This window comes from Colossoma macropomum, unplaced genomic scaffold (assembly GCF_904425465.1).
Source record: "Colossoma macropomum unplaced genomic scaffold, Colossoma_macropomum, whole genome shotgun sequence".
NCBI classification, from domain to species: Eukaryota; Metazoa; Chordata; class Actinopteri; order Characiformes; family Serrasalmidae; genus Colossoma; species Colossoma macropomum.
In genome coordinates, this window is record NW_023494810.1 from 8,208,666 (window position 1) to 8,785,381 (window position 576,716).

Below are 576,716 nucleotides of genomic sequence, written 5' to 3' on the forward strand. Positions count from 1 at the left end.
CAGTTGCACGGCTGAAGACTTCTATAATGGAAGAATAGCAAAAAATTCTCATTTCAAAACTGAATGAATTCGTGTTTTCAGTCCCCAAATGATTATTATAGAAAGATAATGTGACAAACAGGTAAACCATTTGTCTTTTGGAATATGTTCCAAGCTTCAAATTTGGACTGAGTGTATATTTACAAAAAAACAAAGTTTTTAGAAGCCAAGGAGTAGGTGCTTCAGCCATGGTAGGACGAGTGTCAGCACCTGCCCATTGGTCTCGATTATAAATGTTTTTTTAGTATGTTTTTCATTATGCCTTACACTTATTGTCCATGGTCATTGACCATATGCAATGACTATAAGCAAGTAACTGCTTCAAGTTGCCCTCAGTTGCACTGCTGCACTGGACACCCTCATATGTCTTGAAAGCCCTATGTTTAGAGATATGGCAACAGTCTTCTGCCTCCCTGCAAATGTCAAAACATTTTTTTGGGCCTTTTGTCTTGTCATGTATTAGTTAGCTTGTCAAGACAGGGACATGATTTTGCAATCTGTTACTAAGAGAGGAAGGAAGGACACTCTGGATGGCCCACTTCTCTTCAAGAAGAAGTTATGCAATTAGTTTGCTTTTTTTCCTTATGCAAAAGGCTGGTGAGATGACACATCTGCTTTTATTCTACTGCACTAATTATTCATTTTGGATTGGGTATTCATTTTGTAATTGAGTATTAATTTTGTAAGTCTGTTTTGTACTCCTACAGTTTGCTGACAGCTAGCCAGGCCCAAATCCCTGGAGATGATCAAACAGCATTGTCCTGAGCCACGGGTTGCTGGCCATGGTGCTGAAATTCAATCCTGTGGATAGAGTAGCCTCAAACCATGCTCAAGTGTCCCTACTCCAGCTTCTTGAGTGCTTTGCTGCTGCTCAGGCCTGTCAGGTTTGAGCTTCAGCAGAATATAATGGCTCAAGTAGAAGTAAGTAAGCACGGTAAAAAAATAAAATAAAATAAAAAAAAAAGTATAAGTCCAAACTGCCTCAGGTGCTGAGTTCCCTGTAGAACCACAATGAAATGCTTTTGGATCCTTTTGATCTAAAATAGCATTCTAAAGCTCCAAAGTAAGACCTTTGGGCAACAGCAAAGCAGGCCAGGGGCTAAACCATTAGAACAGGACTAAATTAAACCCCAACAAGGGTATTTGGAACTCGATGTGAAAGAATGTAATGAACAAATAGGAAAAAGTTGATGGGGGTTTATTTGGTACAAAGCAACATGTTACAATAATGTAACATTTGTCAAGTAACAAAGTAGTGCAACACATTACAGTTTAAATTTTTAGATTCTGACTTCATAAGAATGTTACTTACATTATTTATATTTCTCAACAATAGTAATTATATGTGATACATTTAAAACATACATTTCCTCTATATGGATTATTTGTCCCTGTCCTTGTACATAATTTGCATTAATGACAGCTGTCACCACCAAACAAACACCAGAAGTGCTGTCGACCGAAGATTTTGGCAAGCAATCTGTCACAGGATATAATTACATTAATATGAAACTAATATATAACAGTTCCTGTGCTAAAGAATAAAGTGCTTTAAACTCATCCAAACAGATTGGACTTGATTCTCATTCAGAAACAGCTCTGTCAGGCTCACTTTGTATTCCTGATTTTTATCATTTTATTCTGTTTTATTCTTGCATGACTAAAGTGTTCTTTGCATTATGAAAGGGTTCTTTGGATTGATTAAAATGTGCATGAGTGCGCTATAGATGGTTCCATATAGAACCCTTTTTGAACAGAGTTCTTTATGGCACCCAAAAGGGTTCTTCTATTGTTACAAGCTTGGCACCACAACAGTAGAAGAACTCTTTTGGGTGCTATGTAGAACCATTTTCAAAAATCCATATCACATTCACTGTCAATCTGAAGAACATTTCATGATGCAAAGAACCCCTTGATCATGCAAAGGGTACTTTGTGTTCATGGTTCTATATAAAACCATTTTCTTTACCTAAGAACCCTTGAAGCACCATCATTTTTAAGAGTGTATTGTCATAGTCCCTTTCAGTTCCCTAAAGAACTTTCAATTGATGATCAATTGATGGTTCTGAAAAGAATTTTGTGTTATGAATAAGATGTGAAGAACCTCTATAAGGTATAAAGTACTTCCAAGTAATTTAAAGGTTCTATACTTTGTTTATTGAGTTGTTTTTTCCTAGAATGTCCAAGCCAAGAAGCATTTATTTAGTCATTGTCAATTCCTTAATTAAGGCATTGTCAAATCAACATGCTTGTTGCAAATCTCCATCACATAATACTATCAAGTTGGGAGGGTGAGGGCTAGCGAGGGCAACTATAACTGACCAGTCTGACGTGTTAAATTTATTCTGTGCTTCAATCACAGCACCAACTTCATGCGACTGCTTACATAAATAAGTTACACTGCATATTGATTTTTACTGAGCTAAATGCTAGTCATCAGTACCACACAGTTGTGTGCTTTGCTGACAGCAGTAAGCCTTTCAGAGCAGAGAGCAGAGTAGTCACCTCATCCCAAGTTATTCAAGACATTTCATTTGAAGCCGACACTGCATTTCCCTCTTATCCGCTGAGCCACCACTTCATTTCAGTGTGTTTTTGCTGTGCCAAACACCTGCCCCTACACATCAAGAAACAAAAAACAGATTCTCTGGCAATGACCAGAAGCCTGGCTTGAGGGGCAGTAAAGATACGCCTTCTTTTAACCGAGGTCTACAGACATCTATGTTCCAAACTAGATAGTCAACTCAGTTTTTTGTATTTTGCTTAATAAAAGATAAGTCATAAAAGACCATGTTGTATTTATTTTCCCTTGGCTGGTTTTATTGCAGATGTACTGAAGGAAGGGTTACCTACAGTCATATGCAAAACTGAACACCCTCTGTTAAATTGCATGTTTTATTGATTTTAATGGAAATAAGTTAATACATCCACAGAGAACACAGTTAAGTACAGTATTTTCTGGATTTCTGCACATTTTTGTGCACAATTTCTGTATATTTGCTAAGCATAAAATATTGGAAAAATGCATGACTTTTGCACAGGCTACCTTATTTATCTTTGCTTTTTCCCTAATATGTTAAATTCAGCAAATAAGCAGTAATTGTGCATTAACATGTCTTCCCTTTGGAATTATAAGGTTCTATCTGAGTCTTGAGCAGTTTTGAGATATTGTGATTCAAAGATTTTGCATTCCGAATAGCAAAACTGATATGTGGAACACAACTCTTTATACATCTAAATGACCGACACTCTAAATTTATTCTTAATGTACGATATCAAAATCCTATCAGATTCGTTAATGAGGTGTTTTTTTGTTTTTTTTTGGGAACTCATGGTTAAGACCCCATCAATTCAAATGTTCACGATTTAATGACCTTTAACTTTTCATATTTATAAAATTTATAAATATGAAAAGTTAAATTATAATATAAATATTATAATATATATATATATATATATATATATATATATATATATATATATATATTATATTATATTATAATATTTATAAAATTTAATTTAAGACTTAAAAAAAAAACTATGAAAAGATAGGCAGAGTTTCAACAACATGGTTTCATTTTCAGAAACTTTTTTAAACCCTTCCTGCATTCACTGAGCAGAGCGATGACATGGCAAGGAAGCAGAACCTGATTGGTCCTCTTGTGTGTATTCAAAGTGCTGATTGGCTCGCAGATAGAACCTTATAGAACTATGACTTTAAGATAATACCTTTTTGTTTTCTAGATAAAGAGTCCAAAAATGCATGCAACTTAAAGAAGCACCTGACAGAATGTTAAGAAGTTGTCACAGAATTAGAATGTGTGAACTCAACTTTGACAAAAATGTCAGATAGAACTTTATCATTCCAAGGGGACGATGTGTCTCTGTAGAGAACCTGTTCACTTATATTCACTTAATCAACAAAACATGTGATGTTACCAGGAGTGCTCAAACATATGACTATGTCTGTTTGATAGTGGTCATAAAAGATAGACTAATTTGACATTTTTATTCTTCTTTTTACTGTATTTGATACTGTATTTGAACATTTTGTGTAAGCAAGCAACAAATAGAACCAATAGAAATAGGAGGGGGCAAAATATACATTATGAAAGGTGGGAGGGACATGTCTCCTCCACATACAGTGATTACTACAGCCATGTCCTCAAAGACACACAAAGTCAGCCATCATGCATTCAAACTGTTGCCAATGCGACTTCATTGGACACTAAACACACTTGGAGAACACAACCACTTCTGTTATGTAAGCTAACAGACGCCCATGCTGCTAGCATTGCATGGAGTGATGGGGGAGGGGGAGGACAATCTTACCCACCCAGACAGTGCAAGGCTAATTATACTTCATTGGATTCTTAGAGTTCTGGTTGCCTAATCAATTTTTGTGGCAAAACAAACTTATTCAAAGATGCACCAAAGACTTTCCATCAGCTGAATGGTGATTAGTGGAGGGTAGAGACGGGAGATGTCAGTGGGGAAGTTAAAGACTGATGGCTCACACCTGCTTCCCATTAACCACAGTGTGCCGTATTTCTTCCCTTTAGTTTTTACAGTATCTGTTGGAAGCCAAGCAATCTTAAAGAACCCACATAGTATTGGAAGTAGAACAGGACTTTGTTGTTTACCCCTTGGGTCTGAAACTCTGATAAAATTTGTTACTGATCAGTGTTCTTTCCCACCTGCCCTGGGTGAAGTTTCACGTCTTCAAACAGCCCTACGAGCTCTTCCAACACAGACTCCTGCTCAAATCCGACATTTCTTTTCTTGAGGTAGACAAGAACGTGTCACATAATTACATCAGCCGTAAGAGGAATCTGAGGAATTTGTAACCTTGATTGATGACTTCCATTCATCTGAAATTCCTTAGCAATTATTCTTCATTTCAACCCCTCGAGCCTAAATCCTCCGCTATCGATCCGTAATTGCTATCCTGTCATTGGCGTGAAAAGCACAGTGAAAGGATCTTACTGTGCCATGCAAGAGTAAAGTACCTAATTAGCAGTTTGTTTGCTAAACACTAGAAGCTGAAGCAACTTCTAAAAATACTACACGAAGCAGTTCAAACATGTAATGAAACTGGGAAATACGTGCTGTTTTCTTCCTAACTGCCTTGAAAGGATGAGAGCAGTCAATGCAATTACAGTTTGCTGGAAGATTAACTTATCTGGCACAGAGTCCAGAGTGGTCTACAGTCCAGAAGAGCTTGGTATTGGCATTCACGTAAAAAAGACAAAACTCATGTTGTTCCGATGTTTATTTTTTTTTATTAAATTTCTATGAAATTTTTTTGAAATTTTTTTTTCTTATAACCAAAAGAGAGGTTAGCTGAAGCATTTGCTAAAAAGTCTGGTAAGTTGATGCAAGCACAGTAAATTCAATAGAATCCAATGTTGTTTCAACCAGACAAGCTTTCCAGACTAAATACATAAAAACCCTAGATAGCAGATCCTTTAAGTCATTTAAGCTGCGAGGTGTAGCCAGCATAGATTAGACTTCTTGTTCCAGCACATCCCAGAGATGCTTGATGGGATTGAGATCTGGGGATTTTGGAAGCAGGGTGAATTATCTTGCTGGAAGAGGCCACTAGAATACCATTGCTATGAAGGGGTCCAACTGATGGCATGATAAACTGAATCCCAGGGCTTCCCAGAAGAACACTAGCCAGAGCATCACACTCCCTACACCAGGTTGTCTTCTTCCCACAGTGCATCCTGGTGCCATCACCTCCCTGGGTAAACAGCACACATGTGCCCAGCCAAAAAATTGATGCAAATAAAAATGTGACTTATCAGAGTAGGTGACCTTCTTCTTCCATTGCTCCAAGGTCCAGTTCCAGTGCTTACATGCCCACTGGAGGCACTTTTCGATGGTGGACAGGGGTTAACATGGGCACCCCATACGCAGCAGGCTGTGGACATACTGTGTGTTGTGACACATTCCTCCCGTAACCATCATTACAAATTTCTGTGACTTACGCCACAGCAGCCCTTCTGTTGGTTTGGAACAGATGGAATAGCCTTTCTTGTCTTCACACATTGATGAGCCTTTGGTGCCCAACACCCTGTTGCTGGTTTGTCCCTCCTCAGATCACTGTAAGTTGCTACTCACCTCTGCTGACCAGGAGCATCCCATAAGCCCTGCCATTTCAGAGTTGCTCCAACCCGGTCATCTGTCCATAACGATTTGGCCCTTGTCAAAGTTGCTCAGGTCTTCACACCTGCATCCAACATGGTGACTATTAGAACTGATTGTTGACTTACCAAAATACCCCAGACATGTGCTGTTCATATAAGATAATCATTACTTGCCTTATCTATGAGTGCTCATAATGTTCTGGCTGCTCAGTGTGTGCTTTTAAATAAGTATGATTCATGATAAGAGACCAGGGTCAACAAAGGTGAAAAGCTAAAATCAGCACAGTAAAATTGACATAAAAATGTTTAAATTCATGGTACAGTTGTGCCAAAGCTATGCATACATTAAGTACAATAATAAAGGTGTGAATTCTGTGATGCATAAACATAACTAAAGAATTGAAAAAAACATGAAGAAAAATGTTACTTTTGTGGTACAAAAGCTTGAGGGTGATTCTTGAGAAATGTCTGTCAGTTTGCTGTTAAAATTCACACAAGACAAAGCTACAGCAATACAATGACCAAAAGCACATTCAACTTGAATCTGAAACTACAGTACTGTGCAAAAACCAGAGACCACGTATGCTTATTTTATTTTCAGTTAAAGTGGGGAAAAAAGTACAAGTTATTTATTTTTTTCAGGAGATATTTTTGAATGCATATAAGATAATCCACCTGCATAAGAAAGGGGATAGTCAAAATAAAGTAAGTAGGGGAAAAAACAGAAGCAGTTGCTGTGAAAAGTACACAGACAAAAACGATGAAAATAAAGAAGCTGCTGGAGTTCTTAGAACAACAGACTGGCCACCCCAGAGTCTGTATTACATAAACGTCCTAAATCTTAACTGTTTGGTCACCATGACAACTTTAGTTAGGACTGAGTTTAGGACAGAAGCTATTTACAGAACAGTTCTTAAGTTTAACTAGAAAAAAAATTCTAAATACTGTCCTTTTTTAAAGCAACTTCAGTAGCGCCCTAACTTCTGTTTTAACCATCTGTTGATCGTTGTATGCAGTGGCAGACAGTGTAGTCCACTATAGCGAACATAATGACATTACATTTACCTCAGACACTGCCAACACATTGTGCCTCTTCATGTGTCAATGTTAACTGTTTATGAAAATTTGTTAGTGATGTAATTACAGTGATGGTGGTGCACAATAAGGATGTGTTGCTGCTTATTAGAAGGAATAACATTAGTGGGGTCAGCTAAAGCGTTTGGGAAACTGCAACTGATGCTCTGATAAACAGCACAATATTCTCAATTTCAAGTTTATCATGCTTTAGTTTTGTTTGACCATTTATACATCAGTAATAGTTACTAACTATCTGGCTAACTAGCTTGATTTATTTTGAATACGTGTTCATGTATCTGTGTTATGGGTTACGTTTCAGCTGTGCGCATATGGTCGGTTGCCAAGTAACTTCTGTAATACGAATTTGTCTTGACCTGTCAGATCTTAAGTTTAGAAAGATAGGAAGTCCCAGTAATATGGCCCAAGATCACAACACCTGTGTTAAGGAATGCGTTTGGGATTAATTGGACTGTGAAAAGCATTTGATGCAATTTAATATTATATATAGTTGTTGAGTCTTCTGTGTAATTTTGTGTTTGATGTTTTCTACTTTTTTCCCTGTGACTGAAAAATGAACAACTTGTACTTAAAGGCTGTTTTGACTGCAAATCAAATAAATGAAAGGTGGTCTCTGACTTGTGCGCAGTACAGTGTTGCATTTTACCCCACGTTAGGTTGTTTCTTGCAAATGTAAACCTTAATTTCACAGGTAAATTCTACAGGCTCAATGTGCTTGAGGTGCATCAATGGTGCATTAAAAGCCACTGGAGATTTATAAGACTCCCCACTGAGTCGCTATTCCCTTTCATTCCATAACCACTTTAGTTCTCATGAATAAAAACCCACGCAGCTCAAGAAGACTCAGACAAAACCGCACTTCTTAAAGTTTCCTTCTTGTTTTATTGATGCTTTGCTTATAGAGAGCCGCCTCTCTCTGTTGAGGAGCGTCGGTTGCTTTCTAGTGGGTGTGACACATCTGAGGTGATGTTCTACTCACTAGTTCTGTGGGACCGACGGTGCGCAGCAAAAGAACGCCGCCCGAGGGGGAGTTAGCTACTCATTTCTCTACTGAGCAAGCTCAGCGCTGGAACGCTGCAGGACCTCAGCTGCTGCCTGCTGATCTTAGATCAGATTTCTGGCCGTCTATTTAGATCTGGGCCTCCACATGCTACAGTGCACAGCAGCTCTCGAGACGGCGCTCCCAGAGAAAAAGGGCCCCCAGGACCTTAATAGCTTTTTCATGCTTGTTTCTCCGATGTTCTCCAGCTCCCTGGTGGCCCCATCTCTGGCTAAGATGTGAACTCTACGTGGGTCGATGTGTCTCTTGGAGCTACACATCTCGCAACCCTACATGATATCTATACTTTACAGCAGGGCAAGGTTCTGCATGAATATATTTGTCAAGATGAGGAAAAGTTTGCCTTTTCCCAGCACCTTGAGCATGAGTTTCAATAAACAAGGCGATGGAATAAAGGGATGCAGAATGAACGTCAAGGAGTGTAAAGCACAAAGTATTTCTATACAAATGTTATAATTAAGAGCATAGGAAGTAGACAAGGGGATATATATATATATATATATATATATGTATGTATGTGTCCATTTTATCAGCTCCACTTACTATATAGGTGCACTTTGTAGTTCTACAATTACAGACTGTAGTCCATCTGTTTCTCTGCATACTTTTTTAGCCCCCTTTTACCCTGTTCTTCAGTGGTCAGGACCCCCATGGACCCTCACAGAGCAGGTACTGTTTGGGTGGTGGATCATTCTCAGCACTGCAGTAACACTGATGTGGTGGTGGTGTGTTAGTGTGTGTTGTGCTGGTCTGAGTGGATCAGACACGGCAGTGCTGCTGGAGTTTTCTAATTGGTGAATCTGATGAGTCATGTGTTTACAGTTGGGTCAGTATATGGTATATGAGGGGCCTACTAAAGCTTTTAGTGGGCTCATTGCAAACATGGGCCCCATTCCGATTGCCCCCCCTGCACTTTGTAATTACACAACTGACTGGGTCCATACTGCATTAAATATTATAGACAATACTAGAACAAAATCAGTGCCACGCCTCACGCAATATCAAGATTGAACTTTTCCAGGGTGGGCTTTGCCGTTTAGAAAAGTGTTTGATTTTAATAAAAGATTACTTTGATAATTTAATATTATAAGGAATTTTTCATCACATGATCTGTCAGTGGAGTGATATATTTTCTAAATATGGGGTATAAGGAACCATGTTGTCTGAAGAAGAAGAAGGAGAAGATGAAGAACAAGAACAGAATTTGTTAAAGTGAAATTAAACTGAAAAAAAAACATTAGCAAGAAACACGAATGAGAAACATATGTTTAAAAGTAGACCTCCTCAAGCAAAATCATTAATATTTCAATACAATCTCTCACTTAGTTATCCATTAAGTCTTCCTAACTAATTTTATGATCTAAAATTACTATTATTAGGCTTATGAAGGTACTGAAATATCTCAAGAAGTTTATAGTCACAGAACGTTTCCCTGGTTCCATACTGCTTAATGTTCCGCAGATCATCCAGTCGTCATATGACTTCTCACAAATGGACTGTGGTCAGTTATGTTACTGCTGGCAAGATGGCTGAATTCTAAATGCCAGTTGCTTTTTTGTAAATCTAATGTTCAGGGATGGGTACATTCCTGAACAAACAAACATTAAAAATGAAAAGCAGAGAAAGAATAAAACACAACTGGCGTTCTGCATGTGGCGCTCAGCGCCTCAGTTACAGCAATTTGCATCTAATAATGTTTTTAATCAAACGCATTTGCACCCTCGGCGGTTCATGTATGAGCCCCATTTACTGAGCCTTTATGTCGGGATAAAAAAAGGTGCTGAGGAGGCTTATACCATCTGTATAAGTGTTTATTCCAAAGCAGCCAGGGGGAAGATAAGAGAACATCTTAGCAGTGTGTGGGCGTTGATGTGGTGGTTTCTCTCGTTCTGTAAACAGAAGAATTTTTCAGTGTGTCGAACTAACCAAGTTACTTCGACCACCGTTTTACAGCAGTTGCTTCAGTGCTCCTACAGTGAGATATTCTTCAGGCTCAGTTTTAAACTAGTTTTTGTATCCTTTTCAGTGCTGAATCTGTTTTATAACTGGCAGTGTAATAATGGTTTAAGTGAACTCACTGGCCAATTTATTAGAAACATTTACTTTGTACTTCCCCTCACTGGATGTTTGAGTATTTTTACACTTGTCCCGAATACCTGAGTCCATACTTAGGACTGATGGGCTTGTTTGGATGAGGGGCTCGTTGTTGCTGGTTTGCTTTCACACACATGAATTCCATCCAAGCCATGAATCGTCTGTGCAGTTCCATACGTCACTTTTTTGTGCGCACATTTGCAAAATGGTAGGCATTAACTTTTATCCATTTGCTGCTTTTTCCAGCTTTTTGGGTACATGGCATTTCACCATGCCTGTAAACAAGGAGCCGTTCTCCTATAAGAACGTTTTTAGCTATACAGGCCATGCATGCATAGTAGTGCAAAAAGGGGAAGGGAAGGGAAAAGGGGAGTGACGTGAGGACCAAAGATCAGTGATCTTTCATCATACTGAACTCACAGATCAGGTCTTGGGTCTGAAAAAACAAACAAACAACTAAACAAACAAAAAAAAAAACTTTAGTGTGAAAGCTCCCTTAGAAACACTTACCTTGCACATTCACTCACTGGCCACTTTATTAGAAACATCAACCTTGTGCTTCCAATCAATGTTCACTTTGTTAGAAACACTTAATTCCATTTACTGGGCACTTTTTTCATTAGGAACAATTTTTTTTAAGGAGTTAGGAATTATTAGGATTTTATCGTATGTGTCACTGCTAGGTTGAGAGTGGTTCACAACCCAAATATATCCAGACAACTGTGGCTCTGTGGTCAGAAAGTAACCACTAATGAAGGACTAGAGGAAAGCTAATACAAAATGTGCATCTACAAATAGGCTACAGTCCCTAACTGTACACCAGGAAGGTGGAGCCAGAAACCATAACATCATCTTAAGAAAGAGCAACTGTGCAAGCTTGCAATAACAGACATGAATGCTTTGTGTGCTGAGCTAGCTTGTAAGATGGTGTAAGATGAAAGGAGCACATTTGGGGTTTAAAAAACTCCTTTCCTCTGTGGGCTGTGTAAATAAGCAGTGCAATAAAGTCATGCAGGAAGAGAGATAATGATGATGGAAGTAAACTCATTTCTGAACCTGTGAAGGATTTTTCCACTACAGTAGTGAAGATAATGTTTCTTAATTAACATTCAAAAGTTTAGAATCACCATTAACAGCATAATGCATTTGTCTCGTTTGTCAAAAACAATGGCCCTAAAGATTTTTTAACCCATTTTAAAAGCACAAAAGTTTGTCACAGCTATGTTTAGTACTTTAATTCTTTCAGTAACATTATTTTCATCACATGATTTCCATAGAGTGCGCGTAGTTTCCAATTGCCATCACCAATGTCCAGTGAGAGCAACAGTGGCTGCATGTTCCAAGCAATAAGTGTATATATTATATACTATACTATAGTGCATATATTATATCGGTGGTTCCAGCTCCTTACTCTAGCTTCTTAGTCTAGTACCACTCATTACATCTTTTTTTGAGGGAAAGTGAAGCTTTCTTCTTTGCCTTTTCTTATAAATGATATCTCAGACTCAATATGTATCAGTTAAAAACAAATACACAGCATGGCAGCAGCTGGAAATGACTTTGGAGAGCCATGAATGGAGCTTTTCACATAGCTGTATACACTGTTAGAAATAAAAGTTCTGTGCAGATACATTTTTCATTCATTAAGGTACAAACAATGTAAATGCACCCTCAAAGGTACAACAGTGGTTTTAAGGCCCAATTGTGTACCTTAAATAAGTTTGTTCAGGTGAGAAGTTCGGATTTGTACCTTTTCATAACCGAATGTTTTAAACAGAACAATAAAGTAAAAAGCCTGGAGACGAGACGGGGTGTGTGGAGTCAGTACAACTTAGAACATATAATTTCAATGGATTATGGTACAATTTTGTTCCCCAGTGACAAGAGGGGTCCTGCCCCAGAGACAGTTTCATACCTTTATATCTGACAGTGTTTAAAGTCACAGAGTACTTGCATATTAGAATAATTGTAGACATTTATTTACAACAAACTTGGTTTTATATTATTGAAAACATTGATTTCACATTTGAATTGTGGTATAATCATGCAAGCAAACTTTGTTAAAGGATTCTTAGACCTAATATTATGAATGAAGGCTCTTTGTCTACAAATATGGTTCTTTAACGTAACGTCCATTGAGAAGTTCTTTAATAAATGGGATTTTTTTTCCATGGTGATTTGTCAAGAGTGTAGATCTAGAAGGGAGAGGATGAACAAGAGTGTTAGAGAGAGAGAAAGAGGGAGAGCGAGGAAGAGAGAGTGAGAGAGAGAGAGCGCCACCTGGCCGGTGCTAGTGAGGCTCACAGCCAGACCAGCGCTAATCAATCAGGATGTGTGCAGCTGGTCTGGGTTTGAGTCAGTATGTCTGTGGATATTGGATGAAGTCCATATGAGCTGGAAATGGATCGCAGCGGTTGAGCCCACAGCTGCCCTCCCCCCCCAGGTCACAGGTGCTTTGGAGGAGGAGAGGAGTGGTCTCGAGCCACCCACCATCTATTTTGGTGGTGAAATTGGCAGCTGTTTAGTGGACTGTGTTACATCATTATGGAGAGGCAGCAGCGTTTGGGTAGGGATATTGATCTGCACACCTGTGTTGCTGTTTGGTTGTTTTTGGTGGAATTGGTTTGACTTCAGTACACAAATAGATGTCAAATCATCCAAACACTGAACATTTTCCCCAAAGCTTTGCACTGTTAAGCCTTAGAATTACAGAGTTATTATAATATAATTCTGCCATGCTATTCGAATATGGACATGTAATTATATGTTTAATTACACTGGTTGTTACATAATGAATTACGTTTATATTTGAGTTACATTCTGAACACCTGAGTTGATGTTGGATTTTGGTGAAATAGGTTGATCTGTGATCCTTAGATGCCAAGAGTTATTACTATTTTGTTTTGGTACACTGTTCAAATGTAGTAGATATGTAGTAGATATGTAATTACAAAGTTAACATAACATTCTGTATCAACAGATTTAAGTTTGCACGACTTTTTCTGTTGGTTTTCATGCCAATCAAGCACACAAAATTTGGCAAGAATGTACATGTAGAGTCCTGTGCAAAAGTCTACACACCTCAAATTACACTTACATTACAAATAATAATATTGAGAAGAAGATGAAGCTAAGACATCCTCTACAGAGAACCTAGAAATGACACTTTCCAGCAAATTTAGGGGCACAACTTCTATTTGATTCATTTATTTTTTTTGTTTGCCTTTGACATAGTAATATTTCAAATGTAATATTAAAATACTAAAATGGAGCTTTTGTGAAAGCCACATGTTAAAAAATGTAAAAAATAAAAGCATTATTTTTTAAAGTGTCAGGAGATTAAACGTCTAGAAAGTTTATAATTCTGTAAAGTAGGAATGAGAAATAGTCACTATAACCAGTTACTACTGAAGGTTACCATAACCTCATCTTTAATCAATAGCGTTTTTTTTTTAAAAAAGTGATATTTGCTCTTCTGGCTTGTGTGCAAAGCTTTTCGAGTGTTTTGCCTCAATCTGTTTTTTTCCCCCACTTGCTTACTTACATTTCATTCATCTTGAGAGATCATGTTTGGAATATTCTCAGAAGCCCTAGAAATGGATTTGTATTACAGGGTTAGATCAACTGCGTAACTAAACATTGAATTTTGCAGCCTATAATTGGCGAAAACACACATAGATGCTGACATTGTGTACCATACAGTGGTGAGCAAGTAGGCTGTTTAATTGCAAGTGTGCTCAGTCAAGCATGGGAGCGTAATTCGCTGTGAAATTTTGCACGACCTCGCGCGATACAGAACTGTGCTATCTGAGCGCTCTGCCTGCTGAACACACCGTTCGTCAAGTAGTGTCTAAACCTGCGAGACGCGAGGTGTGCTTCATCTAAACTGTGCTAAATTAGCAATAGTGTGAATTAGCTTTGCAATTTGAGCTCAGATCAGGTACGTTTCTGTTTTCTCTAGCAGCTGTGATTTGTTTTTGCCAATGTAACATTTTCCAGTTGCTTCCGTTAGACTTAGCACACACAGTCGAAATCTAGACTAATCACTCCAAATGAATAATTCAGACTTAATTATGTCCCTGTCTCCTGTGCGTTCCTATTTGTTTCACTAGGTAGTTTACTAATGATCCGAGCTTCTGTAGACCATCTACAATCTTCATAATAAAGGTTCCTAAGTGGTTCCTGGCTTAGATGTGACATTTTAGGAAAAACATTCAATTAATATAACAGTCACATGCCACTTTATTAAGTACACCCCCTTGTATCTTCACTTATTGTCCATTTTATGAGGTCCACTTACCCTATAGGTGCACTTTGTAACTCTAAAATATAGATTGTAGTCCATTTGTTTCTTTGCATAATTTATAACCTTGTTCTTCAATAGTCAGGACCCCCACAGGACCACTACAGAGCAGGTATTATTTGGGTGGTGGATCATTTTCAGCACTGCTGTGATACTGACGTGGTGGTGGTTTGGTAGTGTGTGTTGTGCTGGTATGAGTGGATCAGACAGCAGTGCTGCTGGAGTTTGTCCACTTACTGTCCACTCTATTAGACACTCCTACCTTGTTGGTCCATCTTGTAGATGTTAAGTTAGAGATGATTGTCTTGTCTGTTGCTGAACAGTTTGTGTTAGTCGTCCTCTAGTCTCATCAGTGGTTAGTGTTGGGCCACAGGATGAAGTCGGCTGGATATTTTTGGTTCTCAGTCCAGCTGTGACACAGAACTGATTTAAAAACTCCAGCAGCAGCACCACCAACTAACAGTTCCTCAATGGGAAACCAAATTATGACATTTTTCTGCAAATTATAGTGTACTATTTCTACGTATTGCTAAAGTTTAACTTACTGACATAAAAACAAAACATATAAAAGGTGGCGTAACTTTTGCACAGGTCACTTTTTGCGTTTCATTTTTTTCCAGTTTGTTAAATTCAGCAAATAAACAGTAATAGTGCTGTAGAATGTGCAGAGGGGTGATGCTTTAACTTACTTTCACTTAGAAAACCAACAAAACAGGTCATTTTTCCAGGGGTGCCCTAACTTTTGCAACAGTATGAGTGAGTTAATGAGTCCAGAACAATCCACAAGTCTGTGTGTGATCATGAATGGGGGGAGCCAGAGCAGGCCAATCACAGATGGGAGAGTCCATGCATTGCCTCTCTGCGCTCATATGTTTACAATTGACAGATGACAGCAAACCAGATATTCCATTGTTTTCAATGGAGTTGCAATGGAAAATTCTGTCACCGCCAGCAACAATGTTCTGCAGAATGCAGCAATGAGCAGAATTCTTAGAGTTCTGTTTTTCCAACTTTTGCCATCGGCCGTAGTGGTGGAATAAACCAGATGTTGATTTTTTTGGGAGCCATGAACACCAAACATCTTGTTGTGGAGTTCCAGATAAACTCAGCACTGTACAACAAAAATAAAAGAGCACAGAGTTTCCTCCTCACTTTTTCCACCCTAAATAAACAGTCTACACTGCTACAGCTCGTCTCTGATAATCGTCCATTCGTGGTCAACATGCCAACATTTGCATAGCTTCATGCTGCTGTTGGCCGTCTACTGCTATGAGGTGCAGAATGGCATTTTTTTCAATGCAAACATGTGAACACAGCATTAATGGTGGCCCCTTGTTAATGTGCAGCTCCACAAGGACGAAAGACAGGAGGTCCAAATGGGAGGGCAGTTCAGCAAAGAGGTCCTGGCCAGGGGCAGAGGCCATGACAGTATAAAAGGTTTGTATCATGTAGGTATTCTTTAGAATTCAAAAAGACTTCTCATACGTCTTATTTACAAATATACACTCTCAGAAAAAAAAAAGGTACTAAACTGTCACTGGGGTAGTACCCCTCTTGTCACTGGGGTGGGACCCTCAAGGGTACATCTCAGTCAGGGAACATAATTGTACCATAATCCATTGAAATGATATTTTAAAGTTGTATTATTTCCACACACCCCGTCTCGTCTCCAGGCTTTTATTTTATGGTTCTATTTTAAAACATTAAGTCATAAAAAGGTACAAATATGTACTTTTCACCTGGAAAAACTTATTTAAGGTCACACCTGGACCATAAAACCACTGTTGTAGGTTCTGTGCAGGTACATTTAAATTGTTTGTACCTTGATGAACAAAAATGTACCTGAATAGAACCTTTATTTCCAACAGCGTAGTTTTAAAGAATCATCCATTTAGGAGACCAAAAGTAGTTCTTCTCTGGCATTGTTCCAGAGAAGTACTATGGCACTTTTATTTTTAAGATAAATAAGAAGCCTTTGGGGTATCGCGGCCTTGGGGGTCTGGAAAATTCTAGTGAAAACATGGGCTTTGTTAAAGCAAGTGGTTTTGATTAAACATCAGAAAATAAACTGGCATTTTTGTTTTGCCAAATAGTTCAAGCCTACTTCCCACAGCTTCGAGTCCATGACATCTTGGCATGCACTTGTGAGGAATATTGGTGAATAGAGATGTGATGTCATGTCTTCTGACAGCCACGCTAAGTTAAAAGCCTTAAATTCCAAGCACGGCCAGCTGTGTGTGAGTTATTAACGCTGAAGGAGAAAGTCACGGCGTTAGCGGCACACTGGAGCAACAGACAAAGAACAAACACAAAGGCAACGCTGCTGCATGTGGTTGTAGCTGACTTATGATTCTCTCCACGCCTCATCTGCTTCTTTTAGTGTGATGCTTGTCAAGCAAACCCATGCTGCTTCCTCCAAATGAGCTATCTGAGTTTCATTTAAGATCCTTGTTTTAGATTGAACTGTTCTCGGTTCAAAAGTTTGGAACCAATGTTTTGATAACACAAAAATGTTTTTCAAACAAATGTGTAAAAGGTCCCACTTTATATTAAGCATCTCTAATAACTGTGTAGTTACATGTGAACAACATATGCAACAACAATGTAACTACTAATGATTTAGTCACTGTCACAGATGGATTACAGAACTACAGCTTATGTAATTACATATGTGTATTAAGTTCAGTTTTGCGTCAAGTAATTAGACAGGTGGATCTTAATAGTTGTAACAGTCTATTCTCTCTCATGTAATTACACAAGTAATAACATAAATGTAATTATGTTTGTAATCAGACTGGAACAGCAGTTTTTTCAGCAGTAAAAGAAAGTATGTAGTAACTTACATTAAGACATTACACAGCTTTCCTAGCATTCAGCTAGCACTTATGTTGCTAGTGCTGTGACATTGTAACCAGATTCCACTTTAAACCATTCTGTAATGTGACAGACAGCAGATGTCCCCTTATCTTAAAATATAACTTTTATAACATGAATTAAATGCGTTGCATTAGCCCCAAAGCAATGTCTATATTACCTCTCCATTATTACACAGTACCTACATAACGACTACACATGAACTGTCCACTCATAACACTGCACTCCAGTGTAGAAGATACACTTGTGTAACAACATGAGGCAAAACTGAAGTTGATACACTTGTGTAATTACATAGGCTGTGCTTCTGTAATCCATCTGTAACACTGACTAAATCATCAGTAGTTAGTGTTGTTGCATATGTTATTTATGTGTAATTACACAGTTATTAGAGACACAATATAAAGTGGGACCGTAAAATCTTCTGGTCATGCTTCCTATGAATCTTGTATTCATAATGCATCATAAATCCATTTGTAAGGCATTATGTGGCATACATAATATCATAGAAAACCTTGTATAAAACAAGCATGATATAAAACAGCTTTCAAATGATTAGTAGCTGTGATGAGCTGTGACCACTAAAGCTAGGCCTTCGATTCATTCCATAAATGGCAGTTGAAGCTACTAAAAGGTATTCTATGTTTTACTTGAAGCTTATGTTAGTCTTATATTAGACATATTAGCATATATTTTAGTGTAGAAAAATTTTTAAAGCCACCACTGCTGTTTTCCATTGTTACTCATTTTAACTTACTCATTAGGCTGCTGCTCCTATTCGCAGTCAGTGACGTATCTAGGACTTCCAGAAGGCCTTGATTTTTTTTTTTTTTATTCTCAGAAAATTGGTCCTTATTGGATATTAAAACATGAGTTATGCTCACAAGAGGTATAAACTTATTCTTCTAACCTTCAAAGCTTTTCATGGTCTCACCTTGCATGCCTTAGTGAACTCCTTCATCCGAACTGTCTCTCTTGCTTCCTCAGATCTTCTGGCACTGGACATCTTGCTGTCCCACGCACAAGACTCTCAACAGTGGGTGGCAGTGGCAGTGCTACTGCTCCCAAATTTTAGAACTGCTGTCCCTCTCTTCTTTTAAAGTTCAACTTAAAGCATTTCTCTTTACTGCTCTCTACCATTTTTCTTCAAAAAAGTTTTTTTTTCTTTGTAAAGTGTCCTTGGATTTGTGAAAGATGCTACATAAATTGAACTTCTTATTATCATAGCTAATCTTGCCTTCAGCTTAGCTCCTGAAGTCCTAACCAATAGGAAACGTTTCTTATCTATGTCTACCTGGAGACTGCAGAGAAATACAGTTTTCCTCTGCACATTTTCATTCTTCAAACAGCATCATTTTATTAAATAAAAATGACATTTTTAGTTTCAAAATAATCAATAGGTCCTAAAGGGTTTCCCCTCTGATTAATAAGAAGCTATAAAAATGAAGAACATTTTGATGTGTTCAGAATGATGAATGATGCTACAGATGATTCTAAAATGATTTAGAATGTGTAAAGCATTGAGAATGCCAACCAGATTGCTTTATACACTCATCATCAAAAAATAGTTCCACCCAGAAGGAGTCATCCGATAGGAATGAAACTTGGTGGGTAGGTTTGACATTGTGAGACATGCAAATGATTCAAGTTTCATGCTCGTCCTTTCCATTCTGACTCATGCTGTTGTGTTGGTAGCTTGGAGAAGAGTTCAAAAGCAATTTGAGCAGTTGGAAGAGTTTGAGAGGGGTCACTTTGTAAGGCTTTAGGAAGCAGGATGGTCTTATCGATGTATTGCTAACCATACTGGTTGTGTGGATATTACCATAGAACGCTGTTGGTGGCAGTGGATAAAACCACAGAGGAGAACTGACATTGTCCAACATGCGCAGAATGACCCAACAGCAATGAATGCAGACATTCATCGAGCAGTGGTGCCCTCCATGAGTCATCCTGTTGCCAGCACCATTGGCAGACGCCTGCATGACGCAGGACTACATGCACGCAGACCTCTTTGACAGGCCAACGTTACTTTAACGAGGTCCTGCAACCAGTGGGCCTACCTTTTCTGACACACATTCCGGTGCGCTATTCCAGCAGGACAACGCTCATCCACATAGTGCTGCCGTCTCAAGAGCTTGCCTTGAAGACACAGATACTATGCCATGGTCAGCCGTATCGTTAGACCTATCCACGATTGAAAATGTGTGGGATGCTATTGGATATGAAAACAAGGTTTACAAACTACACTGAACTCTGCTACTTTCCAAAATGCAAGGTATGAAATGGGCCCTTTAAATAGACTAAAGGAATGCTTGTCCCATTGTAAGTACTCACGGGAGTTGTTCTGTGGTATAAAACAGCCGTACAAAAGCTACAGGTCTTCAGACAAATATTACGCTACATTATCACTGCAATATTTTTCCAGGCTAATATAAGCCCACATGCCGCCTCATGCTGAGCTGTCTGTTTTGACTGAGTTTTCAATAGTCTGTGAGAGCTGCTCTGGGAAATAATGTAATATGATTTGACAGCTGGCCCAGGGTGCAAAGCCATGACAAAGACATGTCTATGCAACAGCAGGACACCTCAGCGGTGTGATCCATCAGTTAAGCTCTCAGCCTGGCTGCCCTGACCGCAACAAGGATGCAAAACATAGCGGCTGTTCCTGAAAATAGCAGGATATGTAGTGCTGAGTGCTACTGATAAAATTCTGATTTCATGATATCAGATCATATGTATGTTTGTTTTAAAGTTGAAGCTACACTATGTGAATTTTGGGGATTTGGAGACCTCTCTGGTGGAATTTTTGTAACAGGGGTGCTTCGGACCCCTTCCCTGTGAGGTTGAATCTAATAAATGTGTGTGCATCGAAAGAACATTCAAAGATAACTCAGTCAAAACTTGGTGCAGGACGTGTCTTCCAAGGATGTATTGGATTCCAAGGATTATTGACTAATCATATCCTTATTATATTCTTATATGATTTTGAATTTGAGACCTTAACTTTGATCCAGAGCATATGAGTTGATTCCATTGTTACTTACTGTTTATGTTGGTAGTTTCAACATATAAAGCCCTCAGTCCAGCTCACGAAGGCCTAACCAGTTGAAGACATTGACTGGCTATGTGTACTTGAATACCAATGTGGGGGGAAAAATCGGACTGACCTTTAAGTGTTTCAAGAAAAAAAAACAGGTGGCACAAGGGGGGCACGCATGGCCAAGGGAAAAAATGTAGTGCAGAAACAAATGTTTTTGATGTTGGGATCTTTTTCACCAATAAACAAACTGTGCTTTCACATTAGCATTGGTGTTCATTCAGACAGAGAGTCTAGGTTTACCGAGAGATGTTTGACAGATGTGGAAAGAAAAGCAGGCAATGCTTCCAGGACAAACAAAACAAGTGATGATAATCAACCAAAAAAACAAAAATATGACAAAGCCCACCTTGCTTTCGGGTTCACAGTGAATGTGGTGAGAGATGAGGAGAGAACGGTGTATATTTTATGTCTGAAAACTTGGCAGCTGACAGTATGAGACCCAACAAATTAAAAAGATACTTAGAGACATTACACCCCAGTCACATCAATAAGCCACTCGAGTTCCAGTGTTGCCTCACTGAAAACAAAGTACAGATCTAAGCTCAACATTGACAGTGGCAGTATCAAGCCTGCAACACTGTTTTGAAAAGATGTGCAGTGCAAAACAGGCTTATTGCAGCCACTAATGCAGGATAAGACTTGAGCTTGACCGCTGTGCATTTGTTCATGTGTTTTTTGCACCGATTAAACTCGTGTTTGCAAATTTTGTTTCATTTTTCGCTATTTTTTATACTAAAAGACTGATGGAGCAGCCTAGTGATGTCACAAAGAGTGGTTTGATAAAGCTGAAGTGGAATTTGCTTTTTTTATTTGCACTACAGAACTTACTGAAATAAAGGTGAAAGGAATGATCATGATCATGATGATAAGTTAAACTTGGCCCATTTTATGATCATATTGAAAAAAAAAAAGTGTGAGAGTCACTGGGCTTATTGATACTTAAGTTAACCTGTTAACAGTCGCCCCATTTTTGCCTGAAATGACATACCCAAAGTAAAAGGAGTAATTTTCCCACATACTTTGGGCTACAGTCAGGATCTTGTGCTTATTTGAAAGGTAGCACTCTCAATTTTTTTTCTCTCCATCAAAATAATTGTATGAATTATTGACACAGAGTAGCAGAGTCTATAATTGAGGAGTTTATTTCTTCCATAGATCTCTTGCTGTGTTATGAACACCACAAGTTTTGGATTATGATGTCTCTGTGTATCTGCTATAAGGCTTTGAAGGTAAGGATCCACAAATTTGCTAGTGTTTGCTCATTTGGTGCTTCTCTTGCAAATGAGACGATTGTTACCGCTGTGAATAATGGACGATAAAGTGGTTTGCTATTATATTGTCGTTGCCAAGCAGCCATGGACCGTTGAATGAGGAGAAGAATGTTTGCTCGCCCATTGCTCTATATTGCAGTCGTTTCATATTTTTTTACTTTTTGTCGCATAACAATGAACATATGATAACACAGCACTGTTCAATGCAGAACTTTCACTTTAGAAGTAATTTATAGTCACCAAATTACCACCACAAGTCTTAATTGGCACTAATCCAGTGGCGCCCCTCTTCTTGTGCTGGGGCTAAATATCAAATGGCTCCCTGCTCCCTACATAGTGCACTACATAGGAATTTCAATACTGGATCCTACAGCCCAATGGTGCAAAATATAGCTAAGATATAGTCATTTGGGATTCAGCCACATCCATACTCAATATATATTGAACTATTTGGTTATAGGGGCTAGAGTTTCTAAACTTTCATAGCTAGCACACTATTTTGGGAGTACTGAGCCGTTTGGGATTCAGCCTGGCTTTGATGTTACTTCTGACTGAAACATGAACATTTGAAGCACGTAATCCATTCAAGTGGCATTTTTTAGACTTTTATTGCTGTTTTACAGTTAATCATGCTGTAAGTACTTTAACTCAAGCCTGTGATATTAATTATGGAGTTGTTTAGCCCGTTAGCTAGCTGACCTGCCTAGTTCTGGTTAAGAACATAAGTCGCCAGCCCCTCAGTCTAAACAAAAAATGTGCTCTTACTTCATCAATATACTTAGTGGTCAATGCAAGGAACATTATTCCATCATTAGCACACAGGTTTTTTGTGCCATGGCGCAGTAATACACAATTCAGTTGTTGTGAGGTGGTCATAGGCATGCGTCAGCCAATCAGATTTTAAGACCAGAACTATCCCTTTTATAGTCAAGGTTAAATCAGGAGGGCATGTGGTGGGATATGGAAAAAAACATGTGGTGGTTGGGGGAGGGTGGGTGGCTTCATGAAGAAGTCTGGAACCAAACTTGTGCTCTTAACCAGCTCATAAATATCAGCTACTTTTCAAAACACAGTGTTTGATACTTTTCACTGCCTTGTAGTTTTTCTATAATTTATTTGCTCATGAAGGCCTAACCAATGGAAGACCTCATTTGGCCATACAAATGTGGGGAACAAAAGCATTTGTGTGTGTGTTTCTGTTTTGTTTCCAGCCAAAGGTCAACAACGAATTGAGAGTATTACTACAAACTTGCAGAGTTTAAATACAATAAACAAGATGATTCTATTCTCAGAAGCTCCAGAAGGCATTGAGTGTTCCCCACTGTATCCATGGCTTAAGTTCTCAATGGTGAGTTCTACTTTGAGGTTTAACTGTGATTACTCCCCATCCCTGGTGAACAATCCCTCGTGTACTTTCAAAAATTGCTTCTCTTTGAGGAAAACTGCTATGTCACAAATATTATGCCCCCCCCGCCTCACACACTGCTTTAAGTGTGGTTTTAACCAAAGCTGATACCCTGGCATTGTAAAGAGTGGGGCAAACCTCCAGTAATGGGATTCGCTGGAGTGGGAGCGCATAAAAATGTGTCTATCTTGACCTTGGTGCTACTCCGAATCCTTAATTGAAATGGAAATAATCTTGGGACTGGAGCATTATCATAATACACAGCCCATCCAGTTGCTGCACTTTTCTTTTTAGCATTTATGATGCGAATATAGTCGAGGCGCTCTAAGATGGAGAAGTGTTTTGCATGCAGATTGCAGGGCCTGTATTTTTACTGGTGTTTCTCCTGAGCTGTGGTATAAAATGCTTTCCGGACGGAGCGATATGTACAACGGCTTAAGGATCTCTGTCATATACACGAGTTCATTTTTGTGAAAGATGTTTGTGAATAACTTTCGTGTGTGTGCGTGTGGTCATGATGGATGTACAGCAGGTGTGGTGAGAGATTGCATGCCGGCAGTCGACCTGATGAAAAAATCATCACAAAAAAACAGCGTTATGGCAAGATAACATATCATGGTCTGGTGGGAAATAAATAGCCGGAGAAGGGGAGCAAGCCAGCATTTACAGCTTTGGAAAGTAAAAAAAAAAATGTTCCGTTCGGAGAACATGCAACACATGCAACACAAATCAACAAGCACACATCATTGCATCAGGGAAAGTGGAGCGAAGGGAGAAAACGAGAAGAAATGGGATGATTCTCATCTACCCAGGAGTCTCATTCACAAACATGCCCGTGCATGATTATGCTCGACTCCGCGGTGTGATGGAGTGCTTAATAAGACGGTGCCGACTGCTGATAACTCTCAAGCACAAAGCATCGCCTGGAATTTGGTGCTTTTACAAAAGGAAAAAGTGCCTTTTTGTATTCCGTCAGCTTTAGTTCATTGCTTTTTCCCCCAGTCAGTGTAGACATACTGTGCACTTTATTAGAAAGCTCAACACTCTTAAAAATAAAGGTACCACAAAGGGTTCTTTGGAGCGATGAAGAACCACTTTCGATTCCATAAAGAACATTTCAGTGGACTTTTTAAATTACATTAATTAAATGGTTGAAATGCTAACAGTTGCTAAAGCTAGTTGTTTTGTTGGTGCTTTTTTCTAGATAAACTGAGTCTGAACTGTTCACAGTGGTGGTGATAGGAACCAGATGTCCACCTCTAAAATCTCCCTCACAAGTTACACTCTTAAAAGATGGTTTTTCAAGGGTTTTTAGTAAAGACAATGGTTCTATATTGAACCATGAACACTGATAGAACCCTTTTCATGATAGAACCCTTTTCACAAAAGGTTATTTGCATCATGAAAATGTTCTTTAGGTTGATGGAGAATGTGTTTTATATGGTTTTTGAAAAGGGTTCTACATAGCATCAAAAAGGGTCCTGCAATTGTTATTGTTTTCTAAAAGGTTCTATACAGAATCATATACAGCACATTCTACATCAATCTGGAAAAAAAAACCTTCATGATGCAAAGAACACTTTAATCATGCAAATGGTTCTGTGAGTGTTCATGATTCTATATGGAACCATTGTCCTCGCTAAAGAACCCTTAAAGAGTGTGTAGTACATGAAATGGTTACTCAGTCTAATGAGAAATTGTTTTAGTTTTGTGATACAATTTTGGTCTAAAACATATTTTACTCAATTTATTTTGATCTATTAATGGTGGAGGGATATATTAAGGGTGTTCAAAGGAACACAGACCCCAAAGAAAACGTATTTTTTTCAGATTTATGACTATTTTGCCATCATTACAAATAAAAACTCAGAAGACGTGTAGGTTCACTGGTGCTTCTGGAGAGTAAATAAAATGGCTATATTTGTGTTGTAGACATAATGATGCCTGGTTCCTATCACCACCACTATAAAGAAATGTTGGCAAGTTAATCTGCAAATTAACCACTTCATATGAACTCTGAATGACTTTGTTTACATCTCAATCACTGAATTATGCAGAAAAAATTGGTGGAATTCCCATTTCATGTAAAGGCTTTACACCAATGAAAGGATTTTCCTAGAACTCTGCATCTAAGCCAAGAACTGTTTATTGTCATTACCTTGTAGCTTCAATTTGCTGGGATACAGTAAGAAACAATGGCATGAGTAAAGACTCCAGCAACACTGCTGTGTCCAATACAATCATCTCAGTCATGTCAATGTCACTGCTGGGCCGAGAATGATCCACAGCCCAAAATAATGTGGACAACAGTGGTCCATTAGTCAGAAACTGACCAATGATGAATGGGGTAGAGGGCGGCTGATAAATTGTGCAGCAACAGGTGGGCGTCATTCTGTATTATTGCCCCTACAGTGCTGTACAAAAGTTTTAGGCACACTAGTATTACAGTATATGCAAACAGTTATGCAGTAAGTAGTGGTTACATGTATATTAAACAGTTCCAAAGCTCTTCTTAGTACTATTCATAGTTATTATCCAATACCTGGTTTGGCTAATCAGTGGTTAATTATGTTAAATCAGGAGGGCTTGTGGTGGGATCTGAACAAATCTATGTGATGGCTGGGGGGCTTCATGGAGTCTGGAACCAAACCTGTGTTCTTCACCAGCTTGTAAGATCTCAGCTACTTTTGTTTTTCAGTGCTTAATGTTTATTTGTAGTTGTTCTTATGTGTTTTCACAGACAAAGCACAGTAACTGCTGTAATACACAATTTGCTGAGGTGTCTAGAAGTTCGGTGGACCTGATGAAGTGTCCAGTCAGGGAAAAGATAGGAGTTTCTAACATAGTAGACAGTAAGGACTGGAAGTGTCACTTAGGAAATATTTCATGTTCTAGTCTCATAATAAACAGGAACCTACGGACCTGTCCATCCTCTGTCCACAAAGATATTATTTCATTGTGAGGTTGAACAAGCTTTACAGAACGATGGCCAATTACCTACGACAGCATAGCCCAGCTCTGCAGACTTCTAAATCTCAGTGTGGTGTGATGATTGTAAAGATCACTACAGTCACTCATCAGGCTAAACGGGGTTTTTGTCATAGTTTTGTGAAGGTTGTCAGCCTAGCAACAGTTGCCACACAAGATTGCGTTGAAGCTGATTGGCTGAGTTTTTTTAAAAGTGCTTCTGCTCTTCATGGTTTTATGGCTTTATAATTCTTGTCTTCTATTCTTCTTTCTTTCTTTCTTTCTTTCTTTCTTTTTCATCCTTCTTTTCTCTTCATTCCTTAATTTTTCCTCCATCTTTTCTCTTCATTCCTTCATTTTTCCTCCATCTTTTCTCTTTATTCCTTCTTTTCTTAGTCTTCTTTTCTCTTCCTTTTTCCTCCTTCTTTTCTTTCAATTCCATCAATTTCTCCTTCTACTTTTCTTTTCCTTCCTTCATTTCTTCTTCTTCTTCTTCTTCTTCTTTTTTCTTCCTTCCTTCTTTTCTCATCCTTCCTTTATTTCTCCTCCATTTCCCTCCCTTCCTTTCTCTTTCTTTTCTCTTCCTTCCTTCTTTTCTCGTCCTTCCTTTATTTCTCCTTCTTTTCTCTTCCGTCTTTTCTCTTCCTTCCTTTATTTCTCCTCCATTTCCCTCCCTTCCTTTCTCCTTCTTCTTTTCTCTTCCTTCCTTCTTTTCTCCTTCTTCTTTTCTCCTTCCTTCTTTTCTTTCTTTCTTTCCCAATTTATTAAAATTGTCTTTTGTGACTCACATATGTGCTTGCAACTATGGTATTCTATTATATATTGTATGATATTCTTGCATTTCAAGAAATGTATTTCCACATAGGAGAATGAAATTTAGTAAAAAAAAATAAAAATCACTGTCCTGCAACTCGTTCACTGACCCCCAACAAAAACATAAATGGGTGCCACTGAAAACCAAAATATGCTTTTTTGCTCTTTAAACTCATGGCTTCTTCCTTGAGTTGATTTTTTAATAGTCTAAATAGCCATCAGAGCCCTTTTTCAGCCCTCATGTCGTTCTGAGTCTTGAGTAGAACGAATGGCCGAGCTGGTAAATGAATGAGGTGTATTATCAGGGGAGACAGTTGGAACACTAGAACGTCGATTCTCTGCAATGAACTCATCTTTGATCTTTTTTTGTGCTCATCAGCGGTGGAGAGTTTGCACTACAAACCTCTAAAGCCCAAATAACCTGTCTGGCTTTGCTGGAGGACATGGGCCCGAATCGATATATCAACAGATGCAGCTTGCAAGGCATGTACATCCCCCTGCAGAGACATCACATGATCTCTGCATCATTAATGAACTATATATTGCTGGACTTCATCTTTGAAGAAATCTTGTCATGTGAATTGCTTTGGTACGGCGCACGTCTCTGTGATCCAAGGCCTTTGCTAATTCTGGTCATTATATATCTTGCAGCATTGCTGTCAAACTCTGACAGGAGTAGCCTTGGGCACAGTGAGCTATTACAGAATTAATTAATCACAATCAGGCTGGTGCAAAGAGCAAGATGACTTAAATCACACACACACACACACACACACACATACATATATATATATATATATATATATATACATATATATATATACATATACATATATGCATGCGCTGGGCATTTACAACTAAATTTCCAGTGTTGAGTTCATCTATTTTTGGGCTGGTTTCTTGGGTTTGAATTGAAACTCTGAGTGACTGCCAGCTCACCAACCACTTGACTGAGTTCTAGTGCAGATGTGAATGCATAAAGGGCAATCTTCAGCCTTTCTTTTCCAGTCCCTTGCCCCCTACGGCTCTCTCACCACTGCCCCCTGCTCATCTCACCATCGATAAACAGGAGGTCAAGGCTCTTCAGTAGACAAAAGGTGAGAGAAGCTCCAGGGCCAGATTTAGTTTCCTGCTGTGAACAACAAGCACCAATTTTCACAAACATCTTCAACAAATCGCTGGAACTTTGCTCTGCCTCAAAACCTCCACCATCATTCCGTTCCCCAAAAAAGCAAAGCTTACTGAACTTAATAAGAAGAGGCCAGTAGCTCTGACCTTTATAGTCATGAAGGTCTTTGAAAACCTTTAGCCTACCTGAAGGCCCCTACAGAACTAACAGCATCAATTGAATTTGAATGTAAACTGCCACCACATGGCCCAACTTGTGACAGAACTTATGTTCAGCTGGTGCAACTGGCTGCTGGAACCTAAGCTAGAGTTCTGTTTGAGGACTACAGCTTGGCTTTCAATGCCGCAGAGCCAGAGCTGCTGCACGTCAAACTGTCCCAGCTGTCTGTGCCAGATCCCATCTGCTGGTTCATAGAGAAACACAAGGCAGCACGTGTGGCTGGGAAAACACGTCAGACCTCTGGACCCCTTAATACTAGACTTCCACAAAGTTGCGTTCTCTCCTTCCTTTTCTTTAGCCTCTATACCGATGACTGCATCTTCAAGGAATCAGCGGTGAAGGTCCTGAAGTTTGCAGGTGACACCACTGTGGTGGGCATCATAGCCAGTGAGGATGATTCTGCCTATAGAAAGGAAGTTGAAGAGCTGATGTTCTAATGCAGCAGAAACCACCCGCTGCTGAACACACACAAGACACTATTAGATAGTGGTGGACTATAGGTGCAACCTCCCGCTCCTTACCCCCCTTCAACATCAACAGCTCTGTGGTTTCCATGGGGCCGTTCCTGGGTGCCACCATATCTGGGAACCTGAAGTGGAAGAGGAACACAGTCTCCATTACCAAGACAGCACAGCAGAGAATGTTCTTCCTGAGACAGCTGAAGAAATTTTAACCATCCTCACATCATCCATAACCAGCTGGTTTGGGTTCTCCACCTCAAAAGAACAAACCAGTCCATTATCAGATGGCACAGCAGAGCGGATCATTGGTTGTTGTTCGTCAATGCTTCAGAACATCTACAACAGCAGGGTGCTGAAGCATGCTGGCAAAATAACAGCTGACCCCTCTCGTCCTGGACATCACTGCTTCCAGCCACTTTCCTCTGGTGGAAGATTCAGGGTCATCAAAACCAGCACAACCCAGACATGCTTAGAACTTCTTCCACAGAGCTTTAGCTCGTCAACCACAGTGGACTCTTTACACTTTAAACTTATACTGAAACCAACAAACCACCCTCACTGTATTACAGTAGAAATCCTTCTATATAATGCTTATTATTCTGTAAACAATAGTTTTATTAAATGTCTCCTCAAACCTGCATATGTGTGTATGATGTATGTGCATAATGCATGCTGGATATTGTAAGTAGGAGAACCTGTTCATGGACAAAAATACTAAAATAGAAGCTGACATCTGCCAAATCAATGAGGCTGAGGGATGCAATGCTGGGTTTAGATTAAAAACACCTTTACTGCCATATTTTGCTTCTTAATTATTATTTTTGGTTTGTTTGTTGTGTTTTGTTTATTTCCTTTTTCATCATTATTTTGGTTGTTTTTGTTTATATTTGGTCAGTTTGACATTTTACCATTTTTAGTTGTTTTTTTTGTTTACAAATGTTAGTGTCATAAAGCACTGAGCTCTTTGAGTTGCAAAGTAGTATATAATAATAATAATAATAATAATAATAATAATAATAATAATAATAATAGTTATTATTGTTATTGTTGTTGTTGTTATTATTATTATTATTATTATATTATTTAGTAGTATAGTAGTAGTAGTAGTAGTAGTAGTAGTAGTAGTAACAATGAATACTGGAAATACTAATTTTAGTTCCACACTGTAGGTGTTCATTCAGCATTGTGTGCAGGCCAGTCTGTAAAAGAAAATAGCTGAGAAAGACCAAAGAGTTTGAGCTTACACTGAAGGGGGTGGGGGTGGTGGCGCATCAGCCCTCCAACTGGTGGAACTGGGATGGATGAAACTGGCATTCCAAACAAAACTGCATGAAGAACTAAATCTGGACTAAAATAAGTAGAAAATATAGAACATAGGTTTTCAAAGCAGATTATTTTTTTCTTGCTGACACATCATGCATGTGCACGCCGGTTCTAGCAGCTGCTCGTCTTCCGTGTGTCAGCGAATTGAATGCCTTCTGTCTGCCGCTTCTCTCTGCTCCACCTCTACTTAACCCTCACAAGTGAGCTCTTTTTGGTCTTGAACAATGAGAGAAACGTGGCAATAATGTAAAGGGATTTTTTTTTCCTGCAAAACAAAACCGTGTGCATAAAAATAACTTTTCACCAAACGCAGATTACAATACAATATCTCCATTGTGACTTAATTCTGTTCATTCAGATCACCTGTGAACTTATTTTCACCAGGAAATGTCATTAGGGACCCAAAACTAGTCAGAAAATGTGCCTGTAATTGACTAACTTCCTTTTTGGAAAAGAATTTTTTAGATGGCAAGTACTTTGTTTCAGATCAATATTGTTTGAACAGTTTCTCTGCAGACTTCTGCATCTAAAATGCCTTCTGAGTTTATGATCCCATCATGTAACACAAGCTTGGCGACAGCACTGTAAAAAACAGCCCCAGATTTTGACGTTTCCACCGGAGTGTCAGTAGCCTTAGTGCAGTTGGGTTGGAATTCTTCTCCACACATAGTGTCTTCTCTCAGTTGGATATTATTCTCTGAAATAAGTATGATTATTAAGTAATGTTCAGAATTATGTCGTTAAAGTTTACTAATGGTTAAATGGTCAAAGTACTTTTTGGGGGCACTGTACACCTCATCTCCTGAGTTTGATGACAGAATATGTATTTTGGTGGTCTACCAGGTCTTGCATGATTGTGAGGAGTCTCTTTTTGTCTCTATCTTTTAATAATTTTTTAAGTCCAGCCCTGGAAGCTCCTGTTTTGGAAACCTGTCCTTTGACAATCCTCAGAACTCCTCAAAACTTAAAGCAACATTATGTAACAATTTTTCCTTAGAAAAACAGCTTTTTTTCATTTTGATGGTACACTGACTTATGATAGGGAGAATGGCATCTCTGCCAATCCAAGCCTAAAATGCCTGCTATAGTACTATGTAACTTTGGAGGAGCAGGCATGGAAACTCACGAGAACTGCACGGTGCTTTATAGCACCATGTCACACAACTACTCAGCTAGCTACAAGAAATATCTCCGTATTCCCAGTTTGGTCATCATGCCAGAGGCTGTGAAGAAACTAAAGAAGACATCGTTAGAGGAAGTGAGGAAGAACAAACAGAGTGACCAAGCAAAAGACTGGACAAGAGTAAATCTTGGACTGGCTTTAACTCATTGATGAGAGCTAAAAGAGATGAAAGGATACAAGACAGTCTCACAGGTTTCAGGAAAATGATGAAAATCCAACAGCAGAATGTTCATCCCTGCCAGTGTTATTTATGAAAGATTGCAATGTAGGCTGCGACCTCATCTGTGTCATCCCTGTCTCATGAAATTTTGTAGTTTTTCCAAATGCCAAAAGTCATCTAAACTCAGACCTGTTTCAGGCTAGCAAGAACAGAAATAAATTCATCTCACGCCAAAAAGTTTGGTCAGTCTTTGTCAATCTTATGACACATAAGCCTTAAAGTTTGCAGCTTCCTGTAATAAAATCCTGTAATATCACTCTACCTTCTAAGTCAACATGGTTCTTTCTCTTCTGATGTTGCCTTTGCTGGTGTTGTGCCGAATTTGACTCCTTGGCAGAACCCGACTCCCCTTGGAGTGCACACATCACACAGGTGTATGAACACTACAGATTACACTCGCAATTTCAGTTGTTTACACATTGAAACAGTGTAATCTGTAGCGTAATATGCCTGTGTGACGCTCATGCATATAAGGGCAGTTGGATTCTGTATCGACAAAAAGCATGTGTACAGCTTTCTAATTGGGGGGCTCAAAGTGCAATTTGTTTCTACAAAAGTGGTCTAAAAGTGGAATAAACTCTGCAGCTGTAGGGGAAACCCAAGCACAAAAAAATACTAATTCTTGCAAAATGCTGTCTTAAAGGCCATTTTTACTGAAGAGCAAATAAACGAAAGGTGCTGTCTGGCTTTTGCACTGTACTGTACACACTTAAAAAAGATCTCTCTCTTTAGTAAAAGCAATTGTTCTATTCTGCAACTTCTACATAGAACCATTTAATGCTTAATTTGTACTTTTTATGGAGTAATTATTGTTCAGATTGAAGGAGAATGTATTTAATATGGATCTGGAAATAAGCTTTTAGAAAGTGGTTCTATATAGCACTGTAATGGGCTCTGCTATTATTGGGATGTCATGCTTGCAGCAAAAGAAGAACCTTTTTTTCTATTTAGAACAATATATAACACATTCTCCATCAACCTGAAGAACCGTGTCACCATGCAAAGAGCCATTTAAGCATGAAATGGGTCTGTATAGAACTCTTCTAGAACCATTGCCTTTACTAAAGAACCCTTGAAGTGTGTACAAGTAGTCTCTTTCAATCTTCTAGTCTTCTAGATGTACCGCTGCAGAGATTATTAGGTCAAGAGAGCACAGGGTCAGAAAGATGGATGTAGCCTACGAAACAATAAACTAGCCATAGTGTAATATATCATTTGCCCTTAGCTTGGAATAATGGAAATAAAGAAGATTGTTCCATACCCCTCTGTGGCACTTTGGTGGCCTTTGAATATGAAATATGAATAGCTGGAGAGTCTCAATCAGGTATTAAAATGAAACATGGAAACCCTTGCTCCTATATATGCGCATATTAGAGTACATCAAAAATTGATATGAAGAGAATTCCTGGAATATGCATAAGTAAAGACATATGGGAGGGAAAAAGGTCAAAAGCTGCCTATTTGGAGCAATGTAGAAACAGCATGAAGGATTAAACATATCCGAACTCAGTCTTTGAAGTAGTTCAACTTTGGTTTTCACTTAGCCGCCTTCATTCGGTTTAGCCGAGGACGCCTTTGAGTGTAAGATAATTTGTAAACTCTGCGCTAATGCCGAGAATAATCCCCGCCTGTGTTTGGTCAGACGTGATGGCGTGACAGTGTTATTTAAAAGTTTTCAGGGAATCATTTCGAAAATTAAATTTGCATTCAGGTCAGTTGAGTATCAAGCCAATTAGTTGCAGAGTGAGAGTGAGCGAGAGACTATTGGTGTGACTGTCTAGAGAGAGAGAAAGAGAGGGAAAGTGTGAATGCGTGGGCATTGCTTCCCCACAATGACTCATGAATGCCCCCACTTCTTATGCCCCCTAACACACGCATGTTCATACTCATGCGAACAGTTTTCACCGTAGAGGCTGCTGCGGCTAAATGAATGTTTAGTCAGTATTCTACTCGTCCAATACACTCACAGCCACCTCTCTTAATTAAAAAAGTTGCTAAAATCGTGATTGTGGAGGCCAGTGGAAGGCCTTGAACATGCCATTGAACAGATGTTAAACCAAGATGCTGTCTAAACAATTGAAGATTGCAAGGAATGAATAGAGATTCAAAGCAAACACTTTAATAAAAGACTATTTTATTTTTCAAGGCCATTTTCTTCGGCATTGAAATTGGCAAATGAAATGCATTGTTTACTGTAACAAAGGCTTCTCAACCCAAGTGGAGCTGGGATGCAGCTGAGGTTTTACAAGAATGAACTGTTAGATGAAGCAGAATGGAAGGACTTGATAATCTGAGATATTAAAGCTTATATTTCAGAATGACCATACTTAGCATTACTGTAAGAACCAAACTTAACAATCTTTTTTACCTTCTACCAATACTCTTAAAACATAAGTGCCCTTAAATGGTTCTTGGTTTTGATGAATGGTTCTAAAACCTTTAACTGGTACAGAGATTCTTCATGGAAAAATTTTACAGTCGTATTCAACAGTTTGGGTGCACCGGTCAATTACACGTTTTGTTGATTTTGCGAAGCGAACAATTCGAATATCATATTTCAGTTTGTTCCCAGTACAGGATGTGTTAACTTGTTTCCATTTAGAAAATCAACAAAACTTGGCAGCAGTTCAAACTTTTGTATAAGACTTTGTATAGAACTATAAATACAGTCTGCCAGCCCAGGAAAAGTATGTATCATTAAAAATAAACTAATATCTTCATTATTCCATGACTGAAATTCATGCTGTACAGCTGGATAAAGGAGTATGTTTGTGGATATTTTACTGGTCTTTCAATGATGTACCTCTCCAATGTGTGTAATACCCTCTGTTATTTGGGGAGCTCCATGTTGGCTGCTAACTCACTCGCTATAGCGGTGCTGATTCTAGTGTCAGTGGCAACAAAATATTTAACTATTCTTCTTTTGGAAATGCCCTTCTCAGTTTGGTCATGCACTGTTCCACACACTAACCGAGCTCTTACACATCTCTCTCGTTTGTCTTGTGTCGTTGGTTTGAGAAACGAGTAACAATTCACTCTTTTCACCAAACTTTTGGAAAAGTTTTCAAATGTACAAATATTCTACAACATTTCCTGGGCATAGTTACAGTTGCTAGGCTATGAAGAACCAACTGGGTAAACCAATTTACTACAGCGCCACCCACAGGCCAGTGCTATGTCTCTAGTTAGTTAAGAATGTCAAAGACAGAAGCTAGCTGATTCACGGATGAAGCAGGCTAAACAATTACCTTTCCCTGAATTTGGATTTGAGCATCTAATTTACTCCTAATGAAGAGCATAATGTTAATGAGACCCCCCTGAATCTTAATTTTGAGGCATTCAGTCCAAGAGGTCAATTACAAGATATTACAAGGTATATCACACCTTGCACCTGTCCCATTCTAGTCAAAAACAGTTCATTATAGAATTTTGCTGCTGTAGTCAAGATGCAGCTCTTCTAAGAAGCAACATACATTCAGTTGTTAATATTCATATTCACAGTTTACTGCATGCTAAGAACTGAAACTATGGAGTTATAACTGAATAAAGACTAGGGTTATTAAAATTTTGGCACATTTTAGTGTTCTGCTAAGAGAAATGCAGTGAGGCGAAGGGCCCATGCATGAAATTTTCATGATTTTCCAAATTTCCTACCAGCACCTCTGCACTAAATATACTAAATATACTACCTTTTGCTAAGAGCATACAGAACTGTAACACTGTGTTCTTTAAATTTTAAAAAAGGTTCTTCATGCATTTTTTTTTCTAAATAATGGTTCTTCTATGACATCCAATGCATCTTTTATAGCATCCTCCATGCTGGTAAAGTGCAGAGAGCGAAATCTTTTGACTGGCATCTAATCGGCTAATTGGAGCTTGGTGTTTATCTATCCCTCCTCAACCTCATGGTCTCACATTCCCACACCCCCAAAGCATAGAGCGCTGGCCAATCTGTCTGCCTGTCTGCTCGAGAGAAGGTGGGAATTTGCTGGCACCGTCGCAGCATCTAAGGTAATCAAGTTTACAGCTCAAACAGATGAAGCCTGATGACTCTGATAACTTTGGGCTCCGGCTCTGACGGGGAGCCCATTTAGCCCAAGCCAACAGAGATGGCGTTCGACAGGCGGACAGGCAGTCGATCTTAACGACGTCTGAAGTATGTCTTTATCGCTTAGTGGTTGGCTGATAATGAAGGAACGTTAGGTATCACTTTGGCTGTTTTTTATGTTTATGAGCTTTAAAGTTCTGAAAGGAAGGTGTTTAAGGCCTGGAGCTCTGTTGATGAACCAGATGGGGGAAACTGTATTAAACCTTAATAAACTGTTTGAAAGGACCCCCCCTCCCCCCAAAAATTGGCCAACATGGCAAATTACAGTTGTGAGGCTGAACAAGCTTTACAGTATGTTTAATTTCATTTAACCTAATGAGAAACTGCCTAGAAGAATTACATCTGATCTGTCCTAATAGTTTCACATGCAGTGTGTGAAATACTCCCTGGTATACGGGGGGGGTCCATGTTGACTCAATAATCCAGCGTTGGCTGGCTGTTAACGTGCCATTGCGGTGCTCGTGCTAGCGTCAATAGCAGCAAATGTTTGATTTAAGAATTCTTCTTCCAGAAATGCTCTTTTCTAGTTTTTAATGCATGCTTTCACACATTAACTGAGATCTTAGTCTTCGGTTCCGTTTTTTTTCAGAATTATAGCCACACAGTAGACCAGTGGTTCCCAATCCTGGTCCTAGTGTTCCCCCTGCTCTGCACATTTCACTGTTTAAACCTACTCCCAACACACCTGATCCAACTGATCAAAATTAGCATGCTCTTCATGACTTGAAGTGGGTGTGCTGGGAGCCAGGAAAACGCTAAAATGTGCAGGACAGGGGGCGCTGCAGGATCGGTGTTGGGAACCTGTGCAGTAGACAAAAGAGGTGTTTCATTGAAATAATGAAAATAGCAAAAATATCTCAATTTAAAGCACTTTTGTACTTTAACGCAATTAAATCCACTGCTATGCCGATGATACACAATTATATATTTCAGCTAAACCAGAGGACAAAACTGAACTTAATAAGATAGAGGACTGTGTAAAAGACATTAAAGACTGGATGTCAAGTAACTTCCTCTTACTAAATTCGGACAAAACAGAAGTTCTTCTTCTTGGTCCAAAGCTGCTAGGGATAATCTGCCTACGTTTACTCTTAATCTCGATAGTTTCTCAACTGCACCAGGCACATCTGTAAAAAGCCTTGGTGTCACGATTGATCCCAGTGACCTTATTTCCTCTTATCAACCGACACACCCACCTAGATCACAAGGTGCTGCTCATTATTAGTACCCAGAATAAATAAAGTTACGTCAGGGGGAAGAGCCTTTTCATACAAAGCCCCCCAGCTTTGGAATAACCTACCAGTCTGTGGTCGGAACTCAGACACAGCCTCCATCTTTAAGTCTAGGCTAAAAACCTACTGTTTAGTCGAGCCTTTGGTTAATTTGTTTTCCTAACTATGTCACTCTTATCCCCCTCTCCCCCCCTCTTCCCCCCCCCCTCTTTCCCCCTCCCCCTCTTTTTCCCTGAGCTGAGCGGCTGCCTGTCCTAAGAGGGTCTGACGTGACTGATGTGGCCGGCGCACTGCACAGTGGTGTTAAACTGTATCCACTTATACTGTTTTGTGTCTGTGCTGTTATCCGGTGTCGACCAGAGGAGGATGGGTTCCCCTTTTGAGTCTGGTTCCTCTCAAGGTTTCTTCCTCCTGTTGAGGGAGTTTTTCCTTGCCACTGTCGCCAAGGCTTGCTCACTGGGGGCGTGGACCCGGATTCTCTGTAAAGCTGCTTTGTGACAACATCTGTTGTAAAAGGCGCTATATAAATAAATTTGACTTGACTTGACTTGACTTGACTTAAAAGCACTTTTGTACTTTAGTTCAAGTAGGAAAATAGAGAACTACTACTTAAGTAATCTTTAACAACTTTCATTCAGTTACGGATTATTATTTTTTTTTTACTTATTTTCACATAGAAAATCAACAAAACATCATTTGTCAGGGGGAATACAATTTTTTTATACAACTGCATGATGTGAAATTAATATGAAACTCTAAGTTTGAGCACATCTGTGTCAAAATGCTTTTTTTTTCCCCACTGATAATCTGTTTATTAGAGTTTATTAATAATCTACAAAGGACCACTCCAAATAAAGTCTTACCAGTAGGACAAATGTAATGAAGTGAAAATTATAGTCTCAAAAAAGATGGAAATAATGAAGTAAATTACAGATACTCGAAAAAGTTAGTGCAGTACACTTAAGTACAATATTGAAGTACATATACTTTGTTACTGCCCACCACTGTTATTTTGTGAGCATGTGAAGCAGTTAGGATGGATCAGATGTAGATTTTTAGTGGCATTTTTGTCAATGTTCTGTAAAGCTTGCTGAACCTCACAACAGCAATTTGCAAAATAGAGGAGCACATTCAACAGTTCAACAGTAGCTGCCAAAGAACACATTTGTGGGCGGGGCATGAATAGGTTGTTTGAATTTTGTAATAGATTAGCAACATATCAACTTCAACTACCAACTTGTTTCTTGGAATATTTTTTTCTTCCTCATCAGTTGCTTGGCATTGCAAATGTTTCCTCTCCAGAAAAATGCAGATTTGAAGTAAACTCTGAACCAAAAAACACTCTATGAATTATTCTGAAAATTACCTCACCATCCTGTGGAAAAAAAAAATCCGAAAGAAAACTTGAGCTGAAGTTATTGCTGTGGGAAGGATTTAAATCCAGCCTTCTTGGAAAAAATCATAAAACACTAAAATAGTTTCACAGGGCCAAAATGCAGTCCCATTGCAATCGCATTAATAATTTAATCTGCGGTAGGTAATGCTAAGCTATCCACAGAGATGCTGGGTCAGAGCAATATGAATTTCATACAATGGCCCGCATGAATACAAAAAAGTCCTTGAGCTATAAATTCCCAAAGTGCTCATTTCTAAGCATGGGTAATAACGCATTATAGAAAGATATTCTAGTTCTGACAAACACATATTTTACACATCAGATCCAGGAATGGCGCCATACTCAGAGTAATTACCCCTTAAAACTGATTCACTTCAGTGCTGTAAACGTTTATCACCCACACATTTGAAACCCATGTTGCTATACATGCTCTATATATCATTGTCCGGTGGATGGGAGACGAGCATGAAGGAAGAAATTTTTCATCTCAATTAGATTGAACAATTTGACAGATAACAATTTGGCAACTGGCGCAGGCCCTTGGAACATCTAGACCCTCTCAGATATATATACTGGTGACAGTGGGGAGGAAGGAGGGTTTCGTTGTTCCACCTGTCTTCAAAATGACAGGTGGACGCTTGTGATTGGTCAGAGTATTGAGTGATGTAATATTCTACCTGGCAGAACTTCCACTAAAGCTTTCATTTCAGTTCACATATGCTAACGTTGTATCCACTGAAGCTAACTGTAGTAAAACAAACTTGCAAGTGTGCAAATCAAGAACATTTATCAAATACAGAGCTCCAAAGTAGTCTTGGTACATCTCTACCATGATTTTATAATATACATTATCAATACTTTGGGTCCAACTAAACAACTGCAAAATCACTAAATCCCACGTGTTACTCCAGAAAAAAATGGGATTCTAATCCAATTGCACATGTAGCTATTATACAATGCACTTCTTCTCAAAAGGAAAAAAGCTCACATGTAAGCAAACATCACAATTGAAGTGATTAAACTATATAAAAATAATGTGATTCATCAGTTGACTATGCAAAAAATGCAACTAATCGTGATTAAAATACACAAACAATGCAATTAATCACAATTAACTACACAAAATAATACAACTAATCACGATTACACAAAACTGTGCAATTAAGCATGATTAACTACACAAATTATGCAACTAATCATTATTAAACTGCACAAAACAATGCAACTAATTATGATCAAACTAAACAAAATAATGCACTTAATCATGAGTTACTACACAAAAGAACAAAACTAATGGTGATTAAATTACACAAAACAGTGTAATTAAGCATGATTAACTACACAAAATAATGCAACTAATTGTGATTACGCAAAATAACACAAACACAACTGACTACACAAGATAATGCAATTAATTATGATTAACTACACAAAATAATGTGACTTCTTGTGATTAAATGACACAAAACAATGCAACAAATCCTAATGACCACACAAAAAAGCAAGTATTCATGATTGATTACACAAAATAATACAACTAATCATGATCAAACTACACAAAATCATGCAGTTAATCATGATTAACTACACAAAATAATGCAACTAATCATGATTAATCTACACAAAACAAAGCATATTAAAATAATACAGTTTAACACAATTGCTTTGTTCATTTCACAGCCTTTAATTAAATACATGCCTTTATATTGTTACTCTATGGTCAAACCTGTAGTATCTCAGTGTGTGTTTTGCACAACCGATGGAGGACAAATCTGTGAAAAGGCTCTTAAGAAACATAAAGCTTATGCTTTATTCTGTGAGGAAATGGATGAGCATATGGTTGTACGCTTAGCAGTGTCTTTGTAAGGACCTTGCTTTGTTGGAACCGTACTACCGTTGCCCAAAGAAAAGGAAAGCAGAAGAAAACCACAGCAGGAGCAGCAGCAGTTGAGCTTCAGGCAGCTAGCCCCACGACTGCAGCTGTGCTAGCCAGGGAATGGATTCTTAATGGGTTTCAACTTCTTCCCCCTCATACTTTTCACACCATTATCTTCCTTGCAATCATACGGCCAGCAGTAGTGGACATGATGGTCTCCTCAGCTCCCTTTGTGTTGGGACTCATTATAACCCTACTTTACACAAAGCATCAGAGCCAGAGAGATTCTCAGTCTCCTCAGCAAACAAAGGGAATCAAACCCAGCTCACTCAGTCCACAGTGCAGCACTGGGCAGTGCTCTAAAACACTGAGTATCAACTGGACGGCGTGAGATAGGATGGAAACACCTCTTCTAATTTGTGAATCCATCAATGTTTTCTCACTACATTACCCAGCATGCATTAGAAAAATACATCATACAACCTTTGGGAATCCCCCCAACAAGAAATCATGACTGCTTGCATAGACACAGTTGGAGAACATTATAAACAGATATGATATTCAGCTTCTTTGCCATAATGATAATTATCTTCTACACTAATCAGTTAGCGAAAAAATTCAAGCAGTCCACTCTCAAGTGTCCACCTTGTAGTGTTTCTTAAGTTCTTTCCACCTTCTGGTAACGTCATCTAAGCAAGGATAGTCCATAGACCAGATAATCTCTAGAAACTGTTGTTTAGAGGCTACTGTGGTGCTGCTGTAGGATGCGAATAGGCATGTTTAACAGATGTAGTGATGCTCACATTTGTCATTTTGGCCAAAGTGCTACTTTTAGATAGTCATTGCTGACATAAGCATTCAACAACATAGATGGAGACACCTATAGCCTAAGGCAGGGGTCGGCAACCCTAATGTTAAGAAGAGCCATTTTGTCCTTTCAACAAAAAAACAAATCACCTTGGGTCCATTTTACCATCTTGGCTGTAAATATGTCTCAGTATGTGCTAATGTAGTAGTGTAGGCTAAAAAATATAATATTAACAAAAAGGCAGACTTAGTTTGCTCTGTTTTAAGGTTTAGCTCAACTATAGCCGCTTTTCTTGCACCTCTGGCAGGAACCAAAAATAGAACAGTTTCTTGTAAAATGTTTCTCAACGTTTAACTTTTTACGAGGCTGAAGTCGCTTTTCTCATTTGCCAGCTTCTTTTTTGAATTTTCCTGTTCCACCTTAAATGGTGCCTAAGGCGCCAGAAAGTAACTGCTGCACCATTTAAGGTGGAATGGAAAATTCTGGCGAATGAGAAGCTGACTTTAGCTTCACAACTTTTTAGTGTTTGATAGTTTCTCAATGCAGATTAAACGTATCAGGAAACCAGCTGGAGTGATTATAAATGTAAATAAGTCCATTCGTCTTTAGATTAGTGATGTTGATGATGCCTTTTTGTTAGCTACTAGCTAGCGGAGATTGCTGTCTGCGTTGCTTTGAGACCAGCAATCTGCAGGCCAACCTTCAGGGTTAAAGGGTGAATTAGCAGCTATACATTAACTCCAGCATTTAAGACCATTTATTGTTAAAACTGTGTTGAACGATCAGCAAAGCAGGATTATTTTGTTTTTACCTAACAATCTACTTCTGCTGTGGAGCTGCAACAGGGCAGTAAAAGAGTCGCATGCAGCTCCAGAGCCACACGTTGCCGACCCCTGGCCTAAGTTGATCATGCCTAATGGCAAGCATTGGCTACGGGGGCATAAAGCACTGCAGTATTTGGTTGTGGAGCAGTGAAACTGCTTTCTCTGGAGTGATGGAGCTCCATCCAGAGTGATCCAGAACTGATCATCCAGCATCAGCACTTAACTTCACTAAAGCTTTGTGGCTGAAATGCTTACAGCAGTGTTCCAACATCTAGTCTGTGAGTTCAGACCATGCTTTTTAACATGTGGTGGTAATGGGAGAGAAGACTGATTGAGGGAGGAGGAGAGCTCTGCGAACTTGGACCAGGCAGTTCTGGGCAGCTTTTGCCTGTGATGGCAGATAAAGCACTGAGGAACAGGAAAGAGATGGGTGGTGGTGGGTATTGTGAACACTTTGTCACAAGAACGGAAAGTGAGGATATGAATATATAGGCTGTTTGGAAGAAGGAGGAGGTTCAAGCATGTTACTTCCCCCAAACTTCAGTTATAACATGACTACATTGTAAAGCCTTCTCAGCTAAGTAGCTTCAAAAGGTGGGACAAACTTGGGAGTTTGATTTTGAACGAAATGAGCAGGTATCCACAAATCTTTGGGTGTGTTATGTAATTCTGGGGATTTGTAGGGTTTGGTTGTTTTGTTTTATTTCTGTGGCATTACTGCCTGTACATATTATCCCTTTCTGCTGTGCTTTGCAATGCTAATGCTATCTTGCAGTCTTCTTCTATACATATGCAAACTAACAAGATGTTTGAGGGCGAAGAGCAACAATACACACATGGGCGCTAGTCGAAGAGAGTAGGTCAAAAACCATGCATGAGTCAAAGCCAATACAGCAAACAGTCTGAAATAACAGTACCAAAAAGGAGAATCCAGAAATGAGAAATGAGACAAGAAAAAGGTCATGAACACAGATAGGACAAACAGGAAAAGGACCACTCGGGTTAGGTTGGCAATACTTTCCAGTGAACATGACAAACAGAGAGGTATTTATACAGAGGCATGTAACAAGGAACAGGGGTAAACAGTTCAATAGTCCGGTGACATGGATCTGGGAAGCTGTCTGTGAGTCCATGGTCTCAGTGTCCAGAGAATTATGGAAATTGCAGTATGTGGAGTCGAGGTAGGCAGAGGGAGGAAACCCAGAGGCATGACAACTAGCCTAAAAAACAATAACCAATTAGCCATAGTACTGTATAATATTTGCCTCTGGCTTCTACCCCTGTGTGGAACCTTGGTGGACTTTAAACAGGGGGGGATGGTTACATTAAACCAAAAATAAAGTACATAGGCCCGTGTTTTTAACAAAGCTTGGAAACACTTTATTTGGAGTGGTCCTTTGTAGATGAGTAATAAACTCTTAACAGATTTTCAGTAATACATGAACAGCATATCAGTGAAGTAGCAGTAGTGAAGCATCTGAATACACTGAAGTAAATATCTTGAAGATGTACTGATGATATGTTACTTACATTAAGTAGATGTGTTGTTAATATGTTACTGCTATTATGCAAAACCTAACTTTACCCAACCTTACCTAAAACCTAACCCTCACCCTGGCCCTAACCCTAACCTCAACCCAAAACCTAATCCTAACCCTGACCTTAACCTCAACTCAAAACCTAATCCTAACCCTCATATGTTTTTGACATGTCACTGAGAGTCTATTGAGTGTTTCTTTCATCTAAAAAGAAGTGCTTAAAAACAAAGTGTCATCGAAAGCTGATATCACACTGTCATTATAGGATAAGCTAAAACAGATTGGCTGTAAAGCTCCCCCTTGTGGAGATTTTTCAGCTTCCTAAATGGGGCAAGTCAGTGAATGAGTTATAAGCCAGGTCCCTGAGGTGCTTCACATCTAAAAGGTTCTCTGAAGAACTATGCATTCAGTGTTTTTTATTATAGAGAACCATTCAAGTCATTCATCATGCAAAGATCCCTTTTTGCACATTTATTAGGCTAGACAGCAAAAAGTAGACAAGTTGCTTCATTCAGTGCTCTTGTGCTGTTGGAAAAAACAGTTCCTGGCTTGAGTGTAGAGTTCTAGCAACCTTTAATAGCTAGAACTTTTACATTATGTACACAATCTTTAACTTCATACTTTCATAGTGAAGGTTCTTCATGCTTATGAGTCATGTTTACAATGGTTCTTTGAAAAACGATCAATTGAAATGTCCTTTATGGAACCAAAGTGGTTCTTTTCTGTCACTTATCCAAAGAAACCCTTTGAAGAGCTGATCTTTCAGTTATCCCTACAATTTCTTGGGGGTGGGTTGTAGCTCGAAAGGTTGAGAACCTCTGCTCTGAAGGTACACTGAGGCAAACCTGTAAAGTGTGATTTATCCATAATAGTCATTTTATGTACTGGAGAAAGAAATTTCCATTACCTTCTGCATTTCCTTTGCAGCATTAAAAATAACTGACATTTTCTTGGTTTGGGAATGGCAGACATAATTGCACTGAGTTTTTTATTGCTCGCTGTGCAAAACAAGTTATTATAATTTATTCCTGACAGTTTTAGCGTAACTATGAAAGCTTTCTGCTTTAGGAGTCACTGGAGTGTGGACTAGTGTAAACACACTGCCTTCATCTATTTTAAGCATGTTTAAGTGTTATGTTTAGCTGACCACTGCTTGCCTTAATACTACCTTTTTGTTTGAATGCCACGTTTGATGTCGGTGTATCTGCACCAGCCGTTGAGGTGCTTTAAGACAAAGGGTTTTGTCTGAATGCATGATTAAGGGAAACGTTGATAAGAAATCCCACATCCTTAAAATGAGGCGTATTGAATAAATAAATTAATAAACTGCTTTGCTAATCTCCGCACAGACGGGAGGAAAGTTAATTAGATTCTTGGTAATTAAGGCAGGCTCCAATTCTTTTCATTTAGGCTTTGTCAGTTCTTACATCTTGGTGATTTCCCCCAAAAGACTCATTGACTTGGCAGTAAACAACCGTAGCCCAGTTGGCACCGAACTGGCCCAAATACTGTTTTCATCCTAAAGTTTCAGGGCTTAGAGTGCTTTTGTATCTTCTGTGGGTTCAAGTCACGAGTAGAGACAAATTTTATCATCCCATCCACATACAAATATACAGTGGACTTTGGTGTATCATCCAAGTCAGAGTCCATTTTTACAGGACCACATAATACAAGTGACTAGCAAAAATCTGAATTGTTCACAGTGGGGATGATAAAAACCAGACGACTGAAGAGTTTAATGGCTATGTAAGCCAAGAAAATGAGTACATGAAATGGTTACAGATGCATTGTCTAATGCCTTAAACATTGTTGCATGATGATCTTGAGATTAAGTTTTGGGCTAAAACATACAGAGCCTCACTGTATAATCCTGTAGAAATAAAGATAATGCATGGCCATGACTTAATTAGGCCTGGGAACAAGATAATTAAGTCATGGCCATGACTTAGTAAGTCATGGAAACAAGTTCCTAATTTGTGGCCATGACTTAGTGAGGCATGCTTTCGTTCCCATGCTTTCCTAAGTGGTGGCCCAGACTTAATAATCTCATTCCCATGCCTTACTAAGTCTTGGCCATATATTAGGATCTCATTCCTGTGCATTAATATGGCATGGCCACCCATCAATTTTATTTACATGGGATGTCACCAGCAGAGCTATTCATCACCATCACCATCACCATCATCATCATCATCATCATCATCATCATCATCTTTAACCACTTAATGCAGATAGAGTTGTGGTAAACACATATTCTTAACATGTATTTTAGATGCAGGGCATTGTAAGGCAAAATAATTCAAACATTTTTGTTTATCTAGATTTACCACTTTTCTTTTTTTGCTGACCACTGCTAAACACTTTAGCAGACTTACAAGTTGTTTTGAATAGCAACTCAGTATGTTTCTCTACATTTAACCATTTCATTCATTTACTCTTGAGTTACTCTGTTTATATATCAATGATTGGCAAAAATGGAAATTCAAGATTTTTGCACAACAGCATTGAAATGCTGAAAATTCATAGATTTTCTAAAAATATAATACCACTTTGAGCAAGGATATACACACTTCAGTCAAATTTATTGTGACCCTGACACAACAAATAACTCAGTAATGCGACTTTCTATAGCAGTGAGAACTGCATTCTACATGTACAATGAGAAACTCATTGCAGTGCATCCAACAAAAAAGGAAGCATGGAGCTTCTTCTATATAGTGATAGAAAACACAGTAGCCCACAGCTCTAATTCTACATGCCGACACATTTTTGTGGCCAAAGTGGACATGACTGCACACTAATTGCTTTGGGGGCAGATATTAATGAGTTAAAGGGGACAAAGCCTCTGACTGTATTATGGATAATATGTAAGATATGGCACCTTTAAAAGGCCAAGAATAGGTAAAAAGCAGCAAGAGACACTTTTTGTCTTTGCATGAAAGGGTTAACTGTTCAAATTATATTTGCAGAGATAGAAGACACAGATTTTCTCAGGAGAGACAGATTTTCCATCTGTTGTCTTACTCTGATGGAAGGTTGATCTTGGGGTCTGCATGGTGTGAAGGGAATGCTTCCAAAAGGTGGACTGAGATTGTCCAAGCTTACCCCTCTGGTCCCCTCATATGGGTACTTACAGGCCTTCCAGCCAACATCAAATGGAACAGAGATGGTGGAGTAGGAGAAACCTTGTGGGGGCCACGCAGGCATCAGGCACAAACCACTCGAGAAAAAAGCAATCTTGCAAGAGTGATGCATTACACACGACCCCTGCTCCTTTCAGATACATGCTGTAAAGCTTCACGGCCTCTGAGGCCCAGCTCCTGCGTCTGTCGCCTCTCCGAAATCCCCCGCTTCCGCCTCACTGACCGATGAGCTAATGGATTGCTCTGTGAGCATTTTGAACCTCAGGGGCGTATTTTTGTGATCATAAAGCAAACACATAAATAAGCTACAAAACCACAGCACGTGTGGGTGTGGCAGATGTATTTTTGATATTTTCATAGTCATGGGTACAGATGGTAATCTGGCACGGACTAATGCACTTGTACAAGGTGGAAGGGTTAGAATGAATGCAAAATCAACAATGAAATCATCCACTCCTACTGTTACTGTTCAAAAACAAAGTTCAGTGATATCCAGTCAAATCAGCCCCTCTCATCTCCTTTAAAGACCCAGTGCAGTGATATCTAACCAAATTAGCTCTTCTTATTTATTTTAAAAATCAAATGCAGTGATATCCAATCAAATCAGCTCCTCTTATTTCCTTTATAAACCCAGTGCAGTGACATCCAATCAAATCAGCTCCTCTTATTTCCTTTATAAACCCAGTGCAGTGACATCCAATTAAATCAGCTCCAATCAAATCAGCTCCTCTCATTTCCTTTAAAAACAGTGCAGTGACATCCAATCAAATCAGCTCCTCTCATTTATTTTAAATCCCAGTACAGTGATATTAATCAAATCAACCCATCTTATTCCCTTTAAAATCTAGTGGACTGATATCCAATCAAATCGGCTCCTCTCATTCATTTTTAAAAATTCAGTGCAGTGATATCCAATCAAATCTCATTCTCTTTAAAAACCCAGTAAGACGAAAGTTAAAACAGGCCATGTTGAAAAAGTCAATGAAAATGAATGAATAAATTTGGAGAGTCCCAAGTTTAATTAGTTTTCTTAGACATTTTTTTGATTCTGTTACTTATAATGTGTCATGTATTATAACATGTCAACTGTGTGGCTCTCAAGCAATTACCACAATGAGTTGTTTGTTCTAGTTTCTTATGGACAAAATCTGTGTCAGTTGGATTCAGTCAGCTGTCTTTTGTGAAGTTAACATAACTAGTGAACATACACAAAACCATGTTGTAAAAAATGAAAGCCTTAGCCTTCACCTAATGCCATTTTGACTTTATGACATACTGTTACCTAAAAATCTGACTAAATTATGTTACACAACTACAACAGTAGTAGCAGACATCATTCTTTATATGTTTGTTCAATTTTAAGATTACAGCATGTTACAGTGTTAGAAACCACAAACTCATTGCACTTTCAGGTAAGTATATGTTGATTCTGACATGCAGTTTACACGATGCTAACAGGTGATTATGCTGTACACTGTCAGAACAAAAGGTACAGTGCAGGTACATTTTTCATTTATCAATGTACAAACAAAGTGAATGTACTCTCAAAAGTAAAGCAGTGGTTTTGAGGTCCACCTGTGTACCTTATATGCTTTTCCCAGGGTAAAGGTATGTATTTGTGCCTTTTTATAACCTAATGTTTTTAAACAGAACAAAAAAAAAAAAGCCTGGAGACGAGACGGGGTGTGTGGAGTTAAGACAACTCAAAAACCATAACTGCAGTGTATTATGGTACACTTATGTTCCCTGACTGAAGGTACTGAAGGCTCAGCCTTGAGGGTACCACCCCAGTGACAAGAGGCTTACCACCCCCGTGACAGTTTAGTACCTTTTTTTTCTTAGTGTACTCTTCCATTACTTGTAAGCTACTTTAGTGAAGAACTGAAGAATAAACTCTGGATACCAAACCTATCTTGGCTGAGTGACTTCATTGGGGTAAAGGGAAAAAATGTGTAAATTTGGTTTTTGAGAGCCTGTGGTTGACTGCCCAAATTTGAAGATTTAGCCTTGTTTGACAAACTAAAGAGTGTCAATAAATTTTTATAAGCCAAGGGATATTTGATCATGTGGAATAAATGGTTATGATATGCAGTCAAACACATTTAAAATGGAACATCGCACTGAGAGGCAGTAAGTAACAAAGAAATTTATGATCACGTTCATATGAAGTCAGGTTTAAGTGTGCAGTCACTAGGCTGAGCAGTGCTTTAAATGGGCCAAATTCTACTTTTTCGTATTTTCATTTTTTCCCTTTGGTCCACTTATGACACTCATTCATCTTTGCATTACCATTTTCCAACATCTCAGTATCCCTTAGAATTAAACAGGCTGCCTGTCTTACTGTGTCTTTCACTGTTACTGCTGATGTTTATTAAATAATAATAATAATAATAATAATAATAATAATAGTGCTTTTTTTTAATAGCACTCTTCTCTCAAAATCAAGGACACTATACAATTTCAAATCACAAAAAAATACACACACACAGTTCTCACAATGTACAGTTCCCTGGATTGCAGCCTAGTCAAACTCTGCTATCACTATGCAAAGTCCTGGCTCATGGTCAAGTCAAACTCCGCTACTATGGTGTAAAGTCCAAAGCTAATGGCCTAGTCAAACTTTGCTGCCACAGTGAAAAAGTAACCCGGTTCACCAGCCTAATTCAATTTTGCTACCCCAGTGAAAAGTGACCCTGGTCATGGCCTATTTAACTCCGCTGTGCAAAATCACCAGCTCACGGCCTAGTCAAATTTGCTACAATGGTGAAAACTGACCGTGCCTGTGGCCCAGTCAAAGTTCCCCTTCCATGGCGAAAAGTATCGAGGCTTTGGCCTAGTAAAACTCTGCCATCACAGTGCAAAGTCCCTAGCTCGTGGCCAAGTCAAACTTTGCTACTACATTGAAAATTGTTCAGGCTTGCGGCCCAGTCGTACTCCACTGTTATGGTGCAATATCCCTGGCTTGCTGCCAAGTTAAACTCCACTACTGCAGTGAGAAGTGTCCCAGATCTTGGTCTTATCAACCTCCACTGTCAAGGTGCAAAGTCTCTGGCTTGCGGCCTAGTCAATCTCCACCGTTACAATGCAAAGTGACCTGGCTTGTGACCAAGTCAATTTCTGCCAATACAGTGCAAAGTCCCTGGGTCGTAGCCTAGTCAAATTCCACTGTTACAATGTAAAGTCCCCAACTTATGGCCTAGTCAAACTTTGCTACTACTTTGAAAATTATCCCAGCTCTTGGCCTAGACATACTCCACTGTTATGGTGCAAAACTTTGCTGTCATGGTGCAAAGCTTCTTTCTCATGATCTAGTCAAACTCCAGCTCATAGCTTTGTTAAACTCTACTCACACGGTGAGAAGGATCCTGGCTTTCGGCCTTGTTAGACTCTGCTCCCATGGTGAAAAGTGCCTTTCTAACACTTCTTATAACTTTAGTGTGAAGGGGTAGAGCTAAACTGCTGTAGGCTGAATACACAGTTATATGTATATATATATATATATACTGCAGCAAAGATTTCCATATAGACTGTGTGGGTTGGGGAGTGAATGGCATGCTTTAAAACTTTAACAATGCATACATGCCACACCAAAGTCTTTTACTTGAAATAAGTGAGGAAAACTTGCGTTTCCCATGATATGGGCCCTTAAACTTGGTATCTTCTTGTGGCATGGAGCTGTGGATGTGCTTTAGGTTAGAAAAAATGTAACTAAGCTGCCTTTACATTTAGAGCTTTTTTGCTTCTCCATTATTTCATTTGAAAAGACACTGAAAAGCATTCTTTTTTTCGTCTGCCGGCTAAATATGCATGTGAAACTGCCATGTGGTACATTCTCCGGCTAAATCCCCCCCATCACCACTGTGCTGAGCTAATGCCTTGCCAAGAGCTCATGTGGGTGGATAGGAAAGGGTTCCTGGCAGATGCCTCGTTAAATACATATTGCATTGCTGTACGACTAAGGAGACACTGATGCTGTTTAGAAAGTCATTGCTTTTCATTGAGGCCTGAAATTAAATTGAGGAACAAAAAGAGGGAAGTCATTGGAGTGGAGAAAAGCGCACTTGAAAAAAAATCTAGAGCACAGCAGCAGCTCAGCTCAATCTCTAGAGATTGAATGCCCATCTGGAATCCAAAACTACAAGTGCTACCTAGGGAGCTTTCCTTTCATGCATTTTAAACAGCCACGTGCCTTTTGCATTCTCCAAAAGCTTGCGATTCAGTGGGCAAAATACAATTGAAATATGTTTGTATGTAATAACAATGTTACAACATGTAATAAAATAATAATTAGTGTATTATTACTAAAAGGGGCAACATTTGGCTAAGAACTTCAAATATTTGGCCTGTTCTTTAACACTTTTAATTCTTTCTTACTTATAAATATAGCATTCATTACCATGTATGTTTCAGCTTTAGAAGTCTAAAGGGATTTTTGCTATTTGCAATACATTCAATTTACAATGTAATTTAAATGTTATTACATAATCAATTGATTACATAGTAATTTACCTTTTATTGTTTGCATGATGACAAAAAGTGACAAAAAGTTAAAGTATGGTTTGTTTTTACACAAATAAGACCCACAACAATAACTACATCAAGTTCTGATTGCAGTAAAAAAACTTATATTTATTGACTCAATTGTGATGTTGATGATAAGTTCTGCATTTTTGAAAGACTTTCTCTACTTGCTTTATTTAGCTATGACTGTAAAACATTAATTATAATATAATTATAATTTATGTAATTATATAATTTATATCACTGGCTTCACTTTCTAACATTACCACTGACAGATGTTTCTCTTAACATTGTAACGTGCATCTACCTCGCAGTACAAGTATAATCTTCTCATTCTACCAAGTTTGAAAGTTCTACTGCCCCTTTAATAGACCAGATGGTATGAAATATCCAGACAGGAATGCTGAGGTGGAAGTATTTTCAAAGATTTTCTCTGAAATAAGGAGGATGTACAGATCATTCTGACCTTGCAGATGAATAGCCAGTTGAGTTTCTGCTGAAGCTGTGGAATGGGGTTATCATTTGATTTTTTGAACACCAGTTCCTGAAGTTCAATCACAGCTTTGCTGCAGTAATAAGGAGAAGTTAAGCTTTCAATCTGCCTTGTATTGGAGGAACGCTAGAACAAAGAAGAACATGAGTCTGTCCCTTGTCTACCAGTTAAATATGGACTCAAATTCCCAGTCTTAGTCTCTTCTAGTTCTAAATGGAGCTAGAGTTTTAAAACTTAGCAGAATAACGCTTGAAACTTGTTTAATCCCTAAATCTACAATGACTTTTGGAACCCACTATTCATTTCTTTACTAATACCAAACCTTAGTTTGTAGTTAACTAACTTCTTAATGGCCAGCTGATTTGGTTTTGGTGGAATTTAGCTGAAACTAAATGTTTTGAAACTGCAGTTTAAGGAGTAAACATGGCTCCTCCACCTCCTCATTGACATACCAACTGGTCACTTCATCAACTACACCTACACTCATTGTCCATTTTCTCCAGCCCATGACTGCACCCTACAAGGTGGACCAAGAAGGTAGATGTGCCTAATACAGTGGGCAGTGAGTGGATATGGTGTTTCAAAACTACAGTAGCGCTGCTGTGTCTAATCCACTTGTACCAGGGTCCTGACCATTGAAGAACAGGACGAAAGAGGGCTAACAAAGTATCCATAGAAACAGATGGACTACAGTCTGTAATTCTAGAAATATATATATATATATATGTGTATATTTGTGTATATATATATATATATATATATATATATATATATATATATATATAAAATGTGTGTGTATGTAAAACTTGTTTTTCTGCAAAGCTTTTCAACGAACGAGGCCATTCATTTTCGAAAGGGCTTGTTTATTTTAGCTGAACTTCCACTTCAGAAACTCGGTGTGAAATGTCTTGTCAGATCTTTGTACATAATTCATGAATATCCTCACTAACCTTCTTCCAAAAAGAAGCAAGACCTTTAGCACTACTGCATGCGATGCAATGCACACATTGATTTAACAAAGACCAGGAAGTGTGCGCCTCTACAGTTTTCACAGTCAGATGGAGAAGAAAGCCAATGGCATGTTGTGGTCTAGTGATGTAAGCCACTCATGCAGCAATTACATCTTTCCTGACAAAACTGCAGAGAGAGAGAGAAGCCAATTAAAGTCTTCTTGAGGCTCTTAGGGAAATTCCTTTAGCTTTATTGGATTTTGAAGCCACTGCAGCAGCAGCATGAGGACATTGATAGCCTCACATACCAACATTAAATATCATACTGTACTGTACCTTTCTGTAATATATTGAATTGTTCCATAGTTAACACACTTTCCAGAAGAGTACATAAGAGAACCATCTTAAATGTGCCTCCTAATTGCTTGCTAAAAATACAACTGTTGTTATTTGCCATACTGTCCAAAAGCCAGATATCATCTTTCATACATTCCATTTTCAGTCAAAAGTTGTTCACTTTTTGGGAGATATTTCTGAGGAAATTGAATATAAAATAATAAAGAATAAGCAAAATGAAAGTCAAAGGAAAAGAAGTAAAAAAGAAAGAAAAAAAAAACACAGGAGATTCCAAAAGTAGAGTTCAAATGAAGAAAAAAAGAAAATGAGACTTTTAACCACCCTGCAAGACCTAGTAGACCACCAAATTGTCCCCGTCAGATAAACAGTACTTAAAGCTTTCATCTTTAAGAGAGAGGAGAAAATCAAGCTGCTTCAGATCTGAAAATATCCACGGGTGTTTGTCCAACCTCACAGCTCAGCGCTATGGGTCTGAAAAGAAAAAATCAAACTAGGAAGCTGCTAGTGTTTTCAGAACAATGGACTGACCAACCCAGAGTCCAGACCTCAACATCATTGAATGCGTTGGGGATTATTTGGGTCATGAGATCCTTGTAGATTTCACTGAGAAACTGAAGGCAAGTCTTCTGAAAAGAGTGGAAGGTGTAACAAAGTGTGAACACACTAAATACTGAAAAAATAATATATTTACATATTGAGGATTCCGAATAATTTACTATTAAATATGTTATTGCTTTTTTTTTCCCCTGATGCTGAAAAGTGAGTAATGTGTAGTTACTGGCTGTTCTGAGTGCAAATTAAAGAAGTTAATGGTGGTGTCTGACTTTTACATGGTACTTTCTCCTCTGAATAACACTCCTAAAAAAAGTTCCTTAATGAATACCCCACTGAAATGCTCTTTAAGGAACCAAATTGGTTCTTGTCTGACACCACTTCAACTAACCCTTTTTTGCTACCAGTGTTTTTAACACTTCCTAACCTTCAACTTGGTTTCTCAAAGAGTTCATAGGAATTACTGCAAGCAAGAGTAATTTAGCTGGGTCTACTTCGAATGAGGTCTAAAGGGAAGTCAACTTTAATCTGTTTCTAGCTATGACCTAGCGAAACTTCTCATAATAGTTTTCATTTGTGTGAATTTAAAAAAAAAAAAACTCCACTGAGATCTCAAGTGAGATCCCACTGCAACATATCAGTCATGAAAATGAAACATAAATGCTTCTGGAAACTTCTGAAACAGCTAAACAGTTGAATGATATTTAGGGAACACTAAAAAACACACGTGTCAGGCTTCAGTCCTTGTGGGCCAAAACATTGCAGACTTCAGTAAACTGCCCCATTAGGCACACCTGATTTAACTCATCAGCTAATTAGCAAATCTTTCATGAACTGAATTCAGAGTGTTAGATGAGGGTAAATGCTGATCTCTCCTGGAAGGTCCCCAGTCTGACATACCTGCTTTAAAACCTTCATATATTGCGGCTGTTGGAAGAAAACCTTTTTCAGGTTTTGACAATTTGAAAATGTCTGTTGCCCTTTTGCCACATTTCATGATGAATGGACCAAATCAAATAGCCCAAATTGACTTGGGAAAAAGTCTGTTTCCATTGACTTACATTAAAAGTAAAGTAGGTTTTTTCCTTCTCCTGTAAAGTTACTATTTTGGAGATACAAGGTTCTGTTCTAACAAATGTGATATGTTGGCTGAGGTAACACTGTTAACTGAAGAAATAGTTTGAGAAATGCTGGGTTCGAATGTTAACATAATCTTAGTTTAAGGAGCTCATGTTTTTGAATTCCGGTGATTCCACAGCTGTCCATAGTCAGGAGTCCAAGAGGAGGAAGCATGTGCCAGCACCCAACCCCTGACTTCCACCTGCCAGAGCCTGGGGGATTCCCAACTAAGGGAAGGTTTGGGTAAGAATCCAGAAAAAATACTGTATTTACATATTTGAAATTCAATACAAAACAAAGTTGAGTTGGGAGAATTTTTGAGATATGAGACAAACTTCAAGTTGGCTTGACTCAAAAGGCAGCGAAGTAAGTTGACCTGACTTTCCTTTGTTACAGTGTAGAAGAATCAGCCTTAATAGTCAAGCACCAAGGCCTTTTCTTGCTTTGTGCACCACTACATGGTCCTTATGAATAGCTAATCTGAGGCCTCTTCAGAATACTGGATGATGGTTTTGATCAATCACTAGGCATCACTTAAACTCAAAGAGACCACCCCCAACATTTCTGCAACTGAAGAGCATTCATTAAAATCATGCTTGAGAAGATATCTCATCTTTTCAGGATGCTCTGGTTCCGGCATGACTGAAGATCAGAGCCTGGTCAATCCCCATTAACAAGGTCAATGAAAGCAGGAACAAGTTCATTCTTCTCTGGTAAGTGTAGCTGCTTCAAAAGAATGATGTTTTTTTTTACTCTCAGAATCCATGAGGAAGCACAGCTTTGAATTGCGGCGGTGAAAAGTAAGGATCCAGCACAGAAAGTGAAGACTAACAGCGATAAGGCAGAGTAGTGGCAGACATAACAGCAGCCCTGCAGAGCGCCAAGAAAACAACCCTGATCTACAGTGGAGGGCTAGGCTGGTCTCCTAGTCTTTCATCAGTGGCGATGATGAAGCCAAATGACATTTTTCATGATTGCACACATCAAAGTTGCTCCTTGGAGGGAAGCGAGTAGGGCTGCAGAGGAATCTAAAAAAGAAATACGTCATCCCTGAACCCCCCTCCACCATTTCTTTTTTTGAGGCGTAGCAATTTTCAGCAAAGATGCCTATATTTCTTCTCTCCACTGCATCTGATTTAGCTTAAAGACCTTACACTCTCTTTTGTTAAAATATTAAGTGTGGATCCTTTTTTAGTGATGTTTTTTGCATCAATGTTTCTGAGCTTTAACCAGCTGTAAATTAATATGCAGTAGGATGTACAGTGTGCAGGCAAAAAAAGAGATATATACTGCCTTTTTGGTTCACTGCTGTTTGATTCGCTGCAGTTTTGGGCTCAGTAAATCCATGCAGAGAATTCATTAAAGTGATGACTTTGGTGTTTTAGAACAAGCCAATTGGAGCGATGCTGCATGAAGAGAAGCAGACCATGGTATGTGGTCTGGAATTTCTATGCTTGTTTTCAATAAATGTAGTAAAAGTGAGAGACCACCTTTTACATATTTGATTTCCAGTCAAAATAAATGGATAAAAAGCAGAAAAAAGTGCAAATACAAATAAAAAACACAACCTACAAGAACACACCTACAAACACACACCAGCTTTGAATACATTAGTTATCAGAATACTTATGTAAAAAACAGGCTGATGAGGCAGACAAGGAGGCAAGGTACAAATGTGAGTGTCCTTTATTGTAAGTCTTACATGGATAATCCCAACAACAGGCAGGTAGATCAACGGTACTGGGATCCGTTAAGAACACAGCAACACATGATTACAAAAGGAACTACTAAGAACATAACCTGGTTGGGGAACAATGGAAACACAGAGGTGTATATATATACTAACATTGAAGACAAGGAACATCTGAGACTAATGAGAGGGCAGGGCTAGGAAACAAGGAACAAGTGAAGGCTGAATTCACGGCAGGACAGGGCAGGAGCTAACACAACATTTTATATATATATATATATATATATATATATGTATATATATATATGTGTATATATATGTGTGTATATATATATATATATATATATGTATGTATATATACATATATATGTATGTATGAGCCTCAACAACTACATCATATCAATTTTCAATTTTTTTAGTGTATACTGTGCACCCTTTGCCTTTATTGCAGCATTCACCCTTTTAAAGAGACTTGCTTTCTGTTTTCCGAAATCTGCAGGGAAATTTTTCCACACTTTCAAAGTTCACGATCATGATCCAAGTAATCCTAATTACAAAGTAGTTCTAGTGTAAATGTCCTTTTTTTGTCTATTTCCTCTTCTCAGTGAGTACTTATTGACAGCTACACATCCTTCCAGACTCATACTGCTGAGTTGTCTTCTCACAGTGGAGGGATGGACAGAAATAACTGTCGATTTTTTTTCACATCTCAAACAAAATAACTTAAAAAAACATGGTTGTTGGGAGTCCCAGTTTCTCTAATCTGTTAGTAATGTTTTAAAATCTAAAATTAAAATTTGTCCTTATGCAAGTAGATTATCTTACATCTGATCTCCTGAGAAACATCCCCTGAAATATGAATAACTTGCACTTAATAGCCTTTTGGATTAAATAAATTAATTACCATGCTTTTTCTAAACAGCCAATAGAAAACCATTTAGTAATCTGCAGAGCTCTTGGGAGGAACTCTTTTTTTTGTGTTTGCTGAAGCTTGCTCAGGCATGAGCTGATGTGGCCTAAACTCACACATCATTAATTTCCTGCACCTTTAGGCTCATGAATTCTTCTCCCCCCGCTGTTTTATGCCATATTTGTTTTCCATCGTCTTGTCATTACTGATCTGGGCCTTTATGATGGCCCCTTCAGACGCGATGTTCCCTCAGCCTTCTTGAGCTCTTGATTGAGACAGGTACATGCCGTACAGTCTTTACACTTTTTGGTGAGCTGCAGACAGGCCCTTGGTAACAGGAGAATAGAAATAGGAAGGGGAAATTTAATGGGGCCATTGTAATGAGCCTTATTCATGTACCCATGTGACCCAAAGCCCAAGTGCAACTGAACAGATTATATTCATTAAGATGATTGAGTATCACAGGGCCAAAGCTGTTTGAATATAACAAAAGGAACCCAGAGTAATAATGCTGATGCAAATAAAGGTCTTTGTGAATGATGCTGGTTAGTTCTTGAAAATGGCCAAACAGGATATTAGCTTCAATTTTAAAATTAGCAGAAATGACAGTCTTCTAATTGTGATCTGGAAGTGATGCTTCTTGTTGCCTAAAGTATGTCTTGCAGTATTTCAATAGGAATTAGTCTAAAGCTTGAAATATTTGTCCAAACCTGACAGGACCCTGGCATAAGACAGTTGGGGAGTGCATTTTGTTGTTCTCTGACCAACTTTGGTAGTTAGTTTCAGCCTCAAAACTTCGGGTTCGGGTTGGGTTCTGCCAGATTTTCTTGGGCTCAATTCAGAGTCAAACTCAAACTTTGGTGCTGTGGGTAGGGTTGGGCTTGAACAAAATTTGTCACACTGTAGGCTATATGGTTTCAGATCAAAATGTCAGGCTCAAATGAAGCTCCAAATCAGTCTGAACTCATGTTAGGTATGGTCATCAAAACAAATGAGGAGAAAGACTGCAAAATGAACCTCCATCAGACATCATGGCTAAAATGTTTGAGTATTTAGGTTCAGACACAAAGTTCTCCAAACCAGTCAAGAGTCTTATTTAGCGGGGTCCTCAAACTGAACAAGAAGTACTACAAAATTGATGTCCATTAGAAATTATGGCTGAAGTACTTGAGGATTCGGGGTGGGACAGAAAGGTCTTGGGCTGTATTCTACTTTGTGCTATAATTTCTGGCTCAAATAAAGATCAGTTGAAAATCATATTCGGTATGGTCCTCAAATGAGGAGAGGGACTGTGAAATGAACGTCCATTCGACATTATGGCTGAAATATTTGGGTAAAAACTGTTGACAGCAGGAAATTCCCAGAACATATGCAGATTTGTGCCATGCTAATACAAGTTAACACACAACCTTCTGGTTCACTCGCTTTCCAAAGGACCTCGGAAATGAGTGTAATTCTCTTTAAAATCATCCTCCCATAAGACTTCTGCAGATTCGATTTGCTTCACGAGTGGCGGTTTACTCCATTTTGGCAGCCCAGCCTCAATCATACAGTTGGATTACTGCAGCAGAACACTTGTAATTTTGTGTTTGCTGCAGGTCTTTGTCATTCTAATGAGTTCTTAAAGAGGAAACCAGTGGGGAGAGGTCATGTTCCAGTATTCGTATCTCCAACTGAATTGCCTGCGAAGAAGCCAAAGATTTGTCTCTACAATACAGTAACATCTGCATGATTCAAAAGCATTGAGAACTATATTGTGAGGAAGGGTCCTTGGTGGCATCTGGGCAACCAGCCAGCGTGCTGGCAAGGACTGAGGATGGCCGTTGAGAGTACACTTAAGTCTTTTTATTGTCCCTGTGCACGAAATGCTTCCACTTATGTAAGAGGGTTGGGAAGAGAATCATTGATTGTATTTCTTCATGCAAATTAATTTAATTAGTCCCTAAAATGACAATGGACAATTGTGCTGCATCTGTTAAGGGGAGCTGTGCTTTTATATGATGATTCTGGCCTTACACTCTTAATAATAAAGTTGGTAACATGGTTCTTGGTTTGGTAATACAGTTCTAGGGCATTCATTGAAGGATTCATATGATGGACAACTGAATTTTCATCACTTTTTTTTAAATAAAAAGTCTGATGTTCTGATGGAAACAGTGTTAAAGTTTCAAAACATACCATTCACTTGCCATTCCATGAAACAATATTTCGAATTCATTGTTTTTGTCATAAAACCCAATGCGATTATAGATAGAAGTAAAGCCAGCCCTGGCCCCAGAACAACTTTGTCAGACTGGTGGCAAGTTTTTAGACGTAAAGTTCCTCATAGACCTGGCTTGTAACTCACTCACTTACTCATGTTTGGCAAGGGCAGCCATTAGCGCTCAAGTACAAGCTTTAGTGTGTGTCACTGAAAGAGAGGAAACCCTCACCAGCAGGATCTCAGGATGTTTATGCAGTACATGGCCAAACACGTACTACTAAAAAGTGTTTTTCTTTTCAGCTTGGCAGATAATGAGACCTATGTTTCTCCATTAATAATGAGGCTTCAAAATGTAATATTTATCAATTTCCTCTGAAACTGCATTATAAACAGTATGGATGGAATGTCTTATAAGGAAGCGTCCATACTCAAGGGTAGACCCCCGTAGAGTGTTATTAAATCCAGTGTGGAAAAGTGAATGTACACCACTCTTATCTATGTGCTAACACCACATTGTAAATCCCACAGAGGCTATAATGAAGTTGGAAAATAGTATTTTAAAAATGAATTAGTATGAATAAGCCCTTAAGACTTTAAAAAGGTTCCTCATACAAGAAAGGGGTTCTTGTTCTATGACACTGGTAAAATTAACACATCTATTTTTAACAATATTGACACCATGCAAGTTTTGCAGGCCTCTCTTTCTTTGATGAACTGCTAAATCTGCTTAGTTCAAGGCCATACTTTTTGATTTATCTCTGCATCCTTCATGGATACATTCCAGATTAGTCTTTCCAGGGATGCATCGATACAGAGCTCATTTCAGCTCACCAATACCTTTCCCTGATTTGAAACAACCATACATTTTCAAAGCTATTATCTACCGCATAGCTCTCAAGCAGTCACGACCACAAAGGTGCGTATATATGCCCTGGTGACAGGCTACCATGGAAATCTACTACAGAGGAATTCCTCCCACCACAGTGTAGGATTCTCTCTTGCGTCAGCCCTCATGCAGATTCCTCCTCCTCCGCAGCCTTCCTCCGCAAACGGCCGAGTCATCTGCCGCACGACTCGCACCTCTCCTTACCATCCCTCCTTCGCCTTGGGCTAGCTTTCCTCCAGCCTCCTTTTAAGTGGGAGAAGGAGAAGTCTGAATAGCAGCCAAGCTGCTTAAAGAATCCCATTCCTGAGGTGGCTGGCGGTCAGCATTCGCCTCGCAGGCTCGTTTAAGTTTCTCGCTCTCCTTGTAATCCCCATTGCGGCTTCTCGGATTGGTCTTGCCATCTTCCTAAAACGAAATTTCTTTGATCCATCTTTTTGTGAGGATCTTCTCCAAAACCCCAATCCTCAAGAGAAGGACAATTAGCGGTGGACAAAAACATCCACTCGTTCCAGAGCGTGTAAATTTCTCTTCCTGACTAAGCTCAGGAGGGCTTGTGTGGTAAGGCTAGAATAACTGGTAGTCAAAGAAATGTGGGATTGGGATGCGGTTTGAGGGAGTTGCTGTTGTTGCTTTTTTTTCTCTCCTGTCACCAATGATGCAACCCCTAATTTGGAGCTTATCTGGCAGTTGGTAAACACTGCAGCGGAATTGGGCACAAGTCAGCCTCTGCTGAGCTAGGGTGTCTTCCACTCATGTATAAGGGCAGATAAGGCGTATTGCCACAGGGAGGAGGCCTAATCACTAGGATGGCTTCCCCTGAGTCTGGCAGTTAGAGCAAGCTTCTGTCTGAAGGGCCAGAGCCAGCGAGGCAGATGGACAGTCAGTCGTGACATCATTTCCATGCCAACAACTCTACTGCATGGTAGTCGCCTGCTCTAATCTCTCAAATGGAAATGAAGCCTCAATCTGCATCTTCGGATTCAACACATTCTTGTCGAGTTAAATTTAGGTTTCTGTGCTACAGCTGGTGATTAATTACCGCATATTATTTCATGTTCATAACTCATGCAAACTAAAGCAGAAATTCTTTAGAAAGTATAAACTGTAAACTTTCAACGGTGTTCATTAGTAGAAAATGAGAATGTATTATGCGAGTGCATGATATTGGATTCACATCAATATTGGCAGAAAATTGCTTAAACAAAATTGCCGTGATTGAACAGATGTTTAGATTGTACCTATATTGTTAACCAATTTTGATGACTAATTGTACTGCAGAATGTTTACGTGACACTGGGTTACTGCACTAAAATAACAGACATTTTTCATTTTACTTTATTCATAACCCTACACACTCAAAACAGATACTTCTTCCAGGGTTCTTCAGTAAGGGAAGTGCTTCCATATAGAATCATGAACAACCAAAGAACCATTTGCATGATTAAAGTGTTCTTTGTATTGTGAAACGGTTCTTCAGATTGATGTCTATAGCATTGTAACAATCGTAATAATAGCAGAACCCTTTTTGCAGCTATGTAGAACCATTTTCAAAAAGGTTCAATATAGAACCATGTACAACAAGTTCTCCATCAATGTCCAACAATCTATGATTCATTACGTGTTTATGGTTACATATAGAATCATCTTTTTTCACAGTGTTACATCAATAAATTTTATATTTTTTTGTAATTGGTTCTTTGGCAGATACATATACATATGTGTGTGTGTGTGTGTGTGTGTGCGCGTGTGTGTGTGTGTGTGTGTGTGTGTGTGTGTGTGTGTGTGTGGTATCAGCCCAGTATTCCCATAAGTTCCCAATGAAGAAAAAAACACCCTTTGACATGAAACAAACAAAAATATTTAGCATTGCAGACTCAACCCTGTCAATATAGAATGTAATATAATATAACTATATCTTCTTAAGTAACTATATGATGAAGTATGTACCAAATTGTATTCAGAGTTACCAAACTGGTAACTTAACGAGATGGCAAAAACATTCTTCATTCATAAATTTAAGTAATGAGATTTTATTCCAGATTATTTTGGAGCATTTCTATTGGTCCATTCATCACCAAGTGGTCAGACAATGTAAAGGACAGCTGCTGTGCTCAAATAATGCACAAAAATAAATAGAAACGACAATAATAACTGTACAAATCTAAGACTTAAGATGGTCTTTTACCTTTTAAAATCAAAGACATTTTACATCCTTATTATTTAGTAACTATATGGACTACAATGCTGTAAATATGTAATAAGGTAATTACATTTCCTCATTTTTTTAAAATATAAACATGGGTTGATATATTGTTTTGATAGCAATAATTTGAGATTTGAATCATACAGAAAAATGACAATAATTCTACAAAAATCTTTAACCCCTTATATTCCCAGACTTATTACACTACATGGACTGCAATGCAAACTTGAGTCTCTGAGGCCACAGTATGAGTTATTCCTAACTAATAGATGTGTAACAGAAATTTGAACCCACTGACAGATTCTGGGCATTTATGATCTTAAAGCTTTTAGTTCAGAAAGGTTCATCACTTTCCAGAAGGTAAGCTCCATGCTCAATAGTTCAGGTTGACATTTACAACAAATAAGACTAAAATATTACGTAGCACTTTCAGCTTTGTTACTGTGAGGCTTTCTTTGCTAAATATAATGTTGGACATCATCGTCTACGGCAAATTTGACTCTCTGCACTACAGTGGGCCTATTTTGTTGTCTGTGATGTCAAAAATTGCATTGATACTGGAGCAATTACCATTGCAAAAAGTGTGCAGTCCTTTTTGTCTGCCTCGCCACTACTTTTATCTCCCTCTTGCTTTTGATTTGTGTAGCTCTTACAACCATTTCTTTCTCTTCTATCTCTCTTCCACGGTGCCATTTCCCAGCTCCGCCACATAATAACGCTTTCTCCTTAGTCAAAAAGTTTCTCCGCTCTCTTCAAATCAATGACATTTCCACAAAAGTGTCTTCATTTAAAGTCCCCATAAAATCAATCTCCAATTTCAGCTGCATGACTTATGGAAATGAGAAACTTCCTGATTCGACTGTTTTGTGTTTTTCTTAGCTTGCCTAATGGCCTCATATGACACCTTGTCTTCAAAGCCTTTCACACATGAGACTCCATCACATAATAGTCTCATCTCTGGGATCTATCACGACGGCGCCACGAGCATGCTAACAAAGCCTTATCGTATTAAGGGAAGGTTCAGCTAGACTCATTAGATGTTCTTCGAAGTGCGGAGGTGCCTTCAGGAAACCACGCTAAACAAAGAATTGGTACTAATGAGATGCCCCGACGCAGCCAAACAAAGGGGCTCTATTCTGGGGCATGCTTGTATGTGTTTTAAAAATCATGTCTGATTAATTTGTTTCACTTAGTCGAACTGCGGTTTCATTTTTTTTTCACAATATGCTTATACTGAGGCAGATTATAGAGAAGCATAGTCTGGTGGAAAAAGGCAGACACTGCACTTTTTGTGTTATTGTTTTAGCTGCGTACCTGCAATCTGCATAGATGTTACGCTCTCAAACCAAATGTGTCCTTCAGGCAAGGCAGGTTTATTCATGTCGTACCTTTCAGACACTGTGGTCATTTAAAGTGCTTCAGAAATAAGAGAATACAAAGATAATCAAATTAAAATTACAGTATTGGACTCTTTGACTCTCCAAGCATGTGACCAGGAGCACATACTGTCATGAGTCTCACCTCAGAGATTCAAAACTTGACTCGGACTCTCACCTCAAAGACTGGAGACTCAACTCACTTCCCAGAGACTCAAGACTCAACTCGGACTCACATTGCCAAAGATTCAAGACTCACCTTGCTTCTCAGAGACTCGAGACTTCACTCAGACCCTCAGCTCAAAGACTCAAGACTTGACTCAGACTCACAATGCCAGAGATTCAAGACTCACCTTGCTTCTCAGAGACTCTAGACTCGACTCAAATCGTGCTCACCACAGAGATTCAAATCAGACTCGCATTTCAGAGACTCAAAATTCGACTCAATTTACACTTTAAAGACTGGAGACTTGACTCTGAGTACTGACACTTCATAAACTCTAGATTCAACTCAAAATCACACCTCACTCTCTAAAAACTTGACTCAGACTCAAACCTCAGACAGTAAAGATTATACATGATTATAGAGAACCAAACATTGCACTTTTTGTGTTATTGTTTTAGCTGTATACCTGATATCTGCATAGATGTTATGCTCTCAGAACAAATGTGTCCTTAAGGCAAGGCAGGTTTATTTATGTACCACCTTTCATACACTGTGGTCATTCAAAGTGCTTCAGAAATAAGAGAATACAAAGATAATCGAATTAAAATGACAAGATTGGACTCTTTTTGATTCTTTCAGCATGTGACCAGGAGCACATACTGTCCTGGTCTCTCTAATCAGAGTCTCAGCTCAGAGATTCAAAACTTGACTCAGACTCTCACCTCAGAGACTCGAGACTCAACACAGACTCACACTACAGAGAATCAAGACTCGACTCAGACTTTCACCTCAGAGACTCAAAACTTAACTCTGACTTTTACCTTAGAGACTCAAGATTTGACTCACTTCTCAGAGACTCGAGACTCAACTCAGACTCTCACCTCAGAGGCTCAAGACTTGACTCAGACTCCCACCTCAGAGACTCAAAACTTGATTCAGACTCTTACCTTAGAGACTGAAGACTCGACCCACTTCTCACCGACTCAAGACTTGACTGACTTGACCGCCAGAGCCTCATGTCTCAACACCAAAGAGATTCAAACCAGACTCGCATTTTAAAGACTAGAGACTTGACTCTGAGTACTCACACTTCACAGCCCTGAACTCAAAATCATGCCTCACTCACCGGAAACTTGACTCAGACTCACACTTCAGACACTAAAGATTATACATGATTATAGAGAAGCATAGTCTTGCAGAAGCATAGTCTTCTCAGAGACTCGAGACTTGACTCAGACTCTCACCTCAGAGACTCAAGACTCAACTCGGACTTTCACCTCAGAAGCTCAAGACTCGCCTTGGACTCTCGCCTCTGAGACTCAAGACTCAACTCGTATCTCAGAGACTCAAGACTCAATTACCTTCTCAGAGACTCAAGACTCAACTCTGACTCTCACCTCAGAGACTCAAGGCTTGACTCAGACTCTCACTTCAGACTTGAGACTGAACTCAAAGTTTCACCACAGAGACTCATGACTTGCTTTGAACTCACATTGTCAGAGATTCTAGTCTTGCTTCGCTTCTCAGAAACTTGAGACTCGACTTAAACTTTCACCTTAGAGACTCAACACACTTCTCAGAGACTCAAAACTTGACTCTGACTTTCATGACTAGAGACTCAAGACTCGAATTGTGTGTGTGAACATAAAACGTATGACACTACTTATTTGCAATGTGCAACAGAACACACGTGATATGCAGCTATCAATTTTGACCTAATGGCAAAAATGGAGCATGACAAGTAGAATGACGAGGAGACAGTCAGACCAACAGTGTGAGGAATTTTCACTGAATTTAAAGGCAAAACAGTGGCTCATATATAAGGAAATCACTGTATAGTGTCACTGTATTTAAAGAAAACAACATCTGTTGACACTATGAAGGCATGTATATTTAGAATCACTTGTTATATTAATAATTGCTATTCAATAATTATTAATACAGCATGGACGGAGGTAGACAAAAAACATTAAACTTGTATATGAAGTTCATTCATATTTTATAATAAATTATGATATTAAAAATCTTTCTAATTAATAAACTGTAATTATCCATTTGTAGTGATTTCTTGTTGGCTATTTGATCAGCAGGATTTGGTCACTGATTTTTAAATATAGAAGAATACAACTTAAATAATATAGCATCCCATTAGAATCAATTTCATGTATTAGCAGCAAAATTTAATTTTTAGAAAAGTGTGATTGTAAAGTTTTGAACGGTAGTGTACACTATAGATGTATGAAAATGCAAAGCTAATGAATTGCTAGCTAGTCTTTGATCTATATTTGTTTATATTTGTTTACAATTTTGTTTTTTTGGCCCTTGGCACATAAACATTACATTTTCCTTGCCCCCAAGACAAAATGTTTAAGCACCTCAGACACCGAGAAGAATTCGGTCACCTTCCTCACCGGATGAGAGCGCGCTTGTGGACTCTTGATGGGCTGTAATCAGCTATTAGGATCATCATGTTCTTCAGAAGTATTCTGACAATGCATAAATTACTACTGTAAATCTATAATTACATAATTATGACACTCCATAATCTAAATGGCGCATGAAATTGCATACACACTGTGCTTTCAGTAACAACAACAACAAAAAAAAAAGAAGATCGAAGTTTGGAAGAGCAGAAGCAACACAAACCTGCAACTTTGCAGGAGGTGTAAATCACAGCTTTTTTCTGAGGCATGATCTCCACGACTGTCTGAATATGTTATTAACCATATCTAATTAAATTGGCTTTGTTTTAATGTGGCCTGCCGAACGTACTCTCTGATTTAATTATGTGCTGCATTATCTTTGAGAAGAGAGATTGTCTTCTTCGGCTCGGCTGTGTGGAAATCACTTTAATTTGCTGGGGGATAATTCTGACGCAGTCCTGTATGATTACTCATATTTGTCCGTTTATGTTCAGAAAATGAGTTATTTTCTACACTAATCTTGAACTGAGAAGAAATGAAGACATGGCATGATCTCATAATTCAGTAAACATAGCTCATCACTATATAGCTTCTTTAATGAAAATATGGTCAGCAGTGTGCACTGACCTATCATCTACCTTAAATGCCCACACACAGTCCACTTTATTAGAAACACCTACATTGTGCGTTCAGTCATTGTCCACTTTATTACAAACACTTACCGTGTACTTCCACTCACTGGCCACTTTATTAGAAACACCTACCCTGTACTTCCATTCAGTGGCCACTTTATTAGAAACACCTACCCTGTACTTCCATTTACTGACTACATTATTAGAAACACTAATTTTGTGCTTCAGCTCACTGGCCTCTTTATTAGAAACACCCACCTTGTGCTGTCTTTCACTGGCCACTTTATTAGAAACACACTTTTTGCTTCCACTCAATGGCCACTGTATTAGGAACACCCACCTTATGCTACCATTCACCGGCCACTTTATTAGAAACACCTACTTTGTGTTTTTATGAATTCTACATATCTTATCAATCCACTATTTAGGTGTACAATGCTGCGTACACCCCCCCACCCCCGACCACTTGTCACTTTTTAATGATAGGACGACAATCGTTATTTGTAGTGATGTTGTCTAACTTCAAATGGAGCCTTTGTTATAATTACATTTCTAGTAATTTAGCAATTTCCTCCACAACCTCTGGCAACCAAATGGTAGGGAGGTTTGAAACATAAAGGGGACGTGTTCTCCACATCTCCAGTGGAAACTACACCTGTAAACATGCTGTGGATCAGTATCCACTCAGTGCAGGCTTGATAATTAGCTGAGTTCAATGGAACATCCAGGCAGAGCCTATCACTTCCCTGCAGGGTAGACTATGTACTATTACTCCATATTCTTCCTGTCATCTGGAATCTTCAGTGCAAATGTGTGGTGAAGACATGCACCCCCCCCCCACATACACACACAAACACACACACACACACACACACACACACACACACACACACACACACACCTCTGCTAGGTAAAGAGCTTGCTGCTTTTGTGTTCACTGTTTTTATGTTACAGGCCACAGAAGCTCTCTTCTGTTGAGACCTCCTGGGCTATGCAGTGTTGCCATGGCAACTAGCGCTCTAACAGGGCGGTGTTTTTGCGGGCCCCTCTCTCCCAGAGCTGGCCGCGTCCATGCGCCACGGCAGCACTCAACTCAGGCAAACACATGAAACATACACTCACTGAGGGTGTAAAATACATTGGTTCTGAAAGTAACGATTCAACTGAATCGATTTTAATGTTAGAATCAAAACCCACAGCAGTAGTAATAACAGCAGTAAACCACAAGAGGCCACACACTGCTGTGATTCTACAGGGTTATGGGGTGTTGTTAGGCAATGATAAAATGGCGTAGAAAAATGATTGGGTCCAGTAATCTAACACTACTGGTTATTATCATGACAGATGCCATAATGTTTGAAGTTATAATGCTAACTAATACACACTCACCAAAAACTAGCATGTGACATAATCTGCCATGATATCAAACATTATGGCATCGTGTCATCATAATTATCGCTAATGATTTTTGTTGAATCATATAATCCTAACGTAGAAAACATATTTATTTCTCTAATAAAGGGTGCATTAATCATAATATGGCATTGATATCACTTGAATGTATACAGCCCACAGCCAGCAACATATATTATTTAAAAAAGTGCTATGAAATGTAGTGTGGAATTTATTTATTGTTGTTGTTGTTGTTGTTGTTGTTGTTATTATTATTATTATTATTATTATTATTATTATTAGTATTAGTAGTAGTAGTAGTAGTAGTAGTGGTAGTAGTAGTAGTAGTAGTAGTAGTAGTAGTAGTAGTAGTAGTAGAGTGGTAGTAATGGTAGTAGTAGTGGTAGTAGTAGTGGTAGTAGTGGTAGTAATGGTAGTAATGGTGGTAGTGGTAGTAGTAGTGGTAGTAGTAGTAGTAGTAGTAGTGGTAGTAATGGTAGTAGTAGTGGTAGTAGTGTAGTAGTAGTAGTAATGGTAGTAGTGGTAGTAGTGGTAGTGGTAGTAGTAGTAGTGTTCCAGGAAACTATGTAGTTCACTGTAGTTCACTATGCTATGTAGGTTTATATGTAGTTATGTATGTGTATATTGAGTATTTCCCCTTTATTACCCTGTATTTCCATTTACTGGGCACTTTATTAAAAACACCTACTTTGTGCTTTCACTCACTGGCCACTATATAAGAAACACCCATTTTGTGCTTTCACTCACTGGCCACTTTATTAGAAACACCCACCTTATGGCTACCATTCACCAGTCACTTTATTAGAAACGCCTACTCCAAAAAACAGAAAGCTTGTATGCTTTGTGTAAATAGTTCCTACAGTCATAGTTGTGCATGAAGTGTATTTTTTGCTTATATTACAGATTTCATTGCACTAAATCATTTTCTGAACAATCATAATTGAATTGAATCATGAGGTCAGAGTTACACACACACACACACACACACACACACACCACACACACGCACACACACACACACCCACACACACACACTGTAGCGGCTCTGGATAGATCTACATTCTGCCACAGCGCTCCGAGCGTGCTCGTGCCGCACTGTTAGACATTAGCAAAAAATGATTTTGCAAGGATTGTTAAGAGCGCTCTCTTGGATGTTAGATGGAGCAGGGGCAGCCTCCCTTCTGCCATCTTTTTTTTTTTTCTCTTTCCCCTGAGCCATAATAAGAGGCCACGGCCAATTTCCTCCGTACCATGCTGACAATATGGCTGAGAGCAAACCTGCAAGTATTTCTGGGCGAAATTGAAAAAGTTGGAGAGGGAAGAAAATGAAAGAGGCAAGCCTTGACCGCTCAGAGCCCCCCTCAGCGAAGTCTTATCTTTTTTTCTTTTTCGTCATGGAGGACGCTAAAGTCATCATTCCCTGATTGAAACATTAAAATTTGACAACTGGGCTTGGAAACCAGCGCCAGGCAAATCTATCCCACATCGCGCACTACAAAATATCAGAATATAGGAATGAAATGTATAAGTCCTTAGCAGAACCTGAGTGCATTGTAAGTGTTTTATACCGCCGGCCGCTTTTATGTGGCTAGCAGTGGCGGTTTTCATTTTAAAGCGGAGGGGACGCTCTCCATTCATGAGCTGAATTATTGTTTGTCACTCGCTGCTTGCGAGCCATCCAGCTTCTTTGCAAATATTATTTTTTATTATCTCGTCTCACATTGCTGAGAAAAAAACATCAATATCACTTTGACAGGCCCTTCATTTCATCACCATTTCATTTCGGTATCATGCTGCTAAGCCTGCAGTTTGTGACAGTTCCCATTCAAGTCACTTTTCACAACAAGTCTCCAAATCACTGTGTTTAGAGTTGGTTTTTCTGAGGCAGATTAAGCCCATTTCTACACTACAAAGGCAGAACCGATGATTGATTTATTCAAAGACTAATCTTAGATCGTGTGAAATATCCAGATCCAGAAGGAATTCCTGAGATCAGATAGTAGATCCAGATAAATGTCTGTATATCACACTATTGTTACTTATTGAGTGTAAGATGGTAGCGAATTGAAATGTTATCAATCATTGTTATCCAGTGGTGTAACTACTGAAGGGGCAGGGGCTGCAGTCACACTGGGGCCCAAAGCACAAATCTCAGAAGTTGAATTTCTACTTAGCAAGTTTCAATTTTGTCAATTTATTAAATCAACCAAGTAATTATTCAGGTATTTCAGCCACACCCATTTCTTACTGGTGTATGATATGAATGGACACACTTTGGCAGTAGTAGTATGGGCCATACCGAAGGGCTCAGTGTCTTTAAAAGTCATAGGATGCCACCTTTGCTAGTGAATTTCTGCCCTGCTATGTTTGCCCTGGTCACCTGTAAGTGATGTTATTGTGTGATGGAAGCGTATAGGAGCAACAGCTCAGCCATGAAGAGGTAAGCCATGCAAACTCACAGAGTGGGGCCATTAAGTGTAGAAGTGCGTAATGTGTATAAATTGCCTGTAAAAATCCTCTATTGCATCGCTCACTACAAGGTACCCAACTGCCTCTGGAAGCAACACCAGCAGAGGAAGCTGTGAGCTTCATTTAATGGGTTTCCATGGCTGAGCTGCTGCACACAAGCCTAAGATCACTATGCACAATGCCAAGTGTTGGTTGGAGTGTTGGAAAACATGTCGCCACTGGACGCTGGAGCAGTGGAAATGTGTTTGTCTGGAGTAATGAATCATGTTTCATCTGGCAGTCTGGGGCTGGGGCTGATTTTTAAGCTCACTTTTCAGCTCAAGGGGCTCAGACCCCTTAGTTTTGGAGAAGGGTGATGTTAATGTTACAGCATAGAAAGACATTTTATACAATGAAATGGGATCATGGATGGGGTCCAACAAGCTCATATAGGTGTGATGGTCAGGTGTCCACATACTTTTGGCCATATAGTGTGTATTAATCTTAAGATTTACTATTTAGCGACTACTGCTATAAATTATTCAAGTAAACTACTGTGAAACTGAACTCATACCATGATTTGAGGGCCAAGTTAGTTAGACTTAGCATTAAAAATATATTCTGGAAAAGCAGGCCTTAGAAATTTTCCAACCGCTGTCTCAACATTTCTTGTAGTTTTCATGTGCCGGGTGCCACCATGACAAAAATAGTGTGAGAACGAAGTGATCTAAACTCTTTAAAATACAGGTGCTGACTGGAACTAAAAAGGATTCTGTGAAGCAATGCCACAGGACAATCACTTTTGGTTCCTTGAAAAACTTTTCAATTAATCTTTAAAGCACTATTTTTGCAGAGGAGATGTGTGAGTGTGAAGAACCTTTTTAAAGTTTAAAGAATCTCTTCACATTGTAAAGGTTCTATACCACTTAAATAAACCATACACTCAGATCAAGAACCTTTTTTTAGGAGTATGGATAAGCCTCTCGCTTGTTAGCTCAATCTGCATTTTAGTGTACTAACAATCTAATTCATCCTAAAGTCTGGCAGCATTTTACGTAGCACATCTGGCACATTAATACATTTTATGTATGAAGAGCTGAAGCCAGAAACACCGCAAAGACTACTTTATTAACTCTAGACAAGGTGCGCACACATTTATCTTTGCAGTGTGAGGTGTAGAAAGAAAAATGTACAATGTGCAGTACATTTCATCTACACCCAAACAGCTTGTGTAGTATAAGATTTCAAAATGCAGTTGTTTTGCAGGTGACAATATTGCAATAATGCATGTGAAGGTATGAAAGTCAGATTCAGCTGTACACAGGAAGGATATTAACCCACCAATATCAAATTTGGACAAACTATTACAATGTTTTTAATTCTCTACGGTCCTCACATTTGTTGTTGGAATTTGAATCATACAGAACTCCACAGATCTGTGGCAAGCACTCATGGATCTTGGCAATAAGCAAGATAATTAGAATGAACTTTAGATCAGTATCTGCTAAATTAATGCTTTTTATCTTTTCTAGGGTATCGGGCTTGTTGAACTACCTGATTTGTCTAGTAGGAAGAACAGTTTTGCGTGGGTTTTTTGAGTATTGTTTTTTTTCTTTCACTGTTGTTTTGCTTGGTGTTACTTTTGGTAGACATCAAGATAGTGTTTCAGCTTTAATCTTGCCTAAATTTTCTGTCCAAGCCTGACCAAAAAGTCCAAGCTCAGCTGTATCCTTTCCAAACTCAACTGCTGCTTGACTAAACCCAATTGAAACCCAGCAAAATTCTGTCCAAACTCGATTTTAGCCTGATTAAATTCTGTCTGTACTAGACTACACCCAAAACATTCCATTTAAACTTCATTGTAGCCCAACAAACTGTCTGTCAAGCAATGCCTGAACCCAGCTGTAATACAACATAGGTCTGTCTGACACAAAATTCTGTTTTAACCCAAGCAAGCAAGCAAAGTTTATTTATATAGCGCTTTTACAACAGGTGTTGTCACAAAGCGGCTTTACAGAAAAATTCGGGTTCCGGACCCCATGAGCGTCGCCAATGGCGACAGTGGCAAGGAAAAACTCCCTAAGAGCAAGAGGAAGAAACCTTGAGAGGAACCAAGACTCAGAAGCGGAACCCATCCTCCTCTGGTCGACACTGGATAGCAAACAGTGTTAGTATAAAAAAATCTGTCTGAACCCAAATGTAGACTAATAAAATTCCATTTGAATCTGACTGTAGCCCAACAAAATTTCATCCCAACTTAACTGTAGATCAAATTTTGTCTGAACCTGACAGTGATCTGACAAAAAGTAATTTCTGATCCCATCTATTCCGTCTAAATCCAACTGTAACCTGACAAAATTCTGTTCAAACTTGACTGTAGCCTGATATATTTTTTTTCTGAACTCAGATATAACCCGAGAAAATGATGTCTGAACCTGAGTCTAACCCAACGAATTTCTGTCCCAACTTGATTGCAGCACAACAGAATTCTGTCTGAACCTGACTGTCGTGCGACAAAATTCTGTCTGACCTGTAATGCAGTGTAATTCTGTGTGAACCTGAATGTGATACAGCAAAATTGTGTCTGAAACTGACTGCAAAAAATTCCTATTACGTACTACAAGTCCTGTATTCATAATGCATTATAAATCCACTCATAGGTTGTTATATGGCATATAAAACACCATATAATACTGAGCATAAGCTTGTATAATTGCTTGTACAACAAGAATATAACTTCATAAAGTCAGGTTCCATAATGCATTAAAATTTCTGTCCAGTTACCATTAGCCAAACATAAATTACTCTATTAAATCCAAACTACTTATACAAGTTTTTTAACTGAATATTACAAAAAATACTTGTGTGTCACAGAGAACTGCTCTATTTTAGCTAGGTTGGTAACAACTGTTGTGATGAGTCTGGATGCTAAACTTTTAAAGAAAATACACCAGAACCTTGTTTTAACCATATTCTGTGGCTTTATAAAGTGTTATACATGCAATTCTAACTACTTATGAGCAATTATACAGGTTTATACCAGGGATTATAAGATATTAAGCAGCCAAATAATATAAAATAATAATGTCTTATAAGTATGTTATAAATGACTGTGAATGCTGGATTCATAGGAAGGTTATAACAAAAAAAATTCAGAATTTTACTGTATTTAATATTCTATATGAACCTGACTGTAGGAAAAGTTTTCTCCAAACCCCCCGACTGCCACTTGCCACTGTCCCAAATTGACTATAGCCCATTACCAACTGGAGTCTTCCGATTCCTAATGATGGTGCCTGTTAAGTTGCAATGTAGCAGTAAGAACAGAAATAATCAAATCACTGAACGACAATCAACAACAAAAACATTATCCTAATTATTAGCCATATAAAATTTTACGGCTGTGACTTGCATGCCAAATTTTTAAAGCTGGATAAATTTTACATATTGCATAGTGGACCCTGGTGGACTTTGCTGCTAACAACATAATAGAATCCAGCTTTCCAGATTATAAACTGTTTGAGTTAATAAAAGTAGAGAGAAACAAAAAGTATAGATCAAATCTAAAGCATAGGTTAGTGTGGGCCATAATCTGTTAAAGATAGGAGACATGGGAGAGAGAAAGAACTGTGACAAACCTGAAAGTGAAATCTGAACCTGACCAGAGTCAAACATTTGAGAAAATACTTTCCTGAATAGTCGGGGTCAGACAAATACTTCAGGCTCCACAGTGCATCTGACCAGTGCACGGTAACTCATTTCTTGCATTGTGCTCTCTTCTCAACCACAGTGTGTGAAGCTAGAGGTGGAGAACAATCTCAATGGGGCCAAGATACAAGCTCACAAATGTGTGTTTGCTAATACTGTGCACTCGCCCCCTGCCAGAAACAAATGTTTCTGTTATGTTTTTATTTAGATGATGCTAGTGTTATGAGTCAAACGGCCCAAGGCATGTGAAATGTCTGACTACGTCCAGTGTTGCCCCACCAACACGGAACAGTGTGTGACTTTCTTTGTCTCTGGATGTCAACAACAGATTTGTTGCTTTTATATTTTAGCCTGAAGCTCAGTGTAAGCCTGCTTTCTGCCTCTACAGATGGACTTTCATTTATAAAACGATCCATCAAAACCAATATGCTCGCCCCACCCATTGAAAGGTAGAAGGCGGACAGAATCTAATTATGTCAGCTCTACAGTCTGAGGTAATTGAATTTACAGCATCTTTACCACAATATACTGCCTACTTGTCACTGGATATTATCATCAGCCCATGTTTAGCAATGATCTTATATTATTCTCTGACTAGTTATTTACCATGGTCACTAATAACGCCTATTGCTCAGCATTTGCTGTTGCATTATAAACATAATTGTAACTGTATTTGAGAACTACAGCCTTAGCTTTTCTTGGCTTGATCAAGACTATGTATTATGATCAGATTCATAAGTCTGAATCTTATGCACCATTAAAAAATGTTTCAAAAACACTGATAGACACAATTCTCTCTCTTCCGTGTTTGATCTTACTATAGCACAGAAGGTTTACTTTATACCAGAGTTTCCAATAGGAATTCAGTGGCAGCCAATATATTTGGAAATTCATTTTGACAGATCAAATTGATAAAATTCCACCCAAAAGCTATTGGTGTAAATGTTGTACAAGCACACTTGCATAGAGGGTTTACAACAATGACCTGTGAAGTTAAATGTATTATAAATGTTTAATGAACATTTTGCATATAGCCGACATAAAATTATTAAAAAAAACACCATCAGTAGGTCTACATAGTCAATGTTGTTAGAAATTGAGATTCATCAGACTAGGTTATGTTTTTTGAGTCAGCTGTCCAATTTTGGTGAGGCTGTGACCACTGCAGCCTCAGATTTCTGCTCTTGGTTGACAGAAGTGGAACTTGACATGGTCTTCTGCTGTTGTAGCCCATCCGCCCAGGGTTCGATGTGTTCAATGTGTGTGCATTCTGAGATGCTTTTCTTTTCCTTTTTATCTGAGTTACCATAGTCTTTCTGTCAGCTCAAAGTCTGGACCTTCTCTGTTGTCCTCTTTCATCAACAAGGCACTTCCATTTGCAGAACTGCAGCTCACTGGCTGTTTTTTCCTTATTGCACCATTCTGAGGAAATTCTAGAGACTACTCTAGAGAAAATCCCAGGAGATCAGCAGTCATAGAAATGCTCAAACCAGCCCATTTTCTCCATTCTGATGGCTGATGTGAAAACATTACCTGAAGATGCTGGTCTGTATCTGCATGACTTTATGCACTGAACTGCTGCCACATGACTGAATTGGATAATTGCATGAATTAATAGACGTATATGCAATGAAGTGCTGTGCTTAGCGAATATATATATATATCTATACTTTTGCATTAATGACAGTGTGTGCTCAAGCTGCCATGGCCTCTGATGAGTAGATCAAACTCTAGTGAGAGTCCTCTGAATAAGCTTCAAAGAAAAAAAATCCTTTTTTTTTCTATGAGGGCCTTAACGTGGCCAATTTCACAAATTTTCTTTAATTTTAAATATTTCTTCTTCATTTAAATTGTCATGTTTTCTTTGTTCTTTTTTTCAAGATTCTAAAACTTCCTTTTGTTTATTTCCAGGCTTAAATAGAGAACTTACAAATCTACAGAAATTATGCACTAAAATGTGAAGAAGTAAATTTGTTCTCTGTAGAGGATTTGCTAACTTACTTTCACTTTAAATTTTAAACAAAACATGTATTTTAACTTTTGCATAACACTGTAGATGCAAGACAGTAAAAGATCTTTCTCCTCTAATCAGTGCTCCCCTCACTTTCTATTGATCGCATGGTCAGCCCAGATAGCCATCAGAGTCATTTTACTGTTATGCACTTAGGGTGGTCTGGTGTATCTTGTGTGATTCTGATCAATATGATTGGGCTCTGATGGGGAGCTTGATAGCACAGTAGGGTAGTTATCTGAAGAATTCTATGGTCACCAACTCCAGTGCTGCAAAATGCGTCGTAACATGGAGAAATGCTAATTGACCTGAGAATTAAGCAGGTTGTTTTTGTTCCTATGTTTTAAGCTTGATTATATATGTAAATGACCTCTGTTCTGATTGGCTTCCCTGCGTTGTGCCATTGTGTATTGTGTATAGAGATCTGGGCTCCTTATGGCTTCTACTATAAATTATTCAGTAACCACCACAAAGCTAATATTTCACATATGTAGTCATAAGAGTGAGGAATTGAAGTGTGGGTGCCTTAGAATTTAAGAGGTGAAACCATATATCTGCAGTTCATTGCTATGCACAAAAGTCCTGGGTAGGCCCCTTGGTGGCAGGACCCTCTATATATGTGTTTCAGGTCAATATCATATATCATTATTTTGCATTATCCCCCTCTGCATCTGGTAATTTCTCAAGATATTGACGAGGGCAGCTGCAAAGGTCCAAGTACAATATGTGTGATGTCATTTACATGATAATTAGTGGTTGGAAGGTCAGAAAGGCCAAGGCCGCTCGATATAGGTCAGAAAAAGGGTTCCTTCCTGCGGAGATTGGTTGGACTGCAACATTTATCTATGAGCTTTGGGATGATTGAGCTGTGCACATTCCTTGGCATTTTCAGTCGAGCACAATAATGAAAAATAGATATGTTATTTTGGCTTTTAAGGCTCAGCAACAGTGCTGGGCTTTACAACAAATAGTATTCAGTTGATGATACTGAATTTTTAACCAATCCTCGTCTCTTTGCGATGCTGGTACGACCTTTTCTACACCAAAGGCGCATCCTCCGAGACATCATTAAAGACAAGCCTACCTCTTCTTTGATATGTTCTAATTACACAGGCCTACTGAAGAAGTGGGGATAAAAGGGAAAATGGAAAGTTTCAGGTTCCGAACATGCAGTGAGCACAGCTGATTTTTAAAGAACCAAAGATCAATCAAAGCTCAGTTAATTGAGTTCATTTTTTCCCCCAACACGCTTTTCTGTTTAAAAATGTGTGTGTGCAGCCATCGCTCCTGTAAGATAATGAGTAGTTAAGCTTTGACTTTAAAAAGCCCTGCACCACTTATAGGAGCTGCCTGTTGGATTTCTGTGTGGAAGACCTTCACTTAGTGCATTGGCTATGAGCATGAAACATTACTGTGTTTATATTTTGAGCATTTAAATGTGTGAGAATTGCCATGATACATCAAAAAGGATTGGATGAATGAACTCCTATATGTCCTAAACGTTTTTTTTGTTTTGTGATGTCATGAAAATCAACATATTTGGGTCATCCTACAGAAACGTCCACTTTTCTATCTATCCATAGGTGTCACTGGTGTTACCAATCCTCATTGGTGTTACACATAAGAAAGGTAGCACCAGAGACAGTAACTCCAGTGACACTTTTAATGAAAAATGCATTTTACAAAATGGCTGCTACAGAACATGAAATCACATGTTGTCAGTCATGGAATATCCACTAAAATACATAATTCAATCCATTTTTATTCTATTTTTTCACAATTACCTTAGAATAAAGTCGGTCACACCAGTGACTTCAACCAACAGCTTCATATGACATCATGAGCTAAATGAGAACATTTCTGATAACTGAAAGACACAGTGGACTCACCATGTGCTTTTCTTCATAGATCCTCAGAAAAATGGGTAAAAGGAAATGAAGTGATGTCATCAGTGTGATTTTTATTTCAAAATAAGAGATTTTTTGTTACACAGTAACACCAGTAACACGTCTCCTGGGGACCGCAACTTTCATTATATATTTTATTATATTTATTTGGCATTTGTTTTCTTTATGTCATTTAATTTATATATTCCATAGTCATGTATAGATTATTGCAGTTAAAATTGCAGAAAAATGTGTTTTTCTTCAAAATGTGGCCTCACACTTTACATGACTGTGAGGACGAGCTCTTCTGTAGTGTTTGGAAATCTATATGATTGATTTAAAAAAACAATATTGCTAAATTGATGCATCAAGAAGGTGCAATTGTTAAAATGACGTATTGTTTTATTTTATAATATATAAATAAATTGTAACCGTAAAATGTTTTTCAAGTGTAATATATCTGTAAACACTAGGGACACAAAAATGGATGTTTCTGTAGAATGACCCATTTACAAATATTCACCTCTTCAGTTCACAGCAGTTTAGCCCCACCCATTCATGCTGAAGTTATAAGTAGTGTTTCAGCCTGGACTGCTGTTTGAATGAGATGTGATAGAGGGCAGATAATTAGATCAGGGCTCATTTACATAGATCGGTTTTAAAGGAACATTAACAAAAACATGGCAAAAAGAGAGACTGGACAATGTTCATTTACAATGATTCATAACCAGTGCATAAATCCACACAGAATTCAGGAGAACAGATAAAATACAAATATAGAGGACATAGTCGCTTTGATACTTAATCCAGAAACCCACATTAATTTATCAAAATGCTATAGAATGTCTTAAAATAAGACTTTCTAATATTTAGCTCTAGTTTTCAGTTTCAGAAGAAGTCTTTTCGGATCAGTCATTCATACAAAAACATTGGACTCGTCAACAACAATGACGAACTCTGGAGGCAAAAGACCAATTACTTCTTAATGCAACATGCAGCACCTTTAGAAAACAATTATCCATCGCATTAATCCTTGTCTTGTGTATTTTGCATCATGATTACTCTATCTGAGAAAGCAACAAAGCAGAAGATGAAGCACTGTTTCTCATATGCGTTCTTTTTCACTTCTGTTTCACAATGCCTCCGCTCTCTAACTAAAGGCCATCAACTGAAGGTTAGCAAGTAAATTAAATCCAAGGCCTCTGGAAATTTGTCATATGTAACCTTTACGTTGACAACAGGAGTTCGAGTTGGGTTCTCGCTCCACACTCTCAGTTCGAGCGCAGTGTGGTCAAGAATTTCATTTGCTGGACTAGTTCGGATCACTTCCTTTGAAATGTAAGGACACTGTTAGAAGCAGCAAATGGAGCAATGTCATAGAGCAACCACACTTTTTACCGCACATTCAAAAACAAGATCTGACCCAAATGAGAACCAAGAGAACTAGTTTTCCACCTACTTGAGACCCACTTAGAATCATTGCGCAAACCACGATTAACAACTTCATTTGTCTTTTCAGTTTACACCACTTCAAAGCATCTAGTTTGACTAATTACCTTGATCACTAGTTATAGGTAGCTTAACTTATTGGCTGGTTTGCAAGTTTGTACTGTACTATTCTGCACTCATAAACTCATAACAATGACTACTGTTACACAGAATCGTGTTCAGAATCTAGCAAAGCTCAAATGCAAAAATATGTGCAAAAACACCCACTCTGTGGAGGCAAGCATAAATGCTAATAGCAATAGCTTTGTAACTACCTTTTTGAACACATTACACAGTAATAAAATTAAAAAATAGCAATTGACACTTATTGTTCATGTAGTAGTGCTTAGAGACTTTATCCTCACCTGTAAGTTAAGAATTAACTGATTTGGCTTCAGATGCAAGTCTTATCCAAGACACCCTTGAATATCATAAAGTCCTGTTGGTACCAGTCTTGAGTAGGTACTAAAAACCATAAAACTGGAACCTTAATGAACCTCAGGAACCTTAATTTTGAGAATGTGTGACTATGTGTTGGAGACCGCTTGTGGTTTCTCATTTATAAAAGCTTTAAATGTGCTACCCATTTCCCCCCTTGTAAAAAGAATAAAACAGAAAAAAATATTAACCAAGCCTTTTGGCTGTTCTGTATAATCTGGCTTGCTGTTACTTTTAGTTACTTATCTCACATTTTGCTGATGCCTCCTAATTAGTTATAATTGTCTAATTATCTTCCATTTACAGGCCATGAGGCCATCAGTACCAAACTTTCTTCCATTTGCTTGAAGAAACTTGGCCGGATCTGGAGTGCTTAGCAACCTACCCACATCTAGGGTGCTTGGCAACCGTGACTCATAATGATGTTTGCTGTTGCATTGACGTGACAAACTGGCAAAGTGAGTACAGCAGCACTATGTAAGCTAATGACATGCTGGGATACCAGGGGGCAATTTGTAATCAATCTCAGATTGCAACAAATCTCGCAGTGCTCTCCTGACATCAACAGCACAGCCTTTTAGAGTGGTCCCACTTCTTAATCTGCAGCAGAGAAAGGTCAATATTGTTAGTGAAAGGATGCTTTCCCCTTGAGGAATGTATGTGAGGCCTGGGCAAGGGGGACGTCAGGCCTTAAATGGTGATTTCAGGTAGCTCATGAATTTCAGATTGTTTTTTGTGCTCTTGCATTTTGTGATTTAGGTCAGTTGATGTTAAATTATTCTCAATGGAATACATGCATCATAAAAGCCTTCATGTATCCTACAAGATCTTGGGCGATTAACATTTCATGGTCTTTTCCGTAGGAGAAGAAATTACAGTCAGCACAATGAGAAGGCCAAGTTGAAGGCCATTTCATAGAAGTGTAGACAGTGAGTTATTCGAAATTCTATGTTTTCTTCCCAAATCCATTATTTTGTATTCTGAGCAACCATGCAGAAGTGAGACATAAAAGCCGCTTTGCCGAGGTGACGGTCCAAGCATTACTCAGTTAATTGCTGTTTATTCACTTTGGGCAAGCCAGACTGTACAGTGTTGTCTTCTGTTGAGTTTTATTATTTTTGCTTGGAGATGTTTTGTCACACAATTTCAAATGAAGCATTGAGGAATTCAATTTCAGGCTGATGTAATAATCAATTTGCATCATAAAAGTCTTCAAATGAATTTTTCCCCACAGTGCTACTGCTTGACAGGCTGTACAGGACTTTCAGTTTTTGTATAATTATCATTTAACAAGAAAGTATGTGTTTGGTCGAAAATCCATTAGCCATTCTTGAGCCACTAAAAAAAAATCTGGGGTTCCCAAAAGCACTGGGTTAATGGTGCCAGACCAGAAGGTATGACAGTAATACAGATTGCAGATACTGAAATGGTATTTTATGTTTCCTTCTTGTCTCTCTCAGAATCTTTGGTAATTCAATTCGAAAAAATCACAGTGGACATCTGTGGTTCAGTTCAGCCTCAAGCAGCGAGAGCTTCGCTAAGTTCTCAAATGTGGCCCAGTGCTGTTGACCTGCTCAAAATGTATTTTTAACATATCCACAACTGTTATTTTGAGATTTGAGCTCATATGTATCAGAATAGATGTACTTATATGTTCTTGTACGGCATTGTTTTGCAAATAACAGTCACGCTGTCAGGAAGAAAGTAGCTGTGACATCAATTAAAGCGTGACCTTTTCTTCCTTTTGGTTCCCTTCTGGTGGCACTCAGGTTTGCTGTGCGGTTGGTTTGACCTTATTTGTGTTCCACTATACTGGCTAATAAGCCGTACTCTTTTCCTATTGCGGCAAGCTCCACAGACCAAGAGCAGACCAAAAACTCTCTTTGAAGTAGTTGGCACAAATGTGGGTAACGAAGTGCCTGTAGCTTTCACATTTTGGATGCAGTTTATAAATAAATCCTACCTACTCTGTTAAAAATGAGGCGCCTTTGGAGTGACACCATAGAAGAATCACTGTAGGTTGCCAAACATTCAATAGGCAGTTCTTTAAAAACATTTAATCATCTCAATAGAAAGGTTCTACCAGGAATTAAAAGTGGTTCTTCTATGGAACCACTCCAAAGAACAATTTCTGACAGCTTTATATTTAAGAGTGCAATCCTGAAAGGGGTTTCCTTGTTTTTCACTTGTGTATTTTTTTATTATAGTGACGGTAAACTGATCAGGCATAACATTATGACCACCTCCTTGTTTCTATGCTCATTGTCCATTTTATCAGCTCCACTTACTATATAGGTGCACTTTGTAGTTCTACAATTACAGACTATAGTCCATCTGTTTCTCTGCATACTCTGTTAGCCCCCTTCACAGCACTGCAGTAACACTGACATGGTGGTGATGTGTTAGTGTGTGTTGTGCTGATATGAGTGGATCAGACACAGCAGTGCTGCTGGAGTTTTTAAACACTGTGTCCACTCACTGTCCACTCTATTAGACACTCCTACCTTGTCAGTCCACCTTGTAGATGTAAAGTCAGAGACGATAGCTCATCTGCTGCTGCACAGTTTGTGTTGGTCATCCTCTAGTCCTTCATCAGTGGTCACAGGACGCTGCCCACAGGACGCTGTTGGCTGGATATTTTTGGTTGGTGGACTATTCTCAGTCCAGCTGTGACACTGAGGTGTTTAAAAACTCCAACAGCACTGCCTGATCAGTGTATCAATGACATGAAACAATACTTATGGAATTCTACAGTGACCAGAAAGGTTAAACAAATCCAGTATTCTGTGTTGGGTTCATCAGAGAGCCTCCCCCCTCCCCTTTGCCTTGATGCAGCTTTGGCACTTTGGTCTCACTTTATTTGGATAGTCCACTATAGTCCTCTATAGATTATCTACAGATGTTTGTTAACAAACTGTTGAAGCATCTAAAGTGGACTATCCAATGAAAGTGTTACCGGCACTTTCTCAAGGAAAAGTGAGAGGAAAATGCCCTTCAGTTTGGAATCAAATTTGTGCCAAAAGTTTTTAACAAAATAATAATCTATAAGCTAAAATATTAAGAATCAAAATGTCCAACATATGTTGCAAATACAAAGCGTACATGTTGCAATATGAGATTTTTCTCAGCAAAGATTTCTACCCATTTTCACACATTCTGTTTCAAATTTATTACTTATTTTGCCAGTTTTCACTTTAATTTTTAGCAATATGCAGATTTTGCCGATTTTTGCTTCTGAATTTTTTCTTTTGTTTCTGACTTTACAAGCTTTTTAGTAGTGGTGGTGGGTGGGGTGGAGGGGGGTCTTAGAGGAGGGCTTTCACCTGTACTACAAAAGGTAATTCAATTACCTTTTTTTTACAACCAACTAACTTTAAATTTGTATTCACAATAAATTTTGTACATTTTGATGGTAGTAGTATTAGTTGTACTTATAATATTTTGCTTGTGGATTTTTATTTATTTATTTAGCTTCTGGCACAAAATTAACTCCATACTCAAGTATCATCACATCTTGCTGGTACCAACCTTGAACAGACACCAAAACCATGAAACTGGAACCTCAGCTACAAGCACAGTTCCAGTTTTCTGGTGCCAAAGTTTTGTGCAGTGGTTAAAAACACCCTTAGTGTCCTGAATAACCTTTCGATGGACGATCTTTTAAAGGACCGTTTTTAAAGGGATTTACAAACATGGGTCTATATCAGTGGAAGCTATTTTTTTTCGATTGATCTATGCCAGTAACCATTCCGACACCTTTATTTTTAAGAATGTAGTACTGTTGAAGACCGCTTGCACTGTAAAAAGTGGGTTGTCAGATCTACTTAACAAAATTACTTCATGTGGTAACAAGTAAATTAATTAGTTTTATTCAACCCAAATAAATACTTTGAATGAACGATTCTTTCAATCAAAGTAATTGTTTGAGTTGAATAAACTAGCTCAATTGCTTGTTACCACATGAAGTATTTTTTTTTTAAATAGATCTGATGAGCCACTTTTTACAGTGTGTGGTCTCATTCATAAAAGCTGTAAAGTAGTTTGATATCTGTTTTTTTTGCTTTGTAGGCCATGTTTATATTCATATCATGTTGCAAAGAGAATAAAGTAGGTAGAATATGAACTAAACCTTTTGGCTGTTCTGTATAAACTGGTTTGGTGTTACATTTAGATACTTTTCTCACATTTTGCTGACGCTTCCTCATTAGTGATAATTACCTAATTATCCTCCATTTGCAGAGCATGAGATCATCAATTTCCATTTCCTTAAAGAAACTTGGCCGGATCTGGAGTGCTTAGCAACATGCCTACAATTCCAGCTTCACAAAGAGCTGCCTGAGATGCTCTTCCAACACTGAAAATGATTCCATGTATTAACTTAAATAAGTACATAAACTAGTTGCTTTTGGAGTTCATTGAACTTTTGTGGATTATATTTTGTCAATTTAGTATTTGAAGTTCAATTAACTTAAAAGTTTTAGGCTACCATTTTTTTTTTCATCTTCTTTGTTTTAAATATTAAAGGTCTGCCACTTAACCTAAGCCTGAATGTGCCCAAAAAGTACCAAGTTTCAGGCCAGCTTCAAGGGTTCTTTATTAAAGGCACCATGAATTCTGTATAGAACCGTTTCATGCTTAAATGGTTCTTTGGTAGTGAAATGGTTGTTCAGATTGATGTAGAATGTGTTGTATATGGTTCTCTATAGCACCTTATGAATTGAAAAAGCAACAAAAAAGGATTCTTCCATTGCTATGAGCTTGACATCATAACAATATAAGAACCCTTTTTGTTGTAATTTAGAACCATTTTCAAAAGGTTCTATATAGAACCATACACAACACATTCTCCATCAATCTAAAGAACCAGTTCACCATGCAAAGAAGCATTTAAGCATGAAATGGTTCTATGTAGAACTCATGCAACCATTATTTTTTTCTAAAGAACCCTTGAAGAACCATCTTGTATATTAGATTTGATTTTATGCCCATGTAAATTTTTACACAAAGCTTCTGTCTTGCAATTTCTGGCTCTAGTATTAATAACTGTGTTTAGAATAGGTTTGGGGTCTGAGAAATGGATAAACATGGACCTGAATGAAACCAGGTAAGAAGTTCAACAGCGCATCAGTCATAATCATACCATGGATGCTGAGAGGGACATGGTGGGTTAGTGGAAAGGTCACAGCAGATCATTTTCTTTGTTTGTTAAGTTAGCCTAACGTATGTTAAGCATTTCTGCAGTAGCAGCAGTAGCGTGAGGAACTTTAGCACAGCAAGGCTGGTTGGTCAGAGGAGGGTGGATGCTATTCTCTGCTAGGTACGATCAGCCATTTGTTAGTGTGTTACAGTACATAGTAAACAATATAATGACATCTGTTAGTACAGGTTAGTGAATGGGCTCAGGTCAAGTTTACAGATTTAGCAATAGCAGTTGGGGTTCTTTGTGTTGGGTCTCAAAGCTGTTCATACAGTTCATTCATGTTGGGGCCTCAATTTAATGCCCATATCATCAGCTTTACTATTTATATTTGCCATAGAAACCAATCTCAAGCACTTAAGTGTAAGTCAATGGGGTAGCATTCATAAGGCTACATGATATCAACATAAGCCTTAATTGAGGTAAACCTACACAAATATTTATAAAGACTTATTCTAACAAAGGTCATTTGTCATAAAGGCTGCTTTTGTCAATTCTAAGGTTACTTCACCCAAGAAAGTGCTGACAACTAGCACTTGTTGGAATAAGTCTTTTCAAATGTTTATAAAGGTTCATGTCAGTGGTCATCAAAAGACTTACGCAGGTGTCATGTGGCCTATTATGAATGCTGCCTTTCGGTACAGTGTTGTCGTCTGCAGATTAAAATGTCTGTAAGGTTTAAGGTTAAGGTAAAACATACAGTAGTGTCTCTGCCAGATAACGGAGTCTGTCATTTTCTTTTTCGGAAAATGCTCTATATTGAAAAAGGCAGAAAGGGAAACTAAGGGGGGTGGATGGGGGAACAGGTCACTAAGAGAAAAGCACAAGACCAAGGTGGTGATTCACTGCAAAACACATGGGCAGCTAAAAAGTACACAGTTTAACCAAACCAAGGTATACCTCACAGTACTGCTGTGAAACAACACATTTAAAACATTAAATTTAACTAAACCAAGACTGCTGAGAGGTGCATGGCATTCTGGGAGTCCTCTACATGCTCCTCTCCGCTTTCCCAAATGGCCTGAACCCTAAGTCCAGTAGGGTCCACAATATCTTCCGTCAGGTGTGTCCAAACCTTTCCCTGCTACTGTATCTTGTACAATTTTCCAACTCTCTCCAACAGTAGGCTGAGCATTTTTGATGGACAGATAAAGACTTTGTTCAGTGCCAAGGTGGAGAAAAATGTGCAAACCAATCAGTGTTGAAATTCCAAGCACATATTTTCAGTGAGGAGTGGGGTTTCCATTACTAGAGAGAAGAGTCCCCAGACTGTATGCATTCAGCATATGGTCTTGGTTGCCAGGATACAATTTCACACCATTTACTTTAGATTTCAATGAGACAGTCTGGTGCGTGGGGCCGATCTTCCACTTGTCTGCAAACGTAATGAAGCAGCATACCATTATACTACATTAGAGTGTTATTCTTTGTTTATGTTGGCTGTGGTGCACGGGCATTTCTCAACATTTGGGGGTCCTAAGCAACACTCTGCTTGGGACCCCAATTCATCCAATGTACACAAGCATTAAAAAGAATACTTAATTCATTTTGATCAAGCAAAGAAATTGGTAAATAATACATAAAAAAATGGCAGCTACTAGATTGTGTATGTATTAAATAAATAAATAAATAAATAAAAAATAAATAAAGTAAACAAAATGAAATACTACGTGCTGGCTGGGGCCCCCCTAATGGCTCAGGGGCCTAAAATGACTGCTTATACTTTTTGTTGCTAGGCCAAGGACCATACAGTTGCAATGATCTGACCAAGGAACATTTGGCTCTCTATTTGATGTCTAAAGCAAATGCACACAAAATTTAATCTTTTAAATTTGCACTTAGATGTAATTAGAAGTGTACACACTTGTTAAAATAAAATGTGCCACAAAGGGTTCTTTCAAGAGATACCTGAGAAAAAGCACTTCCCTAAAGTACCATTCAATGTTCCACTTAATATAAAGGTTCAACAATCTTAAAAATAAACACTAACGAGTAGTTCATGACATCATACAAAGGAAGCATGCAGGCAGGAGAGAAGCACAAGTGGTTTGGTTCATTGAAGTCCACAAATTGAGAATGATAATCCATGGCAAGTAGCAACAACGCTAACAAAAGTACATGCAAGAGAAAGCAAACAGATATACTACAGAGACGCTACATACTAGGGAAGCCGAGCAAGACACAGGTGCAGGGGATGGTAAAAGGGGGGAGTGAGGGTGGAGCAGTAAACAAAAACACACGGCAAGAGACGTGAGGGAAGCAGGTTGTTACAGACATACAGTTCCAAGAAAACTGACTAACCTTGCATTATCTGAAGATTCTATATATATATATATATATGAAATATATATGAAATGTTCTTTACTGACCCAAAGTTGATTAGTAAAAACAGAGCTCTGCTGCTCATTCTAACATAGTTTTAATCTGCAGCAAGAAACTGTCAATCTTGTTTGAATTCTCTCGTTTCACCTTAAATGGTGCAGCAGTTACATTTATTTTAAGGTAGAACAAGGGAATTTGAACAAAAAGCTGGTGAATGAGAAGCTGACTTCAGCCTCGTAAAAATCAAACGTTGAGATAGTTTCCTGCCAGAGATGTGAGAGAACCAGCTATAGCTGAGCTAAGTTGAAGTCTGTGTTTCCATTTATATTATATATTTTTAGCCTATACCAGTACATTCGCACATACTGACACACATTTATGGCCAAAATGGTAAAATGGACATAAAATGCTGTGGCTGCCAATGTGGTTTGGTTTTTTGAAGGATTTATTGGCTCTCCTTAACATTTGGCTTGATGACCCCTGACCCACAGAACCCTTTATGGCACTTCGAAAACTCACCACTGTTCTGTTCACTGTTAATCCAAATATTTTGACAACTGGGCAAAAAACCTCTGCCTCCTGCTGTTTGAGCTGAACCATTTTGATTATTTCACCAAAAGTCAAAATATTACCAGAGAAAAAACTATTTCTGGATGTACAGATGCATTAAAATCGTTGCAAATTTTGCATTGATGATAAGGACATAGGTATTGACATGTAAAATTGGCAAACTCTCCCTTTGAGAGTGACACATTCACTTCAGCAAATCATCACAGGGCTTATTGAAACATGCAAAGCCACCCTAGAAAAGTAAAAAGCAAATCTTTGAGCAGTTCAGAAGAATAAACGTAACCTATGTCAGTCCACTGTCTTCCCTAACGTTCCCTTAAATATTGAATGCTAATGTTAAATATAGAAGTGTCAAGGCTTGAATAAGTTTCCCTGTAGTCAGCAATTTCTGGCTAGACATTTCAGGACATTTCACACTTTATTCTTGGCTGTGTAAAAAAATAAATAAATAAATAAAAAAAAACCTGCATCATGGCTCTCAAATGAGCTGTGCACCTGGCTCACGAGCCCGAACACACACTGAACGCTATCTGCACTAATCCCAGCCTCTAAATTCTCCCGGAAGATGGGTCCTCCGGCATGTCTTGCCGAGAAAGACAAAGCAAGGCCATTATCAGGGGCGGTGTAAGGGAACATTACTCAGAGTGCGTTGTGGTGGGCTTTCGAGACTCGCGCCATCTGCTCCAGTGTCACTGCTGGAGGATGGATGAGAGCAGGGGAAGGCGCGGTGCGAGCAGGGACTCCTGCGAGCTCCTGCAAGAGCCATACAGCCTTCCGGGATGGAGATGTGTTATTTCAACATGCGAGACGGACGCATAACTCCACTGTGCTGTGGGCGCCGTCTCACTTACGGCTATATTAGCTTCCTTTATATGTAAACCATGATGGCATTTGTAGGCAAGCTACTGAGAAGAGCACTGTACTGGATGGGACAGTAAAACGGGTTATTAGCTTTAATTACATTTGCAAGTCTCCTCTGGCTGAGCATGAATCTGCATTTTTCTTTAGCCTTACTTGCAAAGAAGGAGGTTGGGATTGATTTTATTGGTCTGTCAGAGGAGATTAGGCTGTTATTTGGACTACTGGTAAATGGGTGGGTGATACAGCAAATATAATAGTGTTGATAGTATTCAGATGATGTCACAATCAGGCTGCCACCATTTTGGTAGGCAACTTCAAGCTTATTCAGCAGTGCTGTGGTCATCTGTAATGTAATAACAAGCCTTAACAGATCCACCAAAGGCAGTAAAACACATTAAATCTGATTTTTAAAGCAAATGTAATGTAACCAGTGTATTTGAGTACATTGACTTGATTTCATTTGATTTGTTGCTGTAGTGACAACAAATGAAAACTAAAATCTAAATGGCTGAGATTTCCCACTGCATTATTATTCTTGCGTCCCAAACCACATAAAAGCACGCTAAATATTGTGCAAAAATAGCAGATCCATTAGAAGTGCACTCATTAGTGTAGTAGCTGAAGTACAGAAGTGTGTGGTTTGGGACATGGCATTAGATTCAATTGCTCTAATGGCTAATTATACCTTCGCTGAGCTGCTTGTCAGATGCTCAGTAAACATTTGATTAAGGAGCATTTTTTTGGGGTAAACTGACGCACAAATTGTGAAATATGTTCTACATTTAAGGCTTCTCAGTGTAACTGCAGCACCATTTAAAGTAGAACAGAACATTTAAATGAGAAGCTGCTGAATAAGATGCTGACTTAAACTTGATATATATGTATGAGCTTATTTTTCAAGAGTTTGAGCAGCTTTCTTAGCCACCTTTATTAGTTTTTATAACATATCACGCACTGGCATGTTCTGAACTCTGGAGATGTGCAGAGCTATACAGATCCAGTCCACCAATCTAGCTAATCCTGTCCTCATAGCGTTTTCTGGAGACTGCATCTAAAGCATCTACATATCTTTTTATCTGTTTTGTGGTCTTTCTGATCTATTTTGCTTGGTTTTTATCCACCTGCAGGTTGCAGCTGCAGTAACGGTGATGAGATGAGCTCTATCAGAGCAGTCACAGCGAGTTACAGCTCGCCTACCAACATGACAATGTGGTCTTCTTAATGATTCAATCGAATATTATGAATAGTATAACATAAAACAAGCATATGGGATGTAGTCTTACATATAGTATGATTACTGGTCAGGTAGATTTATGAATTATGAGAGCTCCTCATACAGTATCTACAATGTGTAAGCTAAGCAGTTTTCTTTCACCACTGACAAAAAGTGAGTAGGAGAAGCCTTCTTTGTAGACTTGGCACGTACTGCAACTTACAACACCCCGTGGGCCACAGTAGCTGTGCGCCAGGCAATGCTGACCCCTCCAGTGTTTTTCCTTATGGAGGTGGTGGTGAGCTGTGTTTCCTTTACAAACTTCTGCCTCAAGCTAGAACACAAAAAAGAGTGCAGTTGCACATCTTACATAATAAGTGCAAGTAAGAGTAAGTAATAGAACAGCCAGTCTTATTGTTTAATGTGCTTTTTAGCCCTTTAAAATCAACAGATATTTAAATAGCACAGTAAAACCACTATTATAACTCTGCTGTATTTCTTAAACATAATTATATACTTGCATAGTTAATGACAGTCAGTTACATAGTCAAATTCAATTGTCTATATTTGACGTAGTCTACAAATATCAATTTGAAAAAGATGGGAAATTATGTGAAATGCTTACAAAAACAGAAAATTACTGATTAGTAAATTCTGGATTCTATAAATTCTGTATTCAATTGAAAACAGTACAGAAACATTTTTGATGTGTTACTTTATAAAATTTCTCAGATTACACAGCCGCGCTTTTGAAAAAGATGTCATCCAGAAGGCAGTATATCGCTGTGGTGAGAAGAAAACCGCGTATCTGCAAAATGGTAACTTTACAGAAAAAGGAAAAAAACCTACTTTACTTTTCATGTAAGTCAATGGTTACCAGACTTATTTCCAAGTAATTTTGGGTTGTTACTTTTGGGCAATTCTTCATGAAATGTACATACATTGAAAAGAGCAACAGGCATTTTCAAATTGTCAAAAACTGAAAAATGACAAAAATGGAGATACAAGGTTTTCTTCCGACAGCAGCGATATGCTGGTCTTAAATGTGTGCATATCTTTGTTTTAATGATGCCTTTACAGATGTGCAACTACCCCTTGCCATGGAAACTAATAAACCCCCATACCATCACAGACCATCGATTGGTGACCTTTGTTCTAGTAAAAGTCCTTTATTTTCTTTGGTCAACAGAACATAATATGCAATATTTCCATAGACAAAGGTTGACAATATATGTTTCCAATTTGTATCAGCCCATTTCAGCTCAAGCCCAAAGAAGTAGGTGGTGTTTCGGGATGTTGATGATATATGGCTTCACTGTGCATAGTACAGTCGTAAATTGCAATGATGGATGCAGCAACAAACCGTGTTTATTGACAACGATTTGCTATATTTTGCAGAAGCATGCAGGTTTTGTTTTTGGCCTTGCCCTAAAATTCTTCTGGATAATCTGAAGGCTTTGACGTTATTACGTACTGTACATGGTGAAATACCTAAAATATTTGCAACTGCTCATTGAAGAATATTATTTTTAAACTGTTGAATTTTTCACTGATGCATTTTTGTACAAGAAGTACAAGACATTTCAGTCTGATGGAAGGTTAGCGTCGTGCGTACAATCTTGCTTTATGGGCAAAATACAACTCTTGACACTTTTACACGTTTTACCATTGCTTGACAATCAAAACAAACAGAAAAAAAGTGATAAATAGTAATAAAAATGTAGTAAATCTACATTGAACACAAAGCGTACAAAGATGTTTTGCCTTTTCAACTTCAGTGTTTTTTCTAAATATATGCTCATCCTAAAATTAACGCCTACACATTCCAAGAAAGTTGGAATAGGAGCAGTTTAAAAAAAAAATAATAAAAAAAAATAAAACAAAATTTTTTAAAGTGAGGCAATCATACTTGGGTACAAAAGAAGCATCCAGGAAAGGCCTAGTTCTTTATGAGCAAGGATGAGTCGCAGCTCACCATTTTGCCCAAAAATGCAGTGAAACACACACATGTGGTATAGATTTAAAATTTAGAGTCAGCATTTTCAACAAGATATTTTTATTAAACATAAAATTAACAAAAAAATTCTCTCATAATTGCAGCATACCACTAACACAACACGTAACGGTTTCATAGCGGTTTAACCTTCTCGTATCAGTACATCACACATCGTAGCACTGCTTCATTAAAAAAAAAGAAAAAAAAAAAACAGAAGAAACTGATAGCTTCTTCCGAATAACCTTCTTTATAAATGGCTCAACCTTGGCTTTCTTTAATGTCCTTTTTTTCACCACTCATCACTGCTTTAGCCCCATTCCCCCATCTATCCACCTTTTCTTTCACTAACATCTTATTGAGATATACTGTAGATAAACCTCACTTTGTGACTGATAGTGTTGCTCCCCCCGCTGTAAGCCTGCTCCTAATAGAACACTGCGTCTTTGTTGTCACCCCGAATAGTTGGACAGCCACTGTTCTCTCTGCACAATCTTTCTAGCTAAAATAAAGGAGCTGGAGGAAGACAACTGTGCGCAAGCGAAGAGAAAAAAAATAAATAAAAAGCAGCAGGAAGAACCTCATTCAGGGTTCATTCACAGGGCTCTCAATCATTATGTTCATACCCATCCACACTGCACACAGTTCGCCCTCTCCAAATTACTGTTTAATATCCTCAGTTGGCCTTAGAGGTGCTGTAAAAATGCCCGTGAATGGCTGCGGGTCTACTGTTTTACACGTTTCCCTTTTGTCTGCAGCAGAGGGATTTTTAATGGAGATATTCTCATAAATTTGCTAATAGAAAACAGTGAATATGTTGTAGGTTTAATGTTTAAATCAGAATGAATCTCTTATACATCATTTTGATGTTATATAGCATTTATAACTCATGCTATAAATGCTTACAATGCATGTATAACAAAAGTAACAAGCCATGGAAGGCAACTGGAGTCATTACAGTGATGTTACCAAAGTTGTTATGTTAAAATACACCAATTCGACCAATTCTTCTCCAATACAATGAAGTTTGTTAACTGAAGGATGTGGTTGCCATGCAACATAATGGATTACCCAAAGGTTATTTCATCTACAGCATCTTCAAACATGTCTCAGCCAATCAGAGTTCAGAACTGGAACTATCCTTGTTATAATTCCTTTGAAATCAGGCGAATTCAGAGGCTCTACACATCAACAACAATGTGCTAATGTAATAATGTGATAATGTAAACATTGAGGCCAGGTGTTCAAGCAAAATCCCACTTTGAATCACTCAAGGTGTATTACTAACACTTTTTTTTATCTACTAGCACTTTCAGGTTGTTTAGTAAGCACGTGAACTATATTTGTGTGCTTCTCTTTTAAGATGATTATTACAGAAATATGCTGTAAAAAAACAAATATTTGTCAGAAGCACGAGTACGAGTCTTCTCATTTAATACAGGAAATCAGTGCTACCTGAAAACAGGAACGCAAGAGACACCATAAAATTTAACTTCTCATTTTGCTGTACCTGTTTTATGGGCATTCAAACATGCACCTGCTTCTCATTTAGACTTGAAAAGTGCTGCTGTTCTCACCACTGTGAGTTCTCATTATGACAGCTCGCAACCAAGCTCTTGGCTGCTTGTAAGTACCCTCTGGCTTTTTGTTTTATCAGAGTGTTTTCGAGCCATTACTTTCTAACAACACATTCTGTATATATCAGGTTGTTTTATGTTGAAGATATTGATGTCTTTTATAGGAAATCCTATATTATTTTAGCATAATTCTAGTATATGTTAGCTTCAGAGCCAAAACACACTGAAAACAGTGCTGCAGGGGCATTGCAGAGGCCGAAAGGTTTCATTATGTGGCGAAATTCGCCCTGCTGGAGGTGGGAGTTCAAGCTGAAGTCAGCTAAAGAAAAGCCATTTGGGGTTGAGATGGACATTCTGTTGTGTGCTATTAGCTTTAGGCTATTAGTACACCACTGGCTTTAGTCTCTGTGGAGAGGAAAGTCCCCTAAATATTATGTTAATGGTCATTAAAATTAAAAAGCCACCATGGGATGGGGAACCACTTAGAATATGACATACATGGTGATTAGGTTTAGGATGCATCTCATAAGGTGCTAATATGGATAATCATGGCCATAATAAAGGTTACTAAGTGGTTCTTGGCTATGGTTCTGGGAGAAAAATTAACCAGTATAGAGTCTTTATATCATGTGAATATTCTTCAAACTTAGGAAGTTCTTCAGGCTCACAAATCTCATTTACTAAAACAGTTGTTTAAAGAACATCCCATTGAAAGCTTTTTGCCACTACATCTCTCCAAAGCCTATTAGGCACCTTTGTTTTCAAGATAATAGGTTTCTAAAGGTCTTATATATATGACCAAGTTGGATATATCCCACCCTATCTGATGCTTAACGAGCACTTTGTCAGACTATTTTAATTCACGTAGTTCTAACTTCTTCTGCTACACAAGAACAACATTGTCCCTGATAGCACAGACAGCACATTCTGCAGAGAAGCCCAAGAAAAGCCCGGTTGTCATGACATTCTGTTTGAGAGCTACTGTTTGTTTTGTTTGACAATAAATGCTTTGTCTCTGGGCACCTGCTCGCACACCTGTTTGGAAGATTTCCTGGAGCATTTAGGACCCTGTACACTCAAAACTGCAGGAGTTACCAAACAAATCCTGGTACCTGCCGAAGACCTACATCCATGATCCTGGTATTTTGTCCCCATTGTTTTAAAATGCATAAAGTTTGCAGGCTGAAAACCAGTTAGCAATCAGGCATCAATAGGAATCTACATCTTCCCAACTGTGCATCAAAGTAAAGATTTATCTAATGGTAAACACAAATATGTACAGAAGCACTGAGCATGTGAACTGAATTATATATTTATGTGAAAGAGTCTTTTTAGCCCTTTATGCAGCAGGAAAAATAACGATTTCTACCTTCTTTGTAAATAACACTTCCTTAAATGCCATCATTATACTCATTCTGACTCAAAAATAGCATGACGTGCTATAAGTTGAACATTTTGTGGATTTTTGTCATTGCGAAAGCTCGTTCAGTTAGCACTGAATTCAACAACTGCAGTATAAGTCTAAGCCAGAATCATGCCTCTTTTAATGTGGTGGTACAAGTTGACAAAGTGTGAATTTCACATTGGAATAGATTTTCCAACGCTGAACATATGCATGTTCATATGGATATGCATGTTCTAGTGGCATTATCAATGGTTCTTTTTGAAGTATTAGGTGTGTTACCTGAAGGGTGTCACGCTTCTCTCTGGCTTGGTTGCTTCAGAGGCTGATCCCCAAAACTCCAATTCCCAGGATTCCCAACTGCTGACTAGCACAACAGACCCACCAGCTAATCATAAGCCATTCCTGAGATCTAGCTCACCTGAATATTGACAAACGCCAACTGATCATCATCAACAGACTCCTCAAATCCTGTTTGCTTACCTCACACACTGTGTGGAGTGTTGACCCAGTGACCTCGTTCCTGTGCATACTGAGTGTTCTTTTCTGGTTTGTCTTTTCCATGTTTTTGACCCGTGTCTGTATTTTAGGACATCGATTTTTGCTCTGCCCTTTTTGTAGTTTTGCCTTGCAGGTTTTTTCCCTTGTTTGATATTGGGCTGGTTTTTGCTCTTAGCCTCATGTTTTCTTCTTGCTGTTTTTGGATATTGATCCTGTCCTGTATTAACGGAGTGAATTTGAGCTTCTTGTTTTCATAAAAGTTCGTCTCTCTGCATCCGACCCAGCCTCATTTGTTACAAGCTGGGGTTTTAACCATCATGTACAGATCAAAGTTGACAATAAAACAGATTAATTAAACACAATTCATAATTAATATTGCATTTACATGCTGATGTTGAAAAAATACATTTTTCAATGCCTCACAGTGGCACACAACCGACAGTGGCATGCAGTCATGGAAACGTTGTCATGGTGATAGCATTACTGGGAGGAAACCGATGATTATCAGAGGAGAGCTTTGGCAATCTTGATTGTTCATTTAAGGTGTAATAAGGCAGGAAGATGCTCTGTACTCTTTTATCTTTTATTAGCTTGGGCCAAGGTAGGGTTAAGATGCTCTCCGTCCCCTTTATTTCCTCTCCTGTTCAAAAGACAGGACCAAATCTAATGTCAACACATTTACTGAATAGCTGTGGTCAAATTAATTCCGAAATGTCATCTGGATTCTCACGGCATTCCTGGAATTTATTTCCCCTGAAATTTTTAAGGTTGGTTGAGCTATTTTTTTGCTCATCGGATTATAGTAATCTGTATATTTATATTAAGTTGCACTTAGAAAAAGTATTTAAAACATATAATTATGAGGAGTTGGTGGAGAGTATAACACTTTGGATTGGGGAAAAATTAGATTTTTTTTTTCTTTTAAGTGAATGTGTGAAGCTAGACCACTGGTGTAAAAGTCCCCCCAGACACAGAGCAAAAGGCCTACATTAGCATACTAAAATATTATTTACTTAGATTTTCATCAAAAAGGCACAGAGTTGATTACAGTTAGCTGCCTACAAAGCATTAGAATTAACATGTCAGTTATTTTTGAATGCTTGTCATTATTATTATTTATGCCCTGCTACTACCACTTATAATTATAATACTGATAATGATGATGATGATGATGATGATCATAATAATAATGATAATAATAATAACCATCATCATCATCATAATCATCATCATCATGTAAGTACAACTTGTAATTAGTCAGCAAAACGGACATTTCAAATGCTTGTTTTTTGTGTTTTGTCATTGCTTATTAAAATGAACAGAAATCATTAAGACATTGACAGAAGCCTTAATGTAATTTTAAAATAAAATATTTTTAGTACTATGCTTTTATAAATAATACAGTGTTTGCAAAGACCCAGATATGATATTTATTATTTTATTTGGATGGTCCACTGTAGATGCTTTGTAAATGTTCAGTATATGTTTAAGGAACATTAAACTAAATATCCATTAAATGCAACTGGACATCAAGTTGAGTGTTATTTGGATGGTTCACTGTAGATGCTTTGTAAATGTCTATGAATAACATTCAAATAAAGACAAGTTGAGTGTGAAAGAGTTTATTAAATCCATCCCTGACCCTAAACATAACCCTAAACCCAATCCCAAGGCCAAACCTACTCCTAATCCTAATCCTAACCATAATGTTGTTAACATCACCAGAGCATCTAAAGGGGACTATCCAAGTAAAGTATGGCTGAAATGATTACATGTTATTGTATGCAAAAGTTTGGATGCCGCTGGTGAAATTACAAGTGTTGTTGGTTTTCTAAGTGAAACTAAGTTAACACAATATCTACAGAGAACACACTTCTGCACATTTTAATGAACAAGCACTCTTTATTTTCTGAATTGAATGTACTGGAAAAAAATAAAACATGAAATGTGAACTGTGCAAAAGTTATGGCACCTTTTATAGTTTTATACTTTATAATATATTTATGAATTCTGCAAAATGCAACTGATGCGAGATTCACCAGAAAGGCTTCTTATCCCAGGTAGTCAACATCTGGTTTAATCCACTGCAGTTGACACCAAAAGTTGGGAAAATGTAACTCTTAATGGAATCACTGTTACTACAGTACGCTACTGTTGAATTTTCCAACATTGATCCATTGAAAACAATAGAATGTCCAGTTTGCTGTCGACATTTGCTGTTATAACGTAAAAAATAAATAAATGAAAAACAGTGGAGCTTTAATATGTGTTTATATTATATTATATATATTATATTATATAGTGATTATATAATGGTGCGTCTTACAAGATGACAGATGGACCTTCAGCTACATTGATAAACGCTGCATTAGAATGCTAAGCAATCAACTCTACCACATGACCACATGAACGCCTGGCTGGTACATCACATAATGAAGGATGAGAAAGGGTCTGTGCCCTTCTGTCCCGATGGGGATACACTTAGTTGCATCCTTGGGGACCCCTGTCCATGGATGGCATGTCGCACAGCTCTACAACACATGGCACCTGAACGTTAATCCACGCTGTAGGGCACACTTCTACTGAGCAGTGCTCCTAAAGGGTGAACGCTTGATGAGGAATGCGTATGACCTATTGATACATTCAGCAATGTGAGGATTCTTCACAGCAGCCTATTAAGAAAAATCTATGTATATTAGCCCTGTCCAAATGTTGTCACATCACAGATGAATAGAGCTAGATACTTCAGACAGTGTACATCCACAGATAAATCAATGGTAAACCTACTCAGAGCACTGCTTATTGACATAGCCATTGCAGCAGATGCCAAATACTACATATTTGCTCTTCTGAGTCCCTTGGGTCCACAGCCACAACATCAGCTTACTCCAGTGGGAATTTTCTCAGTAGTTACTTGAGTGTGAAATGTGACTCGAACCATTCCAGTCGAGGACACTGGTAATTCAGTAGGCACGAATGCAATGGACAGTGGGATGACACATTTCATGTCCATTTTGCTTCTTCCTACCCAGAAAAACAACCTAAAGTGAATAGTTTTATTATTAGTTTAGATTTTCAGTGGGTTTACCTCCTATATAAGAATATTAACCTTAACATATAACTCAATATGATATCAAATTTTTCAGTATTTAGTGTTTCCATTCTAGCTAGGTCTCCCCCATCACACAAAGTGACCAAACTGAAGGCTAGCATGTGCTTCCTCTGAGTTACATAAAAAAGCACCACCACATATTTTCAAACAGCAGCTTTTGCAACAGCATTGGACAGCTCAACACGCTTGGAGAAGAATGCTAACTATTGGTTTATCGTGCTGCATGAAGGGTAGAGGTGGGTAATTCATGTCCAGGCAGTAACAATCCTCTCAGGATTTTGTTCCAACTGCCTGGTCACCTCTAAGGTGTAATCACTGTCATAACTGACTGGATTGCTATGAACAATTCAACAGCCTGGGATTTAGTCTTATATGAAGACTTAATGAAAAAGATTAAAGGAAAGGAAATGATTTGTCCTGCTACTGCACTCAGTTTAATGATGAAGCCCCATCCCACATATATTTCCAATGATGTCATGTATACATAATATATAAGAAGAGTTCAGTTGCAAAAAAGCAACAAATGCCATCCTTTGAAAACAAGCTGACTGTGGTGAGTTACTCTTAACACACAGCTCATTCTGAACCCTAAATATGTTTTGTCACAAAAGCTGTTATTGTCTATTGTTGATGCGATGCAAGTTCACAGTTTACAGCTGAAACAGTCAAACGCCAGCACTGTTCTCAAGCAGAACCTGATAAATCCGTTCAGCGATGTCAGGTGACGCAACACTGCCGCAAACTGTTTTAGGCAGAATCTCAAATGGCTCCATTCTCCCTACAAAATGCAATACATAAGTCCTAAAATAATGTCTGCTGCATCTAAACAGAGCTCAGTGTGTCTAACAAAGAATCATTTTGGATTCAGCCATGTGTGCATAATTCATACTGGATATAAAGTGCAATATTTGGGTGTAAAAGCCTAAATTTCTTAACTCACAAAGTGCACTATATAGGGAGCAATGAGTCTTTTGAGATTCAGCCTTAGGATTTCTGAGGCATGATCTTTTATATTGCTGTTGTCGGAAGAAATCCTCGTATCTCCATTTTTGATGTTTTTTCAGTTTTTGGCATAATTTGAAAATACATGTTGCTCTTTACAGTGTATGAAAATTTCATGACGAATCGACTAAAAGAAAATGACTTGGAAAAAAGTCTGGTTCCATTGAGCTCCATTAAAAGTAAAGTAGGTTTTTTCAACAGCGATATGTTTAATACTGACCATTATTGGGCTGTTTTTATTGCAGTTTTCAGAACTTTACCTACTTGTTTTATGTTAAAGAATGTTAAATATTACACTTAACATATGCTTGTATTCATCATTTTTTTTAATCTGAAACATAAAATGACCTTTGGCGTTAACTCCTAAATTTAAATTAAAAAATAAGATTCATTTTTAATTTTGTAAGCTACCTGTATTTTATGGTGTTATTAATCAAACAACCCAACTGCAGTTTGATTGATATTACCTGGAATGCACAATAAAAAAAACATTATTTAAGAAAATTCATCAAAACGGACATATCTGTTTTTGCTAAGGAAATCTTCATACCATTCTATAATATATATTATTTTACATCTCATGTAGGAGTTGCATGACTTCAAAAACCACAGGAGATGGAAATGCTTTGCAACAAGCAACTTTAAAACTCTGTGATGACGCCAAACTCCACAGGTCAGTAGAGTGTGACATGCCCTTGCCAATGAGCCCTTGATCACATTGTTAGCCTTCAGGGATCCAGAGATACGAACCCTGGAATCTTGCAAATCTGTATTCGACTTTGATACACTCTTAGTGGCCTTGCCGAGATGCTTGCCCAGGGCGGAGGTCCAGAGAAATGCTGAAGTGCTGAAGCTCAAAAATAAGAGTACTGACTGCAAACATTACAGAACTACAGGGTGTTACACCCCCTTTCTAACGACACATGACTTTTTACTGTAGTATTTGGGAAAACGGAGATAACAATGGTCAATATCCGATCTTTAAAGCAAGGTAGATCGGCGGAGAAACGTTAGAAAGTCAGACGCCCTGACCAAGCCCCACATTTCTTAGTTTCAAACATAAGGCCAGACTAAGGGTTTTCATAGATTTGTACACACTGGCTGAAGCTGGTAGCCAATACAGGTCTTCTAAAGTAATTCAGTAGAATATATATTTGAGTACACACAGACTTCCTATGTTCTTCTGCTTAGTCCCAAAATATAAATTACTTTTCACTGGATCCAAAGTTTAGTTTCAAAATGAACTCCTGGCACATGTCAGCATCTCCTGTGTACAGCCCTCTTTGGGTCTACCCACAGATTTTCAATGGGATTCTGGTCTGTGCTCCAAATCTTCTGCTGGCGAAGCCATTCTTTTGTTGATTTGGAGGTATGCTTTAGGTCATTGTCGTGCTGAAATGTGAAATTCCTCTTCGTCTTCAGCTTTTTAGCAGAGGCCTGAAGGTTTTGTGCCAAAACTGACTGATATTTGAAACTGTTCATAATTCCCTCCACCTTGACTAAAGCCCAAGTTCCAGCTGCAGAAAAAACAGCCCCAAAGCATAATGCAGCCTCCACCATGCTTCACTGTGGGTATGGTGTTCTTTTCATGATGCGCAGTGTTGACTTTGTACCAAACATACCTTTTTTATGGCTAAAAAGTTCAACCTGGTCTCATCGGGCCATAACACTTTTTTCTACATACTTTGGCAGACCTGATGTAGGTTTTAGGAAAACATAGCTAGACTTGGATGTTTTTCTTTGTTATAAAAGGCTTCTGTCTTATGCTTCCTGGACCAGTTTTCTTCTTGTCTTTTCAAAAATTTTTGAGGGATGTCCAGTTCTTGGTAATGTCACCATTGTGCCAAATTTAATCCACTTCTTGATGGCTGTCTTCACTGTGTTCCATGGTATATCTAATGCCTTGGAAATTTTTTTGTACCCTTCTAATTACTCGTACCTTTCAACAATCATCCCTTTGTGTTGTAAGCTCTTTATGAACCTTGGCGTTTGCTGTAAAATGCAACTAAGAAAATGTCAGGAAAATCCTACAGGAACAGCTGAACTTTATATGGGGTTAATCAGAATCGCTTTAAATGATGGCAGCTGTGTTCTGACTACTATTTAACATGAGTTTAAATGTGATTGGATAATTCTGAACACAACCACATCCCCAATTTAAGAGAGTGTTCACACTTTTGCAACCACAATATTTTATTTCTTTATTTTTATTTTCCCCCTCTAAATGATTCCAGTTTGTTTTTCAATGGAATTGTACATTGAAGGTGGAAATACATCTGAAATGATTCACCTTGGCTGATTTTTTTTTACATGACAAAAACCTGGCATTTTAACAGGGATGTGTAGACCTTTTATATCCACTGTATATACATTGATCAGGCATAACATTATGACCACCTCCTTGTTTCTGTGCTCATTTTCCATTTTATCAGCTCCACTTACTATATAGGTGCACTTTGTAGTTCTACAATTACAGACTGTAGTCCATCTGTTTCTCTGCATACTTTGTTAGCCCCCTTTTACCCTGTTCTTCAGTGGTCAAGACCCCCATGTGTCTGATCCACTCAGACCAGCGCAACACACCACCACCATGTCTGTGTTACTGTAGTGCTGAGAATGATCCACCTCCCAAATAGTACCTGCTCTGTGAGGGTCCATGGGGGTCCTGACCACTGAAGAACAGGGTAAAAGGGGGCTAACAAAGTATGCAGAGAAACAGATGGACTACAGTCTGTAATTGTAGAACTACAAAGTGCACCTATATAGTAAGTGGAGCTGATAAAATGGACAATGAGTGTAGAAACAAGGAGGTGGTCATAATGTTATGCCTAATCAGTGTATAACTAAAAATAAAATGGTTTATAACATCTACAACGTTTCTGAAGGAGATTTCCATTGACGTGCTTCGACTGCCACAAAGGATAAGGCTTAATTATGAGGGGGAACTCACATAGGGCCTGAGCTGAGTATGTCAGCAGAGCTTCTGTGATTGCTATCACAGTGCCTGGAGCAGAGCCGGAGAAGGCACTTCCCTGCTGAGAATGGCGACATGGTGATTGCTGTCTGTATAGTTCATCAACTCACAAGAGGAATGCAGCCAAATCAGTGCCAAGCCAATCAGGCAATAAAATATCTAATGCCTCTAAGACCTACTTTTAACTCGGTGATTGATTCACTGTATTAAATGAATATCCACTGACTGCAGTGAGCTTCACATTAACTTAGCAACATTTGACATAATTATACACCAGATTAAAACTGATCATCAAAACTAATGATCAGTCTGTGAGTTCTGAAGTTTCAATAAAGATCATTATCAGTCTTCCTGTCATGTTTAGTGAAATAAAAAACAATTTATTCATTGATTCATAGATATTTTTTGTCATTTTCAATTCATTGAAAAATGTCCTAGCCTTTATGAAGGGATCTTTGCAGTATTTATATCTGTGCTTCAATTATATTAACCCCTAAAATGGACCAGGGAGGCCCCAAAGTTTTATGACATACTTCTGTAACCTAAGAATAGCTCAGCCAATTTGTATTGAAGGCCTTTTAGTTACTGAATAATAAGTCTTAGTATGTAATTATCCTGAGATTTTAAGGGGTTAATTGTTCATTTTTTATTGTAATTCTGAAGTGAAAGAAAGTGTCTAACATGGCTTAATGAAAACTCAATGTACAATATAAATCAACAAATCAGTGCTTACTGGTTTAGGCTTTTTTGCATATGATGTGAAAAAGCTATGCTAGCATTAATCATTTGGCTTTGACATTGCGTATGCTTCCCATAGACGTCATACAAATAGTGAACTAAGCTTGATTGTAATCAAAAGCAGTCATTGAGTATTTTTACACGCGCTCAATAATCCGATCATAATCAGATTTCTGCAGTTATCTGATTATTCAAATGGTCATGTAAACACCATACTCCGATCTAGAAATCCGATTAAGAAATCCAATAAAGAGAGCTGGATTTTAGCTCAGTAATCAGATTTCTCAGTGCATGTGAACTCTTACTCTGATTTCTTTCGGATTTCTCAGTCTGCGCATGTGCGAGAACAGATGGCGGTACCAGAAATAAGCAAACACTGTGTTTCTAAACACATTTTGGAGCGATGCTGAAACCAAACATGAAATAAAGGATTTAAATATTTTTTATGTTCTACGTGATGTTTGTTCATATTTTCAGGTAAAGTGGCCCGATGCTTAAATGAGCCGTGGCATGACGTTTTACACTATGTTAACGATTGGCTGGTTGCAAAGCAGAAATCCGATTACTGCCTGACTCATGTAGACCCATTATCTGATTACTCAAGTGCATGTAAACGTGTTGATTGGATTACTGACAAAATCTGCTTTTCTGCAGTTATCAGATTATTAAGTGCATTTAAACATACTCATTTAGACTTTATTAAGTTGACCACAACCCTGACTAGAATGAGTGATCACCAGCAACATCTCCAGAAAACTCTTAGCAGGGATGCTGAAACCTTCGAAGGGGACATACTGCGGTGGTAATTATTCGACATGGGTAGAGGGGTGTAATTTGTCTGGAAACCCACTGAAATCAGTGTCGAGAACTTTCAGTATAAAGTTTGGAAATACATCTAGTGGAGGCTAATTACAATGGCTGAAAGAATAATGTATTCAAAAAGCATGTGAACATTCAGCAGAAGATAACTACTTTGGTTGAAAATTTAAAAAACTCAAATACAGGTCGCTCGCTGTCACTCGCATATCATCTGCATGCATTTTAAACAGGCCACACTTTATAAGGGAAGTAATTTGCTTATGAAGCATAAGTCCACATAAGTTTACACAGCTGTGCTCTCATGCAGTGTCCTTTGCATTCGCTGGCTGTAGTTTATGTACAGTTGTATGCAATAGTTTAAATGGTCAAATGACATGCTTTGTTGATTGTGTAAGTGAAAGTAAGCTAATTCTTTATTAGTTGCACCTCCTTGTATCTACACTTACAGGAGCACTTTGTAGTTCTACAATTACAGACTGTAGTCCATCTGTTTCTCTGTATACGCTGTTATCCTAATATCTTTATTATCCTTTATCCTGTTCTTCAGTGGTCAGGACCCTCCATGGACCCTCACAGAGCAGTTACTATTTGGGTTGTGGATCATTCTCAGCACTGCAGCACTTGATGATGACAGTGTGTTAGTGTGTGTTGTGCTGGTATGAGTGGATCAGACCCAGCAGTGCTGCTGGAGTTTTTAAACACTGTGTCCATTCACTGTCCACTCTATTAGACACTCCTGCCTGGTCCACCCTGTAGATGTAAAGTCAGAGATAGAAGCTCATCTATTGCTGCACAGCTTGTGTTGGTCATCCTCTGAACCTTCATCAGTGGTTACAGGATGCTGCCCACAAGATATTTCTGGTTGGTGGACTATTCTCAGTCCAGCAGCGACACTGATGTGTTTAATAACTCCAGCAGCACTGCTGTGTCTAATCCACTCCTACCAGCGCAACACACATTAACATACTGTCACCACCATGTCAGTGTCACTGCAGTGCAGAGAATGATCCACCACCCAAGTAATACCTGCCCAGTGGTGGTCCTGTGGGGGTCCTGACCATTGAAGAACAGGATAAAGGATAATAAAGGTAATAGGAGAACAGAGTATACAGAGAAACAGATGGACTACAGTTTGTAATTGTAGAACTACAAAGTGCTCCTATGAGTGTAGATACAGAAAGTGCTCAGAGAGGGTGTTTTAGTGACTGAATGACGGTCAATGTTTTAAAATGTGAGTTGAGTTGTGTCCATAGTCTACTGCACATTGTCAGTGAGTGTGTATGTGTATGTACACCAATTATTTATGTATATCCATATTTTGTAGTGAAGTGGTTTATTAACTGGTAGCCAAATACATTCATAGTTGTATGCAGATGTTTGGGCACCCCTGGTCAAATGACATGTTTTGTTGATTTTCTAAGTGAAAATAAGTGAACACATCCTCTACTGAGAACACATTTAAATGTTGCATTTTCTGCCATTTGTAGTGCATAATTTTGTTTATTTGGAGAATTTCACATGCAAAAAAATCAAATTAATAAAATAAATACAATTAATTGTAAAATAATTTTACCACAGGCCATATTTGATGTTAGTAAGTTAAATTCAGCAAAGAACAGTATTTGTTTATTAAAATTTGCATGCAGAAGTGTGTTCTCTGAAAGGACGTGTTAACATAATTTAAAAAAATCAACAAAATGTAATTTGACCAGAGGTGCCTGAACTTTTGCATATGATTGTATGATGTATATGAAAAGGCCATTGGTGCTAGTGGGGGGTGCTGAGTTTGTTCACAACCCTGTAGCCCTGCGCCTGATCGCTACAACACAACAAAACCTTGTATTTCCAAATTGCCAACTTTTCAGGAGAAGAAAAAAAAATCTTAACTGTAATGTAAGAAAATGTAACTGTGTTTCATGTAAAATTGACATTTTATTGGTACATTTGTCATGAAATCTTTACAAACTGTAAAGGGCAGCTGGCATTTTTTTCAAATAAAATGGTTTTGATTAAAAAAATAAAAATTAGGTTGTGAGGATTTGATATAACAGTGACGATGTGTCTATGCCAGATGTAAACAAAATTTGACCTACATTCTGTCAGCCTTTCTGCAAAAAAAGATCACTGTTGCAAAAAAATGGCTTTGGCTCAGCTGTCATGCAAGACTCGCTGATAAGCAAAGAATCAGAAAGGGTTGATCATCTCTGTCACAACATAGTCGGATAATTCAGTGATATTATGATTCTGGAGGCAGATATGGGCAGCTTTGGAGCAGTCCTTTGAGGTAAGGCCCTGATCGCTGGCTCAGTGTAGGCAGCATGGCAAGGTTTAAAAGGGGCTCAGTGACAGATGGCCAGGCAGTTCAGACAAATTCAAAGGACGGGACACAGACAGCGAGTGTGAAGACTGCGTTTAGTGGGAGGCCTCGCTACATCCATGGGCCACCCAGGCTTTCATTTTTGTATCCTTTATGTTTGTTTGTTTGTTTACTTTTGTTTTACTTTTTATATAATCATGGTCTACTTGGCAGGTCAGGCATCATTATCAGTATCAGAGTGGCACACAGAGTCGGATCACTTTGTGAAGACTTCTGACAAATGTAGGCTGTGACACATTCAATGTGTGTGTTCAGTTCGCAGAAAGCTGCAGTATCATAGCCACAGGGGAGTTGCTGAGCAGAATGTGAAAGAGGGTCACTTAGGGGTTATTGTGAAATCCCAACGATACGGCATGTGCACATGGATTCAACATTGGACTGTAAATCTTGGGAACCTTTTTTAATATCTTGGACAACTTAATTATGATAAAACAGTAATAGCTTATTCTGCTATCAATTATTAATAAACATCATATTAAACAATTCATTCTTCAAACCAATATGGTTCATTAATAGTAGGGAAATAACAACTGTCACTCACTCATCCAACATTTCTTCTGAAATCAAGGGTATTAGGGTAGTTTGTCCCCCCTTTGATGTAATAACAGCCTCTACTCTTCTGAGAAGGCTTTACACTAGATGTAAAACATTGCTGTGAGGATTTGATTGCATTCAGCCACAAGAGCATTAGTGAGGTCAGGTACTGATGTTCGACGATAAGTATTGGGTCATCCCAAATGTACTGGATGGAGCTCCATCACTCCAGAGAACACAGTTCCACTGCTTTGCAGCCCAAAGCTGGGGGTCTTTATACCCCTCTGATGCTTGGCATTAGGTGTAGTGACCTTAGGCTCATGTACAGCTGCTCCAGAGTGTATGATTCTATTGGTCAAGCCTTTTCTACAAAGATTATACAAGCAGTTTGTGTGCAACTGAACACCTATGTCAGCAATCAGTGCACTCACTAATCAGATAGTGTCTGAATACTTTTGGACATATGTGTGGGTGTTTGAAGGCTTTAAACATGATAATCCACTTGTATAAAGAAGGGGAAAGTCAAAGGAAAGTAAGAGTTTGCACATCGGAACAAGTCCAGACCTCAACATCACTGAATGTGGACTTTCTTGGATTAAGAGAAACAGAAAATACAACCAACTTCTAAGACTGAATTTTGGAGGAGTGGATAAATATCCCTGCAGATTTCTTTGAAAAACTGAAAACAAGTCTCTCAAAACACTAAACACATAAAAAGTAAAACAAATATTATAGTATTTGTTAAGGTTTCTGTGTAATTTCCTATGAAATATATACTTCTACTTTTTTATGATGCTAAGAAATTACTAACTTGGCCGTTTTGACTGGTAATTAAATATGTGAAGGGTGGTCTTTTGCACAGCACTGTAAATAAATAACTCTCCTGGTTTGCTGTCAGCTTTCGTCAACTCTGTCATCAGTTCTTATCCATTATTGAGACTGCATCCCCTTTCTTTTTATTCACTGAGACATAATCTTTTCTCTCTTTTCGCTGAAAAGGAGTGATCATGGTTCAGGATAAGAATACATTAAAGGTCAGTTTTACTCCTGAGAGCGAGAGGCGGGTGATTTGGAGAGGGGGGGCGGGGGGTTGATTTTGCAATTAAAACCCTCCTCCTTACGCTCTGGAGATCAAATGCCACAACATTTGTTAAACTAAGCCATGTGATAAATCATTAGTTCCAGAGTTGTAATTATCTCCTTTGTTATGGAACAGAGGCCTGCAATGCATACTCAAATGAAGCGGCAGTTTATTCTCTAAAAGTGTTGCAGTATCACTTCAGTTCATGAGGTGCTTGCATAGCAACTAACAAAAGAATGTGTTACTTATTAATTTGGCCCAAAAAGCACAAAGTAGCACCAACCAGTTTAGCTCAGGATGTTAAAAAAGGCAAGGTGTGCAAAAAAAGGGTGCATCTGCAAACCTTCAGAAGGGTTTTTCTTAGTTTCATCAGAAAGGTTTCCACTCAATAGCAACAACTGCAAAGGCTAAAGAGAGTGCTTTTCTTGTTTCACTACATAGTTTTCAGTTTCTCACTTTGTTTTCCATTTTCCCCTTTAGGCCTTTCTATTTCCGCCTTTGCTTTGATATAAATGTTGAGAGAGAGAGACAAATCCACCATATAGAGGTCTCAACCGTAGCTCATCAATAGAGACTTAAAAACGTGAGCCTGATGTAGGCCGCTCAGTCCACTCCAGATGAAACGGTGCTCCAAAAAACTCCTGACCCGAGCCTTGGGCCATGTTCAGCAAAGTATTCTGAACTGAATTGTATCAGCTTGCCTTGCTCACCTAACACTGACGCCCATGAAATTAAAATCATTCCTGTATGAAACATTTAGCACGTTTTGGGCCCAGATGGCAACCATTTGAAGTGACAAATTATCTGAACCATAAATTTTATTTGACTGGATGCACTGTGATTGTGTGAAATTGAGATGCTTAATCCACTGATGTAGAAATTAGCAGACAAAATGATGCTATTTTCCCCATCTATAATTAAACAAAATGGACACATGAAACTGTATTTGTGCCTGTAGACAACCTGTAGGCATTGAATATGTGCAACATTTGGACTTGAAATGTTTTCAGGTGTATTTTATCAATCTATTAAAGCTACACTAAGTACATCTTGGGAATATGGGGATTTGGAGACATCTCTGTAGAAATGTATAATTGCATTCAATGTGCTTTAGAACATTTACATCAGTTGTGCTTTTTACTAAGTTTGAGTTCAATGCCTTCAAGTTGAAATAACTCAAAAAGGCTGTGAAGCTGGTTGTCATACATTTTAAGCTGATCTGACTTTTTTTTAAGGGAATTGGCAGAAGAACAGAAGTGAGCAGGCATTTGACCCACCAATTTTCTAAGTACTGGGCTGATGCCCCACCACTTTTTTTTTCAAGTTCCAGATGCTTCAATCAAAAAAAAATAAATAAACAAATAAACTCTCTAACTTGCATGGACCACTGACTTACAGACATGAACAGACAGAGAGTCAAACTCAGCAGCAGAACCAATCTTTCAAACTTTCCATTTCAGCTGGGGGTGGGGCATTTCCCAGACAACGAAACCTATGTGAGTTTGTGTTCAGTGAAAGGAGCTGCAGCTCAATGGTCCGGAAAAAATGAAAAATGTTTTTATTGCGGTGTACAAACTACTGCACTTGGTCAGTAAGTTCATGTTCCACACTGTGTGAAAATTTCTTAGTCAGTTTTCACATTTCTGCTAGTGCACAACTGCTACTGCTAAACTATTAGATCTAAGCTGAACACAGTGAAATGTGTATTCATGCCGGTGATGTATGTGTTCATCGATGCCATGAAGTTCTCTGTATTTTTTTCTCATAAGAACTGAAAATTCAACAGTAAAAACACAAAGGTTTTTGTATTTGGGGCGACAGTCATGGATTGGAGGTTAGGGAGCCAGTCCCTGTGACTGGAAGGTCACTGGTTTGATCCTCTGAGCCGACAGTATGTGACTGAAGTGCCCTTGAGCAAGGCACCTAACCCCCGGGTGCTGCAGATAGGGCTGCCCACCACTTTGGGCAAGTTTCACTGCATGGATGGGTTAAATGCAGAGGTGAAATTTCCCTGTTGTGGGACTAATAAGGGTCACTTAATCTTAATTTCTGGGAAATGTGTTGTCTTTGTGGAATCCTCCTGGTGATTTCCCAGGTATTGTACTTGGTTTCATGCAGGTAAATTGCTGTGTCTACTTAATGAGGATGTTGACTTTGGCTTGTGTTCACACTTAAGATCTTCCCACTTATGAAGATAAAAGCGCATGTGTGAAAGGGGCTTAAACACTGGCACTGTTTAGGAATAGATTCAAAAATAGGTTTAAAACTTTATTGGAACATAACCATAGTGCTGAAAGTTAATTGTAGTTAATCAGTCTATGGCCTGTTGTCTTTTGTCAGTCACTCAGCTGCTCTGCAACTCAGCTTTTATTATTATTATTATCATCATTATTATTATTATTAAATAAGGAATAAGAAGTTTTGTCCCACCAGTTTTGGAGGTGTGGAGCCACCCCTGATTGAACTACATGAACACAGCTAGCTGCAGTATTGTTGCATTGCAACTTTGCAGGCATGTACTATTCTATATCAATCAATTAGTAAACATGAACAAGTTAACAGAAATTTAACGGCAGATTGCAATCATTCATTAAGTCAGCGGTGTTCAGCCCTGGTCCTGGAGATCTACCACCCTGGAGAGATCACGTCCAACATATTTGGCTCAATATATACTTCTGGAGGCCTTCATTACCTGGATCAGCAGTTTTTCCACCTGGGTTAAAGCTAAATTCTGCAGGGTGGTAGATCTTCAGGACCGGATTGGGCACCCCTGCATTAGGCTTTTAGAAAAACAGGAAGTTCAGATGTAGGGAAGCAGGGTGGTCTGTGCAGAGGTTATGCATTTGTTACTTCAACCCAATCTCAGAATGGCAATATCCATTTACACCCAGTATCTATTGATTAAGGATGTGGGAAGACGCTGTAAGTTTGGACTGCTAAAATTTTAAGCAACATGACATACATGTGGTTGATGTACATGTGATGTACATGTGATGACGTGATGATTTGCCTTTTATTCATTTAAAGTTTTTGGATGATTTACATTAAATAAAATGTACCATGACATGCTAAAATCTGGAAGGATGGCTATGTACACACTTAACTGAACATCAAACCACTGTTGCACTCTGCTCACTCTATCCTTCTGAATCAAAATGATGATAATGAGTATATGATGAAAATGATAATCAGTAACCAATTAGATTGTTGCTATGTAGCATGGTGTAACCATTTGTGTCAAGCCCATAGCGAGATTTAACACTCAAACAGACAATGAGCAAAAAATATAATGTGTGAAAAATCAGCCTTTTATAATTAATTTAAAACATAGGACATTATTACATTAGATCATATTTTCTGTTAAGCAATATCAGCCCACTTCAGTGCTCAGAACTAGCCTAGAACTCTGCATATACTTTCCCTCTGCACCACAACATACTTGTGTTTTAACAACGATAACACTTTATTTGGATAGTCCACTTTAGAAGTTTTGTAGATAGTTCATTTACTTTCAAGTTACATTCAGCTAAATATCTACTAATTTGACCACAATTGTCTTTAACTCTAAACCTGGCTCTAATCCTGACCCTAACCTTAACCTCAACCCAAAACCTAAACCAAACCTAACCCTGGTCCTAGCCCTAACCCTGGTCGAAACCCTAACCCTAACCTTAACCTCAACCCAAAACCTAAACCAAACCTCACCCTGGTCCTAAACCTAATCCTGGTTCAAATCTCTCTAACCTCACCACTGTTTAGAATCAACTGAGTTTCAACAGATAGTACCTCTGTGGATAATCTATAGTGGACTATAGTGGACTATCCAAATAAAGTGAGACCCATCACGCCCCCAGAATTGTCCAACCACTGGGGAGGAATGTGCACGGCTACAGTAAATTTTAAAAAACATAGAAATAAAAGTTAAAATAAAACCACAAAGACATTTTTTACACTGATCAACTTGTTTTCATTAATTTAAGACTGTTTAAAAAACAGTTACAGTTAAACAATCTGGAAATCTGGGGGTGCTGCAGCCCCCTCAGCACGACCACCTCCCACATCTCTGGATTAGTATTATTAACAATAATACTATCAACAAGTAGCAGCCCAGCAGTTAACCCATCAGTTCTCTGGTTCAAGGGCAGAACCCACAACCTTCAACCGTGAAACAGTTTTGAGGAAATTCAGTTCTGCACTGAAAGTATTGGTTAAAAACCCCTGTAAATATCTGCTTCTAATCAGCTAAAGCCTATTTCAAAACTTGAAAGCCTCTCACCTTGGTCTTTAATTACAGTCCTCGGATGTGGCGGAAGTAACAGTACCTGTGCTTTTCATTTCTTTTTTTGCTCTGTTTACTGGCAGAAACATAATTTTGTTGAAGGCTGCGATCTGAAAATTCTGCAGTGGCTCTTTCAGCAGTACAAGCGAGTGAGGTGGAAACAGTCCTTCAGTGGCATTTTCAATCAAACTGACACGACAGGATGCATTCCGGCACTCCGTGGATGCCTTTGTCGGCCGGTTCAATTTGCTGGGCTTTGATTATTCTTTTGTTGCAACTCTGAGGGAGGAATTACAGGCCACTCGAATGAGCAGCACATTTAATAGGGATGTAATTAAAGAGCAAGGTGAGAGGTTAAGCCTGTGTGTCCGCACACATTTGCATCTGAAAAGCCACAAACATGTAGCCCTGCATCCTTTCTCTCACGTGACATTCCTTCTCTTGCACGATATCATAGGGAAGTAGCACATTGAAACTATGATGTAGATTTATATTGATGTGGTATATTGGTTTTGATGCTATTATGTCAATTATTTGTATTTTTGTCTGTTTCTAAATGTATCATTTGGCCTTGCAAGTCTGTCCCACAAAGTAAGGCCTATTATTCAGGGTGTTTTTGCCAAATATGAGGGTAGTGGCATTATTCATCAATCTAATACAGTGGCCAAGTCTCATAGTGGACTGCCCTGTCCTGTCTAGACAATGTTACTCATTCCACAATTCTACTGATTCCACACACCCAGTCAGGAAAAGTTCAGCACTTCCATTGCACTCCTGCTGCTTGTGGTCATTCACAACCTAGTTTCTGGTCTCACCTGACTGGTGGACATCCACAACCTAGTTTATGAAATCAATATTCATTATGTAATCACCATAATTGTTTCTATAAATAAGTTGAGTGCTAATAGCTCCTCCTTGTGGACAAACTTCAGCCTGCTAAACTTAGCTGAGTGTGAGTAAAGCTAGGTCAGGGGTCAGCAGGTGGTTCTTTTACTGCCCTGTTGTTGCTCCAGATTGGAATTAGATTGTTAGGTAAAAATAAAATAATCCTCCTTCACAGTAAAACAAAGATCTGCTAATCATTCTAACACAGTTTTAACAGTAAATAGTCTTAAATGCTGGGGGTAATGTAGAACTGCTAATTCACCCTTTAACCCTGAAGATTGGCGTGCAGACTACTGGTCACCATATCAATGCACATAACAATCTCACCTAGCTAGTAGCTAACAAAACAGCAAATCGATAATTTAGAGATGAATGGACCCAATTGCATTTATAGTCACTTCAGATGGATTACTGATAAGTTTAATCTGCAACGAGAAACTGTCAAACACTATAAAGAGCGCAAAGCTGAAGCCAGCATCTCATTCTGAAATATTTGAACAAGGAGCTGGCGAATGAGAAGCTGACTTCAGCCTTGTAAAAAAATGGAACATAGAGAGACATTTTACAAGAAACCGTTCTACTTTGATGGAAAGTTTTCCTGCTGGAGATGCGAGAAAAGCAGCTATAGCTGAGCTAAAGCTTAAAGCAGAGCAAAGTAAGTCTGCATTTTCATTTATATTTTTTAGTTTACACTAGGACATTAGCTAGCACATATTAAGACACACTTTCAGCCAAGATGGTAAAATGTTATTTCAATAAAATGGGCATTAAATGTTGTGGTTCCCAAGGTGGTTTGATTTTTGTTGAAAGGACAAAATGACTCTTCTTACCATTTAGGTTGCTGACCCCTGAGCTAGATCAATGAGGTGCCAAGCTAAAACACTACATTTATTACCTAACATTGTTCAAGCACATCAACCTAGAAATAACCAGCCTGTTCAAAAACACAATCAAATAAATAAATTTAAATATATAAAATCACCAAAATAAGAATAAGGAAGTCTAGCACACTTGCTAATATATACTGAGCCCTTTACCTATCAAGCTGAAACATGACAAAAACAAGCATAATCCAAATACATAGAGTGGAAATAAACCAGACTGTCACAACCTGGAAGCGTGAAAATCTTATAACGTACAGTTATTAGGAGGATACTCACCAAAATAGTTTTTTGTCCTATTTAAACATTTGTTACTAGGAATGAAGTAAACTTTATAATATGTAATGTTTGCTTTTTTACATGAGAACATGCCCATAGATTTAAAATAAACAACTATATTAGCAGGATTTCCTCTATTACATTAGCCATGTTTACTAAACCTGGAGGCTGAAGATTGGAGAATATTGCCACCTTACAACAACCAACCTGGACTTGTCTTGAAAGCCCCGAGTGGTGTCCACACTGGCTTTGCCCATACTGTCCCCTCCAAATGCACTCATGGCCTCCTAGGCTGTAGACAAAGCCCCTGAGGGTGACCGGTGATGGGAAGGGGAGCTGCCCATGTCTGGATCTCCTCTATCTGAGACTGGAACTGCAGGTGGGTGAAGAGGAACCCGCCTTTGAAAGGAGTCAAAGCACATGGCCCAGCACTCATGGCTGTCGGCCTAAAACCATGTAAAAAAGTGTTTCAAAGCAATATGTTAATTTTACAACAGCCTTCCTATTTGTCCAGACCATTTTCCCCAGCACCCAGAGCCAGTATTTTTCTGTGCTGCTGATTGGTTAAGAGCCTCCAACCAGTTTCCCAGACATATAACAAACAAAACTTTATTATTTACTGGAAAAACTGCTGTATATTGTAATGTGCTTATTTCTTCTTCTTTGCTTAAGGTAACCAGTACACCCACACCCATAATGGACTTAATGTCACTGCTAATATTTCCACACCAGTGCTAACCCAGATTAGCTAATTAGCTAATGTGACTTAGAGGGAAGCCTCTATCAGTACGCCACTGATGCAATTTTCAACACATTACCAGCTGATCTTATTAACCAATATTAGTGAGCCGCAGTGCCATGAGATGGTTAGTGACCTTTTTGTTATCCCTGTAGCCAACAGCTCCTGTGCTTCTTCCTCTCATACGTAAACACAAAGAGCAGCAGCTTCCAAACCTATCGAGATGATCGTTCAAGCTCTCCCAACTTTGCACAGTAAACAATAAGAAGTCCAAGTTTGTCTGGTGTTTATCATTCACTGTATTTAATGGCTGGAGCAAACAATCAATTAGTCCAACTGGAGGCGACAATTAATTAGCTCATACATCACTCTGCTAATAGTGAGGCATCTATTCAGTGTGTGTGTGTTTCACTTGAGGTTTTGACAGCATGAATACATCATCCACAAGCGCAGCATTTTGGATAAGGTCTGCATGATTTACAAATACTGCAAAAACAATGTCAACATCTTGTCAATTGAATGCATATTTTGTGAGTTAAGACCATGGCTTCAAGATGGTGGTAGTATGAGAGAAGACTGATTGAGGGAACTCTGAGAACTTGGGCTGGAGTTCTGGGCTTCTGCCTGTAGCTAGAAGGCCAGATACCCCTCATAGCTGTAGTAGGGCTGATGTAGGACTGAGGAGATGGGGTGGCGGTGGGGATTGTGAACGCTTCATCACGGGAATGGAAGGTGAGGATGTGAATTTATAGGGCATTAGATTGGAAGAAGGAGGGGTTTCAGGCATGTTCCTCCCCCAAAATGTCAGTTATAACATAACTACATTAAACATAACACTGCTGTCGGAGGAAAACCTCATACCTCCAAAATGGTAACTTTACAGGAGAAGGAAAAAATAACTAAATGAATAGAACCAGACTTCTTACCAAATCAATTTGGGCCATTTCTTTTGGCAACAGGCATTTTTAAATTATGCCAAAAACTGAGAAACAACAAAAGTGGAGATATGAGGTTTTGTTCCAACTGCAGCGATAAGCGATATTTACAATGTTCCCCATTATAAATAGAGAATAGTTAGAATTTTGGAAAACCTCAAAACTTATTTCTAGACGTTTTTATACCTTTTAAAGAATGTGATCCAATTAGATCTTGCTGTATTAGCAGATATTTTTCCATGTTTACAGAAATAAAGCTATAAGCAAAAAGATCTGCCGGTGCAGTTTGATCATTTTACTGGATAAGATTACTTTACATATGGAGGGGTCCACATTTCTGAGACCACTAGTGAAAATGCTTCTATATTGCATTTTTTTTTTTATTTAATACATTTCTAAATTTTAGACTCACAAATTTGTGCAAAAGGCTCTGAAGAGCAGATCAAATCCACCTGAGAGTCATCTGAACACAATCAGTGTAAAGATTATAACCCCCCAAAAAAAGCTGACCTTTTTGTATGAAAATTGTAACATGGCTAATGTCTCAAATTTACTTAAATTTGAATAGTGACCTAGAAACAGCGCATAATCTTGAATCTTGAATCTTGAAACTAAAAAATTCAAAATGCTACAAAACTTTATGATGTTTACTTCAAAAAGACCCAAATTTGCAGAGTGGTCTCAAATTCTAGATCTCTGTAAGTATAAAATACCTAGAAATAGTTTGAACAATCTTACAAATACTGGATATATGTCCTATATTTAAGATGTGTTTACTTGCCAAGATGTATATATTATTTGTACTTACAGCACTTTATCATAGAAAAACCTTCTACCTTCTCTTGAAACCATCCTGTTGAAAATATTGAACTGAAAGGGAAATCAATTATGTTTCTGATAACCTGAGTTCATATGCAACCTGAGATCACACCAGGCTTGCTCTGCTATAGGGGGCAGTATTGTGCTAATGTTGACTCAGCCGGTCTCAGCAGGGCTCTACTTTGTGCTTAAATGAATTACGCTGCTGAGGTTACAGCCAGCTGTTTTGCTGCCTGTATTTTGAGCCTTTGTTACTTCTACTACATTGTAGCTCATTCACGCTCTATGTGTATTTACCTCAGCTGAACACTCTGCAAAGGCTGGCTGCTGACTTCACCCTGCTCCAGAGCCATTTAGTTACCTTTCAGTATCCATGACATACCAAAGTGCATATATGTAAATTATGCATATTAAATACATATCTCTTGCCTTCCTGTTTTTTGGCCAATATAAATACACCGATCAGGCATAACATTATGACCACCTCCTTGTTTCTATGCTCATTGTCCATTTTATCAGCTCCACTTACTGTATAGGTGCACTTTGTAGTTCTACAGTTACAGACTGTAGTCCATCTGTTTCTCTGCATACTTTGTTAGCCCCCTTTTACCCTGTTCTTCAGTGGTCAGGACCCCCATAGAGCCTCACAGAGCAGGTACTATTTGGGTGGTGGGTCATTCTCAGCACTGCAGTAACACTGAAGTGGTGGTGGTGTGTTAGTGTGTGTTGTGCTAGTCTGAGTGGATCAGACACAGCAGTGCTGCTGGAGTTTTTAAACACATCAGTGTCACTGCTGGACTGAGAATAGTCCACCAACCAAAACTATCAAGCCAACAGCGTCCTGTGGGCAGCGTCCTGTGACCACTGATGAAGGACTAGAGGATGACCAACACAAACTGTGCAGCAGCAGATGAGCTATCGTCTCTGACTTTACATCTACAAGATGGACTGAGTGTCTAATAGAGTGGACAATGAGTGGACACAGTGTTTAAAAACTCCAGAAGCACTGCTGTGTCTGATCCACTCATACCAGCACAACACACACTAACAGACCACCACCACATTAGTGTTACTACAGATGGACTACAGTCTGTAATTGTAGAACTGCAAAGTGCACCTATATAGTAAGTGGAGCTGATAAAATGGACAATGAGCATAGAAACAAGGAGGTGGTCATAAAGTTATACCTGATCAGTGTATGTTTACATTCAGTTCTCCAGAGAAAGAGATAACAACTATATTAGATTTAATGACCAGCTTAGTGAACTGTGCAGCAAAGTTTTGCAGTAAGCAGCCTGGAGCACATATCTCATTGCCCAAGGGTGGACATGTAACCTTTCGGCACATAAAATCATAATTAGGGTCACTGCCTCTATTGTAGAGGGAGGCAGAGCTTGCAGCTCTGTGGAAGCGAATGCTTTATAGTTTGATGGATGGTCTGTGTGGCCCTCCTTTTAGAAGTCAATAGCCAGACAGGAATGATCTAGGGAGCTGTAGCCATCTCGTGTGAGCAGAGAGACACACAGACACACAGAAGAGAAGCACTTATTACGTCTTGTTGAAGGCTGCATTAAAAGTCTTGTCGACTTTCCTGTGGGTGAAAAACCAGCCAGGTATTGTCTGACCCTGGCTGCGATCAGTGCATGCATGTAAGATTGCAAAGTAGGTAAGATGAAGCGCTCTGTTTCAAAGACAGTACATGGTGGATAGTATTTTTTGTGAGTTATTACAAATGCATTGTTCCAAAGAACATTACAGCCCTATTCTGACAACATAATTTTTCAAACCACCAATGAAATGGTGAGATTTTGACACATTTGCAATCCCGCTATAGCAATTTTAGGGCACTGCAAGTTGAAATGAATAGCCTCATTTTGCCAAGTGCAATTCGTAAAGCCCCTATGGAGTAGCTGCACTGTACCCGTAATGAATGCGAGTGTTCCATTGAGGACTACACAGCACTACTGAGCTAAATCATGCTCAACAAGCAACTGTAGAGGCTTTTTTTAAAGAACTGCTCATCGTAAATTCCCCAAAGTATTACGCACTTGTTTACTGAAGTATATAATACTGCAACAATCCTGAAGGATTGTCAGAATGTGAAGGGTTTGTATGTCACATAAAAAGTCCTTATTTTTGCTAATGTGTGGCACTTTAGAACTGTAGGCGGTAACCGCAATATCATTAGCTGTAATGTGATCACAAAAGTGCATCATCTGGGCAACTGTGTACTCTGCATGAGCTTGAGTGATGAGTTCTTCAGTGCTCAATGGCACATATGATGACATAGACACTGCTTTATCCACCCCTGCCTCTCTTTTTCTTTAGGAACCACTTCATTCCTAGTAAATCTCACTGAAGAAATAGTGGGAAAAGAAAAAAAAAACAATTTGGGTCATTTTCATAACCCAGCACTGGGTCACTATATAACAGAACTTACCTGACATCACTGGGTTATATGAACAACTCAGCAGGCTAGGTCAGAGTTACCCCTTAAATATACATAGATGAGCCAAAACATTATGCTTAATGTTCTGTTGGTCTGCTGGATGCCACCAAAACTGCTCCAACCCACTGTGGCATGGACGCCACAAGACCTCTGAAGGAGCACAATCTGGCATCAAGACATTAGCAGCAGATCTTGTAAGATGCGAGGTGGAGCCTCAATTGAGCATATCCCCCAGGTGCTCAATCAGATTGAGATCTGGGTCATTTGGAGGCCAGGCCAACACCTTGAACTCAGTATGGCCCTCAAACCATTCCTGAACAATGTGTTTAATGTAGCAAGATACATTATCCTGATGAAAGACACCACTGTTGTGGAGAAATACCACTGCCAAGAACTGGTGCACCTAGTCTGAATGATGTTAGGTAGGTGGCACATGTCAAATAATCATCCACATGAATGGGTTTCCCAGTAGAACATTGCCCATAGCAGCACACTCCCTTCACCAGGTTGTCTTCTTCCCACAATGCATCCACGTGCCATCACTTCCCCAGGTAAATGCTGCATACGTACCCAGCCGTCCATGTGATGGAAATGAAAACGGAACTCATCGGACTAGGCAACCTTCTCACATTGCTCCAAGGTCCAGTTCCGATGCTTGCATGCCTACTGTTGGCAGCCTTGATGGTGGCCAGGCCTCAGCTTGGGCACTATGATCAGTCTGCATGACTGCGATGCACTGTGTGTTGTGACACATTCCTCCTTGTAACCATCATTTAAACAATCTGTAACTTGTGCCACAATAGCCCTTCTGTCAGTTCAGACTTGATGGGGTGCTTTCATTGCCCTTGCGCATTAAAAAAGGGGCTCTACTGTTGCTACAAGCTTGACATTGTACTAATAGAACAAATTTTTTTCGGTGGTATATAAAACCCTTTTTAAAAAGGTTCTATATCGCACCATCTTTAGCACATTCTCCATCAATCTGAAAAACTTTTCCACAGCCTGTAATCACCCAAAGAGTTCTTTGAGTGTTCATGGTTCTATACTGAACCATTTTCTTTGCTAAAAAACCCTTGAAGAACCATCTTTTTTTTTGGAAATGTATGATGGACAGCTGTTGAAGATCCTGTTTGAAAAAGTGCCAAAATAGATTCCACTATTGTTAGGAGTCCACCAGCTTTTTCAGGAAAAAACAGAACCCTTTTTGCTAAGATTGTAAGCTAAAGTGACAATATGTTTATTACACTGATTGCATAAATGCCTTCTTAAAATGACTTCATTCATATATAAAGTTAGATTAAAAAAATAAATAAATAAAAAAAACGTTATATTATGGGCTACAACTTCCAGTGACCCCCCTTAGTGAGCTAACTAATAATTGCTACAGTTTCCAATACAATGACGTCATCAGCAGCAGATCTGTGGCATGATGAGAAGCCATTAAACCAACTCTGTTATAACTGGCTCCCTTGTGTATTGTTCTGATTCAAAAATGAACCCATTGACTGATGTTATGGTGACACACTCACAAACCCTGTAGTCAGGCTACCCAAAACCTACCCAGTACTATAAAAATAACCCAATAAAATGACTCCACAGGCTCAACTTAGTATTTGGGTTGAAAACACAACCCAGCAGGTTTTAAAATTGCAACACACCAAGGCAATAAATGCCTCAAAGTTCATCCACTGTGGAATCATGCAACCGTCCATGATCAAATTTACGTCTTCACTTCCATCCAATACTGGAATCCCATGGGCTAATCCAATAGGAGGCGATCAACCAACTTCAGTCTCAGACTTGGGTCGCCATAGAAATAGGCTTATTCAATATCACTGGAGGGAGGGTTTCCAAGCAGACCTTGTACGCCTCAATTTTGTTTGCAGATAAATAAATAAACGCCACGGCGCTTTGCTGGAAATAGGAACAGATTGCTGAACAGCTGGTGCCAATGAGCAGAATCTTAAAACCATGTAACTGCTTTGTATCTGGAAAAAAAAGCAGGCAAATATTCGTCTTTTGCTCTAACCCCCCTCTTCTACAAATGCAAATAAACAGAGCTTAAACAACAGTTTGACAAAGCCACCCGGTTCATCCAGGCTGCGTTAGTGTGAACCCGGAATGGAGTCCCAGTCTTGGAGTGCTGCCCATGGTAAAATCAAGAAATCCGCCCTCAACTTCAGCATCTCATTCCAGCACATAAACTGCCAAACTCTCCAGTGAGTAAGTCATTTGAAGCAAATAAGTGCTTTTTCCAGGCACTAGCTTGCTGTGCTAGGCGGGGAGCTGTTTGTCTGCCTTGGCCCTGGCCTTAATTACACTAATGCCATGGATGAACTTTGCAAATGAGCGAAGGGTAAGTTAACGGTGACAGTCACCTGCTTTCAGGAGGCCTTAAGTTACCACCCAACTACCCCAGTGAGATTGGAGGTTTTCGTTTAATCAAATTAATAATGCTATCTCGCCAAAACCGCCCACACAAACAACATCCCCAGCCCCTTAGGAAGAGTTCTGGAGTGATTAAAAGGATTTCTCATTCAGCAGGGCGAGGTTGAGTAATCGCGGTGTAATTACGTACCAAAAGACAGAGACAGGTGATAATTGGCACCTGTTCTCCTTTTTTGTTCAGGGTTGCCGCGTCGTATTTGCCGGTGTAATTGTGGCTGCGGAGCGGAGAATGAAGTGGATCATCAAGTGCGTCTGAATAGCGGCATTCTCTGTGGAAGAGCAGATAAAAGAAAGTTGCTTTGGTATAGCTGAAGAAAACACTTTACCCTGACAATGGAGGTTAGTTATGACCCTGTATAAACAATAATTAAGAGATGACGGCTGGAGATGATTGACAGTCTCAACCACTATTTTGCTGCCAGCATATTTGCTGGAAATTTGTCAGTGAGGTTCCAGATTTGTGTATAGTGACAAGTGTAGGGCTAAGAAGCATGATAAATACGATGTTGCTGTTTTCATTTGTTAAAATAAGAGGGGGTTTCACACACCAAAAAGCTTTCAAAGGAGTGCATTTTCACTTGAGTGGGTGGTATGTGCACTCTAATTAACTGGAATTTATGATATGGGTCTGTCTCTACTACAACAGAGCAAAAAGAAATGTAGTAACAACTCCTGCAATGTGGTAAAAACTGCAGAATTTCTAAGAATAATGCCTCCTTTTTTTCAAAGGTCTGACACCCACTCTTGTCTGTGGACAGCAGACATAGAAATGCCTCTTTAATTGTTTACCATACAGAGAAAAGAAAGATTACTCACAAATAATAAAATATATGTGGGAGAACATGCATTAATTGTTATTGTGGAAATCCTTCATTAGTATCCAACCCTCATAGAAACTTATATAATAAAACGTTGCATGCTGTCTCAAATCTCCAGGTTTACAGTTCATATTCCCAAGTTATTCACGTTGTTCAATAGACCATAGACCATATTTCCAGCAGAAAGGCCTTTGCCTCATAAATTACTCATTCTTTTAAAGCTGTTTGTTTCCATGATCTCATGGGCGCCATTTGACCTAAAACGCTGTTCGCCTCCGACCTGTTTAACCATTACAGCCTCAAGAGCTTTTGCAGCAGAGCATTAAATAATTCACCCATCTATTTACATGCTGCTTTGTTTCAAACAGTGATACAGTCTGAAATATTCATCTATACTATCCATCTGGTTACTATCAATTTGCTGTCCAGAAAAAGGAAAATAAATAACTAATCAAGCCGCTAAAGGTGATACGAAAAAGTTCTGCACCTGAAAAATGTATTATTTTAGCAAAACAGTTAAAAACTTCAATTCCAAAAAGGTTGGGATGGTGTCTGAAATGCAAAAAAAAAAATTATTTCTGTATTACACTTATTCTGAAACTGCATGTTTCGCAAGACGTTCCAAAAAACATGGGACAAGGTCAATTTAACTCAATTATAAAATGTTTGAAACCATCTTAAACAGGTGATGCAGTAATCATTGCATATAAAAAGGGCATGCAGGAAAGGCCTAGTTATTTATGAGCAAAGATGGGTTAAGGCTTGTCACTTTTGTTGATGCCAAAAATTCATGAGCAAAAAAATCCAACACAACAACATTCTCAGTGAGTGGTTGTAAGAATTTGTATGTAGTATTTCACCATCTACAGTGCATAATATCATAAAAAAAAGATTTAGTGAAAGAGAAATCTGTTTGTCAAGAAACACATTATCAAACCACTGTCAATAAACACCGTTCATATCTGCATCCAGAAATAAAAGTTTATAAAGACTTTATTATGCACAGTGGGAGCCGTATGTCAACAATATTCAGAAATACCGTCAACTTCTTTGGGCTCAAGCTCATCTTATATGGACTGATGGGCTGTGGAAATGTGAAATGTTCTCTGGAAATTATGGACATCACGTTCTCTAGGCCAAAAAACAAAAAAGACCATCCAGACTATTACCAGTGTAAATTTCAAAAGCCCATATCTGTCATGGTGTGGGAGTGTATTAATGCCCATGGAATGGGTAACTTACAAATCTGTGAAGGTAACAGTGTGTATATATTAACTTCTAAAGACTTCTATAACAAAGAATTGCTAAAAATTCAGCTCACAAAACTGGATCAACTGGTGTATTTAATCCCTGAATGATTTTTACCAACTTGTTACCACTATAATTATTAGCTTATCATTTAGTACCAAATTGAAAATTAGCATGTAATTTTTAGATTAGTATAACTTGTTACCATAATTGCCACATAATTACCATATAATTATGCTAATTCAACATTTGGAACTCTAAAAATGGCATGATAAGCAATTATCAATCATCGATCTGTAAAGAAAAGCACTACCGGTAAAACATCAAATATTGTGTTTTTGCCCTGTTTTCAATTTAATATAAATCAGAGAGAATTTACTACTCACTGCTTTGTATTTTTTTAACATACTGGCCCAACAATTTTGGAATTGAAGTCAGTTTTACAGTATAAAACAATAAATTCATAGTGCACAACTTTGCTGAGTTCACCTGCATAATCATCCATATACTGATTTAATTAATTAACTGAAGCCTAATTTTTTAGGGCTTGCCACGTTCCCTCCCAAGTCGTCACTGGAGACTCTTTTCCATTAACACATTGGTAACACTTTATGCTAATCCAACATTTGGGACTCCGTAAATGGCATAATAAGCAATTATGAATCATCAGTGAATGAGGGCCAAACCTTGCTTGTAGCTAACAACCAATAATTAAAATTAATGTGATATTTGGGCTACACTGAGATGAAAGATCAATAAGGATAATGTTCACTGTTGTAATCAATAAAATGCAAAGGTTGGAGCTACAGTAATTTCCTGTGTATCTGACAAAAGTGAGTTCAGATAATAAGTGGTTGTGATGAGGATATTTATTTCCAGGCAGTATATTTGAAGAAAGTCTCGGAGCACTTCAGCAGTGAACTTTGCATAGATTTTGTTTTTATATGTGGCAGTGTAGACCTAGACTACTGCGACACTAAGGTTTAATAGACCATTTTAACATTAGTAGGCCATCATTACTTTAGGATTTGGCTGTTAGAGGCCTCATGTTGACATTATGATGTGCACGAGGAGGATTTATTTAAAAACCTTCTTGATCTAAAACAGAATGTTTAAGGATTCACAGCTTCGATCCAGGCCTAACCCAATAAGAAACATCTCATAGAATTATATTTCAAACGATCATAACTGTATCTCGTATATCAGTAACGCTTATTAAAGTCACACTGGAGCCTTAGCGAGAAAGCATTACCTATAAATGTGATGGAACCTGCTGTGGACTCTCTCCTCTGTATGAATCACTTTCAATTTGAGAAAAAGTGGTGGTCAGTTCCACCACCTCAGTCTGTTTGTGAAATATGACAATCAGCGCCGTTCTCAAAACGTTTGGTTGCCCCTGCATGCATACAGCATGAGAAATCAATGGCAAAAACTGATCAATTTCATTTTTGTTTATCACAGCAGTAGCCATTTCCCCTCCATGGAGGGCTGGCTAAAAAGCTGTGGCTTGGGGGCTTACGGTGAAGGATGTCCTTGTTTTAGGATTTGGGTCACAGTGGAGGAAAAAAAGTGAAAGGCCTACTACCTTGATCGGTAGGACATAAATTGGGCGCCTGCTGATACGTGTCAGGGGTTTCGCTGGTTAAAAGGGGGCTTAAGTGATGAATTGTCCCACACAGACTTGGGAAAGCAATTGTCTTGCCACACTTCATGTTAAAGCAGGTGACCTGCATGTCTGTTCCGTGGGGGGAAATACCATGTCAGGATAATGGGACTCATTGAGTAGTGCCAATATTAGGTGTTTGCTGCTGAGTTAGACAGGTTGTGAGGAAAAGTGCAGCTTGCAGGTATTGCCAGTGATCAAAAAAGCAAACAATTCCATATTAGTCATTTCTCACTCATAGCTTACTGAAACAGTGGAGAAAATCTGTTGGTAGTGCCAATTCTTAACTTTTAATCTATACCACTGTGCATGTTTGTAAGAAAAGAGGAAGCATTTTGTTATGACTCAAATCTGTTGATACTATTGAATGTAAATGTAATTCATTGTGTAACTCAGTAGGTAATTGAATATATGATTTAAAGTATTTTTAAATAGTGAAGCAAAACAAATGTAAGAGCTCTGGTCAAGCTTCTAGGGCTTTTATTAAATTGGGCTTCCATTGGGTTGGGACTCAAATCTCCAGCCACTGTCTTCAGTGTGAACAACAATGCAAGGCTTGGTAGACCACCTCAACTGATCTGACATCATCAGATAAACAGAACTTAAAGCTTTAACCTTTGAAACAGAGGAGAAAATCAAGCTGCTTCAGATCTGAAACCATCCACAGGTATTTCTGTCCATCCTTCCACTGTGAGAAGACAACTCAGCGCTATGGGTCTGAAAGGATGTGTAGCTGTCAAGAAGCCCTTTCTGAGAAAACAGAACAGACAAAAAAAGAAGCAAACTTGCAGTAGAACACTGAAACTGGACATCTGAAATGAGAAGTAAGATTTCAAGGACTGATGAGTCTAAATTGTTGAGGATTCTGTGTCATTTTCTGTTAAATATGTTTTGATGTGCTACTTATAGGTGACATATTTGACATTTTAAATGTTATCATAGCAGAAAACTACTATATAAAGACCAACTGGAAAGATGGTATCCTGAGCAGAAAATGAAATCATGCCCCCCTGTGTGTGTTGTAATCTGAGCTTCTCTGTTTTTTGTTTTTGTAGCTGTGGCGGTCGCGTGTGGATATTAGTCCTGTCCTGTATACACATCAGCCCTCCCCACATTTTGTTTTGCCCTCTCCAAACCGCACATACACTGCACAATTTAAGGCAGATGGGGGAAAATTTGAACAAGAAGCTGGTGAAAAAGAAGCTGACTTCGAGTTGAAATGCTTGAGAAGGGATGAGGAGGTCGCTCCTACTGCACAGGAGGGCAACATTAACTCATTTTTGCTGTTTCACAGAATCAATGTCAGTATTGTTTTGTCTTGTTTGCGACTACTACCCAGCTAACGTTAGCGACATTACTTGCAGTGTCATTGTTCACTCTAACGTTATATCATGTTATTTGCGTGTACAAAGTTTGCGATGGGTTTTAGGGCAACAAAGATCTAAAAAGGAGTGTTGGCCTTGACAATGCGCATCCATGAATTTGGGGGCAGAGTTTCTGAAGGAGCACTGAAGGAAGGGGTGTGTTTGTTTAGCTGTTGAGTCCAAATATCAACAGTCATTCTCTAGAATCATATAGTGCTTCTTTATTGGCCATTGTGACTGACAATCTTAAGAGAGTTTATGGACTGAGTATTTACTCTAAATACAGCAATGTTGTCTTCATATTTATAAAAGTGAAAAGAATCTGCTATAGAGTGCATTTGTAATGTAATTCTATCAGGTGTTCTTTATTTCTTATTAGAGAATCACATTGTCCTCAGAAACCCCTGCTAGCACTGAATTATATAAGATTGAATATCATAAAGCACAGAATGCAACTCTGGATGCATAAAAGACGCAACGGTGTAGTGTTCCATAGCTGTTCTTTTGCCGTGACACTCTTGGCATGGCACTGCAGTACATAACAATATACTCTTGGCACTGTATTATCCAGTTGCTATGAGGAACAACAGGGTGCAGGTGGCAAGCTTCCAGCAAATCAGACTATCACGCTCCAGCTGATAAAAGCAGAGGGGGCTGCCAAAGCTCTGACGCTTACCTTAAAATCTGTTATTATGATTAATTACTTCTATATCATTTTGCAGTTAAGTGTCAGACCTTGGTCATGAATAACACCTTAATCAGGTGCTGGATGGAGTTTAAATATGTCATATTAATTAAATTAGCACGCAAGAAAGATCTCCAATCTCACACTGGCCTTGAGGACTAAGTGTTGGGTATATAAACATGTCAGTGGAGTGTAGTTGGACGATTAACTATAACTGAGGCTATAAGGTCAATGTTGTGGAGGTGACAAGGGCTATGTTACCAAATGACACTTCGTTGCTATGCTATGGCATATTTTTCCTGCACTGTTAGAAATAAATGTACTGTGCAGGTACATTTGTCGTTCATCAAGGTACGAACAATGTAAATGTTCCCTCAAAGGTTCAACAGCGGTTTTGCATGTAATTTGTGTACACTACCATCTCTGATTACATCTAAAGTGGTATTAAATGCACTGAGCATATATTTTGTAGGGTTGGCTGGAATATTGTAAATAATCAAGTATTCCTTTATCACTTGGGTATTCGAGTCTATGTTTTGTAGTGTTGGCCTAAATATTGTGAATAATCAAGTAATTACTACTTTGGTATTGGAGTCCATATTTCGTCGGTTTCACCCAAATATTGTGAATAACCAAGTATTCATTTATCACTTTCGTATTCAAGTCTGTGTTTTGTAGAGTTGGTTGGAATATTATGAATAATCAAGTATTCCTTTACCACTTTGGTATTTGAGTCAATATTTTGTAGGGTTGGCCGGAATATTGTAAATAATAAAATATTCCTTTACAACTTTGGTATTCAAGTCTACGGTTTGTAGGGTTGGCCTGAATATTGTGAATAATTAAATATTCCTTTGTCACTTTGGTATTCGAGTCTGTATTTTGTAGAGTTGGCCCAAATATTGTGAATAATTAAATATTCCTTTGTTATTTTGGTATTCAAGTCTATATAAAGTAGGGCTGACCCAAATAATATGAATATTTGTTTCTCAAGTATGTGTTTGTTACTTTATTATTCAGTTCTCTAATTAGTATTCAAAATGTTATCTTTTTTATCACTTTCCACTTGGACGTGTAAGCTAAAAGAGCAAAGAAGTCTAATAATAATTTAACTACTCAGGTTTTCGCTTGTTTTGTTATTCAATTCTATATTTAGTACAGTTGGGCTAAACAATACAAACACTGGCGTATCCAGTGGTTATATTGGTATCAGTTCTTTATTTAGTATTCTGTCTTTTTCATGTTTTCCACATAGCTATTTAAGCTAAAAGAGCAAGGATGCACCTTAAAATATCTGCAACAAGCTCAGTGCAAAATGTGCTGAGTTCCACTAGTCTCTGGTTAGGATGATGCAAAAATCAGGGAGCACCTGCACTGCTGCCTTTGTGGGTGGTCCCAGGCAGGTGAGCCTGTTGCGGAAGAAGTTCACTTGAGCAAGTCTAGCCAGCAACTCTTTAGGCCGTAGACCAAAGGCTCAACCCAGCTTTGACTGAGCAAAGCTTGACCCTGCATGTTGCCCTCAGTCCATGTCCATGCTAAAAAATGGCCAACTAACCAGATAAATTAACTCAATAAAATAGGTACCGACATAAAATTATTAACATTTAAAACAAATTCTATCACAGCAACACATGCGAGTAAGCAGCTTCGCTTCAGCCTGACGGTAAATCATTACTGTCGCCTACTGGATATTTTTTGAACCGCAACAACGAACATGCTTAAAATGATGGAACTGTAAATATTATCGTTTTAGGGGTGATTTTGAAAACAAGTATTCATGTGATCGGCAATAAATACTGACGATTATTCGAAGCTTGTAACATGCTGTTTAGGCTAACCCTAATATTTAGTACTCAGAAGCTTCGCTGTTTTTTGTAAGCCACAAAAAACTGTAGCCTAAACAACAACACATCAGCAAGGGCCTTTAAAAAGCACAGTGATTGTTACTTTATAAAAAATTTTAATCAATTATATCTGGTTTTATTTAGGCATCCATGACAGCTCTCCTTAGAGTGACATCTGACTATTAATACATTGTTGCCGCCTACTGGATATGTTTTGAACTACACATAACAAACCTAAAATTATGCTTAATTAATGCTTAATTATGGAACATGACTGTTGTTTCTCTGGGTGATTTTGATAATGAGTATTCGAGTACTCATTAACAAACACCAATAAGTATTCAAAGCATGAATATTGCTGTTCATGCCAGGCTTAGAGCAGAACTTTATAGAATGATCCAGTGTGCATTTTCTTCCAGTATGCTTTTTGTAACTACATTTTGCTGACCTGCTGACCAGCTGTCACAGGATGTCAACAAATATTTGCCACTGAAAAATTCAAAATAATTTTTCAGAGATGGTACATCTTTAATATGGTACATTCTTAAAAAAGAGGCCCTTCAAAAGTTCTTTAGTAAAAGCAATGGTTCTATCTGGAACCAGGTCTACATAGAACCAGTTTATAAATGGCTCATTGCATGGTGAAATGGTCCCCCACACTGATGACGAATTTGTTATTTATGGTTCTATATAGAACATTTTTGAAAATGGTTCTACCCTCTTAAAAAAGATGGTGCATCAAGAGCTCTTTGGTAAAGAAAATGGTTCTACATAGAACCATGAACACTCAACCTGGAAAAGGGTTCTATATAGCACCCAAAAAAATAATCTTGTATTGTTACAATGTCAAGTCTGTTGTAATAGAAGAACCCTTTTTGGTTCTACATAGAACCACATACAACACAGTATCCATCAATCTGAAGAACCATTTCACCATTTAAGCATGCAAATGGTTCTTTGTGTGTTCATGGAACCATTATCATTACTAAAGAACCCTTGAAGAACCATCTTTTTTAAGAGTGTATATAGCACCAAAAAGGATTTGTTTACTGTTGCGATTTTTGGTGCTATATAGATCTATTTTCTAAAAAGTTTAATTTAGAACCATATATAACCTGTTCTCCATCAATCTGAAGAACCATATCACCATGTAAAAAACCATTTAAACCATTTATATAGAACATTGCCTTTTGCTAAACAGCCCTTGTAGAGTGTATGGTATGGTATGATATCTTTAAAGAAAGAGTGAATCTGAATCCTGTAATAAATGTAGCCTGAAGCAGCACATACTCATGTTGGGTTCGTGTCATGTTGTTAGCTGTGTATTTCTGTCTGTGCAGTAGTAGAGTGTTTGAGTAGGCTGAGGATGACAGCATACTTCTAGATCTTATGTGAAGTGCTTCATTAAAAAAAAAGCTCATTTTAAAGCTTAGTATTAAATCAGTATTGGTCTCTGCAGTGTCAGTATCGGTATTGGGAAAAGAAATAAAGTGGCACTATGCCATCTCTACAAATGTTATGCGGAATATTGCCTTTGTCAGAAGAAAACCTCGTATCGCCAAAATGGTAACTTTACAGGAGAAGAAAAAACCATAGCTGTCTTTTAATGTGAGTCAATGGAACCAGAGTTTTTAGTTACCAGAGGCCTTTAATTTAGTAATTTTGGGCCTTTTCTTCTGGTCCATTCATCATGAAACTTACACACAATGTAAAGGGTAACAGGCATTTTCAAATTGTGTCAAAAACTGAAAAACAACAAAAATGGAGATGCAAGGTTTTCTTACCACAGCAGCGATATGAACCATAATAAAAGGTATAACTCTTATCATTCTTTATGATTATTGCTGCATAACCTCAAACCCCAATCCAGCCCCTCTTCCTGCAACCTGACTCCTATTATCATAGGGAAAAAAGATTAAGTTATGTGGACAATTTATTTCCTTTCTCAGACACAGTCGGTGGTTTTGCTGATGAAAAAAAAACACTTCAGGAACCTGCTAAATCAGCAAATACTGCCTCTTTTTAATTGATTTCAATTGTGAGGCTCAGGTTTAGTGTGTCTAACTGACACGAGAGGGTGCCAGTGGCAGCTAACTCATATGGAAATCTGATGTATGGCAATATATGAGTTTCGAATATATGAAAAGTGTTATCATATATGAATATCCAACTTTTATAAGTCTACACTACACTGTCTACACTACACTGTCACTGGGGCAGTACCCCTTTTGTCACTGGGGTGGTAACCTCAAGGGTACATCTCAGTACCTTTAGTCAGTTGTATTGACTCCACACACCCCGTCTCGTCTCCAGGTTTTTTATTTTATTGTTCTGTTTAAAACATCAGCTTATAAAAAGGTACAAATATGTGCTTTTCACCTGGGAAAACTTATTTAGGGTTCACAACTGGACCTTAAAACCGCTGTTGAACCTTTGAGGGAACATTTATATTGTTTGTACCTTAATGAACGAAAAATGTACCTGCACAGAATCTTTATTTCTAACAGTGTATGGACATATAGGACATATGTGCCAACTTATTTCTAATTAGCCAACTTCAAATATGGGGTACATATTTGAGCCACAGTGGATGTATTCAACCACATATCAGACACACATATGATCCATATATTATGTATATATTATGTATTCCCCCACCTATTAGACACATATGTATGATCCATATATTATCCATGTCCAACATCTGATGCTTCCATGTATGTACACAGTGTATATGTACATATGTTTTAAAATCCATGCCTGGCCCTGCATACGTGCACATATGGCAGTAAATCAGATATCTGTCTGGGAAGCTACTGAGGTCTGTGAGAAGCTGAATGAGGAAAGAAAGGCTTCACACTGTGTCCGCTGCCTTACGCTGCTGTGGTTTAGCAAGACAGCTAACAGCCTCATAGAGCCAAAGCACAAAGCATAAAAAGGAGTTATCTGCCTATTCTGCTTTGATTCCTCAGAGATTCTCAGTTTGGGATTAGAAAATGTTACACTGACTCAAATCAGAGTGCGGTTACTCTGACTAGAGAGAGAGAAAGAGAGAAAAAAGACAGAGAGGGTGAGAGAGAGAGAGAGAGAGAGAGAGAGAGAGAGAGAGAAAGGGAGCTAGAGAGAGAAAGAAAGAAAGAAAGAAAGAAAGAAGAGAAAGAGCGAGATAGAAAAATAGAGGGAGATAGAGAGCAAGAGAGATAGTGTGTGTGAGAGAGAATAAAGACAGAGAGACAGAGTGAGAGAGAGAGAGAGCTAGAGAGAGAAAGAGAAAGAAAGAAGAGAAAGCGAGATAGAGAGCAAGAGAGATAGTGTGTGAGAGAAAGAATAGAGACGAAGAGACAGAGTGAGAGAGAGAAAGAATAGAGAGAGAGACAGAAAGAAAGAGAAGGGAAAGAGAGACCTAGAGAGAGGGAGGGAGCTAGAGAGAGAGAGAGAGAGAGAGAGAGAGAGAGAAAGAAAGAAGAGAAAGAGCGAGATAGAGAAACAGAGGGAAATAGAGAGCAAGAGAGATAGTGTGTGTGAGAGAGAATAGAGACGAAGGGAAAGAGAGAGAGAGGAGAAAGAGAGAGAGCGAGAGAGAGACGGATAGAAAGAGAAAGAAGAGAAAGGAGAGAGAGCGAGAAAGACAGTGAGAGGGAGAGAGATAGAGGGAAATTAAGAAAAAGAGGGAGATAGATAAATAGATAGACAGATAGATAGACAGATAGAGGCAGACAGAGACTGATAGGCTTCAGAGAGAAAAAGAAAAACAGAGAGAGAGAGAGAGAGAGAGAGAGAGAGAGAGAGAGAGAGAGAGAGCTGAACTGAAGGCTAACTTAACGGGCGAGTTGTGTTTCAGTTTCACAGCCTACCTCATCGTGTGGTTTAGCTCAGAATGCTAACACATTCGTGCCGTTGGATCTCCTTGTAGCCGTTAAACCGTAACGGATTCCAGTGCGCGCGAGTTGAGTCATTTGAAAAATGCATATTTGATTTTGGGTGGAGGCGTTATTTTTTAACCCACCTGTTTTACCACAGGCCCCGCCTTCCCGCGTTACGATTGGCTGCGAGTTCGGCGGACCGCTCGTGAGTACGAACTACTGGCCAATCTTCGCGCAAGCGGCGGGACGCTGCTAGCTAATCCTAGCGCGGGAGGGCGGGGTTTATCCGGATACGGGTAGGGAAAAAAACAGCAGCGGGCTGAGAGAGAGGAAGCGTCATTCCTACAACTCGAGCTCCGGAGAAGACGCTCGTGTTATCTTCGGCTCTGTTCGCTCTTCTGGAATTCTTATTTTTCGGTTTTGGCCGATTTGGAAGCGCATCGTAACACGGACACCGCTCTTCTCCTCACCCGGATGCGGCGCTTGGTTCACCTGGTGAAGTAAAGAGTGAGATAAAGAGGGAGAATGTCTCAGAGCCCTGTTGGCTGCGCTCATTCCTCGCATAGATCGTGTAACAGTGTGTTTATGGTAAGTTCTGCCTGAACCACAAAGTTGTATGTTCCAGTTTTGTGGGATTGCGCAGTTTCCTGCGCAGTAGTGCAACTGTGGCAGCGTAACGGCAGCTTTGGAGCTTCGCGGTTCTCTTCAGTGGAATACCGAGGCACTTTTTTGGGGAGCCGTTTTTTTTTTCGACACCATGTTCGTGGTCCGTGGATAAAACGTCGTGCGAAGGTACTGTGGTGTTGTTTTCATCTCTGTTTAATCCCTTTTCCCTCAGTTTCAGTGTGGAAAAAAGCGCCTTTGAGAGAAACGGTTATGCGAGCAACAAGCTACGCAGCTATGCTGCTTTTAGTCGCTCGCGCGCACATTCCGAACGAGTAGCAGCTCTTTTAAACCTTTTCTATTGATTTATACATATTCTTCAATAAAATTACCCACTTTTCCTCACGAAAATGGCACTTGGCTTTACTCTGACCTCTTCCAACTTTGTTCACCTGAAAGTGTGAACAAAATCCTTCGCCCAGCTTTGTTATTTTTTTTCTCCCCTTCTCAATTCGAAGGGTGGCGCGGGAGACCATGGCTAGGCGCGCGCTCGCCCAACGGTCGCCGGGTTGCTTCTGCTTCCCGTGGAGGCTGCTCTGGATGCTGAAGACGCTGCTGCTGGCCGTGGCCGCGGCGCAGGAGACGTACGCGCCGCACTCCATCCGGATCGAGGGCGACCTGACGCTGGGCGGCCTCTTCCCCGTGCACGCGCGCGGCGTGGCGGGCGAGCCGTGCGGCGACGTGAAGAAGGAGAACGGCATCCACCGGCTGGAGGCCATGCTCTACGCGCTCGACCAGATCAACGGCGACGACGAGCTGCTTCCCAACATCACGCTGGGCGCGCGCGTGCTCGACACGTGCTCGCGCGACACGCACGCGCTCGAGCAGTCGCTCACCTTCGTGCAGGCCCTCATCCAGAAGGACACGTCGGACGTGCGCTGCACCAACGGCGAGCCGCCCGTCTTCGTCAAGCCCGAGAAGGTGGTCGGGGTCATCGGGGCCTCGGCCAGCTCCGTGTCCATCATGGTGGCCAACATCCTGCGCCTGTTCCAGGTGAGAGCGCGTGAGAGCCCGTAGGGGCCCCCTAAGGCAAAGAGGCATGCACATTGGGGCGGGGAGAATTCGGGTGTTTTCGGGCATCAACGCATATAGCAGGTGTTATGGGGTTAGTGTGGGTCACATAGTTAATCATCAGGTAGTACATAACAGTGTGTTAGGAAATAGGAAACACTGTATTAGTGGGTATGATGAGACTGTGTGCTTAGCTGTATTATTACTAAACTGTTGTGTGTTGGGTATTATGGGACAGAGTGTTGGGTATTATGGGACAGTGTGTTGGGTATTATGGGACAGTATTTTGGCACAGTGTGTGAGTATTATCGGAAAATGTTGGGTATTGTAGGATGGTGTGTTGGTTTTACAGGACAGTGTGTTGGGTATTATGGAATAATGTGTTGGGTATTACGGAACAGTTTGGAGGGTATTATGGCACTGTACATTTAAAAGTTATGGGGCAGTGTATTTCTTGTTATGATATAGTGTGTTGAGTATTATGTGACAGTGTGTGGTTATATATAATATGCACAGGAGTGTTGGTAATATGGACACTTGATTATTATGGGACAGTATGTTTGCGTAAAAAACACTGTTGTTATTATGACATAATGTAATGGGTATTACAATGTGTGATCATATGTAGTACAGTATAATGGGTAGGATTGCACAGTATTACGTAATATAGACATTGTGTGTTGGGAAATACTGTTTGAGTGGGTATCATGAGACACAGTTGGGCATTATGGGAGAGTGTGTTGGTATATGTAAGAGTGTATTGCTCATTATGTGACAGTGGTGTTAAAAATGGGACACTGTGTGTTGGGAAATACTGTATTAGTGGGTGTTATCGGACAGTGTGTTTGGGTACATTATTACTACAGTGTAGTGTGTTGCATGTCATAGGACAGTGTGTTGGATGTTGTAGGACAGTGTGATTGGGTATGTGTAACTGGGTTGGGTATCATTGTTGACAGTGTTAGGTAATATAGACAGTGTGTTATGTATCATGGGGCAATGCACTGGACATTGTGACACAATGATGTAATAGCCATTCTTGAATGACAAAGACCCTATTTTACTCACTTTTCCACTAAACTTGTGTTGCTAGCCTATTTAAAGTATTTCACTTTGCCCATTCAAAAAAATGAAAGGAATAAGCATTAGGTAAAGTGTCCTTCATTAGCTGATTAGCTTACTCCAACACATACCAGAGGCAGTGCATCAGTCATAGATGTAGAACATTTTAGTGCTGCTGCGATAAGACACATTAGCAGATATTGCAGAAGTGATAATGACATTTATAGTTTTTGGCGAACTGTTTGATCGCTGCGCTCTGTGATGCTGAAAGAACAGCTCTTTTCTCACAGTGGTGCTGAAAGAACAGCTCTTTTCAAACAGTGGTGCTGAAAGAACAGCTCCTTTTCTCACGGTGGGGCTGAAAGAACAGCTTCTTTTCTCGCTGTGGTGCTGAAAGAACAGCTCCCTTTTCTCGCTGTGGTGCTGAAAGAACAGCTCCTTTTTCTCGCTGTGGTGCTGAAAGAACAGCTCTCGTTCAGCTCCTTTCTCGCACGCCACGCGCTCGCGCCTCCCTCCTCGCTCATGAAAACGCCATCGCGATTTTTTTTATATAGTCGAAGCTCTCCAAACGCGGTTGCGCGCCGCCCACATCAACGCGTATTAGGCAAGTGTGAATGAGTTATAAGGCAGGCTTTACGAGTTGTGCATGTGTGTGCGTGTCTGTGATGTGTTGGTATTCAGTCATGTTTAATTCGCCAACATTGACCTCAGTCACGAGTTAAAATGAGCTGGAATGCAATTTAAAGTACAACGTGCGGAGGCTTTTATAAGACCGGAACACAAATCTTAAGGAAAATATAATAGTTTTAAGAAGAAAAGGAAGAGTAGAGCACATATGAATGAGGGATGTCTTTATAGGTATGCACAGTGGTCATATGGGTAGTATTTAATCCTGTGTAAGCAATGCACACCCTGACATTTATGCTCAGTAACAGTTGCAGCCTGTTCCGTGGTTTTTGTACTAGCTTTGTTCAGGCTGATACTACAATTAAAATGGTAACTCCCCTATCTGGTTCCCTGTAATGACATGAGTGGATTATCCTGCTTTATCCATGCTCCACATTAGAGATAAATATAGCTAATGATGTCCCACTGGTCCAGTCAGTTGCTGTGGTGTTCAGATGGTTCTGTGTCTATTGCACCGTTTGCCAGCGAATAGTCTCTCTGTCTCTCTCTCTCTCTCTCTCTCTCTCTCTCTCTCTCTCTCTCTCTTTCACCATGTCTCCCCAGATAAGGCTTTGAAACATCTTAAGTGGTAAAGATTTATTTCAGGAGTGAAATGGTCAGTCCTCAGCTGCCAGTACGTGCCTGTGATTTGCTGTTTTTCATGAAAGAGATTCCCTAAATCCAGCTCTGCTAAGACAGCTCCTCATTCACACCCAGGCATCTGCAAGCCATTTAGACCCAATTAACAGCTCATGTCTTTTTAGCAACCCATTGCATTAGAGTGATATTGGAGGCTCACTTCTCTGGTTTATTTTAGTAATTGTTGGGTAAATAAACATCCATGTCGAACCTCTCATTGTTAATGAGCACATTTGTTGGCATCGATGCACAATAAGCATTTCTGTTTTGTTACCTAACATTAAGGATTAATGAATTAGACAGTGACATACCTGAGTGTTGACAACAGATGTGTTTCGTTGTAAATTATTCAGTGTAAAAAAATAAAAGATAGGTGGTTAAAATGTTATCTCAACTTTCTTCATAGCTTCGTAGCTTTTTTCTTCAACTTAATTTAGTCCCCCTAACTTGCATGTTTGGTATTACATTAAGTTAGATTCACAAAATACAGTTTAAGTTGATCTTAGTGTGGTTTCTGCTTTATGAGCTGAAATTACATTTTTTCTGTTGGGTTTTTAGTTTTACTTTAAGTTAATTAACTTTTTTTTATTCTTTCTTGGACAGAGGAATGTAAGCAGCACTGTGCTTCCTGAGTGGCACATCTGTTTAACTACCCATAAGAGATTATGAGTTTGAATCCTGGTGACACCCCAGTCTTCCATGGTCAGAAATCTGAGAGGAGGAAGCTCCCACCCCCCAAGCTGGGGCACTGTGTAATAAGGGAAGTCCTAGACTGTAGGTAGGAACTGGCAATGGCTGAATCGGGGAAAGAAAAAAAATCCTACTAAAACATTTAAGCAGTTTAAGCTTTCATATTGATTTTTTTTGAGTAAGCTCAACCTAAAATGTATTGTTGACCTAAACTAAGATGCAGTAGTAAAATGTGTTTTTTTCGCTTAATTAAACTAAACTGATACAAAAAAGCTATCCAGAAAGTTGACTTAAAATTTTTATGTTTACAGTGTGGTAAGGTATTGATTACCGATGAAATCTGTGTCAGAGGACCTGCATCAGTTAAAACTATAAAAATAGAAGTTCACTACACATTATTACATAAGCTCAGTCCAGTAAAGCATTGTGGAGTTTACAAGAGAGAAAAAAGAGAAACAGACAAAAAGGATGACCCAAAGGAGTTTTGCAATGCAAATTGAATCCTATAAACCAAACACGCAGCAGCTATTACAAATCTGATTAATGTTGATTGTTTTTACATCCGTTGGCTCAGACAGTAATCATGAGACACTGTAAATCAGAGCTAAACTCTGTGTCTCCAGGCTTCATTTAGAAAAGTTGCAACTCACAATTCTGTCAATCCATGCGGCTGAGAGTTTTCACTAGTTTTCACTCGAACTAGGTTGTTTATGAGCAACTGGGTTGATATTTTTAGGATTGTCCCCTTAGGTTGGGCAACTTCCTATGTGATTTGTGGTTGTATTTTGGGGGCCTGGGAGTCGATGGAAGGGAATATGGGAATGAACATCATTTGACACAGTTTATGAGGCTAACCCACATTTTGACTTCACCTCCAGAACTTTCTTTAGCCCTTTTCACAAAATAAAGTTTCTGCCTGTTTTGGAGCTCCCTCACTTAAACTATGCATTTTTTTTCTTACCGTTGATGGGATTTATTTTGATGGAAATGTTTATGATCTATAAAACTTGAAAGGACCTTGATTTTCATCTTCATAAGTGAGCGTACAAGGCAGTGTTTAGAAAAGTGTTTTTATTGTGTTTAAACACTTTTATTGTGGAAGCTGCACTTGATTATTGATATAAAGAAAGCTGCAGATGTATTATCTCTGCATGGCTGTCTTTGTGGAAAGGGTGAATTGTTTTAACAGCAGGGGGTTCTCGCCACCCCCCCCAACCCACTCTAATTGTTGACTAGAAGCTCAACGCAGTACATTTCACATACAGAGCCAACAGTGTCCTACACAAACTTTTAACATAATTGTAAGAGAAAATTTTTGATTTAATTATATAATTAAAGAAACATGAGTCAGTTTCCTTTCTACCAGCAGAATAGCCACTAGGGGGCCTGCAGAGGTTAGATAGCATAAATGTGTCTTGAGCTTTTGGGTGTATCAAAGCAGAGTAACAGTAAACTGAACTATACTTGGTTTGCCCCCAATTATTGCTATTATTCAGATTTTAGGTTCTTATTCTTGACTAGTATTGTTATTCTGAAACATCTGATGTGTTTGTATCACAGTAATGATATGTCACCAGTTTTGCAGATGGTTTTGCTCTTCTAAATGGGAGTATGGGTGAGGATTAAAACCCCTGTAAGCCTTTGTTTCATCCAGAAAGCTTGTTTGAAGTCCTAGTGACATTTAAGATAAGCATCTGCACCAGTTCGATCTCAAGTCATGTTCTGTGCAAACAGATGCTGCTCTTTCCTATTGATTTCATACAACAAAACGTCAATTCCTCGCCACCACTGTGATGGCCAGGAAGACCTAAAATGAACAAGCGCCCATGTTATCATGGTTCTTCAATAGTCTGTTAGTGTCTATCGATTGCTGCCATGGTTCATGTGTTTGCATGGGCCTAAATGAGCTGGTGCCTTAAGCCCTGGTAAGTACAGTATATGCTAGCTATCACTCACTGTCAGGCCACCAAGATGGAACTGACAATGGCCTCAGTAGGCAAACTCTAAAAATATCAGTGTCTGCTGGAGCATGCTTTTTTCACATAGCCCTTAACCTACAAACTGAAGTGCTCCGTAGCTCGGATAATTCAGCGCCTGCATGAAAAGTTGAAATGACAAGCGGGATGCTGTTGTTTGCAGGATTGCTCTGCTGGCAATTTCACGGCTTCAGTTACTTCAGTGCCCATACTTTGTGAATGATGTATAGCAAAATAGTAGGAGAGTGTTTACCTCAGAGCACTCCAAAAGATCCTTCAAGGATGTGTCCTAGAAATCGAATGCTTGGTGGGATAGAGGTGAACCCTATCATATGAGAGTTTAAATCCCAGCTGTTACGTATGCTGTGGATGGGTATTACTGAGAATGCAGTTGTCAGGGTAGCTCCAGGGAAGGGCCTGGGGTAACTGCACATGTGCAGTCCATAAATATTTGGACAATGAAACATCGTTTATTGTTGACTACTATTTATTTATTAACTATGTTGTTGCATCAGTAGTTCATGCACAAAAGAGCTAACAGGTCTACAATTATTGGTTCTAGTTTTGGCATTTGACTTTGGAGTTTGTTGCTGTTGCTTCTCCCAGCATGAATACTAATAAGTGTCTATGAGTCAGAATATGACAATCACAGATTTGACATTACGTTACCAGCTATTTAATGTAGAGTTAAGTTAAAACAGCTATTAAGTACGAATTATCCATTTTTGGCACTGTCAGGAAAGACAGTTTTTAAATATTTAACAGAACATTACACAGAAGCCTCAACAATGAAATGTAACATCAGTATTTAGTGTGTGCAATCTTTGCTTTTATTACAGCTTCTATTTTTTTCAGGTAACTTGCTTTCATAGAAATCTGCAGGGATATTTTCCACACCATTTTCTGCTTCTCACAATCCAAGTAATCCCAAACACATTCAGTGATGTTGAGGTCTGGACTCTGGAGTGGTCAGTTATTGTTCTGAGAACAAATGCAGCTTCTTTGTTTGATCTGCAAATATTCTTCTTTTGTGTCTATTTCTTTATTGAGAGCTTCTTGACAGCTACACATCTTTCAGACCCATAGTGCTCAGTTGTCTTCTCACAGTGGAAGGATAGACAGGCACCTGTGGATTTTTCAGATCTAAAGCAGCTTGATTTTCTCCTTTCTCTCAAATATGAAAGCTTTGAGTACTTTTTGTCTGATGGGGACAGTATTGGTGGTCTACCAGGTCTTGCATAGTTGTTCACAGTCTCATTTTCACTTTATTTAGTTTCGGAAACTGTTCTTTTTTTCATCTGTTTTCTTTTGATGTTCTTCTTCTTTATGAAAGTGTGTTGTCTTATATCTAATTTCTCCAGAAATATTTTCTAAAAATGAATAACTTGCAATTAACGACTTTTTTGACTGCAAATTAGATAAATGAAAGGAGGTCTCTAGCTTTTGCATGGTACTGTGTGACACCTCCTTCAAAGCTGTGTTCGGCACTTGTAAAGAGAAATACGGATGCGGATTAAGAGAAGCTCTGCAGAACCTTTAATTCATCCAGAAAGTTTGATTGAAATTCCAGTGACATTTCAGATAAACATCTACACCGTTGAATCCCAAGCCATGTTCTGTGCAAACCTTTGCTGCTCTTTTCTATTGATTTCGTGAAAAAAAACAATCAATACTTTGCCACCGCTGTGATGGTCAGGAAGACCTACAATGAAGAAGGGCCTGAAATGCACTAAATGCATTGCTAACCCTTTTAGAGGCCAGGTTTATAGTTGGCTGAAAGGTATATACAAAAAAGCATGTAGACTTCTTTATCAAAGCCTTAAGAACAACATTGTACTAGGGTGTCGGAAGGAGAAAAGAGTGGAAAAAGGACGTAATCATATTCCAGAGCATTTCACCTCATCTGTGAAACATGGGCATACATAGCTGCCAGTGGAAATAGCTCACATTCTTTTACTGATGATGTGACTGCCGAAGGCAACAGCACTATGAATTCTGGAGTGTCCCTTCAGAGTTAAAGCTGGCATTCTGCACTTTAACCTCACAGTCATTGTTTCACTTTATATCCAATGCGCTAGGGTACAGAGCCAAAACAACAAAAATTGTGTCACTACCCCAAATACTTATGGATTGCTCTGTATGTGTCTGTTTCACAGTTTTGTCATGTGGTACAGTGTACTGTACCAGATAATTGGGCATCTACATGGTTGAGTGGCAGAGTTGAGTGCTTGCCATTCTCTGAGGGGCATATTGAGACCCTCCACAATGCTGTGTGTCTCGTAATTTAAAAAAGGCTTCATATGCAGCCCAGCAAGCTTATGCAGCCTTCTATATAATTGATTTGTATTACTGATAAGAGAAAGATCTTTTAGATTGGATTGAATAACAGTATTAAAAAATTAAACATTAACCCTCAGAAGCTAGAAGCTATATTTCCTGTACAATTATTAATTTCACAGATGCTCTTAAACAGAGCAACTTACAATTTTTAATCATGTTACAGAAGTAGATAAAGGAACATTAGTGGTCTTGGTATACAGTGGTACACTTGCCACATGGATAGCATTAGTTTCACCCACTATACCGACCATGCATATGTTGCAGAACTCAATATCAATATAATTAGATGTAATTTTAAGTATTGTGTAACTGATGATGGAATTAAATATGTCATTACATCAATGCATTTTAATGGTATAGCATACTTGCAACTTGGTTGCAAGTATTTTGGTATTTTCATATAAGAGAACATGGGGCAGGAGGGCAGCATGGGGCAGACTTTAAGCAAACGTCAACATCATGTCATCATCACAAGACAGCAAAGCCAAATCCAGGACATTTTAGGATTTCTGGACGCTTTTTTAGATCACAAACAGAGGATGTATTGTGACTTCAACATAAATCCAATGTTTATATCCAACACGGCACAAAAACAGATGCTTTCATAGAATATCTCTAGTTTCTCCTACCTTTCCTTACAAAAACAAACCTCATAATTCATCTGTGCTTTGAGAACAGGGTATTCAGGATTGGTGAGCACTTACTGATCCCCAGTCCTCTGGCCTCTCCACGCCCCACAAAGGGCCAAATCCCAGCCGCCTGGCCATCAGCCTCAGGATGATGGAGAGGCCGGCTCACCTGGAGGTCAGTTCTGCTCTGATAACCCCTTCTTTATCTGCCACCGACATCCTCTTCCCTGTTAGCTACTCTTCCCTGCAGCTCTGGACCATTTTCAGAACTAGGAATCCCAACCTCATTTATCAACATTGGCTGCATGTGTAGGGATAGAGTGCCAAAAAAGTTGATCGCCATGTTGCCGAACAGGGAAGCTATGTTATGTAATGTCAAATGTAACCCATCACGGAATTTATGGCAGAGGAGGTGGGAGGGAATGTGTTTATGGTTAGAATTTCACTGTTTTACACTAGTTAATGTGTTGACTAGTTGGGGAATTGACTTGCAAAGAAAGGGAGGGGATGTGTTTGTGGGAAGAATCAAAGTGTTTTGCATTAGTCAAACTGTTGGCTAGCTGGGGAATTGATTTGTGAGGAGGTGTTGTGATGTGTTTTAGGGCTAGAATTCCAACATTTTGCACTAGTTACTGTGTGGGCTGGTTGGGGATTTGATTTGCGAGGAAGGAGATGGGATGTGTTTAAAGCAGAGGTGTCCAAACTTATTGCGAAGAGGGCCAGATCGTACCATGTCAAAATATATGAGAGCCAAAATATTCACAAATGATTCAATATATTACATTTTCAAATGATCAGAGTGTAGAATTAGAGCTTTCTGTGAGCTGCCGTGTTTCCTATCACAGCATAAAAGATGCACGATACTTTTATTGCTGGATTACTCAGAGCAATTTGGATCAGTAAGTGCTTATAACAAAAGATCAAATTGTTTGGGTAACAATGAAACGTGTAATGTCCTAATTGCATTTCTATTGAAGTATTTATCGCAGATTAAACAGGATAAACAGCCATTATTTTTCCACTTTAAGAGTTCATATTTACTGAGCTGCTGAATTTGCTCTGATAAGAAGTTGTTGCTGTGAGACTCTGGTAGCTGCAGCTGCTTTAGTTTCTCTCCTGAATATTTACTGTAATGTTCATGCCTCGTTTCATGTCTGTTGATATTAAATTCATCCAAGTCTTTTGAAATATGAGGCACACGCACTTGCTGCGGCTCTCGACGAAAAAGTTTCCAAATATCCATCCAAATTGACACTTAGTGTTTAGTTTATGGCTGCAGTCTGGACTAAGTGTGGTTCAATAAATGAAGCTGCAGGTCCAGTCAGAGAACAAAGGCTCTTAAAGTTTAGTTAACTTTGTTACCACAGTGTGGTGCATTACACTGTAATTTTACAGTTCTGCTTCCACCTTCAGGTGAAAGGAATAACTGCAGCATACTGGCTGTAGCACACTCTAAGACAAAAGCCACGGGCCAATTAAAATCTGTCCATGAGTAGCGTTTGGTCCCAGAGCCGGACTTTGAACACCCCATGGTTTAAAGTGTGAATTCCAGTGTTTTATACTAGTTAATGTCTTAGCTATCTTCGGAATTGTCATCAGTGTGCTGGCTAGCTGGGGAATGGATTTATATGAATAGGGAGGGATCTGTTTAGGGTAAGCATTTACACTAGTGCACTCTATCAAACTGAATGCCCCACCTGCTGTACTTTCAGAGACTCATTTAAATCTGCCACGAGAGGAGTTTTGTTGCATACATGTCGATCCTGGCTACACTTTCAAAAAAGAAAAGGTACTAAACTGTCACTGGGGTGGTACCGTTAAGGGTACATCTTCAGCACCTTTAGTCAAAAAATATAATAGTATTATAACCTATTGCAATTATATTTCTTAAATTGTATTGACTCTGTTTGTTCTGTTTTAAAGAATTAGGCCATGAGTACAAATATGCAGACTTTATACAAAACTTACTTAAGATACTTATTGTATTGTATTGTATTGTATTATTTGGGGGTACTTTTATATTGTTTGTACTTCAAACTTCTGCAAGTTTAATTCATGTCTGGAAAACCTGTCTTGAAATGATCTTTGTTTGTCCTTTGAACATCTTGATGATGAATGCCTGTGGGCTCAGACATTACAACCCTTGATCAAAAACTGATAGCAGGAGACGGGAGATGGAGTTTGCGATGGCTGAAGTCTCAGCACTGCTTCACGGCTCTGTGAGAGGACATTATGAGATTTGTTGATAGATTTTAATATCTTTGGTTGAATTTTTGTTGAACATTGCATAACATATCAAGCAATTCACACAATCAAATTTAATAGGGTTTTTTGTTATATTAAGAGGATGTGCTGTAACCATGCCTGCGCAAGTAACAGAATCCTATTTCCACACACACAAAACGTTTACACACTTTTTATTCTGCTAATTTTGTTATAGTTCTTAAGACTGAAGAGGATGATGATGTATGGAAGCAGAAGCTTAATCATTGTCAAATAAAGGAACCAAATAACAGTGCAGGTCAAAAGTTTTTTTTTTTGGGTACAGTAAATGTGGCATTAACGTAGGACATCACATTAGCCAACATGGGTAAATTATGTTCACATATGGAAATACTAGTCGTGCTATGGCTCGTATGAAACAAATCAATCAGTGAATATATTTTTAAACTGGAGGTTATTCAGTTTTTACCTTCAGTGGGGTTTGTTACCACAGTACATTGGCTTACCATCACCTAGTACAGGCCTAGCTGTAACTTAATGGTTTAACCCACATTGCCTTCATCTTTTTTTTTTTTCTTCAAAAAAACGGTCTAATCCAAACTCAGCATTAAAAATCAAAGTGTGTAATTGAGCCTAGTCTTTGGCTGCTCGTTTTGCTTGCCCTAATCTTAATTTAGTTTTGTGACTGTTCAGAATTGCCATTTTTGCAACTGCAGAATGAGCATAATTCTCTCTTTGTGCCCTACTTCTTCTCACTTATCTCCTCAACGCTGCGTGACTGCTACTCCACATTAGGGCCTGGAAAATCCTCACTTGATGGCGTAAAGCATGGGCTGACATTTTCTGGCCTGTTAAATGAGAAAGCCCCGCTGAGACGAACTGCCATAAATCATTAGAAGAGCAGCTCGTTTGGACAGCGTCATTGATATACATACCAGTAATTAATGAAATAATTCCCCCTCTCCAATCAATACATGCTTCAGCTCCCGCCCAGCTCCCTCTTTTGCCCATTGACATTTATCATGTTAAGTGCAACCGATTAATTTGTATGGCCGTTAAATTCAACACGAGAAGGGATAATTTGCTGGAATGATCCATCAGACTCAAAATTCTGACTATGACAGATTAAGCCTTGCACACTTGAGCGCTGTTTATTATTTAGCAGAAGCCCACTTCACAGTCACGTTGGCTGCAGCTTACATTTTTATAAACATACTAGCACTGCTTTGTTTGTTCACTCTTAACTTGGTACAAAAGAAACACTGAAAGAAACAAAACTGAGTTTGTGATGCACTGAATTTTGTAAAAGGGTGATTTTCTTAAAAGAGTGGTTCCATATGAGGTGCTCCACTGCAGAGAAACTTGCCTAGCCAGAACTATTCATAGTACTGGTAATAGGAACCACACGTCTAAAGACTCTAAACGCTCCCATAAAGAAAGGTATTACATGAAATGATTATAAATATGCTACCTGATGCCCGAGCTTTGCTGTATGTTAGTTTGGAGAAAAGATTTAGGACTAAAACTTGTTTTTAATATCCATTTATGGCGAAGAGGTACATGCAGGACAATGTAAGGCAAGATAGTCCCTAAAGATTTTTCAGGTTTACTACTATTTTACCTATATCAGCATTACATTTAGAAGATTAGAAGACAAGTATAGATTCACTGGTCGTTTTGGATAGTTACTGTTGTGTTGTACATATTGTGACCCCTGGTTCAAAGCACCACCACTGTAATGGAATCTGAGCTGGTATATTTCCCTTTAAGATGAAATGCATATGCATTTTCAGGCTGATACAGTGCATCTCATTTTAAAACACAATTTAGGGTTGATGCACATACAAAGATGCTCCACTGGTACAGTTTCAGACATTCTATTAATATTATTTGGTTTGGCTCAGAGGTTTACATCACAGCTGGGGGAGGAAAAAAATGTAGGGCACAGTCTGCTCACTGACTTGAGAAATATTTCATTCATCAGGCCAGGTGTGTGAAACCAATCATCAGGATTATGTAAAAGGGCTGTGCATGGACAAAGACTCAAAACTGAAATTATTCTACTCTCCTTTTCTGATGCTTTGAGTAAATGAGAGAAAAGAGCAGAGCATTCTTGGTCCATCATCTGTACATGGATGAAGATCACTTTACTGTAAGGATTGCAAATCTTATCTTATCCTCATAACTAGAGCACAGGGCTTTGCTACCAGTAGTTACAACCATCCATATTCACACATATTTTTATATATATATATATATATTATATATATATATATATATATCATAATATATAATATATAATCTTTTAGTCCATTCACTGTGAAATTTACATACAATGTAAAGGGTATCAGGTATTTTCAAATTATGTCAAAAACTGAAAAATGGCAAAAATGGAGATGCAAGGTTTTCTTCTGACAGTGATATATATATAATATATATATATATATATATGTATATATATATATATATAGTATACCTTTTACCCTCCACGCAACCCGTTCCACTCAATCACTGATCACCACACACACAAACACACAAACACACAGATATATATCATCTTCACATCTTCCAATTCCATTAAACCATCCATCCATCCATCCATCGTCTAAACCGCTTATCCTTCTGGGTCGCGGTGGGGTGCTGGAGCCTATCCCAGCTGTCATTGGGCGGAAGGCAGGATACACCCTGGACAGGTCGCCAGTCCATCGCAGGGCATCCATTAAACCATATTCTCTATAAACATATTTAAAAATAACCATATATTGTAGCTGGATTGGCTGTATTAACTCTAGCTGAAGACATTTATTATTAATAGGCAGAAGGCAATGACATACCATCCATTTCCACTTGTTCCCCATTGGCTAGATGCATTGTGGAACGCTGTCTGACATTGGCAGAAACTAAATCAGCTAAATCATGACTAATTTAGGGTGTCCTATCCTTCTTTTGATAATGACATACTGAGATGGCCGCTGGATAGTCATAGAGTGGCCCAAGGTTATGAGGGTGATAAGACCATTAGGACAACTGTCAGTAGTGACCTCCATGAAGCTTTAAGAATCCAGCTCCTCAACTGTAAATGTTAGTAGTTGTGCTGGTGATAATTCCATGTTTATTTACATTGTTTAATTATAATTATACTACATACCAGGATAATTTCATGTTTAAAATTTTCCTACCTGAGCTTAATCATTTACTAGATATGCTTTACAATCTGATCCCAAACCAATATCCTTCCTAGCCTTTCTCCCATTTTTAGGCGGTTTCGATCCCAGTATTTTGGAGATAAAGGCTCGGAGACAGTCGCTGGAGCAAAGTGGGTCAGATAAACTCTGTCATAAGAGGGGTGGAAACTAGTCTGGCTTCTTGGGCAGCTTAGAGCCAAATGTGCAGCCAGGGTTGATCTCTTGCTGTTAAGGTGCGCTGCAGCTAAGACTTGGGGTCGTAAGGTGCCTGTAGAAGAGACAGGGAGGATGCAGCGCAGTGAAGCAGAGAGAGACATGGAGCAAACACTGAACTGCGACGAGAAGATAGAGGGGGACAAATGCGGCATGCTTTGTGAACAAGCTGTGTTTTATTTTTTCAGATGGAGTCTTTATGGCATACTGTAAAAAATGAAGGATTCAGCCAACTTAAAATACTGAAGGCAAGATTTTGCACAGATTTTTTCACATTGGATTAACTTGCAATGTTTTTTAAACATAGGTCTCTGAATTTTCCAGTAACACTTTATTTGGCTGGTCCACTCTATATGCTTTCTAGATGCTCAGCATATCTTCAAGTAACATTCAACTATGATGCAACTGAACTTGAAGTTGAGTGTTGAAGATTCTATTAAATCGGTCCTGAACCCTCAACCTAACCCTAATCCTAACCTCAAGACAAATCCTAAAGAAGACCCTAATCATGGTGTGGTGATAATCGACTAAGTTTCATGAGATTTGTAAATGATTGAAGTATCTGTAGATTATCTATAAGGGACCATCAAAATAAAGTGTGACCCAAAAATCCACTGTCAGCACAGCCAGTACTGTCCATATATGGAATCTAAGCTGCAAAACCTCCCATTTTCAGTTTATTGCCAGAATTGTCGGCAGCTAGACGTCAGTATAGTGGGGATGACAACCACCAACTAGCCAACGTTATACCTGAAAACACTGAATATTAATCAACACATAATTGTTTATCTCACATGTAAATGGCTAACATTAGTTACTATAACAACTGACAGAATACCATATCAAGCCGAGGCTAATTAGTCCTACTTTTAACAGCAGTTGGCGTAAAGGTCTTGGGTGAATGGTTGAAGATTTTGATGATCTTGTTGCTGTTTATCAGTACTGAGCTTTGCTTTCTTTACCACAGTTGGCTACTATTTATTGCTACCTAGGTTCAGTACATAGTCTGTAGGACTTTGCACAGCTCAGCTAAGTTCCCACCATCAAGAGAGGCAATAGAGCAACTAATGCTACGTTTACATACAGACAATTAAAACATGTCTTTCTGTGACTTTTTGTGTGACCAGTGGCAGCATGCAGCTGTGTAAACATTGCCATGGTGATAGCATCGTCTGAAAATGTGTGATTGTCTAAGGAAAGATCTGTTTCCTTTATTTATTTAAGGTGGAAAAAGGTCATAACAGTGCAAGTACATGTCGTAATAGTTTCACTGGCATCGGAGAACCTTTATGTGATGAATAGAAATTTGGGGGCCTTGGCTTTCAAGTGGGATCCCTAAGCCCTCTGAGGCCACCCCATAGCTATGGCCTGATTCACACTGAAGTGATAAGGAGTGCTATTACTGCATGAAGTTAGTACCAGAGTGGACTACACACTTTTTGGACAAGGAACCTCACAACATGGCCAATCAGGTCTTTCACATATACTATTTGGTTGACATAGAAAGCGTATTTAATTGACTGTAACCTTTTTTTCAGTACGATTTCTTTTAACCTGGTAATACATTTTTCTACAGTGTAACCTGGCTGCTGTGTACTTTTAGTCCTTGCTCTGCTTTTTTGCTCATTTCGTCTTTTCTTATTCTTATGCTTACTTATTCATTCATTCATTCATTCAGTCATCCACTCACACTTGGAGTTAGTTAGCTCTGTAATGTTTGTTTCGTTTGCGTTGTCTGAGGTGTTTAAATACAGCGTGAGAGGTTTGCATGTTCATAAGCTGTCGTCCATCAAGGCCATGGAAAGAAATCAAATGCAAAAAGCCTCAGTCAGACGTCTGTTTCGCTGATAAAACTCCCATCTTGTACTCCCTTGCATATATTTGTGTAGCATATTAGCCTTTTCTCTTTAACGGCAGTGACCCAAAGACTCAGTGTAGCATGTTATTATCTCATAATTTATGTTAAGATTTTAATACTAATGGCAATAATGAGTTCCAGACATTTTAATCAATCAGCCGACTGATGCATCTTAAAGTTCTATAGCTTAAGGTATTATTATCCACACATTCAAGACACAGAAATCTTGCCTAAATTGCATTTTCATTTCCTTTTTTCGCATTTTCATCCTTGCTTTGTGGCACTGAAGTATAAAGATATCCAAAGATTTAGGATGTTAACATAATAGAAGTGTCTTAGGCCAAATTGTGGCTCCAGGTCATTCACGTTGTAACATAAAAGGAAGCAATGAATTCCTTGGAGTCGGGACATATTTGTGAATTTAAAAACTATTACTGTTTTTATGAAATTTTCTGAATATAGCTACATTATTATTATTTTTTTTAATGTAATCAAAGTCATTCAGAGTGGTTTGATGTGAAATGCACTGTTATAGAAAAGCTTACCTAGTCAGAATTGTTCACAATGGTGGTTATAGGAACCAGACATCCTTTGAAAACATCATCACAGAGAGTTATTACATGACGTGGTTATGAACATGCTGTGAGATGCTTGGGACATTATTATACAATAAGATTTTGGCCTAAAATCTTTTATAATAAAAGCAGGTGGAAGGATACATGCAGGCCATTGTAAGACAAAATAATATCCAAAGAAAATGCAGTATTTCAGATTTACTGCTATTTTACCATATTAACATTACATCTAAAAACTCAGATGACACATGTACATTCTTAAAAAGGTGGTTCTTCAAGGGTTCTTTAGTAAAGACAGTGGTTCTGTAGAGAACCACGAACACCCCAAAACCATTTGCTGGTTTAAAGAGTTCTTTACATAGTGAAATCGTTCTTCAGATTGAAATCCAAAGTGTTGTATATGGTTTTATATAGCGCCAAAAGGGTTCTTCTATTGTCACAAGCTTGACATCGAAACAATAGCAGAACCCTTTTTGGTACTATATAGAACCACTTTCAAATAAGTTCTATATAAAATCCTATATTTAAACCATTTAAACATGCAAATGGTTCTTTTCATGGTTTCTAGAACCATTGTCTTTACTAAAGAGCACCCTTGAAGAGCAACATTTTTTGTGAGTGTAGGTTTACTAGTTACTTTGGGAGTAAATAAAGTGTTCTAGGTTCCTGTCAGTACCACTGTAAAGAAGTTTGAGTCTTTGAGTTTCTCTATGGTGAACCATTTCACATCAAACCACTCTGAATGACTTTACATCTCAACGATTGGATTGTGAAGGAATTAAAAAAAAAAAAAATGAATGGAATTCCTATTTAAACCCACACAAACGTCTAGGTGATCTTTCCACATATGCCTGTGCTTGTCCAAGCACTATGGCTAGAACCCTAATCCAGTGTACTGCTTGTCTCCAGCAATACTTGCAGACAGATAAGCAGATTCTTAATTAAGGCGCAGGATCATCCTCTCAGGCGGTGAGTTGATGGCAATATTAGGAGGGGATTCTAATTACGTTGCATATTCAAATCAGAAGCTAATTAATTTAGCCATGTCAGAACCAGAGTCACCACTGTAAACAAATGGGTAATTCACTCACAAAGACAGTTATGAATAGTGTCATATGCGACGTCTCAGCTCACTTCAAGTGTTTGTAATGAGGCGAACTGACAGGCCAAGTCTTTGTAGGCAACAAAGCTAAAGTGCATTTCAGAGTGTTCAAAGTCAAAGTCTTTGATAGTGCAGTTGAAGTCATGACTAACTGGGAGTCAATAAAGAAAAAAAGTAAGACACGGTTGCCACTGGCTTTTCTGTAATAGCAGCTCCGTCTGAGTAACATGTAAGTACTGAGTTAGATTGCAGGATCCGGCTGAATTAGGCTAAAGATTGTAATTAGGTTGTAGATGCGTATTGATTGAGGCAGGCAAGGATAGAGCTCAATCAGGGGCCGAGCTAAAGTAGTGAGTTGCAGTGTCGTCCTTTGGATGATAATACATCTTAACGTCGCAGCCCTTATCAAGCATATCAGCCTGTGATAGTTGGCAATCAATCAAAACGTGGTGTCAATAGTGGGATAAAGGCTTGACTCTGGCCTAAGATGCTATCTGCATGTCAAATGAGCAATAGAGTCTAATGCGATTTCACCTTTAGGAAAGCTACAAATGAGTGCATGGATGATTAACCTCAATACGCTTATATACACCGATCAGGCATAACATTATGACCCCCTCCTTGTTTCTACGCTCATTGTCCATTTTATCAGCTCCACTTACTATATAGGTGCAATTTGTAGTTCTACAGTTATAGACTGTAGTCCATCTGTTTCTCTGCATACTCTGTTAGCCCCCTTTTACCCTGTTCTTCAGTGGTCAGGACCCCATGGACCCTCACAGGGCAGGTACTGTTTGGGTGGTGGATCATTCTCAGCACTGCAGTAACACTGACATGGTGGTGGTGTGTTAGTGTGTGTTGTGCTGGTCTGAGTGGATCAGACACAGCAGTGCTGCTGGAGTTTTTAAACACCTCAGTGTCACAGCTGGACTGAGAATAGTCCACCAACCAAAAATATCCAGCCAACAGCGTCCTGTGGGCAGCGTCCTGTGGGCAGCGTCCTGTGACCACTGATGAAGGACTAGAGGATGACCAACACAAACTGTGCAGCAGCAGATGAGCTATCGTCTCTGACTTTACATCTACAAGGTGGACTGACAAGGTAGGAGTGTCTAATAGAGTGGACAGTGAGTGGACACAGTGTTTAAAAACTCCAGAAGCACTGCTGTGTCTGATCCACTCGTACCAGCACAACACACACTAACACATTACCACCACGTCAGTGTTACTGCAGTGCTGAGAATGATCCACCACCCAAACAGTACCTGCCCTGTCCATGGGGGTCCTGACCACTGAAGAACAGGGTAGAAGGGGGCTATATCTGTCACTGTGTAAGAGGTTTGCCGTATGGTTCTCTGATCTTAAAGGACATTTAGGAATTTCAGAAATAACCAGTAAATATTCTTCTTCTGTTATAAGATGGCATGAATTTGCCAAACAGGATTTACGTTAAGCTTTTGATTTCCTCCCTTAACATAGCAAGTCTTTGGGTGTTAAAACAGGGATTATAATAAATAATCTGCAATTATTTGGTTTGAATCACTGGCAGGGATTTGTCGCTAGTATGCATATTGTTGTTTCGAAAGTTGCTTTTGAAGTGTGCCACCCCCAGACCATCTCTTGTCACATTGCTAAATACGTTATGAATATTAAGCAAAACAAACAGTCAGATCGTGACTGAGAAAAAAAAAAGAAAGGAAAAAAAAACCGCCCATGTGCCATCTGGCTGCCGTCACTACCCCCCTACACCTTTAACACAGAAGTTAAAGTGTTGCCTAATTTGCCATCCCATCTTTATAATCAGCATGGGGAACGAGAGAGCAGAGAAACATTATATATTTATATATTTCATTTTCATATCAATTACCTTTATTTCTGTGGGAAGGAGAAAGCATTTTCCTTCCCCTGAGATTGCACAATTATGCCTCTGTCTGCTAGGTATCTAATTTCTGTGTAGGGGTGATGGGATAAAGCAAAAGCCTCGTACGACCAATTAGATTGCAGCTGGCTTTAAAGGTGCAATAACAACAATTTCCCATTAAGCTCAATCAAATTTGGAGAGGACTGAATTTATACAGCAGTAACAAACCTCAAAATACAGGAGTGTGAAAAAGTCAGAGACAACCGTTTCATTTATTTAATTTCCAGTCAAAATGGCAGAAGTAATTGTTAAAAGGTTTGTTTAACAAACCAAACAAATAATTACACCAAACTAATAATATTATCACATTTTCCAGTACGTAGTGTGTCCACCTTTTGTATGTTTTACAGCTACACATCCTTTCAGACCCATAGTGTTGTTGTCTCACAGTGAAAGGATGGATAGAACGACCTGTGGACCTTGATTTTCACTGATCTTTCAAAGATGAATGTTTTAACCCCTGAAAATCCCAAGTTTATTACATACTTAGGCTTATTATTCAGTAACTACATGAACTATAATGCAAACTATGTGAGTTATTTGTAGATTATAGAAGTGTACAGTGGCTATTTAAGGGGTTAAGTGCTGTTAATCTGATGGTGATAGTTCTGGTGGTCTACAAGGTCTTCCAGGTGGTTGTTAGGAGTACTATTTCTCTGTAGCTTTTCATTATTTTGTGAACACCAGTTATTTTTCTTTGATTTGACCCTTCCTTATGCAAATTAATTAATTAATAAATATCTCCTGAAAAATGAACAACTTGTTGATCAATACAGAATTCACAGCATTTTTATATGTATGTCACCCCTATTTCAGGGACACATAAGTAACTGGACCTTAAATGAAACTGTGATATGGTTGCTTAGTTAGAAATCATTTGCAATTGATTACTGATTTTAATTGCAATTGAGTTTGTTTTGCACAGCACTCAAAAATCTCATCTCATTTAACTGTAATGTGCTGTCTCACACGGTCTCTAGCCTGGGGCAATAAAGAGGGAACTTTCTACTTGGTCATATGACTAAAAATCCTCACACTTAATATGACACAACCAAACAAACAACTGCTACATATTACATCTTTGAAAAGTTCTCTGTAGTTAATCTATCTGTCTAGGAAGGGGAAAAGGAAAGTTAACACCGAATATATAAATAGAATCTAATGCAACCTAAGATTCTCACAGGAATCATATTATGATAATCCACACAAAGATTTCTACAAAAGGGAGTCTAAATCCTATGCAAAGCTGTATGGCGAAACTTTGAATAAATAAAACATTTCTGTTTGTGACCTGAAATCCTCCCTGCAATTTTATATCTCTCTGAGCGTGTGTTTATTTTGAGCCCCCTCCCAGAGCGAGAGCTAATTGTCATTTGCACAGATGAGATGACATTCTGTGCCTTGCGAATCAAAAATTTTAGCTAATGAGTAAAAGCAAATACTGTGTGTACTCAAGAGTGCCCACTGTTTATCTCCTTTTGTGCGTACGGCTTTCTTTTTAACCACAGTATTTTTTGGTCTTAGCTTGAGGGTGCACAGCCTTCCTTTGTTACGTTTGCTCCTTCCTCAGCTTTGATTATGAGAGCACGGCAGCTGACACAAATCAAATCATTCTCACATCCCTTCTCAGTGTGAGACTACATTCATGAGCACTGTCTACTTTTGGGCACTTGATTGACAGCGAGGGCAAAATACAAGATTCTACCGCTAAGAGAGGGAGAACGTGTGAACCGGCTGGCTGCTCGTATGTTTTTAAATAATACATTCTTGAGGTGCTGGATTACTTTCACATGAGCTGTACAGCAGAATGTGGCATTTTGCAAAGGACTTAGAATCCCTGCATTCACATTTTGAAGCTAAACAGCTGAAGGGAGTGCAGTGAAATAGGAATGAACTACTTCCTCTGCTGGAAAATCAGGGGTGTCCTAGTTTCCATGATTTGTCTTTACTGAATTCTGTGGTGCTTTTTGGGGAAAAACAATGAGCTGCTTTGTAAGAAACTCAGTTTAGCTTACAAAGTAATGGCCCTCCATTAAACATCTCCTGAGTCAAATATTATGAGTAATGATTGGGTCACCAGCAGAGCAGGCAGTGTGAGGTCACTTACTGCTAAATCAGGGGTCTTGGCCTACTGGCCTGAGGAACTACTTACCCGTGAGACAGCTTCATATGGCATGCCACTTATTTTAAATTTGACATGCAAATAATTTTTTGTCATTTTCCTTCAGCTAAATATTTACATCTGACAGGTAGATTTGCTTCACCCACCAGACTCTGTGGCTGGTTACCCAGCATAAGCTATATAAAATAAGCTTAGAGTGATGCTTCAAGAGCAAAAACACTGGATGCAAGAGGAGTTATTCTGTCAATTGCTCACCCCCTTGGACCCCCTGGCTGTGGCCTTCAAACATTTTGAGTTTGAGAACCCCATGCTAAATTATGTGTCCTCTTTTCTCCTTAGTCCTTTGAATTTTCACTTCATATCCACTTGTCCACTTAGTAAATATGGGGCCGAGATTATTTTTGTTTGCTGGACTTGAAACACACTGAACTTGAAATAAACAATGACTATGAAGTCAAATGCAGAACATCAACTGTAATTTCAGTGTATTTAGTTATATTGATATTTGTATTTATCCTGTAGAAATTAGCTCTTTTGTATTTATAGTCCAAAAATAAATGGACACTTGGTTGCCATGTTATTTATTGGCCAACTATGAGTAATTGTTATTCATTTACACAGAAGAGATCTAAAAAGGGTCCATGGTCGATTTTAGATTTGGCATTTGCATCTGGAGACTGTGGCTGTTGTCTCTCAACATGAAGACAAAAGAAGTGTGATTGCCAGCAAATCAAGCCATCATAAAGCTGAAAAAATGAGAGTAAATCAGAGACAGAGCCAAAAAATAGGTGTGCCAAAATCAGTTGTTTGATATGTTGCTATGAAGCAAGAATGCACAGGTGAGCTTAGCAAACAATGATGGCAAACAAGCTGGCAAAGCTTAGGAGACTGCAGTAGTGGATACTTTCAGTTATGTAAAAAAAAACATGTTCAACAGAAAAAGATCACTATGAAAAGGAAGAGTGCACAAGCATGACCTCAGAGAGTTTACCTCAAAATGCAAACCACTGTTATAAGAGCAAAAGGCCAGGTTGCAATTAACCTCCTTAAAAGTTCATAAAACCTGTAGAGTTATGAAGATTGACCTGCTGTGGGATGAAAGAAGTGAGAAAAAAAGATTATTCCTCTTATGACTACATCTGAGAAACATGGTGGTATGATCTTGTGTGGCTTCTAGGCTTTTTTGCAATTATTGATGACGTGGTTGTTGATAGCAACAGTTAAATGAATTTTGAATTGTACCAAAGCTTCTTAAATGCTCACATCTAGCCAAACATCTCAAAACCCTATGGATGGTGCTTCACCTTGCAGCAGTACCATGGCTCATACCATAACAAAGCAGCTGTGGCGTTTTTTCTGGCCCCAAAAATTGAATGTTCTTGATTGGCCAAGTCAATCACCTGGATTCAACCCTGCTGAGCATCTCTTCACTTCACAAAATGCCTTCAGTCTTGCAAAGTGAACATAGCTGCATTACAGGCCTGGCAGAACATCAACAATTACATCACTTGTGTCTGGCGGACGTCTGTGGCAGACTTTAGGCAGTAATCGATTGCACATGATTTCTAAGTGACAACCACGTGACAATTTTATTTATTTGTTTGTCCGATTACTAATGTCCCCATGAAACAGGGGGACTATATGCTTTAAAAAGGCTGTGAATTCTATGTTGCTCACTCAACAAGTTATTCAGATTTCAGGAGATATTTATGAGGAGATCAGGTAAAAGACATTCTACTTGCATAAGGAAGGAGTAGGTCAAGGGAAAAAAAGTGAAAAACAGATTCCAAAATTTAAGTAAAAAAAGAAAAATTAAAAAGTACAGAGAAAAGCACCTGCAAGAGCTGGTAGACACCAAAAGTGTTCCCATCAGATAAACAGCACTTACAGCTTTCATCTTTAAAAAAGAGGAGGAAATCAAGCTCCACTCTTGCTTCAGATCTGAACAAATACACAGGTGTTTCTGTCCATCCTTCCGCTGTGAGAAGACAACTCAGCACCATGAGTCTGAAAGGATGTGTAGCTGTAAATAAACCCTCATTGAGAAAAGGAAATAGGTAAAAAAAAAGACCAACATTCATACTACAACACCAAATCTAGATATCTAAGATGTGGAGGAAGGTTTTATGGATTGATGAGTCTAAAATCAAGCTGCTTCAGATCTGAAAACATCCACAGGTTTAGGATTACTTGGATCATGATCAGCAGAAAATGCAACCAACTTCTGAGACTGAACTTTGAAAAAAAAAAATATCCCTGCAGGTTTTGTAAAACTGAAAGCAAGTCTTCAGAAAATAATGAAAGCTGTACTAAAGGCAATAAAGAAAAAAATCAGCAAAAAATGATTTAGTTGTCAAGGCTTCTGTTTTCTGTTACATAAGAAAATTGATGAAATGTCCTGTAACTATTAGAGGAGCTTGTACAACTAAAGTTAAGCCAAAATATCCCTTTTTTTAACCTTTGTTTAACTGCTGATGGCTAGTTTGAATGTCCATTCAGGCCTGTTGTAGTTTTGATGCTGGTGTTGGAACGCCTGTTACTGTGAGGCTAACATTTAAATGGTGTGATCACATGACGATTGTTTAAGGAATAGTTTGAGTGAATCAGCATTTCTCTCAGTCAGTGAGGAGTTGTTAGAGGTTGGGTTGTTTAATGTTAAGTATTTCAGCTGTATTTTAATAGTGAGCAACAATTGCCTTGTATATAATGGAAATTGGTCATACTGGCCATTTTAACTGGGAATAAAGTACATGAAAGGTGGTCTCTGACCTCTGAACTTTAACTTGATGGTCACTGTTGCCCATCAAATCTAATATGATGGAGTACAGAGCCAAAACAACAAGAACTGTGTCACTGTCCAGTTACTTATATACTGCATTCTATGAGCATTTCAGTCAAAAAGACTGCACTTGCACTCCAGTCTGCATTACGCAAGTGAGATCATGTTCATTTGTGCTCCCAGTCATACACTCATTCTTAGCCATGCTAGCATTTTTGGGTGAATCAGTCTACCAGTGCTCCATATCTGGAGGCATCATTTGTATTTCACCACCAATCTTTCCCCTGTTTTGGCACAGTATTTTTAAAAAGACGAAGCTGCCTGAAGTACAGAGTGGGAAGTTTCTTTCATGAGAATTTGATGTCTGAAGGCAAGGAAGTCAAGTGGAAAGCCGGGTGTGACAAGCCAAGGCTGGGGCGAGCAGAGGGGGTATCCCTAGGTGTTCGAAGTCTGCGATGTCAAGATGAGATGTGTAATCCGGACAGGCACCTTGTGTGGGCAATGTGGTGGCGTTCGAAACCACGCCGTGCCTCCGCCATACAAGGCCCTCAGGGTCGACACAAAATGTCTTCTTTATTTGTGTTTATTTAATGCCGTATGTTGTGTAGCGCATTGTGACTTTGTACCTCAGAGGGATGTTGAAATGGAAGTAAAACATATAGGACAGAAAAGCTGTTCTTAATTTGTCCTCTGGGTACCGAGGGCTGCTAATCTTTGCATGTGTACTTTTTTGTGATATCTCTTAGTATCATCTTGATTATTTTAGCAACACCATTATTCATATTCATGGATGGAACTGTGCAGATATGCTAAGCAATAATGGTGGTATGGAGTAAACAAGCCATAAATCTGAAGCAGAGGTTATCAGATTTTCTGCTGTTACTATAAATAGCTACATACCTGCTGCTGAGGATGAAGCTAGCTTTTGTCAATATGAGCTGAAGGGTTTTAACATCACGCCACCATCCCAGTGTTAATGCTGGTTCTTTGTGGATCGAGTGGAACTTGTATGAAAAATCACACTTAGCTGCAACTCAAGCACCAGAGTCACTCGAGGCATTTGAGAAGCTTGGTCCATGTGCGTTTTATTTGCTTCTATGAATTCATCATCTGACCGAGCTGCCACTCTGTGTTAGCCTCCTCAACCTGCACTGGAGGAGGGAACGCTCTACTGAAGAACCTGCCATTTCCCCTTTATTTTATGGCAGCACCTCTGATGTTTGTTGGAAAAATGCTCCTTACTATGCTTCTTCACCCAGCCTGGCTGGCATGCTTGACCAGACTTTTGATTGGCTGGAATCTTGGCGGTTGTTTGTCAGAGCTAATCGAAAGAAGCCTTTCTGACATCTAGGGTTGTTGCCTGATGACCAGTGTTTCTGGAAGTAGCCTTGTGAAGAGGTCTTCTTCTTACATGGAGTGTAGGCTGGATTCTCAGATAGGTGTGTCAACAGGATCCAAATCCAAATGGTGATGCAGAGTTAGATAGAACCAGTATCTGCAGAAACCAGACCTTGACCTAGACCAGATTGAGTACCTACGGTCTGTAGCGTTTTGCATATTATATGAATTAGTTATCAGAACATGAAGAGTAGGGATGAGTCAGAATTTGAAAAGTCATGAAAGTTTAGTTCATTTGGGGTTTTTGATATGCAAACTAGCTTTTCTCTAACATTATACATTCTCTTATATAAGACCCATGACATAGCTAAACTATATTCTGCCTGAAGGCACTAAAGAGCTTGTGTCTTATTTTTCAGTGAGGCTTTCTTATCTGTTTAGTCCAAACAAGCAAAGAAAGTACTGCAGCTGGCTAAAAGCTATTGCACACTGTGCCACCAGAAAGTCTCTAGTGCTGGGTAGCAGACGGTACAAAACTTAGTTATACCACACAGAAAGTTTCCCATATAAATAACTGTAATTAAAAATAGAATTTTCTTTTTTTTGTTAAAGTATAAGCCTAACGTGGTCAAGTAGTCTGATCAGCTATTTTGCTTCCAAGCTGCCAATTTATAGTAGCTTCCAACTGATGACAGAAAAAGCTTAAGCTCAAATAAACAAGCATTACTCACCACTGCCCTCTAAAGATGTTATAGCACCAGTCAGAAGTTAGAGCTTTTGTTGTTTTTGTGAGAGCGAAAACGTGTCTTAATAAACGTGTTTTCTACTTTCTTTTGTTTACCTCAGCCTAACAGACGAAAACTCACCTGGTTTACATTCTGTCTGTTGAGATGCAAATATATGACTGTGAAAGCTAACAACTGTGGAATACAGTCATGGTCAGCTTATGCAATCAGATGATTATGTAGTAATTGAAGCAGGCCTATCATATATAATTAATGGAATAAAACATTCAATTTTATTTAGTCATTTTATTACATTTAGTATCAGCTAACGTACTATGTACAAATTCTTAACTTATTCCTCTTGAACTCATATTACACCTACATTTTTGGTGTCAGTAGACAGATAAGTGCACTTAGGTAAAAAGTTAAAAGTCTCATGTGAAAACAGTTAGCATTAGTCTTTTTATTTTTTCTCCATGTAATTTCAAGCCATGTCACCAACTATGTATGTGTGGTGTGAGTAGTAATAGGCAGTACTAAAGTTTGAAGTAGTAATAAAACATAGATAAATTAATATATAATTTTTTTTATATAATGCCTTACAAGCCTGAGTATCACATTTAACTGAAATGCACATCCTTAATTATAGAGAGGAATTTTAGCCACATAGAAAAGCAATCACTATGCAACATATGACATTACTTTTCAATAAAGACATGCAGAAAATGTGCCAAAATGTAAAAACAAAATGTCTATTACATTGTTTTCATGTCGCTTTACCTCTTTACTGAAAAACAATACATTAGGATTTGCATTTTATAAAAGAGATGCTGAATTGGTGTCAGAATTGAATACAGTCCACTTAAAATGTGACAACGGCACAACTGTATTGCTTTCCACAATGCAGTACTTTAAACAGATTTTCCTCTTTGAAATGCAGTCATCAGTGAAAACATGTGCCATTGCATTGCGTTTCATGTTTTACACTGTAGTGATTGCTTTTCTATTGGGCACACATTCTGCTCCATAGTAATAAAGATGTCTTTGAGTATGTCCTTCCATGAAACTTGATATAATTCTTTTTGCAAATAGTATGATGTATTATGTATCATGTACTTATCATGCATTTTAAGGAACTAGCATGGACACTGTGCCATATACCAGCAAATATACACTGATCAGGCATAACATTATGACCACCTCCTTGTTTCGACGCTCATTGTCCATTTTATCAGCTCCACTTACTATATAGGTGCACTTTGTGGTTCTACAATTACAGACTGTAGTCCATCTGTTTCTCTGCATACTTTGTTAGCCCCCTTTTACCCTGTTCTTCAGTGGTCATGACCCCATGGACCCTCACAGAGCAGGTACTGTTTGGGTGGTGGATCATTCTCAGCACTGCAGTAACACTGATGTGGTGGTGGTGTGTTAGTGTGTGTTGCGCTGGTCTGAGTGGATCAGACACAGCAGTGCTGCTGGAGTTTTTAAACACCTCAGTGTCACTGCTGGACTGAGAATAGTCCACCAACCAAAAACATCCAGCCAACAGCGTCCTGTGGGCAGCGTCCTGTGACCACTGATGAAGGACTAGAGGAAACTGTTCAGCAGCAGATGAGCTGTCGTCTCTGATTTTATATCTACAAGGTGGACTGACAAAGTAGGAGTGTCTAATAGAGTGGACAGTGAGTGTTTAAAAACTCCAGCAGCACTGCTGTGTCTGATCCACTCGTACCAGTACAACACACACTAACACACCACCACCACATCAGTGTTACTGCAGTGCTGAGAATGATCCACCACCCAAACAGTACCTGCTCTGTGAGGATCCATGGGGATTCTGATTACTGAAGAACAGGGTAAAAGGGGGCTAACAAAGTAAACAGAGAAACAGATGGACTACAGTCTGTAACTGTAGAACTACAAAGTGCACCTGTATAGTAAGTGGAGCTGATAAAATGGACAATGAGTGTAGAAACAAGGAGGTGGTCATAATGTTATGCCTGATCAGTGTATATTAAAAATACAGTGTGGCTCGTATAAAGGTTTAGTAATGCACTGAAGCGTATCCATCCACAGATGAAACATTTAATGGTGGTGGCAGTTTGATTGTTAAAGCCATTCACCTGCCGTGCTGCCACAGACCGTGATTAATACCATGCAAGAATGTGTGTTTCCATGGCAATATTGTACTTGCAGACTGTGTGGAGGAGATCTCCATGTGGTGTTTTCTGGGTGTGACAAGACGGCACAATTAATCACAGTCATTCAGGAACATTATTTCTTCTGAAAACCAGAATGAACTGAATGAAATACATGAGCAGCATACAGTGATTGATTTTTTTTTTATCTACAGTATTGCAATCTATAGTCCAATGCAGCGTTCTCATTACCATAGTAATCTCAAAATGATAGTTTGAGTGATGAATAATTTCACTGCTGTATTATTATTTGTCATGGAAGCCGATGGGCCGCTCGTCTAAATAGAAAACCTAGCGCAGAAACAGATTATATAAGATAGAAACAAAATGTGCAACACAGGTACTTCATCAGTACTAATGCATCTTAGCAGCTGGACTATTTTTCCTTCTCTTTATGTTCATCTCCTCTGCAGCATCGCTCCAGCTTACCTTTATACGTTTTCATTAGGAATGTGAGATTCCAGCCTCCTTCCACTATACTTCAGAATAATGAAACAGCCAAAGCTGGTCATCTAATCTTACATCTAAAGCTCTTTCCTAAGTCATTGATTTACAATGCAAATATCAGTTTGAATCACTGGTATTGGTCAATGCAAATCATTAGAATGGGAAAGTCAATGCAGCGCAAAGTCAATGTGGGTCTTTGGGATTGGAAATTTGTGTACATAAATTACCTCGGCACAGGCAATAGGCTTTATCTACTGTGATATTGACACACCGTGACATTGCTTTCTTAGTTTTAGTGATATATTTGATAGATAATGAATATTATACTCATGACATATTGCTGATAAAACAGCAGCGTCCCTGTTGCCAAGCATTTTTTTTTTTTGGTGTGTTTTCATTTTTATCTTTACTCATGGTATCCAGGACAGGATAGTTACCTACAATGACTGATATTTGTGCTTTAGACTGTGCAGAAAAAACAGTTTAAAATCTACAAAAATGAAATAAATGTTTTCTGTTTGGAAACGTGCTCACAATCTCATTAACAATTACAATTCTTAGTTTCACTTTGGTGTAATTTTAGAAGATAACAGATCAAGACAGTCCAATCTAAACAAAGTTATATCAAGCTTAAAAGACATTGGGCCTCTTTCACCAATATCCTCCTCAGTTTTTTCTTTAATTTGTTCTTGAGGAAGGTCCTGTATTCATGAAGCGTTGATTAACTGCAGAATTGTTCTCACCTTTGTGCTCTTGAGTGTGTGTAGATTCTATTTTTTACCTAAGAACAAATAAGAAAACACCGGTGAAAGTCAGAATCTTTGAGAAAACTGTGTGGATTTTAAGAAGAAATTTCTTCTCAAGAAATGTTGGTGAATGAGGTCCTTTCTTTTAGCACATCAGCAATCAGGAAGAATGGCTTCATTAACTTTATTAATGTAAACTCAAACATCTGATACATTGATTTATTCAGAAAGGATTGTGACACTGAATTTTTTCTACAGTCACGTTCAAAAGTTTGAACACCATTGGTCAAATTACATTTTATCATTATTTATTAATGAAACAAGTTGTAGGGAACACACTTAAAACTTAAATATGACATTTTCTGCAATTATTAGTGCACACGTTTTATGTATTTGCTGAGAAATAAAACATAAAATATAGAATGTGCCTTAACTCTTTGCACAGGCCTCTTTTTATGTTAGGCTACATTCACATTATAAGCCTCGTTGCTCGATTCTGATTTTTTGCACAAATCAAATTTGACTAAAATTTGTCATTAATGTGAACAATCATGAGTTCTGAAAAGACTCACGTGCTAATCAATAACGTCACTTGAACAAATCACGTGTGCCATTGAACAACAAACTAATTAACAAGGAGAATAAGCCTCTGTAGTAAGGATTAGCTCTGAGCAGCTCTCAGCAGTTCATTGTTAGTGAAAGATGAAAGTGAGGAAGGGTCAGATGCATTGCTTTTACACTGTTTACTGGCACAGACTTTAGGTTTGGCCCTGCTTCCAATCCACCCATTCACATTAACGTCACACGGCACAAATCAGATACATATCCGATCTAAAACCACATATGAAAGTGGCTCAGATCCGACTTGAAAAGATCAGATTTGTGTGTCCACACAGCTCTGAAAACATCAGATCTGTCTCATTAAGGCCAAAGAACTGAATTTGTGCCACTGCAGCCTGGTATTTTGAACATAGCCTTCAGAAAATTCAGAAAATAAACAGTAATTGTACATTAAAATGCAGAGATGTGCTCTCTGTAGAGGATGTATGAAAGCCCTTTTCTGCTGGGTAGGCTGAAAAAAAGTTTTTAAACACTTGAGTGATGTAAAATATAGAATATTAGAAAATAGCAGTGTAAAACATCAGTTTTCCAGGTTTGTTTTCATTTTTTTTTTAAAGAATAATACAAAGTGGCAGGTGTTCACAAATGTTTTCCCATCAAAAATATTTTTACAATAATTTTTGCAAAATAAAGTGGCTTTATTATGAAGTAACTGCGCTCAAAAACTCTCGCTTTGTCTGTTTCTGAGTACAATCAACGGCAGCCATGTTAGCACCAAAAATAAATCAAGCTTTTCACAGGCGTTAAATAGCTCACAGTCAGTATTTACTATCAGCACACAGTCAGTGTTTACTGTCAGCCTTGCTAAATCAGAGTAGGTCGTTCACTGTAATAGTCTTCTCCCAGTATTTTGCGCTTTTGATAGAGAAACTCCTATGATTGCATATGCAATGAGGCAAAGTGCAAAAGAGCAGTGACCACTCCTTTGATCTGACTGTGGGCACCAAAAGGCCATTGCAGTCACTTTTTAACACAAAAACAGGGTTTCTGAAAGAGCTGCCCCATAGTACTCACTAGTCACCATTCAGTGTTATAAGTGGCTGTGTTAATAATGTGTCACGATACGTCTTTTATTCTCTGGTAAAAAGGTAAACAGAATTAAATAGCTTGTCTTGACCTTTGTGTGTTTTACAGAGGCCTTCATGCTTCATCGGCCAATAGAAAATGCATGGCACATCTCATCTGTTGCGTCTCCTGTTGTCTTAACCTTTTTTCTGAAGCGTGTCTTCCTCTGTGGGAGCTGTTTACCAGTGGCTTTACTGTCTGCCAATCATCTTTGTGCATTTATGAGTGTGCTCGGTAAGACAATGACTAGGTAGTCAGTAGTTCTTGGATTTTGACTGGATTCAAATTTAACATGAATTATATGTCTTTCTATCCATTTGTAGACTAGTTCCATATGTGTGTCAGGTCTTTAATGTGGCTTTGCTGGCTTTAGCAGAGAAATCCAGTGAATTGCAGTAGTACTAAAAGCATTCAGCTGTTCAGTCAGAAAATAAACTTAAATAACACAGAAGAGCCCAGTTCCATGGACCTATTGATTACAGGTGGGCAGTATGATGATATTGTTATTGTTAATGGTAGCACAGTTATAAATTGCATCACACTTTTCTGAATTTGTCATAGGTATCATCACCAAACAACTTCATGTATCAGTTATAGACAGTCTTTAATTTCAACCAATTACAGAGAGTCTGTATAAACAGTATGTAGTAACTGCATAAACTGCATAGTAAGAAGTATTTGGCCTGTTGACATGATCTTATTTAATTGCTGTGTTTTTTTCAAATGTTTGATTTTTCTTCCTCTACATAATTAAAAAACCTCATATATTATACAGTAGTTCTTTTTTGTGGCTGCACTGCTTGACTTACACACTTTTGTTCATTCCAACGTAAGTGCAAACCTCAGGAAAATTAAATATTGTGATATGGAAAGTACTGTGCAAAAGTCAGAGACCACCCTTCATTGTTATTGGTCCAGTCAAAACAGCCATTAAGTCAAATTATTCATTTTTTCATGAAGTAGTTATGACAATCCACTTGCATAAGCTTGCATACTCAAAGGGGGGTAAACACGAGTTTCAGCACTGAAGTTCATAGATTATTAAAAGCTACAAAGAAAACGGGACTCCTAACAACCATGCAAGGCCTGGAAGACCACCAGAACTGTCCCCATCAGATAAACAGCACTTAAAGTTTCACTCTTGCTTCAGATCTGAAAACATCCACAGGTGTTTCTGTCCATCCTTCTACTGTGAGAAGACAACTCAGCACTGTGAGTCTGAAAGGATGAGCAGCTGCCAAGAAGCTCTTACTGAGAAGAGGAAATAGACAAAAAGAAGAAATATTCATACTAGAACACAAAATCTGGATATCTGAGATGCGGAGGAAGGTTTTATGGATTGATGAGTCTGAATTTGTAATTGAGATTATTTGGTTCATTAGCAGCAGAAAATATAACCATCTTCTAAGATTGAATTTTGGAAATATGGAAAAAAAAAAATCTCTGCAGATTTCTTTAAAAGCCTCCTGAAAAAATCGAGCATTGTGTTGTTAACCCTCTATTGCACAATGTTGCCTCAGGGCAACAAACCCATTTTCCTCACTTTACGATAACATTATGCATATTTAAAGACAATAATAGGGTTAACAATAAAGGGAAGACTTTGAGTAAGTCAATAAAAAGCATCTCTTAGTGAGCACTTTTAAATCTTAACATTCAGTATCACTTTTTTGCTATGAGAATTTGCAGAAATATGTTTGTTGCCTAGAAGCAACATTGTGCGACAGTGGAATGGATTTGGCCAGCCACAAGTCAGGTCTCACCACCTCAGGGAACACGGCTCTATATCATTTCCTCCCGAGCAACACACCTCAAAAGGACCCCTGCACACACAATCAGGTTTTATGCAAGAAAAGTGAATCGAATATTTATTTATTTACTTTTAATTGCGCTCATATTGTGTGCAGTAGAGGGTTAATATTTTTACTGTATAGCCACCCTTGCTCTTAAGGCTAGGCTCTGTTTTCATGTGCTCCTCATAGTAGATGAGATAAGGCTGCAGAGGAAGCTCTGGTGGGAGGAAGGGATTCTTTAATCCACTTGTTCAGAACACACTGCAGGGCGACCATTATTCAGCCAGGCATTGATTTCTTGATCCTTTTTTCTTTTCTTTCATAGGCTTAATGATGCATACAAAGGACAGTAGGATAACATTGATCACTTTAGAGGTAATTTAAGTCTAGAAATGATACATTTAAATGGTAATCAATACTGTGTCCGTAACATATTCACAACAGTAATTGCCTTGACAGGTTTAGGGTTTAGCTGTACATTCTCACGCTATATAGTTTTGTACTTACGTGTTTGTGTGTGTTGAAGCGTAAAAATGAGAACAATTTTTATTTTTTTCTAGAAAGTTCAGCTTTAGGTACATTCCTACTTCCAGGGGATCCACATGCATGTTGGTTTAGTCACGCATACACTACATCCTGACTGATATTGGACGAGCTCACTAGCTCACCTCCACTCTGTCTAGTGCTGTGATTTCTCCATAACTGTCACAGCCCCTCTCCTGTGTTTTCTCTATGGTGACACTAGCGATTGTGAAAGCTCCATTTTTCAGCTGAAATTTGATGTCAGCAAAGCAAAAAGCACTTTTAGAACCGCAAGAGGATGAGCCGCCGCATTTTAGCATGTTGAGTGCTTGGATAACTTGATTTTGGGCTGTTCAGTCATAAATTGCCGCGTTCAGTCATAAATTGCTGGCCCAGTAGGAAGTGCATGTACTCTTGACATGAGAGCTGTGAGAGAGAATGTAGTGAATATCAATACAATTATACCTTTCATGACACTTCAGTATCAGCTGTGTTGAATTCACTTTCACTGCCTACATTTTGTTTGACAGTTTAAAAAATTAAAGTCATTGTTTGATGGAGTAAATAGCCAACTACATATCTAATATTGCATAGACGGGTGATGGAAACCACTCTGTAATTCAAATTATTTGAAAATGACTGCCATTTTTTCATGTACTGAGGCTCACCAGTAGGGATACACAATGGTATGTATAAAAATCGGCATCAGATAGACGTTTAGAGGTAATCAATATTTCAAATTGATATTTCAAATTGATATTTGACGATGTATTTATTGTACAGTTTATGTGGTGCTGTGCTTCTGTGCTAAAATGACCTTATTTATTCACTGTACTGTATTTTCAAACTTCTCCATATAAGCATCACATTTCTCTGTAATGCTAATCAGAGTGAATTTGATCCCAGTTTCTACATTTTATAAATGTTTATGTATTGGGATTGGTTCTGGCATCAGCAGATATGTACATAAAAAAATATCAAGTAAAAGAATCAGCCCAAAATTTCAAGTTCAAGAAGACATATTTTTCTACACTTTTAAATGTTCATGTGTCCTCATAAATATCACCATTAGCAGATATGTGCATGAAAAATATCAGATATTGGCACATACACCTCCCAAATCCCACATCCAGGCTAACTATTTGCAAACATTTCATTTATTTTTATGTTTACAGTTTAGTCAACTTTTCAAGGCTTATGCAAAAATGTAGCTATTTATATTGTTTAATCTGCTTATATCCATTGTTATTTCTTAGTGCTGTTGCTGCATTTGATTGCATTTGCATTATTTATTTGATATGTAAAGTTGTAAATTTTATTTTATATTTTTATTTGTGAAAATGTATAAATAGGAATTTGAGGCTACGTTTAGACTTCAGATAAAAGTGGCCAGAATCCGATTTACTGCCCATAATGTGATTTTGTTATTTTGTCATTCACATGATCTTGTGACCTGCGTCTGACATCAGTATGAACTGATCCGCATGTGTAAAAGAACCACAGCCTACCTGACCTGCTCATCCAACAAACCGCTGTCCTCTGCCTTTCTTTAAGATTAAGGCTGTGTTCAGACTGCAGGCCAGTCAGATTTGTTTCTCAAGTCAGATCTTTTGGGATGACTGTCCACACTGTTTGCAAGTGATCAGATTGGATCTGTGTGTCTAGACATCACCAACCTATCTGTATGGGTTGCTCTGGTAACAATGTGCACATAAGTAGCTATGTAGCTATGCTAGTGATGCAGGCTTCAGACACGGATTCAGGAGGTATAGAGGTGCATCATCTGTATGCAGGTGTATCATTCCAAACTATTTAAAATTCTCTGGCATAAGCATGAATCTTTGGCGCTCTTCTTGAATACCAGCACCTCCGTCATTCTGGATTTGACCTTGCAAACGACACTTAGAAATCTGATTGGAGCAGCCAGAGCATCCAGACGGAGACGCATCTGTAAAAATCTGAGTGACATCGCATTTCAAACCACCTCCAAATATGTGATTTGGATATGATTTGCAAAAATTGGATTTCATGTGTTTTTTTTGCTGTCCAGATTCTCAAAAATCAGTTTGGAAACAGTCTGGACATGCCAAAATCAGATTTGGGCTGGCAGTCTGAACAAGGCCTAGTGGTCTCTTTTAACATTATAACGTAATGGTCTTGGCGAACTGATACTTTAAACATGGAGTACAAACAGTGGACACTAAAATAACTCTGTACTGCAAAGTTTACAGAAAAGATTTTATTTTTTTAAATGGTGAATTTCTGTGCTTGTTTTAATTGTGAAAGCCAACCAAGAGAAAAGCAGAATGCTAGCAAATGGGTGCAAATCATTTTTCCCAAAATATCCTTGAAGTAAACCTTGAATAGCTTTGAATAGCTGTCATTGTTATGTTTCTTATTAGGCTGTGCATATTTGTTTTCACTACATGCTTGTTTTGCTTGCCCACAATAAAGACACAAGGCATAACCACAGTAACAGGCATTCTGATGATGTTGTCATTAGGGGTATATTTGTGCACCAAAGTATGATGATGGTTCAGTTCTATTGTAAAAGTCGATGTTCAGACAGAGGTTGCATTGCTGTTCGGACAGAAGACGCATTTAAAACTGCATTTGAAAGAGGTTCAGATCAGAATTGGAAATAGAATAAATCTGTCACATATGAGTCACCATATGAGTCACATGTAAGTCTAGAGACTAGAATTTTAGTCAGTTACTCTGATTAAAAAAAAAAAAAAATCAATAATAAGCATTTCCTGTTGCTCTAAATAAGCTCACAGTGCATCCAACAATAAGGGAAGCCTCATGCATCATTTATACAATGACAAACAACATAGTAGCACATAGCAAGCGCAGTTTCTTTTTGCTAATCTGTTTCACTGTGGCTGAAATGGACATGCATGAATCGCAACTCCTCTTCCAGCATTATTAGAATGGATTCCTGGCGAGGCGCTTGGTTTGAGAGGGTTAAAAAGAAGAATTTAAGATCCATTTGGAGGTTTGGAGAAGAGTGACCGACAGCAATACATTTAGTAAACGTTTGCTGCCCCACCTTATCGATATATTTTCATATTTTGCCGTTTTTGTATCCAGAGTCAGCCCCTTATCTGTTTCGTGCCATATAGTTGGCACTTAACACCAGCAGTGCAGAGTAATGAAGACAGCACACTTCTTTCTAATGCGTGTTGTGACCCTCTTGGCTTGGCAGTCCTTGGCCGGCTGCCTCTTATGCGGTCCGGCCTTATAACTTCCGACACTGCATAATTAGCCTTTGAGCGAATCCGGCACCCACATTTTATTAATATGCCATGAATTTTAAGTTTCAATTACGCTTACTCGCTGATTATTTATTTGTTTATTTATTTATTTGAGCATGCTATGAGTATTAATGTGTATTACTCTTTTTTTTTTATTTCTGTCGAGCCATGCATTAATTTCGGCTCAGTTACTCACAGGCTCTACCGAGAGAGATTGTGCCCTGGTTTGTTGTTGCTATGCACACACGCACACAGTTCTCTGTTCAGTGCATCTGCATTTAATCAAATGTGGACATATATTAATACACAAGATTTCTCAAGTTGAGGATTAAGCTGTACGCTGCTACTCCATGCATGGTCCGAATTTGGTCTTGGTGCTAACAGTGGATGAAATCCTCAGCCGCTTCACTGGTTGACTATGAAAGATGCATCTTCATTCATGTTCAAAGGGAATGTGTTGAAATGACAGCACAAAGAGCACAAAGTCCACATGGAATAAAAATAGCTTTTGTTCTGTTAAAAAAAAATACTGCAGGGCTGTTTGGGCTCCTTGCCCTGCATGTTATGAATATCAAGTACATGTATGATGTTTTATGGTGATATATGAGCTCTCAATATGCTGTTGATGTATACCTTGTCAATAAGACTGCAGTGTGCTTTCCTGTTTGTCTGTGATGCTCTTCTCATGCTCTTTTTTTCTGTATATGAAACTGCTCATCCGTAGCAGTGTAAGCAGTGGGATTCTTGCCAAGCGTATTTATTGATCATTCTGACTAATTTCACACAGAGATATAATCCGCCTAGGAGATACAAATCTTGTACTCACGACATGAAACCAAGAGTGGGGTGATTTTTTGGAAATTATACATGACAGAACAGTTTTATTCAGGTGATTAAAGGATGTTTTGAATCCTGTGTGACAGGGAAAGCTCTAGATTGTTGCTGCTGCCTGACTTTGTGATGCTTCAACAGTGAACCAGTCCTAATAACTCAGTTAGTAAGTAGACATATTGTCACTGATGCAAAACACCACTCTTTCATACCAATTCCTGGTGCTTTTTTTTGGATCTCCACAACCTAGATCTGATTAAGTGAATATTTTTGATAGCACTGCAGAGGCACCAGCATTGAATATCACTTGTATATGGAATTTTTATTACTTTTACTTCATATGCATGCAAATTTTGACTGCAGAAATATGTGCAGTCGTGAGATCCTGCTGAAGTGGGTTCACGCCAGTTTCCACCCTTTCAATGATGCACACAAAAGTTACTCGAGTGCTAATAGCTCCGCCTTGTGGGCATTCTTCTGTGTGCTAAAAAGGAGATAGGAAATCACTAAGTAAGAGAGTGTCTTTTGCATCTAAATATGTCCACTAATGACAAACTTTCAGGCACCTCCGAACGATTTTAGCGATGGTGAGGGCTAAACACCTCATGTCTCAAGAAAGTGTAGCCAATTTAACTCACCCCAATCCCATTATATCACTTAGAGGTAGCAATTCTGAATGTATGTAATCTACACCACCATTACAAAAAGGAACACAAAGTCCACAATAGCCTGTCAAAATGGGCCGCCACCACACCAATTTACTCCTGACAGGCCTTTCTTTAGACATGCTACTATTGTCCTTGTTGATAAAAACTCACAATCCTGTGCGATAGGGTTCTAATTTCCTGGGCACGGCTGATGAGTTTTTGTGCTTGTAATTTTGTAATTGCTTGTCAGCCGCTGGGCGGGTCATTAGCTATCGAAGTGCGCGGTCTGTCAGAAAATCCTAGAGAGGATACCTCGGGCTTGTTAGTTTTCTCCCCAGAGCTGATTGGGGTGTCACACCTCGTAATGTGTTCTGAGCTCGGGCGCTCATGTCAGATCTTATAGGTGCTTGCCGTGCTTTTCAGTAGCGATCAGAGAAGTGCTGAGTACAGGCAGAGTGTAAAGCAGCATTAGTGCATAAAGAGCAGAATTTATTAGACATTTAGTGTAGTCATGGTCATATTTTTCAGTAAATAATTCAGGTTTTCTCACAATCACAACAATAATTGTTTTACAACATGTCAGAGTTGCCACTGCCTGCTTTGTCATCCATTTACCCGCTTTCCATATGCATCTAGATATTTAGTTTTTCTGAGATTTGATAAATTTATGAGTAAAGAAAGAACAAAAAAGACAGAAAGTTTGCCAGTATTAAAAAAATGCTATCAAAAACTATGAGAACAATGATTAACATACTGCACTGCACTAAATTCAATTATACAGGGCTAATAATGCTCTCTTTATGATGAAAGATGGTCAGTGGTTTTTAAATACTGACAATATCCATGAAAAAAAAAAGTCATATTGTTTCCCTTTTTAGTTTTGCACTTGTTTTTCTTAAAACTGGCCATTTTTTTTTTTTTTCCTGTGTTTACATACCAAAAACAATCATAATTCATTTTTAGATAACAATTTTCCAACCTTTCCTTTTCCCTTAGTATTAAACAGGCTGTTTTTGTTACTGCAAATTTAAGACTGATATATGTAAAAGGTCTCTGTTCTGATTGGCTGTCTCGTATCGTGTTTCAGTCAAAAAGCAGTTTGGCCTCAAACACCCCTTCTAACTTCAGTTTGAATGGGTGGGGCTAAACTGCTGTAGGCTGAATAGGTGGATGTATGCAAATGTGTTGTTTTTTTGTGATCACAGAGCAATGAATTCAAAGCAGTCTGGTTTTGCCACTTTGTGTAGCTTTAACAATATTTCCATACATTAAACATCAAACTCTTTTGTTTCCAAAAATGAGAACAATTAAGTTATCCATGATATGGACCCTTTAAGTAATCCAAAATATGTTGTTATGTGGTTTTCAGCACTGTATGATATGCTGATAAGACATACAGTTGACACATTGTTATCTACAAATTCAAGTTATAAGTTGGCTACAACTGCTGTTTTCATCATGTAGCCAAAATCAGTACAAACTTACAGTAGCAGTACAATATTAGTTAATAGCGTTCAGTAAACAGCCATAATGTATTTGTTGAGTGACATAACCTCAGAACTTCTTATAAACATTCCAGCCCACAAAGAGGCTTCATAAGAAGTCTAAATGCTGCAGTGTCTGCACACAAAGAAGCACCAGTTTGAGCTATTGGCACAGGATAAATCACAGTTTTGAAAGGCTGTTGGGACATGGTGGTTGCACAAGTGGCTTTCTGTCAGGTATTTGAAGAAGCTGATACATCCTCAATTTGGACGGAGACGGAAAGGAAGCAAAGAAGTACTGAGCTGGTGCTTGAAAGCACTGCATTTCACCCCTTCTTTAAAAAAGACTTTAATCTCACCCTCATCAAACACTAAGCCACTACTTTCCTTTTGGACTATAAAACAGCTTGTTTTAAGGTCTTGCACTTGGCCACCTTCTTGACGTCCACACATATAAAAAAACAAATCAATAAGGAGATTAATGTACTGAGAGATACTGAAAAAGGATCAGGAGTCTTGTGATTGCATGGTAAAAAGGGGGGTGATATACAAGTTGTGAAGTGAAAATAACTGAACTAAAGCAATACAAAACTACTAAAATATAATACATTACAATTTTGCTCATCAGAGTTAGCATTTTGCATGCTTATATTTAAAATTTGCCAAAGTTTACATGCTTTTTTTGCCACATAGTGTTGTTATACACTGCAAAAGTCTGGGCACCCCTGATCAAATTCCATATTTTATTGATTTTCTAAGTAAAAAGATTTTGACACATCCTCAGCATACAGGTTACTTGCTGAATTTTGGGGAAAATGAGTAAATTAAAAATATGATAAAGTGTGGCCAAAAGTTATGACACATATTTTATGTTTTTTTCCAAAATGTTAAATTCAGCAAACAAATAGAAACTGTGCACTAGCAAGCAGAAAAATCCCACAGTTAATATCCTATAGAGGACGTGTTGACTAATTTTCATTTAAAAAATCAACAAAATATGGAATTTGACCAGGAGAGCTTAAAAATGTTTTTTTAAGGCTTTAAGGTATTTTTATTACTCTTCAATTAAATCCATTATTATCCATCATTGTTTGATTTTTTAGCAACCCTGTTCTATTCATTGTCAGTATTTGTAGTTACAGCTGTAACTGCATTGCTAAAACTGCTTAAAAATTTCAGATACTGAAACTAGATATATCACTTACAGAGGTAAAATCCACTTAATGTTCCCTGATGGTGTTATAATTCTAGTATAAAGTCATCTGTTATATCCTCAAATCATCTGAATGATGGAATCTTAATGTTTCATGAGCCTTACTGTTGCTATTCCAAGTCTATAATGAGCTATGTAGCAAAGCCAGCTGTAAGGATCAGTTATTTGCATGCCTACTCAGCAACCTTAACCCTTGATCAACGACCTAACATGAGCTGTTAACCCAATTATGAGCGTAGTGATTTAGGCATTATTGGGTAGTTTTATAGTAATTACACACCCATTACATCAGAAGCTAATTTACTCTTGCATATGGTACTAAACTCATTTTAATCAAACCAAATGTGGCCTAATGTGAGGCGTGACCTGTAGTCGTGACACTGAACCTGCTCATTTCCTTATATTATCCACACAGCTTGTGATTTACAATTAATGAGCATGGCTGGTTCCCAAGTGGTAGAAGAGGTGAGCCACCAGCTGGAAGGTTGTGGGTTCAAATCCCAGGGCTGGCCTGGTTGTGACCTCGGGCAAGGCTCTTATTGCCCCACTGCACCTTGATCAGTGACTCAGCATGGCCTCCTAACCCCATTATAAGCATAATAATCAATAAAGTACATAATATAATATCGTCAAACAGTGAAAAAAAACAAACAGAAATGCTCAAAAATAGCATTTCTTGTATAAAGGTTCAGCCTTTGTAACAGTTTATCTGGACCATATGTCTCAATTAATGTAATGTGATATTTCACACTCAAAATCGTTAATTCCTCGCAGTATCGCTGTTGAGAAACAACCAGCCGTATCCATTTGAGAGAAAGAGTATGTTTTCAGGGCAGTGCTCTGCTGCAAAACCATCTCATTATTTTCAGTAAAATTTTACATAATTTCATCCTTAAGGTTGTGAGGTAATAACTGTTGTATCAAGGGCTCCACTTCAAGCTGTAGGGCTGTGTAAATAAAGAATGGGGATAATGCTGTTCACATTTCAGTAGCTCCAATGTTTTTCAGGCTAACAAGGAGCTTTGGTTTTTATTAGAACCTGACAGTGTATTTTCTTTTGGCGTCATCTTCCATGACCATTCCAAACCCAGAACTTTGATTCAGTCCCTTGAAGAACATTTCCTTAAGATGCTTTCCATGTTTTGTGTCCCTAAAACCACAACGTAATAGCTGACATTTGAAATACAAGGTCAGCTGCGGGTTCAACCCTGCAAGTGTGTCCAATGGCATTTCGCCTCAAATGCACTTAAACAAGAAAGCCTCCATCACTTGTGGGTCCCAAGAGAAAAGAAAAACACACATATATAACAAGGTTTCCAGACTGGGCCCATGACATTTTCCGGGAGTCTGTAATGATCTCATTACAGTCTCAGAGACTCTGTGGAATGCAGGCGTCAGAGACTGGGACATCTGTATAACCTTGAATTCTTCAAAGGAGGTGAGCAGGAAAGAAAGAAAGAAAAAAAAAATAAAGGAAGCTGTCGAGGAGCTCCAGTTCCACAATGTGCTTCCAGCTTCGTGGCATCTGACAGATTCCCCAACAAAGTAGCTCCCGTGTTTGCGCTGAGTCATCTGCACCTCCGCCAAATTACAGCATCGGGAGTATCAATTGTCATTTATCAAGCCTGAGGTAGGAGGTGCATCTGGGTCACTCATGAAAGATCACACGCTGTCGTGGAAAAGCAAAAAAGCGAGAGAACAAACAGAGGTGCGTGCCGTGAAAGAAAAAAAGTTTGCACTTCTGTCAACCGCTTGATGCCACTGTCAAGAACCTCGCGAGTTTCGAATTAGTGAAGCGCCGGCTTCTGAGGTTCTTCCCTACCTGCCGAAGGATGAGCGCTTGTTTTATTAGAAAGCTACTCTTGTACGTGTCAAGGATTTTTACTGACAAGAGGTGTGTCATCAGGGAGCGCAGTCGCTCCATCTACCAGCAGGTGCTGTTGGACTGTGAAAACGGAATAACGCTGAAGGCAACTGCTTCAGTTCAGATATTCTGGCTGTGAACAGGAGCAAATAAAGTGAGCATCGTAAACCTGATTAACCCAGATATCTCAAAGCCTCATCTTATGTCAGAGGTATGTGCTGATATATGAAGACATACCTTCTGATCTCAAGAGGCAGATTAGACAAACAGCTGCTATTATTTATGATAATGAACCAATAATGGAAGTTCTCCACAGACAAGCACTGCTGTTGTTTACTGTGAATATGCTGGTATTCATGCTATGCTAATCTAAATGCGGCAGATTTGTTTGACTCTCATACATACAGTGTGTGGCACATTCTCCATCAATCTGAAGAACACTTTCATGATGCAGAGAACCTTTTAGGGTTCTGTGAGTGTTCATGGTTCTATTTAGAACTATTTCTTTACTAAAAACCCTGAAAGAGCTGTAGGCTTAAGCAAAAAGGGCAGAAGGCATTGCTGGATGTACAGTACTGTGCAGTAGTAAAAGACCAGCCTTAATTTATTACATTTCTTGGATGGAAAAATGGAACTCACAATCACGCAAGACCTGGGAGACCACCAACACTGTCACCGTCAGATAAACAGTACTTAAGCCTTCATCTATGAGTGATAGAAGAAGATTGAGCTCCACTTAAACTCCACAGATTGTTTCTTCCCTCCTTTCACAGTGAAAACACAGCTCAAAGCTATGAGTTTGAAAGGATGTGTAGTTATCAAAGGAGACAGAAATAAAACAGAAAATGTACAAATCAAACAGAGAAGCTGATGTTCTCGCAACAATGGACCAGAGTCCAGGCCTGAACATCACTGACTGTGTTTGGGATTATTTAAATGGTGAAAAGTAGAAAATGCAACCAGCTTCTAAGACCGAACTTTGGAAAACGATAAAAACATCCCTGTAGATTTCCTTGAAAAACTAAAAGTAAGAATAGAAGCTGTAACAAATGCAAAGTCTAGACAAACTAAATGCAGAAAACTTTGGTATTAGATTTAGTTGTCAAGGCTTCTGTGTAATTTTCTGTTAAAGAGATGTTCTCTGCCTTTTTCCTGATTCTGAAAAATTAATAACTTATATGTAACAGCTGTTTTGACTGGAAAATTAATAAAGAGTGGTCTTTGATTTTTGCACAGTACTGTATTTTGTTGGAAGACACGACTATGCTGACTTTTAATCCCAGAGTGTGAGGCATGGTGTTCAGAGCAGGCCATTGAAACTGTGCTTTGGGAAGCTTAGCTCTGGAAAATAAAACTCTTCTTCTGTGGAGCAGTGGAGGAAGAGGAGGAATACAAAAGCATTGCTTGCAGGGCCAAGGCTCCAATAGAAGGATACGTGTGATTCAGACTGCCAGACATTTGCTACTGCGAAGATGACTGCGTGTGGCAAAGGTCTTTTTCTTAGATCATCATGTCCGTCATGGTAGATGCTATATGCAAGTTACACAATCACTCAGATCTCCAGAGGAAAAGGATGAGAAGCCCTGCAAGAGGTCTCAATGGTGTCTCTTTTGTTGTATACCATAGAGGGCTCTAGTGGCTTAAATGCTATCAAATGTTTTCTTTTGGGAAAAAAATACATGTTTTACAGACACTTTCAAGTGTATTACACAATATATTGGGCAGAAACCCTGTGGAACAAATGCTGTTCAGTAGTCTTGAATAGATCCATGACCTTCTTCCTTGCTTGTGTGAGCAGAGAAAGAGAGAACTGCAAGGTGACATATTTTTATGTATTTTTGGTCAGGAGTCTCCCCACTGGCTTTAATTGGCAGGCAAGAGGTGTTTAGTTTATAGCACTCTTCACTCTCACGCTTTGTTCCCCCTTCTCTTTCACTGGCGGCAGCAGTGGGACTGAGCGCGCTCCAGCACATTTAATTCCCCACAGGTCTTCAGCACCACGAAATGGAACCTGGCCATCGCATTTACATTCAGATGAGGTGCCGCTGATTCGTGGCATCAAGACTCCAATATCCAACCTGATGTAAAATTTATTGGTTGTCCTCTCGCTAGATCAAATGGGTGTGTAGAGGCATGGAGTGCTCCATCTTTATTGTTTGCCAGACATATCAACAGGGGCTGAATTGCCCCCCCCCTACCCCCCAACGCCCTGGCTAGCGGGATCTCTTTTTAACGCTGTGAGCGTGGAAGTCTCCATTATGGCAAGTTCAGTCGGAATGCTGATGTGGCTAGCTTATCTTACAGCAGATAACACTTAGCACAGCAGTAGCGCTAATGTGTTGCAAGTCCTGCATAAATAGTGACAATCTGAACGTGTAAATGCTCTGTGGAGAAACGCCACAAATAGTACTTGACATTTGCACATGGGGGAATACAAAGGCATTGTCAAACAACATGGATGCACAAAAAAGAGGACTAGCGTAGCCCATTTGCGGCATCAACTTCCACGGTTCGTCCTCATGTCTACGGAGCATGGTTCATTAGTTTAATGAGTGCAATACAGATGGTGACTTCACCCCCCGGGGTCAGAGCATGTTCTCATCTCAGCCAGTGACCTGGCTTCATTGACAGAGCACTGAGCAGTCTTCGCTAGAAGTGCTATTACAGCCAATGATTTTAACACACAGTGCGTTGCGGTGGGCTTTTGCATAAAATATCACGTTAGTCATCACTCTTTTAGTGTTAAGGTTAAACGGCCCCATATTTTAACAGGAGCGGACTGTATTACAATGAGACCTGTAGAGAGCTCACCTACTTTACTCATAAAAGGAGAATGTGTGTATTGCCAAGGTAGCAAAGCAGTGAGAGATGAGGCAGTACTGTAATAAGTGAAGATGTGTTCATTCTAAACCACCGTTGCTCTTGGAGAGCAATGCTTTTCATAGGTAGAGATGAGTGGGGTTCAAAATGTTTTGACACGCTTTCAGAAAAAAGGCACAAATAACTGTCATTGGGGCAGTACCCTTCTTGTCACAGTACCTACAGTCAGCGAACATAATTGTGCTATAATCCATTGAAATGATACTTTCTAAGTTGTATTGACTCCACACACCCCGTCTCGTCTCCAGGCTTTTTATTTTATTGTTCTTTTTTAAAATATTAGGTTATGGGAAGGTACAAATACATACTTTTTTACTAGAAAAGCTTATTTAAGGTACACAGTTGGACCTTAAAACAACTGTGATACCTTTGAGGGAACATTTACACTGTTTGTGCCTTGATAAATGAAAAATGTACCTGCACAGAACCTTTATTTCCAACAGTGCAGTGATGCCAATTTCAGTACTGCTTACTGAACAATGATTGTGTCAGTGCCTTCTTCTAAATTACAAAGTGAAAGTTGGTGTGGCTTAAAGCAGAGGTGTGTATATTTACTAGGGATGCTCAGTGATATCGGAATCATGTGGGTATTCATAGAACCAAGTTATTGACATTGGATAGATGTCTAGAATTTAAAGACACATCTATTATATTGTGGATAAGCAGGTAAAGTGCCATGTTTGTGGTGAACTGAGAGCCAAACAGACAAAACAATATACAAATAAACAACATATAGGTTTCAAATTGAGTTTTTAAAAGTGTATTTAATGACATAACACTATATTTTGTTACTAAAATACTTTAAAAATTACCATATATAGTATCCCACAGGCCATGTTGCCATACTGTATCTGCATCCTATACAAATAAATTACTGTGTTGTCAAAAGAAATCCTTGTTTCTCCATTTTTGTTGTTTTTTAGTTTTTGACATAATTTGAAAATGCCTGTTGCTCTTTACATTGTGTGTACATTTCATGATGAAATGCCCCAAAATTATTTGGGAAAAAGTCTGGCTCTGTTGACTTACATCAAAAGTAAAGTAGTGTTGTTATTTAGAAAAGTAAAATGTTAAAGTAGAAATGTTATTTTACCTTTGGTAAATGCATCTCTCCGTAATGTTTATCCAGGTACTGGCTTTGAGAGATATGTATTTGTTTGTGTGTTGACAAATATTGAAAACCGACCCACAATTCACATTTTGGTGTATAATAGTATTAACGTACATACGGAGTGTCCATGTTCATTGCTTGTTACTTGTGTTGTAAAAATGGGCCTCACCGGAGATTTCCTCAAAAATAATAGGCTTAAAAGCCACTTTGAGACTTTAAAGGACTCCAGAAAGATGATGCCAAATGTTTGGAGTTTCCTGCGCTCAGCTGGCTAGAGACCGTGTTAAAAGGGGAGGATTTGGCAGGAACGGACTTTTTCAGCAACTGAGTAAACTTCACAGGCCAAGGCACGGGAGTCCCTCTGTTAACAAATGCTAATTTCACATTGTAAGGAGACAAGCTCCATGAAGAGCTTGACATACTACATTTTAATATTGTTTAGATATTTCACATGGTGATTGTTTATCACATGAGTTAGTATCTCACTTAGCCTGGCAATTCCCGGTAGACAAAAAAAATTGAGGTATTTGCAGTTTAGAAGCTTATGAAACTTCTACCAGGTATGATGAGATCCCTGGTGTGATCTACACCCAAGGCTTCACATTGAGACTGGGTAATAGCTTTAGACTGTTCTACCATGGCTATACTGCATCTTATGATTCAGTTTTCTTCTAGATGGAGTTTTCATTCTGACAAGGCATAATATATCTGGCATAAACACATTCCATCCTACCTTCTGAAATAGCAAATTTGTTGTTATGAGGCATGGATCAAATAATACACCAACAGAAGCCAAACATATTGGCTAGTACCATGATTTCTCAAAGCTTGTTCTTTCCCTGAGGTGCTATTTGGAAGGCATTGTGCCCCCCTCCTCTCTCTTTTATCTCTAATGCTAAGCTGTTGGCAAAGCACATGCTGTGATGAGTTCCTATCTGAGCTGCTGTTATAGAGAGTTTTCATCACTGATAATGTTTTAGCACTACAAACGCTGCTGTCTTTCAAACAGTGCGATAAAACCAATGGCTGCAGATAACTCTGATAAAGCTTGAAGTTAAAGAGCCTTTATTAAAACGGCTCCTGTCAAACTTGTAGTGTCAACAGCACAGGTGTAAATGGTGTGGGTTATACGACAATAATGCATTTTTGAAGGTTATATATATATATATATATATATACACACACAAAACTCCATTTCCAAAAAAGTTGGGACACTGTGCAAAATGTAAATAAGAACAAAGTTTAATGATGTACAAATCATTAAACACTATATTGAATTGAAAAATAATAATAATAAAATAATTAAATTAAAATTGTATTGTTTTTTGAAAAAACTTTTCCCATTTAGAATTTGATGCCAACAACACATTCCAAAAAAGTTGGGATGGGGGCGACAAAAGGCTGGTAAAATTGTGTAATGCTTAAAAAAAAAAACACCTGGTGGTTGATTGGCGACAGGTCAGTGACATGACTGGGTATAAAAAGCATCTCAGAGAGGCTGACTCTTTCAGAAGTAAAGATGAGGAGGGGTTCACCACTCTGTGAAAGACTGTACGATCAAATAGTGCAACAATTCAAGAATAACTTTTCTCAACATAAAATAGCAAAGTACTTTTGCTTTTGTCATCTACGGTACATAGTATCAATAAAAGATTCAGAGAATCTTGAAAAATATCTGTATGTAAGGACAAGGCCAAAAAACAGTATTTGCTGGCCATAATCTTTGGGCCCTCAGAAGGCACTTCATTAAAAGCAGACATTATTCTCTAGTGGAAGTCACTGCATGGGCTTGGAAACACTTCTGAAAAACACTGTCTATGAACACAGTTTGTCGCTGCATCCAGAAATGCAAGTTAAAACTCTGAAACTCAAAAAAGAAACATTACACATGTACAATACCAGGATCCAGAAATGCTGCCACCTTCTAAACATTCTTTTTGAAATCATGGACACTGTGTCCTCCTTGCTATAGACCACTTAGCTTGTTATCAATGCAAAGTTCAAAAGCCAGTATTGATGATGGTATAGGGTTGCATTAGTGCACATGGCTGCATGACTGCACATCTGTGAAGGCACCATTAATGCTGAACAATATATACATGTTTTGGGAATATCTGTTGCCATCCAGGTGACGTCTTTTTCAGGGAAGGCCTTGACTATTTCAGCAAGACAATGATAAACCACATACTACATGAATTACAACAACATTGCTCCATATTAAAAGAGTCCAGGTGCTAAATTGACCTGCCTCTAGTCCAGACCTGTCACCCACTGAAAACATTAGCCGCATTTTGAAATGAAAAATACGACAAAAACTGTTGTCGCACTGAACTGTTGAGCAGCTGAAATTCTTTATCAAGTGAGAACAGGAAAACATTTCACTTTCAAAACTACAGCAGTCGGTCTCCTCAGTTCCCAAACACTTACAGAGTGTTGTTAAAGAAGAGGTGATGAAACACCTAAACATAAACATGCCCTGTCCCAAATTTTTTGGAATGTGTTGTTGGCATAAAATTCAAAATGGGCATATATTTTTCAAAAAACAATAAAATTTCTCAGTTTCAACATTTGATATGTTGTCTTTGTAATATTTTCATTTAAAAATATGGTTTACATGATTTGCATATCATTGCATTCTATTTTTATGTACATTCTGCACAGCTTTTTTTGGAAATGGGATTGTGTATATATTTACATGTATATTTATATATACATACAGGAGAGAGAGAGAGAGAGAGAGAGAAAGAGAGAAAGAGATTGAGTTACATTGGAATAAGAAGTAATGATGGCTAATGTCAGGGCATGGCAGTAGTAGGGTACAAAGAATCAATTATACATTATTATGTCTTATAATGTATAATTACTGACTTTCTGAAAAAAAGAGAAGTGAACGGAGGCACATGAGGTCACTGAAACCTATAAAACAGCTGAATAGCGAAAAGCATGAATATTTGATTGGCAGAAATTTTAAACCCATGTGCAATGACCAAGGACAGTGACTGCCCTCAGGCTAGCTAATCAGTAAGCCTAATAACCAGAGACATCAAAAAGTCAAATTAATCATATCATTCGCCATTAGTGGTTAGCTTTGGTCACTGGTCATTAAATAGAGAAGATTATCTTGTGTAATCATATATGTGACATGCCTTCGATACTGCAGTGTCTTTCAGCATTAAATCACAGTCTCCATCACCGTTGTGAGCACATTAATATATTATTATTATATGTATATTAATGACTGTTCAGAAGACCTTCCATTAATGTCAGATCAGCTTTATCACAGAGAAATGGTTGGTTAGAAATAAATACAAACACTCCAGCATGATTATAAAAGTGTGTCTGTAGGTTTTACTGTCCTTGAAAGCACAAAATATCTCGATGGTAAGACAGGAAAATGCTGTAGTGTTTCTAATGCTTTGAGCAAAATGGTATTTATACAATATACAGCTTTTACTTGAAACACTTGAAAGCCAAAAGATTTACTTTAATTACAGTGATTAAGTTTAGAATTAGGCTTACGTATATGCTTAACGGCAGATGGACAATGGTGCCAGGAGTGAACAACATGATGATATGTTATTGTTATTGTGGTAAATTATGTTACTATGTGCTCTTCTGAGTATATCATGGGTATCATAACTTTTGACAGTTATGTCTAGAACACTGAACAAGTGAATGCATCATAAGCAGAGATTTAGACACAAAGAGCCTGTAAACAACAACCATGAGTCAGAGACCACCCTTCATTTGTTTAAAATCCAGTCAAACATGCCGTTCATTTTAAGTTTGTCATTTTTAATCAGCATCAGGAAAAACATATAGCAGAATTTAGCAGAAAATGACACAGAAGCCTTAACAGACACACACACACACATACACACACAAAACATATATATATATATATATATATATATATATATATATATATATATATATATATATATATATATATATATATACATACTGCTGCTGTCGGAAACAAAACCTCCAAGCCTCCAATCTTCAAGAATGACAACTTTACTGGAGAAGGAAAAAACATACGTTACTTTATATAAGTCAGTGGAACCAGACTTTTTTCCAAGTCATTTTGGGTCATTTCTTTTGGTCCATTCATCATGAAATTTATACACAATGTAAAGGACCACAGGCATTTTCTGGCCTTTTTAATGTCAAAAACTGAAAAAGGCCAAAAATGGAGAAACAGGGTTTTCTTCCAACAGTTCATACACCAATCAGGCATAACATTATGACCACCTCCTTGTTTCTACGCTCATTGTCCATTTTATCAGCTCCACTTACTATATAGGTGCACTTTGTAGTTCTACAATTACAGACTGTAGTCCACCTGTTTCTCTGCATACTTTGTTAGCCCCCTTTTACCCTGTTATTTTTTTTGTTGTTTTTACTTTTTGGAACCTCCTGTTTGTTCACTATGTGATTTATCAGCATTATCTCCAGAAAAATGAATAACTTTTACTTAATGGTCATCTTGACTAGCAATTAAATAAGAGAGAGGTGGTTTCTGACTTCTGCACAGTACTGAAGTATCAAGTAGCTGACTGGATGTCAGCTCATTATGTCATTAAGTTTCCCTACCGTTCCTCCTTAATCTGTTTATTTTTGCTAACAGTGATTTTTTAAAAAAAAACCAAAAACATATTTTGTTTTTTCAGCCTACTGATGTGTTTTTCCCCCTTTCCATTCTTGACTGCAAACTTAAGGAGAAAAACAACTAAACATGATGACACATCTCGTTTTTCATAAAAAAAAAAATAAAATCTTCACGTATCATATTATATTTTTACTCCCACCCTCGGTGTGCACAGTGCGGATGCTGTATAAGGTACATATGTTTGTGTTTCATTTCACTGCTTCTAGAATGAGGTGAAACTGAGCTTTATTGCCAAACAGAATGTAATCGCTGTATGCGGTGCTTCTTAAAATACGCTGAAGGTGCTGCGGAGTGTTCTTGGGATATAGCTCTGCCTACGCACAGTGCTGCTTGTGGTTCACTGAGGCAGAAGAGCCACAGGGCAGGACGCCCAGCCCAGCTCTCTCTTCCCCTTGTCCCACCAAATGCCTCATAGTCCTCTGTAACCCATAACTGGAGTCCCTGGAGTCAAACACCCTTGAAGTCTCTGGCCTGCTTGGCACCAAAACACGCTATGGATCCCGTTAATGATGCCACTAAACGGAAAATGCATTTATATAGTGCATAAGAGTCGTTCTGTAGTGAGAGAGCAGATTGGAGGGCAGCCGCTGTCCTCTCCCTAGTAGACTGGCCCGGTCCAGGCTGACGTCAGGGAGCTGCTGGCAGTAGGTTCCGGGATCATCTGGCACAAGGTTATCTCAAGTGCGCTTTGCTGCTTTGAAGGCTGGGTTCTTTGAGATACGTTCCATTTTAGCGGGCTTTCTCTCTGGAATGAGTCCCTTATGTCTCTCGTCCAACATTCCATATGCATATTTATATCATGTATTATATATATTTTATACAGCCACATGCAAAAGTTTGCACACCACTGGTCAAATTATGTTTTGTTGATGTTCAACATAAAACAAACAAGTACATATTCTCTACAGATATGTTAAATGTACCAAATATTTCATTTGAGCTCTAAAAAAAGGGCAAAATTATTCCGTAATAGTTCTAGTTAAACAAAAGAGTCAACATTCTGCATTTGGATATTCAAGCGCTGGAAAAAAATATTAATTTGTATTTGTACATATTTGAATTAAGTAAATTCAAAGCAACATTTTTATCAGTGAGTAAACTCAAGGATTTTTTATGACCTTGAGCTTCTTGAGCTATCTTGTGCACTTATTAATCATAGAAGAGATTTTGTTGATGCCCACACTCAATCAGAGATGTTTTGTTTAGCTTCTTTGAATGCCTAATCGATTGTGCCAAGCTTTTCAGTGTTTTAAGCTTTTGACAGTATTTTTTGTGGATATATTTTGAATTTGAAGCTGCCGATACAGCCAAGAGACGTGCCTGGGATACCTGTGAAATCAAGGCCCGATATCTTGATAAAGTTTCTACCCATAACCAAAGTTAAGAGAGTTGCTATGTTGGTGTTGTCGTCACTGGATTACCCAAAATGCTCTTTTTGAAACAGGCTTAAAATAAGCTATATCAAAGCAAATGTGTGCCCTGCAATTGACTAGCAGCCTGTCCAGGGTGTTTCCTGCCTTCTGCCCAATGACTGTTGGGATAGGCTCCAGCTCCCCTTGCGATCCAGAAGGATAAATGGTGTAGAAGATGAATAAAAGGATGAATGAATAAAAATTGTCTACTTGCCCTTATGAAGTCCGCAGTAAATTACCTATTAACATTTGCCTGCCACATGTTTCAGGGAAGGGTGTTGCAGTGTTGGTCAGGTTTATGTGAAGCCTTGATTCTCATTGATACACAGTCTTGTTATTGTATCGTTACTTTGGGAAAGTTAGGACTGCACTGCTGTAAGCAATAGGGTATAGCCCAGGGGTCGGCAACATGCGGATATTCTACTGCTCTGTTGCGGCTCCATAGCAGAATTAGATTTTTTAGGTTAAAATAAAATAATCCTCCTTTGCAGTAAAATAAAGCTCTGCTGATCGCTCTAAGCAATAAATGGTCTTAAATGCTGGAGGTAATGTAGCTTATAACTGCTAATTCACTAACCTGAAGATCCGCATGCAGGCTGCTGGTCACATAGCAATGCATACAACAATCCCTAGCTAGTAGCTAACAAATAGGCAAAGAAAAAGATTAAAAACGAACATCAATGACTTGGAGACAAATGGACTTATTTGCATTTATAATCACTCCAGCTCATTTATTGATAGCTATGTATAATCTGCAATGAGAAGCTGCCTTCAGCCTTGTAAACAGTTGAACATTAAGAGATATTTTACAAAAGCATATTCTACTTTTGAGGAAAAGTTTCTTGCTGGAGATGTGAGAAAAGCGGCTATAGCTGAGCTACAGCTTAAAGTAAGTCTGTGTTTTCATTTACATTATATATTTTTGCCTATACTAATACATCAGCACACACTGAGACATATTTACAGCCGAGATGGTAAAATGGACATAAAATGTTGTGACTTCCAAAGTGGTTTGATTTTTATTGAAAGGACAAAATGGCTCTTCTTAACATTTGGCTTGCGATGTATGATATGTATCCCAAATCCACCCCTCCTGTGTACGACAAATAGCCCACCCGACAAATATGTTCCGACACGCTGGCTGTGCTAATTACCAAGACAAATGTGTTGTAAGTCATGCTTTATTTTTTATAGTTTTTTTTTGCAGTCAGTGAAACCAACAAAACCAGTTCTATAAAAAACAATGTATATTTCACTACCCAATTACATGGTTTACGCTTTTGTGACCAATAGTAGCAGCAGCAGTAATACTGCATTCATCCTGTGCTGTGTAAATATAAATGTGCGCTCAGGACATCCAAACAGGATTTGCAATTAACCCAAAACTAATTCCATGCACTACCAGCATGGTTATGAGACAAATGAGAGCACACAACCTTATTTACTTTGAGCAGAACTGCAGGACTCGCATGGGTTTTAACACTTACTACAGTACATGGGGACAGGACCAGCTGTCACTCCCTCGATTGGCAAGGAAACGTTCCACACACATTCAGAGGAGGGAGGGAGTGCAGGCTGTCATCAAAGTTTGGCTTCGCATCTGAGCAGAGCCTTCCATTTACTAGCCTCGTTATTTTCTAAGAAACGACTGTAGCTTCCGTGATAAAAGGGAGAGGAAAACGGGGGCGGCAATAATGCGTAATTTCCTTTTTTAATTTCGTATTGATTGTTCATTGCCCTGATTTACACTGCGGCGTAAATGCAAGAGTAATTAATATTTTACTATCGTGGTATGTTAATATTACAGATATGGCTTCCTTTGAATTATGAAAAGTAGACTGTAATCCCTGAGGGACTGGAGTGAAAATAGGACTCTTCTTCTGCTTTAGTTACAAGGCAAATGTGGTCAGATTTAGACAAATTACTGACAACTGTGAATAAAACCACTAGGGCTGTTATGATACATTCAGGTTTGGTTTGCAACACTGGGGTAATGATTTGATATTCCCACAGTGTTTAGAGCAAAACTTAAATGAAGAAAAGTCTTCTACAAGACGAGAGCTGGGAGGTGGAAGCCGGAGCTGTGACTGTGATGTAGGAACATGATGTATGATATTGAACATGCTGGTGTGGTTGAACTTTGGTGTGCAAACAACCCAGTTGCATTAGATTGCTTCATTAATAGAATATTAATAATACAATAGGACATTGTCTTTATGGATATTCTGGGGCCAGAAAACAATACTGACTTTCAGCTTTAGCAGTACTGATATCAAAACTGTAGTTAAAGAAAGAAATTCCACAGATTTGTCAAAATTTCTGCATAATGAAATGGTCTTTTAGAGTGGTTTGGTGTGGAATACATTATTCTAGAGAAACCTAGAGTCAGAATTATTCACATTGGTGGTGATAGGAACCAGACATCCACCTCGAAAAGCTCCCTTACTGAAAGTTATTACACGAAACAGTTAGGAATGCCTGAGACAGTGTTTTACGGTAGTTTTACAATAAGCATTTGGGCTAAAACTTATTCTCGAAATCCAGAAGACACATGTAGGTTTACTGGTCATTTTTATTTTTGACAGTAAATGAAATGGCTATATTTGACTTGTAGACAACTCCTCAATCATCACCCTTGCAAAGAAGTCGGCATGTTTTCTCTACAACAATCCATCACACTGATCCTCTTTAAATGTTTTTCAAACATTGAATCATGCCGAAGTTTTTAAATGCCATCTGTTCTGAAAAAATTAACAGTTTAAAATTCATAAAATCAAAATAAATAGTATTTTTTTCAGGATTTGTTTTGTCTGGTCAGCATTACCAATACTATGTAAGCTCCTTCTGGTGTAACTTTAGGAGAAGAATGGAAAAAATCAGTGTATTCAAAACAAGCTATCAGTACTGATATCAGTATCAGTGCTCAGGAGTCATGGGCCTAATTTCATCTGCAGCATACTGCAAAAACACATATTAAGAGAGACAGTGTAATCATGACTCAGAGGAACCCTAAACTTCGTGGCAGCTAAAAATGCCAGCATAACAGCATGCACATGGATTTGAACCTCAGTCTCAAGCGTAAAAGGTTGTAACATTACCCAACATTGTATCTAATTACTATGAGTTATGGCCTAATAACTATTTTAGAGCTCCAAGGAGCAAAGCATCCATTTCTGTTTTATTTAACAAAACAAAAACTGAATTTAGTGCTCCTTCCTGCCATCTTTAAGTCTGGTTGTTGTTCAAAATAACCACACTATGCAATGTGATGTTATCAATGGATTATATCATGGACGTTTGGTTGGTGGGATTTCCAACGCTGTGGTGATGAGCGCATCCAAGCCAAACCTTGAGCTCTATAGTGCTGGCGAGGCTGAGGTGAGCTGAGCAGGAGAAGTCTTAAAGAATTGGCATGTCAAACACAATATATACAGGCCAATCATGAGGGCAGTCTAAGAGCAAAAGAGCAGGGGCTCAAGCCCCCCTTGGGCTCTGTGTAAGTGGCTGATGGGCTCATTAACTTCAAATGATTATCTGATATGATGATACTGTGAATTTGATCAATGTTGTCCACACTAAATGCAACTCCACAAATTTGCATTGTCACATTTTCCCATAGCAATGCATTGGGTCACCTCTAAAAAACACATCAACTGAGTGGTCAGCATAGTGTAAGCCTGAAATGAATACTACACCCCAAGAGCAGTGTGTCATATTTTACATGGATTCCTAACCTGCCATTGTCCAGCCAGCCTTCAGAGGAGGATGCTAATGGCCTCACCACATTTAAATCCCTCGCCCTGTGAAATGACGGTCAGTGCTGTACAGCGCTGTGATCCAATTACACCCTTGTCCTGTGGGGTAAAAGGTTTGGCTCCTGACGGCCTGCTTTATCCAGCTGAGACTCAGGTATTTCTGCAGAGCCTGGGGAGCTGCGAGGCATTTCATTCTCGTAGAGGGATGGAGAGGAACATTGAAAGCCATTCTCCCGTCCCTCCCCGAGAGGCTGCGCTCCATTTCAGCCCGGCTTTATGGCGCGTTTGGCTACTCGAAAATTAATCACAGCAAAATGCACCATTGTGGATATTGTGCAGCGTCTGGTATCGCCCCAGAACACGGTCGCCGCCTCCTTTGTTTACGACTCACCGAGGGGTTTGTGAGGCAAACGGTAGACAAATGGGCTTTGGAGGAACACTGCGAAAGTCATGGATTTTTGTGGGGTTCTGTGTATGCGTGAGAACGCAGTGGGAGGGGATCTGCTTAACAACACAATTGTGTATTTTTGCGTGTTTGAATACATCTGGAACATCCAGGAGGTACACAGAAGAATGTAGGGAACGTAGCATTTTAGCCATACAATGTTTCAGTACTGCGAGACCGAAGGGTTTTGGGAGGCAGAGCTCTCAGTGAGATCCTTTACAGTTCTGTAATCCAACATTTATAGTCATTTTTGTTTCAAGGCTTTATTCCATGCTGGGGTGATTAAAGAAATATCTCATCCAGCAGATTCTGCCAGATATGGTTTTCCCTGTAGGCCCGTATTGAGAATCATTTGTTAAATGCTTTCACTCATTTAGTTGCTTGTATATTTATTTTATGCTTATTACTGACTTTTGCTATGCAATTAGCTGCTTTGTCTGGTGGGCTTTATCTGTTTCTGTTCTTTTTGTTCGCTGTTAGGGATGATGGACCCTAACGTTCCTTTTTTTTAAAATGCATCACTGGTCATATGCAAATGTTTCAGAGTCCCTGGTCACATTCATTTTTTGTCAAATTTCATTTTCTACAGAGGACATACTTCTGCACATTTTAATGCACAATTGCTTTTTATTTGCTGGATTTAACATACAGAGAATAAACAAATAAAACGTGCAAAAATTATGGCTCATTTGAAATGTTAAATTTCATAAAGAAACTGAAATTGCGATTGTGTTTACTGTGGAGGATGTGTTCACTTATTTGCACTTAGAAAATCAACAACGCATGTAATTTGGGTTTGGGTGCTCAAACATGTTTGACTGTACATGAGAACATAAATGTAGAGGTGAACATAAATAAAATTGCAAATCTGACAATTTAAAGAGTATTTTGCATGACGCCATATGTACATGATTCACTTTCAGCAACATTTGTACAAATGTATGTGGGCAATGAGCTTGCTGGACATCCCCTTTCAAAACCATGGGTGTTAATTTGAGTTGGCCATCCCTTTGCAACTATAACAGCCTCCACTCTTCTGGGAGGCTTACCACAAGATTTTGGAGTGTGTCTGTGGGAATCCGTGCCCTTTCAGTGAAAAATGCATTTGTGACGTCAGGCACTGATGTTGGACAAGAGGGCCTGGCTTGCAATAGATGTTTGAATTCATCTCAAAAACATTTAGTGGGGTTGAGGTCAGGGCTCTGTGCAGCCCACTGGAGTTCCTCTGCAGTAAACTCGTCAAAACTTGTCTTTATGGAGCTCGCTTTGTGTACAGGAAAGGGCCTTCTCCAAACTGTTGGACGCATATAATTGTCTAAAATGTCTTTGTGTGTCTTACTGGAACTAAGAGGCCCAAACCCTGATAAACAGCCCCAGACCATTATCCCTCCTCCATCAAACGTTAGTGCTTTCCACTAATTAGTGTTCTCCTCACATCTGCCGATCCCAGATTCATCCATCAGACTGCCAGATAAAGAAGCGTGATTCATCACTACAGAAAACATTTCCACTGCTCCAGAGTCCAGTGGTGGTGTGAACACCACTCCAGCTGACACTTGGCATTGTAGTTACAGTGATCTTAGATGCTTAGATGCTTCCATTTTACAATAATAGCATTTACAGTTGACCGGGGCAGATCTAACTGGGCAGAAATTTCATGAATTCACATTGTGGTACAGGTGGCATCTTATCACAATGCCAGTTTATAGTCAATGAGCACCTCAGTACAACCCATTCTACTGCCAGTGTTTGTCTTTGTCGATTGCATGGCTACGCGCTTGATTTTATACAGTTGTTAACAATGAGTGTGTCTGAAACTTCTGAACTCAATGATTGGGAGGGGTGTCCACATACATTTGGACACAAAGTGTATTTCTTTAACTATTATAACTTTTAGTCCTAACTAGTGATAAAAGCATGTTGTGGGGCTTCCCAAGTACCTAGCTGGCAGTTAGTGTTCTCCTCCAAGCATGTTGAGGTGTCCAGTGACATTTAAGAAGATCCAATAGTGCTTCACAAGTCACTGAAGAAGCACATAGTCTTTATATTCCCACCTTGGTAGAATTGTTTTATAAGGAGAAAACTAGCTAGGGGGAGGGAAATAGATAGGAATATTTTGGAGTATTACATTTTTAAAAAAGTATGTTGTAGTTCAATTTTTTTTCATTCAAAGCAAGCATTCTAAACGTTCAATTTCTACCACATTTGTGTTTGTAAGTAGTAGAGGAGATATTTTATTTTATTATGTTTTAAATTTGATGGACTGAGGTAAGTAGGTTAGGGGAAGCGAAAAGAAGAGGAAAGCTATGATGTCACTAGAATAGATTCAGGCAGCTTGGCCTTGGGGTGCTGAGTGAAATAGCACTCTCATCCCAAGCCTGGCTCTCAGCACAAATAACTGAATTGCGTGTGATGTTTACATTATGGTTTCGGCGCACTGGGCTTTGGAGCTGTTGCAGTGGGCTGGAGTGGGGATTGGGGGGGAGTGGAGTTGAGGAGGTTGACAGGTTCATTGTGAAGCACTTTACTACTTCATTGACTATGAACCAAGGGTCCAGAGATGATGCAAAAGCTTGAACATCCCTGGTTAAATTGCATGTTTTGTTGATTTTCTAAGTAAATTTAAGTTAAAAATAAGTTCAATTTTTTTGCCTAATTCAGACATTGAGATGTAAACAAGCTCAATCACAGTGGTTTGATTTAAAACGGTTCATTGTAGAGAAACCGACTCAGATGTCTTTACAGTGGTGGTGATATGAACCAGGACTCATAATGTCTACAATACATAACCTTTTTTATTATCCAAAACTATAAGTGAACCTTCACGTTTACTGAGTTTGATGATGGTAAATCTAAAAAAATGTGTTTTCTTTGGGGACTATTTTGTCTGAATATGCCCTGTTTGCACTGAAAAACATACTTTTTAGGCCCAAATCTTATCTCAAAATTACCATAAAGCAATGTCTCAGGCCAACAGGCAACATATTCATAACCACTTCATTTTTCTTTCTATGAGGTAGTTTTTAGAGGCATAAAGCTCTTCAGACACCTGATTCCTATCACCTCCACTGTGAATTATTCTGACTCTCTATGTTTTTTCTAAAACGTGCACATTTTTGTTTTTCCAATATGCTAAATTCAGCAAATAAACATAAATTGTACATTACAATGTGCAGAAGTGTGTTATCCCAGGGGTGCGCAAATTTTTTGTACACTGCCCTGAAGTCTTCAGATGATAAAATACCACAAGAGATGTATAACTTTTATATAATGGAACTTTTTACTGTTGATACTTTGTTAGCCCTGTTTTAATGACTATGAATGAACTAATGAATACTGTAACTGTAATACAGTAATAGGAACACATGCTGCACATGGGACTTACGTGATTCCCATCTGCACGAAAGCTATGCAAATTACAGCAAGGGTGTCTGGGAACTTAAACACATGCTAAAATTCACAGCTTGACATAATAACATGGTGGTAATCCAGTTTAGGCAGTAACGATGCCCGAAACATCAATATAAACATGTAAACAAGATTACAGGCAAACGAGATCTAAAAATCAGGCACTTCTCACCCAAAGTTTCCCCCTTTTTTTCATCTCAGCTTTGCTACAGTGCCAGTGAACTGTGGCTAATTATGCTTTCTAATGAGTTCTCACTGACAAAAAGCATTTGCATACTTAACTGTAAAGACGGTGAGCATTGCAGTCATACTAGCAAAGCACAGCTAATGATAAATAATATATTATGTTGAAAAGTTGTATGTTCTCACAGGACGTGAGGATGAATACGGAAAAAGGAGGAAGCGGTGGGATCAACACGTGGGAGCAGCTGCTGGAATGTGTGCACATGTGAAAAGGGTTTATTTCATTGGATTCTCTCCATATTTGTGGCCTTATCACGCTAAGCGTTGGGTCATTATACAGAAGCTTTGTATTCAAGGCAGCTGGCAGTGTAGGTAAACTTTGCTGACCTACTTGCTAGGCCACCACATGCCAGAATACATCAGCGCATATCCAGAGGCGTTTCGGAAGCCTTATCGCAAGGCGTGGGCTTTCTGTATTGTCTGATTCATTCTCTTATTGAGAAAACATCTAATCCGCAGCAAAGCCAGCACACTGGCCCTCAGGGTTGCTGTTAAAACAATGATAGTCCACTTGGAATTGACGTGTGCACCTCATCTTAGCTTTGCCTTCTGTGCTTTCACGATCCGTGTTGGACAACCGAATTAAAGACGTTAGCTTAAACGGGATTAGCGCATTCCACGACAATGGACTCGTGGAGTCTAGTGAATTATGTAGTTGGAGTTCACTCGCTCAGATTCATCCTGTCACTGGCCTACAGCAAACTAGGGATCCAGCGTTTAACAGGAAAAAGAAAAAACTCTTTAACGTCCACTGGGGCTGATTTAAAGATAGCGCCTATTATTTAGCCAAAGCATTTTCATTTTAGTGATTATTGCCACAATATATTTTTTCCCCCTCCTCTCTTCTCTCATCGCTGTGATTTTATTGAATAAGCCCACGCTGCGGAAAATGGAGGGATGAATTGAAAACATGCTGCCGCTCTTTGTCTGAGGAATGGGAGAGGCATGAGGGGACAGAATGGGCACTTGTAATGAAATCAGTGATTTGCTGCACCCCCTGCCAGCAGGTCAGAATGATTAAAATCCCAGGCAAATGAACTTCGCATCAGCGCCATCCTCCGCATAGTAATTCGATTTCCAGTGCTTGACTCATGTGCTGTGGATTCATTTCATCCTGTTTTCCAAGTGGACAATGTGCAAGGCCCACGCATGGACCCTTGATGCACTCCCTGCAAACCAGATTACTTTTAGAAGTCTAGAATTATTTTAGTCTTTTATACCACACAATTCAAAAAGACGGTTCTTCAAGGCCTCTTTAATAAAAGTAATGGTTGTATTGTGAACCATGAGGTCTATAGAGAACCATTTCATGCTTTGGTGGTTCTTTGCATGGTGAAATACTTCCTCAGATTTATGAGGAATGCATTTTATAAGGTTCTATATAGAATTTTGTTGAAAATGGTTCTGTATAGCACCAAAAACTGTTGTTGTATTGTTACAAGCTTGACATCGGAACAAAGGCTTGACATCATAACAATAGCAGAACCCTTTTACAACACATTCCCCATTAATCTGAAGAACTATTTCACCATGCAAGCAACCATTTATGCATGAAATGGTTCTGTATAGAACTTGTGGCTCTAAATAAAAACATAGCATTTACTAAAGAACGCTTGAAGAAGAAAACATAAAATTACATTGTTTTGCTACATATTTGATTTTTGCCATAATTACCTAAAGGAAATTACATTATTATATGATTAATTACTTTGTTAATAATGTAATTAATTACATTTACATTCTATATTGATAACACTCGATTCTGCCCCTCCAACTGTTTTCCATTCGATGTCAAAATCGACAAATACTTAACAAAACTGTAAAGGATGGATTTTCTCTCCACAAATCAAGACTGTACATGCAACAATAACTTTTTTTCAGTTTAACATCGTTATAAAATCTCTCTTCTCATCTATTTACAACCGCAAATGTGATATTGAGTGAAAGTTTAGAATGTAAGAAATTTTCAGTTTGTTTCAATGAGCTGCAGGGAGGAAATAAGCAAACAAAGTGTTTCCAGGCATAGACACCACAGGGCTCCTGTTTGCAGTTCACATCTCGCCCGGCGCTGTGTTGTCTACCTGTTTTCGCCGCTCTCTGCCCCTTTCTTTATTTGTTTTCCCAGGCACATGTGCAGCTTGGGCCACACAGACCACGTCTGGTTCAGGGATCAGCCTGTTCAACAACACAGCAGCTGCAGCCCGCTGTTTAATTAATGGGAAGAAAGCAATAGGAGGGGCTGTGTGATTAAACAAACCTGCAGAACAGGGGCTCGGGCTTCCTGGCCCCTAACACGCACTCAGAGTGGACCCCCTCGCATCAGGGGCACCTCTCTTCCGTTTAGCTGGTTTCTGTAATTAAGGGTCAAGGGGAGCTGAGCCTGGGGAAGAGGAGTGCGCTCCAATTAATGTACGGGCGCATGTAGATAATCCCCGACTTCAGATCAGCCTGTCCATCATAAGTTTTTTCTTTTTATAACCAGGTAGTCTTATAAAAAGCTGCGTAGAGGCTTCATAGTTGGCAGTACTTTTATGCACTACTAAGTAATGCAATTCAAGGTATTTTAATGTATTGCCGAATACTGTATTTTTTCACTTCGGATCACCTGGACATTTTATATACTGTCAGATGGGATCATGTTTTGGTCATCAACCTTATCTTACCTAAAGTACACTTAAAAAATATATATATTTAGTTGAGTTAGTTGTGTTGCTTTAATGCAATTAAGTGAGTAGCCAGATTTACATTATAAATGTTTACATTATAAGAATAAAACTCAACATCTTTCCAGTGGCATCTTTTATTTGCATATCACTTTACTTGTTTTACTCACCCTTTTCGTGTCATCTTTCCCACGGCCTGCTTTCCATCATGTGTGCATGGTTCTTTTACGTCATGTTCAAATGCCAAGTCACATTGCTGTTGGCTGTGAGTGCAAGTTACCGGGAAGCTACAGAGCTTAATTCAACAACAGCTCAGTAGCATCGAAATAACTTAATTATAGGTGTAAATAGGGAACTTGAATTTATTAACTTTGTTCTTTTTCTACATTAATTAGTAAAACATAACCAGATGAAGTTGAGAATAAATTACTTAACAAACGAATCTTAAAATCAACTTAACACAGTTGTGTTGAACCACTTGGCATAACATATTTAAATAATCCAACATTTCAGTTTACAGAAAACATAATACATAAAAATATTCAGTTCACTTAATTAGAATGTACTTAAATCAGTGTTTGTGTGATTTACTTAACATTTTTACATTTAGATTATTTAACATAATCTAAAATAAATTTAACTGCAATTTTCCATTGACATTCCAAATCATTACAAAGTACAGAACTTTAGCTGAAGTTCAGATGTATATCAGTCCTATAATGTCCATCTCATTATGAATTCCCTCTATAATGGCACACATTCTGCAAGTTCTTCCCAGCAGTGAAAGGTAATAACTTCAAGTTCCCTCTCTTGTTGTAAGGGAAATGGAGGCGGAGAAAATGTCAGTTGAAATGTCAGCGATCACGTCCCACGTCCAATATCGTCAGCAGGACATCAGCGTTTCCCCATTTCCGCTCAGACTGTGGTGTTCTGCCCCCAGATCTGAGCCTCAAACTCCTCATCTGCTACTTTTTATTGGAGCTGTCAACCTACCCCGACCTTTCTGTCCGGTGCGGAAAATGACCCCAAGTGGGTCGTAAGCCTGATCTATTGTCTAAGTGCTCATCCCTTTTGGCCTGTGCGGTCAGCTCCAGGGTCAAGTCTGAATTAAGCACCAGGAAGGGGAAAAAAATAGAAAACTGTCAGATTGTTTCTGTTTGCCAGGTTTCGACTTCTACACGCGTGTGGATGGAGAGCTGTGAAGCCCTGGGGAGGTGTTTATTATCTTTCACGGGAGGCTTCAGGATACGATGGCTTGTGCCATTTTGGAAATAGAAGCTTTCCAGTGTCTGTGGCGAGACGAATTGTTTCCGTTAATTGTCTCCTGGAAACAGGGATGGAAGTGGAGCACTTTGTTCCCGTTTGATCCAGACAGTTGTTTTTAGAGGCTCTTTAGGACACTTGAACACACAAGAGGCGAGTTTTCTTTATGAACCCTATAATATCTGTAGTGCTTGATCAAAATTCTGAGCGGCCGATAAAGAGATGAGTAGAGGGGGAGAGAGATGCCCCCACGATTTGATATCATTTGTGAGCCACGATTTTAGCGAGACGCTCTACAAAACCCGAAGTGGGTTGTGTTAAAGCGAGCATAATTTGAATAAACAGACGTTTGAGCAAAATGTCAACTGGTAGGAGTGTGCTTTTATTTCCAGAAGACACAAAGTGACTCGTTGAGCCAAATAACAGCTCATCAACATATAACACTTACTCCTCCAACAGACAAAACAATCTGAAAGCGGTGGTTTAGCCAAAAAAAACAAGTTGAATTCTCCTAATACTTTCAATAATAATAATAGTAGTAATAATACATTATAATGGGTCTTTATTTATTTAACTTTTTTAGAAGTGAAACACTGAAAAAACAAAAACACTATAGTTTAAATGAAAAACAACAGCACCTCCAATACTTCCTGCACATGCTAGCCTAAAGAAATATGTCTTATTTTGGATTTGTTTTTAAATCATAACATAATAAGCTTGCTATTCCAGTTTAGGAGATAACAAAATTATCTTCCGCCAACTGAGCTGTACGTGATCCTTGGAGTTGGCAGTAAGCCTGAGCTGGCTTAAGTGGTCTGGATGGGCTTAAACATTTCGACAGATCAGGAACATATGCCAGAGCTAGGCCTGTAATGCCATAAGCAAGACGTAGTCAGTGTGAAGATTAACACGCCAAAAAAAAAAAGAATAAATATATTTTCCTAAATATTTCACAAAAGTACAGACAAAATTCAGATACCCACTGTTCTTGGCTATGCAATGTACTTTAAAATGGTCTTTATACATAAAAGCTGTAGCTTTGCACGGCAAATTTGACCCCAGGTTTCCATTGCTGAGCTAAATCAAGGCCTGAGTTCCCTCCCAGCCACAGTTCTGCAGACTGTAGTTAACTGCCTCATTAAACGTACCTGATTCAACTCATCAAATAACTGTCAAGGCCTTTATCAGTTCAGTTTTGTAGGGTTAGATGAGGGAAAACACTACTCTCTGCACAGCTGTAGCCTGGAAGGAACCGAGTCTAACACCTGCAGCCGAAATTATGACCCTTGCCTCAAGCCACATTGAGTTAAGCAATCTCAAACAGACTACCTTATGTAGTTTCTGACACTGTCTGACACTGTTATCTATTAAAATGAACAAAAGTACAGACAAACAGGATTGGCTGCTGCTGCTGTTTTTATCTATGTGATGTGAGTTTGTCTACAGAAATGGACACTGAACCATCCCTTTAATGAGATCCTTCATTCCTCCATACTCCTCCATTCTCAAGTCTTGAAACCCTTTTATGGCGACGCTAATAGCCACCAAGAAGAGAGAGCACAAAAGAACGTGATGTATTAGCTGTTTGCGCTGCACTGTTTGTGTGGCTGGAGGAAACTTTCACCTGACAGATGACCGGACATCGGCCCTATTCTCTTAGCTCCTCACCTGACACGGGCGAGCCCCGAGACGCCATGGACACAGGTAGCCAGCTGCCCGCTGATCAGTCACCCTGATGGACAAGATAATGGAGTGCGATAATGGGGCCCTGTCCAGAGGCTGCCCGATGCACAATGTTCATCACGGCCGTCCCTGTCATCGGCACAGACACATAAATACAGAGGTGCTGGGTTGCGAGGGGCCAAGGCCATGATACAGAGGCCTTGATATTTCTGCCATCGCTACGTGAGAGAGAGCGATGAAGAGAGAAAGAGAGAGATTGAGGGAAAGAGATACACGGGAGAATGTGAGATGGTGGGGGGTGGCATAAGTTTTGGAGCTCAAGGTCTCACCTCAGGGCACAATGTCTCATCTCCCAGATAGAGGGAGTGAATTCTTTTCCTGGAGGCTGCAAATCTGTACAAGCGAGTCCCACAAACTGAATAAAAGCCACTTTCGAATTTGAACACAAATAGCACCATTGCTCCAGCACTCGCATTTTAAGGTGGAGGGTGTTAATTCGGGTTTTCAATTAGGATGAATACCATAAAATTCTTGTGGCCAGTGTCAATGTTAATGCCCCAGGGAACTGATATGTTTTAATTAGGTTAATCTTGCTCTTGTGGGCACACAAAATACATGTACGAAGTACATGCTGTGACTAACTTACCAAAGTCTGACGTATTTTGCAGAAATTCTGTTTTTTTGTTTTTTTTTTATGAACTGGGTGGTCCTAATCTTGTGTCCGACTTACATGAGCAACACCCTCATCAATCACATGGATGATGTGGCTTTAACAAAACTGTGCTACTTCCATGGAGGGCTAGGTTTAAGTCGGAGAAACTTACTGAGAGAAAGCTAACAACCAAGCAAAAGCTAAGCCAGCAAGCATAACTGAGCTATCAAGCTAGCTCGTCTGTCTGTTCTTCCATCCATATGCTAGTTCGTTCATTCAGCCAGTCATGCCAGCTTTTCTAGGATGTAGATCCAGCAGCTAATTGCAAAAGAACCCTGTTTAAAAAATCTCCATGTGAAAAAGCTGGATAAAGGTTTTGACACAGTGAGTTCCACAACACAATGTGTATATGTAGAACCTGTTTCACTCTCAGTTCACTGTAGTTGAAATGAGGGAGTGTTGAACTGAGGCGTGTCAGTCACAGGTGGTCTTCAGAATATTAGGTCACACTCAGGGACTTCTCAAATAGTTCTGATTAGCGATTGTTTTAAAATCGATCATCATGTTTTAAAAAGCTGCTGTTATTCTGGCCTGATGTTTAATAATGCAATAATTTTTAGAGGATGGGGGGTGTGGCGTGCGCCCGCCCCCTGGGCCCCGACGATGACAGCCGCGAGAGCCGGCAGGAAGGCAGGGCCCAAACACCCAGCGGCGACGAACCTCGGCTGCGATGGCAGGGAGAGAGCCGCGAGTGGGGAGGGGGCGGAGCGCAAAGCCCGAGCTCTTCCGAATAACCCGAGTGATGGCGGGAGGAGGAGGAAGACGACGACGGTGCCGGCAACGAGAGGCACCAGGGCAAGGAGCGAGTCCCGAGCTCCGCTGCCTGGGCCCCGCCCCCTGTTACGCAGCGAGGCCGCTCCATTACACCTCACTTTCGACCTGGGCAGCTCTCTCCCTGCCGTCCTGGCCGAGGTTCGTCGCCGCTGGTTGTTCGGGCCCCGCCTTCCTGCCAGCTCTCGCGGCCGTCATCGTTGGGGCCCGGGGGGCGGGCACATGCCACAGGGGGACATGGTCGCCCAGTGTTGAAAAGAATTTTGTCACCTACCCAATATAAAACTAACTACATAGCTTACACTAATGGTATTAGCATGTATGCTAGCTAGCACAGTCATAAATGAATTGTTGAATGTTCTTGCCTCAAGACTTTTCTCATGTTGATGTCCAGTATTGGGACTACAGTGTGGTCAAATACACTAGTATATCAATAATGTATTCGTTGGGTGAACATGTGCTCCGCTCTAAGTACACTGACACAATATAGCTGCTGCTTTACGTTGGTTTTCCGTTTGTTTTGTATTGTTTGTGTGTATGTTTTGATGTTTCCCTGCTGGCTGAGGTGTTTGCCATCATATCCACTGAGATAGCGGCCGAGAGTGAGTTTCTACCTGTGGCTCAGAGGCTTCCTGGGCTGGCTGTCTGGGTGACACTACATCACAGCTATGATTTAGCCTATGCCGGCCACTCGAATGATGCTGTATTGCAGCTATGAGGCTCTCTGGACTGGGGACCTGATCGACATGACATCACAACGTGGGCTGGCTGCTTGGTTGATGCTAGACTGCAGCTGTGCGGCTGCCTGGACTGGTAGTGTCCGGCTGCATGAGCAGTGCTACGCTGCAGCTGTAAGGCCTTTCAGGCTGGCTGCCTAAGTGGCGCTACATCGCAGCTACATTGCTGACTGGGCCGGCCACTAAGATGACGATGCATTACAACTATGGGGCTGTCTGGACTGGTGGTGTTGGCTGCAGGAAATTGCTACCCCTTCGTGGCTGTGGACATTTTCGGCCATCAAGGCTTCCCAGGCCGGCCTCCAGTGTGATGCACAGTAGGTGCGGTGTGAGACTTTCCCCTGCGGCTGTGTGTGTGTGTGGGTGGGTGTTCTGTGTTATGTATTGTTGATTATGTATCTTGTTACTTTCTGATTGGACAGCGACCTTCAGCATGGGAAAGGCGCTATATAAATAAAAATGATGATGATGATGATGATGATATATGGTCTTACATAGCAGCAGAATTAAATATGTCATGACATGCATACGTTCACAACAGGTGTTTAAATTGACGACGCTGCTCTACTATCACAGAATACTGAAAATGGTTTAAATAGCCTCATTTATTAGCATGTGCCTTTAACACACGTTCTAGACTGACATAAAGCCTTTTCTCTGAATCTCTGAGATGTATTTTTTTGCGAAAGAAGACATGTGCTATGGGAGGCACAGTGACTGTATAACAGGGAAAAAATTAGCATAGAGACTGACAGCTCCTTGACGAGTTTAGAAAAATGTATTGCTCGATACTCCATGGAGGTCTTTCATCATAGTAATTTAGAGGTGTAGCTCTCAGTACGACACAGTCATTATTGTTGTTTACTCTCTGAGCACGCAGCCTTATATGGCGGTGCTTGCTCCATCGAGTATTGCATGCTGTTTCCACACCCACCTCCGCACTCCCGTCATAGTGTCTGAGAATCGACTGCTTTTAATGGAAAATGCCCTCCGTGTCGTTAAACCATGGCAGATCAAAAGGCTAATTGAAAATAATAACGCGTCATTGAAATTCGCTGGCCTGAGCTAGCTCGAGGGGGGGAATTAACAGATGGGGGCTATAAGATCAGCCCAGTGCGGTCAAAGATCAAGTAATCCCAGGTCTGTGTCAAACGGAAAGAAAAAGATAATTGCAGAGGAAGTCTTGGGCGCTGGGCAAGTCAAACTCATTTTTGAAGTTTGCTGCAGGTTTACCGCAGCGTTCGGCAGGTCCTGAAATGCTGACCTTTCAGAGCGGTCTACTGAGCAGTGGGAATCATGCTGGTAGTAAGATAATCTGGGATGAGTTTACCTGCGATGCGCTAAAGCTTTCACCATTTTTTTGTGATGAAGAATCCTGCAGTGATTTTTGAGGGGTTTCAAGGGGTTATAGCACTTTTTTTTGCAGAGTAGTCAGTTCAAATGAAAGTTTACAGCGTTGCTAATGAAGGATAAAGGCAGTTAAGGGTGCCATTAGGACTGTGATGCTGAACTGGTATTCAGAACGTTTGCAGTAGGATTGCTGATACAGGGTTTCACTGAAGGGTTTTAAAGGGATTTACAACTTTTCACAGAGTTGTAAGTCCAAATCAGAGTTTACAGCGTTGCTCAATGTATGTAGGGTGCTGTTTGATCTGTAATGCTGAACTGGTATTCAGGAAGGTGCTTACAGTACACTTTAGAAAAAAGGTGCCAGAAGGGTTCTGTGGAGTGGTGCTGTAGAAGAGCCACTTTTGGCTCCCTACAGAGCATTTCAGTGAACGTTCTTTAGACAGCCGTTTCTGGCAAGTAATGTGTGCATGTGTGAATAAAGCACAGTCACGAGAGGCCGTGCGTTTCTGTGATTTTAAAAATAAGGGGTGATCATATGCACCATGTGAAATGGTATCAAATAAAACAAGATAAAATACAGATTTTCCAAAAATAATTAAAGTTATACCTAATATTATCACAAGGAACAGTTCAATAATTCTTCCACACAGAAATGCGTTTGTTTAGAGTATGCTATTGTTGCAAAGCAACCATGGAACACTGAACTTTCAGTTGGCCATTATTGTATGCTGCCATCTTAATATTTTGTGTAATAATATAATTGGGTATAATGCCAAAAACCATAGCTTTATAAGTAGTTTTTTTACCATGGTGATAATGCTAATTTCTGCTAACATATGATTTCAAGCTAACTTGTGGCTTACATTTATTTTCCCACATTCGGTTTAATGGTTAAGGTACAAATAACCACAAGCACATAGATTTAAAGCTTGTAATACATCCCAGTAATATATATATATATATATATATATATATATATATATAATTTTTTTTTGTTTTTTTTTCTGCATATGTGAACTCATTTCACCTGTGATGACACGTTATTTTCACCAAAATAACATGCAAGTGTGCAACAACCACATGTTTTATGCACAAGTGGAATTCATGTGACTTCTCTGTAAGGGGGTAGCTATCTTTTAGCCTGTTTAGCCTGCTATCTTTTAACATAGTTGTTAATAAGTACTCACCCTTTTAATTAAAATACACTGGATTCTTATCTAATGTATCAGTACACTAGGTGTGACCAGGATAACAATCTATTACAGTGCAATGGTTTTTATTACCTTGTGATTGTTGGCTCCCGGGTGGCACAACCATCTGAGTGTTGGCCCTATTACCAGGAGGATTTTGAGTTCAATCCCTGACGATGCTACAGCCATCCGTGGCTGGAAGTCCAAGAGAGCACAATTGCTCTTTGTGTGGGCAGGATAGTCCCCCACCACTCAGCGTGATGCTAGCCAGCACAGGAGGCTATTATTAGTAACTAATAATAGTTATTATTAATACTGAATTCAGTTATTATGACAGTTATAGGTTGAACATTTCACAACAGCTTATATAAGAACTTTTTAAGGCTGACGAATCTGCATGTGACGCCAATGTCACGTGCAGGTATTTTATAGGTGGTCCTGATGTGTGATTTTGGAGGGATTGTCCAGTTCAGTCAGTTACTAATGTTAGCTAGTTAGTAAGAGTGTGTTTCTTTGCAACTGTGAGCCTAAAACAATGTGTCGACTGAAAAGAAATTTTTCAGCTTAGCTGTTTTCGAATAAAAGATACCACAGCTCGTCGTCTCGATTTCTATTGGCTTAGGCTTCCAAGGTTCACAAATTTGCTGGGTTAAAGTGCTTTTACACTGAGTTTTCCATGCGTTCTGTGTGAGAGCGGCATAATGCAACATCTATCTTGGGACCATCTAGGATTGCTGATCTACACACAGGTTGTTTATTACTTTTTTGCGTGGTTTCGATTTTATACTGATCTAGAGAAAAGCGCCCCTCCATCATGAACCTTACGTACCTGGAGCCTCACTTCTGTCTAGTGATGTGGTTAAGAGAAAATCTACGTAGAGACAGATGGTCCTAAAGCAGCATAAAAAGCATACTTGTCCCTGAAGAAACTCCTATAGGAACATTGTACTGGAGGTAAAGCGCATATGTTGCTGACTCACACCAGGCGTTAGAGGCCTGCCAACCACTAAATTTCACATAGTTCTTGTCTATGCACTTTAAAGCGGCTTTTTGTCAGCTGAACAAGGTGGCAGCTTGAGGATAGCAAACTCAAACCACCATCTATCCCTCGACTCCAAGATTCCATTAGCGCCCCGTGCTGATACTGCTGCGCAGCTGGAGTCGCGTGATCATTCTTAACCTTTTTTCATTTCCCTTCTCGTCTCGGAATCATTACATCTGATAGAACGCGTCCCCGTATCGCCCTGATATTGAATATTAGGCTCAAGGCGAGTGATTATTGAGCACATTAGGAAAAATAGCCTGGAGGTCCTTCCGCATTGATTAGAGCCAGAGATCTTTGCCAAGCACATTCTCATAACTTCATCTGAGACGTTTCGCTCAAGCTTGTGTTGGTAGAACGCTGAACACATGCTGAACTCGGTCCCGCTGTAGTGCACACTATTACACTCCAAAGCTCGGCGTGCAGAATCGGAATAAAGTGAGGCTAAACAGTGTTTTGTGAGCGTTCGGGGACTTTGTGTTCACATCACAGCATGGCCTCCACTGAGTTCGAATGCTTAAATGCGCCACTCATGGTTTCATTACATAACTCACAAAACAATGAGTGCATTATGCAGCCTGTCCGAGCTGATGAATGCATCTCCGTGGTGTGCGCAGAGCAGCGGTGATGACATGAGATTCTATTGCTTCGTGCTCCGTTATTGCCCAGACAAAATTTGCTGCCACTGCATTTTGACCATGTTGTAGCCTGGCCATAGCAGACTTGGTCAGTCCAGTCCTCATTATCTGTGCTTGTTGCACAGGTGAGGTAAGGTCCACAATTTCTGTACAGAAGGCAAAATTTGGTAGCGCTTTAATTTACAGCACAGTGTGGTACGGTAAGGTAAATATGAAGCACTTTAAAGTAGTTTTCTGGTACATTCTTTTCACGTACATTGTAATTTCAATAAAAAACTACCAGGTAAGTACAGCAGTGCAGAATTTAATAGCAAATATTTAGCAATCCCAAGTTACATTGTGGTACATTAAACTACAAAATGTGAACGCCAGCACTTGGTGCATACTTTGCAAATTCATTATGTAAGTACATAGTCACTAATATGAGATATGCCAGGTATTTTTCAGCATTTAATATAAATGTTACAAAAAAATGTAGTAAGTAAAAACAAGCAGCTTCAGTTTAATGACCAGACACTTCATCAAAACCTCCTTGTTTCTACACTCATTGTCCATTTTATCAGCTCCACTTACTATATAGGTGCACTTTGTAGTTCTACAGTTACAGACTGTAGTCCATCTGTTTCTCTGCATACTTTGTCACCCTGTTCTTAAATGACCCTCACAGGACCACCACAGAGCAGGTATTATTTGGGTGATGGATCATACTCAGCACTGCAATGACACTGATGTGGTGGTGGTGTGTTAGTGCGTGTTGTGCTGGTAGGAGTGGATCAGACACAGCAGTGCTGCTGGAATTTTTGAACACTTTAGTGTCCAAAAATATCCACCCAACTGTCACTGCTGGACTGAGAATAGTCCACCAACCAAAAATATCCAGCCAACAGTGTCCTGTGGGCAGCGTCCTGTGACCACTGATGAAGGACTAGAGGACGACCAACAGAAACTGTCATCCACTAGTCCTTCCCCAGTGGTCACAGGACGCTGCCCACAGGACGCTGTTGGCTGGATATTTTTGGTTGGTGGACTATTCTCAGTCCAGCAGTGACACTGAGGTGTTTACAAAGTCCAGCAGCACTGCTGTGTCTGATCCACTCAGACCAGCGCAACACACACTAACACACCACCACCACATCAGTATACAAAGTATGCAGAGAAACAGATGGACTACAGTCTGTAATTGTAGAACTTCAAAATGCACCTATATAGTAAGTGGAGCTGATAACATGGACACTGACCGTAGAAACAAGGAGGTGGTCATAACGTTATATCTGATTGGTGTACACTATGACTGCTTTTGGTATATAAAGCCACACAAAGCTCTAAAAAATGAAATACAAAAACTATTGTATATACATTATGGGTGCCTTGCAGCCTAGTGGATATGTTTTAAACTACAGTAAAGAACCTACTTCATGGTTAGTGATGAAATGTTGATAATACTGTTTATAAGGGTCATTGGAGAGCTAGTATTCAAGTGCTCTTTCTAATATAACAAGTATTCATAGCCTGAAAAATGCTGTTTGGATCCTCACCCCTCAGCTAACTTGGTTTACTTTCAGAATAGCTCATTGTGAAGAAGCACGAGAGGCTCAAAAGCTGTTTTGACTCCATTTAGTCTGAGGCTCATGTCTTCTCTCCTCTGCTTTTCAGATTCCTCAGATCAGCTACGCCTCCACGGCACCGGAGCTGAGCGACGACCGCCGCTACGACTTCTTCTCACGTGTGGTGCCTCCGGACTCATTTCAGGCCCAGGCCATGGTGGACATTGTTAAGGCCATGGGCTGGAACTATGTATCCACTGTGGCATCAGAAGGGAGCTACGGAGAGAAAGGAGTGGAAGCCTTCATGCAGCTCTCTCGGGAAGCAGGTAAAAGCGCTGCAACTCCTATTACTGATTCCTCGTTCCTGACGATAGCGCTAATGATGAAAACTGTACAGGAGTGAACTTGGGACTTAAGTGATGTCAGTCAGTAATGGAGATAAAGCTCTGTCTGAAAGGTCTTAGACGCAATGCGCACAGTCATTCAGATGTCATAACAAACAATGTGCCACACGCCCTAGGGATAATTGTACCCTTCTCCCTCATTAGCGAAGAAAGCCAATTGATGAGACATGACTTGTAGGTTTTAGGGCATAAATTAGACTCGGAGCCTCATAATGACATGGACGGTAGTTGGAGTGGCAGTAGGAGATGCTGCATTTAATCTTTCATAATAGTCCTGTGCTAATAACAAAGCAGTTATCTGGATTGACTTCTATGGCTACTCCTTCAGGGTTTCTTTTTCTTTGTTCATTTCTCGCTTGCTCCCGTGCTCTGAGAATGTGCATCGATGACATTCCACATTTGTGATTTGTGATCCATCCTCAGACACTCAATTTTTGGCGTAGAGGTTGTAATCTTTTGGCAGCAGCTCTGCATCAAATAAGTTTGTTGGCAAGCTTCTAGACTAAGATATTTTGGCCCATTATCTTGGTCGTACCCAGCTGGATGAGTGATGTCCCTATCTGGCAGTCTACAAATGTTCAATCAATCCCGAGGTAGATCCTTTTCTCTTTGTCTGTGCTGTGTTGCTATACTTGATTTTCTGCCATGATCAGTAATCAAAACCTGTAGCATGTATTAGTTTTGCAGCCAAAAGTTTCTTTGGAGTGCCATTATAGTAGCAACCACAGGCAGTCAAATACAGTAACACTGCTGATGATGAAATATGATTAAACTACCACACAATCATGCGAATTAGGGCTTCAACTAACAATGATTTCCATAATTGATTAATCAGTTTGTCATGGATTTGATTAATTGATTAACCCCTTAAATGGCCTGGGCCCACTGGCAGGCCCAAAGTGTTACACTTCTATAGCCTAAGAAAAGCTCAGCCAGTTTGCATTGAAGTCCCTGTAGTTACTGAATAGTAAGCCTTAGTGTGTAATAAGCCTGAGATTTTAAAGGTTTAAATGGGAGGCAAAAACGTGCAGCTTAGCCTGTCAATAACCACAATTACTAAATAGTTTACATCAAACATAAAACATTATGATATATGACTTTAGCAAAATCCACAGGTCTTCTGCTTTGTGAAATGTGCAGAAATAATAAAGAACCAATGCATGAACAACAGTACAAAACTTATGTGGCAATCCAAGGACTATCATGATCAGTATTACTATTTGTATTGCTATTCAAATTTCCCCTCTAATAATAATAATAATAATAATAATAATACACAAATAATTTAAATTTATGTGAACACACAGAAGCAGCCTGGCTATCAGCCATGTCAAGTCAGTGAAGCTTGTTTACCACTCGTTAAACAGCAATAACCATGCATAAAGAAACGTGATGCCAATATTTTCTAAAACATCCATCCATGAACACAGAAGAAGAAAGAGCTTTTAAAATCTCCACGCTGGACTGCCGTTTTCAGTGACCTAAATCATCATTTTTGTGTGGGCAGGAGGCCAAAACACAGAAAAATGAACGGTTTTTAAAAATATGTGTCCGGACAGGCAGTTCTGTGTGTATTAGCACGCTAGTGATGAAAAAGTATAATTTAGCCATGCAGTTTAGACGCAAATGGAGCTCACCCCCCACCACCAACAGAGTTTATTTTGCTAAACTAAAACAGAGCTCGCTATAAAGCAGACAATGACATGCTGTTTTTAACTACAGTTTTACTGCAGTTTACTCACCATGCTGAGGTGCTTTCTGCTGCAAGTGTGTTTCCCTAGACCCCATGTGTCAAACACAAGGCCCAATCAAGACACAATCCTATCCAGCCTGCAAAAGTGTTTTAATTTTCTATTAATATTAGCTCGCTTCACATTGCACTGCACTACAGTCCCCAGCATGCACTGCAATGTAATGTGCGCTCCAACTCTCCTACCCCAACAACAATCTACTGAACAGCGGTGACACCTTAGTTCTACACAATTCTACACAGTTCCACACCATATCAGACATATCACCAAACAATTAAATGCAGTTTAGCCAGTAATAAACACTTAGCATTAGCTCAACAGCTCAGAAACTGAGCCCAAGTATTAATGAACTTGCAGCAAAGAAAGGATGCCAGGTGTCTAGTTCAAGCAAATAGGTAGGTTTAATAGACTAAGCTCCTGGGGACATTTAAATTTAAAATATTTCAAGTATTTATGTGTTATTTCAAGGTCTACTACAAGTGTCTATGCTTTTGCATATTTTGAATAATCAATGGTCAGTTTGATTTATAGCTAAATGTGATGTCCAACAGATTTGTTGAGATTTTTAATAGTATATATATATATATATATATATATATATATATATATTTATCGCTGCTGTCGGGGGGACAAAACCTTGTATCTCCATTTTTGGCGTTTTTAGTTTTGGACATAATTTGAAAATACCTGTTGTTCTTTACATTGTGTGTAAATTTCATGATGAATGGGCCAAAACAAAAGGCCCAAAATTACTAGAAATTCTGGTTCCATTTCAAGTGGGCTTGAAATCTTATTATTATTATTAATATATTAGTGGTTGAGTTTGACACCCGTGCTCTAGATGCTCGCGCATGACAGTCGCGCTGCTGTCAAAAGTGACAGATTTCAGATTTTTTGGAAGTCTAAGTGGTCTTCTTCTGTTTTTTGACTTTTTGAGTGGTGCATAACCCTGTACTGTAATCTCCACCATCTGTATTTTGCCTCTCTCAGTCAAATGATGTAAACGGGGAGCACAAACATCATCAAGCTAGCTAACTGATAACAATGTCATTAATACTTGTGAAATATATCATTGTTACATTTTTAAGAGTGTAAGATTATCTTTGAATTAGTAATAATCACATCTGCTTAATACATTTTAAAGAACTGCTTAATAGAAAGCATTGTTGTGCTGTTTTTACACTTTCTGTACATGCAGCCTCAGTTTCACGTCAAATCTAACATAATTATGGACATAAGGATTATAATATTATGGGCTGTTATGCTTCAGAATCTAGTTGCCTCAGCCACAGCTGTCTGCTGTTTCACTAAAAATAGAGCTTGTGCATGAAAGCAGGTGGATGGATGGCTTCAGAGATGGTGTGTTGGGTTTGTAATGGACTGCAGTGAGTTTTCACTGCCACTGATGATAGCCTACGTAAGGACAAATGCATTATGATGAACATTAGAACACTTAACAGTTCAACTTTAGAACAGTTTAAAAGCGTCTTTATAGAACGAGCCCCTGCCAATAGTGGGTGAATTGAGCTATCAAAGTGAACAGAAACTAATTATTTGATTGGAACAGCAATTAGAAGTGACAGTTATTGCTGGTGATAACAAAGGCATGGTGTAATTGAATATTCATTATTTCTCACTCATAGCTAACTGACAAAGCAGAGAGGTTCTGTTGAATGTGCAGCTTTTATTTCACACCACATTTGTGTTTGTGAGTAGAAGAGGAGATATTTCAGTGTAAAAATAGTGTTGATTGTGCATTCTTGTTTTAGGGTGACACGTTATTCGGATAGTCCACTGTTCATGCTTTGTACATGCCTATCCTGCATTTAACTCACATTCAAATGAATATTTATTAAACTTAACTTATTTTTTTCCTGACTCTAACCCTGGACCTGATCCTAATCCAGTTAATCCAAGCTAAAACCTAATCTTAACCCAAAAACCGGTACTAAACTGCATAAAATAGACCTGATTATTAAAAGAAAAAAAATTAATAAGAATAAAATAGCAATATGTATGGGAGTCATTTTAGGGTATCTTGCCTATAGGCAACACCGTGTGACAAAGAACAGAAATGATAAAGAGCACCATATAAGAAACAGGCCTTTTTTAATATTTGTAATAAAGCCAAGAATAATTTGTTGATTTTTAAATACTAGAAATTCTTCTATTGTCTAAACAAAAAATAAATAAATAATAAATTGGCTACATAAGCAACTCTTCACTTGATGCTGGCTAAATCCATTCCAGTCTCGCACAATGTGGCTTCTAGGCAACATACATATTTCAGCTGTTTCTCATAACATAAAAATTATTTATAACATTATATTATTTTTTGTATCATGTCATTGTAAAGTAAGGAAAATGGGTTTGTCACCCTGAGGCAACGTCATGCAATGGAGGCCTAATATTTTGAAAGTCTATGGATAATCTATAAGGGGTTATTCATATAAAGCAGGACTTTTTACATTTTTCAGTGTAGTTTTAAATGGTTGACATTAAAACAAATGGAAAATAATGAAGTGCAGACTCAAACCTGTTGTAAATCCAATGTAAATATATTTTTTAAAAATATGATGAATCATGTAATTGTGCAATTAAATTAAAATAGTGCAGCACAATGACTGCAATAACTTTTAAAGGCTATAGCACACCACGTGCGGAGCACCCAGCACCACAAACATTTGGTGTTTGGTGTCCAGCAATGCTCAACTTGTCTAAGCACCACAGTGCGCTACTCATTTTGCTACGCTAAACTGGATTGAAATTTACACCATGCAAAGTCATCAGTCTAAAATGTTCAGGCCAAAAACAAATGAATGCTAATTGCCCTTTACCTCAGCTAACTTTTTTGAAGTGTACCTGTGTTCACTCAGCTCTTTATATAATACATCATACCTCAACATGATACATTAGAAATACCTATGAAAGCGTTTCTAAGCTCATGGTTGAGGTCCTGGGGTCGTCAAAACCCCATATAGGGGGCGTCATTGAGGAGCAGATTTTTCAAATAAGAATGCACTTGTGCTTGGCTAGGCTAGCCGTGGTGAAATACTAGCTAGATAAGCAAACTTTCTAATGCAAACTGTTTCTGAGACAGTGTAGCATACATTAAAATCAGAATATCAGAATGTGTAAGATGGGAACATCAGGATGAGCTTGTCTTCTTTCACCTTGTGTCTTGCATGAACTGTCTCTGACTTTACATCTACAAGGTAGGAGTGTCTAATAGAGTGGACAGTGAGTGGACACAGTGTTTAAAAACTCCAGCAGCACTGCTGTGTCTGATCCACTCGCACCAGCACAACACACACTAACACACCACCACCACGTCAGTGTCACTGCGGTGCTGAAAATGATCCACCACCCAAATAGTACCTGCTCTGTGAGGGTCCATGGGGGTCCTGACCACTGAAGAACAGGGTAAAAGGGGGCTACCAAAGTATGCAGAGAAACAGACGGACTACAGTCTGTAATTGTAGAACTACAAAGTGCACCTATATAGTAAGTGGAGCTGATAAAATGGACAATGAGCGTAGAAACAAGGAGGCGGTCATCATGTTATGCCTGATCGGTTTATTAGGAAAGTGTAAAATGAGCTTGATCTTTATCTGCGCTCTCCCTGTGACACATCTAGCTGATAGCTGTGCTATATGTTCTGTTACATTACATCCAACATCTGGTGTGCAGTAGCCTCCAGGGTTAAATGACCGCTTGGGCATTTCCCAGGTTAGAATCCCTCAGAATTTTTCATGCAAATTAAGAAAAGCATTGTTTAATGATCTACATGGCAGGAACCCCACCTCCAGCTCAGAGATTAATCTTTTTGTCAGAGCTTTAACTTGGTACGTAGGGGGACGTGATGTTGCTTTGCTCTGCATATTGATCTTCCAAGGTGTTCCTCCATCTGTACTTTCAGTTTCTCATTCTCCACGCTCAGCACAGTCTCTTAATTAGGCCTACTCGCTTCAATTTAGCGAGAGGGTGGAATGTATCTCTATTGATTACCATTGCAGTGGAGCGCTTAGATTGGGCCCATGTCTCATCCTGACTTTGTTTGAGCCTGAGAGCAAGCTTTTATCATCTGCAGTGAAGATCCTTTTTTTTTCCCAGAACTTTCTGTATGCAGGTTTGGAAGCCTATGGGACATTGTCTTATTTTTAGCAGGTGTTTGTCCAGAACTGAGTGTGGCACCCGGAGAGTCAAAGTTGACAGTTTTAGCCGTGAGGGGCAGCATAGAGAAGACATTGTGTACTTTCAAAGAGGCTGAAGGAGCTAGCATCGTGGGTGGAAGACTACCTGCAGGGCTGTGAATGTGGAAGGCGGGAGGACTGCCTGAAGATATGTGCCTCTCATTCAGTGAGATAAGAGGATGTCTAGCGAGGGGAAAGGAAAAGAAATTTGATCTTGACTCCTGAAAGACTGTTGTCCATAGTTGTGATGCATGTATAACAAGGCCTTGGGCGAAAGCAGATCTAGACTGACTTTTATACTGTAATACAGCTTTCAGCTCTTGTTCAGTTTGGGATAAAGAAAGGAAACACATTCCAGTAGGTTTCAGTCCAGACTAGGGATGGAGAGACATGCTGATACTATATTGCTATCACGATAAATTACGTCATGATTAGCTTTTCATGTGGGGGTCAATTGTGTATTTAAATACTAACCCAAGTGCAAACGATCTTGCACTTTTGCTTGTTGGATAGATTGGGGGATTCCATGAAGTCTTTCATTTACTCTCTGTTCAATTTCATTTTAAATTTATTTAAATGCCCAAATAGAAAGCTTGTCTGTCAATAGATGTAGGCAATAAGTAAAGCAATAAACCAATTATAAAATACAGTCTTGCTGCACTGTTCCTCAGTATTCTTGTTCAGTCTTTGCTAAAGTCATTTGGTGAGTCTTTCAAGTCAAGAGCTGTTTGTACATTTTACTAGGTCATTGCTAAGAAATGTTAATCCTGTTAAATGTTAACTGCAAACATCATTACTCTTTTCTTTTCATCTATTTTTTGTATTTTTGGCTGTGCTATAATTTTGGCTGTGCTATAATTTTGGCTGTGCTATATTATGCTATATGTTTTGTCACACAGCCCACCCCTACACTCAAAGCCATACAGAACCACTTTTGGTTTCCTAAAGAACTTTTCAATTAATAATTCTCAAAAGACCATTTTTATAATGGAGATGTGTTGTTTTTAAGAACCTTTCAAACATTTTCACTAACAACCCTAAAAAAGGAACTCTTTAAGGGTTCTTTTGTAAAGACCATTGGTTATGTATAGAACAGTGACAATTCAAAGAAAATGCCTAAGTGGTTCTTCTGAACTTATTGTATATGGTTTTCAAGAAACCTTACTAAACTATTTCTATGTAGCATCAAAAATAATTTCTGCTAGAACCTTTTTTAATACTACCCTGTTAGAAATAAAGGTTCTGTGCAGGTACATTTTTTTGTTCTTCAAGGTACAAACAATGTCAGTGTATCCTCAAAGGTACAAAAGTGGTTTTAAGGTCCAAGTTTTAATCTAAGGTTTTAAAACAGAACAATAAAATAAAAAGCCTGGAGACGAGACGGGGTGTGTGGAGTCAATACAACTTAGAAAATATGATACAATTATGTTCCCTGACTAAAGGTACTGAGATGTACCCTCGAGGGTACCACCCCAGTGACAAGAGGGGTACTGCCTCAGTGACAGTTTCATAACTTTAGAGTGTATGTTGAACTCTTTTTGCTGAGAGTGTAAAGTAAAGGTACTTTACCCCTGGTGATGCTACAGCCATCCGTGGCCAGAAGTCCAAGAGAGCACAATTGGCCTCGCTCTCTCTGGGTGGGTAGGATGTCTCCACCTGTCCCCCCGTCACTCATTGCGATGCTAGTCAGCGCAGGAGTCTGTTAGCTGATGTAACAGATCTGATTGGCGCTTTCCTCCGAGCGCGTTCAGCTGTCCAATGACGTTGCGTTAGCGGCAGTTTGAAAAGATGCAGTGGTGCTTCACTGGTCTCGGAGGAAGCCTGTGTTGGCCTTCACCCTCCTAACGCTGGTAGTATCGTGTGACTGGGGGAGACCTAACTAGTGGAGATGACTAAATTGGGGAGTAAATTGGGGAAAAATCCAAAAGAAACAACGAAAAAAAAGGTTCTTCATGCTCACAGATCTCATTTACAAAAATGGTTCTTCAAACAAGCATCTGTTGAAAAGTTTTAGAGAACCAAAAGTGGCTCTTCTATGGCGTCACTCTAAAGAACCTAAAGATTTTTGGACCTTTAAGACTGTGAGCCAAAATATATAAAACAGTGTCTTCATGTGTGCTTTTTGTTTACAGCAACAGATTTAGAAAAGATGCTCTGAACATTACAGTTCAGTCCCACATTCGTAGGTATGCAACTGAGGTGCTTATTCCAGATTTATTCAGGGTGTCATTTTCAGTGACAGTTTTGACGAGTATTTCAGCTATTGTGGCATGCCTAAGTCTGTCCTCCCCTGTCATATTACCCACACCTAGCACTGCTTCCAGGTATTTGTCAGCTGGTATTTGTCATCTTAACTTTGCTTGCCAGGGATGTGACTTGGCTCCTACTGTGGGCCTGATATGAGTATGTTTGTTTATCAAGCCATTAAGGCCTGCTTGGGATTAAAACAGATGTGCCTGTTATTGAGGATCCTAATTTGCTTATTTCATTATCCCGCGTGCGAATGCCAAACCTCAGCTCTTTATCACTCTCGTTTGTTTTGCAAGCTCAGATTAGTGACAAGGTATTCACCCCACTTCAGATACGTACTATATAAGCTGAAGCTTATGGTTGGGGACACGTCTTTGTGGCATGTAGAGTGGCACTTACTTGAGAAGTCTTTTGACTAGTTTCTAAGTATTAAATAACCCCAAACATCAGTTTTTTTTTTTTTTTTTTTGTTTGTTCTTTTCCCATATTTCCACCTGTTGCCTGAATCTCCTACCACTGACCAGTTTGGGAGACCTGCTGTTTTCTCTAGGAACTGTAGCCAGCCACTGCCTATTTTCAAACTATTGTCCACTTTTTCTGAAATTGTTCTTGGCTTGGACGTTTGGTTCCGGACTGAAACCTGTAATTATGCATTAGAGATGCATGAATAATTTTTTTGTATAGGGTTATAAACGCGGTGAAATGCAGCACAATAATAAAAATAAAAATAGTGTAGTAGTCCACCATCGCCTAAGCATTCTGCCCTTTCAGAATGAATGTCATCAAATATTGGATTGAAATATCAGTCAAATCTACACATCTGTTTGATGCCAGTACATTCTTATCTGCCAACACTGCTGTGATTCCAGCATCATTGCAGGTTCTTTAAACCTTAAAAAGGTTCACACATCTCCTTTTCAAAAATGGTTCTTTAAAGAACCTTCAGAGGTGAACCATGACTATTAGAGCAAGGCCTTCAGTTCAGGCCATCAGTGTCAATACTTGGACATAAAAACACCAATATGATGACACTAATTTCTAGCCCATCTGTGGGATTCTAGTAGTATGTTAGTGGTAAGACAACACTGATCCACATGAACATTTTAACTGTTATAGATTAAACACAGGTATTTGGTTAGACTACAGCTTGTATTCACAGTAAGTGACATATAAGGCCTAGAGTGACATTTTTATGTACAAATTTGTCCCCAATCTTTAGAAAAATTGACTGTTTGATTCCATTGTCACTTTTTAATTATGTTAGTGGTAAATCTGATGAATTAGGCCTTCAGTTCAGCTCCTGAAGTCCTAACCAATAGTAGGGCTTGCTTGGCTGTGTCTACCTACAAGCCACAGAGAAAAAAACAATGATAAGAATTTTCCATCATGCATTTCAAGATTCAAACCCATTTGTTCCCCTCAGAGAACCAGCCATTGAAAGATTCTGAGGGGAATAAATATGTTTATTCTATGGCATCACGCCAAAGAATCGACTATAATGTATTATAACAATATTCACTAAAACATGCAACGAAGTATTTTAGCCAAGTTAAAATAATTGGGTAAAAAATACAAAAATAAAAAAAAATATTAATAAAAATGGATGCATTGTTTCTGACAATGTATAGTCCATTGCCGTAAAAATAGCTGCTTCACGTATGTTTGTCTGTGTTTTTCAGTGCATTTTAAAACATAATTTTGAACCAAAATGATCAAATTATGCAGTGAAATTTCCGATTTCATGCACTGCATAGTTTCCTGAAGAATCATGATTGACTTGAACAGTTGTGAGGTTAGAAATTTACACCCCCGGCACTGACTGCCCAGTTCTTTGTATGTGGGCTGGCAGACACCCATAACTGACCAGTGCTGACCAGATTGAAAGAGAGAGAGAGGAACTAAGCCATCTTTTTTTACCCAGAAGGCAGCAGGGTCAATTGTGCTGTCATGGACTCCCGGGCACAGATGGCTGTGGCATCGGAGGCAATCAAACCCAGCTCCCAGTAGCAGAGCACATCGTTCTCAGCCAGACGCGCCACTTGAGAGCCAACCATCAGGTTTTTAAAGTATAAGAAGATATAAGAATATTATTTTTGCCTGGCTGGCTGGATGGAGAGCCAGTCTGTGACGTTAGTCATTTGACGTCTTTTAAATGTTATTTGAAAAAGAGACCTGAATAGAAAGATCGTCCGTCAATAGACGCAGGACGTGAAGCAGTAAATTGAATGAAAACATAATCTTGCACTACATTTTTATCTGAAGTCATTTGATGATTCACACATGTCTGTAAGTAGTGCTTTCTTTAAAACCTCTTTTGTGCCACCTGGTCAGTGCTGGGAAACATCAGCCATTGATTGCATGATCGACCCAATAAAAGCTTTGTCTTGCAGAACTGAAGTAAGATCCACCACAGAGATTCTGGTTCAAATCCCATCTTCACCACACAATGGCAACTGGTGGTCAAGTTTGGCACTACTATTTGGCATAATGGTTGGGACCGAATATGCGTAAGAGAGTGTAACATCCATAGCAGTTACTACACTATTAGATTAAAGTAGCACAAAGAAAAGTACATTTTAAACATTTTATTATTTTCCAAAAACAAAAAAAAGTTTGCACAATTTTTTATTGTCTGAGAATTTAGAAAACATAAGCCTGTTTATAGCAAAAAGAATTTTGGAAAGCATGTTAGCATTAACCCCTTTTCACAGTAGCCATAAAATTTCCAACTTTTTCTGAGTTTTTTCAGTGAAATTTTGTGAATTTTCAGTGAAGTTTTTCTTCAATAATGTTCCCAATTCCTATAAACTGGGAATAAACTGCATTTTTCTTCTTCAGTTTTTTTGTGTTTAAATGTGTTTTTGTCAGTTGTACAGGGTATTTTGACATGAAGAAAGCTGCTGTTGTGCTGTCTGTTTAATCTCGGCATGGCCGTCTTTGTAGAGAAGTGAGAGCAGTTCACAGACTGGAGCTTTCACCCCTCTTCTTTCACCCCTCATTGCTCGCTAGCAGCTCAATCCAGAGGCTGCGTCCTGAACATTTTGCTGCTATTCCTGTCTTCTCTCTCCCTTCTTACTGCTTGTCTACTACCCTAGAAGAGCACAGAGGAATCAGGGAGAGGAAAGGAGCAGGAGAAATGGACAGAACGAGTAAGCATTGAGAAAATAGGATGCCTGATTCCTTTCAACATCATTACATTTGAAGTCAACTATTGATGAAATGAGCCTATCACAAAGTTCACATGAAAGCACCCCTAATACTACTGAAACCAAAGTGGATGCCACACAGAGCCAGCCGGCTTTTGTGCGGTTTTCTACTCCATGTATTTTTTATACAAAAGTACAAAATACATAAAAAAGGGAATATATAAATTAAACAAAGCACAGTATTTAAAATAAAGTTGGACTGCTTCATGTTTGTCTATACTCTGTGGATGTGCATGCAGTGATGCCACTCTAAAACCTGTTAAAGACTCTGTGGGTAGCATAGACTTGTGTAGCCTCCATTGGAAACCACTTCAGCAAGTGTTAGGAGGGACTTCCTCCTCCAGTATTAATGCTGCCATTAATATGGTGTCACAAAATTGGTTTCTAGGTCATGGCAGTGCGAGGATTGGTAGGGAAAAGCAGTAACTTTCAGGGCTTCTGGATGCAGCCAGAGCCACGTTTCACACACAGAGAAACAACAGTGTCCTAGTTAATCTGTTAAGAGAGTTGTGGGGAAAAATAATGTATTTGGTTATATTAAATAAAAATATCCAAATCAATTTCTGTTTCCCTTGTGGAATATTCACTATGGGGCTTAGAGAAAGCTGAGGCTGTTAAACCGTGGAAATGGAGTGGGCTTTGAGTGATCTAGATTGATTCTTTAGTTGACCTAAAACTAAAGCTAACACTAGAGCTATAAGGTGCAACATTATGCTGAATAGAACATGTTTCATACATAAGACTCCATTGATATCAGTGTAAAGGACGGCACACATACAAATGCATTAGTATGCAAATATGCACAGAATGTTTTTAATTGGACAGTCCTGTTAATCTGACTAATGTATCAAGAAATACCCACAGCTAAGTTATTAAAATCTTACTTAGTTATCTCACTTATGATATTAACATTGTCGTCTAATGTTAGACATCATATTAAAACTGAATATTAAAACTAAAAAAGTGTTAGCTAATAGTTTCTCAGTGTTCCACATTGTTTCATTCGAAACTGACTGATTTACAGCCACTGCCATTCTCACTGCAGGTTTGTTTTAAGAGCAAACTCTTTTTCTCAGAGATTTTCCTTCGCTTAGTGGGAGACCCAATACTCAGAAAGTTTGATCGTTTTTTGCAAAAAAATTATAGGCCTACCATTGTTAAGCAGCACTTAAGAAGTGGAGAGTCAACTGTCCAAATACAGTCTTCAAAATGTACTAGAAAAAAATGCCACAACTGGCTCGATCTGTATCCTCATTAGAGTGCAAGGTATTATTAAGGCCTGTTAATTATAAAGACAAAGAACTGAAAGAGTTACAAAAACTTTTTTTTTTATTTATTTATTTTATTGTGTCTTTCTATTAAATAGAGCTGAAGTTGCCTAAACAGATGCAGCTCTCATGTCACACTGTGGGTAACTAGCTACAAAAAGCAATGTAGCTCTAATGCTGAGTGATGCACCAGGCAGTTGTGTGTCCACATGGTTGCGTGGCAGTCAAGCACTTAGCATTCTCCTCCAAGTGCAGTGATGCAATCAGCAATGCTGCGTGACCTGCAGTCTGAAAGGAAAGTGTGGTTGGAGGCTTCGTATGCTTCACTGGAGGTGCTTTCTGGCCTCCTACCTCCAGAGACTGGCACTGCTGATGTATGTTAGGTGAGATGCCTGCAACATAGATATGACTAAAAAAAAGTTCTGATATTGTGTAATTTGAATGGACCTGTCAAAGTTAATGACCTCCCAAGGGCTAACTATTTCAAGTTCAGCCTTCATTAATATTGCAGGGCCGCGTCTTCATGTGTAGCCTAATCACTCATTAAAATTGCAGGAGATCATGTTGTGGTTGTGGATTTTTGCATGGTAGCTAGAGCTTGGCGTTCTGATGGCCGAGCCTGAATGTGCATGCTCAAAAAAAGTGTGAGGAGAAAAAGTGAGGGTGATGTACACATTCTGTCAGTTTATTTTGGTAAATAGCTAAAATGTAAAGGCTCTCTAAGGTCATATGGATTTAACCTGTGGGTTTATCATGTTGTTTGCCCCCCTTTGTGCCTACGGCATCTGCAGCAGCTTGCTTTCTGACCCTATAGCCAGATTCTCTGCTTGTTCCAGGCTGATGATGGCCGCACATAGTTTTTATTCAGTGGCCTCGGACCATCCTCTTGTTATTCTTTTGTTGACTGCCCAGAGGGAGAATATGTTTTCTACCAAATGGTCTTGGCAGGACAATAACAAACATATTGTTCATAGTATTCATTGATTATGTATGACCTGTAGAAAAGAATAAATAAATAAATAAACAAATAAACAGGAATCAGTGGCAAAGGTGAAGATGCTGAACATGACCGTTTTTTTTTGTAGACTGAGATTAAGCCTAAGCTTAACCTTAAGGTTTTTTAGTGGAGAAATTAGTTGTCATTGCAGCTTGGCCCAGTATTTAGTCTCATGAGGTCAGATGTGATCTTGTAATGAGGATATTTGTGGACAACCTTAAGAAATTTAGGGGTAAACATGGATGGGATTATAGACTTGGAGACTACATAGGGTGAGAGCAAATTGAGAGGTGTGCTCCTCACCATAAAACTGAGGCTGAAGGGTGGTGTGTACGTGCTTCTGAGCTGAGAGGGTGGGAGAGAGGTGGAAAAAACGTGAAAAAGGCGACAATTGCAGTGTCCCAATTCAAAACACTGAGTGCACTTTCCCTCTTTTCCTCAAAATCACACAAACAGGCCCTAAAACACATTTTAACAGATAAATAGCAAGGAATATGACAAATATTATAAAATTAATAATATTTGGCTCTGTCTTTCCGTTTACATTGATTTTGAGTTTTAAAAATATCTGACAACTCAATTTATAATTAAAAATAAAGCTTTTCTTGCTGCGTATCAGAGTTTTAGCACTGAACATGAATCCAAGAGGACAGTAAATCAATAAAAAACATGGCCGCCTTATGCTTATTGTTTATTTTTACTCATAATAACCAACAGAATGAATCACCATCAAAATTATTGCACTTTCAGCTCAGAGACACTCCAGACTAACAATTTCTGAATAGGTGTCTATCTAATAGGTGAATAGGTAACTTGTTTTCAAGATCTCTAAAAGCAAAAATTACAAAATTTTGCATGCGCTACGTACATTTTTGATCAAAAATGAACCAAATTCATAAGGATATAAAATTTCAGTTAGCATTTACATGTAAAACATTACATAAGTTAGCATTTACATGTCTTATGTAAATACTTTATAACTGCAATTGTAATTGTAATTGAAAAACTCTGGGGTTCTTAGGGTTAAACCAGACTATACTTTCGCTATAGAGGATATCAGATACATGGACAAGAGGAATTTTGGGGGAGGTTTTAGAGGGGAAGTACCCTTTGTTAGTGGTGGATTTTGTCACAGTCCAGCCCTGAAAGTTTAGAAAGTTGTTCCTAGATGCATGTTCTTGTTACTAGATCCCGTCTGGCCCCACCAGACTATCAAAGGCTAAGATTAATTAATGAAACAAGCCATATAAATATTATTATTTCAATTGTTTCTTTGTTTATCATGATATTTGCCTTCACAGTACTGATATCACTGGACTGTCAAATGCAAATGAGCTCTCTAGAGCTCTCTTGTACGATGTGCCATTGACATTATTCAGCAACAGTTTCAGTTGAATGTTTCTGTGGATGTTTTGATGGATACAGGTATTCATATAATCTAACAACAACAAACATGGTTAAGATAGTTTCTTTAACCATTCACATTCTGGCTTCACCATTCAATTTCAAGGTGTATCACAATGACAGCATGTTGCAGTCCCATTATTATTTTGTCCATGTTGTGCAATAGTTTGGAGCCAGTGTATCACTTTTGCATTTATTTATTATTATTTATTTATTGTTTTTGTGGGAAAAAAGTCAAGAGAGCTGTTGTTAAGCTTAGGTCTTCCTGGGTGAAAACATACTTCCACCTCTGTGTCTTTAATGTTGAAAACTTACCTTATAGCCGAAGTTCTAACAGAAGTTAGGATCTTTCCGCGAGTATTCCGCCTGCTAGCTTCCCTAATTGAGGTTCTCGAATCCTTTTTAGATGTGTCCTCATCATCTGAGGCAAGAGCTCTCATTCCATCCACCTTTCTTTTCATTTTAGACCAGCTGGGAGAACAAAGCGCTAGCTCGGACCATTTGGATGCAGCCCTTGTCTTCTTTCTCTGAGTCACTGAAGTCCTTTGAAGTTTCCTGAGAATGGTTTCAAAATTTCAGCTCCCTCAGTGATCGTTTCCAGCAGTCTCTGGCTGTATGGATTTAGAACCTCTGGCCTACCTGCTGCAATGTCACCAAGCGATGTTTTAATCATCTCTTTGCATGATTTCATTACAGAGTCGAGACACAACAGAGATGTCGGCCGATATGAGAGCCGTCTGTCCAGTGCGGATTGGGTCATTTATCAATCAATGTACGAGGCCGACAGTACATTTATGGCATTGTGAAGCAGTCAATCTATCATCATGACAGACTTTTCATTGCGTTGGTGAAACTGGTCACATCTGGGATTGGTTCACCCTGTATGCGACGAGGAATGACGGTCCATTATCTCTTGTGGAATTAAGGGAAATGATTTCATTTGCAGTCATGGCTTCTCCCAAGGAAAGATCCATAGGACACATTGATTGTGTTGTAAAAGGAGATGATGGATATATTACAGTTGGCGCAAGGGGGAGAATGCGGCATTGAATTTATTTTCTTATTTATTTCAACATCACTCTGTACATTAGCAGCTATTACCTGATTTTTCAGAAGACCCACAGTGGCCCAAAATGACACAAGATCATTACAGGCCTCATAAAGCAGCAATTATATGATGAGTTTTAAAGGTTATTTTGAATGATAATGACTTTGGTTGGATTGTTTGCAATCCAGCCAGGCACAGATGACATAGGAGATACATGAGTTCTATCTAGCTAATGTTGCAAGAACACTGTATTGGGCTTTGAGTAGAATCTAGTATCTATGAATATAAAGTACTGTGCAAAGGTTAGATACCACCCTTCATTTATGAAATTTAAAATAAATGCATTAAAATGGCTTGAAAAGAAGCTGGAAATATACAGATAATCACACAGAAGCATCAACAACTTTAATATAGATTCCATTCTTTTCAGAAGACTATTGTTTACTTTTACACACCTCCAAAGCTCAATTTGGTTACATATCGCTGTTGTCGGAAAAAAAAAAACAAAAAACTCATCCCTCAAAAACTTTACAGGAGGAGGAAAAAGCCTGCTTTACTTTTAATGTAAGTCAATGGAACCAGACTTTTTTCTAAGTCATTTTTGGCCATTTCTTTTGGTCCATTCATCATGAAATTCACATACAATGTAAAGGGCAACAGGCATTTTCAACTTATGTCAAAAACTGAAAAACATCAAAAATTGAGTTACAAGCTTTTCTTCCGACAGCAGTGATATACTGCTTCTCATGATCCAAGTCACCCAAACACATTCAATGATGTTGAAGTCTGGACTCTGGACGTCTGGACAGCTACACATCCTTTCAGATAGTGCTGAGTTGTCTTCTTCCAGTCGGATGGACAGAAACACCTGTGGATTTTTTCAGATCTGAAGCAGCTTGATTTTCTCCTCTCTCTCAAAGATGAAAGGTTTATGGTTTAGGTGCTGTTTATCGGGGGAGGGGTCAGTTCTGGTGGTCTACCACGTTTTGCACAGTTGTTTCTCTGTAGCTTTATATACTTTTTCACTCCAGTTCTGGAAAATCCTGTCAACGTTCCTGACCTTCCTCTTCCTTGTGTAAGTGGATTCTCTTTAATCCAATCAGAAATCCTCAGAAATGTCTCCTATAAATTAATAACTTGCACTTAATGGCTGTTTTGACTGGAAATTAAATAAATATAGAGCACTTAAACTGTATGTAATAAGAAGACTGTGCAACATTAGAAGAATTTGCTGTCTAGATCATCCTACACAATGATTGTACAGCTCGTTAAGAAAGAGCAGATATGAGTGTTATGGTTGCCATTGTGGGCGGGTCTTAGGACAAAAATATAATGTAGTGATACTTAGGGGTGAATTTTACTAATTTACAAAATATTCAGAAACATCGATTTATGATCATTTTGCATTCAAGTTTTGACCTAAAATGTCATTTTTAAAAATGTTATCTTTAAATTTGTATTGAATGTGGACAAGCACATGATGGGGACAGGTATGGTGGTCTCCCAAGTCTTGCACAGATGTTAGGAGTCCCATTCTCTCTGTAGCTTTTAATCATTTTTGGAGCTCCAATTTTGGAAACTGCTGTTTTTTTTTTTATTTATTTTCCAAGTGGAATATCTTGTATCTAATCTCCTCAGAAATGTCTCATGATAAATAAATAGCTTATGTACTTCACTGGAGTACAAGTTGTTTTGACGGGAAATTAAATAAATGAGTGGTTTCTTTTACGCAGAACTGTATTTTTTCTTTTTACTGTATCACTTCTGGTTGGAACGTCAAGCTACAGCACTGATCAACAAACCTTGGCCGTCTGAGTTCTGCTTTAACTGTAGCGACTGGATGCTGTCAGAGAGCTTTTGTCCTCAGGTGTTAAATTGAGTCAGCCGTTGCCTACCTCCCTCGAGGCTAGGACCTATCATAACACACTTACATTGCACACAGCTCTCTCAGATGTTTGCCACGGCTAAATGAAACGCCTTACCCTCTGCTCCGAAAGAACCTTCTCAAAATTTCTCCTTTCATGTAAATAATTAACAGCGGTGCTCCATCACTGCTAGCAACAATAGCCTGGGCTAGTTCTTCTTCTCCTGAAGACAGATTAAGTGGACTACAATTTGGAAAGTTCACTGCTCCTTATGAATCAATTGTACAATTAGTGTCAGCCTCTCCTCCCTCTGACGGCTGCTCTGAATGGAAGGCCGTTGTTTTAATTTCACAGCTCTTTTGCTTCAGATTCCCAGAGATTCTCCTCGGGCAATGGCTAAGCTTGGTTTCCTGTCATTCCTAGCAAATGTGCCTGAACAATGGGGCAAGTGGAGCACCTGCACTCCAGTTTTTATGAGGGGGGAAGCAAATATGCAATTCTGCTCCCACACTTTTTATTAGAACATAAAAAATGACTGTGTAAATAATTGTGTGAATATGAATCACACAATATTTTTATCAACGCTGCCTAAAACAAAACTGTCCCTTGAGGATGAGAGCCATGAAAATGTCTCAATCTTTGCTGCAAGTTTTCATTCTCGATGCCTGACACACTTCACTTTAACCAAGATAGCACAAGGTTACCCATCCCTTTTATGGCTGTCACAACTCATAGTGATATGAGACAAATTTGTAGATCATATCTAGTTTTATCAGACAAATTTAAGTTCATTATGGGCTGAAAAATGCAGCAGCAAACTGGGAGACTGTTTAGTTTAACTGGTTATGTCACCACAAAGACTACACAAATGGCAAATGATTATAACATGCTGATGTTTAATAGGTAAAACACATAAGGTTTTGAAGATGTTTACAAAGCAGCAATGTATATGGAAGACAGTGTATAGTAGACAGCAAGGCCGATATTATGGACCAATGTACAGAGAAAATGTAATTATATAATATGACTTAAATTGTTGATTTTACGTCACTAATATAGTCAACTTTTCTTGAACAAAATAAATAGCATTAAATAGCAATTAATAACTTTTATTAACTTTATAATAACTTTCATTTAGCTGTGTTCAATGCCCTAAAATCTCAGGCTTATTACATACTAAGGCTTATTATTCAGTAACTACAGAGAGTACAGTGCAAGCTGACTGAGCTGTTCTTAGGCTATAGAAGTATATAATACAACTTTGGGCTCTGGCCATTCTAGAGGTTAAAATAAGTATTTTCTACAGTGTTGTGTGAAAAATAATGTTTGTGTTCCTTGAGCTGTTTCTACTTCCTGTTTACTGCAACCTTTATAAATAAAAATATTTATGAAGAGCTTGATTTTCCATAGCATACGCTATGGAATGCAGAGGAACAGAGTGGAAGGAAAGCCATCTCAAAGACGTTTTGTGGTCAGAGTTTACACTAACAGTGACTAGTGAGTAGAGTTGCCAGGTATACAGTTTCGGACCAGATGGTCCCATTTTGAGCTTGGTTGGTGCTGTCGGCCAGAGGTTAAAATGTCTGATCGAGTCTTTTTCTAAAAGTATTCCATTTGTGGAATAAATCAAATGCCAGTGGTGCCATCACTATTTTCAACATGCTATTTAGTACAGTAGTATGTGGATTGAGACACAGCACATAGCCAGAGTTAAGCAATGTATATCGAGGTTTGGAACAAAAAATTGAGCCCATATTCTCAATTACAGTACTTTCACAAACAATTAAATGGGTGTGTTCTGTTCCCAGCATGTCCAGTTTTGCAACTGAAAGCTGGCAGCCCCAATGGTGGGCAGTGTTGGCATGCCATGGAAGGGCTCAGTTAAGCTAGCAGGGCTCGCAGGGTAGGACTCTAACACACCTACTAAGCCTGCTAATGAAACAGATTTTTGCTACTCAATCCCAAGTTCTTACAGGATTCCACATGCCAAAAAAGTTGTAAGTAATTAGCTTCCAGGACACTGTTTTACTCTGTTAAATCGATCATGATATTATGTTGAGTTGACTCTTTGGGATTCAACACCTCATCACTAGTGTACAGTATTCTTCATATTATAACCAGTTGGGTTTGTTTTGACTTTACATTTCAGTATTTTGCAGTTGGCAACAAAGTTAAGATAGCTAGCTATTGTCTTTGTAATGCTAATCTAATTTGTTAGCTCACTAGATTATCTAGCTATCTAGTTAATTCAATATAGAAGCAATGTCCACTGTCCTAGGCTGTGGTTACTCTGTTTGTGCACTCTCAAAACCTTTTAACTACAATCATGAAACATTTTACTTAAACTTAAACTTTTTATAACTGAAGCAAAAAGGTGTCAGGATGACAATTGCTATAATGTTTCTTATTAGGTCAAAATGACTAGCATGCATCTCAAACTTCTCTGTGTTTTCTGCAGTGATTTGTCCACAGCCTAAACATTTGAAGGCTTTTTAAACTCAACAAGCTATCATGGTATTGACAAAGCGGGACATTCCATCTTGCGACAGGGATGTTTTCTTATAGATTCAGGCTAGCGTCCAATAAAAGCAGTAGATCAAAGTAAAGTGGGGGCACATGGTTATTAGCGAGTCACTCACATAGCCATGACTCGGGTTCAGGTAACAATTTAGTGCCCTGTGGAGCTGGTGCTGAATGGGGAAAGCTGTTATTAAGTTGTCTCCCCCCACTTCAGTTCCCAGTTCCTCTCAGGCAGCAAGCTCGGCGTCAACATATCAGCCGAGGGCAAAGCCTCCTGCTGATACATTATTCATCTCCTTTTATAACCTTCTCCCCCAGTCATCAGTGCCAGCGTCGCAGACATTGTACATGCAGGGAATTCGGTGCCACTTTGCCCTATTAAGGGAGATAATATGTCGCCATCTGTGATTTTCCTGCTGGAGATTTTGCATGTGGATCTCACTTCCTGGAGAGGCGGCAGCCCCTAATCTCTTAAAAGGCAGTGGATAATGACAGGCTAATGAGACGCGAGCCAACCTTTGCCAAAAATGTTATCTGAGCTCCGCCCCGATCAATAGGTGTTTATGTTCGACTCCCTTTAGCAGGTGTAATTGGAATAGGTGATAAACGAACAAGGTGGTCACAGTATTACCGATGCACTGCCACACTTTGCACTTGTAGCTGACTTTGAATTGAGCTATATTGTTGAAAAAAAAAATACAATTGCTGAAATTACTTGGGTGACTTATGCTGCTGCAAAAGGCCATCTGCTGAGTTTGCTTGAATGACTCATGATTTTATGGACAATTGCCTTTAATATTTTGATTATTGTCTTTGCGTTTATGATTTATTATGGCTGTGCGACATTATTAAGCACTTCAATAAGCTCAGCGGCGAACAATAATAATGTTCCCTACTGCCATGTGACCATTTAAGCGCCTGGCCGGCATATAGTGAAGGTTTTCAGTGTCTGTCCTGGGGATGCCAAGCACTGTACGTTTTTTTTTTATGTTTGAACTGCTCCAGCTCATGAACTACAGATGAGGTGTTAGGTGTTGGTGTTAGGGGAGCCTATTAAAAACAAGTTTGCTCTACATGGCATCCTTATAAATAGAACTGAGAAAGTTTCTCAGTTGAAATGCATCAAATTAAGGAGTCTGTGATTTGAGCAGCTCAGCTGAGACTCAAACCTGAATTGCAGCTGACACTTAAGCATTGCTAAACAGCATGGGCTGTCATTAGAGGTCTGATCTAAGCCCGTAAAACATTCAGCTTGGGGTTTTATAGTGGGTTTTTTTTTTTTATTATGTTGTATTTTTGGAACTCTAACTCTCTCTCTAGTAATATTGTTTGTAGCTGTGCTCAGATTAGCCAGAGTTTGAGGCGGTGATGGATATGCCACTGAACGAAACTATGGATGAGAGTAATCTGTTGGGTTGGTGAAAGGTCACAGCAGATCTTCCTGCTTGCTTGTTAAGTTTAAGCATTTCTACAGTAGCAGCAGTAGCGTGAGGAACTTTCACACAGCAGGGCTAACAGTTGATCAGAGGAGGGTGGATGCTGTTCTCTGCCAGGTATGATCAGCAATTCTACAAAAATATACTGATAATAAATGCTGTCAATGTACAGATGTGAAAAATACCAGTTTATCCCAGTATGGCATTTTCTGTTGATCAGTTTAATCACTTAGCAACAAAGAAAAGAACCATAAAACTGTAAAACTATGCAATAACCCATTCATTTGTGAGTGTTGGCAGGTTAAGGTCAGGTCTTAAAGTTGTGGGTACGGGTCGGGTTGGGGCTAATCAGTTGAATTGTCAGTGCTGGATTAGTTGTACCTTGGGGTTACTTTTTAAGTAAAAATTCCAGAGCAAATTACCTTAAATAATTTAATGAACTCACAGATTGCTCAGTAACTGTAGTCATGTTCGAATCAACACTTGAGTAATTTAATAACAAAACACAGAAAACAGAGCCTTGTTTTTTTCCTTTTTCCAACTTGAAGACGAGGCTAACTGCTAAAAGTGGTGCTTGATTTGATCCAATTTCTTAATCCTCAAGTTCATAACAAGGGTGATGACATGTAAAGTCTCCACCAGTGTCCAGTGTCATGTTTCTTTTCTTTTCTTTTTTTTGTGTTTGCCATATTTGCCATTTAGCCACACCACATATTATAGTTCGGAAGCACGGTGCCTGTCCTGATAATCCTTCTTATAACATTTGGAGTTGGGAATTTTGAGTTAATTGGGAATTTACACAAATTTTTAATCCCTGTACGCATTGGCCAGGCGAATTACACACAGATTTTTTTTGGGGGGAAAAAAGTGAACTCTAATTAAAACTGTAGATATTTCTGCAAATGTATCAGTTGCTGAATGCAAGGCAGAGGCAATGTGGAACAAGAAGGAATGTAAACTATACAGTCTGCATTTGACTTTCAGTACAACCCTGAATTAATGTACCACTTAAACATGTGTGTTTAAGGTCAAAATCAGAGGGAATCATAATATGTTTTTTTTTGTTTTTTTTTTCCAGTACTGTGACGTGACATATCAGGAAGGATATCTGAGCAGGCAGAGTGTTTTTGCTTGATGATAATATTGGTTAATATTTTTTCCTGCCTGCTGGTGCAATTTGATATAATCAATAATCAGAAGATTATCTGTAAAGTCAGTCCTTTTTTGTGTGTGTTTTTAAATAGTATGATGAAAAGTGCTTAATGTGACCAAGGAAATTAACGAACAAGATTAAACAGGTCAACTTTGATTTCAGGTTGAATTTAAGCTTTGGTAGTTTTAAGTTATATAGTCCACTTCTGATACCGTTGTCTGATAAAGTTGTCTTTCTTTAATAATTACAGTAGGCATGAAATGCACTTTCCACTTGTTTTGGAGCTCCATTTTTCTCTGTACATTTTTCCTTCAATAATGTTGATGGAATATATTTTGATGGCATTGTGTAGGATTTACAAAAGCAGAAAGAATCTGGATTTTAGTCTTTTTAGGTGAGAAAACAACATTCATGAAAACATTTTATTGTGTTTAAATGCTGTTTTCAATTTAGCAGTCATGCAGGATTGTTTGACATGAAGAAAGCTGTAGTTGTTTTCTGTTGTGTCTCTGCACGGCCAACTTTGTGGAGAGATGTGTATAGTTTTCAGGCAAGGGTGTCTTACACTTTCCCTTTCAGTCATCATTGCTCACTAGCAGCTCAACATAGAATCACAGCATTTCATACACAGGCAGCCAACAGTATTTCAGCTCACCTGATAACTTATTCATAGGGAAAATATTTTATTTGATTATAGTAATTAAACATATCAAACTGATTTAGCATTCCACTGGAAGAATGGCCAATTCTGATCAATGATCAAAATTGTAAGTCGCTCTGGATAAGAGTGTCTGCCAAATGCCGTAAATGCAAAGAAAAACAAATCCAAAATGTTAACTTTACAGGAAAAGGCGAAAAAAACTTTTAATGTAAGTTAATGTTAAGAGTTTTATTTCAAATTGATTTTGGGTCATTTCTATTCATCCAATCATCAAGAAATTTTCACATAATGTAAAGGAAAACTACTGTGTTCTAATTACATAGAAAAATAAAAATCACTAAAAATGGAGACACATGCTTTTGATATACACAATATACAGTAATAAGTACAACGCACACAAATAACTTATATGTAATAAGAACACTCCAATCACCAGGGGATGTCCTAGCACTGGAATTAATGGGCAGTTATTCTGTGACCAGCTACGGAGACCCTGAAGGAACATGGTGTGGTTTTTTTTTAGGTAAAAGGAACATGGTGTATTTTTTTCTTAAGGTAAAAATCTGGTGCGCACCAGATACTATCAGGTGAGCACCCAGTACTATCAAGTGAGCACCAGATGCTATGTGGTGAGCACCTGACACTATGTGGTGAGCACCTGATACTATGTGGTGAGCACTTGATACTATCAGGTGAGCACCAGATACTATGTGGTGAGAAAGAAAGTGTATGTGTGTGTGTGTGTGTGTGTGTGTGTCTGCATATCCATAAACTGTGTCAGTGTTCATTGGGCTCCATAGTATCATGACTTCACAGACCACTACTCTGTACACCGGCTGTGCTTGTTATCCTTCGTCATTCCGTCATGGAAGAACACATTTATACTTTTTAGAGTCACGACGGGTGGAACAAGAACAAATAAAGTCACTTAAAGATGATAATGTAAGCTTGTTCAGACAGCTATAAAAACCTTAATAATATACCAATTTGTCCCTTTCAAAGAGATATAGCTAAATGTAGGCTGCCTTTGCTATAGACAGTTAGCTAGCTAACCTAGCTAGCTATAAGGCTTGCATTGTTCTCTAGGCAATGCTTGTTTTTGCATTAAAACTATACACACCCGCGACAAAAATGAGCCAGTGGGCAAAATGTCTTCAAGTTTGAGTGACAAAGAGAACTTTTGTTCCTTGCAAAACGGATAAACGATTCCATTGGCTGGGTTACTTTCCATTTTGGAAAAGTGAAAGGAGCACAGACAGTTTCACCACCTCATTCAGCAGCTGGGACTTTTTACATAATTTATAGCTAACTGTATATAGCAAAGGCAGCCTGCATTTAGCTATATCTCTTTGAAAGGTACAAATAGGTAAATTATTAAGGTTTTTATAGCTGTCTGAACAAATAAGCTTACCTTATCATCTTTAAGTAGCTTTATTTGTTCTTGTGCCACCTGTTGCCAGTGAACACCGACACTGTTTATGCATATATGTATTTTTTTTCTTACCACATAGTATCTGGTGCTCACTTGATAGTATTGGGTGCTCACCTTAAAGTATCTGGTGCTCATGTGATAGCATCCGGTGCGCACCAGATTTTTACCTAAAAAAATGAATATACCATGTCCCTTTCACCTATACACCACGTCCCCTCAGGGGCTCCGTAACCAGCAAAGGAATTAATGTCAGCCTCCATTTCATGTAACTGTTCAGCACAAACTGATATAGTTTTTCATCATATTTCAAAAAAAAAATGTGATTCTTTGGGTCTTTCTAAAATAAATTCCATGACTGAGGAATGCTGTTACTGTGGCTTTAAACAGCACAAATATTCAGTATTTACATTTCTCCCACATTTCCCCTGATTAAATAATCTCCATATTTCATGCTGTACAAACAAGATGGAAAGGTATTTTTTTATTTTTTGGTTCGCGCTACAAACTGTAAAAAGCTTCACAGTACAAAGGAAATCCAGCTTTCCCTCCCCAAAAATAAATAAATAAATAAATAAATAAATAAATAAATAAACAAGGTGAAGAAATAAAACAGCAGCAGGAGAGGCGGGCAGACAAGCTTGACGTGATCTGTCCTTTGAGAGCAATACTTCTCTGGATGAAATGCCGGCAGATTTATTGCTTTTCTTGGCCTCTGCTCGTTTTAGGTTGGAGGGTTTTCAGGTCTGTGGCTCGGAGGTGGCCATAGAGAGCTGATAAAGATACACAGGGCCTTCTGCAATGGAAAGCCCTGCAGGCAGTGTTGCCTGCTGAAAAAAAGAAAAAAAAAAACCTCCTCTGCTCTTCTCCAGTGTGTTCCTCAATAATTCAGTACTTCTTGCATAATCAGTCTGTGTGGCAGGCTGAGGAGCCATGTTGAAGGCAACAGCTCTGACACAAGTCAGCTATGCTATGATGCTGAAGCTGTCGAAGCTGCTCGCTTGCCGAGGTTGATTGGGTGTTTGTTTTGTAGGTTTTTGTGCTTCTCTTTTCGAATGTGTCTTAAGGAAAGCGAGAATCCCTTTGTTTAGTCTTGAAGAATGCATTCAACAATGATGTCAAGTTTGAGAATTGGGTATGAGTGTTAGTGGTTGCAATCAAGGGGTATATAGCATCAGACTTTACACTGTGTTTCTGTTGGTTGTTTATGTCGCTAGCAGGAAATGGGATTGTAACATCTAGACAGCCTGCTAGGCCATCTCTAGCCGCTAGGAGAGCCAGGACTTAGTAATTAGGGCTAAGCGGTAGCAGCTGTGGGCACCCTACCTAAGTGGTGCTCTCACGCTGCTCGGTGCTCTGTCTTGAGTTCATGCTGCTACAGGCACGTCGTTCTGACTCAGTAATCTCGGTATATGTCTCGAGTTTCGAGTCTTTGCTTTTATCTAGTTGTTTTCCAGCGTAAGTAACTCTTTAGTGTGTCTCACTCTCTGAGTGTAGGGAGAGGTGAGGGTGAGATAAAAGGGAGTTTTTTGTTTTCAGTTTCAGGGGGTTCTTAGTTTGGGTCATCCTTTTAGATCTTTAGTTAGCATGGCCATTATTCACCTTCGGTGACACACTACATAGCACGTTAGTCTGGCAACGTGGTGATTGAGGTTTTGATCCCCCTGTAACCAGTTACCCTTGGGTGCATTACAGGAATTTCCATGATTTATAAATTAAAAGTTCCACATAATTCAATGGTTGGGATGTAAACAAAATCATTCAGACAGTCTACTAGCATAAGAAAGGGGAAAATCGAAGGAAAATCAGTGAACAAACAGGAGCTTCCAAAACTAGTTAAAAAAATAATTAAAACTTAGAGAGAAATTGAGACTCCTAACAGCCGCCTTTAAGAGCTGGTAGACCACCAAAACTGTCCCAATCAGATAAACAGTACTTAATACTTTCATCTTTGAGAGAGAGGAGAAAATCAAGCTGCTTCAGATCTGAAAAAATCCACAGGTGTTTATGTCCAAACTTGCGGTATGAGAAGACAACAAGCACTTATTGAAAAAAAGGAAAAAGTACAACCAAAAGACTGAACTTTGGAGGTGTGGAATAAATTTCCCTGCAGATTTCTTTGAAAAACTGAATGCAAGTCTGCTGAAAAGAAGGGAAGCTGTAATAAAGGCAAAAGGTGGACACACTGAATACTGAAACACTTGATATTATACACAGATCAAGCAACTCCAGCAGCACTGCTGTGTCTGATCCACTTATACCAGCACAACACACACTAACACACCACCACCACATCAGTGTTACTGCAGTGCTGAGAATGATCCACCACCCAAATATTACCTGCTCTGTGAGGGTCCGTGGGGGTCCTGACCACTGAAGAACAGTGTAAAAGGGGGCTAACAAAGTATGCAGAGAAACAGATGGACTACAGTCTGTAACTGTAGAACTACAAAGTGCACCTATATAGTAAGTGGAGCTGATATAATGGACAATGAGTGTAGAAACAATTTTGACTTAAATCAAGGCTGGTCAAAGAGTTTTGCACAGTATTGTATGAGGTAGCACCAGTCATAAGTTCTAAATGCACTGGATGTTTTGCTTTTCCTCAAATGCCTTTTAAATCCCTATGCAGCCAAGGCAAAGGCTGAACACTGGGAAGAATTTTAAACATAAGATATTTGTAACAATTTTGAGTCACTGCACACTGTCTATGCACAGATATGTTCAGACATTCGACTGCTACTGTACACATCAATAGCTACACAGATACAAAAGAACTCTGGTGGTACTTATTGAATATATCGAGTATAACATACTTTGGTAAATCTTCAAGGCAACCGCGCATGCTTTTGCCTGAAAGCTGGCGGCAAGTTCAGCTTTCAAAACAAGCTGCATCCCTTCTGTAATTCCAATCACATCCCTCTAAACCCCCCACGCAGTAGCTCATAGCGCGGCACGCGGTGAGGAGGTGCTTGCATGCAGGCTGGAATACCTGCGGCCTGGGGAAGTGCTCTAAACTGCGGGGTACAGCATGCAGGCACGGCTCTTCTCTCCGACTTTGAAAGCGAGAGACACCGCTGGAACAGAGAAGACTCAAATCCGACTTTAATACCACATGCTGAGGCCCAGAGACAAGCTCCTCGCTGGCTGACTCTGCTCAAACAGAATTCTTAAAAGATGTGCGATAAACCATGGGAGGATTCCAAGCAGCCAGCCATCTTTTCCTTCTCCTTTTTTTTTTATACCTTCCCACTAGAACACATTCGCTCCCCCTGCTGTTTCATTATTTGGCTGATTTTATAATAAGCTGAGGGGAAGTTTGTATTCTCACGCTGTGCGTTTCTGCCTCTTTTGTCTTAAGTGACTGTGTCAGACAGTTCTAGCTTTAGAACGCTTACTATACAGTAAGAAGTGTCAACCTAAAACACATCCTCATTTTATCATGTCTACAACTGCCAAATGAGTTCAGCACAGTAGAGTCATTAAAACATCTAAAAATGATCATTTAACTGCACTAAATGAAACATTTAATGGGATACGGTTTAATTGATGGAACTTTCTGGTACCGCTTTATGTTACAGATTGATAATAAGGGGGGGAAATGTTACGGCAGTATTATGGTAACCAGTTATATCACCTTAAAAAATGACATGCTGATCTTCTAGTTATAAATAAATAATAATGCTGTAGTAACTAGCTGTTAATAACAAATAACACATTCTAATTACCCTTAAATAAAATGTTCATTTTCCAGCTAATACAAATATTTTTCACATATGTAGGAATAAGGTGTCCAGCCTAATATCTGCTTTAACAACGTATCACTCCAATTACTTTGAATCATTGTAGAGTTTTATAAGTTATTGTCCCTAAAAAATACAGTAGTTCTGCTATAATGATTAACTTGTTTCTGCTTTGTTTCTTACCTGTTATGTCTTTAAATGCTGAGGAGCAGGATGACGTACAGACACAGTTACAGGCTGTAATTACAGTGAAACTAAACTCTGAGCTGTTAAATGCAAACTTACTTCTTTTCATCATGTTTTAAAGCTTTTGCATCTCACTTCAGGTGAAAACACCAGCTCTTCAAAATAATGTGGGTAATTACACTGAAATTATGACTAAATTACTGCATTATAATCACCTGTGGTTGTTCTATTGCTTTTGCATGTCGGCCCACCTACAGACGCTGTAGTTACTCAGGGATAGATGAGGTAAATATACTGAGATTACATAGAATCTGAGCTGGAAGATATAGCAGCACATGTTTATTTTGGGTTACCTGTTAACAAAATACTGTTACTCTGTTATAAAAACATTTCATGTTGGTTCCTCTCAATGTTTTTCCTCTTGCTTTTAGAGAGTCTTTCCTTCCCTCTGTCGCCATTGGCTTGCTCATGGGGGCTTGGACCCATATTTTTCTGTAAAGCTGCTTTGCGACAATGCCTGCTGTAAAATATGGCACATAAATAAACCTTGACTTGACTATTTTTGTACAACTTGTTACAATGGTATTACCACATCATTACCCACTTATTACCAATCTGTAAAGTCAAGTGCTACAACTTTTCCTGGATGTTCCTCACCATCTTAAACCCATTTTGATCTCAAGTCTTATGCCTAAATGCTTGAAATTTGTTTCTAGGACTAATTGAAATGGTCAAGTTCATGTGTATGTATGAAAAGATTTCCAAAACAAACATTTTAACACAGTCAGCAAGGTCTCAGTGTGTGTGGAGCTTTTTCATGTCTGCTGTAAAAACATCTCAGGTGGCTCCTCATGAAGCTGGCTGAGAGAATGCCAAGAGTGTGCAAAGCAGTGTCAAGACAAAGGAAGTGCTACTTTGGAGAATCTAAAATAGTTTTTTGAATTGTTTGACACTTTTCTGTTTGTGGCATAATTTCATATCTGTTATTTCATAGATTTGATGTCTTCACTGTTATTATAAAATATGGAAAACTGTTTAAAAGGCGTGCGGTAAGAGTTAGAGAAGATTTACGAAGAGTTGCTAACTACTGACCATCTACAGAAAATTTCTGCTGGGGTAGCCAAGCTAGCAGTTCTTTACTAACTTTCATGCAGATAAACAATGAAACTTTGTTGATTTGGTTTTCTGTCCATCTCTGATTTTGGCAGCAGCATGTCCATATTTTTATGTTAAAAGCTTGACTTTTCATCTCAAAATAATGACTTGTTTTCTCACTTTTTTGACTCAGGAAGTCAAACAATGGCTTCTTATTTTGAAGCAATGACTCATTTGTTGGGATTTTCAATCTAGAAACAATTATTAACCTTTGAGAAAGTTTCATTATTTTGAAACAAGAAGTCAAGTCAAAGTTTATTTATATAGCGCTTTTTACAACAGGTGTTCTCACAAAGCAACTTTACAGAAAAATACAGGTCCAAGCCCCCATGAGCATCGCCAGTGGCGACAGTGGCAGGGAAAAAATCCCTAAGGTCAAGAAGAAGAAACCTTGAGAGGAACCAAGACTCAAAAAGGGAACTCATCCTCCTCTGGTCGATACCGGATAGCAGACAGCATTATTTTCACATACAAAGTCAAAATGAAGCAAAAACAGGTCATTATTTTTGCCATAATAATTCAAAATTTAAAGAGATGATCCAAAATTTGATACACTACTGCCAGAAATGGTGGAACAAAGCAATCTGACTTTTTTCACTTGGTGGAAACACATTTCCATTTTATTGCTTTGGCATCTTTGAGTAATAACATGTGTAACAATGTTAGTGCAAAAAGTGGGATAGGTTTTTTTTGCAGGCATTAAGTAGCAAACATGAGCAAATATCAAAATCAAAATATGGGCACTAAAGGGCCTTTAAGCCTACATAGTCAATCACAACAGTAACCTCTTTACTCCAGAATAGGATTTGTGATGGTGCAAACATAGTAGATCTGCACCTATGTGTTCAAAGTTCAAACTACTGCATCTGGTTTTGTGGCAAAAAAATTTTTTTACCACTATTCACAATAAATGGCTTCCAACAGCCAGCAAGTACACATAATTATTTTGATCAATGACTTCTCCCATTTTGAATCAGTTCACTTTCCGGCTTCAAATAATTTGGCTCAGCTTAAAGAGCTTTTCCAACTGACTGTTAATGTCCCTGCAAAGGAAGAGAGCAGTTCATGATGGATTATTGCAGAATTATTCAGGCACAGTTAAAAGGAATAGATTTGTGTTTTACTATGCTATGCTAGCTCAGTCGTGTCATTCTATCCGCACTGTGTACGAACAAACTGTTCTCCTAGTCCTTCATAAATTCTTATATGGGAATTGTTGTGCTCTGGAAATTTGTACCCCCTGTCCTAGAAATGTGCTCTTCTTTATAGCTATACAGTGACATTAATAATACAAATGGGTCACATGCAGTAAGCTGATGATAATCAAAGGTCTGTGCAAACTTTAGAGCTCAGCAGTTCTGAGGAATTATGTCTCCAACCTACACTGTCTGAAATAAAGGTACTGAACTGTTACTGGGGTGGTGCCTCTCGTCACTGGTGTGGGTACCCTCAAAGGTACGTCTTCTGCTTTTAGTTAGGGAACATAATTGCACCAAATTCCATTGCAATTATAGTTTTATTAACTCCACACAACCTGTCTTGACTCTGTGACATTAAGAACAAGTTCTTCATTTAATAGATAATTTCTCAACAAGCCTCAACAACTAAAAATAGTATCAGGTGTTTCAGTATTTGGTGTGTCCACCCATTGCATTTTTACAGCTTCAATTCTTTTCAAGAGACTTTAAAGAGAATTTTTAAATAAAATCTACAGAGATATTTTTCCACACCTCCAAAGTTCAGTCTTAGAAGTTGGTTGCACTTTCTGCCTCTCATGATCCAAGAAATCCTAATTACGTACTCCACACCATACTCAGATGTCCAGCTTTAGCGTTCTAAATCAGATGTTCTTATTTTTTGTCTATTCCCTTTTCTCAGTGAAGCTTCTTGACAGCTACACATCCTTTCAGACCCATAGTGCTGAGTTGTCTTCTCACAGTGGAAGGATGGACAGAAACACCTGTGCATTGTTTCAGATCTGAAACAACTTAATTATCTCCTCTCTCTCAAAGATGAAAGCTTTAAATACTGTTTTATCTGATGGGGACAGTTTTGGTGGTCCACCAGGTCTTGCAAGGTTGTTAGGAAGGAGACCCATTTTCTTCTTTCTCATGGTTCTTTATGATCTTACATCTGCCTCTTTAGATATATCTTCATTAGTCATTTTGGACACACATGAGAAGGGAATTTGGGAGGCAGCTAAGGTGAGTTTGGGTAGTTGAAAATAAATGACTTATACTTATTGGCTGTTAAATAAAGAAAGGGTGGTCTCACTTTTGTACAGTACTGTTGTGTACAGTCATGGACGGTAGCTCATGTGTTGTCCTGCACAGTTAATCTGCCCTCGACCCCATTCATCATTGATCCATTTCTGACCACAGCGCTGCTGGTTATTCTTAGCCCTACAGTAACACTGACGTGGTAATGTATGTGGTACTGATACAAGTAATCTTGTTGGGATTTTACATGAGTCAGTATCACTGCTGGGTTGAGAGTGGTCAGTCAGTCAAATGTATCCAGCTAAGAGTGGCTCTGTGGTCAGAAATTACTAATAAAGCATTACACTATGGCTAACAAACTGTGCATCCATCACTACAGTAACACCAGTACAAGTTTCTAATAAAGCGACTGGGAAGTATAGAAGTATAGAGTCTCAGGCTTGGCCTTTCTCCCAGACTGCACTTCTACCATAACTACCTATTGCATTATATTTCCAGGTTTAAATGTTTAAATGGAAACGCATTATCTTCAGTTGAATTACCAAGCCAACCTTTTCAGTGATTCAAGTAGGTGTTGAATCAGCACAAGTTTTATATTTATCATTCCTTAAATGAGATGGCAAATGTCAAGCTCTGAGCGAATTTGTTGCCCTGTGTTTTATCGGTGGAAACTTTTGATGAGTGTAAGTGGGAGTTTCTTTGCTGAGCTTATGCAGCTGTAAGATTCCTGGCTGCTTTCTTTCTTTTTTTTGAGAAATACATTCAAGCTAACAATGTATTTTGACAACTGTAATGGGACACAGTTCTCATGACATATGATGTTTACCCTGACACACTTTCATCTTATTCGCCATCGCACAGCTGAATGACTCTAGTCTCTTGTATCTCCAATAAGAGAAAGGGAATAACTTTTATGGGACATCGTGAACCAGTGCGACATCGTGTTGATTATTGATTCTTCCTCTTCCTCCGAACGAAGTCCGGATTCTACAGGCTCTTGGCGAATTTCATCCAACCGCAACTCGCCAGGCCATCCATCCTCTCTCTAGCGCTTCTGCTTACTTTTCTTCTCCAGTCCATTATTAGGTAATGGATGGCCGGGATGCCTCCTCAGTCGCGATGCTCTTGTCTGTAAACTTCCACTTCATCAAGCATCGCGGGCTCATTACGTGACTCTCTCTCGGACAGCCCTATAAAAGATGGGAGCCTGTAAAATTGATTAGCCTGTCAGGCGTTCTTAAGGCTAGATCCATGAAGCTCTAATGGCACTAATGCCAGGCTGCGTGGGGAGAGACGAGAAGCCCATAGCGCCTTCCGGGTGGAAATTTATTACTCTCGGGCAGTAATTGCAAAGTAATGTCAGCGGTAAAGGTCTCTGGAAAGTGCTGCTCAAATGCTAGATTGCTCTTGATAGGGTTTCCTTACCCCTTTAATTTACTACCCAGATATCAATACCTGTAACATATGCACTACATTTGCATCACTTGTTGCATGTGTGGTAGAGTGGGGTGATCATAGTGCTTCATTTTAACACTGACCACTATTCAGCCTGTTTATGGGGATTTCACGCAATACGAATCATTAAATAAAAAATTGGTGGTATTATTGTAAATGTTAGTTTGCCAGAGCCTCAACTTTATAATTGTTTAAGTTGTAAGAGATTTTCATCACATAAAGGGCTGAAATAAAAATCACAAAGTTGAATAATGATGAGTTTTAACTGGACACTGAGTTAAAGAGATTTCTTAAATATGTAAACCTGAGCTTGACTGTCTAATCCATCCCAATATATTCTCTCTCCACTTTCTGTGTGAAAGGTCAAAATTCTGCCGCTCAGCACAGCTTTTTTATATGACAGGTGGAAAATCACTTGTGTCTGTCATGTGGTAACCATGGTGACTGCACCGCTGACACAGCTGGCCCTCCTCGAGCATAGATTGCACCACTGTTTTAGAGTCTGTGTAAAGGAAATTCAGAGATTTGTTTCTGAACACGTTATACATGTAATTGCTGAAAACCTGTGAAAGGTCAGTGAACTTTGTGATATGACTTCTGGAGTTAGACTCTTAAAATGTTTTTCATTACTTTTGTGTTCTGGATTTTTGGGCAGGCCTGAAATCATGGCTCAATGATGCACTGGAGCCATACTTAGCTTGACCCCTCAGTGCCCAGTTGCTCTATTTCACTGGGAAGTGGAAGACCTTCCATGGAGTTTTGATGCAACACTGTGAGCCTCGGTCTCGATTCCAGCTTGCTGGTCCTCTGCTACAGCACTAGCTTCGCTAACTTCAGCTAAGTAGTAAGCCGACCTACTTTAGCTCCTTCAGGCCGTTTGTGCTAGGTCAGTGCTCAGCGGCTACATTTCACACTGCAAGCCCCGGCTACCATTACGACTCGTTGGCCCTCCTCAGACTGCGCTAACTTTTGCTAGGCTAATGGCAGTATCAGCTTGAAGACCTCAACCAAATAGCCTGGTGTATTGTGTTATGTCTTTGAGCAATATGTTAGCTGGAGCAGCCGCTCACAGATCAGCACTAACAAGCTACAGGCTATTGCTTCTACATTAGCTTATGCTAGCTGTGCCTTCGTTATATGGGAGAAATAAATTACCATTCTGGTGGCTCAAACATGTATGATTGTACACGTCCAATAAAACTACTAGATCCATTTTTCAGGTCATAGTGGTATTTAACACGAGAGATTCTGCACCTTTTTCGCAATTGGGCATGGTTTCAGCACTTCAGTGGAAACGCCCCCAGTGTTTCAGCGCAGAATATTGCTTATTTATTTCACAATTTTGAAACCTAGTTTTATATACTTGACAAGTTTGGCTGGGTGGTAACATGTTTTTCTGTGTTAGGACAAATTTGAAACACATATTTATTACTGCTTTACATGAACTTAAAACACTAAAATAAGAAACATGAAAACATTAAAAATAAATGAACCACCAACTTAATAGAACTAAATATTATTAAACAAAATTTGTTTTTCTCTATATTTGTTTTAAAAAAAGAATGTTTTACAGCTTAGGAAACTCTAAAACTGCCCTCCTCCATTTACGGCAAGGATTTCCACGCAATTGAATGGTTTTCTTCCAAAATAAGCCAAAACCGGCTAAACATAATCTGCTTACACATTTCCAACTCAACTCATTAAAATTCATTCATGTTCATTTAACTCATGTTTGTAGTCCAACTTATCTTAATTGAGTCGGGTTAAATGGTCATTGCAGTTCCCAGTCAGTTTAGAACCACACTCAGCAACGAGTAACGAGGTTGGGCAATTATTCAAATTAAAGAATGTAAGCACCTAAGATAAGACAGAGAAATAGTAAGTAAAAGAAGGGAAAGACATGTCCAATATGCACATTGATGGAGCCAGGAGCCAATAAAATACAAGAAATCTTCAAAAATAAAGTCCCCCTAACTCAAATTAGTGAAGTAATGTGGAATATATCCTCTTTTAAGGACAACAAACTTAATTTATTCAGGTAATTGTCTCTTCATTCCAGGTGGAAATCAAATGGAAATTCATTGTTTTTTTTAATTCAATTGATTGACTTTGGCTAATTGAATGCTTGGGATGTGCAAGAGCCAGTTCTATATTTTGAGCATAGAATTTTGTCCATTCAAACTTGTTTGCAAAGCCCAGAAAAAGTAGATATCATGACTGCTTTGTATATTGTGTTGTGATGTTTATCACCGTACTAGGGCATATATATCCAAGGGCTAAAGAACACTGGAAGAGATATTAGGAAGTCTCTGACATAGTCTTGTCCTCTGATGTACCATAAAGTCGTTGAAAAGATACAAGCTGGCAGTTTGGTGGTGATGGAGTTGCAGTTACTTCTGCTGTTGTTCACACCATTCTGGAGACTTTTCATGCTTAAATTATTGCCTCCACAAGCCCCGAACCACATCAAGATCCCCTGAAATCCCTTATTAAAGTCTTTTTAGAGGCACATTTCCATGAATTAACATTTGAATTTACCTGTAAAATGTTTCCCCAATATCAGGATGAGAGTTCTCGACAGTTATTATTTCAGCTTTGTATCCTATTTTATGCATTTCATTGATTTTCTGTATGAGATTTTCTCTGCTGCGTGTGTAGATTTTGACCTTTTTTTCCGCTTCTATCAAGTCTCCCCTCGGCAGCGTGGGCAGCAGCACTTCTGTGCCCTGGCAAAGCAAACTATGATCAGCTGAATATTAATTGACAGAGCCCGAGGCTGGGTCGAGCCCGTGAAACACTTTGCCTTGCGATAGAGGCAGAACAGCAGTTAAGCTTGATTTACTGTCTTATGTTTTGGTCCTTACGGTTTCTTTTATACGATCATGAGGATTTCATGATTGGAAGCTCCTGGATTTTGTTTAACTCAGCTTGGTTACCACAGGTCAGTCCTGGTATCGACAGCTACACATTTGAAGAAAAGTAAGAAAAGAATGGTCAATGTCACTCACAGTGCACCAGTCTTTACAGCAGGAGGGCACAGAAGGGCAAAGCATCACCCCCAGCTGCGTCCCAGCTATACTGCTGACTCCGGCTGACTGGCCTAAAGGCTCTGACAGGGATGCCGTTCTGCTTTTCAGATGCCCTGCTTATGATGGATGTGATATGTCTTGAGATATCGTTTGGCTCTTGTCAAAGTTGATCCAGTAACAGACTCATTCTTCAGCTGCAAGTTTGATCTTTTCTGAAAATCTGAAGTGAGCTGAGTTCATAATTCAGTGAAGACACTGCCAGAAAAGTTTCCCGAATCCGAACGCAGCCATTGATCAACTGATTTTGAAACTTTAGGAATCGCAGGTTTTATTGTCCTATGAATTATTTGTATTACTTCTCAGTCATAGCTCAAGTGAATGAATTCTGCCCAAAGTACAGAATCTTAACTGAGGAACCTCAGGTACCCTCAAATGGTCTTAAGGTCCAAAGTTGTGTACTTTCAGCCTCTATTGCATGGTGTTGCCATATGGCAACAATTACTTTATCTCAATTTCACTAAAAAGCAATGATATAAAATCTGTTTTTTCCTATTTAATTGTGGAAAAAGGGTCTTTTACTTTGAAAGGACAAATACTTAATGACATTATGTTGTTACTACCATACATTCCAAATACCAATTGAAATTGTATTCATTTCCAATATTTGAAAATATTAGGTCGTACATTTCACTAAGTCACTAAGTATAAGTTGGATTTGTTTGGTCTAGTTTTCAATGAAGTATGTTTTTAGAGAAAAATTTGATTTTATGGTGCTTTTTTAACCAAATGCCCCACTTTAAGAAAAAAAAAAAAGAAGAAATATTTCCATTATTTAAACAATTTTAAATAACAAAAACAGATTCAAACTTTATCATGTTTAAGTAATAATTAATGTAATAGAGGGTTAAACAAGCTTTTCTCAGCAGAAAGTTAGTCAGGAAGTGCATATTTGTACATGTTTAAAACAGAGCAGTAAAATAAAGGAGTCAAGTCAGGGTGTGGGTGGTCAATACAACTTAGAAAATATTTTCACAGTGTTTTAGGATGCAATAATGTTCCGTGAATAAATACTGAAGATGTACCTCCCCAGGGAGAGTTCATTACCTTTTTTTCTGAGAGTAGGAGGAGGTGACTTCATCGTATTATGAGATTAATTTGATGAAAAGTTATTCTTGTTTATATGGTCTTGGTTAATGGAAATGCTAACACTTTACTTGGACCCTGCTACATAGCATTGTCATAAGCATGCCATAAACATGTCATGACACATGTCATAAAGTATGATAGCATCAAACATTATAACATCAGTCATGACATTTAGCAGTAATTGGAACATGGTGTTGTTATATTACTGAACAAAATCTGTCATGACAACTCATACCAGCCTATGACATCTGCCATGACATGTTAATGGCATGGTTATGTCAATGTTACGTAGTAGAGTCCAAGTAAAGTGTTCCAGAAAGACATCCTTTACTTTCTGAGGCTCTGTGTCCTCATATGAGGATATCACATTTCAGCTGTGCCTTATACTTTACAACTCAGACCTGATTATGATGCTGTCTAGTGGAATCAGAAGCAAAACATGCTATAATGTTTATAAATGGCGCTGATCTCAGGACAGGTATTGTAGAAGTGCATGAAAAATAGACACTGTAAAAAATGTTTTGTTAGTTTATATATAATTGTCAAGATTTGTAGGTTGATCTCATGTGCTAAGATGATGTTTTAAAGTAATATTTATAATCCAACATGTTATTAAACATGCAATACTCGTACAAGGACAGTGAAACAGTGTTACTGTAAAGCCAATGTATAGACTTAAACCTAAGCATATAATGTACAGTCAGTTCTTAATATAGAATTTATTAGATGCTTAAGCATGAGATTAATTGTAAATTGAATACAATAGTTAATTGTATTTCTTATGACATTGAAATAGTCCACCGACAATAATTACTCAGCTTCTGAGGGTTACATTTGAATTGAAACAGTATTAAGTACGTGACCCTAAAATTATTAAATAGCATTTCATTTCAGTAACTTAATAAAAAACCTATTTGGCCATGAATGGATCTCCAAAGTTAGTGGTACTTTGATGACTATGCCTTCAATAATAATACCTTCAGTGTTACTCATTCTAATCCTTGAGTTCAACCCTGCTTTACACATTTTAGTGGCTTTGCTGCTCACATGTGATTCAATGAATCGACTAATTAATAACTGTGTTAGAAGAGGGAAAGCACTAAGCTTTGCAGAGCAGGGAGACTCCAGCTCCAGCACCAGCATTGAGGACTTCTACCCTTGAGATTTTGCTTTGTTGATGTTTGGGTGACAGACAGTAATATTCAACTGTTTTCTGTTTATATTCTACCTATATTTCTCCCAAATCCTCCACAATTATAAACAGATATGACAGACATGAAAATCTCGCCGGATGCCATCTGCCACCTGTTTTCCTGTCAGCAAATCAACATCCTTCACGGGTAGACTTGTTTTTGTGCGGTGCTTAATAACTCATAGCATTTCCCGAACTGTTTACTCCACACTCGCAGGGCTGCCTCTATTGCTCTCAGCACAGACTGCGGTTTCTCCCTCAGCTTGGAGGTTCTTTTCTCTTGTCCCTGCCATCCAAGGCATGCTTAAACATCTTAAGTGGTCCTCTGCGGCTTCTGAGGCCTAGAGATCGTAAAGCATTTCTCATCCGCTGTGTGCTGTCCGCACTGTCTCCTTCTTAGGCCTTTTTGGCTTGTTTTCTTTTGCTGTCCTGGGTTAGCCTCGCAGAGGTTCCCTCGCAGGGAATTTATATGAGTCTGCCTCAACCTGCTAAGCTCAATGATTTTTATTAATAGATTCAGTTGGCTAATTAGCAGTGTCATCACACTCACGTATGTGAGGAAGATCAAAACGTGGCTCCTTTGTGTGAAAGAGAAGAAAGGAGACCGTAGTCTAGTCATTAGCCAGCGGTACAGGGTTACCGTGTTCGTGCTCTTGCTGCTCAAGAGCTGAGTAATGAAGAGAAGGAGGGACGAGGATCTGATTGCAATGTTGGGGCTCAGGGAACTGACGTAGCCAGTGATTTGTGTCACTCCCTCCTGCCGAGCGTTCCCGAGATCAGTCTAGCGACGTCCCTTGGCTTCCCAGGGCCTCAGATCAACTGAAACTGCTAATCATTCCATCATGACTTGCCCAGAGTGCTCGACGGAGTGAGGTAATTGCAGAATTAACCTTCGTTCGTTAGGAGCTCATCATCTGTCCCATTTTAATACTTCTTTGGGAGACATAATCATGGAAGACAGTTTTCGTCGTATTTTATGCAAGTTGTTTGAAAGCATACTTGACTAATTTCGAAAGAACAAACAAAGTTCCCGTTGTTTGTTGAGAATTTGAATTCTGATGTCATCTCTGGCGATTCAGGGAAGAGCGAAGCCAAATGGAGTGTGACCACTGAAGATGAGACATCCCATACCACCCAGTAGTGCCACCTGCTATTAACTTGATGATTGATGTGTAAAATTGCCAATTATCATCCAATTTAGTCAGAAAAATAAGACTTTCCTGCATCAGGCTGGAGTCTTTTGTTGAGTTCAGTTGTTACATGCATTCCATAAATATGTTTCAGACCAAGCAGTCTTACTGGGTTAAGACTGTCCCACATAATCAGAATGATGTGTGCACATGTGGTTCATTTAACATTTTATTAGGTGTCGATTATAGAATGATAATGATAATGATCAAATTCAAATGTTTATTATGCTTATCAGATATTCTTCATAATATGATTGTCGTTCTGTTCCTTAATGCTGTTTTAGCAGTTTGTACCATTTACTTGCTAAACAGAGTGAGAAAAGAAGTCTAGCCATTCACTTGTTATGGCACAGTGTGACAAGAGAGTAAGTTAGCTTCAAATGTATTTTGTTATACTGTATACTTGAATTATTAAAGGCAGTGAGTTTCTGAAAAACATTGAACAGTGTGCATTTAAACATAACTATCAATATAGAATGTTTTGCAAACATGATATGATTTATGGCCATATCGCCCACCCCTATACTGGGACCTAAGAAACTGACACTGCACACTCAAACAAGATGGTTTTCCAAGGGTTCATAAGTAAAGCTAATGGTTCTATATAGAACTGTGACCACTCAAATAACCCATTGCATGCTTTAAGGCTTCTTTGCATTGTAAAATGGTTCTTCAGATTGATGGAGAATGTGTTGCATATGGTTTTATATAAAGCCTTTTTGAAAATGGTTCTGTACAGCACCAAAAAGGGTTGTTCTACTGACATTGTAGCAATAGAAGAACGCTTTTGGTGCTATGTAGAACCATATACAACACAGTCTGAAGAACCATTTCACTATGCAAAGAAATCTTTAAGCATGCAAATGGTTCTTTGAGTGTTCACGGTTCTATATAGATCCATTGTCTTTACCAAAGAGCCCTTGAAGAAGTGTGAAGATTGATTACTCAATTCCAGGCATTCAGAATCAAGAGTTGACTCCAGTGCTTTGGACTAAAGTTCAAGTTTCTTGCTTTCATCCACATGCACCCAGAGTGTGAGATATCCTGCTGTTACTAGGCCAGTGTTTCTTAAACTATGGGTCCTGACCCAACTTGGGTCATGGATATGTTCATGTTGGGTCGAATTTGTGTGAAATATGTAGTGAGTTTAAGGCCTTTATTTTACACAGAGTGAGATTTTCACAGTTTTGGAAAAATTTAAAAAACCCTGGTCTACACAGTCAGTATGAAAAATACAGCCTTCCACTACCAATACATAGTAGAAAACAAAGTAAAACGTATCTTAGGGAGAAGACCAGGAGGATCAGGTATAACCTTGACAGCCCCCCAAATTTCCTTACTAGGGTCAAATATAATTAATATTGCACTCTTTATTTTTGCCAAATGTTCTGGTTTTTGGAATCAAGATTATTGTATGTAATCAACATTTGGAGCCAACAGACTTCAAGTCATAAGAAAGAGCTAGAAATGTTCTAGATTTTTTCTGGTGACTTGGTAAAAATGGATTTGTTGACATGGGTGGACTGAGCTGTTAACTTTAGATAAACTTATAGATGAATCTTAAAGAACCATTTTTGTAAGTGAGATTTCTGAGTAATTTCGCATAAGATATATATTATATTTCATGTAATGCAAAGGTCCTAAAAACAATTAAAGGTACTTCCAAGGTTAATCCACGTCAAGAAGCATTGAGGAACCGTTGTTTTGAACAGTTACTCAACAAGATTAAGCTTAATACTTGTGTAATGAGTATAAGATTCAAGGATTTAAACTGTTTCTTTGGAACATTTGAATTTTGAGGCCTTACTTGTCAACCTGAACTTCTGGAAACCCTCCAACACCTCACTGTAATAGAGATCTGGCTTTATGGACTCCTCTGTGAATGTGAATCTCCTTCATCATCTACAGTCAAGGACAGCTCTCTTGGAAAATCTTCACCTTGGCCTGTGACTGGCAGGCATCACTGCATCCTTTCCTCCCTTTTGCCATTTTGCCCTGATGTTCAGCTGCTGGAAGCAGATCAAACAACCCTCCCCTCCCTTTTTTATCTCTCGCTCCTCGGGACCTGTGACTCAGATGCTACGTTCCAAGGTCGGCCTGCTGTTGTCATAAAACTGACATCAGTCGTAGAAGGAATTTAACAATATGACTGGGCTCAAGGAATGAGTAGCTCCATAATCTCAAGACAGACGAGCTTGTATTGGGCATGAAAAACACCACAGGACATCAAACGGAGAGTTTATCGCATTACATTTGGCAAGAATGAACACGTTCTCTCATAGTCTGAAGCACCGGTGAGTCATACACTTTAACATGGTCTACAGTTCCCTGCTTCTGTTATTGCCTTTTCTCTGCCATTTGCATTAAGCAAATGGTATACATCACTGCTAACATATGACTGTATTAGTCAAACATGTCCTTTCATGTGATTGGTCAGGTTTAGGGCATGAAACTCACAACCCTGAAGGTCAAAAATACAGAAAGCATCTAAAGGTTAGTAAGAGAATTATTCATGGATCTTTTTCTAGGAACTGTCTCCGTGGACAGTCATCAGTTCAGTTCTGCTTTATTGCCATTTGTAGGTATTAAAAATACATACACTGGGATTTAAGTGTGGAGCTCACTGAGGAACTCATGAAAACGCAGACAAAAACACATACACACCCGCGTGCAGCCACTATTCAAACATAAATAAATTCCAAGCGTCTATAATGCACGCAGCACTAGGATGAAAAACTTTTTCTTTTCATATTAATAGACATATATATCATCTCCCAGAGCGTAAAAGAACAAAAATATGATTTGCTCCCCTCCACAGGGTTTAGTGTTGGCAAACAGACTTTATCAGTTTACACAAATTCTATGCGGGGAAGGATAATCCTCCATGCTGCAACTCTCTTCTGCGCCTTCCATTCAAGAATAATTCAGACTCCCATACCAGACTGTCAGATCTATAGGAATTCTTTAAAATTACTCACGCTCTTTGAGCTTTCATAACCAGCCAATCGTGGTCAGAAGTGTTGAAAGCAATCACTGAGGTATCATAATTACTGAGACAATAAAGCAGCAAACTGAAAACGCACCCCTGGGGTGGCCCTACACTCAGTACTCCTGTAGTGGACATGCATTTATTAATGTTCACTCTATGAAATCTACCAGAGTAAAAGTGTTAAATCCACATGCAGAGAAGATCCTCCCAACTGTTGTAATTTGGGAAGCAAATTTAGGAGTGTGAATGTATTAAAAGGCGAGTGGCAATCAATAAAAGTATACAAACATAAGCATCTCTATTTTATACACACACACACACACACACACATATATATATATATATATATATATATATATATATATATATAGTAATGGAATTTTTTTAAGTTTAACACAATGCAAAAGGTAAATGGAGTTTTTAAATTCTGCAACAAAATTAAGCATTTTAAACGTTCTTTTATTTAGAAATAAAGCTTATATTTTGCTTTGAATCTTGAAATCACACACACATCTTCTAAGCCACTTATCCTTCTGGGTTGCAGGGGGAGCTGGAGCCTATCCCATTGGGCAGAAGGCAGGAAACACCCTAGACAGGTCACTAGTCCATCACAGGGCAGACAGACATATACAGTCACACACACACTCTAACACCTAGGGGCAATTTTGACCTCAAGACTTCATGTCTTTGGATTGTGGGAAGAAACACAGGGAGAACATGCAAACTTGCACAGAAAGGACCTTGGTCGCCCGGCTGGGGAACTGAACCCAGGCCCCTCTTGTTGTGAGGTGACAGTGCTACCCACTCCGCCAGGTTAGGGTTCAGTTCAGCCACAGTCCAATGAAGCATACCGTATTAATGATAGTTTTGAATATATATAGCTTATTACTCTCTGAAACTGGTCTGAATATATATAATTTTTTTAAATGATCATTATTTACTCTAATATCATATCATATACAGTCAGTGTTTCCAGCTCCTTTGTAATTGTAGCCTCTTGCTCTCGCTTATACAGCTAGTGGATTCTTGTTGCAGTGGAGATTTTCAGCTGGAACTGGAGCTTTTCTGGACGATCGAATTCTACCATAGAAACAGTGAGCTGTTTGGGACATTCTAGAAAAATGTGTTTACAGCAGGAAAATAAAGTGTTATATTTGACATTCATTTTCATGTACATATGTATGTGTCTGTGTATACATATATATTGGCCATAGATGGATCGACAGTGCTCACAAACAAATCTTTTTTTGTTTTTCAGAATATGTCTTTGGGACAGGCCTAATTTTTGCTTCTTGACTTTCTGGCTCATTGAGAGAATCACCGCTGTAGAGTTGTTCTCTCTAGCATGAATTGCTCAGTGTCTTTGCTTTGTCTTTGTAGTTGAGACACCTCCTCAGGAAAAGACTACAGAGCAAGGACGAAGCAGGGCTTTTAAATTGTGTAGGAACCTCGTTTTAAACTCGTCCATGCATGTCTTCCCTCAGGACCTCTCTCACTAGCGTGCTTTATTTACTCTGCACTCACTGTCCCTTTTCGCCTGCTTTTCATTTTTAATATTATACACAACAGTTGTTCCTCCTCTTGAATGATGCAATTGTCTGTTCATTGAGTTTGGCAGAATTGAAATGCCTCTTGTTTTCAAATGCTTATGTTAAGAAATTCAACAGGGGAGCCCAAAAGTGTGATAGCGGCTTGCCTGGGGACTATATAGGAATACATCTGTGGTCTCACTTGACTCTTGCTTGACTTTTGCCTGACTTTTGCTCTTTTTTGCCGCAAGCCATCCTGCGTACTGTACGCTCAGTGTTCTCACTGTCAAGCTGCATTGCATTTGAATTGCATTTCTCATGCAGTTTCCTTATCACTTTTTTCATTGCAGTTTGTTCGTTTTAAGAAGACAAGCTTATGAACCTTCGTTTATTTACTTTGCAGCCAAAACGTCCACTAAGTATTCATTTTTCAATGTCAGCAAAAAATCAGAAAACATATTTAACAGTAAATTACACAGAAGCTTTAACAATTAAATATTATATCACACTTTTCCTTTATTAATGCTTCCATTCTCTTTAGACTTGCATTCAGTTTTTTGTTGCAGAAATCAGGAGGGATATTTTTCCATGCCTCCAAAGTTCGGTCTCAGAAGTTGATTAAATTTTCTGTTTCTTTATAACTCAGGTAATCCAAAACACATTCAGTGATGCTGAGGTCTGGACTCAGGGGTGGTCAGTCCATTGTTCTGAGAACACCAGCAGCTTCTTTGTTTGATTTGCAAATGTTCTAACTTTTTTGTCTATTCCCTTTTCACACATCCTTTCAGACCCATAGCATTGAGTTGTCATCTGAGATACGCCTGTGTTTTTTTTCAAATCTGAAGCAGCTTGACGTGCTGTTTTTCCAGTGGGGGCAGTTCTGGTGGTCTTCCGGGTCTTGCATTGTTATTAGGCATTCTATTCTCTCTGTAGCTATGTGTGTATATATATATATATATACGAGGTTTTCTTTTAAGTACAGTGATATATATATATATATATATATATATATCATATATATATATAATATAATATATAGGTTTTCTTTTAAGTACAGTGATATATATATATAAACCTTGTATCTCCAAAATGGTAACTTTAGAGGAGAAGGAAAAAACCTACTTTACTTTTAATGTAAGTCAATGGAACCAGATTTTCAAGCCAGTTTCAGAAAATCCCTTTAACTTTTAAGTTGACTTTCCTCTTTCTGGTGTAAGTGGATTGTCTCATATCCAGTATTCAGAAAATAGATAACTTGCACTAAATGGCTGTTTTGACTGGTTTTGAGTGCTTTCTAAATATACACAATACTGTATATAACAAGATTTGATTGGCAATAAATCGGTGCTCTCCAGTTTTCACTTATACACAGTGACACATTCCTTGACTCAGTCAATTTTTGCATCACTCTTGTTTGCTCAAACAGAATCACTGTCAGTAATTTTATTAATTGCACAGCATAAACTATAATTCTACTGTTTATATTATCAGAACATCAGAATTTGTCATGTTTAGGAAGAGCAGATATCACTGTTATGGTTGCCATTGTGGACGGGTCTTGTAATGTAGTGATACTTAAGGGTGAATTCTACTAATTTCACAAAATATTCAGAGTTAACTATATTTAAGAGTTGGGATGAATATATTGCCTGATGCCCGAGACACCAATTCATGGTAATTTAGTATTAAGATTTTGGCCCAAAATGTAATTTTTAAAAATGTATTTAATGTGGTCAAACATAGGAATGGTACTGTAAGGCAGAATAGTCCCCAAAGAAAACTCTTTTTTCCAGATTTACCACTATTTTACCATCAACATAGCAAAACAGCAATGGCATTGTAAACATCACAACCCCTGTTTTCTGTCACTACCACTGGAAAGAAACCTGTGGCTTCATCTGCAATGAAATATTTCATAGCAAACCACTGAATGACCCTACCTTCTGGTAAATAAATGGTTCTTTGCTTGGAGGTTTGGTTCTAGGAATAACTTTTAAACTAGTATGAAACTTTTGCAATACGTTGTTACTGTTAACTTGAAGAATGTTCAACACTGACAAATCTCATTCACAAAAATGGTTCTCTGATGAACCATGCATAGAAACGTTCTTCAGGGAATGTAAAGTGGCTCTTCTGTGGCGTCTTTTTTGTAATCGTTATTTTTCAGAATGGCATAAATCCTAATTGTTTCTGCTCATATTTTTCTGGAACATTACCTGAAATCATGTCTTGCTCTTTCTGCCACATTTTTAGCTCTTGCTATTTCTACTCATAATTGACAAATGGGATTTCTTAGCTACGAGATTCGATGAGCTCCACTTATAATACGTTGTCACCTGTCGAGGGTCTTGAACAGAAACCTTCCCGTTGATTATTCTCCCCGGCCTGAACGTGGCCCTATGAGAAAGCAATCCCGGATAATGACTTTTCTGCGGTGATACGCCTGCTTGCTCTCCCCTTCTCAGTAATTTTAATAAGCGAGCTTTGAGTTACAGCGGTTCCCACTGAGACCTCATAAGGGCGCTGGAAGTTCAAGCCATTGTATAATCAATTGTTTACGAGTGCTGAAAGTAACCAGCCTGTGTTTTGTCTAAGGAAGGTGTAAGCAATGCATCTGCCAGTTCAGGGATTAATTGCTAATTGGATATCCTCCATATTTCACACAGCTCATCCAGAGAATGCTGTGGTTTGAAGGTCTTAGCAGTGGTAGTGAATACCTGTTTGCCAACCCATGTTTTGCCCTATTTTTGCACCACTGACACTTTTTTTTGGCTTATATTTCCTTGAAAGGTACAGATCTCACCTGAAATCAATTTGTGTTGGGTCCCAGTTCTGATTTGCCTTATATATAGTTCTGTTTCATGGACAGTTCAAGCCTGTTACCCCACCCCACATTCAGAACATGGAGAAAAGCAAACATGCAATTGCAGATACATCCAGACACCATTCTTGGTAGCCAGAAATACAAGTACAATAAACAGGACCTTCTCAAAATAGGACTGAAGGCTAGAGTTTGATCGAGTTGCTCAATGAGTGTAATTTTCTAGCCTTTCATATTCAGGAAAGATTAATTGCTGCTCAATACAAACACCCTTTTCTGCAGGCCACAAATCGAACCAACACACTCAGTGAGATCGTCTCAGAAAATGTCAGCGTCTCGATGACATATTATGTCTCACCCATTGACGATGTACAGATCATAGACATTGCACATAGTTAGGTAGCTTCTGGCTGATAGTACTCGGCTACTCATGCTGAGTTTGGTGAGCTTGGTCATGTTCGAGAACCATTTTTCAAATATTTTTCAAATATTGTTCAGATTTTATGTTAAGATTAGTCATGGTCAGTAGAATTTGGCTTCTTAAGTTTTCCTATTTCTTAGTGCTGTGGTTGTATTTATTTGACCTACGTTTTTGACAGCCTACATTTTAGAACAAAACACATGAACAGGACTGTAAATAACACATCAGTTGCATTTTATTATTACTCTGACTAAACAAAACAATAACTGCTTACTGACTCAAAATGCACTCTGAAAGTGCTTAGTCCAAAAAAAATCTCTGTGCATCCCACAACACAGGAAGTCTTGAGCATCTTTTATACAGTGAAAGAAAACACAGTAACACACAGAAAGCTCAGATTGTACATTATCATACATTTCACTGAGGCCAACGTGGACATTCATGCACAATAACCCTTCTGGTAGCGGATTCAAATGAGATTAAGGGGCAATAAGTAATTCTAAGAATGGATTGCTGGTGAGTTGTTTGGTTCTGTAGAGTTAAACACTTTTTAATCTGTCAGTCACACATGTTAGCAATGAGGACCACAGAAGTCTGCCAGACAAAACCCCTTAATTAACAGCCAACATATGCTTTCTTAATGATGGAAAACACCTGTAAAATTACAGTCATTTAGTTTCTTTAAAAACACTGCTTTTTACTATAATTCAAAAGTTTCACAAGTTCAACTAGTTATTCTGACATACAGTATTTTATCTCTGACACTAACAACCATTAAAATAAATGCAAATTAAAACAAATTTCTGTAAAATAAAATAGTTTTTTGTGAATTTACATTCTGTTTCTGTAAATAAAAATCAAATATTGACCATTTAAGTTTTACATTTTATGTTTTCCTGATCAGTATAAAAGCTTCTGAGGTGTCGTTTGAAAGGTGATCGAAGAATACATTTGTTGAAATGTAAGCTTAGTTTTGGATAATTTTTTTTTTTTTTGGTCCGATTAAATATTATTGTAAAAACATTGTTGGTAATACTTTACATTAAAGGCCACTTTATTATTAATTATGTTGTTACCGAGTCATTTTACCAAAGTTTTGGGGTTATTTAATTGTTTATTCAGCATTACTTAGTAAATAACTCAAAACGTACTGAATACTTAGTGATTTGTAATTGAGTACACTGATATTTTTTCATTAATTCATAGCTTAATTACTGCCCTCAGTTGCTGAACAGTGTACTAACTGCTGCTTCTTAACCTGCCATTGAACTGATAGGTGCGTTTACTCATATAAAGATGTACCATATGAACGTAGTAGAACTTACGAGCTAGAGGCATTATCATTGGTTAATTAATCTACTGATTTTGTGGTTAGGACATAATTCTGGGCTCAGGACAGGATTGAAAACCTGACAGGGTGTGTCGGGTCAGACTTGAGCAAAATGTTCTTAGGCTATATCCGGGTTTGGACCACATCCTCAGGCCCAAATAAAGCTGGATGGTTTTGAAGGTGCTAAATTTTTAGGCTGCTGTGCCCACACTGCCAGAGTGGCATACAGAATGGCCCTGCGAGTTTAATTACAACCTTGGAACAGTGACTTAGTAACTGTGGCCCATTCAGATCGTTCAAGCTTGACAAGTCCTGGACCATATCTCAAGGCTGACCTTGTAAGTTTTGACGCGGCATGTGTAATTTTCAGATTTAGAGTTGCCAGAATGAAGTCATATTTCAGGCCATTGCGCCAGCCTGGGAATGGACATAGATTAACCTAAAAATGATTACCTAGATCAATATTTTGTCATGGATAATGCAGATAAATTTCGCTGGCTCACCCTTGGGCGGCTGTCAGCAGGCAAGGTGCCTAGAGAGGTAATAACTCGGGCTCTTTATGTGATGCCTGTCCAATTCCCTCTGTGCTGAGTAACAGTCATACCACGACGTGCTCCTTGAGGTGTAGCCCCCTGCAAATCAGTGCCCGGAGCAGTCTCTATTCAAGGCCCCCACGGGTGGTGACGCACAATGCTCGTCCACCTTTTGTGCTAAGAGGCCTAGGCGAAAGAGGCTCAGAACCTTTGATGTGATCCTCTATTGAGTTACAGTAGATTAGGAGCTAAAGCTTGAATTCTGGGCTTCTTGAGGCTCAACGCTGTTTGTTGTGTGTCTTCAAATGCTACACTGTAGACCACATGCCTCTGGCAAAAAAAAAGAAGTTGCTTAAGCCAAATGTGGGGCCACAATTCATAATAATTGAACAACATATAACAATAATAAGTCTTAAATTTAATAACTTATTATGTTTGTAGTTTATCACCAATATCATCATCATCATTATTATTATCATGGACAATGATAAATGTAAGCTTCAAATATACCAACACAAGTTGTGTAACTCTTAGAATCCTATTATAATTTGGTGTAATTGTTTTGATATTTTGGTCAATTATAATTATAGTTATAAAGTATTTATATGAAACAGTCACACATGCCATATGTTATTTTCAGGAGACCCTGAGCTACTTAGATACACCGATCTGGCATAACATTATGACCACCTCCTTGTTTCTGCACTCATTGTCCATTTTATCAGCTCCACTTACTATATAGGTGCACTTTGTAGTTCTACAGTTACAGACTGTAGTCCATCTGTTTCTCTGTATACTTTGTTAGCCCCCTTTTACCCTGTTCTTCAGTGGTCAGGACCCCCATGGACCCTCACAGAGCAGGTACTGTTTGGGTGGTGGATCATTCTCAGCACTGCAGTAACACTGACGTGGTGGTGGTGTGTTAGTGTGTTGTGCTGGTACGAGTGGATCAGACAGTGCTGCTGGAGTTTTAAACACTGCGTCCACTCACTGTCCACTCTATTAGACACTCCTACCTTGTCAGTCCACCTTGTAGATGTAAAGTCAGAGATGATAGCTCATTTGCTGCTGCTTGTTTTGGTCATCCTCTAGTCCTTCATCAGTGGTCACAGGACGCTGCCCACAGGACGCTGGATATTTTTGGTTGGTGGACTATTCTCAGTCCAGCTGTGACACTGAGGTGTTTAAAAACTCCAGCAGCACTGCTGTGTCTGATCCACTCGTACCAGCACAACACACACTAACACACCACCACATCAGTGTTACTGCAGTGCTGAGAATGATCCACCACCCAGTGCTGTGATCCAGCACCGCATGCTGTGATGTGAATCATGTTGTTGTTGTGATCATTTGTTGTAATGTGAAGGCTAAAAGCAGAGCGCTAATATCAGGATTTGGGGTGTTTTGAGCCGGTTTACTCACTGATGCTGGTGTCACAGCTTTTAATCTCAAGCTCAAGAGCGCTGTTGAGTGTTCTGATACATTTGTCATGTTTATTGCTTAAACCGTTCTAAAGTTGGGAGGGATAAAGGCAGCTTTGCGTTTGCAGGCTTTGGGTTCAAAGTGTTAAAGAAGTGTTTTAGCCAAAAATGTGAATGTTCCTAAAAGTGAATGAGATCCTTTAGTCACCAATTAGCAGTAAGTTGTTGTTTTTTTTTATAATAACTTTCACATAGAAATGTGAATACAGATGACATCTCAACAATAACTCAATGTAATCTTCTCTGATGTTTGTTTCACCAGAATAGTGTAGACTTTGCCTTGCTAAGTTAGAGGGGGGTGTCAGAGAGTGGGACTTTAGTGCTGTTAATCAAGAGTGTTTATACTGTGGCCTGAACAATAGAGCTTGGAAGCAGTCAGATTTCATCCACGGTAGAAATGCAGAAGAATCCAGACAGATGGACAAGTGACTACATTACTAAAAGAGTGAACTACCAAGAACAACTGTAATTTCGAGGACGACTTTATCACACTGGGAGAATCTGAAACTCTAAGCCTTTGTGAGGAGATTAGCTTGTGATAAGTGCTTGTGAATGAAGCTCAGGCCTCATTTACTCTTAATTGTTAAGAGACTTAATCTTCTTATCTCCACTGGATGAGTCAGTTTGATATTTATTGACTATACCAACTTAGTAGTGGGCGATAAACCCATTCATGTGGAGTCCCGGATGGAAATGATCTTAAGGTGAGTTCTGCCATTACAGTTATAATAGCATACCACAAACAAAAGATAACGCAATGTACATACAGTGCAAAACACGCTAAAGCCATTCTGTCTAGCTGATTGGCTGAGTTAGGTATGGAACAGCTAACTTTAATTCAGTCTGCTGACTTGAAATGTGGAAGGAACAGTCAATCTCTTGACGTCATCCTTTAGCCTAGCACTTACACCAGTCCATTTGCCACGCTTCTGTTTTCTCTCATATCACCTGTGACACAATCTCTCTCGGTCAGCTGCATCAGACGCAGTCGCGGTAGTGGAGCCTGGTCCTTGCAACAAGCAGCTTCTCATCTGCTACTGATTGTGTGAATGACTTGTAATATGTAACTCCAGCAGGGTCTAATTGCTATAGATATAACACAAGTTCATGGGACAAATGACATAATTGACGTGAGAAATTCAGATGTGAAATAACATTTAATGCAGAGAAGCTGCTGCATGCTGACATGTATGTGGCATAGGTTTATATATATACTGTTCAGTTCTATTTTTACTGTTATGATGAAAATATTTTAAACTTATTCAGTTGGTTGTTATTAAGAGTGAAAAGTCAATGTTAACCTTCAAAATATATATATATACTATATAAATATATATATATATACACACACACACACACACATATATATATATATATATATATATATATATATATATATATATATATATATATATATATATATATATGCATATATATATATATATATATATATACACGCATTATATACGTGTGTGTGTGTGTGTGTGTGTGTGTGTTTACATTCAAGTACAGAAGGTTGGGCACCCTAGGCAAATTTCATTTTGTTGATTTTCTAAGCAAAAATATGTTAACACAGCCTCTACAGAGAACACACTTCTGCACACTCTAATGCAGAATTACTGTGTATTTGCTGAATTTAATGGCCAAATTATGAAATATGTTCAAAGTTCAAAGGTAACTATACAGGATAAGGAAAAATGTACTTATCTTATAATGAAGTGAAAGGGGGGGTTGAACCATTGCTAATTTCTACTGGTACCTTGAAACTGGTACATTAGTATATAGGTACATGCAAATTGAGACTTAATGTACATGGAAGCTGGCAATTTTAAATTAAGGAAAAACAAGTAAAAATGGAGATAAATACATAGATACACACACACACACACACACACACACACACACACACACACACACACGTATCACACTATCACATAAAATATTACAAAACCAATATTTAGTATACTGTGTTTTTTTCAGTACTGTCCACTACTGTGTCAACTGGCCACTTTTCTTTTTTGTGAGATTTTCTTTTTATTCCTGCACTTAGAGAAGGAAACTTTAAGACCTAAAGAGTGGGGACATTTATATTCAGTAAATAATATTTTTGATATTTTTATTCTCAGCTCATTAAGACCAAACCATCAACTCTCCTAGCAATTTCTGACAAATGTCACGGAAGAAAAATCCAATGAAACATTTTTTTAGTCATCACTAAAGCTCAGATATTACAGTGGTAATAAATAGCACGCTGCTGTTGTCGTGTTACCATTCTGCATTGTCTTTTCGGGAACAGCTGTGCAAAACCGTGTAATTTGTTCACATTTGGAAAAGGCAAAGCTGAATGTCAGTGTCAGAGTTTCTTTTTTTTGCCACTAAACACATGCTCTTCTGAGCAAGTGATTGCGTGTGGATGGCGGCTGCCTCCTCTTCATTCCTATGTTTTCACTCAAGCGTGCTGAGCTCTCCGCAGTCTCGGAGCATAAATTACCCTCATAATGACGGGAAGTGCCTCGAATTTCAAACATTTATTTCATTGAGTGCTCTGATCACTCCCGAAGCCCGGCGATGAGAAGACGATACATCAACAACCTCTGCAGAACCAATTACGAGCGGCTGTCCATCAAACTAATATTCCCTTCAACCGCAGTCGCTTCGTAATAATTATATATTAAAACCTGTTTGACTCTCTCTCAATATGAGATGTGCCATCAGATGGGAAAGAGGAAAAGATATATTGTCAGGCTTTTGGCAGACAAAATTTGTATTACTGGGCTCTTATTGTCAAAGCTTTGGAGAAATGGGCTGCTTTTATTAACGGGAAAATGCAAATTGGGAAATGTCAAAGAGCCTGAATTACAGTATGTTCCGTTTTATGCATATTTAATGGGTAAATCCATTACTCGGTTTGTTGGCGGGATAAGGCGAAATTGTGACAGTCGGCGAGCGGGTCCGATTTGAAGCGATATCGCTGTTGACGTAGCCGAGTCTGGCTCATTTGCGCAGTTAAAATGGTAAGTAGATGTCAGTTGAGGTCCATATCAACGGATGCGTCAAAACGTGATGTGGTGTCGTTTCGTAAATATGATGGAATAACAGATGCGTGTCTTCTCCACGCTTTTTTGTCTGAGTCGCATTCATCACAGGATGGCAGTCGGTAGCAAACAACATGAAAGCACTTAAAGAAATGCTCCAGCGTTTTCTGACTAAATCTCTATTTGCGGCATCTGGTGCATACCATCAATTATCACGATAAATCCTTTTGCTGCATTGCCACATGCTCAGTAAAACTTGTTAACTCAAAGATCTGATAACAGAAGCCATTGGACAGGCACAGAAGCAACTACACTGCCAAAAATGAAACCATGGCAAGTAAAAACATCTTAAATCCAGGCAATTTTTATATGTTTTAAGTGTCTTGTTGCATTGGCCGATAATTTCACTTATTTCAATAAATAACGGTCATTTTGCTCATTTCAGGAAATAATGTGTAAAACGAGTACAATTATCTGCCAATATAATGAGACACTTTCACTAAATAAAATGACTTAAAATGTAAAATTGTGTCGAATAGGTCAAAAATTCTTATATATATATATATATATATATATATATATATATATATATTCCTACAACAACCTCATGAGTAGAAGTACTAGATATATTAACTAGATTTAACATGCTTTGTATTGTAGGGATCTCGAGCTCATAACTCGGTCAACTGTTCAAGCTGCTAGTATTAGAATACTGAAATCGCTATTCAGGTACTCATTACATTTAATTGCAGGAAAACTTAAAAAAATATATATGTAAGCTAACAATTCTATGAAACAAGATGGTTTTGTGCATGTAAATTATGCTTCGCTGCTGCTTTGCTGTTATTCATGAATGCCTGAACGAGAGCACATTGCCAACGACACATTGTTAAGGATGTGGCTGAGAAAGCCGAGAGTGCAGCTGTATCGCTAACTTTGCTAACTCTACCTGTTGTTAGCTACATCCAGAAACATTGAAAACATATTTCTCTGCCAAATAACATGTTGTAACATTGTCCACTGAAAAGAAATACCTCATGTAGAAGACAGTGAGTTCTCATCAGCATCCAAAGTGAACCTGGTTTGCTCTTCCACCTCCTTTACTCATCCAGCGTAACACCTACTGATGTCCCTCGGTTGTTCAGCATGTTCCTATGCATGCTGCCATATTTCTGCTAAACCAATTTTCTGTTCCTTTTTAAGTTTTTGTCTTTATCAATTAATCACATGCTACAGATATGACAGGTAAAATGGTTGAGGACTGCTGTAGTTTTCCTTTAACGATAGTCTCCATTTTTCTAATATTCATAACCCCTTTTCACAGTATCCATAAAATACAGTGCATGTCTGTTTTAGAGATTCCTTAGTTGAAATGTGCTTTTTTTCCTTCAAAAACATTAAATAAATATTTTTTCAAAATGTGTAAGATTTACAAAAGCGCATGCAAAGTGGATTTCCGGTTTGTAGATGGGCAAGCAAGTCCTACATTTAAGTATTCTTCACCCCTCATTGCTCACTAGCAGCTCAACATAGGCTCACATGTCACACAGATATCCAACACTCTTAAAACAACAGAAATAAAAACATGAACACTCAAAGAACCCTTTGCGTGATTAAGTGATTCTTTGCATCATGAAAGGGTTCTTCAGGTTCTTCAGATTGATGGAGAATGTGAATGATGTGCTTTAGACAGTTTTATATAGAACCTTTTTGAAAATGGTTGTGTTAGGGTTCTTCTGCTGTTACAAGCCTGACATATTTTGGGTAATATATAGAACCATTTTCAAAAGGTTTTGTGTGGCACCATTTACAACGCATTCTGCATCAGTCTGAAGAACACTTTTATAGATAGATAGATAGAACTTTATTGATCCCGAAGCGAATTTGCAGTGCAAATGATGCAAAGAATAATTTAATCATCCCAAAGGCTCTTTGAGTGTTCATGGTTCTATACAGAACCATTTTCTTTGCTAAAGAACCCTTAAAGGATCCTCTTTTGTAAGAGTGTAGTTAATCTAGTAAGAGACTAATATGGGAAAACTATTTTATTTCATTATTTTAATTAAAAATATCTGAGTCAGTCCGTTCTGCCAGAGGAATGCCCATTTATCAGGGCTTGGGCCGATTTTACAGGTCCAGATTCGGCCTAAGCCTTGACTATGTAGGATATAGAATTGACATTGCAATTTAGTCTACAACTAGGCTTAGTACATGTACAACATCAGCCCCATATGTATTTTTGCGTGTACAATGGCAGTAACATGATCAATGTCCAAGTCCTTTTGGACGCTTCATCAAGTCCCAGCGTCTCACTTTGTTCCAGCAAAATGGTTTTGCTTGGACTAAATGCCTTAGTGAATCAGGCCCATGGTTATTTTTTTTTCCTGGCTCAGTGGGACCTTATGTGGGCTAGAGCTGTTTACCCACGGCTGACCCTGATATGACAAATACACAAAGGTGCGGAGGAGACAAGCATTTCGTCCTTGCCATTAATCAGACATAGCTTTAGTGCTTTAGTTCATCTTGCTTTTCTCCTCACAGTCTGTTTCCTCTTTTCCTTTTTTCTTCTCCGCTGCTATTCAATTTCTCCACATCCCTATCAAAACATGTGCTTTAGCCATTTTTTTTTCAAAAAGACTGAGCCAACAATGTTCGCCAGCTTTATTTTAACGACTACTTTATTTAAAAACTTTCATGCGGCAAACAATCTCGTTCTCCATTTGCTATTCACGCATTCACATTTCCTCAGCGGAAGAAATGCGAGGAACGGGCCTTCAAAAAGACACCTTTTTCAGACGGTAATGGTCATGCGCCCCCATAAAAATAATAGAGAAAGAAAATGTACCTTTTTTGCTGCTGATTAGCCAATTTGTCACACCAACATCTAAGTATTTCATCATGATAGTATTTCAAGAGGATTTAGATCAAAGAGGCAGTCCTCAAAGGGGGAGGAAGTCATTACTCGCGTTCCGGGAGAAAGGCTCACCGGGGATCGTGCTGGTCAGCTCAGACAGTTGAAGATGGGGAATTAAATCCAGGTCAAGCCACTGCAATCTGTAAGAATAGCCAGAATAGCCATCTTGCATTAGGGAGATGAATAGAGGTAATGGCCCTGTAAAATACCACAGAGCTGCTTCCAAAGCTTACTTTTAACTTTGTCAGGTCTCTCGTCCTCTCTCGCGCTTTTGTAGTGGAAATTGATACCAGCTTTAACCATGAAAGTGTCATGAGATTACATTTGATTTTCATCAAAGGAGCTTCATGTTAATTCAGTGCATGTGGAGGTATTACAAGTCACTTCAGATGTAAATGTAATGCAGTGGTGATACACTGATTACGCTTCCATTTTTCACAGACCTGAGTTGCATGCAAGTTGGATTTATGTACAGCGCTCTCCAGAGTTATTGGCACCTTTGGTAATGATAAGACAGAAAGCCTAAGGAAAAAGTGTTATTACTTATCAGCTTAGTGGTTGGATGGATGGATGGATGGATGGATGGATGGATGGTTATTGGTACCTCTGGTAATGATAAGCCAAAAAGCCTATGGAATAAATGTTATTGCTAATCAGCTTAGTAAATAAATGGGTGGATAGATGGGTGGATGGATGGTTGGATGGGTGGAAGGATGGATGGTTGGATGGAGGGATGGATGGTTATTGGCACCTTTGGTAACGATAAGACAAAATTCCTATGAAATTACAGCTTAGTGAATGGATGGACGGATAGATGGATGGATGGTTATTGGAACCTTTGGTAATGATAAGCCAAAAAGCTGTATTGTGTTATTGCTTATTAGCTTAGTAAATGGATGGATGGATGGATGGATGGATGGATGGATGGTTATTAGCACCATTAGTAATGATAAGGCAAAAAGCCTTATTGTGGTATTGTTTATCAGCCTAGTGAATGACTGGATGGATGGATGGTTGGTAATGATAAGCCATAAATAGATAGAAGCAGATAGAATAAGTGTTATTGCTTATTAGCTTAGTATATGGATGGATGGATGGATGGAGGGATAGATGGATGGATGGGTGGATAGACATTTGCATCTTTGGTAATGATAAGCCAATAAGCCTGTGGAATAAGTATTCAATGCTTATCAGCGTAGTGGATGGATGGGTGGATGGATGGATGGATATTTGCACTTTTGGTAATGATGAGCCGAAAAGCATGTGAAATAAGTGTTATTGCTTATGAGTTTAGTGAATGGATGGGTGGATGGATGGATGGATAGATAGATGGCAGCTACATATCCTTTCAGACTCATAGCGCTGAGTTGTCTTCTCACGGTGGACAGACGGACAGAAACACCTGTTTTTTTTTCAAATCTGAAGCAAGAGTGGAGCTTTTTCTCCTCTCTCTCAAAGATGAAAGCTATAAGTACGGCTTATCTAATTAAGTACTGCTACTTATGCAAATGAACTATCTTACATCTCAGAAATATGAACAACTTGTACTTAATGGCTGTTTTGACTGGAAATTAAATAATTAAAGGGTGGTCACTGGCTTTTGCACAGTAACGTAAATGGATGGATGGCTATAAAAACTTTGTTATTATTATCTCCAAAAGGAAATTTGGTTGCAACGGTGGCTGAAGAACAGAATAAATACACATATTTAAACAAATACACAAGCTACGACATCAGTGCACAAACAAAGCGCAGAAGGCAACATCAACCCAAACATTCACATGCAGTGTTTTTGGGTTGTGAGCAGTTGTAGTTAATGTGAAAGAACATTAAAATATGTGCAAAACATTTGCATGTGTGCAACAAGTCAGTTGTGCGTGGTTTGTGACTGCTGGAAAAATGGTCTTATTGTTTCTTTTGAGAGGCTGCTGATGGGGGAGCATGCTGGGATGGTGCATTGATGCATTGTGTAGCCTGATGGCAGTCGGCAGAAAAGATCCCCAGTAGCGCAGTTTCACTGAAAATGTGAAATTAAACCAATCTTTCAGTGAGATACAATCTTAAGCACAAAGGTGCCAAAAAGGGCTATTTAGAGTGATGCCAGAACATAGAGGAACCTCTTTTGGTGGCCTAAAGAACCGTTCAGTCAAGCTGTTTCAAGTTCTTGAGTAAGGGAACCAAAAGTGGTTCTTCTGAATATATTTTTTTCTCCATTTTTTTTCCATGCAATTTTCTTCACTCTTTTCTGTTATTAATATCATTTTTGAATGCTGTGGTTGCATTGAATTGATATGTAAAGAATGTGATCTAACAACACTGAAAATTCAGTGATTTTTATTAAGGTTGTGTTCTAAACTACCTTTTTAAACAAGAAAACACATGAATATATGAATCATATCAGTTGCATTTTGCCATCACTCAACATGTTGAGCTTGCACAGGGCGTCCAATAAGAAAGGAAGCCTTGTACTTCTTTGAACAGTGATAGAAAACATGTTAGCACACAAAAAGCTCTGGTTCTGCATGCTGAAATCGATAAAATGTGCAGATTTAAACGTGTCTTTCTTCTTCTAGGCCTAGTATTGGGTCTGTGGGGCTCATGTAGTTAAGATTATCACAATTAGTGGCAGCCATTTAGATAATATCTACCTACATTGTAACTGTCTGAACAAAACCATGTATCTTCATTTTTGTAATTGTTATTCATTGTTGTAATATTTTATCATGTTACATCATTTGAAAAGGGTTATACTTTCCTAAAATCTCATGATGAACTGACCAATAGAAAGGGTCGCAATAACTTACAGTTAAGTCTTGTTATATTAACAGAAAGAGAAACAAGACCAAAGCTGCACGCAAAGAACACTTGAAAACCTACAAAATAAAGAAGCTAACAGAAAAAAAAGACCAGAGCAAAGAACAACAAAATGCCGAGCAAGGAGAAAGGGGTACATATATAGTGTGGAATAATGAATGTCAAACATCTGGGAACATTTCCAGCACAGGGCTATAGACAAGACACAGGTGAGGGACATGACAAAAGGGCACAGCAAGGCAGGAGCAGGTAAACCAAAGCAAAAAACAAAAGCACGTGGCCAGAAAGACAAAGGAAGATAAACAAGTAGGGAAAGCATATAAAGACAGATACAGCTGTGTGCAAAAGTTTGCACTCCTTCCGTCAAATGATATGTTTTATTGGTTTTCTAAATAAGTCAATATGTCCTCTGCAGGGAACAAACTTGTTTATTTGTTTAACATATTGCAAAAATAAAATATTAAGTGCTGTAACTTTTGTGTAGGCCACATTTACACCCAATCCCATTTCACCCCTTGCCCCTACCACTTTGCCCTTATCCTTCTGTTTTGCAGGTTCACGTCTAGGGTTAGGGTGTCCCGATTTTAGTTGAGACAGAGGGGTAGGGCGAAGTGTTTGGGCTACGTGGCCCTCCAAACTGAGGTTTTTCGGAGACTCCAAACGGAGTGTTATGAGAAAAAAAGAAAAACTGATGGCTGCACAAGAGACCAAAGAAAGCCACAAATGTGATTTTCTCAGTTAAAAAATTACGATAACCACTGTTTTATCTTAGTTTAATGTCGTTTTAATGTATTTCGTTTTAAGGCCTTTTTCTTTTCATAACAAGCATAAGAAATCTCTAATAGCATGCTAATGTCTTGGTAGCTAGCTAGCTAATTGTCCTGTTCCACCTTAAATAGTCCAGCAGTATTGACGCCTGAAGCGCCAGCATGTTACTGCTTCACCATTTAAGATGGAACGGGAAAATTCAAACAAGAAGCAGGTGAATAGCTGACTTCAGCTTCATATCACTGAAGAAGTAGGGGTGGACTATGATAAATAATTGTCTTAAACCCCTCTTTGAAGTCATATGATGCCCTAAATGTAACTAAAGCCCAGCAGTGAGGAGCTGAACTTTACCCTCCTCTGCTATCACTAAAGACGGGCTGGGTTGCCTACAGAGCACTGCTAGTAGCTGTTAATGAAGCAATGTTTTTTTTTCGTCCCATTTCGTAGGGCAAGAATTCAACCACTACCCCTTGTAACTCAGTTCCTCAGTAGGGTGACACTCAAAAACAAGGGGTAGGGGTAAAAAGAAGAAATGGGATTGGGCCTTAATGTTCTGTCTTTTCCCCAAGATGTTAAATTCAGTAAATAAGCAGTAATTGTGCATTCAGATGTGCAGACGTTTGTTCTCTGTAGAGGAAAATCAACAAAACATCATCTTGCAGACGGCTGTATATTCCCCTGCAAATACCAACAGTGCCCACAGAAACAGTGTAAACACATGATCAGAAGTATTTAGGGTATAATCGGGATACAGTTTGCACTGCTGCTGGAAAACTTACAAGGCTTACAAGAATATTATTGTCCTTTTGAAGCCATCTGTAAACACGAAACCCTGCAAATAATGTCCAGAATTCGCCCATTTAGCACACACCTGTATAGATAATGGCATTCTGTATTTGCTCTGATGACTCACTATTGCATATGTTGTGAAGATGGGCTGCGTTTGTGTGGGAGGCACAGAGAGAATCCAGTAGCTTGGAGGGATTAATTATAATTGCTATCTGCAGGGTCTGTCTGTGTCAATTTAGTCAAACTTAGCAGTGGCTGACATGCTTCAGGAAGACTGTAATTGGTCAGTTAACATTAGTTGACAGATCAATTTAATCATAACGCAGTTTGAAGGGTCTGTTTTCCTCAGGTTTGTGTCTTTACTCTGAGCAATAAGGCTGATGACCCAAACCAACCGTGAGACAAGCCACGTCTATCAAACATGATTGGTAACACATGCATTCGAATATGCCAGCATTTGTGACACTTCTAAGTAATGGTGTTAAGTATGCACTTGCATTTTTAGGCGAGCAAGTGTGCTAAGTTACTAAATGCACAAATGCTATCTGCCATTTTAAGTTTTGTGACTTGTGTTTGTAGAAGGTCACTTTTCTCTTTTTATCAAATTCTTGGAGGAAGTTTTTCTTTTACTTTGTTGTTTTAGTAAGTTGAGGCATTTGTTTCTTTAATCTAGCTTACTATGGTCAACCCCTTAAAATCCCAGACCTGTTACATGCTAAGGCTTATTTTTCATTATAAACAGTTAGCTCCGGCCACGCAAGCTGATAGGTTGAGAAGCGTTCTAATCTTTTTTTCACAAACACTGTATCACTCCGCTGAGATGCCATTGCTAAGCAACGACTTTGACAGCTGAATGAGGGGCGGGCTCAAGCCATTTGCACGTTTTCACTGCTTACTTTGCCACAAACAGAAAATGGATACTTTTAAGATCACATTTGACCGACAGCTGATTTGCTCAGACTCTGAAGATGAGACGACACTAAATTCCGAAACTGTCATTAACACTGAGCAGCTTTTCAGTCAGCAGCTGTGACAGAAGAACACCTAAACAACCTGGAATTAGCCAGAAATGAACTGAATACCATTCGCCAAACAAAATGGGCTGTAAGAAGCTTTACAGACTGGCTGGAACAAAACAACATTAAAATTGATCTAGCAAAAAATGACAACACTGAGCTAAACCTGATATTGCAGCAGTTTTATGGCTCAGTCTGTACTTCAGAAGGCGAGGCTTACAGCAGACTGTGCAGAGAGTGAGCGGAGTTCGTTACTCTGACGTAGCAACAAGCTGCTTGTTAAGGAACTGTAATTTGGCAGAAGGAATTGCTAATAATTAAAACATTAAATGCCATGTTCACAGCCCAATTTACTTATTTCTTACTTTATTTATTAAACTGTTGTATAAAAGCAATAGAACACTCGAGGTTGTGTGTTATCATGAATAACATCACGGCTGTGATGATCTACTGTGACCAAATCACAGCCTTGATGTTATTTCGTGATAACACACTCCCTCTCGTGTTCTATTGCATAAGTAACTATGGGGACCTCGATGTAAACTGGCTGAGCTATTCTTAGATAATAGAACTGCATAATAAAACTTTGGCTTGCCGGTCGGCCCGTTAAGTTGTCTAGCTAACTAACTTGCTAGCTAGAAGATGAGATTGCTGAAGTAGAAGGAAATGCTATAGAAACACCTTCAGGTGGGAGATGAATTATTAGATTTTGAACTAGACTATGCTAAACTAGACTAATCAGCAAAACAAAACACATTTAAGCACTTAAGCACTTAAATTCAGCAAACCTATACCTTGCATACCCAGCAAATCCTACATACATTAAATTTTGTTAACGTTTAATGATTCATTTTTGTCACTTCCTTTTTTGATACATCATACCTCAATATAATAGATTGAGAGACCATAAAAATAGGATCCAGTGGTCCTGCTGAACATTATGAGATCAAAGGTCATACAGGGGACAACAAGGAGCAGATATGTAAAGAAATGGAGGGTAGATGTTGTTGAGGATGTGCTGAAGTGTGAACGCCAAATTTGGTAATGTTTTGCAGTGTTAATTGTGTGATGCTCAAATAAATTACTGCTTAAAACATTTGAACGCTGAATAGATCACTGAATAGATTCTGAATAGATTCTTATCTTATGCACTGAAATGATCAGTGTGTTTTAATCTATTTGGAGGCAGCATGTGCATAAACACAATTTCAGATTTTATTTACTGCACATATAATATAAGAATATCGCTGCAGGCGGAACAAAACCTTGTATCTCCATTTTTGTAATTTTTCAGTTTTTTGACATAACTTGAAAATGCCTGTTGCCCTTTACATTATGTGTAAATTTCATGATGAATGGACCGAAAGAAATGGTCCAAAATTTCTTGGAAAAAAGTCTGGTTCCACTGACCTACATTAAAGTAAAGTAGGTTATCATTTTGGAGATACGAGGTTTTCTGCCGATAACAGTGATATGTATATTTGTAAATATACCAGAAGTATGGATATTAATCTTATTTTAATAAGAAGATATGTGGCAACATGGGAACATAAAGCTATTTCGGTAACACTTTCTATGAATGTCACCTTTGTAAGCATCTATAAGCACATTCATAACAAGTTATAATGCATTCATAAGGCATTATAAACATAGCTATAAATATTTATAAAAATGCATTACACGTTATAGCCATGCTTATGCATGATGAATTGTTAACATAATACATTATAAGTACTGATCATAACAAATTATAAGAGCTCATAAGTTGTATTTGTCCGCTCTAAGTAAAGTGAAGAGTACTGTACTAAAGCATTTACTGAAGGATTTACTGAAACACTAAAACATTCACAGTAAAGCTCATTACAGGCTTCAAATGTCAGAGTTTAAACTAGTGCTGCCATCAGTGCTTTACCCAATGTGGGTAAGTCAATATACACCACCGTTAGCCTGGTATTTGTCTTTACTTTACACTCTCCAAGCTGGGACTGACTTCTTTGGCACTGACATTATAACATGTTATTAACACTACTTATAATGCATTATATTAACAATTCATAATGTATAATAAACATGGCTATAAAGTGTAATCCAGTGTAATTCATTTTTATAAATGTTTATAATCATGTTTATAATGCCATACGAAGGCATTATAACATATTATAAATGTGTTTATAGATGCTTACAAAGGTGACATTCATAGAAAGTGTTACCGCTATTTCCTTTGAAAATGTCAATGAGGGAACATAGGACCATGGGCATATAAGGCTGTTTCCAGTATTACAAAGAGGGAACACTGGGGAATACAGGGCTGTTACTTAGATATTTCAAGGAGAAAATGAAGAACCAGAGGGACATAGAACCGTGGGAACATAAAGATGAACTTGCTAGCTTGCTAACCATTTGAGAAGATTGGATAAATAAAGTAGATGGAAATCCACAAACTCTTTCATTGTAGTGAGATCATCACTTAGTTTTGATCGATTCAGTCAGCAGGCCAAAACATACACTGACTATTTTAATAATGTAGCTGTTATTTGCTGGTTTGCACTGTCCTGTACTGCCTGCCGTCCTCTCTCGGTGGCCTATTTATTTGAATGTCACCCTCTGTATTTTGTATCCTAGTCTGCCTGCATCCTCCACCACCTTATCTGTCTTGTACGGCAATGGCTTTTCCATCGCCTCTACTGCGCCGTCCCTTCCAGTAATAACTCTGGCCTTCCGAAGAGCAGTTATTAAATCATTCCAGTTTCTTCTGTGGCAGTCTCAAGCACTCAGTCTTCCTTAGCACACACCTCTGCGCTTCCCATAATTTCCCCTGCATTGTCTATAGTAAAGAGCTTTGTGCAGAGCTTTGTCTTTGTATTCCCAAGATGAAGGAGGTGGCATATCGAAACGCACCGTGCTTGTATTTAACATGCACACATGGCGCCAACATTTTTTGTATGTCCTCACTTGAATAGAGCATTAGCACATGCATTTGTATCACAAAGGCATGGCTCTGAATCCCCCACCCTCTGAAAAAACAACAACAAATGCCAGCACAGTGAAGCCTGGTATCTCCACCATATTATTCACTGTGGCTCAGCGTGAAGTTCCTCCATGAATATTTGGAGCGACGGAAGCAGAAATGAGGCCTTTCGCTGGGACGAGGCCATGGAGGGCTGCCAGGGGCGACAGCTCTCCTCCGAACAGCCAGCGTGTGGCAGCGGCCAGGCCGAACCTTTATGGCTCAACTTTTATGCATTTCGCTTTATCACATTTCCAATTTTCTGACCCGATGCTTGTAAAAGTGCCCAAGCTGAATTCTTCATGTCTTCAGACACCAGTGCCTCACGTCAGATGAATCACCTGGGTGATTCAGGCTTGATGACAGTCAAGGTGCAGCTGTCGTTAGCCCAAGTACTACATCACTTTAACAGGCGGCTCAAGAATCGAGTGGAATTTTTCTTTTATAAACAGGTTTATAACCTCTTGTTTAAAAATCGAGCCTGTGAGTTAATTTGTACAGTTGCATTGCAATTTAGTGTAACCTGTTAAATAGAGCTGTCGTTATGGATTATATTACTTATCATATTATCTAAGGATTGTTTTGATGATTTCATAAATAAGTATTTCTTTAAAACTATATACATTAACTGGGCAATTGCTAAACAATGTACATCCTTTCAGTACTGTGCAAAAGTCAGAGGTCACCCTTCATTTATTCGGCCTAATTTCTGGTGAAAACAGCCATTAAGCGTATGCTACTCATTTTTCAGAAGATATTTCTGAGGAGATTAGATATAAGATAATCCACTAGCACAAGGTCAAAAAAAAAGTGATCAAACTGAGACAATGGGTCTTGTAACAACTGCTCAAGACCTGATAGTCCACCGAAAACTGTCCTCATCAGATAAGCAGTGCTTAAAGATTTCATTGTTGAGTACTTTAACTCTTGCTTCAGATTAAAGCAAAAACAAAGATGTTTCTACCTCATGGTGTTTCTGTTGGTGCTCTCAGAACAATGGACTGGCCACCACAGAGTCCAGACCTCAGCATTGTTGAATGTGTTGGTCATTCTTGGATCGTGAGAAGCAGAAAATGCTAAGCCAGCTTCTAAACTTGAACTTTGGAGGTGTGGGCAAGAGATTCCTGCAGATTTCTTTGAAAAATTAAAAGCAGATCTCTCGCAAAGAATGACACTAAAAAATATGATACTGAAAAATCCTATTAATTATAGTAATTAGTTGTTGGGGATTCTAGGTTTTTATCTATTTATTTATTTGTTTGTTAATTACATATATTATCTGTTAATATATAATCTGATGCTGAACAATGAATATCTTGTAGTTAATGGCTGTTTTGACTGGAAATTAAATAAATAAAAGGTGGTTTCTGACTTTTGCACCTTATTGTATGTACAAGCACTATATAGCCAAGTCAAGTCAAGTGACTATAGCAAGAAATGCATTTAAAGGGTTATACCCATTAGGCTGTGTTTCCTGCTAATAAGATTTTTAGAATTACTGGGACTTAAACTGTGCTATTGTTTTGGTCGTCACCCAGGAAACATCTTAGGCTGTTGAGTGGGAAGGGGGTTATTATTATGTCTGATTAGTTCATTCGCAGTACACAATTTATTTTATTTTATTTTGTTTTGTGCACAAGCTGATAGTGGCCTGCAATACCATATTCAACGTGTAAAGTAACCGCTCATTGTTCCTTAAGCGGAGCCTGTGAAGAATCCGCTATTGGCTCTCATTAGCACTCAGCGACATTTTCTCATTAGCTCCACCCTCAGGATTAAACCTCAGGCAGCTTTATTACCAGTTTGTAATTAAGCAGGTGTTGTGTCTTATTACTATCTACAATAATCCCTGCACTTGTCGACTCATTGATAAAACTTCTTTGTTTTTCGTTGTGACTTTTAGAAACTACTGAGTTCCAGTATCTGATCTCAAATGTAACAAATTTCTTAGGTGATAAGCTGCTTCACTGAAGAGATGTTTTTCTCCTCTCTCTGCAGGTGGAATATGCATTGCCCAGTCCCTGAAAATCCCACACGACCACAAGCAAGCGGACTTTGACAAGATCATTCAGATGCTGCTTGACACACGTCCGGCTAGAGCAGTGATTATGTTCGCTTATGATGAAGATATTCGGTATGCTTTTATTTACTCTCCATGTCACTGTTAACCCCTTAAAGCAAAATGTAAAAGTAGACATTTCTGTCTTCTATGTTTTTTGTCATTTTTTGACCTTGAAACTGATTGAGAAGTCAGTAACACTTTATTTGGACGGTCCACTGTAGACGCTTTGTAAATGCTCAGCATGTCTATAAGTAACGTTTAACTAAATGTCCATTAAATGCAACTAAACTTTAAGTTGAGTGTTATTTGGATGGTCCCCTGTAGATGTTTTGTAAATGCTCAGTCTGTCTTTAAGTAACATTTAACTAAATTTCCAGTCAATACAATTGAACTACAAGTCCAGTGTGAAAGATTGTATTAAATCTATCCCTGACCCTGACCCTGACCCTAATCTCAAAGCAAAACCTTCAGCTACTCCTAACCCTAACCCTAACCATAGTGTTGCTGATAATCAACTGATTATCACCAGAAGGTTTGTTAATGATTTAAATATCTGTTGAGCATCTATAGAGGACCATCCAAATAAAGTGTGACCGAGAAGTCAGAGGTGCAAATAAAATATCAATGCAAAATGTAGACAATGTAAAATGTAATTATTTGCATAACTCACCATGTAATCACATGTATGTATGTAATATCATAGTTATTTTTTAAATAATATAACGAAAGTAGTAACTGCTAAAGGGTAAGTTTTAATATAGCATTTACAGATAAAAACATATGGCAAATGTATGAATGCATGGGTGTTTATTTTGCGATCTCATGCTCAATCTCATGCTTGTGTCTCTGTGTGTGAAACTGCTTCTAGGGAGATTCTGAACGCCAGTAAAAGAGCAGATCAAGTGGGGCACTTCGTGTGGATTGGGTCAGACAGCTGGGGGGCAAAAAACAGCCCCATTCATGGACTTGAGGATGCAGCAGTGGGAGCCATCACCATCCTACCAAAAAGAGCCACCATAGCTGGTAAGACTATTGCATTATTTATGCATTCGCAGTACATGCGCTACACAATCTGATATGAGGCGTGATTAAAAAATCACGTTAGAGCAAACCCGAACCGTGACGCTGTTAAATGTGGTGTATAAAATTTGTTAATAGGGAAATAAAACCCAAGGTGTTTGTAATGCAGAGATATTTGAGGTGAGGAGTGAAAATGTTTTTTTATGTTTCAGTACTAGTTGCATGACGCTAATTTGATTTGGAATATTCTTGCGAAATGACTCTGAATGTTAACTCTGAGATTCCATAGATTATATGTATCAGATTCTACAGGATGCATGATATGAACAATATTTGTTCATATATTTTGCCAGACATACGCTGTGTGATATTAGAATGTCTATGGACAATTTCCAAAAAAGCTGTTCCATGTCGCCACCATTTTGGGGACCGAATCAGGGAGTTACTGCGTAGTGCAATGCCTTTGGTTTGCTATGCTTTGTGAATGGTTGACCTGCAAGACGCGATAGAAGCTGAGAATAACACAGACCTTTAATTCAGTGTTTTCAAACTCCAGGCTTGGAGCCCCTGCACTGTGTAGTTTAGTGTTTCTCTCTGCTGTTCACACTTTGTTCAGCTCAAGAAGGGATTAATTAGTTAATAATATGAGGTATTTTAACCAGGGAAACCACGATTATGCAGTGCAGGGGTTGCAGGACTGGACCTGAACTCTGCACTAACTGCATTAGCAAACTTACAAAATCACGTCTGTCGAAACACAACGTAGTTTTCAGACCCACGACATTCAGTCTTTTATTTAAAGTTTATGTTTCTCCATTCAAACCTCATTTAAATCTCCAGAAACGAGAAGTAAAGTTATACTTGACTGTTTGCTCTGTTAGGGGCACGACTGTTTATCTATCGGCTGTTAACATTAGCAAAAGTGATCTAAAGGCTTGCCTTACCCTTCCTACGATGGCAAAGAGTTTTTCTCCTCTTTATGTAACACCATGGGATCCTTCACCCACCCTGACGTGAAGAGCCGATGGGCTTCTGTGCTTTTTTAAATCTAGGAGAGACTCTCCAAAATAGGGAGAGGGGTTGTGTGAAAGATAAATCTAAATGTCAGGAAAACACAAATTTGGTAGCTTTCTGCCAGTTTAAGTGGGACCAGGAGTTCAGAGGAAACTGTATAAGGATCACAGCCCATTTTATCGACTTTGTCAAGGTAACGTTTTTTCTCATCCAAAGTAAGGTGAGTAGTTTTAGCCATCTTTCACCTCTAGTTACGTTCGTGCGGAGCAGTGAAATTTGGTCCCAAATACGGCCACAACAGAAAATTCACGTGACTAAAACCCTAGGATAGGACAATATGGTCTCTTTGTGGCCTATGTTTGCATATTGGTTCATGAGGCAAACTGTAAGACGAGCAATCAGAAACCCATCCAATCCTCTAACTACTCAACTGGAGCTTGAACTTTCCAAGGCCAACAGGTTAGAAGATGACAAGCAATGGCAAGAAATTCAAGGAACAATCCAGATAATGGGCAATACTTCAGGAAGATTGGGACCCGCATTCTTATATTGTCCAGGTGATTACCAAGAACTAAGAGTGAGTGTGTGGAAGGAACGCTGGTGATCAGTAGACTGGGATTGTTGCACACTGATAGGTGTTGCTGATAGGGGGCGACTCTATTCACTGGTGCTTTGTCTGTGGAATTTTTACCAATCATGATAAATCTATGACACCTCAGTATCAACCAATGCTATCAGCCAATCAATAATTATCAGTTAGGTCCATATATAGATGATACATAACTTAGTACTTGCTTCAGCAAACAGCACCTCCAAACTTGCCAAGCACTCCCCAAGGCCCTGTCTTCCTCCTCCCTCTCAGACATCCATGAGAGGTTTGTTGAAATCAGTGGAGTTAACCACACTGTGCAGACCTGGAGGCTAAGAATAGTCCCTTATTTCTCTGGTGCGTACAGAACTATGTCATGTTTGATAGGGGTAGTGTAAAATTGTCGGTGCCTGGCGCACAACAGAGTCCGAAGGGAACACCGCTGTGCTCAAAACTGCCAGGCTGATTCACTTTGCTCTCTGGAGCATAAGCAGCCAATGCCCAGACTGAAACCTGGACTTGAACCGGGCACGGCCAGCCAGGGAAAAAAAATAAAAATAAATAAATAAAAATCTCTCAGCTTAGCCTAGACTGAATGTAAACAGGCCATGGCTGGCCCAGAGTGCCAGGTTAATAAATAAACCCCCTCCTCTGATGTTTGTTGTGATACTCTTTTGCTGAGGTAGATACTGAGTAATGGTTTCTGGAAATAGAGCCATAGAAAGTGTCTGTGTGTTCGGTGGGGGTTTGGAATGTGGCACTACTCTGAGATGGCTTCTCTGAAGACAGAAAAGCCTTTAGGCGCTGGACTGCCTCTCCGTGACAAAGAAGCCACCTGCCGTCAGACCCACTGTGCTGAAGCCAGATGCAAAGTCAATTAAATTTTCAACACAAATCTCCCGCATTGAGTGGGCAGCTGGAGACCATGGCATGCTTATCAAATGAATATTGATGATAAATACTAGCAAAACAATGCTCAAAAATGCACTCTCTTTGTTTTTCACCTTAAATGTAGCTCTTCATTGTAAGACATCACGATTATCACCAGCGAAAACAAAATCATGTTGAAATGTTAGATGAATTGTTTCTCACTTGTAGCTCATTAGAACAGGCAGAGAAATTCCAATGAAAGTGTGGATTCTAAACATTCAATCCATGGAAAGGATATAATTTATTATGATTTGATGAAAAGTTTGATGTTCTACATGTGGTCTTGTTCTGCGGAATGACCAATTTTGCTTCACATTCTCTCTGACACGATGGTTCACACTCGTTTAGGTAAGTGATTCAAATTTGTGAACGAACCTGCGTCCTGAAATGACCTGCATGCGCACTTCGTACTCAGTAACGTCACATGAATGAGTCACATGCGTCATCAGCAAACAAACTAGCTTCGCTGAAAGATAATTAACTCTGATCACCTCTCAGCTGTTCATTATTAGAGTGAGATAAAGGTAAAAAGATGTGTTGCTTTCCCTCCGTTTACAGGTTTTAACTTCTGTTAACGCTGCCATGGTAATACTGAATGATGGCGCACGCGCAGTGGGGGAAAAAAGCACATGAATTCCAATCTGAGTGTTGACATTAAGGTTGCATGGCCACGAATCTGATATGTATCCGATCTAGGACCACATATGAAAGTGACTCAGGTCAGATTTGAAAAGATCAGATTTGCATGTCCACACAGCCCTGAAAACATCAGAGCCAGATTAGGGCAAAAAATCGTATTTGTGCCACGTCAGCCTGGTAATGTTAACGTAGCCTTTGACAAAACAAACAAAAACCGCCAGAAGTGCATTCTCAAAACTGTTGATACAAAATGTAAATAAAATGTAAACACAGTTCTTTGCGTAATAAAAATTTTATTAATTATGTAACATTAGCCTTCGCTGGAAATAAGGTGCCAGGCGTAAAACCCTCAAAACCAGCCCCAGACCATTATCCCTCCTTCACCAAACTATGTGCAATGCCAAACGTCGGCTGGAGCGGTGTAAAGCAGTGTTGGCACTATGCGTCCAGTGGCATCTGCTTTACAGCCACTCCAGCCGATGCTTGGCACTGCACATATCAATCTTAGGCCTGTGTGCAGCTTCTTGGCCAAGGAAACTCATTTCATGAAGGCACAATTATTGCATTGATGTTGCTTCCATAGGCAGTTTGGAAATCTATAGTAAGTGATGCAGCAGCACTCAGTGGCTCTGATCAGCGAGTTTGAGTTGTCTACCGTATTGCGGCTGAGCTGGTGTTACTCATAGATGCTTCTGTTTCACAGTAGTAGCACTTACAGTTGACCGGGGTAAATCTAGCAGTGCAGAAATTTCACAAAATTACCTGTGGCATCCTATTATAATCATGATATTGCCGTGTTTCAAGTCCCCGATCTCTTCAGTATGACCCATTCTACTGCCAGTGTTTGTCTATGGAGGTTGCATGGCTATGTATTTGATTTTATACACCTGTTAGCAATGGGTGTGGATGAAAAACTTCAACTTTATAATGAGCTGAATAATTACAAGGAGTGTTCACATCATTTTGGACATCTAGTGTAGGTGTTTCACTTTAATGCATACATGAATTGCTTACCGGCAATGGACACTTACACTGCATATCTGCTTGAAATATGCAGTTATTAGCATCCAGCAAGCCTAGAATAGTAGACATCTTGCTGCGACTGGCCATTCTGCTAGTATTGCTTTATGTTATGTGAAATATGATGATAATATAATGGTTATTTCTGTAGAGATCATTGTGATAACGTCTCTCTACTTCTGACTGTGTGCTTGCCATGTGCTAAGTGTGGTAAACAGGGCATTTTCTAGGTCAGCCAATTGTCAGTGCATTTCACAGTCCAAATGGAATGCTGTAGAACTGAAAAAATAGTATTGTTCTTAATGGTGGATCTTGCACTGTGAAATGAACATTTGAGAACAAAGCCAGCGTGTTATTAACACAAGATTTAGCCAAAGACACAGAGTTGTGTCACCTGCCCAAAGCCGGTGACACAACCGAGGAACCAAAATGCAGAGTGACAAGCATGATAGACTGCAAAGCCAAACAGTGACAGTGCACATAAATCGTGTCTCGCTTTCAAACAGACCGGCTTATCTGCTGTAGCGGAAGATCTGCTTGTGCTTTTAATAGAATTCCTCAGCTGATGTTTTTTTGTAAGACACTGAGGGTCAGTGTTCCTACAAAACTCGCAATGCAGCATAAGAGCACTTCACCCACACACTTCATTCTCTTAAAACTGCTGCGTCTGAGCACCATCGGCCCCCATATATCCACGCCAGAAGATGCAGCTCATACCCCATTCAGTAAGTTCATTTATGCTATTCACACTGCCTCCCCTGGATAACGCTCATCAGCGTCTGGAGGGAGAATACATCAGGTTCACTTTGATGGTAAAGAGAATCTGCAGTTGCAGGGCCTGCCTACACCAGCACAGTGAATACATGGTGAAGAAACAGTGTCTGTGTTTACATGCAAAGATTTTTGCCAATCCGATTGAATACATTCCGATTACAGATTAGGACTGAAGTGTTTATATGTTCACTCTACTCAACAGTCTGATGGAAAATCTCTGTTTACATGCTCACTACAAGTAATCAGATCCGAATGACACGCATACGTAGAGCACCGCCTAGTGTAGACATTACCATGTCAATCAGCATCACGTGAGTCCAGTCAGAGTTTTCAGCTGGCACGCTTCTGTTTTTAATTGCTTTAAAATTATGGCAGAAAAATGTACTTCACATGTATTAGCGGCAAAAGGAAGACATCTTGTTCTGAGATACTTAAGCTGGACGCCTGTCCCACTGCTGTCTTTTAAAGTTTAAAGCATAAACTTTGTCTTCACTCCAGACCAGTTTCTGCTCCCGCCATGTTGAATGTTACAAACTTGCGCTCTGACACAAACGCACACGTGCAGAACATAGTTACGCATTCCAATTGGGAATGTAATCAGATACGTCTGTTTACATGGTTATTATTCTTCTATTTAACAGATTATTTACAGGATTACCCACCTCAGTCAATCAGACAGAAATTGTATTCCGAATGGCCTCAATCGGAAGTCTGTTCTGGTTGAGGTGTATACATCGACTTATTCTGTTCTGACTGAGCTATTAGTCAGATTATTAATGGATTATTAGGCTGCATGTAAACGTGGCTATTGATAACAAACTTAACATTCACATAATAAACTCGGCAAATAAATAGAAATTGTGCACTAAAATTTAAAGAAAAAAAATCCATGTTTTAACTTATTGTCAACTTAAATTGAGTGATTGAGGACGGCAGAGTTTACCCAACTCAAACTTCTTAATTCAGTCAGAAATTCCTCCAGCTACTGTTTCTAGGTCTCAGGTAAACAAAATCAAATTTAAAATTTCCTTTCTAGCTGGCTCTCCTTCTATCCCACAGTCGCATCTGGCATTTTTTCTCTTGGGCTTTTGGATATTGACAGCTGTGGTATTGCTGGGATTCAAACTCAAAATCTCCTGATGTTGGGATGAATTATTAGACAGTTGCACCACATAAAACTGTGCCACTTTTCAAAGTTAAAATAACAATATTTTTTTACAGTGTATTAAACATTTATGGACGCGAAATCAGAGTTGGTTTGCATGTTTCTGAGTGGTGCAATGGACTTAGCCATCATCCCAACAGGAGGTTGTGAGTTTGAGCCCCAGCAGTGCCATAGCCATCCTTACGTGCATACCCAAGAGGTAACTATATCTAGTGAAACTGTATAATGGAAGGAGTCCTGGCTAGTGGGGAAATTTTAATATTTTATTTACTTAACTGAGATGCAGAACTAAAAAATACTTCTGACTCAGCTAAGAAGTTTGAGCTGTGTAAACTCTGGCATTATTACGTTAAGTCAACTCAAGTGATGTAATCACGTAATCAGTTGCTATATCATTTTGAGTTAAGCTGACCTCTGATTTCTAACAGTGCAGGTTTGAGAGTGACTGATTGCGTTATTTAAAAGGCGTTTAACTTAAATGGCCTCTACTTAGGCAAACTGCTTCTTGCTACTTACATAACTTTCTAATTAGTTGCACAGTACCGAATAAATTATAGAAGTTACCTAAAATAGCCTTTAAAGGCATAGAAATACATTTTGTGGAGGTTAACTGAAGCTATCTGTTTAAAAGCTCCATAGCCAAATAAGTACAACCCCTGCATTTAGTGTTCCCTCCAAAGCTTTGTACCATAGTGCATACTAGGGGTGCGGAAAAAAATGTCAAAAATCGATTTTCTAAGTATTTAATTTCTAACATAATGTTGACGGAACGCAAAAGGCGGAACTTGGAAATGCGGAAGTGCAGCACCCGGACAGTCTGTGGCGGCACATAACAAAAACACCACTGGATGAGCGAGAAATCCGGCTCCCTCTGCATTAAAGCCAGGTCAGGTCAGGAGTCACAACACAAATGTTAACATTTTGTTCTTTCAACAAAAATCAAACCACCTTGGGAGCCGCAACATTTAATGTCCAGTATGTCCAGTATGTGATAATGTCCTAGTATAGGCTAAACAATATAAACGAAAACGCAGATTTACTTCGCTCTGCTTTACGCTTTAGCCCAGCTATAGCCGCTTTTCTTCCATCTCCACCAGAAAACTTTTCCTCAGAAGTAGATCAGTTAGATGTCTCTCAGCCTTCGACTGTTTTACGAGGCTGAAGTCGCTTCTTATTCTCCAGCTTCTTCTTCGAATTTACCCGTTCCACCTTAAATTCTGACGGAGGTGCCGAATGTAAATGCGGCACCATTTAAGGTGGAACGTGAGAATTCGAAAGAGAAGCGACTTCAGCTTCGCCACTTTTTAGTGTGTGACAGTCTCTAGTTGAGGATTTAACGTACCAGGAAACCAACTGCGCTGCTTATAAATGCGAATAACGCATCGTTGCTAGGTGACCTGCAGTCTGCACGCCGGTTCTCAGTCGTTGCAAAACAGGGCTTTCGCGCTATGTTGCACACGTCCCGTCTCAAAGATACTTTACTGACACAGCGATCCCCCCCGTCTCTACAACGAGACCAAAACTGAAGAAAACGGGTAGAATCGCTGTAACATGTGCTGCGTGGACATCCATCACCACTGGCTCTTATTTCACCGTAACTGCGCATTTTATCGCAGATGAGTAGCAGCAGCTTCTTGTGCTCCAAACAAGAGCACTGGATGAGAGCCGTCTAGTTTACTTACCACATCACTTCCATTTGTTTTATTAAAAAAGATATTGGAAGTAGATTCATTATGGATCATTATAAATACTTTGCTTTAAAAGTACCCAAGTCACTTTAAATAACAATAACACCGAGTCACTTAGTCACAAATGTACATTGTCTCTATATTCTGTGTATATTTTGTGTATATTTGATATATTTCCATTGGTTTTTCTTGTATTTTTATTTTTACCTATTTACTTTCTGTAGAGTGATTAGCTGAGCCTCACCACAAGCATTTCAATGCATAAATGTCCTGACATGTTGTGTCAAATGACAAATATACTTGAAACTTGAACTCGAAACTTGAACTCGAAACTTGAGCTCACACAGTGAGAAAATATAAATGCTATATAGAAAAAAAAGATGCATCGAGATGCATCGATAATCGTTTTATAATCGCATCGCAGCCCTCTGAATCGTAATCGAATCGAATCGTGAGGTGCCTAGAGATTCCCACCCCTAGTGCATACACATACACTGCGTAGGCTAATGCTGACACTGATGTAGTTGTAGGAGCAGATATTGACGTATAAAACTGTGCTGTAGTTTTAAATGCAGTAAAAAGCTGTATTTTTACAAGACGACATATTGACAGTAGTTTATTACTATACAGCTATACAGCTATTCAGAAGTGCAGTGTAGAGGACATTAGCAGAACTAACTAGCTAGCTAACGTTCCCCTTGTTGGAATGATTGCCTCAAAACCTAGTGCCAAACTTTTTCAAGCTTTGTTAGCTAGTTCTCCTAGTTAAGGCTAGAGTACACTCAAAGTAATTGACAGGCAAGTAGAGACGTTGCCTGGTCCACTTCATTTGTGTATATATATATATATATATCTATATATATATATATATATATGTATATATATATTGGTGTATATTTGTTTATTTTTAATATATATATTTTTTTAACTATTAAGAGTCACTGTCCTTTTTAAAGGTCTTTGCTGCTTAAAAAAGTTGAAGTGTCTGACAGTTACAACTGGTACTCGAGTGACTGACTGGTACAACTGGTACTCAAATATTTGAGTATTACACACACACACACACACACACACACACACACACACATTATCTAAACCACTTATCCTTCTAGGTCACAGGGGGGTGCTGGAGTCTATCCCAGCAGTCATTAGGCAGAAGGCAGGATATACCCTGGACAGGTCACCAGTCCATCACAGGGCAGACACACAGACATATACATTCACACACTCACTCACACCTAGGGGCAAGTTAGCATGTCCAATTGGCCTGACTGCATGTCTTTGGACCGTGGAAAGAATCCGGAGCACCCGGAGGAAGCCCACACAGACACGGGGAGAACATACAAACTCCTCACAGAAAGGAGCCTGGTCGCCTGGCCACCTTTCTTGCTGTTAGCTGAATAAATGGTTGTTTTTGTCGTTCTAACAAAAATTTCATTTAAATTAAATTAGGTTTTAACGGTGCTCAGATTCATAAGCAGAATGTACATGCACAAACAGTATTAATATTGCATAACCATACAGAAACAATGATGCAAGGAAACGTCTACAGTGCAAAATGACAACAATAACTGGAGGACTATTCAAAAGATAAAAGAATGAGATTGATTTCATCTGTTGATCAGTGAAAGTATGAGATAAGAGATGAAAGTATTTTTAGCTGGAGTAGAGATAAATAAAAGATCTGCCCCAGGAAGTGAACTAATTCAACCATTACGCCTTCTGCAGTTTCCTCTTCGCCAGCACAGCCATTATTCAAAGCTCCACCTAAGCAACAAATAATTAGTTTTTGCAATGATGCAATGAATCAGTATCACCCAACACACTTCTGCAGTGCATTGCTGTCTGCAAGTAACATATGAGCATTATAGAGTATTGTAGAGTGTTTAACATGTGTCACATCAACTTTTACCATAAACAGTGCTAGATTATTGACTTAAAGGGGAATCCCACAGCTTTTTTTCAGTTTTTCTACTGATGTAAACAAAGTCATATGGAGTGGTTTGAATTGACGTATTACATCACAGAGAAACCCAACCAGTCAGATGTCTCTACGTAAGGTATTGATAGGAACAACATAGCCTTTTTTTTTCTTTGCTGTCCAAAATGACCAAAGAACCTACACATGTGTTTGAGTTTTTATATGTAAAGTTGATGATGGTAAAATAGTCTGAAAAAAGTTTTCTTTGGGGACTATTCTGCCTTAAAATGCTCTGCATGTGCCTCTCCACTATGAATGGATTTTAAAAATGCCCTTTAGGCCAAAATGAGACCCATGCCTCAGATATCGGGCAGCATATTCATAACCATTTCATAAAATATATTTCTCTGAGGGAGCTTTGAGAGACATGGTCTGGTTCCCATCACCACGACTGTGAACAATTCTGACTTCAACCACTCCAAACGACTATTTTTTTGTCATCTTAACCATTTAATCTTTTAAAAAATGCGGAAAAATGACTGGAATCCCCCTTTGCTCAGTCATCACAGCACTAGTCCACCTGACGGAGATATGATAGAAGCAGAGGAACTGGTAGGATCAGATTTGTCGTGAGGTGATATGAGGCGAGACTGCAAAAACAACACGGTGCAGACGAAAGCATTTCCACATGCTGTCCCGAGGCTCTGTGCGTGAAGCAAAGCTAATGAGTTCGTCCAGCTCGGTGCATGAGGGAGATAGAGGATGCTAATCTCTCCCCATGTTTAAAACATCCTCCGACGTGATTGATAACTCCGCCACACATTTTCTTTAACCACTGATAAATTCGGATCTTGACTACAGAGCTTTTTTACATATTACAGCACTAAGAGACGTGTTGTTAAGTGAGGTGGCTTTGCAGTGCAATGGTTGCTCGCTCACCAGTCAGCTAACTCGTGCTGAAATCTGGCTGGCAGCCTGTCAGAATGCATAGCACTCACTGAATGGGTCGAGTGCTCTGAAGTGACAAACAGCGAGGAAATGGGGAAGGGATGTTGGAGCAGGAGGACTAATCACGTTGCCCATCTCCATTACCCGCCGCATTACGTCACCACCTCTGGCTATGCATCCCTCTCCATTTGTGCTTCAGTATGTGACATTTCTACATGCAGATACCCCTTTTCCATTAACGGGGCACCAGCTATTTAAGGATGGGCCCACATTTCCACAGACTTGAGAGCGGCTGATTGCGTAACTGAAAGTGGGTTTAAACTGCAGTGGCCTGTATTTGGGCAAACCACTTCTCGCTACTAACATAACTTTCTAATTAGTTTCAAAGTACCAAATAATTTATGAAAGTTACCTAACGATAGCTCTTAAAGGCATGCTGATCAATTTTAGGGGAAGTTAACTGAAGCTAACTGTTAAAACTCAACAGCCAAAGAAATACAACCGAGTTGAAAAACATGTTAGGGTTACAACTTATTTATATTGTAAAATAAAACAAAGTTATTTTAACAATTACACCTTCTTGAGCCTCAATTTACCAATACTGTTTTTTTTTTTTAAATCAGTTATGTAGAATTCCAAGCACCACAGAAGAGCTCGTCCACACAGTTGTGTGTAAAGGGTGAGGCCATATTTTGAGGTAAAAATTTTTCTGCAATTTTAACTGCAATAATCTATAAATGACTATGAAATATATGATTTTAATGACATAAAGAAATCAAATGCCAAATAAATATTATAAAATATATAATGAAAGTTGTGGTCCCTGATGTTACTGCATAACAAAAAAACCTCTTATTTTGAAATAAATGTCACACTGATGACATCACTTGACATCCTTTTACCTATTTTCTGAGGATCTATGAAGAAAAGCACATGGTGAGTCCACTGTGTCTTTCAGTTCTCAGAAATTTTCTCATTTAGCTCCTGATTTAATATGAAGCTTTTAGTTAACATCACTGGTGCGACCTTCTTTATTCTTAGGTAATTGTGAAAAAATAGAATACAAATGGATTAAACTTCATATTTTAGTGGATATTCCATGATTGACAACAAGTGGTTTGATGCTCTGTAGCAGCCAGTTTTCATTAAAAATGTCTCTAGTGTTACCTTTCTTATGTGTAACACCAATGACGATCAGTAACACCAGTGACTCCTATTGATAGATTAAAAAGTGTCTGTAAAATGAGCTAGCTTTACAGGATAAGGTTAGACTACACTCAAAGTAATTGACAGACAATTGACATCCCTTTGTCTTCATTTGCACTTCATTTGTTTTTTTTTTGTTTTTTTTAATCCAATTGGGCCAGCTACAAAAACAGATTTTTTTTTCCTTTAGGTATATTGTATTGACAGCTGCCAGAATGTGAAGGAGATTTCACCAAATATTGCAAAATGTGTTCTGACTTAAAATCAATGGGCCCATTTTTAAGAATAGTAACTGAATATTTAGGCCTTCTTCTCACACACTGCTTCTGTGTGGCGTGAGCAATGCAGAAAGTCATGCTTTTCATTTTGGCACTCATGTTAACTGGTCATCGTTTTCACACATGCTGCACATGTGAAGCGGCACGGTATTTAGAGAATAACCCTGCACTAATTTTTTTTACATGCTCCGTGCGCATCACACAGCAAAATACATTAAAATAAGCCATGAAAATCAGTGAAAAACAATAGGAAAACTGTATTTTCTTTATCTTTTTTCTAAATTTTTTACATTTATGATCAAATAATAGTTAAACATTCCGTGCTGTGAACAGATTTCCCAGCTGGTCGCCCAGGCGTATAATAAAATATATCATAAGCCGTTATAAAAAATCATAAATTCTTTCGTTGTTGAGCAGAGCGACTGACATGACCATTTATCTGTCTGGAAAAAGAATGTCTGTATAACTTTCTCACTGCTCCGCACTGCAGCACAAACGCTGTTTATATGAAAGGCCAGCGCATTCGACTGTACCGCTTATGCTATGCAGAGGAAGCATGTGTGAATAAGGCCTTAGCCTGTAGTTTAAGAGGTTAACCTGGAATCCAGCACATCAAAATTCAGGAGACTTGTATTTATGCACTGTCCACACTGAAACAAATGGACTGAATCTCTATAATTTCCACAATAATCCCACATCAGTAAAATACATACAACGACTGCTTTAACCCCTAAAATGGCCAGGGCCCACCAGCAGGCCCGAGGTTTTATTACACACCTCTTTAACCTAAGAATAGCTCAGCCAGTTCGCATTGGAGTCCCTGTAGTTACTGAATAATAAGCCTTAGTGTGGGATTATAAGAGGTCAAGTCAGCACACTTTTATAAGCTTTAAAAACTTAAAATTTGCCCTGTTGTTTCGGTGAAAACAGCTTGAAGCATCTCATCCTGTATTTCCACATTCACTTGGCTGTGGACTGCTGATTATTTTCTCCTGTAAACAACATTACCCAGCCTTTTCCCCCATTGAATCTTTGGTAAGCAGGTTTGTGGGGCCAGATTGTATCAATTTTGCAGGACTTGAACCAGTTTTTTTGTTGTCGAAACACATGAAATGCTTTGAGAATTGACACCTACGGTCCCTTGTCTGTGGAAAATGGAAGAAGAATTCAAACGGAGGATACGGAATAAAGCCTCCGGGCACACAACAGCAGAGAAAATAGTTCAGTGATACAAGGCGGAGATAGTAAAAGGCAACAAACTTCCCCATCTCTATCTTTTAGAACCTTCTGATATGCTGGACCATTTGCATCAGCCAGTGGGGATTTGACATCAGTGACCTGGTCTGTAATTTGTTCAAACTGAGCACAAAGAGATTCTTTTCAGCCTTATCATGTACCATTTCAGGCACGTCGTCTAATTGTAATTTGGCCATTAAAGTCACGGCAGGGACGCGTGCCTCCGCAGTGACCCCCGACTGGGTTTGTTTGTTTGGGTGCTCATTGTGTTTGGTCATAGATGGCTCTTTGACAGCAGGAGCGAGCTCTGCAATTGTCCTTCCACGATGTGTCCGTATGACCCATGATTCATAGTGACATGAACAGTCACGCACAACAGTGCTGGACCGAAACGAGTTGTGGACGATTTTTGGTGCTTAATACTGTAACAATGTACTGGAGTGATGAGGCTGGGCAGCGAACAAGTAATGGAATCTTACACATAATTGCATACTTGCCTCAAAACTTAATATATTCGCCTTTTCAGAACACTTTATTTGAAGGCTACCTACAGAGAGATACCATAACACGTTCATAGGTACAGACCTAGTTAAGAGCACTACACCAGTTCTACAAGGGATGATTATGCTCTCTAACTTAAATGCTAATTGTGCTGAAGTTCCCACATTCCTGTTTTTTCACAGAAAAATGCTGTATTCATTAGTTTATTGCAAAATCACCTCATCTTAAGATACAGCAGGTGGATGTAGGGCTGTACCACACATCGTTATGGGATATGGAAGCTATTTATATAGCCAGGTGTGAGTTTTGGCTTGCAAAGTGTTGTGCAACTCAAACATATATCATGCAGAATATGGTGAATGAACATGTTTATCCGTAATTGTAGGTAAATTAATGTGCTATTGACTTGTATTACCTTAAGATACACAAGACTACTGTATTTTGATTGCAGTTTATTACTGTAAGCAGTTGAATGCAGCTACATCACAGTAATCCTGTGGTGCAGGTGACTGTGGAGTCTGTGAGCAGCTACTGTTTTACTGTTAATTACGGTTACAGTGGTCCAGCAAATGGTCCAACGCAACTACTAGTAGTAGTAATTTTACAGTGAAATGTTTTACAGTGCAGCATCTACTTGAGTACAAAATTACAACAACAACTTGCTTTTCAATGTACATACTTTTTTTACATAAGTATTTTGAGTTGTTATAGATATTATGATATTATGTTGTATCATTTTTTTCCATTTTCAAGTTGTATAAGGACAACTGTGTGTCTAGAACATTGTGGTGCTTTTAACCAGGCCTCCACCTTAAAAGTTCCATTACTTGACAATGATGCTTCATAACAGTGCTATAAATGTAACAAATGCTTGTTGCTTTAGTTTAAGGCATCCATGTCAATGTAATATCATTTACTTATGTCATCTTGTGACCACTGGCATAAATATACAAGAATCGCTTCATGTAATTCAATTCTTATATATGTGTTATGAAGGCCTCTGAATAAAGTATTAATGTCCATTTTTTGTAGATAACAGTGTCATACAGTAACAGAAACCACATAAGCTAGTCTATTTGAGATTACATAGAAGATGCAGGCATGTTTTGTGCAGTGCTAATTGGTGGGCTATAAGCTTCCATTACGTGTTAGCTATATTAGCCTTTTAGCTGCAGTGCAAAACTGAAGAATCAAACTTTGGACACCCAACTTTGGACATAAATCAGTGTCATCACTGAGTGACTACATTTGGGGTAAGAGGAATGAAATGTTCATTTGATTTTGTGCTGAACTGTCCATCCAGTGACGTTCTCAGGTTTTTCACTGTCGCATGTATTAAATCTAAAGTCAGCGCAAGCTCTTAGGGAGTTTTACTTAAACTACTGCAGTGCTACTCACCAAGTTAAACACATTAGGTCTTGAGGGAGTTCAGGGAGATATATTTTTGGGAGAAATGAATAATTAACTGGCTGCAATGTTAATAATTAATCTCATCACCATTTTGCTTTGTGTCAAATTTCTTATGTTTTATTCTTTTTCTTCCATCGTTCCCACGGAGAGCCACAAGCTCACCTCTAGCTACATTACTGCAGTAATTAGATGTCTAATAATGCATCCATTATTATTATTATATACAGGTCAGCTTAGAGGACAGCAAAGCTAATTTTCATGTATATAAGGTTTGTCAGTGTTTGTTTGAATGGGAAGCAATGGACTTTAGTGCGGTGCAAAATTTGACAGGAGACTGAGAGAAACATTTTAACGACAGCAGTAAATTACCGTGTGAAGCCTTCCTCCTTGAAATTCCTTCTTCGCCTTTTCAGAATGCCATTAATCAACATATTTTACTGTCTTCCGCACTGCTGAAATTGCCACGTCCAGTGCTAACACTTTCTCCAAGTAAATAGCTTATTTGTTTTCCGCTTTTCTCCCCGAATCTACAAGGAACCCACGGGAGATTGCACAGGCATCTCACCCACTGTTATTAATCATTATGTGTTTCCTAATCAACACCGCTCCGATGGCTGCTTCAGCAGGATCGATCCGAAGGTGTGATGTTTCCATCTGTTCTGAGCTTTCTCCAGAGTCGCAGACAAATTGCGAGCATTGGAAGCTTACAGTAGGTTGTGCACAGAGAGAGATTATCTCGAGCTGCAGTTGTGAGTAACGCGCGCGAGACAAATCTGGAGTGGCGTTTCGGGGCGTGAGCGCTGGTGATTTTCGTGGTCGGTTTGGTTTGCCTTTTTTCCCCTAAGGCTTCGAGCAGCGTTTAACCTAGCACAGGCCATCACATCACGGCGGCGCCTGGCCTGTCGCTATTCGCTAAAATCTGCCGTGTCACTGGAGGCTGTGCCACTTTATTTAAAGTGTCATTAAGACCAGCCACTGTCACATAGGCTTTCTCACACTGACTGGCTGGAACCGGTGAGGCTATCCATTCTGCGTAGTGAACTGATGTCGCGAAAAGCACAAGGTGACATGTCTTGATTGTAGTTTATTAAAAGATTCATAAAGTAAATGATTCCTTCACGGTCTGCTAATGCGCTGTCACGGTGGTTCATATGCTAATCTTCCTTGTTTTAATAGTCATTTTAGTATTTAAAATATAATGAGGATCCATTTCCCAAGAGCTTTGTAATATAATGAAGATTTGCAGGACGATCATATAGTTTTATATAGTGTTATATAGTTTCTTTGAATATGTGGTCCACCAGTAATGGTGACTGTTTTCAAAAAAAGGAATTGATGCCTGATTTGATGTTACATTGATCTACCAAACTGGGCCAAGGACCGGGATGTGTTCCAGCTGTTTTTGACTATTAGGCCCCATTCGCACACCATCATTATACATCTTTGGTGATCTGAACATAAGCAGACAGTGATAAATAAGTCATGGAGATGCATTGTTTTCCAAGCACTAAACCACCTTCAGTGGGGACCTTCAGGGACAGGAGCGTTGTGACCATTTTTGGCACTGGGGTGCCGCCCTACTGGTTACCATGGGCAAAAATTAATAAAAAAATAAATAATAACATTTATAAAAATGATAAATAACTAACCTTATTAATTAGGTGTGGCTCAAATCATTTAAATTGTCAAGTGTTTGTTCATTACGTTGGTGTTAATTTTCTTATTTAGTATTTGGAAGCCTCTTTTGTGAACTGCGTAGACCCCAACAGCATTGTAGAACATTCCCATGGATTCCTGACAGTGCAGAGTTAGAGGCTTATTTATCCAAAGCTCCAAAATTATTCCAAACTCCAAAAAAGGTTAAAACGCATACAGAGACTTTGATAACTGCCCATGTCATTAAAAAGGGAAGGAGGTATTATAAGCCTGTTTAGTGTTTGGTTAAATGTTTTGTTTTTTTTTTATCTGTCCTGTCTTGTCCAGTTTGTCCACTGTCCAAATTTTTTTCTCTCTCTCCTTTTTCTGCCATGTCTCTCAGCTATCTCTGTCTTTCTTTTCACTTAAAGGGGTGGGACGGGTGGGCAGTGGGGCTGTGGTGGGAGGGGGAGTGACTATGGGTGGAGGGGGTTGGGTGGTTGAGGTACCACATCATTTTATATCTGTATGATTATTAATAAATGATAAGCTGTGACATTAATAGTGAAACAAAAAAGAAAAATTAATGTCCCCGTAAAAGGGGGTGGTGGGGTGGTGGTGATGGTGGTGTGGCCAAGGAATACTGGCCTGGGGGTTAAAAAAAAAAGAAAAGGCATATTTAAAACTGAACATTTTATCATACAACAAAATAAGATAATAATGTACATGATAGGCTAGAAACTTCATGCCATAAAGTCAGGTACTCTTAGCTAAAAGACCAAAGACTGATGCAGCCATGGTCCCCCTATGATTTCACCCCTTTTCTTCATGAGACTGAAGCAAGATAAGTAAGTGAAACATAATAGAATCGCAAACAATCCTTAAACAAAGAAAAAAAAAACACCAAATGCATTGATTTGTTTGGCTGTAGTTTTGACTGCTGAGTGACAGGTGAAGAAACTGAGCACCCACAATCACTCATTTAGCTGCCACGAAGCTGAGAGGTGGGGATGAACAGAGATAGAGGCCTACTTGATCAGCTTAACTGATCCTAAAGGTAATGAATGGCTTTAAATCTACACAAATGTTGTGTAAAACATTGAAATATCTCACCAAGTCCTCAATCCTTAACAAGATTTATGTTCATCTATTAAAGTTCTTTCACTCATAATGGAACTGAACTTGGGCCACTGTGTTGGCAGTAGAATAGTAACTTGGCTAACCATTCAGCAAACCAGCTAAGCTGATTATGAAAACATGTTGCTAAAGACTTAAAAAGATTTATGTCTTGAGTTTACTTCTGTATCCTCACAGCTATCTGGCTAAGCAGAAATACAGTCAGACTCAAGTGTCTCCTTGTCTGACAGAACATTATACAACATCTGTTTCTTGATGTTTGGGATGTCCATCGTAAAAAGGGATGTATACATGTGTAAAACTGAAAAATTGAAAACTGGGATATTTTGATTAAAAAAAAAGTCTAATGAACATAGATACCTGAAATAATTTGATTAGGTTCGTTATGAAAGACAGATATTATTACTCTTAAGGGTGATTTTGAGAATATGTGTTTGATTAGTTGTTCTACCAAAGAGCATTTGAAGACTGTAAAATGCCAAATGGTTTATATATCACAGCACCACCCACATAGTTGGCAAAAACACCCCATACCACTGGTCAGTGATGCATATGAACACATTTGTAGTGTTCTTCTTTTCCTGTACACACAACAATAACCTCTCCAACGAGTGAGAAACAGCACCATGCTTTTGCTATCACCAGTGATATCTGTGGCTAAGGGTTTATAACCATTTCAGCATCTAAAACTTTCAGTGGAAATGAATTATTCTGCATTATGTTCATATGTTCAATATCATTTTATGGGAGTGAAGACATAACTTTGGCCTGGATTTCATGCGCCGTAAGCTTTGCAGTAGAAGCACTGTTATATGTTTTTTGAACAGTTGGTCAACCATGTAATGATGCCAGTAAAACTGCAAAGTTTTTGCAGAACACAGCCCTGGACATCATAACTGCGGAGGGCATAACAAGCCAGCAGGGAGTGCACAGGTTCGTTAAATTAACAAGAATGTGTGGTGTTGAAAGAATAATGAGGTTTGACGTAGGAGTTTCTGCTGTCACAGCCGTGCCACTGTGACAGAGAGTGAACTTATAGAGGTGTTTACTGAAGCAGATTGATGTAAATGGGGAGGCAGGCGTTTTTTGCTGATAGTGATGTTAGTGTTGTTTAGGGCCCATCAAAAACACTTCCTTTTCATTTAAAATTCTGTTTATATATTCTTAATGAGAGCACCTGTTGGTTTGATCATATCTTAGCCTTGCCCAAATAAAAATGATGGCCATTTTCCACCTCTGTGGCCCCCCACTACAGTAAAGTAGGGGTGGGCAATAGGTATGATATGTTCGAATTATCTTGATAAATTATGACAATATGCTTCTGTAAGTACATCATGGATATTGTTAGTACTTGTAATAATATAAACTGCATTATAACAAGTAGCTGATTGGATATAAGCCCATTATGACATCATCTTATGTTATTAAATTGTTCGGTATTTCTTCCTGTTTCTAAGTGTTGACCAAAAAATAATTGGGCCCTTTTTCACTGTTTTTCAAAGCTTTTTTTTTTTCAAATCTGGCCTGCTGCATTATGTGTTTCAAATTATTTGCAAATCTCAGAAAAATGAAAAATTTTGATATGTACAGTGTATCTTGAAAATGTCTTGAAGTATCATCATGCTACAGTACTGTGCAAAAGTCAGAGACCACCCATCATTCATTTAATCTCCAGTCAAAACAGCCATTAAGCACAAGCTCTTCATTTTTCAGCATTGGGAACAAATTCAAAAATAGGACATATATTTAACATATAATTAACTGGAAATTACAGTTTTAATGTCTAAATATAATATCAACATTATTAGTATTTAGTGTGTCCACTCTTTACCTTTATTACAGCTTCCATTCTTTTCAGAAGACTCACTTTGCTTTTCAAAGAAATCTGCAGGGATATTTTTGCACTACTAAGTTCAGTTTTAGAAGTTAGTTGAATTTTCTGCTTCTCACAACCCAAATAATCCCAAACACATTCATGAGGTTGAGGTGTGGTCAGTCTGTTGTTCTCAGAACACCAGCACTTGTAAATTTCTCAGTAACATCTTCTCAACAGCTACACGTCCTTTCAGACTCATAGTGTTAAGTTGTCTTCTCACAGAAGCAAAATGGACAGAAACTGGAATTTTTCAGATCTGAAGCCAGAGTGGAGCTTGACTTTCTCCTCTATGAGGAAATCTATAAGTGCTGTTTATCTGATGGGGACAGTTTTGGTGGTCTTTCATGATCGTTTCAAGGTCTTTCATGGTCCCTTTCTTAACCAAATGGATTTTCTTATACCTAATCCTCAGAAATGTGTTCCATATCATGAATAACTTATACTTAATTGCTGTTTTCACTGGAAATGTAATAAATGAAGGTTGCACAGTGCTGTATATTTTTGCCTCCTCTCTCACTCTTACAGTCGAGTGCTTTAAGGTAACGATCCTTTTCTACACCCTTCACAGCTCATATTCCAGACTACTGAATGACATGTAGAACCACTACTTTCCTCAATGGTGGGTCGATGCATTTTGTTCTCAAGAGATGACCCTCAGCCTCAGACGATATAGCCTGTCATTAGTGATCAGCCACTTCACTCAAGGGTCATTCTTTAGGGAAAAAGAGGAAGTCTACCACAACCCAAAGTCAGAGAAGCCTTAGCCATTTAAATACATTAAGATGCTAAATTATGAATGGGAAACAGTGCTGTAATGGATCTTTTCAAGTGGCGTTTCCATCACTTTTTCATTCCTCTGGCTTTATTGAGCCGGGCTTACGTGTCTAACCCTACTCCCTGGTGGATTTCCACTAACGTAAAATGGGGTCGAGATCCTTATTTTAGATACAGTGTTAATATTTATAAGCAAGTGTCATTGTTGAGTGGCAAGGACAACTCTTGACTCGTGGCGGGGTGGGGTGGGGTGCACAGTCTGCCTGTTAATTGCTGAGTTTGATAAATGGTGAAGCTGACTAGATTTTTAAATGTCTGCAAACACATAAGCATGGGTCAGCAGAATTGTCAAAAAGGGTGGGTGACCATGACCATACATTTTTACAAAGACTTTCTGTATAATATGTAGTTTTGAGGTTTGCAAACAAGTTAAAATGGACAAAATGCACTGGCAAAACGAGTGCACGGTTGAAGAAGGCAATGAATAACTTGTATGTTTGTTTTTTGTATCATTTAGTGTTTACAAAAAATTGAGAAAACAGAAGAATAAGGATTATATAAAGTCAAATGCTGATGATATATTATGTCAGCTGACATAACTAGCCTTTCAGCTTTTCACTAAATGTATCATGGTAGAGTAGTAGAGTGTTAAAACTGACTTGAATTTAGCATTTATAGGCACCATCACTGCAATGCATTCTATATATAGCAATACTTTGTGATGCTATGTGGTGCATCCGCTTAAAATAATTAAAGAATTTATATCTCTGTTAGTCATTGTTGCTACAGTCCAGCAGACATTCAGTTCAGGCTACCAGGTTGCATCTGAAGCACTTGTACTAAAAGAGCAAAACATCCACACTCAGAAATACATTTAAACACATTTTTCATTCAGAAATAAACTGGCTTTACAAGAACTCAGAACTGGAAGCCTTGTTTACATTAATCAGACAAGATCATTTTAGGCACTTGAAGCTCTAAGTTTTCATTTCTAATAAGGAGGAGGTTTTAGTAATGGACACTACCCCTTCAGATGAGTTAATACTAAAGCTAACACTAGAGCTAGTCAGAGCAATGTTAGATGCTGAGAAGAAGGACTTGGCATCTCTTACACAAAGTCTTTTAGCAAACTTCAATTAAATAATACAAATATGGTATGGGTACAAGTGCATTATTAATCTTAACTCATAATATTGTTGACCACTAGTGATGTGAATGCTGTACAGTCCTATTTAATGCGATTCATTTACTGAGTAACTTCAGTAACTACTGATTAACTTCCAGCAGCTAAATAAAGAAAAGCTAACAAATTTATTTATCTTTTTTTGGTAACATTTTTCTGTGAAGATTTTTAGTAAATACAGAAACCCAGATAAAGTTTATTTTGCCTTAAAGCTTGTATATGTTTGCCTGTTAATAGTTTTAGTGGTGAGTTTTGTTCTACATGTAGTTTAATCCAGATGATCAGGCTTGTCAAGCATTATACATTCATCAGTAACACCTTTCCACCATTTCTTAGTCTAATAATTTAAAGTAATTTACTGCCGCTGCCGTTCTCACTGCAGGTTTGATTTGAGGAGTTCTGTTTAAGTTTCTCCTGTGCTTGACAGAGGAAGTAGCATTTAGAGATGTTTGTGATTGATGTGTCAATCATAAGTTTGCAACTGGTAAAAATTTTAAAAGAAATTAAAGAAATTAATAAGGTGAAATCATAAAGGGCTATCATTCAATCAGCTACTTGTTATGATGCAGTTTATGCGGTCACTGTACACTGGCTGTTGTTGTTTACAGGCTCTCTAAATTAGTCATACGTTCAGTGTTCCAGTTCTGATGATGCTTATGGTGTAGTCAGAAAAGCATATCGTAACATAATTTATCACAATAATATACTGTAATATTGCCCACTTGATTGGCAATTGGCAACATTGCCCGCACAACAAAGCCAATTTGGACAATAACTAAGATTCAAAACTAGGAATGGAAGTTTGGAGTACTTCTAAGTGTATAATCCTATAACTGTGGCAGGTGGAGGCTCCGTATATAAATACTGACAAAATAACATACCCTTCATTCTGTTAAAACACCACTGATTCCATCAATTTTACCCTTAAGCCTTAGAAGTCAGAGTTACCGTCACACTGGAGATAACAGAAGCTTGTTGTAAATTCATATTAAATATTTATCACTTGGACCTCATTAAAAAAGTGGAGAAATTCTGAAACTGCAAATCCTAATTTTCAGTCCACACAGCATTTGTGTTTGTAGCTAGAAGAGATATTTTATGATTTGAATTTGCTTAAAAAATGTACAGTTTTGCAAACTATAAACTGATTTAATTGCATATCTGCCTAATTAATCAGGTAATTATGCATATCATTTAAGTACTATAGCAAAATGACTCTAGATTCTAGTATGACGGTGCACTGTGGGAATCATAGGCTGATGCTGACATCCAATATGTAATATTTCTCAGGTATATGTCATATATATATATATATATATATATATATATATATATATATATATATATATATATATGTATACTGAACTGCCTAGTATCTAAACTTTCATTACTAATGTACTCTTTTACTGTTCTTCAATAGTCAGGACCCCCACACAGCAGGTATTATTTGGGGGGTGGATCATTCTCAGCACTGCAGTGACACTGACTTGGTGGTGGTGTGTTAGTGTGTCTCACTGTGCTGCAAAGTTTTTAAAAACTGCGTCCATTCACTGTCCACTCTATTAGACACACTGACCTTGTTGGTCCACCTTGTACATATAAATTAAGAGAAATAGCTCATCTGTTGCTGCACAGTTTGTGCAGTTTGTGTTGGTCATCCTCTAGTCCTTCATCAGTGGTCACAGGACGCTGCCCACAGGACGCTGTTGGCTGGATATTTTTGATTCTCAGTCCAGCAGTGACACTGAGGTGTATAAAAACTCCAGCGTCTGATCCACTCATACCAGCACGACACACTAACACACCACCTGTGAGGGTCCTGACCACTGAAGAACAGGGTAAAAGGGGGCTAACAAAGTATGCACAAAAACAGATGGACTACAGTCTGTAATTGTAGGACTACAAAGAGCAACTACACGTTAAGTAGAGCTGATAAATTGGACAGAGTGTAGATACAAGGAGATGTAATGAAGTGGCCGATTGGTGCAGTGACACTAGTTGGTGAGGGAAGTGATTCATTTTGGTCTTAAAAGGCAGCAGAAACCTAAATGGTGCATGTCTTCTGCAGATTTTGAACATCTGTAAACAAAACAAAATAAAAATTCAATCTCCACCTTACAAAAAACACACATGGGTCTTTGCTATGCTCCAAATATTTTGTTCTGTTCTTTTGTTTCTTTTCTGTTATTGTTTTTACAGTTGCGTCCTGAAATCTGGGGGTGGTGCAGCCCCCTCAGGGCCCTCAGCCCCCCACTTTCCGCACTCCTTTAATCATCCCTATATCTAAGTCAACTGAATCTGACTGCTCATTGCTCATCACTGCTAAAATGTGCTCTCTGTCTAATAAAGTGGAGCATTTCTCCGTAAAATGGACAAATGCACTTTCATGTCTTGCCTAAGATGGGGCAAGGGCAGCTATTTAAACTCTACACCAACAAGCTCCCCCAACACACTGGCTACGCAAGATTTTGACTCACATTTTGTCTCAGATTTGCATGCAGTACCACCAGGTCTTGCTTTATCTGTAGTCTAAATCCGTAGTCTTTTCTGCATTGGTATTGGGAGCTTTCTTAGTTCTGGGCTATATTTGGCTTTAAATGGAGAATCTTCATTCCAAAGCTGCAAAGAACAGGACTAGGTTTAATCCTTGTTCGTGCAACTTATACTTAATTGGTATTTTATTACTTAGACAGTGGCTTAATGCATTTTAAGCGGTTTTAATACGTGTTAAGTGTTAAGATTAACCGTTTGTTTATCTACTTCCACGTCTAGGCTGATCTTTAGCCTCAAGACAAATGGAGCTGGGACACATTTTTGTTTTGCTTTGTTTTGTCAGAGCTGAGATGGAATATATCCTACATGCCTTGGATTTGCAGCAGATCCTGCAGGTGTTTACCTTCATCTCTCACAGGCTTTGCCTTGACCTTTTCTCGGGAGACATCTATATGCAACAAGTCACATAAATATGTGGTTCATTTTGTGACTGAAGCACAGTCCTACAATGGAATAGACCAATACAACTGGCACAATATGATTTTGATGGGTAACTAGTGTGCTTTGTTGTTAATACTAAATCTGCATAAATATTCATGGATGAATCTAATGATTAAACATTATTAGCTGCAATATTGGCAAACCTAGCTAAATGGCTACCAATGTTGAGTTTTAGTGACTCTGCATTAACTTGTATCATGTTGGCTGGCTTGTATTACTGGCAAAATGGCTAATTTGACAAAAGACCTAGATTTTTTTTAATCAAAGATGCATATATTGGGAGGAATGTCTTGTTTTTAATTTGAAAGAAAAGGCTTTGTAGAGATTTAAGATTCATCTTCATCAGACAGATGTTTAGAAGTTTAGGATATCTGCATTTTAATCATTCTATTTTGTAACCATGAAGAGGTAAATGCTAAATCCATAAGGCCAATCCAGATAATCTCAATTTCTGCATTATATAACTACTTAGGGTTTAGCAGCGGCAGATTCTGTACTGTGCAAAAGTCAGAGACCACCCTTCTTTATTTAATGTCCTGTCAAAATGGCCATCAAATATACAACTGATTCATTTTTCAGCATCTGAAAAAACAACAAATTTAAAACCACAAATTTTACAAAACCTTAAAAAATTCAATATAATATCACAGTTTCAGTTTTTTGATGTGTCCACCTTGTCCAGCCTTTATAGACTCATTTTTAGTTTTTCAAAGAAATCTGCGAGGATATTTTTCTACACCTCCAAAGTTCAGTCTTAGAAGTTGGTTACATTTTCTGCTATAATCCCAAACACATTTTTTTCTGTCTCCTTTCATCAGTAAGGGCTTCTAGACAGCTGCACATCCTTTCAGACACATAATAAAAAAAAACACAGATCAGGCATAACATCATGACCACCTCCTTGTTTCTACGCTCATTGTCCATTTTATCAGCTCCACTTACTATATAGGTGCACTTTGTAGTTCTACAATTACAGACTGTAGTCCATCTGTTTCTCTGCATACTTTGTTACCATGTTCTTCAGTGGTCAGGACCCCCATGGACCCTCACAGAGCAGGTACTATTTGGGTGGTGGATCATTCTCAGCACTGCAGTAACACTGACGTGGTGGTGGTGTGTTAGTGTGTTGCGCTGGTCTGAGTGGATCAGACACAGCAGTGCTGCTGGAATTTTTAAACACCTCAGCGTCACTGCTGGACTGAGAATAGTCCACCAACCAAAAATATCCAGCCAACAGTGTCCTGTGGGCAGCGTCCTGCGACCACTGATGACCAAAACAAACTGTGCAGCAGCAGATGAGCTATCGTCTCTGACTTTACATCTACAAGGTAGACTGACAAGGTAGGAGTGTCTAATAGAGTGGACAGTGAGTGGACACAGTGTTTAAAAACTCCAGCAGCACTGCTGTGTAATTGTAGAACTACAATTTGCCCCTATCCAGTAAGTGGAGCTGATAAAATGGACAATGAGTGTACAAACAAAGAGGTGGTCACAATGTTATGCCTGATCGGTGTAAATAAGTGCAATAAAACTTTATATTCCTGAGATCTCAGAATAATTTTGATAAATAATTGTCTTTTGAATATTGAGAAAAATAATCATGCAAAAATAATTAGCATGATTCAACATCACACAGTCCTAATTCATACCCAGTTAAACATTTCCTAAAACCAAGCCTCTTACCATTAAATAACGACGTTACCACATTGTTTTGTAACAGAATATTGCCCTCTTTCTTATGTGTGGGTGAAACTTATGCGTCTCCATGAAACTGGCCTCACAGTTGCTAGGGAAGAGATGTTTGACATCCTCAACATACTGCAGCCCTGGAGAAGCTGGCTGAGGGCGCGTTGTGTGGGAGTGCCAGATATGGCAAGCTTCGGCATTCTGAAGTCTCTGAGCCTATAGCGAAAGGTCCGGCTCACGCTTCTTCCTCCGCTACGAGTCCATGTTACCCGGAGACTCGCTCAGGGCACTGCTGCTGCAGCAGTCTGCTGATAATCCTTATCGCCTTTTAATTCCCCACACTTATTTCACAAAGTGAAGCAACCTGGGGGTGAAGTTGCTGCCTTTGCAATCTAGCAAGGATTTCAAAAAAACATGGCTCAAGCCAGATTCACAATATGGTGACAAGCCAAGATCCCTTTTCTGGTAATGCAATAATCTGTAGGTGAGTACAGTTGCACTAAAGTTGGTGAGCCTTGCATAAAGCCTTGGTAACCTGTTTATTTCACATGCAAATAAGCCAGCAATCATCTACCTTTAGATGTTCAAGAATGTACAACACAGCATGCAATCAGCAGAACATTTTAGCAGACTGGAGGGGTAAAAGACCACCTGAGCGGAAGCATAATGAGGATTAGCAATCTGCTTAGGGCAGCGTAATATTTTTTAGGCCCCTGACTAAACAGTTGTTTGGGATTTTAGATGCTTTCAAGCAACTCAGAAGTTACTCATTTAGCAGAATTGGCACTTAAGGAACTTACGTGGTCTGTTTCAGGGTTTGATGCCTACTTCACCTCCCGCACGCTGGAGAACAACAGGAGAAACGTGTGGTTTGCTGAGTTCTGGGAGGAGAACTTCAATTGCAAGCTAATGAGCTCCTCCAAGAAAGAAGACACCAGTAGAAAATGTACAGGTATGTATTATAGACTTATTCTACAACAAACCATACAGTGAACCGCCACGTTATTAGCTACACTGTAGAGACGTATGCATAAATATGAATAGGAATATGAAACAGGTATAAATACACGTGATGGGAGACTTGAGTCAGACTGCTGTGGCATGTTGCATGTTGTCCTGACCTGTGATTTGGCTCAGATACATGCTTAACTGGCTCGTGACTCGACTCAAGTCAAAAAAAACATGAACCAAACTGATTGACCACCAATTATAATGCAGTAAACAAGCAAAATCTATTGTTTCCAACTTTACATGGGTCATTTTGCCTTGCAGTTTAACTACATTCGTGCACAATGTTGGGGTTTGAGGGCACTGCATTATGGGTATTGTAGTGAACATGCAATAAATGTGTTTTTTAAAGGAAAGAGGCAAAACTAGCAATAGCTAATTTAGCTTTTGTTGTCAACGTCTAATCAAAGCAAGTTGGAAAGTTGCAAATAACATTCCTTTAAGTCAATGGTCATCAACCCTCGTCCTGGAGAGCTACCTTCCTGCAGAGCCTAGTTCCAACCACAGTTTGCCACACCTGCTCCAGCTAATCAACCTCTTCACAAGTCCCAGATCAGCTGGATCAGATGTATTAGAGTTAAGGAAGGGGCAGGGCAGCTTATTGAATGCAGGATAGAACTAAACTCTGCAGGAAAGTAGCTCTCCAGGACCAGAGTTGGAGACCACTGCTTTAAATTATAATGAAACTTCAGCTGGATTAGCTGTTATACTCGCTAGAAAGCACACTTACAAATTACAGACTTACCAGGCTTTCAAGTTATTTTCCCACTTAATTTTAAGCACTGTATTTACTGCGCGTAGTGCTTTAGATTTGCCCATCACCTTGAAGACTTTTCTGTAATGAAAGGCTCAATATTTAACCTCTTAAATGGCCAGGGCTTGTCTGCAGGCCCATATTTTTATTACACACTTCTATAAGCTAAGAATGGCTCAACCAGTTTGCACTGAAGTCCATGTAGTTACTGAATAATAAGCCTTAGTATGTAATAAGCCTGAGATTTTAAGGGGTTAAAGCTGCACTAAACCTGACAGGTGCAGCTAATAGCAAGACTGAAATTCTCTACTAAGGACTTAAGACTTGGCTCAGATTTGCACCCTTAGAGAATCAAGGTACTGTCATGCATGCATACACTGACAAGGCGGGGCAAAACTTAATAAACCTCATTATGATAACTAGTGAAAAGAAAGATCAAGCTATATTTCACAACAGCATTTCACTTTTTAATAAGTACAGCATGAACAGAACATTACAACAGGTGTATATCCACCTGCTCAGCAGGCTGCAAACAAGCTACAGGCTGTAGCAGGGATATTCAGCTGCTTTAAGTTCAAATCGTTTAAAAATTGTTTGTAAACTACAACATAGAAAGTAAAAAATGTTACCTAAATGGATGTTAAAAGCTTCGTCTCTCTGTGTTTAAGCTATCTCATGTGAATATGCACTTTCTTTTTGCACATTCTGATGTAATGAACTGTCCAGAATGACGAAAACACATGAAATCCAGTCTGACCGGTCAAACTTAGCCACATATCCAGAAATCACCAACAAATGTTTTCTGTCCTGCTCGAATCAGATATCCCAGAAAACTGAATTTGAGCTGGGGGGTATTCCACAAAGCAGGATTTCTCAGTTTAGCTAGATAACCTAAGCCCAAAATCAAGCCTGTGCAATGGAAAAAGAGCTGAGGTACATTCCCATTGGACAGTCCTCATCTTTGGGCTTAAGCTATCTTGCTAACTGAGAAATCCTGCTTTGTGGAACACCCCCTGCTTGCCTTGACCAGTCTCAGCACAGCAGTGACACTAACATGGTAGTGGCATGGTCAGGCACAGCGGCGCTGCTAGGATTTGTACACACGTCAGTGTCACTGCTGGGTTGAGAATAGCCCTTAGATGAAAAATATCCAGCCACCAGTGATCCTGTGGTCAGAAATTGACCACTTATGAAGGGCTAGAGCAAGGGTCACCAATCTTATCCACAAAGGGCCAGTGTGGCTGCAGGTTTTCATTCCAGCCAAGCAGGAGCTCAGCTTATTCCTCAGGTTTAATCAGTTGGTCTTCAAACAACCAAGTAGTTATATAAGGTGAGCACCTGCTTGGTTGAAGTGAAAGCCACACTGGCCCTTTGTGGAAAACATATGGACCCCTGGACTAGAAGAGAGCCGGCACAAACTGCACCAACAGACACTAGCATGGCGAACAAGATAGGTGTTTCCAATAAAATGGCCAGCAAGTGTATATGCATTTTAGTTTTTTTTTGTTTTGTTTTTTTTTTCTTTTTTGGTCATACTGAGCATTTCCAGACACATATTCATCATATTTCTCATAGTTTTATGTCTGACAGCCCACACTGTTCTAATTGTGTAAGAAAGTAAAAGGTCCTTTTCCTGCTTTCTGTCTCACCAGCAGAAAAAAGGGCTGCTGCTTTCATCCTCCTAGAAAGGCATATGAATACTGAGCACCTCCACCCTTGAAATAAAGCCTTCAATTACATAATGAGCTGCGCTCAACCCATCACTGCTATTTCAGGCTGACTGACTTCCACGAAACCCAGTGAAGTACAAGCTCGACTCAAAACGCCGCAAGAATCTCAAGTGAAGCTTGGGAATATTCATAATGGGAGCCTGAAAGAATCAGACTCTGTAACAAACTAGCGCAACAAAATATGCACCTGAGACACAAGCTGTTAGTTTACTATGAGGCGGCAAAGAGGGCACTATCCATTATATCAGTAATCGAGTAATCAATCGATTATTTTGATGATTAATTAAGTAATGAGTCTTTTTTTTCAAATATATAATTTGAAAAGTTATTATGATATTAAATTAAGATTAATGATACTGTTGGTTTAGATGTATGTGATTAATTAGATCCTTATTCAATTTGAATGTAAAAGAAAAAAAAAGTTATGATATGTATAATATTACATAATATAGTTATGAGTGGACAAAATTATAATTCAATAAGATCATTTTCCTCTTATGATTGCAAGCTTCCGCATTTCTGCCAGCAGTATGTCAAAAAATGAAATGTCTTGAAATAATGATGGATTTCCTCAAAATAATTGTTTTATTAAAATTAAAATTTATAATTTAGAAAAAAATTACTTAATTTTGACTTGTTTCAACTTATTTACTCTAAATAATATCTCAAAATAATTACCTATATTTTCAGAATTTTTACTTGAGATTTTGAGGCTTTCATACTATGTCAAAATAACGAGTTATTAAATTGTATTTTGCAATTATACATCATTATTTAATCATTAATCACTCCAACATAGTAATTGAACGAGTCATTATTTTTAACGTAGATACTCAAAATGTTGTCCTACTGCTGCCAGAAGCAAATAAAACTCTGGTACATGGTACAAAAAGACTTCCATTACTGAGATCAACACTGGTTACATGTTCCACCCAGTGAGTGTATATATCATGTATATCATATATGCAGTCAGTGGCTTCACTCCTCTGTGATTGTAGTCTCTCGCTCTCATTCATACAGCTTGTGGATTCTTGTTTCAGTGGTGGTTCTCAATAGGAAATGGACAATTTAGCTTTTATTTGCTGCTTGTTGGTTTATCCACAGGTCTCCTGCGAGCTCTGTCTAGCATAGTCTGCTGAAGGTGTCGCTTTGAAAGCCATTTGAAAGCTTATTTGAATGAGAGCTACAAGTGTGGATTCTGTTTAAGCAACATACACTGCACTGCAGCTGGGCTTCAGTCGCACTCTGGATGTTTAGAACAGTTAAAGTAGAAAAGTATGTTAATGGCAGAAAAAAGTTTTTTTGTGTTAGTGTGTTATTAGCATGTTAACTTTACCAGCCCTAATGTATATATAAAATGCTATGTGATAAAATATGCATATAAATAGTGTGTCTATCTGCTTCTGTTTCTTACCTTAAGAGAGATCAGTAGGTATGTTCTTGATTGATGGTTCTTCAAGGGTTCTTTAGTAAAGAATATGGTTTTATATAGAACCATGAGCACTCAAAGAACCCTTTGATTAAAGGGTTCTTTGCATCATGACATGGTTCTTCAGATTGATGGAGAAGTATTATTGTAAATATGTTTAATTTCATTTAATGCATTTAAGGTAGTGCAAAATTTGTTGGATTGGCTAATGCTTAGTCTTTTAATGGTTAATAAACGTGTAAAGTAAGATAGATCGAGTTTGAATAGATAAAAAAAAATGACTATAAATCTTAACACACTAATATGTTTTCTACCATGCCTCATTAACACACTCTGCCTCGGCGATCTCAGGTCACTTTGATAGAAAAGATGTTGCAGGATGCCTTGTTTAAGTCTTACCACACCATCTAAACCCACTGCTGATCCTGTGGTGTATATATCACATTACGAACATTGTGTTACATTCTGTGCTGCGTCCTGTTGGCTCTCTAGAGGTCAGCAGGAGTGGTTTGGGGACTGGAAGAGGAAGTGGCATGCTGTCAGTGACAGCTGGCATAGGCAACAGCACCTCAGCTTTGTAGCTGTGCCTGGAGACACCATCAGTGCGAGGGCCAATTTGCACACATCAAGGGATCAAGTGCATGACAAGAGGGACAGCACATGCTGCTGTCTCTAGGATAAGGCTGTATGCTAAAGGGCAAGAGCAGCTTTGCTGTAGTGAAGCTGGTAGAGAGGAGGGAAGGGATACAGAAATGAAAGTTTATCTCAACCACGAATGCTAACGTTGCTAATATGGGGGGGAAATTCACACCTCACAATAAATTGCTCAATACAATTGCAATTCTTCAGGAATGCATTATGATATCTTAAATTTCACAGCAATTCAAATACAAACCCCGTTTCCAAAAAAGTTGGGACAACAAAGGAGACCCCGAACTATTGACCAGCTGAAATCCTGAAATCCTCACTTTCAAAACATTTCTCAGTTTCAACATGTGATATCTTGTCTCTGTAGTATTTGCCTTTAAAAATATGGTTTACATGATTTGTATATCATTGCATTCTATTTTTATTACCATTCTCCACAGTGTGCCAACTCTTTTGGAAATGGGGTTGTACATCATTGCTATTTTTGGATTTGCAATTCAGAATTATTAAAATAATAACCACAAATGTGACTAGAGGATCTACTACTAGATGCATTGAACAGTAATTCTTTAATTCTCAGTATCATACAAAGCTCAGAGACCTTTCATTAATTAATTAATTAATTTATTTATTTCAAGTCACAATTCCCATAAACTGAGTTTGGGGAGATATTTCAGAGGATAATCTAAGGTAACCTGTCAGCATCATATAAACAGCACTTAAAGCTTTCATCTTTGAGAGAGAGGAGAAAATCAAGCTGTTTCAGATCTGAAAACATCCACAGGTGTTTCTGTCCATCCTTCCACTGTGAGAAGTTGATTTGGACTAGAGCACCAAAACTGGATAGTGTTGAGTAATGTTTTATGGACTGATGAGTCTAAATTTGTAACTGGATTACTTGAATTGTGAGAAGCAGGAAAGCCAACCAACATGACTGAACTTTGAAGGTATGGAAAAATATCCCTGCAGATTGAAAGTAAGAATGCAAGCTGTAATAACGGAAAAGTGACATATTTGATATTATATTTGGCTGTTCTTCTATTTTGGCTCTGAAGCTGAAAAAGAATAAATTGTACTTAATAGTTATATTTACTGGACGTTTGGGCTGCTTGATTATGGCAAAAATCATAATCACAATTATTTTGGTCAAGAATGACCAAAATATGATTATTTAACATGATCATTCATTGACTTTGGAAATGCATTTATTAAACCACAAGAAAAGGTTTACAGCTGTACATCATAATAGTGCTAACAATGAGGTAAAATATGAAGAAAAGATGGGCAATATGACAACATTAATCGCTCTATTGATAAATCATTAGGCATCACAATGTGCTGTTCTGGGCATATTGTGATATCATCAGTGTTTAAAGAACACTGAACAACTCTCTATAAAGAGAGCACAGTTAGTCTTGGTAAGGTATGCGCCAGTCCCCCAGGCCCCGATGACGGCCATGAGAGTTGGCAGGAAGGCGGGGCCCACTTGGAGTTTGGGGTCTGCCTGCCTACCGGCTCTCGTGGCTATCATCAGGGCCCGGGGGACGGGCGCACGCCATACCTGGTTAATAGTGCAGTGCAGTATATATAACATGGACTTCAAGCACTGAAAGCATTCAATTCAGTTCAGTTCATGTTTTTTGACTGTGTATTTTAAATCTGACATGACTGAGGCTTTCTGTCTGTTCTGATTTTGCAAACGTCAGAAAAAGTAAATATCATACTGCACTGTGTATCAGGAGAATGTCTTGAATGTCTTGTGATGTTCTATTTTTGCCATATCGCTCACCCCATATATAAGGGACCAATTAGAATTCTGTATGAGATAACTAAAACACATTAAATATTAGTCATTGTTAATCATGCTAGCCTTTTTCTTCACCTGTTATCCATTCTGAGTGGAAAAAAAACACTGAAAAGTAGGTGGTAGATTTTTTTCTTCTTCCTCTGCTGCATTCCAGAGCGTTGGTCATTACGCGCTTGGCTTCTTTGCTACTTTTCCTCACTAATGAGAGGTAATGAGATAGTTAGTGAGAGTATTGATGGAGGGAACTGTCCAGATTTCCAGTGTCTTCACCAGAAGCCTGTGTCTGCTGGCTGGTTCCTCTGTCTTCTCCTTTGTGGTAATAATGAGCCTAATTATAAAGACAAAGTAGACAGCTAGAATGCTCCAAAGAGTCCAAATCAGTACAGGCTTGGACCACTGATGTTGGTACTGTGCACCAATAAATCACTTGAAGGTCCAGATACAATTTTAATGCTCTGAATATTAAGAAAAAAGACCACTGCCGAAGTACAGTCGCAGTAACAGAATGTGGACGCTCACAGTAGAGCTGAGCAGAGCTGGTGAAAAATGGTTCTCTTGTCTCTTTAGGGACTGGAATGGCCGTGGAGGTCACTCTTTTCCTTGCTTTATGTTGGAGCCAGACTCTTAGCAAGCCACATGATTAAGTAGCAAGCCAGTAATATGGAACTGACGAGCAAAACATATAAATATTACATGGAAAAAGATGTAAAAGCCTTTGGCTAGCTTCCTTATAGCGCACACAAAATGACTGTTGAAAAATAAGGTGCCAAAAGGGGTTGTTTGGAGCAATGCCATGGAAAACGCATTTGGTTCCCTAAGGATCCTTTCAAGGGATGTTTTCTTCAAATCTCAATTAAGTCCACTCAGCTCAAAGGTTCTTTAGGGAAACAAAAGTGTGTGAAGAAAGAAGTTCTTTAGCTGAACATACTTATTTACCTGGAACAGATTTCCACACAATTAAAGTTCTTTCAAAATGAGCCAACATAATTTACTAAAATTGGCTAAACTTAATCTTCACATTTCCAACTGAACTCAATACAGTTCACTGAACTTGATTTACTAACATCTATTTAACTTGGGTTAGCCCAGCTTAAATTGGTTAATGAGTGGTCAGTCTAGCACCCAGTCAGTTTAGAGCTACACACAGCAGTAGAGAACATAGCAATGTGCTTTTACAGCTAAAAGTAACAATGGTTGGCAATTGCTCAATACATGGACCATAAGTATACACCCAAGGGACTATAGCCCAGGAGGAAACACAACATAGACATGGTAAATAATACAAGGGGAAATACACACCCATTATGCATATAGATGGTGCCTTGAGCCAATAAATGTTATCTCCCATGGCAATCTCTCCAGCTGCTAATACAGGCTAAACATTCAATGTGTTAATTCAACTTTAAGAGCCAATTTGAATACACAAAAACATTCCTAACTTAAAATAATCGAGTAATAGGATATATTTGGGATATATCCAAGAAGGCACAGAGAAGTTAGCTAGCTACCTAGATTATTAGTGATCTGTATCAGTCTTGAGTTCAGCAGGCTAATGAGCAAACTTCTTTACAACTTTTCTCCCATCTGTGATTATTTTCCAGTTCTGTCTGTCTAAAACTGTGCCTGGAGGAGGGCTCAGAAAATACTGTAATATTGACAAACAATTAATCATTTGTCTATCATTTGCATCCTAATGAGGGACTGTATTTAATTGGGTGGGTTATATTTGGAAAAATACTGTTTCTTTTCTAAATAGCTTTGGGGAAGGACAGACGGCATGCTCCCGCATAGACATCTGTCAGCAGTGGGTAACAAACAGCATGTGCCTTTATGAGAATATGGAGTGAGCCATAATCTCTCAGCACCCCTGACTGTAACTGTAATACTCATAGTTCCCAGATTAATCTGATAGAAAACTCAGTGGAAGGTAGAGAACAGACTGCACAAGTTCAGATTCTCATAATATTAGAGAAACTAAGCAGATATAGACCTCTGTCAGTGTAGGTCATTTTCTAGTTGGTGTCTATGAACTCTGAATCTAAGCTGGTTTCCTCCAAGGGAAAATGAATGGCATTTTCAGAAATTGCCTCCATCTCACTCTGTGGTAAAGGCTGTATTTTCATATGTATATTTTCCTCCTGAATGTCATGGAATCCTCTGAATTACAGTCATTAAAACTGCACTATGCAATATAGCTTTGTTAAATTTAAAAAAGTCATGAGAAAAAAAAAAAAAAACACTAAGATATTAAAAGTTAGAGTGTTGGGTTACATCCTGAAGTTCTCGTTGAAGACTCTTTCAATGCGCTTGAAATCATTGAGGGGCGAAGAACACACGTTACAAAATGTTATTACACATGTCCACCAGAGAGGTCTCCAAATCCCCAAAACGTACATAGTGTAGCTTAAAGTAGTTGAAATATGAGTATTGCTGCACGTTACATGCCAGTTAACACTGCATAACACTAACTAACTGCATAACACTAATGAATTTAACTGATATCACCAAGTTAAGAAAGTTACTTCAACGCTATGATAAAACAACACCAGCTACTCAAACTGTAGGCTACTACTGCCAAAGCCACTTAAATGAATTGTTCAGCGAAAAATCTAATTAACTTATTACTTACCCCAGATGCAGTCATTAAGCCAAGACATTTGATAACTGACGTGTACATCTTTGTTTTTCAAGAGGAGAATAGAGGATGCTAGAATAACATTGCTAACAAACACTGGACTGTCACCAAACTCATTTCCGTGAATACATGCCCAGTCTCTCAACTCGCACAGTGCACATTTTCATAAAATCAAAATAAACTTCTCCACAGTGATGAATGGTGGGGCAGCCACTGTGAGTAACCAGAACCACTTTACCTCCACGCAGGATGTGGTATCGTTACGCACAAGCCGACCAAAAGTGAGAATTCCTGAACACACAGATGGTGTGTAAGGTAACTTGGAGTAGAAGCAAAGCTTCAAAACAGTGCTAATGAGTGCATTTTCACCCACATATGACTGAGTACGCACTTGAAGAAATGCGTCAGCTGGATGCTTGACCCACCAGTGACTCGCCAGACACACCTATGACTCCTTGTACAACAGGAATCGGGTTCACTCGTGGAAAGTACCAGGTGATTCCAACTGAGGTGGAGTGTCTGCTGTGGGGAGTGGGAGCTGTTGATGCCAGTGCTTGAACAAATCAGCAGTAAAGATGGTAAAAAAATAAAAGATGATCATTTATTTCTACAGTTAAACTGCAAAAAGCATTGTTTGTCAAGTATATTAGTATGTTACCATGTTAGCATATGGCATGGCAGCAGCTAAGAGAGCACAAAATGGACAATGAAGACAGAAAAAAGGTAAACAAAGCTTACCTCCCTTTTCATCTGAAGAAAGGGAGTAGTACTAAGGTAGTTCCAATTTTATCTTAAATGTTCAAATAAAGTGTATCTATGCCATTTTTACTCATTTTAAACTTATTTATGTAGCTTTCTGATGGAGTTGAAGCAAATTAATGAAGAATCTGGCTTGTATTTATGGAAATGAGTTTAGGGACAGTCCAAGTCCAGTATTTTTAGCAATGTTAGCGTAGCATCTCTCACTGTAGACTAGAGGCGTACAAATCAGATATCAAATATGTCTGGGCTGATCGACTGCATCTAGGGGAAGTGTAAAACAAATTTTGATTGGATTTTTCACTGAACTATTCCCCACCATACTTAACAAAGCTTGAGGGTTTGCATGGAGTATTTTGGAGATGTTGCCAGTCTTATGATGTCAGTTAAAAGCTCAGGAGTGTTAGCTTGCATGTAACATGAATGTAGCAGTATTTCTATTTTGACTACTTAATGTCCGAGTAATTTGTGTTACAGTGATATTTAGGCAAAAAATGTATGTAGGACAAAACCACAGATCTGATTTTTTGAAAACGCCATTCTGTTTTCCCATAGACAAAAATGACCAAGACCCTGGCTTAGATAGTAAAAACATGTACAACAAAAGAAATGTGCCTGCAACATGCAGGAGACACATAATTAATAACATATTCATGTCTGTGTTGACAGAGTGACATGAGGCAGGCTACAAGCAGCCAGTTCACCTGTAATTTACGTGTTTACGTTTTATGGATGTCTACAATTCATTCTGTATCAGCTATAAATAAATCACCAAGCCTAAACTAACCCTGCTTTATAAACATTGCCAATGTAAATAAGGACACATATTGAAGAGAATGAAATAAAGAATCCTACAGTGAAACCCAAATGAAGGGTTTCTGTAAAAGGCAATAGTGTTCTGCTGCAAATCACACAAGATTCTCTAAATGTGTTTTCTTGTTTGTTTTTAATTCATTTTTTTTCCTTTTTTTTTCCTCACTCATTTTCTTCATGCATGTTGTATTTAACCATTTTCAGACCACATTAGAATGAGCATTGATTGACCAATAAGTACAATTAAATATGTTCACATGTCATGTTTATAGAACACACTCTGAGTACAATACGGTGCTACTACAGATTTGGTCACCAACAGCACTAGCTGGCTGCAAAACAGCAGGCACAATCTGTCAGCGGTAGAAAGCATTTAACACAATACAAACTTGACAAAAAGCAAAGACTTGCGATCCCAGTGTTTTACAAACTGTAAGAAATGCTGGATAAATTACAGTCTACGGTTGTGAATTTTAGAGAAGTAGTGAGGCCTTTTGACTTTGGTTGTATTTATTATGGAGTTGTATTAATTATGTTGAGACAGCTAAATAATGATAGCACTTTTTTCTGACACCTACAACAATATGAAAACCTTGACTTTTGGCTGATAGTCTGCTTTTCAAAGCTACTAAGCTTTAAAAGGAGCTATTTTTAATAGAAGCAGCCCATGGCAATGTAGAGCTACCATGCCTAGACTGCTCAGAGAAACAGTATGACTAAAATGCTGCATTCACATGTTTACGCCAAACAAATCGTCATAGCACCTCATAGTGGTACGCAGCCAATGACGACATTGGCACGTAACCGCAGTGGATGATTATCAGAGGAGAGCTTTGGCAGTGTATATTGTCTATTTAAGGGGGAAAAAGGAAGGAGGACACTCAAGGACCCTTGTTGTACAATAGTTCATCTCCAATTCAACAATGAGATGTTCGGTGTCCATGGCTCCCAAAAAATTAACATCCAGCAACAGCAAAAGTTTGGAAAATTGAAGTCTGGATGAAGTGTTACACTTACCACTTGGGTCTGCACACCATAGTCGCTTGTAGTGGGCAAATTTTCCATTGTGGCTCCAGTCTAAACAATGGAATATCCAGTTTGTCATCCGTCTGTTGAAAAAAAGTGAATGGAGCATAACATTTGGGTGTCAAGGCCAGTACTAGCATATTTTACTGGATTTGGTATTGGCTGTCTTTGTGCTCTGTTCATTCCATTATAAAAGAGGCTTTGGGAATGTGCAGCTACGAGACATGTTTTCAAATGTTAACAAAACAGTTGAGATCTCTGCAGTGTGTAGATATTTCACAGTGGAAAATCAAAGCTTGTAATATCTGCAGTGCGGGTGTGATGACTGTGTTTGAAGATACCCCTTTCCTCTAAGTGTAGACCAAAAAGAAGTAAGAAGTTAGTAACTTTGTAATTTTGCCTTCATTGAACTTCAAATAAGAAGTTAATAGAACTTAAGACACAGATTTATACTGTGTTAACTTACTATATGAAGTTCATTTAACTCAAAATTCGAAGGCAGTCCGGTAGCTGTTTAAAACTGACACACTAAAATTTTGTTCCATTGGGTGAGGGTGGGGGGCAGCACAGTGGCGAAGTGGGTAGCGCTGTTGCTTCACAGCAAGGATCTGGGATTGGTTCCCTGGCTGGGTGACCAGGCTCCTTTCCGTATGCATGTTGCTCCGGGTTCCTCCTATAGTCCAAAGACGTGCGGTCAGGCCGATTGGGCATACTAAATTGCCCTTAAGTGTGTCTGTAGGTCTGCTCTGTGATGGACTGACGACCTGTCCAGGGTGTATTCTGCCTTCTGCCCAGTGACTGCTGGAAAAGGCTTTAGCACCATGCCCCCCCCACCCTTTTATGCCATTTACTGTGAGTGACCACCAAAGCTGTGTAGAGAGTACATTCCTGCAACATTTTTCCCTCTTGAGCCATGAAACTATTATGGTAACACTGTTGTACTAGCGGCAGTCATGCATCTGTTTCTGGGTTAAAAGTGGTGTTTAACAGTGCATTCACAACCAACCAGTGTAATGCTGGGTGAGCGAACCAGACCCTCGCAGATTTAAAATAAACCATAAGGTTTATTAAAAAGAGGACGATCCAAAAGAGCAGAGTGAACACCAGACCAGGTCAGAAGTCAGAAGAGGCAAACACGCCACATAGGATCAGACAAAAAGAGTTTTAAGGAAACGAGTGAGGGTCTAAACCAAAAAGCAAGCAAACTGGTAACCTCAGTCAAAAGGAAACATCCAAAAAACAACAACAATAGGCAAAACAGGGTCATAACAGGAGAACAAACAAATGAAAAAGGCTCAGTACACACTGGCAAAACAGCGGCAATACACAATGAATAAAACAGACAGACAGGTATATTTACAAGAAGAGTTCCAGTGACTGAGATCTGATGACTGGTAGATGATTGGCTGGGTGGGTCACATGACTGACTAATGCATCTTGGGAGTTGGAGTCCGTAAGAGAAGTAGAGTTGGTCTGAGAGCTGGGAAGCGTGACTCAGAGAAAGGCGCTTATTAGAGAAATATGAAATCATAGCATATTCACCACATTATACATTGTTTTTATCATATAAATGATCCCAAAAAAAAACCCAAACAATTCTATCAGTTTAGAGTGTGTGTGAATGTTATTTTGATAAATCAAAAATGTAACACTAGCTACATGTTGTTGTTGGCTACTATCACTTGACTTACCTTACATCACTTTACATTCCATTGTGCTGTAAGTAGTTCTGTGATATTTCTGGCTGGATTTGTAAGCAAATCAGATCAGATTTCTTTCCTTTTCCTTCTTTTTCCAATATTCAATCTAGCCTTTTCTGCTGGAATCGGCCCAACACTGATAAAGAGCATTAGATCAGTGCAATCTCTATTAATAACTTATTACTCTGAGGGATTTGTATAAAATGATATAGTGTGGATCAACTCTTAATGTCAAACCCAGTCAGAATCTAAAGCCAGACAAGTATGTAATCCATAAATAAAAGAACAACATTGTGATCGCTCTCCGAGGCAAAACAAGACAGCATACGGCTTTGTTACAGATAACATGAACATCCTGGAGTATTTAACCCTGCATTACATGAATTGTTACTTAAACATGACAAAAATGTTTTAATATGTTTTTGTTATTTAAAATTGGTTAAATAATGGAAATATTTAAAAAATATATATTTCTGTTTCTTTAAAGTGGGGTATTTGGTAAATTGTTGCCATATGATGCGCAATTGTACCATAGCAATATAAAATCTAAAAAAAAAAAAGACAAAACACCATAAAATCTATTTTATTTTCTAAAAACATACGTTTATTGAGAACAAGACCAAACAAACTTATACTTGAAATGTACGACCCAATATATACAAATATTCAAAAATTAATACAATTTCAATTGTTTTTTGGAATGTATGGTAACAACATCATAATAAGAATTCCTGGTCATGTGATTTCATAACGTATTTGTCCTTTCAAAGTAAAGGACCCTTTTCACACAATTAAATAAGAAAACACAGATTTTGTATTACTGCTTTTTAGTAAAACTGAGATCAATTAATTGTTGTCATATGGCAACACCATGCATACATACATCATCTAATCTGCTTATCCTTCTGGGTCGCGGTGGGGTGCTGGAGTCTATCCCAGCTGTCATTGGGCGGAAGGCAGGATACACCCTGGACAGGTTGCCAGTCCATCGCCGGGCAGACAGACATACACAGTCACACACATACACACACTCACACCTAGGGGCAATTCAGCATGTCCAGTTGGCCTGACTGCATGTCTTTGGACTGTGGGAGGAAACCCACGCAGACACGGGGAGAACATGTAAACTCCACACAGAAATGACCCTGGTTGCCCGGCCGGGAATCGAACCCAGGCCATTCGTGCTGTGATGCGACAGCGCTACCCACTGCACCACCGTGCCGCCCCCAACACCATGCAATAGAGGGGTAATGACCACCATCCACCAACTGCTGTAGAACTCTCCACAGCTACAAAGGCAAAATAGGGCATTTTGTGTGGCAGGTTAGGTTGAACTGCGACTTTGTTGATTGCATGTGGTTGATTTCAGAAAACAGAACAGTAGTGTTCTATGTTGTTATAGTGAAATATACCTATTTGCATACCTAAAGTGCTTCTAAGTACCAGATTATATGCCTTTCATTTCATTCAAGTTAGCATAAAGTCAAGACTAGCGGTTTTCAAAAGGCCTGGTTTCATTATGCTGGCTTGACTTCGGTCTTGACAAAAACTCATCAGCCGCTTCTCGCTAAAAAGACTCTCTAAGACATGAGTAGACATCCAACAACAAGTAGTCTCATCGTATTGGTCGCAGTCTTACACGTTTTTGCATGTCACTGCGGCACGTCTGACAACGGCTTGACTTGTTGCATCTCCTTAGTGAATTTTAGACAAGCAGTGTTTTAGCTCGTTGTGGCTACAGCGTCATTACAAGCCTGTAGAGGCTGTTTTCTACGGGTGAGATGATGCTGACAACGGATATTCATTCAGGTGGATAAAACAGAGTATTCACAGTTTTGGCTGGTGTTTATAGACTAAGGAACACTAGACTTTATTCACAGGTCTCTATGGGTGTTATTAACACAGGTGAATGAATAACCATAGTACCACAGTCATGCCGCAGCTCATTATCTTGTACGCTGAACCTCTGTACCAATATGCAGTAGGTCTAATACATTTTGTGTATATATTCGATGTATTGAATGGCTCATATTCTACATTTATATTGTATATAAATGTATTGTATTGTAAGGTCTATTTAGGTTTGTGTGGTTTTATGCACCAAAATTGGCATGATTTATTTTTCCATGACTATTTCTTTTCTTTATCCCTTAGAAATAAACAGGCTGTTTCTGTTACTGTATCTTTAACATGGCTATATGTAAATGACCTCTATTTTGATTGGCTCCCTTCAATAGTGCTTCATTCAGACAGCAGTCCAGGTTGTAACACTCCTTAGAACGTCATTGTGAACGGGACTGGACTGGAATTGGGAAGCCCTGGCCTACACTGTGGATATCTCTGTTGCCATGCAGGATAATCAGTTTATGCTATGGAAATGTGTGCAGGATGGATTTGGACATACAGTGATAGGCTAGTGAAAGTTCTTTGGCCCATGTTAAAAAAACAGGCCATTATTCCTCCTGAGGACTCCATGCTCTGGACATTTAGTTTTTTCCCCTGTTCTGACCATCTCTGACCCAGTTTTAAAGAAATTGGTCTTGAGATTTAGCAGAGCAGTGTGCTGGGGAAAACACGGAAATGTGCCATGTCCTCAGGATTGAGACCCACTGGTCTGTACGCTGCTCACAATTTGGCAAATTATTAAATGCCTTCCTAGTTCATCACAGAGAAAAGGCATGTCGATACTTTTGGAATGAATGTGATTCTGCTGTGAAATGTACTCGAGTAAAGTATCTTCCCTGCAGTGTGTAAAGCTACACAACAGAACTAAAGCTGGCAGTGCACTTCAAACGAAAATGGTCTTTTTGGACAAAATGACTAAGACCTCCTCTTGACTGTGATTGGTCCTAATCACTGCACTATTTGTTCTGAGACCTCCTCTTGACTGTGATTGGTTTTAATCACTGCATTACTTGTTCGGAGACCTCCCCCTGACTACTATTGGTCCCAATCACTGCATTTGTTTGCCTGAGACTTCCCCCTGCCTGTAATTGGTCCTAATCATTGGATCATTCATTCTGAGACCTCCCCTTGACCACTACTGGTCCTAATCACTGCATTTGTTGTTTTGAGACCTCCCACAACTACTATTGGTCCCAATCATGGCATTTGTTTGTCTGAGACCTCCCCCTGCCTGTAGGTGGTCCTAATCATTGCATCATTCATTCTGAGACCTCCCCATGAGTACTACTGGTTCTAATCACTGCATTTGTTGGTCTGAGACCTCTCCCTGCTTGTAACTGGTTCTAATCATTACATTGTTGGTTCTGAGACCTCCCCCTGACTGTGATTTGTCCTAATTATTGTGTCATTGGTTTTGAGGCCTCCCCCTGATGGCTACTGGTACTAGTCACTGCATTCTTCATGCTGAGACATCCCACTGTCTGTGATTGGTCTTAAAGAGCCTTAACTCTGATTCGTCCACTGGGTAAGGCAGGGGTACCAAGCTATACACAAACTCTACAATACAACCAGCAGTAGGAGGGTGAAGGCAAACACAAGCTTCCATCAAATCATACGAAGCCGTTATTTTTATTTTATTTTTTTTACAAAAATATACAGTCCTATGAAGGGATACAAGTCTTGATATCACTCAACTAAAGGTCAGCATTTGTAACGTTCATAAACATCTAGAAAGGCTTCCTAGAAGTGTCAGTTGCCATAAAGGATTCTTTTGCCAATTTTGATGTGATTCTACCTCAGAAAGTGACATGTTGGAATAAGTCTTTATAAATGTCTTTACTGGATTATGTCAGTTGTCATCAAAGGCTTATGTAGGTGTTATGTAGCCTTGCGAATGCCACTCTTTAGTAAAGTGTTACTCAAGAGTTTATTCTCGGCCTATGTGAGAATTATTACCCAAAATCTGTTTACAATGGACTCTTTGACATGCTGGGCATAAGTGGCCTTTTATGTGCCCTTTGTCGATGTGCATTATAAGGCCAAAGGTATGTGAACACCCCTCCTCATTATTGAGTTCAAGTGATTCAGACACATCCATTGCAATCATCATATTCAAACATTGGCAATAGAACGGGTCGTACTGAAGAGATCAGTGACTTTAAACATGGCACTGTCATAGGATGCTGCCTTTGCCACAAGTCAGCGTGTGAAATTTCTGTCCTGCTAGATCTGCCCCGGTCAACTGTAAGTGCTATTATTGTGAAATGGAAGCATCCAGGAGCAACAACAGCTCAGCCAGTCTGATGGATGAATTTGGGTTTGGTGGATGCCAAAAGAACACAACCCTTTAGAATACATAGTATCACGAGTAAAGTTTGGCAGAGGTGGGATAATGATCTGGGGCTGGTTTTCAGGGTTTGGGCCCCTTTGTTCCAGTAAAGGGTAAGGTTAATGCTACAGCATACAAAAACATTTTAGACAATTATATGACCTCAACCCCATTTAACACCTTTAGGATGGACTGGAACATCGATTGTGAGCCAGACCTTCTCGTCTGGCATCAGTACCTAACCTCACAAATGCTCTTTTGAAATAAAGGAATGGGCACAAATCCTGACAGACACACTCTAAAATCTTGTGGAAAGGCTTCCCAGAAGGGTGGAGACTGTTATAGTTGCAAAAGTGGGGTTACAACTTCATATTAATCCCCATGGTTTTGGAATGGGATGTCCAAGAAGCACATATAAGTATGATGGTCAGGTGTCCACATACTTTTGGCCATGTAGTGTAGCATTAGCTCCCTCAACTCAAACTCTTTTCTCACCACTGTGAGAAAAATGGTAAATCTAGGGTCAGCTTAGGTTTTTATGAGAGCCACTTCCAAAACACTCAACAAGCCACCCTGGCAGGAAAAATAAATACACAAGTGAATAAAATAAAAAGTTAGAATGTCAGACTCTCAGTGTGACAGCTTTCATAAACACTCATCAGTGTGCTCGCTTTTTATATTTTGGAGCAGACGTTTGCTTCCATGGCTATTATACATCATCCAGGAAGAAATTCAGCTTCTGTATGTTTCTAATAAAAACCTCTTGCTTGCCCCAATGTATTTATTGCATGTCAGACAAGTGAAACATCAGGTTGTTTGTCACAGCTTGCCAAAATGTCAGTGCTGACATCAGAACCGTACAAATAAAAAATTCAGCATGATCGCATCAAGCGTTATACTCTTTCTCCAGCAGTAAAAAAAAAAAAATTCTAGCAAAGAATTCTGGGTAGGAAATGGGGCGAACAGTGTTTTTTTTTCCTTTTTTGGACCTCATTCAGTTGCTGCCAATCTTCTCAAATCCATCTATTCATCATAATTACATGCTATGTTTATCTTTGTAACACAGACTCGAAGATCACTTCCATTTTCGATGACGGCTTGTACCACTTTATCTCATTAGTATAATGAGTGTGACAAGCAGTTCTCCATATATTTGCGAGAAGAAAACATCCCATCTTCCTATTTACTGTGGAAGCGTGTGCTCGTTTTTCCCGACAAGGAAAGATCAAAGCCGCTCATAATTGGACTAGAAACTCGGAATCGTTGACCATCACGTGTTCAGCGTCATATATGTTGCACGTTTCTTGCACTGGCATTTTAACTAGTCATGTTTTCAGGGCAGCGCTGCTTCTCTTAAGCTTTGCCTCACTTTTTATTTTCCTCACTTAGAAGAACTACAGTCTCTAATTAGCTCTGAAAGGCCTACTGGGTATTTGGGAGATCAAAAGGAATCTGCTGCACTGAGTTCTGGCTGTGGAGGCACTTTTGTTTGCGTACACTGTGGCGTGGCACTCATAAGTGGCCACATATGTGTAGGTTTGTCTCAAAACAAAGGAACGGCGGAAGAGTTGCCTCAGGCGGTTAGCGGCACATCCACATTGCATCTCTGAATTATTTCTGACTCTACCAGCCTCAGTATCCTGTTTTTTTTTTTTCCCTTCCACAAATAAGATGCACTTTTACAAGGGAACACTGCATAGGACATTAAATAGAACCACTTTAAAGATAATGTAGACAGCGTTAAAGAGGTTTTAGAGTTTATCTGATAATGCTTTCGTTTACAGTCCTCTAAAATCTCAGCATTAACTGTGTGAGGTGCATCAGAGCACTGGATTATTATTTTGGCTAATATGTTGGTAAGTTTCAAGACACATACACACACATTATCTAAGACGCTTATCCTTCTGGGTCATGGGGTGCTGGAGCGGTCATTGGGCAGAAGGCAGGAAATACTCTAGACAGGTTGCCAGTCCATCACAGGGCAGACACACACAAACAGGCACACTCACACCTAGGGGCAATATAGTGTGTCCAGTCAGCCTGACTGCATGTCTTTGGACTGTGGGAGGAAACTGGAGCACCCAGGAGGAAATTCATGCACAAACGGGGAAAACATGCAAACTCCACACAGAAAGGAACCTGGTCGCCCGGCCAGGGAATCAAACCCAGGCCCTTCTTGCTGTGTGATGACAGCGCCACCCACAGCTTAACGGTTTAACTAAATTACACTGAAATGTGTTCTGGCTATTGAGCAAATAAAGGACATAGTGAAATACCTCATAACTGGATAATGATCTGCAGTAGCAAGGTGGCAAGTACAAACAAAAAGGAAATACCATTGTAATTTCACGTTTAGGCAGGTAATAGACACATACATGCATGCCTTTCTACCCTGTATAACCACTTCACATGTTTCTAGTGTGCTTTCCTGCCTAAACATGTAACATTACAGTGAAATCTAGTGCACATTTATTTGTACTTATATAAGATATTTTGCTTTGTCCTGTATCCACTTAAAGGCATTTCTGATTTTCCAATATTTCTAAATAATAATTGTTGAGCTGTAAACAGAAACATTCAGAGTGGTTTAATGTGACAGTGGTGGTGATAGGAACCAAGGGTTGCAACATATACTACATAAATACTACATACATACATACATACATACATATACACATACATATTTATACTACATAAATATATAATTTTAATAAATGACCAGTTAATCTACACCTCATCTTTTATTTGAAATGATAATAATGGTAGAATAGATGTAAATATAGTCTTTAATGACTTATCTAATGAATGTACCTCCTGTTCATCAAAGGAATGTAAACAATGCAGTCTTATCTCAAAACTATCATAAAACAATCACTCAGACATCAGGCTGCATATTCATAACTTGTAATAGCAATCGGTGAAGTAGCTTTTAGAGGCATTAAATGCTTCTGATGTCTGATTCCTTTCACCACCACAGTGAACAGTTGTAGGCCCAGGTTCTTAAAAGCATTTTAGTGTTGATGTCATCTTAGCTGGAGGAGAGAGTGTTTACTGTGATGCTCGTTCTACCATTTAAGAAATATCCTTGTGCTAAGATGCTTTTGAGAAACCCAGACCTGATTTGTTCATCAAACAGTCCAAGTCATTACCTACCACTGTGAAGTTTGTACCTCAAACTTACCAAGTTGATACCTAGAATTTTGGTGGATAGTAAAATGAAGCATTACTATTTATCCATGTGCAAGATATATAAGAGACTGTACCCTCTGTTATGTAGAGAATATTATCATGGACACTCTTCAAAGTACAGGTTCCTAAATGGGAAAACCTTAAGTTGGTGTAAAACATTCGCATTATATGGAAAGTCATTCAATTTTAAAAACCTTTCACACCTCATTTATAAAAGTGGGTCTTTAAAGAAACAATCAATTGAAGAGTTCATTAGGGAGCCAAAAGAGGATTTTCAACTACAGACCTCAAATCGTTTACATTTACATTTAGCAGACACTCTTATCCAGAGCAACAAAGTGCCAATTTCCAGCCCTGGATTTTGTAATTACTGGTAGGTTTAACATCGGTAGTCAGTTACATCAACAGTTCAATTAATTACCAGCTATTATACAATCCAGAACAGAAAACTGTCCATTGAAGGTCTCTGGCCCAAAACCCTTTTTTGGCACCTTTTAAAAAAATGGACATGTTCAGGCCTTTGAATTACTATTTCAAGCGTATTCCACTGTTAATTCCCATTGCATCTGTACACTGTTGAAAAACAACACAGTTGGTTTCTGGATAAAAAATAATGAATGGCAAAGCAAATGCCATATGGCTGATGTAGATTAGGTTAAACTCATGCAAGTTGGTAAGAGAAACTCCCATTAGCCGGAACACCTGGCAGGAATTTTCTACAATGAACAAACTAGTTGATTCTGCTGTAGGGAGCGAAAAGCAAGGCCATCCTGAGACCTCTAAAAAGCAGATGGGTAAAGAACAATTTAACAAGAGTCATTAAAACTACAGCCTCTCTCCCACCGCAGTCTGTTTCAGGACAATCAACAATTTTCAAATTGCCCAAAATTACGTAAATGTAGACCAATTAACAACATATTATATCCATTTGAATTTTATTTGCAATAAGACAATGAAATGAGTGGGCAGGTACACAGTTCATTGTCATTTCATTTGCTGCAGGTGCCACTGTTCGGTTTCAAGTCTACAAATTGGTCCCCATTTTAGCAAAACCTGTTCAGTGACAGCCTGGACTAATTGGACTCTACCAATGAAAAAGTGAAAACGATTCCTGTCATGATAAGACAAGAATTTTCCCACTAATAGTCATTCTGACCTTCAGCATGGCCACGAACATCAGTATTCAATACAAGGCTGACCTCAAGTATTGAGCTTCTTACAAGACACCGCTATCTTCAGCAGACTCCTGTAGAGTGACTGACACGGTCCTTAAAAACCCCATGCTGGCCATTCTGCTAACTTAAAGATTACTGTGTGTTAACACTGCTTTGACACTACTCCAACCACACACCTACACATTTATGCAGGTACTGTGCAGAAATGTTAGAGACCAAAGCCAGTAAGCACTTACTGCACTAATACACTGTATGGACAAAAGTATTGGGACACCTACACATTACACCTACAGGAGCTTTTATAACATCCATAGGCATTAATATGGAGTTGGTCCCCCTTTGCAGCTATTATGGCTTCCGCTCTTCTGGGAAGCTTTTTTACAGGATTTTGGAGAGTGTCTGTGGGAATTTCTGCCCATTCATCCAGAAGAGTATTTGTGAGGTCAGACACTGATGTTGGATGAAAGGGCCTGGCTCACAATCCCCGTTCTAGTTCACCCCAAAGGTGTTTGATGGGATTAAGGTCAGGGCTCTGTGAGGGCCAGTCAAGTTCTTCCACACCAAACTCATTCACCCATGCCTTTATGGACCTTGCTTTGTGCACTGGGGCTCAGTCATGCTGGAACAGAAAAGGGCCTTCCCCAAACTGTTCCCACAAAAGTTGGAAGACTTCTCTTCACTGGAACTAAGGGTCTAGGCCAACCCCTGAAAAACAGCCCCATAGCATTATCCCTCCTCCACCAAACTTTACAATTGGCACAATGCAGTCAGGCAGGTAACGTTCTTCTGGCATTCGGCAAACCCAGACTCGTCCATCAGAGTGCCAGATAGAGAAGCGTGATTTATCACTCCTTAGAACACGTTTCCACTGCCCCAGAGTCCAGGTGTGGCATGCTTTACACCACATTTCCCCCACACTTAGCATTGTGCATTTTGATCTTAGGCTTGTGTGTAGCTACTCGGCCACGAAAACCCATTTCATGAAGTTCCTAAAGTGCAGTTCTTTTGCTGACGTTGCTTCCAGAGGCAATTTGGAGCTCTTTAGTGAGTAAACAGAGGATAGGCACTGTGCGCTTCAGCACTCGGTGGCCCCACTTCGTGGCTGAGCTGTTGTTGTTCCTAAATGCTTTCATTTCAGAATAACAGCGCTTACAGTTGACAGGGGCAGATCTAGCTGGACATAAATTTCACAAACTAACTAAAAGTTGAGTTTCACTTCTGCGGGCCAAGAAAGCTGAGGCTGCAGTGGATGCAGGCTCACCAAAACTGGACAGTTGAAGACTGGAAAAACGCAACCTGGTATGATCAATCTTGATTTCTGCTGAGGCACACAGATGGTGGGGTCAGAATTTGGCCCTACAGCATGAATCCATGCACCCATCCGGCCTTGTGTCAACAGCTCACACTTTGAGCCTATTGATTAATCATCACTTGAATGCTACAGCCTATTTGAGCATTGTTGCTGACTACATGCATCCATTCCTGACCACAATTTAGCCATCTTCTAAAGGCTTCTTTCAGCATGATAATGCACCATGTCAAAGCAAAAGTCATCTCAAACTGGTTTCATGAATGTGACAATTTTTCTTCAGTTGCCTTCTCAGTCCCCGAATCTGAATCCAATAGAACATATTTGGGATGTAGAACAGCAGATTCATAGCATGTGAAAGTACACATGGAAAATCTGCAGGAATTGCGTGATGCAATCATGTCAATATGGACCAGAATCTCAAAGGAATGTTTCCAACATCTTGTGGAATTCATGTCATTAAGAATTGAGGCTGTTTTGAGAGCAAAGGGAGGCAGTACCCAGTATAAGTCTAGTGTTTGTGCTTGGTGAGTATGTGTGTGTGTGTGTGTGTGTGTGTGTGTGTGTGTGTGTGTGTATATACATATACACACGTGCACACACACACTCTGTACAGTAGACCATCTGCAGACCACAGGAGTTTCCTACCTAATAACTGCACTGGTACAGCACCATTGATTAACAGGACTTAAAGCTTTCATCTTTGAGAGAGAGGAGAAAATCAAGCTCCACTTTTGTGTCAGATCAGAAAAAATCCACTGGAGTTTCTGTCCATCCTTCCACTGTGAGAAGAGAGTTCAGCGCTGAGTCTGAAAGGATGTGTAGCTGTCAAGAAGCCTCATTGAGAAAAGTAAATTAGACAACTTAGATGGTAAGAAGCAAAAACTGCAATCAACTTCTATGACTGAACTTTGGAGGTGTGGAAAAATATCCCTGCAGATTTCTTTGAGAAACTAAAAAAACGAGTCTCCTGAAAAAAATGGAAGATGTAATAAAAGGAAAGTTCAGATACACTTTTTAGGCTAAAACATGAATGATTTGTCTTTTAAAACAGTGCTTTATATGTCTAAGCTTGTTTGAAATATTGCTTGCCATATTCTGTATTAATGGATAGTGTTTGTATTAAGTAGTTAAATATGAGCTTATCATCTTAGCATGTCTGCTACTGAACATTACATTCACTTTCAATTGCAGTGGGTTATATATATGAATACGCAAACGGAAGTAACCACCACTATTCTCCACTTTTACGCTTTATTCACCAAGACTTAAAACCGTGAAGAGGAATTTATCTTTAAAATGTAACATAGAAACATTAATAAAGTGATCAGACCTTGTGTAAACAGTCCACGCACAGCTGCACTGCCTCAAGGACACAGTCTGAAGGAGTGTTGTATAATACTGTCTATCCTTGCCTTATGGTTTTGCCTCAGGTAGATTAAACAGCTGTTTACCTTCCAACATGCGAATGATGTGTACATTTCTTTTCATGTGTGTGTTTTGTGTACTTTTTGTGTTTTAGTGCTGTTTCAATCTAAGTAGTTGAGAATTCGCTAACATTATTTATAGCTCGTAGATATTCAGGGAGAACTGCATGAATATATTTATTCAGAAAACATTAAAAGCCTCTAAACAACGATTCTTTCTCCCTCAACATGTGTGGGGTGTAACTGCATCATTTTTCCTGCATCCACAAACATAGTGTTTATATATTTAACATACTATTTATACTACACTGAAAAAGTAACGCATTGAATTCACTTGTTTCAAGTGTGTACAGCACTCTGTCGTTTTGGTTAGGAGTCTGGCGGCTTGGTACATTCTGGTACATTTTCTGCTCTTCCCTGCAAAAACGTTCTAGATTTATCAAATTGCGAGAGTGTCTTCTGTGCATAACCTTCTTAAGGTCACCTCACATTTTTTTTTTTCAATTTTTACCCGGTTTTCTCCCCAATTTAGTCGTCTCCAATTCCACCCGCTAGTTAGGACTCCCCCAATCACACACGACGCTATCAACGCTAGGAGAGTGAAGGCTAACACAGGCTTCCTCCGAGACCTGTGAAACCAGCCACCGCTTCTTTTCGAGCTCTTTTCGAACGTCACTGGACAGCTGAACGCGCTCGGAGGAAAGCACCAACCGCCAGATCTGTTACGTCAGCTAACAGACGCCTGCGCTGACTAGCATCGCGCTGAGTGATGGGGGGAGAAGGAGGGGCCATCCCACCCACCCAGAGAGAGTGAGGCCAATTGTGCTCTCTCGAACTCCCGGCTACGGATGGCTGTAGCATCACCAGGGACCGAACTCACAGTCTCCTGATGACAGGGCCAATGCTTAGACGGTTGCGCCACTTGGGAGCCCCCACCTCACAAATTTTAATTGGATTCAGGTCTGACTCTGGCTGGGCCGTTCCAGAATCTTCTTTTGGTGAAGCTATTGATTTGTTGATTTGGATGTGTGCTTTGGCTCGTTGTTGTGCTGAGAGGTGAAATTCCTCTTCATCTTCAGCTTTCTCGCAGAGGCCTGAAAGTTTTGTGCCAAAATCGATGGGCATTTGGAGCTGTTCGTGATCCCTCCACCTTAAGTTAAACCCCAGTTTCAACTGAAGAAAAGCAGGCCCAAAGCATGATGCTGCCACCACCATGCTTCACTGTGGGTATGGTGTTGTTCTGGTGTTGACCAGTTTTCTCATTGTCTTTTCATTCATTCTGGAGGGACTTCCCCCTCTCATGATTGATACTTTTCAACAATGAGGCACCATTCATGCTTTGTAAGCTTTTTGTGGATGCAGCCAAGGTGTCGGAAAAGCATCTGAACATTATTTGGAGTTAATCAGAATCACTTTAATTGATGGCAGATGTTACTATTTAACATGATTAGAAATGTGGCTGAACACAGCTGCATACCTAATTCTAAAAAGGTATGGAGACATATGGAACTAGGTTATTGGTTTCTGATTTTGCTGGTTAGTGTACTATATGCAGGTCTCAAAGCTGGCTGCTTTTTCTGCAAATGCACACTTTCCCTAATAAACACATGCGTCATCTCTGGAACAGACAGCACGCTTTGCTACCTTGTTGCATTAATTGCATTTAAGCATCTTTTTATTTTTAATTAAAATCCCTGCTTGTGGTCATCAGTCTTTGAAGTTGATGATGCTCCGCAATATTTTTCACAGGTGAATCCAGCTGTTGCATGCATCTCTAATTATTATACTAGATATTTCTTTCAGAGTACATCATCGGAAATCGATCAGACAGATGACCAATAAGAGGAAGAGTTTTTATACATAAACTTTCCATTAAATGTTTGGCTCCTTGCTTTCATTTGAAATTAGAATTTGACACATTTTCAATTTATTAAGAAAAATATCTTCCATAATTCCAATAACAGCTATTTGTTAATCCTTTAAGTATATTTAGCTACACCACTGAGACCATCATCTGTCATCCTTGGCATTAAGTGCAGTTTGTCTAAGTAAGGATTTTGATTTTTCAAAACTATTGTTAAAAGCACATATATAAACTCTTTTGGTTCAAAGATGGCTTGCACTCCTGAAAAAACACCTGATTTGAGGGCCAATTAGTGCTGACATCACAACAAGGGGATAAAATGTGTAGCCCTTAGCTTTATCCCCAGTGCTGTAAAATTGTTTACCTACTTTGTCTTCAGTGTGTTAAATCAAATCATATTTTCTGTTAAGTTTGTACATTTTGCACACAATAACACTGTCTAAAAGTGTAAACACACTCATTGCAAAACTTGATTGACAATATCTTGCTTGTTTTGACGCAAAGAGGCTCCTTCATTAACAATAGTTTGAAAATTAAAACGATATTTAGGCCAAATCTACAGTTCAAGTAGCAGTAAACAGCCATACAGTTTACACACAGTTACATACAGAAGAAATGATGTAGAAGATAATCCACTCGCATAAGAAAGAAGAAGGTCAAATGAAAATATGGGAAGATACGGGAGTTTCGTAAATGTAGCAGAGAAAAATGTAGAAGTACAAAGAAAATGAGACCCCTAACAACAGTGCAAGACATAGTAGACCACCCAAACTGTCTCCATCAGAAAAACTGAACTTTCATCTTAGCTTTCATCTTTGAGAGAGAGGAAAACATCAAGCTGCTTCAGATCTGAAAACATCCACAGGAGTTTCTGTCCATCCTTCCACTGTGAGAAGACGACTCAGCACTATGGGTCTGAAAGGATGTGTAGCTGTCAAGAAGCTCTTACTGAGAAAAGGAAACAATGGACTGACCACCCCAGAGTCCAGACCTCAACATCACTGAATGTGTTTGGGATTATTTGGATCATGAGAAGCAGAAAAAGCAACCAACTTCTAAGACTGAACTATGGAAAAATATCACTCGGATTTCTTGAAGAACTGAAATCAAGTCTGCTGAAAGGAATGGGAGCTGTAATAAAGGCAAAAGCTGGGCACACTAAATATTGAAAACTGTGATATTATATTAATTTGTTGAGGTACAATTTTCTGTTATATTCTGTATGCTTTTTGCTTTTTTCCCCTGAGAAATGAATATCTTATACTTAATACCTGACTGGAAATTAAATAAACGTCTGACTCTTGCACATTACTGTAATATTTAACTAAATTCCAAGTTTTGCAGATTGATATGAAAGTGAACAATCCTGTCCCTCATGGCATTTGCCAATTTTACTTAAAAGGTCTTTCAACTCTTTGAGAAAAACTGACACTTTTCCAGTCTTCCACCTCCACCACTCCCCACCCTACCAGTGGCTAGTGACTCACCTACTGGATCCTCTTCCTGCTGGCATCTTTCATGTCTAGGCCACTGCACTTGCCTGACCAGAGGTCCCTCTCAAAAAATAAATGTGCTTGGATTGACGTGGTCACCAGGATCCGGCTCAGCTCGTGATTCGCCACGGGACTTAACCTTCCCCTTCGATAGCCTCGCAACGACAGTCCGCTGAGCAGAGGCGCACTGATTAAGTTGGCTGGCGAGCACTTAAGGGAAAACCCTCTTACTGTGGGCCGACGGGAGAGACTCCCTGAGGAGACGAGTGAGACTTCGGAGGGGCAAGCAGTGTCAAAGCATGAGAACATTGCTGCTAATTCGAGGGAGATTGGAGAGAAAATTGCAGAAGTTTCTCGGTGTCCCTGAAGAGAAGCTGCGTGCAAGAGAGAGGGAAAAGCTTGACAGAGATGTCCTTTTCTCCCCCAGATTAAACTGTTGGTTAGGGGGAAAAATCTGTACTTAAGATGGAAGATTTCTTGATCGTTTTGAATCTTTATTGGTTACATTACTTGTTAACAATGCATATAGTTACCATATGCATAAATACCTTGTCTTCAAAAGTTGAGCCCAACAGTCAGAATGATTATCAGAAAGAAATATTTTAGTAAGTGAATCTCAGTCATGAGTAGAAAAATTGGCATATACCAGCAACAAGACAAGACGGTTTCGCCAAATCTGTTTAGCTGAGTGCTCTTTCATCACTGTCGTGTCAAAACCCTCCTTTGTTTTTGTTATTTCATTTTTAATACCATTTGAAAATGCCAGCTTCCCATTATGTTAGGCCATCATTTCATAATGAATGCATCAATAGAAATGGTCCATAATTACTTGGAATGAAATCTGTTTACATTAGCATATAACCCTTTTTCATCGTAGCCATAATATGCTGCTTTGGAGGTCCCTTGTTGTGTTGCATCTGATGTAAACATGTAGATTTACAAAACCCGAAGTAAACTGTTGGTTAGGGGGGAAAATCTGTACTTAAGATGGAAGATTTCTAGGTTGCTTTGAATCTGTATTGGTTACTTTACTTTGTTAACAATGCTTATAGTTACATGCATATACCACATCGCTGAAACAAAACCTTGTATCTTTATTCTTGTCATTTTTCAGTTTTTGACATAATTTGAACTTGCCTATGGCCCTTCACTTTGTGTGTAAATTTCATGATGAATGGATGAAAAGAAATGGTCCAAAATTACTAGGAAAAAAGTCTGGTTCCATTGACTTACATTAGAACTAAAGTATGTTTTTTTCTTCTCCTGTAAAGTTACTATTTTGGAGATGTGAGGTTTTGTTCCTTGCCTCCAAAAGTTGAGCCCAACAGTCAGAATTGTTGTCCGAAACAAATATTTTAGCAAGTGAATCTCAGTCATGAGTAGAAAATTGGCATATACCAGCAACAAGACAAGGCCGTTTTGCCAAATCTGTTTAGCTGAGTGCTCTTTCATCACGTCGTATCAAAACCCTCCTTTGTTTTTGTTATTTCATTTTTAATACCATTTGAAAATGCCAGCTCCCCATTATGTTAGGCCATCATTTCATAATGAATGCATCAATAGGAATGGTCCAAAATTACTTGGAATGAAATCTGTTTACATTAGCATATAACCCTTTTTCATAGTAGCCATAATACGCTGCTTAACAAAGTTACAAGAATAACTATTTGATTTGATTATATTTCTATTGCACCTGTGGACTGGCCACTAGGGGGCCCTATAGAAAGAGATTGCAGTTAAAAATAAGAATGATTTTCACTTCTCCTGTGAAGTGACCATTTCAGAGAATATATTCTTGTCAACCACTTTTTATACATGAAGGTAATACCTGCTATTAAACATCCTATGTTGATTTTCTAATTGTGTAGTATGTTCATCACAATCCATGAGACCTTTCCAGTTAGAGGAGGAAAGTTTACCACTGAACTCCTGTTTGTTTGGCTTTTAAGAACTCCTCCAGCATTCCCCCTGGGAGCAAAGGTACACTCCACAGCTGGGAATCAGATTCAAGGCCCAGCTGTGCCATGGGCAGTCTTGGTCTGAGCTCCCTAAGGATGCAATTGGCCAGGATCTCCTCAGGACAAGAAGACAGCAGGGTCCCCGTCTCCTTTCTCTTCTTTTATGAGAAGACATGGCAGCACCTCATAAGCCTGTACAGTCTCAGGGCAAAGTTGAGTTTTCACCATTTTCATTAAAAATGGATTGAAAAGATGTGAGGGAAGGCTTTAGATGCCACGATACCACTTTTTCTTTTCCAGGACCAGTACTGCTTACCAAGCCCCTGAGTATCGGCCAGAACTGGAACCAGAGATATCGCTTGTTGACTGACTTGAGACAAAATGCTCATGAAATTCCAGCCTTAGAAAAAACAAAACTGATTTAAATGAGTGCCAACCTTGATACAGTAAAGTTTTCAACCTTGTTGTGTGCAGCTTTGCCTATTGGTTTTGCTACGGTCATTACTGCAGTGTCCTCCTGCAGCTCACAGTAGCATCAGGTTCAATATAGCTTCAAAAATATTAGCTTTTCATTACAGAAAACCTTCAGTCTAATGGCCAGAATAAAGTGCCACATGCGAGAAATACTGTTGGGAAAGAAAGAGGCAATACAGTGTGCACTCGCTAATTTAGTTAGTTTTCAGCCAATCTAGCTGAAGTTTTAGCTAAGTTACAGATCACATCTCATAAAACTTTGACTGGATTAGCTATTACACTGGCTAGCTAACATACTTGCTTTACAAACTACAAACTGACTGAGCATTTCAAGTTATTTTGCCTTTTTCTTTTGGACATCCCATATACTGCATGTAGCATTTCAGTTCTGAAGTTACTGAAGGTTTTTATTCAATGGAAGCTTCATTATTTAAAGGAGTGTCAAAGATGGCAGCTTCTAGTAGGGGTTTAGTTTTGTGCAATGCAATTTCTGCAACTAATAATGAGACTAAACTGAAATTCTCTTTGAAAGACTCAAAACTTGCATCCAAGCGACTCAAGATCTCTGCTGGACAGGGCCGCCAGAACCTACAGTGGTGAGCGGGCATTTGACCCACCACTTTTCACAGTACTGGGGTGACGCCCCACCACTTTTTAAGTTCAGGACACGCACATGAGACCAGCATGAACAGCTGACACAGTAAAACTCAGCAGCAGAGCTGATCAGAATCTCCATTTCAGATGGAGGAGCTTTCAGACCTGCCTTGGATGGTGTGGACCAGTCTTTAGTTTGGTTTTGATGTGTGACTCCACCCGTATTTTGGTCCACACCAAACACTTAACGGCGCTAATTCATGAGAGAATTCAACACCAGAGCACTTTTTTCCCAGTGCACATTTTCGCTATACTGTCTGCACAACCTGCTGCTTTAACATTTCACTCATATCATTCTTGCACTGTGAGCTGCTGTAAATAACGAGAGATAAGCAATAAAAAAATAATATACATTTGATTATGGATTATGGAGCATAATTTTGGCCAAGCATCAGCGACCCAATCGGTTAAATTTAAACTGGTATTCACATAGATGATAAACGTCTCTATTTTCTTTTTTGTTTTCACCCCTACTGCTGGATATTGATCTGATATTGTTTAGTAAAAAAAGAAATTAGCTTTAAAATTAGGTGTTTTCAACTGAGGTGCTTCACTTATGATCGCCATCTAAACTTACCGTGCTTAAAGTGCTCAAATACTCTACTACCCTAAAGGATGAGATACATAGCCAACAACATGACAAACAAAATCATCAACACTTATTCATAAATACTACATTTTGTGCAAAAGTGTGAAAGTTAGAGTATTTAAAATGGCTTTGGGTTTGTTCTTTTTGCCTATAATATCTGATCCAGCTTTTACTGAATGATGTCATCTCTGTTTATGCACTTAATTTAATAAAGGCATGAACTAGCCTTAGAAGTATGTAGAGCTGATTATGGGAAGACCATTTTAATCTAATCTGTAAAATACAAGAATGTGCGTTTTTCTTCCATTGTTGGCACCCTGTGATATGGATGGCTGACCTGAACGAATATCAAAAGACATAATAATTAAGTCATTGTAAAAACTGTGCTGGCTTTTGTGAATAACCCAGTTTCCTCTCTATTAGTATAAGTGGTGTTTGAAAGCCCTGGGTGAAGAGAAGAGTGCAACTAGGGAAGATTAAAGGCATTTCAATTAAGTCTGGATAAGCCTCAGTAATTCTGGTAGTTCTTCTAGATCGAGTTAAAGATAATAGTCCAAACCTGCTGTGACTTCTCAGCACTGTGACTTCTCTGCTTTAAATCATGTATTACCTGAGGTAATACTGCATATGTCAGACGCCTTGGAGGAGGAGTGCTGAGCTGGGACCAGTGAAATCTGTACCCTATTGAATACAATTATAAAGAGAGATGAGCTCTAATCCGTGATTGGAGTTGGAGTTTGTCCGAACCCTACAGGACCCGTCTGCTCGTGTTAGATTCTGACAAATTTGGTCAGTCATTTTCCACATATATGACGGGCTCACAGCACATCTCCCACTTTTAACAGCATTTCCCCTGCTTTGATTTTTCTTTTTGCTTCCAGACTGAATTTTGTTATACTTGGTCAGTTTTGGGATGAAAACATGATGAGTTTGGACAGAATTTTGTCATATTCAGGTCGGGTTCAGACAGAAAATTCTCAGGTTATATCCAGGTTTGGGTCAAACTTTCAGGCCTGATTAAAGCTCCTACTTGGAGATGCTTCATACATTTGCACTTTACTTTAAGCTCAAAGTGTTGTCAATGCTGCAAAATTTCAAAAAGGCTCAAATTTGATACCCTTAGTAGTTTATTATTATAGTTTCTAAATGCAGGCTTGTTTGGTTTTCATTTTAACCACACATATGATCACAGTATGCTTTATCATCACAAGTTCATTTGTTGAGTTGTGGTGATTCTCAAGAAAAGGTTCCATTTGAATCAGGAAATTAGGAAAGCAAAACAAAGAGTCGTTCACAGTTCTTTTCAAAATTCAATCCATTTCCATACCTAGCTAAGTAGTTTACTGGATTTGGCTGTACTGTTGTGACATTTGCTGTACATGAAAGTAAACGTCTGCTGTAAAGATCAACAACATTCCATGTAAATCTCACAAGTCAGAAAACTTAGGTAGATTTTAATTTGTAAAAACTGTCACATTTCCACCACTTAAAGTTCTTCTGAGACAAAAGTTTGGGACATTACTTTCTTTCCTGCATCTGCAGTGTTTGAAGAATGACTCAGTGCTTGAACTCTGAGACTGTTTTGCATAAATAAGCAGCACTTCTTGTGTTTTTCTTGCTATCTCTCAGGCCAGGAGCGCATAGGGACGGACTCTAAGTACGAGCAGGAGGGGAAGGTGCAGTTTGTGATCGACGCTGTGTACGCCATGGCCCACGCGCTGCACAACATGCAGAAAGACCTGTGTCCAGAGCACTCGGGCGTGTGCCCGGAGATGGAAGTGGCCGGCGGAAAGAAACTGCTCAAGTACATCCGCAACGTCAACTTTAACGGTGAGTGAATGGAAAACCCTCCTCTAGGGACAGATAAGATAAACTTTATTTATCCTTAAAAGGATATGTATTGGTATAGTATAATAAACATAAACATAATTTATTGTACTTAAAAGTATGTACAAAATTCTTAAGGCAGTTTTTGTTTTTATATATATACTAACATCACTTGTCATTAGGGGTGAATTAAGGCTGATAGCAAATCTATTTGATTCATAATGATACTGTGGCAGTGCCTCCTCTGCTCAGAGAGGACGTGGTTTAGCTGTTGAGGCATAATCGCTGCTGTGTTTTGCAAGTTCAAGTTCAGTACATCCTGCAAGTTGTATATTTTTCCAAAAAAAATGAGCGAAAGCTGGGCTTACTGCAGCATTTCCTTGTTCATTCTTCACTGTCACCTCTACAATATCATGGCAGTGAAAAAGAGTGACTGCCAGGTGAGTCAGAGAGTGAACACACTCAGTCAGAGCAAAAAATCTGCGCTTATAGCTAAACTCACTACCACCTAGTGTATCAGCACTATGTAATGACTAGTCAACTACTGTACCAAGCTTTCACATATGGAGCACTGACTTGTTAAAGTCTGATAAAATTAAATGAAACCCAAAATAGATGGCAGTTGTTGGGTTTATTCATGTGGCCTGAGCCACTCACATGCTGTGAGGCTGAAGCCAGAAGAGAGTATCACATGTAATTGTTTAAACATCACATGTATTTTTGTGTTTGTTTGGTAGAAAAATCACATTTCATTCTATTCATTCATTTCTTCTATGATCAGCACCACCATCTATCTTCTGCAGGACCCAGTAGGGTGTCTTGACACTGCCCTTAAAAACCACATGCTGACCATTTTGCTGACTTAAAGATTAATGTGGGTTAAAGCTCCCTTAACACTCCTCCAGCCACACACACCCACTCACCATATATACTGTACATGCACAGGACTGTGCAAAACTCAGAGACCACCCCTTATAAGGCAGATAATGCAGTGCCCTCCACAAATATTGGCACCCCTGGCAATCATGAGCAAAACTTGCTGTAAAAAACATTCCTTATTGATTATACTTCTGATCTTTTATTCAAAATATTTTAAAAAATCAAAGTTGTATTTGAAGAAAAAAGCCTAAATCTTATCACAAAATAAATATTTTTCTCAAAGCTACGTGTGCCACGATTGTTGGCATCCCCCATAATTCTTGTGAGAGGAATCTAGCTGCAGTGTATTCACATTCACATTTTATGTATTCTGTTACATATATGTTCTTCCTGACACTGAAAGCTTTAGCTTAGTACTGTAAATATAATTGAATGTACAAAATATGATGTGAGAAGACCTAACCAGCAAACATTAGATTGCTTTCAACCAAATCGGTCACTGAAGTATTATCCTTGATGGCAAGTCCCAGCTACCGTTCACATGCACTCTATAATTACTGTAAAATTCTACACTAACACCCTGATTGTTGTGAGTGGGCCGTGCTGCAGTGGAGTAAGCAGAACAACAACAATGTATGTCATCATAAGGGGCCACTTGTTTAGCTGGCAGTGCTGCACAACATACGTTTTCTGCATTAGCCCACACTAATAAACAAAGAAGAAAGGATCAAAAGCAATCACCTAGCGTGCCTTCATTTCCTAGAAAAAGCACCAGTTCAACCCCTAAAACAGTCCTTCATGAGATGCTAATTAATTAGTAATTGGTGTGTTTATAAACGCGTCAAATCGTATATGATTAATGTAATTGTCGTCACTCATCCATAGCCGTACGTAGATGCTCTCCATTCCTTACGTCCACTTCATTAAGATTTCTCTCTCATGTAGCTTCTGTTGCCTCTTGCTACTTGGGGGTTTTGGGGGAGAGAAAACAAAAGTCAAAGCAGAGCGAAGCTCCAGAATGCATCGACAACCTCCCCTTTTTATGAATGCCTATTTAAAAAAGTTGTAGTCATATAAATATATATTCATAATCTCATAAACCAAAGGGATTTGGAAAAAGAAGAAGTCAAAACTTTTCAAAATGAGACATTAATACTTCCTAATTAGATATGCAGATAATAGTCATATTTTTACAGGAGGGTGCTGAATGATCAAAGGGCAAACATGTCTTTGATGTGTGTGTGCCGATGAGGACGTGTTATCAGGGTGAACATTTGACCCGACATCATATTAAAACAATAGATTAGTAGATTGAACATGTAGATAGATTGAAACATGTGGAGTTTATGTTGCCAGTAAGGAATAAACAGGCAATACAGTCTTTATTAGAAATGCCAGTAACATTAATTTAAGGCCTGCTTTTCAACTATTTATAAAGTATTTGCTAGCAATTAATAATGACCTAATAAATAGAAACATATCGTCTGTAAATAAGCTAAGAAATGTAGTATAAATGTACTTATATGATGTATTAATAAGATTTCTGTAAATTACTATTATGAGTTAAGTGTTTATTAGATGTAATCTTTCAGTTACAAGCATATTTGAAATGCCTTTATATGACATGATAATGAAGGAGTATGAACAGACAATACTTATCCGAATTCACAGTGACCAGACCATGTTAGTAAATGCTAGCAAAGTGGTCACATTTCAGTTACAAGTGTCCACATTCAAGTTGTGTTTGCATGTCCTGTGAATCAGAGCTCATAAACAACTGACCACTAATCTTTCTCTGAATTATAGACCACTGGGGTTGAAAGTGTTATAATAAATTGCTGATGGCTGTAACACAAGCACAGAGTATTTATCAGTAAGTCAAGTGAGTTGAAGACTGAAAAGTACCTGAAGATAACATTCATCAACTTTTAACAATGTTAGTCAAACGAGTTTATATAACGTGTTCAGTAGGAAATGCCTAAAGCCAGTCATTTGATCACTGAGATTATTAAAGGTGGAGCTGTTTAAAAATGATTTTTAAAAAGTGTGCACTTGATGGAATGCATGTGAAAGATCTTTATTAATTAATATGACAGACCAAAACTAAAGTGGAACTTTTCATTCTTAATTATCAATAAGATGACCTGGAAATACCTTAAAAAATAGCTACATTAAAGACCAATATTATTCATTATTAATAACCACTTCCTCACTCTTAGCCTCAGTAAGAGCTTATAAATAACATATATTATACAAGTTATATACTTATATATTAGACAAGTTATAAACTGTTAAAGATGGACATTTTCTCTGAGACTTCAGAAAAAGGCAACACAATACTATAATTAACCTAAACATTGTTATAAATTGTATTTTAAGTTACTTTAAAATTAGTGCCCAAGTGTCTGCAGTTCATGAAATGGGACCATTTACTAGCATTTACTGCCATGTCTGTTCAGTGTGAATATAAATACTTATTACCTGTTCATACCTCTTGATTATCATATCACAAAAAAGACATTTCAGTTAGAGTATTCCTAACACTGAAAGATTGCAAATAATTAACAATGAGTCAACAGACATGTAATAATGTATTAACATGTCATATAAATACATTTATAACACATTTCTAATTTGCTTACAAACATTATGATTGTAATTATTAGTGCAGTGTTTTTCAACCTGTGCTGGTTCAGCCTAGGTGGTACTGCTAGGGGCCCATTGGCCATCTTTTGTTTTTTGTTTTGTTTTGTTTTTTTTGTTTTTAAACCACTAAAATTTGTTACAATAAAGACATTTAACTAAACAAAATTTTAAAAAAGAAAAATGTTGTTTATCAGCAAAAATACAAGCTTATATTTAGATGTATTTCTCTGTTGTCGGAAGAAAACCTTGTATCTCCAAAATGGTAACTTTACAGGAGAAGGAAAAAACATACTTTGCTTTTAATGTCAATGGAACCCGAATTTTGTCCAAGTCGTTCTGGGCCGTTTCTTTTGGTCCATTCATCATGAAATTTACACACAATGTAAAGAACAACATGCATTTTCGTATTGGGTCAAAAACTGAAAAATGACAAAATTGGAGATATGAGGTTTTGTTCTGACAGCAGCGATTTATAACTCTTTGATTTTTCAGGCAAAATCCTAACTACTTGTACTTATATTCTCAGTGCAGGTAAATGAAAAACATTTCACATTTCAGTTATATTGAACTCATCCATTATGGATAAGTAAGGGTTGAAAGGGTCTTTCAAAAGGAAAGATCCTGAGGCTGGAACATCTACAGGTGAAACGGCCACTGTACCTCAGACTGAGAAATCCAAGAGAACCAAACATAAACTGAAATGAAGAAAACACAGCAGTGGGTAGGCACGCACTGAGCTTTATGTGCATGAGAACTGAAAAAGCTTTAAACCCAACACCAACACTTGGAGATTTAACATAGTGAATGTGTACCTAAACCTATCGAACTGAGCCCGTTTGCAGCTTTGCTCTCTTCAGCCTGACGCCCAGTACTTGGTAGCTGCCACAGAAGCTTTTGTGATTGTTTGTGTGGGCCGCAAGCTGCAAAAGCTTGGGAACCCCTGTATTACAGCATTATAAATTGCTTGCTAACAGTTTATAAACTGTTAAAAAACAGATCTTAATAGTAAGTGTTTACTGAAACTCCTTGTAGCGCCACCTAGCTGGTGTACAGTTAATGGTTTTAGCACACTAACAAGCCAGTGCTGTACATGTTGATACAGTCAATTCTGCACCAGAATAAGAGTGAACTGGAAAACATCTCAGATTCATTTAAATGATTTTGACTTGCTCTGGCTGCTTCTAGATGACGTCATGCATCTTGCATCTATATTCTCTCCGCTCTACAGCAAGAGCTAATGATTAAATATTGAGTTGCGTGTCTCCGTTAAGCAAAACCCAGCTAAATGTGACAGTGCTCTTTCTTCCCCTGAGCTGTGCTTAAAGCTTTTCTGTTATGCAAGGAATCAATAGACGAATATCAAAACAGGTCCACAAGAAATTAAGAGCAGTTTGGTATGGAGCGCTGCTTTCTGCTGCAGACCTCACTGCACTCCTTTCAAAGAACACATCAGACTCTCAGAGGTGTGCATTTTCTGTGCAACTGCCTGTGAAGTTGCTCTCCTGGTAAACTATCTCCTATTATGTGCAACAGCAAATGCATTGCGTATTGAATGCATCTTGACAGTCATAATGTTGTTTGCTGAGGCAGAACTCTACCTGTGCATTGTTTATGACTAATGATTAATCCAGGCCCAGAGAGAATACCGGAACATGGCAGCCATGCATAAACAACACATGCAGCACACCCAGGTGGATGTTTTAATATTTGAATCAACTTTATGATGGAATATGGTGCTGACATACAATGAAACATAATTTACGAGGGTAAAAAATAAAAATAAATAAAAAATAAATTACTGAACGTTCCATTTTGTCACTACCAAAACAGCCATAATGCCACCAAAACTTTGCCAAGTGGTAATTTTAGCTATTTCTTAGCATAACTTAAAAACGCCAGCCAGTACAGAACAGCTGTACACACATACAATCATAATATGGATTTTGCTTCAGCCAATGCCGCCACTGCCGCCTTTTTGCCCATCTGCTGAGCTGGGAGTCCTCCAGGCCATCCAGTCCCTAAAGGCCTCTTTCTTCAGCTTGACAGCCTCCCTCACCACCGGTGTCCACCAGGGCGTTCTTGGGTTACTGCCCTGAGAGGCACCAACAAGCTTTTGGCCACAGCTACGCCTGGCGGCTTCCGCAATGAAGATTTTGAACAGGGTCCGATTCGGACTCCATGTCCCCTACCTCCTCCGGAACATGAGAAAAGGTCTCCTGGAGTTAAAATCATTCCGAACAGGGGCCTCTGCCAGTCGTTCCCAGCACATCTTCACTATTCGCTTGGGTTTACCGGTTCTGACCACCAGTCTTTCCTGCCATCTGATCCAACTCAGCTCAGTACCTCTCTTCACCCGAGTGTCCAGAACATATGGTTCCAAGTCAGATAAAACGGCAATAAATTTGATTATTGACCTTTGACCCAAGGAGCTCTGGTACCAGGTACACTTATGAACGTCCTTGTGTTTGAACTTGGTGCGCGTTATGGACAATCCATGACTGACACAGAAGTCCAATAACAATTAACCATTCAAAACAATGGGAGCTAACTGCTCACCATGTGGCCATGAGGGTCTCACCTGCTGCACTAAAATGCAGGGATGTGGCTAAAATAAGACTCCACCTATAATTAATACTCTTTGTGTGTAGGGCTTTAGGTTTGGGACAAATACCTCCCAAAGGAAAGTAATATTCAAATAATGCCATTGGTTTATATAGATAATATCATAACCATTGTAAAAATCTGCAACAATGCACACTAAGGTTTCCTTAAATAATATTTCCTTACTGATTAGTTAACTTTAACTAATTATGAAGTAATTATTACCCTTTTTGGTTGTTGGCTAAATAAGGAACACCTGCAGTAGTTAAAATTAACAAACCATGAACATTTCTGTTTAAATGTTAACCTAATAGATACAAAAACACCCACATTGACTACTGTTTCTTTCATATTTGATTAAAAATAAATCCAAGTGATCAATAAGAATGCATGTCTTCATTAATTATTGGTTCTAATACATTTAATCTAATACATTCTTGATAGATAGTTACAGGAATTAGCAGGGAATTCTCAGTGAGGATAAATGTGGGTGTTCTTCCAAGCCTTTATCAGAGCAAACATTTTTTCATTTCTATGTTTTTGTCATCATTCTTTCATGGAACTGTTAATGTTAAATAATGCACATTTAGTTAAACTACAAAATTAAAATTAAGTTAGCATAAAAAAAGCCTCACCTTCAACCACATCAAGTTGACAGAAATGCCGACTGTGTATCGTTTTTGATATACAATACGTTTTTCACTACAATATCCAGCATGCATTATCAATGATTTTATAATGCTAAACTTTATGGAATGTTAAAGGTAAAAATATTGCTGTGGTAAAATAATGACACAAGGCAAAGTAAAAGTATCTTTCCAAAAATGACATAATAGCAACATAAAACTCTTTTTGAGGCACTTTTGGTTTAAAACAAAATGTTTAAGCTCAAAAGTCTGCAGTGTAACCAATCACAAAGCAGTGCAAACGTGTCAACAGTGTAACATAATAACAGTAAATGCAACAATTTAGTAGCCAAATGTTAAGTAAAGTAAATGTAGTGTTGGGAGTCTTTACCAAGAACTCGTATGGGTAATACATAGTGTGGTTGCCTGGGTGGGGAATCGAACCCCAGTCTGCTGCATGGAGGGCAGTGGTATTACCCTCTATGTTATACCAAACCTCTACATTATTTTTTTATTTATGCTGAAGTTTGTTAATGCAAACTAATACAGTTAGTAGTGTTACCATTTCATTCTTTGTTTGTTCCTTGCACTTTATTTGTCAAATGAAAACTGCAGTTGACCACTCTGTTGACCCCACGCTGATTTATGGTGTAACCTATCTGAAATGTTAACTTCACTATACAGCCTAATCACAAATTAGAATCTGCAATGTGCAATAATAACAAACACTTCATATCTGTATATAAAACAGTGATTCTAGAAACTGCTTTCATTGGTAAAATCTTGCAGTCCTGTTTATGTCAGTGGGATATTTGCGCATAAGTGCTGGTGATGAAAAGACTCAACACAGGCGTGGAAAGATGGGGAAAAGAAAAAAAAAAAAACTTCAGTTGAAGTTGGGCTACTGACGTTTTCACCCAGCTTTCAAAGGGTTCTTGAAAACTGTAGCCTCCAGTGAGATGATAAAACGACTGGGAAGCTCGCTGCATGCTAATAAACATTAATATATTTAAGAAGGTTACTGCAAACTAAATAATTTCTGTAAGATGCAGAGTTTCCATCAGAAAAGCCATAAAAATGCCTGTTTCAAAAAAGCATGGAATGTGCCATAATGCCTTTGAATAATCCTCACCCTACTTTAACCCAATCTCACAGTGTTCTGCCTAAACTAATCTTGTGAATAAGGCTGATACAAGGACTATGTTTTGTCTTCAGAGCTGGTTATATTCTCTACACTTGTTTCTCTTCTTGTGAAACTGTACCATTCCTCAATAAGAGCATACCCGCCGTCATGTTGAGAGGTCAGGGGTTGTCAATGTGATTTGAAAACATCCATTGAGTTCTTCGGAAAAAAAAATAAAAACATCCAAATACAGAGAAATCTTACTTTGAAGTTGCATACTGCCTTGAAAAAGTAGACAGCTGAAGGTCAGAGTACATGGAAGTAACTCTGTTTACATAAATGCAAGGCTGAGTTATACAAAAGTTAGCATTTGTTTACCATTCTAGCAGCACCGTTGCAGCAGTAGACACTATAAGGAGCTTAGTTTTAGTAAAGCTTTAGTAAATTTCCAGTATTCATATTAAATTTTCAGGGCTGTTAAATTCTTGTTGTGTCAACACGATGTTAAATTTTCAGCCTATTTTCGCAATAACTGCTCAAAAACAGCTAATAGCAACAAAATAAAATAACCATTCCATTTTTTCCGTTCTAAATGATCAGAATTACTTAGATGCCTCAACAACTAAATATAATGAATATTTCACTTTTTCTAAGAAATTTAGAGGAATATTTTACCATCTTTCCAAAGATCAGTCTCAGAAGTTGGTTGCATTTTCTGCTGCCTATGATCCTCATAATCTGAACATATTCAGTGATGTTGAGGTCTAGATTGGACTGGGTGGTCAGTCCGCTGTTCTGAGAACACCAGCAGCTTTTTTTGGTTTGCAAATGTTCTCTTTATTTGTCCGTTTCCTTTTCTCAGTAAGGGCCTCTTGTCAGCTACACATCCTTTCGGACCCATAGCGCTGAGTCGTCTTCTCACAGTGGAAGGATCGACAGAGACACCTGTGGATGTTTTCAGATCTGAAGCAGCTTGATTTTCTCCTCTCTCTCAAAGATGAAAGCTTTAAGTGCTGTTTATCTGTTGGGGATAGTTCTGGTGGTCTACCAGGTCTTGTATCATTTAACAGTTTTCTTGTTAATTTTCCAATTTTCCTTTGACTCTCCCCTTCCTTATGCAAAGTAGGATATCTTGTATCTAATCTTCTTCAAAACATCTCCTGAAAAATGAATAACTTGCACTTTTTGTCTGTGTTGAAGATTGTCCGCGTGTAACATTAGGCCTCAGGGACTACAGTCGAACATTAGCCATTTGGTTAACATGCGCATTTCCTTTATGTTGATTCATGTGCAATGTCCCTGATACATAAATAAATAGTCATATATATATTGCTTAATATTTCATATGTCTAAGTAGGCAGCTACATTGTGAATTTCAGCGCTGAATAAACTCATTGTTCCTTCTTAATGACTTAATGAGTCCAGTGATAGGGCTGTTGTTGATGACAAGTTAATGGAAAAAAACAGGAGAAACAGCACAGAAAACAAACACCATGTTTAGCTTTCACATAGATTTTGGGGGCTTATTTTTGTAAGACGTTTAAAAGCGTAATCACCTCCAAAACCCAACCCCAGGCTCAAAACCACCACTTCGTGCTAATTGCATGTGTTTTGATTGGTCAAGAAGCCCGAACAAATCAACATTGCTGGTTTCCTCTCCAGAAGTAGGCAGCCATTATCAGTGCCGTAGTCAGCTATGTGACCACTGTCCAGCTACAGTGGAACTCATCGGTCATAGGACTATATTACATTGCCCCTCTGTCCAAGGTCAAATAGTTGTAAAAACCCTATCATAAATGTAAGCTAAAATGCAGTTTTGATGGAGACTAAGCAATATTTTAGTCCACTGTAAAGTTTCTTGTTGAACTATCTGAACTTTTTTGCTGTCATCTTCACCTTTTCACTGCTTTCGCAGCCTTTGTCTGTTTGAAATGTGTCATCATAATTTTGGACACTGTCTTTCTTGGCACATCATTCTCTGCTATTCCTGCAGTTGGCACACCTGCAGTTTGGGCATCTAACTTCACGCTCTTTCACAATTCGTTAAACGCTTCATTTAGCTTGAGGGAAAAGAACCACTCTCGGTATTAAAGCGAAGTGTAGATCAGACATTGCTGCATTCATGACCTTCCTGTGATCTAACATTAAATGACATCTCTGGATTCTCTGACATTTCTGACATGTAATAAATACAGCAAGATGCTTTTGAAGTGAGTGAATCAGTCCCTCTATTAAAGAGATTTTCTCCCGGCCAAGGAGAGAAATATAAGTCAAGGTAGTCAAGAGTACAGAGGAATGTACTAGCAAACACATGGGGGAATCTTCCTACACACGGAAATCTTTCATCAGTTAGTTCTCAGTCTATAATGCTGTTACACAGGAAGGAATTATAATGTTTTAACATTAGCTTTAGTGCTTCAGTTTTTTTAATTGTATTAAACATAATGAATATAGAGCTACACTAATTTTAAGTCTAATTAAAAATCATTTTTGTGCATAAAAGCTTTGAAGCTGGTGCCCAGTTTCCTTGGATGCTTTATAAAGATGATCGACTTTGGTGAATTTCTTGCAGCCTAAAACTAGAGTTTAATATGTTGCACCATTATATTCTTCAGCTTTGTTGGAGTAACTGAATTCCCAATTTCATATTATTTTTTTGTTTTGGTTCCTTACTGTCCTCTAACTATAATTCCCAGCATACATTACACAAATACATCATAAAAGCATTAGGAATCCCTGTGGTGTCAACCAATGCTGACTGCTAGCCACTGATCTTAAAGCTAATAAATACAACCAAGCATGCATTAGTGTAACTCTTACATTACATCAAGCATAATCATAAAAATTATCTTTATTCAGCACAAAATAAAAGCCAGAGACAAGCTTTCAGTCTAAAAAAGGCCAAATTGAGGTAAAGTATCTGCTCTCTTAAAAAAATGGTCTTCAAGGGTTCTTTAGTAAAGAAAATTGGGTAACACTTTCTATGAATGTCACCTTTGTAAGCATCTATAAACACATTCATAACATGTTATAATGTATTCATAAGGCATTATAAACATGGTTATAAATATTTATAAAAAAGAATTACACTGAATTACACTTTATAGCCATGTTTATTATACATTATGAATTGTTAATATAATGCATTATAAGTAGTGTTAATAAAATGTTATAATGTCAGTGCCAAAGAAGTCAGTCCCAGCTTGGAGAGCGTAAAGTAAAGACAAATACCAGGCTAACGGTGGTGTACATTACCTTTCCCACATTGGGTAAAACACTGATGGCAGCACTAGTTTAAACTCTGACATTCAAAGCCTGTAATGTGCTTTATTGTGTATGTTTTAGTGTTTCAGTAAATCCTTCAGTAAATCCTTCAACCTCTAGCCTCACTCTTAACCCTGGAGGAGGCTTTAGTACAGTACGCTTCACTTTACTTAGAGCGGACAAATACGACTTATGAGCTCTTATAATTTGTTACAATCAGTACTTATAATGTATTATGTTAACAATTCATAATGCATAATAAACATGGCTATAATGTATAATGCATTTTTATAAATATTTATAGCCATGTTTATAATGTCTTATGAATGCATTATAACATGTTATAAATGTGTTTATAGATGCTTACAAAGGTGACATTCATAGAAAGTGTTACCAAAAATTGTTCTATAAAGAACCATGAACACTCAACGAACCTTTGCATGGTTAAAAAGTTTTTGGAATCATGAAATGGTTCCTTAGATTGATGGAGAATGTGCTGTACATGGTTCCATATAAAACTTTTTAAAGGTTCTAAATAGCACCCAAAAGGATTCTTCTATTGTTACAAGCTTGACATCATGACAATAGAGAAATCCTTTTGAGTGCTGTATAGAACCCTTCTACTATATAGCACCATCTACTGCACAAGAACTCATATAAAGAGTTTTTGAGTGTTTGTAGTTGTTTATAGAACCATTTTCTTTACCAAAGAACCCTTGAAGAACCATCTTTTTAAAGAGTGCAGATAGCCAGGTAGCCAGGGTAACAAGCTCAAAACTGACTTTAGCACTTAACTAACTCTTACCTAAAACAGACTTGTATAGAAAGCAGCAATTCTGTTGTTATTTAGCACCAAATGGATTCCAGAGGCAAGACAAGGCAGAGAAAAACAGCCAAACCGAGGTAAGGTAACCAGATAGCCAGCCACCTTTCTGACTTTAGCTTCTAGCTTGTTGTTCTTCTCATCTGAAGAGTCAGATCCCTAGTAGAAATGTTGGCTCTGTAACTTCTTTCTGCATTCACCAGATAACAAAAAAACAGCCCACACTGAAAAATCCACCTCAAAGCAGTTGTACCTTTTCAAAAGTTCCTCCTACCTTCAAAATACATTATCAGAGAGGCGTTTTCCTAATCTTCAACATAAAAAATATGGTGGCAGTGAATTTATATATATATATATATATATATATATATATATATATATATATATATATATATATGTATATATAAGGTGGCAGTGAATTTAAGGTATCAGTACATTGAAGGTGGCAGTGTTTTTAAGATATCAGTAAATATAAGGATGCAGTCAGTTTATGGTGGCAGTGAATTTAAGGTCACATGAATTTAAGAGAATTTATTTATGACTGCATTTAAGGTGGCATTGAATTTAAGTTGACGGTGGATTTAAGTTAGCGGTTTAATGTGGCACCTAGCAACACATTACCATCCACCTTGGATACTGTGGGGACCACCTAGCAACATCTAAGCAACACTTCAGCCACCATGAACAGTCTTCTACCATTTTAACGTCTTAATGTTAGTGTACTTAAGGTAATGTTAAGGTACTGTTTTTTTTTTCAAGCCAACTTAAAGTTTGTTAACAAACTTTCTCTTTCTAGTTTGTAATCACTGCCAGACCACATTTCTGAAGTAATCTACCCACCACCGCTGATGGTTTTCTCCTAAACCAGCTTTATGTATTAGAATGGCAGAAAGACCTGGCCTGCTTTTTGTCCACAGCTTAAATCCTATGCCCTTTTATCTCTCTTTTTCTAAGCAGTGCATACAGAAGAAATGCTCGCTGATCCTGCTATTCATCTCATTTCAGCAGAGTGTGCCGTCTCTGAGAGCCCATCTTCATGTGAATGCCTCTTCCTCGCAGCGTTCCTGTAGCTAAATGTCCTTGTAACTACTGCAGTTACAAGAGTTACCTCATCGCTACCCCGTTGTCACGCTGAGTCTTGTCAGTCTTTGAGAGGAGAAAGTCACTCGGCATGTCTCCCTCTCTCTCCCCCTTCTCCTGTGAGTTCTCCCCCTAAAAGCCATAGCTACAGCGGGGATAATGGAGCACGAAAGCTCGGCAGCAGGTTGCCTCGTCCGCCCACGCGGCTCAATGTGCCACAGTAGTCCCGGCTCTTTTGTAGTGCCTCGGAATCAGGCTTTAATCGCTGCTGGCGCCACTTTCTTCTCCACCCATTCCAGCACCGCTTCATGAGGGCAGAGGAATTCATGCTGCAAATTCCTCTTATAATAGTCAGAGACTGACCATCACGTGTTTGGTTGATGAAAGAGGTGGAGAACCAGGATCGGTTTTCCAGCCTGTGGAGTTTATTAGTAGATTTTATTGTCTTTTTTATTAATTATTTCCTTATAAATCCCACTGAAAGTCATTGCTAATGCCCATTATTTTTCTCTGGCTTCATCTCAATCAATCAATCTTCTTTCATGCAAATTTAGTTCCAGTGTGAAGAATGCAAGTACAGAGAAACCTGGAGATGTTCCTGATCTGACATTAATATCGAGGATGCATCAATTAGTGACATGCTAACAATAAGGCTGTGTTCACACAGCATGTAAAAGTGGCCCAAATCTGATTTTTCTCAACAAATCCTATTTTTCTGTTTGGCTGTTTACAATATCTTTTAAATGTGACCTGTATGCGACATTAGTCTGAACAGATCTGCTACTAAACTGACCGCATGCACAAAAGAACATTGCTTACATTGCTTTGCATGGCTCATCTAGAAGTAAACAATCACAACTGCCAACGAACGCCAGTCGCTCGCAGAGCTTTCAGTTTCATCTTCACCAGCATCACAGGAGCCATCATGAAGCTTCATTGACTGACAGCTGAGCTCATCACCCAGAATGTGTTCAAGCTCACCGTAAAAAGGGCGCGGTCACTTCTTTGGTTTGTGTCCTTGGATTCTTTAACCTTTGTTATTTTTTAGACTTTGAACTGTTCTTTGACGCAGCAGCCTCGTTCTCCTGCGGCCGCGTTCAGCCATTTCTTTAAAATCTCGTCAAACACAGAGGGTTCTGGATAAGTCTCTTCTCATTCTCGAGTGAAATGATGATAAATGTCAAGTTGGATTGACGTAAAAGGCGCATGAATTCCAGTCCGACTGTTCACTGTTCGCATTGCTGCATATCGGAGACATATCAGATTTCAGTACCACATATGAAAGCGTCTCAAATCAGAATGGAAAATGTCATTCAGTGTTTTTTGCTGTTCTCACTGATACACAGACAACACATCTGTGTCACACATGAAGAAAAAGATCAGATTTGGGCCACTTTTACCTGCTCTGTGAACAAAGCCTAAAAGACTGAAAGGGCCATAAAATCATTGCAGTGGCAGAGGAGGCGAGTCTAGTGATCCTCCCCCAGTGGGAGACAGCAGTCCTCGGTCTGAAACACGTAACGGGGTGTGAGCAGGTAGGCCTTTATTAAAGGAAATAGTTCTATATAGAACCATAAACATGCAAAGAACCCTTTGCATGGTTAAAGAGTTAGGGTTCTTCAGATTGTTGGAAATTTCTTCTATAGACGTCTATATAGCACCTAAAAATGAATCCTCTACTGCTACAACACTCTTAAAAAAGACGGTGCTTGAAGCATTCTTTAGAACCATAGACACTCAAAGAACCCTTTTCATGATTAAAGGGTTCTTTGCATCATGAAAGTGTTCTTCAGATTCATGAGGAATTTATTGTGGGTCGTTTTATATAGAATCTTTTTGAAAATGGTTCTATGTAGCACCCAAAAGGGTTCTTCTATTGTTATGCTGTCAGACATGTAAAAGAACCAATGTGGGTTACTATATAGAATGCTTTTTCAAAACGGTTCCATGCAGGACCCTCTATAGCACACTCATGCACATTTTCCTTCAATCCAAAGAAAATGTTCATGATGCAAAGAACCCTTTAATCATGCATGAGTGTCCTATGTAGATGGTATATATAGAACCATATATAACCAATATAGAACCATTTCCTTTATTAAAGAGCCCTTGAAGAACCATTGTTTTTAAGAGTGAAGGCCTGATGTGTCTAATATGGAAACAACAAAGGTATTTTGAGAGGTGTAACAGGGAATGGTGTGACAGGCTGCATTCAGATGCAGGAGTGTTTGCTGCAAAAAAAATCTCCAACTGAATTGTGAAGAATCCGCCTGTGACAAGTTCTGCAAGGTGGAGAAGGAGTGGAGCAGATCTTTATGGGCGGCATTACTGGCAGAAAGTTCAACACCTCATCACACAGCTCACTAAATAGAAACTAGCACTCATTGTGCCTCTTTCTGCAATCCACCAGATTTAATTCTTCCCAGGAGCGTCGGCTGGGCGTGTAAAGATCCGGGGCTCAGCCCAGGTCATATCATCTCTCTCTCTCTCTCTCTCTCTCTCTTTCTCTTTCTCTGTTGCGTGCTGTCTTTCTTTCTGTTTGCTGTGAATTTGTCCCTGAATAATATCATCAATAATATCAATAATATCAGATCATGTGAACAATCCTTCCTACTCAGCAAGTGTCTTGAACACCATAACCTGCAAACAGACTCAAGATTAAAGCGAATTACCCTCCAAGCTACAGTGGTGAGGGGCACTCTTCTTCTGTTTTCAAGGTTTGTTAAACTTTGTTGATATCGCTGTACTGCATGGTGCATAAGATACTGAATTAATGTTTATAAATAAAATAATGTAATATTTATACGCTTCGCTGTCTGAACACAGCCTTAGGGTCCATTTACAGCACTGCTCCAGTGTCTAAGAAGAGTGGTTTTCTTACATCACCAAATGGAGACGGTACGACAAACGGAAAATAAAATACTGTGAATAAAGGATGTAACTAAATTTGTAATTCATTGGTACATACATGTATAGCCTTCTATTAAAAAGTAAATCGTGGGGCTCCCGAGTGGCGCAACCGTCTAAGCGTTGGCCCTGTCATCAGGAGATCGCGAGTTCAATCCCTGGTGATGCTACAGCCATCCGTAGCCGGGAGTCCGAGAGAGCACAATTGGCCTCGCTCTCTCTGGGTGGGTAGGATGGCCCCTCCTTCTCCCCCCATCACTCAGCGCGATGCTAGTCAGCGCAGGCGTCTGTTAGCTGACGTAACAGATCTGGCGGTTGGCGCTTTCCTCCGAGCGCGTTCGGCTGTCCAGTGATGTAGCGTGAGCGGCAGTTCGAAAAGAAGCGGTGGTTGGCTTCACAGGTCTCGGAGGAAGCCTGTGTTAGCCTTCACCCTCCTAGCATTGATAGCATTGTGTGATTGGGGGAGTCCTAACTAGCGGGTGGAATTGGAGACGACTAAATTGGGGAGAATCGGGTAAAAATAAAAAAAAATAAATAAAAAAATAAAAAGTAAATCATGTTTTTTCTCAGACATCAGATAATCTTACATACCTCAATGACAATCTGAACAACTCATAAGTCTCCAAGATGTAAAGTAGCCGGATAAAGTGTGTTTTGCTCATGTTGACGCAGCAATGCTAATACAAATTTCTATTGTTTTATACCAGAAAAGTTAGCTGAAGCAGGACAAATTAGCACACACTTAACTAGCCTAACTAGCAAGCTAGCAGATACCCAAACTGTGCTCCACAAAGCTCATGGGCAAACATAGAGTAGAACTGCTTGGGCCACAGCTACACAGCTATCTCTTCTCTTTGCTGTAGTAAATTTGATCTCAACATTTTCATACTGCATGTACTGCGCTGGTGTCTCAGCTGGATGCACTGGAACACAATGGCATTGTGCCAATCATTGGAAACCAAAATGTAATAGCCAAAGCAGGACAAAGTAGCACACTAGCTTGGATGCACTGGAAGTTTACCGAAGTTTAAAAAGTTTAAAAAACCTTGGAAAACAGAAGATGAGTGCCCCTCACCACTGTAGCTTGGAGAGTAAATCACTTTAATCTTGGGTCTTTTTGCAGGTTGTGGTGTCCAAGGCACTTGCTGAGTAGGAAGTATCATTCACATGATCTCCATGGTTTTATTCAGGGACAAATTGCTAGCAAGCTAGCAAATATCCAAACTTTCTTCTTCTTCTCATTTATCAATCTTTGGACAATGAATGGTACGTTCACATTGCACAACAGCTTGTAGCATGCAGTAACTCAGAAAAGGGTCTCTAACCCTGCCTCTGTCAAATATATTAACCTGCACGTCAAATTCAGTGTTTCTATATATGTTTTTCTATGTAATACAGTGCAGAAATATGGTTTGTTTCCTGATTCTGAGTCGCCCTTTTCCATTCCATCTTATGGCGAGATCTGAGGCTGTGAAACTGCCTTTCATCAAGTGTAATTGGTGGACTTGTGTGTCTGTCTACATTTCGTGTTAAACTGACCAGCAGACACTTAGGAAATCATTAGGGATTGACCCATCACCTTCATTCTTCATTCAGTCAACATCAGAGACACTTGTGAAATGGTGTACAAGGAGTTTACAGCCGCTGAAGCTGCTGCAGCAGTTTTGGGAAGCAGTGATCAAGATAACAGCACATTTTGATATGAAACATATGGATATCATGTTATATGCAAAAGCCTTTAAAGGTGAATTTAAGAAGATAAATCGAGAAATGACATGACATGTTTTGCCACTGCTGAAGAAAAACTTGCATCGAGATCCGATAAGATTGGCTCACAACTTACAAACGCTGATTTGATTGGCCAGGCCAGGCACACGCTGTTACCCAATGACAAACAACAGAGGATTGTGATCTCGTCTAACTTTTCAGGAGGCCCAAGTTAGCATTAGCTAGCAGAGAGGGGGACTCAAGTCAGCGACTTAGACATTTCATGTTGACTGACTCATGACTCAACTCAGACTTGAGACTAAGAACTCATTTACTGCCAGTTCTGTCTTGAAGGCTTATCTGTAATTAAAGCCTCACTGTTTGAATCCATTTCTAACACCACAGGTTAGATAGGGCTTTACTATTGTGTAATGCAATTTCTGAAGCTAAAAGTGAGATTTCTTTACCAAAAATCGAGACTTGACTCTTATAAGTCATGTTCTTGTGAAGTAAATTGACATGAACTTTCTTCCCAGGACTGCAAGTCCATTCTTTGAGATATTGGTTTTGGTAGACCCCTACATCTGTGCTGTTATATTCTGATGGCCACCATCCAGGGAGGATGAAAGCAAGCCATGTTGATGCATCACTCCTTATCGATTGGGAGAGAGGAACTAAGTCATCCTTCAGCCCAGCGACATGTCCAGTAGGGCTATCATCAACTTCCAGTATTGGATCACAGGGAATCAAATTTGAATCCAGGCAACATGACTTGGCCTTCTGATTGTGCCCCTCGGGAGCCCCTTAATTAAAACTTTGAACTGCTTTTTGGCTTCAGTACATGCAAATGCCAACTCTTCAGCTGTGAATTTGCCATTCAGAGAAACAACTGGATAACAAGCTGTGCTAACTTTTAGCAAAACTTTACTGTTTTTTTATTTAGCAAGAAGTGAACACAGTGACCCTGTTGTTGTTGCTCTGTGCCAAGTCAAAAAGGAGGCGGATCTGGGACTTGGATGAGTGTCGGGCCCTACCAGGCTGAGCTCCTGACCCGAAGGCTGCTTACTCTTTATGTTTCAAACAAACGACAAAAGAACCCTTTCTTCCTTGTAGACAATAGTCAACAAAGTCTGTGTTTTTGAAGCCAGCAATAGACAATAGCCTGGCAATAAAAGAGTGAGGGAAGATCAGAGAGCATAGGTTTTGATTCCCGGTGGCGAGAAAGGTGTTTGCGATTCTCTCTCAAAGCATGCAAGGCATAGTCCAACGTAGTAACTTTTGCTCTAGTCAATTTGATCTCCACATTTTGCCTTATTTTCATAGCACATGAAATCACTGTTGTCTCAGTTGGGTGCAGTAGAACACCTGCAACACTGTGCCAATCATTGGGAACCAAAATGTAATAGACTACCCCTTTCTTTTTTTTTCTCAGGGAGTGCCGGAACATCTGTGACTTTCAATCATAACGGAGATGCTCCGGGACGCTACGACTTGTTCCAGTACCAGATGAACAATAACAGCTCTCCGGGGTACAAAGTAATTGGGCAGTGGACAGAAACGCTCCAGCTCAATGTGAGTAATGCTGCATCCAGGAAGGAATTGAGTTATCAAAATTACTGTTGGTACCCACAAGCTATTATAGGGGTTATTCTATACGTAGACATTCTATGTTTGCACAGAAATACATTTCATTTCCCCCTGAAAAAAGAGAGGGGGAAAAACATCAATCAATACCAGTCATAAATAAGCAATGCAATCTTTATCTCCTGATGAGGCCCAACTCTAAATAATTCACTTTCATTATCTGTTATAGACTCCATATGGGATCTTTGCAGTCATTATCATACAGCTATTGGCCATCATGTTTTGGTTCAGCCAGACTGTAAAGATTTCAGGTTCTGTGGACGTAGCACTCGAACACGGTCATGCATGGAAGTCAAACATAATATTATTATGCGTTGATAACTGCGAGAGGCATTTTTAAACAGTCATACAGCGTCTTAGTAGCCAGAGCTCCGTGATACATAATGACCTCTTCCTGAACCTCAGACTCTGCATTAATATATATGTAGAAGCTCAGCCCTTAGGAGCTCATCTTATTATGCAGCATATGCATCAATTACATTACTACTACACTGACATGCATGTCCCAGTTCTGTTCTGCCTCATGTTATCGACCAGGCGTGCTTCCTTAGCGAGGCCAGGCAACCCCGTCGTTCCGTTGACAGAGGACATATGCGGGAAAGTGTTCACATTTGCTTTTTGCGCCAAGTACAAACAGCGTAAATCACCTTCAACACAGAGCATTGCAGTACATTTCAAACTGAATAAAATCATTTAGTTTGGGTTGTACAATCAAATTGACAGACGATGTGGTTGAATCTTCCATCAGCTTCAGATCAATCAAAGAACAGCTGTGGAAAATACTGTGATGTTCTCAAATCAAACCATCAATGCTAGCAAGATTGTACTGGTCACACCAGGATTGTGGAATATACCCTCTAGGTCTGCCTTTCATAATGAGTTTTGATCATATCATTGTGTCTCTTAAGCACTAGCAGCTAATCTGCTACATAATTAAGGTTGAGAGTAATGAGTTAGGCTAACACAATTAGCACATGTCGGCTTTAAGATATCTCCTCCCAGCGGAATTTCTCTTTAAGTCAACTGAAGTCAATGTTTCATCGTATGATCAACCACAAAACCATTCAGTTAGATTTACACTGGCTTACTTTAGCAGGGTAGTCTGTAATATCCTCAGAAAGCACTAGCCAATACTGGTTATTTTGAAGTGCTGGTGCTCTGCTAAGCTGTGTTCATTAAGATGCAAAGATGGTGTGTAACAGTGAGCAGGAATTGCATGAATTGAATTTGGAAGTATTTCATCACACGGAATTTGCACTGAGGTGTGTTAGTCCCCTGCGTGCAAGAAATGAAGAAATATGCATGACACAACTTCAGAGAAAGACTTCAAAGACAACAATATTAAGTGTGTGGTGTGTGGACTAGTTGATATGGCAAAAAACTCAAAACTATATATATATTATATGTTCAAATACAGCTCTCTCTTAATGAATTTTCATAAATCATGTTTTTATGTGCATTCCTTGTATAAATGCAAATATAGCAGCCCATTAATTAACTGTTGATTTTCTAAGTGTTATAAAGTTAACACATCCTCTACTCTGCACATTTTAATGCACGCTTACGGTTTATTTGATGAATTTTACACACACTTTCTAAGCCACTTATCCTTCTGGGTCGCGGGAGGTGCTAGAGCCCCAGCATCCCACCGTGGACAGGTTGCCAGGCTATTGCAGGGCAGACCGACAGACATATACGTTCACACACACTCACATCTAAGGGCAATTTAGCCTGTCCAGTTGTCCTGACTGCATGTCTTTGGACTGTGGGAGGAAACCGATGAAGACATAATAATAATAAAAACATATAATGTGACCTATAATGTGGGCACATTTTGCAGTTTTTTTGTATTTTTATAATTTTTCTCTGCTTGTTAAACTCACTAAATTTGTGCACTAAATGTGCAGAAAATATGTTATATGTAAGTGTGTCCCCTATAGAGGATGTGTTGGCTTATTTTCTCTGAGAAACTTATTTCCTCTGTTGAATTCCCTATACAGACTGCCCCTCTGTACAACAAATTGATATCACCCATTATGTTATCTCATAATATGTTATTATCGTGTAGCAATATGTTGAGCTTTTGCGTCATCCTGAAAGAGGTTATTAGCAACTGTTTGTCAGTGTTCTCTTGTTGTGATAGGTGACATTTTACTGTACACTCTCAGGAATAAAGGTGTGCCAAACTGGAACAGAAGCCCTTTTGTCGCTGGGGTGGTACCCTCAATGGTACATCTCAGTACCTTTAGTCAAGGAACATAATTGTACCATAATCCATTGAAATTATATTTTCTAAGTTGTATTGACTCCACACACCCTGTCTCGTCTCCAGGCTTTTTATTTTATTGTTCTGTTTTAAAACATTAGGTTATGAAAAGATACAAATATGTACTTTTCACCTGGGAAAACCTTATTTAAGGTACACAGTTGGACCCTAAGACCACTGTTGTGCCTTTGAAGGTACATTTACATTTTTTGCACCTTGATGAATGAAATGTACCTGCACAGAACCTTTATTTCTAACAGTGTAGGATACATTTCAAAGGCTACATGACGCCTACCATTTGTCATGACGACTGACAGAACCCTACGTAAATGTTTATAAGCGCTTATTTTAATAGGAGTCATCTGTCATAAAGGCTACTTTGGCTAACTTTGATCAAAATTGGCCAATGTAACTTTTATAGTGAATGACACCTATTTCAATAAGCATTTATGTAGGGTTACATCAGTTGTAATGACAAGCTAATGTAGGTGTCATATAGCCTAATAAACAGTATCCTACAGTAAAGAATTATATGTACTCTATATATTGCTGGTAATCCTGAGAAATCTTTGTTCCTTTTTTGTGGAAAGTCAGAGAATAATGGCATTTCATATTAGGAATGAGCTTCCATGCATGGATGTGTATTATTTGTTAGGAGCTGGTCCTTCCCTAGGCATTGGCGGCATCATAAATGGATTCGGCTTGCTTTGTGGGAATCCTTGTTCAGGCAGTGTAAGGAAAAAAAGTGAGAGAGAGAGAAAGTGAGAGATGGAGAGAGAGAATTCCACTGTGGTGTGATTCACGTCTCCTGGACGCATTGAGTCACAGATGAGGAGTCCGGTACAGTCATCTCCAAGGATCGCCCCCGGCTCCCGCAGCAAATGTCATTTGCACATCACGCACCCTCTTTTCCCCCCACGGAGTGAGTCTGTGAAACGGCAAGAGGGTTCAGCTAACAGTCCTGCGAGGCTCAAATGTGCACGGATGTCGGCGTTTGCATTTTTATGAACGCCGGAAAGTCGAACCAGTCCGGGAGTTTCTCTCCTCTGTCGCAGAATGTGTCAAGCGAAAATTTCCCTTCACTTTTTCCGAGCCCAGATAGCCACAGAAGGTCACATTGCAATAAGCCGTGCCTGGAGCGGTGGTGTTGAGGGTGGGGGGAGTGGGAAAAATAGACCTCTACCGGCTTCTCCCAGCACACTGGAAGGAAACGGTGGCACGGTTTGTCGGGTTGATCCTGTTTGCTTACTGGGCTCGCGATAAAAGCTACAGCTAAAGCCCGTTCCCAGAAAAGGAACGCAGTGAATCATGGTTAGGTGGGTGATTATGGAATTCATCAGGATGCATCGGTGGCAGCTGTGGATGCACAAGGAGCTCTCATGTGTTTCACGCTTGCTGCAGAAGCATTAATAATTAACTGGGTTATGCAACTGCGATTTTTTTTTTTTCTGAGGTTTTTGCATTTTCTTAAAAAGCTTTGAAATCTTAAAATGAGAGACAGAGAGGGAAGTTTTTTGGGTGTGTTCTGGCAGTGCTAAAACAGCTGCCTCATCCCCCTGTGGAATAATCTTGATCTTAAAATTTCAGCCTTCACATAACTTCTTGATAACCAAGCAGGGATTTAATGAAAACTCCTCTTTCAGTGCTTTTTCTCATGTGCCAGGTTATACAGTGAAATGTAGCAGATGAAATAGGGCAGGATCCTTTATGTGGGTTGTGGAATGACTGCCCCAGTGCTTATGAGTCAAATACCAGGCTCGTGAGAAGTCAGATGGAAACCTATGGAGACATGACCTTTGAGTAACAACCATGTCTTTATCATCATGAGATCATAAATCATGAGATCATATATTTACACTCTTGTAAAAGGGCTCCTAAAAGGAGTCTTGATCCACCTTGGGGCTTGTGATGTTTTCGAATAATTCTGTAGGGTCCACTGCTTTATAAGGAGCCATGCAATGAGGCCAGGACAATAAAACCCAGGTTCAGGGGCAGATTGGAACAGTTGTACGTAAGTTCAAATGTAGATTAGTTACAATATAAGCTAATTCACTCAGCTGAGGTTCACACATTTCTAAATCAGAATGGGTTGCACCACACAAACCAGTGGCATTATTTGTGCCTTTACAATGAGGAATAAGGAATAAGAATTTGTGAGATTTACATGCCCTTTTTTAGTTGCAAATCACCTCATGGACCAGGCTATAAGTCACATGTAAAAAGCTGACGATTCTCCACAAGAAAGATCTTTGTAGCATGCCTGTCGCTTAAGTGTGCATCATTGAAAGGGAGGAAACTGCCCACGCCAGGATCTCATTAATGCATGTATGTTTTCAGTCACAAATTGTGTGAATATGAAGTAAAAGGCTTAACGATCCTCGATACATTACCTTATTATTTAAGAACTATGTCTAAGGTGATCAACAGCTAATATGCAAACAGGGTTCCACTATGATATTCAGCACAATGCATGCGCTATGTGTCCAAAGGTTTGTAGACATCAGTTCATCCATCATTTCTTCTAGAGGGTATTAATTGGGAAGGCTTTGGAACATTGCCGTGATGACTTGATTGCATCCATCCACAAGAAAATTAGTGAGATCGCCTACGTATGTTGAGTGATTAGGTCTAGGTCAAGCCAACTCATTCCAAAGGTATTGGAGCACCATCACTACAGAGAACACAGTCCCACTGCTCCACAGCCCAATGCTGGGGGGCTTTATACCCCTCTACTTAATGCTTGACACTGGGCATGGTGACCTTGGCTGCTCCAGAACATCTCTTTCTATTGGTCAGTGCTTTTCTATAGAGCTGTGTATGCGCAATTGAACATGTGTCAGCAATGGGTGCACCTGAAAGTAGATTCAGTGAGTAGAAGACCGTCTCCGACAATGTTAACCAAATAAATAGCACAAACAAAACAAAATCATAGCCTGTTTAGAAAGAATAAACTGCTGTGGTAACATTTCTAAACTGCTACTGTACTGTCGTTTTTCTGTCCACAAACAAACAAAGTATCAGGTTTTAGTTTAGTTCAGTTCAATTCTGAAAAACGAAATGTGAGCACATCATTCTGTTCGATTTTGGTTTATTTTTACTTGGAAATCAAAAAATCAACACAGGTTTCCATAGCAACATGTTAATTAATTGTACATTTGTCACTGTCATATTAAAGCAACAGTGTTTACCTTTGGTTACTATGTACAAATCAGTTTGTTTTTACTGAAAAAAATTGACAATTTAATAAATTATAGTTAATAAATTTAAAATCTGCTGGTAAGTTGATGTCTTATTAAAGACTTTATAAAGTAACTGGTATTGGTAGCTCAGTGTCCATGGTTACTTAAACAGACCTGTCCAGAAGCTTGTTTATTTAAATCCCACAACTGGGCACCAGAAACAGCGGCTGGAAGAATACTGGGATCACCATCCTGTCCTACTTGCATTAGGCTTTTGTGCAAGATCATTAACCCAAACTGCACCAGTGGTGCTCCACAGTGGAGCTTCACATATGTTCCTTACTGAACCTCTCTGGAACGATCCTAACTATGAAATATGTTTCTTTTCAGAACTGTTTCTTCTTCAATGTATACACAAAAATGCATGCAGTCAATTACACTGACAGAATTACAGTTAAAAAGGTTTAACTGGCTGTAGTTTGATCACGAGAATTTTGTTATTGCATAAAATCACCTCGCAGATGCATCGCCGGGAACGCCTGTCTTTGATTTTACTTTCAGATCAGGGTTCAGAACAGCGATACTATTATGCACTTGGCATTATTCAGTAATCTGAGATTAACATACGGCATTAAAGGCCTCAGTGAACCTAAGTTAATTCCAAGACAATTAATGGAAGGTATTTACACAAATTGAACATCAAGCATGACACATAACAGTGCATTGTTTGAAAACAAAAAGCAGCCAACCATTGCTCATTTTAATTAGCTTATCATTGGATAGTTTCCCTAATTCCAATAGGGGGCAATTATTCATTCCCCCTGGAGTCTCAACAAAAGTTTTGATTGGACTATGAGACCAGAGTCTTTAGCCTGTGGGCTAATTACATCTGTCTGGGGTATAGTTCCATTGACTACGCATTTCTTAGAGATTACTGTAGCATTTCAAGACTCTGTAAGGCAATCAGAAGTTCTTTTTACTGTTTCTTTCTTGTGTGTAATTGGCAAGCTGGCTATAACAGAAATGCAATAAATGGTCAAGGGAGGAAAACTCTTGGGTCAGACCAGTCATTTCTTAATTTCATAGCCAAGCTAATTGTAAACAATTGCCATCTGATCTAGAGGCCTTCAGGTTTTGCATCTCAAATGATCATCCAGCCTAAACAATTAGAACATATGGTAACACTTTATTGTAGGGCAGTGTTCATAAGGCTCCATGATGCCTACATAAGCTCATAATGACAACTGACATAAACCTAAATAAACATTTATAAAGGCTTATTTCAGTAGGTGTCATCTATCCTAAACGCTGCTTGTGTCTGCCGTTGGGTTGTGTTATGACACATTTGTGATGATGCAGCATGAATCTTAAATCTTATAAATGGTATAATATATAAATTGGCCACAGAAAGCCTGACTTGGCAAACTGTCAAATTATCAGCATTATGACACTGTGGCGTACACTAATGTCATTTTGCCCCAAGGTGTGATGACACAAGCTAATGTCAGAAAAAATCAACATCACTTGACATCCACTATTTGGCCAAAAGTCATGGACACCTGACCATCACACCCACATGAGCTTATTGGACATCTCATTCAAAAACTATGGCCATTAATATGGAGTTGCCCCTGCTTTGTGGCTATAAAAGCCTCCTCTCTTCTGGGAAGGCTTTCCACAAGATTTTGGAGTGTATCTGTGGGAATTTATGTCCCTTCAGTCAAAAGAGCATTTGTGTGGTCAGGCAATGTTGGACAAGAAGGCTCGTCTAGCACTCGACATTTTAATTCATCTCAAAGGGGTTCAAGTCAGGGCTCTGTGCAGGTCACTGGAGTTCCTCCACAGCAAACTAATCAAACCATGTCTTTATGGGCCTTACTTTGTGTACAGGAGCTCAGTCATGCTAAAACAGGAATAGGTCTTCTCCAAACTGCTGCCACAAATTTGGAAGCATATAATTGTCTAAAATGTCTCTGTATGTTGCCACAATAACATTACTCCTCACTATAACGAAGGGGCTGAGCTTAAAACTCTGACCATTATTCCTCCTCCACCAAACTTTACAGTTGCCCCTATGCATTCTGTGCATCTTGGTACATAGCATTCTCCTGGCATCTGTTACACCTAGATTCGTACATTAGACTGCCAGATAATGAAGCATGATTCATCATTATCCAGTAGCGGCATGCTTTGCACCACTCTAGCCAATGCTTTCCATTGTGCATTGTGATTTTAGGTGTGTGTGCTGCAGTCCGGCCAGGGAAACCCATTTCATTAGGTTGCCGACATACAGTTATTGTGCTGATGTTGCTTCAGAGGCAGTTTGGAACTCTATAGTGAGTGATAGGCGAGTTTTACACACTACACTCTTCAGCGCTAAGTGGACCTGCTATGTAAGTTTGCATGATCTACCACTCTGTGGCTGAGCCATTGTTCCTCCTAGATGCTTCCATTTCACAATAATAGCACTTACAGTTGGCCAGGACAGACCTAGCAGTGCAGAAATTTCACAAGCGGACTTGTTGCAAAGGTGCCATCCCATGGCAGTATGACATTTAAAGTCATTGAGCACTTGTCTATGGGGATTGCATGGCTATGTGCTTGATTTTATACACCTGTTAGTACTGGTTGTGGCTGAAACACCTGAACTCAATAATTAGATGGAGTGTCCGCACACTTTTGGCCATATAATGTAGATGTTATGTCAACTGTCATTATATTATGTCAGTTGACATTAAGAGCTGTGCACTACAATAAAGTGTTACTGAAAACTTTAAAAAGAACATTAAAGCCAATCACAGAAATGCTAACCGGTGCCCTTTCTGATGTTCAGACTTTCTCTAAAAGCCTACATGTAAGCATTCATTAACAGCCCTGGTTTGTTTCCTAAGTGCCTAATTTCCCCTCTTCTGTCACTTTCTGTTTGACAGTAATTTGCTCACTGTGTACATCCCGTGGCAGGAGGCTCTGAGGGATCTTTTTAAAGAGGTATTTTTCCTCCCGAATAATTAATTACTGTGGCAAACAATCATATGAGAAAGCATCCAAGCATACACAGAGTGTCAGATTGAATTTGTGACAAGAGCTGCCATGACTGAGGATTGAAAGCTCGCTGTGTGACAAACCAATGACAATTACTATGTTTGACACTTCCGAACATGCCCATCACTTTGTGAATCTATAATAATTGTGTTCATGCTTAATGCGGGTGGGAGGGGTGCAGAGAAGAAACAAACATCACTGCGTCTCTTATTAGCATGAAGACGCTAACGCAATTGGCGTGGTTGAATCCATTCCAGCATGTCAAACATGCACTGAGAAAAGCGATGAGAACCTAGCAGAGTGCAGCAAACGGTGCTCGTCCTGTAATGGCAGCAGATGTACTTTTTCGCCATGGTCTGTACCACGTGAGCTGAGGAGGAGGTATAGAACTGAAGGAACACCACTCAAGGCCAAGGAGATAGATCTCGCTCAGTATCCATAGCAACACTGCCGTTAATCTCGTTAGGATTTCCACACTGTGCTTAATTATGAGCATTAGGACAAGAGTACGGAGGCCCCCATGGTCCAAATAATGAACTGCGCCTTAACGGCTGCTTGGAAAATTGCTTTGGGTGGGGGAACAGATATCAAGCTAATTAGCGTCACTCTGTTCCTACCGAGTTCCCCCTAGAAGGTCCAGGCACATCATGGCCTGTGCCAAGACCGCGGTTTTCTCGTTTGCTCTGAAGTTGCACTCGTAAACTTAGTGAAACGCTGTCAACTTGGCCAGAACCGCTTTGGTCTAAAGGATGTCAGAGTTAAGCTCTTTGACCACAACATGTTCCGCAGCGAAAAACATTCATGCATGCAGTATGAGAGATCCAGGGACAAGTTGAGGGAAAAAAAAAAAAGAGCGAGAGCTTTAATTCTTGGTTTCCAAGCAACTAGAGAGACTGCTTGCAGACTTGGCACACAGCGGAGCACTGTGAAAACCTTGATAGTGTGGAGTTAATAACACTAAGGGAAAGGATGGCCTGCTTTTGTCTGAAAGGCCTGTGGGTTCGAACGTAGAGTCCAATAATTTGACAGTGTTGAAATAAAGTTCGAAATTCAAAGTAATACCTTTGCTGGACCATTATAAATCTGGGTGCCATGGTAAATCCTGAGAAGTTCACCACTGATTATTCAGTGATGAAAGCCAGGGCTGTAATGCCAGGGCTAAAGCACTTTGCATGCTGTGTGATGTCTAAAAACACTTTGTTCATAATAAGCAGTATTCAGGGAGTTACTCAAAAAAAGTTGTTGCAAAGTATTAATTACTTCAAATTAAAATGGGACTAATAATTAGAATATATATAGAAAGAATAGACATATATATATAGAAAGAAATAACCAATCATGGCAAACATCATTTAAAAGGCCTATCATTATGCCTGCTTTTGGACAAGACTTAGCCAGTTATGCTGATTAATTATGAAGAATAGCTGATGCTGTTTAAAAACCTAGGAACTAGTGACCAGAAACAGCTGAAAAATAGTTAATGAATAAAATGTAAAGTTTACACTTAAAATTGTGCTGGGTTAAACTAATTTGGGTCATATCTGCAACACAGCGCTAGGTCACTAAATAACGGAACACATTAACACTGGCTTCATCTGACCCAGCAATCTGACCCGCAAAGTTATATTAACAACCCAGTCTGAGTCACTAGAGCTGACCTAAAATATGACCCAACACTAGGTGAGTTGATCTCTTTTATTGGGTTACTGTCTGAAAGTTTGATTTATTTATTTATTTTTACATTTTACATTATTACTTCATCTCTACACAAAAACAGTGTTGCTCAATAAGGACAAACTTTTAAATGAAAGTCAAATTTTTGTTTAAGCTTATAATGTTTAAGCTTATTTTTAATTTTTTAGATATTCTGGCATGTTCTAACCTGTAAAAAAGAAAAGATAACAAATTTTAGAGAAAACAACACATAATAAATATTTAGCATTCAAAACACTTTTCTAAAGAAGAGTACCATACATTGAGAGAAGAATAGGGATATAAATTCTATTCAAACCAAGTTTCAGCTGTGAATGTCGGCAAATGTCATATAAAGAGTTACAGTTACCAAAGACCCTGTAGTAGGACTGTGCAAACAAACAGAGAGGTAACGTTAGCTAAACTAGTTCTACAAGCCGCACAAAGATAAATGCAGTTTATAATATTGTATTGACTACTGGCTCGTGCTGCCTCTTAGAAGCTCCGGATGTGTGGCCATGCGCAGAGGCTCATGGTAGGTGTGCACCCTCCTAAAAAGGACTATATATTGTTCTTTATGTTGCTGTTGCTTCAGTTTAAGTTGTGTGTTTGTGTTATTTGTGTTGTTTTGTGCCAGGGTGCGGGTTTAGGTAGTGTGTTTTGTGTTGGGGGTTGGTCTATCGTGAGGTTGAGGCCTGTAGCTAGTGGTGACCTCCCCTGTGAGTTCAGGGCTTTGTATGTGCTTTTCTGCTTGGTGTTTAATAAAAGTGAATCACTCGCAGCAAAATCAGGCCTCCCCTGTGTTTTACTCTATGCTGACGCTACAATATAAAGTTTTCTTAAAATAAAATACTTAATTTGTTGGTTTCACTGAAGAGTAAACACTAAAAAAGTCTATATTTTATGGAAGTTTACTTACTGATTTCTGTCAATCACGACTCCAGCGGACTGATTTACCAACTTTGTTCGGCGCTCTTATGATTTGAAAATTAACCTTTGGCTGGATTGTTATTGCGACACAGTCAATAACCCAGCAGCTTGGCTCAGGTAGAAGAGTGTAGAGACTTGTTAAATCAAGTCTGGTCTGTTTGGGTGAGGTTGGAACACTGTTGTTCAGCATGGTCAACTGTCACAAGAAGTACAGACAAGCACAAATTACCTGCAAGGACAGGTGCAGATAATCTATATAGAGGAAATTAGTTTTAGTTAAGCCTAGTTGTTAAGTTATGCTTAATTAATAACGTTTTAAACGACATAGCTAATGAACAACACAAGTAACAACCATCATATTTGGTGCGTAACAGAAATGTGATTACAAGAATGAATACTGTAGTGTGTTAAACTGCTTGGTTAATTTGTTACTTTGTACTGCATTACCTCCAACACATTGGGGAAGTCATGGGCTGGTGGTTAGGGAACCAGCCTTGTGACCAGAAGGTCCCCAGCTTGGTCCCCTAAGCCGACAGTACGTGACTGAAGTGCCCTGAGCAAAGCATCTAACCCCCAACTGCTCGCCGGGCACTGTGGATAGGGCTGCACACTGCTCTGGCAAGTGTGCTCACTGCCCCCCTAGTGTGTGTGCATTCACCCGTGTGTATGTGGGCATTTCACTGAACGGATGGGTGAAAATGAGAAGGTGAAATTTCCCCTGTGGGACTAATAAGAGTAACTTAAAAAGCACATTCAAGTTGCTGTGAAGTGTGGTTGCAAATACATTAAATGTATTGACAAAGCAATAATGTGACATTATTGGCATTATTTTAACAATACTTTCGGTGAAATATGTACCTCGATTCCTCACAACACCCACAGAAACATCTGGAACTGTGAGTGGTCAAATTTCTCACTGCACACAATAAAAAACCTTGTCATTGGTTAGGGGACTCATTTACACTGCAGCCTTTGTTGATATAAAATTGCAAAGGCCAATATCAATATCCTTTACTGATACAATATACAGTCCTCAGATGTCGTGTGGATGCAGTGGAGGTTCTTCTATATATCCTTGCCCTTTTAACATATATAGAGTTAATTCTCTTATCAAACACTTACAAAGAAGTTAGTGACCATAAGAGACCATGAAAAGGTCACTTGACTTGTTGAATCCTGCACATCTCTGTAGGAAATGTTTTATTTCCTAAGTATGTAGGCGGGGAAGTTTCCCTTTAGCCTTGCCGTTAATGGTATTTAAATCACCACCTGACCTGTAATGCTAGCCTGACCAGAGAGATGATTTATTGGCAATTGTGCTTGACAGTAAACGCAGGCCGGAAGAGCAAAAAGGCTGGCCAGCCCTGATAAGAGAGGGAAGCTGTAGGCATAATGACGGAGGACGGAGCTTTGCCCCCTGTCTCCATCGCTCTAAATGCAGTGTGTAACTGTGTTCTTCCCTGCACCGGCACCTCCAGCAGCCGGGGCACAAAACAGGGAGGAGAGCTGGTGGAGCGTGAAGAAGACTTTTGGAAAATGGAGCTAACAGAAAAAAAGACGGCCTACAAGTCTGTACGTCTCCAGAGTGTGCAAAATATGATGGACGCCCACATCAAAGGTATAAAATTAGGCACTGTATACCATTAGATACACATGTTTAATAGCTGAAAGGCCTTTGCACACCGAGTTGCATACCTGTATAACTGATACAGTGTCTTGCCCATCAAATTATGTTCTTCAAAAGGTGAAAATACAACATGATTTTAGTTGACATGAACTCACTCCACCAATTACTCTTGTCTCTTGCTTTGGTGTAGCAGTGGATTGGCTGTGTCCGCACGTTTTGACAAACATGCGTTGTCAAGTGTGGTGCTAGAATGTCCAAAAGTATTTCAAAAGTGAGTTACAGACATCAAAGTTACACATGAAAGTGCCCATAAAGTTCAGCTCCTGAATGACATGGAACTCCATTTTGAAAGGTAAAGACTTTTTGAAAGGATAAGGTGTTCCCAGACTTTTGACAGGCAGAGAATAAGGTAGGTCTAAAGTGTTGCCAGAGAATAAATTTGGTAGTGAGGTGAATTGCCACTTAATAATACCTTCTATGCTAGAAGTCTATAGAAGCATATCAGTATCAAAATTGCCAGGCACCGTGGATAGGGCTGCCCATTGCACTGGACTAGTATGCTAACTGCCCCCCTAGTGTGTGTGCATTCACTCGTGTGTATGTGGGTGTTTCACTGAACGGATGGGTGAAAATGAGAAGGTGAAATTTCCCCTCTGGGACTAATAAGAGTAACTTAAAAATGCACGTTCGAGTTGCTATAAAGTGTAAAGTGTAATTGCAAATAAATTAAACATGTATTGACAAAGCCATAATGTGACATTATAGGTCATATATATGCAATGTTGAGCTCAACTTAGGTCATGAATGTACATGAAGTCATGAATGGCAAACATACAAATGCATTGCCATTTTATGTATTACATTATCATTTTAATTTTGATACTTATATGCGTTCACAGGGGGCGCTCCAGACCAAGTCCAAAATGAATGAGTTCCTATGTGCAAAATCTCAACACAGAACACCATAACATATTTCAACACTGCTATCATATAATAATATGAAATCCACTTATATCGCTTTCGGTAACACCGTACTGTAGCATACTGTTCATAAGGCTGCAAAAGCTTGTCATGATAACTGACACAACTCTACATAAATGTTCATAAATGCTGATTCCAATAGACATCATTCACTATAAAGGTTACATTTACCAATTTTGATCAAAGTTAGCTGAAGTAGCCTTTATGACAGATGACGCCTATTGAAATAAGCATTAATAAACATTTATATAGGGTTATGTCAGTTGTCATGACAAGCCTAAGTGTCATGAAGCCTTATGAACAGTACCCTACAGAAAAGTGTTAACTGTGTCTTATGTGCATAAATGACCTCAGTGAGTGTGAACCACTTTACTCAGCCAATGACCTGACTGGACAACCGATTAGCACTCAGTAGTCATAATGCTGTCCAACTGTCCAGAACCTTTTTTTCAATAGAAAAGCTGAAAGATACTGGTACATTTTCTTTTATTTTTAATACAATACACCCTTTTTCTTTGCAGAATCAATGGAAGTTCCCGCAAAATATCCAGAAACACTATTAATATTTCATCGTTAGCCTGTTTAGCCCTATTCTCGCTGATTTATTGAGGACTCCCTCAAGCTTTTTGCAGTCATGTTTTTTGATATAATGGGAAAAGAAATGGGAAGTGGCCAGGCTCCCCTTAAACTGACTCTGGTGTAGCCTTTAGCCTAGCGATTGCATTTCTAATAATACTGATCTGTTTCTTTGTCATGAATGCACAAGCCCTGTAAAAGTAAGACATAGGCCCAATCCCATTTCTTCTTTTACCCCTACTTCTTGTTTTCGAGTGTCACCCTAACCCCTTGGAACTGAGTTACAAGGGGTAGTTGTTGGGATAACACTCGTTTGCCTGTTCTCCCCGTGTCTGCGTGGGTTTCCTCCGGGTACTCCGGTTTCCTCCCACAGTCCAAAAACATGCAGTCAGGCTGATTGGACATGCTGAATTGCCCCTAGGTGTGAGTGTGTGTGTGAATGTGTATGTCTGTCTGTCTGCCCTGCGATGGACTGGCGACCTGTCCAGGGTGTATCCTGCCTTCCGCCCAATGACAGCTGGGATAGGCTCCAGCACCCCACCACGACCCAGAAGGATAAACGGTTTAGATGATGTATGTATGTCATGCGTCAGAACTTTTTTTATATACCCTACCCCTAGACGTGAACGTGCAAAACAGAAGGCTAAGGGTTAAGTGGTAGGGGCAAGGGGTGAAATGGGATTGGGCCATAGTTTAGCTTGTTGCTTTAGATTGCGAGCTAAACTTGTCTGATAAAGGAGAACAGTTGACTGAAACAATGGGGAATGAGTGATGTAAGTTTGTGTGTTCTACAGATTAGCAACAATTGCATGAACATGTTTAGGCTGCAAGTCATTAGTATTCAAAGTCTATAGCACCGAAAGATGCTAATCTGTAAAACCTGTGAACTCTTTGGCTATACCATATTGGAAAAGCAGAGGCAATCTGTCGCTGAGGGACAAGTAATTGACTCCTGCACTACCAGTGTCTGCAGTGCAGTAGTCTGTCGGAGTTTCTCACTCTCTCCTCCTTGCAATTTCCTCTTGACCCCACTGCCACTCAGGGTAAGTCAGTCTGTGCTGGTCCTCCAGCCTCTGCAGTGTTTGTTCACTTGACAGCGGTGGCCGTGGCTGCTTTAGGTCCATTCTACCAGGAGATTGTGCCTTAACTGGAGGTGTAGGAAAACAGGCAGTTGTTGTTGTTTTTTTTTCCTTTTATTTTATTTACTTAATTTATTTGATTGTTTTATCAATCTACCTTCAATAAGGCCAAATCAGACTAAAAAACATTGTGAGAGTATCTTCTGTTTGATCCCAGCAAAACAGAATGGAAAATTTACAGTTAATTTTCCTCACAAAGTTTTTGAAATTGAGTGAAAAATGGGAAGTTCAGTAAGGGTGAAAAAGAGATGTCCTTACAAACCCTGCTTAGTTTGATGGAATCAGACAAAAGTTCCCCTCTTCGTTTGCTTTGTGAGGTTTGTCTTACGCACCCCGGTATCGTTCCGAGAGTCGTTGTCGAATGCGGCTCTTGACTGTGACATCATCTGAGAAAGGGATTGTTAATAATGCAAAAGTTGAGCAGCCTGTGTTCTGTCAGATACATAGATATCTGCTGTTGAAGGTAAATAATTGATTCTGTTCCAGACTGCTGCTTTTGGCGGGACAAGCTCATGAGAGCATGGATGTGTGCATCGTCTCATCTTTCGGAGTGTATGGCACTGCAGTTTGACGTTGTGTTCAGGCTGCTCCGGCTTGCGTAACTGAAATGATATGAAAGGCAGAACTGAGTCTTTCACTGTCACCCGCTCAAGGGTCGGTGACCTGTACCAGAGTTCATTGCTCGGTTTCCATGAGTGCATTTACATGTGTAATAATCAGAGATGGCACAATACTATTCATATTAATACCAGTACTGAAATAATTACTTACATTTACATCAGAGATATTAACAAATTGCATCTAAGTCTCGAACCTCTGAAGCATGAATCCAAGTTGAGTCTTTTTTCTCCATGGTGCAAGTCTGAGTCTTGTCCCTGAGGTGCTATTCTAAGTTGAATCTTGTGTCTCTAAAGTGTGCGTCAGAGTCGAGTCTCGAGCATCTGAGGAGAAATTCCGAGTTAAGTCTCGAGTCACTGAAGTGAGAGTCCGAGTGAAGTCTTAAGCCTCTGAAGTGTGAGTACGTGTTCAGTCTTGGGCCTCTGTGGTGCAAGTTCAAGTCGAGACTCTCAAGTACACATCTGATTCGAGTGTCGAGTCTCTGAGGTTTGAGTTTGAGTTGAGTTTTGAGTCTCTGAGGAGCAACTCCAAGTAAAGTTTTGGGTCTCTGAGGTGAAAGTCAGAGTGGAGTCTTGAGTCTCTGAGGGGCGAGTTAAAGTTAAGTCTCGAGCCTCTGAGGAGAAATTCCGAGTTAAGTCTCAAGTCACTGAGGTGAGAGTCTGAGTAAAGTCTTAAGTCTCTGTAGTGTGAGTCCAAGTTCAGTCTTGGGTCTCCGCCTTGCAAGTTTCGAGTTTCTGAAGTACACATCCGATTCGAATGTCGAGTCTCTAACGTTTTTTTTCTGAGTTGAGTCTTGAGTCTCTGAGGAGGAGTCGAGTGGAAGTGTGAGTCGTCTTGAATCTCTGAGGTGAGAGTACGAGTGGAGTCTTAAGCATCTGTGGTGTGAGTCTGAGTTGGGTCTCTGAGGAGCATGTGTCTCGAGTCTCTGGGTTTTGAGTCCGAGTCGAGTCTTGAGTCTCTGAGGTGTGAGTCCGTGTCAAGTCTTGAGTCTCTGGTATGACAATCTGAGTTGAGTTTCGAGTCTCTGAAGTGTGAGTCCAAGTCAAGTCTTTGAGGTGAGAGTCCAAGTCAGGGTTCCAGTCTCTAAAGCATGAGTCCAAGTTCAGTCTTAAATCTTTGTGGTGCAAGTGTGAGTTGAGTCTCTGAAGTGCACATCTGAGTCAAGTCTTGAGTCTCTGAGGCGAGAGTCCAAGTGAAATCTTGAGTCCCCATGGTGTGAGTCCGAGGGGAATCTCTGAGATGCACGTCCCATTTGAGTCTCGAGGCTCTGAGCTGCAAGTCTGAGATGAGTCTCAAGCCGAGTCTTGAGTCATTAGTTGAGAATTCTGTCTTGTTATTAGCCACACTTTCAGGTTCAGTGTGGCTTTGAGTAATGATGCTTTCATTATATGAAAACCTCTAATGAGAAGGATCAAACCAAAGTGCTGCAAGTAGTAAGTATGGTATTTAAAATAAAGGGGATAAACAGATTATCACACCAGAGACTCGAGACTTGACACAGACTTGCACCTCAGAGACTCAAGACATGTGCTCCTCAGAGACCCAACTCGGAGGACTCATACCACAGATGCTTAATACCACTCATACTCTCACCTCAGAGATTCAAGATGACTCGCACTTCCACTCGACTCTGACTCGACTCAGATGTGTACTTCAGAAACTCGGCTCAACCTTGCACGGCGGAGACCCAAAACCGACACGGACTCACACTTCAGAGGCTTAAGACTCCACTTGGACTCTCACCTCAGTGACTCAAGACTTAACTCGGAAGTTCTACTTGAAATGGGGGGGCTGTATTTGCTGTATTTGCTAGCTAGTGTAATAGCTAATATCAGCTAGCCTCTTCAGCAATAAAAGCCTTCTCAGGCACTACCAATAGCACTACCATGGCAAGAAGCTCACTTACCTAGGTGCTCGGAGAAGCAAAGCAAAGCAACTTGTACCTCAAGCAGTTAACCTGATGACTCACGTACCTGTGCACATCCCCAGTTGGACCATGTGAGGATGTGACTGCATTCAGCCACAAGGGCATTAGTGAGTTTACATACTGACGTTGGTTTACTCGTTCTGGATCACTCCAACTCATAAAGGTATTGGGGGCTCTCCCTCCAATCCACACGGTTCCGCAGCTCCACATGTCAACACAGGGGTGCTTTGTATGCCTTTAGCTAGTTCTTTGGGCTTGCTGACCTCTGGCTCCAAAGCATTCTATTCTATTGGTTGTATTTTGGACATATAGTGTAATAGCAATCTCCACCCATGTGTTTTGCTGAATGGCGAGCTACTTGCTTGTTATGTCAATGTAGCTGCTGTTGTTATCGCATGATCTGTTTCACTTCGCTTTACGTTTTATCGTTCTACAAGCAAGTCAGAAGTATTCCAGGCTTGATTTGTTACAGAAGCAGATCAGATTCCAGATTCCAAAACCTGATCCTGCGTTTTCTGCTGGCGTCGACCTTATACTAAAACTGTGTATTGGATCAGTGGCATTTTTAAGACTAATAATATAATCATTATTTGATTTTGGCAGTCACTGGATTATTCAAGTCACCTTGTACGCAGCATACTGTGATATCTAATATTGGATTCAAGCACTTATTGGATTTCAAGAAATCTGATAAAGAAACCTGCATGTTAGTGCAATAACCAGGTTATTTAATACATGTTTTATATTTGACACCACACTGTCAGTGTCTCATCCTTCTTGGACGACTGCAACTGTAGAGGAAAGAGGGCATAGTTCATGCAATCTATTTGAAAAGAAAGAGTACTGACTGACTCAAGTAGACAGTTTTCTCATTATCAGATTACTTAATTGCATGTAAACCGACTGAATGAATCTGATTTTGCGGCCGTTATCTGATTATTCTGTGCATGTGAACACACTCTTGGATATTTTGGATGCATTTGGATCATTCTGGCAGTTGTTCTCGAGAGTGTGCATGCATGTGTGTGAGCTTAATGAGCTTTCCATGGTTATGAGGACAGGCTGAGTGGGAGTGATCTTACAGAGAGAGTGAGCGAGGGAGAGAGAGCAGAGAACGGAGAGAAAACAGAAAGGACATTTCGCACATAGAGGGCCTTACAACAAGAAAGATCCAGCAGATTTTGAAAAAAAAAAAGAAGATGTGTGCTGTCTAGTGTGTTTTTCTGTCTCTCTCTGAGCGCAGATGGATGTCTGTGGCTAGATTAGAAGAGTGCGCTGAGTTTTTCTCTTTGTTCTCTTGCTGGAATGCCTGGCCATGTCCAATCAGGCAGCCCTGCTGAGTGTGTCAGCCCATTTGATGCGGCTTTTCTTTTCGGCCCTCTCCAGGTGTCACTCTACCATTCACACTGTTGCCAAGGAGAGGCTGAAAAACTCGACAGCACCCATAACAAACACTGTCCAACAATAGCAGCGGCTAATAGTGTGTTTCTAGGGCCTTAATTACCTCTGCCTGGCCTCTGTTGCAGCTGCCTGGACACTGGAGGCTCGAAATTTGGTCACGTGCTTAATATTGATTCCAGCATTGATCAACAATATTGGCTGTGACTCATCAAAGTCAGTAAATGTTAGCATTTTTTTGTTATATTAATATGTTTTATTATTATTTTTTATCTGAATATGCTAAATTAACAACTAAACGTGTTAGAGTTTTGCATTTTATGTTGTTTTCGATATTGTTTGCTGTTGGAAGAAAACCTTGTATGTCCATTTTTGTTGTTTTTCTGTTTTTGACATAATTTGAAAATGCTTGTTGTCCTTTACATTGTGTGTAAATTTCATGAAGAATGGCCCAAAATGACTTGGAAAAATATCTGGTTCCACTGATTTACATTAAAAGTAAAGTAGGGTTTTTTCTTTTCCTGTAACGTTATCATTTTGGAGACACAAGATTTTCTTCCGACAACAAATATATATGATAATCCACCTGCGTAAGAAAAGGGAAAGTTAAAGGAAAGTATACGGGAAAAAAAAACAAAAACGTTTCCAAACCTGAGGTATTATTAAAAGACCCTAGAGAAAACAGGAGTCCCAAACAATCATGTAAGACCTGGTAGACCATGAAAACTGATAACCAATACATTCTTAAAAAAAGGTGGTTTTCAAGGGTTCTTTAGTAAAGAAAATGGTTCACTCAACTAACAATCGAAGAGCCCTTGGCATGATTAAAGGGTTCTTTGCATCATGAAACGATTCTTCAGATTGTTGGAGAATGTGCTGTAGGTGGTTCTATATAGAACCTTTTTGAAAAGGGTTCTATTATAGCACCAAAAAAGGGTTCTTCTATTGTTGCAAGCTTGACATTGTAACAGTAGAAGAACACTTGTGGGTGCTGTATAGAACCCTTTTCAAAAAGGACCACCTATAGCACATTCTGAAGAACCCTTCTGAACCCCATTCTGATGCAACAAACCCTTTAATCATGCGAAGGGTTCTTTGAATGTTTACGGTTCTTTACAGAACAAGTTTCTTTACTAAAGATCCCTTGAAAAACCATCTTTTTTGAAAGTACACTTAAAGCTTTCATCTTTGAGAGAGGAGAAAATCAAGCTCCACTCAAAAATCACATTTCTATCCAACAGAAGAAAACTGTGAGAAGACGACTGAACACTAGGGGTCTGAAAGGATGTGTAGCTGTCAGAAAGCCTTACTGAGAAAAGGAACTCTACATTATGGAAAGTGTTTGTCATTGCTTGGATTGTGAGAAGCAGACAATGAAAATGTAACCAACTTCTAAGACTGAACTTTGGAGGTGTGAAAAAATATCACTGCATATTTCTTTGAAAACCTGAAAGCAAGCCTCCTGTAAAGAATAGAAGCTGTCATAAAGGCAAAGGGTGGCCTAAATACCGAAAAGTCATCATTCTGCTTCTCTCCCTTCTTTGTCCTCTTCTTCTTTTGATTAGTATTATTATTCACTTCACACTAACAGCACTTTGCTTGATATAATTCTCATTTCCCCTTTCTTTGCAATTTTTTCTACTTAATTTGTGCTCCAATAGAAATGCTGCAAAACTGCTTGGAATAAAATCTCTTTACATGATCCTGCATTAAAAGTAAAGAGTGTTTTTTTCCTCTCCTGTAAAGTTACCATTTTGGAGGTACTTGTTTTTCTTGGACAGTGACAATATATCACTGTGTAGGCCAAGACTTTCTTTTTGTCCTATTTTGTTTTGAAAATGAAATTGTGGCAAAGCTTGGCTATCAACCAATCAGTGGTTCTATTCAGTTACAGAATGGAAAACACCTTGTAACAGTGTCGCATGACGTAACACAATTTAATTACTTCTCTCCATAACCAGCTTTTCTTACAGAGAGGCATTTGATTTCTCTCACCACCCCCTTGTTGTGCGTTTTCATTAGAATCAGCACCGTCTCCATGGAGATCGCTGCTTCAGAGGACTGCAGAAAAGATTTCTAAATCACTTTGCAATCAGAGCTGTTTAAAGAAAAGGCCAACACAGAGAGCAAAATAAGAAGTATGGCAGAGTTGGGTGCCCTGAGCATAAATACTGCCTGGAAAGTTTCTCTTATAAACCATCAAAAGGCTACATTTGCAGTTTTGATGGTCACTAATTAATTAACTGTAATTAATCTCATCTCATGTAATTAGCTTCTTTTGATGGCTTTTTATTACTAGAGGCTTTACATTTCATAATCATAAGCATAAAAGTGTGTCTGTTGAAATGAAAACATAAGAAACACTGAATGAGAACGACTAATTGACATTTGTTAGTGCAGCTTGTGACACTGCATTTCTAAAGTCGCTGCCCATCGAGCTATTGTAACATGCATAGAAGTGCAGCTCGTCTTTGTGTATTGTTATAAATGCCACGTTTACACGCTGGCCAGACAGAGAAAGGTGGTCAGCCCCGTATTTGCATATGAAAAGCAATGGCAAACTCCGGAAGCCGCTGCCTACTGAAGACAAATTCAGACAAAAGACAGAGGCCACCCATCGGTTATTTAACTTCCAGTCAAAACAGCCATAGAGTACAAAGTTAGTGATTATGCCAGAGATGTTTCTGAGGAGATTAGATTGAAGATAATCTGCTCCCATTAGGAAGGAGAAGGTCAAATGAGAATGAAAAAAAAAAAGACTTTTCCAAAGAACAACAGAGTGACCACCTCAGAGTCCAGACTTGGAATCACTGAGGTCATGAGAAGCAGAAAATTTAACCAACTTCTTAGACTGGACTTGAGGTGTGGAAAAATAGTAAATGTCTTAAAAAACCACAAGCAAACCACAAGGTATAAGGAAGGCAAAGAGTTGACATGCTGTATTCAAATCAGTGCTGTTGTACTGAAACAGTATCTCTATTAAGGGAAGCAAAACATTCTTAATATCTGTGAATGGAGCTTAAAAAAACTTTTAATTTCTGCAATTTTTCTAAAAACAGTAGCAAATATTTGTTCCTTTCCTTTTTCAGATCGAGGACATGCAGTGGCCCAATGGTGAGGTGGACATCCCCAGTTCAGTCTGCAGCCAGCCCTGCAAGACGGGCCAGCGGAAGAAGATGGTGAAGGGCATGCCCTGCTGCTGGCACTGTGAGTCCTGCGATGGCTACCAGTACCAGTACGACGAGACCACCTGCAAGCTATGCGCCTACAACATGCGTCCCAACCCGAACCGCACTGGCTGCCAGCCCATCCCCATCGTCAAGCTGGAGTGGCACTCGCCTTGGGCTGTCATCCCCGTCTTCCTGGCCATGCTGGGCATCATCGCCACCATCTTCGTCATGGCCACGTTCATACGCTACAACGACACGCCTATCGTCCGAGCTTCGGGCAGGGAGCTCAGCTACGTCCTGCTGACCGGAATCTTCCTCTGCTACATCATCACCTTCGTCATGATCGCCAAGCCCGACGTGGCCGTGTGTTCCTTCAGACGTATCTTCCTGGGGTTGGGCATGTGCATTAGCTACGCCGCCTTGCTAACTAAGACGAATCGAATTTACCGGATTTTCGAGGAGGGCAAGAAGTCGGTGACTCCGCCCAGACTGATCAGCCCCACCTCGCAGCTAGCCATAACATCGAGCCTCATTTCCGTGCAGCTTCTAGGGGTCTTCATATGGTTTGGGGTGGACCCACCCAACACCATCATCGATTACGACGAGCAGAAGACCATTGACCCAGAAAAGGCTAGGGGGGTGCTCAAGTGTGACATCACGGACCTGCAGATCATTTGTTCGCTGGGATACAGTATTCTGCTGATGGTTACATGTACGGTTTATGCTATCAAGACACGAGGAGTTCCTGAGAACTTCAACGAGGCCAAGCCCATTGGCTTCACCATGTACACCACCTGCATCGTGTGGCTGGCCTTCATTCCTATATTCTTCGGAACAGCTCAGTCTGCAGAAAAGGTAAAGCTGGAATTGTGCTTTTTGTAACATATGGTTGGCTGCATATAGAACTAGACCACTTTTAAACTTATTATATTATTATATTTTTTTAATACAGCAATGGCAAAGACGTGTAAGAAATGGAGTTAAACCTTTAAATAATGTCAAAGAAACAATACTACAGCCTAGCATTGTTTCTATTGTAGGTCACATTTCTGTTTCTTTCTAAACAAACCCTCGGAATAGCTAATTTTTAGGGGCTTTAATCATTTGAAGTTGCAGTTGACACCTGCATTAATGTTATCGTTTAATATGAATTTTGTCTCATTTTAACCAGCAGAGAAATTGTGTTGAAAGTGCAAATTTGTTAAAATGTTTTTGCTATATACACCGATCAGGCATAACTTTATGACCACCTCCTTGTTTCTACGCTCATTGTCCATTTTATCAGCTCCACTTACTATATAGGTGCACTTTGTAGTTCTACAATTACAGACTGTAGTCCATCTGTTTCTCTGCATACTTTGTTAGCCCCCTTTTACCCTGTTTCACAGTGGTCAGGACCCCCATGGACCCTCACAGAGCAGGTACTATTTGGGTGGTGGGTCATTCTCAGCACTGCAGTAACACTGACATGGTGGTAGTGTGTTTGTGTGTGTTGTGCTGGTACGAGTGGATCAGACACAGCAGTGCTGCTGGAGTTTTTAAACACTGTGTCCACTCACTGTCCACTCTATTAGACACTCCTACCTTGTCAGTCCACCTTGTAGAAGTCAGAGACGATAGCTTATCTGCTGCTGCACAGTTTGTGTTGGTCATCCTCTAGTCCTTCATCAGTGGTCACAGGACGCTGTTGGCTGGATGTTTTTGGTTGGTGGACTATTCTCAGTCCAGCAGTGACACTGAGGTGTTTAAAAACTCCAGCAGCACTGCTGTGTCTGATCCACTCAGACCAGCACAGTATTGTTTAGCTGAAAGAAGAACATCCTTTTTATTGTTTGGAATTTTAGACATCAAAGCAAAAGGAAAAAGCTCTCAAATCTGTCGAAGCAGAATGTTACACAAATGTAAACGTTGTACATCTTTAACTATGCAATTACATTTATTGAACCTATAGCAATAATAACTGATTTCTAAGGGTTAAAGTGGCCACATTTTATGTAAATGAGAGCATTTAAACTAGTATTTATTAGTTTTTATCTAGCTTGATTTTTTTGGTCAAAGTTTTTCTCTAAGGCTGGTTTAACAGAGTGGAACTTTCATCCAGCTTCAATACCCAAAATGCAACAAATTTCTTGACACTATCGTTGGCTTAACTAGCCAGCTAATGCTAACAGCTGTGTAAATGGCTATTGTGCTGTTCTTCATTAGCTGTTATTGTGATCTATGTAGCTGGATTATTCATTTTGTTCTTACTGAGATGCTAATTTGGTTGACCAGAGTCATCAAATGTGTTGTGTGCAACTTTTCTTTGTATTTGAATTGCTTTGTGCAGCTGGCAAGTTGCATACAAATTACAACATGCAGCCAGTTGCATGAATGTTTTGCAGTGTAAAGCCAGTCTTAGAACAGACCAGGCTAGTCAAGTTGTGGATACTATCTCCAAGTTATTAGGGATGATTTAGAGAACTGAACTGAAGATTCCCCAGGAGATGCATATATTCACCACTCAGTGAAAGACGGAATGGCATTTTGTATTTTTATATATCTTAAAAAAAAATGTGCATCCTAATTCCATCCTCTGCACCCTTTCTGCCTGTCCCTTTTTTGTGTGCATATTCCCCTCTCCATAATTCCCTCTAAGGCGAGTAACCTTGCATATGTATCACTTTCAGCTCCATTTCAAATCCATTTGCAGGCTGATGTTCCTGTAATGGCTCTGTTTTGTAATACCTGTTTGCTAGCTGTAGGCAATCCAGACTCTGGCTTTTCTACCTCTAAACGATCATCCATTTTTCATCCCTTTCAAACGGAATGAAAAATTATTTTTGGCCATGGGAAAGGGTGGTGTTCTCTTAGGCTGGAAGGGCAGAATGGGATTAATGGCTCAGTTAAAGAATCAGAAGCAGTGTCCTCGCCCAACCCCGAACCCCACATAGCCCTTTCCATTTCATTACCATAAGGACATTTGCTCATTATCTGCATACTAGAGCGATGGGTCTGTTTGTCCTCATCCAAATAGCTGGACCAAAAAAGCAATTACTTAAAGAATAGGTTTAGCAAAGAAAACAACAGATTTCAGAGTTTGTGGCCTGTTGATTGCAGTGTTGACTGAAGTTCAACATTATGAATCAGGACAAGCCAAGAAAACAAGAACTTTTAATATTTCAATAGTTTGGATTGACCACATATTAAATCTACATATACCGCACAGGTACACTGCCTGTCAAAAGTTTGGGGCACCTTCTTTTGATGTTTTGCTGATTTTGATCTGTTGTTTTTCAGTTCAGGAAAGGTTTTGCCTCAATAATGATTTGACAGATTTCTCTAGCCTTTGTTAAAGAGAAATTCCACTGATTTTGTAAATAATTCTGTGTAATTCAGTCATTAAGATGCAAATACGGTTATTCAGAGTGGTTTGAACAGTTTGTTCTAGAGTCAGTATTGTTCACAGAAGTGGTGATAGGAACCAGACATCTGAAGGGTTTAATGCCACTAAAATCTTCCTCACAAAAAATATTACACGAAATGGTTATTAAATATGCTGCCTGACACCTGAGACACTGTTTTATGATAGTTTGGAGATTTTGGTCTAAAATACATTTGTTTAAACCCGTTCATGGTGGAGGGGTACATGCAGGTTTTGTAAGGTAAAATAGTCCCCAAAGTAAACATTATTTTTAGATTTAATAAATCTGAAATGAATGTTTTTGTTTACATATCAACCATATTAAAAAAAATTCTATTGAACAGGTTCTATTCATTTGATGAGTTTAAAATATCAGAAAAAATGTACATAAAATATAAAATGTGCCATAAATTTTGCACTGGCCATATTTTGTTTATTTTTTTCCCCAAATGCAAATATGCAAAAAGACCCCTGTAGAGGATTTGTATTTATTTTCACTTATAGTTTGACCAGAGGTTCCCTAACTTTTGCAAATTGCTGCACACATTTTCTGGTAGGTCTGTAGACTTTATACAATATATAAGCCAGAAAAATGTTAAGGCAAAATGCTAGCAGTATAAAGATTATGATTTGCCCATTTGAAAATTAGACATTTTTAGAACTTGGTTAACCTATTACATGGCCAGGGTCTGTCAGTGGGCCCAACGTTTTATTACACACTTCTATAACCTATTTTTGGTACAAGCAGTTTGTATTGAAGTCCCTGTAGTTACTGAATAATAAGCCTTAGTATGTAATAAGCCTGAAATTTTAAGGGGTTAAGCCATACAATAAGATTTAGGGGGTGCGCCTCTTCACAGCATAAATGCTGTATATCTAAATAGCAAATGCATAGAAGCTGGGGAAATCACACTGCTGCATCACTCTTAACACACACAGGTAGTATGGAGGAGGCCTTGTGCCATAACTAAGGTTTAACCACACGATAAGTATGATTGCTGGCATCTCAACAAGGGGATAAAATGCATGGACTTTTTCATCTACATAGCATTGTCACTTATAGTGTCATAACTATTTAGAGTTGGTATTAAATCCTGGTTAATATGTTATTTAATAAATAGCTATTTAATATATGTGTATAGATATATAGATACATATATATATATATATATATATATATATATATATATATATATATATATATATACATCATATAAACCGCTTATCCTTCTGGGTCACGGTGGGGTGCTGGAGCCTATCCCAGCTGTTATTGGGCAGAAGGCAGGATACACCCTGGACAGGTCGCCAGTCCATCGCAGGGCAGTCATGGAGACAGACATACATATACAATCACGCACAGATTCACACCTAGGGGCAATTTTAGCATGTCCAATCAGCCTGACTGCACGTCTTTGGACTGTGGGAGGAAACTGGAGTACCTGGAGGAAACCCACGCAGACACGGGGAGAACATGCAAACTCCACACAGAAACGACCCCGGTCGCCCGGCCAGGAACTGAACCCAGGCCATTCTTGCTGTGAGGCGACAGCGCTACCCACTGCGCCACCATGCCACCCTATATATAGGCTTAGAAAGCTGCCTTTAGCTTAGCATCTTTGTTTCAAATTGTACTGCACTATTAATGTGCCATAAATGCACAAGCAATGGTGACAAAAAGCTTTTCAAGTATGGGTTGTTTAGTAAAGTTTAGTTTGTTAGCTTTAGATTGAAGAAAATGAATAAATGACTTCTACGGATCAAACAGCTGTTAGCATGCTGAAGCTAATCTGTAAAATCTGTGAGCATTTGTATTGAACGCATTTTGAAAAGCTACACCTTGCAGTAACATGCATTTTTGGTGATCGGATTACATTCGGATCGCACTTAAACGCATGAATAGCCAGGTGTAAACACCCCCAGGATGCATTGTGATCAGAATACAATCAGATTACTTAAAGTACATTCAGAGATGGTCAGAAACCTTGACCGCATTCTGACTGTGTCTACTGAATGCTGACTAGCAGGTGAGAGGATAAACAACAATTGAAAGTTGAGGATATGTGAGGCTGGAGTTAGCAAGTGCTTTCATGCACTCCAGGCTGACAAAAACATCCAAGCCAAGCTTCTTCCCTAATATTATAATGGGAAAAATAGTAAATGATAGTTTACATAGTTGATGTGCTTTTTACGCTGGAAGAGTGGAATCTGGCCAAAGTATATTCAGATAGACTCCGGACACAAAACACATGTTAACACCAGGTGTCAACAGGCTCTAGGTGTCGCTAAATTTTAGGCACTGTACACACACAAAAAAGGAACTGAGATGTGTTGACTGAATACATTTAGAAGGCATCGCTGCACTGATGCACTATGGCAGCTTTTCTGCTAGCATTATTACCTGCAGCTAGCATAGAGCCGGAGGAACTAAAGATGATATAGAGTCCTGGGAGATGAGGGCCAGGCTCATTAGGCGGGAGCAGGCTCATCTGTAGCTGAGAGCGTGTGTGTGTCTGTGTGTGTGTGTGTGAAGGCCTGACGTCAGCAAGGCGCCCCAGCTGAGTGGAATTGTGACACCCTGGCCTGCGCTGCTTGTCATTCCTTACCTGGCTAGCATGGGGCTGAATACAAATGATGCTAAGCTGCTTTCACGTCGGCATGGCTGCAGGGGCTGTAAAGGCTGAGTGCGTGTGTGTCTGAGAGGGTGAGTCAGACATGCACAAAAAGCACGGGGGATTTTTCAGTTGCCAAGGCTAGCCATGTCTCAACAACATGAAAATAATGACTTTCACTCGATTCATGCACCAAAGCCGCAGTGTGTCGAAGAAGACAAGAAAACAGGTTTAACCCCAGCTAGACTTGACCTGTAGCGGTAAGACTAATAGCACCGTGTGCAGAACTTGATCTGTTATTCAAGTCAATTTTGGGTGTTTTTTTTGTGGCTAGCATCAGTCCAGCTATCATAAGCTGTAATTGCTGCTACTTTTCCCTCTGTTAAATCTAAGCAGCCAACTGTAAAAAAGAGAGCAGTTGTTTTTGTCATGGTTAGCGGTGTAGACGTTGGCAGAAACATCATGATATAAAGTAACTGAGATGCCAAATTACTTTCTTTGCAATGTGCTGTCACTTTTTAAGATGTTCTTCGTTCTCTTTGCTGATTGCCTTCTTGCTGTTTCACCTGCCACATTTAGTTTTTAGCCTATTAGGAAGTAATAACAGAGGGACATAACGGATAATAGAATGATTTTAATGACCTAAGGGCCAATAGCTGGTACAGCTGTGGAGTCGTATTTTCACATTGTGGTAAACTGTTGCGCTAGCCTCTATTGCAGTCTGCACATTGGCTATCACAAATGCACCAGGGACACTTTTAAAGCAGAATAAAGCTGCTACATGTGCACTGTATGTCCTAAAGTATCCAGACATCTCTTCTAATTAGTGAATTTAGCTATTTTAAAGTGCACCCATTGCTGAAGCAGGTGTTCAATTGTGCACACTCAGCTTCCAAAGAAAAGCATTGCCAATAGAACGGGATGCTCTGGAACAGCCATGCATTAGCCTAAGGTCCCCATGCACAAAGCCAAGCTAGAAGCCTCCCAGCACCGGTCTGTAGAACTGTAGAGCTGCATTTTCTGGAGTGATGGAGCTCCGTCTGGTATCTTTGGTATGAGCTGGAGTGATCCCCAGCCAATCATCCAACATCAGTACCTGACCTCACTAATGCTCTTCTGGCTGATTGTAATCTTCACAGCAATGTTCCAACATCTAGGGTAGAAAACCTTCACAGAAGAGCAGACGCTGTTACTGCAGTAAAGAGGAGTCGAACTCCTAGTTTATACCCTTGATTTCAGAAGAAATTTAGGATAATAGTGAGTTTGCAGCCAAAATCCACTAAAATTAGTCTTCTTATTATATACAGTGGTACCTAAAATAGCCTGTAGTGGCTAACAACAAATGTTGGAGGATAAAATTAGCTCCTTGATGAACTGTAGCCATTCTACAGTGTTCTATAAATTAAAGACAAGAACCTTAAAATTGGCCTTCCAGTTGAAAATGACTATACACTATACACAATATACTATTTAAAGCATATTATTAGCATAAAAACTGAAAAAAGTGAAGAGTAGAATTTTGGAAATGTTTATATGAATTTCAGACGTCTTAGTATTCGGTGTAGTATGTCCCCCTTTTGCTTTGAAAAATGACTATACACTCATATGCAAAGGTTTGAATACACTGGTCAGATGATGTGGTTTGTTGATTTTTTTTTTGTGAAAATAAGTGACCACATTCTCTACAGGGAACAAATATGGTATTTTTCTGCAGAATTTAGAGCATCAATGTGCCGTTACTTCTGCACAAGCCACATTTTATGAATTGTTTTTGCCAATATGTTACATTTAGCAAATAAACAGTAATTGTGCATGAAAACATAAATCTCTGTAGAGAATGTGTATTTATTTTCACTTAGTAGGGGTACCAAAACTTTTGCATGCAACTGTAATTATTCACTTAAGCAATTCTGCCCTGACTTAGAGAAGATTAAATGTTTCTTTCTTGGTGCTATTATCAATTGACTTCATTCATAAAACAGATGCCAGTTCTAAAATCTGATTGGCTGAGCCACCTCCAAAACTGTTGCATACACACACATCACCTCACACATCATCTGTAATGTGTAAAACTATTAAAGTGTTTATTTATTTGCTTATTGAACAGTAGTTTATCACATTATATTTTTTGCTATTTTATAAAAGCACCAGAGGCCATGCATTACAGTGAGTTTGCCATGGTTAAGAGGGGTTTCTGCATTCTGCTTTGCAATGAAGTGGTAAAATCACTGTAATCACTCTAACACACAGCCACATGTGGATTATTGCTTTGGCGACCCAACATAAACACAAAAATCCATGCTGATGTTATTATAGAGCCATGCTGTGTTCATGGCATATATGGGTAAAGGCACTCTGAATGCTAAATCCATACTGCAATTAGTGCCACACATAAATGGCTGTATCAGAAATGGCTGCAAAGTAATTATATGGAAGCATATGGATCCTTTCATACTGGAAAAAAAATGACAAGAAGAAACAAAAACAGCAGCTCCGACACCTGGTCTTATTTTCTGAAGCTGAAAGCTAGCCACCCGAGCGAAGCCACTGTTCAGACTCATTGAAGCCATGCTACCATTTCTTTGCAGTCTGCTGACTTTGTTCTAGCATCTGTTCAGCGCTCAGCTTTTACCAGCGGTACAGTGGGGTGGGAGCCATGGTAATAGGGTCAGACAGCTGTGTGTGGCAAAACACAACAGGAGGCTTGCCTTTAGTGGTTATTTAACATTTTTTCAGCAGCCACTTTGTGGAAAAACACAAGCACTTTCATTTACTTAGTATTAAATATATAAATATAGTAATTATATGTAATATCTGGTGCATACTTGACAAATTTGATATTAAAGGACATGCAGTGGGGTCTAATAGTCTGAGACCACTTCTAATTTATTACAATATTTTCATTTTAAAGTATATTATCAGCATAAAAACTGAAAAAAGTGAAGAGTAGAATTTTTGGAAATGTTTATATGAATTTCTTAGTATGTCCCCCTTTTGCTTTAATGACAGTATGTACTCGAACTGGACTCCACAATTTTGTGCAAAAGCCTCTGATGAGTAGAGCAAATCCACTGGAGAGTCCTATAAACATGTGCTTCAGTGGAGATCATAATTAAGGGTTGTTTCTGATCCATGTAGGAAATGTTTGTACAACAACACTGTACACTGGATGAGTGCATTACTTTTCCAGTTCCAGCCAAATCTTCCTGTAGGTCCCTGGAAGTGATGTGGGGGTTTTGATTTGCATACCTGGCCAATCTACAAGCACCTAAGATTCGTCTAAACATGTGCTTCAGTGAAAAGAACAAGACACATAAAAACAAATTCAAAAATAAAATAAAAGTGGTACTTTATGTACAAAAACATTAACGTGGTCAGTGTCGCAAATTAGCTTAAATTTGAATAGTGACTTGGGGTAAAATCAGCGCTACATTAAAGATAATTTCTGCTCAAGCCCCAGTGGGATGCTAGTTAGCGCTAAGCTAATAGCAATTCCCAAGAACACTTTCTAGTTAAAACACAGACATTTTTTCAGCTTAGGAAAGGCATTCTTTGATTGAGGCTGGTGATAGACTAACTGCTGTTGGAAGAAAACCTTGTATCTCCATTTTTGTCATTTTTCAGTTTTTGGCAAAATTTGAAAATGCCTGTCACCTTTTACATAGTGTGTAAATTTAATAAAGAATGGACCAAAAGAAACAGCCCAAAATGACTTGGAAAATAGTCTGGTTCCATTGACTTACATTAAAAGTAAAGTAGGTTTTTTCCTTTTCCTGTAAAGTCATCATTTTGGAGATATGAGGTTTTCTTCAGCAATATATATTTTACAACAGCAATATATTTTACCTTGTAGCAGTTTTACAGTAACTCTTTCAGTATAGAGCTACCACTGTTTTCCATTTCTAGCAACTGACTGAAACCTGTAGCTGGTATTTACAGGCAGTGATGTATCTAGAACTTCCATAAGACCTAAAGTGACATCTTTACCTCACAAAGTTGGTTCCACTTATTGCAAATAAAAACATTATTGGTCAGCTGTCAGTCCCTAATTATGCTGGTGGTTAACCAGACTCATCAGGCCCTCTTTTCAGCTCCTGAAGGCCTAACTAGTGGGAGAGCCCAGCTGATGGAATCATTTTTGTTGGGCATTTCAAGAATTTACTCTTTTTCTTTCCAACCAAAACTTAATAATGAAATTAAACTAGGACTAGTTTAAAAAAACTTGCTGATTATATTAACTAAAAATCACAGACATTTATATTTCATAGAAATCGTTAGACATAGATGGCGCCTTGAGGGTTCCTCACTGTGTAAATGACCTCTGTTCTCATTGGCTGCCTCATTCAGAAACAGCACAGTTAAAAATAAATTGCTGCCTGTGCTTCATACAAGGCTGCATTAAACACGGCTTCACGTTTCTCTCTTTGAGAGAAATTATTGACATGGAGGTAAAGGCTGGGTGAGCTGAGGTTGCTGTAATGAAATGAATGCACATGGCTGATGCTGAACACAGCTCAGGGGATTGAACCTGGGCTTAAAGGAGAGCAAGGTTTGAAGGTTGTGTTTATTAGATAGTCTACCCTTATAGCTTCCTCCATAGTAGGAAACTGATTTCAGGCTACAGAGAATACTGATGCAATGGTTCTGTTTGTGATGCTTGCAGGTATTTGGTGATTTAATACACAGTGGCTTCAGGCCACAGGAACATGAATGTGTAATGAGGAAGATATTTCATCAGTACATGGAAGCTTGTGGTTGTGCTTCAGAAACGTATAATTGAAAAACAGTTCTAGTTTTACAGTAGATTCATTCTGACGATTTGTATCACTGCACAAATTGATGAGCTGCCCAAGGCCAAGGTGAGCAAGACTTCAGATAAAAAATGGCCAATGATTGTGTTGACACCTTTACTTACAAAAATAACGGTGCCCGAGAGTGGTTTTTGGAGCAATACCACAGAAGAACCACTTCCAGTGGGTGGTTCTTCAGGGAACCACTTTTGTAAATGAACCTTTTCAAAGTTAATCTCTATGTAAAGTGAAGGTTCTATACCAATTAAAGATTTTTCCAAGAATTCCAGTATGTGGCTTTTACAGAATAATATTTAGAGAGCCATTTTTGTGGTTTTGAGTGAAAATAGCCTTTTTTTTAAAGAAAAGTTTAAAGAACCTCCACATAATGGTAAGATGCTATATCAATTAAAGGCTTTTTTTCTGGAACTCTAATGAATCAGAATCAGAGAACCACCTTTACAGAACCTTCAAAGTTAAGCTCCTTATAATGTAAAGGTTTTACACAGAACCTTAGTCCATATGTTTTAGAGAACCACCCATTTTATACTTGTGAGTATGACTGTTTTATGACTCCACAAAATGTAAACATTCTCTACCAATATTATCTTTAGAGAACTGTTTCTGTAAATAGGTCACATGTAAACAACCTTGTCAAAGTTTATATATATATATATATATATATATATATATATATATATATATATATATATATATATATATATAAGAACATAGAATCCTAGCACATAGCTTTCACGTTCTCCCTGAACCATTTAGGAACCTTTGGTACCCACTAATACCACGATTTCCACTTAATAACAGTTGACCAGGAGAGGCATTAGCAATGCAGATTTTCAGTATGTTAATGGATGATTTTCCTTTAAAAAGATGTCCATTAAGGCATGCGTGCATTTCCAATGAACTCACACTGGAAGTGAGGGAGGGTGTATTTAGCTTGATTTACCTACCGCCATGTGTCACCTACTCTTGCCCCACCATGACCTTGGAGCCCTTTCGACATGGAACACCTGCCTCACAGTAATAATGCAGTCAAAGGAGAGAACGTGACCTGGTGGTCGGGTTGCAGCTGGCATTCCTCTCTCTCTGATCAGAGTACGGTATTCATTTATTAACCTTCTCTCCCAGCCTCCCGCCTCTTCTCCCTGCATGACTCTATTCCCCATGATACCTAGTGCTTGGGCCCCTTTTTTACATGAGACTAATAGCCTGGCTATATTTGACCATGCCATTAATCACTGAGGCGGCCAGGGATGTTGTTGTGGGGGCCCAGGCTTTAAATGGTAAATTATCTTATCTCTCGGCAGGGAATCCAGCAGACGGGGTATTTATAGATGCTCTTTTTGACAGCTGGGAGGGTTTTTACATTACCTAGTGTAATAAGGTTAGAGTAGGTGTCAGGACATATAGTAACAAAGCAAATAACAACAGAGGTCGGATAGGAATGTGTGTCATACAGTTGTCTGGTTGCTCTGTATAGGTGTAAATGTGGATGCTTATATAGAGTGTACATATTCAACTATATATGTTCTTTAACAAAGAGAAATTGAGTTAGGCTTCACAAATATACTTCAGAAATCTTAGTGCTGAAGAACTGTTGAAATGTAGTAAATACCGAGCACCATTCTCCAGGCTTCAGGACTAAAGACAGTACTGGGCAAAAATGTATAACACTGACATTTTAAGACACTTATAGGATGTGATATGCAATTTTTCTGAGATGGTGCAGACAAAATGCACCAGCAGTTGCACCACATTTGAAAAAGGCTTTGAAAAAATTAATACAATGATTTTCCAAACCTAAGTGTTGACCAATATCAACTGTTCAAGAAATTACAGTTGGAAAAATCTATCAAATAAGATTAAATAAACTAACAAAATAAGATGGCGTAATTGGACAACAACCAATCAGCTGCTTGTTTCCATGCAGTTACTATATATTAGTTGTTGTTGTTTACAGGCTCTCTACAAGTCCAAGATCTAAATCTGTCTCTATGATTTATGCACATTGAAGTACGCTGTAAAAATGGCTTGTCAGTTCAACCTAAAAAAATGACTTAATGTAAAATTACAGTGACATTTGTCACATACATTGCTGTGCAAAAGTCAGACCCCCCATTCATTTATTTCATTTAAAGTCAAACCAGCCATTAAGTACAAGTTATCCATTGTTCAGTGTCTGGAAAAAACAAGCAGAAAACATATTTAACAGAAAATTACACAGAAGGCCAAAGAAATAAATATACTGTCAGATTTTTCAGGATTTAATGTGTCCCTGTTTTCACTCTTATTACACATTACATTCTTTTCTGTAGACCTGCTTTTAGTTATTAAAGAAATCAAACACAAATTTAGACTCATCAGTCCACAAAACCTTACGTCATATCTCACACGTCTTGTTTTGGTGATTTACTTTGCTCAGTGGCATCTTGGAACTTTTTGGATCTTTTCAGCTCTGAAGCAAGATTAGAGATTTTCTCCACTCCCAAAGATGAAAGCTTCTCTGTTTATCTGATGGTGATAGTTTTGGTGGTCCGCCAGGTCTAGCACAGTCGTTAGGAATCACACTTGTAATATTTGTTCCTTTTCTTATGCAGTTGGATTATTTTATATCTAATCATTTTTCATTTTAGGTGCAAATAGGAAATAAATGTACAAGGCAGCTATGGTGAGTTTGGTTAGCTGCTTGTGTGAATGCTAGTCTCTTTGAAGGAGACTAAGATGTCAATGCTTTGGGAACAGCTTTTGTTAGGAAGACACTGTAACTGGTTGGTTATAGATTTGGATGAATGCAAGAGTTACAGTGGCAGTAGTGTGCGCAAAAGTTATGAGTGGACAAATTATATACTGACAGACTTCATATTATACTCCAGACTACTACATATATATGTTTCCTATACAAAAAACGGGTTAGGCCTCAGAAATATACTTCAGTATCTTAGTGGTGAAGAAATGCTGAAATGTAGTAAATACTGAGCACCATTCTCCAGGCTTCAGGACCCTGGACAGTACTGGATAAAAATGCATACCATCAACATTTTAAGACGTTTATAGGATATGATATGCTGTTTTTCTGAGGTGGAGTAGAAAAAATGCACCAGCAGTTGCAACACATTTAAGGCTATGAAAAAAATGAATACAATGATTTTCTAAGCCTAAATGTTGGCCAAAATGAATTTTTTAAGAAATACAGTCAGAAAAATTGATCAAATCTATCAAATTGGACAAAATAAACTAACAAAATAAGATGGCGTAATTGGCCGACAACCTATCAGTTGCTTGTTTTTTTCTGACACTCAAAATTGAATAACTTGTACTTCGTGGCCATTGTGACTGGGAATGAAACAAAAGGGTGGTCTCTGATTCTGCACAGTATTGTACAGCATAACGATATCATAGTTGCGCCCACCCCTTGAGCTGTGCTAACAGAATTGAGAATTCAGGATGCTCTATGTGCTGACCTCATAGACCTTTAGAAACTGTCAATTCCATTGGTCACCAAAACACTGGTCACCCGTAACACAAATGGAAGATTCCTCTTAGACTGTATTTCTATCCTTGACAGTTTGAAATGAACTGGTGTGATGAGTCGAGAAGAACTAGTCTTATCTCATTTCTGGTTCGGAAACAAATAACCTGCTGGAAAATGCTGAAGCTGAGAAGCAATATAGGTCATGTCACCTCTGAGACTGATACCTCTGTTAGGCTGGAGTGGCTGACAGCTGCTCTGACAGAGTTTTCAAATATGCAAATGTACGTGTGCAGAGCTTCACATAAGTCTTTCCCTTGTGGGCAGTTTAAAGTATCAGAGCACTGCAGAGGATAAGGACATTTCAGGGTAGACATTAATATGACATAATACCTGCCTCAGGTTACCACGCGCTTGACATGACTTATAAGTGACAGATGTGAGAGAGTAATCTGCTGGACACATCCACAGCTTCAGTCCAAATGCAAAGCGTGTAAAGGAAATTCAGACAGAAGAAGACTGACGTCATCACTGTGTGAACTTTGGGAGTAGAGAACAACATGTGCCACATAGAGGCCTATTTATAGCTTTAAATCATTCAGTCAAGATTAACAGTAAACATCTTTCATAGCACTGTCCTTTGGAACTAGACGTCCATCGGAAATGGACTGTGTAAGCCAGTGTCCATTAAAACACTGATATAGAATGACATGAAATTTAGAAAGTCAACAATACTTTTAATATTACACTCTTTAAAATGATTGTTCTTCAAGGGGTCTTTCAGTAAAGAACATGGCTCTATATAGAACCATAAACACTTTAACAAAAGCGTTGCATGACTAAATGGTTCTTTGCATCATGAAATGGTTCTTCAGATTGATGGAGAATGTGCTACAGATGGTTCTGTATAGAACCTTTTTCAAATTTGACATTCTCAGAAATTAAGGAATTAAACTGTGCTCCTCTTGTCACTGGGGTGGGACCCTCAAGGGTACATCTCAGTACCTTTAGTCAGGGTACGTAATTGTTCCATAATCCACTGAAACTCAACACACCCCGTCTCGTCTCCAGGCTTTTTATTTTATTGATCTGTTTTAAAACATTATGTTATGAAAAGATACAAATATGAAATTTCAACTGGAAAAACTAATTTAAGGTTCACAATTGGACCTTAAACCCACTGTTGTACCTTTGAGTGAACATTTACACTGTTTGTACCTTGATGAACGAAAAATGTACCTGCATAGAACCTTTATTTCTGACAGTGTGTATAGTTACCATGTGAGACCTGTTGTTTGGTCTTGAGAACACTTTCTGAGTCCACATTACCCCAAGACTGAGACCATCCGAGTACTACAACATCACCTAATATTTTCTATTTTTATGTTAATTTTGGCTTTATCAATTAGTTATGATCAATACGCAGCATTCAGTGTCCTTAAAATGAAGTTAAAATGAAGTTAAAAACTTACTTGAGTTAGTTAAAGGAAAAAAAAAACACTGAATTGTGTAATTCAATAGTTAAGATGTAAACGAAGTTGTTTACTGGTTTGATGTAGAATGCTCCATTCTTGAGAAATTCAGAATTGTTCACAGTGGTAGTGATGGGAACCAGATGTCCAAAGCATTTTAATGCCTCTAAAAGCTAATGAAATGGTTCTGAATTTGTTGCCTGATGCCTGAGATATCGTTTTACAATATTTATGAGAATGTTTAGGCCTAAAACATGTTAAAAAAAAATACAAAACAAAAATGAACATTCGTGATGGAGAGGCATGTGCAGAAAACGCATTGTTTCCCTTTACAAGGCCAGGGACCACCAGCAGGCAAGTTTTATTACACACTTCTATAACCTAAGAATAGCTCAGCCAGCTTATGTCCCTGTAGTTACTGAAAAATAAGCCTTAGTATGTAACAATGAGTCATTTTAAGGAGTTAACACTATTTTTATCAACATTACATATAAAACTCAGAAGAACTCAGAAGGACTGTAGTAGTGCAGGAATCATGTTACAGTACGTTCTGCATTGCCTCAAATGGACTCTAAATGACCGAACAACATCGGTAACTGTGTCAGAACTCTTTTTTTCCTCCTAACCATAAAAAATTAATTCTAATTACATTATGCAGATGAAATCTCTCATATATAAGTACTTCCCCTGGTTAGGGAAGCTAGCCCACTGAAAACTAGCAGATCTGAAATATACTGTTATGCTGAGCAAAGATGTTTAATGTGGTGTGCCTCAAGGCTCTATATTGCACGTTTACAGTTCTGTGTGAGTAAGGAAACGGCAGCCTCATGCTTGTCCTTTCCACTTTAAAGATGAAGTAATCCTGAAAACACTGCTTAGGGGAGTTTTCCAAGAATTATGGGAAGTTTTCATACATTCCTACAGCAAAGAGAAAGACCAGTAAACAAAGACCAGAATTCTTTCTTTGGCATTACTTGTGACTGATCTCCCAGCAACAGCACGAAGCAAGAAGAAACTATGAATGTTTGATAACGGTCGAGGGTCCTGCTGCTACAGCTAAGATCTGAACTTCTTTTGAAATAAATTAATTTTAGATATTTTGAAGTTTTTGTTTACTGCAAAGTGGTTTTTGGATGCCCTGGCTGGTTCCTCTGGTGAGCCTGACACCCTAATAAGAATTCTCTTTTTTGTTTTTTTTGGTGTGCGTGCCCATGTCCTTTTTTTTTCTGTGTTAGTCAACACACATCAAGTCACTGTTGTTAAAGTTTGTGGGGGACCTCAGAGAGCGCCTCTGTGATGGTGTGACCCAAATTCATCGGCTACACATTTCTTTCATTAGTGCTGTCACACAAACATGCTGGGTTCAAATGCTTTCAAAAGCCTTATTGTTCAGCGTGAATGTCAAAACATTCTGGAAATTTGCCAGGTGCATGTCCTGCATATGAAGCAGCTACTTAGCATTTGTGCAGCCATGGATTCTGTGTAGTGGGTCTCTGTTTGACCTGATCACATTTCATATTGTTTTTTCTGGTAACTTTTTATTTGAAGGCTTCGTACAGAGGCACTTCAGGACTCATAAGCATAGAATGGCATTTATTAAGTAACACTTGAACATTTATAAAGAGCATATCGTCGCTGTCGAAAGAAAACCTTGTTTCTCCATTTTGATCTTTCAGTTTTTGACATAACTTGCCTGTTGTCCTTTACATTGTGTGTAAATTTCATGAAGAATGGACCACAGGAAACGGCCCAAAATGACTTGGAAAAACATCTGGTTCCATTGACTTACATTGAAAGTAAAGCAGGTTTTTTCCTTCTCCTGTAAAGTTACTATTTTGGAGATACAAGGTTTTGTTCCAACAACAGCGATATGCCAGTATTTACAAGATGACCTATTTTATGAAGTAAAGACGCTCTCATAGAATCCAGATTTGACCACCTTAAATGATGTATAAACCACTCTGCATCATGAAACTTGCCTACGATGTGGAATCAGTTTCAGTATGTGAAATCAAGCGCAAGCCTACCAGTACCTTATTTACTTATTATTTACCTGAAGCACACCCTAATTAATGCAGATGTATCCATACACTCTTAAAAAGATGGTTCTTCAAGGGCTCTTTAGTAAAGATAATGGTTCTGTATAGTGCTTTTAGTGCTTAAATGATTCTTTGCATGGTGAAATAGCTCCTCAGATTGTGTTGTATATGGTTCTATATGGAACCTTGTACATAGAACCAAAAAATGTTTGTGCTGTTGTTATGATCTCAAGCTTGTAACAAGAAGAAACTATTTTGGTGCTAAATAGTTTTGGCCTAAAATATATTTTAATCCATTTAGTTTAATCCATTTATTGGCAGAGGGGTACACTCAGAGTGATGAAAGGCACAATAATGCCAAAGAAAACATATTTTTCAGATTTGTGACTATTTTACCATTTTCAGCATTACATATACAATTAAGAAGACAGTTGTAGGTTCACTGGCAATAAATAAAAGGGCTATATTTGCATTATTATGACCCCTGTTTCCTATCACTACCACTTTACAGAAATCAGCAAAGCAGCGAGTTTCTCTACAATGAACCATTTCACATCAAACCACTCTGAAATACTTTAAATACCAACCACTGAACTATGCAGAAATTTTGAAAAATTGGTGGAATTCCCCATTATGGCCCCTAATGTCAATACAGTGTCAATTCCTTCATAAAAACCTATGCCATCTTCTGGTAACTGGTATTTGTTGTTTTTAACTACTTAAGTATTGGTCTATACACCGATCAGGCATAACATTATGACCACCTCCTTGTTTCTACGCTCATTGTCCATGGACCCTCACAGAGCAGGTACTATTTGAGTGGTCCATGGGGGTCCTGACCACTGAAGAACAGGGTAAAAGGGGGCTAACAAAGTATGCAGAGAAACAGATGGACTACAGTCTGTAACTGTAGAACTACAAAGTGCACCTATATAGTAAGTGGAGCTGATAAAATGGACAATGAGTGTAGAAACAAGGAGGTGGTCATGATGTTATGCCTGATCGGTCTAAATACATATTCAATGTGTGTGCATGTGTTATGAAGTCCTCTAATGTGGGTGGCCTTCAAAAAAGTATGATCTTTTTTTATGTATGAATAAAAAGGTATTTCACACGAGTCCAGCAGCTCCACACACTGTCCTACACAACATTCATAGATATGGTGTTTGACTTTCTGGAATGCTGACAACATCACTGCAAACATCAAGGAGAATGGGAAAGAACTGGGAAGAACTGGATTCCAGGTTGTTCTCCCTTGCTCCTCTCATGCATCTGCTTTCCCCTCTTTTCCCTTGAAGTGGCCTACTTTTCAGGCAGCTCCAGTGCGACTGCCCCACTGCATGGGGAAACAGAGCCACTGAAGGCTTCTGAGAGCAGGTTTTTAGCTCAGGCAGACCTTGGAGATGCTTTTCATTAGCTGCTGTGAACACTAGGCACCAGCACACCGATTAAAAGAGAGGAAATAACACCATTAGCATGGTGTCAGGGAGGTCATGGATGTGGTTAAATGGAGCCCATGGGTAAGGATCAGATTTTGGACAAGGCCGGGATGAAGATGAGGATAGCCAGAGGCTGGGATGGCCATAGACACAGCGAGAGAAAGTATGAGCTGAATTTTAACAGCAGTTAAGCAGGACTGAGTGGAGGTCATGGGAAGAGTGTCTGGTTTTGTCTTTTAATCTACTTTTCCCCTCTTTCACTCATTTTATTTTTGATGAAAGAAATTAATAATAAAAGTTTCCATAGCAATAGTTTGTGAACAAGCTTTAAAGTAACTTCACGAAGGCAGCTAATAATGCTTCAACAGCTTGTATTATTGCTTGCACTTGCAGAATATTGTTGTTTCTGATAGCTCAATTGGATTAATATAGCAGTTCCAGCTAGTTGTGATGGTGTGTCTATGAGGTTGTTACGGTATTCCAGCTTGTTGTTAGGGTGTTGCTCAGTGACTGTTAGGTGCTGCTAGACCATTGCTATGGTATTTCAGGTAGTTGCTAAGGTATTGCTAAGCTGTTGCTATGGTATCCCAGATTGTTGTAAAAGCATTGCTAGGCCATTGCTTTTGTATCTTAGAGGTTTGCTAAGGTGTTGCTATTCCATTGCTATGGTATTTCAAGTGGTTGCTAAGATGTTGCTACATCGTTACTACGGAATCTCAAGTGGTTGTTAAGATGTTGCTAGGTCATTACCATGGGATCCTAGGGTAGTTGCTAAAGTGTTGCTAGGCCATTGCTATGGTATCCCAAGTTGTTGTTAGGATGTTGCCATTGCCATGGTATTCCAGCTGGTTGCTAAAGTATTGCAAAGCTGTTGCTAGGGTATCCCAGGTGCTTGTTAAAACATTGCTAGGCCATTGCTTTTGTATCCCAGATGGTTGCTAAGGTGTTGCTAGACTTTTTCTATGATATTTCAGGTAAGTGCTAAGGTATTGCTAAGCTGTTGCTATGGTATCCCAGGAGGTTGTTAAAGCATTGCTAGGCCATTGCTTACAAAAGCAAAATCCCAGGCAGTCGCTAAAGTGTTGCTAATCCATTGCTAAGCTATCCCAAGTGGTTGTTAACATGTTCCAAGGCCGGTTGTTGCTAATGTGTTGCTAGGCCGTTGCTATGGTATCCATAGCAATTGACAATATGTGTGTATATAGAAGTGAGTTTGTATGCAATATCAATGAAGGTCAGAGACATGAGATGTCATTTGTAAACATTATTTGTGGCAGTTACATCTGTAATTTCTGAACATTCTGCCATTTATTTTCTATGGGGGGAAAAAGAACCTTTGAATAAGTGCTGACCTCATACGTCCTGTCATACGTCCAGTCAGTTAAAAAAAGCACAAGCAACCTATCCAGGTATAGGCTGTACAATCCAAAGCACTGCAACATTTTGACCATAGAATAATAATCAGAAAATAAATAACAGTAAGTTGGCTTTTCAAGCCAGCCTAATGGCTTCTTTTTTATAGTGATAGAAAACACAATAAAACACAGAAAGCTCTAATTCCACATGCTGATCTAAGTTACTGTGTCCGACTTGGGTAAGCACAAACACAAACTACTCTGGGGGCCGATTTCAATCAGTTAAATGAGCCATTGCTGATGATATGTTGATAAGATAGGGTTAAAGGAGCTGTAGCACTATGACTGACAAGCAATTAGATGCAGTGCTAATGGATTACTGTTAGCTGTGAATGAATGAGTCTTAGGTGGTGGTCGTTATCACAAGCCAGTGGACCATTACAGCTTCATGGAGTCAAATGCAAGGGCAAAGTATTTACACTGCAGCAACACGTAGGCATCATCTATTGTATCACTGGTGTAAAGGGAGTTTAAACAGAGCACAAAATGCTTAATAGTTTTGTTGCAATGATCGCAATGGCTGATACTTTTCTCATCCATCTGAGCAGACTGAAAAATAAATAAATATCCTCACTCTGATAATATGAGAGAAATCTAACCTCTAATTTAAGTAAATTTAGTCGAAGAAAGCAAAAACTCTTAAAAAAAAAACATCAAAATGATTGGCACCCCTACATTTAGTACTTTGTGCAGCCTCCAATTGCCAACATAACAGCAATGAGTCAGCCTGTAATGCTTGATGAGATGAAGAATATAGAGCAAGCAATCTGAGACCACTCCCTAGTACAGAATCTCTCCACATCCTCCAGGGACCTAGGTCCTCTCTTTCCAACTCTCATCTTTGGCTTGTCCCACAGATTTTCAGTAGGGTTAGGGGGCTGGGATGGCCATGTCAAAAGCTTGATTCTATGGTCATGAAACCATTTTTTTTTAGATTTGAATCTATGTTGTAAATCATTGTTTTACTGGATTAACCAACCATGGCCCAGTTTTAGCTTTTTGGCAGCCAGATTTTCATTTGAAATCCACAATGTTATATATCCTAACAAGGTTCTAAGAGTCTTTGGAGGATAAACAGCCCCAAAACATCACAAATGCTCCACCGGTCTTAACAGTAGGGATGAGGTTCTCTTCAATATAACCATCTTTCTTTGTATACCAAACCAACCTTTTTTTTTGCCAAAAAGTTCCAGTCAAAGTTCTAGTAACATATAGCAAACTCCAGGTGCTTACGTTTGAGATTAGATGAAAAGGCTTTCTTCAGGCACACCTTCCACACAGTCAGTTGGCATGGCGATAGCATCTATTTGTAGTTTTGGAGACCTGGTGTCCCCAAAATTCTACCATCATCGGCAAATCTCCAACCATGATCCTTGCAGAAATGTTTGCCCTTCTAACATCCTCGTCAGTGTGTGGGGGGTAGAATATGCTTGCATCCATTGCCAGGCAGATTCACTAGAGCTATGGTTGATTGAAAGTTCTTAATAATTGCCTTAGCTGTGGATAAAGATATTTTCAGGAGTGTACCTAATTATTTTTTATAGCCATTGCCTAATTTATGAAGGACGACACACAGTTGTGAATGACCATTTAAGAGTTCCTGTACACTCAGGTGGACTGAAGTGAAATATCAGTGTCTGTTTCCACGACTGGACTGGAAACTAAATTCATCCCTGGAATTTTGTCTAAAACAGCCCATTATAACCACAGTGAATTCCTTCCCCCAATCCCAAAAACCGTGACTCCTAAAAACCACAGGGCTAAGTTTGCTGTCATGTATTTTAGAGAGTGGATGCATATTTTCAAACAACAATAAACATGATTTATCTCAAGAACACTGTAGCTTGGCTGAGAACTGGAGTGAGTGCTAGTAAACAAGTGTGCAAGAGTACCTTAACATTACGCTAGCCGTCTGTAGCCTTATGCTGTGTTTATAGGTTTGTGTTGAAAAAAACATCATTCCACACCTCATAGCATTACATGGCCAAGGGCAGCATGAGATCTTGCTCATGTTTTGCATTTGGTGCCTGCAAAAGTAGGTGATTATCTGAGAAAAGCTTTAGCGGTGCAAATTGTTAATTTATGTTGGAAAAAGACAGGAGGGTGCTCTGTACTCTTTTATTTTGTGTTGGATAATACTGGGTTCATCTGGACTTCAACAGCAAGACGTTTGGCAGTGATAGCTACTCAACAAGTCAACATCCGGTTTACTTCATCTCTGCGGTAAACGGCAATAGTTGGTCAAATTCACCTCTTGACAGATCGTTCTGTTTGGCACTGCAGTCTGCGGAACGTCACCGCTTGTGGTGGCAGAAGTTTCTGTCAAAGCTCCATTGAAAACAGAATATCCAGTTTGCCGTCATCCATGTACCACCGACATGTGAACGCAGTATTAGTGTACAAGTGGACTGAATAAACTGGCTAACTTACCCTTTCTGCACTTTGGTCCTGTGTTTGGCCCCATAAACAAATCGTGTACTTTCATTTCTTCACGTCTTTGCGTCTTCATTAAGTAACTTTCTGGTTTTTTTTTTATCATGACCCCTCCCTCCCTTTCCCCCTTACACTTTTTGGAGGTGTTCCCCGCTCTCTCTAGCTGGCCTATATGATTTAACTTTCCTGGCTGTTGTTATTATGCTTTGTCATGGGGGCGGTGGCATTTGCATGATTGGCCACTTACCGAAAATACAGTGGGCCACTAATGTGTCTAGAATTATGTGCACACCAGTATTTGTCCAGCATATGCCGTTTGTCCTGGATAGGCCCACCTACATAGCAGTTCACCAGGAATTGTCCCAGTCATCCTGCAGGCCAGTGCACCCCTGGCTGTTTCGGTTACATTTTGCCAATAATTATGTAGCTGACTGTAAACCATAGACGCCATGGAAGTCTATAATACCATAATTAGCAAACGATTATATGTGGTATATTTTTGAAGAAATGCCACCAAAGCCATAAGGTAGCTCTCTTGGCTGTGCTGAGTGTGAAGTATATCATAATTAGGCCAAAGTTTTGCATGGTAGATGGAAAAAAGTGAGCTTACATTATTTCAGCAGCAGCAGGAAGGTTTCGCTAATGGAGTCCACCAACCTCTCATTTAAAGTGGCTTGAGCACTTGTTTTGGTTCAGTTCCAGCTGCTGGTTGCCTTTTCCCAGATCCACTTTCAAAAAAAAAGGAAAAAAAACTGGGGTGAGTGTTTGATTTTATTTTTTATTTTTTTTCCCTTTTCCGAGCGATTTGAACATAATCGCTCAATCATACCCCGAGCAGGTGCAGGCAGTTTCATAAATCTCATTATGTTTCTTTTATGCATTCATTTGCATAATCCCAGCCCACATTTAGCTTCTGACTGGTACATCCATGATTATAAAAGCGCAAGGATTGACCCAAACCAAATTCATGCTTTTTCTACTTTTATTTATTTATTTACTTGTTCGTTTGTTCAGCTAAATACTTGATACATATTGCACTTCAGTGACATTTTAGTTATTACCTCTGCTACTTTTGGAATATGAAGCTGTGTATTTTACATCTTTCATGACAGATGAATGATAGGACCCGGGTGTTTGAAGTGATGCAGTTGCAAATTTACATTTAGCCCATCTAGCATCTTTGGTGTAGCATTTCTTTCCACTTTTCCATAATGGCCCCAAATCACTTATGCTGCTTTCAATTAAAGCTCATAACTCAGAATTTGCAACCTCCAACTAGGAAAACTAGAAAACACCCTCTCCACTGGGAATTCCCACTAGGACAGTCAATATGGCAGTCTCAACTTGGAGTTAAGCATATGACGTGAAATCAACATAGCTGCTCACACCCTCAACAGTAATGAAGGAGCACTTCTCTGCTGTTACATAAGGTTATAGCTTATATAGTTTTTGCTTTGGATCAATCAACATACAGATACAGGAGTTGGCCTAAGCCTAAGATTACTACTAGCAATACCAAGAGTCAGTGGAGTCTGGAGCAGTACAGACAAATCATGCTTCACTATCTGGTAGTCTGATGGATGAATCTGGGTTTGGTTGATATCAGGAGAACACTACTTAGTGGAAAGCATAGTGCCAATTGTAAAGTTTGGTGGAGGAGGAATAATGGTCAGGGGCTGTTTTCCAGGTTTTTGGCTTGACCCCTTAGTTCCAGTGAAGGGTAATGTTAAAGGTAAGACATTTTAGATGGTTATATGCTTTCAACTTTGTGGCAGCAGTTTGGGGAAGGCCCTCTCCTGTTCCAGCATGACTGTGCCCCTGTGCACAAAACAAGGTCCATAAAGACATGGATAGACTCCAGTGGCCTCCACAGAGCCCCGACCTCAACTCCACTGAACAATTTGGGATGAATTGAAACGTCAATTGTGAGCCAGGCCTTCTCATCCAATATCAGTGTCTGACCTCACAAATGCTCTTTTGACTGAATGGACACAAATTCCTGTTGTACACCTTCCCAGAAGAGTGGAGGAGGCTGTCAAAGCTGCAAAGGAGGGCAAACTCAAATTAATGCCCATGGTTTTGAAATGGGATGTCCAACAAGCTCATATAGGTGTGATGGTCAGGTTTCCACAAACTTCCGTCCATATAGTGTAGTCACATTAGTGTTTTGGCTGCCTTTGGAAAACTCAGCACTTTGTTTGGTTTTATCTAAAAACATGATTACATTGTCTCTCTCTTCAAAAGACTGATTCTAACATACAGCAAATTTAGTTAAATTCATGGTCATTTTGCACTTTTTTTCCCCTTGAGCCCCCAAAATGTCTGTGTATGGGCCTGCTATAACTAGCTGGCTAGCATTTTGCTGACAATGCACACTTTCATGAAGGCCTTCACGTTTTTCCTTCTTTGTGGTTTGAATGTGAGGAGGCTGAAAATTGCATAATTCTGTGCATAAACTGAAAAAAACTTATTTTCAGTTTATTGTTTGTGACTATTTGTGTAAACCCGCCTACAGAGCAAACGGCAATATAGCTCCACCCATTCATGTTGACGTTAGAAAGAGTGTTACCAAACAAAACAAAGATCATTTACATATGTCTTAAAGGCACAATAACAAAGACAGCCTGTTTTATTCTAAAGGAATAAAGAGAGTTTAAAAAATTGGTCATGTAAAAATGAATTATGACTGCTTCTGGTACATAAACCCACACTAATAAGTGGGAAAGTTATGAAATAACTAAAGTTTAGGAAAAGGACCATGCCTGAAGCTTCTGCTTCTTTCTAATCTAACGTTGCTGTGGCAAAATTTTCACTGATAGAGATTGTACTACCACCCTGTACCTGTCAGTGCATCCTTGTAAAAGTTTTACCTCCATTTGTTCTGGTAAATGTACCATAGAATAACATCCCCCCCATTCGTTTAACACTGTGGTTGTATTATACTGTTATTCTCCTTTGATGGAGTATTACATTCTACTAAACCACATCAGATCAGTGTAAAATAGAACAGATGTCATTTGTATCTGTCATATTCGGTGGAAAATTCCCCTTTGACTGTGAGCAGTACATACAGCAACAGAGCAGACGTGGTGAATATGGAGCTCTGCATGGCTGTTGACCCTTCCTTAAGGCATACTCTGTTTTATTCATGTCATCTGTAGTCAACTGTGTATGTAGGTCAATGAACACAGGTGCTTCGAATGCTGCAATGCTAAGCAGCACTGCCCATCCTGCAGTTAATCTTACTGTTGAAGCCGTGTGGAAATGTACACATATATAATCCGTACTGTGCAAAAGTCAGAGACCACTCTTCGTTTATTTCATTTCTAGCCAAAATGGCTGATCACGATCCAGTAATCCCAAACACATTCAAAGATGGTGAGGTCTGAGGAGGCCAGTACCTTCTTTGTTTGATTTACATTTTTATCTTTTTTGTCTTTTTTGTATTTTGTTCTCTCAGTAAAGGCTTCTTAACAGCTGCGTGGCCTTTCAGAACCATAGCATTGACTCATCTTCTCATTGTGAAAGGATGGACAGAAATAATTGTAATTTTTTTTTTTCAGATCTGAAGCAAGAGTGGAGCTTGATTTTCTTTTATCTGTCAAAGATGAAAGCTTTAAGAACTGTTTATCTGATGGCTTTGGTGGTCTACAAGGTCTTGATAGTTGTCAGGAATCCCTTTTACTCTAAACCTAAAACTCTTTTGGGAACCTTCCTTCCATATGCAAGGGGTTTATTTTATATCTAACATCTTCTAAAATATCTCCTGAAAAATGAATATGTACTTAGTGTGTGTTTTGACTGGAATTTAGATAGTTGTTTGCATACAGAATGAATAATATAATTGATAGTGAGAGCCCTAGACATGGTGAAAAGAACGTATAAAGTGAAAATGATGCTCATAAGATCAGTAATGTCTCCTTTATCCAGTGCTTGGCCCCCTGCATTGGATATTCCATTCTGGCCCAGTGTGCTGCAGTGACAGTCTTTGCTAGACCAGCTTTTTGCTAAATGAGGCATGTCTGATTTGACACTATGCTAGTTTAAAAAGTTGGCACGGCAGTGTCCCTTCGACACCATTACAAAATCATGAAAAACATACATTTTTAGTCCAGATATCTTTTCATAGACGACTGCCTGCCTTCAAATTATAAATGCGCCACCTTAGACCTGAGAGCCCAGCTGAGATTATAAATTACTGAGCATTTGATGACTACTGTAAACTTCAAAAGCACAGGGTCATCCCCTGTGATATTGTTGTTGATATAGCCATACTGACTTTCTACCAAGCCATATAAATGGAAATAACCTTTGTGTGATCTTCCAATAGAGAGGAAAGCCATTGTTGCTGTGCAGACTCATAGTCAATTTGCTAACCTATGTAACTCATTCCGCAGAGCCTCGTCATCTAATGGTTTTCTGGGAATACGTTTCTTGGTCTGAATGTAATGCATTAGCTGCTTTCACACGACTGCCTCATAATCTGCTGGCCTCACAGTCCTGGAGAGCATCACTTTAATTTGTTCTGGCTCTTTGTATAAGCATTTTCTTCATAACTGTGTTATCCAGCCAAAGAACAATGTTACAGCCAACTGTGTTTGTGCCATTTGAGGCTTGTATCCAGGCCTGAACTGTGCTCCAGTGACAACCACTACAACTGCTGTGCAATAACAAAATGTTCTAAAATCTCAAAATGCTGGTGAAATTTATAGTCTTAACAAAAAGTACAGCAAAGTTAGCTTGTCTTTAAAGTGGCTATATCATGGCTTACTTTTTTAATTAAAGAGTGTGATGTACAGTGCTGTTCAAAAGCCAGAGACCACTAAAAATGGCCATTAAGTACAAGTTATTTGTTTTTGAGCAGAGATTAGATATGAGATGGTCCACTTTTGTAAAGAAGGGACAATCAAAGGAAAATAAGCAGAAAAACACAAAGTTTTCAAAACAGAAGTTCAAAAAATGAATAAAAGATATAGACAAAACAACCATGCAAGACCACCCAAACTGCCTCCATCAGATAAACAGTGCTTAAAGGGTTCATCTTTGAAGGAGAAGAGAAAATCAAGATGCTTCAGATCTGAAAAAATCCACAGGTGTTTCCATCTACAACTCAGTATACAACTACACATGAAAGGATGTGTAGCTGTCAAGAATCAAACAGAGAAGCAGCTGATGTTCTCAGAACAATGGAGTCCAGACCTCAGCGTCACTGAATGTGTTTGGGATGACTTAGATTATAATAAGCAGAAAATGCAACCAGCTTCTAAGACTAAACTTGGAAGGTGTGGGAAAACATCCCTGCAGATTTCTAAGAAAAACTGAAACTGAAACTGAGAGTTTCTGAAAAGAAAAAAAAACAGTTATTGAGGCTTCTGTGTATTTTTCAGTTAAATATATGTTTTCTACTTTGCTTCCTGAAGCTGACATAACATAATGTTCAGTTCGACATCAAATTACATAAATGGAGGGAGGTCTCTGACTTTCGCAAAGCTGTGTTTTATGTAAACATTGTTTCAGAACGTATTGTTTACTCCCTACTCCATGCAGTCTATATATGAAAGAATGTCTTAAAGACACCATGTCAAAAATAGCTTGTTTAATTATAAGGAATAAACAGGTTGGAACATGATCATGTAGAAATAAAATATGATTGCGTTTGGTACCCACACAAACCTCATAGAAAGAACTTGGGGGGGGAGGGGGGGGGGTTAAATATAGTCACTTTAAGTTTAACACCTAGTTTTATAGTAATATATAAATTGAATGCTTTACATCTCAGCCAGTCAAGTCTTTTCTGCACAGACCCATCTCATTGGGGAAGAACACAATGTCTGACTGGGAAAAATGCAAAGAGAAGTTGAGATAATGCCAGATTGGAATCATTACAGGTGAAATGTTTTTCTTTTTTTTTTTTTTCAGAGTTGCACGCATCGCTCTTGCTTTTACCTCTTCCATTCAAGATGTATTCTCTAAGCAGTGACAAAGCTGTCACTTTGATCCAGTGCGACTGAAGGCGCTGCTTCACTGTACGCCAGCTCAAAATCCTTCTCAGTTTCGCTAAATGTATGTCACTTTATATAAGTCGCTTTCGTTCTGAGTGCAGGCGCGGCCGTGGGCGTATAGAAACGCTGTGATGCTGCGTATGGTGGATCCCGTTTGCACTCCATACATGCCGCTCAGCAAGCACTTGAGAGGCTGCTGTTGAGCGGATATTAGGTTTCAAAGTCAGAAGGGTCTTACAGGCAGAGAGAGAGGTGTCGCTCGGAGAGAAGTTCAACCTCGGGTTCAGTTTAAAGCACTGTAGGGATTGAACTGAGATGAAAGGTGCAATTGTTTCCTTTTTCTTGAAACATCTTTGTCTGTCTTTTTTTGCAAGTACTGGAATGCCATTGACTGTATCACACTTGACATACATGGATGAGCCGTAGCATTATGACCTCTCACAGATGAAACTAATAGTGTTGATGATTTTGTGACAACAGCGCATGTCAAGCTCTGGGATATATTAGATGGTAAGCAAACAGCTGGTTCTGATAGTCCTCATGTTGGATGTGGGGGAAATGGGCAGGCATGAAGACCTGAGCAACTTTGACAAGGGCCAAATTGTTATGACCGGATGCCTGCATAGGAGCAGCTCCAAAACGACAAGCCTTGTTGAGTGCCCCTAGTCAGGTGGTCAGTGGTCCAAGAAGGAACTTGTAACAGGGTGTTGGGCACCCAAGGCTCCATTGTATGGTAAACGAATATTGACTGCTAGTGTAGCCACTGATATAGAGGCTGATGAATAACATGATATTTGGCTTTCTATTGGTACCATTAGCCGTCTGGCTTCCTTCTGTATTAGCTTGCTAGCAGGACAAAAAACATCAAAGAGCCCACCCTGAAGTAGAGGTCTGCACTACCACGGATTCCAGTGGGACCTGGCACAATATCTAGCGGGGTGGGACAAATTTTCAAGGTTTGGTCACGGAAGGGGGCGGGAAATAAGTCCCCTTCAGGCAGGAGCGGGTTGAAGCACACATGAAGAGAAATCCTGTAAATGAATGAATAGTCTAAATAAAGTAGAACGATCACTAAATCATATATGTACACAATATAACAGTAAAACAGTTAAAATGAAAAAAGTCACATGAACAACATACAAATTCTCATAGGTCTGATTCACATACCGTGTCTGCATGGCGTAAACGTGGAAAGCCTTGTTTTTCGTTTCGGTGCCCACGTTCAGTGGTCAGCGCTTTCACACAGGCTGCGCGTGCGAAACGGCAGAGCCTCAGACGCCACACTGAAGCCTTAAAAAGGCGATTCTTTATGTAAGTCATGACAAAATACTAATTAAACATTCCGTGCTGCAGACAGATTTCCCGGTTGGTCCACCAGTCTTGAAACTTTTGCTTAATCAGAAATCAGAAAGCTGTCCAGGATAAGCAAATATACCATGTATATTTATAAATGATATTTTTATCGAGCAGAGTGTCAGAGTGACCATTTATCCATCTGGAAAAAGGAACGTCTGTATAACTTTCTTGCTGCTCTGCTTCGCAGCTCAAACGCTGTATGTATGAAAGGCCAGTGCATTCGAGCTGTAGTGCTCGCGCTGCCGCTTCACTCACACCATGCAGAGGCAGCATGTAGGGAATCAGGCGTTAGAGAGCCTTCAGTCCGACGGCCACAGCTGCCCAGCAAAACATCAGAAATAACCACTCTGCTTTGTGTTGCCTGGAAATAAATGGTGTTTGGTGAAGTTACTTCACAGTGAGCCTGATGACCATGACTGCTGTGTTATTTCAGAGAGAGTGGGTGGGGGAACGACTAAAAAAAAACTGTACCATGCAGACCTCCACCCTGAAGTACAAACCCCAAAGCACTTTCTTTTAAGAGTTCTTCTCACCTTCAAAACACATCATCAGATGGCAGTTTTTCTAGTCTTTAAACTGGAAAACTTGCTTGAGAGACTATTGTGGCTTAAATGTGGGAGGCAAGAAGGCATGTTTATAACAGATGAAGCAACAGTAATTTTTGATTTTGGTCACTGTGTCCCCTTAAGGTGCATCCATTGCTGTCAAAAGCGTTTGACTGCACACACACACACACACACACACACACACACACACACACACACACACACACACACAGCTTGTATAATCTCTATAAAACATAACTAACCAATAAAGTGAGATGCTCATGAGCCTAAGGTCACCATGCCCAATGCTAAGGGTCAGCTAGAGTGATATAAAGCCTCCTAACATTAGGTTATGGAGCAGTGGAACTGTGTTCGCTATAATAATTGAGCTCTATTAATACCTTTCGGGATAAGTTGGAGTAATCATCTAACAAATCACTAATGCTCTTGTGGCTGAATGCAATCAAATTCTGCAATGTTCCATCATCAGGTCTTCCCAGAAGAGTCAAGGCTGTTACTGCAGTAATGTGGAGACAAACTCCCCATTAATACCCTCGATTTCAGAACTGACGTTAGATGATCAGACGTCTACAGAACTCTCATTCTGTTACTTTCCATCCTTCTCCACTTGTCACGGTTGTGTTTTGCAGCTCACATTCAGAAGCTCTGAGCTTCTCTGATTAATTAACAGGGCTTCTTCCTCCACCCACTACTCACATTTAAGTGCTTCAGACAAGAGATAACGGGAAGACGAAATTGATGTTTGCATCAATAAATGCTAAACAGTAAAAACAACAAAAGAGAAAGGGCCTCAGTGCATTTAGAATGGCAGCAATAAAACTGTGAGTGGGACCTGTAACCCACACAGGCTTTACAAATTCAACCGCACACAGACAGGAATGCACTTACTTGTTTATGGCTGCCTTCTCTTGACATTAATGACATCATATCTTCCTAGAAGAGATGGTTGATAGGGGCAGCGGCAAGAAGCATACTGTGGTCAAATCTGGTGGTGGGCATGAGACTCATCGTTTTGTTCTTTTAAATTTGACTTTGAAACTTTCATGCAAGACAACTTTAATGCAATTATCTGTTGCATGAAGCAAAACAAAACCCAACACAGTCAATTAGTCCACTTAGTTGGTTTAATATAAAGTCTTCCACTTTGTTCTCACAGCCCAGAAATCTGACAAAAGAAAAAATACATATATTGTCCATTAATTCAGTGAAATGAATCATTTGAAGCAATGTCATACAATATGGTCATGTGATATGTTAGCAGCCTTTTGATTGGCTGTCTCATGAAACTTGCTTCACAAAGTCTAAACAGCTGCAACTGTTGCAGCTGACTTTTACATGGGTTGCAGGATGCTTTACATTATAGGTTTTTTTAGTTTCAGATAGGTTTCAAGCAACTGAAGCACTAAAATTTCACCTTGTAAAGCCTTCACTTACTCATTTACACATGAAATTCTGGTTAGGGGTCCTTGATGTAACCCTTGTACTGTTTTTGTTGACCACTGAGAGACACATACTTTGGAAGCTATTTTCATAATAGCATATTAAAAACACTGCATTGCATGACTATTCAGGGAACTCTTTACTCTGCCAGCTGAAGATAAACTATAGAGAAATGCATGCATCATTCCAGCAGGGATGAACTGGCTTCAGTTATGTGCCGGGCCCCACCGAGATATTGTTCGGCTGATAAAATCAGATGATTTTAAGGTTGCATATATTTATCAGTATCAGCCTGAATGCTGGTAATAAAAGACTCATATTTATAAGTCACTTGTTGCATATTGCAATGAACACAGTTTGTTATTACACCACTAATTGAAGATCTTAATGTTTCCATTCTTTTATGTTTTAATATAACACAAAACAACTTTTATGTAAAGACAACAAATGAAAGGAGAGCTGTCATATTTACAGCTGACAACTCAGTCATATCAGTCTTTAAAGCATTTTAACTACAACTACTGATGTTTAATTTCTCACCATATACAAATTATATTGGCTGATATTATCATTTATCTGTATTATTTCAACTCAATAGAATGGATTTCAGTGATCAGTGATTTCTTTGCATCGATATGTAGAGACGAAACTTAGCTGTTCTTCCCGCTCAAGAGGCTGTGATGCATATGGCATTGCTGGGAATCAAACTTGGGTCCCAGAAGCAGGATGTGATTGATTTATCGAACTGTGCTATTCAAGATGCCCTTGTTTGAGTTGTTTCAACAACAAGGCAAGCAAATCACATTACCTGTTTAAGCTAACATGTAGCTTCTTTAATAATGCTGTAATTGGGTTCTCTTTTGTAGTGAGTGGTTGGTCAACAGTCATTTGTATGAATGGTACTTCTTCCTGTGATGTCATGTGGCCAGTAATATGGATATTGCATAGAAAGCATCAAAATATTGTGTAGTCTTGCTTTTAGCAATTGACTATTAAACTGTTAACACAAATGTAACCCTGGGATTCTAAACCAGTGGTCTCCAACCCTCCTCTTATATTATAGCTGCAAAATGTACTGGCACCAGTAAACTGGAAATGTTTTCCATTGGCCTTGGGTCCAATGCTGAAGGTTCCATTTTTATAGGTTTTAGTTCCTGCTTCAAAACTGGTACCAACAAGGCCTAATACCACTCAAGGCTGCTCTGTTCTGTTTTTGGTAAGGCTTACAGCTGAAGCCAATGACTGTTTAGCAAATTTGTTTCTCTTCCAGGTGAGGATAAACCATTACATCACCAGTAAGTGCACCAGAATGTAAGCTAGAATGACTACTGTTGTTGTAGAATGATGACTGAAGAATTCACTAAGGTGATATAAGCTAGTTAGAAAGCTAGTGCTAATGTTATTACCATTTGCACGAGTCGCTGCACAATAATATAGACTACACATCAGGTAGACTATATTATTGTGAATATGTGAGTCTAAAAAGTGCACTTTATAATTTAAAGTCAGCAGAACTAGTTTTAAAGGTGCAGTGCGTAAGAGTTAGTGGCATCTAGTGGTGAGATGCAGATTGCAACCAACTGAATACCCCTCCCTCACCCCTCCCTTTCCGAACATGTAGTAGAACCTACAGTGGCTGTCATATTTTCGCTTTTTTGAGATAGGGGGATTTACCCTTGCTTGCATTTTCTTGTGCTGAGTAATAGGTATGACCTTCTATTTGTCAAAATTTAGGGTTCTCAAACCTCTCACAATGCAAATTGGTTAGCCAGCATCTTCAGCAACCACTGATTCTTCTTTTAACATCTTCCAACCAGTGCAATAGGTGCACCAAATTTAAGCAGCGTTAAACATGTGAAAGGCGCTTTTTTAGAGCCAGTCTTTAGTTTTTAGTAGTTCTAGGCTAATCTACAAACATGGCAGTACAGCATGGCGGCCTGTGTTGGAAGAGGACCCGCTCCCTATGCAGATATGAAGGGCTCATTCTAAGCTAATGAAAACAGAATGATACGTGGTTATAGGTGATTATACACTAATGAAAACATGGATTTGTATACTATATTCAATTTCTGCTAATATATCTCCTTTAAATCTCACACATTCCACCTTTAAGCCATAGTAAGCAAGGTGGCTAATGCATCAATTCACGCTCAAGAAAAAACTGAAGCTCTGCTTGACTCCACACACGAGTGTATGCACTGTAAATTTGTTTGTGTCACTATGACCTAGTCAACACGTTAAACTGCAAGCAAGTCGTATTAGTCAAATTAGAAAACAGTTGTTCATCATGGTTGTAATGATCATTCATGAAAATGAAACACAACTAGAACAGAAAGTTCTGTTGGTTCTCATTTGGATAAGCTCTTGTTTTGAGCGTGCGGTGGAAAAACAACCTTATTCTCCTTCTGCAGAAGATTCTGCTTTGCTGCGTTTAGTTTTTTCTTTTGCTGAGTTTAGTTTGGACCCTACTTTGAGCTCCACCTTCACAAGGTCGCTGGATTGGTTTAGAAATTTCACACTCAGTTTGTTCCCACCCTAATTAGTCTATGTTCCCACCCACATTAAGCCCTAAAGTTCTCATGGTTGTCCCCAAATGCTCTCATCACCTTGCACTAAATGCATCTGCTCCATCCGATCAGTGATTTCAGAAGAAGTTAATCAGCTGGAGTAGGTGTGGCAGATTGTGGTTGGAACTAGACTCTGCAGAAAGGTAGATGTCTAGCAACTGGTGACCACTGTTCTAAATTGCTAAATTGCAGCATTTTACTTTAATCAGTTTCCAGGCCATCCTTGATGATCACAAATCGTAACATAGGAATGGCTCTTTTTGACAATCGATGACACTTAAAGTTCAATTAGAGGATTTCAAGTCTTCATCAAAAAGTGGAATGATCAGGCCTGCACTTCTAAAACCTTGATCTTTTTGGTCTGAAGTGTCATTTTATTAGCGACGATCATGACTTGTGACTTTTATCTCCTGTGAAGAGCAGCTTCACTGTAGCTCATTAAGCGTCCATTACATTTACTTCAGAGCCAGGGCTGCGTGACATAAAGTGGCTCGAATATCCTTTTCATCTCTCTCCCTCTTTCTTCTTTTTCAAATGGAATGAGTGACTTGGCATCCTTACTTTTGGTTGCTCACTGATGGTATTCTGCAGGACTGTACACTGAGAATATATTCGTGTTTACTAGCGTGCCCTGGGGTAGAGGAATGAGGTGGCAGGAGTGGCAGGGGTTTCACCTCGGGAGCAGCTGAGCATTGCCAAAGGCTAGAGCAGCAGCACACACAGGGCAGGAGGCTTAGATCCTGCAGTACAAGGTGTTTTTCCCATGGCACATGCACAGGACTGTACCTACAACCCCCTACTTGCTAGTCAGCAGCTCTAACCACTGAGCAATCTCGCAGCACTATGGTTATTTATGAGTAAAATATCATTTCTTATTCCCATTGCCTGTGGAATATAATGAATAAAGCAATAAGGGTTCAGGTTAGTGCTGGCTTGAGGTTAGTAAACAGTGTTCATCTACTCTTTATGACTGTTCAGAAACCCCACATAAACACAAACTGAAAATGGTTGAAGAAAAGGCTCAGCAACAGATCTCAATGGTCTCCAATATTATGCAAAGATGGTAATATTAGTGGGGATGTTTACTTGTGAGTTACATTCAGACCAGTTTTAAGATAGGAATATGGATCTCTGTGGCCAGACAGTTATTTAATCAAGCATACAGCTCTGTGTAAAAGTTTGACCGCCTCTGGTCGAATAACGTTTTGCTGATTTTCTATGTGAAAATAAGTTCACCCTTTTAAACATTGTAACATTCATTCATTCATTAATCATCTTTGCTTAATCCTGCTAGGGTCACAAACATTGTAACATATTATTAAAAAATAGAATATCATAAAATGTGGCCTGTAGAAAAAGTTATGGCACGTTTTTCATTTTATGCTTCATTTTTTTTCCAATAATAGTATTTTTTCCACCAAAAATAGTAATTGTGCACTAAAATTTGTCCAAAAAAAGAAGAAATCTACAAAATATTTTGACCAGGGCTGTTCAAGCTTTTGCATGTGATTGTAAATCTCTGTGGAACAGAGGATGTGTACATTTTTCAACCACCCAGTTACACGTATGAAGGAACAATGGTGTGTTTTTATTCGCCCAATTGTTTGGCCAATCAGAATTTCATAGGAGTTAAAGTCATTTCACCTGTTTAACTTGAGCTCATGCAGACTTTTTAAGTTACAAGCTTAGCAATTTTATCAGGCCACACTGAAAACCTGGGATTTTTTTCAGTTAAACCTGGGAAAAAAAAATAGAATTTAAAAAAAAATTGCAAACAAAGAAAAGTAAAATGAAGAAGAAGTATTCAAGATTTCTAGGTTGCTATTCAATTGGAGCAAATCTTGTGAGATTGATCATGTTGGCCTTTGTACAAAAAGGTCAGATTGTATTTGAGTCTACATTTTTCCACTTTTTTTTTTTTTTACATTTGTCCAATCAGAATTTCGGAGTTAAAGTCATTTCACCTGTTAAACTTGTACTCATGCAGTCTGTTTTAGTTAAAATCTCAGCAATTTTACCATTTTGTATTTGTTGCAATTTGGAGAATTTAGGTCACACTGACAACCTGGGATTTTTTCAGCTACACCTGGAAACAAACGAAACAAAGTTTTAGATTTTTTTAAAAATACACTGTAAAAAGTGGCTCAATAGATCTAGTTAAAAAAATTACTTTATGTGGTAACAAGTAAATTAGTTTTATCCAACCTAAATAAATACTTTGAATGAATGATTCTTTCAATCAATGTAATTTTTTGAGTTGAATAAAACGAGCTCAATTGCTTGTTACTACATGAAGTAATTTTTAGGTAGATCTGACGAGCCACTATTTACAGTGTAGTGAACAAAGAAAAGTAACATAAAGAAGAAATATCCAAGATTTCTAGGTCCCTATTCAAATTAAGCAAATTTGTGAGTTTTTTCATGATAAGGCCTTTGTACAAAAAGGTAAGACTATTTTTCAGTCTACAGTTTTCAACCATCAACATTTGTCCAATCAGAATTTCGGAGTTAAAGTCATTTCACCTGTTAAACTTGTACTCATGAAGCCTTTTTTTAGTTAAAATCTCAGCAATTTTACCATTTTGTATTTGTTGCAATTTGGAGAATTTAGGCCACACTGACAACCTGGGATTTTTTTCAGCTACACCTGGAAACGAACGAAACAAAGTGGCTCATCAGATCTACCTAAAGAAAATGACTTCATGTGGTGACAAGTAAATTAAGTAGTTTTATTCAACCTAAATAAATACTTTGAATGAACGATTCTTTCAATCTAAGTCATTTTTTGAGTTGGATAAAACTAGTTCAGTTGCTTGTTACCATATGAAGTAACTTTTAGGTAGATCTGACGAGCCGTTTTTTACAGTGTAGTGAACAAAGAAATGTAACATAAAGAAGAAACATTCAGGATTTCTAGGTCCCTATTCAAATTAAGCAAATTTGTGAGATTGATCATTTCAAGGCCTTTGTACAAAAAGGTCAGACTGTTTTTGAGTCTTATCTCTCCCATTGAAGCTCATGTTCAGATGACTCACAGGTAGATTTGATCTGCTCATCAAAGGCTTTCGCATAAATTCCCAAAGCTCATGCCAGCTGCACTGCATACTGTCATTAAAGCAAAAGAAGAACATATTGTATGAAATGCTGACATTCTAAAATTCATGTCCAAATTTGAAAGATTCTACTTTTCACTCAAATTGTTATTTTTATAGTATAATTCGTAATGAGAAAAAAAAAACATAAAAAGAATGCAAAATAGAAGCATTTTAGCACTTTCTCAGAAATGTGGAACCCACTGTATATAAAAATGCCTCAAACAATGCACAAACTGACCACTGTAGCTCTTTCCTTACTTTGTTTTGTCTAACAGTTCTTAAAATATCTGTCTAAATTAAAAACACATTTTTAACGTTTGCTCCACAGATTGACTGAACTCCATCATTTCATTGCAAACACATAGTCGAACAAATCATTTTCAGCCTGACAGAGTCTTTTAAAGCTTACAACATGAAGGTTGTGCCCTCAGTGAATGAAATGCTCAGAAATTAAGCATCTCTTTTAATTAGACATAGAATTTATAATAAAAGTTATCCTGCTTAAGTGTTCATATAAAGATTTCTATTCCAATAGATATATTATTTGGCATACTAAAAGATTGTTTGGCTGTATGTAAATGAAGCCAGCTACTCATAAGATTAATATAGTTACTGCATTCAAAACATACATAAATACTTTAAAAGCTTTAAGGTGGATAATATCTAATAATAGATAATAACAGAAGACTAGAACAATATCTATTAGTTATTAGCTAAGGTTTTACTTGCTGTAAGGGATCCACCCTCATTTGCTCTTCAGCCAACTAAGCTGACCTTTATCCATTTTTCTTGTTTTTTACTCATTTTGTCCTTCAAACAGGGATTAACTGTAATATTTTAGCCATCCAGAGACCCAGTTTTCCATAAGTTTAATATGCGATTCCAGCCTGTGATTGTAGCTCTACTGACAGGGTAAGGAAGTGTAATACCACTTCAGCGAAACTCATGAAAAAGAGATGTGCAGTCCATTTGGCCTTACTCAATTACCATGTACCTTCACCTTCAACATTAGCTGAAGTGGAGGAGTGGTAAAGATCTCCTCATCAGAAAAGCCCACAGTTCATGAAAGATTTATATGTGGTATTAGATTATATTTGCTCCGCTGCACTGCTGAAAGCCACACAGAATGGGTTTTTCTAAGCTGACCATGATCATGTAGCATAGTGTACATGGAGTATTATACTTTTAAAATGATTAGCATGGTTTTTGTATGTGTTCCCAAACATCTGATTAACCAAGAAAAGTTATGACACGTACCTTCAAACTTTACTTAGAGATGCCATGCTGTCCTTCACAGCCCTATTATGGTATGAGTTGGAAAGAGCAACAAAACTGAATTTTCTTATTGTCATACTTTCTAAGTACTTCATACTTTCAAAAATGTATTTTGGTCAGTAATTACATAGTTTTTTGCTTTGTTTTTCATTCCGAGGCACTATAATGTCAATTGGCATTATAGTATCCAAGCTTTTATTACATGCAGAGCAGATGCAGCTAAATTATTTAAGGTGGACATTAAAAGCAGTGTGTAAAAGGACAGGAACATGGGTCCTATATGCAAAAGCACTTGGGCTAACCTAGAATGAAAAATGAGGGACCGTGTTTAAATATGCTGCTATACGTTCTTATTTCCCTTAACAACGACTTTAAAACTCCCACCAGACCCTCTCAGTCAGCCCATGTACGCTAGTCCACTGTACTGAAGACCAAATTCAAATTTATGAAATTCCACCAAAATTTTATTTTAATTGTGATCAGCCAAGCTGAGTGTTTGAAGTTTGCTTATTTAGTTATTTCATTGGAGCAACAAGACTAATGTAGCTAAGTAATGGAAGCTTATAACCTTCAAGAACCTGAGCACTATGCCAACTGCAGGCCTAAATCATCTCACATTGGCCTCAAACCGGGTCGACTTGTCAAGCAATCGAAAATAGACTTGCTTAAGCTTTAAAGATTGACAAATATATGTATGTGGCTAAAAACATGGCCATTTTGGAACCTGAATTTTGCCTATGCTTTTTATCGTTGTTGTATCTTTCTGTCAGCCCCCTAGTGGCCATTCAGCTGGCGGAATGGAAATCGATAATAACATTTTCATTAATTTAATCAAATAAAATATTTCTCCCTGTAACTCTGTTATCAAGTTAACTATCAGCTGTTAGCTCTCTTTGTGTGAAACATTGTGACTCTGTGGTGAGCTGCTAGTGAGCAATGAGGGGTGAAGTGGGAGGGGTAGAACCCCCTGCCGTATAAGCACAGCTCTCCACAAAGATGGCCAACTGCAGTGTGTATGACTGTCACAATGAAACAATAGCATTAAACCCAATTAAAACACTTCTGAAGATCACTACATACACCATGATTTTGGGTTTGTAAATCATTCCCAGTTCCATCAACATGTAACGTTATTGAAGAAAAAAGAAAAGGAAGCGAAGTAAAAACCTCAGTGGTGACTTTCTTTTTCCATGTTGCTCTCCAGCTGTACATCCAGACCACCACACTGACCATCTCCATGAACCTGAGTGCGTCAGTGGCGCTGGGCATGCTCTACATGCCAAAGGTCTACGTCATCATCTTCCACCCGGAGCTCAACGTGCAGAAGCGCAAGCGCAGCTTCAAAGCTGTGGTGACGGCCGCCACCATGTCGTCGCGCCTCTCGCACAAGCCCAGTGACCGGCCCAACGGCGAGGCCAAGACCGAACTGTGTGAAAACGTGGACCCCAACAGTGAGTATAACTCATCGTTTAATACTGCCACACCTCCACCTATTTTAAGGGCTGTTTAAACTCTGATGACGCATATCTGCTAATGACGAACTCAGGCTTTATTTATATTAGTGGGTGGAAAGGGCAGAGCAGTCCAGCTTGGTCCAGTATGACTCACTTTATTTAGTGGTCTTTGAGCAGATGACCATTCTACTGTACCATTCAAAAGTTTGGAATGACTTGTTGTTAATAATTAGTGTTTATACACTTTTAATAAAGATTCCACAAAGAGTTCTTTGAGTGATGGCATAGAAGAACCACTTTTGGTTCCCTAAAGAACCATGTCTCCCATGAAGGGGAGATTTGTGAGTAAAGGTTTAAGGGTTCTATACTAATTTAAGGGTTCTTCCTAGAAGCTTTACATTATGTAGAGGTTCTTTAAATGTTATGAAGGTTCTTCACACTCACACATTTCTTTTACAAAAATGATTCTCCAAAGAGCCAACCATTGATGTGTTTCTTAGGGAACCCAAAGTGGTTCTTATGCATACTGCAAAGAACCATTTGTGATATCTAAATATTTAAGAGTATATATGCAACAAAAACTTAAACAATGTAGAAATAAAAATGATAAAAGAAATATTTCGAAGTCCATAAGTCGCTTTTAGATTTAATAAATGCTATTAAATTAAATAATTAATCTTTTTTTGTTATCTGCTTTGATATTTTATCAACACTGTATATATTGTTTATATATATATATATATATATATATATATATATATATGAATCAGTCTGGATTTTATTATCATATTTTACCTTATTATATTTTACTATTACCGTATTTAAAAGGAAATTCCACTGATTTTTTAAAACTTTCTGTAGAATTTAATGGTTGAGATGTGAATAAACTCATTCAGCTTGATATGAAATGGTTCATTGTAGAGAAACTTGCAGACTCAGATTTCTTTACGGTGGTGGTGATAGGAACCAGGGGTCTCTATGTCTACAACACAAATATAGCCATTTTATTTATTTATTATCCAAAACCACCAGAGAACCTGTTTTCTTAGTTTTACATGTAATCTGACAGAAAATAATTTTTTTTGTTTGTTTGTTTTTGCGTTTTGTTTTTTTCGAGGACTATTTTGCCTCATAACACCCTGCATGTACCCTTCCTCTATTATATTATTTATGTGGATCAATCTACTAAATTGGTTCAGAGCCAGAGTTGAAAACATGTCTCAGACATTTAACTGACTTGGACTTTAGATTAAAATCATTTTGCTTTAAGTAACACTATATCTTAAATATATTTATTGTATTTCATTTACTGATAAATGTTCCTACCAAATGTTCCAGTAGTGACTGTTTCTGTAGTGACAACTTTGGCTCATTTTGAGCAGAATTCAAAAACACTTGGCAGTACATGACTACCAAACATGGCTTTGAATACACATAAAATCTATATATTTTTTCACAAATAAGTTTAATAATTGGTGAAAAACTGTGTTTCGGTAGTGACAATTCCACACTGACAGTTCCACACTGATTTTAGACTTTGAGACACATTTACTTCAAAACAATGGGATCTAACTGCTCACCATGTGGCCATGAGGGACAGGGATGCAGTCTCACTTCCTGCTCTAGAATGCAAGGGCGTGGCTAACACAAGGCTCCACCTACAGACTAAAACTCTTTGTGTTTCAGTAGTGAAATGAAAACGTGCGACAGCGATTACTGAATAAAGTTTTTTTTTATTTAAAATTTAAACTGATGATACATCAAAATCTTTCAACTTCACCTTAAAAGAAAAGATCTAAAGACCTCACAATAGAAAGTACTCTTTAAAGGATGATTTTGTACATATTTAATTTATTTCTCATTGTTTTTTCTTTTCAACTGTGGGACTGTTGTTTAAACTAATTCAGTAGAGCGATCCATATAGCACATTTTATACACAGAGGCAATAAAAAAGGACTTTATGGCAAAGAATGTAAAAATACAGCATAAAGAACATAAGAAGGAAAGTAACAAAAACAACTTTTAAGACTTTTAAAGAGCTATGATGGGTGAAAGAAATGAAGAATAAATAGTAATGCCAAAAATGTTTATCTTGAATGGAACATTTCATGCCAAACCACTCTAAATGACTTATTAATGACATAATTATACACTAACTTTGAAAAATCAGTGGAATTCCCCTTTACTTGTATTGCCACTTCATTATTGATGCTGCACTGCTTTCTTAACATTTGAGAATCATCTACAGCTCTGCTCATCATTGTAGACTCGTCTAAAATATTAATGATATTATATCAGCATAGTCTAAAATTATTGAGTATATTCATTTGCTAAAAATTACTTTTATAGTACTGAAAACAATATTTCCAAAGTTTTGAATGGTAGCATACAAAAAATGAATAAGAAATGTTAATATTTCAAAAAGTATTTTACAAAGTCAGAATGAAGTAATCAGCAGTATCTGTTTTTGAGTAAACAGCAACACTGAAATTCCATTAGCAGTTGTGCTCATCATACTGTATGTCCAAATTATGTGAGTGTGCACATTATTGTTGCATGTTGTTTTCGCTCTTTCAAATAAAGCACAAACTGTACGGAGGCCACTTTAACCTTGGCTAGAGTTCTGGTCCCTCCGCCGTGCTTTTATTTGAAATCAAAGGGTCATTGAGTAAAACTCCAGCCTCCTTGCGATCCGTTTCATTGGGAAACAGTTGAAGTTTTTTCTTTCAGGTGCTTCCTCAAAGGTATCAACCTTATCAGAAGTACAGATAAGGACGTTATGTCAGGGGGGCTGACTCATAAGAATGTCAGCCATCCCTGAAGCGCCGAGCTTAAATTGAATCTAAGCTTGTGAAAGGCTGAACTGCAGAAGAGCCTTTTTAACAAGAAGACCAAAAGCTATCTGAGCAGGGGCTCCAAACAAACCCATTTAACAGGGAATTGATTTGATTTTCATGGATTGTAGAGACATTTCCATACCTTGTTAGCACAAAACCACATGTGGCATACCGGTAAATATAATTAACATGTAGGCTCATACAGAAGAGAAAACTTATCATTCATCCCACTTAATGTCTGTAATGTCAGACACCAAAAACTGTCCAATAATACTGGAAGGGATGTCCTTATCCAGTTCTGATCCAAAACATATCACTTTATACTGACTTTCAGCTCATACATATGTTAAGTCAAGTTTAAGTAGGATATGCTAAGGTGCCAGTTACTATAGACATGGAAAATCATTCATTTTTAGTATATGCATAATATGATATCTTGAACTGATGCTTTTTCTGGTAATAGTGAGTGCACTTAATCATCTGATAATTGCAGAAAATCAGATTTGTAATTTGTAATTTGTTCGTTTATGTCACTTAGATAATCTGGTAATAGGAAAACTCCAGATTTACGTGTGTTAGGCAATAACTGTATGTCTGCTTTGCGACCAGCCAGTGAAGTCACAGAATAAGACGTGACGTAAACGTAACATTAAACTAATCATCTAGTCATACCACATTTTTTATTAGTGGAAAATATAAATATGCATCATCTAGAAGCTTGCTTTTTCCAGTACCGGGTCTGTTTTCACATATGCATAGACTGAGAAAAATGAAAGAAATCAGAGTAAGTGCACTAAAAAACCCAGTTACTGAGCTATAATCCAGCTCTCTTTATCAAATTTCTAGAAATCTGATAATGGCCTTAATCTGATCTAAGAAAGTGGAGTATGCTGTTTACATGATTATTTGAATAGTCAAATAACTGCTGAAATCTGATTATAATCAGGTTATTAAGTGCATGTAAGTATACTCACTGTTTATAGCATATATAAATATTGGCTTGTGACCAATTTGATTGACCGATATCATTAATACTCACGGTTTCAAGTTAACGCTGTTAACTTTCAAAGCAGTTTTGTACCAGAAGTGCTGTGGCACAGCCAAAAAAATTATGCTTTCATTTTTATGCTAATCGCGAGTGGAAATCAATGCACAAGTCTATTTTGGCAGCCACTTCCAGTGGCAAAAAAATAAGCTTGAAGAACAATCACACACATTTAATGTGCAGGTAATTTAATCTTCAACGACATCACATATATTAAAAGCTTTTTTTTTGTTTATTAAAAATAGTTTAACAAGTTTTAACCTCTTATAAAACTGTGCCTCACTGCTTCACAGAGCCAAAATACACTCCAGTCCTGACCCTTCACGTTGGATTGGGACACCCCTTCCCTTAACACTGGCAGTGCTGCCACTACTTCTGTCCTAGTTTTGATACTTGTTTGCAAAGATTTACTTGTGTAGTAAAGTTACTGAGAGTCTACAGTGATGTGTTTTAAAATTAGAAGTCAGTAAAATGCGCTAGGCTGATTTGGTCTACGTGGACTGTTTAGTCATTCAAGCTCAAAAAGGTGCTCTTCTTCTGGTGCCCATTCTGGGGAGAGGAGTTTCAAATCAATCTCCACTTTGTAACAGATAATCTACAGCTCAAAAGCATTTATTGAAAACTTGCTTGACATGTTGTTCCAAGCCAGCTAGCAGTGCTAGACTGCCTCATTGCAGAAAGGCTGTTTTGGCTGATGCCCCACTGCTTTGGCCTTTGGCTTGTTCTGGCATGAGCTTCTCCCACTCATAAGAGAATGAACCTACTTACAGGGAATGACCACATATAAAGACAATTACCAGAGATGATGGGTTGGCATAGAGTGACCACAATCCTACACTAAAGGAATACTTCTCTCAGAAATGCTAACATTGCTAATAAGCTAATAAGCCCTAGTTAGCATGATACAGATGAAATTATGCTAACTGGCTCCCCCAGCTTCCATTCATTCTTCAACCCAGGAGCAGATTTGAGGGAAGTACTCCTTCATCTCTAGGCTTTTTTTGAAGTCAGACAGCTGAGGCATGAGTCCCTTTTGAGATTTGACCTAGCAAATATCTAGCTGTCATTTTCTTGATATCACTGCATCAAGAAAATGCCTCTCCTTGACTTATTTGATCACCCTTCTGTTTCATTTGATGAAATATATTGGAGGTAATAAAGCCTCCCTCAGAAATCTGGCCTGAAATTAAAATGTAATTCCAAATGGCATGGCTATTTAGACCAATTAGATTCTCTTGTTCTGCTTCTGCTGGCCTCTGAGAAACAGCTCACCAAATACTGTTTTTTCCAACAGGCTAATTCTCATAATTTATCAGGTAAGACCAAATTAATCTTCTCCTCTTTTTTTCCCCATTATGACCTTGCTCCATTTTTAAAGGCTGGAGGAAAGGACGTGAAGGAAATGCTAATGGGCCTTTCCAGTCATTCATCATACCTTCAGAAAGTTTCACCCAAAGACTCGATGACAATCTCGCAGTGTCTGCGAGCAGTAAAGAAGAATGAAAGCCATAATCTCGTTTCACATTCAGGTAGAGGACCAGAAATGTATTGTGTTTTTCTGACTGACTTGTTACATATTTCAGTTTTAGGAGGACAAGTTTCTTAATATGCTCAAAGCAATAGTCAGACGTTTTGAACAAATTCTCTTTCTGCCACATCTGTGTCATACCTAGAACAATCATTTTGATGTGCTACTCTGTACTCAGAAAACAACAGAAAGCCCTGACTTGAAACTCACTTTTCAGAGAAATCAATGGGATTTTCTGAATTCCATAAAAAACAAGCATCTTTTAAAATTACACTTCAAAAAATGCTTTTCAAGGGTTCTTTGGTAAAGGGAATGGTTCTTTTTAGAACCATTGGTTCTATACACTCTTAAAAAAGATGGGATTCTTTAGTAAAGAAAATGTTTCTATGTAGAACTTGAAGAACGCTTTTCATGATTAAGAGGTTCTTTGCATGGTAAAACGATTCATATAAAAATGAATGTATCTCTATCTACAAACACTAACACATCGCTGTTGTTGGAAAAAAACGTCATATCTCCAAAATGGTAACTTTACAGGAAAAGCAAAAAACTTTACTTTTAATGTAACTCAATAGAACCAGACTTTTTTCCAAGTCATTTTGGGCTTTTTCCTCTGGTCCAATCTTTATGAAATTTACACACAAAGTAAAGGGCAACAGGCATTTTCAAATTAGTCGAAAACTGAAAAACAACAAAAATGGACATACAAGGTTTTCTTTCTACAGCAGCGAAATATACAACACTTAAATATTTGAATACAACTGTATAGTATAATCAAAATAAAGTTCATTCATAACAGATGGTTCGGTGGTAAACCACACATTGCGTGGGCTGGTGTGCAGTTAGAGGCTAGACTGTGTAAGAACATGAACGCAGAGTGCACAGACGCTGCTGCCTGTGCAGTAAAAAAGTGATGTTTCTCACCTTCCTCAGAAAACATTCAGCCATGTTTAGCACCTCGCACTGTCCTAGTCGCTGCTTGAGTGTTCATGTCTCAATGCACTGTTGCTTGAATGTAGTGCCTATTCTCTATATTTGCCATGAACCAAAGCTTTTTAACAAAGTTGATGGCTTTATATGCCATGGCCTTCATCGTCTAATCTATTGCATTCTATAGCTGTTTTATCTACTCTGAATCAAAGCTTGTAAGCTATTTGCCGGTTCTTTGTGAGGTAAATCAGATTAGGTGAATAGGCTACTGAGATACCACTTCATAATGATTTATGTAGCCAATGTAATGAACTAATCAGATTGAAAATGCTGCAATACAATCATTATATACACAAACACTTAACAGACTCTTCAGTAACATGTCAAAAATATATGAGGGTTAGGATTAGGTTTTGGGTTGAGGTTAAGGTTAGGGTTAGACTTGGGGCCAGGGTGTGGGTTTCCTCCAAGGTTTTGAGGAAGGTTGGCTACGGTTAGGTTTTGCTACTTAATGCAAGTAATGTATCAACAGAACATCTACAAGATCTTTACTTCACTGTATTCAAATGCTTCACTACAGGTACTTCACTGATATGTTGTTGATGTGTTACTGATACTCTGTTGAGTTTATTAAACATATACAAAGGACCACTCTAAATAAAGTGTTACCATGTATGTGTGTGTACCCCCATGGACCCTCACAGAGCAGGTGCTATTTGGCTGGTGGATCATTCTCAGCACTGCAGTAACACTGATGTGGTGGTGGTGTGTTAGTGTGTGTTGTGCTGGTCTGAGTGGATCAGACACAGGAGTTTTTAAACACCTCAGTGTCACTGCTGGACTGAGAATAGTCCACCAACCAAAAATATCCAGCCAACAGCGTCCTGTGGGCAGCGTCCTGTGACGACTGATGAAGGACTAGAGTATGACCAACACAAACTGTGCAGCAGCAGATGAGCTATCGTCTCTGACTTTACATCTACAAGGTGGACTGACAAGGTAGGAGTGTCTAATGGACAGTGAGTGGACACAGTGTTTAAAAACTCCAAGCAGCACTGCTGTGTCTGATCCACTCATACCAGCACAACACACACTAACACACCACCACCACTTCAGTGTTACTCCAGTCCACCCAAATAGTACCTGCTCTGTGAGGGTCCATATCACTTTTCAGTTTTTGTCATAATTTGAAAATAGCTGTTGTCCTTTACATTGTATGTAAATTTCATGATGAATGGACTAAAAAATGACTTGGAAAAAAGTCTGGTTCCATTGACCTACATTAAAAGTGAAGTATGTTTTTTCCTCATGAATTAGCTTGAAGTCCTTTGAAGTAAGTGGTAACAACAATGTTATACCAGTAGTGCTGAGTCACAGCCAACAAGCTATGCTTTCATTTTTACACCAATTATGAGTGAAAAACATTTTGAAAGTATATTGTGTGCGTGCTTCTAGCATAAAAAGGCTTATAGAGTTATAGTTAAATAATAAAGAGTAATAGCCAAAATAGCTAGTAATGATATGTGCAGCTAGTGTAATTATCATACCTTCAGTTTATTAATTTCACAGATATTAACCTTTCATTTTGTATTAAAAATAGTTTAATGCAGACTTTTAAATGTCAGTACTTATATAATGGTTCCAGTGCCGTTAATAGATCAAAAGAAAACATAAAGGATCTGAATTGGATCGTAACAGCTAAAATAACATTGGACCAGCTGTAAAGGTAGAAAAATAGTCAACATGGCCTTTTTGGCCTTCCAAATGTCCAACCTTTCCTTGTCAGTTTCTCCACTGTACTCAGGCCAGAGCACAGGCTTTAGGCTCAGTGATGCACACCCAAGTGAAATGAAGAAAAAGCCCCTGGTGTCCATGTTTCCCAGGCAAATGAAGCCTATGACATCCTAAGGGACCCCTAGCCACAGACGGCTCATGGCACATCTGGGACTCGAGCCTGAATCCCAGCTGTGGGCCACACAGCTGCTTTTTTTATGAGATGCACCCTCTGGGGGATGGAATGTGTCTGTATTAGTGTGTGTGTAGGGGAGTGGCTTCAAAAAATAATAAGAATAATAAAGTTTTAATGCCTTGCAGCAGCTTGTGCGAGCACACTGTTCTATTATTTACAGTCCGGGAAGACCATTTTAAACTGTACAAGAGCTGCTTTGATCTTGTTCATCAGTGCAAAACAATTAATGGAAAAATGCTCGTTGTGGCACCTAGAAATGGAGAAGTTCATGAACGCAGTGGTCGTGTGAGAGAAAACTTGCTCAAGCATGGAATCGCGTCCCACCGCTAAATTCCCAACACGCTGCGGCAGACTTCACTATAGATCCCAACAGAGCCGTGAACCATCTGTCCAAGGTGTCCCCCTATGCTCTCTCGCTCTCTTGCTCAGTCTTAGCCTTCAACCTCTAAATAATATTTATAGATATGTACGTATGCAAATATCCTCCGCCCTGGAATCTGCTCTGGGGAATGGGCTGTAATGATCAGAAGCAGAAGTGATGGTAGAACATAGTGTAATTACTCCAATCATTCAATCTTAGTGGCACATGCAAATTTGAGACATTTCATTACAGATGCTGAGAAGCATGGCGGTCCTATTAATTTTTTTTCTGCTTCTCTGTTTTGTTTGTTTTTAAGAAGCTAAAATATGGTCAGAATACTGATTAGATCTGCATTTTCTTCACATTACTGGGAAATCTAAATTAACATTATGCTGATTGGACTTCATTTATGAGACTCCCTGTAAATGGTGATAAAGAATAAACATCTTTTTATTGATGATTCTCACCAAAGCATGTAAAATAACCAGCAAAAAATGAGCAAATAAGCATCTTTTCTGTTGGTTTACAATAATTTCACATATTAAAGATGCATTAAAGGTTTACATAGCAGGTTTACATATGAAAAAATGATAAACGCCATCCATTAAAAAATGGGTTGACCTTAATGAGTTATTCTTAACACACATTTTGAACCCCAAGTGTATTTTCACATTATTGTCTTTAGTCAAGACATTGCAAGTTTCTTTTACAGCAGAAACAGTCAAACGCCGGCACTGTTATCGAGCAGAACCCAGTAAATCCGTTCAGCCAATCAGCACATAGTATTCGGATCAGGTGATGCAACACTGTGCAGCATGCAGGTCTTAAAATAATGGCTACTGCATATAAACGGAGCTCAGTGTGTCTAACAAAGAACCACTTTGGATTCAGCCATGGGTGCACAATTCATACTAGACCTAAACCCAATATTTGGTTGTAACATCCAAAATTTTATAACTCACATAGTGCACTATATAGGGAGCAGTGAGCCATTTGAGATTCAGCCTTAGGATTTTCTAAGGTTTGATCTTATATATGTTTAATATTGCCCATTAACAGGCTGTCTTTTTTGCACTTTTCAGCACTTTACCTACTTGTTTTATGTTAAAGCATGTTAAATATTGGACTTAAAAGAAACTTGTATCCAAGACTTTGTTTAACTCAAAAAATTAAATGACTGTTGGAGTTATCTGCTTTTGCTAAAAAGAAGAAAAAACAAACAAACCAAAAAAAAATCAGTAAAATTTAATTTTGTAAGTTTCCTGTATTTGAGTTATTTTTACTGAATCAAATCAACCCAAATTCACTTTGATTGATATTACCTGATTTTGCAAATGAACTTATAATAAATATAAATTATAACTTATAATAACTTAGCTGTTTTATATTAACAAAGCCTTGGCTGACCTGTTGATGTAAGAATGGGCATTATAGTGATGCACAAGTATGCAAATACAGACAGCTGACCAATTCACATTCAGCATAGAAGTCTCAGAAACTGAGCTAAATGAGGAACACTGTTCTTCCAAACAATATACCCTCAGCTGGGGTTTTGATGAAGGTGGTATGGACAGCACTAACACGTTAGTCCAGAATCTCCCCAAGGTGTTAAGTGTTGAGATGGGGTGACTCCAAAGGCCAGAATATCTGACTTACGTCATTTTTATACCTATTAAATTGTATTCAATTGGATTGGCAAAAATCTTTGCATGTAAAAACAGCCAGTGTCACATTCAAGTGTTACCCTGAGCTCTAAATTGTGCATTTGCCTTTGCAATGGGGCTTTTCTACACTGCAGTTTGAGTGTAATTACCCCCTATATGTAGTTGTGGGTGGACTGTTCATCCTTCACACAAAGGCAGGAGCATCATGGTCACTGAATGTGTACTTTTCACCACTATCTCCAAACATATTTTGTGATGTCTTTCCCATAGATTCAAACGCAGATGTCACTTTAGTCACTGTTGAAACACAGCCAGTTTGGACAGTCATGTAAAGATCCTGCCATCCATGTCTAAATAACGAACCCTCTTTTAAAGTCACTTAGATCGTCTCCTCTTGCCAGCTTGATCTAAAATCAAGGTCACTTAGGCTTCCTTAGCATGTTTGTCACAATTATCACAAAATACAATGTGTATGAAAATCTTTGTTTTTTCTGAGGAACTTATTTAAACACGGCTTTTTACAAAATGGCATTATGGGCTGCCGTCCACTGAGTTACTTGTTACTTTGCAGTTTATACAGCTGCTCTATTGGTGATCCATACAATTGCACAATGATCTAAAAGTACTGGTGAGTTTATCTATGATATACTCTTGACTGTATTTAAATGCAGCTTCGAAAAATGGCATAATAGGCTGTTGTCCATTGAGCTACTTGCTGCATTGCAGTTTATACAGCTGCTCTTCATCTAAATAATGATCCATCGAGTTGTCCAATGCTCTAAAAGTACTGATGAGATAACCTATGATATACTCCGGTATGTATATCATGACAATTTATCATGATAACACAACATATCGTCATATTAACCACCCCTAAATAATGTTAATTAAAAAAAAAAAGGCAGTGTCCTTAAATCTTAATGAGTCTTGCAACCGATCAGTGTGTTCTGGTCTACTGTTTAGTTGTTTAGCATCCAAGAAGCTGAATGCTCTTGTTAGAGCACCTGCTCTGAAAAGAAGAGCTTCAGATCCATCTCCATTCTCCACTGTAATTGTTCTCCTCCATCCACAGCAGGCAGTAGTTTGGCAGAACCTCAGTCTCTCCCATGTGGATTGAAGAAAAGAGATGAGAGGCATTTATAGAGCCGCTTGCTTTACGGATGTCCTGCCTGAGGTCAGGCGCCAGATAATGGCTTTCTTTCCCCCCCGTCCTGAAGATTCATTAGGTGCAGCAATGCAGGATTGCCGCTGTGTTGAGGCACCGTCGGCCGTCCAGCCAAATGAGATTTTAAACAGGGGTCAGTCTCTCTTTCCCAGTGCCCCGTTTTACAAGATGCCGTCGCCAACTACACTCCTAAAGTGCCTGTGTTTAAGTCCCACTCAAGGGTACCTTGCTGTGAGAATTACAGTGAAAAATGTCTTTTCCTTGCAAGTTTAAAGACTCTGAAGCACTTCTGTTGAAATTCAGTTCAGCTTTGTAACAGCGCTGTGATAAAATATTAACGTGTGCGTTCTCTTCTACCTCCTTTTCTGTCTCTCACTCACGAAGCAAGATTAGGTTAGGTCGCCCTTACCTCCTCCAAACCTTCATCATGAATGAATCATAATGTTTAATATATTTAATATTGACAATGCCTAATTAAATCCAGCCTTTATCAAGGACACATCTCTCAGAAGGCGTGTTTTTTTTTCTTTTTTTTTGGAGAAGTGACATTTACTTCAAATATGTGATGAGTAACTGAAACTTAAAGGTCACTATGATCTTTTCGCTTCTTGACCTTTAATTTTAAAGATTAGGAAATACTTTGACTTGCAAAAGAGTTCAAAAATGTATCTGGGAAAAACAAACATGATAATACCAGGATTAACTCTATTAGTTACAGAGAGGCTCCAAAAACACATTAACTCAGAGTTGGAAAGGTCAGACCGTTACAGCTGCATTAAGGCCTTTTAGGTTTTTTTCTTTGCCAAAATTGTAATCTGTCTAATCAAAATCGCAATTGCTTCTTCTTTTGTTGGAAGTGTTTTTCCAAAGAGCTTCTTGTGGATTCTGCAGAGTTTTCTTTTAGAATTTTGAATTACGTTTTCAGGCACATAGAACAACATTTCACTAATTATGTTTAGGAATGAATGTTGATTTCAGAATCATGTTGGTGTCGGTAGATAATTGTTTGAAATATGTAGTCGACATTGAACAGATGTTTAGATCCAGACGATATTTCAACCTGATATTGGATGATGTGTTTAGTGTACTCTGGAAGCACTGAATGCTTCGGTCTGTGGTTTTCAAACTGGAGGCTATGACCTCTTGGGAGGCTGCAGAAAATTTTCAAAAGTTGGATCTCCACACAAAAAAATGTTTTTTCAAGGGTTCTTTAGTAAAAGAAATGCACCAAAATGGTTCTTCTGTTGTTAATTCTATTGTTATTGTCAGGCTTGCAACAATAACAGAACACTTTTTGGAGCTGTACACGCACAGTTCCAAAGGGGTGGCTGGGGTGGCCATGGCCCTCCCTGAATCTGACTGGCCCAAATGTCGCAGCAAAATTTCTGCCAGGTCACTGGCTTCCATCTCGCTGGGGTGGGTTTTTACGCCTTCAAGAGGAGTTGTTTGCTGCTGACAGAACAACTCTCCACCCTTGCGCTCACATGTTCATCCCCCCTGCAATGCCCCCCTGTGCATGTGTCTATCAGCGATTAGTGAAACAACTCTACAACACTCAGGCCACTGTGCTCGCACTTTCTCTTAGCGAGTAGTATTGGTGAACAGTGGAACTGACACCCCCCCTCCCCCCACTTGCGCTTACAAACACTGCCTCCCCATCATACATTGAAACCACCCCAACCCCCTCCCCCACTGCACATTCATAGTGCCCCTCTGCCAAAACTACCTGCCACCCCTGGTAAAATTCTAGAACCCTCTAGAAGATATTCTCCATCAATATGAAGAACAATTTCGCCACACAAAGAACCATTTAAGCATGAAATGGTTCTATATAGAACTCATGGTTCTAAATAAAATCATTGTCTTCACTAAAGAACCCATGAAGAACAATCTTTTTGAAGAGAGTACTTAATAAGTTTAATATTGTTATTAATATTGTTTAATATTAAATTCATTTCAGCCATGTCTAAAAAAGTGCTAAAAATGGTAAATAATGTTAAACACCATTAAAATATGTTGGCAACCAATCACAGTTCATGGCCATATTGCTCTGTGATGTTGTAGCAGAGAACTGTGTCTCTATGTACAGGTCAGCAATTGCTAGCAAAATGGACAGGGCTCAAGATATGATCCTCGTTCATGAAGTGAAAGTAGTGGCATGTACTATCCACAAAGAGGGCCTTAGACTACAACAGTTTGAGAAATGCTGGTTTAGGTGACGCTGGGCTACTGAGCTAAAATATCTGAATTTGATTCATTTTACGGCATTTATAATCCTTTCATTTCTCTGTAATGCTAATCCAGGTGGATTTAGTCCCACGTTCTACATTTTTGTGTTTACACTGCAAAAATGATATCTTAACAAGAGAACACATCTTAAATGTAATCAATATATTTAATGTTTCTCATTGTGAGGTTGCTGAAATAATAAGATTATTTAACCTATTTTTATACATTTCTTCAAGGGTTCAGTTATTTTAAGTGAAAATGGTCCATATAATTTCTCAAAGCAAGATAACAATAACAAGATCTGCCAACTGAATGGCACTTTCACTAAATAAAATTACTTAAAATACATACATAGAGAAATAGGTTACAAAAAAAAAAAAAATTCATTAATCTTGCAATGAGAAAAAATACATATATTGACTAGATTTAAGATATTTCATGTGCTTAGATTTCATTTTATGCAGTGTATGTTTTGGCATCAATAGCTATGCAGATAAAAAGTATTGCATATCAGTCTCAGCCCACTAATCACATTTTTACATCCCTGGTTATAATACCATTGTTTTTCCTTCATAAAATAGTATCACTGGCTTGGATGAAAGGATGTAAGTAGAAGAGTAATGTTCTTTTTATTTGGTTTGGTGTCATATGTGCTCATTTTTGTTCACTTTTATGTGTTATATGGTCATTTTTTAGCCAAAGCAAAAGAGCCACTACATTCAATTCCAAGCTCTGCATGTTTGATATAATAGTGTCCTATAGCTGTGTTTGACATGAGTGAGCAGCATCTCACTTAGCTCTAACTCAGTCTTGTAGCGTCTATTCACACTACACCTTGATCACTGAATGTCTTCGTCTCTAAAGAAGCAGTATTTTTCTGCAGACTGTAATAGTAGTTTGGGTTGTTTTGATGAAATATGGTGTTCAGCAAATGCTAATAAATGATACGAAACTCAAGCAAAGTGTTTCATCTTTGCCTGTTTTTTAATCATTGAGAGCTCCCTCTACTGGATATTTGCAGACAACTTCCTATAACAGTGTGTTTGGGGTTAATTATACTTCACAGTCTAAACAGTATTTAGAGACAGTTTAAGGAATTAATAACACTGTTGGTCAAATAAATTCTTTTGTTGGTTGTGAAAATAAGTGAACACATTCTCTACAGAGAAAACACTTCAGCACATTTGAATGCACAATTACTGTCTATTTGCTGAATTTAACATATTGGGGTGGGGCTGTGCAAAAGTCAAAGCACCCTTTATATTTTATGTTTTTTTGTTCCCTAATATGTTAAACTGAGCAAATATGAGGGTGCATTGGAAAATTGTCATAAAATGCCATATTTAAGTTTGTTCCCATTAGACGTTGTGTTCACTCATTTTTACTCAGAAAATTAACAATAGATAGTAATAGTAATGTGATCTTTGCATACAACTGTATATCGTATTAATTTTTGTCCCAGTATGAACAAAACATTCAGTTGCACATTATTTTTTTTTTTGGGTAATAATTAACTGGTGAACTCAATCAATCACAGTTGCACAAAATAAATAAGTAGAGAGTATAAAATCATGCATGTACAATATACTTGCTGAATTTTTTTAATGAATTCTGGGAGATGACTCTGCTCTGCCCATGTGTGTTTGATGACATCATGGTAGTTTTGGTTTTCACCTAGCCTGAAAAACAATCTAGGCAAAGCAGTGATCACACAGAAGGGAAACATTGGTTCTACTGAAATTCAAAAATGCCAAAAATATTAATATTTTACGTCATGCTTTACTTCTTACAGTTTTATACCTGTTTGTTTGAGTAAATGTGGAATAGCTTGTACAAATCTCTCTTAAAATTCCTTGAAAAAAAATCATAAGTTAACTCAAACCTTCTTCTCACGATCAATAAATTGCTGATTTTTCTTTTTTTCCCTACAGAAAAAATTCAATATTCTTTCAAAATGAAAAGTCATCTTTCTTTTCTCTTCCTAGGTCCAGCTGCGAAGAAGAAGTATGTGAGCTACAATGACCTTGTGATCTAAAGGACCTCCATCAAAGGAGGGAAGCAATCAGTGAGGGATGCTTGGTCTTTTGCCGTTCTTATTTTTTTTTTCTTTTGGGCAAAAGGAGAAACGGGAGGAGGAAGAAGGCTTTTATGTCCCTTTGGTGTACTGCCCACACACATCCAAGGTCCAGGACAGTGATTGGGTCCGTGGCTGTACTGTATCTACACTCGAGGACATCAGTTGATATTTTAATATGTCCTTGGATATGAGCCAGAAGATGACAAAAAAAATAAAATAAATAAACAAAATGGAGAGAAAAAACATCAACTGAATCAAGATGTTCCAAAAAAATTCGCAGAAATGTTCTTTTGTTTGGGGGTTCGTTTTGTCCCATTTTTCCCAACAGAGGAAACACACTGGACAGAACATAATGGACAGGACGGTAGTCAACAATGGCACAGATCTCAGCTCCTGGCCCTGCAAAGACCTTTTCTCAAGGCGTTTTGCTCTGATAATCTTCAAAAAAGAGAAACTTTCTTCAGGGTGTCTCTCTAAGGGCAATGGCACAGCAAAAGGATCACAGGGCCCGGGGGGGCCACCTCTTGTCTTTACATGTACTTCCAAACTGCAAGTTTTCCAGACTTCCCCGTGCGAGTTCGTGTGGTTCTTTAGCATTCCTGTTACCTTTGCTGTTGGACTTTTTACATTTTCCGTTGGGAGGTTTTTGTTCTTATTTCTCTTCTTCTTTTTTCCTCGCCTCTTGGATGCACATTATATTAAAGCCATATTCTTCTCTTTGAGATGTCAACCCTGTTCCCAAATTCTTTTTTCTTTCTTTTGTTGCGCTCCTTTTTTTCCTTCTCCTGATTCATACGAGCATCCACTTCACATTCGATATACCTTTTACAGAAAGTCAGTTGCATCGTGAGGGTTTGTAGACCATCGACTGTGTTTTCAGTGACTTTGAGAAAATTTGCGATATACGAGATCTAAATTCTGACTGACAGTGTTCCATTTTTTTTCTTTTTTTTTTTTGAAGAGGTGTTCACGTAGCAGTTGTCAATGCATGCCTGATATGTTCGATGTTGAAGTAAACTAAATATGTCACCTGAAGAAGGCTGTTATTTTGGCCTGTTTTCAAAAAAATTACTTTCATTGATTTTTATTTTACTTTATTCTTCACTCCTTTCTCAGACATCCACACACTCAAGGCAGAATATGGCTTTAATTTGTTTCGGAATTTCTAACTGCCCCGCAACGTATGGAGAAATTGTGGAGAAAACAACAAAAAAAGATGAATATGAGTATATATTTAAAAAAAATGAAAAAAAAAGATTTCAAATGAAATAAAAAGCATGTATGTTTTATACTGTTTGTACTAAGTATATTCATGTTGCCCTTGCTGCTTATGTGCCAATATTGTGGGAGACATTTACGTTTGGCCACTCATGCAACTATACTGTGGTGTTGTCCAAGAATGTATCGATGAAATAAAACCATTTGGTTATTTTTATTTTTTAATTCCCAAAAAAGAAGATCAAATTCTGTTTATTTATTTAGTTATCTATTTATTTGGGTCAATGACGAGGCATTGAAAATGATCATTCTTATATGGATATGATGTGCATTTTTGTATCTGCAAAGCGTTTTATAACTGGAAACTTCAATTATACCACTGAGAAAATGTCAGGTGACACAACCACACATTCATTTTAAAAAGCGGTTTCACTTCATTTGGATAGTCCACTATAGTCCACTATAGATCATCTACAGCTGTTCAAATTATTAACAAACTATCTGTCTAAACTCACTTGATTCTAAACAGTGGTGGGCTTGGGGTTAGGATTTAGGTTGGAGGATTTAGGGTGAGGGTTGGGTTTAGGTTTTGAGTTGATGTCAAGGTAAGAGTTAGGATTTGGACCAGGGTTAGGGTTGTGTTTAGGTTTTGGGTTGATGTTGAGGTTAGGGTTAGGATTTGGACCAGGGTTAGGGCTATGTTAAGGGTAGGGTTAGGATTTTGACCAGGGTTAGGGCTAAGACCAGGCTGAGGGTTGGGTTTAGGGTTTGCATTGATGTTAAGGTTAGAGTTAGGATTTCGGACCAGGGTTAGGGCTAGGACCAGAGTGCTGGTTGGTTTAGGTTTTGAGTTGATGTTGAGGTTAGGGTTAGGATTTGGACCAGGGTTAGGGCTAGGACCAGGGTGAGGGTTTGGTTTAGGTTTTGAGTTGAGGTTAAGGATTGGATTAGAGCCAGGTTAAAAAAAAAGGTCAAATTAGTAGATATTTAGTTGAATGTAACTTGAAAAGTAAATTAGGTACCTACAAAACATCTAAAGGGGACTTTCCAAAGTATATATTTTACATATAAAGTATATATTTTACAGTTATTTTATGACCACTCAAAACATGTATAAACTAGTCTTTGTACTTGGACCCCTGTAAACGTCTTTGGCCATGAGCTCAAGTTTATGCATATACGTTTTTTTTTGTGTTCAAATGAATATACATTATTATAATCAGAACACCAGACCTGCCAACCTTGACGCATTTCGACAATGTACATCGATACCAAGCTGGTAATGCTAGTGAGTTTAATTGTGCACATGCAATTATTCAAGTGTAACAGCAGTAGGTGGCGGCGTCCAGCCTCGCGATAAACAGAAGAAGATAGAGTTTGACCAAGCATAGCGCTGGGTTTACTCCACTCAAGTGATAACAAATGCAAATGTCAATCATGTCAAGAGACTGCACACCGATAGCAACATGATACAGTATTTATCTCTTCTGTTCCCCCTCCTGACTCCGTCTGACTGGAAAGCTGAAATTGTGAATCGAGTTAACTTAACACAGACCAGCCAACCTTGGGAAAATATTTAATATCAGTATGTATCAGCCCAACGTCACGTAATTATGTAATTATGTAATTATGTGAAAAGCTAGTGTTTTGCACAGATTGTTAAACATGACTTTTCACAGTACTGCATTCATAATTATTATTGCAGCCAAATCCATAACTGTAATGACAGGAGCAGATCATGGCCGGATGAAAAAAGTGAGTGTGTTTGTCACAGAAAAACAATACCTAGAAAGTTACCGGTGTGTGCGTGCGTGCGTGTGTGCGCTGTCAAATGCTTTTTGGAAAGAGGTTAGGGAACCAGCCTTGTGACCAGAAGGTCGCTGGTTTGATCCCCTCAGCTGACAGTATGTGACTGAAGTGCCCTTGAGCAAGTCACCTAACCCTCAACTGTTCCCCAGGTGCCTTGGATAGGGCTGCCCACCGCTTCGGGCAAGTGTGCTCACTGCCCCTTAGTGAGTGTGTGTTCACTAGTGTGCATGTATGTGGGTGTTTCACTGCATGAATGGGTTAAATGCGGAGGTGGCTAATAGTTCTAAATATTTTTTTTTTCCAAATTTTTTTAGATCCACAAACATACTACATTATACAAATACAACTACAAAAACTATGTCTCTACATCTACCCCTAACCCCTCAGCCATAAACCACCCACCTCCCTAGAACCCATCCCTCCCACTAAAGCTGCTCCTGGGGATTTGACTGAAATAAACAAGATATCTAACAGGGTAAGAGTGGTCAAGATCAATATGTAAAAAATAAACTGAAATATGTACAAATTAATAAAAAAAAAAGTTTTTCTTTTGTTTGTTTTGTTTTTTTTGTTTGTTTTTTTCAAAGCGCTGCACAAAATATTTTCCCATGGTTGGCAAGTCTATAATACATTTTTTTCTCAATCAGCCTAACCGTGACTCAGAAATGACTAATTTTTTTTTCAATATTTGTCATTGGCAACTCACCATGAAGTTCATTCAAGGTCTTGGTACAATACCCATTCTTTCTTAAAAGCATGCCAAAATAAAAGCGCTTTGTTGCTGGTTGTGCCACGTGACATTTGAGAAAATCAGAATTTTCAGTGCAGAGTTCAGTGCAAAACTCTGCCCTGAAAATGCTTTCACTTGTAAAATAATGGTAAAATAATGTAACAAGTATTTATTGAATTAAGAAAAATGAACATGCACATCATGTCATTGACCCATTATGTTTTATGTTTGTCATCAGTGAGAATCCTTCTTTAATACATTTACAGCTTAAAGAAGCAGCTTGTGAGTGAACCAAAGATTGGAACTTGCCAGTTTTCAGCAAATTACTACATCCATGGTTTTAAAGATGCCTTAAAACTCCATTATATGAGGCTCAGGCAAAAGTATTTGGTCAGTGACATCCCTTCATGCAGTGATCCACAAACTTTTAACAACATTTACTAGACTTTAGTAACTATTATATTTTAGTAGCTCAATACAGATCCTGTCTGATAGAATTCAGGTATAAAACATTAAATAACTGCTTTAGGCTACATATTAGTAACAAGGGCCATGCATTACAATGTTTCCTAAAGCCACTCGCACAGAACCAGAAGGAGAATTTGTTCCCAAAGAACTTTTATCTGCAGCAATTTTTTTCTTCAGAGCAAAGCAGGTTTATTCTTCATTTATGCAAATATGCATAACTGGCAAATTTGTTTTCTTTTTATATTCACTTGTTTACCAGCCAAAAGATTTTGCTTTTATACATAACAGCATGACCCCCTAAAATTCCCCGAGCTATAGAATGCCATCCTATTTATAGCACTTCTTTAAAATGACACAGCGCTCTGCATAGACAGAGCTTTCCACAAGATAAATGCTCTACAGAGGTTTCATTATTTTGTTTAGTTTGTCTTTTTTATTCTTTCTCTTATCTCAGTGTGACCTGATATGCATTCTTTTGCTCATCGAAGTGAATGCAGTTAAATTATATATACAAAAAAAAAGATGGCAGTTAGTGGCCATCTCATTAGAAGATGATTATCAATTACCAGTTGAAAACTGGACCAAGTTAATGAGTCAGTACATTTCTCAGGTTCTTTTCCATCCATGAAGAGCTAATTGGTCCTATTACATAAAACCTCCAATGGTCTGTTTCATGGATATTAAGAAAGACTGGATCTTGAATGTACTTGGTAGATGGGCTGTGAAACCAATTCCAAGAAGTGGAAACAGAACAGAATATAAAGAGATTATTGCAGCTCCAGACTTACATTATTTTATTGCCTTGTTGCTTTGCAGCAAGTAAGTTAACTAATTAGGCTGGACATAAGTTAGCTAGGTGGCTAACTGACAGCAGTCAGATAAGATGGCTAATTATAGTAATATACTTCCTTACAAACTAATAACCTGCAAAGATGACCATGTTAGCTGATCAATTTCCCATATTCTTTGAACTCAGCTTTTAGTTAATTAGGTAAATCTCTGACTAAAGCACTGACTTTAGCAAGAGACTTTAGCTAATGTTAGCATTGGGTATTGGCAGCTAAAAAAAAGCCTATATTTTAAATTAATCGGTCAGTCAGAAGTATCACTGCACTTTTTATCACAATCATCAATTACAAGTCTAAAAGCTAATTTGACCTTGGTCTTCATGGCCAAGATTCTAGCCCCTCTAAAGAGACATGGATGAATATGAATCTTGATAGTTTTTTTTTTTTTCACATTCATCAGCCACACTGATAGGGCTTATAATAGAGGTCTGCACTGGACCAATTTTTCAGTCCTGCAAGATTTCATCCCACTCTGTACTGCCTGCAACCTAAATATGTTTTCCCGCTCCCGCCCGCAGACCCAAATAGCTGGTTTCCATTTGCATCAGTCACAACTGAAAATGACTGCCATATGTCAGACTTGCATTTAGTTATGTTTATTCTCATGTAGTCACCTTTATTAAGAGCTGTGGCTGTCTGACTGTCTGAGAGCTCCACCATCTCTGTGATTGTTCACATGATTAGCTGCTTCTATTCAGAATTCAATTTATCGCACTCACACACACACATACACACATTATCTAAGCCACTTATCCTTCTGGGTCGCAGGGGTGCTGGAGCCCATCCCAGCGGTCATTGGGTGGAAGGCAGAAAACACCCTGTATAGGTAACATTTATTTAGAATGAGTTAATTATGTTTTGTTGTTTTGGTGTTAGATATTATTTATATATGCTAACTATTAAGTGATTGTTATCATATTATTTAGGCTATTAATGTACGCATCTAAATGTGTTGACCCGCTCCACTCGCATTGTGCTGGATAACCACGCGATCCTGATCCGATTGGGTCACATGTGCACTGTAGGACCTCTACCCTATAATACCAACTTAGTATATGATTTTTATGAAGGAATTGGTGATGATCAAAAGAGGACCTTTAAATATTTAAAGTGGAATAAAGGCACAAGAGTGCAAGATCTCAGCACCTTGTATTACACAAGATGAATTACATTTGTAACACTTCCATTGGCATCAGAGGACAATGAGTGTGAGAACATTATCAATGAACCTTATCAGTGCAACACAACTGCAGCATCTAATAGCTTTGCAAACCTATTATTAATTTATTACACCTACCTAAAAATGTTTTAATTTAGTTCTAACTGGTTGAAGAGCATTATTTTAGGCTTCAAATGCAAGAACACTAACATCTTGCAGAGTAACTGTTCAGATTTGCTTCAGAGCCTCACGTGGTGGTGATCTTTAAAGGAGGTCTATCCTTGGTACAGCTACCAAAAGGAAAAGAGGGGGTATAAAAGGAAAAGAATGACCATAAAAAGCTCTTTCTGTGAAGTTATCCCAAGGCACTACGTGAAATGTATCCTTTCCACCAAAAGTCTGGGAAGCCATGTCCTGCATGACAAAAAAAATGCCATCAAAGCTGGCATTGATTGGCGGGGCTTTAGCCCACACATCCCCGTGCCTAACTGACAGAGTGCACATTCAGCAGAAAGCTGCGTATGCTGGGGTCTCCTGCTCGTCACATACTGACAGAACCATCTCTCGGTCAAGGCCAGGGAGACAAAGTGTGATGGGACAAAGTCTCTTGGAGGTTTTTGGGCCGTGTAAATGCAAAACTGCACGCTTTGCAAAAGACGTTTGCTAAACTGCTTTCCGTGGCCTGGTTGCCACTCAACTGTGTGATTCCAGTGTCATAAGTTTTTGGCTTGGTTGAACCAGACAATTTCACAGTAGCAAATTAAAGGGTAAAGCTGGAGGATCTCTGCTGCAGAATCTTGGATGATTTACTTCAGAACATCTATTTTGTTGGTGCCGTTTCTCCAATAGTATAACCATTTCTTAATTGTTTTTCAGAACATAATCATTTTCAGATGGCACCTTATTGGATTAAGCAATAGTATGCACTCTAAACCCTGCTCCCAAATGGATTCTTTGGAGATATGCCTTGGAGGAACCGCATTTGGTGTTCTAAATAGCCTTTCAATGGGTGTTTCTTTTAAGAAGCTTTGTTGTAAATGAAGCCTTTTAAACACTGAGGACTTTTGCAGAATGCAAAGAAACTTTACGTTCAAGCCAAGAACCATTTTAAAAAACTTTATATTTAGTAATACACTCTTCTTAATCTACTCATACTCTTAACCCTGCTATAAAAGGATTTCTGTCATACGCAGCCTCATTCTGCAGGCCCCCTAGTGGCCATTCTACTGGAATGAAAGTCAATGTAGATGTTTTTAATGAATGTAATTAAATAAAATGTTTTCCCTTAACTCTGCTATCAGATTACATAGGACTAAAAAGTTGACTTTGTGTTGAGCTGCTAGTGAGCAATAAGGAGTGAAAGGGGAGAAGTGAGAACTCTGCTATGAAACCTAATCACACCTCCTGAGACAATATGGACAGCACAACTGCGGCTTTCTTGATGTTGAAAAAATATGTACAATTGATAGAGTAAAAACACTGACAGAGTTCAAAACACTTAAAATTTGCTTGCTTGCTTTATTCATTAAGGTGAGCATTCAGTTTGCTTCTGTGTTCATAAATCATTCCAATCAAAATGCATTTCGTTAATGTTAGTGAAGAAAAAATGAGGAGGAACAGGTGGAAACGTCATTTTATGACTACTGATGAATAAAATCTATGACAAAAATTTGACCAAGCGAAGCACTAAACAGGCAGCATGGAAAGTTGAAAAAGTGCAAAAAAATCTGATGCGTAATCTCCATTTACATGCTCACTACAAGTAATCAGATCCAAAATTCTGTGCATGTTACCATGACAACAAGCATCACGTGAGTCCCGTCAGCGTGACATGAGCAGCAGTGAGCAGTGCTTGTGTTTTTAATTGCTTTAAAATAATGTCAGACTCAGGAAAACGTACTTCACATGTCCTTATTAAAGAAGGCCGAGAGGAAGACATCATGATCTGAGACACATAAGCTGGACGTCCATCCCACCGCCGTCTTTTAAAGCTTAGAGCATAAACTTCGTCTCCTCTGCAGACCAGTTTCTGCTCCGCCATGTTGAATGTTATAAACTTGTGCTATGACGCAACACACATGCGCAGAACATACTTAAACTTTCCGATTGGGAATGTAATCAGATACAGGCGTTTACATGGCTATTATTCTTCTATTTCATGGATTACTTACAGGATTACCCACCTCGTTCAACTGGATAGAAACTGTATTCTGAATAGCCTCAATTGAAATAGTCTATCCCGGTTAAGGTGAATACATGGAAATATTCTATTCTGATTGAGCTATTTAGTTGGATTATTAACAGCTTATTAGGCTGCATGTGAACGTGGCTATTGAGTCATGTTTCAGCTAAAAAGCCACCCAGTTAAGCACAGATGCTAGCTAGCTTTAGAGTAGGTGAAGACAAAAGATCTAGCTACTCCACATGCAAATCTCAGAATTATCTCTCCATATTTCAGTCCATAGGAGCAAACAACAACCCAAGACCAAGAAGAAGAACAAAGAAGACCGAGATGAAAAAATCAAAGCTGGTCACAAATAGCTATGTCCCTGATTTGATGAGGTCTTTCCCTCTATCAAAAAAGAAATAGCAGGTGTCAATAAAACCCAATTTGTACTATCCACGGGAAGCAAGTTATTAACCTGGCAGCCAGGCACTGTAGGTTCATGTTTTGGCCTTTCCATTTACTTGAGTGGCGGACTCAGGATATAGAGGGGAACCTATGAAAGTCGCATTGATCTCTTTCAACTGCATGCTAAGTAAGTATTTGACATTTCATCGCAGGTCTTTTCTAGCAGGAGCAGAATGGTTTTAACTCCATCCTCCCTGGAAGCGGGTAGCTGCATAAGAACCTCCATGACACAGGTGAGCCAGCTTAAGTCTCTTTTGCATGGCGCACAGTCACTCTGATGAAAATGGGCCGATTACCTCGCCTCCACTCATCCTTAATCACAGAGATGAAATGTCAAGCGAGGGAGGGAATATTCATGAGGGCCTGCTATTGATCGCTGTATATTTATTGAGCATTATCAGGATCTCCACTCTGGCATATTCAGAGCACCCTGCTTGTCCTTGGATTTGGTGGTAAACTTGCTTCTAGTGGTTGTACATCAGCTATTGGGTCATCTATTTTCAGCATGTCAATATACACACCAAAGATTCTATAGATGCAATATAAACCTTTTAAAAACAATAACCATGAATTTATTTGTTTTTTTGAATTTATTAAACGGTATGTCCAAAATTTTCTGGATGGCCCTTTTAATAAGTGAATGTAGCTAATTTAAGGTGCAGCAATTGCAGTTAAGTCACAGTTAAGGTCACCATACTTATACTCAGTGCCACATGTGGGGTTGCATGACTGGTTCATTTTGAAACTTTGACTGATCATGTAACTTCCTTTTTCCCTTTTGATGGCAGAGAAAGGATTGTTGTGGACACAATTAGCTGTTCTTCACCGCTTTAGTGTTTGTATTCAAGGAAAATAATAAAAAGCAGCAAACAGATGAAGCCAACCATTTTGCAATCATGCATGCAGAAAAGTGATGTAGGGAACTGCACAATTGATCCTTGGCAAGAAGTCTTGTTTGTGAAAACCAATCAGTTATAATGAGCCTAGAATCCGTCCTCAGTGTGGACTCAAGCATACAAGACAAGTGTGAAAATGCCCTAACTGTGCCGGGAACCCCCTGCAGCCAACCTCAACTGGAAATAGCCAGGCCCACCACCCTTTGTCCCTGCATTGTTGGCCCAGATCCTGGTTCTTGGTGGCTTTCCTTTCTGAGGCCTCTTCACATCCATCTTGCCATGGGACTGTTCACCTCCTCAGACCATATGACCATACCAGGCCTCAGGGATGTTTGGACAACCTGGGGAAAGTGTAGTGCATTTAACTGGCTAACATTAGTTACCATAACAACTGACAAAATACCACAGCAAGCAAAGGCTAATTTATCAGAGTATTGCTTTTTACAGCAGTAGGTTTAGATGTCTGATCGAACAACACAATGTTGGAAAGGTTTAGTTGGAAATGGGGTGCATGTAACAAGTTATCGACATCTGGTTCTTGCAAAAAGCACATGCATGCTACACACACATACACATACACATACACTTAAAAAATAGAAAATGCAGAAGTACAGCATGATTCAAAAAGATTCATCCTATTTCAAAATGATTTATTTCATTTGTAAATCATTACAGAACGATGCAGTAAATTGTAAATGGTTTAAGTGAGAATAAAATTTATCATGTAATTTTACAAATGCTCAATATGAACCTCCTCCAGCTGTACGGACAACATCAACACCATAGTCACATTCATCCCATACTCGATTGAGCGTGTCGGGTGTCACTGCACTCATGGCCCTTTAGTGCAATTACAGAGATCGTCCAGTGTTGTGGAACCAACAATGAACGCTCTGAACTGTTGGAAGTTCACTGCTGACGAAAATCACGTTGCACAGTTATGACGGATTCACTCTTATTGAAGTGGAGAACACAGAACGCTTTCTGCTCAGGGGTCTTTCTCTCCTCATAGACTGAAGGGAGCCATCTTCTGGTGACAGTCAGAAACTCTATGACCCCCTCTTTCAATTGTTATGTGATTGGTTCCTCACGGTTGTAAAAATATGGTGCTTTGAAATCGGATGAATCTTTTTGAATCACCCTGTATATTGCAGATGTTCAACCTGAGGACAGCAAGAACATCAGGTCAAAGATCAAGTCTTCATGACTCTGTGCTTGCCCTGAGGATGAATGGCATTGCAGTAGAGCATCATCTGTGCTCTTAGTGCCAGATACATTGTATAAGTTGGAATTTAAGAACCAGTCACATGCATTCCTTGGGAACATCCTATGGATGCATTATTGGAAAGGTGGAGTTTTCCATGCAACAGGTACTTCTTTGCAGGTATAGATGTCTGATGCCAGCCAGACCAATTACCATATATCCAATCTCTAGTATACATCACTCAAGATATATACGTCTGTGTCTTGGAAACTTATTGTTGTTGCAGATTAACAACCCTAACCCTTCAATTTATTTTGTATGCAGTGTTCTTCCTAACTGAACAAGATCCTGTTTTATTTTGGCGACCGACAATTATTTGCCAATTGTTTATCAATGTTTTTGTCATTTTTTACAGTACCAAACTTCGCTTAACCATGACCAAATAATATACATTGTTAGCTAGTTAAAGCAGCACTATGTAATCTTTCTGTTGGCGTATCAACGTTATACACACAAGTTAAAAAAAGATGGTCCAACTCGATGTTTAGGTCTCAAATGTAAAATCAACATTATACTAATGAAGATATGATGACAACAGATTATTCACTCACGTCCTTCACCAAGTAACAACTGAAAACTCAGATTCATCTGCTTGTAGGGGGTCCGAAGCACAACCTATATCACAAAATGTTCTTCTACATGTTGCATGCAATGATGTATTTCCACCAGAGAGGTCTCCAAATCCCCAAAACTGTCATAGTGTTGCTTTAAGTGGCCTTTAGAAAATAGCACAGCCTACCTATCACTGTCAAAAGAAACAGTGGAGCAGGCTAATGCTGTATTTACATGTTGGTGTTAGGTGGCTTTTTGTATGACCAATGGTGATAGCTTTTGTTGAAAATTTGTGAGAGCTTTGTCAGCTCCTTTTATTTAAGCAAGTTAGAAAAAAGTCATGAGAATTCAAGAAAAGCATTGAAAGGACAGTAACATTTCAGTAAATTTTTAGTGGGATAATTTTTTCAACAATCAAAAACCTGTGGGGGTGGGCTGGGTTTCCAGTGGGGCACCTAAGTATGCTTGGGCTGCCCTGCAGCTACGCGCTTCATCGAGTTTTTCGATATCAGTACCTGACCTTACTAATGCTCTTGTTGTTGAATGCAGTCAAATCTTCATAGCAATGTTCCAACATCTAGTGTGAAGCCTTCCCAGAAGAATAGAGGCTGTTACTGCAGCAAAGAGGAGACAAACACTCTATTAATAGCTTTGATTTAATAAAGAACAGAGAAAAATAAAAGATAAAAGACAGATATAACATCTTAAACATTATCACTATAGAAACACAAGTAAGTAATATTCTGGCATATGCTGTGCTCATCAAACTAGTGTGCTTAACCACCCCTGCAGTATTTCCCAGCATTGAAATTGAAGAAATTGCTAGAGAGGTTTCTCTTTTTGGACATACAGAACATCTCCAGAGCCTGGTGGGGCACAATAAACTGTAGGGACAGCAGCCGACTCCTCAATGAAACTACGCACAAACCTGATCCAGACACAAATGCACTCCATCAATGAAATTACAATTCACAAATTAATGTAATGTGGTGCAGGAGTGGAAGTGGAGACGGGAATATGAGTGATACGATAACGACATTAGATCTCACAAAACCTGGTTATACAGCATCACATTAAAAATCCAGTTATCTAGCAGTAAATGATCATTGTGGTCTGCAACTACATATCCAAAGCAACATATCAGAGCAGGGGAACATTGCTTTTTGGGCATTAGCAATAACACACCTTGTAATAATGCAGAATGACTCACCAGCGATGTTCACTGCTCGAAAAGAAAAGATGCACGACAATCTTTCATTTGGGCAAACTTGTCAAAAACTTTTGTCTCAAAGTCCACTAATCCATGAATGGATGCAACTAATAGCATAGCAAGGGCAGCAAGGAAAGCAGAAGAGTGTTTTTAGCTACACTCACAGTCAGCCATGTTTTTCTCTTGAACCATTCTGGACTGAACGAGCAGTTTTTGTCCTTTCCAGCCGGAATGATGTTGAAATCCTCTGGCTGGTGTGTCCCAAACGTTTAATCTCTAATTTCTGCTTTAATGGCTGAGTACCAAATTTATCAATTAATAAATTTTTGGCTTCTTAAAATCTGCTAGAATAAGTATCTTTGCACAAAAAAATAAACAGCTACACAGAAGCCACTCACTGACTCACTGAGAGGGAAGATGGTTTATCTACACAGCTCTCCTATAGATATACAGTCCAATTAAAAGGATTTGCCCCCTTGTCTCAGTTATCATACATTCTAGGACAAAGAGAAGCTTATCAAACACAAAGCAAATTGGTAAAAATTATTTCATTTATTTGAGGAGCAAGATAACTAACATGCGACCTACTTGTGTGAAAAAGTAACTGCCCCTTGAAACAAATACCTTGTGAGATCTTTAGCAGCAATCAACATTCCTTTTGATTTAAAATCAGCCTTTCACATCATTGGGAGCCCATTCTTTACTTTCTGCAGAACTGCTTTTATTCAGATATACTGAAAGGTTTTTTGAGCATGATCTTGTTTGAGGCCACATCATCTTTACAGGGCTCAAATCAGGACTCTATCTAGACCACTCGTAAACATCAATATTGTTCATTTACAGCCATTGATGTCAATTTGCTTCTCTGTTTTGGATGATTGTCTTTCAGCTTCATCTCCTGGACAGTTGAACTTTTGGTAGGCCGTCCACTCCTGAGAAGATACAGATAAGTGGTTCAGTAATATCCAGGACTCAAATATGTGGTTTTGTAACCCTTTCCTGACTGATTTTTCAACTACTTTTCTTTCTCATTTCTTCTTTTTTTTCCTTTGGTCATGGCTTAGTGTGTGGTAAAAACTTTGTAATGATAAACTGTAATATGAGTCAGGTTTATATTCAGCAGTGCTTGAACCAATTACATTTGGTTCATTTGCAGGGGTCACTTACTTTTTCACATGTTGGATGTATTTGCTCCTTAAATAAATGAACTAATTTTGAAAATACGTTTTGATTTAAAAATTCTTTTTGTCCAATTTCACAAGACCTAAAAGCAGTCACTGTGTAAAATATGCAACGTTAAAGGAAATCGAGCTATGATGGAGATAAGGAGCTATTCTTTGCCAGAAGAAGGGTGTTACAGAGAGAGGACTAAAATAGACAGAGCAGAGATTGCCACGTCATTATACTATCATTCTGTCATTCATACTAATATATCTACTACTGGGTTTCGTAAGATTGTCTTTGAATTTTCTCGTTAACTTTTTCATGCATTTATTTCTTTTAGTCATTCATTGTTGCAAATTAGATAACATGTGAACTGAATCCACTTCAACAAATAGAGGTTGAGTTATTATGGCCATTTTGTTGTACTATCTACATGAAATTATGTAATAATATTTAAGAATAATTACATTGCGAATTACACAATAAATTGCATTTAATTTATTCTGAGACTATATATATCTTTTTTTAACCCAATTTTTTCCCTCCAATTTCCAGTCCCACCTAGGTGTCCCTCCATTGTGCAGTCCTACCAAGCTGGGAGGGTGAAGGCTGGCACATGCTTCCTCCTAGACATGTGAAGCATCACAGCTTTTAAAACTGCCGTTAATGCGACAGCATTTACTTTCTAAGTAAAGTCTTAGAAAAAGTTGCTTTCAAACAACTAAATACGTATCTAATATCAAACAATTCATATGAGAAGTTTCAGTCAGGTTTTCGTTCTAACCACAGTACACAGACAGCATTGATTCGCGTTATGAATGACCTCAGGCTCAGCGCTGATGCACAAAATCCTTCTATTTTGGTTTTATTAGATCTTAGTGCAGCCTTTTGACACCATTGACCACAAGATTTTACTCCAGCATCTTGAATGCTGGGTCGGCCTCTCAGGCACAGTTTTAGAATGGTTTAAATCATATTTAAGTAATAGGCAGTTCATGGTTTCACTTGGAAATCATTCATCAAAACAATTTGCCGTTTCTTGTGGAGTCCCCCAAGGTTCAGTCTTAGGGCCTTTGCTTTTCTCTTTGTACATGCTACCTCTAGGTGATGTTATTAGGAAACATAGTATAAATTTTCATAGCTATGCTGACGACACCCAGCTATACATTTCTATTCCTTCTGAAGATCAAGACTCTGTAGACAGACTAACCAGCTGTGTGTCAGATATTTCGCAGTGGATGTCTCAAAATTTTCTGTAATTAAATCATGAAAAACTGAAATACTGGTCGTTGGTACAGAAACTCAGAGAAAAATAATTTTTGAGAAATTTGGTTCTTTAGCTTCATCTACCAAACCTGAAGTACGAAACCTGGGTGTGATCTTAGACTCTGATCTCTGTTTTATCCTGCATATAAACACGGTCACTAAAGTAGCTTTTTATCATTTAAGAAATGTCGCTAAAGTTCAGCCTTTTCTATCTCAGAGCAACGCAGAGAAACTCGTTCATGCATTTGTTACAAGCAGACTTGACTACTGTGATGCTCTTCTTGCTGGACGTCCTAAGAAAACTATACATCCCTTACAACTTGTACAAAATGCAGCAGCATCCTAACAAAACAAAAAAGAGAGGTCACATCACTCCCGTTCTGAAAGAACTGCACTGGCTGCCTGTATCATTCAGGATAGATTTCAAGGTTCTGCTACTAGTCTTTAAACCTCAAAATAACCTGGCACCTGCTTACATCACAGAGTGTCTGTTTGTTTATGTTCCGGCACGCAATATAAGATCTGCAGATAGTGGCCTTCTACAGATACCCTCTGTAAAATACAGAAAACATGGAGAGGCCTCTTTCAGCTATTGTGCTTCTAAACTGTGGAACTCACTTCCACCTTTTATTAGACAGTCAAGCTCAGTGCTCACTTTTACGAAGCACCTAAAAACGTCTCTCTTTAAATTAGCATTTAACTATAACTGAATGTCTCGTGGTGTTTATCTTGTAATTTAATCTTCTTCATTTTCTTCTGATTCTAATTAAGTACTAATGATCTTTTCTATAACTATGTTTTATCACCTGTCTGTAAAGCACTTTGAGCTGCCACCGGCATGAAAAGTACTAGATAAATAAAATTATTATTATTATTATTATTATTATTATTATTATTGGGTGCCTCAACATGCTTGAAGAAGAACACTAACTGCCGATTCTGTTACGTTAACTAATGTCTATTGGCAGTTGAGCCAGGAATACACTGTGCAATTTTAGAAATCTTGTTCTTCGGTGACAAATTACACTGTATGTTTGAACCGCCCATCATGTACGGCCAAACCTGTGATTTATATACTCGCACTGTACAACTGACATGACACAACATGGGTGATCACACTGCACGTGAAACGCAGCCCCTACTTACATTCTGTCTACAATAAAGCTGCTTCTTTCAAAACAACACGCTGCGCCTCTGATGTCCTGATAAAAACACTGCCTGAATCTCAAATGGCTCCCTGCTCCCAACATAGTGCACCACATATTAAAATAGTCGCTCCTGTGCACATGAAGTGCATCACATGTCTAATAAATAGCCTTCTGAGATTCAGCCATGTGTGCACAGTTCCATTCTGGACAAACAGTGCACTATTTTGGTGTAGAAGCCAGATTCAGCCAACTTGTGCCACACTGTGCACTGAAGCTGAAGAACAGGCGGTCTACAGACAGCTATAGGAAGACCATATCTACACCGATCCGGCATAACATTATGACCACCTCCTTGTTTCTGTACTCATTGTCCATTTTATCAGCTCCACTTACTATATAGGTGCACTTTGTAGTTCTACAATTACAGACTGTAGTCCATCTGTTTCTCTGCATACTTTGTTAGCCCCCTTTTACCCTGTTCTTCAGTGGTCAGGACCCCCATGGACTCTCACAGGGCAGGTACTATTAGGGTGGTAGATCATTCTCAGCACTGCAGTAACACTGACGTGGTGGTGGTGTGTTAGTGTGTGTTGTGCTGGTACGAGTGGGTCAGACACAGCAGTGCTGTTGGTGGCTGTGAGAGAAGCAACCGATCATCCGACTGCTCAGTCGAAGCTTGTTTGGGCAGTTAATTGAGTATCGTTTTCCCTCTCACACTGCACGGCAAACGACAGCTGAAGATGAAATCATACCTGGTATAAAAACAGGCTGCTTTTGCTACTTTGCCTTTGAGACAGATATATCTACATGGACTCTGCTCTGATTGGTTGTGTTATACTGTGTTTCAATTTAAAAGCACTTAGAGCTGAGACACTCCCTAGATTTTCAGTGTGAATAATCAGGGCTAAACTGCTGTTGGCTGAGTAGGTGGATATATTAAATGTGTTGGTTCTTGTGACATCACAGAAACAATACATTCAAAATGGACTCAGTAGTGAGCGTTACATTCTGAAACTTTTACAATGTTTACATACTACGTGAAAAACCTTTACTTCAAAAAAGCAAAGGAAATTCATTTTTCTGAAAACCATAATAAAATATCACCTCCTTACAAAAGTACGCTCTGCATTAGTGAGCTACAAGCAAGAAATGACCTATTAATAATTAATATCAAATAACACCATGCTTTGTTATCGCTGGTGATAAGTGCAGCAGCATTATATGTAACTATATGCAGACTTTATTACCTCAACATAAAGTTTAATTGAAAATTGAAACATTGCAGTAGAGTTTATTTGGGTTTCAAAGGAATGGAATTCTCTTTGGATCAAAATAAACAATGATTAAAATGGACTTTTATGCATTTTTGTCCATTTTACATAAAACGGTTACTTAAAGACAACACAAATCATTTATTTAATGTTAACAAATTCTCAGTTTGTAAGTCAAACAGCCCTTCTTGATTCATTCTTTTTTCTAGTGCCTAAAGTGTTAATCAAGATCAACATAACAGACTGGCATTCATATAAAGTCACAGAACAAACAGAATCATTTCACCAGAAGAGCATCAGTGAAAGAAACTAAAGAAAGAGGTGACTTTAGCTGGATTCTGATGTGCTGTAAAGTGCAATATTTGTTTATGAGTAAAATCTTTGATGTAAGATGTTAGCCAAGTTAGTGCACCTGTTTTGATCCCACAATAGATCTTCCTTGTCAAAAGAAGGTCTGAGAATGCACCCAGGGCACTCTTTCTCTGGAGTAAACAAGCTAGCAGATGGCCTTGAAATGTGCATTCAAATATTTAATCTCAGCTTATGCAGTTAGTGTACAATTTTCCTCTCTGACACCAGCGTTGGCAGGAGGTGGAAATTTTCACGGATCACCTACCATATTTGAATTGCTTTTCAAAGACTGTTTTTAAGAAACATGAAAAATCTTGAGGAAAAACAATGAAGACGGCGTGTTTAATTATAAAAAATCACACCAACACGACTGCTGCTCAACTGCTCAACTGGAAGATTCGTCAGTTTGAAGACACATGCCAACCATTTCTCCACTCCGCCCTGCCTTTTTCAGCTGGAGCTTTGGGAAATCTTTCTTATTCTATACACTCTGAAAAAAGCCAGTTCTTCAAGGCAGTAAAAGACAGTAAAGACAGTGGTTCAATATACAACCATGAACACTAAAAGAACCGTCTGCATGCTTAAATGGTTGTTTGCATGGTGAAACTGTTCTTCAGATTGATAGAGAAGGTGTTCTATATGGTTTTCTATACAAGCTTTTTGAAAATACTTCTATATAACACCAAAAAGGGTTCTTCTATTATTATGATGTCAAGCTTGTAACAATAGACTTTTCAGTACTATATACACACCTAAAATGGTTCTTCAGGAGGTGTTTAGTAAAGAACATAGCTGCATTTTTACATGTTTGAATGCTTCTTTGCCTGGTGAAATTGTTCTTCAGATTGATGAAGAATGTATTATGTACGGTTCTATACAGAACCTTTTTCAAAATGGTTCTATATGGCACCAAAAAGAGTTCTGCTATTGTTACAATGTCAAGCTTGTAACAAAGAAAGAACACATTTTGTTGCTATATACACAGTTAAAAATGGTTTTTCAAAGGTTCTTTAGTAAAGACAGTGGTTCTATATAGAACCATGAACACTCAAAGAACCATCTGCATACTTAAATGTTTCTTTGCATGGTAAAACTGTTCTCTAGATTGGTAAAGAATGTCTTCTATATGGTTTCATATAGAACCTTTTTGAAAATACATCTATATAACACCAAAAAGGGTTCTGCTATTGTTATGATGTAAAACTTGTAACAATAGAACCCTTTTTGATGCAATTTCATGTTTAAATCCTTCTTTGCATGGTGAAATTGTTCTCTAGATTGGTAGAGAATGTCTTCTACATGGTTTCATATAAAACCTTTTTGAAAATGGTTCTATTTAGCACTAAAAAGAGTTCTGCTATTGTTACAATGTCAAGCTTGTAACAAAGGAAGAACCCATTTTGGCACTATATACATACTTAAAAATGGTTCTTCAAGGGCTTTTTAGTAAAGACACTAGTTTTATGTAGAACCCTGAACAGTCAAAGAACCATTTGCATGCTTAAATGTATCTTTGCATGGTGAGATCATTCTTTAGATTGATGAAGAATGTGTTACGTATGTTTTAATACAGAGCCTTTTTGAAAATGGTTCTATATAGCACCAGAGTTCTGCTATTGTTACAATGTCAAGCTTGTAACAAAGGAAGGACACATTTTGGCACTATATACACACTTAAAAATGGTTCTTTAAGGGTTCTTTAGTAAAGACAATAGTTCTAACTAAAATAATGAACCATTTTGCATGCCTAAATGGTTTTTTGCATGGTGAAATGGTTCTACAGATTGATGGAGAATGTGTTGTATATGCTATATAGCATCAAAAAGGGTTCTGTTGTCATTATGATGGCAAACTTGCAGAAGAACACATGTTGGTGCTACACAGAACCATTTTCAAAAAGGTTCTATATAGAACCATATACAGCACATTCGTTATCTACTTTTTCTTAGGACCTTTCTCAAGAACATATTAGAGGACAACGATAGTGGTGAATGAGGCCCAATGTTTTTACTGAAGTATCCTTGAAGAACCTTCTTTTTTTGAGAGTGTAGATCACAGTGACAACCTGTGACTGATCTAATGTACCATGTATGTGTGTGTTGGGGATTGAGAGGTAAAGAAAAATCTAAAGCTCCTGCACTCAAAAATTCCATTAGTGGAAGATGTCAAAGAATGTTACTGTTTAAAGTGATGGTCTTAGTTCTCTTACTTTTAGAAGATTTATGAATATGGAATGAGGTGGGGGATGAGAGGAGGTGGGAGATGGGGGGATTCAGAGAGGGTGGTGCTTCCTGTCTCAACTCCGATTCATGTGTTTTGGAGGGCACCAGCAGTCTTTCACCTTTTCAGCCCATTTAAGTTGTGACTCAGGGCTGTAATTACCGCCGTTATTTAGGGAACTGCCAACAGTTTGTCACTGCCCGTTATTGCGTAAGAGGTCTGGCTTCAAAAAAAGGAAAAGCTAAATAGAGTTCACTTCAGATCTTCACAATTTGATCCGCTCATTCTTGATATCCACAGTCTGTGACTCTAACGCAGATTTCCAAAACAAAAGTCTTTGAATTGAGAGTTGACAGGCATTTCAATTAGATTCAATTCAGGTTTATTGTCACTACACAAATACATAAAAATACACACAAGGTTGTGCCAGATGTGGTCATAGGCAAAAGGCCAAAAGTGAAAAGCCATAGATCAACACACCAGTGCTGATGTTTCATGTTATAGCGCAACCTCAAATGTATTACTAAGATTATACTACAGTTTCATTATTGCAGTTAGGGACCCTCAGCGTCTTCTATTGATTTCTGTGAAATAAAACATGCAAGGCTAATTTTTTTATATATATATTTTTCATATGATTAGTGCGCTTATTGATTTAAACTTTCAATGTTACTGTTTTGGCTGGAAACCAAAAGGTAAATGGTGTGAAACAATTCCTGAAAACTGTCCAATCATAATTTTTTCTACTGTTGTATCTAGGTCCATACAGCTGTGTAAGCTCTGTCATTGGTTAGGACTTCAGGAGCTGAACTAAAAGCCTTAAATTTTAGATAAACAACTAACAAAATTGAGTCATTCCATGAAAACATTGCCGTTTGTGTCCAAAAATTGGATACAATGGAAAGAACGTTTTATTATAATTTAAGAACACAGGGAGTTGTACATGTCCTTTAGAAGTGTCTGCATTGAAGTTCTCAAATATTACCAAATAAAAGTTGTATTAACGTAAAACCCTCACCATGATGGGCACTATATGTCCAAAAGTTTGTCGACATCCCTTCTTGGTAGTGAATTCAGCTGCATTAAGGTGCCTTTATTGCTGACGCAAGAGTTCAAATGCACTTGTATAAGGTTCTCTAGAACAGGCTGAGATTGCCATGCCCAGTGCTAAGCATAGGCCTAGAGGGCTCGAAGCCTCCCAGCGTTGGACTGTGGAGCAGAGGAACTGTGTTCTCTGGAGTGATGGAGTGCTATTTGATACCTTTGGGATGAGCTGGAGTGATCCAGAGCTGATCATCCAACATCAGTACTTCAATAATGCTCAATCAAATCCTCACAGCAATGCCCCAGGATCTAGTATAAAGACTTCACAGAAGAGTAGATGCAGCAAAGAACATCAAACTCCTTTTAATATTTTTGATTTTGAAAGAAACCAGAAAGAAATCATCGTCTTTGTCCTTGAGTTTTGCTTTCCTCCCCATTACACCAATTTACTTAGCCATTAAAATAAGGCACTGCCACATTCAGTGACAAGATGAAGAGTAAGTTACACCATTAATGTCTTTAGGGGAGCTTTGTTCAAAATCTAGTGATTTTTGTATTTATTCAACATTGATATTATGTTGTTTTCTGTATCCTCAACAGGGTCCATCAAGCACATGTCCACCATGTCACACAAAATAGACAGAGAAAAGAGTTTTATGAGAATTTTGCAATATTCATGTGATTTACAGTTAAAAACAGTAAATCAAGGCAGTCACTTTTGCATAAATTATTTCACCACTTCACGAGTTTTCAGTGTTATTTGGCATAAAAAATTTAAATGATTACTGGGGTGAGAAAATCTGTTTACTGGTATGAATAATATGTAATTGAAACTATGGAAGCCAAAAAAAAAATCAAATTAGCATCAAAAATTGGCACCAATCTCATGGAATGACTGAGTTAAAAAGTAATCAACAAATCATGTTTGATTTCCAATTTGTGGGTCCAATGTAAATAATAATAATAATAATAATAATAATAATATATAATAATAATCATGAATAAACATCGTTCTAGGCCTTCTGCAAGTCCTAGATACATCACTGACTGTGAATATGAGCCATAATTTTTCAGTCAGTTGTTACTGAATGAGTTATTGTACAACTGCTACAATGTAAATATGTCAATGTCTGTAACGAGCGTCAAATAGGACATGAAATGTGTTTTACTAGCTTGACATATTTATGTTTAATCTACAAAGACCAAAAAACGTTCATATTAATCACTGTTAGCTTAGTGCTAATATACTATTAGAATCCCAAAGTGGAGCTAGCAGAATTTAGCATTATTAATGAGGTGCTTTTTCATTGTTGTTGAAAGAGTTTTGATGTTTGTGGCCTGAACTTAAGACTTTAAAAGACAGGAAAGTTTATATATATTCCACAAAGAACAATAGTCTCATTAAAGTGTTGCTAGGTTACAAGTGAATAAGGTAGAGTGACACTTGGAGAGATTTAGAGAGAGAAACTATTTTTATTTCAGAGTGCCAGTATCAGGAGAATGATGCTCAGCCAATCACACTACAGGGTTGAAACTGTCGTTATGATTATGTGTTATGATAAAATGCTAGATTAAAGTGTAAGGATGACAAACAATAACATGAAAAGATGCTGTCTTAAGGCCATGGACAGTACACAATATGTCCATAAGTTTGTAGACATCTTTCTTCTGAACTCTACTTCTGCTCTTCTGGAAAGTCTTTACACTAGATGTTGGAACATTGCTGAGAGGATTTGATTGCATTCCACAAGAGCATTAGTGAGGCCAGGTACTGATGTTGGATGATTAGTTTTGGATCACTCCAATTTATCCTAAAGTTGGAATGAAACTGTTGAAAAATGTAACTTTTTAACTCCAGAAAGTGCAGTTCCACTTCTCCACAGCCCAATACTGAGGGCCTCTAGCCAGTGCTTTGTATTGGGCATGGCGACCTCAGGCTCATGTGCACTCCAAAGTGTCTACTAGTCACTGTTTTCTACATTAATTATTCATGCTTTCTGCGCACAGTTGAAGACATCATGGTTATATACTGAATAAACTGCCTATAACCTGTAAATTGTGCTTCAACCTTTGTCCACCAACTCCACAGAGGTAGACCCACTAGCCTGGTGGAAATCCATGTTGCCATAGCAGCAAGCCCAGCTATAACGAAAATTCTCATTCCAAAAATAAGCTTGCCTGACCTACATAACCTCCAAACGCTTGGAACCATTGTGTCATTTTCTACATAATATTGATTATATGTCAGCAGGGCTAAACAAAGCTAAAGTGCACGCACTGCCTTTGCCAGAAACCTTTGTACATGCTGCCTGGCGATGGAAAAGTTGACTCTAGAACTACTTGAGAAATGCAATCAATGCATCATCATGAGCAACTCATCGGCAAATCAAATTACCAGTACATTTGCGGTTCCTGCTTGAGACCTAAAGTAGATGTGCTCCAATATAGTACTTCTCTAAGAACTGAGACATCAATCCACCACATCACATTTTCTTCTTCGTTCTTTTAGGGAACAGAAAATAAAATGAATTAATAAAGAAGTAAGCCATAACTTCACTCTCAAAAATAATGGTTTCTAAATGGTTCTTGGCTTAGATGTTCTATGAAAAACTTTTAATTGGTTTGGATCTTAATTATGTGGAGGATCGTTTAATTTTAACCCTTTAAAAAGCCAGAAACCACTGATCCAGGATTTAATATCTCATTCTTATTACTTAGAAACAAGTTTGTTTGCTTTCATGTAGTTACCATGTAATTACTGTATAGTTACTGTATAATTACTTTGTAATTATGAAATAATAACGCTTAGGATGCTAAGTATTTTGATGCTGAGTATTTTGAAAAGTTTTAAAAAGGTTCTGCACACTCATTTACAAAATAAATTCTCTAAAGAACCATCAATTAAAAGGTTTTTAGAAAAGTAAAAGTGGTTCTTCTATGGCATTGCTCCAAAGAACCACCTTAATTTTTAAGAATGCAGTTGCATGGCATAAAGCTAACTGCTGAACTGTACTGTTGTACTCGTGGCTGGCCAGTGGAATTTATAGAAAATGAAGAGACAGGGTGCACTAGAGTTGAGATGCAGATACGACGGCAGTAAGAGAGATGTGTCAAGTGGTGCTTGTGCGCAATGCCCAAGGGAGAGCTGATGATAGATGGGGTTTGTTTCAGGGAATTACTTTCATCATGACAGCCCGAGTTCCCCCGACAAGCTCTTTATTGGGCCTTGTAGAAGATCTACTTTACCTTGTTTTCTGGCTGAATTTTCAACCTTCTAGCACCAGAGGATCTTCATGTTTATGTTATTCACTTAAAAATAGTCAATGCTGGGCCAGTATATTTAATATTGTTCTCTTTTTTTAAGAATATGTGAAAATCTTGAAATTATAGAAATAATCATTCCTCTGGTAAATTAACAGCAATAAAATGTTGATGGCAATTTTACTGGTGTTCGGACATATTTTCTTTCTTTCTATCTTTATTTATTTATTTATTTATTAATTTATTTATTTATTTGCTCTTCTATGTTACCAATGAAGCCCACATAAGACATTCATTGTAGAGTCTAAAAATCACATTAACCATATTCCTTCCATATCTCACAATGGTGAAAGATTAAATGGAGGTAATTTTTATTTCATCCATAGATTTTACAGATGGCATTGACTTTATTGAAAGCAAATCCACAAAATGGTTGGGAATAAGTGATGCTACTATGCTAATATAGATTCTACATATTCTGCAGGCTACTCATTCAAATGTTACTGTACTCTCATTGGATGTATTACACAGCAGGACAGTTTTCTTTGAGCCACTATTACAGCGTATTGTTATATTCTTAAATCCATTAATTTGGATTTTTTTCATGTGTTTATACAGTCATTAATAAGAAAAAATACAGATAAAACTTATGATAACTGATATTTTATCAACCGGAATTTAATTTTATGTCAATTTACAGACAAGTTCAGGTGAAATAATCATCAATATCATTCAAATTCCAGCTCCCAATAACATCTTTCATTCCTTTGAGTATCGAAGTGTCTGGAGATTCACTCCATCATCGGGAGATTGTGAGTTCAAATCCCAGTGATGTCTTCTGTGGTCAGAAATGCCACACAGCAGGTTTTAGTGATGTCTTAGTGAGTCCTTAATAGCAGGAATTCAATATTTGTAAAGTGGGAGGAAAAACTGGATAAACATTGAAAATGAGGGTGTATCACTGTAATCACATTTACAGAAATAACTGTTATTTAACAGTTCTGTACTGGTAACTTCCCTGCCAGACAATTTACCTCTTTTAAAAGGATTTCTTGTTTATAATAATATCAAACAGACATATACAGTTGTACGCAAAAATGTGGGCATCCCTGGTCAAATTACATGTTTATACAAATAAGTTAAAACATCTTCTACAGAGAACATACTTTGCACATTTTAATGCAGATTTGACATATTGGAAAATCAAAATAAATAAAATGTGGCACATTTTATATTTTATGTTTTATTTCTTTCCAATACGTTAAACTTGGCAAATAAATGAAATTTGTGCAGTGGAACTTGCATATAAATACCATATTTAAGTTTGCTCCATGTAGAGGATTTGTTAACTTTCAATTTTTAATCAACAAAGCGTAATTAGACTACGGGTCTTCAGACTTTTGCATCACCATCATGTTAAAAGGATTGGTCTGAACACTGAAACCTAATATTCAAATTTATACAACAGTTAGTTCCGGCCACACAAGCTGATTAGTTGAAAAGCGTTCTAACCATGCTGTTATTTTGCCATATCACTTTTCACAAACACTGTATCACTCCACTAAAACAGTGTTGCTAAGCAACTACTCTGACAGCTGTAGGAGACACTCAAGCCATTTTTACTTCTTACTTTGCCACAAACAGAAAATGAATACTTTTAAGATCACATTTGACCGACAGCCAATTTGGTCAGACTCTGAAGACGAAACTACACTAAATTCCCAAACTGTCATCACCACTGAGCAGCTTTTCAGTTGGCAGCTGTGACAGAAGAACAGCTAAACAACTGGCAAAAATTGACAAAACTGGCAAAAATTGACAAAACTGAGCTAAACTTGATATTGCGACAGTTTTATGGCTCAGTCCGTACTTCAGAAGGCGAGGCTTACAGCAGACTGTGCAGAGAGAGAGCAGAGTCTGTTACTCTGCCCTAGCAACAAGCTGCTTGCTAAGGAACTATAATTTGGCGGAAGGAACTGCTAACATTAAAAAATATTAAATGCCGCGTTCACGGCCCAGTTTACTTAATTCTTACTTTATTTATTTAACCATTCTATAAAAGCAATAGAACACTCGAGGTTGTGTGTTTTGGGAATAACATCATGGCTGTGATGATCTATGATGACCAAATCACAGCCTTGATGTTATTTCACGATAACACATGCGATAACACACTCCCTCTCATGCTCTATCGCTTAAGTACACCACATTAGATTCTGTTCCAAAAATATGTCCTGACCATCCTTATCAGACCACCTTCACACCAAATACTGACCATGCAAATTGCAATTTCGAGACTAATTAGAGGGATCATCATGTTCAGACAGAACACCGGACCCATGTTGGAGGTCACCTCTCTATGAGGAACTCAGTGCATCCCAGTGCAATAATTGTTCTCAATACCTCTTGACCCTTTAAGCTCAATCTGACAGGTTCTGATGACATGCACTGACATGATGAACCCTCTGAATGGAGACTGGTGATGGCCTTCTGGTCTGTTTCTGCAGGAATGAGACCCCATCTCAATCCCACAGTGACAACCTCCCCTGTCAGGTCAACCCCAACCCAGTAGCAGAAGAAAGCCGATTGTGACAGATGCCCTCTGGTAGTGAGGGAAGAGGTGTGAAGTCCGTTACTGAATCAGAAATGGCTCCTTGCGTGACATACCATGCACTACAAAGAGTACAAAAGCCATTATCCTCTGCCCTATGTACAGCACTATATAGGAAATAGGGCACAATTTGAATTCAGTCAGTGTCTTTCTTTAGATCAGAGGCATCCGAGCTTCTCTCAAATGGATACCTGAGAGGAATTCTGCAGTATTCTGGACAAGATATGTAATGGTGTCTGGGGCTTTCATTTTTCCTGCTTGTTTAACATCGTAAGATACAGAAATCCTATTATAAACACAATGTAATAGAATTTCACCAGATCCTTAAGTCCCATTCCTCTCTTTTTGGGATGCTTTTGGGTAAAAAAATAAATTCTAAAGCTCAAAAGTCAGAGTTATGCAAGCAGGACAGGAGCTGAACCAATAGAACAGTGACATATGTTCATCCTGTCTGTGGAATCAGGTCAAAAGTGAATAATTTCTACTATTTCACTAAATTCATTTAATATTTTAGCCCCTAATAGGGTCATGGGCCCACAAACAGGCTCAAAGTTTAATAACACACTTCTAAAACCAAAGAATAGCTCAACCTGTTTGTATTGAAGTCCCCATAGTTACTGAATAATAAGCCTTAGCATCTAATAAGCCTGGGATTTTAAAAATGGGATCTTTAACAAAATATGGAAAATAAACAGTAACAGTAGAAGTTGATTTGCTAACCTGCCCTTTTATGTATGATTCTTCAAAGCTTTGAAGCTGAAGCTTTAGCATTAGCTAGAAATAGTCATGTAGTTGTAACATACGTAACCAAAAGGTGAAACATTAGCAATGTAGGCTAATAAAAATGCTATTCAATTATTATGTCTGGTATACACACAACAGACAACTACAAACATTTGAAATGCAATTTACAATCAAACTTATAAAATATAGCCCATTAAAGACAATATCAATTAACTATGATTGTTTATAGGTTAATAAAGACACTGAGATTCACAAAACACACTGCTTAATTTCTAAATTGAGATTAAGAGCAAATAGCATTGCAGTAACAGGTTTTCTCATTCATAAATGAGAATTACCAGTGTGTTTTACTGTTTATGTGATATGTAGCACTGCTGCCCTCTCATTTGCATATGCAGTTAGCACTGGGCACCACTGGATAAAAAACATTTGAACTAGTCTGACGGTGAAGAAGCTGATGTGTAAACAGCTATAAAAGCTATAATAAGGCAGATTTTGATCTGTTTAGGTGAGTATTGTAGCACTGTGAGTGTAGTTGGAGGAGCAGAAAAAGAAGAAGATGAGTTGTTAGAAAAGAATTTTAGTGCGCATTAATGCAAAATTCAGTATCAAGTTTTTTGCAATCACTTTGAAAATGGCTCAACCAATCAGATAAAAAATAGATCCAGTCAAAGGAGATTCTATTTTGCTGCTCTGTCATGATTTAAACATCATAAACTTTGCACAGACATGTACTGTTCATCAAGCACTGGGACTATGATGTTTGAATGCTTTTTCTTTTCTTTTCACTTTTGTTTTTCTGTCCTTCCACCATTTTAACTCTGGACATTTTATACTGTGCTGATATAGTTTGCAATTACATCATTTTCTTAAAATTGCTGACGCAATTTTACCAAAGAGTAGGCTCCTTCTTTTTTTCTGCAGCTCATTTTTGGTTGTCTTTGACATATATGTCCATTATGGCACTCAGACAGTGCTGAGTGTTAGTCATAACATGGTCAATTTGGCCTTTTAACTAGGACACATCCCCATCACTGGATATACTACTTCAATGCCATGCTGTATTTGACATGCTGTAAAATGGTTAGCGCTGTTTTTGAAATCTGGTTCATTTAACAACAGTGAAGTAAGGATGAGGTTGTAAAGCTTTCTAAACATTTCAGTGGTGCACTGTAACAAAGTCCTTTGCAAATTTACAGTAATGTATTGGCAGAAGAGTTGCCAGGTACTTTTCTGTATTATATACAGCACTCATGCTGTAAAGTTTGTTTACAGTAATGACAGATTGAGCTGTAGTTTTAAATGCAGTTCACAACTGTGTTTTTACAAGATATTGACAGCAGTATATTACTGTAATCAACAATATTCTCTTTCATCTTTCATTCTCTTCTGAGAATCTCATGTATATAGATGCACAAAGGAGAGAGTTAAAATAGCAGTTAAAAAACTGGATCTTAAATACTTTTGTTGTCAAACATCCCAACAAAAATCAATTATTTCAAGTTCAGTTTTTTTCAATAATACAGCTATTCTTTTAAAAGCTAACAGATTACTACAATATACACTGAAAAGCTGCAAAATAGAAAGTAAAAATATGTTACATACATTTCTTCAGTTCTAAAAAGTTGGTGTTTGAGCTAGAACTATGTAAAAGTGAGTGCACACCAACAAATCTGGCAAAGCAAATCCCATAGCTAGCTGAAATGATCATTATAGCAGTAGTCCAAATCAGACACTTACAAAGAAAATGGATACTGACAAAGTTAAAGTTCTTTTTTTATTATTCTATGTAGTTTTTTACCATTTTCAGGGGTCACAGCTTTAGATCTAGCACCACAAAACTTTGCAGACTAGTGCGCTTGTGCTTATGGGACTGATCACATGTTTTTACAGAGCATTTGTTCAAGCACATTTTTACTCATCCACATTGTTTTTCACTTGACCACTGTGTTTCAAGATTATGGCTGAAACATTGGCTGAGGAACAGAAGTGTCATTCCATTTTTAGCAAAGTCAAAGAAAGAGTGCTTACTTTATAAGTTATTGTTTTAAATGAGATGTTCTGGGACAACATGCAGTTTGCTGCTGTCACTACAGCTGAGTTAAGACGAAATTACGGCAAGAACAGCAATGCTGCAGACATAAATAGCACGGAGCATCAGCAGACATGAGAATGCAGCTTCATAATGGCTCCTTAAAAAGGCCAGTTATTAGCATTGAAATCCATCTACATAATGCAGGAAGATGAACTGCTAGGTAACCATCACTGTTTGCTCCTAACAGACTCGCTTTACCTTGTTTACATGCTATATTCTCTTTATAACTGGATTCTGCTCTCACTTGTAGGCTAAGCATTTAGCAGAAAGCTAACTGGCTATCAGGCTAACAGTACAATAAGAAAAGAAGTTCCGAGACTTCAAACCAAGACATAAAAAGTAAAGAATGTTATGTACATGCTGGTTACAAGCTGAATAGGTCCATATTTAAACTAAAGCTGACATAAAAATCCCAAATACCGCTGAGTTAGGCATGCTAGCTTGATGCTAATATAGCTAGCAACCATGGTGAAAATACAAGGAGCATTATCAACGTGTTAAAAACAGATTTCTTTATTAGACATTTCTGTATAAAGGCTTTGTTTTATGGTTCTCTGCCTGTACCTAAGTCTCAATGTAAACACAATTAAAAAGTTGAAATGAAATGACTTCATTAATGTGAGTAATTAGTGTGGGCTATAAATAGGATCCTGTGATTAAGGCGTTTCTCTCATGCAGGTTCAGGTTTTTGTTCACAGATTGATTAAGCTACAAACATCATAAGTGTTCAAGCATCCGAACAATAAGATCATCTATATTTTTATTTTCATATTTGTATCATATTAGGGTGTTAAAGCATTCAACGTATTGTCTGTTTGTGCAAAAAAAAATAAAATATATAATATATATATATATATATATATATATATATATGAAATTCACACACAATATAAAGGGTAACAGACATTTTCAAATTATGTCAAAAACTAAAAATCAACAAAAATGGAGATACGATGTTTTCTTCTGACAACAACAATATATATATATATATGTGTGTGTGTGTGTGTGTGTATACATGCACATTATATATGCAATGTATTTCAAATGTATTTGAAATATATATTTTATATATCTGAAATATATTCCAAATATATTGCAGTCCATGCTGAAATACATTCCAGACACTAAACTGTATATCAGAATATATTGTTGCCGTATTAAACAAATATATTTTAAAATGCATTTATTTTAAACATGTACACTGTAAAAATGGCTCATTAGATCAACCTAAAAAATGATTTCTTGTGGTAACAAGTAAATTCAACCTAAATAAATACTCTCAATGAACGATTCTTTCAGTCATTTTCTTGAGTTGAATAAAACTAGTTCAAAAACTTGTTACCACAAGAAGCATTTTTACAGTGTATGAGGAAATATTACAGTGAGAAATGTATCCTACAAAAATAAATGTATGTAAATATATTTATCAAATACATACATTTGAAAATGTATGAAAATCCTTCTCTAATGCACTTTAATGTTTGGATACCTTTTAAAATGAATTTCCAGTTTCTTAATTTTATGTTTTAAGCCAATGAACCTTTAACAGATTAAAAGCAAGTGTTGTAGGTATTGATTGTGAAAATGCAGAAATGCAGTTTGATGGTTTGATATCTGGTTTATCTAAAATGCAATCTGTGTGAGAGCTGTCAAAGTCAGTACAGCTCATTCAGTTCATGTATATTTAATTATATTTCCAAATTCAATATGGGTCAACTAGATTTAAATCATGACAAAAAACAAAAACAAAGTCAAATTGCAGTCAGTATAATGATCCTTTGCTGCTTCAAAAAGTACCTTTAGTGCCTAGTTTCGCAGTATAGCGGAAGAGACTGTAAGATTTGATGTATTATTACAATATTATAATAATATTACAGGTAGGGGGAAAGGACCTGCCCCAGGTGGAGGAGTTTAAGTATCTCGGGGTCTTGTTCACGAGTGATGGGAAGAAGGATCGTGAGATCGACCGCAGGCTGGGACAAGCGGCAGCAGTAATGCGGTCGCTGTACCGGACTGTAGTGGTGAAGAGGGAGCTGAGCCATAAGGCGAAGCTCTCTGTTTACCGATCGGTCTACATCCCGACCCTCACCTATGGTCATGAGCTGTGGGTAATGACCGAAAGAATGAGATGGTGAATACAAGCGGCAGAAATGAGCTTTCTTCGCAGGGTGGCGGGCTACACTCTATTTGATAGGGTGAGGAGCTCGGCCATCCGGGAGGAGCTCGGAGTAGAGCCGCTACTCCTCCGCATTGAGAGGAGCCAGCTGAGGTGGTTCGGGCATCTGATCCGGATGCCCCCGGGACGCCTCCCGGTGGGGGTGTACCAGGCACGGCCTACCGGAATAAGACCCCGGGGTCGTCCTAGGACCCGCTGGAGGGATTATATCTCCAAGTTGGCCTGGGAGCGGCTTGGGGTCCCCAGGAATGAGCTGGAGGAAGTTGCGGGGGACAGGGTCACCTGGGATTCTCTGCTCTCCCAACTGCTACCGCGACCCTATCTGGACCAAGCGGTTAACGATGATGATGATGATGATGATGAATAATATTACAGTAGCCATACACTAGTGTTTGATACAACATAAGCTGCCTGTACTGTAAATGTTAGTATATGTAGAGTATGCTGTGTAAAAATTCTGTACTAGCTTGAACAGACATTACATTACATTACAGACATTCTTTACAGTGTTGGATCCTCCACTGTGCATGTGAGCGACTAAGCATGTGGAACAATCCTCCATAAAACTCACTTGTTGGCATTACAGCTCAAGGTGAGATTTCCCTCTTGCTCAGCAGTCAGTCTTCACCAATAACTGAGAAAGAGGAAAGAAAGAAGAACTTAACCCAAAAGGGAAATGAAACCAGTGTGAGTTTCTATATTGTGAAGGATATCAAGTTTTTCATTGGCTATAATAAGAACCAGCACTGCAGGTCAAATAACTGCACTGTACCATTCTACTACTGCATAAGCTGAGACGTCTAGACTAGTAAAGTGTTATTTATGAGATGTATGCGATTATAAGGGGTTATTTATGAGATTAGAATGTGTCCAAGGCAGGACTTTTCTTCAGGAACATTTTATATGCCAACGCTTTCCCAAAATACATAAGAAGCTAGCGAACCACAGCAAATCTATTCTGCTGTGTTTTGCTCTCCAATTTGCAGATCTAATTTTTTACCAGGTTATCTACAATATTAATCCCTTTCTGAATAGCTCTGCTTTGTCCCGCCTATGGCTGCGTCTTTGCCCCAGAGTGCTGAGAGCGCACTATTTTTTCCTTCCCTGATGTTCAGGTTTTGTCTTTTTTTCCACAAAAGTAGCTGACTGTGTTTGTGGGGGCTGTGAAGATGAATTGTTTTCTACATGCTCCTTTATATCAAACCACGGAAGCCTCCTGCTCTAATCATGTTTCATGCCAACCCCTCTTGTCTTTGTCACTCTGGTTTTTGAAATGTGTCACGGTTGATCTACAGCTCGGCTTGGAACCTGACTACGAGAAAACAAGAAAAAAAAACAAATTAAAACATATATATGTATTTTCTCCTCAAAGTCATGTAAATTTCAAGCTATCAAGTTTCAATGGTTTAGAACTGGCAACCATTAGATTGTCTTTGTTGAGGCTTGAATGTTTGTTTCTGGCATCACACACATTCTTTTAAATGTTAAAGCACAGACTGCAGTGTGTGGTTTATCAGTGCAAAGTAGAACAATAGAGCAAAACTTACTTAAATGGCAAGCTAAAAATAGACAGGCCGAGTAATCCACCTTGGAAAGGATCTTAGCCGAATGTAGCCAAAATGGTTTTCCCTCTAGAGGTCAAAAACATGATCAAACGCTCTGGAGTCTTTGTGCTTGGACTTTTACTTTCAGACTTGGCCACATACCATGCACTCTATACATCTGCCATGCTGTTCTGTGCCCAGGGAGGCTTCTGCTGATGGAAATACATCTGCCATGCGGAACAGTGGCTGGTATAGTGTAGTGGGTAAACACCTCCGCCTTCTGCGCTGTAGACTGGGGTTCAGTTCTCTGCCTGGGTAAGCACCCTACATTATACCAAAAGAGTTCTTGGGCAAGACTCTAACACTACCTTTGCCTACCTGTGTAAAATGATCAAACTGTAAGTTGCTCTGGATAAGGGAGTCTGCCCAATTCTGTAAATGTAAATACCCCATTAATGTGGTGAAGTGTTAAAAGGAATATGTAGTGTTTATCATTTATTGCTTTAACCTGTTATTAACTATGTGATTTAATAATTATTTGACAATTTCTTTTTCCAAACTATTGTTAGAAATGTAGCCTCACTGAGCACTTTATTAGAAACACTATACCAGTTGCTCTCAAAACATCCTCAATTCTTTGTGTTGGAAACATTCTTTGAGACTCTGGTCCATGTTGACATGATTCCATGATTTTCAGGTGCACTTTCATGCCATTCTACCACATCTCAAAGGTGTTCTATTGGATTCAGATCCAGTGACTGAGAAGGTCAACTGAAGAGTGCTGAACTCCTTGTCATGTTCATGAAACCAGTTTGAGACAGCTTTTGCTTTGTGACATGGTGCATTTTTGTGCTAGGAGAAGCCATTAGAAGATGGATAAATTGTCGCCGTGAAGGAACCCACATAGTCAGCAACAATACTCAAAAAAGCTTTGGCATTCAAGAGATGATTGATTGTAATAAATGGGCCCAAAAGGTGCCAAGAAAACATTCCCCACACCATTACACCACCTCCACCAGCCTGGACTGTTGACACAAGGCAGGTTGGATCCATGAATTCATGCTGTTGGCACCAAACTCTGACCCTACCATCTGTGAACCTCAGCAAAAACTGAGATTCATCAGACCTGGCCATGTTTTTCCAGCTGAAGAATGAACTGTCAACTTCATCTAACCAGTTTTGGTGAGCGTGTGCCCAGCAGCCTCAGCTTTCTGTTCTTGGCTGCTGACATGGTCCTCTGCTGTTGTAGCCCATCTGTATCAGGGTTTGGTGTCTTGTGCATTCTGCTCACCGCAATTGTACAGTGATGTGAGTTACCATAGCCTTTCTGTCAGCTTGAACTAGTCCGGCCATTTTCCATTGACCTCTCTCACCAACAAGGTGTTTCCATCCACAGATCTGCCACTCACTGGATGTTTTGTGTTAAAAGCCCAGGAGATCAACAGTTATAGAAACACTCAAACCAGCCTGTCTGGCACCAACAATCATGTCATGGTCAGAATCACTTAGATCACATTTTTTCCCCATTCTCATGGTTGATGTGAACATTACCTGAAGCTGTTGGCCTATATCTGCATAATTTTATGTACTGCACTACTGCCACACGATTGGCTGATTAGAGTAGTTGTGCAGACGTTCCTGATAAAGTGCTTGGTGAGTGTAAATTGATTTTCTTTTGGCCCAAACGTAAACACTTGAAAGGTCTGAGTGCTGATGAGGGCTGACATCACAACAAGGGGACGCTGTGTGTAAATATTTACACACGGAATATTGTTTTTTCTCTGAATAAACCCATTTAGTCTCGTATGTTAAGCAAGCTCATTTGTATTTGAAGCATTTTAAAAAGCTAGACGTCCCCAGGCATGGCCAGCGTGTACCTGAATAGAGAGAAAGTAAACAGACCCCCAAGTTGGAGAGAAATTCAACAATAGGAAAAAAAGCACAATGGTCTGCTTATCTCCTGAAGAGAGCACGTAGTGAGTGGGCGAGCAGACTGCTGAACTTTGAAGTGCCGATTTCAGCCACGCGGAGAGGAGTGGTGTACAATCCATTTCAGCGGGTGGCTGTGGTGCATGGGGTTTGATTTTTGCAAGCGATAAGGAGTTTGATGTCGAAAACCACAGGGATCCGAGAGTTCAGAGGAGGACTCGTAGCCAGGCTTTTTGATAAGCAAATGAAGTCAGCCCGTAAACAAGGAAGGCTTTGCGCCCGTATCCGGTCTCGAGTTGGACTTAATGGGCAAATTTATGGGGAACAAAACAGGACCGTAGTTGTGGTAGGGAAAAAAAAAGCATTAAAAAAGAAAAAAGGCACCGTGAGAATTAGGCTGATTTATTTTAATATGAATTCTGATGGCCAGAGGGGTTGGTGTCCGCCTTAATCAGTTCGCATTGCAAAATAATAGACTGTAATTACCCATTACTCCTAATAACGCATGTGCTAAGCGCAGAAATGGCAAAGTTATGTTTGTTTTACTAATAATCTTTTTTCCCTCTCTGAAGAAGCTGAGCGGTATATGTAAAGTAGCTCTCCTCATCACAGCTGCAATTTAGCAGCGGCTGCCGCCAGCCATTGCATGATGGATAGATGGACTGACCCAAGGTGGGAAACCCCAGCTGTTATAGAGCAGTTATCTTGCTGTAAGATGTGTCTGCTCTGACCTGGTGGGGGGTGAGGGTGGGGAAAGCAATCAGCAACCCCTCCAGCTTGAATCAATTAAATTCTCTGACATCACAGCAGAGCAAGGCTGACACTTTCAGTGGCGGGTCCTAATGGAGCCATTAGCTGCTGAATTTACATTCACAGCATTGCAATTGCTGTGTGAAGTGATACTGTCTGATAAAACTAATGTGGAAGTTGGGAATTATGCACAAAGCCTCGGTGTGGTGGGGATGGATGAAAAAATTGATATCACAAGTAGTGTGATGCTTTAACTAAAAAGCATTAATACATGGAACCATCAATATTTTATTATGTAATTATTAACATTAATGTATTTATTTGTATGTTAAGCAGTGGGGAACACTCAGGGCCTTCTATGCCTTCAGAAAAAGCCAAACAATTTTTGAGATATAAAAATGTCTGCTATGTTTACATATACATAACAATATGGGACTAACTCACTCCCCAGTTCCAAATTATGGAATACTGTATAAATACAGTAACTGCATTTCATAACAATTCCTTTGATATGACTGCTTAGATCTGAATACTTGCACTTTTGCACATTTTACTTCACTTTAACAATGTTAGCTGCTAGAATGACTGTATCAAATACTGTATACTGTATATTGTTGCTCATACTCTCAGTACTGTGTACAGCCTCTGTTTTGTATTTATTGCAAGTCTTTCATATTTATTTATTGTACTGTGTTGTCTGCACTGTGTTTATTGTATTGTCTCACACTTGTGTTCCTGTGTTGCACCATGGTCCTGGAGGAATGTTGTTTTGTTTCACTGTGTACTTCTATAGAGCTGAAATGACAATAAAGCCTGACCTGACTTGACTTGACTAGTACCCATTGTTTGGAACTGGTATTACGCCTATAGGGTCTCTAATATGGTACCAAAATCCTTTGCTTTCTCAGTCCCCAAGATTGCTTTTCAATAAAAAAGATTGAAGTGAGATGTAAAGTGAGTGTAAACTTTATTATAGAACACAAAGCTGTCTTTTGGAGTATAAACTGAACTCACAAGCAGTTCATTGCAATAGATCATAATATATAATATTGGAATACTTGGTATCTCCCTTAAATCTTCATTCGATATCAGAAATCTGAGTAAAATGTCATAATAATAATGTATTGTGGAGGGTTGGGGGCAATGTGAGCTTGAGTACTGTGCAAGATTTCGGAGAAAATCAAGCTCTATTGTTGCTTCAAATCTAACACAGTTTGCACTAGAACATCAAACCTGGACATCAGAGATGTGGAGTAAAATTTTATGGACTGAGTCTTAATTTGTAGTTGGGATTAGTTCATAAGAAGCAGAAAATGTGACCAACTTCTAAGTCTGAACTTTGAAAACTGAAAGCTCCTGAAAATAATGTAGGTAAAGCGTGGGTACACTAAATATTGACAAACTGCTTTTTGTGACACTGAAAAAAAGGATACAGTAAAATAATTGTGGAAAACATTTTCAATTTCAGGATTGAATAATTTCTTAAAGAAACTAATTGTTATTATTATTGTTATTGAGTTCAAAAATGCAGTTTCGCAAAACATGCGGTCACACAATTCTGTCTTCTGGCCTTTTTCTCCATCTCCTTTCCCTTCGCTTACCTGTTTACCATGCTAATGTGGATATGCTATCTGCAGGCAATTGAGAAGCAACTGTGTGTGTGTGGGTGGGTGGGTGAGCCTGACATCTCTCCCACCAATCAGCAGACAGCGTCTCATGTGTGGGTGGGCTAATTGCACTGTCAGACGCTCTAAAAGACTTAATGACTCTTTACGCACCAAAACACCCTGGCCTGGAAAGGCAGCGCTGATCCTTCCATAATTGGAAGGCGGCACTTGCATCCTGACAGCAAAACTAAGGAGGAGCCCTGTGGATGGACGTGCTCGGGGCTGACAGCATTCAAGAGGACGCCGGCCATTACGGCGAAAGCCAAAAGTCTGGGAGGGCGATAAAGCTCACGGGAGTGTTATCCTCCTGCCACAGGCTCACTCTATTTCAGCAAGTCAGGATTTCCATATTGGAGGTCAGGAAAGGGAGGGGTTTGGCACCATCAAAAGCCTTCCTGGAAACCCACATGTGAGTCAATAAAGGTACAGACCTCTGAGTTTGTATGTGATTTTCAACATGCCCAAATAAGGAACTCTAGATAATGTTTGTCTATAGAGAAATTATGGTATTTTTTGAAAAATAGTCCATTGTCAATGTTTCTAACACATGGTTATGTAGATATTCCCCCAAATATTGTTGGATCCTCTGAATGCTGTGATTATTAAGTAGCTGAAATACAAATATTGCTACATTTACTTCTGTGGTAGATGCTCATCATACATCATTTTTGTAAGTGGTAGATGCTCCTATATGGTGCAACTTACAGTTGAATCACATGTAAATTACATGTGACACATGTAAATGAATATAGCATTGGGAGTCTTGCCCAAGGACTAACATAGATATAGGTAGGTATAGAGTGGTATGCTTGCACAGGCAAGGAAATGGATCCCCAGTCTAATGTGTGGAGACAGTAGTAATAACCACTATGTACATGCTACAAGCAAGTGGACATTCCTGCAACTGACCTCACTTCACATCAATGTACAGGGATTTTAGCTTCTATGTAGCAATATTCCCACATCAAATAAAAATGATCTTCTAAGTCATTTCACGCAGTGATATTCAGGAAGAAAATGTATATAGACAACACATATCAGATTTAGGAGTCATCAGTTAAGCACATGATAACATGCTATTTCTTGTTCCCATAGTGAAGAACAGCTTTAACCCAGGGCTCATCCAGATGCCAGTGGCAAACAACAAAATAATGACCCAGTGCTTATTAACTAATGCTGCTTTTTCTAAATAGCACCCAAAAGAGTCCTACTATCATTACAAGCTTGACATTGTAAGAATAGAAGAACCCTTTTGGGTGCTATACAGAACCCTGTTCAAAAAGGTCCTATGCAGAATCATATACAGCACATTCTCCGTCAATCTGAAGAACCATTTTACCATGCAAAGAACCCTTTTGCTTACCTTAGATTTAAATATATCATAACCCTCGTAAATATCTAAGGTCTGAATACAGTTTGAACTTATTTGGTAGAATGATATTGCTAGAGCATTGCCATGGTATCCCAGGTGGTTGCTAATGTATTTATGAATATGCACTGTATAAAAAGTTATTTTTCTTTATATATAAAGATGGTCATTTTTCCATTTTTTGGACCAATGGTTCTAGAAAGTCCAGCCCATAAAGCATATTTTGTAGTAAGCTGAAAATCTGATTAACTTTGTTTTTTGCACCTTGGGTTTGAATATATCATAACATAATCCTTGCAAATATTAAACGTCTGGATACAGTTTGCACCTAAAAAGAAAAAATGAAGAAGCGCTGTAGAAGTCACAGAAATTAATAAAAAAAACTTGCATGCAACTTGCTAGCATGGGTGCAGCAAACTCAAAGTAACAATTCCATGTAAGGAGGCCTTCTCAGGCCTTCATTAATGCAACAAAAATTGGCAAATTAATCAGTTATGTCCTGATGAAGGCTTGAGAAGGTGGCAACGTGCCAGCACATTTATATATATAGCCATGTTTCAATAAAGGCTTCCCTTAAGACAGTGTGCCCGGGAATTTCTTTGCTCTGGGATTATTTTGCACATGCCTTGTGGATGAGGAAGGGTTTTGTGGTTTTTGCCACTCCCAGCATATCACTGCTGTCGGAAGAAAACCTGGGATCTCCATCTCTGATGTTTTTCAGTTTTTGACAATTTGAAAATGCATTTTGGACCAAACTGACTTGGGAAAAAAATGGTTCCATTCACTTACATTGAAAGTAAAGTAGGTTTTTTCCCTTTCATTATTTCAATCTACACTGTATCACTGTATCAATTATGGAATTAATATCACATGTGATTCCAAACATTTGAACAGCACTGTACTTCATTATTATTTAGCAATGCATGCTCTTATCTAGAACAGACAATGGAGAATGGGCTTTGTACTCTTGTAGGAAAGAACCTGTTTTATTTATTAGAGAAAGTCTTAAGAGGTCATTCATGGTTAAAACCTTCACAAAAACCAAAACCATCAATAAACCTTTGTTGACTCACGTTTGGGCGCACAACAGCTAAGCTCTCCTCCTTTTCTGATCTTTATTCCACTCCCTCTCCGTCTTATCGTGCTGTTTTTGGGAGCATTCTTCCGTCACCATTTCTTTTTTAAGCACAGAAGGGAAATAGTTGTCCCTAACCTCAGGACATCTCTTCTTACTAAACTCTTATCTCTCTTTTATTCCCAATGGTGCGTGCGAAAGTCTTTATCCTAGAGAAGTGTGTCTATCGCTCCCCAACTGGAGGGCTGAAGATAAGACTGTAGACTCCTAGAGTTGCTCATAATTGAACATTTACTGTACAATAGCCTGACAGGGACAGCCAAAGCCATAAAAACGGAGATAATACAGTAGGGATTCGGCATATCTGTAAATCATCTAAAGCACCACAGGCTTGCTGTGGGGCACACTCAATGGCCAGCAAAGGAATGTGGATATCATTATCCAGTGTACTGTTCATGTTGATGCTCTGTGAAGTGTGCCAAATGGGCCAGCAGGACGCTTTTCAATGCTGGGATGGTGGATCTTGGGTCACTATGATACTAAGACACCTTCTGCAAGCAAAACGTTTAACTGTTGCCAAAGACATTAGGCTTTAGAATGCATGGAATGTACAGTCTGAGTAGCCCAAATGTAGCAAAACAAAGAAGCTGAATGAATTGAAACGAATTTCTACAAATGTTACAAGCAATTAAAGCTACGAATTAGCTATTAGAGTGCAAACTTTACCATAGTGCATACTGAGAAATCCAAAGCCACCCTTTTTTAATGAGAGCAGCACTGTCTGTCACAGGTTCTACCACCTGCAGAGGTGCACTACATTGCTTTGCATTTCAATCCAAACTCATTTTATTTTTGTTGCAAAGTCCTGGGCCAGAAACCAAAAGTCTGCAAACTTTTTTTTTCCATGGCTTGTTATTTCTTTGACTGGGTGTTGTCATATTGACAGTTGCTTTCTTAATGTAGGTCTTAGCAAGCTAGTATGAAGACCTACACAACCTTCCCACTGAGGCGTTTGCTAAAAGAGATATAGGCTGAAGGGTGAAGGGTGGATTTGCTATTCTTAAGTTTTTTATGTTCATTTTTTAGTCAAAAATATATTTGTGCTACTTTACTTTAACATTAAGTTATTTGTTTGTTTATTTTCCAAAAGAAAGAATCAGTCTTCATTTAATCAAGGTGGCTAAATGAAATATAAATAAAGATAAATACATATATATTATATTTCCTGATGCTGAACCTTGTACTATATATTATTGTTTATTTTCCAAAAGAACAAGTCAGTCTTTATATAAACGTACATTCAAATGAAAATTACACAGAAGCCTCAACAACATATCATCACAATTTTCAGTATTTAATGTGTGTACCTTTAGAGCTTACTTATAAAAGCCATTTTTAAAGAAATCTGTATATTTTTCCACACCTCTTTGGTCACGGTTGGTTGCATTATCTGCTACAATCTAAGTAATACAAACACATTCAGTGATGTTGAGGTCTGGACTCTGGAGTGGTCAGTTCACACCAGCAGCTTCTTTGTTTGATTTGTCTGTTTCTTTTTCTTATTAAGTGCTTCTTTACAGCTGCACATCCTTTCAGACCCATAGCATTGAGTTGTCTTCTCACAGTGGAAAGATGGACAGAAACTCCTGTGAATTCAGATCTGAAGCAAAAAAGTGAAGCTTGGTCACACTTGGTTGACAGATACCTAAATTATTAAGAAACTTTATGGTATTTATGGTATTTATTTGTTTATTGACATTACGGTAAGAATAGGATTTAGGTGTACTTATAGCTTTTAATTTGAAATTAGGGTTAGAATCTATCATGCTCAACTTCAAATCCAACTGATTACAGATGTCAGTTATAGACAAGCTGAACATCTGCAAAGCATCAACAGTAGACTATCTAAATAAAGTGTGACCGAAAGCTTTATGTCAGTGGGTTCCAACCTGGTCCTAGAGAGCAACCTTCCTGCAGATCCTAGTTCCAACCACAATTTGCCACACCTGCACCAGCTAATCAACCCCTTCCCAAGTCCCAGATTGGCTGGACCAGATATATTAGAGTTAAGTTAGGGGGGGGCAGCTTATTGGATATAGGTTGGAACTAAATTCTTCAGGAAGATAGCTCTCCAGGACCAGGGTTTCAGACCACTGCTTTAAGTACTGATGGTTACAGTTTTGGTGGTTTACAAGGTCTTGCATAGATGGTAGGAGTCCTATTTTTTGTGTATCTTTAAAGTTTTTTTTTTAAACTCCAGTTTTTGAATCTCTGTGTTTTCTTTTTTTCATTTATTTCCCTTTGACCTTTCTCATCTTATAATTGGCCTACAAAATATCTCCTGACAAATGTTGTACTTACTGAATATTTTGACTGAAAATTAACTCAAGAGACCCGTATTAGTCCCACAATGGGGAAATTTCATTTCTGCAATTTAACCCATCCGTGCAGTGAAACACCACATGCACACTAGTGAAGACACACACTAGGAGGCAGTGAGCACACTTGCCCGGAGCGGTGGGCAGCCCTACCCGCAGCACCCGGGGAGCAGTTGAGGTTAGGTGCCTTGCTCAAGGGCACCTCAGTCACAGACTGTCAGCCCAGGGGATCGAACCAGCAACCTTCTGATCGCAAGGCTGGTCCCCAAACCTTCAGCCCACAACTGCCCCACTTCGAACCCACGCGTGCAGAGCACAATGGATTAGCAGTCCATCGCCTTAACCTCTCTGCCACCTCGTCCATGTAAATAATGAAATTAAATAAATGAAAGTATAAGAGTAATAAATGACAGTACTGTATTTGAGCTATATGTCTAGAAGTTTGCAGACACCTGTTCCTCCAATGCTTCTTCTAAAAACAGGAATTTAAAATAGGGAGTTTGTCCTGTTTTCCAGTGGTAACAGCCTCTACTCTTCTGGAAAGGCTTTACACTAGATTGAGGTTGGCAACCCAAACATTAAGAAGAGCCATTTTGTCCTTACAACAAAAACCAAACAACCTTGAGAGCCACAACATTTTATGTTCATTTTACCATCTTGGCTGTAAATATGTCTGAGTATGTGCTAACGTATTAGTAAAGGCTGAAAAAAATAACAAACGAAAATGCACGGCTTTAATCTTTAGCTCAGCTATAGCCACTTTTCTCGCATCTCTGGCAGGAAACTTTTCTTCAAAAGTGGAACAGTTTCTTGTAAAATGTCTCTCAATGATTGACTTTTCACGAGGCTGAATGCAGCTTCTCATTCACCAGCTTCTTGCTTGAATTTTCCCGTTTCACCTTAAATGGTGTCTGAGGTGCCAGAATGTAACTGCTGCATCATTTAAGGTGGAACGTTTCGTTAGCTGCTAGCTAGGTGACATTGTATTCTGCATTGCTATGTGCATTTGCAGTCTGCACACCAATGTTCAGGGTTAAAGATTTGTAAATTAGCAGTTATACATGAACTCCAGTGTTTAAGACCATTTATTGTTAAAACTGTGCTGAACGATCAGCGGAGCTTTGTTTCACTGCAAAGGAGGATTATTTTATTTTTATCTACATATCTAATTCTGCTGTGGAGCCGCAACAGGGCGGTAAAAGTGCCACATGTGGCTCCAGAGCTGCCTTTTACTAACCCCTGCACTAGATATTAGAACACTGCTGTGATGATTTGATTGCATTTCGCCAGAAGAGGTCAGGTACTAATGTTGGATGATTAGCTCTGGCTCACTCCAACTCATCCTACAGGATTTGAATGGAGCTCTATCACTCTAGAAAATACAGTCTGTTGCTCCACAGCCCAATGGGGGCTTTATAAACTGATGCTTGGCATTGATCAAATATATTTTGCATATATTTCTATATTTCACAAGTTACTCACCTTCTAAAACTTTGCAGGCAGAGAGAAATAGTCCTCATACACAGTGACTCAATTGCCGTGACAGCCATGGCTCATCTTCTTAATTCTGAACCCTGTATCATCTACACCTGCTGACGGCACCCAACCGCTCACATGGATTTGGCTGCAGCTGAAGGGACATGAGCAGTCGGTTTGCTCTGTGCATATTCAGACACATCATGTTTAGCTTTCTCTCTGAATTTCAGCAGGAGGCGGAGAGTACGGAGGTTTGCTTTGCACACAGATGTTTGCTGTTCCTCTGGAGACCCCGGAGACCCAAGCTTGACCTGAAATGTATGTAGCACATGCCTTTGCATACCAAACAGACATTACTCACATACTGTACACATCCGTGACCATCTGGGATTCTAGCTGCACTGAATAAAATAGCAACAAAATGTACACTGATGTCAGACCGGCTGAATCATCAAACGAGCAGTGAAAGAAAATTGTGGTAAACAATGTGGTCTTTTAAAGTGTTTTTAAAGTTTTTGAAAGAGACAAAAGTATGGCAATCATCTTCCATTAGCTTTCATTTAAGCATTCTTAAGAAATAAAAACGGTTCTGCCCATAGTCCTGCCCATAAAGTATATCGCTGCTGTCGGAAGAAAACCTCATATCTCCATTTTTGTCATTTTTCAGTTTTTGAGATAATTCAAAAATGCCATTTACATTGTGTGTAAATTTCATGATGAATGGACCAACAGAAATGGCCCAAAATGACTTGGAAAAAAGTCTGGTTCTATTGACTTACATTAAAAGTAAAGTAGGTTTTTTCCTTCTCCTGTAAAGTTACCATTTTGGAGATACGAGGTTTTCTTCCAACAACAGTAATATGCTCCACCCCTATGTTTTCTTTAGCAGAAAGCTGTAAATCTGATTCAACCTAATGACAAACTGAATGGATTTTGTCAAAATACAGACATATAAAATACATAATTAATGTCAAATGATACAGGTCCACAAATATTTGGGCTTCAATAAAGCTGTCTACCACAGCATGAACTCAAAGTGCAGACTTTCAGCTTTGATTTGAGGGTATTTACATTGAAACCAGCTCAAAAGTAATTGGACATTTGGCAGCTAAGCTCGTCCATGGCCAGGTGTGTGTTATTTCCTCATTATTTCCCTTGTAGGTAAGCAGATAAAAGGTCTAGACATGATTTCAAGTGTGGCATTTGCATTTGAAATCTGTTGCTCGTACCTCTCAACATGAAGTTCAAAGAGCTTCAGTGCCAATCAAGCAAGCCATCATTAGGCTGAAGAATCAAAACAAACCCATCAGTGAGATGGCAAAAACATGAAGTCTGGCCAAATTAACTATTTGGTACAATCTTAAAATGAATGAACACACTGGTGAGACATACCAAAAGACATGGAAAACAACAGAAGACTGAAAAACTGTAGTGGATGACAGAAGAATTCTTTCCCCAGTGAAGAAAAATCCCCTCACAACAGTTGGCCAGACTGAGAACACCGTCCAGGAGGTAGGCGTATCTGCGTCAAAGTAAACAATCCAGAGAAGGCTTCACTAAAGTAAAAACAGAGGGTTTACCACAAGATGTAAACCACTGTTAAGGCTCAAAATCAGGAAGATCAGATCAGAGCTTGCCAAAAGCATCCAAAAAAGACCTGGAACAACATTTCATATTCAAATGAGACAAAGTACTAGACTTGCACCGGAATGATGGGAAGAGTATGGAGGTAAGGAACTGCTCATGATCCAAAATACGCCATCAAAAGTCTTAAGGACAGAATTAAAAAGCTATGAAAGGTAAATGTGGTGTTTAAATGAAAGAGGCAAAACAATTTGAAACAGTTACACTGTAGTTTATACAGCACAGAAGTTAGTCAGGCACAATAAATAATCCATCTGAAACTTTAGTACGTCTTAAAGTTAAAAGTTAAAGTTAACTTGCTTTGAGGATTTGATTGCATACAGCCACAAAAGGGTCAATTATTGATGTTGAATGATTAGTTCCACTGTTCCACAGCCCAATGGGGGCTTTGTAATCCCCTGACTGAAGCTTGGCATTAATCAAATACGAGCCGCCTGTTACTGACCCCTGCACTAGATATTAGAACACTGTTGTGATGATTTGATTGCATTCAGCCAGAAGAGGTCAGGTACTAATGTTGGATGATTAGCTCTGGCTCACTCCAACTCATCCTACAGGATTTGAATGGAGCTCTATCACTCTAGAAAATACAGTCTGTTGCTCCACAGCCCAATGGGGGCTTTGCAAACTGATGCTTGGCATTGATCAAATATATTTTGCATATATTTCTATATTTCACAAGTTACTCACCTTCTAAAACTTTGCAGGCAGAGAGAAACAGTCCTCATACACAGTGACTCAACTGCCGTGACAGCCATGGCTCATCTTCTTAATTCTGAACCCTGTATCATCTACACCTGCTGAGGACCGATTCTGGGCTCGTTTTGGGGAGGGGGTCATTACTGCTGGTTTGCTTTCACACACAAGAGTTCCATCCAAAACATGGATTGAGCAATTCCACATGTCACTTTTTTGCAAAACGGTAGGCATTAACTTCATCTATTTTCTGCTTTTTATTATTTTCCTTGGACACAAACACTCAAGCAGTGAGGAACGCTGTTCGGATATATGGAATTTCAAGCTGCAGGAGCACCTGCAAGCAAAGAGCTGTTCTTATATGAGAAGAAAGTGAAGTGACACAATAAGTCAAAGCAGTCACGTTACAATGTGAACCAATCATGCACACCGCACTGGAAGCTGATAGCTTCACCATGCACAGTGGACCAAACCAGAGTTCGCTAGACCAGACCACAGATTTCAGGAGGACCAGAGATCGGTTCTCTGGACAGCTTCCAGGCTCCAAAACAGCTTTCACACTTGACCAAACATATTGAGTTCTCAGAGGAAGCGGTTGTGAGTCCAGAAATACACTCTAGTTTGAAAACACTCTTAGACTTTTTCGTTTAATGTACTACTGCATGTAGTGCTTCATTCTGTCCATCAAACTGAGGGTTTTGCTGCAAAGAAAGACTTGTTATTTGAAGTCATATTGAACCTCACGATACTGTGAATGGCAGGAGAACAACATTGCAGTACTGATTGTGCACAACTGTAGCAAAACTGACAGGCAGAGTGACACCAAGTTGGAAGCGAAAAGTTTGATTCATTTACTGCGTTGAGGTTGGCCGTCTTAATTTATTTATAGTTCATGCTTCCAATCTCCAATCTCAATTACAAAAGAGATTCTGTTAAGGATTATCCAATGAAAGTTATTTAGGGAGGTAAAAGTGGTTCTTCTATGACTTTGCTCCATATCAACCCTTATGGGACCTTTATTTTTAACAGTGCGCTTGTAACAGAGATGCACCTATTAACACATTTAACACTGCATTCCACACTGCCCATCCCAAGATCTGCCAAGGTAAACGAAACTTGTGTGGAAACTCACCATTAGCAATTAGAGTGTGAGGAAGAGAGGTTGAAGGAGCTGCCCAAAAGCTGGAAATTGCCCATAGGTGTAAAGTGCTGCCTTGATCACATTACTGTTCTTCTAGACACCCTGGGGTCAAGCGAGGAATGGAAGAGCGTGTTGCAGCGAAGCAGCTAATGGAATGGAAAGAGGTGGTGCAGGGACCAGGGCTGGATTGTTTGCGTCCTCGTTGAGCTGAGGAGAAGAAGACGGAGAGAAATCGATGTAACCATCCCCCACCTACACTCCGCATTAGCGCTGCCCACTTCACTTAGCCAGACAACAGCAGACGCAGGTGAGATGCCAGCTAATCTTTACTGCGCTGGGCCCAGGATTTAACAGGTCGCAGGATATGCTTGAGAATGCAGGCTGGAGTGTAGACAGACAGGCCTGCTGTTTGTAGATGTCTTGGGCTGGCATGTAAGAACAATGTTTCAGTTCTGGGCAGATTAGAACAGCGCAGTCTGTAAATAACTGGACAGTGAGCATTTTTATTGTTTTGGCTCTACTCCAGCATACTGGACTTGAAATGATACAGTGACTGTAAGATAAGTGCAGAATATCAGCTTTAAATGAATATAAGCTTATGCGAAGCTAATGTTGCTAAAATCAGTGGAAATGACCAGCTAACAATTTGCCTTTTGGAAATGATGTCATGCTCAGTGGTGGCTTCCACTGGCTATCATCCACATTACCATGTTTGGTCAAGCTTTTCCTTTAATCTAATGGCATTTATATCTATATTGGGCAAACTTTATATTAATCACAGCCCTATTTATTCATCATTTGTTGCATCATTGCTTCATGTGCACAAGAGCTAATAAAAGGTCTGGAGTTGACCCTGGATGTGGCGATATGTATCTGGAGTCTTTTGCTGTTGTTGATTATGCAACTAATTCTGTATAAAGTGGGCTGTGGTTATTTTATGGTTCACCAAACTGACATAACATACACTATATACAAATTAAAGCTGACTTTCTATACTTTAACCTAATAGTTCAAATCCAATTAGTGTCCGAATAACTGCATCACTGCCTTTTCCCAGCTGTGATGTGCTTTATTCAGCCAATCTGAAAATTATATCAATCTTCATAAATTCAGTCATCTTTGTTGGAGCAGAGACGACATAAAGCTCTGTATTTTGGTTTTGATGAAAAATTCCAACATCGAGCCTTTACATGGCTGAACAGCCCTGTGCTGGGGGGCTTTATATCTCTCTAGTCAGCACTCAGCATTGGGCTTGTTAAAGAGGAGACAGGTCATTGGTTAAAAAATATGAATGGGAAAGCTCCACCCATTGTGGAGATCTGCGCAAGCAGAAGACGTGTGTTACTGAGCCAAATGCTACAAAATGTTCATAAAGTTTTTGTCAAATTGAATCAGTGATTTGAAATATGTTTTTGAAATGGTAATTTGATTTCCAGTTTGAAGTATTTTGGTCTCTTCCCACACTGTTTGAAATAAAGGTTCCATGCATACATTTTTTGCTCATCAAGGTACAAACATTGTATTGTTCCCTCAAAGGTACAACAGTGCTGAACCTTATCCAATTGTGAACCTTAAATAACTTTTTCCAGGTAAAAAATGCATATTTGTACCTTTTCATAACCTAATGATTTAAAACAGAACAATAAAATAAAAGCCTGGAGACGAGACAGGGTGTGTGAAGTCAGTACAACTTAGAAAATATGATTTCAATGGATTATGGTACAATTATGTTCCCAGACTAAAGATACTGAGATGAACCCTTTGAGGGTACCACCCCAGTGACAAGAGAGGTACTGCCCCAGTGACAATTTTGTACCTTTTTCTGAGAGTGCATTCAAAGAGATAAGAGTCTGATCTTGTACGGCTGAAACTGCCAATTGGATTGCAAAGATGGCAGCCAAGTGAACAGACTTCCCTATGATCTCAGAAATAAAGGTACTAAACTGTCACTGGGGCAGTACACCTCTTGTCACTGAGGTGGTACCCTCAAGGGTACATCTCAGTGCCTTTAGTCAGGGAACATAATTGTACCATAATATAATCCATTGAAATTATATTTTCTATGTTGTATTGACTCCACACACCCCGTCTTGCACCAGCCTTCATATTTTAGTCTACTGTTTTAAATCATTGAATTATTAAAAAGGTACAAATATGTACTTCAGCTGGAAAAAACAACCTTTATTTCTAACAGTGTGTAAGGACTATGGTATGGTGACCTTAGGCTCATGTACGGCTGCACCAGATCATCCCATTCTATTGGTCAATGCTTTTTTTTTGAAGATTATACAAGCTGTTTTGCACAACTGAACATCAATGTCAGCAATGGGTGTTCCAGAACACCTTAAATGGCCAGGGCCCTCCAGTGTCAGTTTTATTGGCCAGTTTTATTACACACTTCTATCACTCAAGAATGGCTCAGCTAGTTTGTATTGTAGTCCAAATAATTACTGAATAAGATGCCTTAGTATGTGATAAGCCTGGGATTTTAGGGGTAAATTAGCTGAATTCATTATTTAGAAGGGTGTCACTGCTGACATATACAAGTCTGGTCTATATATTACATACTAAGTGGACCAATAGAAAAGGATAGAAATGGTCTGGGCAACTGAAACTAGACATAATGATAATATATTTTTAAGCATATCCATCACATTTACATATTTAGTGCACTAAACACAACTGCATTTCGGCTTTAATTTATCTCTAAAGCTGGGGTTGCACTACATGACTTTTGCACTGATTTTAGCCCCGATTCTAAGTGTGGCTGAGTCTGAGCTGGTCGGCTCTAGTCTGCAGATTTTTGGGTCAGTCGGGGTCGACAGTTGGAGAGTAGTGTGTGAGGAGTGCAGACTCCTGTTTGCATGTCAGACCAGTCGGAGTTTATTATCAAACATGTTTGATTTTTTGACCCAACTCTGGGCGGAATCTAGTAATGTAAACTGGTCAACGACTCAATTTGAACAGACTCCAGCAACAGCCAGTGAAAACTGAGAGCATGAAAGAAGAAAATACAGCAAGTAAACAAAGAAAAATGTAAAAAAAAAGCCACTCTTGTGGAGCAAAGCTTTTTAATGAACTGAGTTTAAGACACAAGCACAGAGTTTATGTACATTTAAAACTCTAAAAAAAATACCACACTGACCACATTCTTAAATCCATGAGCCTCACTTAGACATGTTTACCTGCTGCTTCTTTACTGTGTAGAGCAGAGCAGAGTAAACAGCAGCATCAGTGAGCGTCTCTACGTTTGTTTATTTGCGTCTTTTAGTAACGGGAGAACGTGAAAGTTTGCGTAAGTTCGCACGAGTTTGAGCAAGTTCCGTTCGGTTCAGCAACAGCTGAAAAGTTAAGTAGTGTGTGATCCCTAATCACTCGGTGTGTGATCCCCAATACTTAAGTTGCCCAAAACAATCTGCAAAACCAGTCACCATAGCATGAGATGCCCAGTCTTTTATAACCTGTTAAGACGTGTAGTCTTGCCAAGGCTTAAGGGGCACATTTACCAGCTAAACTCCTCAATAATGGGAAGAGAGAATAGGGGGCTAATCTAATGGTAACTGAAAGCTTTCTCTAAAAATGGAACAAGTAAGTTCTCTATGATTATTGTGTCTAGATCTGTACTTTTCTTCATGGAACTAAAATTCCACATAATGGAATAAAATGGTACAGGAGTTGCTCTGTAATTGACCTACCTGAAAAGGCACTTGGTATGTTCTTTAGCGCCATTATTTGCTAGCTGTGGAACAGAGTGAAAAGAGCAATGTCACTGTGTCCTGTGATGAAATTAGCATTTGACTTGGTGACGAAGCTTTAGAAGAGAGAAGGTAAGGGTTCGAGACTTTGCATGTTTGATTACATTATGAAGGCAAATAAATTACGTTTGAGAACCCTTGAATGAGGAGGATCATTAGGTGAAATCAACTAGAGGTGAAATGACTTAAACAAATTTACACTACTTGCATATGTAAATGGCACTCGTGCATTTTAGGTCAGAGCACACAGGCAGAGTGTTTACAACAACATGATCTGCTAAGGCTCACATGTTCTGGCTTACAGGAGAGGAGCCAAGAAATCTCGCCCTGACAACAACGCAAACAGGGAGATCTAAGTGTTATAATGAATGCTGTAGCAGCTGCTGTGCAATCCACTCAATGAAACAGGGGATTTCTTCATTCTTCGTGATGCCAAAGTGTCATGCCTTTCCATTAACTGTGACCAGTATATTAGGTTTAAGGTCAAACATCCACTTTTGCTTCAGCCGTATATTAGTCTTGACATACAATATATGTCCAAAAGTTTAGAGACATCTATTCATCCAATATTTCTTCTGAAACCAAGGCTATTAACAGCCTCTACTCTTCTGCAATGGCTTAACACCAAATATTGGAACATTGCTATGAGGATTTCACTGCATTCAGCCTCAAGAGCTTTAGTAAGGTGAGGTACTAAAGTTAGATGATTACGTCTGGATTGCCAACTCCACTCCAACTCATCCCAAAGGAACCAGATGGAGTTCCATCACTCCAGATAATGTAGTTCCACTGCTCCACAGCCCAGTGTTGGGCTATTGGTCAATGCTTTTGAAGATTATACAAGCTGTTTTGCACAACTGAACATGAGTGCCAGCAATGGGTGCACCTGAACCGCTTAAATGACCAGGGCCCAACAGTGGCCCAAAGTTTTATTACACACTATCACCAAAGAATTCAATTGGCAATGCTTTTCTATGGTGATGAAACAAGCTTTGTACACAGTTCTTTCAGTTTCTTTCTGCAGGTTTCCTAGTAAAACCACCTCTTATTTTTAATTAATATAATCAAATAAAAGATTTTCTTCATGACTCTGTTATCAGATTAACTGGGACACTGTTGCATCTCTGAGTGTGAAATGTTGAGACTATGTGTTGAGCTGCTAGTGAGCAATAAGGGGTGAAAGAGGTGTGCTGTGAAAACAGTTTACACCTCTCTATATAAAACCTGGCCATGCCAAGATGATACACAATGCAACTGCAGCTTTTTATAGTGTCAAAAAGTAATGTATATCAATGAAAATAGCATTAACACAATAAAAACATTTATAAAAGTTGACCTCCTTGCTCACCTACAAAGATGAAAATCCAGTTTGTCCCCAGTTTCATAAATTATACACATTCATATTGAAATATATTACATCAATGTTATTGAATAAAAAAGAATGCATAGTTCATACATAGAGACCTCCTTCAAAACAGCAAGACATTGAATTTTATGCCTAATGTAAAACCATTTTATGGCTAATATGAAAAAAGGGTTATAGTAGCTGAACTAACTGCAAGGGGTGCCTGAAAAATTTTGGACATGGTTGCCTTTGGAACAAATCCTTGTTCCAATCTCCATTTTTGGAGGAAAGGCCATTTGTCCTTTGCACTGTGTCAAATGAACATGACGTACAAATCATCCAGAGTAATTTAGGATTAAATTTTGTTCCATTAACATCCACTAAAAGTTGAGAATGATTTTTTCCATCTCCTGTTAAGTTACCATTTTGGAGACATGAGGTTTTGTTCCAACGAATCATACTGCATCTACACTCTCAAAAATAAGGGCTCCTGAATGGTTCCTGGATTGGAACGAACTTTTAACTGGTATGATGAAACCTCTACACTCTTACAAAACTGGTTCTTCAAGAGTTCTTTAAAAAAGGCAATGGTCTTATATTGAACTAGGACCACTCAAAGAAACATAATTGGTTCTTTGCATGGTCAAATAGTTCTTCTTTATGATGGAAAACCATGATCCAATCCCATTTCACTCATTGCCCCTTACACTTAGCCCTTACCCCTATGTTTTGTGCGTTCATGCCTAGGGGTAGTGTTAGGACTACACGGCCCTCCAAACAGAGGTTTTTCAGAGGCACACTCCAAATAGAGTGATATAAGAAAAAAAAATCAGTAAGATGGCTGCGCAAGCGACCAAAGAAACCCACAAATGTGAATATTTTGTCTGTTAAAAAATTTGATAACCATTGTTTTATCATAGTTTAATGTTGTTTCAATGTATTATGGTCCTTTTCTTCACAACATGCATGGAAATCAATAGTTGTATGTTGATGTCTCATAGTTAGCTAGCTAAATTTCCCATTCCACCTTAAATGGTGCAACAGTTACATTCTGGCCATTTAGGAAAAAAAATTTGAACAAGAAGTTGGCAAATAGTTTCAGCTTCACATCACTGAAGAATTAGCAGTGGGCAATAATAAATAACTGTCTTATTCCCCCTCTTTGAAGGCATATGATTCCCTAAATGTAACTAAAGCCCAGCAGTGAGGTTGCTGAACTTCACCCTCCTCTGCTATCACTGCAGACTGGCAGGGTCACCTACAGAGCACCGCTAGTAGCCTGTTAATGAAGTAATGTTCTTTTTAATTGGAGGGTTGACCCATTTCACAAGGGGAACATTTTAACCACTACTCCTTGTAACTCAGTTCCAAGGGGCAAAGCGACACTTGAAAACATGAGGTAGGGGTAAAAACAAGAAATGGGATTGGGCTCATGTATATTGTTCTGTAAAGAACCCTTTTAAAATAGTTCCATATTGCACATAAAGGGTTCCAATAATGTTACAAGTCAAAAAACCCTCAACCCTAAGAGTGTACATGTTGAATGTTGAAAAGCACACATAGAGAGCCAACAGTGTCTGAGCTGATTTCCATATCGCCAGTAGAATGCGCACCAGGGGTTCTGCACAAAGAGGTTCCGTCTAGGAAAAATGAAGGTCAATTTAATAGATAATTTGTGGAATGTAAGCGGAATGCAAGACAAACATCTACAAAACATGCGCAATGACAGAACCAGAGAAACTGTTACCCCCTTCATTTTTAAGGTCACATCAGTACACATTTCCAAAAACAAGGCCTTCGATGCGTTCATTTCCAAAAAGTCATGGTATGCTTCGATGGCTGTAATGGCACCTTCGCTGCACTTTGATTGAAGTTTTTGTCACTGGCACCCCTTGTCCAATATCTCGTCTGAGTAATATAGATTCCTTGGCTTGACAGGTGTGCGTCTGCTGAAATATCCCCGTGGAGCACAACTGCGCTGACAGCTAAGCATCGAAGCCTCTGATTTGTTGCTCAACTCACCAGAGTTCAGTGTCATTTAACTCCTGTCCGAATCAATCTGCTATCGCTTCCCCAAGATGCGCTCTGTCATGTCAGCCTCATTGACGCCTGCCGTCTATTCTCTAATCCGGGATGCTTTCATTTCATTTCAATTTTTTTCTTTTTTTTTCTCCACCTGTCTCCAACAGCCTGGGATTCATTTGCAAAAAAATGCCGGCCGCTTTTGATGTAACAACAAAACTTAAGGGAGACCAGGTAGGTTTTGACAAACGTTATTTAGGGTGGAATTTGAGTAGGGTCATGCAGCAGCTGTGTTCTTGGGAAGGGCTTTAAAACAGCAGTTCTAAATTGCGAGCTGTAAACCTGCAAGTGAACCACAGCTGTACAGATGTCTATCACAGCAGTTAGTTCTAATTCAAAGGGCCTAGGTAGGACATTTCACGTGGATACACATATTACATAAATTGCTGATGATGTCACTATATACGTAGCAACGTGGATCCACTTGCATGGCCATAAGTGGAGGACCCTGAAGTTGGGTTTTTTGAAGTATTGATCCAGTTATAAAAAATACAATGTGGAAGTATCGACATCCTGATGATAGGGTGGTGGAGTGCAGCCTACTGTGTGGGAAAGCTTAGCAAAATGACCCAATCAGCAGTGGCTCACAACTGACCGCAGAGACCTATAGATTGAATTGCCCAGTATGTTTATTTCTGACCTTTCTACACTCTTAAAAAGTCTTTTCAAGGGTTCTTTAGTAAAGAAAATGTTTCTATGTAGAACCATGAACACTCAAAGAACCCTTTGCATGATTAAAGTGTTCTTTGTATGGTGAAAGTGCTCTTCATTAATTTATGGAGAATGTGTTGCATGTCGTTCTACATAGAACCTTTTTGAAAATGGTTCTATATAGCACCAAAAGGGTTCTTCCACTGTTTCAAGCTTGACATCATAACAAAAGCAGAAGTCTTTTTGGTGCTATATAAAACTATATCCAACAGATTCTCCATAAATCTGAAGAACACTTTCACCATGCAAAGAACCCTTTAATCGAGTGTATATAGGAACATGGACACTCAAAGAACCATTTGAGTGCATGAATTGTTCTTTGCATGGTCAAATTGTTCTTCTCTGTGACGAAAAGTGTAGTTGTCTATGGTTCCTTAAATAACCTTTTAAAAATGGTTCTATATAGCACCAACCAGGGTTCTACAATTGTTATGTGTCAAAAAACCCTTTTTTGCTGCTCCATCAATCTGAAGAGTATTTTTACAATGCAAAGAACCATTTAATCAAGCAAAGGGTTCTCTGAGTGTTCATGGTTCAACAAAGAACCATTTTCTGTGCACTGCTGTGTCTGATCCACTCGTACCAGCACAACACACTAACACACCACCACCTTGTCAGTGTTACTGCAGTGCTGAGAATGATCCACCACCCAAATAGTACCTGCTCTGTGAGGGTCCATGGGGGTCCTGACCACTGAAGAACAACAAGGAGGTGGTCATAATGTTATGCCTGATCGGTGTATATTGTCAGCATAACAAACTGATTGAAAAGTAGAATCTCTGAAATTGAACCATGAATTTCAGAATTTCGTACTATTTGGTATGTCCTTGTTTTGCTTCAATGACAGCACTCACTTGAGCTTGTATGAACTCCACATGCTGGGACAAAATCCTCTGATGAGCAGACCAAAGCCACCTTAGAACATGAATTTTATCAGCATGTGCTTCAGTGGAAGAGATAAGAATCAAGAAAAATAATCTAACCTTTTTGTACACAAGCCTAAAAATGGCCATTATCCCAATTTTGCTTTAAATTTGCCTTGAAAGGTAACCAAGAGATAGTGGAGAATCTGGAATATTTATTATTCACTTATCACAACTCTTCCCACATATTATGCATGGCTGAAAAAAAGATTGATGAAAAATAAAAAGGAGATTAGAAATGCGCAATTGGTGTGGTAAACACATTCAGCAGTGTGATTTATTCACTGCAGAATGGACCTCATTAACATTCTATTTCTGATTATGACCCTGGCCACACATGTACTCCCTCCATGTGCTATATGTGAGCATATAACATAAATGCTGAGGTGTTCCATGCTTCCCTGCATCAGTACTCAGTTTGAGGGCTGTGGTAAGGCATTACATGTGTAAGTTTCCCTATAAACGTTTTATACTACGGCTTTAAAAGTTATAAGAGTAAATAATTTGTGCTTGTTTTGTTCACCATTACTGGACCATTAGCTAAGTTAGCTAGTCAATTTTCTGTAACAATGTTAGCTTGCTAGACATTAGGCTAAAAGGCTAATAGGCCAATAGGCTAGGTTATTTATTTGACATTCAGTTAAACAAGGAAACAGTGACCCATGATGGCACACATCGAAGTCATGAGAAACTAAAGGTCACAGTATTTTATGGAACAACATCTTATTTTCCGTTACTCGCTGTAGAAAATAACATCTTTCACAACTTTTATGTCTCTTAAAAAAGAAAAAAAATCTAAAAATTCAGTGCAAGTCTGTGCAGGACACTCACTTGAAGGACCACACACCACTGGAGCAACGGCTTCAGTAATGCATTCTGTATATATATATATATATGCGAGCTGATTGGTTGAGAAGCATTCTAACCATGCTGTTATTTCACCATAACATCATGGGTTTTTCATAAACACTTTACACATAAACAGATTTATTTAGATGCCATTGCTAAGCAATGACTTTGACAGCTGTAGGAGACGCTCAAGCCATTTGAACATTTTTACTTCTTACTTTGCGCACAAACAGAAAACGGACACTTTTAAGATCACATTTGACCGACAGCCGCTTTGGTCAGACTCTGAAGGTGAGACTACATTAAATTCCGAAACTGTCATCACCACTGAGCTGCTTTTCAGTCGGCAGCTGTGGCAGAAGAACAACTAAACAACCTGGAATTAGCCAGAAATGAACCGAATACCATTCGCCAAACAAAATGGACTGTGAAATGCTTTACAGACTGGCTTTTAACATTGATTATTGGCTTATCTCACAATCTTTCCTCTCTATGATCTGTTTCTCTGTTCAGTGTGCCTTTAAACTTGTCCTACTTGTGTCATTCCTACACTGCCTAGATTATGCCTTACTAACCTTTACAGTCAGTGACAATGATTCAAACAGACTTATATTTGGTAGATCAGTTGAAGTTGTGAACTCTACAGCTCTACTATCACTCTGATACAAAGATAACCAGTTTTACACAAAACCACTTACAACTGACCCATCCATGCTCTGCTGTCTTTCATAGCTACTGATGCTATGTTCTGAAAAAAAAACACACACACCACGACTCTAAGACCTTGAAGATACCTACCATCTTTCATATCTAACATCCTGTATATTTCCATAATAGTCAGCAGGCTGTCTGATCTCTAATTGATTTTTAACATTAGCCACTGCTTTGGTAAAAAAAACCAGCCTCTTGCGGTTTATTGCTTTGATAAATGGTGACAAAACACAACATGGCAGAATTATGCTAATGTCTAAAAATTATTTGCTGATAACTGTCTCAATAAACAGTTCTTTTACCGTATTCTAACTGCACTATCTGGTTCAGCCCAGAGGAGCATGGGTTCCCCTTGGTTCCCTTACCGTGGTTCTTCATAATGCTCTAAGGGAGTTCTTCCTATTTGAGTCTTGGTTTCTCTCAGTGTTTCTATCTCATGCTTATAGAGAATTTGTCCTTTTGGTTTTTTCCAGTGTTTCATCCTCATGGTCTTAGGGAGTTCTACCTATTAGAGTCTTGGTTCCTCTCAGTGGTTCATCGCCACGCTCTTGAAGAGTTTGTCTTTCTCAGCTTTGGTTCCTTCCACTGTTTCTTCCTTATGCTCTAGGAAAGTCTTCCCGTTTGGTTCTTGGTTCCTCGCAGCGGTTCTTCTTCATGCTTACATAGAGATTTTCCTTTTTTACTTTTGGTTCCTTCCAGTGTTTCTTTCTCATGCTCATAGAAAGTTCTTCCAATTTGAGTCATGATTCCTCTCACTGCTTCTTCCTCATAATCTAAGAGAGCTTTTCCTTCTGAGACATGGTTCTTTCCAGTGTTTCTTCCTCATGCTCATAGACAGTTTGTTCTTTTGTGTTTTGGTTCCTTCTGGTATGTCTTCCTCGTGTTCATAGGATGTTCTGCCCATTTGAGTCTTGGTTCCTCTCAGTGGTTCTTCTTCACATTCTTAGAGAGTTTTTCCTTCTGAGTCATGGTTCCTCTCAGTGGTTTCTCCTCATGCTAGCAAGTTTCTCTATTAGAGACTTGGTTCCTCTTTGTGGTTCTTCATCGTGTTCTTTGAGTTTTTTTCCTTCTGAGTCTTGGTTCCTCCCTGTGGTTCTTCTTTGTGGTCCATCTTTATGCTCTTAGGAAGTTTCTCCATTAGAGACTTGGTTCCTCTCAGTGGTCCATCTTCATGCTCTTAAGATGTTTCTCCATCAGCGGCTTGGTTCCTCTCAGCGGCTCATTCTCGTGTTCTTGAAGGGTTTGTTATTCTGAGTTTTGGTCCCTTCCAGTGCTTCTTCCTTATCCTATTAGGAAATTCTTTCCATTTGAGTCTTGATTCCTCTCAGTGGTTCATTCTGATTTTTCAAGAGTTTTTCCTTGTTTCTTTTGGTTTCTTCCAGTGTTTTTCCTCATGCTCTTAGGAAAGTCTTTGTATTTGGATCTTGGTACCTCTCAGTGGTTCTTCTTTGTGTTCTTTTGATTTTTTTTTTCTAAGTTTTTTTTCCTCATGCTAGGAAGTTTCTCTATTAGAGTCTTGGTTCTTCTCAGAGGTCATTCCTTATGCTCATAAAGAGCTTTTTCCTTTTTACTCTTGGTTCCTTCCAGTGCTTCTTCCTAATACTTATATACAACTTGTCGCTTTGAGTTTGGGTTTCTTCCAGTGTATCATGCTCTTAGGAAGTTTTTCCCATACGAGTCTTAGTTTCTCTCACTGGTTCTTTTTGGTGCTCATAGAAAATTTTTCCTTTTGAGTCTTTGGTCCTGTTGGTGGTTCTTCCTCATGCTCTTAGGAAAGTCTTCCCATTTGGTTCTTGTTTCCTCTCAGTGGTTCTTCTTCATGCTTACATAGAGCTTTTCCTTTTTTACTTTTGGTTCCTTCCTGTGTTTCTTTCTCATGCTCATAGTTCTTCAAATTTGAGTCACGATTCCTCTCAGTGGTTCAAACTGATGTTTTTGAAGAGTTTCTCGTTGTTACTTTGTGTTTCTTCCAGTGTTTTTCGTCATGCTCTTAGGAAGCTCTTCCTGTTTGAATCTTGGTTCCTCTCAGTGGTTTTTCCTAATGCTAAGAAGTTTCTCCATTAGAGTCCTGGTTCCTCTCAGTGGTTCTTCCTTATGCTCATAAAGAGCTTTTCCTTTTTACTCTTGGTTCCTTCCAGTGCTTCCTCCTAATGCTCAGTTTGTCGCTGAGTTTTGGTTTCTTCAAGTATATCTTCCTCATGCTCTTAGGAAGTTCTTCCCATATGAGTCTTGGTTTCTCTTAGACAGTCTTCCTGCCATTCAAAAGGGAGTCAGATCTGCATTTATTGGAAGCTGGATCTGCATTTTTGGAAAGCTGCTTTGGGACAATTTCTGTTGTAAAACATACCATACCAGTTAGACTGAATTAGAATAACCTGACTGATGCATCTGATCACCAGTTATAATGAAGTCAAAAGTGAATAAAGAAGCTAAATTAATGTGACGTTTGAAAGTGCATGGTTACACCCGTCTTGGTAGAAGTATTTTGAGAGCTCCGAAGTGCATCTTAGGTAATGCTCATGAGACTTCAGAACATCTGCTCAACCGACATCCTGACGCTAACTTGAGGGAAATGAAACACAAGTGCAGTCTCTGACACCGGATATGACTTTGATCTTCAACATTTAAATTCAACCACCAGTGCTAAGCGTATTCAGCACTATTTACCATTTGCCGTTTCAAAAATGCTATTTTTAACAGATTTCGTGGCATCATTCTTTTCCATGAAGTGCACCATTAGGCCTTTACCTATGTCACAGCATACTTCAGACATAAATACAGGACAAAGGAAATTCTGTCTCTGCTTCTGCGGATTGCAGTGTGGGAGTCGGAAGCACACTATATTATCCTGAGTGGGAGCAAATCTTATGAAGAGTGACAGTCGCAGAAACCATGAAGAGAACCACATCACCGTTCCATAAAGAGACTGGCATTCATGATAATGAGCTTATATTCAAATCTGTTACATAAATGTGCCTTAAATTTGAAAAAAACACCTTCAGACATATCTACATATACAATTGTGGCATTACAGCAACTGGCAAAAAAGGCTTAAAATACTAAAATCTTAGCCCTCATTTCATAACATGTGTTGTTTCAGGAAGGAACATGAAGCCATAAAAATGGCAAACTAACTTGCACTCATCTTTCTGAAAACAGATCCTCCAGATTCAACCTTAAGAAAAAAAAAAAGATGATGACAATCGAAGTGGAATACTGAAGCTTACCTTTATTTTTTTTTTTCAATAAAAGAAACCAGAGTTTCACAGAGATGCTCTCTCTGCTTTAGTTGTCATGGAAACTGCAGCTTTTTTTTTTCTGAGGAGGGTATGCCGTAAATGAAAAAGGAGACACAGTAAAGTTTTGCTATTTATGACCTTTATGTATTTATGAATTCGAGCTGTCTCTGTGATGGCTGTGCTTATGGTTTCTGCACATCAATCAACATTCCAGCGCATATTCCGGAACATTTCAACATTCCGGAACACATTTACTTTTCCGCAGTTTCTAACACTTTTCAGCCTCATTCATTCATTTAATAAAATATCACTGCATTTAACATAAACTTGCCAGGCATTTATTCCTGCAGTGCAAACTGTTTCATGCTCTGTGCTTGTGACATTTCAGTAACACTACATAAAAGGGGAATTTGACCGATTTTCAAAATTTCTATATAATTCAGTCTTTGATACGTAAAAAAAGTCACTCAGAGTAGTTTGATATAAAATAATTCATTGTAGAGAAACATACAGACTCAGATTTCTTTACAGTAGTGGTGATAGGAACCAGGGATCACCATGACTACAACACAAATATAGCCATTTTATTTACAACCACCAGTGAACCTACATGTGTCTTTATGTTTTTATATGTGATTTTGATGATGGTAAAATAGTCATAAATCTGAAAAAAATAAGTTTTCTTTGGGGACTATTTTGCCCTAAGAACACCCTTCATATATCCCTCCACCATGAATGGATTAAAATGAATTGATTAAAATGTGTTTCAGACCAGAACATTATCACAAAACTATCATAAAACAATCTCTCAGACAGCAGGCAGCATCTTCATAATCAAATAATGTAATACATTTCTGGGTGTGTACATCTGGTTCGTATCACCACCACTGTAACAATTCTGACTGTAAGTCTCTCTAGAACAGAGTTTTTCACACCAAACTACTCTGAATGACTTTGTTTTCATCTTAACCATTTAACTATGTAGAAATTATGAAAAATTGGTGGAGTTCCCCTTTAAGAACCTTAAAATCCCCTTTGAAATGCACTTATTAAGCCATAAACCAAACAAAACAAACCAGCAGCTGGTAATTAAATGCCTGCTTATTACATTATTACTACATTATTAGGCAGTAACAAGGGTGAAATACCAGTTTCCAGAGCATGCTTATTTGTGTATTATACACCATGTAAGGTGTCAATTACTATGGACTTATTAAGCCTTATTAAGCCCACATTTGGTAATTAACTTAGCAAGCTAATAACCACTTATTCATCACGCATTTCAAACCATAAGCAGTAGCCTATACACCATATTATACACCAGTAAAATAATTAATTAGTGTATAAAGTAGTAATAGGCAGAAAGTTAATTACCAATGAGTAGTTTGGTAAGGCTTAATAATAGCATAACACATGCTGTTGAAAACTGTCAATTCACTCTAATTACTGCTGAATAATGTAGTAATAAGCAGGTAGTTAATATTATTGGCTTGATAAGTGAGTAACTAGCTGTTGGCTTAATAAGAAAATAATGATGGACACAAAATATTGTGCAAAAATATGTGTAATACACTAACAAAAGTGCAAAAGTGAATTGCTTAATTCATCCTAGTTATTGCTCAAAAACATAGGAATAAGCAACCTGTTAATTACCAAATACTGGCTTGTCAATGGTTAACAAACACATTACAAGGGCACTATAATGCCCCATACTGAAGTGTCACTGACATCTCTGTGGGTTTATGTACCAAAAACAAAATCATTTTTGCCTTTTCATAATAAAAACATTGATTTATCCTTTCAAGACTGCTTGGCTACCTTCTAGGCTGCAACACTCCTTACGACTTCAGCAATAAGCAGATATGTAGATTTATTGGTTCTAAAACATCACATTAACAATATATTCAAAAAGAGTTCACTCAGGTTCTGTTAATGGACTATATAGACAGAGGCTTGAGTTTGAAACTAAAAGAGTATGATTTGTTGTTTCTTCTGTCTCTTGTTGTTACAGCAGTTCCACCAATCTGAGAAGACAAAACCTGTGCATGCTTCGTTTGATGCACCTGCCGTCACGCATTGTCGAAGCACGTGTCATACAGCATGGCTGAACACCTCAATATGCTTGGGAAAGAATGCTAATCGCATGAGTTCACTTGACAACTGTGTGGAGACCCAGCGCACTTCATCAAACCAGTAAACAGAGTGACCCATTTAGGAGTTCCTTACAGAAATGTGGCCAACAGTGTTTTTCCCTGCCAAGGACACAACTCTGCACCACGCAGTGTGTAAAGATTTTACAAATGTACCTCAGAGGCCCAAATGTGTCTATTTATAAATTATTGAAATCAGTTTCATATGTTTACAGTAGTAAACAAAAGAAAAACACTGCATGGATGCAGGGTTTTCATTGGTTATCATCTAGCCCTACATCAGTGGATAGTTTCTGACCACAGAGCTACTCTCGGCTGGAAATTTTTGGGTGGTGGACCACTCTCAACCTAACAGGGACACTGATGTACCATGTCAGTCTCACTGTGCTCCTGAGAATGATCCACCACTCAAATTATATTTTGTCAAAAGCATGAGAAACTGACCAATGAGGAATGTAGCACAGAGGGTCATACTGAAAAAAAATATTATTATTAATTATTGACAAAAAGTCAAACTCTATCTTAGTTCTATAAGGTTCTCTGCGACCCAATCACCACTTCAAATACAGACAAGAGGACCAATCATGTTCTGCTTCTTTGCCATGTCACTGCACTACTCAGTGACTGTGGAAAAGTATCTAAAACTTTATGAAACATGAAAACATGTTGCTGAAACTCTGCCTGTCTTCTTGTACTTCTTTAAAAAGTCTCACTGTCTTCAAGTTTATAAATATTAAGCCTTAAAGGTAATTAAATATCAAATGTTTGAATTGAGTCTTAATTACAATGTAAACATTAATTTAATTAATTCATCCAGCTTTTCTTTTTCTTCTTTCTCCCAAAATAAGACATTTTGGTGTATTAGAGTCACATTTCTGATACAAAACAAAACCTCATACTGCCTTTATACTGACCTGTAACTTGCTGGGACAGTTTAGCTGGTTGCTGTCTGACCTGAAGGAAACTTAAACTAATGGTTACCTAAAATTGACCATATAATATAATACATATTTAAATATTTAGAACTGAACTTTATACTTAATCTGCAATGCTCTTTTGAAGATGAAAAAGATTTGTCCTAAAACAAGGCATAAATGTCATAAATGCCAAAAATAAATGTCATTCATATGTTATAGAGTGCATTTAACTTTCTGATACACATAGACTCTGTTTTTATGTTTTAAAGCAAATTACAAGTAAAATGTTTGTGTTCCTTTAAAGTCATTGCTTCTTTTCATGGTTTGCCATACAGAATCTTATAATTCCAAGCAGAAAGTGAGTTCTTAGGATTAGAAGGTTCTATCTGCATTTGACCTGTTCCAAAGAAACTCATTTACAAATCTAATAGGATTTTGATATTGTACATTTAGAATAATGAAAGAGGCGGGTTCCACATATCAGTTTTGCTATTTGGAATGCAAAATCTCTGAATCTTAATATCTCAAAACTGCTCAGAATGCAGATGGAACCTTACAATTCCAAGGGAACAATATATTTCACAGAGAAAGACAATCAAGGACAAATGCATTGTAATATATTCTTAGTCATTTCTCAATGCATTATTTACAGTCATATGCCAAGGTTAAAGCGTCCATGATCAAATGACATATTTTAGTGTAAGTAAGTTAACACATCCTCCACAAAATTGCTGAATGTAACATATTGGGGAAAATAAAACAGAAAAAGGTGGCATGTGAAAATGGCTTATTTGAGTTTGTTCTCTATAGACGATGTGTTTACTTATTTTCACAACTCAACAAAACATCTAATTTGACCGAAATTGTTCTACGGAGCCCCTGAGGGGACATGGTGTAAGTTTTTAGGTAAAAATGTGGTGCGCACCAGATACTATGGGATGATCACCTGACACTATAACGTGCAGCAGTGCTGCTGGAGTTTTCAAACACTGTGTCCACTCACTGTCCACTCTATTAGACACTCCTACCTTGTCAGTCCACCTTGTAGATGTAAAGTCAGAGACGATAGCTCATCTGCTGCTGCACAGTTTGTGTTGGTCATCCTCCAGTCCTTAATCAGTGGTCACATGACGCTGCCCACAGGACGCTGTTGGCTTTATAGTTTTGTTTGGTGGACTATTCTCAGTCCAGCAGCGACACTGAGGTGTTTAAAAACTCCAGCAGCACTGCTCTGTCTGATCCACTCAGACCAGCACAACACACACTAACACACCACCACCACATCAGTGTTACTGCAGTGCTGAGAATGACCCACCACCCAAATAGTACCTGCTCTGTGAGGGCCATGGGGGTCCTGACCACTGAAGAACAGGGTAAAAGGGGCTAACAAAGTAAACAGAGAAACAGATGGACTACAGTCTGTAACTGTAGAACTACAAAGTGCACCTATATAGTAAGTGGAACTGATAAAATGGACAATGAGCGTAGAAACAAGGAGGTGGTCATAATGTTATGCCTGATCAGTGTTTATGCAAGGAATAGACTTAAATGCAGCATTTGTCTCACAATTTTAGTGCACAGTTTCTATTCATTTGCTGAGTCTGAAACATACTGGAACAAAACAGAAAAAAATAACATAAGATATGAGATATGACATCACCTTGGCACAGGCAACACTTTTATTTTTTCCTGAATGTGAGGTTCAAATGGTTAAACAAACACAAAGAAGATACTAAACAGAAGCCCCTGATCAACCCAAAACAATTTAGAATACCAAAGCCTCATGTCTGTAACCTGTACAGAACCATCTGTCCATTCTACTCTCCGAATGCCTCAGGCCTCTCTGTCACCGTCAGCAGCAGAAGCTTGCTCTGTGGGGTCCCTCATTCATCACCTGCAAGCACGAGCACTTCGGCGACAGTGTTTATGCAACTTAAAGAGCTCCTCGCTCACCAGCAGCAGTGATGTATGGCCCGCCGCCGCAAAAACAGATGATGTGTGCACTCAGAGCCACTGAAGAAATGGATGGGGGCAGAGGATCCGACCGCAAGCTCAGATAAGAGACCGTCACAGGGCTCCACAACAAGACCTACGCTTTATTGCCACTGTTAGAAAGTGAAGTTTGTGCGATGTAATGCAGTGGCTTCTTTGGGCCGTTTTCACACTTGGTCTGTTTCAGCAAAGCAAGCAGTCTCAGACTGATGACCGATGGGCATTTTCGGTGTGCATCTGAATATGTTAAATGAACTTGAACCTCTTTAAAATGACCCACAAATAATACATATTTGGGATGTTTTAACATACAGCACTGATGAAATGCACTTCAGTTATGTTATGGTGTTTTCACACAAACTCAGACCACCTTCTCAGGTGGTCTCGGTACAGTTTGTTTGTCATTTGTTTTGTTGTTCAATTTGTTTGTGAATAAGAAAAAACAAGATGTCAATTTAATTTTTCATGACCAGATATTGTACTTTAAATTTTTATTAGTAAAACTGTTAAATTATAAAGAATTGTTTTGAATTCTAACCAATGAGAAATGAAATCGTACATGCTAAAATAAAATTCTTAAAACTTTTTATTCAATTTTTAACTATCAACATTTACCAATAAAGAAACTTGTTTTTCTTTCTTTTCTTGATTCAAAGTTAAGCTAAGTTCAAATTAATTTAAACATCTTTAGCAAACAATTTACTATTATTTTTCTGCAGTTCTTCCCTTAAAATTGGTAGCTTTTGGTCTTCTTTGAAGCACTATATCAATTTTGGCAGCCAAACAGAGCTTCACTTGGCACCCATCTAGTATGTATGACCTCATTTACATGTGGATTTTTATTGGCTCTTGCCCTGGACACCGGTGCCAATACAGCAGTGTTAAAAGGTACCAGCACCCTAATCACCACTCTATTAATAGCTCTATTTACCATGCCGCACATTTTGCATGCCGTAGCGACGTCACCACCAAGTTTTATGAAACTGGCTCAATGTTGCTCTGGGTGGCATAGCATTTATTACAGAGATAAATATAGAGGGCAATCAATCTATAGGCAAACCACAGCTGTTCTGAGGTCAGTGGAGATTCGGTAGAGTCACTGCTGATTGGATAGTCTTGGAATGCAAGCTTTTCCGAATGGTAGGCCAACAATATCAGGGCTGCTTTCACACTAAATTCAGTAATTGGACATATGCAGGGAAAATCTACAGAGGTCAGGACCTCAGCATTTTTATTGCTAGTTATGGCCATGACTTCAACATACACAAGCTGATTATTAAAGTCTTTTTTTAGGCTGAGCGTTCACTACACAACTTTTAAAATCTTTTTTTTTTATATAAAATTAAAATGGAGAGCATCACAAATGTCAGTTTTCTTGTCTTTTTGTCCCGAGGGCCCTCACACTAGATGACAGGGCAAAGAGAGAGTATAAAACAATGGGTTTGGACTATGAATAAGAACTCAAACTCCCAGATGTCTTCCAAAAATCACACACAAACAAAGCTAAACTTAATGGACCTGTTTCTGCTTTTATGCACGGCAAAAGCGCAAACTGGGGATTGACGTGGTGAGAAACGCTGATATCACAGTGCGAGCTGGAGAAATGTTTCACTACAAACTGGCAGCTGAGCTGAAATTGTAAATAGAGTGATCTGACATCTGAATCCAAACATTATAAACAATATAAACATAATATCGGCTCTTATCTGCCTGTGCTTTACACACAGCTCTTCTGTCTCCACTCCACTGTTCAGGCGGTGTTCATGGGCATCTCTTCACCTGTTTCTCCGCTCTTCAAGCTCTCTGATTGGCTGTTTGAATCACTTGTTGAGTAAATCTCTGACCTTCTCACACTACAGGACTTGTGAACATTGTGAGTCATAATTATTAAGTATGTTTGATAATATCGGAGGGTGTCTGATCACTTAAGAGTTCCATCGGAGAGCTAAGGATTGACTTGTTTCTCCGCACAGATCATCCACACTGTCAGTCAAAATTTGTCATAAGGGGCAAATCAGAGTTAAATCTTGTTATTCTGTTGCATTATTATCAGAGTGTGTCCACCTAAGAGCCTCATGACACCATGATATGTCCATAGATCTGAGTTCATTTAACATGTTCACTTATGCACACATGCAAAACCATTGGATATTCAGTCTGAGATCACCTTGAAATTCGGAAATGGACCACATAAAAGTGGCCTGAGCACTGTTCATTTGTAGCCTCATTTTGTGAGGTGCAGTAAAAACAAAGTTTCATATTTTGCTGTACAGTTGAAGAACCTTGAGGTTTGCCATACACACAGAGCTATAATCTTTCATCACCTGTGGCTAACAACCTACTCAGGACAATGGTAAAGTGACCATCTTGAGCAATGCTACTCATAACACAATATTACCAAGATGGGGCTGGAGTTCTAAAGGAGTTATTGTTATGGTCTGAGATCTCATCAACAATGGACCAGAAAATGAAATCAGTTTTACAGCCCGAACTGATGTCACTGGCGGCGGGTTCCCTTTCAGGCTCACCTTAATAGAACTGAGTTAAGTATATGTGAATGCACTCTCAGTTCAGTTACTAATCCACATGAGATGTTTGTAAGGTGGAGTGTTTGCGAGCTCTACAGAAACACGAGGATTAAAGAGCAGGACGCTCGGAGAGGAGCTGGAGAACGCCTCCTCGCCTTATTTATAAACTCCACATGAAATATTCATGGGAAATTAGCATATTACAGTATGTAATTTCCTGTGAGTGTGCATGAAAAGAAAAACAGCGCACTGAAACGCTGGAGCGAAGGCGCGCTGCCGCAGCCCTGTCATTCAGGCCAATTTGGAAATCTGACACACTTCACTGAGCTCAGCATTAGCGAGTGCTTTGACTAAACAGAAACTAATTAGGCAGGTGCCGCGCTTGTTGTGACAATGCTCGTCAGCCGTAGTGTTCCTGTGACATCCAAAAAGCACGAGATATTGTCCATCAACTTTGTGATGGCTGGGCTAGCACTTTTGGAAAGTGCGCTGGTGTGCAAAATGCGTACACTTTATAGAAAACTGATTTTTTTGGAGACATCTAGCTTTTCAGAAGCCTCTCAAGGTAAACCTGAAATGTTAATGAACAGCTGTTTCATGTTTCTGAAACTTTTGCAGGCATTTTTGTCTTAACTGAAAGAAACAGCAAAACTATTTTAAATAGTTGAGCCCTTGCAACAAAAAACAATACAAGTTTTTGTGTAAAAATCATAGAAGCATGGTATGCCCTTGTTTGATGCCCTGTGTTTAAAAACAGCGATGCAAATCAACATCATGTTGACCATCAGGACTTACCCTGTGTGTCCAGAGTGAGGGAGGCTTTAGCCATGATTCAGTCAGTAATCCAGTTCAGAAAACCACAGTTCAGATCCTGCATTTACCTCCATTTTAAATGTCCAGTTAAATTCCCCATTTAAAAACCAGAGCAATGTGTTTGGTATAAAAGTTTCCATCGTATCTCAGATTGACTCAGACTCTGATTTTAGCACTGATAATCAGAAATTTACAGCTAAATACGTATAAAAATGACTGAAATGCAGTCACACATTGCTTGATTAGCTGTGTCGTGTGTGCATGCTGTTGAGGTGCAGGGGCGGGGCGGAAAAGGCGATAAAAAGGCGAAAAAAGGTGATAAATTGGCCCATTCAACACAATGAGCGCACTTTCCATCTTTCCCTCAAAATCACACAAACAGATTAATAGCAATAAACATGACGAATATGATTATAAAATGAACAACATTTAGCTCTGTCTTTCAGTTTACATTGATTTTGAGTATTAAAAATATCTGATATTAAATATGCAACTCAATCTGTAATTAAAAACAAAGCCTGTCTTGCTGTGTGTCAGAGATTTAGGACTCAGCCTGAATCCAAGAGGACAGAAAATCAATAAAAAACATGTCTGCCTTATGCTAATTGTTTATTTTTACTCATAATAACCAATAGAATGAAGCACCATCAAAATGATTGCACTTTCTCCTGTAAATAAAAACATATGGCATGTGTGACTGTCTCATACGAATACTTTATAATTGCACTTGTATTTGTAAATGACCCAAAATACCAAAAAAAAAAAGAAAAAAAAAATTTTTAGGGTTCTAAGGGTTAAAATAAAGGGGTCACTAAAATGTAAATAAAACAGATTTGGCTTTTTAATGCAAAGGTTGTACAAAATAGAAAACAAAATCCAAAAAAAGGGTGGAATGGTTAATATATGGTTCTTCATTGGTTTGCAGTGTATGAGTTAACATTCATTTCTACTAGAGGTTCAATTTGATGTGAATCTGATTACAGGCCGAGTCTGTAATCATGCAAAGGGTTCTTTGAGAGTTCATGGTTCTATACAGAATCATTTTCTTTACTAAAGAGCCGTTGAACCTCCTTTTTAAGAGCGTTAAAAGAGGCTTAAAGTGGCAGCCAATCTAGAAATCTGCTGAGGGTAAACAAATGCATGTGCTTTTAACACCATCTTCTTCATCATTTGCATGGCAAAATGGACGACACAAGCGTGACTCTGTGTAATGTGTGTAAATGTGAACAGTGAGAATTTCCAGTATGCAGGTCTGCTGAACAGCACCGCTGCACTGTGTATGAATGGCCGTTATATGTGGCAGTCACTGCCACATCACTCAAGTCATGCAAAGGTAGTTGATGTGGAAAAAAAAATATGGAGCAATATGGGAGGGGTTTCAGGGCAAGAGAGAACACTGATGCTCTGACTTTCTAAAAAGCCACTCCACACCACTCACAGGCTCTGGCCAAACAGTTCCAAAGAAGAGTTTTCTGAGTCTTTAAAATAGAAAAACTCACTGTAGTTCATGAGTCGGCAACATGTGGCTCCGGAGCCGCATGCAGCTCTTTTACTGCCCTGTTGTGGCTCCACAGCAGAAGTAGATTTGTAGGTACTGTTTTAACAGTAAATGCTTAAACACTGGAGTTAATGTATAACTGCTAATTCACCCTTTAACCCTGAAGGTTGGCGCACAGACTACTGGTTACATAGCAACACAGATAACATTATCACCTAGCTAGTAGTGAAAAGGCAAAGAGAAAGATTTAAGATGAACATCGATAATCTTTTAAACAAATGGACTTATTTGTGTTCATAAACACTCCAGCTGGTTTCCTGATATGTTTAATCTGCATGGATAAACTATAAAATACTAAAAATAGTAATTTCATTTCTGAACTGTTGCAACAGTTAGCTACACAGTTAGCTACATTCTGGCGCCTCAGGCACTATTTAAGGTGGAATAGGAAAATTCTAACAAGAAGCTGGCGAAAAGCTGACTTCAGCTTTATAAAAATTGAACGTTAAGAGATATTTTACAAGAAACCATTCTATCTTGTGGAAAAGTATTCTGCCAGAGATGTGAGAAAAGCAGCTATAGCTGAGCTTAAGCTTAAAGCAGAGCAAAGTAAGTCTGCGTTTTTTTTTATATAGTATTTTTTTTTTTTTTATTACAAAGAGAGCAGAATTAGTCCTGTTTAACCCTTTATTACAGTAACCATAAATGTTTTATCTGCGATTTATCTCGGCTTGGTCAGCTTTGTGGAGTGGTGTGAACTGATTTCACAGCAGAGGGGTCTCACTCCTCACTCTCCACCTTTCAATCCTCATTGCTCACTAGCAGCTCAATGCAGAGTTACAGCATTTCAAACACCCTAGTTGATAACAATCTGATGGAAAATACTTTGTAAGTAGGGCTTTTTTGTCAAAAACCTCAAAAGAAATAAATATCTTGAGAGATATCATGTAACAAGACAGGGAATCCTAACAATTACAGAAGCAAACATACTAATTATCTATAGAGAGGCTTCTGGAACTGCCAAGTCCTCGAGTACACACCGAGTAGCACAGATGGAGCCAGGGTGCTATTGATTTCGAAAGGAAATGATGTCGCCAGAATACACAGATCGTTTGTATTAGAGGCAGTGGAGAGCTATTCCGAAAAGGCTCTTCAGTGGAGATTGGGATTTCTTCCTAGACGTGGGGATCACAGCGCTGGTGCATTCTCTGCAGCAAGCACAGAAATTAAAATCTATGCCCTGTATTGATGTCGGCTGATGAACAAACTATCTGATTTGCTGCAGGGATGCATGCCTGCATACAGAGAGCAGGACAGGTGGCATAGAGAGATCAGACAGAGGAGGGATCATTAGCCCTTATCGGCTTCAAGTGAGCTGCTCACAAGCTGGCCCTGGGATAGAGATGAACAGGAGGTTTCCTAGCAGATTGCTTTATACGATTTGGCGAGTGTGTCAAATTTGTAATAACACAACATGATTGGGCAAATTCAGGCCCATGTATATACTGTACGAAGGTCTTGGGCACCTATTCACATTGTTTAAAACTATTTATCTGATCAATAAGTCTATTTTTGCTATGAAATCAATACAAATGAACAAAAATACACTAAAAATTAACAAGAATTTCTTATTTTACTAAAAGTAGTTGATATCTATTGTTCTGCTTTAGGAACAAAGTCTCATTCCAGATTTCACCAGTAGGCCCCCCAGCCATCACATAGATTTCGTAATTAAGCTGCAAAAACAGCACATATTGAATTCATCATGGTTGTGATGTCACAACCATGAACACATTTATATGAGGCCCATTCTGCCTACCGCAGTTAAGCCAACCCTCCTATCCATTCAAATTAAAGTGATTTAGAGTATTGTAACTGCAGATAGTCTGTAACAGAGTTATTGGAGAGGAAGATGTGGGGAAAATTATTAAATGTTGTACTGTTTCTGGCTGTTAGGAAGCAAATGGATCGTTGCAGCCTTCCAAACCATCCACAAATCCAAAAGACGTGAAGTGTCTGTTTACTCTTGTTCTTGAGGATTTTAGTTGAATAAGTTTGTCCTGTACACTTTTTTGACAGAATAACTAAGTATTACTTGGTATGCTGGTAAACCATATTTGCTTCATTATCCTATATTCAAAGTTAAGAAGGTGTTTTCATCTCTTGTAAAGTTACCATACAAGGTTTTATGACAATATACAAATCTTTTAAATTCTAAAAGATATAAAGAAGATGGAATATAATTGTGTAAGAAAAACAACAACAAATTCGGTACATAAAACCACATAAAAATGGACTTTAAGGAGGAAAAATGAAAACGGACTGGAGGATATGGACTTGTCCCTTCAACGCCCATTTTTCCTGTGCACAGCTGCCCTGTTTGAATAACTACAGATACCCTCAAGGAACACTGACTACTGTATGGGTGGTGAAATGTTGCATAAAGGTCAATGACAAAAGCATCCAGATTCTGTGATTATTTATTGTTATGACAATGCGTAACCACTTAGTAGATAAGCCGCAGCCATGCCTGACAATAAACTTAAATAACACTGACATTTCCTCACCTCTCTCTCGTGACATTCTACCTGGACCAAGGGAGTGCACACAGCATTCAGTAAGTGACACCAAGGTGGACGACAGTGAATAGAGGTCCCTCGTTTGGCATGCTAATGACGCGTCAGACCCTTTCAGCCTGCCTGCCAGATAACAGCATCCGTTAAGCGCTCTCAGGCCGATAAAGCCACTGAGCGAGGCTACATTCAACTTCAAACAAAGGGCCACATGTCTGTTCCTGAACCATAGCTATAAAGCTTCAAAATAACCCTGAACGCAAATGAATATGGTTGTTTTGGTGATTAATTAGTTGTAGCCCAGATGGCAAGTCTGGCTGAATTAAAAGATGCTGAGCATTGGTTATACTCCAACTGCCCTTTACATTGTGTAAAAAAAATATGATAAATGGTCAACTAGAAATAGTCCAAAATGGGGAAAAATCTAGTTATATTAACATACATTAAAGTTAATAGATGTTTTTCTTTACATAAACCTCAGTTTCAAAACAGTTTGTGAAATGCACATAAAAACTATGATAAACAGAAAACAGTAGACAACATATTTAACGTTTTACCTTATCAACTTCACTGTTTTTCATAAATTTATGCCCATTTTGAAAATGATGCCTGCAACATGTTCCAAAAAGTTGGGAAAAGCACAAGAGAGACTAGTAGGAACATTGTGGTGATGTTATCATGCTTGGGTGTAAAAGGAATATCCAGGAAAGGCCTAGTCTTTTATGAGGAAGGATGGGAAGTGACTTGCTGCTTTGCCAGAAAAAGTGTGAAGAAATAATCCAACAGTTTAAAAACAGTGTTCATTAACAAGGAGTTGAAATTAGTTTAGGTATTTCACCCTCTACAAGGCACAACAACCTCAAAACATTCCGGGAATCCAGAGAAATTGCTGTGCTCAAACAGCAAGAACAAACACCATGATTGAATGCCCGTGACCTTTGAGCCCTCAGACAGCACTGCATTAAAAATCAGAATGCTTGTGCAATGGAAAACATTGCATACTTTGAGAATACTTTGACAACACTTTGTCAGTAAACACAGTTCATCACTGCATCCACAAATGCAAGTAAAGACTGTACTATGCTCTGAAATACCTCAGACTTCTCTGAACATGGAGCTCATTTGAAATGGACTAATGAGGAAGTGGAAACTGTGCTGTGATCTGGCGGTTCAACTTTGCAGTCAACTTTATGGAACAAAGGGATCATCCAGATTTTTACCAGTGTAAAGTTCAAATGTCAACATCTGTCATGGTATGTGGGTGTATTAATGCTTATGGCACATCTGTGAAGATACATACACAATTTGGTGCAAAATATGCTGCCTTCTAAATCACGTCTTTTTCAGAGATGTCCATGCTTGCTTCAACAAGACCACACCAGGTCACATTCTGCATGTGTTACAACAGCATGTGCAAGACTGACCTGTGTGCAGTCCAGAACTTCTCCCAGTGAAAATGTGTCATGCATTATGACACGAAAAACAAGGGTGCAATTGCACAGCTGAAGAATTGTATAATGGAAAAATGGCCAAAAATGTAAAAACTGGTGTCTTCAGTCTGCCCTGTGATGGAGTCGTGACCTGTCCAGGGAGCTTCCTGTCTTCCACCGAGTGATCGCTGGGATAGGCTCCAGCACCCCCCACGACCCAGAAGGATAAGGGGCTTATTTCATTTCATAACAGTTTCATTGTTAAAAGGAAAGATGGGGTAAACATGCTCATGTGCCAACTGTTTTTGTAAACATATTTAACTAAAGAATGCTTTCCACTTTTATTAGCTTTTTCAAAGTACTGCTCTAACATTTTTGGAATACAATTTGGCTTATAGACCCTTCTGTGAAGGTGAAGATCCTCTAAAATATACTTATTTACAGACATAAATGAGCTGAACTTCCATTTTCTGACAGCATAAAACACTAACTGAAAGTAATTTGTCTGTATACTATATACTTTTCTATGGACTTCTATCCCAGACACACATCAAACCTAGTCTTGAGCTATATTGGACTCTCTTTTGAAAATCCTTTATGATCTCAGACTAGGTTTCATCCATGCCCTGAAAGCTGCCCCTGTGTGTCTGTATGTGTTTGTCTGTTCTTTTATTATATCGTGTGCACCACTATCCTAAAATGCTATGTGAGCTAATATTACTGGCGAAACTGCATTATGTTCTCAGTGAATCCTACCAGCGACAGTATTTTTCAGCCAAGCCAAGATAATAGATGGTTTCTATAGAGTCTGAGCAGGCTGTGCTGTGAACAATGGGTAATGAATAGAAACAAACATCCAGTGTCATAGAAAACCTTGGTTTTCTGAGGTTCTGAGCAAGGCACAGTTCACTAATGGGATATTACTTGTTCCGAAGATGCCAATGGCCATAAAAAGATAAATAAATAAAACAGCCATTAGACAGTTGCAGCTGGCTGACCAGCCGAGACCCTAACCTTTCTCCGAAATAAAATCAGCTCAGAGTAATTGCTGATAACGGTCTTACTCATAGAGAAAAGAGGTTTCACCCACTTTTATGTTCAGACGTACTTTGTTCAATGGACTATTCAACAGTCTCTGCTGTGCCTAAGACAAACCTACCCAATTTCCTGCATCGTCAGGGCCGTCGTAACCTCGAAATGATTTCATTTCCTTAAAGGTTGCAAAAGGGCATTTCAAAACTCTCTGTTCAGGAAAACGCTCCTGGCATGTTGTGTTGCTCATTTCATTTCCGAGGACATAAGCATTCTCAATCTCGAAAAAGCACAAAGAAGTCGAGGTCTCAGTGCAGCAGGAGGCGTTAAGACTCTCCTCACAGCCCTGGAATCGCAGGGAGTCAGCCTTTCCTAGGTCATGTGGGAGCAACGAGAATAGGCAGAGTGCCTCCATCTTGCTCACTCTGTGGTACAGAATGCGTACAAAAGTGTACTTGGCCTCTGATGAGATACCACTATTCCCAAAGGCACCTCCTCCTGATCTGCTACTGAGAACAACAAGAATTGAGTGATTTGTTGAGCCCTGGATACAACAACAGCCTCCCTGCTGAGCAAGGGCCAGATCTACAGACCACATGTAAAGTCCACTTGTCAAGACAGGAGGCTTCTAACAATTCAAGGCCAAGACATACATTGTAGCCTTTCAAGTGCAATGTTGAACATCTTCCATGCTGAGGAGTCTACCATGAGAATGAAAGACTCAAACATGAAGACAAAAGCACAGCATTGCGAGGCAGGGAAGAAATATGCAATCTCTGTTTCTTTTCAAGCTCGCCCTGGGCATCAGAGTTCTTGCTGTGCTAAATGTACTTTGCTGTTGAAACCCAGTATTCTTGCAAAATTACATGGTGCAAAATTGTAACCTGCAAGCCATTGCAAGGGGCTTGCGATGGACCTTTAGGATCAACTCATTCAAAGCTTATTTCATAAGGCTGTCTCCAGTGTACAATCGAGACTCTATCACAGATATCAGCTCTGAAGACAGGAGGTTTGAATAGCCTTTGTCTGTGGACATGTTTGGGGGCAAAACGTGAGGTTTCACAATGGTATTCTCAAATGATATTTGGGTGCTTGTGGGAGGTATTACTGTCCACTGTGGATAGCATATGTGTAGTAGACTGAAGTATTTGTAGCAGACTACATTTTTAAATGTTTTTTAGTGTTACATGGAGGGGTGGATGATGCAACTGCACCACAGGACATCTGTAATGTTTATGATGGATTTGCTCTAATTTAGAGAAATCCTTAATTTGTTTAAATTCTAGTCAAAACAGCCATTAGGTTCTCAATTTCCAGGACATAATTCTGAAGAGATTAGTTATAAGATATTCCACTTGCTTAAAGAACGAGTCAAAATTAAATTAATGTATAAAAACCAAGACAGGAGTTCAAATTTTTATGAAAAGATCTTAGAAAATAGGACTTGTAAAAACCATACAAGATCTGGTAGACCACCAAAAATTAGGCCCTTCGGATAAACAGTATTTTTGTCTGAAACTGCATACCCAAAGTAAAAGGAGCACTGCTCCCACATACTTTGGGCTACAGTCATGATCTTGAAGTCATTTGAAAGATAACACTCTTACGATTTTTCCCAACTGTCAGAATGTTTGTATGAGTTACTGACACAGAGTAACAGAGGCTAGAATGGAGGAGTTCATTTTGGATCATAAAATGGTTTTTGGGAATTAGGCTTTCAAATGTTGCATCACCATATTTCTGGACAATTTCATGCATTAAAATAATGTATAAAAAACTGGAAGTGAATGCTTCGACGAAAGTGTGCTGGTACTGGTACAGTCATCTAGAAAAGGTTAAAGCCTCAGACAGCAGCAAATCAAGCCCCACAATTGGTTCAGATCTGAATAAATCCACAAGTGTTTTTGTCCATAGTTTTCTGAGAAGAATACTCAGTGCTATGGATCTGAAGGGAAGTGTAGTTGTCAAGAAGCCCTCACTGAGAAAAGGAAATAGACAAGTTTGCAAAAAAACAAAGAAGCTGCTGTGTTCTTATTGAATGTGTTTAGGATTACTTGGATTGTGAGAAGCAGAAATTGCAACTTTGGAGGTGTGGAAAAATATCCCTGCAGACTTCTTTTGAAACCAAAAGGAAAGTCTCTGTAAAAGAACAGAAGCTGTGATAACCCATAGGAAGTGAAAATAAAAAAACAGAGCTCCTTAATATCTCTGTAGTTTCTTCTAGACAACACTGAGAACAGATGGAAAGACAAGATTTTCCTGCTGATCAGATGTTTTTTTTCTGAGCGAGAGAGCCCAGTAATCTTGTGTGTCTCAAAGTCACATATTCTGCTCAGATTTGCCAAGATAACATTTACCTGTGATTAAAATCACAGTTTCTTTTTTATGTCTTCTGTATCTCATGTCTGCTTTTTGTCTAAAAGGGATTTTAATGGGGGTCTGTGACCCATTTTCCCTCTGATCACTATTTGTAATGTTACAAGACTCTTGTTGTAGCCCACATCTGTCAAGTTCAGTTGGTCGGTCAATGTTTAGAAAATCATACAGCTAATTTTACAAGGTAGTACAGTCATCAATGAAAAAAAAACACAAAAAACAAGTCATGAAATCCAACCATCTCACCATAGACTTCTTCATAGATTTGGGGAAATTGGAAAATGGAAAAGTTCCCAGGAATATAGTGGGTTCTATCATTGTAAAGAGAAACAGGTTTGTAACTAGCCTCCTAAAACTGGCCATCCAGCCAAATTCAACAAAGTTCCCATTCCACTTTAAACCATGCAGCAGTTCCATTCTGCACCTGAGATTCCTGAATGTAACTGCTGCATCTTGTAATGTGGAACGGGAAACGTTCTAACGTGCTAACTGCTATTTAAAGCAGAACAGAAAAAAAATTTGATCAAAAAGCTGGTGAAAAAGAAGCTGATGTTTTGTCGTGGTATTTTTCTGTGAAGGGTTTTAAAGCCATAAAGATTAAAAAAAATGTTTGTCAACTCAGTGTTGTTTGCATCGGCAATGTGCGTCCAAGTATTTGGGGGGCGAAGCTTCTGAAGGAGCACTAAAGGGAAGGTTGTATTTGTTTTGCTGTTGAGCTCAAACATCAACAACCTTTTTTCAGAATCATATACTGCACTTTTTATTTAATGGAAAAATGAATGAAGCCAAGCACAGAGAAAACTTTGAAAAAGCATCCATATATTTGCAGATATTTTTGAAAATGTAGTGTTTTTGCCTCCCTTTCCTACAAAAACAGTATTTTCGCTCACTGAAAGCAGAGGTTTTTGGTCTAGATCAGGGGTCGGCAACACGCGGCTCTTTTACTGCCCTGTTGTGGCTCCACAGCAGAATTAGATTTTTAGGTAAAGACAAAACCTCATTTACAGTAAAATGAAGCTCTGCTGATTGTTCAACGCTGTTTTAACTTTAAATGGTCTTAAAGCTGGAATTAATGTATAACTGCTAATTCACCCTTTAACCCTTTATTGGTGCGCAGACTGCTGGTCACCATAGCAACACAGACAACAATGTCACCTAGCTAGTAGCTAATGAAAAGGCAAGGAGAAAGATTTAAGACGACCTTTGATAATTTAGAGACGGATGTACTTATTTGCACTAACAAGCACTCAGCTGGTTTCCTGATACATTTAATCTGCAGTGAGAAACTGTCAAACACTAAAAAGTCACGAGGCTGAAGTCAGCTTCTCATTCACCTGCTTCTTGTTTGAATTCTCCTGTTCCACCTTAAATGGTGCAGTAGTTACATTCTGGCACCATTTAAGGTGAAATAGAAAAATTTTGAACAAGAAGCCAGGAACTATTTTACTTTTGTGGAAAAGTTTCCTTCCGGAGATGCGAGAAATCTGTAGCTGAGCATCTGTAGCTGAGCTAAAGCTTAAAGCAGAGCCAAGTGAGTCTGTGTTTTTGTTTATATTATATTTTTTGGCCTTTACTAGGACACTAGCACATACCGAGTCATATTTACAACCAAGATGGTAAAATTGACAGAAAATGTTGTGGCTCCCAAGGTGGTTTGATTTTTGTTGAAAAGGATAAAATGGCTCTTCTTAACATTTGGGTTGCTGGACCCTGGTCAAGGGTTAGGGTTTTTGCATGGACAGGCAAAATGCATGTTTTTGAAAATGTAGACATTATACTGTTAACTTGTGCTCAGCAATGTGGGGGGTTGATAACATGATAACATGTGTAATTGAAATTAGCTGTACTTTTTCATTACACCATAGCACATAGGCGTAAGAATATACTGCAGTCAGTTCTTTTAAACAGGTTACCAACTTGATTGCATAATATAATATATATATGTATATATGTATATGTGTGTGTGTGTGTGTGTGTGTATACTAAAGATTTTATAATAGTATGTCAACTGTGAACCCTGACTGTCCACCATTTATGTCCATTTTGAGCATTTTCCTTTTTTTTCAACCCACCCCTCAGATTTCACTACCATTAATTGAATGATGGAGTAGAGCCAAGGTGATAAGTTTACTTCACTATCTTTACTGATAACAACATTGACCATCTAAGGATCTTCCAAGGGAGCTCTTCCCATTTGGCTTGTAGGGGGGGAGCAGTTGTGCTTGCAACTGTTCAGATTCAATGGGGCATGTGACAGAAGTAAGGCCAAATGCTGATGGTGTGGCTGGGGGGACGAGTATATGACTCAAGCCAATACTCCTTCATTACTGCCAGCCAGGCTAGGCTTATCACTTCTTCCGTCTGGCTTGGTAGGTGTGCCTTACACATATAACACAGGAATATCTGGCCCATGAACTAATGTACCGTGTCAGAGGCTACACAGACTATGAGTGGGGTTGAATCTGTGACCTCCTGCCTGATATGGGGGTTGCAGGATAGTGGGCTCCCTGGTGGATTGACTCCTGAAGACTGTTCCACCTAGTAGACTGTAGCTGTGTGCAAAGGGTAGAAGGTCGGTAGCTGAGGGGCCTCATAATCTGTCTTGTACTGCAGTCAGACATACTGGTGAAGAATTTACTTTCCTATCACTCTGCTTCAGTGTTTGCTGTGTTATTCTTAGAAATGAAAGCAAGTATTCAAACATAAATTAAATGAAATCTTCCCTTAAACCAAATGTAGTTGGCCAAGACATGTTTGGTGTCTGCAGTTTACATCTTTAGTATTGAACATTTGTCTTACTGTAACAAAACAAACATTTACCAACTGACAGTTTATAAATTTCAATCTCTCACATGTTGTCTGCTGCTGGAATCTGCAATTGTAGTCTCTTGTATCACTTCTGTTGTGTTAATTAATCTCATATCTAGAAACTTATAAATTAGTATTATCTTTTATTTATTGCTGTCCAAATTTTATTTTTGCTGTAATTTTTTGTTTTTTCATTTTCATGGTAACACTATATTTGGATGGTCCACTGTAGATATCCATGAAATGCAAGAGTTTATTAAATCTATCCCTAATTCTAAACCTAACCCTAACCTTAACCTCAAGGCAAGACTTAAATATACCCCCAAAACTAACCCTAACCATAATGTTGTTGATAATCAACTGGACATCACCAGAAAGTTTGTTAATGATTTAAACCATCTATAGGGAACCATCCAAATAAAGCGTGACCATTTCTTTTTCTTTTATTTATTTATTTATTTTTTTATCAAGTTATTTTATCTGGCTAGTTCACTACTTTTTATCATGGAAAGCAAGTGGGGGGTGAAACACAGGCCGAGTTGAGTTCAGTCATAGCTGAGCTAGAGAGAGTGGAGCGGAAGGTTCAAGAACTTTTGGAACCACAGACTTGGCTAAACACAAAGGCCCAATCCCATTTCACCCCTTGCCCCTACCACTTAGCCCTTAGCCCTCTGTTTTGCGCGTTCACGTCTAGGGGTAGGGTGTCCCAATATTTGTTGAGATAGAGGGGTAGGGCGAAGTGTTAGGGCTACATGGCCCTCCAAACGGAGGTTTTTCAGAGGCTCACTCCAAACAGAGTGTTATGAGAAAAAAAAAAGAAAAACCTGCTAGATGGCTGAACAAGAGACCAAAGAAACCCACAAATGTGAGAATTTTCTCAGTTAAAAAAAATCACAATAACCATTGTATTATCTTAGCTTAATGTTGTTTCAATGTTTTATGGTCATTTTCTTCAAAAGAAGCATTAAAAAATCGCTAATAGCATGCTACTGTTTCGGTAGCTAGCTAACTTTCGCATTCTACCTTAAGTATTCCAGCAGTATTGACGCCTGAAGTGCCAGAATGTTACTGCTGCACCATTTAAGGTAGAATGAGAAAATTCAAACAAGAAGCTGGTGAATAGCTGACTTCAGCTTCATATCAGTGAAGAATTAGGGGTGGGCGATGATAAATAATTGTCTTAAACCCCTCTTTGAAAGCATATGATGCCCTAAATGTAAGCCCCGCAGTGAGGTTACTGAACTTTCCCTTTCTCTGCTATCACTGAAGAAGGACCGGGTTGCCTACAGAGCAGCGCTAGTAGCCTGTTAATGAAGCAATGTTTTTTTTTTGTTTTTTTTTTTTAATTTGAGGGTCCCATTTCATAGGGCAAGATTTCAACCACTACCCCTTGTAACTCAGTTCCTCAGTAGGGTGACTCTCAAAAACAAGGGGTACGGGTAAAAAGAAGAAATGGGATTGGGCCAAAGACAACCCTGAAAGCAGCCTGGCAGGCACCCTTGATTTTAGAGCACAACTATAATTATGTGCAAAGTTACTTATTTTCATTTTGAAAATTTGACCAGGGCTGTCCAAACTTCTACAGATCGGTAATAAGTGTGTAATGACATGGTAATATTACAGTAACAGTCTAAAAAAGTTGTAATTATCTAGAAATTACATGCCAGTTTTCAAGTTGTTACTAAATAATAAGTTAGCAATTGTAGCAGTTTGTAATAGAATGGTAAATTAATGATAAGTTGTATTAAATTACAAATTACATGCTTATTTTTTGGTTTTTACTAACAAATAGGTTAACAATTGTATTGGTAACTAGTTGGTCATAAAAAGTAAAAATGATGGCAAACTGTAATTACACATACATTGAATGTTAATTCCCAGTTGATGCAAAAGAATTAAACAATAACTAATAATTGTAATAATACAGTCAGTGTATTATTATTATTATTATTATTATTATTATTATTATTGTTGTTGTTGTTGTTGTTGTTGTTGTTGTTATTGTTGTTCTTGTTTGACATTTATAAGGGTAGGGTGTTCAGCTCTTGTCTGTTTAATCAAAATATCTCAAATAAAATCTATATATCATAAATAAAAACTCTTATAGAGTTTTGAAAGAATTGGAGTGATATTAGGGTTATTATACCAAAAACAATGAAGTAGTTCTGCTGATGTGATGTGGTACTACAGCTGTTAAATACTGCATCACTTGTTTTTACTTTGTTTTTTACTTGTTATGTCTATAAATGGTGTGATGTACAGCCACACATATATGCTGTAATTACAGTAAAACTAAACAGTATCTGAGCTGTAAAATGCAAACTTACTTCTTTATAATAATGTGCATTATTGCACTGAACCAGTGACTAAATTACTGCATTATAATCACCTGGCTGTTCTGTTACTTATATATATCGCCCACCTACAGACAGTGTAGTTACTTAGGGACAGATGAGGTAAATACAGAGATCACACAGAATCAGAGCAGAGACACATCACATATTTCTTTTGGGTTACCTGTTAAGAAACACTGGTGCTCTACTGTAAAGCATAAATCTGGCAAACGAGTCAAAAATTGTTTCACTGATGGAAAAATGTGACTTTACGAAAGTGAAAAGCAATCAGTAGGAGGTTTTTAAATGATAAAACTGTTCGTTTTTCTTAATGTCACTTTCTCATAGCACAGAACTAACAGAACTGCTTGCAGATAATGGTTGAGCAGTTGTAGCTGAGGAGGACTGACTAGCACAACCATAGGCAACAGATCTTATACTAGAAGTCTGCAGGGACTAAGATGCCTTTCACTGTGTCCTTGAGACACAGTGCAATCAACTTTGACTTACAGAATGAAGATAATCCTATAATTTGCTTTACAAAACACAAATAAATAGTTCTCCTCCAAGCATGCTGAGCTGCTTAGCAGTCTGTTTTGGGCAGATAGTTGATCTGTACATTCTGCTATGACCTCTAAACATTATCCTCTTGTTATCAATGATATTACTGTTACACTATGAGGTTTTTCTTGTTACATAAAACACTTTGCATGGGCTCCTGACTGTATATCCCATTGTGTACCTCACAATCAAGTATTTTAGGCCTCCATGTTCCAAGATTCAAACTGACTTCTATGGGTGGTTAACCAGTTAGTGTAGAAGCTCCCAAGCAGAGGTGGCTAATCCCGAGTCCAGAATGTAAAACCCCAGCTCAGGACTTTGTACCAACTGCCTGAACACATTTGCTGCAGATCTGAGCAAACTAGCAGTAGAAACAAAATCCTGGGGAGGGTTTTTTACTTTCTGGACCCGGATTACCAACCTCAATTCGTAGATTACGGAATATTCTTCCCAAATCTATTCTGGACATCTGATTCCTATCAGGACCACTGTGAACAATTCTGACCTGGTTAGTTTCTCCAGAATAGTGCACTCAGAATGACTTTGTTTATATACCAATAACTGAGTTATGCAGAAAGTTTGAAAAAAGGGATCACGCTTTATTTGGATGGTCCCCAATAGATGATCTTCAGATACGTATATTATTAACACACTTTCTGGTGATAGTTGATTGTCAAAAGCATTAAGGTCAAGATTAGGTTAAGGAATGGGTTTAGGTTTTGCCTTGAGGTTAGGGTTAGGGTTAGGTTTTGGGTTAGGGACAGATTTACTAGAATCCTTTACACACAACTTCAAGGTCAGTTGCGTTTAACTGATATGTAGTGGAAAGTTAGTTAAAAATAGACGGAGCATATACAGAGTATGTACAGTGGACCATCCAAACAAAGTGTTACCAAAAAAGGTGTGGAATACCCCATTAAAGCAGCCACTTGAAGAGCAGGATGACAAGTCAGCCCAGACTTTTCTATAATAATGTGAGACTTTAATTGCAAAAAGAAACACTCAAGTCATCTGATAACTTACTTAATTAGGAGGAATATTTAACATTCATTGCAGTAATAACATAAAATCAATGGAGTTATGTACACGTGAGGAGGGCTGGGCCTCTGCTGTTCAGGCAATTGATTTTCTCGAAGGGTTTTAGTGAGTTACTCTGAGCAGATAATATGTCAGAAATGAACTGACTCCAGTGAGTGACCGTAGGAGAACCAATTTTCAGTGGCCATCTTTCAGAAAATACATGAACAGACAAATTCAATTGACTCTCATCACTGACCTCTCCACAATATTCTTGTTCAAACAGTTGCGTGACAGATTAAATATGTTCCTTCACAGTTTAGCAAGATTTACAGAGCAGGCCTGAGACCTCAAATGAACATCAGACTCAGTCACCACTAAAAGTGCAAACAGAAGGTTTGATTCAGAGACTGAGGAACAGAACTCTGTGTTTCTTTCACCAGATGACGTGTTATTTGGGTTGTTTAGTCCACTGTTTCTGTTTTTTCAAGACTTGTTTTGGGGACCTTTCATACAGCATTTCCTTTTGAGGACTTTGTTTTCGTGGCATCTACATTAAAAGGTCTTAAAATGTTTTTGATGGTGGAGTAATTTTCTAAATGGATATGAAAGGCACATGCCATGTCAGCATCTCCTGGTCTGCACAGCAGAATGACTTAAAGCATGAAACTGTGATGGGATGTAATTGTGGATGATAGTCCTATTTTAAAAAATCATGTTCAAGACTGTATTTCAGGTTTCTTCACTACACCTAACAAAACAATACACAGGTAAGACACATTTTGATGTATAAAGGGGAATTCCACTGATATTTCAAAAAGTCATTCGGAGTGGTTTGATGTGAAATGTTTTAATGTAGAGAAACTTACTACCTCAGAATTCTTTACAGTGGTGGTGATAGGAACCTGTGGTTGATGTACACAGCACAAATATAGCAATATTAGCTATTGTCCAAATATCCCCATTCCATTATCCCTTCTTCAAAAAACTTTATTGTTGGCACTATACATTCTGGAAGGTAGCATTCTCTGGACCTTGATTGGTCCATCGGACTTCCAGATAGTGAAGCATGATTCATCACTCCAGATAATGTTCAAAGTCCAGCAGTGCCATGCTTTACACCACTCCAGCCGACTCTTGGCATTGCACATGTTGATCTTAGGCTTGTCTGCAACTCATCAACCATGGAGACCCACATAATGAAGCTCCTGATGTACAGTTCTTGTGCTGATGTTGCTTCCAGAGGAAATTTGGAACCTTGTAGTGAGTGTTGCAACAGATGAAAAGTGTTTTTTTTGCGCTACACGCTTCAGCCCCACTCTGTGAGTTTGCATAGTCTACTGCATCATTGCTGAGCTGCTATTTCTTCTAGACAATTCCATTTCACAATAACAGCACTCATAGTTGACCGGGGCAGATCTAGGTGGGCAGAAGCTTCCCAAACTGACTTGAGGCAAATTTGGCATCCTATGACAGTGTGAGCTCTTCAGGATGAACCATTCTACTGTATTCTAATGTTTGTTACTGGAGATTGCATGGCTATGTATTACATTTAATATACCTGTTAGCAATGGGTGTGGCTGACACACCTGAACTAGGAAGGGTGTCCACTTTTGGCCATATAGTGCATCTCTCCACCATGAATGTAATTTAAAGTATACTGTGCCATGTGCCCATCCCCCGGGCCCAGATGATGCAAGTCAGGCAAAGGATGGCAGGAAGAGAAGGAGAACTGAGTGAGAGTGGTAGATGCAGCATGAGTCCCAAGCCCCGCATCCTGGGCACCACCTCCTGTTCCTGCTCTCGCTATGGAAAAGGAGGCGGAGCCCAAAAAGTGGGGTTTGGGGCTCATGCGCCGTCCACCACTCCCTCGTGGTTCTTCTTCTCTCCCTGCCGTCCTTGCGGGGTTTTGTCCTCGCTCGGGGTTTGGGACCTGCCTTCCTGCTGGCTCTTGCAGCCATCTTCTGGGTGCATGGCATTCCAATTCATGGTTCCCTCAGTTATGACAAGTTGGCCATGTCCTGCAGAATCAAAGCAGCAAGAAAAAGTAAAAAAAAAAGTCCAGCTCCAGGGGTTCCAAACAAAACCTGGTACACTGTAAAAAGTGGCTCATCAAATCTACTTCAAAAATTACTTCATGTGGTAACAAGCAATTGAACTAGTGTTATTCAGCTTAAAAACAACTTTGATTGAAAGAAACGCTCATTCAAAGTATTTATTTAGGTTGAATAAAACTAGTTAATTTACTTGTTACCACATGAAGTAATTTTTTAAGTAGATCTGATGAGCGACTTTTTACACTGTAATTACTACTAAAAGTACTCTTAATAATGGTAAAACTCTCGGAGTTCGCAGTATTTCATTCTGAGAAGAACAGTTTGCTGATATTCAACAGTTTCACTAGTTCAACTAGTCTTCTAAAATATATTTTGCTGTAAAAAATAACAGTAAGAATCAGTAAAATTAACATTTTTTGTGAATTTATTCACAAAATAATAATTATTATTATTATTAATAATAATGAATTAATAACTATTATTGTTAATAATAATTAATTAAATAATTAATAATAATTATTATGTTAAAATACAGTATATGTATGTTTGCATTTTCAAAAGTTTGGTATTGACCAATATATTTCACACTACTGTACTAGTTTTTTGTTTGCCATAATCAAGGACAAGGGTAGGTCACTGAGGACCTGATCTGCCCTGGACAACCATTGTTCTCCCCAGCCTGTGCCCAAATCAGCTCTCAAGGTCTATTTAGCTTAGTCTAACAATTCATTATTATCAATATATTACTAATAGTTGTAAGCCATGCTTAATAAAAAGGGGAGAGTTTTAGGATATAATGTTTGCATAAACATTGGCTACACTTTAAAAAAACACACCAACTGGCCACTTCATTAAGTACACCTGCCTTGTTTCTACACTCTTTGTCCATTTTATCAGCTTCAATTACCATACAGATGGGCTTTGTAGTTCTACAATTACAGACTGTAGTCCATCTGTTTCTCTGGATACTTTGTTACCCTGTTCTTTAATGGTCATGACCACCACAAGACCACCACAGAGCAGGTATTATTTGGGTGGTGGATCATTCTTAGCATGCAGTGACACTGACGTGGTGGTGGTGATTTAGTGTGTGTTGCACTGGTACAAGTGGATGAGACACAGCAGTGCTCCTGGAGTTTTTAAACACTGTGTCCACTCACTATCTATTTTATTAGTCACACCTAATGTGTTGGTCCACCCTGTAGATGTAAAGTCAGAGACGATAGCTCATCTGTTGCTGCCCAGTTGGTGTTGGTCATCCTCTTGTCCTTCATCAGTGGTCAAAGGATGTTTCCCACAGGACACTGTTGGCCAGATATTTTTGGTTGGTGGACCATTTGGTCGGTGACCACTGAAGAAAAGGGTAAAAGGGGTTAACTACGTATGCAGAGAAACAGATGGACTACAGTCTGTAACTACAACGTGCACCTATATGGAAATTGGAGCTGATAAAATGGACACAATACACAAGAAGATGTACTTAATCAAGTGACCGGCCAGTATATTTTTTTTTATAAAGTGTAGCCAGTGTCTATGCAAATGTTATCTTGTAAAACTCTTCCCTTTTTATTGAGCATGACCTATAATTATTAATAATATATAGATAATAATGAATTAATAACCTAAGCTAAATATTTCTTGAGAGTGCATTGGGGCACACGCTGGGGGAGCACAATGGTTGGCCAGGGCAGACTAGGCCCTCAGGGGCCTACCCCCCGACCCTGATAATGACAAACGAAAATGGTAACCTTTTTCTACCTTACAAGTGATGATTTATGTAGGACTGAGAGAGCGCATGTGAGACTGGATGATATACTGACCAAACAGACTATACTACATAACATCAACTAACATCAGTTTCACATTTTCAGTGGTTAGTTTTTCAATTGGGATTGTGGACGAATGTAATACCTCTCACCCTGCTAACGATGTGTCTGAATATCGACTGCCCAAGAAATACAAGCCCCATAAATATTGATCACTTTGTTTTTACAGCACACTGATCTCTATTGGGGAGAATATTATTAATGTAGATTAATGACTCCAATAAAGATTACAGTCACAAAGCCACAGCATGCAGGCTTTGATCTGAACCCCCTGTTCCAATTGGATTGCTCAGAAGAAACAAATAAGGTGTAGGGAAGTGATTGTGTAGGTTTCACATTTAGACTCTCATTAGTTTTGCAATGCAAATGCTGAGTTTCTGCCTTGACTTCATCTTACTACACACTACTTCTTTGTTTCTTCTCAACAATCTGAAGCCTCCTGTGGTTTTGTGGATAGAAACTTTATAGCAAGAGTGTCATTTTGAAAATCTACATAGAAGGGAAATGTCTTGGTAAAGTCAAAGTGAATTGGAAATCATGTTGCATATCAAGTTTCCTTCTGTACCATATTTCTGAGTGAAACGTGGTGTCAGGGAGGGTCTCTGAGCTAGCTGAACGTTTCTTTGATGATAGGTGGAGTGGAGGGGCAGGAAGTGAAACATGCGTTATTGTTAAAAGCCTTAGTGAATGCAAATCTGTGTTTTCCTTCTAAATAGGTTAACTCATTGGCACACAATATGCATGTGCAAAGTATGTCCTGTAAATGCCCGATTCTCCTTATTTGGTGTAACCTTTGGCTAATGTTCAGTATCGCTTACGTAAAAAGGGCCCTCACCAATCACAAGGCTCATGTGGGGTGTCCTACCCTCACAACTTTAACAAAACTTCACTGCTTAAGAGTCTTTCTGTGTTTGAGTCAGATAAAGCTAACAACCAAGCAAAAGCTAATGTAGCAAGCATAACTGAACTAGCAGAAATGGAGAATCAAATGTCATCCATCCATTCATTCATCTGTGGAAAGAAAGTAATTGTCAATCTCTAAAATAAGCAAGATGTTATTTGGTTAGTAAGGACTCTGCAAATAACAATCAAAACTAAGGTTGTTTTTAATTTGCAGCAATTTGAAGCACTCCACCACTGGACTCTGGAGCAGTGGAAATGTATTCTGGGGAGTGACACTTCTCTATCTGGCTGTCTGATGGACAAGTCTGGGTTTGATGAATGCCAGGAAAACGTTACCTGCCTGATTGCATTGTGCCAACTGTAAAGTTTGGTGGAGGAGGAATAATGCTATGGGGTGCTTTTCAGGGGTTGGTCTAGACCCCTTAGTTCCAGTGAAGGGAAATCTTAATGCTTCAGCAGACCAAGACATTTTGGACAATTCTGTGCTTCCAAATGTGTGGGAACAGTTTGGGGAAGACCCTTTTCTGTTCCAGCATGACTGAGCCCCAGTGCACAAAGCAAGTTCCATAAAGGCATGGGTGGGTGAGTTTGGTGTGGAAGAACTTGACTGACCCTCACAGAGCCCTGACCTCAACCCCATCAAATACCTTTGGGATGAACTAGAACAGAGATTGTGAGCCAGGCCCTCTCGTCCAACATCATTGTCTGACCTCACAAATGTTGTTCTGGATGAATGGGCATACAATTCCACAGACACACTTCAAAATCTTACAGAAAGCTTCCCAGAAGAGTGGAAGCTGTTATAGCTGCAAAGGGGGACCAACTCCATATTAATGCCTATGGATTTAGAGTGGAATGTCATGTCAATGTCAATAGAAGCTCCTGTAGGCGTCCCAATACTTTTGTCCATACAGTGTATATGGTAACTGGTCTGAGAAGTCCCTGCTGCTATATGTGTGTGTGTACCAAGTTTATGCCACTTTGTGGGCACCAAAACCTGTTTATATATGTTGTGGGGAACACCAATTATAATATTACCATAAAACGTAAGCCCCCACAATGTGGTCTCCACAATGGAAATGATTACATTTTAAGGTGAAGACATGTTTTAAGATTAAGGTTTGAGTAAAGCTAGTAGAAGTTATGGTTAAGGTCTATGTAACGTCCCCACAAATCACAGAAACAAACATTTCTGTGTGTATGTGTTTGGGGAGGTGCACACATATATTATAATACATTCAAAAAGTCCCTGTTACTGATCTCAGTTTGAACTTTTGCATCTCCTACTCTTGCAGTATGTGTTTGTATGTATGAAGTATGCATACAAGTGTGCGGGAAGTGTGTGTGCTTGCTTCATTCTGCAGAATCAGATGATCTGTCACATGCAACCTATTTCTAATTGAACCCCACTGAACCCTTCCAGTTTGTTTCTTTGCCTGTCTGTTCCGTCTGTTCATCTGTTTGATAGTTTGTTTAGCCGGCCACACCAGCACTCTCTGGATGCAGATCCAGCAGGAAAGCATAAGAACTTCTACCTTCTTCAAGACGTCACCACCATCACCACCACCATAAAAGCTGGATTTGTTTTAACTGAGTCAGTAGGGATGATTTACAAGACCACCTGCAAATCAACCCGTTTCACTCAACCCTGTCCACTCTTAGCTCTGCTTCAGTGGTGTAAAACCAGGCAGTGCTCAGAGAGGCCTGTCCAGTGGTTTATAAGTGGTGTTAACACTGGAGGACATTTTAGGTAAACTATGCTAGACAGTGCCCATAGGAGAACCAGACATAAAGTAGAAAGGGCAAAAAAAGGGCGTGAATAGTGATAGGAGAGGTGAACCAACAACAGGAAAGTTGTGGGTTCAAATGCCAAGACTGACTGTGTATACTTGATTGTGCCCTTGGAGAGGCATTCACCCACTTCAACTCAGTCAGAGGTTATTAATGAGCTAATAAGTTGGACTTTACTGAAAACACTAAAATGTTCAGAGCAAGCCCAGAGATAGGAAACAATGGTCTACGTGATTAATATTTGTGAATAAGTTGGGAAAAACTAAAAACTTTACTTTGCTTTTGTCTTGTTCTACAACTATACAGCCAACTAGATATAGTCTTTTTAATCTCTAACATCTCAGTGGCCCTTTTTTAACCTAATACAAACCACCCGAGGGTCTTAACCCTAGATCTGAAAGCCAACACTGGGTTTGTAATGTAATTTCATTCTGAACATAGAAAACAGTTTCAGAATTCATGTCAGCATTGGGAAGGTTCTCTCTGTTCTGTGTGCTTCAAGCTGCTGGGGCTAAAAAACAGATGGACATGGTCAGTTGAGTCTCCAGCTTGTCGCACAGCACTGTCCCCTCAGAGCGGGCGGCATGAGGACACTTAACACAACTAAATTATGCCAGTGGAGCCAGGTGACTCTTGTTGGAGATGTCTAAATTGACCCTGACGATGAGGTCAGTTGTACTTGGCCAGTCGTTTAACTGCAGTGCCACATAATTTTCATTTCTGAACTTTTTTTTTCTCCCCCATCTGTGTCACAGCTCAAGTACCTGCATGGTTATAATGAGTATAAAAAGAATAAAAGATGAACTGCTCTGAAAAGCAACTGTTTCATATATGTACTGCTGTTCAGAAGTTTAGAAATTTAAAAGCAATATTGAGAATTTAATAAGGCCGTGCAAAAGTCAGAGGCCACACTTTGTTTATTTAATTTCCAGTCAAAATGGACATTAAGTACAAATTATTCATTTTTCAGAGGAGATTTCTGATGAGATTAGTTATAAGATAGATGAGATTAGTTATACGATAATAGATTAAAGAAGCTGGCTGATGCACCATTTGAGGCGGAACGGGAAAATTCGAACAAGAAGCTGGCAAATAAGAAGCTGACTTCAGGTTCATGTAAGAAGGTACTAACATTAATCTATTATGAATATCTACGTGGATTAATGAATACTATAACTTACTTAGCTATAAAGCATTAACCACCATTGTAAATAAATAACTACTACATAAACTTAAGATATCCTGAACAGACTATTAAATGAAATAAGCTTAATATAAAATCAGAGGAAAAACAATCACATCAACAGGTTATTGGTGCCTCACCAGCCACACGACCATTTCTACACATAAACATCACACAAACAATACGCGTCACACAAACATGAGCAGGTATCACTACATTCTCTCCTTTATATAATCCTATCCCGCAATATTCTTAAAATAGTATAACTTGGGAAAGTATCTTTCTTAAACTGCTGCTCTGTAATGGTAATGAACGCAGTCCAGAAGCGATGTTGACCACTCCAAAACGGCGGCACCGTTGAAGTGCCTTGCTGGACCCAACGCAGCATCTAGGTATGTATATCATTGGTATTATCCCTTTCCTCTGTAGCAGGCAGAGCCAGAAACAAGATGATGTCAGTGTCCCTCAATGTGAGAGTTAATCAGTTCAGTAAAAAACAAAGAGCATGAGGAAGAACCTGCATGTTACCAAGATTTAACAGAGAACATCTCTAAGATCATGAAGTAGAACAACTGTGAGGTACCAAGAATCAAAAGGAAAAAGTAAACAGAGGAACTCAGATGACTCAGTGAAAAGATCCATGGGACCAGTGACTAATACCAGTTAAAGGTCTTGTGGACTTCTGGCTAATTTGGAAAGAAATAGGATGTTATACATGAGAAGATGGTAAGTATCTCCAAAATCTTATTGTGGTGGCTTTCTTCAGAACCTATTAGTGAAATGGTAATTGTGTAGTGTTATGAATAATGGCTCCTACATAGTTTTTGGCTTAGATGTAAACAAAAAACTTTAAATGGAATAGATCCCATTGGTTATGTGGAGCACCTAAAAGGTTCTTCACACTCACTCATTTCAATGAAGTTTTTTTAAGGAAGCATCTAGTGATAGGTTCCTCAGAGAACCAAAAGTGGTTCTTCTATATCATTGCTTCAAAGATCTCTTTGGCCCCCTTATTTTTATATTTGTTTCTTTTCCCAAAATAGCCATAAAGGGCAATTTCAGTCTGATTTGCAAGTCTTGGAAGTTTTACATATTCTACTTTTTCTTCAATAACATTGCCATTCATTCATTCATCCATCCATCCATCCATCCATCCATCCATCCATCCATTCATTCATTCATTCCAATTTTTGTCTTTTCAATAGACCAGAAAGCTGCAGTTATGCTGTCTGTTTCATCTCAGCAAAGTCATCATTGGGGAGAAGTTTGCACAACAGGGCTTTCACAAGTTTTCACCCCTCATTGCTCACTTGCAACTCAACACAGAGTTACAACTTCTTCCACAGAGATCCAACAGTGTCTTAGTTAATCTATGGCAATACATTTTATTTGATTGATTTTAAATTTATTGACAATATTCAGGTCCATTTTCATTCCAACAGTAGAATGGTCACCATGGGCCTGCAGAATGAGTGTAAAAGGTATTGTGTGAAGCTGGCCATCTTTGGATTTAGAGTGACAGCAGATATGAGGAATCCACAAGTTCAAATGACCTATTGACAATGAAGCCACTGGAATCATTCACTGAGTCACTGATTGTGAGGTATGCTATTATACTAATAAGCTGTAACTGGATACAGTAACAAAAGTACATGACTTGTCATCCAGGCTAAGTGATGTTTCGAGCTTATCAAATGGCATAATTACCAAGTAAACTTTCTGCTAATGAAAGTTTTTAAAAGTATATCAACAACAGACAATACCTTGAACCTTTAAAGGTGAGCATAATTGGCATCAATTCAAAGTGACGTGCAATAAGAGATTTCTTTATTATGCTATGATTACAAAACAACTTCTGCTAAAGCTTCCATCAGTCAAGCCACAGGCAGACAGGCTTTTCTGAACGGTGTCATTACACTCTAATCACAGCTGGCCGAAAACAGACAACAAAGCGGCCGTCGGCCAGTCTCTACTCTCTCTGCCCAGACCAAGCCAAGGGGTAAAATCGATTGGTGAAGAAACAACATCACGTCTAGAGAGATCCACAGGTTAAGGTTAACGGTTAAGCACTAATATGGAACAGCTTGTTGAGTAGCTTAGCATATCATTTAGTAAAGAGGAATGTTTGTCACTGTGAACATTATTTCAGCACTTTTGTTCAACGTTTTATATTGTCACTCCAAAATTATTGGCAAATAAAAACGAGTAAAAGAGGCTGCAAAAAATTGACTTTGTTGTTTATTAATAATCTTGTGAAAATATGAGAAAAAACAAACCTAACAATGAGGTAAAATCATTCAGCGTTCAAATAAGTTCTATTGTAAATGCATATGCCACAATTATTAGCACTCCATGAATGCCATTAATTCTGGACACTGGACATTTTGACAGATTTGAATTTACAGACTGATGGTAGCCAAGCTTTGCTAATGGAATCTGTTACATTCTGGACTATATGTCCAAAACCTTGTAGACACCTGTAGTTCAACTTTTTGCACAGTGCTGTATTGGAAAGTTACAAGTGGGTAAATTTAACCTAATAACACACAGCTTGTGAACTGCCTGTAGATGAGTTAGACCAATCAGAGGGAACCAATCTGGCACACTGCATTCAGGGGTCAAGCCTCAAGCTAGAAAAAGTGGACATTCTGGTCTTTTTGGCAAAAAAAGCCTGAACCTTAATTTACAGAAAATAATCACAATTTCAATCGCAGTCGCAATATTACTTAGAAAAATCGCAATTAGATATTTTCCCCAAATCATTTAGCCTTACATGGAGAGTGGTTATTTTTGGTTTATGTTATTTCAGCCTGGGCACAGGCTACCCTACCAACCTTAAAAAAACAAATGACCTCTATTTTTTGGCCAACATGCCAGACATCCTTCTAGTGATTTTTCCCCCTCACTGGGAAATATGATACTGTCTGCAGTGCACAAAGTTTTGAAATGAAATTATGCCCTACCTCTCCTGCGCTACAGAACAATCAGTGTCTAACCAAGAGTTATGGTGGAGAGGTTGATGTATCCGTCAAGCTGACAAAAGTACAACGGCAAATACCTAACTCCAAATCACTGAACAATATCCCTGTTTTTGTTAGCACTTCAAGAGTCAGCTGGAGAGGGAAGCTTTATAGCTCACTCTCCAGCTACCAGGTCACAGCATGACAATTCAGTTTGCCAGGCGGTGTAAAGTTAAATTCGGCTGATCAGGCTGTACACCTTTCAGTGTATAGACACAAGACTCTCACAAAAAGGATGTTACCTTGAAAAGGCCATTATCGGATGTTGCCACTCAATGAGGAAAAATTCTATTGCAAGAATAATTGACCTTAAATGACCGGTCTGCAATCTCTGGAACTCTCCCGCTAATAGCTTCTGCAAAAAGCACAAAACAAGGTTATAATAAAAACATTTAGGACAATCTTGACCTCTTCTCCACTCTTCTCTTCACATTCAATGGAGCTAGTTTCAGGGACAGAGGGTAGATGTAGCCTTCAGAATGAAAATGACTTTCAGTGAATAACTGAATTAGAACCATTACTTAGCTCTGGTACAGCTCCTTAAACTGCTTATTAATCACTTAATAATCACACTTATGATTCAGTATCTACTTATTTGGTAATTATTCATTCAATTACTATGAAACTAATGTAATTTATGTAGTTATGAGAGTGAGGGAGTGTGGGCCCACACTAATTATCACTAAAAATGGAAGAGTTAGCAAAGGTTTTGCCAGAAAGACTCTACATCATTCATTCATTCATTACTACTTATTCTGCTGCTTTCCGGTGCCTACGTTTCAATGTTCCCCTCCCTCCTCCCCACCACCTGTCTGGTTGTCCAGTGGTAGGCTCCGCCCCATCCTATCTAGTCGCCAGACCTGGACTGAGGATGGGGCCTGCGCCCAAGACTTTTCTACTGAATTGTTAACTTTCAACTTGTAAATCCAATCAAAGATATAAAAATGTGTCCTCCTTCACTCTCCTGAGTCTTTCTGGCAGAACTACATATCCCAGTAATGCCCATTCCAAACCAGAGGTCTTCTTATCTGGATCCTGTATCCAGTTTCTGGTTCTGAATATTGTAATCACTGGTAGGTATGACTTTAGATGCCCAATCAACTGCATCAGTAGTTCAATTAACCACCAGCGATTACAAATTTCAAGGTCTGGATTTGAAGACTTTTGTTCTTCACTGTGTCACAGTGATTGGTATCATACGTCATGTCAAACAACATCTACGACCTTCTGAGATGTGTTTAAGAGTAAACTTTGATTGACAATAGTAATCAATAAAATAAAACGTGCATATACAAACTTAAGACAATTTTTGTGAATGTTGCAAAAATGCAACCATTATTCATATATTTTTGCATTACTTACACAATGGCTACATTTACACCTTACAAACAAGTGGTTCCTGCCCTGCATATTTTTAAGTGCTCCACACCCAAACACACACGATCTATCTCATCAGCCAATTATCAAGGCCTTAATAAGTTGGAGCAGGGCTTCGCGTTATATTTATAACATATACATTAATGCTTTTTTTTCACATTCATTTACTGTTATATTTTGTTGCTGTCCAAAAACATCTATCTGTATTTTCTGATATTTACTTTTTAACACACCCACTTTACATTGCATGAAAATTTCAAGATGAGTGGACAAATAGAAATGGTCCAAAATTACTTGGAATAAATGTTGAGAATGTTTTTGCTCCTGTAAAGTTGCTTTGGACATTTTTTTTATTTTTTCAGACAGCGATGATATAAAATGATGTATATACACGTTGTGAGTTATAGACCCAATTTTACGACATATTCTCAAAATCCACCACAAAGCTTTATTTTTTTCTATGGTCGCTGGCTCCTTTAACTGGTTCAAAAAGGGAAAAAAATCATTTGACAAAATCAATGCTTGGGTTTCTGAGGGTTAAGGACTCAAATAAGCCCATAATATTTCTCCAAGCTTTTCCAAGCTAGATCCAAAGTGACCTCCAGGCCACAAGCAAGCCTGCATTTGCACTGTTTTTAAATTTTACTTGTCATTTCAGTTTACTTGTTGCTAAATTGTGACATTTTCATTTTTATATGTTCTAAATGTGCAAGCAAGAATGCCTGGGTTAGGTGAAAATAAGGCCTATCCTATCTAAGTACATACAATTGTTTAAGTGACACTACAAAAACAATCTGAGCTATTGTGCAATAAAATTGGTCACTTCCTGTGTAAAAAAGCACATTTTTACTCAGTGGGATGTTTTGATAAGTATCTGTTATCTAGCTGCTGTTGATTAGACTGCATTCACCTGATTTTCCCTAGCCGATCGTAAAACTCAGGTAACTAACTTGATATTGCCTGAGGCTCCTTGCTAAGGTTATGACTTGTATGGGTTAACATTACTGGGCTGCACCAACTCTCTCATTTTAATGTGATTTGCCAGCCCTTTTATCAACTCTTTAAAAGTAATGTATAAGCAATTTACATTGTATCGTTCCTAATATGTGATATTTGACCACTGTCCAGCCACAAATCAGCACTTCTTCTATCTTTATTGTAAAGTTACAGCGAGTTTCTCATTATCGGGATATGATTATGTGTCCATTCTGACTGACAGCTGAAAATGTGCTGCATGACTCCAGGGAAACTACGGAGCCTACACTGAGTGGGGAAATGCAGAGTAGCGCTTTGCAAACAACAAATCAATGGGAAATTTTCAATTCCCATTGCAGTTCCTTAATGGTTCTTGACTTGAATGCATGGTTCTAGGACACGCCTTTAACGTGCATAAAACCTTATCATGTGGAGGTTCTTTAAACTTTAATAAGGCTGCTACACAAGGCATATACAGATCTCATTTAAAATAACAGGTTCTTTGGGAAACCAACAGTGGTGGACGAAGTAAACAAACCATGTACTTGTTAAAGTAGGGATACCTGAGGTAAAATATTAGTCCAGTAAAAGTAGAGGTCCTTCCTTTAGACCTCCACTTGAGTAAAAGTACAAAAGTATTTGCCTTCAAATGTACTTAAGTATCAAAAGTGAAAGTATTAAAGATTAATTATAGCTCTAATGTCCTTTTATCATTTTTGTAACAAGACTCTTGCTTTATCAACTCATTTTAGGTGAAAATACTCCAGTGTCACTCTTGTAACACCAATCTTTTAATAGAATGTCATTAATTAATCTGTCAGTGATTAAAAGTCTATTAAAGTCTATTCAAATGATCAAAAGCTTAAAAGTTTAAGATTTATTTGCAAATTAGTTACAAGTTTAAATATAATAAATTAATAAAATTAATAAAAACTTGCTTTAAATCCACATCCACAAAGGAGTTTTCCTTTATTATACTGCATCTGCAGGTCTCTGTTCATAAACATTAACTAGCAAAAACAAATTTACTATAAAATGGAATGTGTTTGTATAAATTCAGAAAAAAGACACATCAGTCACAACTGCCTATGTGTATATATTTCTATATTGTGGTCTATTTACACAAAGTTTGGTTAGAGTCAGGAGTTTCTTGCATCATTTATGTAGGAATGGGCACTCCCTAACTTTTACGCTGCTGCACTGTCGTTGAACCATATGCTTGCACTGGGTAGGCATGTCCAACAGGTCAAAACATGCTCAAAACAAAGTGTGCGCTGTGCCCTGATTGGTGTGCTTGTTTCACGTTTCCTTCGTTTTGACACGTTATGTTTTTATGCACACATAAGCCAAAAGGAACAACAGATTTCGCATAATGTAGTGGAGTAAAAGATATTAGACCCTGAAATGTAGTGGACTGAAAGTGAAAAGTCGCCCAAAATGGAAATACTTCAGTAAAGTACTGATAAACGAAAGAACGACTTAAGTACAGTTACTGTCCACCACTGGAAACCAAAGGTAGTTCTTCTACAACAACACGGCAAATAACCATTTTTGGAACCAGTAACATGTTACAGTATAAGAAAGTCTCAATACAGAGCAGGTCTACCAGCAGAAAACTGAACCCAAGTTATCCCTGATGCAGTCGATCCAAAACTCCTCCACACATCCCACCGGAGTGCACACAGACAGAGCAGGTAACATTAGAAGTCGAGTCTGTCCTCAGCTCTGAGGTGACAGGCAGTGTGCTGACTGGGTACTCTCTTTCAGGAGTGGAAAAGAACAATAGGCACAACAGATACCTTCAGCTGAGAACAATCTGTCTTCCTTAAGACACTGCTTTACAGGCAACAGATAATACCATCCCTGCCAAACAGACCTCCCAGACATCTCCAGTGTGGCCTGGCCCACCTGACTGCATAAGCTGAGTGGTGAATAATGGCAACAATCTGGCTTAGTAAAGCAGGTTGGGAGAGTAAAATACAGCAAAATAACTTCACAATGACCATCACAAGTTACAATTTAGTGTCTCCACTTTGCCTTTATTACAAACCTGAAATAAAGGCAAAGTGGAGACACTGAATATGGGCCTCTGTGTAATATATGGTTAAAGATGTTTTTTTTTTCCTGACACTGAAAAGTGGCTGTTTTGCCAAATTAAATAAATAAGTGGTAATTTCTTATATTACATCTGTATAATACTGTACATACCAGCAATTACAAAATCCAGGACTGGGAATTATTCAAGGTCCAGATTTAAAGGCCTCTGTTCTATAGCAGTTAGAAGGCTAAAACCACACAGCCAAGCCAAGAACCATCTAGGCACCATTATATCAGCCATAATATTAAAAGTAGCTTTTTGTATCTAGACTCATTATCCATTTTATCAGCTCCACTTACCATATACAAGCACTCCGTAGTTCTACAGTTACAGACTGTAGTCCTCTCCATCTGTTTCTCTGCATACTTTGTTAGCCCCCTTTCACCCTTTTCTTCAATAGTCAGGGCCCCCACAGGACCACCACAGAGCAGGTACTATTTGGGTGATGGATCTGACATGTACTGATGTGCTGGTGGTGTGTTAGTGTGTGTTGTGGTGGCACAAGTGGATCAGACACAGCAGTTGTGCTGGAGTTTTAAACACATCAGTGTCACTGCTGAGGATGACCAACATAAACTGTGGAGCAGCAGATGAGCTGTCATCTCTGACTTTACATCTACAAGGTGGACAAACAAGGATAGAATGGACAGTGAGTGTTTAAAACTCCAGTAGCACTGCTGTGTCTGATCCACTCATACAAGTGCAACACACACTAACACACCACCATCACCACATTAGTGTTACTGCTGGACTGAGAAGGATCCACCACCCAAATAGTACCTGCTCTGTGGTGGTCCTGACCATTGAAGAACAGGGTATAAAAGTATGCAGAGAAACAGATGGACTAGAGTCTGTAATTGCAGAACTACAAAGCGCACCTATATGGTCAGTGGAGCTGATAAAATGGACAGTGAAGTGTAGAAACAATGTGGTTTTAATGTCATGGCTGATTGGTCTAAGTACTTTCTATAGGTACTTTATAGAAAAAGGAAAAACTGTTTAATACATGTTGATGTAACGAGATTTTATTCCAAGCACTTTTGGACAACTTCAACTGGTTCGTTCGTTATGAAATGTTCGGACAATGTAAAAGGCAGCTAGTGTTGTAAAAGTAAAAACTAACGAACTAAAGTTTCATATGACAGTGGTGAAATGCAGCACACACTGCTGAAATCTTCTGGAAAAAAAAATGAAAGATGCAGCTTTGTTGCTTATTTTGGAAGCCAAATATATTTGCTTCCTTGGCTTTTCAGAGCTGTGCTCTTGGACTTCTTCACTGAGGTGTGGGGATAAAAGTGGATTATATGAATTTGGCTGAAGTCCAAATATTTTCTCGCATCCATCCCTTCAGAAAGCTCATTAAAACTGAGAGGGATTTGTCCGCGTCTCTGGACTCGTGTTGGAGGAGTACCCGCTGTCTAGAAACATTTCCCTCCATTTGACGCGCAACCCCTGCTGGGTAAGTTTGCATGACCTCTGAGACTTTTAGTCAGCTCTTTTCAACAAAAGGAACGTCACTCATGAATTAGCTCGATTCGCATCGGATCCACGGCCGAAAAGAGACACCATTATACTCATGAAAGCAGCAATTACGGTCCATTTTAAAACAGTAATCCTGTAACTAGATACAGCTGCGAGCAGCAATTGCGGAGGCCAAGCATGATATAACGAGATGATGTAGCTTTGAAACATTGCATAGCGCTGATGACGAAGAACTGGAATTACTGCTCTACATTCCCCTGGGTCACGTTAACATGTATGCATGTGTGACATATGTAGAGGACCGTCTAATAGGCGGTGTATGTCCTCAATAGGATATACACCAATCAGGCATAACATTATGACCACCTCCTTGTTTCTACACTCATTGTCCATTTTATCAGCTCCACTTACTATATAGGTGCACTTTGTAGTTCTACAATTACAGACTGTAGTCCATCTGTTTCTCTGATACTTTGTTAGCCCCCTTTTACCCTGTTCTTCAGTGGTCAGGACCCCCATGGACCCTCACACAGCAGGTACTATTTGGGTGGTGGATCATTCTCAGCACTGCAGTAACACTGACGTGGTGGTGGTGTGTCAGTGTGTGTTGCGCTGGTCTGAGTGGATCAGACACAGCAGTGCTGCTGGAGTTTTTAAACACCTCAGTGTCGCTGCTGGACTGAGAATAGTCCACCAACCAAAAATATCCAGCCAACAGCGTCCTGTGGGCAGCGTCCTGTGGGCAGTGTCTTGTGACCACTGATTAAGGACTAGAAGATGACCAACACAGACTGTGCAGCAGCAGATGAGCTATCATCTCTGACTTTACAACTACATCTAGGCGTGTCCAATAGAGTGGACAGTGAGTGGACACAGTGTTTAAAAACTCCAGCAGCACTGCTGTGTCTGATCCACTCATACCAGCACAACACACACTAACACACACTAACACCACCACCACGTCAGTGTTACTGCAGTGCTGAGAATGATCCACCACCCAAATAGTACCTGCTCTGTGAGGGTCCACGGGGGTCCTCACCACTGAAGAACAGGGTAAAAGGGGGCTAACAAAGTATGCAGAGAAACAGATGGAGAGAACTACAAAGTGCACCTATACAGTAAGTGGAGCTGATAAAATGGACAATAAGTGTAGAAACAAGGAGGTGGTCATAATGTTATGCCTGATCAGTGTATTCAGTACATACACCCAATGGTCACTTTCTTAGGTACACTTACCTTGTATCTACACTCATTAGGTTCACCTACCATTTAGATGCACACAGATGGTGGTGGTGTATTAGTGTGTGTTGCGCTGGTACGAGTGGACCAAGAGTATTCAAACACTGTGTCCACTCACTGTCCACTCTATTAGACACTCCTACCTTGTCGGTTCACATTGTGGATGTAAAGTCCAGAGCTCATTTGTTGCTGCACAGTTTGCGTTGGTCATCCTCTGGTCTTTCATCAGTGGTCAGAGGACGCTTTTGGCTGGGTATTTTTGGTTGGTGGACTAAAAATTGGTGTAAGGTCACAATGTTCACAAACTGCATACTGTACCCTGCCACAGTCATTGCACTCATTTATGCACAGTTTCACGTCAAATTCACAATTAAATCAATACATACATGTGAATTTTCACATACAATCAGTTTGAGATCAAATTTGCTTGTACAAATATTTTATAAATGCCACTGGACAATATGATGGCCAGTTCATTCTTCTGAGAGTAACAGCAGCTTCTATGTTTGATTTACAACTGTTCTTTTTGTTTCCTGTACTCAGTGACAGCTGCACATCCTTTCAGACCCATAGCGCTGAGTTGTCTTCTCACAGTGGAAGGATGGACAGAAACAGCTGTGGATGTTTTCAGATCTGAAGCAGCTTGATTTTCTCCTCTCTCTCAAAGATGAAAGCTTTAAGTACTGTTTATCTGATGGGGCGGTTTTGGTGTCTACCAGGTGTTTCAGGTGGTTGTTAGAAGCCCCATTTGAACCTCAGTTTTGGAAACGTCTGTTTTTTTTTTCATTCATTATGCCTCGCCTTTCTCTTTCCTTATGCAAGTGGATTTTCTTCTATCTAATCTCCTCAGAAATATCTCCTGAAATATAAATACCTTGCATTTAATGCGTGTTTTGACTGGAAATGAAATAAATGGAAGGGTAGTTTCTGACTTTTGCACCAACTTTTACTATATATTATTACTTCAAACCCATCAAAGGCAGCATCCATGGAGTAACAGATGTACTTTCTTGAAGTGCAAGCATGTCAATCAGACAAACTGAGCAAAGCGTTCTGTGGTTTGCCAGCAGATACCTTCTGTGCTCAATGCTACTCTGCCATTCTGTTACCATGACAATAATGTACTAGTTTGTACTTTAATGTCAAGAAAAACACAGAAGTTAACAGAACGTGAAAGTCAGTTGAGCGCAGACACCACAAGGGTTTATTTTGAGAGCTAGTGACACAAATTAGCTTTAACGTCTTTAACACATTAAATCATGAGGCAGGATTTCAAGGATATGCGCTATTTTATGATCAAAATAACCCTGAAGATGTTAGCTTTAGGTGGTCCTAATGACTTTTTAATCTATGCTATGTCTCAAAGTAAAGCATTTCAGAAAGTTACACTAGCGTGGCGTGTATCAGCTCCTCTTAAGCAGCATGTGGATTTTAAATTTAGTATAGCAGAGGGGGGCAGACGGAGTAATGGAAACACCAGGCAATGCAACATAACGTAAAATTATCGGCAATAAGAAGCTGGGCTGCCTTTTGTCTTCAGAGCAGCTTAAATCACTCTCTGAAGGCTTTTCTACACGTTCCAAACAGTTTCTAATGGGAAATTGGGCCATTCTTCAAGGAGTGCATGCCCACTAGCAAGGTGAACTGCTGAGCAAAGGAAACTGTAGATTGAAGGTGTTTTCTGTTTTCTTGCTTTTTTTGGAGGGTGAGAAGAAACTCAGCCCCAACTGATAATATCAGCTGGTGTTGACATAATGATGGCTTATTTTACATTGCAATGAAATGGCAGCTCTGAGAGATTAAGAAAAAAAACAATTCATTACCGAAGACTCATATGATAGTCTTTATAGAAACCAGGCCAGGGTAATATCTAAAAATAATTAGAAATACATTTTGTTTCTGAAAAATTGGGATTATTGACTTTAAAATGACCCCCTATCTCCCACATCTAGACCCCAGATATACACTGTTGCAGCTTAGACCTACTTTTTATGCTATTTTAAGTTTATACAGTCTTATGCAAAAGTTTGGGAACTCCTGGTCAAATTACATTTTGTTCATTTTCACTGTAAAAAGATCATGCAGCTTTAAAATCTAAAAGTATGCTGTAAAAAAAACAACTTATTTGAACTTGTAATATTAAGTTCACAGAAGAATAATGTATGTTTTACATTTGTTGACATATTATCTGAAGTTCAATGAACTCAACATTTCAGGTTAACCCAGTTGCTTACTTTTTTAAGTTTGAAAAAGTAACCGCCACTTTAAAAATGACATCACAGCAACTCAGGTACCCACCAGGCCCCTCCCCTGAAACCTGTGGAGCAAAGGCATGGAGAGTGAGAGGCGAGTTAGTAGAGTACTCTCATTGTAATTTGTTAAAAAACCTCTAGAAACCTTCACTTTGTAAGTAGCCTTTGTTTGTCTGATTGCCATCACTACAGTAATACTAGTTTTTTCCTAGCAGATATTGGATATGCAGTGTTAAGTTAGCATCGAGCTAACAGTGGTGTACACTGGGTTAAACACTATTGATGGCACCACTTGTTTAAAATCTGACATTTGAAGCTTGTGATGTGCTTTACTTTGTATGTTGCAGTGTTTCAGTACTAGCTTTACTTAGAGCTAACAACTACAACTTATAAGTATGTATATGTTATAAACACTACTTATAATGCATATGTTAACAATTCATAAAGAATAATAAGCACGGCTTTAAAGTGTAATGGTGTTTTATGAATATTTATAGCCATGTTTATGATGCCTAATGAATGCATTATAATGTGTTAAAGACGTGTTCATACACTCAAAAACTGTCACTGGGGCAGTACCCCTCTTATCACTGGGGTGGTACCCTCAAGGGTACATCTCAGTACTATTAGTCAGGGAACGTAATTGTTCCACAATTCACTGAAACTCCACACACCCCGTCTCGTCTCCAGGCTTTTTATTTTATTCATCTGTTTTACAACATTAGGTTATGAAAAGGTACAAATATGTATTTTTAACCTGGAAAAACTTATTTAAGGTTCACAACCGGACCTTAAAACCACTGTTGTACCTTTAATGAACACTTACATTGTTTGTACCTTAAAGAACGAAAAATGTACCTGCACAGAACCTTAATTTCTAACAGTGCAGGTTCTTATAGACATGATATTCATTGAAAGTGTTACCAAATTCTCCTCAAATGATATGTTACACTCTGGGGGAAAAAGGCAGCAGAGGAAGTGAAACATTTACTAGCAAAGTCAAAAGCTTATTAATGCCTTGTAATAAACCTTTGTGTGACAGTAAAATGTTTTAACACTATTTCAGCAAACTGTTTAACCTTAAATTAGTCCTCTCTTGTCCTCTGTCAGTCCTCTTTCCATAACACGACAATTAAGTTATCACATCATCATCAGCTCACTTTTCAATCATCGCCAGTATACGGCTGCATTGCCCTGCTGCCCAGGCCTAGTAGAAACGGATAAGCTTACAGTCACTACCTGCTTACTTCTACTACAGCAATAAAGGCTGACACATTTCACAAACACAATCACTGTATTGGGTAAAATAACAAATATTAAAATGTACCCACACCTAACCTTTATCATTAAGATAACATACGATAAGAGTAAAATATTTCTATGCATAAAATCTAAAAATCAAGAAAACCACAAACAAAACTAGCAAACCGATAAGGACACTCCACCCCCATGTGACATTATATTATTATATTATTTAATGTACAGAATGTATGAAAATTGACATGTCAGTCATTAAAGCCCTGACTAACTAAAAGTATCAGAGTCTGTTTACTTATTGACCGTAGAATACTGGTATCGATCTTGGTCAAGCCCTACAAAACACTCCAACAATGTCATATTATTTCATATTTGCCATTGTTTTTAGATCATATTTGGTAACACTTTATTTGGAGTGATCCTTTGTAGATGACTAATGAACTCTTAACAAATTATCAGTAACACATCAACAACATATCAGTGAAGCAGCAGAAGTGAAGCATCTGAAATACACTGAAGTAAATATCTTGTAGATGTTCTGTTGATACATTACTTACATTAAGTAGATGATTGTTCCTATGTTACTTCTATTACCCAAAACCTAACCCTCACTCTGGCCCTAATCCTAACCCTATCCTTACCCTCAACCCAAAACCTAATCCTAACCCTCATATGATTTTAACATGTTGACTGTTTCATTTAAGGTCCACTCAAGATAAAGTGTCACCCATATTTTTGCTTGATTATATGTTTTATGCTAATTATTCCATATTATCTCTAGACGTTGGTTTTGGTCACATTATTTTCCAGCTGACATCTTATAAACTTTGTGAAGCCTGTGCCGAGTTATTGGGTCCGGATCAGGGAGATTTGAAATGATTTCAGTCCTGGGTCATTGTTCAGTGTTATTTAGGAACTGTCTTGTTTAAGCATCTCTATCTGTCAGTGATTGTCAATTTTCAGCCACTGTTCCTTCTTGCTGAAGTAGCTGCTCCTTGGTTGAAATGGGTTCTGTGACTGGCATACCTGCAGTTTGGGAATCCATTTATTCGTCCTATCTCAGAATCTGATAGATGTCTGGTACAGGCCTTCAGATCTGTCAAAGTGTAAAAACAGGACAGGAAGCTTTGACCTGTTCTTCCCTGCCACATTAAAACCCTGTGCCAGTGTTCTCTGTCAGAGAGCTACAGCGGGGTCTCAGAGGTGATGGGGGTCCATGAGAGAGCAGATGGCTGTACAGGGTTCCTCTCTCACATCAGTGAAATCACCAGGCCTGAATATAAGGCTTCAGACTGGCTCAGCTCTTTAATGACTGGTAGTTTGGAGAGAATTCATGAGCTTGAGATTAAAGTCCTGCGTTAATGTTTCCACTACTTCTTACACTGTTTGATTCATTTACATTGTCTTTATCTTCTTGTCTTTGTGGCCATTATCACTTTTATTGCTGTGTCTTTTTATGTTTATTTGCAAAGCTGACCTGCAATTTAACGTATGTGTGATGAGTCAACAGAATTCAGACGCTCGCGGATAAAAGGTGCAACAGTCGTTTTATTATAGTCAGGCAAAGCCGTGGTCAGAAAACAGGCGTGGGTCAAATCCTGAAAAACCAGCCAGATCACAATTGCGATAATAATACCAGGCAGACGAGAACAAAGGGAATAATCCAAAATCGTGGTCAAAAAAACAGGATACACTGGTGCACAACATTAGGATTCTGGCGATCGGGAGCGCTGATAGGTGCATGTGCGATTGTCTGATGTCATGTGATCTCACTGAAGGATTGTGGGCAATGGAGTCCGTTTCAGTTTCCGAGTCCGAGGGAAGTTGTTTTGACACGTGATCCCTGCATGCATGCTGGGAAATGAAGTCCGAATCTTCCCGATGTGTGACAGTATGTAAGGTGCTGTATGGCTATTTCTTCACTACAATGGATCTTAGTAATTAATAAAAACAGCAGTACTACTTTAACTGCAATAACAACAGCAACAACAATGGCAACAACAACAAAACAACAATAACAGCAACAGCAATAATAATAATAACAATAACAATAATGACTACAACCTTTAATAATGATATTTTTAATTATTAGGTTTATTATTAGTAGTATTATATTGTTGTTACTGTCATTATTGTTATCATTATTAATGTTGTTGCTGTAGTTATTGCTGTTGTCATTGTTGCTGTCATTGTTATTACTGTTACCGTCTTTATTGTTAATATTGTTATCAATGTTGTTGATGTTATTGTTGTAATTGTTATTGATGGCGACACTGTTGTGCAATAATACAGAGATATTATTATTGAAAGTGTTATATTGTTATATTTTATTAATGTTGTTGCTGTTGTTATTGTTGTAATTGTTGTTATCGATGGTGACAATGTCATGCAATAATACTTTTATTATAAATATTATATTGTTGTTATTGTCATTATTGTTACTGTAATTAATGTTGTTGCTGTAGTTATTACTGTTGTCATTGTTGCTATCATTGTTATTACTGTTATTGTCTTTATTGTTATTGTTGTTATCAATGTTGTTATTGTTGTAATTGTTGTTACTGTTGTTATTGATGGTGACACTGCAATAATACAGTGAAATTATTATTATTATAAGTATTAAATTGTTGTTATTGCCATTATTGTTATTAAAATCTAAAATCTCAAGGCATTTCTTTGGTAGCTTTAGTGATTTTTGCCATCATTTCAAAACACGCATACTTCACCTGCAAAATAAACAGTGCTGAGTTCCATAAATACTGTACAGCAAGTACAGAACAGTACTAGATGAAGAAATGGCCTTGTCTGGCCAATGTTCTACTCCATCTGAAGCTCGCTAGCACCCCATCACGAGCCGTTCCTCTCCGGTCCATCACTGCCCCGCATCTTCACCCCTCCAGGTCAATAATGGCTTAAGATTGTAAACACAGACCTTAACTTCATCCTATAAAAGCCGAACTCTAGAGCAGCAGTGTTTGACTTCAGTCTCAGAGGGTCCACAGCACTGCAGAGTTCTGTTTTCCTTGATTCAGCAGACCCAATTAAGCTCATCAGCTAACTAGCAAGCCTTTGATGAGCTGAATCGTAAGTGTTAGAACAGAGAAACAGTGTACTTGCAGTCTGTGGCCCTTCAGGACCTGAATGTGACGTGCATGGCAGAATCCAGTTTGTAGACTTCAGCTCTGTGTTGAACAGGACAATTTACCACCACAATTTACTGCTCCAACTGTACCTGCAATCTAACACTGCCCGAAAAGCAGGAAGCACTGAGTCACATCTGTCACACAGCCCTACAAATAAAAGTTCTTAGATGGTACTTTGCTTGGGTGCTGAGTTCCTTACTGGTATAGAACTTGTACATTGTACATACCTCACTTTACACAGTATAGAGAAACAAATGAGGGTCTTCTCTCCATAGAATACTGTTTGGCAGAATAATACCACCCCGTGAAAGTAAGTAAGTAAGTAAGTAAGTAAACAAACAAACAAACAAATAAATAAATAAATAAATAAGGGAATAAATAAATAGATTTACAGCAGAAACACTGCAGTAATCTACTGCCATCCTTAAATACATCAGATTTCTGTAAAAATGGTGCATTCTGGGAGATATAAGTCAAGCTTCATGTTCAAGAGATTAAAAAGTCAGATTTTACTGTAATTTGTTGTTATTTATCAATATATTGGGAAAGTAACTGGTAATTTGTAGCTAATATTGAAGCACTTGGTGGGGGGTTGTTAGCATCCTTTGCATTTTTGTTAGTTTTTGTTAAACTACCTGATATTTCCATCTGATATTTACTGATTATTTCACAGGACTTGCTCCTTCTCCAAAGATACTCACATACATTTTACATGTTTCGTTATTCTTGATGATGCTTTGTGTTTCACTTTACTTCTTCATCCCATAGTGTCACATTAAAACAAGCACTGGGTTACTGCCAGCTTTACCTTCTGAACGACTGGAGTAAATCCATCTTGTTATAATGCCTTGTGTTTTTTGCTCAACAGTTCATAATCTGATAGGGCCAGATATGATCCCATAATGAGAATGCACATCTGGGGACAAGTCGTTAACATAGTCAACACAAATAAAGGAACACCATCTTTAAACCTGCCCCCCAAATTCTTCTAGTGAATGCTCTTTTGATGTCCAAAGTAGTCAATAACATTAGCAAAACAAGCTAGCTAGCATAACGCTATAATTAGGTAACACAGTTGCTTTTCCTTTGCAAGATTGCATATTTTTTAAGGCATGTAATGGATTCTCTGCACACGGAACACACATCTACATACTTAGTTGGAGTTTTCTCTGGGATTTTTCAGCTGCACTGACTTATGTTACATTCATGAGCTTGCTATCTGTCACATAGTGTTGATGAGCACATCATCACCCCCCCTGCCCCCCTCCACATTTAGTCCAAAATATCTAATGGTTGTCTAATGGAATTACAGTACTATTCTGTATAAAGGAATTACATCTATTACAATGTACCAATAAAGCTATATTCAATGGATTGAATGTAAAATGTATAGTAACTTTTTAATAGTCGATGTATTTTCTTTCTTGTTTACCAATGACTATACTTCCAGCACTTCCAAAAACGCAATATTTCCACCCTGTTTGTGTACGCATCTATAGCAACAAGTGCACAAAACAGGAAGAAGTTGTTTCATTAGTTCTTCCACTTAGAACTCAGCATCTCTAGAACACTGGAAATGACAAATGACTCTGCAAACATCTCAACCCATAGAAATCAACAACACAGCTGTCAATGCAGTTGAGTCTTCCAATTCCCGCGGACCACCATTGTCAATGGGCTCCCCTGGGAGGCGAACATAAACTCCATCATGAAGAATGACAATCACAGCAGCACAAAACCTCAGCAGCCCATCCTAGAACAATTCCACGGAAGCATCACGGAAACTCCTGTCACATCTTCCATCACTGTCTGGTCTGCTCCAAGGGCAAGCTACATGTCCATGAAGGAAATCATTGTCTGAAAACATCCCTGTGCTGGGGGCCTGTGTGGATCCAAGGTAATGGATGGGCCTCTACTGGTGGGAGAGTTTAAAGAAGATGGCTCCTTCAACAGAGGATACCACATTCTCTAAAAGTTCCTGAAAATAACAAATCCATCACTGAACCACCAGACACTTGACCAGCGTTTTACCCAGGAGTGGGTCCCTGGTAAACAATAAACAACTATTGTGAACAGATCCTTCTGAGCTTCCTTTTCCCAAGAGTGAGCTATCAGCAGCTCACTGAGCCTCTACAGTCTATATCTCTATAACATTCCAAAACAACATATAACACATGGCTTTCTTTAAGGGAAAACTGTAAGGCATGAGCTATTCAGATATACTCTAACATAATACTGTACCACGCAAAAGACCACCATTTGATTTATTTAATTTTCAGTCAAAACAGCCATTAAGTACAAGTTATTCATTTTTCAGTTTCAGAAAAACAGAAAAAAGATCAACTGGAAATAACAAGCTTCTATATACAATATCACACTTTTCAGTATTTACTGTGTCCACTCTTTATCATTATTACAGCTTTGGGTAACACTTTATTTGAAGGCTATCTACATAAGGACTTCATTACACATGAATAAGCATTGAATAACATATTTATAAAGCAATACTTTAGTATTTTTGAACAGCTTATGTTATTATTCACAAGATGACATACAATGTTTTATGAAGTAAATAACATTGGACTGACATAAGAGACCTTAAACTGAAGTGAGGGATAGTTTGTTTCATTTATAACACTGTTATAACTATGTCCTTCTCAAATGATGGAGCTTATACAAAGAAATAAAAGTTTATCATCCTTATGTCAACACTATAATTATGCCAGGCTTACTATTCACTTCAAAAAACATCCAATGTCATCTTGTGATTAATGGCATAAGCTGTTCATTAATACTCAACTATTGCTTTACAAGTACATAATGCAATACTTATTCATGTGTTATGAAGTCCTTATGCAAATAAAGTGTTACCCAGCTTTGATTCTTATTGTGAGACCAGCTTTCAGTTTTTCATAGAAATCTGCAGGGATGTTTTTCCACATTTTCAAAGTTCAGTCACAGACGTTGGTTGCATTTTGTGCCTCTCACAATCTAAGTAATCCCACATTTAGGCACATCAGTTCAGAAAAAACTTTCACATCTCAAATGTCCAGTTTTGATGTTCTAAAGCAAATTTTCTGATTTTTGTCTGTATAAATTTCTCAGTAAGGGCTTCTTTACAGCTACACATCCTTTCAAAGCCAAAGTGTTGAGTTGTCTTCTCATGGTGGAAGGACAGCTGTGTATTTTTTCAGATCTAAAGCAAAAGAAGAGCTTGATTTTCTCTCAAAGTGCTGTTTATCTGACAGTTTTTGTGATCTAAAGGTTGTTGGCAGCTCCATTTTCTCTGCAGCTTTTAATCATTTTTTGGAAACTCCATTTGTCTTTAACTTTCTACTTCCTCATGCAAGTGAATTATCTTATATGTATTCTTCCCAGGAATATCTCCTGAAAAATTAATAACTTGTATTTAAAGGCCATTTTCGTCTGACTTTTGCAAAGTACTGTATATGTTTGCCTTGTCCTTGAATGGTGCTGGTTTCTGGCATAAGAACCCAAGGCAAGTTTGGGTCTCAGAATTTCTCAGAAGTAGATGTTACTTATTATCCTGATATTTATTATTTACATAACACAGACAATTGATGCTGGTTCATCTCTGCTGAACTCATTAAAGACTGCAATATCGCATTATTATTGTATTATTATTGCATTATTATTGCTTTATAAAGCCATGCTGTTGCTTAGATATTCTGTAAATTAGATGTGCAAGAATTTTTCTGAATGTTCAAAGAACTTCCTCATAACCCTATACCAACTAAAGTAGCTGATGGCAATGAGATGTGGGTCAAAATGTGAGATTAATAACGTTTTAGGAGGAAAAATCCTGTAAGTAACTTGAAACCAAGACCTGATAAACCACACATATGGAGATTTAAGTTGGGGAGTATGAGATGAATACTTTCCAGGAGATGCTATGCTGGCAGGAACTGCTGCACTTCCTATCTGTAGTGCGCATGAGGACTCATGTTAATAATCTGCTCTATGGGATTACAGCCCGCTGGAACGGACCTTCAGAGTTCAGGAGGCAGAATTATAACTAGCTAGCAGCAAAGGTCAAGAACCCCCTCCATCTCAAATCTGGAGCTGTGTGTTATCCTATCGGTCATACCTTCTCACGAGATAATGATGGGGAATGGTTTGAAATGTGGCCTGGGGCTCTGGGCAAACTCTGAATCGCTGCTGGTGTGGAGGAGCCTTTAGAAGCTGCAGTCATAACAAAAGCATGATGGTATGAATTATTTCTTACTGACACAAGCAGATAAATTCTATCAAAGTTGCAGATCCTAAACTTTCGGCTCTACTGCATTTGTGATATTAAGTGGAAAAGAAATATATCTTGTGATGGATTTGTGTGGAAAAGGAATATATCTTATTATGATTTGAATTTGATGGAAAATTTCTGCTGTGTTTACAATTTTAATAAGAAATTTTTGCCAGGTTTTTGTCATTTCTCAGACGAAAGTGCAGATCCATGTTGATACAGAAAGTAAATTGAATGTAATTCAAATGTAATTATACGTAATTACTTCTGAATAGTACAATAAAACAAAAGTTATAACTTTCAGGTTCTGTGATGGGGGTCCGCAAGCCAAATGTTAAGGTGACATTTTGCAAAATTTCATCAACAAATGTAACCACCTTGGGAGCCACAACATTTCTTATCCATTTTATTGAAGTAGCATTTCACCAGCATTTTCAGAGCTCTATTTTACTGCAAAGTAGGATTATTTTATTTTTACCAGAAAATCTAATTCTGCTGTGGAGCTGCAACATGGCAGTATTATTATCCATTAAAATGAAAAACAAGGCAAAATTACAGAATTAAACTAAATAAAAAAATTATATTGGGTATGATGACCATGAACATTAGGTTTATGTAACATCAACAATTACATTTGATTTTTATATGACCAACCTCTCTTTATCCCCTAGGACTGAACAGTTTTTTTTTAATTACTGTGTTAAGATATATGCAAATGACCTATTTTCTGGTTGACTGCCCCGTATCATGCCTTATTCAGAAAGCCTATCCCAGTGCTCACTGGGCGGAAGGTAGAAAACACCCTGGGCAGACACAAAGACACACACAGTCATACACACTTAGGGGCAGCTTAGGGTCTCCAGTTGGCCTGACTGCATGTCTTTGGACTGAGGGAGGAAACCCACACCTACACAGGGAGAACATGCAGACTCCACACAGAAATTAAAAAACAAAAAAAGGCAACAGTGCTACCCAGTTTGCCACCGTGCCACCCTATTTTGACACTTAACCGATGTTTATATAAGCGCAATTAAATAGGATGTTTTTGTTACTGTGCCTTTAAGAATGATGCATTGAAATGAGCTCTGTTCTGATTGGCTGTGCTGCGTTATGCTTCATTCAGAAAGCAGTCTGGGCTTAAAAACACTTCTTATAACTTCAAATCAAACGGGTGGGGCTAAACAGCTGTAAGCTGAATAGACATATCTAAATGCATTGTTTTCTGTAATATCACAAAAACAATGAATTCATACCTGGCCATTTTTCCACCTTGGACTCCATGGACTAAAGAGACATTTTCATACTACATCAAAGCAAGCAAAAAGTTCCATGATATGGGCCATTCAACATCATAAGATCTTTTAAAACTCCCTCAAAATATCCTTAACATAACCCTCGTCATCTTTCATTTTACATAGTCTTATATTAATGTAATATATGGTAATGCAATGCTTCACTCAGAGTGCTGGGGTATCTTCTCAGGCACTTGTTCCTTTGATCGCGTTCCCTCAAGGTGCTCTGCTACATTCCATGCAGAACAACTCAACTCAAACAATCCCACTGGCTTCCTGAACAGCACCTCCCTCCGGGCCTGGACAGTAGCCCTTTCTAAAGGTCAAGGGTTTGGAGTCAACTAGCTGTTTCGATCCCTGGAGTCGATTGTCAAAGCAATGCGCTGGAGATGGCATTGAGCTTTCGGCAATCCATTTATCCCTAGTCCGTCAGCGGCTACGGCACCAGACATGAGAGAACGCATCAGTTGTTACAGTTATGAAACATCACACAGCCGTCTACAAGCTACCACAGCACACAAACAAAACAGCAGCAGAACACTTTCAATTAGCGCAATGAGTGCCATTAGTAAGGTTCTTCGTAAAGACAGTGCACAGAATCAAAGGAAGATACTTATTAATAGCTTGCTTATTGAAACCTTTTCATTAATTGGGTGTCAAACTGTGAAGCACCGAGTCAGATATTCAGATCCTTAATCCTCAGCTACAAAAAGACCTCTCTCAGAAAGAAACGGGGCTCTCCCTGCTAAGATGAAATGATCAGTCTTCTAAGTCTTGCAGAGGTAAAACAAAAAAGATCCGCCGACGAGTGATTAAGTAAACACTTGGTTACAGAGGTGATGGCATACAAGGAATTAATGAGGAGCAGCAATTGCAGCCGAGCCGAGGTCGCTGCGGAATGATCAGGTCAAACGTGACGCAGCACCTGCCGGTGGGCTGATTACAACGGGGAGCATCCGAATTAAAGCGGTATCGCAGGCGGCAAAATAGTAAACAAAGCGGCGACATGATGGAAAGCAACTTTAACTTTCGGTGAATGGGCCTGGTCACTTTCACAACCCTCAAGCGTATATTTGTCTCCCTTTAAGTTGGTGCTGTGCAAATTGCTTAATAGGAGGTGTCTTCTTCAAAGCTGTTCTCACAGTGCCCCCTGGTGGGCAACTTTCTCAAAAAAAAACAAAAAAAAAGTCCCACTTTAGATTAGTGTCTCTAATAACTGTGTAGTTACATGTAAACAACATATGCTACAACAATGTAACTACTAATGATGTAGTCACTGTTACAGATGGATTACAGAAGTACACCTTATGTAATTACACATATGTATCATCTTCAGTTTTGCTTCATGTAATTACACAAGTGTATCTTAATAGTTGTAACAGCCTGTTCTCTCTCATGTAATTATATATGGGTAATAACATACTTGTAATTACATTTGTAATCAGACTGGAACAGCGGTTTTTCCAGCACTAAAAAGAAGTATGCAGTAATTTACATGAAGACATTACACAGCTTTCCTAACATTTAGCTAGTATTTATGTTGCTAGTGCTGTGATGTTGTAACCAGTTTCAACTTTAAACCATTCTGTAATGTGACAGTACAGCAGACATCCCCTTATCTTAAAATGTAGCTTTAATGACAATTAAACGTGTTGCACCCAAACCCAAAGCAATGTCTATATTACCTCTCCATTATTACACAGTACCTACATAGCAACTACACAGGAACTGTCCACTTATTTAAAGAGTGACTTTAACACTTCACTAGAGGAAAGTTCCTGTGTAGAAGATACACTTGTGTAATTAAATGAAGCAAAACTGAAGTTGATACATATATGTAATTACATAGGCTGCATAGGCTGTAATGTTGCCTAATCATCAGTAGTTACAGTGTTGTTGCATATGTTATTCATGTGTAATTACACAGTTATTAGAGAGAATATAAAATGGAACCAAAAAAAAACAGAGATGATGATAGCACAGTATGAGTAACTGTGGATCAAGTTTAAATGTTCTTCAGTGTTTTTGCTATGTATACCATGTGGGCCTTAGGCTAGAGTTTAACATGTTATTAGTCATTTATGCAGTGTAGCGCAGCATGATATCCCTTAGATTTATTGGTTTGACTTAATGTCATTTTTGTTCATCGAAGTTCTCGCACTGATGCCCAACACGCATTATGCAAACACATCATACAACCACCGATCCTGACTACTAGCCTAGCCACTAATCTACAAGCTAGCATTAGTGTGGCTCACCTCAGTCATCAAACAAAATCAGAAACAAACAGTGGTTTTATCTTTATTCAGCTCAAAATGGACACCAGAGACTAGTGTTCAGCTTGTCGGGCTGAGGAAAACAGCCAAACTGAGGTAAGGTGTTTAGATAGTTAGGTATCTTTGCTAAGTTTAGTTTTCAGCTTGCAGTGCTTATCTGACGAGCCATTTCCGTCATTTGTAATCGATTCTCTCCAATGTGATGATGATTTAAAGATAGCAGGGATGTAGCCAGAACTTTTTGGGGTGGCCAGGCTGAATTTATCGGGGTGTCAAAGAAAAAATTTAAACGACAGTTAACAACATTCTTCTGTATATAGGCCTTAACATTAAAATGCATTGAATTTACTCAACACCTCAATGGTTAACCACTTGTTTACATGATCAACGTCATGTGATCCACACAGAGCTTGGAAACAAAAGTACTGTAGTATACTGAAGTAGATGCTAAATACATGTATAAAACTGTCTTCCAGGGGTGTAGCCAAGAGGTGGCCAGTGCCACTGTTGTGTGAAGCTTGGCCATCTCTTTGGCTGCCCCAGTTATACAAAGTGAGACAATCAGCCATCATCAATAAATCAGTCCCCAGAGCAAAGTTGTCCCACCTGCCCTGTATGAATGGTCACATTCAAATTTGTCATTTACCAATTAGTTACCAATCAGTGAAGAGTCTGATTGTCTGATTACACTGCACTCAATAATCAGTACAGTTCACGGTGATAAACTACTCTGCTGAGCAATATGAGAACACTGGTCAAAAACTCAATGCTAGCATTGGTTATTTTTTTTAATACGGCAAGAAAATATGGTTCCTACATGTGGCTGCAATCACTAGCTTCCTAGCATTATTGTTAGCTATCTGGCTTTCTTCTGCAGTTGCCAGCTAATTGGACAAAAAATTAAACACATCAAAAACTTGTAGTCTATCGAATGTCCTGACCAACTTAAAGATACATCATTAAAATAGGCTTTTCCTAGTCTTTAAACTGCTGTGGGATGCGATCGTATGCAACAATAGCACGTAGCAGTGGGTACATTATTGATTTTGGTCAGTGTGTTTGGCCAGGTACATGTTTAATTTTGTCCAGTTATTGACAGAATCAATAAAAGCCTCCAGCAGTATTGTTGTGGAGCAGATAACTGATAAGCTTCATGCTAAAATGTTCCAAAAGAAGAAACAAGACAGCACCGAGCTAATTGTTAGAATCCCACCACTAGCCAACGTTCGCTTTCCTCTTTCCACAAAACTGCCTTTAGTGAAGCTTTTGAGCTGAAGCCCTGAGCTACTATAGCTAAGTAGTGTTTCTTGTTGGAGGATAAACTCCTCTAAAACACTGTTCCAGTCTAATAGTGTCTGGAATCTATTAGACATGCTAAAGCTAACAGACACACAGCTAGCAGGAACCAGCTAAAAGAGTTTCCTGATGCAATATCTGACTACCCAGTTCCTTTCTGGGCACTGGAGCGACACAAAATTCATTCCCCTCCAGTCATTAGTTCCCTCCAGGGCAGATAAACCAGCGTCAGATTTTTAATCCTTTTTCTCATTGATTTACTCAGCAGGTCATCTCCTGTTTAGCATGCTGGGTGGCATGATTCTCTTCCTTGGCTCCTCGGCCTGCCAAATAACAGCCCCTGCACTTTGGGCTACAAGTGGATTACTACAGAGACAGGAATTGAAAACTGAGAGCTAGGCCGAAGTGTGAAATCAAAGATCACTATCCATTGTCAGTAACTTTATAGGAAAAGTATATGATGGAAAAAAGAGACAATGACTATTTGTTTCTTCTGTCTCGTTTCTTCGCACGAACAAAAAACAAACTCCCAGTCGTCTCGAGAGATACAACCTAAAGTTTGTGGCTAACCAAATTCAAGAGGAATTCAATGTAAGTATAATTCACTTTTTGAGATGTACACAAAGTCATTCAGACTGATTTAATGTCTAATGGTTTATTGTAGAGAAAATGCTTTGACTTGGATTTCTTTACAGTGGTGGTGATGATAACCAGGGGTCTCTATGTCTGCAACACAAAAATAGCCATTTTACTTACTATCCAAAAAGACCAGTGTTTATATGTAGCATTGCTAACAGTGAGCTCTGCAAAAAATGGTATCTTGCCAAGTGAAATTATGTTAGACCTATTCAATATATCTAATATTTGTCATTTTAACATTATTGTAAGCTTATTATAAAATTATTAAACTCATTGAGTGATTTTAGTAAGTCAAATGATCTCACTATACTGCCAGATAATTTAGCTTGTTGTGACTTCTTCTTGAACTTGTTCTTGACTTACTAAAATGACTCAAAGCAAGTAAAAATGTCTAGAAATAAGTTTTCAACAATCTCAAATTAAGAATATTACATATATCAACTACATTTTAGATCATTTCATTTGACAAGATACCATTTTTTGCGGTGAAATAGAACTAATTATGTTTTCTTTGGTACTCACCTCACAACATCCTGCATGTATCATCAATTAATGCTAAAGCTTTCTATGATGTAGCTTTTAGAGGCATTAAACAATTCAGATGTATTTTTCCTATCACCACCACTGTGAATTCTGACTATTAAAGAAATATTCAAGCTAATCTCTACGTGCTGCATATGTAGCATATGGTTAATTAGAATAGACAATCGTTCAGACATTTGTTTGTACTTGGAAAAGAACAGAAAATGTTGCCTCAAAACACACTTATAATAGCAGCTTTGGGCATTTGCTGAATTTATTCAGTTATTATTCATGTGAAATACTGGCTCTTCCGTTCTTTGTAGAACGTTTGAATGAATTTTCATGTATGTGTCACTGTAAGACTCGTATTGTTACTGAGTGTAAAAGTTTTATGCATTATAAAGTCACATATTTACAGAGAGGCCATGAGCTGTTGCTATAATTTTCTGTAGTGTTATCTTGAGATAACAAGATAATTAATTGTTATCTCAAGATAACAACTTGAGATAACAACTTTGTTATCTGGAAATAACAAGAAGATAAAGTTGTTATATTGAGATAACAAGATATATAAGTTGTTATCTCAAGATAACAAAGTTCATCACAAGACAATTAACTAGTTATCTCAAATAACAACTTAGTTATCTTGAGATCACAAGATAATAAACTCGTTATCTCAAGATAACAACTTTGTTATCTTGAAATAACAAGAAGATAAAGTTGTTGTCTTGAGATAACAAGTTAATTTCTTGTGAGCTCAAGATAAAGTTATCTTGAAATAAGATATATAACTTGTTATCTCAAAATAACAACTTTGTTACCTTGAGATCACAAGACAACTCGTTATCTCAAGATAATAACTTTGTTACCTTGAAATAAGATATATAACTCGTTATCTCAAGATAACAACTTTGTTATCTTGAGATCACAAGACAATTAACTTGTTATTTCAAGATAACAAATTTGTTATCTACGGAGCCCCACTGGTGACATCCTGTATAAATAAAAATAATGCGTGACCACGACTTAGTAAGGCATGGGAATGAGATGATTAAGTCATGGCCATGACTTAGTAAAGCGTAGGAATGAGATCCCAATGCATGGCCACAACTTAGTAAGCCGTGATCTTGTTCCCACCTTACTAAGTCATGGCTACAACTTAATCTTCTCATTCCCATGCCTTACTAAATCCCCACATTATTTTTATTTATACAGGATGTCATCATCAGGGCTCCATAGTTATCTGGAAATAACAAGAAGATAAAGTTGTTATCTCAAGATAACAAGTTAATTATCTTGTGAGCTCAAGATAACAAAGTTGTTATCTTGAGATAATCAGTTAAGTATCTTGTGATCTCAGGGTAACAAAACTGTTATCTTGAGATAACAAGTCAAGTATCTTATGATCTCAAGTTGTTAACTTAAGATCACAAGATAATTAACTTGTTATGAGAGCAACAGCTCATGGCCTCTCCCGACTTCCCTAAGACAGAGATCAGCATGAAGATAGAAGGTAGAAGATATGAAGATAGAAGATAGATGCTCTGAGGATACAAGTTACATTTATAAATGTAACAGTTTCACAGAATTCAGATGCTCGCGATAAAGAAAGAGAAGTAAGCTTTAATGTTGAAGTCAGAATCCAAAGTCGTTGTCAAAAAAACAGGCAAAAAGGTCAAAACATGTAGAACAGATATCCGGGGCAATCAATCCAAAGGGCAAATCCAAAAAACAGAGTCGAAAAGAACGGGTAATACAAGTCATACACAAAATCAGGATCACAGATAGAACGCTCAGTAGTTTGCAAAATGAAACAAGACCTCACAAATAACTAACGCTAAAGCCCGGGCTTATAAGCTAAACTGAGGAAGTCACATGATCAAAACACACAGGTGTAACAGATCAGAATTCGGGCGATCGAGAACACTGATAGGAGCGTGTGGGGAGATCAAAAGTCAGCTGATCTCCCTGTGTATTCTGGGAGATGGAGTCCGTGTGTGTATTGGGGTTTGTAGGAAGCGTCAAAGTCATGTGATCTCCCAGAGGATTCTGGGAGATCGAGTCCGTTTCTTCCGCTTCGCTCGTGACATTCGTGACAATAAACCTAAGGTTCTGATTTTACCCTATAACCATCATAACATTACTGACTTAGCTACATTTACTATGACACTCTGCTAAATGATATTTATCTAACATGATATTTAATGGCCTTTTAATGTAAGCATAGCGATGCTGTCCATTTACAGTTCTTTATCTTGCTTTCATTGGTTGTTTACAGAATTATAAATCAACCTCAGTCACATCTGGCAGCAGCCTGATGTAGAAAGGTGCCATGGCGTTAAATTATGCATCGCTTTTCCTCTATTTAAACTCATAATCTCAGGCTGAGATCTAGCAGCATACGCAGATGTTAAGATGCCATCCAGAAGCGGATGAACAATCATATGGTCATTCTGGATCATGGTCACTCAAATACAGAGGTCATTCTTTGCTGAGGTATATTTATGACAGCAAACAATATGAGTATATAGTGTATAGGATAAAAATAAAGTAAAGTAGCAGCACGTTATTTCTTCTGTCTAAGGGTTACGGAGTGTAACTCAAACTGCGAACATGAAAAAAGTGAAATAGATTTCTGCAGGGCCTTTAACCAGGCAGTAAACTAAGGTTATGTACCAAATCCAATTGTGGAAGATAATAGAATTAAAGAAAGAGAGAGGTGGGAGAGAACATAGCGCCCAAGTCTTCAGCTGACATGCTTCACTGGCTTGCAATCGATGCTATATTGAACATTACGGATTCAGCCCCTTTTCAGACGGTCTCAATAATGCGAAGGCAAGTTCCACACATAAAGCACTGGACTGAGTGCCCATTAACAGTGTTGAAAAAAGATTTTTAAGGGTTTTTTTTTACATACAAGGTCAGTTTTCTTGTGATTTCTGTGATGCTTTTTGCACCCAATGATGTAACAGCTGGGGAAAAAATAAGCTAGGCCTTATCAGTTTGGTAATAATGCCCATATTTCACGGTGGTCTCGAGGTCCATTTCCTGTCTCAGAGAAGCTACAACCAGTGAAATGGTCAATTATGTTTTTGCACAGCTGATAAAGCAAATCAATAGCTCTCGTTCGCAAAGGCTAGATGAATGACGCTGATGGGTCGCTCATGCCCTCATATCAATCTAGCGTGTGTGTGTGTGTTTGTGTGTGAGTGTGTGTGTGTGTGTGTGAATGCAAGCCAAATGGTTGTCTACTCTCAGGGGAGCCACTCTCAGGACCCAGTCCAGGCCTCACCTCTCCAGGGACTGTCAAAATCTTTATAATCTCTATATCTCTGCTGTCGGAACAAAACCTTAATCTCCAAAATAAAAATAACAGGAGAAGGAAAAAACATACTCTACTTTTAATGTAAGTCAATGGAACCAGTCTTTTTGACAACACATTTTGGGCCATTTCTCTTGGTCCATTCATTAAGAAATTTATAGACAATGTAAAGGACAACATAATTTTGAGATTATGACAAAAACTGAAAATTGACAAAAATGGAGATACAAGGTTTTGTTCTGACAGCAGTGATATATCTATATCTATCTATATGTGTGTGTTTGTGTGTGTTTTAGTATAATAGTATAATAATATTAAGTACAAGTTATTCATTTTTCAGTGTGAGAAAAACTAAGAAAACCTACATTAAATTTTTAGTATTTAGTGTGTCCACCCTTTGCCTTCATTGCAACTTCCATTCTTTGAAGACTTGCTTTCAATTTTCCAAAGAAATCTGCAGAGATATTGTTCCACACCTCCAAAGTTCAGTCTTAGAAGTTGGTTGCATTTTCTCCTTCTCACAATCCAATTAATCCAAAACACATTGAATGATGTTCTGGACTTGTGGATGGTCAGTCCATTGGTCTAAGAACACCAGCAGTTTGCTTTTTCTCCGTAATGGCTTGTTGAAAGCTATCCTTTCAGACTCATAGTGCTGAGATGTCTTCTCACAGTAGAAGGACGGACAGAAACTCCTGTGGATTTTTTCAGATCTGAAACAAAAGTGAATCCTGAAAGCATTAAGTACTGTTTATCTGATGGGGCAGTTTTTGTGGTCTATCAGGTGGCACAGTGGTTAAGACTCTCAATTTCACTACATCTTTTAATACTTTTCAAGCTCCTTTAATTTTCCTTGGTAGAGGAGTGTGTCACAGTAAGAGAAGATAAAATCTACAAGTGAAAAAGATACTGGTGAAGGGGCTAAGCACTTAGCCATTGCTGGAAATTGTGTGCCACGCACTGGTGGGCTCTAAGTGCTTTTGTGAATTTAATAGCACAGCTACATTATTTCTTGAGAAGTTCTGCCTTTGAGCCAAGTGCGTTTAGTCATTTAACATGTATCACATGACGATAAGCTCAACTGAAACACGAAACATCCACTTGCAGTCAGATATTGGAGAAACCTCATTAACGATCAGCTGCTTATTGCGCTCAGTGTAAATGACAAGCCTGCCATGTTGCTACATTAAAGAAAAAAAGGGGGAAAAAAGCTGCCAATGCCCCAACATCAATTACGAAATCAATGAAGCACGGTCAATTTGCATTACCTCCTCCCTGTGGCACGAGCTCACGCGCAGGAAATAGCTCCCAGGCTAATCGCTAACGACACTTTGGTTGAACTATCCATCATAGTGCTTAAACAGCATGATTGAAAACTGAGAATGGCACACCTGCTACTAATGACGAGCCAAAAGCAGCTTGGTTCCACCATTGTGAAAACTACTAAAGCGATAATTTGGCCAAACTTTCCATAGTTTTCTCTTTATCCCAAAGCTAAGACATGTTTGGTGTCTGAAGTCAGGTTTAATGGCTTTGAACTGAAGAAATGACACCAATGTAGCTAACAAATAATGGAAACACTGCATGCCTAAATCATCACTGTTGACATAAAATAATCTCAAATCGACTTGCTTATAATATCTGACACTGAATACATTTACAAGCGCAAAACTATCTGATTACTGCAGAAAATTGACCGATTTCGCATAAAAAGTTGATGCTCGCCAGTGTAGTGGTACACCCACAAATGTTTAGGAGAAGACATTAATCTGTGGAAAGAATCTAGCTAACTGTCATGAAACCGAAAAAAGACTACTCAATGAACATCTTAAATTATTGTTTACATTCAGAACGGTGACCTCTAAGAATCATTTTTTAGTTTGTGAATGGCTGCAGCATTCACATCAATCTAAATAATCAACCCACAGGGCTGTACACTTACCTTTAATAAATAAGGCCCAGTTTCCCAAAAGCGTGTTAGTGTTAAGATCATCTTAACTGGTAGAGAGAGTACTCAGTGTGATGCTCGCATTACCATGTAAGAATTATCTTTGTGCTAAGACACTTTTGGGGAAACCCAGCCTATATCAGTAGATGAACTAATGCAAGAGCTATCAGGTTTAACATTAGATGAGGGATAGTCATTGTCTTCTACACACGGTTATATAATTTTCTCTTCAAGTGTTTGGAAAGTCTGCAAACAGACCTTCCTGAGGCACTGTGCTGCCAGTTTATTACGGTACATGATCGTTTTCCTACAAACCAATTTCCAAAAAAGTTGGGATGCTGTGCAAAATGTAAGAAAAAAAAAACACAATGATGTGCAGTTCATTTAAACCTGTTTTAATTGAAAATAGTACAAAGACAACATATCAAATGTTGAAACTGAGAACTGTTATTGTTTTTTTTTAAATATACACCCATTTTGAACTGATGGCAGCAACATGTTTAAAAAAGTTAGGACAGGGGCATGTTTACAACTGCTGCATTACCTCTTCCCTTAACAACACTCTAAAAATTTGGAAACCGAGACTAATTGATGTAGTTTTGAAAGTGAAATGCTTTCCCGTTCTCGTTTTATGTAAGATTTCAACTACTCAACAGTTTGGAGTCTCCTTTGTCGTAATTCTTGTTTCATAATGTGCCATCGTCATCAGAATGGCAGCATATTTTGCTTTTAAAACCTGTATATATCATACAGCATTAATGGTGCCTTCACAGATGTGCACGTCACCCATGCCATGCGCACTAATGCACCCCTATACCATCACGGATGCTGGCTTTTGAACTGTGTGGTGAAAACAATCCAGACAGTTTCTCTCCTCTTTAGCCCAGAGGAAGTAGTGTCCATAGTTTCCAAAAAAGAACTTCAAATTTTGCTTCATTTGACCACAGGACACTTTTCCACTTTGCCTCAGTCCATCTTAAATGAGCTTGAGCCCAGAGAAGGTGGTGGTGTTTCTGGATCCTGTTTATATATGGTTTCTTCTTTGCATGGTAGAGTTTTAACCTGCATTCGTGGATGCAGTGACGAACTGTGTTCACAGACACTGGTTATGGTAATCCTGAACTCATGCAGTGATTTCCACTACAGAATTATATCTGTTTTAATGCAGTTCCACCTGAGGGCCTGAATATCACGACCATCTAATGTTGGTTTTTGGCCTTATCCATTGCATATAGAGATTTTGCATTATTTGCCTGTGCAATCACACAGTGGTGAACCCCTCTCCAACTTTACTTCTGAAACACTCAGCTTTCTGGGATGCTTTTTTTATACCTAATCATGTTACTGACCTGTTGCCAATTAAACTAATTAGTGGTGAAATGTTATACCATGTGTTCTTTTTAGCATCGCATAACTTTACCAGTCTTTTCTTTTTTTTGCCCATCCCGGCTCAACCGTGGCATCAAATTCAAAATAGTCATATATTTTCACAAAAAGAATAAAATATCTTATTTTCAACATTTCATACATTGTCTTTGTACTATAATATATATATATATATATATATTATTTGCATATCATTGCGTTCTGTTTATTTATACTTTGCACAGTGTCCTAACATTTCTGGATACGAGGTTGTACATTTATTGGCCATTTTATCAGGTAAATTATACCTCCTAATCACTACATAAAATACACAGTATGTTGCTACATTAAAAATGTAGCCTATGAGATGTAACTGTCGTTTTTGCGTGTAATAATGTATGTAATAATGTCGTTACACACTTTTGTATGCTGTCAACTTTTTTTTTACGTCAACTTTTAACTTTTATAGTTGTATATGTGACAGTTGACCCCATGAGAATGTGGCATCAATGTTGACATGCACATCTGCTGCTTCTTACCAACTTGCTAATGAACTTACCAAAGAGGCATGATGTATTATTCAAAGCTCTTGCCAGTTTTCTTAAGTCCCTTTTCTTGTAAATACTACTTTGGGGGTTTATTTGGCTCCAAATTGCACATAATGTGGTCATTTGCCTCCATTATGCAGCTGCAGCACTGAAATCAGTGTTGTGTTGACTGTTTCCCAGGTTGCTCTTCTCTTTCTCGTTCTGTTGGCGCACATGTGCAGATGTAGAAAAATGAAATCAATCTGATTATTGGGCTAAAATCCAGGCCTCTGTATTGAATTTCTTTAACAGCTTTAATCTGATATTAAAAATTGTGCTATGATGTTGACACAGCCACTTGAATAATCGAGCAACTGTCAAAATCTGATAATGTCAATATTGGTGTGCATGTAAATGCACTCACTGTATGACAGGGGTAATAATTTACACTCCTGGCCACACAGAAAAAAAGGCAGCAACCCGTCACTGGGGCAGGACCCCTCTTGTCACTGGGATTGTACCCTCAATGGTACATCTGAGTACCTTTAGTTAGGGACCATAATTGTACTATAATCCATTGAAATGATATTTTCTAAGTTGTGTTGACTCCACACACCCCGTCTCATCTCCAGGCTTTTTATTTTATTGCTCTGTTTAAAGCATTAAGATATGAAATGGTGCAAATACGTATTTTTCACCTAGAAAAACTTAGTTAAGAACGTGATTCACTATTTTGCCCTACTATGCCCTACATGTACCCCTCCACCATGAATAGCATTTAAAAAAAAAATACATGTTTTAGGCCAAATCCTTAGCGTACCTTTAGTAAAACAACGTCTCAGACATCAGGCAGCATATGCTTCCCCATATAATGTAGTAACTTTCTGTAAGGCAGCTTTTAAACGCTTCAGATGTCTGGTTCCTATCACCACCACTGTGAACAATTCTGACTCTAAGTTTCTCTAGAGTGTTTGAAAAATTGTTGGAACTCATTTTAAGAATATTTTTACCTTCTCCTGTAAAATTATTAGCAACATAGCTAATAATGTTAGCTTAAAATCAAGCTCAGTGACCTTTTCAGTTCTTGCAGCCATTTTTGCAAGTATAGATTTCCTTAAAGCAAACTATGGTTAACCTACATATTTTTTGTTAATAATAATGTTAAAGATGCTAAGATATTCACAATAGTAACTAGCTGGCATGCTAAATGGGCATTATGAAAGCCTCAATTTAGGTTTAAGACGCTAGCAACATAGCTAATAACCTTAGTAAAAAACTGTATAGTGCTAATTTTGATCACGTTTGCTACCGAGCTAATGCTGCTTTAAGTATTTACACATTCTGTGTATTTTCACATTAAGTATTTACACATTTCCAGATATGCGGTTGTCACCTCCAAAGGAAAAATATTTGGATTTTGAGCTGTTGCCCAAGGTAATGCTAACTTGAAACCAAGCTAGCTAGATAATTTAGATAATGAAAAGTTGTACTGTTACGTTATTTGATCACTTCATATTATTTTCGAAATACTTGTTTTTGTCCTGCAACATAAATATGCTGGTTTTGCTGGTTTTTCTAGCTGGGATGTGTGTTCTTACTAATTTTAATTCAATGGCTTAGCTTCTGTGTTAGGAGGAAAAAAATATCCAGTAGCACAAAGACTTTGCAGGACATAATCCATTTGAAAACATGTTTTATTACTTAACAGCCATAGGAAATCAGCAGGTGTTCATGTTGGATGAGTAACAAAGGCTGCCTATTAGATGAGCTAATGAGCTAACACTAGAGCTGACTGGTACAATGTTGAATGCTGATCTTCTACATGAGCTCTTTTCTCTTAACAGGATGATGTGCCTACATGATAGTCTATCACATAAGCATATTTCATTCATATAACATTCATATTCATATATAAGAGCAAACGTGCCAGATACTACAGTCCTGTTTAAACAGAAGATCAGCTGTTAGTCTGTTTTCTCCATTTTCCTGTCATGGAACCTAATGAATACCCAAAAAGTGATTCAATGGTTAACCACAGACTTGAGTACCTGTGCACATGCTTGAGACAAACCTGTAGGACCAAACGGATATTATCAAACATGCCTAAGCAGATCAACTGCTTGTGTAAATGGGAATACTGTGTTAATTTGATTTTTAGACATGCAGAAAAAGCAATTATAGATCACATAGCTTGAACTGGGACTCAGTGGCAGTAATTATGGGATAAAGGGTTACAAATAGGCACATGAAAGGTTGTGTGGCAACAGCAGGTTATAGGATTCACATATTTCTCCAGTCTACTCTCTAGAGAGCCATCACAAGTGGTCCAGGCCTTAGATTCTACTACTGTCCAGAGACTTCCAACTGTCCATTTTATAATGCACTGTCAAAGTCCATATAATTGTGTTTCCACAGCCAAGGATGTAAATAACCTTACTGAAGACTAGAGATGACACAGACACGTTGAATATGGCAGTCTGCACTTGGCATCTTTGTATGCATCTACTCTTTAGTCGATTCTCAAACAAATTAAACAAGCCATACCTTGATCTTCCAATAAAGTCTTGTTTTCGAAACCCCACAAAGAGTTCCAGTGCAACCGTTCCAGAGTGAGCTCACTGGAACTTTATAACACATTCACTCAAACATGCAATGTGTTGTAATTTTTTTATAGACAACATATGAGTGTTTGCAATCTCAATGGGAACCCAAAGAGGAATAACCATTCAGACCTAATACACTGAATTTGTACAGGCTTTTGGTTTTCATTTGGGAGCCAATACCGCAGATTACAGCGACTGAAGCATTACACCTCACTGACACCGCATTTTCATGAAAACAAAGGGAAATTTCCCCTGCTGCTCGCACAGGCCTAGCATGTACAGCTACTAAATCTGCATTAGTCTAACCAAATACAACGTAATACGACAGTGCGCACCTATGGGAAATAAGGAGAAAATGCCGTTTGTGCACAGGAGACCAAAAGTTCTGGAATACGTGTTCTGGAAAAAAGGCAAGATGTGAAACTGTCAAACAAAGAATTACCTGACTCTTCGATCATCTCCTATTGAAGCAATTCCATTGATCATAGATCAATAAAGCGCTAAAGAGAAGTGAAAACACATTCCATCTTGGTAAATTACTTGAAATCGAACAATGCATAAAGTCTGGACATCGGAAAGGTGAGAAAAACTACCCAGGAAGTGTTATTGGCCATTCCCACCCCGACAAGGAAGTAATTTAGGGACGTTCCAACTTAATTTCCAACTAATTTCAAACTCTAAAGAGTTCCTGCAAACTCCATCAAAGCAAGAGAAATCTCCATTTTCTCTGAACTGCTCCGAGGCACCATCACTGCTTTTCAACGACAAAATCCATATCAAGGCCAATTGAACACTGCTCTTTTAATTAACGGATCATATGGGTAAAGTTGGAGTGCTCACTTCTTCCTAAACCAAGTCATCATTATGCAGCAGTTCCATACTAACGTGGGGACAATTCATGATGAGACTGTCATCCTTGAAACAGAAAAATCAGTGATTTAAAAATAGACATTACTCTGATTTCATTGCATATGAACACCTGGACGAAAAGATTAGCCCATATCAATCTTTTATTACTCTTTGAAAACCAGACTGTAGATTCTATAGAACTGTAAAAATATTGTTAAAATGATAAAATGATGATGAAAAAATCTGCCAATGGGGTTAGAAAAATTTACTTAACATTTCTTGAACAAAGAAATAATACCAGCACTCACCAAACCCTTTTTCAGAAACACCTGCACACCTACTCATTCATGCAGATATAGGCCAACAGCTTCATGTTCATACACCATTAGAATGGGGAAAAAATGTGACCTAAGTGATTTTGACTGTAGCATGATTGCCTTGTTGATGTGAAAGAACAACAAAGAATGTCCAAAGTGGTTCAAGCTGACAGAAACTCAGGCAGCCTCTGGTGAGCAGAGAAGTATCTCAGAATGCATGTCAAACCTTTGGGTGGATGGGCTACAACAGCAGAAGACCACGCCAGGTTTCACTTCTGTCAGCCAAGAACAGAAAGCTGAGGCTGCAGTGGACACAGGCTCATTAAAACTGGACAGCTGAAGACTGGAAAAGCAGAGCCTGGTCTGAATTAGAATTAGGTGCCAACAAAATGAATCCATGAACCCAACCTGCCTTGTGTTAACAGTCCAAACTGATGGAGGTGGTGTAATGGTGTGGGGAATGGTTTCTTGGCATATTTTTGGCTGAACAATCATCATTTAAATGTTACAGCCTATTTGAGTATTGATGCTGACCTTGTGTATCCCTTCATGGCTACAATTTAGCCTTTTCCAACGGTTTCATTCAGCATGATAATGTGCCATGTCACAAAGGTCATCTCAAACTGGTTTCATAAATATGACAATGAGCTGTTCTTCAGTTGCCTTCCCAGTCATCGGATATGAATCCAATGGAACATGAATGTGGCAGAACAGGAGATTCGCAGCATGAAAATGAACCTGAAAAATCTGCAGGGATTGCATGATGTAATCATGTCAACATGAACCAGAATCTCAAAGGAATGTTTCCAACATCTTGTGGAATCCAAGTAATTGTGGGACATTTCTTTTGGTCCATTCGTCATGAAATGTACACACAATGTAAAAAGCAATATATAATTTCAAATTATGTCAAAAATTGATAAACAACAAAAATGGAGATCCCAGTTTTTTGTTCCGACAGCAGCATTATGTGTATATATAGTTGATCCATAAGGTAAGTGAAGCTCTCGAAGTGGAGCTCATAAAGTAAACAGTGCATGCAAGCATTAAGTATGTGTAATTTTTTATCAGAGGCAAAGAGATCAACATGTTACAGTCTGACCATGGACATTATGCTTGCTAGGGTAGTGTGCTCCTGAATGAGGGTTCACTGCCCATAACTTCAAGCACTCCCAGATGATCTAGTTGTGTTCAAATGCTCCGAACAACACCAAACAAGAACAGAAGAACTCCTAAAAGTAATTATAACTTACTTGCCTTTCAGACTGTTCACCTCTGATAGGAGAGAGTTGGAAACTTGTCAGGAGGAAAGATAAAAGAAAATAACTGAAGTAATATAACCACAATGGCAGCTGAGGGCAAAGAAAAGCCCAGACATTAGGAGAAAAAACTCTCATTACTCTTATTTTGAAGGTAATTTGTCCCTCACAATCTTAAACACATCTTGTGAAGCGTCTTCTTTACCCAAAGCTCCAGTTATTACTGCGCAGTCTTTATTACTGCACGATCAAAGAGGAGTCAGAGGTGTCAGTCAAAGAATCGGATTCCTACTCAGAAGGTTTTCACTATTTTCCACCTTTTTGAACCACAGTGAAAACTTCAAAGCCACATCTTCAATTATGCAGCAATCTTTACAGGGTTAAACAGCATTAATGATTCTAGGGGCAGAACCTATATATTGCGTGGGGGTTCTTTAAACTTGAAAAAGGTTCTTCACACTCATACATCTCATTACATAAAAGCCTCTTTAGAGAACCATTTTTTAACATGTTCTAAAGTGTTTTTTTTTCTGCAGCATCACTCCAAAGAACCTATTTGGTTCTTTTTAGCACCTTTATTTTTAAGGATGTTTTCCACAGCACTCTCCCAATTAACTGTATTTTAGAGTCTTGTTTATTTATTATTTTGCTTATTCAGAAGGCGTCAGAAAGAATTAACTTTGAATAAACACAAGTTTCTTAAAGTGCCCCAGAAGATCTGCATCTTAGCCCTAGAACCAAATTCCAAAAGTATTTGAGCACATGTTGTTAGGTCAAAATGTATTTAATACTACGTTCACTTATTATTTTCTTCTGGTGAATTAAATAACCAAAATTAGAAAAACATAATGAGTGCAGGTGCCTCCAAACAGGTGTCCTGCATGACACAATTAAGCAGTTTACATCCCACTATGCTCTGTGGCATGCATAAAAAGGGTGAGCAGGCCAGCTGACCTCAATTTGTGGTCATGATGGCAAGAGTAAAAGAGCTATGTGGCTTTGAAAGAGGGTTCATTATTGGGGCATGGATGGAAGGAGCTTCAGTCACAAAGACTGCTCAACTGTCTAGTGTTTCAATTTAAACATACATTAGTGTCATGTTTGATAACAAAAGAGGTAATATCAGATTTTGGGCTGACGTGTTAGACAGAGCTCTTTCCACCACCATCATCAAAACACCACTTAAGAGAACTACTGATCGAGTGGTGTTCCACCCTCTAGTTCAGTTCTAGAGACTTTTAGAATCCGTTTTAAAGCTGTTCTTGTGGTCACCTAAGATGCTTTATGCTGCTTTTTTATTTCTCACCTACTTTAAATACAGTCAGGTCCATAAGTATTTGGACAGTGACATTTTTTGTAACTTTGCCTCTGTACACCACCACAATGGATTTGAAATAAAGCACTCAAGATATGATTGAGGTTTAGACTTTCAGCTTTAATTCAAGGGGTATTAACTGTTCAGGAATTACAACTATTTTTTATATAGTTCCTCCATTGTTACAGGCTCAAACGTAATAGGACAAACTATCATAATTATACAAGGATTATCTTTAAAGCTGGGATGCAAATCCTTTGCAGTGAATGACTGACAGAAGTCTGAAACCCATGGATGTCACCAAAGGCTCAGTTTCCTCCCCTGAGATGCTTTGCCAGGCCTTTACTGCAGCTGCCTTCAGTTGCTGCTTTGTTGCTGTCTGTGGGTCTTTCTGCCTTCAGTAAGTGAAAAGGACGCTCAACTGGGTTGATATCAGGCGACTGACTCAGCCATTTAAGGGCATTCCATTTCTCTTGAGTTGCTTTCGCAGTATGTTTTAGGTCATTATCCATCTGTGCTGTAAACTACCATCCTATCAGTTTTTCAGCATTTGACTGAATCTGAGCAGAAAGTACAGCTCTACACACTTCAGAATTCATCCTGCCCTTCTATCAACAGCCACACCATCATTAAATACCAGTGACCCAGTTCCACTGGCAGCCATACATGCCAACGCTACCTCCACCATGTTTCACAGATCATGTGGTATGCTTTGGATCACAAGTCTTTCCTTTCCTTCTCTATATTCTTCCCCTCCCACCATTCTAGTACAAGTTAATCCCAGTTTCATCTGTCCAAAAAATCTTGTTCCAGAACTGGGCAGGTTTTTCTCTGTTTTCTAGAAAAGTCTAATCTAATCTGTTTTGCATCTTAAATAAACCCTTTGGATTTACATTCATGAAGGCGTTTCTTATTTGTAGATTTTGCCAAACTACTCTAGAATATCCTTGACTTGACTAGATGTTGTGAAAGGGTTTTTTTGTACACCACAGTGAGAATTCTGTGATCATCCACTTTAGCTGTCTTCTGTGACATTCCAGGCCTTTTGGTGTTGCTGAGCTCGCCAGCGCATTCCTTCTTTTTAAGAATGTTCAGAATTGTTGATGTGGCCACTCCTAAGGTTTCTGCTATCTCTCTGAGGGTTTTTTCAGACTAATAACGGCCCCCTTCACTTGCATTAACACTTCCTTGGCCTTTTTTCTTCTTAATCTGCAATGGAATAATGAGGCAACAGGCCTATGAAACAGCTTATTAGTCAGCTATTCAGTTACTTTTGAGCCTGTGAAAATGGAGGGACTATGTAAAAATGGTTGTAATTCCTAAATAGTTCATGCAATATTTTTGCTAAGCCCCTTGAATTAAAGCTGAAAGTCTGCACTTCTATTACATCTTGATTGCTTCATTTCAAATGATTTGAAATTCACTGGGATAGTGTGCAGATGCAAAATAACAACAATTGTGTCACACATCCATGCTTTTTCTGTACTTCAGTTCATTAGTATAAGTACAAGAAAACAATTTGCTGTTGTGGAATTGGAAACAAACAGGTTATTTTGCTGTTTTTCCCACTGCTTAGCTTTTGCTTACATCCTGCTGTTGTAAAGTGAAGGAACACACTAGAAAGTTATCAAACACAGCCTGTGGGACACTAAAGCCTAATGGCCAGCTTTCAGTACACAGATTAAGCCTGTCAATAAAGCTGTCAATAAAGATTCACCTTTTCTGTTTGGGACTAAGCTTAATCTTTCTAAGCGTGCAGAAACGTCCCCCTGTGTTTCCAAATATATTTTATTGGAAATTAGGTCAATAAATTGCTTTCTTTAAGCTATTTAACACTGTGTTATTTATAACTGTCCAGCAGATCCTCAGCAGAGGCCACAGGGTTTGCAGAAGTCCAAGGGATGGGCAGCTAAAAAGGATTAATCATGAATCTTAGTCATATGAATCATAAAGAATTATTCATTATTAAGCAGTGAAACTTGTACTGTCATTGCAGATTAATATAGTGGACTGGCCAGTACAGAGAGTATTATACAAGCATTATACACTTATGCAGACTTACTTTGCTCTGCTTTAAGGTTTAGCTCAGCTATCGCTGCTTTTCTCACATCTCCAGCAGGAAACTTTTCCAAAAGTTCTCTCAACATTCGACTTTTTACGAGGCTGAAGTCGCTTCTCATTCAACACCTTCTTGCTTGAATTTTCACCTTCCACCTTAAACGGTGTCTGAGGCGCCAGAATGTAACTGCTGCACCATTTAAGGTGGAACGGGACAATTCGAACGAGAAACTGACTTCAGCTTTGGGACTTTTTAGGGTTTGATAGGTTTCTCATTGCAGATTAAACGTATCAGGAAATCATCTGAAGTGATTATAAATGCAAATAAGTCCATTCGTCTCCAAATTATCGATGTTTGCCTTAAATCTTTCACTTTGTCTTTTCGTTAGCTACCAGCGAGGCAAGATTCTTCTCTGCGTTGCTATGGTGACCAGCAGTCTTCACGCTAATCTTCAGGGTTAAAGGGTGAATTAGCAGTTATACATTAACTCCAGCATTTCAGACCATTTACTGTTAAAACTGTGTTGAACGATCAGCAGAGCTTTGTTTTACTGCAAAGGAGGATTATTATTTTTTTTTTGCCTAAAAATCTAATTCTGCTCTGCAGCCACAATAGGGCAGTAAAAGAGCTGCATGTGTCTTTGGAGCCGCATGTTGCCGACCCCTGGACTACAGTTTTAATGTTACAGGGCCCACATCCTACACATTTCTTAATTATGTGTCATTTATTTAATGTTTCTTTTTTCAATATGTTAAATTCAGCAAATAAAACAGTAATTTTGCATTACAATGTGCAGAAGTGTGTTTTCTATGGAGGATGTGTAACTGCTTTTAATTTGGAAAATCAACAAAATATGTCATTTAAAGTAACACTTTACTTGAAAGGTGCCTACATAACATCTTATCACTTAGCACTGTTATCCCAAGGATCAATAATACTTTTGAGGTTTTATTTCATTTTTAGTGATGATCTTCCTCACTTATGGTAATGAAGAAGGCACGTTATGTGGATCTTTTAATTGCAATGCAAAGTAGTCTACTTACATGAATGTGGCTATCCAGCATCTACAGGGAGTGGAGTAGTATCATGGCTCTGTAAAATTCCTTCACACAGTGAGTCCCACCACCACACTAAGATTGAGTTGAATGATTGTTCACAGCATATTTATGAGTAATTTTCTGTCCATATAGTAAACTGACATGTAAAACAACAAATGCTTGAGAAAAAACAAATAATTAAAAACGAGTTGAAAGTATAAGTGAAACATGTCAAAGCACTTAATGACCAAAGAAGTAAAGTGAGGTGATTTTTATTTTTTGCTGTCCAGAAATTGTGTTTTACTGAAAATAATGTAGTTTTTCAAATTAAAAAAATAACTTTTATTTTGAAAAATGTCTCACAGAAAAATGGCATAGCAGTTCACATTGATATCATGTAAAACATGTATTCTTTGTAAATGTTGAACGTTTTGAAGTGTTTATGTAGATGTTTTGAATGTGTTATGTGTTACCTTATTTCACTGAGGTGCCCAAACTTATGCTTACGACTGTATGTAAATAACCCCTGTCCTGATTGGCTACGCTGTATTGTGCCTCACTCAAAAAGCACTTTGAGGTGAAACACTTCTTATAACTTCAAAGCAAATAGATGAAGCTGGCCTGCTGTAGATTGTATGGGTGTAATGTTCATGGCTATGACATCACAAACATGATGACTTCAAACTGGGTGTTTTTCAGCTTTGTTTCTGAATATAGACGGTATGCTGATATGGGCCCTTTATATTTACAACTTAAGATTGTACTTGTTACTTCAGAGAAACCATGAAAACCGCTATTCTGGGAAGGTTTAGGGCAAAAGAGTCTTCAGTCTGCAGATTTATCCA

At 38.7% G+C, this 576,716-nt stretch overlaps 1 protein-coding gene across 1 annotated transcript; it reads left to right on the top strand.

Moving 5' to 3' along the window:
• Positions 1-135,115: 135,115 nt before the first annotated feature.
• Positions 135,116-439,875, top strand: LOC118799764 (metabotropic glutamate receptor 7). Its single transcript, XM_036559794.1, has 10 exons — positions 135,116-135,634; positions 210,015-210,231; positions 278,251-278,386; positions 279,183-279,337; positions 306,753-306,890; positions 340,243-340,443; positions 359,529-359,668; positions 382,205-383,140; positions 422,878-423,124; positions 438,841-439,875. The coding sequence occupies exons 1-10, from the start codon at positions 135,116-135,118 to the stop codon at positions 438,888-438,890; spliced, it is 2,739 nt and encodes a 912-aa protein (XP_036415687.1). The 3' UTR covers positions 438,891-439,875.
• The last annotated feature ends 136,841 nt before the right edge of the window (positions 439,876-576,716 follow it).

Bases quoted from the DNA above. Each gene is read 5' to 3' on its own strand.
- LOC118799764 (XM_036559794.1), top strand. From the start codon at position 135,116: ATGGCTAGGCGCGCGCTCGCCCAACGGTCGCCGGGTTGCTTCTGCTTC. The intron at 279,338-306,752 runs GTAAGACTATTG...GGTCTGTTTCAG, and splicing joins AAAAAGAGCCACCATAGCTG to GGTTTGATGCCTACTTCACC. The intron at 340,444-359,528 runs GTGAGTGAATGG...TTTTTTTCTCAG, and splicing joins CCGCAACGTCAACTTTAACG to GGAGTGCCGGAACATCTGTG.